This window comes from Saccopteryx leptura, chromosome 5, assembly GCF_036850995.1.
Source record: "Saccopteryx leptura isolate mSacLep1 chromosome 5, mSacLep1_pri_phased_curated, whole genome shotgun sequence".
NCBI lineage: Eukaryota > Metazoa > Chordata > Mammalia > Chiroptera > Emballonuridae > Saccopteryx > Saccopteryx leptura.
In genome coordinates, this window is record NC_089507.1 from 34,874,458 (window position 1) to 35,451,173 (window position 576,716).

The following is a 576,716-nucleotide window of genomic DNA, read 5'->3' on the forward strand; positions in this document are numbered from 1 at the left end:
GCCAGTGACCCATTGCTCAAGCTAGCGGCCACAGGGTCATGTCTATGATCTCACACTTAAGCTGGTGACCCCGTGCTCAATCTGGTGATCCTGCGCTCAAGCCAGCAACCTTGAGGTTTCGAACCTGGGTCCTCAGCATCCCAGGTCAATGCTCTATCCACTGTGCCACTGCCTTGTCAGGCTGTTTTTAAAATTAAGCACAAACTCAATTCCCTGAACAGAGATAAGGTTATTTATATACTTAATGTAATTTTTAATATCTGCTATCAAAAATTGTGTTTATTGCTGGATGCTTAACTGTATTTTTTTAATTTTGAAAAATTCTAGGTTCTTAAACACATTTGACCCCCAGGTGAAAAAAAAGTGGGGTCTGTATTAAGTTTTTTAAAAAAGTTTCATTTACTAGTAAATAGCTCTTATATAAGTTACTTAAGCTGATGTGAACTGTTGCATTTTGATATTTAGCATATTTCACCACATTTTGAAAAATTAAAGTATTACATTATTGCCCCTGGTAGCCAAGAAAAATTAATTAATATAGATTTGGGAATGTAATTTTACCCCCAAAAGACTTATGAAAGAATTAGGTGAGTTTCCCAAAATATACTCTAGACATTAAAGATCCTTACACTCTTACCAAGGCTAAAGTTTTCATTGGACATTCAATGCTTAATTTGAGAGATTAACAACCTTAGTTATCTGTCATCTAAAATAAAAGAGCATGACCTGACCAGGTGGTGGCGCAATGAATAAAGCATAGACTTGAGATGCTGAGGACCCAGGTTCAAAACCCTGAGGTTGCTGGCTTGAGCACAGGTTCATCTGGCTTGAGCATGGGCTCACCAGCTTGAGTGTGGGGTCACTGGCTTGAACCTTAAAGGTTGCTGGCTTGAGCAAGAGGTTGGAAGCCCCCAGGTCAAGGCATGTATGAGAAGTAATCAATGAACAACTAAAGTGCTGCAACTACAAGTTGACTTTTCTCATCTGTCTCCCTTACAATAAATAAATAAATAAATAAATAAATAAATAAATAAATAAATAAATAAAACATCATGTTCTTGTGAAAGTCAGATATAAAGTAAATTTTGATTAGTGGGAAGCTAGGTGCCAACTATCAAATTGGGAGACACAATTTTCTGGTACTTGCTATCCATGCTCCATATCCATCAAAAAAAAGATATTTTATTTGTTTTAATGGCTATTTAAAATAAGTACAATATATATTTCACTGAACAATTATAACAAAACTGACATATGTTCTTAAGCTTTAATACAATTGTGACTAAAATTCAATTGCTGGATTTCACATTCTCAATAGGTTTATACAAACTACAAAACAAGAAATAAATGACACAGAAAGTGCCAAGACAAATTTTTGAATTTCAAATATGTGTGCACATAGAAAATAGTACAAAAATACACATATAAAATTGCAGATAGTCGATTTGGAATGTGGAGGCAGTCCAGGTTGCTGGTGGAGGTTAGTAGGGAATCCTACTTGTTCAAAAGGTATTTGGATGTTGTAAAAGTGAGTGCCTGACTAGTTCATTTAAATTAGGTACAGGTGATGATTTGCATTTTGAAGTTTTTTAATGTGGAAAAAATTAACCACTAATTACTTCAGAAATTGATGTAGGTGAAGTGACCTACTGCTTAAAAGCATCTTTAAAATTTTGTTTTAATTATCAATGGGAAGAAATGGCAGCACCAGATATTAAACCTCTTACAAGGAAAATTACAAACTGTTAGCAAAGTTTTCCTGTGCTTTGAGATATATTTCTTACTTCAGTGATATGGACAAACTGGAAAATAATTGGGAGTAGGGTGCGATTCATTTTTTTTAATTGCATCTCTCCAATCTAAAGCAAGTTCTCCTTTGGCAGAGTATAATCTTAAAAACATAGGCACAACAAAATAAAAATATGTCCCGTGGGTATTTTTCTAGTTGTTGAAATCTCAGTCGGCCAACTGATATACACTGAACAAACCCCAGCAATAGGGAAGGGTCTATGGAGACTTTTCTACTAAATTACAACCAAGGTTTAAATTCAGAATGAGCAATCCTATGATGTCATTGCTAATACTGATGCCTAAAGAGCTTTGCATTCAGTACGTCTTGCTATTTATTGCAGCTACCGACGGAGGCTGCTTGTCTTTTACCTCTGTCTTTCAGTAGTGCTCAAAGTTTTTGCAAACTTTAGAAGAGTAATAGTAAATAATTTAAGCATGTAAATTATCTTGGCTTTTAACAGATCAAAAGCAAGTCACCAATGTTAATATTGAAAGTTGTCACTATGCTATTGTGTGTGAGAAACAAAAGCTGGCAAAGATCAGTCATCCTGGATCTCCGTGTCCCTTTTGTGATTGGATAGGAGGGAACTTTGTCACTTGTTACTCCAGCGCCTGCGCGTTATCCTAACTCTTGAGAGTTGGCCATTTTGCACTACAAAGTTAGGCTGGCAAAACAAAACCTGCTTTGCTTCTTTTTGTAAAAGACTTTCATTGAACTTGAAATAGAAAAATAAAGCTGAAAAAAAAAATAGCTGGATAACATTGGACCAGAACAAACGTAAAGATGCGCAGAGCACTGTTGAGCATCCCGTCGTGGGAAGTGTTTTCTGTACAGCTCTCTGTAGGAAGCTCTCCCCCCAGGCAAGAAGGCTGTCTTCTTTGAGTGTTGCTGGCCAAGTCTCTCATCCTCTTTGGCATTAGTTTAGGAGAAAGGTGTGAATGTATATTTGTCTCTCAATCCATTCAACAAAGTATGACACATTGCTATAAACTCCCGGCCCCAGGACTTTGGAAAAGCAGACGGAGCCCCATGAAGTTAAACCAAATAGTGTCCACTGTCCTGCAGGCTGCTCACAAACAAGAGGTCCGCCGCTGTCACCCTGTAATGAAGAGCAGTGGACGTTGTTAGTCACCGGGATTTCAGAGCCCTAATGGTGTCCATGTTATCCTGAGGGTACAATAAAGACAAGCCCAGCCTAACCAACTTTTTGGAAAATTTTAACAAAGCTTTTATTGTCAGCCTGTGGAGGGAACATATTTCCACTACATAGATGGAACTTCCAAGTGGACATTTTAAACCATCTTTAAAAGGGTAGGGAAGGCTTGCGAAAGGACTCTATTCTTTCCTTGAAATCAGAAGACATTTTTTAGTCATTTCCCATATTTATCAAAATATGTCATAAATTTGAAAAATATATATTTATTGCATCAGAATCAATTCTCTCATAATCTCATTCTTTAACTTTGATCCATTTAATAAATGTAGAAAGCAGTCACTCAAAAAAATTATTTTCACAAAACACACTAGAAAAATATTCTAAAATAATTTGCTACTTTTAAGATTCTTGCTATGTGGATGAATGCATTAAAGTAAAACATAGTCAAGGACCATTCGCTGCATTTCTCAGGTTTTTTAGGCCTTTTCAGTTAGCATGTTTGAATGGAAAATACCACATAAGAATTATTTCCCGTAAGGTATTTTATTTCTTGATAACCTACATTTTATTTCACATGCATAGAGATTTTCATTCTTGATATTTAAGTTTAGGTGTTGCATTTGAGTTTTATTCAGTCCTGTTACCACATATAATTAAACTTAAGACACTGTAACTTTATAAAATTAATATTGCTACATCTGAAAAGATCAGAGTAGGTTCAGGGCTGTATTCTACAGTGCCTCAAAAGAAAATGGTTAACTTATAATAAAATAAGGAAGTAACTATGGTAGAAATTCACAAACACTCCTGGCCCTGCGGGAGTTTCAAACTTAGAATATCTATGGTCACTTGCACTTGGTACCACTGAAGGACAATAGTAATATTGTTTTCTGAGACCTTTCTGAACACTTTCCCTGTTTTAGCTCATTTAATCCTCAGAAAATCCTTGAGATGATAATAATAATTTAATAATAATGTAACAATTATTATTATATTTATTTTATAGATAATAAAAACAAAACCCAACAGATTTATAAGTTGTTTATTGGCTGGGCTAGATTTAAACTCGGGCGGTCTAACTTCGTGACTCCAACTCTATAATGACTAGGTTATCTTGCTTCTCAGAAATGGTAGTAAATGCAACTATTGTTAAAGCAGAATTAGTGTTTTGTATGTTTTTGTGGAGGTGGTGAACTTTACATTCATAAATTACTAATGTCAGAAGCCTAAGTAATGATTATAGACCATGCAAGGGTCTAAATAAATTATTCTGCCTAAAAGCCTAATTGAAAAATTTTAAGCAAAATTTACTGGGAACATTTTTATTAGACATATACCACAATTTTTTTCATCTCCGCTTATAAAAGAAATACTAAGCTGCCGCTTTTGTAGGCTGACCTATTTTGCATGCCAGAGGATGATTACAGTGGGACACGTGTGTTTACAGGTTCGCTCTACGGCCGGCCGCAGATCAGAAGTTTAGCCAGATAATCATTTAGCATCCACACTTTGCAAGGTTCTGTGCTATGATCCACACAGATAAAGGCACTCTTCTTTGTCACTGAGGGGCCGAAATTCCACTTTGGTAAGAAGAACGCCTTTACAGGAACTGTTTAAGGACTATAAATAGAAGCATCTTCAAAGGAAGAAACATTACTTCAGCTGGGGAGGGAACAGGAAGAGGGTGCTGAGGTGGGCGTGGCGAGGCAGCCGGCATTTGTCAGGGGAAACGCGAGGTGAGGAAGCAGCCATTCAGGACAAAAGGGAGAGTCCAGCTGAGGCACAATTTGTCTTGTCAGTCTTTTTGGTTCTTTTTTCCTCTAGTCATACTGGGCTTTTGGCCAAAGTTAATGTTTGGCTTCAGTATTGATCCTGATGATTTCTAGACCTTATCAGTGGGACCCAGAGCTTCCAGTTTGTCCCGTTGATAAATCAGAAAGATAAGGAGAGGTTCTGGTAAACAATCCTGCTCCAGACCTGGTAAAAAGTAGCTTTTGTTTGTTTTGTGTTTTATTTTCTACCTGGAGTTGTGTTAGAAAACCTGTGGTGTGCATTTAAGATGCCCCCGGGGCTGAATTCCCACTACCAATGAAGCTGGCTTGACTTGGTTCCTCTTAGACACCTGGGTACGAACATGCCCATGTCTGTAACTGTGCTTGGCTTTTGATTCTCTTCCAAGAATCACCTCCCTGCCCCTCCTTTGGCAATTACCAAGAGAGGGAGCAGCACTACCTTTAGGTAGACCTCCAAATCAGGTTGGAGACATGTATTCACGTTCATCACTGCTACTAGGATAGTGTGGTGGCGCAGCACCCGGGCCTGGAAGCCTGGGTTCGTATCCTTTACCACCTTCCGTGCCGGGTGATGGTGGTACATCACTTGCTCTTCTTAGAAGCTCTTTTGTCTTAGCCACTAAAATGGTCCAGTGAGGTGGACCAGAACGCCTGATTTTCCTCCTTTTGCTGCTGCAGGTGCTGTTCCCTGTGGTGGATGAGAATACTGAAGGCGATCCGAGCGAGTGAAGAGGTAGTAAGGGGAACCACAGGCATTGAATGAAGGAAATCACTGTGAATAAACATCTGCTAATAAATGAGTTTTCAAAATGTTCCCAAAGGCCCATACATGCATATTAATGAGCTTATATGGACCCATTAAAATTATTGCTGAACTAAACCACCTCAGTAATCAGAAAACAACTTACCATGCAGGAGTCGACCGTGCCAGACTCGTAGCCAGCACATATCATCCGGGTGGTGATGGTCTTCATGTCAAAGTAGGACTGGCACTGCTCCAGAGAGATGACGCGCACTTCTCCCTCCTGCAGCTTGAAAGGCACTGGGTGTTTTTAAATAGAAGAAATAAAATGTACGAGAGGGTAAAATGGGTCAAAAATGAGGCTAGCCACATATGAAATGATTACACTTTTATACCCCCACCCCCAAACCATATTCTTTACTTAAAATGTCATTTCAATGACAAAGCTTGTTTGGAATCAGAATTTTCCAGTTAGAAGTGTTGGTGGCCCTCATCCAGTCAAAGCCCTGTATTTTATTGAGGACAGTGAGGCACAGGGTGGTTAAGTAACTTGGTTAGGTAACTTGGCTCATGTTTTTCCCCTCTTATTATATATGCTGCAATAAAAGCCACAGCCACTACAATGAGATGGAAAATCACCATGCCACAGCTCTGCCCCACATAGGAAGCTGCCAGCCCGAGTCAGCTCAGCTCACCAGTCCTGCTCTGCTGCAGTGCATGCACCTGTGCATTCTAGCAGGGGAGGCCTGCCTCTCTTCAGTTCAAATAAGAGGCCATTATTTGAGGTGAGAATCCTTAATCCTCGAGTATATGACAAAGAGATGTTGAAAGGGACAAAGGCTTCCCTTAGTGTCACTGGGTAATATGTGAATTCCATCTTGCTTGGAAGTTCTTTTTTTGTGTGTACAGAGAGAGACAGAGAGAGACAGAGAGAGGGACAGAAAGACAGGAAAGAGAGAGATGAGAAGCATCAATTCTTTGTTGTGGCTCCTTAGTCTCCTTAGTTGTTCATTGATTGCTTTCTCATATGTGCCTTGACCAGGGGACTACAGTAGAGTGAGTGACCCCCTTGCTCAAGCCAGCAACCTTGGGCTCAAGCCATTGACCATGGGGTCATGTCTATGATCCCATACTCAAGCCAGCAACCCCGCACTCAAGCTGGAGAGCCTTCACTCAAGCCAGCGACCTCAGGGTTTTCGAATCTGGGCTCTCCATGTCTCAGTCTGATGCTCTATCCACTGTGCCACCACCTGGTCAAGCTGCTTGAAAGTTCTTGAAGAATAATGATGAACTTCTTGAAGCATGACTCTTTAGTTGTTTCCCCATTCTACATAATTATACACCCTGCTCTCCTTTTAGGTCATGATGGTGAAGCAATTACATGTACAGGGTACCTTATTGGGAGAAAAAATCATGTTTGGAAAAGTCCATGTGATACAAACAGTGAAAGTTTCACAAGTTATCAAAAAAATGGTAACAAGAACAGTCGCCCCGGCCGGGCAGTTCAGGTGGTTGTGGTGTCATCCCGATACACCAAGGCTGCAGGCTGGACCCCTGGTCAGGGCACATGCAAGAGTCAACCAATGAATGCATGAATAGTGGCTCAGCAAATTGATGTTTCTTTTTTCTCTTTCTCTCCCTGCTTCTCTTAAATCAATAAAATAAATTTTAAAAATTTAAAAAAGAACAATTGTTAACATGTATTGGGTACTAGCAGCGGGCCAGGCACCTGTATTCACCATTCTCTGGACCTATTGTCTTTAATCTTTACAATAATCTTATAAATTAGACAGTTGCTATTATGTTTTCTGCTCTATAATAAGCTAGAAAGTGGTGCAGTTAGGGTCAGTTAGACCTTCCTCCTGAATCCAGACTCTTCCCACACTGCACTGTGTGTGGCACATGTGAATATTACAGGACTGTTTGACGTGAACATGGTGGGAAAAATACAAGCAGAAGCATAGAAAACATGCGTCGCTGTGATCTCTTATCCAGCATTAATTACAGCTTTTAAACACCATGATGTGCCGGAATGGTGACATCCTATCTCTGATGTTGCCTTTGAAGTTCTCCCATGTGACCTTTTCAGAAGTCATTGACTTACTTCTCTCTATGGAATTTTCCATTTTTGTCCTCAATGGATCAAATAGAAAGGGAACTCACCTTAGCTCAAAACTTATCTGACCAAATTTCAAAACAAAATCGTCCTTCAGATTGGCAGTTGCTAAGGTGGTTAACAGGACACCAATATACATCACCATCCCAGAAAGGCAAGACAGTACCCTTGATATGGAGTGGCCTTTGAAAGAAAATATCTCACAGATCAAATTCCTATTCTACACTTTAAGAAGTCAAGCAAAACGGAGTCCTTTTTGGGATTGGGAGTAAGTATCTAAATTTTTTTTTAAATGATTTTATTTATTTATTATAGAGAAGGGGGAGGGAGGAGCAGGAAGCATCAACTCCCATATGTGCCTTGACCAGGCAAGCCCAGGGTTTTTTTTGAACCAGCAACCTCAGCATTTCCAGGTTGACGCTTTATCCACTGCGCCACCACAAGTCAGGCTCTAAATTTTTAAACTTCTATGTTTTCTGTGTTTAAATCATCTAGCAGGGGTCCCAAACTTTTTACACAGGGGGCCAGTTCACTGTCCCTCAGACCGTTGGAGGGCCACCACATACAGTGTTCCTCTCACTCACCACCAATGAAAGAGGTGCCCCTTCCGGAAGTGCGGCGGGGGCTGGATAAATGGCCTCAGGGGGCCACATGCGGCCCGCGGACTGTAGTTTGGGGACGCCTGATCTAGGGCACCAAACTATTTTAATCCACTTAAATAAGCAAATAGCAAATCAGTTTTCTTTCTAGAAGGATTTGCAGGTTGTGTTATAAAAGTCAACCCAACCAAATCATAACACGGGCTTGAAAATGTGACCACACAACTTGGCTGCAGGAGTGGAAGTGCCAACCCTCAAACAGAGGCACCTCAGGAGTTTGCCAGAAGAGTGCCAATCGTTGGTGGAAGCAGTTCATGCAGGGATGACTGACAGGTCGCATCTTGCGTGGCACCTCCAAACATTGGTGGTGGCTCCCTGGGGAAAGGCTCGGAGGCGTGGAAAAGCATTTGTGAGATTGCACCTGAGCTTGGCAGGTTTAAGTACCATTCACTATTGACATCTGTCACTTGTATGCAAGGAAGAGTATGACACAGACATGCTTAGTCTTTAACATTTGTGTCTATACTTCTAGAAGTGAGATGGGAAATTATTGCCAAAGGCTAGGAAGTAATTTGGGGTCTGTCAGTTACAAGCTGAAAGGCGAGTGCTGCAGACGATCCCGGCTTACTTTTGTTGCCCATGTGCCCCCAGCCTGTGATATAGCAGTACGTATCGGGTTCTAACGACTGCTCCGGGCTGGGTAAGCAGACCGGCCGGACGTAGCTGGTTTCGTTGACGTCCTCACTCAGCTCCACGATGCTGATGTCGTAGTCCACCACTGCCCGGCTATAGCGAGGGTGCAGGACGATGGTCTTCACGAGGCGCGTCTGCATGAATGGCGATGGATGGTCTAGATTGTTGATGCCGAATACCACCTTCCAAACCGCAGCATTCTCTCTCCTAAGATAATAATTCAAGAGCTCTTGGCATGAAACTCAGCTACATATGCATCTCAGCTGCCCAAGGCAGGCAGGGGAATTTATACCGGGTGGCAGGCCCACCAGTCACTTTGGTTTGCAATTTGCCACAATCTAGTTTAGACATGAAAACGGCACATTTACCTTCATTCAGCTAGCCAAGTTTAGAGAATTTTATCTTTACCTTTTCTTTTTTTTTTTGTTTTGTTTTTTTCTGAAGCTGGAAACGGGGAGAGATAGACAGACTCCCGCATGTGCCCGAACGGGATCCATCCGGCACACCCACCAGGGGGCGACGCTCTGTCCCTCCGGGGCGTCGCTCTGTCGCGACCAGAGCCACTCTAGCGCCTGGGGCAGAGGCCAAGGAGCCATCCCCAGCTCCCGGGCCATCTTTGCTCCAATGGAGCCTCGCTGCAGGAGGGGAAGAGAAAGACAGAGAAGAAGGAGAGGAGGAGGGGTGGAGAAGCAGATGGGCGCATCTCCTGTGTGCCCTGGCTGGGAATCGAACCCGGGACTTCTGCACGCCAGGCCGACGCTCTACCACTGAGCCAACTGGCCAGGGCCTTTACCTTTTCTTGAGAGCACAAAATTTTTCTTTCTGATTTTACTTTGATATTTTAACCATTTCTCCCTTTTAGAAAAAGAAAATTAAATTTTATAATTAACACCATCTCTATGTTTATAGTTAATTACACCATGCCCACCAATGTAAAAGGAGTGTATGTCTCTCTGTTTTACTTTTTATTCAATCCCAGAGTCCCCCCACCTCTGCTTTCTTAATCTACCTCCGTTGCTTCCTGGCAATTGTCATCAGTTTGGCTCAAATAAATTCAAAAAATTCTTTGCAGATTTGAAGGGTTACATGTATCCTCATATGGCAGAGAGAGCAAGTTTCCTTCCTTTTCTCATGGGGATACTAATTCTAGCATGTGGGTTCCACTCTCTTAATCTAACTTACTTCCCAATGGCCCACCTCCTAATACCATCCTATAGGGGGTGGGAGCTTCAACATGTGATTTTGAGGGGGACACAAACCTATAGTCCATGCAGCTCTGGAGCACTAAAACATGTAAGAGCCTTAAAAAGAAAGAGAAATAGAAACAAAAGGATGAGTCAGTGAAATAGAGGAAAACTAGAAATTGGGGTTTTTTTGTTATTCAAAAGAAAAATGAAAAAAGTATATCAAGAAGGATGTAGGCCCTGGCAGGTTGGCTCAGTAGTAGAGCGTCGGCCCGGTGGCCAGGGCACACAGGAGAAGCACCCATCTGTTTCTCCATCCCTCCCCCTCTCCTTCCTCTCTCTCTCTCTTCCCTTCCCATAGCCAAGGCTCCATTGGAGCAAAGATGGCCCAGGTGCTGAGGATGGCTACATGGTCTCCGCCTCAGGCACTAGAATGGCTTCAGTCGCAACGGAGCAACAGCCCAGATGGGCAGAGCATCACCCCCTAGTGGGCACAGTAGGCATGCTGAATGGATCCCAATTGGGCGCAGGCAGGAGTCTGTCTCTGCCTCCCTGCTTCTCACTTCAGAAAAATAAAAAAAATAAAAAAGAAGGATGTAGTGACATATTCCTGTGGAGGACTTCAGTGAGTTGGAAACTGAAAATTCATCATTGGATAGGGCAAGGTGGAAGTCATTAAATTGAGTATGTGCCAGTCCTTGTAGTAACGTTGTAGTTTGGGGAGAAAATGGGAGGTGGGAAAGTGGAGGCAATCACTGCAGGAAATTCTTCTAGCAATTTGAGTCTAGTAGCTGACAGGGAGCAATAGTTGAAAAAGGCTATAAAGTCAAGAGAAAGGGTTTCAGTTAGGACAGTAAGGCATGTTTGCTGCAGAAAATGATCCAGAAAAAAAAAAAGGAGAAAGTAATGATGCAAAATTGGAATTTAAAGTGGAAGTGTCCTATATTGTTAGATGCTCATTTGAGATTCATGACCATACATCTGATGTGGGTTCAGTGAGCAGTCGGATGTGTGATACTCTTCAGCAGTGGTCAGCTGTTCAGGTGCAGGTGCAGAGTACATGGATAGAGAGGCGCAAGACTAGAAGAAACAAGCAAGTAACTATGAAGGTTGAGAAGAGAAGAGCTCCCAGTTTCAGCCAGCCCCTGGAACTATGGATTGGCCCATATTTTAGGCCAACTTCTGGCTATGTACTAGACCCAGACATTTTTCACTGGAGAGGTGAAGAGGGAGGAAGACAGAGAATACCTCCATAGGGGGCAGGACAGTGGGGAGAGTGGAGGTAGGTCAGAGTCACTGAGGGCTTTTTACAGTCACACTTGCTTGCTCTCTAGTGATGCTGAAAACAGCAGCCCAGGAGAGGAATAAATACAATGTGGGGAATTCCTGTTTTAACGGCCATTACTACTGGTAAGAACAGGTCAAGTCCCTCAAGTAGATAAGATGGAAAAAACAAACTGAATGACTGGTGTAGTTCATGAGCACCAAGAAGATAAAAAAGTAATCACAAAGACACAACATGAGTTCAGTATAAATAGTCAGATAGAATCTCTCACTTTCTCTTTCTGAGTATACATTCAAAGACTGTTAGAACAGGACAGGTCTGCCTGGCATGTGTGGCAGAAAGATCTAGGAGCACAGAAATGGAAGGTCTTGGTGAGAGACCAAAGTGACAAGCCCAGGGCACTTAGTCAGCTGGAGAAAAAAACAAATGAGGAGACTGATGGACTCAGATAACGGGGGAAGCAGTGCAGACAGGCAATGCAAGTCTTGTCAGAGAAATCAAGGCAAGGGTGAGCGGCAAGGTTGAGAATTACGGCCATAGAGGAGGATGATCATTTTTCTTGTGGGTCTCCTGGAGAGCAATTAGATGCTCCTGACAATTACTAGTTGTGTGCCAGCCTAGGAAGTTCATCCTTATATCTTCCAGGGGCGGAAGAAGGCAGAAAATTTGCTTGTTAAATTACCCCTGAAAAGCAAAGTCTTTCTTCCTTACAACTGCTGAAGCCGAATTGTTATTAGGGCATAGGGGACTTGATCTGACCAGCTTAGTATCTCATGTTTCTAATTTTCATTTGGGATTTTTAAATACCTCTTCATGAAAGAGCAACACAATTTTTTTTTCCCCCACCAATATAATTAAAAGAGACATGCTTGGGAAGACCTCAGATGGGTCACACTGGGCTTTGCCAAAGTATGGGATCAGGATGTGAAGTAAATCTCATTAATTGCAGCAATTGATGGCTCCAGCAGAGAGTAAGGCTTATAATTAGAAGTTCTTAAAAGCTTGCAGGGCCACTAGAGAGATTGTAAAATAGAATCAGAGTCATTAGCACACATTTGAATGAAGGCTTGTTTGAAGTTGGGCAATTTCTACTTTCTTATGGATAAGCCAGACCCCTCTTGACAGTTCTGTTAAGTGTTCCATAAAATTTCACCAAGGCCTTTGATATCTGATCCATTTCCTTAATTATAAACACATATTTTTTCTCTATTGCAAGGCTGCTCCTTAACTTCGGAGATCTGTCTGTGGAAGAGGAAACTTGGACGCCACATACGGAAATGATGGAAGTGGGGTAAAACCAGGATTATAGAACATTGAAGAATGTGTTTCCCTTAAAGAACGGTTCATTTAGGTAATCCTATTTTGATGAATGTACTTCTGCTAGTATAACCTCCTCCTTATCATGGAGTTATAAATCAGAACTGGGAAAGGCATCTGGAAACATCTGGCCTCTTCTGAAGCAATAACATTGCACTGGATTTCTTGACATACTACACAGATTCTTCAAATCATTGTGGGTTTAACACATTAAACGTTCTCAAGAGGAGGTACTGGTTTATATTTTGATGTTTTATATTTTATTTCTCCAAAGAGAACAACTAAATGACTTACTATGCACATTTCCATTTTGTAATTGCTTATCACATTACATTCTAATTTTTTGTTCATGTGTCAGTATCCTTATTAGGTTCACACTCTAAAGAAGGAAATATGTATTTATCTTTGTAACACCCATGTGGAATGAAATATACCTGCTAGGACCCTATCTTGTAGAAGAAAAGAACACCATAGGGTGAGTAACTTTGTATAAGAAGGTGTCTTGGCGTATTGTTAAAATGGTAGCAGATTGGAACTCAGCTGAATGTCCAGCAACTGGGGAATGACAGAAAGTTATGGTAAATCCATTTTATAGACTATTAGTTAATTTTGGAAAAGAACAAGTTAGAAGTACATCTGTTGACCTGCAGGGATGTCCACCATATACTACTGCATAGGAAGCAACTTACAAACAAAAGTATAGAATGTGCTTCCCAATTGTATAAGGAAACAATGACATCTTGGGAAAAAATGTATTTGTTTATAGTTGTGGAGGAACAAGCTATAACAGGGGTTGCAGTGAAAATAACGAGGAAGTCAAGATGAGTGTGAGAGGAGATAAAAATAGTGCTAGAAAAATGTAAAAAATATTCATAATGCTAAAGGAAAAGGTAGAATGCATGCTTTTAGTGAAATATATTTTTTTAAAGTTGACTTTTATTAATGTCCTACTTATTGATACCAGGCATGCTTCTCAAGGCTTTACACAGGCTCACAAATGCCTGCACCAACCCTGCAAGGTAGGGACTGTTATTTCCCTCACTTCACAGAGATGACACTATGGCCCAGAGAAGTTAATGAATTGACTCATAGTCACACAGTAAGTGGCAAAGCTGAGAAAAAATAATAATAGGCAAATAAGCAAAAAAATAAATTAAATTAAATTGCATTTGTTTCTAGAAATTAACCTGATCAAATGAAAATAATTAGGTGATAGAATTGTGTGTTATTTTGTTTTAAATTTTATGCTATTATTTAATATGACTTTGAGGTAAAGTAAAATTACTAAAAATAAAATGAACAAAATTGGTGGTATGGTGGTTATTTTAAAAATGTCCTTAAATCCTTTGACATCCCTTCCTTGGAGAGGAGAGTTTTGTGTTTCTTCCCTTCTGATCTGGGTGGGGCTTGGAGGGCTCGGCCTCTGACCAATCACAGGACAGAAGAAGCAATGCTGTATGTCTTTGGAGGCTGGGTCACAAAAGGACACAGCTCCTCTTGGCTCCCTTCTAGGGAAGCTCACCTGAGGATGTCAGTCGTCCATGCTGTGAGTCCCATATGGAGAAGAACTGAGGCCCCAACTGATAGGCAGCACTGACTGCCAGTCATGAGAAGGCTGCAGCCCCTCACCTTAGAACCGCACAGGTGATACTCAGACACTGCCAAGCAGAAAGACACTGCACCAGCTATGTCCTTCCAGGTGTCTGACCCTTAAGATCTTCTGCGAGCATAATAAATGTAAGGTTTTTTAATTTATTGTTATTGTTTTGTTTTTTTGCTCCTAACTTACACACCAGACAGTTGGACCAGACGAGGACCTTCTACAGTGACGTTTGTCAATTGGCGTAGGTATCTTTTTGGTCTTACTTTTCTGCACCCTTTAGGCTTATTGCCATGGTTAATTTTATGTGCTACTATAGCTGAGTTATGGTGCCAAAATATTTGATCAAACATTATTCTGGATTTTTCTATGACTGTATTTGGGTAAGATTAAATTTAAATCAGTGGGCTTTGAATAAAGCAGATTACCTTCCTTAATGTGAATGGTCCTCATCTGATAAGTCAGAGACCTTAACAGAACAAAACCAGACCTCTCCTGAGTGGGAAGGAATGCAACTAGCCAACTGCCTTCGGCCTTGAATTTCCATTTTTCTGGGCAACCCATTAGATTTCAGACTCGCCAAGCCTCCACAGTCCTGTGAGCCCATTTCTTAAAGTAAATCTCTCTCTCTCACTGGTCTGTTTCTCTACAGAACCTTAACTAATACATAATTGTACCTTTAACTCTGCTTCCCAAATTCCTTGCCAGTTCCTCTAGCACCCTAACCTCACAGTAGTAGCCTCCTGAGTAAATCACCTTTTAAAACTTCAGATGTATTAAAAAGGCTAGAAAAGAGACTAATGCTGGCTGGAGAGTTGATCTGCTAAACTTCTTCCTATCCCTCCCTCTCTAGGACATAAATCATATGCAAGATATATCCATTGAGACAATACATGAGCAGCACATACGGAGGCTGACAACACCTAAAATCTAAGCAGATAAAGGCCCGGGAAGAAGATCAATGGTGGCTCTTGTACTGAAGTGGCTTCACAGAATTATATAGGTCACTAAGAATACCCAAGTGACAAAATGATCAGATCCAGGCAAAGCAAAAAAGAAAAAGTGCAACTTACCCTTCAAAGCAGTGGGCAACTGTCAGCACCCACTTCTTGGCAATGAGGACACAACCACAGATGTGCCCACTGGGCTCACTCTGCAGAGAACACTGCCAGGGCCACCTTCCAGGGCGACTCGTCCGACCCCCGAGGATCCTCTTGTTCATTCGGGCAGCAGGACGGCGCCCACAGTCTACCAATGAGCAGGAAAGACGTGTGTGACTCAGCCTCAAACCCAGCTAGATGCTGTCACGTGCAAGTTGTCATTCTCCCCCGAGCCAACCCAATTAAATGAAGTTCATATCCCATCGGGACACCATTCATTTTCTCACCTTGTTTGGTACACAGAAGAGAAATCTTACTTCTGCTGTGACAAGGGTGCCTAGATTCGGAAACATAAAAGGGTATAATATTAAGTTACATATTCATTGTTCACTTCAAACACTACCAGTGAAAGCAAGACATAGGTTTAACTCTTGCATATGGTCAATTTCTCAGGGTAGGGCTCTTATCAGAATTACCTCGCCGGTGGGGGTGTACAAAGGATGTGTACATTTTTTTTTTTTTTAGTTTATTTAATATCCTCATAATATAATTGCACATTTGTGAGAAGCTATTGTTAGCAGTTTCCCACATCATCTTGGCTTGTGGAACCACCCAAAATATTAACTCAAACCATGATTATCAAAGTAGGGAGAAAAAATGGAGAGAAATTGGCCTGCTTCTTAGACTCTGCAGTTTAGAGGGGTGGACCATGTCAGACGTTTATGCTCACGGGGAGGCATGTATGTCCAAGAAAAGTTGAGAAATAGTTCAAAAGAAATAAAATGTTGCTTTTGAAAATCTAGAAAATGGATAAAGAAAATGAATATTTAAATTGGAAAAGAATCTTGCCAAGACTTGATGTTAAACTATGGCTCTACGATTGGCGGACAGGAAGAAGGGGGATTGATCCTGTTCCCTGTAACGCTAGGCTAGACGGTGGGCACAGGACTAACAGGTAAATTTATAGAAAGTGTCAGTTCAGGAAAGGAAACACTTTCTAAAAATTGAAGTTAACCTTTGAAAGCAAGAACCTGGGCCATGTTTCAGCATCTATCAATGTGGCTGCACCAGAGACTTCAGACTAGGGCACATTAAGTTTTCATCACAAAGATCTTTTCTAACCAGGAATCATTTATTCACAATGTAAATTTAAAAGACAAAAAAAATGTTTTGGGCCTGTCGAATATACTATGATGTTCTTAAAATCCTAGACCTCTCAGAAAAAAAAAAGAAAGAAAGAAAGAAAAAAAAATACACACACACACACACACACACACACATACATATATCCATTCTTACATAGGTCATTTCTACATTCTTTTTTGAAGATTTGCTATATTTTCATTTCCTGCTAAATTTGCATGGACATTTGTGTAATTATTTGTATACAACAAATTATAAAATAGAAAAAGCACATTTGCTTTTTGCTATTTCACAACCTGAAGTAGTATCTTCTCTTACTCTCTTTCTTGTTACCTTTAATTTCTTTGTAGCATTTGCTAATATCTGAATTCACTTTGTTTGCTAGCTTATACTCTCTGTTCCCCTATACAATGTATGTTTCTTGAGACCAGGGTCCTTGTCCCTTTAATTCACTTCCCCCTCAGAGCTTAGCACTGAACCTGGCATAGAAAAGATACTCAGTAGTTAGTTATTTGTTAGATCCAAAATTATAGCTTGTAGGAATAGGGAAAGACACTGAAGACTCTCCATTTCTACTCTATTTTATAGGAAACTGTGGTTATATAAGAGCACGTGTCTAGTTAGTAAGCAGACTAGAGCCAGTTCTACCAGTTCCCAATTTAGAATGAGATATTTTATTTATTGATTTGACCTGAGAGGGCTTTTCTGGCATTCCCAGTTTGAGGAAACAAATCACTCTGTTGAAAGATTCAGGTCATTGTTCTGGAGGAAGTACTTCAGTTGACAAATATTCAGAAATTTGGCTGCAGAGTTTGGTCTATGGGGAAAATGTCAAGACATTCTAAAGAAAAATGGCCTACCTTTAGTTTTCTTCTTTGGAATTCTTAAGAAGTGGCTTCTTTAGGTCTTATTAAAAGCTTTGGAGTCAGATAAACCTGGCTTGAGTTGAGAGACTATATATACCTTACCTCTGTGGGCTGTTAGTTTTGAGCAAGTTATTTATATATTCTATAGCTATGTTCCCATAATGTAATAAACACTAAGTAAGCATTGCTTCACTCAATTTATCTTTCTCCTATGGACAAGGGAGGCATTAGCTTTCTCCTATGGACAAGACCTGTTTAAGATGCCACTATTTTTTAGAGGAAAATTTCTACAACTGTATTTTCAAGGCTACTTGATTCTAATTCCATTTCATTTCATTTTTTCCTTCTCAGACTCTCCAAATTTTATCAGTTTTCATTACTTCAATTCCCCTGTTAACTAGTTACATGTTGCCTTGGTAGGAAGTGTAAACATGAAAATTTATTTTGAATAAGAAGTGAAAAAAACTCTGAGACTGGAACACAAGTTCTTCTTCCTTCACCATGATAGTTTATGTAATCATCATTAAAGAAAAAATCATTAGCCAAAAGAAAAAAAAATCTATGTCTAGAAAAGAAAAAGCCAAACGATGTTGCTCCCTAAAGGCCTGTAGCCATTCTATGGAAACTCTTTATCGATGTGACAAATTTGGATTATCTCAAATTAGGTACAGAAGGCCCCTGATGATAGATTCTCGCTCCATAATCCACTCTACAGAGCTCTTGTGAAAGGTGTCTTACCCTTTAACCAGCAGTTCATGCAAAGTGGTCCCGTTGAGGCTCTCCCAGTCGGAGTGTAACGTCAGCCACTGCTGGTCTTGCTCTTCCTGTTCCTGTATGAACTCGGTCACAGCCGGCTCTCTGATAGAAGAGTCAATACCAGTTCCAAAGTCAAAGAACAATGACGTCGTTCAGAAGATATCATTATTTGGTACTCATTCTCTTTCAAAAAGAAGCATTAAATTATAAATCAATATTTCAAGAGGAAGATTTGTATTGGAAATTTGGTGTGAAATGTGATCAGCAAGAGAGGAAGTTACTGAAAATATTATATATTGAAGCAAAAAAAAACAACCCCAAATTATTACAGCTGTTTTAGTCATTCTTTCTGCTGACATGTATTTGAAAATTTTTGAGGTATTTCATATACAAATTCTTTTTTTTAATTTATTCATTTTAGAGAGGAGAGGGAGAGACAGAGAGGAGAGACAGAGAGAGAGAAGGGGGAGAGGAGCTGGAAGCATCAACTCCCATATGTGCCTTGACCAGGCAAGCCCAGGGTTTCAAACCGGTGACCTCAGCATTTCCAGGTCGATGCTTTATCCACTGCGCCACCACAGGTCAGGCCTTTCATATACAAATTCTAATGTATATGATGTAAAAATTCCAATATCTAAAAAACAAGAGCAACTTTAGGCAGGGTTCGACAGCAAAATAAAAATCATCTGGTTGGGTTTCTTTTTTACTTCTCTTTTCTTGCCCAATGTTGTCCTTCAATGTGGCAATACTTTAAATAAAAATAAATAATAACTGAAGAGAATAAATGGCCATTTAGTGTCTACTTAGTATAAAATTTTAAGTGGAAAATTTTCAGCATACTGCAAAATTTTTGTGCACTAAAAATCAGGAAGGACTAAGAAACAGAGCCAGGAGTTAAACATATTATTTTTCTCTTGACCTACATTCTTACTCAACTTCCACCAACACTCCTGTGAATGTCTCCTTCAATCATGAAAATAAATACGGTTACCCTGTATCCAAGATTTAAAACCTTAGGTTTCAAACATATTTAACTTTTGTGTAAAATATCCTATTCTTCATGAAACAGTTCTTTATGCATGGCAAAGGAAAAGAAAAAAGTTAAATTCAGTGGTGTTAAAAAGAAAAAATTATAATTTCACCCAATTATCAATTATTTTAAAACTTCTATAATGACATAATACAATATAAAAAGAACAAAAATCTCACCAAATCCTATTACTTTTAAGAAGGGAAAAACCTCCAAAGAGAACACTTGATGATAGAATAAGAGCCAAAGATTAAAAATAAAACAGAGTCCTTAATAATGAATGAATTCTAATTATTTAATTAAAAAACAAATGGCATAAACCCTGACCACACTTTTAAAAAGAGTTGCACAAGATTTAAATTTATTGAGACACTTGGATGAGCTGTTAGATTATTGAAGATTTCATAAAACCGACTGCAAAATGAAAATTTTTCTTTTTCTGAACCAAAATGAGAGTCTGGCTTTCTATCAGTCCTGACTGCAGAGGCACGGCGGGCTGGAAGTATAAAAGTCAGAGGTCACACGTAACATTCACGGCGTTTCTCTTGATACCTGCATCCTGAGAATTCCTTTCTGCAATGGAACGACTGTGATCTCCTAAATCCAGGCCTGTTGCTGGCAAAAAGCCAAAGGAAGATCAGCTTCAGACTTGTTTAATCAAGTCATTCTGTAGGCGGGTATTCATAGGGCCACAGGGGACTTAGACAAGAAGGACAATTCAGCATCAGATTTACACTGATGGAGGCTAGAAAAATCATTGCAAGAGTCGCTTTAGTCTTTCAACTCGGAAGGCCCCTTCAGTTACCGCCGGAAGGGCTCCACTGAGCATTGACATGGGCTATCTTACATTTCATTCCTTAGCCTCCCACAAGAAAGGCAGTTTAGTCCAAATCTCTTAGTTACAGCAAGTGGAAAATCTAAGAATTTCATCAACAAGAAGAGGGGAGAGTCATTATAAAAATTAGATTTTCATGAAATCCTTTAACACAAGCAGGTTTCATATACACAAAATAAACTTTTCAGTTCAAAAAAATCTCATTCTATTGCTAATTAAAAATATATCAGTGAATCCATATGGTTTTATTTCTGCCATCATTCAGAACATGGGCATCTGTGAGATTTCCATTTTTCTTGCTTTTTTGTTAAAGAACTTAAAAATTACAAAAGTAATACTTATACATGGAAATAATACACAATGAAAAAATTATTCTTCCCATCCCAGCTGTGTAGAAACAGCCACTGAAAATAGCATTTGAGTATCCCTGCCAAGCTTTTTTTTATAATTCATGTATATATACTCTTCTGTTTTTAGTCTATACACATTGTTCTGTGTGGTGTTGATGATGTTTTCATTTAACGATTTATCTTGGAAGTCTTTCCACAATAATAACATTTGTTCACTATTCTCTATATGCCAAGAACTAAAAGACTAACTCATTTTATTTATTTTTTTTATGCATTTTTTTAGAGGGAAGAGAGAGAGAGAAAGGGGGGAGGAGCAGGAAGCATCAACTCCCATATGTGCCTTGACCAGGCAAGCCCAGGCAGGGATCCAAACAGGCAACCTCAGCGTTCCAGGTCGACGCTTTATTCACTGCGCCACCACAGGGCAGGCCTAACTCATTTTATCTTATTTAGTCCTCTCAATAACTTTGTGATGTTTGCTTTATTATTAGTTCCCATTTTGGAGATGGAAAAATTGAGGCAAAGAGAGAATAAGTACCTTTCCCAAGGTCACAAAGGAAGTAAACTGTGGAGCTGTTATTTGAATCCCAGAGGTTTGGTGTCAGGTTACCACTCCTAACACTTTGAACACTAGTGGCCTTCATTCATTAAGCACACACTGTGTTCTTTTTATAGCTGTATACTGTTTCCTTATATGGATGTGTGTTGGGCAAATGAGTTTGTAAAATTTGTATTTTTGAGTTTGCTCACTTTTAGTGTTAAAAAATGGGACTGGGCAGCACCAGGTATGTGATCTGTGAAATTGCAAATTACCTTCCTGCTTGGGAAGGGTCACTGTCTTGCTAATGTTTGCTGGAGGAGAGGTTTTTTGCACCAGAAAGTTAAGAGAAGAGAAGGAAAAAGAGAGGGAAGCCGTGTTTGCAGAGTGAGAGTAGAGAATGCAGAGTGCTGAAGAAGAAGCCAGTTCGTGCAGAAAAAGAAGGTGTGCAGATGGGGAACCAGAGGTGAGGGGCTTTTGTGAGCTCCGCTGAGACTGGTGGGGCATTTGATTCTAGGAGAAGCCGGAGAAGATTCTCCTGGTTGTGGAACCGGATAACGTGTCAGTGGCTTTGGGAGCCCTGTGTGTTTGCTGGTCGGCCGGTGCAAGACTTGAATAAATGAATGGCCCACCATTTTTTGGTGCCACTGTTTCTTTACTGTCTGTCTGAATCTAATGGGAACCTGCATGTGCATGGCCATGACAGTGGCGACTACTGGCCATATAATGTGCATAGAATACTTAACCAATCCACTATTGATGCACATGTAAGTTGTTTCCAATTTTTGACTATACAAACAAAAAAGCAGCAGTTAACACCCTTAATTATTCACCTTTGCCTACATGCACTAGCATGATTTTAGAATTAATTTCTAGAAAATTATTGAATAAAAATATAAATTTTTAATTAACAGTATGAATTTTCTCTTGAAAGAATAATGCCAATTTACATGCTTATCAAGAATATGTGCCTGCAGTTTAAAATTTTTATTACATGTACAATATATAAATCATACTATTAAAAGGTATTTGAACCCTGGCCATGTAGCTCAGTTGGTTAGAGTGTCATCCTGATATACCAAGGTTGCAGGTTCAATCTCTGACCAGGGCACATACAAGAAGCAACCAGTGAATGAATAAATAAGTGGAACAAAAAATCAATGTTTATGTCTCTCTCCCAAATCAATAAATGAATATTTTAAAAAGATATCTAGAACTTAAAAGCTGCTCAAATTTTGTTTAGCAATTGGTAATTCATTTGATGTAACATCTTTTCCCATATTATATCAAGAGACAGATTTTAATAAACTTATTGGGTAGAGAGCAAACAGTATTTTGCCAGTGATTAAGCATCAAAGTCACTGTATACTAAGAGACTCTGTGCAGGGAATGCAGTCAGACCCAAATGCTTCTATAGTAGCCACACACTCATGTACAGAGAAGGAAATTTAAGTGACGATATAATCCAATGTCTTCATTTGACAGCCTGAGAAAACTGGGCCACAGATATAGACCCATCCCAAATCTGGGGATCCAGGAAGAGGCCCCTCTGCTCTGGACCTAAAGGCAGTACCACACAAAGAAGCAAAAGGATTCCACTCAAATTCGCTTCTTAAATTATGTGATCATAAGACACATGTTAAAAATGTATAATCCCCCCCACACACACACACACACACACTAAAATGAGAAGATAGAACTTATCCAGAATTCTGAAACACCCTGATACTATTTCTGTAGAACACATGGAAACCATCTTTAATTTTACAAATCAGGATGTGAATCAATTTTTTAATGACAAACTTTTTTTTTTAACCACAAAATGAAATGTAAGAGTTTTTAAAAAATCTAATTAATTCAGGACTTCGCATAGTTCCATTTCAGTTAGTAATGGCACATTTCTCTACAACACTGAGAAGTTTTCATTTAATTTCATAAATTATTCATTAACTCAACTGACATTTTGAGATTTAATTTGCTAACAAATATCTAAAGTCTTGCCAGAGCTAGCTTGCTGTTACTGATCATATGGAAATGTTCTCAGGACAACTGGTAGACCTACCTTGCTTTGTTTATACCCAACAGTCTCATGGAAGAACTTTAAAAACATTTCTTCTTCCATCAGGATGTAACACTTTCTCAGGAAGACTATTATTCTTCCTCACCCCAGAAAAGCACATTTCCAGAAAACACTCCACCCACACATTGGACTCTATGGTTTTCTTCTCACCCAGCAGTCATTTAACCAGCAGCTTCTTGGAAATTGGTAGGAAATAAATTCCCTGTGCCCAAGCTACATGTCTGCCAGAAAACTACAAAGCTTCTGTGGGAAAGAAAGTAACACTTTATGAGTTTGCTTCAGCTGAGTTCTACTTAGAATTTTCCAAGCATCCACTTATCACTTTAGGTGATATTTCAAAAAGTAAAAAACACTTAGACTATGGTCCTGCATGGTAAATTTCTTCTACACTCATCTTGCTGCTATCTACTTAAATATCACACAATGACAAGGTCACAGGTGGTTTATAGACTTGCCACTCAACTCCATGTGATGCTATACTAAAAGGGATTTATGTTTAAGAAGCTGATTGACCATGTCAATCAGGTCATGTTTGTGGAATAACTGGGTGTTTTAGGGGACCTACTCCTAGTACCCACAATGCCCATTGCCAGTACTCATACTTGCATCCTGGCTCTGTATTTTATGTGACCTAGCGAAGTTCCTTGACCTCTTAAATCTGTTTCCTCATATTTAAAGTAGAAATAGCAATATTACTTATCTTAAGGATTATAATTAAAGGGTACATATTATATATATATATAAAATTAGAGGATAAATTAAAATAATACATATCAAGTATTCAGAAAAGCCTGGCATATATTTAAGTTTTGTCATTATTATTTTGTATAACCTATTCTGAAAAATAAAATAAGAATAAAAAATACAAATGACATATATATATATATATATATATATATATATATATATAGCATTGTAAAATTCAGAAATTATGTAGTGCCAATTTTTAAGTACCAGGCAAAGTTCAAGAAAAAAAATGATCAAGGAGATAAGAATGACCTATATACTGAAAACTACAAAGCATTACTGAGAGAAATTGAAAAAAAACAACACACAATGAATTAGAAAAATATTCCTTGTTCATGGATTAGAAGAATCAACATACTATAGTTAAAACGGCCATATTACCCAAAGCAATATTCAAATTTAATACAATCTCCATTAAAATTTTACTGTAATATTTTAAAGAAATAGAAGGAAAAACTCAACACACTTGTATGGAACCATTAAAAGACCCTGAGAAATCTGCTAGCCAGAGCAATCCTGAGAAAAAAGAATGAAGCCAGAGATATCACACTACCTGACTTCAAATTATACTACAGAGCCACAATAATCAAAACAGCATGTTATAGGCAGAAAAACAGACATACAGAAAATGGAACAAAATCGAGAACCCAGAAATAAAACCACATATATATGGAAAAATAATCTTGACAAAGGAGCCATAAACACATAATGGAGGAAAGAAAGTGTCTTCAATAAATGGGAAAATTAGAAAGCCACATGCAGAAGAACAAAATGTGACTACACCTTGTTCCCATGCATAAAAATCAATTCAAAATGAATCAAAGGCCTAAATACAAGATCTGAAACAATAAATTATATAGGAGAAAATATAGGTACTAAACTTAAGGATCTTGGCTATAGTGAACATTTTATGAATTTGACCCCAAAGGCAAGGAAAATAAAGGTGAAAATAAATGAATGGTACTATATTAGTATGGAAAACTTCTGCACAGCAAAAGAAACCAAAAAGAAAACAAAAAGGCAGCCAACCAAATGGGAGATGTTATTTACCAACTACAGCTCTGATAAGGGGTTAATATCCAAAATATATAAAGAACTCACAAAGCTCAGCAACAAGCAAGCAAATGATATAATTTAAAAATGGGGAAAGCACCTGAATGGATACTTCTCTCAAGAAGACATACAAACAACAGATAGATGTATGAAAAGAAGCTCATCTTTGGTAGCTATTAGAGAAATGCAAATCAAAACTATGATAAGAAAACCCTGGCCAGTTGGCTCAGTGGTAGAGCATCAGCCCGGCGTGTGGAAGTCCTGCGTTCGATTCCTGGTTAGAGCACACAGGAGAAGTGCCCATCTGCTTCTCCACCCTTCCCCCTCTCCTTCCTCTATGTCTCTCTCTTCCCCTCCTGCAGCCAAGGCTCCATTGGAGCAAAGTTGGCCTAGGTGCTGAGGATGGCTCCATGGCTTCTGCCTCAGGCACTAGAATGGCTCTGGCCACAAAGGAGCGATGCCCCAGATGGGCAGAGCATCGCCCCCTGGTGGGCATGTCCAGTGGATCTCGGTCGGGCACATGCAGGAGTCTGCCTGCCTGCCTGCTTCTAACTTTGGAAAAATACACATACAGAAAAAACTATGATGAGATACCACCTCACACCTGTTAGATTAGCTGTTATCATCAACAACACAGGTAATAAGTGTTGGAGAGGCTGTGGAGAAAAAGGAACCCTCATTTACTGCTAGTGGAAATGTAAACTGGTACAGTCATTATGGAAGAAAAGTTTGGTGGTTCCTCAAAATATTAAGGATAAAACTGTCATATGACCCAGCAATCCCTCTATTGGGTATTATCCAAAAAACTTCAAAGCATTAGTACGTAAAGACACATGCACCCCCATGTTCATCACAGCATTATTCACAGTGGCCAAGACATGGAAACAACGAAGGTGTCCCCCGATAGAGGACTAGATAAAGAAAATGTGGTGTATATATACAATATATAATGGAATACCATTCAGCCATAAGAAATGATAACATATTGCCATTTACAACCACATGGATGGACCTTGAGAACATTATACTAAGTAAAACAAGTAAATCAGAAAAAGCTAAGAACTATATGATTTCACACATAGGTGAGATATAAAAATGATACTCATGGACACAGATAAAATTGAAGTGGGTAGGGAGAGAAGGTTGGGGGGAAGGGAGTAAAAAGGGACAAATATACGATGACAGAAAACGATTTGACTTTCGGTGATGGGCACACAATGCAATCAACAGTTTAAAAGCAATAGAAATGTTTACCCGATACCTATATACTCTTTTTGGTCCATGTCACATTGTTAAATTTAATTTCTAAATAAATTTTAAAAAGAATTTTATGACATATGAACTATTTTTCAATTGTTTAAAGCTTCTAGCAATCTAGGCTACATTTACTACTACAAGGTATTGAATCTGTCTTTGAGCTTTTATAGAAGTCAGTATGGAAATCATCTTGGATTAAATAGTTTTACACTTGATCTTAGTCAAAAAGGCAAGAAACAATAAGATTAAATATTTCTTACATGACAAATGAAATCTCAAATTAGAAAATTTTCCTGGGAGAAAAAAACTATAGTGTAAGTCTTGATATCAAGGAATGTTAGGTTACATAATAGATATTGTCTTTGTGATTTTTTTTCCAAAACACAGAGACATCGTTTTGAGGCATGGTTCTTCTTGACCAACTCTACAAGATTAGAGCATAAAATCAAATTGAAACTAATTCCACAAAAGAATTTGGCCAAAACAGTACAGCTTATTTCTGTATGATCTAACTTTATATGGAGATAAAGCTGGTGAAGCTAAAAGACACAGAAAGTCATCACATGCCCTTAGACCACCTTCCTCTAATGCCAGATGTCTCAACTGAGCATTTGGTAAATATTAGAGGGCAGTTTAAATTCTGGTTTGTATTGTTGATTAAATAAATGTCCATATGTTTTTGATACTGGACATGCAGGTAGCAAAGTGCATATACTGTCATAAGAATTTAGGGACTTGATTTATACCCTTGTCTAATCAAATAATCATCCTACTTCCAAGTGGGGTGAACTGTAGAGATACCGGCACTTGGGGGTAAAAGGTTTTCAAATTCAACAAAGAACTCTGAATCTTCTCATTTGGACAAGCACTTAGCTGCGAGCCTAGCATTTGTGCTTTTAGACATGGGAGGCATAATTTTGGTCTGAAGAACTCTAAATGCAGGTGTTTTCAATCAACCGCCTCTACCATGAAAGCATTTCAGTAGAATCCCTGTAAGACAGGTAATTTGGTGTAGACCTGCATTTTTATAAATTAACTCCAAAATGTACCCTTCAAGTAAATTAATGAACTATTTGGAGTTAGGGTATATTTGTTTTGGACACTACACTACAATGCTTTTCTCTATAATTTTTTACTGAAAGAATAAATAAATGAATAACTTAATAAATGTATGTTATAGTATTAAGATAATGTTAGAGCAGAACTATTTTCTTATATAATTTTAATAGGAATGTCCTGTACTATGCTATAAATGAACCATTCTTAAATGACAAACTTTGTAAATATACTAAAGACCACTGAGTTGTGTGCTTTAAAACTGTTAAAATGGTGAATGTGATGTTATGTGAATTTTTCCATGATAAAAATCCTAATATGCCTGACCAGGTGGTGGCACAGTGGATAGAGTGTTGGACTGGGATGCAGAGGACCCAGGTTTGAGACCCCGAGGTCGCTAGCTTGAGCATGGGCTCATCTGGTTTGAGCAAAGCTCACCAGCTTGGACCCAAGGTTGCTGGCTTGAGCAAGGGGTTACTCGGTCTGCTGAAAGCCCACGGTCAAGGCACATATGAGAAAGCAATCAATGAACAAACTAGGTGTCACAACAAAAAACTGATGATTGATGCTTCTCATCTCTCTCCATTCCTGTCTGTCTGTCCCTGTCTATCCCTCTCTCTGACTCTCTCTCTGTCTCTGTAATATATATATATTATATATCCCAATATGCAAAAAAAATTAGGAGAAACACAAAGTAGAATATTTAAAACAAGATCCCTTCTATTTGCAGAACAGATTGACTGGCCAAAGGAATTTTTCTGGTTGTAGAATCTTTCTAGTTCCAACTTTCCCTAAGAACTCTCAACAAAGTTATCAGTCATTATGAAATCTAGTTTTCACATTAAGAAACAGCCGTGTGTCTTGATGAGAGGAAAAGAAACACATTCAAAAGGCTCTTCTTTATCTCTAATAAAATCATATCCCATTTCATTTAGACACAATAAGAAAGTTGTGAAAATAAAGTAAAATTTAGTGGATCTTGGCAAATATTTTCCACTCTGGCAAAGTTTAAAGTTCTTTTATTACTGATTAGCATCAGTTACTCAAGTTTCCTAATATGTGGGTCTTTATGTGTAAAAAATGGGCTGAAGATTCTGGGACTTAGATAATTCTTCAGACTGGAATTTTAAAAAATGCTGCTAGTTATTATCTGTCAATTGAATGACTCATCATTGTAAAAATGTTTCAAGTTTGCTCACTGGAATCCTGGGAAATGCACTGAGTACAATTTTTTATTCTAGAATTTTATATAGAGATATTATATATACACATAGTATATACACACACACATATACACACACTCACATATATATTTTAGGATCCTTAATTATTACTTTCCATTTCTGATAAAACTGAAAAAAAAAAAACCCTCACAAAATAGCAAGTATACAACTTTCAAAGTATATATTTCAGTGTGTTTATATCAAAACCAGAGTGAGGGCCTTTTCATTCCACTAGGAAGCAAAACTGGTGAACAGTTCCCTGATCCAGTTTTCCTGCATCACTTAGGCAAAACTGAAATACCAGCAACTTCAGGTTTTATTTCTCAACTTATGAAAAAAAATGTGTGTTGCTTAGAAAGGAATGTTCAATAACCTCTTGGGTTATATTGCCCCATTTTCTCATCCAGGTTCCTCAGAGGAAGCCACCTTAACGCTTTCATAAATAATGAAAGCATTTCACTTCAGGAGTACTTAAAATATAATTACTTCATTTACTTTTAGAGGTTTCATCAAAGTAGTTTTCCACCCAGACTCTTCAGAGCAGGTGCTGTAATTAACGGCGGTCCCGTCACCTGATTCATTTCCCGTGCTGTGGAGCGCTCTGCTTGAGAGCGCTCCATCTGCATCCATAAGGAAGATGTTATAGACGTTGTCGCCAGGTTCCACGAGGCCCTGAGAAACGCCTCAGTGCTACAAACTACTGACCTTACCCTAAACCCATCTGCTTGCAGGCCAGCTGACTCAGGGTCACCCGCCAACCGTCCGCACACACGCGGTGCTCTGTGGCAGATCTGTGAGCAGTCAGGACTAAAGAGGAGTTCACGTTTTTAGAGAGGGTCACTGAAAAAAAAAAGAAAGAAAGAGAAAGTCCTAATTAAAAACATTTCCTCTCATGAAACCAAATGATAACTGTACATGCCTTTCTTCACTTGAATATTCATTTTTATGTATTTTAGTTAAGAACCATTTAGTAAATACCTACCCTTTAACATCAGTGCCCTCGATGTGGTAGAGGACTACAACAGTGAATTAGAAATGTTCTCTGCCCTTGAAAACCCAAAAAACTCTAGGCTCCAATGAAAGAGACAGATAGTTCCGATCTTTGTGTAGAAGACGGCCAGAGGCAGGGCCCATTCCCATGAGTTTCCCTCGTGATGTGCATAGTTATAAGGAGCTGGTTGCAATTTCATTCATATCATTTCCTTTCAAGAAAGCATCTGAGAATGCAAGTGTGTGATGGTGATATTAATTTAAGATTAATTTGGTATAGGCACTAATCCCTAATATATAAAGGAGCACCCTCTGTACTTATCAAACTGTAGGTCATTTATGAACATTTAATCACAACACACATGATAACGATCATTCTGGCAGACGATTCAAGGACTGCAATATGAGCTAAGTGAACAGGAGGAGCGATGAGGGTGGGATGATGGAATTAATCAAACTCAAGATTATAAACTGCAACTATGGAGGTCCCGATGGGAGATGCCTTTAGACTCTGGCCGTGTGAAGGAGAAATAGTTAAAAGTGTCACTTAGATGAGGAGCAAACATATAGGGAAGATGGGAGGGCCACTTTAATGTCCTATTCCAGGAGATGTCAATAATTCAAAGATAATAGAGTATTGATCATTGCTGAAGCTGGATAATAAATTTAGAAATTGTATTCTAGCAGTTAAAGGGCCATAACAGTTTGAACTCCAATGTTTTTACATGGAATGTAGACTTTTCGTACAGAGAAGTAACTTGGGGAGGGGGGAATTCTCTGTGACTCGGAAATAACATGAATCCCCACTGTCAGTTTCTACAACCATAAAGCGAAAGAGATGAACTTGGTTAACAAAATCTGGAAAGTCATTCAGGATTCACTCAGCGAAACTGGCTGACGGGCACCAGCGTGGGCAGCGGAGGGCAGACACCAGCAGCTTACCGCAGTCCCACTCGTCCGAACTGTCTAAGCAGTCGGCCCTCCCGTCACACCACCGCTCACGTGGCACACACTCGTGGTTTGCACATGTTAGTTCATCTTCTTGGCAGAATGCTGGTACAAGAAACAAGAAGGCAAAAACATTTTACAAATCAATGTGATCACCATGAACATGCACATGACCACAGGCCAGCGGGAACACGGGAAGAAGGAAAGACGAGGCCACTGAGGCCTCCAAACAGGTGACCAGAGGGACGAACGGAATCGGCACAACCTCATTGCAGGGATGTGAATCCATACACTCTGCAAGCATGTAAAGAGAGCTACTAACTCCGAGTGACGAGGTCCTCTCGTTCTGATGATAGGGTTGAAAGTGGTACCCTGAGCAGCAGGAAGAGCAAAAATTAGAGAACAGGGTTAAAATCTGAAGTGTCATGAGCAGAGCAGAGAAGATGAGCAGACCGAAGCCACCACAGGATGAAAGCCAGCTCTGTCCACATCTGTGGATAATGTCTATGTTTTTAGAATCTCTATTATCAATATTAAATGACTCTGAGTCACATCTAATTCCCTCCTAGGTTTCTAGTGAGACTCCTGGGTTGTTTACCCAGCTCTCATCTCCTCTCTTTTCCCCTTTTAAGGAATACTGATTCTGTTCACTGCCCTCCCACCACATAAACACATACACCAGTCCCAACTCCAAAGGAAGATCCTGACTAGTTTAAGTGGGACGTCGCATTTTTTATCACTATTATTTTTTTTTCAGAGGATAGTTATTAGTCCAGGAGCAAACATGTGATTTAGATTAGGGTCTTGGCCTGGGGTTCTGTGGGTTACACTTTGTCAGAGAGCTCCCGCCCCGACCTTGCCGGCCAGGCCATGTGCCCTAGCCTGGGGCAGAGGAATCAGCTTCTTCTTCCAACTGGTTCTCCCTACGGAGCTGCATTTCAGCAGTTTGGGTGAGCTCATTTCTGATCCACACAAACGCTCCTGACTGTTAGCAGGGATCCTGCTCAAATTTGGCTAATCTGAGTGAACCCTTAACTGATGATCGAGGATGAGAGCGAGGTTCTCATTCCCTCACACCGGATATGATCAAAGAAACATGGCATCTCAAGTACTCTTGACAGCCACCTCTGACCCTAGTGGGTGTCCGCCTGAGGTCAAGTTGAACTAAGAGAATCACAGAAGTGCTGAATTCTTGCATCCAGACAAGAATCCCTCTTACACTTGACTTTTTTTATGATAATATGTCACATATAATAGATGATAAAAAATGCTAAGAATTTTTATTGTTTAAGTTGACTTTCTATAACTTGTAGTTAAAACATACTAAGAGACAGAATTTTTTTTCTGATTCTAAAAGAAGTGGCCATTTATTTAGAAATAGGAAATACCAAAAAACAAAAACAAACAAAAATTTAATAATCCCACCACCCAGAGATTATAATTGTAAATTATAATTTTTATTATGACCATCTGATCTTTTTCTATATGTGGGTATATGTACTTTCAAAACTCAAGACAATAGTATGCATAATACTTTATATTTTTTTATTCACCTATTGATATGTAATGAAACCAGGAGAAATTATTCTTCTAATTTGATTAAAAATTTTTGCATTTTATTTCATTTTCTGGTTGTATTTTTTATGTCCTCTATTGTTTGATATTTGTAGTATTTTAATTTTTTCCATGTTACAAACAATGCTAGAATAACATACTGTGCATATATTTTATACATGTTTGTCTATTTGGCAGATATTCTTACAAGTAGAGTTTTGGTCAAAAAGTCTGAACATACTAAAAGCTTTTAATATATATTTCCTAGTTTCTAGCTTATATTCAAATGAGAGATAATTAGTGTTTAAAATAAAAGGCGTTGACAAAGTCATGTTAGGACTTACAGCAGTTTTTTTCGTCCATGTGATCAGGGCAGTCTGGGAAGCCATCACAGATGACTGTGCTCTTCAAACACTGCTTATTGGATGGACATTCCCAAAGATCTCTCTCTTTACAGCCTGGAGACAGAAGGAAAGGTCACGTGCAATAGATGTGGCCGGTGAAAATAAAGATTAATCTGTTCAAGCAATGTAGAAAATTGACAACCTAAAGGCCTGATTTATTTTTTCTTAAAGGGTTTTGAATCTTGTATACCACAAAAAATACAATTTTGAAAGTAAAAATACTTAATCATCTCCATACTGCAACAGAAATTGCACAGCTCTGCTAAGAGAAGATCAACGGTGACAAAGGAAATGGGAAGGGGAATGAAAAAGCAACTCTACATTAGCATTCATCTTTAACTGTTCTTTTTGCTTTCTGAGTCAATTTGCCAACACAGAAGGCTCATTTATAATATGGCGAGTTATGCTTTAAAGAAAATATTCCCAAACCTAGTGCTTTACATGCATATTATCTAAAAATGTAATTCCAGTCAACAAATGTAGAGCCATCTGTGTGCTTATCTCAAGAGGCTCCTCCTATGCCAAATACCTACAAAATCAGTTCAAGAGCCAGGTGTGATAGTCATTACTTACTTTAGTAATGTAGCCAGAGATCTAAGGTTGGAAACTTTAGGAAATGGACATAATTTACACCAGATCGAGACTAGCAGCTTGAACTATAATTTTGTCTATGAAATTGGAGCACTTGCAATGAATGTAATGCCATTCAAATTGAATGCAGTGCATTTCATACCTCCGCTGAAACATGCCAAGAGTCTAAAGTGTTCTTGTCACTTGTCACTCCAGGTAGAACCATGGCCCTCACCAGGCTGTGAGGTGCACGAAGAAAGAGACCACAGGCATTCATGTTTGGGTATCCTTCACCCATGCCTAGAATAGTGGCTAGCACTTGACAGGCCCTCAACACACGTGTATTTTCTTTCCTTTTTCTTTTTTTAAAAAATTCATTTTAGAGAAGGGAGGGAGGGAAGAGAGAAAGAGCGAGACAGAGAGAAAGAGTGAGAAGGGGGGGAGCAGGAAGCATCAACTCCCATATGTGCCTTGAACCCCAGCAATCCCAGGGTTTCAAACCAGCGACCTCAGTGTTCGAGGTTGACTCTGTATCCATGACACTACCTCAGGCCAACAAATGTATGTTTTAAGTAGAACTTCATTTCATGTAAGGAACTGGAAAGATCATTTAGTTTAAGGTGAATAAAATGCAATGCACTGATCAAGTAAGTTTGTTTTTTAATGCTATTTCTCATCTGACCTAGTACAAATAATTCAGAGAAATGTCATAGATGATTGACCCAAGTTTCTTGAAATCCATTACAAAAACAAAACAAAACAAAATCTACTTTTTTCAAAATTATTATTAAAAAGTTATCAAAAGAAGTGACCAAAAGAGTATGTTTCACTATGAGCTAAAATTAGACTTAAAGTGTTTTAAACAAATAAAATGTTTCACCATTCAAAAATACAGGACATATATAATGAGAGGAGAGTCCTTTACTAGCTGTACATTCGGAACGGTATTAGACCCAGGGATGTCTATTTCAGGAACTCAGAGTGACATTATTTGGATTTTCAGCTAGCAGACAGTACAGACATTATCTGGAATGTTCTGACGATGATAGCCCCTGGGGTCCCTGAATATTTAAGGAGCCAGAGTCTGTCCTCATCGCCCAGCTCCTGCCACGTGGCACAGTACGCTAACTCTACTGGAGAGCAAGGGAAATCAAGACAGAGGTCTCCACAGCCCCAGGGTGCCCGCCAGCTCGCAGGGCTGCTGCTGTCATCACCAGCCCCACCATGTGCTAGGAGAGGATGAGAGAAAAGGCATGGGTCTTGCTGACTATTCACAGGTATCCTTCCTTTGAGTACGAAGAACAACTCGGACTATCGGAATGAGCTAATGAAAGACCACAAAGATAAATATCTTGAGACATAAGGCCTGCATCTCACAAAAAGGGATGGCAATTAGAGACAACATTTATTATCCACGATAAACTTTAGATATGAATTTTTATTCTTATAAGAATACCACAATGTTAGTATCAGGATCACCATTTGACAAGTGAGATTTAGAAAAAATAAATAAATGGTGAGAAATCCAACTTTATCAAGAAAGACCCAGTTGGGATCCAGGTAGAAGGCTTTCATTGCAGCCCTTCCCAAAATGGGACACGCAGTCTGCAGAAAGGGTGGCAGCGAGGGAACCACAGCATTAGGGTCGGACACCTGGACTTGAATCCTAGTTCCATTCTCACTAGCTGTGTGACTTTATTGAGTTACTTAACTTCTCTGAACCTCAGTTTTATATGTTTAAAATACTAATAATAATGCCTGACACAAAGAGTTGCTATGAAGATGAAATCAGTGCTTGAAAGTATTAACTTACCTTTCTCTTTTCTTATAAAAGTTTGGTGGCCTGATGCCTTCTTTGAAGAGTCATGGTAGAAAAAGTCAAGACATTCATCACATGGTAGACAGTATTATCATTTTGGGATGAAATCACCCTCTCTTTAAAGTAAAAATTTTTGGTGTAATAATGTTTTAAAGGTATGCTTTAAGAGGAAAAGGGCATGATTCCATTAAAAATCAAAAACAGGTAGGAATGGGATGTGATGTTTAATACATATATAGCTGGAAGTTATGAAACCCAATAATCGTTGATGTTGACATAACCACCCCCAGGCACGGAGAATGGCCATGCTCATTCATCAAGGCCACAGTGTGTTGCTGAAGTGACAGCCCAGCTTGCCCAGGACTTTCCAGATTTGAGCACTAAATGCTCCTCATGCTCAGAATTCCGCCTTGGTCCAGGGCAAACTGGGTGGTTTGCCACCCCAGGTGTGTAAAGCATTCTTCTGGGTCTTTGTTCTCATTTTCACAAAGCTCTGTAAAGCCAGGTTCTCAGACAGAAGCAGGTCCCACCTGAACTGCGGCACCTATTTTCAATACCAAAAACCGTGTCACTATAGGTAAAGGCAACACACCACCTTAAAGCAAATGCTCCTTGTACTGTCACAGTCTCTCAGCCCACTCATTTTAACTGCATGAAATTAAAATCAACAGGAAGAAGCTGGTTATAAGGGGAAGGAGGCAAGGTTCTGGGTCCTGAAGCTGAAGGAGGTTGGAACAGTCTAGAACTAGCTGTCTTGGATCCAACAACTTCTCCAGGAAGTGGCGTGGATGTGACCCCAGTGTGATCACAGAACCTGGAACAGTGAAGCTCGGCCCCTTCAGAGCATATGACCATGGGCAGTGGAGCTCCAATCTCAAAGAATGGCTACAAAGGACTCTGCCCCAGTGTCTGCTGTGACAGCGCAAAGAGAAGACCTGACTCCCCACTGGACTCTGGCCCTGGTCATCAGGGGTAGCAACACCAGCACACGTCAGAGAGCTCCCACCTTCAACTAAAGTCTGACCAGTCCTCACAAGTCTTGAGTCCCCTTCACTTTTAAGAGTACCATTCCCATGTCATTCTCTGCAACATATGCTGGCCTAGTACCTTAAAGAAGCATGATAAAGAAATGCAAAGGGTTTCAACTACAGGCAAGGGGCACCCACCCCTAAAACAAGTGCCACCTCCAGGACAAGGCAGCACCCTACTGCTTGTGTTGGCCATATGAACCAGGGACTTTGCTCAGCCCGTGGTTTGGACACAACATGCCAGCTTGCTCTCCTCTGCCATGTAAACAAGATGTGGGTCTGCTAGAGACAAAACAAACTTGACAGAATGCCTTCCCTCAAGGAAGACGCCGGGGTGACCATTGGGGAATCTCCTCCTGGATTTCCTAGCATCCTAGATGGTGAGTTCTTGGTTATTGCCCTTTGAGGACTGAATAAGGCATTATAAGCTTTCCAAACTGGGGGATAAATGAGGTGTTGTCTACATTTTATAGGTGAGGAACTGAAGCCCAGAGAAGTGAAGTGATGGGCCAAAAAGTCACACAGCCTCTAAGTGCAGAGTGAGAATTTAAATCCAAGTCAAGTCTATACAGAACACTCTACCAAATAGAATAATATATAGAGGGAAGGAGAATGTCTCTCCCTTAACATGGAAAAACTAAATCCTACTGTCTGACTAGAGATCAATCCTGAAGATTCAGACTGAAAGCACATTTGTGAGTGTGTGACATGATATGAACAGAGTAATTCTCACTCTGTCATCTGCTAGTCACAGAGCAAGAAGTCAGCCTTTTCCACAAGTAGAGACAAAGAGCTATAAAGGCACAGAGGCTGGCTATTTAAGGTGCTTTAAAAAAAAAAAAAAAAGGCCTTCTTTGTGAGAAGCTACACATACTAGAAAAAGTCCAAATGGATAGGGAAGTCTTTTGGAAAACTTTTAAAATCAAGCAGTAAAACCTACAAATCTAAGTCAAAGGCTTTTAAAACACAGCCTAAGGGGGTTTTGTCTCAAAGAAAAGATTCCATTCTATTTATAGATTTTATTCTATTTGAGCCCAAGAGATCAAAGATAGGTAATGAAATAATTTTTAATTATTTGAAGATAAACAGAAAAGCACATAACCACACTCAGGCATTTGTATTGCTGTCAGTCTTTATCTCTATGGTGTAGATGGTATATATGGTATATATGGGATAGTGATCAGTTAGGAATTGTGATGCTATATTCATGTAATAAAGAGTTTTGTTTCTACAGTAGATATAAAGGAAATGTTTTAGCCATATTCTCATAACTGCCCCATTGAGCAGACTGGCTGTTCACGTACCATCTGGTTCCTGCTGGTAGCTCACCCAAAGCGTGGGCATAGGTTTAGCAAAAGCTAACCTCAATCTCAAAAACTCAAGTCTATAATGTGAACTCAGAAATATAATCCTATTGTTATTTTCCTTAGTTCTCTTTTCCTTTATGTCATTCTTGTTCATTTCTTTGCCCAGATCTTTGCCTTTTTCTCCATTGCTTAGATATCAATTCTTAGAAAATATTAGATTGAAAAACAACTTGTGTCATGAAGTTGCTAGTCTTACAGACAGCTCCATCTATAAAGTCTATGTTCAATTAATGACTAATGTCAAACCACCAACCTTTAAGACAATGAAGTCTTCTGTATTGGCAGTTATGATTCTACAAGTTATCCCATTTTTTAGGCTTCTCTCCCATGAAGAAATTCTGAAATGATGTGTTCAGATTTACAAAATTCTTTCAACCATTTGCTGAGAACATTTCTAATACTGATGATTTTTCAACTGTTATTTACATTAGCAATCACACAATGAAAATGGTTTCAACAACAAAAATTTACCACGAAAGGTGGAGACTTCCAAACATAGTTCATTGCTAAATTCTACTGTATGTATTCTAAAGTGAATTTGTTAATGGTATGCTTTGGCAACAATGTTTCCCTGATGATGAGCCAAAAAGACACAAAGCAGATTTCCAAAATATCAATTATTTTATGACTAAATTCAATAAGCCTTGCTTTGAGGGGAAACCCAATAATGTTGTTAGAAGTTCTGGGGGGACTGCAGATGGGAGAGAGTGAATAGTTAATTGTTACATTATTCAGTGAGGCCCAAGCATTTAAGTGCCTTCAACTCCACATTGGACAGGATAAATCAGAAAGACACGAAGCTTGGGGTGAAACTTAGCTTCTCCAGAGCTGGTGGTTGTATTACCGGATGCTAAGCCCATTTGGGCCCACGGAAACAGAGAGACAAACTGAGCAAGTAGGCAAAATAGGAACTGGATGACTTCCCAATAGCCCTCCTTTGAGCTTTCCTCCATGCGATTTTCTTATTTGATTTTGAGAGTCATGTCCTCCCAGAGCATCAGACATGCCCATTCAAATGTGTGCATACATCCCAAAGGGGAACGCATATCAATTTTCTATTATCAGTCATTTTGGAAAACGTAGTGAGAGTTAACTCATGACTTAATACCGTTGGAGCAATTAATGTATTAATTTCCTACCCACTTTTAACTTTCCTTAACTAGAGCTTTTAGTAGTATCATCAATATTTTGAGTATTTGATAGAGATTAGACAGTTGATTCTATCATTTTGGTTGTGTGATTAAAGTGTCAATGAAAATCAGTACTTACTTAGAAACTTGATATTTTAGGGTCTTTAAATCCTATAGTGCTTTGAATTTCTTTTTTTGCAGACTATATTCTAGAACTCAGATCTTTTAGTCTTGGAAGACTCTATTTTTAAACTAAACTTTTACATTTCCCAAATATTAGTGCCCTACTGCAAATTTAGATCTATGTACCATGTAATCTTTTTGAATCATCTAAGCTAATCCATTTAAAATTGTATCTCATGCACTTAGCCAACAAATCCAATAGATTCTCAATGAATCACTTATATAAGGGATATTCAATGAGCTTTGATTTATTTCTCTACATAAAGACCACAAACAAGCAAGCAACAGTAACTTCTCAGAAGACCGTATGTTCCTTCTTAACAAAATTACCCTTGGACATTGTACCATTATTCTGACAGCTCTAATTTTCTAGAAGATGCACTTGTCCATATTTATAGAAACTGATAGGATTTCAGTTGATTGCTTGTGACATTTTATATACACCAGAAAGACAATGTTTACTACAGAAAATTTATTTTTGGGAGCGAGATAGTATTAATGCCTAAAAGGCCAAAAGAGTAAAACAATTTCAAAAGTTGTATTGCCTTATGTTTGAGCACAAGAAATGTGTCAATTCTTTTTAAAGCAAAATAAGCTAAGTAATCATAACTAAACTGTCTTTGGATAGCCCTTCAACTGTTTTTGTTTTATTCCAGATTATTATTTAGTGAAAAGCATTGTCTGTTTTCTATTCCCTGACACATTCTGAGGTTATAAGTACAAAGGTTTACAGAGAAATAAAATGGGAATTCGTTCCACTTAAATTACTATTCACATTTCTGGCCTTTCCACTAGTGATTTTGGAGCTCAATGGTTGAAACGTCAGGAAGAGTTTTATCCTTTGCCAACAGAGACAAAATCAGAGAAGGCATAAAAATAAATCCCAATTAAATTTAAAAGTTGGAGCCGTGAGCTCTGTCTCTGTGAATCCAGATGCCTACTAACAACATGGGAATCAGATGCCAAGACACTATTATTGTGACTTTAAAATAGACGACAACTGATGTAAAATATCCAGTAATAAAAACTATTCCTTACTAGTGAAGTGCTTTCCCTTTTACTGAGTGTTTTCACATATGTCATAAAGTTATAAATAAAAGTATAATTTAGAGGAAAACAATGGAGTTAACAGAAAAAACACATCAATTCATGCTTTGCCATTTGATAATTTAAGAAGAAGATATATCAGCATTCAATCCTAATCATTACTTTCAACCATCAGTGAAAACTTGACACTTTTTTTTTTTTTTTTTTTTGTATTTTTCTGAAGCTGGAAACGGGGAGAGACAGTCAGACAGACTCCCGCATGCGCCTGACCGGGTTCCACCCGGCACGCCCACCATGGGGCGATGCTCTGCCCACCAGGGGGCGATGCTCTGCCCCTCTGGGGCGTCCCTCTGCCACGACCAGAGCCACTCTAGCGCCTGGGGCAGAGGCCAAGGAGCCATCCCCAGTGCCCGGGCCATCTTTGCTCCAATGGAGCCTTGGCTGCGGGAGGGGAAGAGAGAGACAGAGAGGAAGGAGGGGGGGGGTGGAGAAGCAAATGGGCGCTTCTCCAATGTGCCCTGGCCGGGAATCGAACCCGGGTCCCCCGCATGCCAGGCCGATGCTCTACCGCTGAGCCAACCGGCCAGGGCAAACTTGACACTTTTTAACACAGCCCCTTATCCTACCCAGTTGTTAGCATATTCAAGAGAAGTGCCATCTCACATGCATACCACAGTTTTCTTCATCACTGTCATCGTCACAGTCAGGCTCGCCGTCACATCTTCTGGAAGCCAGAACACACCGTCCTGAGCCACACTTGAAGTGACTAGGTGAGCATTCTGTTGAAAAAGAATGGGACATATCACTGACAATAAACAGAACACCCAGAACCACCAGCTACTTTATCCATTTATGTTGTCAAGGAGCTACTACTGGAGATAAGGCTGGTCCTCTGCTAAGCTGAGTTAACATGGCCTTCTGTCTGCTTATCAGCACCTTCCTCCTTCATCCACAGCATCACTTCTCCAGATAAGCTCTTCAGTGTCTTTACGCTTTATTTACAGTAATTAAGTATCTTCCTGAATGGACAACCTCACAATTGCCAGGACCCAAAATGTCCTATGGAGTCAATGTTTCTGACTACCCAGCTGCCCGTAACATGTCAGAGTTGTTCCCCACTCCCATTTTTCTACCTGGTGGACAGGCTCCCAATTCCATCTCTCTGCCTGAGGATGTTATATTGCTAGGATCTCAGGATGTTTTGCACTTGAAGGAACCAAGGCCTAACCATTATCTTCACAATCCCTAGCATATAAAAGCAGTATCCATATATAATGGTCTCTGTGAGTTAAATGTCATTAAAATAAATACCTGTAATATTAAATTCATCTCTGAAATTTATTTTTATTTTTAAATTTTATTTATTTATTTTTTAGCAAGAGAGAGAGACAGGAAGGGAAAGAGATGAGAAGCATCAACTCGTTGTTGTGACACCTTAGTTGTTCATTGATTGCTTTCTCATATATGCCTTGACTGGGGGCTGCAGTAGAGTCAATGACCCCTTGCTCAAGCCAGTGACCATGCTCTCAAGCCAATGACCTTGGAGTTTCGAACTTGGAACCTCAGTGTCCCAGAGTGATACTTTATCTACTCCGCCACCACAGGGAAGTCTGAAATTTATATTGAAAACAAAGACTGTGTCTAACAGATGAGTACCAAATTCTTCAAAGCAATCAAGTTTGTAGATTTACTCAACTATGCAGCCTGATTGGCAACTAAATAGAAAAAATAAAACAGTACCAACAGAATGACTTCAAAAAAGTAGCTAATACAATACATTTATTCATATTAGATGCTCCACTGAAATTAATTTCAAAATTAACCTTCCACATCTTCATCTGGCATCAGGCAGGTCTGGTTGTCTGAATTTTCCTCTGGAAACTGATTGCAATCTGTGTCTTCAGGCCACTGTAGGCCCACGATCCCAAGAACAGACTCACAGTGCTCTTTGGAGTGTTCACACAGCGCTCTAAAAGACAAGAAAGACAAAACATTAGAAACAGAAATAACTACATCTGAGATGTAGGGTTTTAATACTGTGTGGGTGTGTTTGCTGTGTGTGTGTGTGTGTATCATTATATAGGGGTGGGCAAAGTAAGTTTACAGTTGTGAGTACATGAAACAGTTTATTCTTGTATTATAATTTATTAATTATTGTATCATTTTCCATGCAAACAACTCTAAACCTTTTTTTTTCCCACCCCTGTGTATCAATGCATATACAATAATAGGTATTTGGGAAACCAAAACGAATACAAACCCACAAAGAAAATACATTCAAGCAACATACTTTCACCAAAAGAAACATCACTGCAGGAACAGAAATTTGTTTTGTTTTGTGTTCTATTGAAATATATTTCATATATAACACTGTATAAAGTTAATAAGAAAGCATGTTGATTTGATATGCTTATGTATTTATTGTAATAAAACTGCTGTTTTTGTTATAGTTAGCACCTCGTCATGTCATATAATTATCATTTTTTTGTGGTTGGAATAATTAAGATCTAGACTCTTTGTAAATTTGATGACTACAACACAATATTGTTGTCTATATTCCCTAGACTATGCATTAGATCTTCAGGACCTTTTAGTTTACGAGTTGCTAGTTTGTACCTTAAATAACATCTAGGGCACAGATTCTCTTTTCCATATGCCTTTCTCATTTTCTCTCCTTTTTTTAAAAGGCAGACACATTCTCTAACATATTAGTTCCAAGCTGGGAAGTCCTCAATATCAGTTTGGATAGTCTGCTGCCAACAATCATGGAATCCACACAGCCCCCTCAGCCTCAGAGGTCTCTATCTCCAGTGATTAGCCATGTCACCTCTTCCATGGGCCAAATTGGCTTACTCAAGGTATTCACTGCCTCCATTCTTTCAACGTAGACCAATATTATTGAAAAGCTTGGTACTTCTTCCAAACCCATTTACGTTGAGCTCAAGTTGGTTAAAATAAAGTTTGTTGGGTTTTTGCAAAGAAAAAATATTCCAAGCATTGTGTTAGGTGCTTTCATTTGTGTTCTCATTTGTACCCAGAATATTTTATCAACATGTCTCATGAAAGATGTCTATTTCCTATGGGAGGTGGGGAGGGGGAGGAGAATATGGTTTTGCTTCAATATATTACCAAGAAATTAGTTAAATAAATTTTTTTTAAAGTAGACACAACCAAAGTAAGTTCCTAGGCACATTTCTTATCTCCTTTTAAATAAATTCTTGCCCTGGCCCGTTGGCTCAGCAGTAGAGCATCGGCCTAGCGTGCGGAGGACCCGGGTTCGATTCCCGGCCAGGGCACACAGGAGAAGCGCCCATTTGCTTCTCCACCCCTCCGCCGCGCCTTCCTCTCTGTCTCTCTCTTCCCCTCCTGCAGCCAAGGCTCCATTGGAGCAAAGATGGCCCGGGCGCTGGGGATGGCTCTGTGGCCTCTGCCTCAGGCGCTAGAGTGGCTCTGGTCGTAACATGGCGACGCCCAGGATGGGCAGAGCATCGCCCCCTGGTGGGCAGAGCATCGCCCCATGGTGGGTGTGCCGGGTGGATCCTGGTCGGGCGCATGCGGGAGTCTGTCTGACTGTCTCTCCCTGTTTCCAGCTATTTAAAATAAAAATAAATAAATAAATAAATAAATAAATAAATTCTTACTTCTCAAAAGTTTCAAATTCAAAACTATAATTTCAACAAGGTAGAGAATGGTTTAGCTATCAAATTAGGAAGCTTCAGAGAAAGCTCTGTCTAGATTTAAGTCTGGACAAGACAGAGCAAAAATTGATGTTGGTTTAGCCTAGAAATTTGCAGAAAAGACAAAGCCATGGCATTTCCATACCAGTTTTCCAAAACTAGGAAGTTTAATTGGTGTTTAATAACATTCTGTTGGATTGAACAGTTTGTCACAGATTTATTTTTAAAATGTTTATAATTCAATTGCTGCTATTTTAAATTAATCGTACAATACCTAATTTACATGAAAGACTGTACAGAGGCTGACCCTGTCATTTATAGTACAATACGCAGCATGGGATCTGCCTGGTGGGAAGCCAAAGACAGCAGCCCTGATGGTAGGGACCTCCCTCAAAAGGTGATTTAGAGGATGAGATTGTAGAAGAACCTTGAAGTATTTAGCACATAGTATGGGGTTGATAATGTCAGACTTTTCTGACTCATAACTTAAAAACTAATTTTAAGATAAATAAATAGGTTGGACAAAAGCAACTATGTATTGCTTCATAAATATTAATATGTTCTTCTGGTTTAATATAAAAAATATTTTTCTGTAAATAAATATAAAAATGTAAAATTCATTTTCATATCCACCAAAAATGAAAGATGTACATGTATAAACCTAAGAAACAGAACAAAAGTATCTAAAAGTTCCCAAAAATGTTGATTGAAAAATGTTTCAGAATCAGTCTCAACTTAGGCATTTTAATGTGAAAATTATAAATTATTAAGTGAATGTAAATTTGTTCCAGAGAATACTTCATTAGGGAAATTGTTATGAATATATGAAAATAAAGTCAAATACAAGAATGTTTTAAGTACTATTAAAAACAATTATTCACTATCATTGACCTTGCCTAGCAAAAGTGAAATAAGATTTACAATAAATTTTTAACATAACATTGCTAGGTATTATATTTTATTAGCGATACTTTAAAAGAATTTAACATAAATTTTCAGAATTATGTTCGCCCAAGCCAATGTTAAGTTTTACTCTATTTGTATAAATTGTTCAGTTCCCCAAGTCATTTTGAAATTTTATTGTTTCCTGCCCCACTCTGTGGGTGCCCCTGCCTTGTCATCCAAAGGATACTCATTCTATAATTTATTGTTTTTCCATCTGTCCACCATATTGATATTATTGCTTTTTCTTAAACCTCTGAGTGACTTCTGATCCCAACATATGGTTTCCATAGTTACCACTCACATGTAGACAAGCACATCTGTAGATTCACCCCATGATAGAAAGTAGCACTGAAGAGAGCAGCAGCTCACCTCCAAACAGCCACCCTGTATATGTCCGTCCTCTGACTACAGCCCTAGCACACGGCGTGGAAGAAGGACCAGACTGCTGTGAAGCAGTTGTGTCCCTGTGCTATCATCAGAGCTATTGTTTGATCTGGGCTAACAATCAATTAGAAGCACTTCACATTTATGCATATTCATTTAATCTTACAGCAACCATTACTATCCTGATTTTACAGGTCTTACCACAACCGTTACTATCCTGTTTTTACAGGTCTTACCACAACCATTACTATCCTGTTTTTACAGGCACGGGCACTGAGGCTGGAGAAACTGAGGAACCTGTTTCAGGCTATACACCAGGCAGAGAAGAGCCAAAAGTTGAATCAGACAGTGGACTCCATAGCAATGCTCCTAACCCATAGGATATCACTTATATCTTAAGTCCATGCTGCACTCTTGCATTGTTGCCCCTTATTTCATTCAAGCAGGCAAACAATGGTCAGTGATGTCTGCCCCCTGCCCAACCTGTGAAGCTGGCATTGTGTTTCCTTCAGGTCACTCCTTGAGTAACATGTCTAACTTCTAACTGCTAGAAAAAGGCAGCAGTTTGAACACATCAACGTCGCGAGAGAAGGAGGCAGATACACTTTATTGTCTGCTAACTCATATCTTTAAAATTGCTTCTTAACCAACCAAAATGACACACATGTGATTTTATTTGATTAAAGTACAGAAATTATTATGAAAGGCAGTCAGTCATACCTCTCTTGTTTGGTACTTCAGGAATGAATTCTCACTCAATTATTCATTTCAGAATTCCTCCTTCTTGACCTTTTATATATGTAATTTGTTAAATACAGAGCTCTTTAGCAAGATAGACAGTTTGTCTAAACTGAGACTGAATCTTCTTTCCCTTGCTTCTCCCTGAGGAAAAATGAGGATGTCTGGGAGAGATCCCACCATATTACCTGCAAGGGGGGATACGTTGGCTTGTATTCACATCACACTTCGGTACCAAGATGGTGCAGGCAAAGAACATGAGATATTTGTAACAGTTGGTTTGCACAAGTGCAGGGAAAAGAGAGGACTCCCAGCTGATGGATGCTTCCTTCTGAGTCCTGTGGCCAAGATAATTTGGATAATGTGTATGATTGTAAGGCAAATTCATGCAGAGTTCCAACGTAATTGGTTCACATTGACCTACCAAGAAAACACAAATACAGACACATACATATATTAATTTCACATGTGAAACAATTTCTTAAAAACTTACAACTTGAAGTCTATTGTACTCTTTCTATTTAAAGTAGCTAAGAATCGAATGTAAGTGGTATATAACATTTTTATCAAAACTTAGATACTTTGGTTAATAAAGTGCCAAACCAAGATTCATTTCTGTATATGTGGCTGCTAGCACAGTGCCCAGCATGTATGATTTAGAAAGCCTTTCTCATTTTTTTCCCCCTTCACTCAATTTATCTGAAAGTGGCTTTCTTTTATGATTCCTTTTACTCACTTTAATTTGTTTTCTTCTTCTGATTTATTCACTACTTCTAAACTAGTATGTTCCTCATCATCTTTACAACCATTAAGAAATACCCACAATGAATTTGGCAAAGTAGACAATTAAATGCTTTTTCTGTATTTTACTGTTGGTGGTGGATTTAAATAGAAAGCAACAAGTTTTCAGGGGCAGAGGAGTCTGAGATCTGTCAGCTATCTTGTGGCAATGAGATAAAATCCTAACCTACTAGGTTGGCATCCAATGTTATTTCACACCAAACTTTCTACCCTTGTTGCCTATGATTATCCTGCCAGCAGTATTTCCTTGGAAACCAGATATTATAAGAATTGCATGCTTTCAGGAACCCTGTTAGCTCCCTTCTTACCCCTTTCTTTTCTTGATATACTTGCAATCATCCTTCAAATTTGGTCATGTTCCTAGCTGACAGGAACATATACCACCCACTGTCTGGAATAGTCTTTTCCCATCCTCTGCACCAAGCTAACTCCTCTTCACAGACACCTCTTCCAGGAAGACTTCCCACGCCCAGTCTGAGTTTCTGCTGCATGCCAGAGCATCTTGGACATGTTCTTGCCATACCATTCACTGCCCTCTGCTGCCCTCCTTCCTTACTTGCTTATGCTACACAATTCAAAGCTTTTGAGAAATAAGACTGCATGTCTTAATCTCAAAATCAGCACCAAGGACAGTGCCAGAATGACAAAAGGAAAGGAGAGGGAGAAAGGGTGTAAGGAACTATCCTAGGCACTTAAAGTGTAAAAATAATAATATATATATATATATATATATATATATAGTCTCCACCATTGAGGCACTCCAAAATCTCCATAGAAACACATGCACGCTGGCAGCTGTAGTAGAACATGAACAGGCTGGAACAGCGGCAAAAAGCCCAGAGGGACAGGGTGGAGCAATAGTGGCTTGGTAAGCTTTCCAAGGGTCTGAGCATTTGAGGAAATGCGGGAGAAAGACCCCTGTTCCCTCTCTGTCCACAGGAGATGTGCTGGAGATGAGAGAGGTAATCAGGCGAGTGTCTTCTCAAATCAGCCCCAGCTTACTAAAGACCAAAGTCTTATTAACAATACAATAATTATTCCAATTAAATTTAATCATTTGACTAGGAAGTGGTATGCATGCAAATAGATTAACAAAGACTGGGGAGAAATATTAAAACAGCTCTGGGACTACATCTCAAAGAATCGGAGGGCTTTACAGAGATTATGTTGATAAGAAGCCCTACAACATGCCATGGCTAGCTGGCTCAGTGGTAGAGCATCCGCCCAGCTTGTGGATGTCCCAGCTTTCACTTCTGGTTAGGGAACACAGGAGAAGCACCCACCTGCTTCTCTACTCTCCCCTCTCGTTTCTCTCTCTTTCTCTCTCTCTTTTTCCCACTTGTGGCCATGGCTCTATTGGAGTGAGCTGGCCTCGGGCACTGAGGATGGCTCATGGCCTCTGCCTCAGGTGCTGAGAAGAGCTCAGTTGCTGAGCAATGGGGCAATGCCCCAGATGGGCAAAGCATTGCCCCCTAGTGGGCTTTCTGGATGGATCCCTTTTGGGGCGCATGAGGGAGTCTTGTCTCTGTCTTTCCTCCTCTCACTAAATAAAAAAAAGGGGGGGGGAGGAAGCCTGGCATTAGATAGAAAGCCTATGGACAAAATGTAACAAGACTCTCAGTTTATGGGGGAAGCCATGACACTGTAAAGTTGGCACATTCTTGAGGATGAGTACAGGGCAGAAGAAAGAGAAAGAACAGAGAGTACAGCATAGAAAATACCACCAATAATATTCTAATAACTATGTATGGTGCAAGGTAGGCACTGGAAATATTGGGGGGGGGGGAACTTTGTAAAGTATATAATTGCCTAACCACTGGGCTGTACACCTGAAACTAACACAAAATAATATCGAATGTAAACTGTAATTGGAAAAGAAAACCTAAAAAATAAAGAAACAGAGAGAGTACGGAATTGTTTCAGTTTATCATTGCATTTGATTTATGAAACAAAGAATATTTGCATATTGCAACTTCAAATTATTTGAAAAATAAATGTTTCTCTTAACAACAGAAACAAGAGAAAGATGCATAAGGTAAACGTTCATCATCTCTCCACTCCCGTCCTCTCACTTCCTTGCAAGCAGCAGATGAGTTTGAATCCTGCCATGCTTCTCACTGCCCAGACCCCCACACACAAGCCTTTGCACACAGGGACAGGATGTACTGTTTTTGCCAAAGTAGAATTGTACTCTTCCTATTACTCAACTTGCTGTTGCTTAATTATTTGTCATGACCATTTCCAAGTCAGTAGCTGTAGCTCAATTCTCTATATTTCTTTTTTTTTCTTTTCTTTTCTTTTATTTATTCATTTTAGAAAGGAGAGAGAGAGAGGGAGAGAGAAAGAGAGAAGAGAGAGACAGAGAGAAAGAAGGAGGGAGGAGCAGGAAGCATCAACTCCCATATGTGCCTTGACCAGGCAAGCCCAGGGTTTTGAACCGGCGACCTCAGCACTTCCAGGTCGATGCTTTATCCACTGCGCCACCACAGGTCAGGCTATTTAAAAAATATACATATAATCTCACAGAAGTGGGACCATTCCCACGCAGACTTCTGGTGCAGGCTCTTTTTCCTCGTCTACGCCTTTCCCTCTCTTCTTCTACCACCCTAACAAGTTTTAACTTCTTATCAGTGTGATTCATTTAATGGATTAATAGATATATCACAAAGATGATTTTTGGAGGTGGGGAACTTCTCACTTTTGATCTGGGATAAGATATAACATTTAGGTGTTACAGAACCAAGGGGGGGCATGAATTAAGTTATGACCATGTATTATTCTGGAGCTCTTTATTGAATGTGGTAAGATTGATTGAAACTCATGATTTATGCCTTCATAAGACATTCTTCACAGAGTTCTAAGCAAGAGAACCTCTCTCTCGTGAGAGTTCTGCCAACCTCAAATTCTATGATTTATGATATTAATAAGCTTTTTTTTAAAAAAAAAATCAAGTTAGACTCACACACTAGCCTGATTTTCTAGAGCCACTAGAGGGCAGTCACGTCACAAACATGTGAGGATGTTCAAATGTCACTGGACTGTTTTCAATGTGAGTTTGATGCAGTGCCTACCACGGTATCCTGAACGGAAATGAGATTTAATGAATACGTGCTGGAAAAAAAAATAGTCCTGTTGCACTCGCACTGATATTTCACCTTCCAAAATGTGAAAAAGATTTATTAAACTCAACCTAAAGATGGGATTGTTAACTAAATGATGTTACATCCTTGTTGTAATGCAATTCTCTGATGCTACTGGAAATCATGTGTAAATGATGGTTATTTGCATGAGAAAATGTCACTTTTCAACACCCATTGTATATATATAATATTCCAAAATTTATCCTTGCCTCAGACTCTAAATCTATCATTATCACTTATTGAGATATAGTGTACTTATTATATTAGTTACAAGTGTACAGCATAATGAATCAACATATGTACATTATTATTCTTAATAGTTCAATGAGTTATTATAATATGAACACCCTGTGACTTCCACCCAGGTCAAGGAGTTGAACTTTGCCAGGCATCCTCTTCATATACCCTGTCTTATATTAACCTTCTTTTCTCCCCTCCAACTTAACTACTGAGTTGAAGAGTCATCGCTTCCTTGATCTTTATTACCTAAGTGCGCACCACTCCTGGTTATCACATTTTAGGATTTCGCTTTCTAAAAAATGTGTTTGTCTTTTAAGTCACTTAAAATACCTGGGTTCCCCTTTCATGCCCTTATTTTTCCTTATAGCTTAGCTTAGGCGTGGCCAACAGTTTTTGTCCCCGGGCCAGTTAAGAAAAAAAACTTTTTTCACAGGCTGGACAAAATATTAAAATAAAATGTTAAATACAAAATAAAAAATGTTAAATACAGGCCCTGGCCGGTTGGCTCAGCGGTAGAGCGTCCGCCTGGCATGCGGGGGACCCGGGTTGATTCCCGGCCAGGGCACACAGGAGAAGCGCCCATTTGCTTCTCCACCCCCCACCCCCTCCTTCCTCTCTGTCTCTCTCTTCCCCTCCCGCAGCCAAGGCTCCATTGGAGCAAAGATGGCCCGGGCGCTGGGGATGGCTCCTTGGCCTCTGCCCCAGGCGCTAGAGTGGCTCTGGTCGTGGCAGAGCGACGCCCTGGAGGGGCAGAGCATCGCCCCCTGGTGGGCAGAGCGTTGCCCCTGGTGGGCGTGCCAGGTGGATCCCAGTCAGGCGCATGCGGGAGTCTGTCTGACTGTTTCTCCCCATTTCCAGCTTCAGAAAAATACAAAAAAAAAAAAAAAAGTTAAATACAAAAATGATTCATTTAAGCAAACAAAATTTTATTATGCAATTTGTTTATGAATAAATGTAAGTAATTTAGTACAACAAATTAACAAAAAAACTAATGTGACATGTTGAGGTGCTTTACATCGCCTATTTTTTTTAAATATCTGGCTCTATACTTGTAGTGGCTCTTCTTAACAAGCCTCCAAATGTAAATCATTCAATCTTGATCTTGTACTTTTATTTAGATTCATTAAAGAAAAAGTTTCTTCACCAATATAAGTTGAGCTGAAGATTACTAAATATTCCTTGGCAAGTTTTTTTAAATTTCCATATTTTCTATTATTCAATTGCTTATAAAATTGCACAGATGTGTACAAAAGTTGTAAATCTTTATAATGAAATTTAAAAAAAAAATAAGTATCGCGAATCCATTCCACCAATTATTGGAAGTTAACCCTAGATTATAGTCACATGCGGAATTTTTTTCCGCGTATCACTATCTTCTTAAAAATCTCGATTTCCAATAATCAAAGACGCTTCCAGTTCTGAGTAGCTGAGATTTTAACTTTCATTGTTGTACAATGGTTAGATATCGTAGTTTACGTATAATGATTTAATAGTACCACTTATTTCATTTCCACAGTGCGTCATGCGGAGAATATTAAAAATTTAATCGCGGGCCGCATAAACTCATTACGTGGCCCAGATCCGGCCCGCGGGCCGTATGTTGGCCATGCCTGGCTCAGCTACTGGAGAACCCAGAGTCTGGGCTGTAGAGGGTGCCAGGTGTGATGCTTGCCCAGGTTCGGTGAAGTTAAACATGTCCCTGAGCACTGATGGCTGAACACAGACACAGAGGCCTGGTTGGCTTACATCCTTTTGGCAAGAGGTGCTGTGGTGTTCTTTCATCAGAAGACATGGGTCTGAGCCTTCTTTTTGTGACATCGGCAGCTGTGGATGCTCAGTGGCTTGACCCATTCAATCACGGTGTTACCAGATAGTAAGATTCTAATTTGATCATTTATCTTTCATTTACTGATTGGGAATGCTCTCACAGAGGGCTCATCCCACTCATCTACTATTTGCTCCGTAGGACTCAAGTTCCATTCTATTATGGTATTTGGCTTTTTTACTGCCCACCATACTCCCTATTCCTTCCAACTAGAGATCGCAAAGACAGGGCAGAAAACTGAGAGACCTTGGCAAATTATTTCAAGAGCAAAGCTGTTCATTTCTTCCTTAGTGTTGAAGGTGGAAACGTGTGAGTAGACACATAGAACTAAAGGTTGGTGGAACAGTTTGGGAAAATTTGGGAGAGTCCCTGAGGCATGGAGTCACGCCTGGCTGCATACAGCCACGGCGGTCCAGGGAGCAGAGAGCAGGGAGCAGAACGGGCCCACAGGGTGCTCTTCCCACCAGCTTGCCCAGATGGCTGTATTGCACACAACAAGGCAAAAGCGATGGGTCAGTCCCTCCACACCAGAGGCAAGCATACAGCTGTATTTCACCTCCCAGCAGGGCACAAAGATGTTAAAGATTCTGGACTATGAGTAGATGCAGTGATGCTGTGATACTCCAAGCCTATCAATACGCTGTGTCATCGGAGATGTGGCTGTAAGATTTTTTTTTTAATTGTAGGCATTTCTGGGAATTTGTAATAAGCCATGCACATTTTTGAAAAATTATTAAGATTTTTTCACACCCAGTTTTGGAAATGTCACATTCCCCTGAAGTCCAGTCATAAACAGGCCACTGAAGCCATAATTCTCAACCTTGGCTGAATATTGGAGTCCCCTGGGAATTTTAAAAACACTGATGCTTGGGGTCCCACCCAGTTTATCTTCAAGGACCAGAAGGAAGTTGTATCGTATTTTATGGGATGGCAAGAAGCAGTGTTGTCAAGGACTAGAATCTTAGCAACTCTGGTGACACACTGACTCCAGTAGACCGAATACCCACCTTCTCCAAATTCATGTCCTCAACTGGAAGGGAGCTGAAGAAAGCGAGTTCTATGTGGTTGTGTCTCAGAAGCTAATACTAGTCTCCCTAGTGATATAGATCTTCAAATAATTAATCACATTTTCAAGTGCATAAAGAGTTTTCTGAGAGACTACCAGTCCATCTTTACAGAAAACCAAGCTCTTTGAAAAATAAGGAATAACATCTTTCCTCTCAACTGTAAGTTAGGCATATACACTGATTTTAATAACATGGAAGAAATGGGGACGAGTGACTAGCCCAGTGCCCAGCACTCAGAAGATGGGATGTCTGGGCCAATACAGAGAGAACCAGGAAAGAATGTCTATGGAGAATGAGGAAGCTGAGGAGACAGTGAGACGCTAGGGAAACTGCTGGAGTGTATTTGAAGGATACAAAGAGAAATCCAAAGTAGTCCGTGTGAGTGGGAAGACGGCAGTGTGTTCTCCCACACTGAAAAGTCATCTGTGGGGAGGCTGGGACCCCGTCATTCTCCGTCACCATCAGAGTGCCTGGTGTCTGCTCCAGTCCCTGGGCCTTTGCACACAGGCCATGAGTATTGGCCACGTGTATACACCAGAGCTATCTGGTGCCCTTTCTACAACTTCTCTTTTTGACAGATAACATCTTTAATAATTTTTAATTTTGAAACATTTCAAATATAGAGAAAATAAGATAACATACTCTTCACCAAATTTTGACACAGGCTAGCATTGCTCTTTTGACTTTTTTTTTTTTAGTCTAACAATAAGTGCCATTCCATGTCAGACAATGCCCAAAGCTTTAATAATAAGCACATCGTTGAGATGATACCATCACTGTTCAAAATTACGCAGGTCAAGTTCAAGGTAAAGTTAAGAAATGGTTCTGAGAAAGTTCTGGAGCAGGTTGGGAGATCACAAAAGTGAATCAATGGACCCAGAACATACACAAATACATATATACATATACATATAGACAGAAATACATACACATACATTTATATACACTTATATATATGTGTACATACCCATGTGCACATGTGCACAAACATATATGCACACATATGCATATAGTTCAATAGTTTAGAGTGAGTAACATGGCAGTGGGTCTTAGTGGTCAGACTAATATATGTCTGCACTGTTCTCTCATGTGGGAAATGGAAGAGGGCTGGCTATTGTGTTTCAGACCATTATTTAGTGCTCCTAAAAATAAAAAGTCACCAAGCATCTGAGATCTTGCTCCCTAGCATAAGTCATCAATTTTAGCTCAAAAAATCTCTTATACAATTTTTGTTAAAGAAAAGGAAGTAAAAAGTCCTGTCAGCCTGGCCTTTCAGTGGCTGCCTCCCTCAAATTCCTTCCCAGCTCGCTGTTTGCCCCTCGAGACTCCCTCATGGTGACAGGGCAGCCCAGGTTGACCCAGAAATCTTTATATGGACCCAGTAAGCTCCACATTGACCCAGAAAGTCGCCAAGGAAAACCAGGACCCTAATACTGCTGCAAAGGCAAGGACCCAGACTTGTAAGCCTTTCGACCTCCCAGCTTCCATGGGCTTCAACTGAGAGGATATGTGTTTTTTTTTGTTTTGTTTTTTTTAAAGTCACTTTCTTGCCAACTGAAAGCTGACAGACCTGCTTCTAAATTTCAAGCCCCAATTTACAGGTGAGGCCAAAAATTAATAATAAAAAGTGAAAGAAGTAAAGATCAGAATCAGAGCCTTTGGAGGCTTTCTGATCCATTTTCAGGGTCCCGAGAGGATCTGCATGGCCCCCGCGCCGCCCGCCCATCTGGGTCCCTCAGTAGTTCCCCTCCTGAGAGCCAGGGGTGGAGGGCTCCCCACTTACACCATGTGGAGCGGTTCCATCGTCACCAAAACTCATTAACATAATGGCTGCAAGATCATTATAAGCAGGCAAAACTGGGAATAAATTTTATTAAAACAACAGACAGCCAAAGCTGTATGTGGCTGTGTAGCTGAACTTCCCATTTGCTTCTTGGATAAAGTTTCTATTTTTGAAGTTGAGCTTTAAAAAGGAAGAAAGATAGCATCTGCCTGCAGATGGAGCCAAGAGAATAACATATAGAGGCTCATGTTGAGTTTAAAGTAATGGTAATCATATTAAGCAATGCGGATTGATGGCCCATTCACAATGACACATTTGTTTCTTATTTCAGTTCATGAAGACCATTTTGTCCCTTGTCTGCTACCACATGCAAGCTTTGGAAAAGAAAAAGACAATAGATACATATCTTTTTAGAGGGACTCCAGACTTCAGAATTTCAATGTCAATGCAAAAAAAAAAAAAAAAAAAGAAGCTGAATGCACATCCTGACACAGGGATCGCATTGGTCAGCTGCTGTACTTACTACAGTTATTCAGACTGTTGTTGGGGTCACAAAGGGGGCTACCACCACATGAATCAAGGCAGGAATTGTAGAGGCATGTTTGGTCGCCTTCTGGACATGGAGTCTGACCTACAGAGGGGGAAAGGCACATTCGCTTTCATCATCTGTGAATTCTTTACACCGGGATCTAAAGGATCGAGAATGCCTGGTGGAGCTGGGGAATGACACAACTTTAATTCTTCTCCAATTTCTCCAAAATTTATTGAACACATGCTGAATAGGTATTTTCTGGATTAAATTTCCCAGTAACTAACTACAATACAGTTCTTCCAAAAAAATTCTGTAGGAATGAAGAAATAAGAGGTAACGTAACCCTCCCCCCCCCCCAAAAAAAAAAGAAAAAAAAAAGAAAAAAAGCAGGTGGTTGCTGCTCTTAATGAAAAAAAGAGATAGTATTTTATATTTACATAGGTGCATATACTTGATTATAAAATAAAATTTAAGCAATTTGAGGGATAGGCCAATATAAAGGATCCTGAAGTTTACTTTTAAGACTCATTTGTTACCAATTTTAGTCTTCCCTCTAAAAGAAAATGTTTCTCCTGTCACCTTAATGAATTCAATTCAAAAAGAAATAAAATACTGTAAAACATTTCTTCTAATAATAAGTAGGCCATCAACACCAACACAATAAGGATACTATGTCATGGTCCAGGTCTTATGCAGCTGTTATCCATATTTTCTGTTGTCCTCAGAAAGTATGACTGGCCTAGTTGTGATGACCTGAGAATTGGGTTTCCTGTTTCCAAATGAATGACAACAGTAACGTTAGCCTAATGGCTTTTCCTTAAGGTACGCAAAGAGGAAACTGGTATTCCCATTGATTTCCTGATCATTTGTAGATTAAATGAAAAAGGTAATAAATTACTGCCCATTCTCTTTCCAGCTCTCCTCCATTAAATGCAATTACTTTCAGAAAAGTCATCTAGAATCTAGAAAATCTCTCAAGGCATTTTTAACTATAAATGCTAGTATGAGGACACGATCGTTCTTATCTATAATTCTAAGACAATGTGTATCATATTGGACTCTTTCTCCTTTCCAGCGTCATTCCTATACAATACGTCATAGCCTTGCAGAGAAGAGATGTCACTTTTTGTTTAAAATTGTCAGTAGAGTCAAACGTTTTTTTTTTGCAAGGTTAAGCCAGGCTAATTTCCATGAGTTCAGTCTCTTCAAGAAATTTTATTAAGACAATATGCATTCATTATTTCAGTGCTTAAATGCCCACTGTGTACATACTTATGTAACAAGTAAGGCACTGAGCATTAAAAGATAAAAACGGGGTATAGTTTATATTCTAATTTGGGACAGCATCATGAACAGAACCCTAATAATGCCGTGTGATCTTCACTTTACTGAAAGTACACAGGAGGAGCAGCGGAAGCAAATGAGGGCTGTAAGGGCAAAAGGGGGTAAGTCAGGCTAAGAGGGAAGGGTGGCTTTCTCAGGGTGGCTTTGCAGAATATGCAAAGGCCTGGGGTGGGCACGGGCAGAGGCTGGAGTCACTGGAGCCCAAGGGAGACTAGGTGGGAAGGATGTGAGCCCAGCCCGAGGGCCGTGAAGGTCTAAATTATCAATAGGACCAAAGCCCTGGGAGAAGCGCCCCCCCTCCTCCCCAGCCCTGTCCCACAGAGCCGGCCTGCAATCACTGTTGACAATTATTCTGTAGTCTCAAGCTCCTCTTCACTCTCAGCGCTAATCCAGTACCCCAAACATGTACCCCAGGACTTCCCTCCTTGGGACTTCCAGCCTAGAGGTTCCCTGTGTCTGAAATGCTTTCTCCAGTCCCACACTTTTTGTCCACTCCACTCATTCCTCAGATCTTAGGTCTGCTATCTCTTCCTCAGAGAAGCTTCCCTGAGGCCCTCTGCCAGGGCATCAGCCCATACGTGGTCTCCGCGTACCCTGACGTTTAACCATGGCGCCACTTCATGGTTAGACACTGACCTGCATGATTATTGGTATTACATCTATCTCCCCCAAGGGCCTGAAAGCTGGTTTGTGTGCCACTAAATTCCCAGTGGTTGGCCAAATATTAGCACCACAGTACACATTAATTGAGATTAATTTATTAGAGTAGATAATATAAAAATGCTAAAATTTTACTTTTTGATCGATTGATTTTTCATATTTTTCTGAAGTGAGAAGCAGGGAGGCAGAGAGACAGACTCCCACATGCACCTAACTGGGATCCACCCGGCATGCCCACCAGGGGGCGATGCTCTGCCCATCTGGGGCGTTGCTCCATTGTAACTGGAGCCATTCTATTGCCTGAGGAGAGCCATGAAGCCATCCTCAGAGCCTGGGCCAACTTTGCTCCAATGAAGCCTTGGCTGTGGGAGCAGAAGAGAGAGAGAGAGAGAGAGAGAGAGAGAGGGAGAAAGGAGAAGGGGAAAGGTGGAGAAGCAGATAAGCACTTCTCCTGTGTGCCCTGGCCAGGAATTGAATCTGGTACTTCCACATGCCAGGCGGGTGCTCTACCACTGAGCCAACCAGTCAGGGCCTTTTTGATTTATTTTATCATGTGACTTTCTTGCTTCTCACACCTTCAAGGAAATAACTTACAAATTCTGTCATTGCATAGTAAAGAATCCAAAACTATTTTAAACAGAGTTGACTTATGTAGGAACAAGGAATCATTTGCTCCAAAGACAGGTTCTTGGTTGATATACACACAATAACTCATGCTTAGAAAAGAACTTCTTTCTGAATTTTAAAATTGATAAAACTTAGCATTCCAAATGTATTTTTAATGTAGTAAGTCTATGATTAGAAGGCTCTCCCTTTAGGTCTGAAATGTTTTTTCTTACTAAACTTATTCTAATGATCTGTATTTATTATAACAAAACTAATTTAGCTATAGGTGACCAATATCATTAGCTGGTGATAGACATAAATAGCCCAAGACATGCTTTAACATAAAGGTCATGTAATAATAGCAAACATTAATTGAGTTCTCACCACGTGCCAAATCTACAAAGTAGTCATCATTATTCTGAGACAGAAACTGAGACATAAGAGATTAAGTAACTGACCTAAAGTCAACCAGATAGAAGGTAACAGAGAGCTGGGGCTTGACCCAGGCAGCTGAACGGCAATATCATATTCTTAGAAACTGGGCTGTGATGGTCACTAATACACAAATGTAGTGATTTTAAAGTCTAGGAATATTTTTTTTAAGTGAGAAGAGGGGAGAGAGTGAGACAGACTTCTGCATGTGCCCCAACCAGGTTCCACCCAGCAAGCCCTATCTAGGGCCAATGCTCAAATCAACAGAGCTATCCTCAGTGCCTGAGGCTGACACTCAGACCAACAGAGCTATCCTTAGGACCTGGGGCACACACTTAAATCAATTAAGCCACAGGCTGCGGGAGGGTAAGAGAAAGAGAAGGGGAAGGGGAAGGGGAAGAAAAGCAGATAGTCACTTCTTCATGTGCCCTGACCAGGAATCAAACCCAGACGTCCATACACTGGGCCGTCACTCTATATACAGAGCCACCAGCCAGGGTCATCTAGGAATATTCTTACCAGTGTTATAATAAGAGACACTTCTATACAAACTGGGACTTAAAACAATCAGCGTTAAACTTTACTTTCCTAAAAACCTATTCATTTGATTTACTTTTTCTCTTTGAGTTTCACAGATGGAGATCAGACTCCCTTTAAAGTGTATTTTAGGTATATTGCTTGGTAATGTGAGGCATTAAACTGCTTCTCTGAACAGTTGGTGACTTTAAGAAGCTATTACATTTTAATTTCAGAAGCCAGTTCCTTCTAATTGGAATCTAAGCTAATTTAATCGAATACAATATACTAGGTTTTCTCTTTATCACGGCATTTCTTTTCCCCTCAGTTTGCTGCATCTTCCCACGCTGTTTCAGTGTTAGGGGTGATTTTTCAGTGCGAGTTGAGGAAATCCGCATGACAGGGTTTCCGGTTGACTGGGCTGTGAGGGCCTGAGTGAGGCAATCTGGAATCCTTCATGTGGGAGGCCTGGCTAAGCATCAGGTGACTTCTGAATCAGCGCTCTGTTCCCAGGGGCGGGCCACCCACAGCGCGTCCCAGGCAGCGCAGGCTCACCGTAGCTGCAGTTCTCCTCGTCGCTCCCGTCCTTGCAGTCCTGGTCGCCGTCACAGCGGAAGGCGCTGGGAACACACTGGCCGTTTCGGCATTCCACCAGGCCCTGGCTGTGACAGGCTAGGAAAAGCCAGAGCGACACCCACGTTATTTCTCTGTGCTCCTCCCAGCCTGCAGATCAGAGAAGCAGTTCCTACTTATCCGGCCTCACCAAGGAATGAAGCGTTCTGAATACCTGAATGTTTTGTAGAAAGGGGTGACTATCTCACTGATTTGAAAAAAAAAAAAAAATCCAGGGATTTTTGAAATGGAAAGTTTTCTTTCTGGAATTTCTCATGCCTGTGGACCAGTGGATTAAAAAGCTGTGGTACATATATACAATGGAATACTATGCAGCTGTGAAAAAGAAGGAAATCTTACCTTTTGTGACAGCATGGATGGACCTGGAGATTATTATGCTAAGTGAAATAAGGCAGGAAGAGAAAGACAAATATCATAGGATCTCACGTATATATGGGATTTAATGAACAAAGTGAACTGAGGAATGGAATAGAGGCAGAGGTGGGGTCACAGGGACCAGAAGAACAGCAGTCAGAGGGAAGGGGATGAGGGAATGGGATCAGAGAAGGTGAAGGGATTAGTGAAACTATATATACATAACACAGAGATATAGATCACAGGACAGCAAATCCTAGTGGGTAGGAGGGAGGGAGTTAGGGGAAGGGGGAAAGGGGTATAAAAAGGGATACAGTTGTGGGGGATGAGGGAGTTATATTCAGTGGGACACTTGAATCCATGTAAACACCATAAATTAAAAATTAATAAAAATAAAAGAAAATGAGATTTGTGACAGCTCAAAAAAAAAAAGAATTTCTCATGTCTATTAAATAGCAGTTACTGCCAAAAATAACACACACACAAAAAAAAGTTTTATAACCTCAGGATGGGAAGTAGTATTAACAATGGTGGTAATACAAAAAAAAAGTCACTGGGCTCTGGGAGAACATTCCCTTTGACAAGGTCACGGGCAGGAAAGGAGACACAGGAGTGATGGGAGAGAAAAGAGACACCAGTGTGGCCAGAGCGAGCAAAAGTGTTTGAAGTTCTGGGGAGAAAAGTGTGAAAGTAGGTATGCTACATTGTTACTGTCCTCACATTGCTTGATTATTCTCTCTAGACCAAGACCTGAGGACAAGACTCTTTCCCTTTGAAGGCTGTTTGGACAGTGAACCTTGAGTATACTGGTCTACACAGGCGAGCAATGGGAAAATACGCAAAATGACAATCCTCAGGGCACTCACAGCAATTGACCTCGTCAGACTTATCCACACAGTCATGGTCACCGTCACACACCCACTCTACCGCAATGCAACGTCCATCTCCACACTGATGCTCCTTTGTGGGACTGCAATCTAGAGAAAAGCAAATGCCCAGGAGGATGCAGAGAACAAGTATGACAAACACCTCAGACCATCTGGCTCATGGTTCTAACTGAAGAGTGTCTATTCCGATTGTCCTAACACCTGCCGTAACTTTCCTATGATGAGTCTGGCTCAATTCCCCTCCCACCCAAGCCTGTGGCCACTGGGCACCATCACTGTAACTTATGTGTGTCAGGTCTCTCAGGATTCACGGTTTGGTTTTTGTTACTTTATTCTTGTTTTGTTTTCCTTTGTCAGTGTTTTCTTATGAGAAATTTGTAATGGGTACACTGGCTCAGATAAACGGATTTCACAAGGTGGAGAGCTGACAGGCTGTATTTGTGACAGCTTTATTGTGTTTTCTGATGCACGACACTCTGGGGCACCCATCGGATCATACTCCTGACCCTTCCCCAGCATTCCCCTGATACTCTCTAACGCTAACTACCATGTCATATCCTTCGCCCAGTGCCCCTCATCATCCCAGCTTCCCTCCTGTTCGTATGACCAAGCTCCTGTGACATTCAAGGATACCTTACCTAAGCACTCTAAAGCTAATCACAAAGTCAAAAAGGTAAATAAGCAAGAGGAACTTTGCTGGTTTTAATTCACAAGATGGCATTCAAAATCAGACATGACCCTTTAAAAAGGAGGCCATAGTTTAAAACAGTGGTCCCCAACCCCTGGGCCGCAGACCCGTACTGGTCCGTGGGCCATTGGTACCGGTCTGCAGAGAAAGAATAAATAACTTACATTATTTCTGTTTTATTTATATTTAAGTCTGAACGATGTTTTATTTTTTTTAAATGACCAGATTCCCTCTGTTACATCCATCTAAGACTCACTCTTGACGCTTGTCTCCGTCACGTGATACATTTATCCGTCCCACCCTAAAGGCCGGTCCGTGAAAATATCTTCTGACATTAAACCTGTCTGTGGCCCAAAAAATGTTGGGAACCACTGTTTTAAAAGATAAAATCAGCTTTTGTGCATAAAGTAAACGTGCTCTCATAACCCCGTGTGTCACTACGATGGCAGGCGTCTCCTTATCGGCTTGTGATCAAATGAAAGAGGGATCTTGGTTATGTATAGCAACAGAGATCAAGGGACAAATAAGATATCTGTCTGCAAAGTTTCACACAAGAGCTCAAAGTCTACACATAAGCCACCGGAAGAACCAGAGAAGAAACAGAACACTTTCAAGGAGATAATAATATCAACATATTAACGACCTGCAGCTGCCTTTCCACTCCACTCTTTTAGCATCTCCTGAGTCTGACTGTGTATGCGAAAGGTACTACATTTACACCTGAGACATAATTGAGATGGGAAATTGAAAAAACCCTCCCCTTTCTAAACTGAAGAAACCAATCATTTTATAATTTAACCAGCTAATAATCATGTTAACAAACAACAAGCTACAAGTTGTTGGTTATAAATTTCTGTAATTTTAAATTAAAAAAAAAACATTTAGAAAAACAATGCTACTTACCACAATTTTGTTCATCACTCAGGTCCCCACAGTCATCATACCCATCACACACAAGGCTATAATTAAGACACTTGCCCGTGTGACAGTGAAACAGATCCTCGCTGCAATCTGCAAATAAGAGAAGCCATCGTGTGTCACCAGAACAGAAGATGACATTATTGTGGTACTTGATGTAATAAAAGTCCATCAACAGGAGGGAAACCTTAGTGGTAACCTGGTCCACATCTATTGTTTTGCAGGTGAGGAGACCATGGTGCAGAGAGATCCAATGACTTGCTCAAGGTCACATATCAAGTTACATATCAAGTTACTGCAGAACCAGAACTAGGACCCTCTGTCTCCCAAGCCAGTGCTTTTATCATTTTTTGAGTCTTTACATGACTTTCACTTACCTGAAAGCTCCTTTATAGTCAAATATGAGAGAAGACATTCTCAATTCATCATAGTTCCTAATGAAGTTCATGCTCATACAGAATCAATGACTTTAATAGCAGCTGAGTAGTTATTTCCTAAAAATGTTTCCTTTATAAGGTCTAGTTGTGTGAATGGAAAGTAAACATAATGGAGAGAAAAACTCATTTAGATTACAGAGTCATTACTGACATTCACACAAACATGATCACTTAAGTCAATTGAGTGTTTTATAACATGACTTTTAAATAAATAAGTACTGTCCTAAATTATGATGGCAAGATAAGAATAAATAATATGTAACCTCAGGAAGCATACGGTTTAATGTAGGAATAAACAACATGCAAGGAAATTTTAATAGGAAGATAGCTCTAGACTTCCTATCCTGGTTCTGCCTCTACTAGCTGTGGGAATTTGAGTGTATTAGTTAAAAATCTATGAGTCTGTAGCTCCGGTCAGGTATCCCAGTTGGTTAGAGCGTCATCACCATAAGCCAAGGTTGGGGGTTTGATCCCCTGTCAGGAACAATGAATGCATAATAAATGAAAAACAAATCAACGTTTCTCTCTCTCTCTCCCTTCCTCTGTCTCTAAATTCAATTAACAAATAAAAAAAATTTAAAAATCTGAGTCTGTGAACTGATCTATGAAATTGGAATAAGATCAGTTGCTTAATAAGTCTTGGAGATAGAGATTAATAAAATAATGTGTGCAAGATGTGAAGACAATTCAATAGGAAAAGAGTACTCTTCAACAAATGGTAATGAAACAATTAGATTTCAAATGTACAGGACTGAACTCTGACCTTTACCTTAAACCATACACAAAAATTATCTTAAAGTTGAGCATAGACTTTAGTGTAAGAGCCAAAATTATGAACCTTCTAGAAGAAAACACAGGGGGAAAAATCTTTGTGACCTTGGGTTAGGCAAAGAATTCTTAGATATGCCAACGAAACACAGACCATAAAAAAAAAATAGACCTCATAAATTTAGAAATATTTGCGCTTCTAAAACTGTTATTAAGAAAATGAAAAGATAGATAAACCATATACTGAAAAAAGATATTTTCAAATCATGTATCTAATAAAGAACTTATATCCAGAGTATATGTGTGTGTGTGTATATATATTTATATACATATATGGAACTCTTCCAATCAATAGTAAGAAAACCCAATTACAAATTAGCAAAAGACTCAAATAGAAAGTCTTCCCAGGAGACATAAAATGGCAAATTGGCATGTGAAAAGGTGTTCAATACAATTAGTTATTATGAAAATGCAAATTAAAACCACAATAAGCTGCTATTCCATACTTCCAAAATGGCTATGATTAAAAAGACAGACAAGTATTAACAAGGATTTCGAGAAACTGAAACTCTCATGTACCACTGGTGGGAATGTAAATTATAATGCCACCTCGTAAAGCAGTTTAGCAGCTGCTTATAAACTTAACTATAACCTTACTGTATGATTCATAAATTCTACTCTTAGAAATCTACCCAAGAGCAATGAAACATATATCCACACAGAGAATAATATGTGCATGGTCCTAACAGCACTATTCATAATAGTCAAAAACTAGAAACAGGCCCTGGCCAGTTGGCTCAGTGGTAGAGCTTGGTCTGGCATATGGAAGTCCCAGGTTCAATTTCCGGTCAAGGCACACAGGAGAAGCACCCATCTGCTTCTCCACCCTTCCCCCTCTCCTTCCTCTCTATCTTTCTCTTCCCCTCCCACAGCCAAGGCTCCATTGGAGCAAAGTTGGCCTGGGTGCTAGGGACGGCTATACGGCCTCCCCCTCAGGTGCTAAAATGGCTCCAGCCACAATGGAGGAATGCCCCAGATGGGCAGAGCATTGGCCCCTGGTGGGCATGCCAGGTGGATCCCGGTCGGGCACATGTGGGAGTCTGCCTGCCTGCCTCCCCACTTCTAACTTTGGAAAAGTACAAAAAAAAAAACAAAACAAAAAACAAAAAACCCCCAAAAAACAAAAAACCTAGAAACAACCCAAACATTCAAACTGATGAACAGATAAGCAAATGTAGTATACTCATAAGATGAAATACTATTCAGCAATTAAAAGTATCAAACTATTAATACATGTGACAGTGTAGATGAACCTCACAAACATTACGCTAAGTGAAAGGAACCTGACACAAAGACTATATATTGTGTGACCCACTTATAAAATTCCTGGAAAAAACACATTTATAGAAGCAGAAATCAGAACAATGGTTTCTATGGCTAGAGAAGTAGTGGAACTGACTGCAAACAGGTAGGAGGAAAACTGGAGGGAGGTGAGAAAGTTCTAGAAGTAGACTGTAGTGATGATTGCACAACTCTATAAAAACCCTCCCAGTTTCTGTAGGATGATGTGGCAGCATGTGCGCATGCACAGATGATGACGTAACACTGTGTATACAGCGGAGCAGCCCACGGCCATGCCAGTCAAGATGTGGACAGTACAGAGGAAAGTTCAGTGTGTTCTGTGGCTCACTAAATTCGAATCCGTGACCAAAGTACAACGTGAATACCGGCGCGTTTATAATGAAGCGCCACCACATAGGAATAACATTACTCAGTGGGATAAGCAGTTGAAGGAAACCGGCAGTTTGGTGGAGAAACCCCGTTCTGGTAGGCCATCAGTCAGTGATGAGTCTGTAGAGGCTATACAGGATAGCTACCTAAGGAGTCCTAAAAATTCTGTGCGTGAGCCCACATCGAACTGCACTGAATAGGTATGAAACTGGGAGAGTTTTCCTTTTATTTGGTGCAGATTTCACATTTCTATCATCTTTTGTTGCTTTCCTGTGACCGGTCAAAAGTGCACCATGACTTTATGGACACACTGTATACTAAAATCAATGGCATAAATTCATGGTTTGTAAATTATACCCCAATAAAGCTGTAAAATGTTTTAAATTAATATATGTAAAAAAAAAACCTGCATTGAATAGAAACTATATTTCTTAAATGTATTCTATTTTTCTTTATTTCAAGTGAATTAAGTGCAAAAATAGATTCTTAAGTCTGGAGGGAGACCACGGAAGATGGGCAGGATTTTGGTAGTCTGGATGGAATGAAAACTTCACCCTGCTTCAGGCGGAGGGAATAACAAGAACAGGGAAGAGGTGAGAAACAGCAGCACAGTAGAGGATCAGTCTACTTGGCTGATGGAGACAAAGAATCTAGTGGTCAATGGTCCAGTCTCCTGAATTCCAGCTGGTTGTTTCTCCTGAAGCAGAAGCCTATGTCTCCGACAACGGGTTCTATTCTTCTAAAAATAAGTTACTTAAATTCTTCTAGGATCACATCATTTTAGAAAGAGAGTGGGCCTTGGAGATCATCTACCTGCTCAGCACTTTCATTAAGAGGGTATGTATGTGTGTCCACACAAACACACACATGGGCGAACACATATGCTCACACTTATGCACACACAGAATTTTGTGAGTGTTCTTTTTAATTTCCCCTCAGGCTGAATGATTTTCAGATGAGATTGACCATCACAAGGGAAAATATTAGAACTAAGAGAGGTTCTAGTTTCACCTTGACAGAACTGTACTATCTTCTCCCATTCAGCAGAGGGCGCTATCTCCCCACCCTGCACCCTGCTGCTGCTGCTGGCTGAGGTTGCTGCACATAATGCCGAGTCTAAAAAAGGTTATGACATTGGTGTTCTTGCCCAGCAAGCAGAGTTGGGAAACTTATACATTAAGACATATACATTTCCTTAGGAAGTTGTAAAAAGTCTTTTTGATTTATGTTTTGTTTCAATATAAATTACTCTGTGGGAAATTTTGAAGCAGTAAGTATGCTAGAATCAGCAATAACCAGGGTTCTCAACTTGACCATTAATGCAAAAGTACTTGTATCCCCTGAAAGTGGTGGTGGAGTGAAGGGGTGGAATAGTTTAAACCATATGAGTTCATTTTTTTAAAGCTGCGCACTCACTTGTTTTGACTGTAAGACTGTGCCATCAAATACTCCTTTCAGAATCTGATTAACAGGCCAAAAATTTCCAAAGAGTCACATGGCCTCTGTGAGGCTTATTCTAGGATCCTCAGTAATTCATTTGAGATCTTTTTAAATTAATGCTGTTATTTATTAAATTATTTCATAAATGAAGATGACTTGAGCATTAAAGAAAAAACCCTTCATTTATTCACACAGGTACAGATTCATCTTCCCCTGTTATGACTTACTTGGGTAAAGGCCATTCTCAGAGTTTAGATACAAAATTAGCTGCCCTTGGAAAACAACTTGTTACCTTACTAAGGTCTGTGTGACTAGTAAACACACAAAATCTTAACTAAAGGCACTGCACAGCCAGAAATACATAGCAAAGAGCAAAGAGCACAGTGCCTCTTTTTATTTGAACAAATGTTTATTTGGACTGAAAAAAAATGTTGTCAGTTCAATTTGAGGCCACGAATCAAAATTTTTAAAAGCTCTTTGCTGTGATCTCGTTGCTCAATACAAGCATGATTTTGCATGGCCTAAGGTGGATGTTTTTCTAGATACAGGTCATTTTTCTTAATGAGAGCTTGATACAAATGTCACTTCTGAAGTTCTTGCATGTTAGTATTTATTCCAGCTGGCATCTTGCACTATTAACTTGCGTCTCTTAAAATTATCATTGAATTAAAGGAGAAAAATGAAGGAACAGAATATATTTTATCAAGAATTCCACTCAATTTACTCAGTCTCTATGAGTCTGTAAACATAAATGTGTTGCCTCATTTCAAGATTAAGGTATGGGCCCTGGCTGGTTGGTTCAATGGATAGAGCATCATGTTAGCATGTGGACATTCTGGATTTGATCCCCCATCAGGGCACACATGAGAGGTGACCATCTGCTTCTCTTCCTCTCCCTCTCCTTCTTCTCTCTCTTCCCCTCTTGCAGCCAGTGGCTCAATTGGTTCAAGCACCAGCCCCAGGTGCTAAGAATAGCTCAGCTGGTCTGAGCATCAGCCCCAGATGAAAGTTGCCAGGTGGATCCCAGTCAGGGTGCATGTGGGAGTCAGTCTCACTCTCCCTTCCTCTCACTTAAAAAAATAAAAGATTCAGGTATGGATGCTTCAATTGCTACCCCCAAATCCCTCATTTTCGGATGTTCAGAGAGGTTAAATCATTTGCCCACCATTGTCCAGCTCATTAATATCAGAGCTATGATATAAAGCCAGGCTTCTAGGCCATTTGGGTTCTTTTGATTACTGACTTTTATCTCTAGAGGAGGAATTCTCAATGGCAGTACTGTTGACAATCTGCACTGCATAATTCTTTGTGTGAGAAGGCTGCCCTATGCCCTGTAGTGTGTTCAGCAGTATCCTTGACTCAGCTCACTAAATGCCAGTAGCACCACTCCAAACCCCCCAGTCGTGATGAGCCAAGTCTGTCTCCATACACTGTAAAATGTCCTGTAGGAAGCAAAATTGTCTCTGATTGAGAACCACTATTCTACAGTATCCAACATCACCTCAGTCCAAAGCCTAGCTTTAATCCCGCCTTTTCCATCTGGTTTCTTCACATCAACCCAACGCCCAGGAATCCTGCTCTCTTTCCAACTCAGAGGATCTACTTTTTTGTTGACACCACTTTTCTTTCGCCTGTGACATCTCTTCTATATTGCTCTAAACGACCATATTCAGTGATGTCTATGTTTCTGTTATTTCCCTGATTAGACTAAAAGCCTTATGAAGAAAAAAACCGTGTCTTAACAGTCTTTATATTTACTACGTATTTAGAACATGCTTCACACATAGCAGGAATTCAAGTATATTCAATAGCTTGATTGATTCAGCATAACCAAATTGCCAATAAACAGAAATAAATTTTTCAGACATCTGAAGCATCTTCCTTCAGTGTAGAATAAAATCTTTGTATTATTTTGATGGCAATATTTCTACTATTTACTTGAATCCTTGCCTTAGTAAAAAGAATATAGTAAATGCAGTCACATATGGTGATGACACGGACACATCATTTGGAAAACCACCTGATTTAAAGTCTGTGCATGTGGGGCTTCCTGGAAAAGCTGCTGTTCAGCCAGTCTCTATGACAGGAAAAGCAGGAACAGAAAAGTCGCCTACATAAGTCACAGAGCTAGAAACTTTTAAGAAAACTTTTCTTAATTTTCAAAAATCCTTTTGCTGCACCATTAAATTGTTTCCGGTGGTTGGAAATCTGTTCACTCTGCACATACTTAGGATGAGACTGATAAACATAGCAGAATTAGTTAGGGGAGAAAGTCAGGAAGCAGTCCCAGCTACCTGGAGTGCCGCTGTAATAGACAATTATCTCCCAAGCATAGAAGAGCATCCAAAATAAACTTTTTTTCTGTCATATGAATGATCAAAATATAATAGTTCACCAAGTCTGAATTTTTATGGACAAGGGCAAGCCAAAGGCAGCACAGTTTAGAGAAAACAGCATTAGATTTGGACCCATTCAAGACTGGGTTCAAATCTAGCACTTGGAACCGCTAGCAAGTTTTTTATTATCTTAAGCCTCTCCTCTGCATCTGTGTAGAAGAGGATGAGAATACTTTCTTTGCTGAAAATTAAGTCACATCGTGGAGGTAAATGCTTCTAGCACAGTTGATTAGGAAACTCACAAATAAAAGGCCCCTCCCCTTCTCTTTAAAGGCAGTCCTCCTCCTGTATAGGCTACAACCCTCAGAACCAGGCACGTTCTGCTACTCCTCACTGTGAACACCCAGCAAAACTTCCTTCTCCCCTCAGCAGTATCGTATCTGTGGGCTGCATTCACTCTCTGCTTTGCATCCACACCTTAATTCAGACTTCTGCTATTCCTTCACTGCAGGCTGGAGACAATAAGAGGTGGCACCTTCTAAATCAGGCATGCTGAGATTTCTAATGGTAAAGCTCAGAGACGAATGACTTCATAAAGGTCAGAAACAATGGCATGCGAAGGTTTCAATGTCTACCTAAGCATTTTCCCAGACAAATATTCCGAGGAATGTATTTCCCCAATGGACCAAGCCAGATCATTTTTGAAATGTATTCATGAGGAAAGCCTCAATCTTCTTTGATAAACAGTTCGCCTCCTAAGACATTGCTAAATACCTTTCAGAATAGGATACCATCTTGGTCCGCCAACGACTAGGAAGATTTACTCCTTCAAATTCAATTTCAACAAATGCAGCAGAAAGCTCTTACTGTTCAAAGTGCAGTGCTCAGAGCAATGGAGGAACATGACGAGCAAGTCAGTGCTGGCCCACCGCTGGGGACAGAGGCACCTGTGGAGTTTGAATAATGCCACAACTTGGGCCATAATTGAGAGGGAAACGAGCGATTCCACCATAATTCCCGTGAACTGGATATCATTCTATTGAACTATTTTAAATTCCCTTGTGTGGGTGCTTTGCACAATATTTTCTTGTAAGTCCACAACAATATTTCCCAATGTAAACATACATCCTACAAAAAAAATTTTTTTATGTAACATTGTATTCAATAGGCTTTTCTGAAGAGGGATTTATAAAAAACAAATCTCTTAGTGAAAACATTTCCTAAAATATGGGTGACATAACTGAATTTCCACACAAAGCTAGATAATCTGCAAAATAAATCAGTGCATGAATGAGTAAATAAATATATAAATAAAGGGGGAGGTATATATAAACAAGTAAGTTTGAGAAAATACTAAGTTAAGCAAAATTAATGTCTTTTTTTGAGGGGGGGGGCACAGACAGGAAGGGAGAGAGATGAGAAGCATCAATTCTTTGTTGCAGCACCTTTAGTTGTTCAGTGATTTCTTTCTCATATGTGCCTTGACCAGGGGCTACAGCCTACCCAGTGACTTCTTGTTCAATCCAGCAATTTTAGGCTTCAGGCCAGCGACCTTCGGGCTCAAGCCAGTGACCATGGGGTCATGTCCATGATCCCACACTCAAGCCTGCGCTCCAGCTGGTGATCTCGGGGTTTCCAACCTGGGTTCTCTGCGTCCCAGGCTGACATTCTATCCACTGCGACACCGCTTGGTCAGGCAATGTCATTTTTTTTAAGTGCAGGATTTCTTAGAACCTTTAAGGCACAAATATATATATTATAACTACCTAAGAAGTAGATCTGACAGCATTTCTCAAAAGAAAATTTTTTTCTCAAGCATTTTTCAAGAGTCAGTACTATGGAACACCAGTTTGGGAAACACTGACCTGAAATATTACCATAACATATGGCCTTTCAAAAGCTATGGTAAATAAGCATCCTAACCCTTTGGAAGGAAGAAAAGTTGGCCCAGCTGGCAAACAGACTAAGGAATCTCAGACATGCTCAATAATTGTGAGCTCCTATAAGCCTTGGCAACTTCCTTTTACAAGGATAACAACACAGCTTTCCTCATAGTAACCGTTGCTGCTCACATAACCATTAAAAAGCAATTAGAACACAATTGCACATGGTTTTGTTTTGGATGCAGATCCCACATTATATTTTTGAGATTAGCTTTTCCTTTTTATTGATTGCATAAGAGTAAAATGAGTATAAATCTGCATATGTGTTTGTTATGATGAATGTTTGTGCTCCCCCTCCCCCCCGTGTTCATATATCAAAGCCCTAACCCTCAACATGACTATATTTGCAGATAGGGCCCGTGAGGAGATCATACGGGTAGAATAAAGTCAGTAGGGTAGAGTACTAACCCAACAGGGCTGGTACCCTTATAAGCAGAGGAGGCGATTCTACAGTCCCTCCCTACCAAACCCTCTCAATCTCTCTACCAATTTTCCTCTCCTTCTCCCCCTCCCTCTTTTCCTTCTTCCTCTCCCTCTTTCCCTCTCTGGTCCCCTCTCTCCCTCTCTCCCTTTAAAGAGGTTATATGAGCACAGAAGGAGATAGCAGCTGCCTACAGGCCAGAAAGAGAACTCTTACAAGACACTGAACCCAGCTGGACCTTGATCTTGGACTTCTAAGTCTCCAGAACTATGAGAAACAAAATTCTACTACTTAAGTCATGAAGTCTGTGGTATTTTGTGTGGCAGCCCAAACAGACTAACACAGTGCTGGGCAAACCACCGACCAATTCAGTGAAAACAACTAATCAAATCAACGGAAAGTATATACATTGAGGGTATGTAAGGCTGAATCCACTGATTCATGGATTTAAAACAGCTAATGCTATTGGCTATCTTCACGTTCAGAGGAAGCACAAACAAACAGGGTGCCCTGCATCTGCTGTGTCATGACTGCTAAGAATCATGAGGGTGAAAAGTTTTCCTATTAAAAATGTTTTTTTAAAAAAGTTGACCTTTATACCCATAAAGCTTTAAAAACAAAAACAAAAATCCTCACCCAAACAAAATAAATGAAAAGCCTTCTCCTAATTTTAAGACATTTTATGCAAAAACACTTCAGTCCCTGATATGTTCCAGTGTGGCATCTAGCTGTCGAGTTCCTAATGAAATCACGCCTTTGAAAGGTGTGCAAACACACTGCTGTCACATGGGGGAAGACAAACATGGTCAACTCCCTTCCGAAAGGCAAACTACAAGCAGTCCACACAAATGCCGGTGGTTGTCAGGATTTGACAATGGAATGGCTCTGGTTTCTAGGCCCCTGAATAGCATCCCTGTCCACCCAGACGACCCCCAAACAGCCGCTCACATACTGCAATGAGCCTCATCACTCCAGTCGTCACAGTCATTGTAGCCATTACACTGCAGTTTCCTGGGGACGCAGATTCCACTGCCACACAGGAAGCTCTCGCCCCCTCCGCAGAGCACTGGAAAAAAAAAAAAGGGCAGAGAAACAATGTCAGAATAAGAGCTTGTTTCTCTTCCTTTGAAAATTAGGAGAAACAAAGAACAGAAAGAAAATCTTTCCTTGCCAGTCAACTGACTTGTTTCTAAATTCCCTCAGGTTCACTGTCACCAATTTTTCTTTGGCCCCCTCGAAACTTAATTGCGAAATTCCTTGGGAATAACACAAAGAGTGTGTGTCTAAGGAAAGCCAAAGAAAATTCATCAGTGGGTTGCAGAGTGACAGGCGTCCACGTGGTTCAGAGCACAAGGAGGTGGCTCATCAATTGTTCAACTTTCGTGGGGAAAATACTAAAATGGGAGTATTTTTCTTAATAACGGAAAATTATTTCAAAGTGAAGTGCTATTTCTTGAGCAAATATTGTTTTTGAAAACCCTTCAGAAATAAACCACATACATGTGATTATAAAAAACAAAAACAACCTTATCTTCTACAACATTGCTCCATGCTGTACAGAGAAAATTAAAGTAGTAAAGTAACAACTGAAGTGTGCGTGACACAGGCACGGACTCCACACCCCTGTATTTAAAATATGTTTACTTGCTTTAATAAAAATGCCAGTTAAAACTATCAAAGTTTTTGCCCTGGCTGGTTGGCTCAGCGGTAGAGTGTCGGCCCAGCGTGCAGGAGTCCCGGGTTCGATTCCCGGCCAGGGCACACAGGAGAAGCGCCCATCTGCTTCTCCACCCCTCCCCCTCTCCTTCCTCTCTCTCTCTCTCTTCCCTTCCCGCAGCGAGGCTCCATTGGAGCAAAGATGGCCCGGGCACTGGAATTGGCTCTGTGGCCTCTGCCTCAGGCGCTAGAATGGCTCTGGAAGCAACAGAGAGACACCCCAGAGGGGCAAAGCATCGCCCCCTGGTGGGCATGCTGGGTGGATCCCAGTCGGGCGCATGCGGGACCCATGTCTGACTGCCTCCCCGTTTCCAGCTTCCGGAAAAACAAAACAAAACAAAAAAACCTGTCAAACTTTTTTTTTCTTTTTGCACAAAGACTGTAAAATAGCATTAGCAAATAATATTTCCATCCTTTCATTTTCTTGAACACGGCTGGGTTCTGGTATTCTCTGCCTCTAGCGTTCAGGCTCATTTTCTTCTCACAATTCAACAAATAATCAGTTGTTTCGAAATTACTACAGGCAATAAATACACGATAAAATCTAGAAACTTTTCATAATCAGTTCCACAAAATGAAGGTTAAAAATACACCTAAATATTTGGCAATGTCTATCAAATGCCTTTTAGATGTGCATAATCTTTGATCCAGCAATCTTATTTCTTGGACTTTCTACAAAGGAAACTATTATGAATAAATGAAACTTTTTATTTTTAAGGCTATCCACACCTCATGGTTTATAATGAGGAAAATGTGAACTAACAACTGTGCAATAATAGTAGGCAACTGGTCAAATAAGTTTTTGTACCTCCGTAAGAAGGGATACCATTATAGCCACTGAAAAGCATGCTGTAGAAAATACTTAATGTCCTGGAACAAAATTCAAGATAATTAAAGTAGAAAAATACCATATGGTTCTAAAAATGCATAATGTGATTTGGCCCAGATAGAAGTAAATCAAAGGTTACTGTGATTATCCCTGGTATTAGAATTAAAAGCAATTTTTCATTTTTTTCATTGTATTTTATAGATTCATTGTATTTTACAAATGTTCATATAATGACCATGTCTTACTTTTTGAATTTTAAAAAAAACAACCCACTAACTTTTTTCATGAGTTCCCGATTCAGAGTAACAGGTGAGAAATACAACTCTCGAAAACTTTTGTCGCTCTTTGTCGCCCTGCCTGACTGTCACCACCCTTAAGCATGGATTCCTGGGTGGGAAGAACCTTGTTGACCAACTAAACGGAATCAGAAAATATGCAACATGTTAACTCAGAAGTTGAAATTCAGGAAAGTGCAGATTGACCGTTCCGGGCTCTAAAGCTCAAGACTCTCATCCCAGCCACGTTCCTGGACACCAGCAGAGAGGCCACTGGCAGCAAAGAGGTTCGTAACGGACCTTTGATGGGAACAAGCCACCTCAACCTCGATGAAGCACAATACATTGCTACAAGGCAAAGAAAATGATACTGTTAATGGCTTATTTTCCAATGCTATCAAAGAAATCAGGGTTTCAATTTGCTGGACGTTAAGTACTAGTTGATTTGGTCAGTTGCTTATGATGCTATCATGTGCAAACATCACAGTACCAACAATGGGAAGTCCGGTTTTCCATTACACCCCATGATTTCCATACCAATACAAATAGAAGCTATGGACTCCATGTGCCCAAATATGAAGCATTCTTATAATTTGTATAGTCTTGGAGGATACAGCGCAGGACTGCGCTCCTAGAGCTACAGGTACAGGCTCCTGAAGGGGAGAGAGGAAGCCAGCTATAAAATGGAAACACTAAGATTGTACTAGCCAGTCTATACAATATCCTCTCTCTAGGGTTAAGAGAAACTTTTCCAGGAATACGGGTCTATCATACTGTAAGGCTATTTCTGTATTATACTAGAGAGTGCATAAAGTCCATCTGCCTGCACTTCAGCAACTGCAACGCTTCAGAAGAATCATCGCCCTCCCTCCTACCTTATGGCTCTGATGATCCCTTGCAAATGTAGCGAAAGCCCAACATTAGCTATCTCCTAACATCTAGACTTCGTCTTTAGGACCCTATGTATTTTACTCCAGTAAAGCCATTTCTTGTGTATGGTTATATCAAATCTGGATCAAATTTCAAAAGTAGCATTGCTTGCCTTGTTTTGATTATTGCTGCCCTGCATCTCAGCTGATTCAGCAGAAACTGACTGCTTTTGTGTGGTTCCCCTGGGGGAAGAGTGGCTGCCTTCAGCCATAGGACATTGTCCATTGTTCCTTTATTCTTTTCTTTAGAAGTTCAGAGTTTCATTAGTCAATATTATTATATTTTTATAAAATTATAATAACATTTTTATATTCTCTGTTTGATTTCTCTTTAACCTGTTCAGAATTTCCACTTTTATTTGTATAAAACTGTCCAACTAGAAAAATACTTCAAACACATCTTACTTGGAATTTCCAAACAGCCCCATAAAACAGAGAAGTAGACATTCTCTCACCCTTCCTTGGGGGGAAGAGGTCGTTTACAAATGGTGGAGCTAGAGTGTCGTCTGGGTAAGACAGCAATTGCCCAAAGCCTTGTAGCCAGGGAAAGGTGGAAACCCCTGCAGAACAGGGTCTGTGCTCCAGGCTCCGTCCTCACAACGTCCACCAGCCTTGTTTCTAAAACAGAGGCAGTTGTGTAGTCACCTGATATGCGGTCGGCTCAAGGGCACCAGGGTCAAGTCAAGAGTTCAAACTTGCATTTATTTTTCTCTCTAAACAAAAGACAAATCTAAATAAAAGATAAATGTCTTTCCTTTGAGTGAACTAGACCAGAGGAGATGACATTCCACGTCAGCTCTAGGTTTCTTAGAGAATACCCTGAGAGAGCTCTTAACAAGTTTCTGTAGCAATTTTCAACCATAAATTTTGCTGTTTTATAACAACCATCTTCCAATAGCCCTTTTTTTTTTTTAGGCTTAGCCCTTCTGATGGCAAAGAGAGTCCCAGAGGCAAAGTCATACTATACAATATTGAGATCACTTCCACCAACATCCTCTCTAATTCTAAGAGGCAGATATAGGGCTTTAAATAAATGGCAGATGGATTAATGGAAGATTTATTCATTTATTAAACAAATATTTACTGTCTATCACATGCCAGATATTATTCTAACACCTGGAAATATAGCAGTAAAGAAAACAAAAGTAACTCTTCACCTAAGTGTACCAGATACTCTATTAGTCTCCACCTGATAAAGATACTTCTATCAGCTAAAGACACTTCATCACCAAGTTGACTTCCATTTACACATGTGACAAGTAACGTTCTTGCAAAGATAGCAGTCTACAAAGGTGTACTACTTAAGACACTAGCTTACATGTCCAGATTATGAAGTCAATTACAAATCACCCAGACTTCAAAATTCCGTGGATTCTGAAGAATATATACCCACGAGGACGACCAGCTCTTTTTCAGTGTCCTTGTCTCTGATAACAGGCTGCTGAGATAGCACCCAAAGCCTGGAATGACCTTTAGCTTTTCTGCAACTGCATTGAGCCCTCTCAGTTCTCTCTGCCTATGGGTATTATAAGCAGCATTTATATGTTCTCATTACTCTGGTTGTTAACTTTTAGAGTCTTTTTCAGGACTTACTCACCAATCTCTGACTGTATAGTGTCCTCATTCACCCCATCTTTGAGCCCTTGTTTAAAGTCTGAAAGTCAGGTCGGCTCTCCCTCTGAAGACAAAGCCGGCCTGGCACAGGCATCATCACCTGAGGCTGTCCTAAGAGCCTGTCCATCCTTCATTGACCAGGATGCTGGAAACTAAGTTGCTGCCAACCATATTGCTCTGACCTGTTACAAGGTTATTTGACTACAAGAAAAAGAGTAAGTATAATCTTTTAGAAGCTAATATAAGAATTCCTTTTGAAGAGAGCACTGTGTCTTTGAGCATAATAGGTGGGTAACAATCACTGGGGCAAAAGACAGGAGGTGACAGAGCAGAGCAAGCACCCCGAGTTATGCTCAAGTGAGCAACCTCTGTCTTTCCCCTGCCTTCTAAGTCATGGGAAGGCCCTTCATTTTGTTACATTAATGTGTTTGGGGTAGGTTTGCTTAAGGGAATCAGACAGTTCTGTGTATAAAGAGAGAATCCTCAAATGGAGAGAGAGAGAGAGAGAGAGAGAGAGAGAGGAACCAGTGTGCTGGGCACTTCAGAAGAAAAACATAAATGAAACAGTCAGCTGAGCCTCCCTGAGGAGCACAGTATAGAGAAGACCCTTTAAAAAACAGAAACAGCTAATGGGATATTTCAAGTTGTTTCCTGAGGAATGGGAGGGGTGTCACTTCCTCCACCAGCCATAAGGAATCGGCAAAGCTGAGGTAGCTCTCTATCTTTCCTCTCACTTACTTAGCCAATGCGGCATTCTGGGAGCTTCGGTACATCACTGAATACGGACTGGGTCCTTTGCTCTGTGGAGGTTATATTCTAGAGAGACAAAAATACCACTGGACACAAAAAAGAAGAAAATTACAGTATATTAGGTCAGAAGGTTCTGAGTGCTCTAAAGGGAAAACAATGTGCAGCCAATTAAGAGAGCTAGGAGATGCGGGCTGGGGTAGGAGAGAGCCTGAGTCAGTGAGAGGGCCTGGGCAGCCTCATTAAAAAGGGACATTGGAGCAACACCTTGAAAGAGGTGAGGGATTTAACCAAATCTCAGGCGGGTTTCAGCAGAAGTGCCAACAGAGACCCTCAGACAGGCACACGCCTGGTGTGTGCCAGGAGCCTCAGGAGACAGGTGTGACTGGAAGACTAGAATGGGGAGTGAGGAGGAGTGTAGGAAGAGATGAGACAGCGGAAGGAAGGGCCCAACACCATATGGTTCGGAAGGAGTTTGCAAGTTAAACAAAGAGAGAAGAGTCACTACAAGGTTTGAGTCAAGAGTAGCATGATCTCGCTGACGTTTTCATGATCTCTCCTGCCATATGGAAACACTGCAGAGGGGCGAGGAAAGCTGTAGGAATAAGTCAGGAGGCTCTGAAGGTTATCCAGAGAGAGGTGATGGCAGGGCAGAGGGGTGCAGGGGGTGCTGAGCATGATTAGACACTGCATGTATGCAGTATGGAAGTAGAGCCCGGAAGTTTTCCTGGCCCACAATGAGAGTTGTGAGGGAGAGATGAGAGCCAGTGATGATGTCACATTGCCAGCTAATCAGAACACTGGGACTGCCATCTGCTGAGGTGGGGAAGGCTCCCAGAGGAGCAAGACCATGGGGGGAAAGTCAGGACATGTTATAGTTAGGACATGTTGGGTCTGACCTATCGACTAGACACCCATGTGGAGATGCTGAGTAAACAACTGGACGCCTAAGTTCAAGGTCCAGGAAAGTGGACAGGACTATAAAGGTAAATAAATGTGTGAGTCATCGGTGGTTTGAAGCCAGTGCTGTGCCTGGATCAGATCACCAAGGAAACAGTGGCAACAGTGAAGACTAAGAATCAGTGAGATGGTGAAGAGGAGACGAATGAGGATTGAGCTAGTGAAGCCCAGAGTTAATAACCCTAGAGAGGGGGAGGAGCCAGCAAAGAGATGGAGAAGGAACGCCGGAAGAAAAGCAGCAGGGGAACATGGTGACCTGGAGGCCAGTGAAGGAACGTGGGTCGGAGGAGGCAATGACTGTGTCAAATGCTGCTCACAGTCAAGTAAGATGAAACTGGGAAGTGAGAACTGGGTTTGGCAACACGGAGGTCAGTGTCAGCGGGGACCCTGAGGAGTGCAGTGTCGATGGAGTGGTGAGGACCAAAGTCAGACTGGAGTGTGTTGAAGAGGAAATGGGAGGAGAGGCAGAAGTCCAGAAAGCAAAGCACCCTTTGGCTGCAGAAGAGAATGCGCAAAGGGGGAGGTAGACTACCAGGGAAGTGAGGTAACAGCAAAAGCATTTTTCATAATTTCATATGAGTACAGTCTTTGTGAGGAGCACAGAGTGGTACGAAGTTCTGCCTACAAGTTGGTTCAGGTTAAATAAACTGTGAGCACTCTCGCAGATGCAGGAGCTCGGGTGGAGGGTCATCAACGACAGGAATATATTTACACTCTAAGAATGAAGCCAGGCTCACAGGTGCCTATTCCACTTATCACATCATTAAAACGTGGGATCGGTACTTCTTCAGAAGTCTCTGTCTCTTAAGGTGAAAAATTCTCCTTATCTTCTTCTTCACCTCCTTCAACATCTCTGAGACATCTGTTAAACATGGGACATCTTGCTGGTCACTTCGAATAGCATCGATGCTCAAGACCTTCAGCACTGCACGCTGCTGAACAAGCGAACCGACAAACCTGCTTCTTTATGGCTCACTGAATTTAGATGAGCACACAGTATTTATTTGTTTGCTTATTGTCTCTCTCTGCCTTCGAGAATATTAGCTCTTTGAGAGAAGGCTTCTTCTCAGTTTTTCTCACTACTGTGCCCCAAATCTAGAATAGAATTAAATAGGTGTTGAATGAATAAATAAACCCAGAACACAGGTGCTTAGCTGGACAACATGGTCACGCTTACTTCTTGGTCTTACGTGTTCAAAGGCAACAAATATCTTACAATTTTATTATTTTTAGTTGGTAGAAGAAGACACTGCTGATGAAATATTAAATTACAGTTACAGTGGAATACTCCTGCCTGCAGACAAGCCTGACTTTCTGAGCAGCATTTGTGCGTATGTTAGGATAAAAAGTATAAAAGACCCATCTACCTAAAATAATCTTCCCCACTGGTCTGCGTGAGATGTCTAATGTCCCCTGACACCTACACCCACATTGGGTTAAAATGGTGGCTTTCAGAAAAGCTCTAAGATACCAAGGAAAGGGACTTGGGGGCACATTATGGGTTAAAGGGCTGTCCCCAGCCCCCTACTCCACTCCAACCAGAGAGAAGCTGTCTGCTTTATACATTTGAGTCCACATAAAATTTCCTTTTAAAGTGAGCTTTTGCTGCCCAAAACAGGTTTGAAGACCCTATCACTGTTATGATTTTAAGTGTTCTGTTAAAGTCTGAGAAAGCTTACATTTTAATTCATTTGCCTAAGAAAATTTAGTTCTGAATTTAATTATAGATTGTTTAACTTCTCATTAGATTGAGATTCGAAAGAATGGGACACAGAATAAGCAACTTTTTAGGTGAGGTGGAGAGTGGGAGGAGTCTAGGAAAGGTATAGCCCATGGGAAGGAACAGTGAGGAGTGAGGCCTGGGACCACACCTGAGCTCAGAGTGGTATAGCAGGGTGGTGCAAGGAATGCCGCGTCATTTCATCATTCTAAATCAGTTCTCACTCCCCCACGCAGAAAGGCGACCAGGAACGTCAGGCAGCCTATTTGGCAGGGGCCTCCTCCTCCTTGGGGTGGTACAGGAAGCACAGGATGAGCCAAGGAAAGGGCTCAGCTTCCTAGTCCTCAGGGAATTGCCGAGGGACTCCTGGTTCTAAGCCCTAAGGGTTTATGCCAGACAGACTGCTCCATGAGGTCTGTGCCACACCAGGGTACAGGGCTATGTCCCTGCATCAGCTTTCCTGGCTGCCCCACACCACCATGTGCTCCTGAGACCTTGCCTCTGACCCAGGCAAGTGAGCACTGGCCCCTGACAGTGAGGGACATGCCAAAACCCAGTCCCCATCCAAGCCCCACGGGATTCTCCTATACCTTCTGCTCCTAGCTACCCATCCACACACTGCCCCCACCCTGCCCACTCTGGGTGATCCCACAGAGTTCTGCTCAGTCCTTCTCTCTTCTCCCTTTTCTGAGAATGCAGAGATGCTAACACTCATCCTCTCCGTTTTCTTAGTAGATTGTTTTATTACATAGATTTTTCATTCATTACCAAGGAAGCAAAGGATGCTCTTAGCACCTTTTAACTCTGAACACTAAAACAGTATGTCATAGGTGGCCAGTAAACGCCTGTTGAGTGAATACGCCCACACAGCTCTTAGCACGGATGTCTTAAAAAAAAGACATGCCACAACCACTTGCTCTTTTATGATCTATTGTGACCACCTTGCTGCAAAGACAAGGTCAAACCATTCCTTTCACTACAATACAACTCTTTAGTTCAAAACTCCTCAATGCTTATTGTATACCATGTTTCAATTAGTAAGAAACCATCCTTGTCAAATCAATATTCAAAGAAAGTCCCAAACAACTTCCACAATTAAATGTCCTCAAGAATAAGTTATTTTTTTATTCATTTTTCCCCCTTGAAATAAAGCTATGTTTTGTTTCAATGTAAACTTTGCCACCTGACCTTCATCTTAAATTCCCAAAAATAAGAGCTAAGTATATACATAATACCGGTTAGACAGTTTGATGGAAGATTTATCATTCTTTTTTTATTTTGGGGGGTTTTCTTTGGGGGGGGATTTTCTTATTCATTTTAGAGAGGAAAGAGAGAGAGATAGAGAGAGAGAGAAGGGGGGAGGAGCAGGAAGCATCAACTCCCATATGTGTCTTGACCAGGCAAGCCAGGGTTTTGAATTAGGGACCTCAGCGGTCCAGGTTGACACTTTATCTACAGCACCACCACAGGTCAGGCAGATCTATCATTCCATAGAAAAATCAGTTATTGTGAAAATTATTAACAAGAAACAAAAATGAATTGGTAACTGGTGGCAAGCTGATAGGAGAAAGAATGTAAATAGAGTTTAAAAGCATTTCCAGCTCCGGCTGGTTGGCTCAGCAGTAGAGCATCGGCCCAGCGTATGGAAGTCCAGGGTTCAATTCCCGGTCAGGGCACACAGGAGAAGCACCCATCTGCTTCTCCACCCCTCCCCCTCTCTATCTCTCTCTTCCCCTTTCTCAGCCAAGGCTCCATTGGAGCAAAGTTGGCCCAGGTGCTGAGGACAGCTCCATGGCCTCAGCCTCAGGCACTAGAATGGCTCTGGTTGCAATGGAGCAACACCCCAGATGGGCAGAGCATCGCCCCCTGGTGGGCATGCTGGGTGGATCCTGGTCGGGTGCATGCAGGAGTCTGTCTGACTGCCTCTCTGCTTCTAACTTTGGAAAAATACAAAAAAAGAAAAAAGAATAAAAGCATATCCATGTCATCATTCAACATGTCAAGTAAAATCACAGCACATAATAGAATTAGAGAAAATGTTGCTCAGGAGATTTAAAATCTATTAGATGGATCAGAGAGTAGAGAAGAGCAGAAAAAAAAAGAAGAAAGTACAGTTTTATGATCAGAGACTATCAGAAATAGACTACCAAGCAGAAGTCTAAGGAAACTTTTAAATAAAGAATCTTTATTCACTCAACATTTTAGAGACAGAGAAAGAGAGAGAGAGAGAGAGAGAGAGATGCACCAATGGAGGGAGGCAGAGGGTGGGGTAGAACAAGGGAGGGAGGAAGAGAAAACTTCCAAACAGGAACTGACTAATTAAAAGATATATTTTTAGTGTCTAGCAGTTTCAAACAAGATTCTGCAATTTTGTCAAAAATCATTGGAGAATAAGATGTACACCAGGATTCTGTTATTTATCATTTCCTGCAAATAAGTGCAACAACTTAACTTTAACTTTCCAAAGGACATAGACAACTTAAAAATTGTATTCTCATAGTCTATCCTCGTGAAAAGCATGCAGAAGTTTCTAAATTCAGGGATAATTACTTAAATATTTAGATGTTTTTTGGAAGAGTGCAACTTTCTAAATTTGCTTTAGAAAATGAACTCTTTATCTTTTGACAAATAATTATCATTTAATAACAAGGCAGAATATTTTGAGATTTTATCCACACATAAGGCTGTCTCAAATGATATTTTATAATTATTCACTATGAAGCATAAGATAATATTAATGAAATAATAATATAAATATAAACTACCTTTGATCAAACTCAAATAAATATAGAATGTTCCCTAAGAAAGAGTTAGCCATGCATATACATCGAACATAAATAAAGGAATATAAATATATATGATTTGGAATGAAAATAGCCTCTTGTATGCATGTGGTAGTATCTGAAATGCTACACACATTAAAATATTTCCAGACCTTCATTAAGCATGTAAGTTAGTGATGATATCTATGGAAAGACTGAGGAGAAAGATGAACAAAGAAAAATAGTCAGTCTTATGAGCTCTCTCATGTTATCTCCTTATTTGTTAGGCTATGCAGATTGGATTAATTTTACTTTATTTTACAATTCAGTAGTTTGTAGATTTCACTTGCAACTCATACCAAATTTATTTTTAATCTCAGTTTCTTTTATTTTACTCCATTTTATGTATTGATAATCTAAGTGCTGGAATAAATTGTCTATGACTTTATAATACTATGTGGCTTAAGATCCAGACATAGAATAAATGTGTATATTTAGAATATACTGTGCAGGAAACTTTTTAAAAAATATCTTTTAAGAACAGATTATAGTTCTACTCTAATGTCTAAAAATTCACTTCCAATCCCATGAACACTGTATTATATATCACTTTCCTACCTACTCTTTGTTGTTAATTACAGTAACAGAGGACTCCAGAGCATTATCATTCTTAAAAATTCACTGATCTTCAGGATACTGTGGGGTCTCACTTGTCTTTAAGGCTGATAGCTTGTAGCTGAAATCGAAGATTCTGAAGCCCTAGGTCAGAGCTCTGTCCAAACCCCTCTCTACTCTCTATCCTCTTAAATGATGGCAAGAACCCCCTCCCACTTGCCCCCATGCAGAAGCCCATGGGGACAGAACAATTCCATTGGATGGGTCAAGACAAGGTTAGCAAAATCTAAATACTTCGGCTATCTGACCCTTTAAGCTTAAACCACCCCCAAATATTCAGGTAACTTAAATTCTAAACACTATTATAATTTTAAAATGTTAATGGTGAGGAAGCTAGTTCATAAACATTCATCCTACAATCAATATTGATACTGCAGAATCTACAGACAGGAGTAATTATATTATATATTTATATATAATATCATATATAATATGATTACATATTTATTATATATTTTAATAGATTATAAATATATTATAATTATTAAGTAAATAATATAATATAGCAAGAACAATATAAATTGTCTTTATACATAAATCAGCAGTCTATGATCGTAAAACTTGACTTCCAGCTTTTTTTCTCTGCTTTCTGCTCTGTCTAATAGATTTAAAATCTCTGAGCAGGGTTTAGTCTAATTCTATTTTATGCTGTGACTTTTACTTGACATGTTAAATGAATGATGACATGGAACAGCTTTTAACCTCTATTTACATTTTTTCTCTATCAGAGTGCCACCAGTTACAGATCAACTTTTGTTGCTTGTTAATGATATTATATATATTTATTCAATAAATATAATATTAAAAAATTTTAAATAATAAATATATTTATTTATTATTTAAATAAATAAATTGAATACAACAACAAATTAAAAAAATAATACAACAACATATTAAAAAAATAGTACATCATGATCAAGTGGGATTCATCCCAGAATCTCAAGGATGGTTCAACATACATAAAACAGTTAACATAATACACCATATCAACAAAACAAAGAACAAAAACCACATGATCTTATCAATAGACGCAGAAAAGGCTTTCGATAAAATATAACACAATTTTATGTTTAAGACTCTCAACAAAATGGGTATAGAAGGAAAATATCTCAACATGATAAAGGCCATATATGAAAAACCATCAGCTAACATCATATTAAATGGCACTAAACTGAAGGCTTTCCCCCTTAAATCAGGAACAAGACAGGGTTGTCCACTCTCTCCACTCTTATTTAATGTGGTACTAGAGGTTCTAGCCAGAGCAATCAGACAAGACAAAGAAATAAAAGGCATCCATATCGGAAAATAAGAAGTAAAGGTATCACTTTTTGCAGATGATATGATCCTATACATCGAAAACCCCAAAGAATCCACAAAAAGACTACTAGAAACAATAAGCCAATACAGTAAGATCGCAGGATACAAAATTAACATACGGAAGTCAATAGCTTTTCTATATGCCAACAATGAAACAATTGAGAACGAACTCAAAAGAATAATCCCCTTCACGATTGCAACAAAAAAAATAAAATACTTAGGAATAAACATAACAAAGAATGTAAAGGACTTATATAATAAAAACTATAAACCATTGTTAAGGGAAATCGAAAAAGATATAATGAGATGGAAGAGTATACCTTGTTCTTTGTTAGGAAGAATAAATATAATCAAGATAGCCATATTACCCAAAGCAATATATAAATTTAGTACAATTCCCATCAAAATTCCAATGACATTTTTTAAAGAAATAGAGCAAAAAATCATCAGATTTATATGGAACTATAAAAAACCCTGAATAGCCAAAGCAATCCTAAAGAAAAAGAATGAAGCTGGGGGCATTACAATACCTGACTTCAAACTATATTATAGGGCCACGATAATCAAAACAGCATGGTATTGGCAGAAAAATAGACACTCAGACCAATGGAACAGAATAGAAAGTCCAGAAAAAGAAACACATATATATATATAGTCAATTTTTGATAAAGGGGCCAACAACACACAATGGAGAAAAGAAAGCCTCTTCAATAAATGGTGCTGGGAAAACTGGAAAGCCACATGCAAAAGAATGAAACTGGACTACAGTTTGTCCCCCTGTACTAAAATGAACTCAAAATGGATCAAAGATCTAAACATAAGACCTGAAACAATTAAGTACATAGAAGAAGACATAGGTACTAAACTCATGGACCTGGTTTTTAAAGAGCATTTTATGAATTTGACTCCAAAGGCAAGAGAAGTGAAGGCAAAAATTAATGAATGGGACTACATCAGACTAAGAAGTTTTTGCTCAGCAAGAGAAACTGATAACAAAATAAACAGACAGCCAACTAAATGGGAAATGATATTTTTTTTTTTTGTATTTTTCTGAAGCTGGAAACGGGGAGAGACAGACAGACTCCCGCATGCGCCCAACGGGGATCCACCCGGCACGCCCACCAGAAGCGATGCTCTTCTCACCAGGGGGCGATGCTCTGTCCCTCCGGGGCGTCACTCTGCCGCGACCAGAGCCACTCTAGCGCCTGGGGCAGAGGCCAAGGAGCCATCCCCAGCGCCCGGGCCATCTTTGCTCCAATGGAGCCTCGGCTGTGGGAGAGGAAGAGAGAGACAGAGAGGAAGGAGGGGGTGGGAGTGGAGAAGCAAATGGGCGCTTCTTCTATGTGCCCTGGCCGGGAATCGAACCCAGGTCCCCCGCATGCCAGGCCGAGGCTCTACCACTGAGCCAACCGGCCAGGGCGGAAATGATATTTTCAAACAACAGCTCAGATAAGGGCCTAATATCCAAAATATACAAAGAACTCATAAAACTCAACAACAAACAAACAAACAATCCAATAAAAAAATGGGAAGAGACATGAACAGACACTTCTCCCAGGAAGAAATACAAATGGCCAACAGATATATGAAAAGATGCTCATCTTCTTTAGTTATTAGAGAAATGCAAATCAAAACTGCAATGAGATACCACCTCACACCTGTTAGATTAGCTATTATTAACAAGAAAGGTAATAGCAAATGTTGGAGAGGCTGTGGAGAAAAAGGAACCCTCATCCACTGTTGGTGGGAATGTAAAGTAGTACAACCATTATGGAAGAAAGTATGGTGGTTCCTCAAAAAACTGAAAATAGAACTACCTTATGACCCAGCAATCCCTCTACTGGGTATATACCCCAAAAACTCAGAAACATTGATACGTAAAGACACATGCAGCCCCATGTTTATTGCAGCATTGTTCACAGTGGTCAGGACATGGAAACAACCAAAAAGCCCGTCAATAGATGACTGGATAAAGAAGATGTGGCACATATACACTATGGAATACTACTCAGCCATAAGAAATGATGACATCAGATCATTTACAGCAAAATGGTGGCATCTTGATAACATGATATGAAGTGAAATAAGTAAATCAGAAGAAACTGGGAACTGTATTATTCCACACGTAGGTGGGACATAAAAGTGAAACTAAGAGACATTGATAAGAGTGTGGTGGTTACGGGGGAAGGGGGGAAAGGGAGAGGGAAAGGGGGAGGGGGAGGGGCACAAAGAAAACTAGATAGAAGGTGACAGAGGACAATCTGACTTTGGGTGATGGGTATGCAACATAATTGAATGACAAGATAACCTGGACATGTTATCTTTGAATATATGTATCCTGATTTATTGATGTCGCCCCATTAAAAAAATAAAATTATTTTTAAAAAATAAATAAATATATTACATGTATATTTATCATAGATGTTATTAAATAAATACATCAAATATACTATATTACTCTTCTGTGCTGCTTTGGGAAGTTATTTAACCTTTTGGAACTTTAATTTCCTTATCTGAATTTCACCTCCTTTGGGACTGTCTTTGAGTGTATTAATCAGTAATGAATATCAAGCGTCTGGCCCTGAATTGGGTAAAGCCCAGTGTGTTCTGTTTACTAGGAGGGTCATTCACTTCTAAAAGTGCCCATCACAAAGTGTCAAAAGATGCCTTAAGCTTAAAGGGTTAACCTGCAACAACTAGAAGATGGAACCTTGGGGATACAGTGGACCTGGAAGGGGGGGCCGACTGGCTTCTTGGTAACAAACAAGATAACTGGAAAACAACGTGGTTCTGAAGGGATGGACACAACAATACCTAGGGAGAGAATGCCTACCTTCTCTTCGGCTCATAGACAGAAAAGGAAGTCAAACGCTGCAGGAAGGTTGACTTTTACTGTTAAATCATTGCATCCTGTCAAATGATTCACATACTGGTGGAGCACAGAGATGTGCTCTGAATTCCTTCCCCAGGCTTCCTCCCCTTCCTCCCACTGCATGCCTTTCACAGGGCAGCTGCATAAAATCTCTCCTAGGAGCCCTAGTTACCAGGATTGTATACAACAAAGCCACGCAGACTAAACCTAACATGGGGAAAAATTAACCTTGCCTAAAAAGAAATATAAGCACAATTTAATTAACTTGCATTCCAGAGTCACAGCTGCCAACTTGTTGAGATAGAAGACTGGGTACACAGCACCCAAGGGCTCAGAGAAAGGCGGAGACTGCGCTTTCTTTTCCAAAGTCTTCACAGGATTCAAATGATCCTTTGTACTAATAAACAGGAATAATATCCCCTTTGAACAAGATAAAGAGACACAATCAGGGGCACTGAATGAACTAAGAACAAGAGGCCAAAGTTTCGGGAGGGACTAGTAATGTACAGACAATACTCTAGCATGAAGATCAGCCTGTGTCAAGTAAAGAATGGTCTACGGTACTGATGAAATGAGGAAAGACATTGCTGCAGATAATAAAGAAGTCACCAAACTACATTCCTATCACTTGTAAACTCTCATAACTGCAGTTTGAGCAGTGACGTAGCCTGGTCTAAAGTACTCTACTGATTAACCTAATGTGGTTAATTGATCATGGGAACTTTATGATGTGAAGGTCGTCAGTGGTGGATAGTTTCCGGGACTGAGCTTAGCATGGAGGTAATATTGATGGGAAAGTTCCATTTTCTCCCACTTGCCAGGAGCAGGCAACATGCAGTTTCAAGCAGGATCACAAGATGGCAGCCATACTCAGTCCACAGACCCAGGGAGGAAAGAACTCAGCTGGAGGTTGTGGAAACTCACAGAGAATTTCAGTGGGGTGGTTTTTCTTTTTTCTAAAGAGCATCCGTTGCTTATTTCTATTATTGAGTAAGTTTGAAGGTCCACTTCTGCCAACTATCACTATAGAAAACTGAAAATTTTATCAATGAAGCCTATTCATATCTTTGGCACATTTTTTTCTATTGGTTTTCTTCCTTACTCATTTGTTGGAACTCCTTTTCTTGTGATTATTTTCTCCCAGGCCATCATTTGCCTTTTAATTCATAGTATCCATAGCTATACAAAAGTTATACACACAGATAAAGTCGAATATACCAGTCTTCATGGTTTATGCCTTTATAAATCAAATCTAGGTGTGTCACAGTACAGAAATTCTATGAGACTTTTGTTTTTTGTTTCCTACTATGGCCATAAGACCTAGAAGATGATATGCATATAGTGTGGGCTACATAAACATTACATTCAACCCAGAGGCTTTCGAGAACAGATGAAAAATACCAAGACCCAAGTTAAGAGACACGTTCTGGCCAAAATAACACTAAAAAGGTCACAGAGATAGGGAAATCAAATCAGTGTCTTAATAGTAAAAATTTATTTTGATCTGGCCATAGGAGAAGACTATAGATTGACTGATTTCTGTTGTTGTTGTTAAAATACTAAAGCTTCCCATATGGCTGAAATGGTCAAAATATAAACTACATAGGCTGAACTGTATTTAATGGAATAGAATAAAAGAACTCTCGAGATGTTTTCAAGATTTCAGTTTCAGAGAAAGACCAAAGAGAAGAAATATAGTGATTAATTTCAGGCCAGTACCTTTCTAAACATCAACCACCAGGGGGAGACCACATCTTAAATGAAACCACAGAACCCATAATATGCTGTACATTACTTGTGGGAAGTATCCAGGTGTGTGACAGTACAGGAAAACAATTGTATTTTATGTGTTTTCAGTATCGGTATTAAAATAAAATCACATTTCTTTTAAAATTCATTTTGCATTTTAAATACAGACACCAAAGTACGATTCCTCATGGTCCAATGTGTGGGGAACACGGAAACGTCTCTTGTGTGTTTGTTTCAGGCTGACATTTCCATTCTAATAACAATCAATAACTTCAGAAATACAGTTTTAACTCAGCCAGTGTTATTTCAAATGGCTTTGTATACATTTTTTAGAACTGCAATTTACACATAATGTGATTTCTGTGAAATCAAAATGGATTTTACAGCAGGTGATCTCATTACAAGATAATCTGGTTACCGGTGCCTGTCAGAATGTCTTACCCAGGCACACAGATTAAAATGCCACTCTCTATGACTGCAGAGAAGTTCCCCTGAACCGCTGGTATCATCAGTTCTGAATGTCTCCGTTCTAAGAGCTCTGAAGAAAACTGCCCAGTTTCTCTGCAACTCTCCTAAGAAAACTTTGCCCCTGCCATCCCAGGGCCATTTACAAAGTATAGACAAAAAAGGAGGCCAAATGCTTTATAAAATGTGGCTTGATTCTAAGGGCTTTCTGGGAGGTTCCCTTGCCTAAAATATTTTCCAGCTGAAATTCCTCTGTTTGGTGTTCCTCATTTAACTTCAGCTAAAAATCCTTGATGAGAAGGCAGTTCCTGAGGACTCTGCATCTATTCAACTACGAATCCCGGAGGCTGTCAGCAGAGGGCGCAGTGTTGGCTACGGCATAAGCCCTAGGCTTTACAGGAGTCCTGAGAGAAAGCCATTACCTCAAGATAGTACGTCATAGATTGATCTTTTTCATTGGTATAAAAAACTAGAATGAAAAAGTAGCAAAGGGTGGAATCTAAAACTTGTGGTCCTCAGCAGAGATACCCCTGGACAGAGGCTCTGGAGAACCACAGGCCCACATGGGAACAGCAGGGTCCAAAGAAGGGGGCAAAAATATAATTTATTTCCTTTAAAAATATTTTATTACTTAAAAAACATAATAACCATAACAGTAATATATGAAAAACAACATAAACTTACAAATTGCATCCCCCAAAAATGTGAGTTTTGTATCATAATTTAACGATACAATAAATAACTGGCTCTCTTTTCTGTAAATTTAGTTATTCACACATCAAAAGGTCTACTTTTAGCAACATTATTTATTTTAGGGGGTATTTTTCTGAAGTGAGAAGTGGGGTGAGGGCAGCAGACAAACTTCTGCATGAGCCTGACCGGGATCCACCTGGTATACCCACCAAGGGGCGATGCTCTGCCCATCTAGGCGTCGCTCTGCTGCAACCAGAGCCATTCTAGCACCTGACTCGATGGCCATGGAGCCATCCTCAGCGCTCGGGGCCAACTTTGCTCCCATGGCTGTGGGAAGGGAAGAGAGAGACAGAGAGAAAGGAGAGGGGCAAGAGTGGAGAAGCAGATGGGCGCTTCTCCTGTGTGCCCCGGGGAGGAATCGAACCCCGGACTTCCACATGCTGGGCCAACGCTCTACTGCTGAGCCAACTGGCCAGAGCCAGTAACATTATTTTTCAATCTTTATAATTGAAAATGGTATCAGAAACTCAACAAAAATGCAAGATTGCTAAAAAATTTTGTTAATTTTTATTTCACAAGGACATCTTTGCCCTGGCCAGGTAGTTCACTGGTGGAGTGTTGACCCAATGTGTGGAAGTCCTGGGTTTGATTCCCAGTCAGGATATGCAGAAGTGACCATCTGCTTCTCCACCCTTCCTCTCTCTCTCTCTCTTGCTCTCTTTCTCTCTCTCTCTCTCTCTCTCATTCTTCCCCTCCAGCAGCCATGGCTCAATTGGTTCAAGCGTTGGCCCTAGGTGCTGAGTATGGCTCTAAGGAGCTTACTCCTTAGGTGTTAAAAATAGCTCGGTTGCCAGCATGGCTCCAGATGGGCAGAGAACTGGCCCAAGATGGGGGTTGCCCGGTGGATCTGAGTCAGCATGCAGACAGGAGTCTTTCTCTCTATCTTCCCTCCTCTCACTTGGAAAAGAAGAAAAAATAAGCATATTTTTCAGATGCAACTTTAAATGCCATTAAGAGTATTTTACTGGCTGTGACAAACTAGGATAAATTTCTGATCAATTATTCCAAAGGACAAATATCAATATGTCTAGAACTGATAATTCCCATGAAGCAATTTTAATAGATTTAACTCTTCATATGAATCAGTTTAGTGGAAGTCTGAAATTAATTTTAAATATACATTTATACATAGTATTTCAATATTTCTTCTATTTTTTTTGTTAATTATGGAGATCATACAAAAATTTGAAAGTGGCTTCAAATTTTGTATATAATTCAAAATGCCTGTTTATGCATGCTATTGCTGAATTGCCAATTTTAAGGAAGTTTCATTTTATATTATCTTCCTTGTTAATTAATGGTTCATCCAAAGCTCCCATGAAAAGAGTTCTTTTCCACTGACAACAGTTAAATATAGTTTCTATTTCTAAGACTGTGAATACTCACTTTGTAATATTTTGCATTTAAAACCTAGGAATCTAAAATCTTTGAAGAATTCTAATAACTCCCTAATAAATGCTGTATTGCAGTGCTCATGTGTATGCTTTTATTGTGTAATATTTTACTAACAAAGTCTGCCCAAGCACCAGCAGCCTCTGTCTCCGGGTGCAGGCTGGAGAGTTAACGTTTGTGCAGATGCCGCCGGGAAAGAAATGCTGTGGGGACAGCCAGCCACGCTGGCTTCCCACAGGTCCCCCCGGGCAGCACCTCCTCTATTCTGGGGCCTCAGCCACCATACCACCCTCCAAAACTGCTTCTGCTGTTGCTTCGATAACTATAGCACTGTCACAGCCACCAGTCTGGGCCCAGGTCCTGGTGTGGCCACCTTGGGGCCCTGTGGTGTCGGACAGTCCTCAGGTCAATTGCTCAGCACCTCCACTGCCCACCGTTGTGCCAGCTGGCACATGCCCACATGTCCACATGCTACCACCGCCTAGCTTCCTAAGGCCAGCCCGTCACTCACACTCAGGCTCCATTGTTCCATCAAACCTCACTCACGAAACACAAGTATAAAGATAAAGTTGTTCAGAATTTCAAGACAATGACAGCAGAGCATTAGACCAAGCTTGGTACCCATCTGGGTGCAGGGGCCTGTGCCACTGCACAGACCACCAGCCGGTGAAGCCAGCCCTGCTCTGAGCCTTCCAAAGGAAAAAGAAAGGCAGAAAGGATGAGATGGGATGAAAGCCTATGGCAAGTCCCAGCATCTCATGGTTCCTCAAAATCTAACCCCTGGGTCACCGGATCCATTCTCTAACCATATCTCTTCTGCCACACCCAGCACTTTCCATTCTATTGGAGTCACTGTCTACACATGGGAACCACCACTGCAATAAGGCAGGTGCTGATGCTGTTCACCCTCTGCACGCTCCACCTCTTCATAGCAATGGAGTGTAAGGAGCATCCACGGCCACCCAGCGAAAGAACACATCGCCCAGCCCATCGGTGGTTAGGCGTGGCCGTGTTACTAAGTTCTCCACAACATCATAAAAGCAGATTTGTCTTCTACTTTGCCTGCTTAAAAGGGACTTTCTACTATATACTTCCCCTTTCTGCCCTCGTATATGCTGAAACAGATAGAAACTCAGTCAGCTTCAGTAATTCAAATAAGGACTTTGGTCTAGGAATTGCTGAAGTAAAAAATAGATAGAACTCAAGTCTATGGATGACTTCCTAAAGCAAGCCTGATCCGGCAAACTGGAAAATTCATCTTGGATCTATTGCCTAACAGATAAATAAAATGTTATTTTCTTTAAGCCACTGTATTTCAGGATCTCTTCTGTTATAGCATGTTCATTGGTCCATAACTAATCCAAATGGTTTGAACCTGGGGAGGGGTCATTCTCAGTATCCATCTGTCCATAAGGAAGATCTGAGAATAAAGTAACATCTCTGGAATGAAAGTAAGGACCCAGAAAGAAGGTGGGTCCATCACGTGTCCCGATGAGGACTCAGGTATACCTTCCCACAGAAGTATTCATCGACACACGTCAGCTCTGAGTCTCATAGGCTTTGGTAATCCACCCCAGGCTTTGAAATATAATCACAACATTGCTTCAGTGAAAAATATACATATTTCATGTTTAAAATAACTAATTTGCAAATATACCTTTAAAATATAGCCTACTATCTATAGTGAATACTGACAATATATGGAAACCATTAGGCACAGTATCTGACACCAAGTGAACTTTTCTTAAATTTAATTTCTTTGTTATTACATTATTCAACTGATCATGAGATCAGTATAGAGAGCAAAACAAAGAAAGAATTTATTTTGAGTAGACAGCAACTCTCCTTCCCCTGATCCCCCCCCCATACACAGCAGTATGAGGGATAAATTAGTTAAATGTCCCTACATCTCTCAGCATCCAAAAGTCATTACAGTATTTTTCTGAAAATAAATTATGTAAACCATTACCACAAAAAATGTGTGAGGTGTTAAAATATTCACCAAAGTAGACAATTACTATAGAAATGATGAGTTAGAGAATCAACACAGAGGGAAATGCCTGTTCATCAGAAAGAAGAAAGAAGAATTTCGTACAAGAGAGAAATATAAAAGAAAGAGCCACCAAATCCACTCTCTTCCAAACCCGCAAGAGCCTGGTATTAGAAGAAATAAGTTTACTTTCTGCAACACTGACCTTGTAATTGATCATACAGAATGAATCAGGGCAAAGTGATTTTTAAAAATTGAGAAAGAAAATGGCTGCTACCTTAAAAAAAGTAAAAAGAATAAAAGGAATAAAATAAAACTTTCTATAAAGCCACAGGGAATAAAAAGAGATAATGGAAACTACTAAAACTTAATTGGGTGTGGAGAAAATCTAGGGGAAACCAAGGAGTCAGACTTTTAATTAGGTCCTTATCTCTAGAGCACTGTTTTCAGAGAGTGAACAATGAATAAGACAACAAAGACCAGTGCGATGGCCTAGCTGGAAATCTGGTAAAAGATTTCCTAAATAATCTGGACGTGGCAGTATTTCATTTGTTCGGCCCTTTTAAGGAAGGAAATATTCTACATAGCAAAAAATTCAAATAACTGAAGTGGATCTGTTTAACATTTTTAATCTTTGTCATAATTTCATTAGAGTTTTGTGAAATAGAATACTCCCTTCTTAAACTGAATGTGCTAATCTTGAATACTTCCTTGTTGTCTTTATGATGAGCAGCAAAAACTTGCCAGTGCTACCGGAAGACTCCTGGAGTGACTCTGTCCCTGTGCTAAGCTGCCTCAGACGGCTGCCTGCTTTAGGTTCTGGCCCTTGAGGGTGAACCACTGTTCCCATACACTCGGTCTCAGCAGTCACCATCCTCACAGGTGTAGAGAACCCTGCACCAGTAGTTCTATCCACCAATCTGAGTGGCAACCTGTGGATAAGTGAGATGCTACCTTATATTCAAATGACTGAATTAAACTAGAGCTGGCCAATGAAAAACAGTGTTGCTGTAGTGGAAAGAGCACAGAACTTTACCATCAGAACTGGGTTCAAATCCCAGCTCCTCCCACTGTGTGAACACTCACACCCACTGTACAGAGGCATTTTGAAGGTTAAAGAGATAAGGTAAGGCCCTGGCCAGTTGGCTCAGTGGTAGAGCATCGGCTGGGCATGTAGAAATCCCAGATTCCATTCCTAGCCAGGGCACACAGGAGAAGTGCCCATCTGCTTCTCCACCCTTCCCCCTCTCCTTTCTTTCTCTCTCTCTCTTCCCCTCCTGCACCCAAGGCTCCATTGGAGCAAAGTTGGCCTGGGCAATGAAGACAGCTTTATGGCCTCTGCCTCAGGCACTAGAATGGCTCCAATTGCAGTGAAGCAACAGCCCAGATGGGCAGAGCATCGCCCCCTAGTGGGCATGCCAGGTGGATCCCAGTAGGGCGCATGTGGGAGTCCATCTCTTTGCCTCTCCACTTCTCACTTCAGGAAAAGAGAGAGAGAGAGAGAAGGTAAAGTACCTGCCTCCTGACTTGGCACATATAGAGCTCAAATAAGCAAACTATATTATTTTTACATCATTGTTTACATCATTGAATATTTAGTGAAAATTTGGGTATGAATACTATTAATAATATACCCAAAAGGGATTATTATTATTATTATTATTATTATTATTATTATTGGAAGCCCAACATTTTATCTGTAAGGAAAAAAAACTCAACTTCAAATTATTTTAGGTAAAATAATGTTAGATTTTCCGAACTTTAAAACTAGAAGAGGCTACCTTTCATACAGTCCTGCCTCCCCATTCTACAGATCAGCAAACTAGGTCAGAGAGTCAACATGATTGGCCAAAGTCACAAAACTAATTAGAATGCAATGGCATGACAGGAGCCCAGGTTTTCTAACATCCAAAACAGTGCTGTTAAGCAAACATGAATCAATCTAGAGCAGAGGTTGACAAACATTTTCCATAAAGGTCTAGATTGAAAACTTTTTAGGCTTTACAATGCATATAATTTCTGTTGCAGCTACTCACTTATGCCACTGTAGAGCAAGAGCAGCCACAGAAAACATAAATGAACAAGCATAGCTGTGTTTCCATAAAACTTTATTTATAAAAAAAAGAACAACAAAAACAGCTGCAGGTTGTATTTGATTCATGAGCTATAGTTTGCTGGCACCTAATCTAGAAAAAAATGACAAACTCTTTGGCTAAAATAAAATGATGGGTATAATTTCAAATCAAATTTCGAGTAAATTTGTTAATCATTTGTCAATACAGTCAAAACTGAATGGAAATAAGAGAATTCAAAAGAACAATTATATATGATTTAAATGTTGCTATTGTGATTAATATTTTTAAATGATGTTTCAGCATCCTAGCTTCAAGATCATTATGTTCCTCAGTAGTCATTGGGATAATGCAAGAAAGAAGAGGAGAATTCTCAAAGACTTAGAATTCTAAATTGTCTTGGATAAATAAAAACAGGGAAGAGAACTAAGGCAGTCAGTCATAAAATTAAATGATACAATTTATTTCAGTTAGCATAACTAAAACACAAAACACTAAGGAAAAAAACAAAGTACTCTAAGTTAAAGAAGCAGCAAATATTGCCATCAAAATCTGCTGACTATGTTAGTTTAAAATTACAGTCCTGTATAATTTGATCAATTATAACCTTATCTAATGCTTTTAATTTTTCCTCAGATTTTATTTAAGTTGAATTTGTGATTACTCTCTACTCTGTGTTGAGTTGTCACTTTCAAGAGAGTTTTTAACCCAAATATGCCTTCAGTTTAGATATTGTACCAAAATTTAAACCAGGCCTCTTAAAATGCTAAATAAGTAATAAAGCAAAAACAAAAACAAACAAACAAAAAAAAAACAAAAAAAAAAATCTGCTGACTACCACAAACTGAAAACACATCACCATCTTCCCCGGGAAACATCTTTAATTTCAGAATCATGGAACCAAGAAATAACCAATCAGAAAAAGAACACAGCAACGCATATCTGGCTTTATGTCAGGACTTCCTGATGATAATAGTTCCATGATCATCATTTTCATAGTATTCCTCAGACATAGAAAGAGGGATTTCATGGAGGAAAGTGCCCAAGTGCCTTTTCTTCTCCACTAAGGACTAACGCAAAGACACTGTAATATGAAGCAGAGACATTCCCTCCTTTTAGACATATGACAGATTGGAATGGGTTTGCCAAGGAAAATTGTTTAAGCTTCCTCTAGCGAGCCTTGGAGAGAAGACTAAAACTTTGCAACTGTTTGGCATGAAGGATCCTCCCTGAAGAGGAAGGAAAGCAGTAGAAGACTTTTCAACATCTGAATTTTAAGGAAGCTATTCAAATTGTCATTTGACATACTCAATTAAACTAAATGTAGTACTCTATTTTCCCTAATGTTTATGTTGCTCCCTAGTAGTAAATTGGTTATTTAAAAAGCACATCTCCCCTTGGAGGCACTAAAGAGTAATTCAATGATATACAATGAGAATGAGGTTCATTACATTGTGCCAACTTGCTCCCAACATCTGTTCAGTTTAGTCAATGACTCATTCAGTCTTCAGTGCTCAGTGCGAACAACTATGATCTTCTAATATCTGATATATTCTTGAGCTTTTACACACCTAAACTTTGGTTTCACTGCGTGATTTTGGAAGAAAAAAGGCAAACAATGAAGCTATATCAATGGACAAAGATTGAGCTATAACTATAAAAGTTTTATGTATACAACTTCTGCGATTCAAACGGCTCTGAGTCAACATGATGTTATGAGCCAAAAAGCACTTAAAGACTTTTCTTCTCTGTCAGAAACACAATTAAAGCTGTTGCCTGGGTATTGTAGTCCTTTATCATTTCCTATACATTTTTATTCATAGATATACTCTATATGTAAATTGGATATATTTTATAAATATGTTTCATAAATTTATATATTATTCATGTATGTTCACTTGCAGTGCAGTTATAGTATATAGCTAAATGCAGCTATTAGAAATGTTTTCATTTTCCAATACAGATAATAAGCACTTTGTTTCTGTGCATCAACGTAAAAAAATGACTTCAATTAATCCGCAAAAAGTTGCTGTTTTACAAATATTACTAAAAAGCAAGTGAAAGTAAAGCCACTTTCACCCTTGTTAAAAATGAAATGTTAAGGAGTCCTGACCAGATAGTTCAATTGGTTGGAGCATCATCCTGATACATAAGGGTTGCAGGTTCTCTGGTCAGGGACAGACAAGAATCAACCAATGAATACATAAATAAGTGCGACAACAAATCAATGTTTCTCTCTCTGCAGGTCTCTCTCCTTTCCCTTTCCCTTTCTCTCTCTAAAATCAATAAAAACATTTTAAATAATGAAATGTTAACTTTAAGAATAATGTGTTGGAAAATATATAGAGAGAATTCACTCATTACCATGGAAAGTAGAGAGATATTCATTAGTTGTAACTGACGTTATAAACCAAATTCTAATAGAAATACGTAATACTGAAAAGCGGAACTAAAGCACATTTTTAAAAAGTAAATTGGCAAGACCAAAAAATGCCTGCCCTTAGAACAAGAGAGGTTGTGTCTGATTTGCTTAAAGGAGAAGTAATGTTTTGTGTAGAAACTAAGAATCTCAGAACCATGGATATTTCTCATTTATTTTCCATTGTAATGTCTTTCATGGTTTTTCACAGCAATGACAATGGCGCTAATAGACAACGCAGGCATGCGAAAATAGTACATATTCAATTTTACCAGTTCATAAAAAATGTTTTCTGCTCACCCACAGCTTTGACCAGGTCATTCCTCCCCGCAAGCGGCCCCACTATTATTCTCCTTATCAAATGCAGACCCCTCTTCGTAGCTTCAAAGGCCCCCTCCCGCTTTCTCAGCCCTCATTTCCTCTCTAACCAGCTTGGACTCCTCCAGCCCAGAAATCCTTCATTCAGGCCTTTCATTCACTGCCCCCAATCCTTGTCCAACACTGTGAGAGCCGTACTTTCAACAACTAACTTCTCTCCTATAACATAATTAAACCCAACCTTGCTAAGTTAAATGACCAGTTGCTTTTAATTGTTTATTTTTATTTTTTAAATCTGATGGCATTTTTCCTGTACAATATATTAAAATGGGACCAGGAACCCAGTAACAAATTTCTAGAGTATTTTAATCATTCATGTTTAATCTATTAGAACTATATGAGGCATGGTACAACATAAAAAAAATAAAGCATCTGCAATATGTTTAAATATAGGGGGAAAAGATACAGTTTATTATATTTTATGATTGCTGGTGGTAGACATTTCAGTTGATATAATTTCAAGGACCACGCCAGGACTGGAAAGAATTGGAACAGTCAGGCACAAGATATGAAATAAACAAAGTCACAGACAGACCCATATCCCACCATGAAAGTGGTAAGCTGGCAATGAGATGAGAAGGAGGAACAGAGAAAGACAGGATAAAGGAGAGGAAATTGGGCAGCAAATGAGCAGAGTATCCAAAATAGGAATAAAAATAGACCAGGGTCCAGCCTGCCAGGCAGAACTGCCCTGGGGCATCCGACCGGGTACCAACTGCCAAAGTGGACATACAACATTAGTGACATGACTCACTCTGCTGAGACTTGGTGTCTGAAAGTCCATTCTCTTTTCTGCAATAAACATTACTATTCGTTTGCTTATTTTGTTGTCATTAAAACTAATCTTAATGAGACTCCCAGTTGCAATGTAAAAAGTTGGATTAATTTAATGCCCCTGAAGATATTTTCTTCATTGCTAAAAGCATCTTCATTTATTCTTGCAAAAATATACTGTCAAGGTTATTTTTATTAAAAAAAATATCCTGAAATGATAAGCCTCAGTTTCCTTGTCTGTAAAACAAGGATAATAGTATATACCCATTAAGTTGTGCTTAAAATTAATGCGACAGAGGCTATAAAGCACTTAACACAGCAACTGACAGCCAGCATGCATGTAGTGTGTTAGCTATTATTATTGTTACTGATATTACTATTACTATTGGAACCAGATGACAGTTGTCATTACAAATTAACTTGAGTTATAAACCAATAAAATCTAACCTTTAAAACAAGCAATGTTTATTCATATGCATTATTTATTTCCTATAGAATGCAATGAATCACATTTTTTCTCATACAGTTTTCCTGAGTCCCTTGTGCCTCCCTTTGATTCTCTCTGTCTAGTAGGGTACTGGCCTGTTTCATAATCAAATGGGGTAAAACATGAAAGATCAAGAAGTACTACTACAGTAGCAGATTTTGTATTCCTTAGTCTGTATTATTGTTAAAAGGTAGGTTCGGCTGAGCCATCTCCCACAACTCCTCTGGGTCTCAAAGGAAGGCAGATGCCATCAAAACTGCTTTTGCAACCTGCCCTTTAAATGTCCTGAACGTGTATCATCTTTATTCCTGTCTCCTTCCTTTGCATTTCACACCTACTCGCCCCCCCCCCCCGCCCCTTACGCTCATCCACTCTTTCTATTTCAGACCAACATATACACTAATGACTCCTAAACTCTTGTCCCCTCAGCTCAAACCTCTCTCCTGAGTTTCAAGTACAGCTATTGCTTGACATACGACCACAATTGGTTCTGTCAGACCGGTCGTAACACAATTTGGTTGTAAGTTGAGTAGGCTATATGTACAGTACTGTGAAGTGATGTTATAAAAATCTTTAAGTCATATTTTACCATAATTTTCTTTCATTATTGTTATATATCATAATTTTCTTTGTTCATTTTATGCCATTTGTATCATCTCTACACCATTTTGTTTCTTATTTTTACATTTGTCAGGTTTAAGTAAAACACTGCATTACCAGTACAACTAGTTTAATATTTGCAAAGACAATTTCCTCTTGGTAGACATCTTGGGAGGGGTTTGATGAAAAATATCCAAGACACAAAACACAAATTGCTACACCGAGTCTGGGATAACAGTTGAAATGGTGCACACAGAGATAGTAGTGCTGCCGGAAGCTGGTCCGCACTGTTGTACACCCAGCTGGGCAACGCTTGCACTGCCAGACGCGGAGCAGTCGTGGCTAGCGATTGTGGTTGTAAAGTCGAATGGTCGTTAAGTTGCATAGGTCGTAAGTCTATTTGTACTTAGATGCAACTGATATAACCAGGAAATTCACATGTCCCGATGGCTCTTTCTCCCAAACTTTTTTCCCTGTGGTCTCTATCTTGGTAAGTTGGTGCAATCACCACATTCTATTCCTTCCTGACCAAAAACACCTGGTTGTCCTCCTTCCTTCTTCCTTTTTCTCTCCCCACTGGATCACTACATTCTCCAATGTGTGAGTCCTCAGGAACACAGTCTTTGTCTTGTTGGCTTCTGAATCCCCAGTGCCTGAAACAATCCCAACCCATAGTAGGCACTTCATACACATCTGCCGTCCACATGAATGGTGCAGTTACGGCTCCATAGCTGTTGAATGAAGGGGTGAACGCCCTTATTCAGGCTTTTTCAGAAAACAAAGAGAATATAAAAAACCATTCTCTTTTACTTAGATCGTTCGAGTACCTTGTTCTCAATAAAGCCATTAAATAATAGGAAGCAGTTTTGTTTTCTATCAGAAAAAGATACTATTTCTTTTGTTATGATGTCCAAATTTTAATCCTCTAGCTGTGAGTTTCACGGTGAAGCTAGAAGTTTCCCAGCCTTCAGATTTTCATAGGACTTTTATGAAAGTACAAATCCTCAAAAGTCATACTTAGCAGGGAGTCTTCCGAAATCCAAATTGAGAAAATTGGAAACAGCTTAACAAACCCAAAGGATAATATTTCATCAAATCCTATGGAGTAAAGAGCTAGATCCTGAGGGGCTACTGGCTGGGCGTATTAGGCAACATCGGCAAACATTAACTCTTTCGGACCCTTGACAGGCTATGCAGCAGACAGGAGTAAGCTATCCAATGTTCCCCAAGGTTTTCAAGTGATCAACCTCACATTTCATCTAAAATGTTCTGTCGTTTCCATTTCACTGATTTTAGTGAAACAGGGTTCTGAAGCACAGATGTCGCTTTCTCACTGGGAAGTATGTGACCTTGAATTTCACTTTGTGTCAAGTCCCCAGTCAAATCAACTTGCACTGCTTTTTTTCCATAAAAATAGCAAAAACGGTGCCACAAATAACAGAAGCAAATATAAAGTCAGTACATTGACATCTGCCTCTGTATTTGACTTGCTGAATAAAAGACCTCATGAAATAAAAATATTTCAAGCTCTTTTATTTTTATCACTACTATTGTCTACTGGGCAGGTCTGAACAGTGTACATTTTCTTCAGTTAGAAGACTGTCAGCAGGCAGGCTTATTTTCAATGCAAAGTCTGTGCCTCAGTTAAGCCTTATATTTCTGGCATCTCGTCTGAAGAGACTGAGAGCAAAACTCCAAACTTCTCACCAGGTCAGTATCAGCAGTTCTCAACCAGATAGCCACTTTTTGGTCTTGTGTTCAGATTGAGTCAAACTGCCAACCAAAAAAAGACCAATAGAAACATTCCCATGAAGAAGAAAAGAGAGAGAAGATAATTGGGGCATTTGTAGTTAAGCATGGCTTTATCCAACCACAAATTATATGGTCAATGAATGGTATTTGACTTATATATATAATCATATCCTATTTACATATATACAGATATGTTCCTCTAAGTGTAGTTTTTGTATAAATAAACCCTTCCTTCTTTTATGCACTTAATGCTATAGCTCTAATCTTCAATTTATCTTAATTAAATGTTTGTAAGGAATTAATTTTTAAATTAGTCTCATATACAGGACCACCATTGTGTGCTAATTTTGAAAGCTATTAAGTTGAACATACACAGAAATCCTCTTTTCTTTTAAAATGTGTGCACTATTTTATAACAGTGACGTTCTAGATCTGTGAACCCAAACAGGTCCAAATCACAGCTCTGCCCAGTCCTACCTCTATAATCTTGAGCAAGTTACTTAACCTCTCTAAGCCTCAGTTCTCTCATCTACAAAATGGGGAGTATCTCAGTTAGTTTGGGCTGCTGCAATAATATCATGGACTGTGTAGCTTAAACAACAAACATGTATTTTTCATAGTCCTGGAGGCTGGACGTCTGAGATCGGGGTGCTGGCATAGTCAGGTTCTTGGTGAAGACCTTTCCTGGTTATGCCCTTACATGGACTTCCTTGGTGCTTGCCACAGAAAGAGCACAAGCTCTACCTAGTCTCTTTCTGATAAGGACACTAATCCCATCATGAGGATCTACCCTTATGGCCTCATCTAAATTTGATTACCTCCCAAAGGCTCCACCTCCTAATAGCATTCTATTGGGAGTTTGAGTTTCAACATATGAATTTTAGAGAGACACAAACATGCAGTTAATAACAGGAAAAATAACCATAATCTTCACAATGTTACTATGAGGAATAAATAAGGTAATGTCTCTAAAACTCTTAGCATGGCACTTAGCATATAATAAATTCTCAGCAAGTGTTATATATAAGTGTTATTATTATTATAACAATATCATTAAACACTGTAATTAAAACACTATTACTTTTTTCTGTTTAACCTCTATAACTTATTCATCAGAGAGAAGCTTAACTTAAAATTAATTGATCTTCCCTTCAGCAAAACCCAAATAAGATAAACTCAAAGATACCTAGACACAAAATAATCAACGTGGTAGGATTTAACCTAGAAATGAAAGACTAGTTCAACATTCAAAAGGTAATAAATGTAATATGCAGGTTAACAAACTAAAGGAAAACCATGTGATCAAGACAACAGTTTTAGAAAAAGCATTTGATAAAAATACAACATTTTTCATGATAAAAATTCTCAGGAACCTGGGAGAAAGATTTAGTTTAAGAGTTTATCTAAGTAGGTCAACCCAGCAAAGTCACTCTGCCAAAATCAGCTAGGGTATATCAAATTACCTAATCACAGGAGTAACTACCCTGTCATATGCACAGTTCACACCCACATTCAAAGGTAGGGAGATTATACAGGCTGATTACACCAGGGTGTGAAATCCTGGTGGACCATTTTAGAATTCTGCTTTCCCTAACAAGCAATGAACAATAAGAAACCAACATTCTTAAAAAAAAAAAAAAAGAAAGAAAGAAAGAAAAAGAGGACCTTTTACAATAGCTCTAAAAGTATCAAATAAAGTATGTACAAGACTGATACTATGAAAATTATAAAATGCTAATACGGGAACCAAGGTAAATTAATAAATGGAGAGATAAACTGAGTTCATGGTTTAAAAGATTCAGTATATTTTAAGATATCAAATAGACATCTCCTAAATTGATCTATCGATTTAACACAATTTAATCAAAAATCTCTCCAGGATTTTTTGATAAGCCAATTCTAAAATTTATCTAAAAAGGCAAAGTATTAGAACTGAAATATAAATTCTGAATAAGAACACAGTTGAAAACTCTACTAGATGTTTGACTACAAAGGACAACATGAAGACAGTTTGGGGTGTTAGAACTATTCTGTATACTGATTGTGTTGGTAGTTACAAAAAATCTATGTTAAAACTCATAGAACTATACACAAGAAAAAATAGAATTTTATTGTATAATTTAAGAAGTAAAAATTAACCAAGAAATAATATTCTTATCATGGGGACACATATTAATATACTAATAAAAATTAAAAAATAAAGTCAGCCTATTTCTGGCAGAAAGTAACTTTAATTAGGCCAATTTAACATTGAAAACTGGCTTTCACCAATTAGGTAAATTCTATAAAAATTGAATGAATTAAATTAACAGCTCAAAATTTTTATACACATATCAAAAATCTCCTTATCAAAATTGTTGTATTAGCAAAGATTAATTGAAGTTAATATATTTTTTAATTCTTTCTGAGTATATAAGATTAATCAAAGTATCTTTCTAAGTAAAAGAGTAATACATAGACATTTATTTAATAAATCCTCAAAAAGACTCAGAAATTGAGACCATGAAGATTCTAAAGACTAAATTACAAATTCATGTCCAAGTAAGGTTATTTCCAACTCTGTGTTTTCAAAAATGAAAGGAGAGACTGATCAGGCAGTGGCACAGTGGATAGAGCCTTGGCCTGGAATACCGAGGACCCAGGTTCAAAACCCCAAAGTCACCCCTGCTTGAGTGCAGGCTTATCCAGCTTGAGCACAGGGTTGCTGGCTTGATCATATCTATGATCCCATGGTTGCTGGTTGGAACCCAAGGTCACTGGCTTGAGCAAGGGGTCACTGGCTCAGCTGGAGCACCCTCGCCTTGCCCCGTCAAAACACATATGAGAAAGCAATCAATGAACAACCAAGGTGCCGCAAGGAACATTTGATGCTTCTTATCTCTCTTCCTATGTGCCTGTATGTCCCTGTCTGTCTTGCTAAAAAAAAAAAAAGGGAAGGAGAATATAATCAAGTTATCTAATCATTAAAAGTAATTTTTTTTTTTAATTTTTTTATAGGGACAGAGAGAGAGTCAGATAGAGGGATAGACAGGGACAGACAGTCAGGAACGGAGAGAGATGAGAAGCATCAATCATCAGTTTTTCGTTGCGACACCATAGTTGTTCATTGATTGCTTTCTCATATGTGCCATGACCGCGGGCCTTCAGCAGACTGAGTAACACCCCCCCCCCCCTCGAGCCAGTGACCTTGGGTCCAAGCTGGTGAGCTTTTTGCTCAAACCAGATGAGCCCACGCTCAGGCTGGCAACTCGGGGTCTCGAACCTGGGTTCTTTCGCATCCCAGTCCGACGCTCTATCCACTGCGCCACCGCCTGGTCAGGCTAAAAGTAATTTTTAAAGACAGATTATTACTGGGGACTTTTACTTTTGGCAATAAACTAGTGAGCTGTTCAAAATAATTGAACGCCATTTTTATAATAAAACTCCTTCTATTTCCATGAACTAAATTATGTGAATCAGTTTTTAAAATACTAAAATCCAGAACACCAAAAAGTAGAAATAGAATTAATGCCAAGTCTTTTACATTCTACACAACCAATTTTAAAAATGAAAAAAGAATCACATCTAATAGCAATATGAATTTGAAATGAATGTAACATTTAAGTTTAGTAATTATAAACACTTATAATAAATCACAATTTTGTATGAAAAGTTAATCAAAAAATTGTTGACATTTAAAGTTTCATAAGTGAGGAAAAATTTTAAGTAATAATTTCCATTTTAATACATGGTTTTATTTTAGAGATGTATGATATGGTAATAAAAAAAATTAAAGCATTAAAAAAAAGATTACAGTACACCAAAGATAAATTTTATAGAAGGGGAATAGAAAAAGAGTTCAGAGAGAAAGAACTATATAAAATTTGCTGACTATTAAAAGAGCTTTTAATTTTTGAATGGTTATTAAATACCAAGTCACTGTGGTATTTAAATTTCATTGGACACATTTAAAAGAGTAATATAAAGTTTCATTTTAAAATGTCAATTATTATAACAGCCTTTAAAGTATATTCTTTGTCACTATGTACATCCATCATTGAAAATGTTTAGATATTAACTTAAAACTGTGCAAGGGGTATATAATTTTTCAAAATCCTTTGAGAGTTACTCAAGCAAACATATTAAGACAACCACAGCTCTAAAAGATTGTTACACTGCCTCTTTGATAAGAATTGAGCTCATTTTGTTTAAATGTGTGCAGGATTTAAAACATAAAATAAACATATGGATTGAACAGATGAAAATGAAGACTGAAATTACTTCCCAATTGCTAAACTCAACAGAATTGAAGTTATGAAGATTGCAATGCTGTTTGGCACAAGGGAGTTGCAATTTCAGAAGAAATGAACAGATTTTAATGTCATGAGGCTGAATCATGTATTACTTTCAGTGCGTATCCCAGAGTTTAGAGTTCAAACTGTAGGACGCAGAAATTTCTAAGCAATTGCCACATCACTGTAGCTTAATTTCAAGTAGAACTGATTCAGTTTAAGGAATTACGTCCACCATAAAGACATAAATAGTACCCTATCTTGGGAGTTTTTGCAGACAAATATGAAACTTAGAACTAAGCCAGTGGTCAGCAAACTCATTAGTCAACAGAGCGAAATATCAACAGTACAATGATTGAAATTTCTTTTGAGAGCCAAATTTTTTAAACTTAAACTATATAGTTAGGTACATTGTTATTAACTTAATTCAGGCACTCCTAAACTGGCCTTTGCTAAAAACATCCTCAATCTGATTGAGCTGCATGTGGCTCGCGAGTCGTGGTTTGCCGACCACTGAACTAAGCTAATATTTTTATTTTTTATTTTATTTGTTTGTTTGTTTGTTTATTCAGTGAGAGGAGGGGAGGCAGAGAGACAGATTCCCACATATGCCCCAACCAGGATCCACTTGGCAAGCCCACTAGGGGGCAATGCTCTGCCCATCTGGAGTGTTGTTCTGTTGCTCAGCAATCAAGCTCTTCTTAGCACCTGAGGCAGAAGCCATGGAGCCATCCTCAGTGCTCCAGGCCAACTAGCTCCAGTCAAGCCATGGATGCAGGAGTGGGAGAGAGAGACAAGCAAGGTGTGTGTGTGGGGGGGGGGGGGGGGGGGGGAGCAGATAGTTGCTTCTCTTGTGTGTCCTGACCAAGAATCAAACCCAGGACATACACAAGCCAGGCTGATACTCCACCACTGAGCCAGTGGGCCAGGGCCTGTATTTTTATTATATAAAGAAAAACAACAATTGTTTTTCAATTACCTGGTTCTGTGAAGATGTATCTGCTAGGATTACATTGACCACCATGGGGGATATAAAGCTGGTTTTAGAATTAAATCAGATGATGATTTAAATTGTTCAGAGTGTGAATAATCAGCCTTCTTGCTGGAATGATCAAACTGATTTTTGACCAAAACAGGCTTAGAGCTATGTACTTATGATTTTCTATTTGAAATAAAAAATCAGACTTTTGCTCTACGCTAGAAACTCCTGTATTTAATCATAATCTGTAACACCACAAATGTGGATTTCTGATTGCAAGGCATAATTCTGAACAAAATGTAGATGTCTTTGGTCTTGAGCCACTGAACAAAATAATACTCTGTAAGAAGCACAGGGATCGACCTACGACCTTGGGCTTCTGCGTCATCAACCTCAAAGCCATGAAGCTAACTGGTAAAGAGAGTGAGAAGAATGAATGCAGGTGTGGAAAGAAAACCTGTTTCTGTTTTAGGAACCACTGTGCCACCTCAAGCAAAGCAATATTTGGCAAAGAATAGAAACCTAATCTCAAATGATCTATAAACAAGAAGTACAGAGCCCAGGAGAACAGGTAGTACTTAGGCTCAACAAGAAATCTATTTTGTTTGGCACTGCTTGTTTTTACTGAGTGTGTGGCAGAGTTGAATCAAACAAGACTGTGGTTCTCACAGAAAAACAATGAAAATCCACAAGATAAGCATTTCTCATGGTTCACAGATTGAAGGAAGCTGTTAGGGGTTTTAAGTGATTTTTTTTTTAAATTTCAAGTTTCAATTCACAGCACAGTGAAATCCAGGGACCAGATACGTTGATCATGAAGTTTATCAAGAATTTTCCTATGTCCTTAGCTGTATCACTAACCAAATAACAACAATGATACTGGTATAGCTTTTCTTCCTTATCTTATATTTGGCCACTCTCCTTAACATGCCTATATTACAACCCTACAGACAGATGCTTCAAATAACAGTGCAGATATCTGAAGGGAAAGCATGGCAAGTAGATAGAACAGAGTAGCTGGAACATATAGAGCAAAAAGAAAAGTATTAAGAGAGAGGTAAGAGACATAAGCAAGGGCCAGATCATGTAAGGCAAGAGGACTACATTGCACAGCTCCCAGAGGAAGTTTTTACATTGAATTCTGTGTGACTGGTGCTCTCCTGGAGTTGGGCAATGCAGCAGTACTGACAGAGATCCCTGAGGGTTGGAAGGATGGTGGCTTTTATATGGAGTGAGATGGGTAACCTATAAAAAAACTTGGAAAGGAGAGACATGAACATTTAAGATACCGACAGGATTTGAATAGCAAAAAAGAACTTTTTGCTGCAGTGTGTAGAATACCTGCAGGGACAGAGAGAGGCTTCAAGGAACTTAATAAAATGCTGGAAGGATAATCCGTACATGAGTTCAGGTGACTTGTTTAGACCAGGCAGTGGTTGTGGAGGTGGAGATGGTGAGCACTGGTTGCATTACGTGTATATTTGACAATAGAGTCAATAGAATTTGCTGACAGACCAGATATAGTGTGGGAGACAAAGAAGAGTCAAGGATGACCCAAAGTGTTTGGCTGGAGCAACTGAAAGAATAAAGTAGTTTACTTACTTAAAATAGAGACAACTTGGAGAGAAGCTGGTGCAGGGATAATATGAGATCAGTTTAGTACATAATGATGTTTTACATGCCTTTATACACTCAAGTGGAAATAAAGAATAGGTTGTGTGTGTGTGTGTGTGTGTGTGTGTGTGTGTGTGTGTGTAGCATAAATAAACATGCAGGTTCAGCCTGACCAGGTGGTGGCACAGTAGATAGAGCATTGACTTGGGATGTTGAGGACACAGGTTTGAACCCAAGGTGGCCAGCTTAAGCACAGGCTCATCTGGCTTGAGTGTGGGATTATTGACATTCACTGGCTTGAAGCCCAAGGTTACAGGCTTGAGCCCAAGGTCACTGGCTTGAGCAAGGGACTCAGCTAGAGCCCCCTACCCCAGTCAGGCACCTATGAAAAAGCAATGAATGAACAACTAAAGTGCTGCAACTACAAGTTGATGCTTCTTATCTCTCTCCCTTCCTGTCTGTCTCTCTATCTCTAGCTCTAGCTCTCTCTCTCTCTTAAAAAAACAAACAAACAAACATGCAGGTTCAACATTCAGAGGAGATACAAGCTTGAGACCCACGTTGGTAGTTGTCAATGCATAGTGGTATTTAAAGCCACAAGCCTGAATTATAACTCAAAAGAGCAGAGATCCAAGGACTAATATCCTGGGGCACCCTGATATTTACAGGTAAGAGAAATGAGATGAAAATATCAAAGGAGAAACAAAGATGTGGCTAAAGAAGGAAGAAAAATTCCTGGCAGCCAAGAGAAGCGAGTTTATCAAGGCGGAGGGAATGATTAAATGTAGCTAAGAACTCCCGGCGGATGAGCAACGTGGACAGAAATCCCTGGAGACCTCAAATGAGTACCTTCACTGGAGAGGTAGAAGCAAGGACATTGGAATATGGTTCCAAAGCTTGGAACAATGGAATAAAATTTGGGGTAAAATATCATCAGTACTTCTGTGGTCATAAGCAAGTATGAGATCCCCCAGAGAAAATGCACAGAATGTTGAGGAAAGAGGGTTGACATTAACTCCTGTGGAATACTAGTAGTTAAGGGGTCAGCCAAGAAAAAGGACAGAGGCCAATGTGTGGCCTGAGCGGTGGGAAGCAGCTCAAAAGAGAGTTCTAGAAACCAAAGGCAAAGAGTGTTACAGATGAAGCAGAAATCAACAGGGACAGAGAGCCTACCCATTGCAGGGTGCAGCAAAGTTTTGTTCTTCTTCCTACACAATCCCAGGTGTCCGCTCTTACAGGATGTAGTGCTTACGGGTCGTAGTAGACCCTATCAGTTTCAAAAGCTAGAAGAAGTAAGTGCATACCCCAGCTACCTCATCCTCCTGGTGGCACAATTCTCAGCCGTATGTTGTACATAATTTCCCAGGGTTTCCCATAACATTAAGATATGGTAGCTGGCTTAATAATTTACTTTTCCTGGCCGTCTTCTCTTCTCTGAAGCACCTCCCTACTCCCCCACTGCCCCATGCCTCTCCCAAATATACCATTTCTACTCAAATCCTCGTCTCTGCCTTTTCCCCCGCGGCTTAGATCTCCACTGCTGTATGAGCTCTATAGGTATGTATGTCACTTTCCTTTTTTTCATTTTTATTGAACTTATTGGGGTAACGGTTTAATACAATTATGTAGGCTTCAAGTGTACAAGTCTGTAATACATCATCTGTACACTGTATTGTGTGTTCACCACCCCAAGTCAAGTTTCCTTCCATCACCATCTACCCCCTCTACCCTCCTCCCCCTCCCCTACCCACTTCCCTCTGCTAATCACCATACTATTCTCTGTGTCTATGAGGTTTATGTTTTTTGCTTAATCCCCTCACTGTTTTTCACCCAGTCCAGTAACACCCTGCCCCTCTGACAGCTGTCAGTCTATTCTTTGTATCTATGAGTCTGGTTGCATTTTGTTTGTTAGCTTGTTTTGTTATTATACAGGAGTTCCTCTGGTTACGACGCAGCTCCGTTCCTACAACAGTGATATAACCAGAATTTTGATGTAAGTCAGAACACACCCTACTCTAAGTCAGTTGCCCATCTTAACACAAGGTAAATTAATAATGTAGAAGATCAAAACACAACTAAGCTACAGAAAAAGGAAAAAGACATAAATATACTGTACTGTACACTGTACTGAGTATTCTTCCACTGTGTACAGCCAAACTAGTTTGCCCATGTAGTTCGTAAGTATGACGCTAATGGCATCAGCCAAAACACTCATGCCTCAATTTTTTAAAGTTTTTATGGTCTTGAGCATTGTAAACTTGAAAGGCTGTATGTTGAGACTACCATAACCCGAGGACCCCCTGTATTCCACATGGAAGTGAAATCATACGGTACTTGTCTTTCTCTGACTGACTTATTTCTCTTAGTATAATACTCTCTAGGTCCAACCATGCTGTCATAAAAGGTAAGATTTCCTTCTTTTTTATGGCTGAGTAGTATTCCATTGTGTAAATGTAGTACAGCTTTTTTTTTAATCTGTTCATCTACTGATGGTAGCAGCTTCCAAATCTTGGCTATTGTAAATAACACTGAAATGAACATAGGGTGTATATGTTCTTATAAATTACTGTTTTGGGTGTTCAGATATATTCCCAGAAGTCTAATGGCTGGGTCATAAGACAGTTCTATTTTTAATTTTTTGAGGAAACTCCATACTGTTTTCCACAGTGGCCTGCACCAGTCTGCATTCCCACCAGCAGTGCAGGAAGGTTTGCTTTCCTCCACACTCTCACCAACACCTGTTTCCTAATTCACTGATGAGAGCCATTCTGACAGGTGTGAGGTGATGTTTCATTGTGGTTTGAATTTGCATTTATTTCTCTGATGATGAGTGACATGAAGCATTTTTTTATATGTTGATTGGTCATCAGTATATCCCTTCTGTAGAAGTGTCCATAATGTCCTTTACCCATTTTTTAAAAATTGAATTGCTTGTTTTCTGTGTGTGTGTGTTGAGTTGTAGAAGTTCTATATATATATTTTGGATATTAACACCTTATGAGATGTATCATTGGTGAATATGTTCTCCCATTCAACGGGCTGTCTTTTTATCTTGTTGATGCTTTCCTTTGCTGTGCAAAAACTTTTAATTTAGTGCAGTCCCGTTTGTTTCTTTTTTTTCTTTTGTTTCCCTTTTGTGAGGAGATATATCAGAAAAAAAAATATTGCTGTGAGAAACGTCAGAGATTTTATGGCCTATGTTTTCTTCTAGGATTTTTATGATTTCAAATCTTAAATTTTCCTTAGTCCAGTTCCTGGTAAACTGCTTGGTGCATAGAATATGTTTCGAACTGTCTGTTGAACTGAAGCATTTATGTTTGAGTAGCACATGAGGTTTGCCAAAATTCTTGCAAAGACATTATCTCGTTTAGCCCATAAAATAATTCTACCATCTGGGCATTATTATTTCTATTCTGTAGTTGAGAAAAGAGGGGTTGAACGGGTTTAAGAGACTTGCTCAAGACCACACAGTTATTACGTAAAACAATCAGGGCTTGAGTACAAGGCTTCAGATCTAAGATTAGTGCCCTTAAAAGAAGCATCCACAGATGGAAGAAAGAAAATGCTTGGGTAATTTAATTTTTGTAATAATTTAAAATTACAAACGTAGGAAAATTTGAAATACTTGGGAAACCTCATTTTAGTCAGTTACTTATTATAATGAACAGTGCCTGGCCAGTTTTTAGTAACTCCATGATACTATCTGTAATCATCCATCTCTGGCAAAACATTGACACTAAGTACCTCAAAGAAATGGTATTGCATAATTTCTCCTAAATTGACGATTCAGTGGGAGAAATTCAAAGTATGTGTTTCACCAACATCCTGAAGATACAATTTTGCTGTTAATGCACTGAAGTGGTTGCTATCAGCAACCAGAGCTAGAAAAGCAAATAAGATTCTCGGAGAGGAAGAGGCAAAGGAGAGAATCAATAGCTGAAGTTGTTTCGTGACAGGGGACATCTCTTTAAAGCCACAGAAATATCATTTAAAACTACTTTCCATATACAATTACAGACAAGGTAGAGTAAAGAATTAGAAAGCTCAGAATGATTGATGGGCCTTGACCTCTAGCCCCCCGAGTTCTCACAACTTAACTATGGAAACCCACAGAAATGTTTACTTTAAAGCCTCTGCAGAGGAGTTCCCAAGGCATCATCACTTTAGGACATTACTTACTGAACAGGACTCGGCGTCGACACGAGATGGAAAGGATCGGCAACTGTGTAGGGTTCTACGTGAGAACTAAATATCTTCGGAGTGATGACTGATTTTAAGGATGCTCAGAGAAGATAAACTGAATTTACAGAGCTGTTACAAGTTGTGGGTTTGAGCTTCCTTCAGTTTAAAGACATTCTGAAAGCTCCTGTAAGAAGAGGGCTGTCACAGAGGGTAGTGTTCAAGAATTCCTAATCCAATCAGGATGGCCCCTCCCAGGATGATACAGCCTGGGGACCTGGATTTAAAATAACCTTGGAACAGCCTCCCTGAACCTCAGTTCCCTAATTTATGAAATGAAGATGGTGATACCTGAGAGGTTTACTCTGGAAGCAAAGTGAGCTTACAGCTGTGAAAGCACTTTGGAAAGAAGAATGAGATCCGTAATGTAAAGGGGGGTTGCTATTTTCTTGGAACAAATGATTTCACAAGGGAGACAGGAGTCTAGTTTTATTCATCATTCATTTAACGGGCTAAGAAGGAACCTGACACCCAACATAAGTTCACGGTGCTGAATGCCTACACTAGAACCCCTTCTATCTTCCTCTTTGCCAAACAGGACCTGTTTGCCAAATAGTCATCCCTGTTTGAGAACTACCTCACTAGATAGCTATAAACTAATATTATGAACACTGTAATTACTTTTATTTTAATATTATTATTTTTTAAATTAAGTGAGAGGTGGGGAGGCAGGGAGGCAGAGAGACTCCTGCATGCACCCCAACTGGAATCCACCCAGCAAGTCCCCTACAGGGCAGTGCTCTGCCCATCTGAGGCCACTGAACCATTGCTCAGCAACCAAGCTAGTCTAGCACTTGAGCTGAGGATGGCTCCATGGCTATCCTCAGCTCCTGGGACCAACTTGCTTGAACCATTCAAGCCACAGCTGGGGAAGGGGAAGAGAGAGGGAGAGAAGTGAGAAAAGGAAGGGTGAAGAAGCTGATGGGTTCTTCTCCTGTGTGCTTTGACCAGCAATCTAACCCTGGATTACACACATCAGGCCAACACTCTACTCTGAGCCAACTGGCCAGGGTTAATTTTTATTTTTTTCAAATAACCTCGATTGATGCTTTGGACAGAGTAGGTGCTCAATTAAGATAATTAAACAAATAAAAAATGAGAAAAGGACTTTTCTAAGTATATTTATAAGTGACCCTATAGCAAATGTCTCCCCCTCCACTCCGGTAGCTCAGCTGATTAGGGTGTCATCCCAACACACCAAGGTTGTGGGTTTGATCCCCAGTCAGGGCACATACAGGAAATGACTAATGACTGCATAAATGAGTGGAACAACAAATCCATGTTTCTCTCTCTCCGCATCCTTCTCCCTCTCTCTCTCTAAAAAAATTTAATCAATAAATATAAAAATTTCCTGTCAAAAAAATGATAAATACTTTTCTAGTTGGCATAGAGTATATTCTTAGTATGAACATATTGTTAGTAACTGTGTGTGTGCTAGAAACTATATTCTTATACACACACAAACACCACAAATGGCAGAAGCTTTGTCTCTAGTGCACAATAATCAACATATCTATGATGGCTAGCATCCTGTTTATTTACAAAGCAGGGAACAGAAAAATTAAATCCTTGAAAAATATTGCATCAAACATTTTCCAAGAATTATTATCAGACCTGTTTTCAGAGAATGGGTTCTACATGGAAAAAATATTACAACCAATAATCCTGAAAAGCCTATGACAAGCAGAGGGTCTCAGATGACTGTACTTAGGAAATTTCTATTCTCTTTAAACATACGTTTTTAAAATAGAAATGGATCATCAACTTCTTCCAACATCAGGAGATTTGTGATGTCTTCTGATATTTGGAGAACCTATATTAAGTGGTGTTTCAGCTTGAGGTAGTAAAGATTCCTGGTGTTATTTTGATTTTCAAGAACTAGTACAGTATCAGTGTTAAAAAAAAACACTGATGATGTTTTCATTTTCACATTTTCTCTGTGGATTCCTGAGTCCTCTACCAACAGGCTACGTTTTCTAAATGACCATTAATAAAGTGTTCTTATCCAAAGAGGGACAAATATGGATGAAAAAGAAAAGACTTAGGTGACTTCTCTTTCAGATATAACAATTGCTTATCTTTCTGATGGCTTATTGCTAAATACCAGCAACTTTTAACCTTTTCCATCCCACGGCACACATAAACTAATTACAGAACTCTGCAGCACACCAAAGAATATATATTTTGCTGATCTGACCAAAAAAATAGGCATAATTTTGATTCATTCACACCAGATGGCTATTTTTTGTTGGCTGTTATCATTTTTTTATTTGATAACCTAAGGGAAAAGAGGTCAATGCTCCTGCTAAGTAGTCAAGTATTGCGTATTTTAAAAATTCTTGTGGCACACCGGTTGAAAATCGCTGCTATGTGCTACGATTTTTTTGGAGGGAATCTTAATATAGCAACAGGCCTCTACTAAACACTGTGCTAAAAAATAAAACAAACTGCTTGACCAGGTGGTAGCACAGTGGATACAGCGTTGGCCTGGGATGCTGAGGACCCAGGTTGGAAACCCCAAGGTCACCTGCTTGAGCACGGGCTCATCCTGCTTGAGCACCACCAGCTCACCAGCTGGAGCGTGGGTCGCTGGCTTAAGCACAGGATCATAGACATGATCCCATGGTCGCTGACTTGAGCCCAAAGGTCACTGGCTTAAGCTCACGGTCACTGGCTTGAGCAAGGGGTCACTCAGTCTGCTGTAGCCCCCCAGTCAAGGTACATATGAGAAAGCAATCAATGAACAACTAAGGTACAGCAACAAAGAATTGATGCTTTTCATCTCTCTCTTTTCCTGTCTGCCCCTGTCTGTCCTTCTCTATCTTTGTCTCTCTCTCTCTGCCTCTGTCTCTGTCTCCCTCGCTGAAAAAAAAATCTTCTACTTTTTTTATGATGGAATAACTTGTGGCAGGTCAATGCCCTCAGTCACATAAGACCTGAAAAGCCAGATAAAACACAAGAAACACCTATGTAAAGGCATCTGATAGCTAATGAGACCAGGCTAGGGTCTCAGAGAGAAGATGACTACAGGAGAAACAGCCTAGGCTCTGCAGATGCTTTTCCTTTATGGAGCTTACTGATTCCTGGTGTGGTGTTGGAAACTGGGAATCAGAAACATGGGGCCACCAGAACACGGGGCCACCAGAACACAGAGCCACCAGAACACGGGGCCACCAGAACACAGGGCCACCCGGACACGGGGCCACCTGGACACGGGGCCACCCGGACACAGGGCCACCGGGACACGGGGCCACCAGAACACGGGGCCACCAGGACACGGGGCCACCGCAAAGAGGCGGAGACATCAGTAGAGTTTTGGCAATCCCACAGCAGTAGGGAGACCAACATGAGCCTTTTGGTGCTGCCAAAGAAACTCGGTGGTAAGGGGTCAAGTAAGCAGTGAGAAAGGAGACAGAGACAAGTGGGCCATCACTGGGAAAGATGCCCCTCAAGGGTTTGCCACAACGAGCAAGAAGCTGAAGAGCTCAGCAGAAAACCTCCACAAAGTGAAGTGGGAATTTCAGTAATCCTATTGTCCCCAGAAGAAAAATATTAGAGCTTGGGATTGCCTGAGGAGGAGTGGAATGCAGTAAACATCTCTGTTCTCAGAGGGCCCACTGGAGAATGGACCCCCAGAAGGGAAACAAACCAGAGGCCAGTGGAGCCTTACTAACATGCCCTATATACCCAGCAAAATCAGCTCGGCCTCGGGTCGGGTCAAGGCGATCTGTTCACACTTCTATGTGCCTACCCTCAGGAGAAAATTTGTTGCCCCCACTGTTAGCCTTCAGCTCCTTCAGGTTTTGCCTCAGCTGCAGGGAGCTGCCTCACCCAACGCACACTCTTCCCAGGAAGGACCACATCCAGTGACCGATGGAAGTGGGGATATACAGCCAATGCCCAGCTATCAACAGGGATAAGTTCTGAGAAAAGCATCAACACTATTATCAGAGGTGCCAAAATGAAAGACATACAATACCAAGTATTAGGGTGAATTCGGAGTCACTGCCATTTTCATACATAGCTCGTAGGAGTATAAATTGGTACAACCACTTGAAAAACTCTTTTGCTTAACAAATACATAATCATGCTCAAAGACATATACAAGAATAGTCACAGCATCACTATTCATAATAGCTGGAAACAACTCAAATGTCCATCAACAAGAAAAATATGTTGTAGAATCAGGTATTAGAATACTATACAACAATGAGAATAAATAAACCACAAGAAAATGAAAATATAACAAATTTCCTTTTATAAAAAAAGTTTTTTTTCTTTTCCAAGTGAGAGAAAGGGAGATAGAGAGACAGACTCCCACATGTGCCCTGACCAGGATTCACCCAACAACCCCTATCTGGGGCCAATGCTCTGCTAATCTGAGGCCATGCTCGCAACTGAGCTATTTTTAGCACCTGAGGCAGAGGTTCCATGGAGCCATCCTCAGTGCCCAGAGCTGATGTGCTCAAGTCAATCAAGCCATGGCTGCAGGAGAGAAAGAGAGAGAGAGAGAGAGAGAAAGGGGAGGGGTGAAGAAGCATGTGGTTGCTTCTTCTGTGTGCCCTGACTGGGCATTGAACCCAGGACATCCACATGCTGGGCTGATGCTCTACCACTGAGCCAACTGGCTAGGGCTATAATGAATTGCTTAACACAATTTTAAGCAAAGGCAGCTAGATACAAAACAAGTACATACTGTTGGGATTTCATCGATATCCAGTTCAGAAGGAGGCAGAACCACCTAAGGCACTAGAAGTCAGGAGAGAAGAGGCTGAGATGACCAGGAGGGGGCGTGAGAGAGGTCCTGGGATGCTGTCAATGTTCTATCCTCGATCTGGACGCTGATTACCTGGGTCTGGTCACTGTGCTAACGTTTATCGCACTGTACACATTATTTGTATGCACCCTTGTATGAATGGCAGACTTCAATGAAAACTTTTAAAAATGCAACGGAACACAGACACCTACATTGCTTTCCTTTCTCCTGCTCCGGTGAGAAGCAGCTCCTGCTGATGTTGCTGCTCTCAGTTTGGTTTGTAAACTGGGAGCATTTGAGGAAGCCGGGCCAGGAGGCGTTCACCATTCCCAGGACGGATTCGCAGCCCTCCTTCGCAGCCTCACAGAAGGACCGGCAGGGCAGGAGTCCGTGACTGGAAGAAAAGGGAAAGCTGAAAATTAATATTTGTACAGACCACTTACTGAAATAATAATGAAATTGAAGTTGGCCACCAGGACTGCAATGTTATCTTAATTTATATTTACCATGCCAACAACTTAAGTTTCTACATTCAAATCCTATAACAAGAATATCAGCCACCCTCATGTTACGGTTCTATAGGGAATGAGCTAGTTCCAAAACACATCATTTAACTATCTTCTGTAGTAGCATCGACTCACAGTATTTATTTTTTTTGATTTCCCATGCTAAAGTGACTTTTTCAACAATAACAACAAAAAACTCTACCTAATATCAAAAGGAGTAAATTAACATGGACATGGAGGTCTAACATGAAATTGAAGGCCCCTAAATTGTAAAGGCAGAAATGGGGCACAAAATAGGTTGACCTCATTTCTCTTTTTTCCCTTTCGGAAAGTCAAACTATGTCTGAGAGGCAGACAGAAGGTTGTTCTGTAATTTCCAAGGCCTTCCCAGAACTCAGTGATTTATCTACAGTTATAAGTAATGTATTTATCTACAGTTTATAAACAGTTATTTATCTTCTCAGGCTTTGATTTTATCTTCTGTGAAATAGAAAAATGCAGACAACTATTAATGGTAAGAGTAACGATGCCCCCGAGCTTGTCGTCATTCATCTGACACCCAACAGTTCTGTCTGGGGACTAGGATGCTACGATGCCCAGGCCAGGGACTTGTTCATTCTCTCACAGACCCACACGGCTTTCTACGCACAGCTGTAGACTGTATTTCTCACCCTGACTGGTGAGCAAGCTGGCAAAGGCATTACAAATGGTCTCAAGAAAACTGAGAAAGAAAATATACATATCGGTAGAAGCAAACCACGCATTTCACCTACACTTCACAAATGTAGGGTCACTAGAATATTTCAGAGCCACACAATATTAGCTCTGTAAGAAACCTTAAACAACACCTAATTCAAAGCCCTCATTTGAGACAAGACCTGATTCTGGGACCCACTGACGGCCACACAGCTTCTTACTGGCAGAACTGGGAAGAGAAGCCAGCCATTTCCACTTTCAGTCCACACTCTATCTACTCTCCTATATTGTCTATTCCATAGAAGGGCTCAATAATGGGGTTTTAAAAGTTTCTTGAGCAAACAAGCACATTTACAATACCTCACTCATTCTTCTACAAATGTCAAAAACCTAATGAGATGAGCCAGCCACTGAGTTAAAATAGAACTGATAGAGCCCCATAAAAGAATCTTGGGAGAGAGACCCTGCCACATATAAAAATGAGGAAACAGCATACTCAGCAATTACTCAGACCCAAGTGCTTTTGACTTTCCTCTCAGAAACTTGCATTAAAACTGAATATCTAGGCCCTGGCCGGATGGCTCAGCGGTAGAGCATCGGCCTGGCGTGCGGGGGACCCAGGTTCGATTCCCGGCCATGGCACATAGGAGAAGCACTCATTTGCTTCTCCACCCCCCCCTCCTTCCTCTCTGTCTCTCTCTTCCCCTCCCGCAGCCAAGGCTCCATTGGAGCAAAGATGGCCCGGGCGCTGGGGATGGCTCCTTGGCCTCTGCCCCAGGCGCTAGAGTGGCTCTGGTCGCGGCAGAGCGACGCCCTGGAGGGGCAGAGCATCGCCCCCTGGTGGGCAGAGCATTGCCCCTGGTGGGCGTGCCGGGTGGATCCTGGTCGGGCGCATGCGGGAGTCTGTCTGACTGTCTCTCCCCATTTCCAGCTTCAGAAAAATACAAAAAAAAAAAAAAAAAACTAAAAAAAAAAAACAAAAAAAAAACTGAATATCTTTTAGAGTCCTGATATTCACATAGTTATCTACCTACACTAATATGTAATTAAATTAGTTAGTGAAGATGTGGAAGAAGGCATTTTGCATTTGAAAGATCAGGGTCAGGGCATAAGATATGAACTCATCCAGGTAAGTACCTTGGTGTAAAGATAGTACCTGACTGCCATTCGGGAAATATATTACATATTTACAGGACTAAGAAAGTACCTCTCAAATGACATATTCTATCTTATTCCAGAGAAGTTAAAGACTATATTTTTGTCAAATGAAACTTGCGTACATGTTTGATGAAGGTAGAGAACGCAGAATTCCTGTGCAATTGCTTACACTTGCTAGACTCGGTTCTAAGTATTTTGTGTGCATTAACTGACTCATTTCTCACTGCAGCCCTAGCGTTAAGTACTATCATCCCTAGTACCCAAAGAAAGGAACTGAAGCATGAGAGAAATAAGAGACTTGTCCAAGGTCTCTGAGGTAGTGAGAGTCAGAGCCAGGATTCAAACCCAGGCCGACTGACCCACGGACCCGCTCTATTAACTACCCTTGAAACACACTGAAGTAAAGGATGGACAGGTTTCAAGGGTAGTTAAAACTTGATAGGCACTTTCCAAGTGGACGAGCCATACACACAAAGGCTGCATTCTGCCTCTATTCTACAAACTCCTGGTTAACCTGCAACGAATCAGTATTTGCTAAGGAACACGGGGGGAAAGGTAGAGTCATTTATCTTTCCTCTCCAGGTGGAAGCAGCCCATAGTAAAGCTGCAAGACAAGCTAAGCATGGCTCTGGCATTCTTCCCTTGCCTTTTAGTCCCTGCCTTGGGGCCTAGTCTCTGACGTCATCCTGACCACGCCCACTCTAGTGCCCACCGAGACAGCCACCTCCGCCAGAGCGTTACTCACTCCTGAACATTTTCTTCCTCTCCTACAATCAAAACTGCATTCCTCAAGTGAGCTGATCACAATCAGGCTTTCAAAAAAAAGAAAGACAGAAAAAGAAAGATGAAAATGACACAGAATAACTTACAATAATAGATCAATAATAGATGAACAGTTAACCTCCCAAAGGTGTCTGCATCATTATGGAAGGTTCGCCGGAGCAAAGGAATCTCGAATTAAAGGAATTTCAGATGCCATTTACAGGGGGAAAATTCATCCAACAGTGTGGGGTGGGAGAGATCACCGCAAAGCTAACACTCAGGGTCCTATTCTTCCAAGTGGTTTTCGGACCTTTCCTCACTTCTGAATCCGCACACTTCTGGATCACTCCTTGTTTTTTCTCAGAATCTTCTGGAGGAAAAGCAATGAAGTTTCACGCAAGGGCCCAGCCCACTGCTCTTCTGTTCTAATGCTGAGTTTTTAACTCAGAAGCTGATTATTATCATAGACTTTTAACTGCGGTCATTTATGGCAAGAAAGGGTACTGTATTTCCCCATGTATAAAACGCTCCCATGTATAAGACACACCTTAATTTGGTGGCCTAAAATTTGAAAAAAAAATGTATTACATAAAGTTATTGAACTCTAGTTTTATTCATCATAAAATTCATACAACTCCTCATCACTGTCAAAACTCCCATCCATTAGTTTGTCCTCATCTGTGTCTGATGATGAATCACTGTCTTCATATATTGCCTCGTCCTCAGTTCCATCTATGGCATTTAAAATGCCACAACCACTGTATAAGACGCACCCAGTTTTTAGATCCCGCGTTTTTCAAAAAAGGTGTGTCTTATACATGGGGACATACGGTAAGTCCACCCCTCAAACTTTCTCATGGCCGCTTCTCACTGTCTGATCTGTGGCAGCAGTCCATTCACACCAAGACTCAGTTTCCTCATTTGAAACATGAGAGGTTTGGAAGAGCTGAGTTTACATGGTCCTTTTACCACTAACATCCCATAAATCAAAATTTACCCTTTAACACGGTGCTTCTTAGGGAGCAATGATAATCCTGCCAGCTTTGCTAAATTTCAGAAGGTAACAGACATTATTTCTCTAGGTTTGTTTTGGGAGTATATAGATACATTAAAATGCCATTAGGGCTTCCATTCTAAAAATAGGTCCTAAGAAAAATGTCTAGAGTGTTTCCAGACAGCTCTCTTAAGAGGTGTAACCAATGGAGACCCATAAGCTTTAAACTGCTGAACAAGGGCATGTGAAATAGTGATTGAGTATTAATAACCAGCAGCCCTTCCAAACAGTGGGCAAAATGAGGAGCCATTTGTTCTTGCTTTGCATGAAATTCAGCTTCCTAGGAGGGTTTGAAGTATTTTGCTTTCATCACATGGAACAGTGTGGTGAGATAGACCACACTGTTTTGGAATATAAGTGTCTATATCCAAGCAACAAGCAGACTGGCATCCGAACACAGTGCTCAGCACAGGGCAGGCGGCAGTTCCGGCTATCAGAACACCCTTGTAGAGGTGGTGATTATGTTAAATTGATGTGTGAACTGCACTTGGTATTGTGCAAAAGTCCCTAACACATTTCAACTAGAGTTTAAGCAGGAAACAAAAACAGATGTAATTATACTATACAGTGATAGTGAGGTTTTTATAGTATTTCCACTAGGAAGGATATTCTAAAATTATTTAGTTACAAAAAACTTGGAGATTTTACCTAGGCACTATTAAGCCAAACTGACTTCCCACAAGTTTTAAAGTTTATTTACAAAAAAAAAAAAAATACAGATTTTTATTGTGTTTTTTTTTTAACTTTTCCCCATCTCGCCAAAAAAAAAAAAAAAACTGTATAGATTTTATCTGCAAAAAGAAAAGTTCAGATTTTTAAGTTTTACAAATCAACCTGACCAGATGGTGGCGCAGTGGATAGAGCATTGGACTGGGATGTGAAGGACCCAGGTTTGAGACCCCGAGGTCACTAGCTGGTTTGAGCAAGTTCACCAGCTTGAGCCAAGGTTGCTGGCTTATCAAGGGGTCACTCAGTCTGCTGTAGCCCCCTAGTCAAGGCACATATGAGAAAGCAATCAATGAACAACTTAGGTGCCGCAATGAAGAATTGATGCTTCTCATCTCTCTTTCATCCTGTCTGTCCCTCTCTCTGACTCTCTCTGTCTCTATCACAAAAAAAAGTTTTATAAATCACTTTTTCTAACTTTTGAACTACTTTTTGACTTATAGAAAAGTTATGAAAACAGTACTGAAAGTCTTCATATATCCTGCATCTAAGCTTGCTCAAGGCCAACACCCTACACAACTACAGTTTAATTATTAGAACCAGGAAATTAGCATTGGTATAATATCTTTAAAGTACCTTGCTCAAGTATCCCTAAAATCTCTATTCAGAATCACACATGACATTTAGTTGTCACCTTTTATTTTTGGCAAATAAACTAAACTTTAAATCTATTAGGAGCCCTGGCCACTTGGCTCAGTGGTAGAGTGTCAGCCCAATGTGTGGAAGTACTGGGTTCAATTCCTGGCCAGAGCACACAGGAGAAGCGCCCATCTGCTTCTCCCCCCTCCCCCCTCTCCTTTCTCTCTATCTCTCTCTTCCCTTCCCGCAGCCAAGGCTCCATTGGAGCAAAGTTGGCCTAGGCGCTGAAGATGGCTCCATGGCCTCCACCTCAGGCGCCAGAATGGCTCCAATTGCAGCAGAGCAATGCCCCAGAGGGGCCGAGCATCGCCCCCTGGTGGGCATGCCAGATGGATCCCAGTTGGGTGCATGCGGGAGTCTGTCTTCCTTCCTTCCGGGCTTCTCACTTCAGAAAAATACAAAAATAAAAAAAATCTATTAGGAGAGTTCAGGTTTTAAAATTCTTTCTTCTGTTAAAAAAAAAAAAAAAAGAGTGTGGCAGGTAGACTCTAAGATGATCTCCAGTGACCCCTGCCTTTTGCTATTCAGGGTCTGGGTAAGCCTCTCCCTGTAAGTGTGGGCTGGCCTAGTGACTTGTTTCCAACCAATAGATGGTAATGGGGTGCATAAGATTGTGACTTTCTGTTGCCAACAGACTCCCTTACTGGCTTTGATGAAGCAAATTGCTGTATGGGAAGTCCCACATAACAACGACTTGTCAGTAGCCTCTGGTAAACTGAGGTCCTCAGTCCAATAGCTCTTGAGAAACGAAAATTCTTCCAACCATCACAAGAACTAAAAGTTGGATCATTCCCCAGTCAAGCCTTCAAGTAAGACCCAACTCTGGCCAACACCTTGATTGTACCCACACGACAGGCCCTGAAGCCAAGCATCCAGGTAAGTCCCTGCCAGATTCCAGGTCCACAGAAACTGCGAGATAATAGATGGGTGCTGTATGTTAAGCAGCTAAATGTGTGGCAATTTGCTTTGCAGCCATGGGTCACTTTGGTATCTTGCTTGGTCGGAGACATGCTGTTTAGCTGAGACTCATACAATCATTTTTAAAAATACATATATATTCCTGAATTTGTGTTTGTTAAGCTGAGCTGTTAGCAATGCTTACAAAGTCATAGTCTCAGCAAGCTCTTAGAGCTGCAGATTTGAGTCTTGAAGAGAATGTTAATGCTGGAAGGGGCTTGCAAGGTAATTTACTCCTATTTCTTCCTTTTATCCTATGAGGAAACTGCAACCTAAAAAGAAGACCACATAGCCAGTTGCTATGTCTCCAGTCAGCGCTCCCAAAGGCCTTACCCAGCTGGCGTCTGCTCACCAACGTGAGCCACAGGTAACACAGGAACGTAAGTCCACAAATGCCACTGGTGCATGGCTTCAGCACTGCCACCAGGAAGCACAGACAACAACAGAGGCCTGCTCTCTCTGTGATGGGCCAATGGCATCAGCTCTCCACGTCAGCACATCCCGGGGGCCCTCAGAGACCTCCTAAGATGGGGCCAAAGAGTGGTAGGGAAGAGGTTCCTTGATTCCTACCTTTACTAGACGTGGAGATAAAAAAAATGTTCAAGGGAATGTTTGTATATGTCATTGTCTCACATTGAAGAAAAATAATGGGAGAAGTCAGGGTATTTTGGGGTCACATCAGTCTGAAACTCTTTAAAACCCAGGACTGTGTCTGTCTTATTTTTCATGTGAAACAGCCAGGGTTCCAGGAGGAAAGAAATGAGCTGCTGAAACAGGGTCACTGCCTCACACTTAGTGACGGGGACCCCGAGGAAGCAGCTGGCAGGCATAGAGCAGGACGCTGAGACAGGTGGCTGCTAGCATCCCAGACTTCAGGGGCAAAGGGAAGGGGTAGTATTGGAACTTACAGAAAGCCACGTGGGAAGGCTGCATGATAGGAGTCATAGCCTCTCCTAGGGGGATGCAAACAACCCCAAGAATCTGGCAAAGAAACTAGGGCGTCACTACCCAACCAGACTCCCTTTCTAAACTCCAATGCCCTGTCAGGGCCTCTCTTCGGCTCAGCCCCACAGGAAGCAAGAAAGTAGCCATTGTTGACATCCTGTCAGATGGAGAAAGGTGGGGAGTGGATATGGAGAAGTAAATGAGAAATAGCACACTGCTGCATGCATCACCCCTAGGGGGAGCTCCACAAACACTTGCCAAGGGATAAGATACCAGTGACGTGTCATAAATTGTTAAACTATTATTCTCTTGAAATCTGTTAAGATTGTTTTCACCACAGAAATCAGCAAATGCTACATAGGATAGTTTTGTTTTGTTTTTCAGGAAGCCAGTTTACCAGCACACCACTGCATATGTGTATAAATCCTGTCACCTCCTCCAGAAAGAGATCTGTTCCATCTCCACTGAAAAAAATGACTGTCTTATAATTCGTGAACCAGATCAAGATATTATGTTAATATCAACTCATTATCTCCCAGCATCACTACGACCACCTTTTTTTTTTTTTTTTCCTGAAGTGAGAAGCGGGGAGGCAGTCAGACAGACTTCTGCATGCACCCGCCCATGATCCACCCAGCATGCCCACCAGGGGGCAATGCTCTGCCCATCTGGGGTGTTGCTCTGTTGCATCCGGAGCCATTCAAGTGCCTGAGGTGGAGGCTATGGAGCTGTCCTCAGTGCCCAGGCCAACTTTGCTCCCATGGAGCCTTGGCTGTGGGAGGGGAAGAGAGAGTCAAAAAGGAAGGAGAGGGGGAAGGATGGAGAAGCAGATGGGCACTTCTCCTGTGTGCCCTGGCCAAGAATCGAACCCGGGACTTCTACATGCCGGGCAACACTCTACCACTGAGCCAGCCAGCCAGGGCCTCAGCACTCCTTTGACATGCACGATTTTGCTGGTGGTAATACCATCTACCCAAGACCTCACCATTTATGTGTAATTTTGAAGTACTAATTTTACTTCCTCAGACTTCTTCAAATCCATTTATTCTCTCTCCATTTTATGTTCTAAGAAAATCAAACTAGTTGCAGTTTCCCTAATACCAATAGATGTAGATTATTACTTTATCTGAAATACCTTCTTTTTCTACCTTGTCCACATGATAAACTTCTATTCATCCTCTAAAACCCAATTCAGCTGTTACCACCTCCTTGGATGTAGGTTTTTCTAATAATGCCAGCTGAAAAGAGGTCTTCCTTCTCTGTGTTACCCTACACGTTGTAAACTGACCACACTGCACAGCCATTTAATCGGTTTCAGGTCTGCCTCCCTATTATGCTGAGTCTCCTGGAGGCAGAACCGTGTGTGATTCATTTCCACACACACACATACCCCAGCGAACTATGTGCCCAGTGCATTGTTGGTACAAATAAGCACTTGATGAAAGAATAAATAAATTGGTAACTTTGTTAACATCCTTGTTGAATGAGCTGATGTCAGAAGCTGAGAAGGAGCTCCCTCCCAAGCTCTAAGCCTGCCTGGCAACACCTCCTCCCTCTCCCTGATGTCTGTCCCCCAACACTCACATCCTTGCCGACAGCACCTGCTTGCAGGACTGATTCCATCAGGCCCTCTTCCCCACTCCTGTTAGTTGCCGCAGGATGTTCAGAATATCCTGGTCTCCCTCACTTTCTAGATTCCCGGATCCTGATAGATCAAATGTGATCTTCTCAGTGAGGTTTTCCTGAGCAGCACTGTGCGGAGAATCGCGTCCCTTGCCACCACGCCCCCAGTCTCCCAAAGCTGCTTTGCTGGATATTTTCTATTGCACTTATCACTATCTGATGTACATTTATTTATTTAGTTGCTTACTTACTTACTATTTATTTGCTTATTGCTTATCTCCTTTCAATATAATACAGACTCCATGAGGTCAAGGATTCTTGTCTATTTTGTTTGCTACGGTATCTCTATTGTGTACAGTCAGCACTGCATAAATATGTATCGGAGAAATGAATGAATCACATTCCAAGGATAATGTGATGGCCGGCTTGGAATAAAGCTCTCAGTGGCAAAGTTGGGAGCAGAGCCATCGCTACCAAACTCCTAACTTAAAGGGCTCAACAAGAGCTCACACTGACCCTGTTCACCAGATCCCCTCCCCTCCGGGCCAGCAAATTCTACACATGCTGTTCAATCTTGAAATATCTCCCATGTAAGAGGAAAACATCAGTAAAATTGCTATGAATGGAAACCCTACAATTAAATGTCTCACAGGCCAAGAGCAGGCTGTGACCCTTAAAATAGAGAAACTCGAGGAAATACCAACAAATAAACACAGCTTAAATTAAGATGGGTGTGAATAATGTAAAACCCACACAGCCATCCCTGAAAGAATATAAAATTCTATACTCTTCTAAACCAACATGAGCCTGATTCTCATTAATACTTGGCATACTTACCAGAGCCCATGGGATAGAGGATTAACACATCACCAAAGAAACTTGCAATTGTTCAATTATTTCTGCAGCTGCTTTGATTTTTGCACATTATGAAATGACGCCTTTAATACAGATCTTTGAATGAATTGAATCACAAATATTAAATCTAAAGTCTAGCCACATCCACATAATACCAAAGAATTATTGAGAAAGAAGTCAACAAACTACCCCACTGAGCTTTATGAAATAATGGGCTTGCGACACCATCAGTGACATGACAAAGCATTTTCAGAAAGACTTGAGCTGTGATGGCCTGATGCTCTCTAGCTTTATGTCTTTGTAAAATTAGTTACATGAGCTGTCTGACTGCCTATCACCCGCACTTGCAGCCATTTCGGCTCAGCAAATGGAACCTTACTACCAACCATTGATATTTTATGTATAACACCAAAAAATAAAAATAAAAGAAAGCATCTGGGTCACCCTTGTTGCCTGCGACTGGAAGGGAACTGTGATACAATATGCCGCCTAACCAGTCAGGAAACCAGCCCTGCTGTGGCTACAGAGACTGCTGTCTCCAGGTTAGCGAGTAAAATCAGGGGAGTAAGCAGCAAATGACTTCCAGAATAGTTAGTTGGTAATAGCAATAAAGCTTATCTTTTTTCTTTGCCTACTGACATATATAATTTTTTTTAAATTATGATTATTGCCCTGGCTGGCTAGCTCAATGGATAGCGTGTTGGCAGGCATGCGGAGGTCCTGGGTTCAATCCCTGGTCAGGGCACACATGAGAAGTGACCATCTGCTTCTTTTCCCCTCTCTCTCCCCCTCCCCTCTCTCTTCCCCTTCTGTAGCCAGTGGCTCAGTTGGTTTGAGTGTCAGCCCCGGATGCTGAGGATAGCTTGGATGATTAGAGCATTGTCCCCAGACGGGGTTCCCTGGTGGATCTGGTCTGGGCTCATGCGGGAGTCTGTCTCTCTATCTGCACTCCTCTCATTTAAAAAAAGTTATTATTATTAAAAAAATTTAATTCTGTACTGTTTCCATTTATTCCTAAATGTGACCCAATAGAGTTCTTGAGACATAAATTAAAGTTTTAGTAAAATCAATTAGCAGTATGTAATTATCCTCCATTTAGAAACAAATAATAAAATAAGCTTATGGTAACTTTATATAATTTCTGAATTCTTAAAAAAAATGTTTTAAATCAAGATATATTTTCCAATTGGCTTTTAAGATGCTTTCAGGGTTGTGTTTACATAGGAGATTGGCACATACTGTCTTATAAAATAACATATTTAAGAATACAGCAAGCCTTCTAGAATTACATTACAGGCAAATTTGTTACTTTTTTACTAAAACATTATCAGTAAAATTCAGCTCATAGATAGTGTGGCAACATAATAATATGCAGTAGGAGAAACTGTGAATATAAACTGGATAGTGAGGAAAAGGTTTCCTAATTCTCAAATAGAAAACACTTTTTAAAAAATTCATTTCAATAACAACTCTGATGCCGATCTTGATTACTCAGTATTATGGCCATCTTTAGTAATTTGCTGAAGTCAGAACAGAAAAACTATACATCAATTGTGCGTTTGAAATTTGACAGGAAACTTTTATAGTAACTTTAAAAAATGAGCATTAGAGTGCAGGGTCATCTTTCCAGGAAACTCTGACCCTTCTAGGGACATCTAAGGAGGGTATTGATAAGAAATTAACAAATTATGCCTTCCAAAAAGGAAATTTTAAATATCTCTTTTTTTTTTTAACATTTTTTCCTTCTTCTCTACTGACTCAAACAAACAAACAAACAAACAAAAATATGCCTAGAACTTTTATTTACTTATCAGGATTTAATCAAAAGCAAAAGCTTAAAAGATGAATCTAAAGTGAATGGAAGATATCAACATAGCAGAGTTCTAATCTTTAAACTCCTTTGACCCAGTGTCATGGGCCGCTATGAATGTACCGGGCCCTTAGTTCAACAGAGAACTAATCTGCCAAACCTGGCCAGTTGGTTCAGTGGTGGAGCACTGGCCCAGCATGTGGATGTCCTGGGTTCAATCCTTGTTCAGGGCACACATGAGAAGCAAACATCTGCTTCTCCATCCCTCCCCCTCCCCCTTCGCTCTCTCTTTTTCTCTCTCTCTTCCCCTCCCGCAGCCATGGTTCGATTGGTTTGAGTGCCTCAGCCCCAAGCAGTGAGGATGGCTTCATGGAGCCTCCTCCTCAAGTGCTAACAATAGCTCAGTTGCAAGCATGGCCCCAGATGGACAGACCATCGGCCCTAGATGGAGGTTGCCAGGTGGATCCAGTCGGGGCACATGTGAGAGTCTGTCTGTCTATCCCCCCTCCTCTCACTTGAAAAAGAAGAAAGAAAATTACTAAAACAGGCTGTATTCCACTGAAATGTTTCTGGCAAGTTCTCATCAGTCAGGTTAAAAACCTTAGTGATAACATTCATCATATCCCCAGACAATTTCATATGCAAATTTATTATCCACCAAGTTCTTACTTTAGTTAAGCTAGAATTTATTTTCTGTGACTGTTAATGATGGGCCCTAGCTTTGTCCTATGGAAGCATACAGAAGAGTGTGCCCTTCCTCCAGGCCATGGCCCCGAATCTTTTGAGGATGACCACAGTGCCCACAGGCTTCATCCCTCCAGGACCCTCAACTATTCTTCACATGAACCAATTTTGAATCATGATCCAGTTCATTATTCTCTAGACGTTTTATAATTGTTTTGTTTCTGGTTAAGTCTAAGATTTTCAACTGTTGTTGGCCTAAAGTCTTTTTAATTGAGTACATAATAGTCAATATTTTTTTAAAAAGCACTGATCCCCCAAGCTAATCCTCAGGAACAGTTTTGTGCTTCTTCCCCTAATAGGTCCAGGATTTTGAAAGCTTGAGAAGAGTCAGTTATGATACTTTAGCTGGTTGGTCCGCCAACTGAAGCCTACTAAGAAAGAAGCAAAACCATTTCTGGGAATATCATCCAACAAACTTTCACATTGTGATTCATTTTATATGTATAAAATTTGATTTATACATGAACTTTAAGGAACATATTAATTATACTAAATAATGTATCACTATAGTCAACATATTTTGAGCTTTCATTTACCTAAACATTTAGAAGGCTCCCTAAATAAAGAGCTTATTCATCCATTCCTATAAATGTTCATTGAGCACCTACTATGGGCTGGGCACTGTTATGAATCCTGGGTATACAGTGATACCATGGTCAATTTCTCCTGTACAGTGTCAAGTTCTCTACCACTGTGCAGTTTATAAATAAGGCAGGCGTCATACAGACAAGCAAAGAGAGAGAAAGATAATCCTCTCGGGAGAGCTGCTGAGGGTAGTCAGAAACGATTTCTCTGCAGAGATGTCTTTTGAGCAAAGGGCTTACTGGAGATGATAGATCCTTAAAGGCAAAGGGAACAACATGCGCAATTAAAATGAGAAAGAAGTTGGCATTTTTGAGAAATAGAAAGCCCAGCGCGGCTGGGGCAAAGTTGATGACACTAAAGGAGCAAAGAAGGCTTCCAAACCACAGCAAGGGGTTTAGCTTGTAATCTCAGTCTAGTGGAAAGCCCAGAGTAAAAGCAGGGCAATGACATCATCTAATTTGTGGGGGAGATTTTAATTGATTTTTTTTTTTTTAGAGAGAGGAAGGGGGAGAGAGAGAGAAAGACAAAGAGAGAGAAGAAAATATCAAATTGTTGTTCTACTTATTTATGCATTCATTGGTTGATTTTTTTTTATGTGCCTTGACCGGGGCTCGAACCCACAAACTTGGTGTATTGGGATGATGTTTTAATCAACTGAGTTACATGGCTCGGGGCCTAATTTAGGTTTTTAAATGATCACTTTGACAGCTAGGTAGAAAATAAATTAGAAGGTGGAAAGAGTGAGAAAAATATGCAAATCTTGCATCTATGAAAGAGGTAATGAAGTTTATACCCTCTCGGAAACTCACACACCATCCTTGAATACTATATCAGTAGCAGCATTTATTATTTATGGAGAAGTTACTATGTGCCAGGTAGTGTAGACAATGTATGGACATTTTATGAGAATCACTGTTTGATACACACAAACAAACTATGTGAAGAGCGTATTATCAGTATCATTACAGAGGTGAGGAAACTGATGTCAGCAAGGCTAACTAAAGTTCCCAAGGTCTCATAACTGACAACCCGCAGAACTATAGCTTGGAACCAGTTTTATCTCCCCCCACTGTTTCAAGCGCATTCTCTGCAGCTACCAGCTAATTCCCTCATCTCCAGTGAACATACTTAACTGGGGAAAAGTACGTAGAGTGCTTTTGAAAAGATCATTTCAGAAAATGCATTTGACCCTCATAACAATCCTACATGGATTGAGTACAGTACGGAGACACAATCTTTCATCTCTAGTCATCTGGTTACATTAAATGTTTTTATTTACTTTGACAGATATTAAGAATTTCTGCTAATGAGCCAGGGGCACAGCAACACTTCAAGGGGGAAAATCAATAGCAGAACATGTCAAATATTTAATGTTAAAGCCTCATTTCACGAGCAGAGCCTCTCCACTAGGAGTAGGGTAATGACAAGCAGCAGGGTCTCCTGGGTGTCTTCCTGAAGCAAAGCCAAGACTGGACCGTCCAGGCCAAATCAGCCAGCCCCCTCCGAGCTTTTTTTTTTTTTTTTTTTTTTTGTATTTTTCTGAAGCTGGAAACGGGGAGAGACAGTCAGACAGACTCCCGCATGCGCCCGACCGGGATCCACCCCGCACGCCCACCAGGGGCGACGCTCTGCCTACCAGGGGGCGATGCTCTGCCCCTCCGGGGCATTGCTCTGCCGCGACCAGAGCCACTCTAGCGCCTGGGGCAGAGGCCAAGGAGCCATCCCCAGCGCCCGGGCCATCTTTGATCCAATGGAGTCTCCTTGGCTGCGGGAGGGGAAGAGAGAGACAGAGAGGAAGGAGGGGGCGGGGTGGAGAAGCAAATGGGTGCTTCTCCTATGTGCCCTGGCCGGGAATCGAACCCGGGTCTCCTGCACACGAGGCCAATGCTCTACCGCTGAGCCAACCGGCCAGGGCCCCCTCCGAGCTTTGATAAAGCTATAGGCCTACTGTTCAACAAGGTGGGAAAGGGTGATAGTTATACCCCAAAAGCATGGGGCTACAACACCTGCTTCCTCTTTCCAATGCAGGACCTTCAGGGCACCTTGTGTATCAAGTCATCTTGAAACTTCTGTTATTACCCGGCCTAGGAATTGTGAATTTCTCTCTAGCTGCTCGCTGATGTTTCTAAGCTTCGCCTTCTAACTCACACATTTTTTAGGGTTACCCAGATGGTTTATCAGCTAAATCTCTATATTTTGAGGGACATTTCACTGAAGCCATATCTATTATACTCCACTTCAATTAGCCTGTGTTATAGTACCATGAGGCACACATTTATTAAATACCCTGTGGTCTAAAATAGACAGTTAAAAGTCCACGGTTATATAATGTAGTTTTAATGGGTATCTCAGGTCTCAAAGGAATCAAGTTAAAAACAATACCATTTATACATCCCACTACATCTTTTTAAATTAAATTTTAAATGTTATTAAGTAGCTATTTTCTCTAATATGAAATATAAGCAATTCTCTGTTATTTGAATAGTAGAGAAAAATTAGTATAAAAGTGTACACAATGATTTAATATAACAAAAATGTGTTCAGCTCTAGAATTCTTTTCCACACTGTGTTTTATTTATCTCAACCTTACTTTGGCTTATTAAATTTAGCACGCAGGTCCCGTGCACATCATACATGATAGTAGGAAGCACTGGTCTGAAAGTATAATTATAAAATTAAATATGATGATAAATGTAATAACAAAAAATAGAACAAGTCCCAAAGGATACCTGAAAACTGACTATAAATTATTATCCATTATAAAACATGAGAAAACTCACATGAGAGCATTTCTCAGGATGACCCAGGTCTGGAGAAAAACAAATTTAACCTAAAAATGCCCTAACAACTGTGAGCAGCTTAACTAGAGTTTTGCAATTAATTTAATTGAGAGCAGAGACCGAATTACAATAAGGATGATCAGAATGAAGTAAGAGTCTCCTGGAAGCTGAATGCACTCTCTTCCATTGTCTTATTTATGCACGCACATTAGTCCATAGAGAAATTAAAGCAAAGAGATGTAAGTGAAATTGGTTTGAAATTAAGGAGAAAGGAACTAGAAACCAGTTCTAGCAGACTTCAGTACGCTACCTAGTTTTCTTTTAATCGAATTTTTTCCAATCCTTCAATACTAAGTACATGTCATAAATACTTTTTGTGCTCTCAATTTTATTACTAGTACTTCCTCTTCTTTTCAATTTACCAGCTGATAACTATCGCTGTGTTCTATTGAGCTGTTTCTAAAAGCCCAGCACTATTCCAAACTATTTGTCATTTAAAGCTCCCGTGAACCTTGTAAATACAACTATTACTCCCATTTTACAGATGAAAAGGCTGAGGTATCATGTTTCTCCCTAGCTTACTTTCTAGCCACTGCAGTCTGTACAATGGTGGTTCCGAAAAGATATGTCCATGTCCTAACTTCTGCAACCTTGAATGTGACCTTATTTGGAAAAAAAAAAAAATCACTCCAGATTAATTAAGTTAAGGACCTTGAGAAGATGAGACCATCAGGATGGGCCCTGCATCCAATGACAAGTGTCCTCATAAGAGACAGAAAGAAGTCACAAACGCACAGAAGAGAGGGCCACGTGAAGATGGAAGGAGAGAGAGACTGGATTGATGTGGCCACAAGTCCAGGAATGCTTGAAACCGCCAGAAGCTGACAAAGGAAGGAAGAGAAGCCCCTTTAGAGTCCCCATAGGGGACTTCACTCTGCCAGATTTTGGACTTCTAGCTTTTAGACAAATCAGAGAATAAAGTTCTGTTGTTAAAGCCACCCAGCTTTTGGTAATCTGTCACAGCAGCCCTAAAAAATGAATACAACCAGCCTGTCATACTGCCCCCGTTCTAGGAACATCAGGGGCCTCTGTCCGACCATCCCAGTGTCCCTCCTGGGAAAACTTACTGGGGCTTCTCTTTCTTTTTACCGTGAAGGCCCCTCTTCCAGCAAAACCTGCCTGAATGCTGTGTCTGCTAATAGTTCTTCACTTACTTCCACAGTTCAGAATGGACTGTTTCTATTCTACCTCGTTCTTATTCTCTGACAATGCAGGCTTTTTCCAGTTAAAATCATAAATGGTTTTGCCTATTGGGCACATATTACACACTAATTAAATTAGTACAAGAAACATGCAGTCTGTTTGCACTTGAAATGCAATTCATTCTAACATACTATTCTGAAAGCTCCTTGTTTCAATTTAGAAAATAATTGTGATTAATATTTTAACACAAGCTTTTAAAATGTATACCTAGGTAGCATACTCAAGTGTTCCAAATATTCTCTGACAGACTCTTCATTGATTTATTCTATTGAGAATTATTTCTCATCCTCTTTAATACTACACTGGGCAGTCTGTCTCTCTTCATCCACCCTTCGCCCTCCTTGCCCTGTTAGGAATTCCAGTGTTGACCGTGAAAATCACCCAGCATCTGACAGATACTGATTTAGTCTGATGAGCTCTGGGACTTCGGAGCTGATGATATTTAGATGATATTTTGGATCTTATCTGTAGAGCTCCCATTAATTGCATCCCCTTGCCCAATGGTGGTTGGTGAGCTCACTTGGTGGGAGGCCCCGGTAGATGAAAGGGAAGGTCTGGGTATCTGTTCCCTCTCTCTCCCTGCAGCACTAAAGGGCTGGCAGCGACCATAGTCCTTTGCCTGGGGTTGCAGCACTGGGCCTGTCAGAACCTCCCTCACCCATACCTATAACTATCTGCAGGTGTTACCCACCCTTTTCCTCCTTCAGGTTATAGGTGGTAAAACTGCATCCCCCCTAGTGAGGGCCCCTGGTGCCTTCCATTCCTTATTTGTTCTCTTGAGCTTAACCACTCCTCCATAAACAGCCGCTTTAATAAACCCTTTCCCACCACCCCTTAGAGCAGGGGTCCCCAAACTTTTTACACAGGGGGCCAGTTCATTGTCCCTCAGACCCTTGGAGGGCCAGACTATAAAAAAAACTATGAACAAATCCCTATGCACACTGCACATATCTTATTTTAAAGAAAAAAAAAAAAAACCAAAATGGGAACAAATACAGTATTTAAAATAAATAACAAGTAAATTTAAATCAACAAACCGACCAGTATTTCAATGGGAAATATGGGCCTGCTTTTGGCTAATGAGATGGTCAATGTGCTCCTCTCACTGACCACCAATGAAAGAGGTGCCCCTTCTGGAAGTGCGGTGGGGGCCGGATAAATGGCCTCAGGGGGCCGCATGCGGCCCGTGGGCCGTAGTTTGGGGACCCCTGCCTTAGAGTATGCTGTCTTCTGCCAGACCCTCACTGAAGAGTGACGAGCTCACAGCTGATAGCATTTGTAACCTACTAAATAATTTCTTCACGTAAATAAAATTATTCAGGTTTTCAAAAAATGTCTAGTTTAAAAGAATTACAACTGGCTATCACTAGTGTGGCTTTTCTTTTCCCCTTTTTCTCCTTTAACAACAATAACAACCAAAATGTAGTAGCTTGGGGCCATTTTGTTCCTCTTGGACACTTCTGCTACAACTGACTGTTACCACTGAGTGGTTGCGGTCCCAGCATACCTGTCATCGCCGTCACCGATGCACTCCGGGAAGGCCAGGCTACAGCCGAAGAGCATGATGTGCTGATAGCAGCTGAGGCGGTGGAGGTACAGAAAGAATTTGAGGAACTTCTCCAGCTCCATGTCTTTGACGACGGAGGAGAGAGGCGTGAGCGCGCTGTGGTAGGGCAGCATCTGACACTGGCTGTGCGTGATGTTCACGCAGACACCTGGAGTCGAGATCATTGCATTTAGGAGCAGACACGTCAGAATCATATGTTTACAAACTCATTTGATATAAAAGGTTAACTTGTTAACAAAATAAAATAAATTCTGTAAGTAAAAATGATTATACAATACAATCAGACATTGTACATATATATCATACATACATATAAGACTATGTGTGAGGGGCACACGTGATAATGAAATTAAGCTACTTATATTCACAGAGGCAGAGCATCCGTGTCCTGGGCAAATGTGTGGAGATAGAAATTGGTAATCATTATTCTAGTTCCCAGCTGAGCAGGGCAATATGTATTTTTTTAAAAAAATCTTTAAAACATGCACATCATTTGACACTTAATATTATTTCTTAAAAATTGATCCTGAGGAAATAACTGGGATTGTGAACATGGATTCATCTACAGAAATTTTCACTATTATATAGTTTTCCATTTTTAAACAATAAAAATCACCTAAGCATTCATCAAAGGGGATTGGTTTAAAATATTATGGAACAAACAACAGAATGCTTAAAAATATGAAAGACGTTTTAAAAGTCTTTTGAATCATCCAGAATGGTGCTTAAATTATAATAAATAAAGTTAGCATGTCACAAAACAATTTGTATACCATGATCCTGTTTTAAAACACACAATTATACAAGGATTTCCAACCCTGACTATGTCAACAGTTCAGGGTCAGCCCATATCCTCAGGTGGCGTTTTCTCCTGGCTGGCTCTTCCCCTGGGCACTGCACCTCCATGTCCCTTCCTTCTTCTCCACTCCATACATTTGCATAGTTGGTCTCATATAAATCAAAATATTAATATGGGTTCAAATGATGGTACATTCTCTTACTGATTTATATAAGATTTATTACTTCATTTAAAAAAGAATTAAAATTTGGTTATTGTTTAAGTAGGCTACTGTTTAAAAGAAGAATCTTCAGGCTTTGGACACACAGTGGAAATATCAATATTAATTATGTAGCTGGGGAAAGCAAGAAAAGAAAAGAGTTCAACAAGAAAGGGAACAGTTCTTCCAATCACTACGTAATTCCCAGTCAAGGAAATGAAGAGAAAAATCTTCCTAAGGCTAACTTCATTTTAATAAAGATAATGTTAAAAAAATAAGGCTGTGTCTCTGATAAGATGGCGAGACAAACCCTTTGATCTGTAACACAGAATAAATGCACCCTATCACAGGATTCCCAACCCCCTTTTCTACTTCATTCATTCAGATAGGTCACCTCAAAGAGCCTCTCACGTCTTCTCTAGAACACTTCTAAGTGCATTGCCTCGTCTCACATTTCTGACAAACTGCTCTGAAAACCACTCAAGCCCTATAGGAAGTCGTACCCCCAAATGACCAGATTATAGCCATTAGCTCAAAGACTTACACTTCATGAAAAGGCACAATTTGCCATATAATATTTGTCAACAATATTTATTGATTAACCAAAATATGCTGAGCTCAGTGGGGCATGATCAAAATGGAATTTTCACTTTGATAGGCAACCAATGACATACAGAACTTCTCTATACGCTAGAGCCTAGAATACATGGCAAAAAAGATGAAGGGCACAACACTTTTGTGGACCTTATCCAACTCAAAAACAACATGGGGAAAAAAAAGAGACAAAAATCCAAATAAGAATCTGCAGACAGAATGCAAATAAACACACACATGCATGAACTCAGCTTTGCAGGAGTGCTGAGCTAGAGAGAGTTCTGGCAAGTTTCATGAATATGACATTCAAGTCACTCAGTGAGGGAAGTTAAAACACATTGCAGTGTGGGAAAGCACCATAGACGGGGAAACATGCAAACAGGAGACTTCAAACAAACACAATCGTCTGTATGGTGCTGCAAACAGAGACACTTGCTTATCAGATCTGAGAGCAAATTTTTCTCCCTCAAAAACACAAAATCATTTGTGGAAATTTCAGTCTTAGGAAAACAGTTGTTGAAAGCTAACCTCGTATCAGGCATCAAAAGAGCTACTCAGAATTCCTCACTCATAACTATGTCATTTTCACAACCCAGTTGAGTTATAGTATACACAAGGAAACAATTTTAGAAAGACTAAGGTATCTGTCCAATACTGCACAGCTATAATGTGGGAATTCCAGTTCTTCAAACCTATGTCTTCTTAGTAACTTCTGTTTGGAGTCACCTGAGGCTAATGAAAAGGGGGTTATTACATTAAAACGTTATTAAAGGAGATATTTTGGCCCTGGCCGGTTGGCTCAGCGGTAGAGCGTCGGCCTGGCGTGCGGGGGACCCGGGTTCGATACCTGGCCAGGGCACATAGGAGAAGCGCCCATTTGCTTCTTCACCCCCCCTCCTTCCTCTCTGTCTCTCTCTTCCCCTCCCGCAGCCAAGGAGACTCCATTGGATCAAAGATGGCCCGGGCGCTGGGGATGGCTCCTTGGCCTCTGCCCCAGGCGCTAGAGTGGCTCTGGTCGCGGCAGAGCAACGCCCCGGAGGGGCAGAGCATCGCCCCCTGGTGGGCAGAGCGTTGCCACTGGTGGGCGTGCGGGGTGGATCCCGGTCGGGCGCATGCGGGAGTCTGTCTGACTATCTCTCCCCGTTTCCAGCTTCAGAAAGATACAAAAAAAAAAAAAAAGAGATATTTCCTAATGGCTCATGAAAAGAAGAGGCTAAAAAGCATATAATAATATATCACAAGGTCTGTATTTATATTTATAGATAATATATCCATGTATAATGACCACATTATTATTTGTTTAACATTACAATATTTGCTTATGGGTCATCAGTTTTGGAGCTTATATATTTGATGATGAACCATATTTGAAGCAATGAGATGACCAAAATGCCCATTCACTTCACATAGCCAGAGAAAACACTGAATATTGAAAGACCATTTGAAAGATATAAGATAATGAGGAAAATCATATTTTGGTGAGCTATACTATGGTCAAGGCAGTGTGAGTTTCACAAAAGAAAAAAGAATATGTCAACTGTGATTTAAAAAAAACTTTAATTATCTTTTTAAAAATATTTTTTCCTCTCTAATAACAAATTCCCTTAGGAAAAAAGAACCTACACTCTGGAAATTACAAAATAATAGTATCTAACCTTTAAAATAAGCCTCAAAGTAATTGGTATAGATATAAATAATAATTTTTATATTTGTACAATGGTTTTTTAAAGTTTTCCAAAGCACTGTCATATTACAAACTATAATCTTAATAATATAATATTCTTTCATTATAAATTAAGAAACGAAGGTGCTCATAGATTGGTAGGTAGATAGGTAAGTAGGGAAAGGATGGATGGATGGATGGATGGAAAGACAGGTAAGCAGACAGACAACAAGTGATTTGCAGAGGACACAGTAAGGGGAGTGGACTGATACATAGGTCCTCCAGCTCTTGTGACAACCACCACACCACAGCTGTTAATAGCCCAGCAAACCCACCCTGAAGGAATTCAAAAGAACAAGAAGTTAAAGTAGGGTGAATGATTAGAGAAGATGTAAGGAAGAGGAAAAACTCATTTTGCTAGTTGAAAGATATAGAAATAAGGTCTGGATTGGCAGGAGGAATAAAAAGGGTACTTAGTACTGGTAGAGAAAATTAACTACAAAAATTGAGAACCGTAACTAAATGTGATAAAGAAAGATCAAAATATTTGATTCGGGGCAGAAGAGTTCAACCAATTTAGCTGAGAATGTGCTCATGGCCAACAAATATACAAGGGAATTACTCTTTAAGGTTCTTGACTTAAAATTTTGATACTCAAGTAATTGTGCAAATTTGTTGTCACCCCTTTTGCTTCAACATGTATGCCAATATCATTTTTTCCCCAAAAATTTCTATTGTCTTTTCAAACAAACATGTAATTCTAGTATTGTATTTTTTCACATTCTCCCCAGGGACAACTACTTTTCATGAGCCAGCTACATGCTGTGTACCATTCAGAGTTACTTCTCTGTGGGAAAAGGGAAGGGTACTTTTGGAAATGGATTCATTTGTTGTTGCTACTCCATCTAACTTGGTTTCACTGTAGAGAAAAGAGAGGAAAATCTGTTTTTCTTTTCTGAAAATTTACTAGTGAATCTAATAGAAATTAGATGCTGTGCAAGACCATGTAAAAAGATACAATGGATGTAATTCATTAGACATCATTACTTAAGTTGTGCGACTTCTCTTAAATAACAGTTACTTCAGGTTGTGGAGTGGGAAGGAAAAGTTAGAAATTAGATCTGAAGAACAAAACAGCTTCTTGATGCAATATATCTCTGGTGAAACAGAAATGTTTATTCTTATTAGTTCCTCAATTCTCATACACCATCACTAGTATATGATTTAATAACAAATAAAGAACAAAATTTCAGAGTATGCATTGATTACAAGACCTACCCTAACATGAGAAAAAGCAACATGACAAAAGTTGCTGCTTGGAGTTGCAGAGATGAGTTATTGATTATTTTTGCTTTGTTTCCTTAACCTGACTCAATAGTTTCTAGACCAAGATGGGGCTTTCTCTACTCATAGTTATTTCTTGATCCTGATAATTCAATGGAGTCATAAATACTCTGTTATTATATTATTGTTATTAATATTATAATATTATTATTATATTATAGCCATAAATACTATAATTGCTAGTATTTCTAGATACTAGAATTAGGAAGGAAAGATGGGTTTGTTGTAGAGCTTTCCTTATGTTCACTTGGAAATTATGATAAATCCTGTTTGGTTTTGTTTTTTTTTTACCTCTAAGATTAGGTGATGTGGAGTTAGAAACTCTTGTTTATATATTTTAATGCAAAATTAACTTAAGAATAAATGGTTAACTTTTCTAAACTAACATGCAGTCAATCAAAGGTCTTGAGTAGCTGATCTTAAAACGATAATACCCGTAACCAATCTTATTTAACAAACCACTTTATAGTGGTTAAAAAAAAATACTGACTCACTTACTAGACATTTCTACACTGAGTTTTTACATTAGTGATTTTTATAATATTCTCATTCTCTATCGTCCGTTAATTACAAATGATCTTATTTTCAATTGGTACAATCTATTAAATATTTGAATTTGATTTTGATTTATACAGAATTTATTTCAGTAGTGGGTTCTTCAAAACTCTCAAAAATGAAATAAAAATTGTTTTTAAATAAAAGCAAGGCAGTATCTATCATAATTATATCACATAATAGTATTATTTGACTGGAGAGCACTTCTCAAATTAAAAATAATGAAATATCAGCTTTCTAAAACACGTCGCTATATTTTTTCTAATAACCGAAGAAGGAACCTTGGTAACCTTGCTGACTTCCTGTAGGTGACTGTACATGTAACTGAAGGATGACTAATGAGAATTCCAACACATCAGGGGGCATTATTTTATCAGAGCATGGTTGATTTGTCCTAATTTACCTCAGTTGACTCAGTTAACTAAATTGTTTCACAAGACTCCCTTGTGGATGTTTCTTCACTTGTTTTTCTTATTTCTCCCTCCCGAGAATTCAGTGGAGTCATAGAGGACAGCTCTCTGGATACAGCCCTTTCCAGTGGTTTGGGAAGAAACTCAAGGCAGCGTTGGTTTTCTCACTAGTTTCCCTTTCTCGTTCCTCTCTTCCAGTCTGTCATCATTGTTATTGCTGCTTCCCAGATAATATCTGTTGCTCTCTCCTCTTTAGTTTAAATTCTAGCCCTTTATTTTTTTGGTTATTTATATTATTTGGAGCCCTCTCACATTCATGACTTTTATCTGTATATATTTTTCCTTAATATATATTTACCAAACAACTGAAACACCCCCAGCATTGTTCTAGTTGGACCCTTTCACAGACATTAGCTCATTTAAATGCCTTCCCTGCAAGTTACTAACTGTTTCACAGCTGAGGAAACAATGTGAAGTAATTTTCTGCAGTATTCATGCAGCGAGTAAATGCTAAAGCTGGAATTCAAGTCAAGTCATCCCCTCCAAAATCCAATTCTCTTCCCTCCAAAAGCTGCCCCATAACCCAAATGTTATAGTTAAAAGAATCTTTTCATCCGGGTTTACACCACAATGGGTGGGGTTCTATGAGTTCCACGATGGCACGTGGGATCTTCCTCACTGCTCTTTCAACAACTATTAATTGAGTTCCTACTCTGTAGCAAGCACTGCTCTAGACATAGAGCAAAAGATACCATACAAAACAAAGTCCCTGCCCTTATGGAGCTTATAGTCTAGTAGGGGAGGGGACAGAGAACAACAACAACAACAAAGTGGTGTCTGTCACTGTGACACATAGGTATAATCCTACTGCTTAGCAAGAACCAAAAAAAGTAGACCTGCCTCCTTAGAGAAAGACTAACATCACAATAAGTCTATGATTAGGATGAATGAAGGACTATTAGTTTTAAAGGCAAATTCTCCTCTAAGAAATAGATGAGAACTAAATATTCAAGAGGCATGAATACTATAAAATACAGATGCTAAAAAAATTTGACCCACTCTTCAGATTTTTTAATAATTCATATTCATGCTCAAGCATTTTTCTTGTTGCATCCTATCTTCATTGTTCCTATTATAGTGCTGAAGTCATCTCTTCCTATTTACTGGGAATTCATTCACAGCCATCAAATAAGAATGTCAAAGACAAGCAACTCCCTTCTCCCCACTAGATCAGTCACGGCAGCTCATTGCCCTACAGGGGTAGGGAGCCATAGCACAGGCCTGATTCAGAAAACCAGCTTTATTAAGAGAAAGCAGAAGTTCCCATAATCAACCCCTCCAAAGTGCTCCTGTAGCACTTTGATGATGCTCTTTGTAGCATCATCTTGTTTTATGTTCACTGGAGCATTAGGACTGCCTGATGGGATCTTGTTCATTGACTTGTTTATTCCCAGTATTCTCCCACATCAGAGTCGAGACTTTGTCTTGTCACTTGAAACCACTGGGACTCCAAATGGTAGACGCCCAGTAGTTCTTTACTGAATGAATGAGGAGATGAAATGGAACAGTCTTCACAGTTTCTTATTAAACAAGGTGGAAGTAGATATGAAAAAGCCAGTGTATCTGACACCTGCGGGCAATAATGTTGATGGCTAATGTTGCTACTATTGCTTTTAATAGAACTTCCCATGGCGTAAGGAGTCATCCACCAGATCCTTTCACTAGATCGATTTCCAGCTTGGACTCCCCTCTGGATGATAGTGCAGCAGTTGAAAGTATCAGAGGAAAAGCTGCCCTGTATTTCACCTAAGAGGTAGACGTTCTGCAATATTATCGACTATATTAATGTTTTGCGACTATTCTGTAATTACCCAGGGTACTGGAAATGTTGGACAAACACTTAAAAAAAAAAGAAAGAAGTCCCTGGTGGGTGTGCCGGGTGGATCCCGGTCGGGCGCATGCGGGAGTCTGACTGTCTCTCCCCGTTTCCAGCTTCAGAAAGCAAATGTTGGAGAGGCTGTGGAGAAAAAGGAACCCTCATACACTGTTGGTGGGAATGTAAAGTAGTACAACCATTATTGAAGAAAGTATAGTGGTTCCTCAAAAAACTGAAAATAGAACTACCTATGACCCAGCAATCCCTCTACTGGGTATATACCCCCAAAACTCAGAAACATTGATACGTAAAGACACATGCAGCCCCATGTTTATTGCAGCATTGTTCACAGTGGCCAGGACATGGAAACAACCAAAAACCCCGTCAATAGATGACTGGATAAAGAAGATGTGGCACATATACACTATGGAATACTACTCAGCCATAAGAAATGATGACATCGGAACATTTACAGCAAAATGGTGGGATCTTGATAACATGATACGAAGCGAAATAAGTAAATCAGAAAAAACCAGGAACTGCATTATTCCATATGTAGGTGGGACATAAAAGTGAAACTAAGAGACATTGATAAGAGTGTGGTGGTTACGGGGGGGGAGGGGGGAAAGGGAGAGGGAAAGGGGGAGGGCGAAGGGCACAAAGAAAACAAGATAGAAGGTGACAGAGGACAATCTGACTTTGGGTGATGGGTATGCAACATAATTGAACGACAAGATAACCTGGACTTGTTATCTTTGAATATATGTATCCTGATTTATTGATGTCACCCCATTAAAAAATAAAATTATTATAAAAAAAAATACAAAAAAAAAAAAAAGAAAGAAAAAGTAAAAAAGTTCCTTTAGCATGAGACCTCACCATAAGCAGAAAAAAAAGGAGATGTTTTTAAAGTACAAAGTCTTGAGAAAGTTGAACAGAAAGACCTGTACACTAGAAAGCTGCCAAGCTCTGAGGAGTGTGGGGGTAAACAGAATGATTGCAGCGGACAAGAGTAGGAGCAAACACTTCAACTATCTGAGTGAAAGCTAGCGTAGTCCAAGAGAGAGCAAGAGAAGCCAGGAGGCTACACTGAGTCTGAGTCCAAACTCTGGCAGCCACAAGGCTGTGTGACGTTGGGGAAATTACCTAACCTTTAAAACCTCCTAATCTGTCCAGTTGAAATAACAATAATGATAATGTCAATCACAGGGTTGTGAGGATCAAATTTGTCAACAGAAGTAAAGAATTTAAGACAATGCCTTCATAGTGCTGATGTTCAACTGACATTTCAACAGCACTGGTACCTTCAGCAAGAAAAATATACAATTTAGAGAAGGACAGGATGAGATAAACTGACTTTGCTGTAAAAGCTTAAATAAACCATTAGTATCTATTCAAGTTATCTCTTAATATAAAAGAAATTTTAAACGTTATCTCCACTTCCTGTTTTATAGTAAAATAAAACGATTTAAAGATATGGAAACAGATAAAGGATACTGAGCGTCTCTTAGGGTGGGTGTTTGCTAGGTACTTTATACTCAACCCTTTACTTAACCCTCCCACAATCCTATGGAAAAGCTGTTTTTATTCCCATTTTACAGATGTTAAGACAGATTCAATGATGATAAAAATGTATTCAACGTTACACACATTTTAAGTTGAAAAGTTAATACTGAAACCAGGTCTTCATGATCCCATAGCCTATTTTTTCCCACTGTATCATTTGATCAAAGATACTATTCCACTTTAAAAAGTGTAAATTCACTTCATTCATTGTAAAATATTTTAATGAACCTTTTTTGATTCCAGCAATAGAGCTGCTTCTCCAAGGCTGGTAAAAAATGAACGCTTCTCAAAGGAAACAATGAATCTGCTACTATATTTAAAGTGGGTTGCCTATTCTCACCAAGGGACAGTTTGGATTGGGAATGCCTAGTGTCTATTCCTGGCTGTACTACAAAGTCAACCCAGGTCAGAACTACATGAACAGAGTGGAATAATGAAGTTCATTCTTTATTCTAGATAACTCACAGGAAAAGTAACATTTTCCCAGAATGATTTCTGGGAAAAACCAATCTCAAAAGATACTGTGTTCTTAGGAAAATCTGTAAGAGGGTTCCAGAGAGATAAGAAGGAAAAGAAAGCTAAAGAAAGGGCCTCTCTGTGAAGATTCTGGCTTCCTAACTAACTCTGCAAACATCTTTGAACTCAAACATGGGAACTATTTTATTTCTTGTAAGAGAAATCAAGGAGACAAAAGTAAGACACATTTTCTTAATGAGTCAAATGAGACATTTGTAGTAAGTCTTCACATAGACGAGGCATAGGTAAACCAATGTCTTGCTAATTTGTGTAAAAAAAAATAAAAACATAAGTATCTAGTACAATGTGGTGTGAATTACCAGAGTTAAGTAAGAGCTAACCACTCTTGCCAAAAGAAACATGATGTTTGTGGCTTAATAAATTATACATATTTCACACTTAACACTTTTAATGCAAACCTCAAGTCTTTGGTAAAGTCTTTCGCCAAGCTTCAAGCTTTTACATCATATACACATACATATGTATACATCATTCTCTCATTCAGATACACACATCCACACCACTTGATTCTAAGATGTTTAAATGATAGCTAAAGCCTCATAGCCTGATGTAATTCATTCATTCAATAAATTTGTAGTGCGGCAATGTTGTAACATGGTGATGAGTCAATATTTTATTGTAAATTATTCACATTTCATAGAATAAAAAGATATTTCAGCTGACACATTTTTTTGTGTATGACAGAAACAAAGACAGTCAGAGAGATGGACAGATAAGGACAGACAGACAGAAAGGGAGAGAGATGAGAAGCATCAATTCTCCATTACGGTGCCTTAGTTGTTCATTGATTGCTTTCTCATATGTGCCTTGACCAGGGGGCTACAGCAGACCGAGTGAACCCTTGCTCAAGCCAGCGACTTTGGGCTCAAGCTCATGAGTCTTGCTAAAAGAGATCCAGTGGCCTCAGGGTTTCAAACCTGGGTCATACTGGATCCTCCGTGTCCCAGTCTAACACTCTATCCACTGTGCCATGGCTTGATCAGGCTCAGCTGACATATTTTTATTGATCAGTCATTTTTCATTAATTTTAGAAGAATTATACATCTTGATTCCATATAATTATCTATCCTAGAATTACAAATGATTGACTAATAACAATAACTCAAATTTGTATGAAGTTTTCAAGTTTGTAAAATATCTTTCCCATACATAGTATTGTGGTTTCACAGTCTGATTCAAACCCTGCCTTTATCATTCTATCTTTATATAGTTTCTGACAAGTGATCTAATTTCTCTGTTTATCAGCTTCCTATCTGAAAAATTGGGATAATAATTCCTGTGGTATAGGGCTCTTGTGAGAATTATGATTTTTACACAATGCCTATGGCTAACATATACAATAAGCTATATAAATTTTTGGTGCAGTTATCTCATTTGTGACTCACAAAAACTAGACATGAGAGATATTTGTATCCATGTTACGTAGATAGAAAAACTGAGGCAAAAACCTTAAGATTTCATTTCACCTCTTTCCTCTGAACTTGACAAAGAATCGTTTTGTAGAAGGAATAATTACTAACACATAGAGGATTAAAATTCAAAGTTTCAATAATTAATTTTGCTTACTTATAAAATAAAATGCTTCTGGGTATTATTTTTTTAAGTGAGAGAAGGGGAGATAGTGAGACGGACTCCCACATGTGGCTTGACTGGGATCCACCCAGCAACCCCCATCTGGGGCCAGTGCTGAAATCAGTTGAGCCACTGGCTGCAGGAGGGGAAAAGAGAGAGAAGCAGATGGTCATTGAAGATCAAACCTGGGACATCTGCACGCCGGGCTAATGCTCTATTTACTGAGAAACAGGCCAGGGCACATGTTATATTTTTTTTTTAAAAAAAACACTCACTAACTGTTTTAAAATGTACTAGTTACTTATTGAAAAAAATATTTATTAAATCTCTATTCAATAAATTCACTGGGCTTGACACTATGAAATTTAAAAATAAGAATTTGAAGTTAGATCACATTTTATTATTTACTCAAAATGTACTTTCACACATATGAAAAATTTTTATACGCTATCTACAGTAAAAAATAAATTCTATATATAAATGATGAGTATAAGAAATGACTTAATGGTATATTGTGTTAATTGATGTCAGTGTTCATCCTAAAATCACCACCTCACTCATGGTCAGTTTTAAACTTCACTGTTCTCAAATATGAGATTTCAGTGGACTTTCCATCCTTGTGTAGTTTTATTGGAAACCTCATTTTAGGTTTAGAAACAGTCAAGATTTAAGTGTTGAAGACAGGGCAGACAGACCTGTATGCTAAAGTTGGATGATACCAGCTAGGTATTGTGGTTCTTAATGTATTTGTAAAATGCTCATTCAAATAACCTGTTCCAACTCAGAATTCTTTAAATGTAAAATCTGTAACAAGTCAGCCTCAAGCTGAGTTGATATTCATCTTTTTATTCTTTGAATCTGCGAAGGAAGATTTTGTAGGGTGTAAGATTGTAAGGAAGGTGTGCTCTACATACTCAAAAAGAGACTTAAAATAAATTTCTAGCATTATTTTTTGGCATGCATATGGCATATTACTTCATTTTTTTGTTTTTTTGGGGGTTTTTTTTTGTATTTTTCTGAAGCTGGAAACGGGGAGAGACAGTCAGACAGACTCCCGCATGCGCCCGACGGGGATCCACCCAGCTCGCCCACCAGGGGCGACGCTCTGCCCACCAGGGGGCGATGCTCTGTCCCTCCGGGGCGTCGCTCTGCCGCCACCAGAGCCACTCTAGCGCCTGGGGCAGAGGCCAAGGAGCCATCCCCAGCGCCCGGGCCATCTTTGCTCCAATGGTGCCTTGGCTGCGGGAGGGGAAGAGAGAGACAGAGAGGAAGGAGGTGGGGCGGGGGTGGAGAAGCAAATGGGCGCTTCTCCTATGTGCCCTGGCTGGGAATCGAACCCGGGTCCCCCGCACGCCAGGCCGATGCTCTACCGCTGAGCCAACCGGCCAGGGCATTACTTCTTTTTAATGAATATATCTTTTACCTTATTACAGGCAATGTAAAATGAGAAAGTGAAAGTAAAGCCTGAGCCTGCCCTGAGGTGGTGCACTAGATAAAGCGTCCACCTGGAGCTCTGAAGTTACTGGTTCAAATCCTTGGGCTTGCCTGGTCAAGGCACATACAGGAAGCAACTATTATGAGTTGATGCTTCCTGCTTCTTTCCCATCTTACTCTCTCTCCCTCTCTCTCTCTCTCTCTTTCCTTCCTTTCTCTTTCAAAATCAATAAGTAAAATCTAAAAAAGAAACAGTAAAGCATGAGCAACTACCCAACTAAAAAGAGAGAAAGTCATGGAAGAGTTCCTGTTAGCTGCATCCTCAGCATAAACTCCCCTTATCTCCAACAGAGTGGCAGCCATGAAATCTGCAAAGTTCTTCCCTAGCCCCAGCTCCAGGTGCGGGACACGACTGGCCAGGGACAATCAGCTCATGACATTGCCTGGCACTGTGCTTAGTTCAAGAGAAGATTAAATACTGAAGTTGGTCCCATCATGGTAAAACCCAAGGGTGGAATGGCCTACATAATTTGGAGCATGAATGAAAAAATAAAGACGTGTACCCCTTGTTCAAAATTATTTTTATATTATTTTATTTATAGTATATTATATTATTTCTTATACTTTATGTTATTAGAAGTAACTTTAACAAGGTGACATGACGGCAGAGCATTATACAACATGTGGAGTCCTGTGCTCGGGGCCCCATGTAACCACACAGGTCAGGATACTTGTGAAGCCAGCAATGGTCAGAGGAGTCCTCCCTCCAGGAACCCCTATAACTCTCCACACAGGAATATGTGAGCAGCAGTCCCAGGATTTCTCCATAACATTTGGGAAGAACTGAAGGTGATCAGTGAAAGAGCTGTTACGAACTCCAGCTCAGTCAGAGGGCTTCCGCCTTTTTACAGGATTTACAGGTGTCAGAGGCAGAGATAACAAAACACACGAGCACCCACCCATTTAAACTTTGCATGGAAGAAGTGCTTCTTCTTGGGAAACCAGATGTAGCACACGCTGCATTTCAGCTGTAGCTCGTAGAGCCACACATTTCTCCAGGGAAACTGCCCACACTTGGAATTTGTGAGGAGCCCATGCTCCACCTCTCTCCCAAGTTTAGCCAAAGAGAAAGCATGGTCTAATGTCAGTGCCCCAACTGCTGTGCTAAAATGTTTGCTGCCTTATACTTCCTTTTATATTATAGTGTAAACGGTAAGGCCAACCCATCGTGAGTCAATCATTTTGAGTCCTTGATACATAGGGACTTTCTCAAGAAAATATCAATGGCTTGACTGAATCTCTACTATGACAGATTAGAGAAATGATCAGATTGTAACTGAAAACATTGGTTGGGTATTCAGAAAAGTGTTTCTTCTGTATCAAGAAGATATTAACAGGAGATTTTGGAATACTTTCTTTTCTTTTACTTGTTACCAACTATAGTGGATAATGTCTATTCACTTGTCAGATGACAAAAAAAAAAAAAAAGGACTCTGTGAAACCTGGCCTGGAACAATGCAAATCCTGAAACTTCTCCACCATCCCTGACATTCTCACATTAGGATGGGAATGCAAGTACCTGGAATAGCAGACTCTCTGATAACAAAGCTAGAAAAACAGAAACATGGGAAGCTTAAACATGGAAATGAATGTATACAAAGTGGGGGTAAGTATAAAGTAAGTATGCAAAACCCAGAGTTTATTCTTCTGTTATTATTTATTAATTATTGTATTGTTTTCCATACAAACAACTGTAAGCTTACTTTTTTTTTTCTTTTTTTTTTTTTTATTCTGAAGCTGGAAACGGGGAGAGACAGTCAGACAGACTCCCGCATGCGCCCGACCGGGACCCACCCGACACGCCCACCAGGGGCGACGCTCTGCCCACCAGGGGGCGATGCTCTGCCCCTCCGGGGTGTCGCTCTGCTGCGACCAGAGCCACTCTAGCGCCTGGGGCAGAGGCCAAGGAGCCATCCCCAGCGCCCGGGCCATCTTTGCTCCAATGAAGCCTTGGCTGCAGGAGGGGAAGAGAGAGACAGAGAGGAAGGAGGGGGTGGGGGTGGAGAAGCAAATGGGTGCTTCTCCTATGTGCCCTGGCCGGGAATCGAACCCGGGTCCCCCGCATGCCAGGCCGACACTCTACCACTGAGCCAACCGGCCAGGGCTGTAAGCTTACTTTTGCCCCACCCCGTGGAGTTGGAATAGCAAGGAAGCAAAGTCAACATTAGTGAGACTGCCCTGGGTTCGAATGGGGCAGACACAATGCTACCCTGGAGAGGTAGAGATCGGAGGGGTACAGCAGAAGGCATGGAACACCTGTCACAAACTAAGTGGAATGTCAATTCAGTTTTGCTTCTAGGAACATTGTAATTTTTTTTATAACTGGAAAATTTTGGAATGTGTATTTTAATGATAATTAAAGATTTAATATAAGATTTAACATATATGTAATTTTTTTATAACTGGAAAATTTTGGAATGTGTATTTTAATGATAATTAAAGATTTAATATAAGATTTAACATATAGCTGCATAAAGCCTTTGCTTTCTCTGGGTGAGTTCTTAAAACTATGAAGTACAATATTTTAATTAAAAACTAGCTAACATCAAAATTCCTCTGTGTGAACAGTATAGAGAGTAGCCCCACTCTAATTATGAGAGCAAGATTAAACTCTATTATGAGAAGTACTAGGCAAAAAATGTTTTAAAAAAGATTCTGAGAAAATGGATAAAATGTTGATAAGCTGAGAGAGGGCACATGGGCATTCATTGTACTATTCACTCTAGTTCTCTGTGTGATTAAAAATTTATGTGTGAAATTAATTTTTAAAGAAATGATTCTAAAATATTATAGACTAAATAACCAGAAAGTCAACTTATTATAAATGTCTAGAAATAATTTGTAAAATAAAACAAACTTCTTCTATGTAAAAAGCTAAATACTCCATAAAAAAAAGGAAATCTCAAGATTCCAGAAATGTTGCAGTAAACTGAGAACATTCAGCCAATAATATCCCAGCCCTGTTCCCCCAAATTCATGTACTTATCACATGCAAATTACATTCATTTTATTCCAACAGCTCCAAAAGATGCTCATTCCAGCATCTATTCTAGAGTCAGAAGTCCAAAGTCTCATGTAAATACCACCTAATTCAGATATGGGTGAGATTCAAGGTACAATTCATCCAGAAACAAAATTTCTTTTCAGCTGTGGACCTGTGAACCTGGACAAGTATGTGCTTCCCATAGGCATTGAATAGACATTCCCATTCCAAAAGGGTGAAATAGGAAAGAAGGGAGCGTTGATGGGTCTCTACTTGGACAATTATGGTGTTTGATGTCTTCCCACACACAACCTGCTTCGCTGCTTCTCAGGACTGGCTGTAACATGGCCACTTGGCCCATCCCCAAACTCTAGAACAAGCAAAGAGCTTTGATGTAAAGTCTTCATTTCCTTCCCCATGACAACCCTTCCATATTATTTATTTTTTAAATGTTTTTGTTGAGCCTGACCAGGCAGTGACACGGTGGATAGAATATTGGCTTGGGATGCTGAGGGCCCTAGTTTGAAACCCTGAGGTTACTGGCTTGGGCATAGGCTCATCAGCTTGTGCACAGGCTCACCAGCTTGAGCGCGGGGTCACTGATTTGAGCATGGAAGCATAGACATGACCCCATGGTCACTAGCTTGAGCCCAAAGGTCTCTGGCTTGAAGCCTAAGGTCACTGGTTTGACCCCAAGATCACTGGCTTGAGCGAGGGGTCACTGGCTTGGCTGGAGCCCCCTGGTCAAGACACACATGAGAAAGCAATCAATGAACAACTAAGATGCCAGAACTATAAGGTTGATGTTTCTCATTGCTCTCCCTTTCTGTCTGTCTGTCCCTGCTTATCTGTCTCTCTCTCGTGCAAGTGCATGCAATAAATAAATAAATAAAATAAATTTTAAAATAAAACATTTTTTGTTGACTTTACAGGATACATATGATGGTGATATAGTCACTGCAGCTTAACAGCCATCAGGGCATTATAAATCAGTCTCCAGAAATTCATATGCTAAGGCCTTTGTCCAGTGCACATTTATAAGCCTATAACCCAAGCAGAAACAAACCTCCTGAGTTTGGAGAATTGGAAAGTAATTCCAAAGAGGAAGTTGTAGAATTTTAGACCTCCTACCATCTGAGGTGAAAAAATTCTCATTAATACCTAAAAAAGCATGGTTGGTCTTCCCATTTAATTGAAAACTAAAGGCTCTGTTCAATTTATCTAAGTTATCGATAATTATCTGAGACAACTGTATTATAAGTAAGTTTTTAAATCAAGAAATGAAACAGCATAATCTGATTAAAGATGGAAATTCCAGGATACCCTTTAAATTAAAATTTACTTTTATAATTGTAAACAAAACTTCATGATGTTTAGAAAAATGATGTATTTATTTATTTATTTTTAATTTATTTTATTTTTTTCTGAAGTTGGAAACGGGGAGGCAGTCAGACTCCCACATGTGCCCGACCGGGATCCACCCAGCATGCCCACCAGGGGGCGATGCTCCACCCATCTGGGGCTTAGCTCTGCTACAACCAGATCCATTCCAGCGCCTGAGGCAGAGGCCATAGAGCCATCCTCAGCACCCAGGCCAACTCTGCTCCAATGGAGCCTTGGCTGATGGAGGGAAAGAGAGAGACAGAGAGGAAGGAGAAGGGGAGGGGTGGAGAAGCAGATGGGCGCTTCTCCTGTGTGCCCCGGCCGGGAATCGAACCCAGGACTCCTGCATGCCAGGCCAACGCTCTACCACTGAGCCAACCGGCCAGGGCCAAATGACATATTTATTATAGCATAAAAATGTTATGAGTCAGTAATCTTTTCTTTAAAAATCTAAGAATTGAAATGGATCACGTTTTCTTTCATCTCTGAACCTCTCATAGAATTTCTCAAGTCACAAATAATATGTTTATATCTCCAAGTAGTTACTTGATTAGTTGGGGACAGGCTTCCTATATGAGCCATCCTTATAATCTACATATCCGAACCTCAGAGGTTGGCAACCAATAAGTAGTCAATAATGAATAAATGGTGCTTCCCAGAATATTAACTTAGGCTCTCAGAAATTGAGATGTTTCATAAAAGTTAGATGGTTATAAAAGTATCATAATGAGTTAACACCAATTAATATAATTACAAACAAGTACTGTAAGTCATCAAACACCGCATATAAATATTAAGTTAATCAGGCAAAATGGCAAAATAGAAGAACAAAATACGTCAACACTAAAAGACAGGGATGGTTTGCATCAAATGTGAATTGTTACAAAGCTTTTTGCTTGGAAAACTTATTACCATACTCATTTCAATTAAAAGTACAGCAAAAGGCATATTCTCCAAAGGCACAAGTAACAGCAGATTCCCACCGATGGGTTTTTTGCTCTCAACACAAAATTGTTCAAAGTCCAAAACCCTAAGACAGTGAGTAAATTGAATGATTAAGACAAAAGAACATATACAGTGCCAATACTCTTTTAGAACCAGAGGGTAAAATAAATTACAGAGTTTTTCCTTTTTTTGTGTCTGAGAATTTGGCTTTTAAAACATTGTTTTTGTACTTCAATTTGCTTGAAACTGTTTGGGCAATGCTGTTATCAGCATGCTACTGTTGTTTTTCCCTATGTGGATTAAAGGTATATAAGCTGTTCTATTTTTTTTTTTTTTTTTTTGTGACAGAGACAGAGAGACAGAGAGAGGGACAGATAGGGACCAACAGATGGACAGGAAGGGAGAGAGATAAGAAGCATCATCCTTCGTTGCGGAACCTTAGTTGTTCATTGATTGCTTTCTCATATGTGCCTTGACCGGGGGTGGTGGGGCTACAGCAGAGCTAGTGACCCCTTGTTCAAGCCAGCAACCTTGGGTTCAAGCCAGCAACCATGGAATCATGTCTATGCTCCCACGCTCAAGCCAGCAACCCCATGCTCAAGCTGGTGAGCCCATGTTCAAGTCAGATGAGCCCTCACTCATGCCAGAGATCATTGGGGTTTTGAACCTGGGTCCTCTGCGTCCCAGTCCAACACTATCCACTGCACCATCCCCTGCTCAGGCTAGGCTGTTCTTAAAGAGAAAACTGTGATAATCAATCTGGAGGAAAAAAAATTTGAGCCACAAGCCTTTTTTAAACATAACTATGACTCTCATTTGCTGTATTAATGTGTTATAGGCACATTACCTTTGAGGGTATATGTCACCTGTGAAATATTGCAGGATTCATTTTGGAAAGAGAGTCAGAAAGTCCTGCCCAGAAATTTTTGAGAAGAGAGGAATGGGATTGTAACCAAAGGAGAATGATAGGTACCTCTTTCAAAAGCCTAGCTCTGCAAGTGAGTGAGTTTGCTCTCTCTGGGAGCAACCCAATACATCCTAGGGACAGAGTCATCTAACGATGGAATAAGAAGAAAAGAAAGTAGAGTAGGGAGAAAAAAAACAAGAGAGAATCCATTTCCATATTTAAATTTCCTTTCTCCCAAGAAATGTGAAGGTCTTTACTAGAATGCTACCATGCTAGCCAGATATACAGGCAACAGTTATTTAAATGCTTCACTTATTCTTCTTAAAAGTTGATGTTAGCCAGAAGACCATGCCTGAATTTCATAACTGTTCTTTAAACCTGAAGAATATGATCTCATATATAGGAGAGGGCAACCAACTGGACTTGACCGTTGGGTTCTAACGCTGATGATATCCAGCAGAGTACATAGGAATGGCATTCAAGATCATCCTTACAGTAAATTTGGAGTAGCCAATTCTTAATGTAACAGCTTAGGCAGGCCTCAGACTGTCCCAGGTAGTGACAACAACAACAAAAATACTTGAGTAAGTATCCTTAATCATAATCTAAAGATCCCAATGGGAGAGAAATAGTAACTTTATTTCCATTCACTTCTAACTGAAATTTAGCATACTTAAATTATCAATGAAGGCAACAAACAGAAAAATAAATGAGAAGTCATAGATTTTCTGTTGTCACCATGGAGTTATTGCAAACATTTCAAAATATTATTTATGTTCATCACTGTTATAAAATTACAGTTATTGGCCTACCTACTGCTAGATAACAAAATTTTAGTAAAACTGCCTTTCTTTGTGATCCTGTGTTATTTATTTTAAGCACTAAAACATTATTCTGAAAAGGCACCTGTAGGCTTCACCAGATTGCTTAAGGCGTCCTTGGCACAAAAAATGTTAAACTTTGCTATAGAGCATCGCTGCTTTTTCTGGGGATGTGACACAAACAGCTAGAACTCAGACCCCCTAAAGCAATATTTCACAAGCTGAGGAATTGCACAAGCTTTTTCACAGGCATATGTCTATTGAAATAACATTGACCTGACCAGGCGGTGGCGCAGTGGATAGAGCATCAGAATGGGAATGGAGGACACAGGTTGAAAACCCCAAGGTCACCAGCTTGAGCACGGACTTAACTGGTTTGAACAAGGCTCAACAGCTTGAGCCCAAGGTCACTGGCTTGAGCAAGGGTCACTCGGTCTGCTGTAGCCCCTGAGTCAAGGTGCATATGAAAAAGCAATCAATGAACAACTTAGGTGCTGCAACAAAGAATTGATGCTTCTCATCTCTTTCCCTTCCTGTCTGTCCTTATCTGTCCCTCTCTCTGTCTCTCTCTCTCTGTCTCTGTCACAAAAAAAAGAAAAAAGAAAAGAAAGAAAGAATTTTGTATACATAAGATGGAGACACTGATGTTTGGGGTGCGAGGTGAGCAAACAAAAAGTTTCCTGCCTCTGTAAATACTCTGCTAGACCGGAAATGCAGTATATCCATTTTGCCAATCTCCAAACACCAAGCCAACTCTGCGCTCCACACTTACTTCCTTGTTACTTCTTACTGCAATTAAGGTTGACTATGTGGCCCCAGCTAATCAGGTATTTTTCTCTTCCTTGTTCTTTCTTCTTTATCTTACAGAAGCTTTTTGCCTTCCACCCCATCTTGTAATTCTTCTAAAGGAGACTACTGTCCAATTCATGAAAGGTTAAATAAAGTTTGATTCACCTAAATTGACATCTTTAATCATTTTTAACAGTCTAAGCAGTATAGCTTAGTAGCAACATAATCAAAAATAGAAACTCAAATAAAAAAAATACCAAAAATCTATATCAGTACTTGTTATTAGATGGCAATCCAGGTTATTGAAAGTAAGCTTATACATTAATTATTTTTTATCATTGAAATGAAATCATGCATTTAAGAAATTCTTATAGAAGCCTTGGGTCTTATAGAAGACCGGGTGGTACAGTGGATAAAGCATTGTCCCAAGCACCAAGGTCACAGATTCAACACATACCCTTCGCCCCCCCCCCCCCCCACCGCTTAGGGCAAGTAGGAGAAGCAATCAATGGGTACACGACTAAACGGAACAACTAAGTGAAACAATGAGTTGATGCTTCTCTCTCTCTTTCTCTTTCTGTCCCTTTTCCCCTTCCCTCAGTCAATGGAAAAATTAAAAAAAAAAATTCTTATAGAGAATTCTCAGTTTCTTTAGATTATATCCTTCAGACCCCAGGTGGAGAAATACTGTCTAACAACACAACAGAGGAATGACGATACAGCTCTAAGGTACATCTAAACCATTCACCCACCCATCTTTACACAGAAGAGCACAGACTCCCACTCCAAACTGTGTAATAATTTACAGAAGGTAATCTACTGCTCACAAAAATTAGGGGATACTTCAAAATGAATATGAAGCGATAAAATATCCCCTAATTTTTGTGAGCAGTATCTATAGAGATGGTTATATAACTCTGAAGGCAGTAGAACTGACTGTTGAAAAATATAATAATAATAATATTTACAGTAACATTTTTAATAGGATTAAAAAATTATAGAAAAAAGAAAAGAGGAGAGTTTCCCTGATTTTAAATGTCTAATTAGATTCCCTCTCCCCAAATCCTCCCTTGGACAGCTGCCTGATGAACAGTAATCCGGGTAAAACAGCACTTACTCTGACCCTCTTAGTTTCCTATTTGTGCAGAACTCACTTTCAAGCTAATAGAAATGCTACATTAAAAACACACTCAGAGACAAAAATGGGCATTTCATAATGGCTAAGGGGACACTGAATCAAGAAGACATAACAATTCTTAATATATATGCACCAAACCAAGGAGCACCAAAATATATAAGACAGCTACTTATTGACCTTAAAACAAAAACTGACAAAAATACAATCATACTTGGAGACCTCAAGACACCGCTGACGGCTCTAAATTGGCCATCCAAACAGGAAATCAACAAAGATATAGCGGCCTTAAACAAAACAATAGAGCACCTGGATATGATAGACATCTACAGGACATTTCATCCCAAAGTGACTGAGAATAGATTTTTCTCCAATGTACATGGATCATTCTCAAGAATTGACCGTATGTTGGGCCACAAAAACAACATCAGCAAATTCAGAAAAATCGAAGTTGTTCCAAGCATATTTTCTGATCATAAAGCCTTGAAACTAGAATTCAACTGCAAAAAAGAGGGAAAAAATCCCACAAAAATGTGGAAACTAAACAACATACTTTTAAAGAATGAATGGGTCAAGGAAGAAATAAGTGCAGAGATCAAAAGATATATAGAGACAAATGAAAATGACAATACGACATATCAGAATCTATGGGATGCAGCAAAAGCAGTGATAAGAGGGAAGTTCATATCACTTCAGGCATATATGAACAAACAAGAGAGAGCCCAAGTGAACCACTTAACTTCCCACCTTAAGGAACTAGAAAATGAAGAACAAAGACAACCCAAAACCAGCCGAAGAAAGGAGATAATAAAAATCAGAGCAGAAATAAATGAAATAGAGAACAGAAAAACTATAGAAAAAATTAATAGAACAAGGAGCTGGTTCTTTGAAAAGATCAACAAAATTGACAAACCCTTGGCAAGACTTACCAAGGAAAAAAGAGAAAGAACTCATATAAACAAAATCCAAAATGAAAGAGGAGAAATCACCACGGACATCGTAGATATACAAAGAATTATTGTAGAATACTATGAAAAACTTTATGCCACTAAATTCAACAACCTAGAAGAAATGGATAAATTCCTAGAACAATACAACCTTCCCAGACTGAGTCAAGAAGAAGCAGAAAGCCTAAACAGACCTATTAGTAGAGAAGAAATAGAAAAAACCATTAAAAACCTCCCCAAAAATAAAAGTCCAGGACCTGACGGCTATACCAGCGAATTTTATCAAACCTTCAAAGAAGACTTGGTTCCTATTCTACAGAAAGTCTTCCAAAAAATTGAAGAAGAAGCAATACTTCCAAACACATTTTATGAGGCAAACATAACCCTTATACCAAAACCAGGCAAGGATGGCACAAAAAAAGAAAACTACAGACCAATATCTCTAATGAATACAGATGCTAAAATACTAAACAAAATACTAGCAAATCGAATACAACAACATATTAAAAAAATAATACATCATGATCAAGTGGGATTCATCCCAGAATCTCAAGGATGGTTCAACATACGTAAAACGGTTAACATAATACACCATATCAACAAAACAAAGAACAAGAACCACATGATATTATCAATAGATGCAGAAAAGGCTTTTGATAAAATACAACACAATTTTATGTTTAAGATTCTCAACAAAATGGGTATAGAAGGAAAATATCTCAACATGATAAAGGCCATATATGATAAACCATCAGCTAACATCATACTAAATGGCACAAAACTGAAGGCTTTCCCCCTTAAATCAGGAACAAGACAGGGTTGTCCACTCTCTCCACTCTTATTTAATGTGGTACTAGAGGTTCTTGCCACAGCAATCAGACAAGACAAAGAAATAAAAGGCATCCATATTGGAAAAGAAGAAGTAAAGGTATCACTTTTTGCTGATGATATGATCCTATACATCGAAAACCCCAAAGAATCCACAAAAAGACTACTAGAAACAATAAGCCAATACAGTAAGGTCGCAGGATACAAAATTAACATACAGAAGTCAATAGCCTTTCTATATGCCAACAATGAAACATTTGAGAATGAACTCACAAGAATAATCCCCTTCACGATTGCAACAAAAAAAATAAAATACCTAGGAATAAACATAACAAAGAATGTAAAGGACTTATACAATGAAAACTATAAACCATTTTTAAGGGAAATCGAAAAAGATATAATGAGATGGAAGAATATTTCTTGTTCTTGGTTAGGTAGAATAAATATAATCAAGATGGCCATATTACCCAAAGGAATATACAAATTTAATGCAATTCCCATCAAAATTCCAATGACATTTTTTAAAGAAATGGGGCAAAAAATAATTAGATTTATATGGAACTATAAAAAGCCCTGAATAGCCAAAGCAATACTAAAGAAAAGGAATGAAGCTGGGGGCATTACAATACCTGACTTCAAACTCTACTATAGGGCCACAACAATCAAAACAGCATGGTATTGGCAGAAAAATAGACACTCAGACCAATGGAACAGAATAGAAAGCCCAGAAATAAAACCACATATATATAGTCAAATAATTTTTGATAAAGGGGCCAACAACACACAATGGAGAAAAGAAAGCCTCTTCAATAAATGGTGTTGGGAAAACTGGAAAGCCACATGCAAAAGAATGAAGCTGGACTACAGTCTGTCCCCCTGTACTAAAATTAACTCAAAATGGATCAAAGATCTAAACATAAGACCTGAAACAATAAAGTATATAGAAGAAGACATAGGTACTAAACTCATGGACCTGGGCTTTAAAGAGCATTTTATGAATTTGACTCCACAGGCAAGAGAAGTGAAAGCAAAAATTAATGAATGGGACTACATCAGACTAAGAAGTTTTTGCTCAGCAAGAGAAACTGATAACAAGATAAACAGACAGCCAACTAATTGGGAAATGATATTTTTAAACACCTGCTCAGATAAGGGCCTAATATCCAAAATATACAAAGAACTCATAAAACTCAACAACAAACAAACAATCCAATAAAAAAATGGGAAGAGGATATGAACAGATACTTCTCCCAGGAAGAAATACAAATGGCCAACAGATATATGAAAAGATGCTCATCTTCTTTAGTTATTAGAGAAATGCAAATCAAAACTGCAATGAGATACCACCTCACACCTGTTAGATTAGCTATTATTAACAAGACAGGTAATAGCAAATGTTGGAGAGGTTGTGGAGAAAAAGGAACCCTCATCTACTGTTGGTGGGAATGTAAAGTAGTACAACCATTATGGAAGAAAATATGGTGGTTCCTCAAAAAACTGAAAATAGAACTACCTTATGACCCAGCAATCCCTCTACTGGGTATATACCCCCAAAACTCAGAAATATTGACTCGTAAAGACACATGCAGCCCCATGTTCATTGCAGCATTGTTCACAGTGGCCAGGACATGGAAACAACCAAAAAGCCCATCAATAGATGACTGGATAAAGAAGATGTGGCACATATACACTATGGAATACTACTCAGCCATAAGAAATGATGACATCAGATCATTTATAGCAAAATGGTGGGATCTTGACAACATTATACGGAATGAAATAAGTAAATCAGAAAAAAACAGGAACTGCATTATTCCATACGTAGATGGGACATAAAAGTGAGACCAAGAGACATTGATAAGAGTGTGGTGGTTACGGGGGGAGGGGGGAGAGGGAGAGGGAAGGGGGAGGGGGAAGGGCACAAAGAGAACTAGATAGAGGGTGACAGAGGACAATCTGACTTTGGGTGATGGGTATGCAACATAATTGAACGACAAGATAACCTGGACATGTTATCATTGAATATATGTATCTTGATTTACTGATGTCACCCCATTAAAAATAAATAAATAAATATAATTAAAAAAAAAACACAAAGTGAGGAAAAAAGAATAACCTAAGGTTTTAGGTTGGTGTATAAGCTTTCTACGTTTAATAAATTTGGAGAATGTGTTTAGCATTTTGGCACAGGCTCATCAGTGCTAGGGATCTCTATATTTAGAAAGCATCACTCCCATGACCCAAGTCATTTCATCTTCAGAAGAGAGACTCTGTGTAGTTCACTGAGAAAAAAAAAAAAAACCTAAAAACTAAACATAAAAGGAACACCCATTATTGAGAGAGTAGCTGAAATAAATTATAGCATAAAGACAACATGGAATACTGTTCAGTTATTGTGATGATAAAAATAGAACTATTTATGGGAAGTATTCTTGAATAAAAGAAATATTATATAGAAAAACATATATAATAAATGTGATCCCAATGTTTTAAAACAATAAAAAATCACCTCTACATGTATATTATTCTGTATGCATGATTATAATATAATCATATTTATGCATTTTTATAAAAAGAAGAAAAATCAAGTCTTAAAGTTGGGGGAAATGAAAAATGTTAGAGGGTAAGGTCCTCTAAAATCTATTCCTTCATGAAAACAGTAAAAACACTGGAAAAAATTATCAAAGTCAAATCTTTCAGAACTTTAGGATTTAACCAAGACTTGAAGTTTTCATTATTCAAGAAAAATGTCTGGATCACAGTGAGAACTATGAGCTCTGTAGAATTTTTAGAAAATGTTAGAGAGGTGTTTACCTGAAACTTATGTATTCCTATTGACCAATGTTCCCCAATGAAATTTAATTTCTAAATAAAAATTTAAATAAAAAAAGAAAGCAATGCTGTCCAGTGGTGGCGGCACAGTGGAAAGAGAATCGACTTCAGATTGAAGCCCCAAGGTCACCGGCCAAGCTCCAACTTGTGCTTCTCATCTATCTCCTCTCCTCTCTCTCTCCCTTTCTCTCTACCTCTCCCCCTCAAAAAAGAAAAAGAAATTAGGAATCTGTACAGTGGTGGGATTCAAACAATTTAACAACCAGTTCTCTGCCCTAATGACCATTTTAAGTATAAAAAAAGATACCGAAAGGTAGTTTAGTATTTCATGCATTTAATACCTAAATAAGAATAATAAAAGTGGTACACAAAACTAGATTATGTTATAAGAAAGCGTTTTAAAATATTAATGAAAAAATATTTTCAAATACCTGACAAAAAACTGTTATTTAAGATATTTCCATATTGCTTCTTGATTGGCATTCTCACTTGCAATTTTTTTCACCTATAGACGGAATGAACATTACTACGGGTGCCTAGAATACGCTGTTACACAGATGAATGTTAAAAAGAGTAAGGAATGCAAATTTGTGATTTCCCCATTGAGTGGCTGCCCAGGCGACCACCTTAGAGAGAACCCTGATTACCAGTGCCATTTTAATAACCGGTTCACCAAATTCAACAAAATATGATGTATCGGTTCTGCCGAACCAGTGTGAACCGGTTGAATCCCCCCACTGAATCTGTTGCATTGTAACTCATCTATTACCTTCACCCTGTCCTCAGTTCTGTGATAGTCTTAAAAGCCAATGGCCTTGCCACCAGGGTAACTATGAAAACTGGCGACTTAAAGGCAATGGAGAAGGTAGAATGGGTTTGAAGCTCCCCAAAAAGCCATCCCGGGAGAATTGCCACCAGTGAACCTATCTGAAAGCTCCCTGGAAAATATCCACTTTCAGGGCTGGTTTTTATTTGATTTTCTTTATGCAAACAGCTCTATCTCCAGGTGGCCTGTCAACACAATCTGTGGCAATTGTTTAACATCACAACCACCCACGGCAAGAATACCTGTTGGAAATCAGAGGCTGACAAAAACCTTCAAGGGAAAGACTGGGGAATGAGGTGTCCCAAAGAGCACTGAAAAGCTCTGACACATGCCTTGCGAGCTTGAAGGCCAAGCACATGTGCAAGGCTGTGCCCACACCCAAGAAGGGTGTGAGAGGCCAGTCACAAAAGCCACGCGGTTATGGTATGATGCCCTTCGTGTGAAATGTTTTTAGCACAAGCAAATCCAACAAGACACAGAAAAGAGTAGCTCTGGACACAGGCTGGGGAAAGAAAGGGAAAACCAGGAGCAAAGATTCCGGCATTTCTTTCTGCCCTGATGAAAACGGTCTAAGATCAGATCGCAGTGGTGGCTCTACAACTCTCTGCATATATTTTTAAAATACTTTATTGTAAAAGGATGAACTTCATGGTATGTTGACTTTATTTCGAAAGGCATTTTTTTTAAGTAAATGAGAAGTACAATGTGTTTTCATCTGATACAGGAGATTTAAGAGCTGGTTTTTGTAAACAGAACACTTTAAGCTTGCAATACTTTAACTTGTGCTTGTCATTTTAATTCCTTATCAGTTTCTAGTTTATTCTATTGTGTGCCATATTATTTTTAACCCAAGGTTTTAGGTTGGACAAAGAGTTCTTCTCTTTCCCTAAAATTCAGTTTATGTTTAAACACAGGCAGTCCCCGGGTTATGAATAAGATAGGTTCTGTGGATTTGTTCTTAAGTTGAATGTGTATGTAAGTTGGAAAAGGTACATTTACCTATTAAATGCAACCTAGACAGATGTTTGCTTTAACATAGTATTTATTTTTACCTTTCCAGTGCATATAAATACTTAAACATTTTCAACCTACAGAATCTACCTTGTTCATGACCCAGGGACTGCTTATTGTAAAATATATAAGGAATAAAAGTGAAAATAAAAACCCAAGTGTAGAATGCAACCTAGAAAAATCTCTTGCTGAAATAGAGTATGAACGCTAACTATGGCTCTTCTCCCTTTTCATATTACAGCTGGTTTTCAAAATGCAACCATTGAAACTCCACAAGTAACAGATGCCGCATATAGCCTAGCTCACATTCCCAGAGCCCAGCTCTGCTGTCTGGTGTAACGTGGGGGGTGTTCGGGTGAAAACTTTATGAACTTCAGGATTCTATGCTTTGGCATGATATTAAGGACCCCCCCCCCAGAGGAAATGTCTTAAGGAAAGGCTGTTTCCTGGTACCTTTTGCCAGGAGTTCTCCCTTTGGTTTTTTACCCAGGATATTTGGGTAGGACAGAATGTCTGGCTACTGTATTTTTGGACTGAATGGGCTTTAAATAGCTTTTACATATGCCTGGAATTTAAAATGATGTTTTCATTATAGAATAATTGAAAACAGAAATAAGGCGCATTCTCTGCTTGGGGTTAGTAGAGATACGAGGCATTTAATGATGCTTTAAATAAAATGGGTTAAATATAATTATAAATAGCAAGTGCAGAAGCGTGGTTAAAGATCACTAATAAAAAGTGACAGATCAGATACTAAAATGTTGAAATGACTGCAGTTCATTTACTTATTCATTCAACAATGATTTTACTGATCCTGGGATATACAGCAGTAAACAAAACAGACTATTCTTCTACTTTCTCAGAGCTTAGAATCCGCTCAGTGATACTCCTGCTGCAATACAACTGAATGAGGACGCAGGAGACACTTGAAAGAGCACTGGTCTAGGAGTCCCAAGATCTGAGTCCCCATTCCACAATTACCAATTACTAGACAAGTGACATTGGATATATCAACTTAATTTTCCTAAACCTCAATTTTATAACTTAAAGATGGTATATGTTACCTGCCTTGTGTACCTCATCAGATAATTATAAGAACCACAGAGAAAATATTCAAACATGTTCTGAAAACTACCAAAAGCTCTATAATAACAGGCTAGCACTATTACTAGAATGTATGAACACTATCAAATCCCTTGCAATAAACAATTTTAGTTAATATAGATAGTCTACGAGGGTCTATGCAGTCATACGGTAGAGCTCAGTGCTAACGATCAAGCACATTAACAATACAGAATGACATGTTTCCCAAGGTTTCAGCCTTTCTCCATTTAATCATTTCAATTTCACCTGGATTTCCGTTACATGTCAAATTACATTCATATTCTCAAACAATGTTCCAGCCATAGGAAGAAAAAATGAGTCCAACAGACTTCCATCAAGCTTCCAAACTGAGCAACAAGTACCATATGTTTCTTTACTCTTCACAGTATGTGCCTGTCACCTCAACTTGAATCTGAACAAATAATGGAACTTTCAAAATAGAGACAAATCCACTTAGCAAAAGAAAATAACAATGGCTGTAATTGCAACCACATTAACTGGGCTGAGATTTTGCTTAAATGACTTTTGCACTTCTGATGAAAAAATAGTGTGCTTAAGGATAATAAAGAGCTGAAGGCATGACCAAAATATTAAAAAATAAACCTCAAAATTAAACTCAGGAGGAAAATAAATGTTACTTGGCATAATTTGGGTTTGCAGTATTACCATCAGGTAATGAACACAAATCTATATGAATCACTGGTGAATACCAAACCTAAGAAACAGCTCATACCTCCTGGTGCTCTGTGAAACAACAGAATCCAAACAGTCTGTCTTTTCGGAGCTAGAGAAATAGAATAATCCTGCTTTTCTTCAGACACTGGCAAACCCATACCGTGATAGCTAAGAGTCAGCTTAATCCTTCCCTTCCTGGCCCAGAATGAAAATAAATACTCTGTCCTAGACCTCAGAGGTGATTTCCCTTTGTGGGTTTTCATGAAAGAGGGAGGAACAAACGAGAAACTGACCATGGATGGTTGGGTTTGGCATAGTTTTCAATCACGTAACTTTGTTTTATGAAGTGGAAATAAGAAGCCAGACAACTGCAGGCAAAAGTCTGACAGAGATGGTGCTCAGACTGTTTTATCAGTGCCGACGGGCTCCCAGCAGAAGCTATTCAGCACTTTGCACACAAAGCCACTCCCACCAATATTCTGGAAGCTCAGGAACTTCACTGAAGAATCTGAGGGGGACTGAGGAATAGAGTCACGTTACAGAGCATACTGTCTGCCACCGTCTAACTGACCCGATCTGCACACTGTCTGTCTCTCCCAGATCTACTGGAATAACTGACACATCTCTCCATTTGTCCTCAAGCAGACGTTTCACACGTGCCATTTTCCTTGAGGTGTGATGGCTTGTCAGTCACCAACACATACAATAAATTGCACAGCCAATAAAAGAGGAAGGAGAGTGAAGTAAGGAACTAAGAACAGATGGATATGTCAAAAGCAAATGGGGGGAGAGCTCCTGGTAAGTCACGTGGCATTCTGTGATTGAACTGAGATCCCCTCTGCATGGCACCCATAACAAAATAAGTAACTTAACTTACTGATTAATTTAACAATCTCAAAAATAATTAGCTTAAAACCTCAAAGCAGAGGCCCTGGCCAGGTGGCTCAGCGGTAGAGCATCAGCCTGGAATGTGGAAATCCCGGGTTTGATTCCTGGCCAGGGCACTCAGGAGAGGCACCCATCTGCTTCTCCACCCCTCCCCCTCTACTTTCTCTCTATCTCTCTCTTCCTCTCCTGCAGCCAAGGCTCCACTGGAGCAAAGTTGGCCTGGGCACTGAGGATGGCTCCATTGCCTCCGCCTCAGGTACTAGAATGGCTCTGGTTGCAGTGGAGTAGTGCCCCAGAGGGGCAGATCATCGCCTTCTGGAGGGCATGCCAGGTGGATCCCGGTCTGGCGCATGCAGAAGTCTAACTGCCTCCCAGCTTCTCATTTCAGAAAAATACAAAAAAAAAAAAACAACCCAAAAACAAAAAAAAACCCCAAAACACCCAAAACAAAAAAACCTCAAAACAGAAATACAAACTTTTAGAGATGAACCACCACAAAATTCACACCATTATATTGGAGAAAAGAGCAAACTTTTTTTCATTGAGTTTATTCGGGTGACACTAGTTAGCATAATCATACAGTCAGTGCTCAGGCTCCCAACTCCACAGCACGACGCAACGTGAAATAAGCAAACATTTCCATGTTTCAGAAATTTTGAATGACACTGCTGTATTTTCATTATTTATGTTACTATCCGATGGCTGAACTGAGGGCATTTCATGTTAGGAGTGGGGCACTTTGCTGGGGTTGCCGGAGGAGGGAGTGGAGCTTTGCCTGCATGACCAGTACATGACTGAAGGAAGCGTATCTACTGCCACACTCATAAACCTACCAGTGAGATCCACAGAGATTAAAGAGCACGTCATTCAGCACCTTCAGACTTACTTGTGTTGCTGTGACCTGGCTCCCCTGGGAGAGAAGCAGCCGTGGTCGAGGCTGGAACGGGTGGTCTGGGATGTGTAGTGGACGTCACGGTGCTCTCATGAAAAATTGGATTTGTAAGAATAACATCAGGCATTTGAACTTCACCATCAGTGGCCATAGGTTCACCATCATTTGATTTAAAATAAGCTTTTTGTATTGATCCTGAAAAACAAACAATATATATGTATATGTATATATGTATTTGAAAACATTACTAGAAGTATTCATTTAAAAAAAAAAAATGAAAACTATAGCTACTTTCCCAAGTTGCGTTCTACTCAGGCAAACACAAAGTGAAAGCTGATGGCTGACAAACTAATCAGTAGAATTTCTCTTCTACTGCAAACCACATAACGCCAGGCAGAAACTGGCTTTCTCACCCACGTTTTTGGTGCACAGAGAATTTAGGGCTACACCTCACCTGAGACACTCACCACCCATAAATGCAAAACGCGTTTCCTTCCTGCCTCCTCTCTCTCTCAATTTTACTCACCACTTTATGCTACTTCGCCCCCAGGACACATGTATGCCATATCTCTATCTGCCACCAAAGGACACAATGGGTGTCTTCTTAGCTCCATGCTTATGTTTCTTCACATTTTGCACTAAATATCAGTGAACTATGTGTTACAGAAAAATAAAAATAATAGGGCTTATGTGTTTACCAATATTTGTATCATAGAAAAATATACCCCAAAAAGTGAAATTCTAGTCCCCCCCCCACACACACACAAACTGAATTATCTTCATTTTAACCAGAGGGTATAAAATATAATTATAAGGAATAATCATTAAACAAAGATTATCAACTGGTCATTTTATCATGGTATTCATTCATTGACAACAGAGTCAAACCTGACTACTGGGAATCACCTAGCTTTGACATTAGGCAGTAACTTTTGAAAAATTTTAAAGAGATAATGTATTTTTAACTCAGTCAAAATAGATAACAGACTGTTTCCAGAATATAGCACTATAGTTGAGTATGGCACTAAAATAAATGAATGTGATATTGATCCATTAGAGAAATACCCAAGGGATGTTTTTTTTCTAAAAACATTTACAGTGAATGCTTTAATTGGTTCTCACTTTTCCAAACAGTGCATGGGCCATTAAAAATAAAATAAATATAAATAAAATGTTTAATATCATTCTATGGAAAAAATTTCTCTACATGTGCTTGACACTTGGAAAATATTAACTACAAATCAAAATAGAAAAGCAGCTGTTTTCTAGCTAACTAAGGTCAACAGCTTCATCTGCCAAAGGGTTCTAAATAAAATATCAGAGCATACAAGCTACATCACGGCCATGCAGTGCAGGTAACACACTCTCCAGACTGTTTTTGTGTGATTAGGAGTAAATATCAAATGCAGTAGATGAAATGAAAGATGTCATTTTTTTAAATGATTACAATTTATTCTGGATCAAAATAAATATGTGATAGACTTGATTACTATACAATATGCATTTGATTCATGCAGAAAAGTTTACCAATCAGATAAAATTTTATTTTCATCTACTTGTTAGATGCTCTCTTTTCTACTTGTTTTGACATAAAGAGGTTTTTTACATAACATCCTGTTTACATCAATGTGGCTGTAATGAATCTGCACAAGGCCCATCGAGTTGATTTATCATGCTAACCCTGTGAATCAGCACCCAGTTCTGTCAACATGCTTTTAGCAAATGCTGAGGTAGTTACATCCCTGAGTAATTCAGTTAAAAGGAGATCCTTATCATATGAAATATCCACAGTGGTTCTTAACATTTTGTTTCTAATGATTAGTCTTATTAATAATCTTTCCTTTTTCTATTTCACCTACCCAGAGTGGTGAACGTAATAATATCTGACTACTCTTAGGAGTCTTTTGAAACACCAACTTTCTTAGGAAACAATGACTTAGATAACTTTTTTTTTTTTTAAGGCAGCTTTCTTGCTCTAAATTCTATGTATGGAGCCACTTGGCAGAATAGAAAGATAATGCATGATATAGGAAAGTTGCTATAGCTAATGTTCTTTTTTTTTTTTTTTTTTTTTTTAAATAAATTTTTATTAATGGTAATGGGATGACATTAATAAATCAGGGTACATATATTCAAAGAAACATGTCTAGGTTATTTTGTCATTAAATTATGTTGCATACCCCTCGCCCAAAGTCAGATTGTCCTTCGCCACCCTTATCTAGTTCTCTGTGCCCCTCCCCCTCCCCCTAACTCTCCCCCTGTCCTCCCTCCCCCCACCCCTGGTAACCACCACACTCTTGTCCATGTCTCTTAGTCTCATTTTTATGTTCCACCAATGTATGGAATCATGTAGTTCTTGTTTTTTTCTGATTTACTTATTTCACTCCTTATAATGTTATCAAGATCCCACCATTTTGCTGTAAATGATCTGATGTCATCGTTTCTTATGGCTGAGTAGTATTCCATAGTGTATATGTGCCACATCTTCTTTATCCAGTCTTCTATTGAAGGGCTTTTTGGTTGTTTCCATGTCTTGGCCACTGTGAACAGTGCTGCAATGAACATGGGGCTACATGTGTCTTCACGTATCAATGTTTCTGAGGTTTTGGAGTATATACCCAGTAGAGGGATTGCTGGGTCATAAGGAAGTTCTATTTTCAGTTTTTTGAGGAACCACCATACTTTCCTCCATAATGGTTGTACTACTTTACAGTCCCACCAACAGTGAATGAGGGTTCCTTTTTCTCCACAGCCTCTCCAACATTTGCTATTACCCGTCTTGTTGATCATAGTATAGCTAATGTTCTTAAAGCATATTTTTGAGAGAGAGAAAGAAAGACAGAATAAGCCGGACCTGTTTCTAAAAGCCTGAACTCACTAGACAATTTGTTTTCAAGTGTCTCTAGAAACTGACCAACTCTCAAGCCTCAGTTGGTCATCTATTATGCATATTTTTAAAAATCACAAAAATTAGAATTCAACAAGACTAACTATTCGCAAGCTATGCCATGATGAGCTATAAAAATGCTGAGTTATTAGCTCAAAGACGAGTGTGTTGTGCCAAAGTTGTCCCATCCTTTTCCACATTCTTGTTTTTACAGCACTGCGGTTAACAGTACAGGTTCGACCGCCCGCGTTTAAATCCCGTCTATAGCACTTGCTATACTGAAACTTTGTACAAACTATCAACAGTAAAAAAAATAAGGAAATTAAAGTACCTTTCTTCAGGGGCTGTCCATTATATTCAAATTGGTCAATACATATATAAACACTTGAAATTATCCCTGGTACACAGTAAACTTTCAATAACTGTTAGTCATTACTACACAATGATAGTGATGAAAGTGAAGTTGTCTTTCTTAAGGCTACTAAGATACTTCTAATGAAATACCAATTACCTTTTACCAGCAAAACAAAATGGCTAAGGAAATTTTCAAAAGTGAATCACTTAACTCACTTCTGGAGTGAAATAAGATGGCTCTTTCATGCTAAATTATTAATAGGAGACCACATTGTATCGAGGCTGTATGGCTCTAAAGTGTTTAAGTTTTTTCTAACAATGTTTAAGAATCTGTCTATAATTCCGGTAATAACAGTCAAACTTTACAGATCACCTACAATGAGTGGATTGAGCACTGTGATTGGCATAATAATACTGCCCCAGAGATCTGCACATTCTAAGCCCCAGAACTTGTGACCATACCTAATATGGAAAAGGATGCTGCAGATATAATTTAAGGAATTGGAAATGGGAAACTTATCCTGGATTATTCAGGCGAGCCTAAGTCCCTTATAAGCAGAAGAGGGAGGGAAGAGAATGTGTGTCCCAGCCACGCTTGTGTGAGAAGGAGTCAATGGGTCATTGCTCATTTTAAATGTAGAAAGGAGCCACAAGCCAAAAAATGCAGGAAGCCTCTAGAAACTGGGGGAAAAAATAGGAAACAGGGTGTCTCCTAGAGTCCCTAGATGGAATACAGTACAATACATTAATTTTAACCCAGTGACACCTATTTTGGACTTCTGTCCTCTATAATTGTAAGGTAATATATTTGTGGTGTTTTAAGCTATCAAATTGTGATGATTTGTTAGAGCAACAACAGAAGCAAATACAACTAACCTTACTATAAGCATCTACTGAGTTAGCCTTCCAAAAATCCTGTGAAACAGGTGCTATAATTCTTCTTTATAGAGTTTCAGAGAGAAGAAAGCTGAAGCTTACAAGAGTCATTTAACTTATCCAAGAGTTGGGACATGACACTTGCACAGGCACACACACAAACCCACAGACATTTCTCACTTTGGACAAGGTACACACTTTTAAAAAATCAATCACCATAGGCACGTAAACAAATTTATCTTCCCATGATGTGAGTTTGCCACTAATTTCATCTTTATATCTCTAGCCATGATAGTCATGTGGTAACACACTTAATACACTTATTTTACTTTTTTTTTAAGAGAGATAGAGACAGAGACAGACAAGAAGGAGAGAAATGAGAAGCATCAATTCTTCATTACAGCACTTCAATTGTTCATTTATTGCTTTCTCATATGTGCCTTGACCCAGGGGGAATCCAACAAAGCAAGCAACCCCTTGCTCAAGCCAGCAACCTTGGACTCAAGCCAGTGACCTTAGACTTCAAGCCAGGGACCATTGGTCTCAAGCCAGCGGCCATGGGTCATGTCTATGACTCTATGCTCAGGCCGACAACTCCATGCTCAAGCTGGTGAGCCCAAGCTCAAGATAGATGAGCCCTCGTTCAAGCCAGATGAGCCTTCCCTCAAGCTGGCAACCTCAGGGTTTCAAACTCGGGTCTTCATCATCCCAGGCTGACACTCTATCCACTGCTCCACCGCCTGGTGAGGCTATGTGCCAGAAACTTTGTATTTACTCTCTGCTGAGAACACAAAATCTAGTAAGAGGTATTTATTATCAAGATGTTTATAGATTAGTTGATGGAGACAGCCATGTTGTCTAAAAATACAAAGCAGGCTACAAGTGTTTTGAGAATGATATGCATAGCACAATCTGAACAAATAAAAAATAAAAATAAAAAAGAAGTAGCTGTCATTCCATTAAGGAAAGTCAGGAAAGGTTTATTAGGGGAGAATGTTCCTTGATGTGAATCTTAAAAGATGACTAGAGGTTTTCTAAGTTTGAGCAAAGCATTTGTTGGGAAGAGAGAGGTGAGGTACAGTAATAGAATATGGAGAACTTTCTAGGTAGAGCAAAGTGAAAAGATATGCAAAAGCCTTAGCAGCAAGCGAACAAGATGGCTACGGGCCAAAGAAAAGGGAGAAGAAATGGAAGACACACTGTAAAGGGAAGTTCCTATTAAAGGGTTGGAATTGAGCCTGTTGTGATGGAGACTTTTTGAAAGATCTTAAAAAGGGTGAGACGTTGGAATGATCAGCAGGGTGATGCTTGAAAGGGCTTGAGTCTAGAGGACAGTTAGAGGCTCCTGCAATCGTCCAAAGGAGAGAAGAGCAAAGCCTGACCCAAGAGCAAGGCAGAAACAGTGAGAACAGAGGGTACCATTGGGAGAAAGCTTCTGAGGCAAAATTGTGAGAACACATGGGAAAGAGTCAGAGGTCCCTCCCAAGTTTCAAGTTTGAGTTACTGGATAAATGAAGGCACCCCCAAATAAGACAGAGGTGGTGGTCATTGATGCTGTTCATCAAATATTTTTAGTTCTTTCCCATTCTACTGAGACACATGCCTGGGTTACATTCTCGAGCCTTATTCTCTTGTCTCTTGACATTTTTGATGTTGGTCAAAGATAAGGTGATCAATTGTCCTCCTTTAGGGAGGATAGTCCTTCTTTTGTAAGTTCCATCCTCCCTCGAAAAATGTCTTCTTACATGTCCTCCTTTTTTTTTTTTTTTTTACAGGAACAGAGAGAGAGAGAGTCAGAGGTCAGAGAGAGGGATAGACAGACGGGAACAGAGAGAGATGAGAAGCATCAATCATCAGTTTTTTTTCGTTGCGAGACCTTAGTTGTTCATTGATTATTTTCTCATATGTGCCTTGACTGCAGGCCTTCAGCAGACCGAGTAACCCCTTGCTCAAGCCAGCGACCTTGGGTCCAAGCTGGTGAGTTTTTGCTCAAACCAGATGAGCCCACGCTCAAACTGGCGACCTCAGAGCCTCGAACCTGGGTCCTCTGCATCCCAGTCCAATGCTCTATCCACTGTGCCACCACCTGGTCAGGCCATTTCCTCCTTTTTGATATTGGATGATTAATCTGTAAATGTCCGTACTCGACCAATGCAGAGTCGACCCATTGTGTGTGATGTGACATAGTTGTATCCAAATGAGTAATTTTTTCTTACAATTATTATTAAAAATTAATAGGCATGTAATTATAATTATAATATAAAATATTACAAGTGTTTTATTATGCATTTATCATATTATAGTATATTATTGTTGCAATGAATAAAATGTTTCTTTTATTTATGATATTGTTTTCTTCAATTGATTTTTGTCCTCCTTTTCATTGTGAAAAAGTTGATCACCTTAGCAAAGAGTACAAACTTCCATTTATAGAATAAGTTCTGGGATCTAATGTACAGCACAGTGATTATAGTTAATGACTATGATGATGATGATGATGATGATGATGATTATAACAATAATAATAATAATATACTTTTTAAAAAGAAAGCACCTCCAGTACTCTTTTTCTTTCTCTCTGGCACAAGAACCACAAAGTTCAGGCTGATGGCTGGTTCATCAATTTACTCCCTGAATGATGTCAGTGAGCAAAGCACATCCCCCACTCCTCCACCATCTTGCAAAGGACGTATACCATGAGTGAGAAATTGACCTTTGTTGATTTTCAAACCACTAGGGTTGAAGGGATTAATTTTGTTATACAGTATAGCCTATCCTAACTTGACTGATACAATAGATAACGGGATAGGAAAATAGCTTTTGTAGGAGCTTACCTTTGTTATTGCTATAAAAACATTGAGTAAAAAAATGTCTGTGAAACGTTCCAGGGAAAAGTGCAACCCTGAAAACCCAAACACTTTTGTCGGCATGCCTTGCCACATTCCCGCATAGATCTGTGTCTCCTTTGTGTTTCCAGAGACACACTGCTTATAGCACATACACACTCAAGTGGAACCTCTTTCTTGTCTGTCTCCTTGAAGGTAGGAGGTTTTTCTGTGTGTCTGCATCTCACGTGCCCAGCAGAATGCCTGACACTAGGGTGAGCCTCAATAATATTTGTTGAGTATAAATGATGAAGGAAGTCAGGGGAGTGGATGACATTGCTAAGAGAGGCACAGGTGTCAAGTGAGAAGAGTGCTTAGGACAGATATTCTAACAGTTAATGGTAAGTAGATAAAGATGAGCTTAAGGAGATGGAGAAAGGACAGACAGAGGGATAAAAGGAAAACCAGAAGTGATCATGTGCAGACAAAGCAGAAAGGGCATTTTGAGAAGGAAGGAGTAGTCACCACTGAGCAAGATCTTATCTGCGTGTCACACCTGAATGGAAGAAAGTATTCCTGGCACCAAGCAACGATGCACATGCTCACTCCGAGCTGTGTGCAAATACGGAAAGGAAGCACCAGTCTTCATTCTGAAGTCCTGTTCCTGCTCAAACATGCAGTGGTTCCAAATGCTGCCCATTGGATACAAAGACATGGCTGGCTGTGGTAAGAACAGATTTCACAGTAATAAAAGAAGGGAAAGAGGGGAAGATCAGACTGCAGTGGGTTAAGATGGAAAGAAAACGTGGAAATCACCTGGGGATCTTGTTTGAGTGTAAATTCAGCAGGTGTGGAGTAAGGTCAGGATTCCAGAGTCTGCAGTTCACGCAGACTCCCACGTGCTGCTGGTGCAGCTAGCCCACGGGCCATGCTTTGAGGAGGAGACCTTAGGCTACTTCTTCACAAAGCTGTAGATTTTAGGTATAACCTCAGACTTGAGTAGTTAAAGAAAAAAGTATTCTCAGGTTTGAGAAGTGTTGGTGAATCTGCACTGAAGGGCCGGGGTTATTGAAGGAATTTGTAGATTGAAAAAAGGAATGTAGAGTCGGGTCCTAAAAGGTCAGAGAGGATCTTAAATTTTGTGTGGAAGATCTGGGAGGTTTCCCTTTTACAGTGATACTCAAAATACAACATTATAAATTAGGAAGTTAAGATTCTTTTAATTCCAAATTCTTGTAAAAGCCACAGGCTGCTAAGAAATTTGCTAAGAGAAAATCTCTATTTAAGTTCAGTGATCTCCAGCCCACCTAGCATTTTTGAAGAGGAAAGTCACTTTTATAGAGGACAGTCTCTGTTGAATTAAAGAAAAACGGGCCCTGGCCAGTTGGCTCAGTGGATAGAGCATTGGCCTGGGCATATATGGACATCCCAGGTTCGATCCCCAGTCAGGGCACACTAGAAAAGTGACTGTCTGCTTCTCTTCCCCACCCTCTTCCTCTTCTCCCCCTCTCCTCTCCCTCTCTCCCCTCCCCCTCCCCCCTCCCTCTCCCCCTTCTCTCCCTCTTCCCCTTCCCCCCTCCCTCTCCCCCTTCTCTCCCTCTCCTCCCCCTCTCTCCCCTCCCCTCCCCCCCTCTCCCCTTCTCTCCCTCTTCCCCTTCCCCCCTCCCTCTCCCCTTCTCTCCCTCTCCTCCCCCTCTCTCCCCTCCCCTCCCCCCTCCCTCTCCCCTTCTCTCCCTTTTCCCCTTCCCCCCTCCCTCTCCCCCTTCTCTCCCTCTCCTCCCCCTCTCTCCTTTCTCCCTTCCCCCCTCCCTCTCCCTCTTCTCCCCCTCTCCTCTCCCTCTCTCCCCTCCCCTTCCCCCCTCCCTCTCCCCCTTCTCTCCCTCTTCCCCTCACAGTCAGTAGCTCAGTTGGTCCCAGAGTTGGCCCGGGGAGCTGAGGACAGCTCGGTTGATTCTAGCATCAGCCCCGGATGCGGATTGCTGGGTGGATCCCAGTCCAGGCACATGCAGGAGTCTGTCTCACTATCTCCCTTTCTTTTAAAATAAAAAAAGAAAGAAAAAAATGAATTGTTTAGCACATTTTTTATATTCTCCAGCACTATAATTTTTAATTTTTCTTTCTTCTTCAATGCATGACAAAAATAAAAAATTAACAGGCCACACATAGACTTGTCATAGTAGTAAAAAATAACTGGGAAGGTCACCTTAGGCCATTCTCATAAGTTTATGGCTAAAACAAAGAAAATTTATTTTTGATGTGGATGAGTGCAAGAGCCTTTGAAACCAAGTTTTCAGCAGCCGGGGGGGGGGGAAGTTAGAAGCATTTTAATGAGATTTTTTGAACCGTAAGTGGTGAAATTAAATTGAGATGAACAATAGTCTGCAAAACTTAATGCAGGCCCTAGATGGGTGGCTCAGTGGATAGAGCATCATCATGGTGCTTCAAGGTCACAGATTTGAACTCTGGTCAAGGCACGGACAAGAAGAAATCCATGTGTGTACAACTCAACGGAACCACTAAATGGAACAACGAGTTGATGCTTCTCTCTCTCTCTTTCTCTTTCTCCCTTCCTCCTTCTTTCTCAAATCAATGGAAAAAATGTTTTTGAATTAGTGCAGTCCACCCCCCAAGCGCCACATTTGTAGGAATGTTATAATAACCCCCATGTTTTCTCCCTGCCACACATTCTACTCACTTCCACCCTTTCCCCAACAAAGCTGCCAAAGGCACCTTTTTATTTTTTGTAACTCTAATTTTTATTTTTCAATTACAGTGTACTTTCAATATTATTTGGTATTGGTTTCAGGTGTACGGCACAGTGGCTAGACAATCATATACCTTACACAGTGTCTGCTCCATTTTTCCAGTCCCCATCTGACACCATACATAGTTGTCACAATACTATTGACTACCTTCGCTATGCTGTTCTTTGCATCCCCATGTGACTATTGTGTAACTACCAATCTGTACTTTGCAATCCCTTCGTCCCTTCGGGGGGGAGGAGGGTTGAGGGATTGGAACAAAGGCAGCTTTTAAAAGCCCCAGATCAGTCATGTCTCTCCCTTTCTCCAGCATCCTCGTTGGAGCCCATGTTCACAGGACCACCCCTCAGGGAAGGCTTCCCTCCCCTGACACTGGGCTCAGTCCCCTGCCATCAGCTCTCACAGGAGCCCTCTCCTCCCACACAGGAGTTTCCTCTGTTGTAATTAATTGACTGTCTAACTTTTGTTTAATGCCTTCCTCCGTCGCTGCACTGTGAAGTCTATGAGAGTAGGCTTTATTCCAGCTGTGCTCAAGCCCATAGCACATGGCCTGGCACACAAGGGGCACTCAGTAAGTGTCTGTTAGAGAAACGAAGAGTGCGAAATCATGTCTGCTACTGCAGGTCTGTTAGACGTGTGCTTCTCAGCGTACCAAGATAATTTTGCTTTAAATGTTGCAAATATAGAAAAAGAAACACAGAAATAGAATTTAGGGCGTCAGTTCAATGTCTGCTAAAGTGCTCCATGGCACAAGCTGACGCCCCTAGTCGTGGGATGGCAGCACCACCCACTGTGGTTCAGTCTCAGAAGAGAGGAGTGAGCCTCTGAAAGTAACTCTCAGGCCTCAGCATAAAAGTCAAGTAAAACTTGTCATCCACTGCAAATCCAATAGTTAATCAACGTTACCCTTTCTTTGTTGACAACTGAAATGTACTGTGGCAATGGCTTGGTGTAGGGGGTTTAGGGGTTGTGGATTATAGAATTTCTATTACAATGGGACACAGTAAAAAGGTTTTGTTATTTATAGAGTTAAAATAAGCTAAACACATTTTATCTATTTAAATAAAATAAAACTATTAAAATAATTATGATTTAATAATAGCATTTATAAGCAAAAACTAATCCTTTACTTTTATAATGAATTCTGTCATTTATACAAACACTGACAAATATTACTTCATTTGACTTCCATCACAATTTTGTGCAACAAATAAGAATTATAGTCCCCACTTCACGGAGAGCGTGAAGTCTGTTACCTAAAGTCACACAATCAGTAAATGGGAGAGTAAGACGCTAAACCCAGACCTCCTTGTGTCAAATTGTAAGTTCTTTCTTCTAGGTCATGAGGTCCTTCAGTATCAGACTATAACTTAAGCAGAAAATCAGGTATAATGCTGTAACTTTCTCATTCTTTAATATTCCTTTCAATTTCTTTTAAAAACTTGAATCCTTATTTTAGAATCTAAATCTTTGAAATCATATGGACAGCTCAGACTATCTGCCGATTTTAGAAATACAAAATTAAACTAAATATATGTAGCTTCAGCTTCAGTTTAAGATACTACCTTGCTCCTTTCTATAGTCTATTGCTAAAATAATTACTTATAAAGTCCAACTCTTTCATCTTCAGAAATCTTTTTACCACCTTGACTTTATGCATGAGAGAAGCCCAAACAGATTAAGTTAAAGACACATGGTGCATCTGTGTTTGCTAGCTGAGGGATTCTTTACTCTTTCCTAATCAATAATCCTCTCTCTCTTATCTCTCTGACTTTTGAAGCTGGAACTTTTTTTATACACAATGGGCATCCCAGCATCTCTTAGCAACCCTTATGGACCCAGAAATAGCTGCAAAACTTTGGAAGAGCAGGGACTTTATAATCTCAAACCAAACAGAACATTTTTTTTAAGTAAGCAGAATTTAATGAGGTTTTTTAAAAACAAAGATGGAAAGTCATTTTATTGCCCATTACATCAACATAACAGTTATAAAATAGAAAATGTTTATTTGGGCAGATATTACTACAATATATCTATATCCAACCAACTGGTACAAAACTACAAAAAAGAATATTTTTGAAGAAGATATCTGGAAAACTTCTACTTTCTAAAGGTTACCTACATATAAGCCAAAATAGCACTTAAAAATGGTTACAGATTCTAACTTCTTTCAGTCAAGATGGTAGAATAGGAAAACAGGGTACTAGCATCATTCCATGACCACATCAAAATTACAGCTAGCCTGAGATTAATATAATATTGCATGTCAGCTGCAACTGAAAAAAAAAAATGTCTACAAATTGGTGCACCTCCTATTTCCAGACGTAAGTGAAAAAAAAATTCAGCTACCAAGTATAAATCCAAGACAAATGAAAACATACGTCCACACAAAAACTTGTACGTGAATGTTCATAGCAACATGATTCAAAATAGCTAGGATAGATGCAACTCAAATACCCATCAATTGATAAACAGATAAACAAATGTGGTATATCTACATAATGAAATACTATTTAGCCATAAACAGGAATGAAGTACTATATATCATACTATACCGTGAAAAGCCTTGAAAATGTTATGCCAAGTGAAAGAAGCCAGTCACAAAAACCACATATGGTCATGCAAAACGTCCAGAGTAGGGAAATCTTGAGAGACAGAAAGTAGGTTAGAGGCTACTTAGTGGTGGGCAGAGGGAAGGAGGGGGAGGGGTGATAGCAAAAAGGCATAGAGGCCCTGGCCGGTTGGCTCAGTGGTAGAGCGTAGGTCTGGCGTGCAGGAGTCCCAGGTTCAATTCCCGGCCAGGGCACACAGGAGAAGCACCCATCTGCTTCTCCACCCCTCCCCCTCTCCTTCCTCTCTATCTCTCTCTTCCCCTCCCTCAGCCAAGGCTCCATTGGAGCAAAGTTGGCCCGGGTGCTGAGGATGGCTCTATGGCCTCTGCCTCAGGCACTAGAATGGCTCTGGTTGCAACAGAGCAATGCTCCAGATGGGCAGAGCATCACCCCCTGGTGGGCATGCTGGATGGATCCCAGTCGGGCACATGCGGGAGTCTGTCTGACTGCCTCCCCGTTTCCAACTTCAGAAAAATAAAAAAAATAAAAAAATAAGGCATAGAGTTCCTTTCAGAGGTAATGAAAATGTTCCCAAATTGACTGTGGTGACACCCACTTATCTGTGAATACACTAAAAGCTGTTGAATGGTATGTGACTTATATTTCAATAAAGTAGTAAAAAAGAAAAAAAGGATTAAACGTTTAATAAATAAATAAGGAATAATCCACTTAAAGCAAGCAGTGTTTTAATAACATCCCTTCTCTGCTCAGAGGCCTCCAAGCACTGAGACACTTCAGTGTGTGTTTCAAACTTATATTCAACCCTGAGAATGAAAGAAAATGGTCTTCAGTATGTGTGAGCCACTGAGCACAGGATGATGAGAGTTCGTCAAAGAGACGGGGATTGGGGGGTTGGGCAAAACCGTGAAAGGATTTAGAGGGAATAAAACCTCATGACACAGGGAACAGTGTGGGGATTACCAGAGGGAAGGGGGGTGGGGGAGGTAGGAGAGGGTTAAGGGGGTAGATGGTGGTGGAAGAAGACTTGACTTGGGCTGATGGGCACAATACAACATACTGATGATGCATTATAGAACTGTACACTTGAAATTTATATAATTTTATTAACCAATGTCACCCAATAAATTCAATAAAAAAGAAAAAATAATAACAGTGGTCTGACTGAGGGAGCTTCTCCCAGACAGAGCTTCCCAGAGGTAATGACTATGAACAACAGACAAATACAGAAAGCCAGTCCTGAGGGCCAGGAGAGGAGGCGGAAGCAGCCACTCTGGAGAGGAGCAGAGTCTGGGTAGAGAGAGGGCCGAGGGGAGTTTCGGGGGCAGGGCAAGCGCAACCCCCGTAGAAAACCTGCAGGCTTCTTGGGCTGAGGCATTTTTCTGACCCCTTCTACCTTTCACCCTCTGACCTCGGATGCATCTCCTCCTTGTCTTCCAGGAAACCCAGCATTTCCAGTTCTTTGACCATTCTTTCAGTATGTCTTCTCCTTCCTATTTCTTTGTCTTCCCCTTAAATACTAGCACCTTCCAGGGCTCTGCTTTCAATGGATACACCCTTCCTTCCCCGTTCATCTCCGTCTGCTGAACCCCACTGAGGCCCACGCTCACAACCGCCGTCAGGACTTAGTCTCAGCCTCCCTCTGGACGCCTCTGGCTTCAGACCAGCCACAGTGCGGAGGGATTTAAAAGTCTACAGTCAGCACAGAAGCCAAAAACACATATATAGTCACAATTTCCCTTGAAATTCCCTTAGGAAGGCAACGTGTTGGCGTTCTTATATTTGTCCATGTCCTGGCCCAGTCTGTACAGCTGAAGTTACTCAACTTAATGCATTTAACTTAGTTGTCCCACAAGTATCTCTAACTTAACGTGTCTAAACTAAGCTTCCAACCTTCCCTCTACCTACCTGCACGCTCCACCTGAACTGACATCAACAAAAATTAAACAGGCTGCCCGAGCCAGAAATCTGGGGTCAACCTTGACTACTTTCTACTTCTCCCTCATACCAATTGCTCTTGATTTCTGTTTATTTTAATGCACCAAATGCCTAAGTCAGGCTTTTATCATCTTTTACTTAGATCAGAGCCAGAGCCCCAAACGAGTTTCTTCCTTCATCTCTTTCTGCCTCTAATCCTCTGTAGCATGACCAGGTCTGCTGTCTTTTGCAAATATTATAAACATGATCAGATTTCTCCCCACTTAAAAAGATCAGCCACCATTCATAGCAGTGTTATCAAGCATTTTTGTAGCAGATAAGTATTATTTTCAAGTAAATATTATATCATATCCTAATATCTTAAGCATAGACATGAGCTATGTTTTATTGAGATTAATTCAATTTATAAATTTATCCATATTAATTTACTTTATAATTCTAAATGTATTACTTATGAACTGATCAATAAGAAAAAATTTCAAAATAATTGGTAGCACAATTAGATCTGTACCATCTTGCTATTATTTCTATATTTTATTTGATTGCATGTGTTCAAAAAATTCTGATTCATAGCAATGGGTAGTTACCAATGGCTATAATTTGGGGGTATTTTCCTCAACAATTCACCTTTTTAAATTTGGATATTGCTCATTTAAAGAAAGATATCAGGCCCTGGCCAGTTGGCTCAGCAGTAGAGCGTTGGCCTGGCATGTAGGAGTCCCGGGTTCGATTCCTGGCCAGGGCACACAGGAGAGGCGCCCATTTGCTTCTCCACCCCTTCCCCTCTCCTTCCGTTCTGTCTCTCTTTTCCCCTCCTGCAGCTGAGGCTCCATTGGAGCAAGGATGGCCCGGGCGCTGGGGATGGCTCTGTGGCCTCTGCCTCAGGTGCTGGAATGGCTCTGGACGCAACAGAGCGATGCCCCGGAGGGGCAGAGCATCGCCCCCTGGTGGGCATGCCGGGTGGATCCCGGTCGGGCGCATGCGGGAGTCTGTCTGACTGCCTCCCCGTTTCCAGCTTCGGAAAAATGAAAAAAAATAATAATAAAAAAAAATAAAGAAAGAAAGATATCAACATTCAAATACAAATGAATGAATCTCTCAGCATAAATTACTTGGTTGCTTGTCTCCACTTTGTTAAAAATTAATATGTAAAAGTTAGTTTGAGATTGTATTTGTAATTCTTGAGACTTTTTCTCAGAACCTTGGTTCTATGGAATAGAGTTTGAAAACCAAGGACCTAGGTGCTAAAGCCCAAATCCCTTAGAACAACATGAAAAATTCTCTGTCGTTTGCACTTTATCAGTTTAGATGCATTTCCTACCACTACCAAAATTTCACCATTTCCCAAGTCCATCTCCCTGCTTCATGGAGTTATAATTTTATATTTACTTTTTTCTCAGCTAAATGTGACCCATGTACTACTTGTCTTCTAACCTGAATTTCTATTAACTTTATTCCAAAAGTTAAAATGTTAGTACCCCATGAAGCCGTTATGACTGCCCCCCAAACACCTTGAATACACCTCTATCATCAACACATATTGCCTTGTGTGACAATCATTTCTTCTGCTCAACTGTGAGTTCCTGAGAAAGGACTATTCTAAACATCCTTGAGTTTTCGGGAACTTTCAAAGTTGCTGCTACCTAGTAATCACTCCTTACATGTTTTGAATTAATTAATCCATCAATTAATATCAATAATATTTATAATAACAGGAGAGTGCTTATAGTGGCTAAAACTACAGATTTGCATTAGACAGCCAACAGATAACCCTCTTATTCAGTTGATGTTTTAGGTTACATGAGTACTAAGTAGAAATCACTCTTACAAAGTCATGCTAGTTTTAATATTGATGTCACCTGTCTTTAATAACGACAACACTCACCAACAAAGGAGAGCAGGATCACCAGCAGGACGATGAGCGCACAGATACAGGGAATCAGGACCAGCAACAGGAAACGGAGAATGTTAGCAGTCGTCAGCTGCTGGGAGCAGCCACCACCCACAGCATCTTCATCGGCTCCCAAGACCTAAAGTCAAAGAGAAATATGAATATGGTTTTAATATTTCAAAGCAACTCAACACATGGCATGAAATTGTAGAGGGCAGCCATCCATTCAAAGCAGTGGCATGCTTCGGAGATTTTACCACATGGACTCTAGAACATGAAGCGAGGGTTAGTCACCGAATCGCGCTACTACCTGAACAAGTAATGGTGCAGCCACATTTGGGGCAGAGCAGATCATCTCTTTCTGACATGCTTTGCAGAAGAGCGTGAACTTTTACTGATGGTCCTTCTTAATTTTTTTCAAACATTTTTTTCGATTTGGTATTATTTCAAAAGGCCACATAGAACCATGGCAAGAACTCACCATGGCCCAGAGCTAGAAGCGAAGACTGCCTAGTACAGTGGTAAGATATTGGCTAGCAGGTGTAGACAAGACATTATCCAGACTTCATTGTTGTTAGTCTCATTAGTCCTAACCCAAATCTGCATGAACCTGGTAAAATAAGTTTCAGACATTAATAATTCAGCAAGTCTTAGTGTTACTGACCATGTTTTAGCGACAAGTTGAACAATAAAAAGAGCGTGTCCTGTTGGCCAGTTGAACACTGACAGTCCCTGAGGCCATTCTCGGCTGTCCGCACTGCCCCTGCAGCCCAGCCACTCGTGAGAGGACGATGAGCGGCAGCAGTGATGGTTCAGATAAAGTCCTCATCTTCAAATACTTTTGATTTTGCTTAGTTCAATGTCTTGCCAGAAAGGATGTCTGGAAATTCATTTATTTATTGCAAATGGCTAGCTTCACGCGTGACTTTTTAGCAGGAGTCTGAGATGGGGTTAAAAGTGATTTGATTGATAAGAGTGTGGTGGTTACAGGGGGAGGGGGGAAAGGGAGAGGGAAAGGGGAGGGGGAGGGGCACAAAGAAAACTAGATAGAAGGTGACAGAGGACAATCTGACTTTGGGTGATGGGTATGCAACATAATTGAAAGACAAGATAACCTGGACTTGTTGATCTTTGAATATATATATCCTGATTTATTGATGTCACCCCATTAAAAAAATAAAATTATAATAAAAAAAAGTGATTTGATTCACTCACTATGAACAGCTCTTCTGATCCCTTAAGGAAGGTATTTCTCATGGTTCTCTCTTGGACTTCTGACTCCCCTTGCATTTTCTCCTCTGACAGTTTCAGAGCTTGAACTACAACCTCTGTGTAACTCTCTCTTGAGTCCCAAATGTCCTTTCAAGTTATATCATATATTTCCAGTGCCAACTGTTTAACAGCCTTTCTCTCTCTCACCTAGGACACTGTTATCAGCTTTATACCATGCTTAGGTCTCCTCTGGTTATATATATTTTATTATAAAGAGAGAGAGAGAGAGAGAGAGAGAGAGGCATTCATTTGTTCTTCCATGTAGTTGTACATTTATTGGTTGCTCCCTGTATGTGCCCTGATCAGGGATCGAACCAGCAACCTTGTTGTTTCAGGACGATGCTCTAACCAACAGGACCTGGCTACCCAGCCAGGACCTATCTTTCTTTTTTATCCTTCCTCAAGCTTATATCTCATTTTAGTCACTGTCCTACCTCTCTCCTTCTTTCTCATCCAAAATACTTAAGAGATAATATTTATTGTCCAAAATGTCCTCATTTACTTTTTACTCTTGTGGCCACTACAATTTGGCACCCACTCAGCCACTTCTGTCACTGCACCAAAACAGCTTTTGCTATGGTTACCAACACCCTCCATGTTGCTATAGCCAAATGACGTTTTTCACACATTGTAACGACACCCCAGTATCACCTGAGAGATCAGATGCTCAGTTAGCCATCCTCAACTTCTTCAGCATTTTCTTCCTCTGACTTCTCTTTCTCCTGCTTCTCCGGTCACTCCTCTTTCTGAAAGCTATAATCTCACATTCACTCTCTCACCACAGTGTCACCCACACAAGTGACATTAATTGCCAGCCCCACACATGTGATGTGCTCCTTTAAACAGCAAACACAGCCCTTTCCTCTGAGCTCCACTCACTGTCGGTATGAATATTATTCTATCACTTGCAGTTGAAGCAACTTGAACAAAACTATGGCTTTTTATCCTTTTCTACTTTGGCTCATGGTGATAATGGTACATACTAAAATTACTAAACTGTAATCTCAAGAGGTAAAGATTTATTTTTAATTCATTCAACAAAAAGCTGTACCTCATGCCCAGGACATTATTTTTATCCCTTAGGCAACTACCCCCAGTACCTAGTATAGAATAGGATCAGAATTATCTCAAGTATATAAACAAAATACTTCACAATTAAAGGCCAGCAAAATGTATAAGAAAAGTTTAGGGTTTTTGATATACTTACGTTTGATGGGAGGGAGGAAAAAACCTCGAAAATTTTCTTGAAACACAATCTATGTAGCTAACTCAAATTTGTTAACTTTTGACCAGAATTAAATGTAACTCAGTTTAGCCAGAGTGGATTATCTCCTGCTAATCAGAAGTTCAGTGCCTTCTATGTCTTCAATCAGGATAAATTCAGAAGAAAAGACTACGGCCATACCACCCTGAACATGCCCGATCTCGTTTGATTTCAGAAGCTAAGCAGGGTCAGGCTGGATTAGTACTTGGATGGGAGGCAGAAGAAAAAATGTATAATTTAGTAATTTATAATTTAGCAATTTTCAGTTACAAATGACTAAATATAGTGAGATAGCCAAAATGTTTTCACACAGGGATTCATAGGAAGCAAACAATAAAAGATAAGGTTGGTGGAAATGCAGGCCGTTGCTGCACTGGGCCATCTTGCCGAGCCTTAGAGACCCCACATCCTCTCTGTACTTCAGTCATCTCCTGTCTGGTTCCCCCAGACCCTCACTGCTCCCCTTCCAATCTCTGACACAGATTGCCAGAAAAATGTGTCATCTTTCACGATTTCTATAGCTTAGTATATTTTGTCCTGAAGATGACATGCAAGTATTGGCCCTGATCATCAGTTTTCAAAGACATGGACATCGTTCTGCTTAGTACTCTGTAGGTAGTGTAAGAGTCCTAATTTTCAGTAGTAATGATTGAAACAGAAAGGAGATTGAAGTTCATATTTAATACATCCAAAACCTACTTAACAACAACAAATAATCTATTCCCTGACTATTCCAAAGTTTTGCTTAAACATATGCCATTGTTGTCCTATAAGAGCTCTGTTAAGTGATAATATTCACCTAAAGATATGGTCTACGAAGAGGTTAACATCAGCTTGCTACACTTAAGGTACAGAATCAGACAGAGAGCAATGCTGATGTTTTTATTTCAACTAAGATTTGTTTAAACTACAACCAAAAATCAGACCAACCTGAAGTAGAATATAAACTGTTACTGATTAACCAAGTATTTGAAATTGAAAGGCTAATCCTACCTTCAAAATGTGACACCATACCATAGATTTGGATGCTTAACCAACAGTGTGTTAATTTTAGGTGCACAAATATTACCCAAAGATTATCCTAATTCATATATTAATCCAGTGGATTTAGTAAAATTCTATTGGTTGCTTTGAAGTTTATGATTTGACCAAGTCAAAATATTAAAGTATTCTTAAACAAAATGAGAGTGTACATTTTAATGGATGGAATTATATGCAAAATTATGGCAGAATTCAATGACCATCCATCCCACAACAAAAGATTTGCTTACAATGTTAAAAATAATTAAAAAGAAAAGCTGATCCCTAATCAACCCTATGTAGTGGTTTGAGCCTAATTTTGCACCTTAGTTCGCTAGGTAGGAAGGTGACAAACTGCAAATGCATTCCTCTGTGGGGATATGACACTGCCACATGTCAATGTCCTCAGAGCCCTGAAAACACGCAGACCCTCAGACTCTACATTCTAATAGATATTTGGCTTGGAACACTGTCCTGCCCAACTATCAATCCAAAATGGGATCTCAATTGATTTTTTGCTATTAGAGATGGAGCTTCTCCAACCCACTCCCACTCCCTATCTACTGAGCAAAAACAAGCCAATTGTCTTCTTCTATTTAAGAAGGAAATCTTCCAAAGCTAGATGTTTTCTTCTCTGTGTTCAGTAAACTGTGAAAGAGTCCCTTACATGAATTAAAAGTAGATTTATTCAATAAGAGATCAGTGATTTACTTCTCAAATCAGGCATCTGCCAATTCTCCACAATATTAGCTCTCATACTACCAATAAGCAAAATGCCTCCAAAATCATGTGTCAGTGAACTATACCAAACTGAAGTGACTTTTGCTGTGATGTTGGTTTTTAATATCCCAAGAGGCATGAAGAACAAGCATCTGGTTTTCAGTAAATCTTTTCATCCCATTTTCTGGCATTTAATTGAAGCATACAAAGTCCAAATAACTCATGCACTCTCTTAAAATGAAATTGTTTGATTCACACCAGGACACATGCTTCCGCAAGCCAACCCTGCCCACATTTTCTCCTTTGACTATTAACATAATGACAACAGCACCAGATAGTCCTTCCCCAAGTCTCATATTTATACAACCCAGAGTGGGTGTTCAATATGGAAGCTAAATACCAACAAAATATTTTTCTTGTCAAGGCTAGATGAAAATAATACTCCAATATTGAGGCACTGGGTCACTTCAGTGTTTGTTTCAAGGGTAGCATTGTTTAGCTGACGTCTGAAATGTGAGAGAAAAGATTGGAATGTTTTAGAGGCAGCTTGAACACTATTGTCCCCACCACTGAAAATCTAGGTGACCTTATAAAGTCATCCCTTTGTCCTACCCATGTTTCCACATCTGCGCATAAGAGATAGAAAATACATGTCTTGCTCCAACCACAAATATTCCCCCCCCAAATAAAACTGGTAAAGCAAAGGAAAAGAAAACATAGTAATAATAGCAATGCTTCTTTCAAGTTCAGAAAGTTCTAACAGTCCTGATTTCTTTACACTCCGTAACACAGAGTTTGCTCAATTCAGCCTCCCCAAAGGAAAGATAATTTTATTCAAGTGAGGAGATGTCTTCAGAGGCAATCATAGAGGCTTCTAAGGTAAATTCTACTTTTTTGAGAGCAAGGTAGGGAGGTCATATTTCTGTGATAGTCACAGAGATGATCTTGGAAAGAATCGGCAGGTGACTCCCTACCCAGATTACAAGGTCGACAGGCAAGACCTGGCATCCTGTCTTGAGATGACTTTCCCCCCATACCAATCATGTCATTCTTATCATTTTATGGCAGATACAGTCTTAAAGTAATAAAAGATTTATTTTATTGCAGATACAATATCAGAAATCTATCTGCATATATTGAACAGAATGGTTATTTTTTCAGTATATTCTTGAGAAATAATGTAGGCTCAGAGGGGGAAAAGGAGGGTTGGGTTATTCCTTCCTCAGGAAATTAAATATTGGACTTTTATTCATAAAAGCGTTTTGGATCTCACATCCTGATTATAAGTTGCTACATTTCTAAGGAAGCTCTGGCGAAATCCAGAGGAGCCTAACCTACTGCCAAATGGAGCCAAATTTCTTTTTCATGTAGCACTAAGGAAGCTGTTGAATTTGTGCAAATCTTAGAGACCTAATTGATTCGCTGATCCAACAACAATGGAAATGTTGTGACTTTCAAAAACTGAAACAGATTGGCAAAGTGAATAAAGAACTAAAATATTGACTCCCTACAGCTGAAAATAATCAGGGAATGCGTACAAGACAAAATGGATTTTATGCTCTACAGCAATCCATTTCAGGCATCTCAATGCAAAGTAAAACATGAACAGATGTTGAAAACATTTAACCTACTGAACCTACCTGCTGAAAGGAATCCTGCTGTAAAAAAGCCTCCCAAAACAAAACAAAAACCGTACAAGTAAGGATTTTATATGTTAGGTATAACAGCAATTTCTTTGTGAAAACCCAGAGCAAAAGGATGAATTTCAAACTTAACATTCATCACGTTTCACTGCATTTTCTGGATATTCTACTATTTGGAAAATAGAGACAAGTTTGATGTTGGCATTTCCATTACAAAACATGTCTATGTTACATGTTAAAATCTCACTAATTGGGCTTATTCTACTCGTGCTCATTTAGCACCTCTTCTGTTAGCACAGCTGCCTTCTAGGGACATCAAGAGGAGAAAGACTGTCCCTTGGGAGTTGAACACCTACCTCCAAGGAGCTATGCGACCTCATGGGTAACTCCACTGCCTTGTGATAACACAGTGATGCACATACTTAGAAAGGACTACAGTAAATCCACCGTGAGGGCAGTGTAATCTAGGGCACAGTCAGCCCACAATTGCTATATTTTAAGAGATATATACATTTTTATTTTGCACCAAGCAACAGTATTCTTTGAGCATTCATTCCCCTGGGTCTCAAAGCGTGTGTGTGTTGCCAAGGGAGGAAGGAGACCAAGGGAAGCAGTATAGCTGACATTTTGAGTCGGACAAGTTTTCACTGAGGTCTCTCAGATATTTCAGGGCATTTGGCATTGCTGGCCACCACCTAATAAATGTCAGCAGTAACTCTCCCCCCACCCAAGCAGTGCGACCAATGACAGGTCCTCTGTTATTTCCAAAGATCCCCCAGGGCACCACCTTTCCTGGTGGAGAGCACTTGAGTGGTTCAGCAAGCATCTGTTGAACACACACAGCACAGTTGGCTCTGCGCTCGGGTGCAAGGCGCGGTCCTAAATTAGCAAACTTCTTCCACATTCTACAGGCATCGTCTAACACTGGGCCTTCAAGTGTACACTGAGAGTTCGTGCCTTTTGCCCACAGAGAGATGGCACGGTTTTTTAGATCAAACATTATGTCTTTCCATTGTGATCATAACCTTATGGACACATAAAAAACACAGAATTTTAATGTCAACATCAAACAAAGAGGCCTAATTGATTAAGTCCTTCAAAAACCTAACACACTGAACCATGAAACCTCAGGAAGAGTAAGAAGTGGTATTTAGGGGAGAGAAATGCACAGCGAGTGATTATTTCTTGAGCAGGCAGGGCACGGGGCTCTAAGCTTTGGTGGACCTGTAGAGTGGTCCACATAGCATTTTAGACTCCAGACAATCTCTGCAGCCTCTGCCCCCAAACTACACATGTGAGGCTTGGCCCAGTGTATCAGGTGAGATGGAGGAAGGATCAAACCGTTGTAGGTCCTGGAGGTGAATAGAACAAAATGTGCTCCCTGAAAACTACTAACCGCCTGAGATCCTTGGGCTCTGCGGGAGTAGAGGTGAACGTCCAGTTTGGATCATTTGTTCCAGCCCTAGGATAGAGATTGCAGAAGGTCTGCCCCCAACCCCATCCTTGTTATTTTAAACTGTATTCAGGGCCATGGAAAGAAACAAACAAGTGGAGGGACCGATACATCAGCTGCATGGGGCTTAATCACAAGTTTCAGCCGTCTTCCATCACATGGTCCCAACTCACTCTGGATTTGTTTATTAAATAACCTCGGACCCAGGCTGTAGATTTCAGAAACCAAATTTATAGATTCAGTCAGAGAAAGGTGGCAGATTTTATTTCAAAACAAAACAAACAAAAAGTGAGTGGGTTTATTATAGTGAATTATTCCATCTTTTTAAGGTGAAGTAGGAACACAACTCAAAATTTTTGCCAAGGCAAAGGCTAAAAAGGCAATTCCAAAGGACTTAGCATGGAACATTCTGTCTTGACGGAATCCGTTTAACTCAGGAAGTCCAAGGAGATGTGGAATGGTTTGAAAAACATACTTCAGTGTTATTTTCAAAACAACAAATCAGCAAAGCTAGAGGAAGAAATAAGCTTTCTTAAGAGATGGGCTGAGCTTTGAGCCGAGAGCCTGAGCAGATAGGAAGAAGACAAAGTGACTGAAGTTCTAGGTACAGAATGGTAAAGAGCTGCGCCCAAGTCCATGCTCTTAAAGACGCTTTGGGAAAGAGGGTGATGTTTTCAGCAGTTACTAAATAATATATTGTTATCTAGTAACCACCGAACAGAGGAGGAAGGGTGAGATCTCCAAAAACATGTGACTGAGTGCCCAAGGAGGCTAGGATGGAAGAAGCTACTGAAAACTGGCAGTTCATCGCAAGAACTATTAGAGAAGCACACTTTCAAGACTGGACAGCTATGGCATGCGGATACTGAAAATAATATTCACAGGACACACAGTCGATCGCAGGAGAGAGAGAATAAATAGTTCTACAAATAGTCATTTAATTATAATTGCACTAAGTGCTTTATCGTGTAAGTAGAAGGCAAATAATTTGTGGTAATGTGAAAATCAACATAAAAATGTGACTTCAAACTTTTTTTATTATTTTATTATTATTATTATTTGTATTTTTCCGAAGCTAGAAACGGGGAGAGACAGTCAGACAGACTCCCGTATGCGCCCGACCGGGATCCACCTGGCACACCCACCAGGGGGCGACGCTCTGCCCACCAGGGGCGATGCTCTGCCCGTCCGGGGCATCGCTCTGCCGCGACCAGAGCCACTCTAGCGCCTGGGGCAGAGGCCAAGGAGCCATTCCCAGCGCCCGGGCCATCTTTGCTTCAATGGAGCCTCGGCTGCGGGAGGGGAAGAGAGAGACAGAGAGGAAGGAGAGGGGCAGGGGTGGAGAAGCAGATGGGCACCTCTCCTGTGTGCCCTGGCCGGGAATCAAACCCGGGACTTCTGCACCCCAGGCCGATGCTCTACCACTGAGCCAACCGGCTAGGGCAAACTTTTTATTAAACCTTAACTACAACAGGAAGCAGCCTAATACTGAAAATACTTCAGTGACAAGAAATATTAATGAATATTTACTTATAAGCACTGAGAATTCAATTAATAGATTTATTTCAGTCATCATTAAATAATTTACCTTTCAGCTTCTTTTCACTATTGGTTTCAAGTATTTGAAATGTTAACACATATTTACAATAAAAACTGTGCTGAATGTTTAATATTTATGATCAGGGAGTCCAAAGTATTAAGAACTGCATAACATTTCCTAAAATGATAAGAAACTGCTGATGAAAAGACAGCTTTTGAGAGTAGAAACCTCACTGGCTCATCCATCATATTTTTTAATATCGTTTTGACATCTTTCCACCGTTAGCATTTGCAAGTAATAAAACATTTTTAAAATCTTAATATGGTATTTCACAAAGAACAATCTCTCAATTCTCTTGAGTTCCTTTCCAGTACTAAAGTTGTCTGCACTTTAAGACAAAACCAAACATATAAATGATAAACATTTTAAGATATATATATTATAATGTATGTATCTAATTTTTTTTATGTAAAGGCAAACCTCTGGATCCAAATTAAGACAGAGTAAACTAATGAAAAAGATGTCTTTAAATGCTTAATAATTGCCTATCCTTGATGTAAAGACTTTTATTCTTTCCAAAGAAAATGTAGTGAAAAATATTATTTTGAAATAAGTGATTATAAATACTTTTGTTTCCCACTGAAAAAAATTAGAAAAAAGTCTCCTTTTGGAGACTTTTTTAACTGTATACTATTTTTTTTACTTCTTTCAAAAAAAATAGTGTCCAACAGAAAAAAGCCCACAAACTCCTAGATGGAGACAACAGAATGGTGGTGGCAGAGGGGTGGGGGGACAGTGAAGGGGGTAAGGGGGGTTAAACATAGTGACAAAGGACACGAGGCTTCAGGTGGTGAGCACCTGATAGAGCGCACAGGTGTCACATTATAAAATTGTACACCTGAAATTTATATGTTGTTAACCAGTGTTACCCCAATAAATTTAATTTTAAAAAAGGTTGCCATAATTATAAATAAAGTTTGTCTTAGTATAAATACAAATATAAAAGGTTTGTGTTTTTTTTTTACAGAGACAGAGAGTGAGTCAGAGAGGGATAGACAGGGACAGAGAGAGACGAGAAGCATCAATCACTAGTTTTTCATTGCGTGCTGCAACACCCTAGTTGTTCATTGATTGCTTTCTCACATGTGCCTTGACCGTGGGCCTTCAGCAGACTGAGTAACCCCTTGCTGGAGCCAGCGACCCTGGGTTCACGCTGGTGGGCTTTTCTCTCAAACCAGACGAGCCCGCGCTCAAGCTGGCGACCTCGGGGTCTCGAATGTGGGTCCTCCGCATCCCAGTCCGACGCTCTATCCACTGCGCCACCGCCCGGTCAGGCGCAAATATAAAAGGTTTTTAAATCTCTTGAAATTATCAAATGAAATATATCTATTTATCCCCCTTTGAAAAAACTTGAAACAACCACATAGTTATAGGAAAGTTGGAGGGACAGTACAAAGACCCTTTTATCTGAACCATTTGATACTGAATTGCTAGCTGGATGCCCTATCATTCTGCAAAAATGTTGGTGGGTGTTTCCTACAAACAAGGACATTCTTACAGAACCACAGGAAATTACATTGATACATTGCTACCATCTAATTCTCAGAACCCATTCAAGTTTTGCCAATAGTCCCCATATCCCTTATACCAAAAGAATCTAACTTAGAATCACATATTACACTTGATTTTCATGTTTCCTTGGTCTCCTTCAATGTTCCTTAGACTTCCATGACTTTGACACTTTTGTAAATTATAGGCCAGTTACAATATAATGTTCCTCAGTTGTGGTTTAGAATTAAATTCAGACATCACGAAAGTGATATAGCAGAAATATCAAAAAAGTGATATCACATTCTTCTCACTATATCCTATCCATTTCAATTTGTCCCTTTACTAATGATAATCATATTATTCACATGATAAGACAGTCTGCCAAACCTCCCTACTGTAAAATTATTATTCTCCATCTCTCCCCTACCCATGCAATCAATAAATATCTTATCGTGAGGTACTGAAATTATGTAAATATTCCATTTCTTCAAACTTTCAGTTTATTCGTTTATTGACGTATGCATGGACTATTGGTTTCCTACTTTATTCAATGGTTTATAATCTGTTCCTATCATTATTTATTTTGATGGTCAAATTGCCCTCCGTTTGTCTAGTGGGAGTCAATTCAAGCTGGCTTGTGTCCTTTTTACATGTACCTATAATTCTTGAAGCACTTCTTTGTTTTCTTTTTCCTTTTTTTTTTTTGGTATTTTTCTGAAGTGAGAAGCAGGGAGTCAGAGAAATAGACTCTGGCATGTGCCTGACTGGGATCCGCCCAGCATGCCCACCAAGGGGCGATGCTCTGCCCCTCTGGGGCATTGCTCCTTTGCAACCAGAGCCATTCTAGCACCTGAGGCAGAGGCCATGGAGCCATCCTCAGTGCCCGGGCCAACTTTGCTCCAATGGAGCCTTGGCTGCAGGAGGAGAAGAGAGAGACAGAGGGGAAGGAGAGGGGGAGGGGTGGAGAAGCAGATGGGCTTCTCTTGTGTATTCGGGCTGGGAATTGAACCCAGGACTTCCACATGCCAGGCCGATGCTCTACCACTGAGCCAACTGGCAGGGCCCTTGTTTTTCTGGAACAAGATGTTTTGGACTCATATTGGACTTTCCTTGCCTCATCCTTAGAATCAGCCATTTCCTCAAGGAACTTGTTTCCTTTTTGTAGAAAATGGTATTTAAAACCAAGATCTGGTTGTTCCTTGGCACACACAGGACATGCTATTTACACATTTGCATATACATTTAGAACTATACTTCTCCAGATAGATCGGTTGGTTAGAGCAGTGGTCCTCAACCTTTTTTGGGCCACAGACCGGTTTAATGTCAGAAAATATTTTCACGGACCGGCCTTTAGGGTGGGACGGATAAATGTATCATATGACTGAGACAAGCGTCAAGAGTGAGTCTAAGATGGATGTAACAGAGGGAATCTGGTCATTTTTTTAAAAAAACAAAATTGTTCAGACTTAAATATAAATAAAACAGAAATGTAAGTTATTTATTCTTTCTCTGCAGACCAGTACCAAATGGCCCACGGACCAGTACTGGTCCACGGCCTGGGGGTTAGGGACCACTGGGTTAGAGCATCGTCCCAAGGTTTCCAGTTCAATCTCTTGTCAGGTCACATACAGAAACAAATTGATGTTTCTGTCTCTCTCTCCCTTTCTCTCTTTAAAATAAATACAATAAATTAAAAAAAGAAAAACTAAAGTATAGCTGATAAACAGTAGTACACAAGTTTCAGTTATATAACATAGTGATTCATCATTTATATTCCTTACCATGTTATCACCACACTAAGTCTAGTAACCATTTGTCACCATACGACATTACTACGATAAAATTGACTATTCTCTCTATATTGTACATTACATCCCTGTGACTTCTTTGTATGTAACTGGAGGTTTGTATCTCTTAAACACCTTCACCTTTATCACCCATCTCTCCACCTCGCTCAGTTCTATATCTACCTTTATATGATTAAACATATACATTGACACCCATAACTCCAATTCCAATCCCACTGCATAGATTCTGGAAGTAGTTTTCTGACTCCCTTTAACTGTTTCTTTTTTTCCCAACAGCAAGAAACCTGGCTCATTCTTAACACGGGTAATTATGTGACCAGTCCCCCAGTCTATAACACACCTTCCAGAGCCGGGCGCCATCTCCTGTGAGGGCTCCGTGGTCACTTTGGCAGAGCCCCCACCTCCCAGCACAGCTCACTCACGCATCCATGCCTTCCTCACCCTGCCCAGGCCCCAACCCCTGCACTGGGGTGTCCTGTGGGGTTCTGGCCATCGCACTGCCTTTCTGGTCACCTTGAGAAGCCTACCTTGCTGCACCCAGAGAACAAATTCAGGACCCAGTTATTCACCAGTGGGCAGGGAACAGGAAAATCCAAACAAAGATATGAAGTCAATAGACAGCAATCAAAGTTATTCCTTGCTTCGCTCTTTCCTCACTTATCATATAAAAGAAAAATAAAATGCCAAGACCTGGACCCTTCAGACTTCCTGCTACGTTCAAGGCAGTAGTTGTGAGCGTGTGTGTGTTTCACACTGATGCTCCAGCAGCCAGACCGTCACAGAAGCTGCTCATCCCTGACTTCCCACCAGACCGACCTGGTCCTGACCTCACTGCACCGCATTCAGCCCTCTGTTAAAGGGAAAAAGCCAAGTTGGACAACGTGTTCTATGTTTGCTTTCTTTGAGAAATATGAGTGGAAGAACAACAAACTTTTTAAATGAAAAGTCCGTATTTAAAATTTTTTTAGTTGCTAAATTAAAAATTTTAAAATTATAGTATTTATCACATGGGTTTTTGTTTGTTTGTTTACTCCCATTAAGGAGACTAAACAGTTTTTCTGGGTCATAGGGCTGTAAAGTGCAGCCCAGGGAATATAGTCAATAATACTGTAATAACGACATATGGTACCAGGTGGATACTAGACTTATCGGGAGAACATTTCAGAAGTTTTATGAATGCGGTTACTATGTTGTACTCCTGAAACTAATATAATGTTGTATGTCAACTGCAATGGGAAAATTTTTAAATTTTTTAATAGTTTTTCTGGAAAGAAGACATTTCTCACCAAAGCTCTCTCTTCAAGGGAGGAGGGGAGAGAGCTGCCTGCTTCTAGGAGTTTCTGACACGAAATGATTGGGAAATACTGTTGGTTGGGAACACAGAGAGCGTTCTCTTCCTCTTAGTGGGAGCTCACCGCTGGACATGCGGCTGATAGCCTAAAGCTACAGCAACGCGCCAACGGAGCCGCGTGCCATCAGGAGGGAGTGGACCCAGCAAGCCTGGCTTGTCGCAAGAGAACCCAGACCCCTGACCATCCCAATCAGCTCATCCAAGTCATCCCCGCGGGTCCTTCCTCCCAAGGGGCCACTTCACTTGCTCACCAAGGCCACCTTCAGGAAGGCTCGTCTGTTTTAACTTCAGAAAGGTTGGGAAGCTCAGCTTTATTGTTATGCAGAAGGCAGAACACAAATCATCAGAGACCAGGATTAGGGCTCTAGTTACCAAGTCCAGAAGTTAAACTGAATAAACACAAAGACGGGAAGTGTGCGTGTGTGTGTGTGTGGGGGGGGGGGGGGGGGGGGGGCTCATCACTAAAGTGTGCCCTAATTCTTCCAGGGAATGAAGCCGGCCACAAAGCAGCAGCCCTTCAGCCTTCCTGGCTTGACCCTCCCACCTCCACCTCCACCCCCACACCCACCCCTGGAATTGGTCACCCCGGGAGGCAGCTGGGTGTGACAGCTTGGAGGGGGCCTCCCTTGGCCTATTTTTAACGCGGTATTTTCTGCTGATTGACTTACCACTGGGGCGGTCCCAGGTCTGGGGGATTCACTCCAGCTGGGGAATCTGAGAAGTCAGCTGGCCTGTGGCAAATGAGGTATTTTTAACTGAGACTTGGGGATCTCAGGCTTGTCATCTGCTTTAGACCTCAGGGTGGGAGACATAAAGCAGAGCCCAGCAGCAGGAGTGGTGCTGACGCTGAAGTTCCTTAGCAACCACTGCGCTCACTGGTGGAAGAGGACACCATGTGTGCCCCAGTGGGGGAGTGCACGCAGGACTGCCGAGGGAGGCCTGGGCTCCGCGAGGGGGCGCTCCCACACCTGCCCGCCTACCTGCCCACCTACTGCAGCAGCAGCACCTGGAACGAGTTAGAAAGGGAAATTCCTGGCCGCCCCCACCCCCGGACCTACCAGGTAGACACTCGGGCCGGGAGACCCAGCAGTCTGAGGGGTATCAGACTGACCAGCTGATTCTCATGCACATTCAACCTTCAGAATCACTGGCCCGACCACACATTCATTACCGCTCATAGATACAAGTATAAGAGTTGAACTTCATCCCTTCAAAATCCACATGGAAGTACATTTTTTTAATTCATAGACATTATATTTAGCACATTTTAATTTACAAAAACATTGAGCTGATAGCAAAGAGAGCCAGTAACTTTCTAAGCCATTTTTCTCTCGTGTGTTGTGTGCTAATGTGAAGGACCCTTCACCTCTGTTCACTCTCAAGCGTAGTGGGAAGACAGCAAGCGTTTGCTATCAGAGGCTACGGCCGGGTCAGAGTGAGGAACAGACCTGTGCTCAGTGAGGAGGGCCGCGATGCACACCAGCCCGGGAATGACCGTACATGGGTGCCCTCGGCCAAGCTGCCAGGAAGCCAGCCGTCACTGTCAATGCTGAAGCCAAAGGAACGCCTTCTCAAAAGCGTCTTGAAAACGATACTAATATCAGCATCCCATGTGTTAGTTTCCCATGGCTACTATAACAAGTCACCACAGCGGCTTACCACACAGATTTATTCTCGTCTAAGTCTGGGGGTCGGAAGTCGGAAATGTTTCACGGGCTCGAGGCAAGGTGTTGTCAGGACTGTCCCTCTGAGTGCTCTGGAGGGACAGTCTGTTTCTGCTTTTCATCTTACAGTGACGGCCTGTCTGCATTCCTTGGCCGATGGCCCATCCTGCATCTTCAAAGCACATCTCTTCAGTGTCCGCATCCATCATCTCACTGCCTTCTCCTGACTCAGACCCTCCTGCCCCCTTCCTATGAGGACACGGTGCTTACATCAAGCCCTCCTAGATAATCCAGGACCATCTCCCCATCTCAAAATCCTTAACTAATCACATTTGTAAAGTCCCTTTTGCCACGTGAAGTGGCATTTACAGGTCACTGGGATTAGAATGTGGATATATTTGGTGGGTCATCATTCAATCTACCACATGCCTTGTGACTCAGTATTATCCAATATGGTAGACATGTCCCACGGGTAATTACTGAGCACTTGAAATATGACTCATCTGAATTGAGATGTGCTACAAGAGTATTAAAATTTAAAGACTTAATACGAAAAAAAGGTAAGTAAAATATTTCACTGATAATTTCCACATTAATTCCATATGTTAAAATGATATGTTGAATCAAATAAACTATTAAAATTAAATTTGTTTCTTTTTGCTTTTCAAATGTAGCCACTAGAGAATTTTGAATGACACATGTAGTTGACATTGTATTTCTACTGGACGGCGAAGCAACAGACCATAAGGGAAGCAGGGGGGTGTTAAATTTTAATTGTTTTATTTTTGTCTTACTCATACTTACAAGGGAGCCTAGACTTGGAAAGCAACATTTCTGCCTATGCAGAACTGCAATTTTAAATCAAGAGGGATATCATATTAGGATATCATGTGAAAAATTAAATTCTCCACTAGATAAAAACAACAAAATAACCCACACATTTCTCTAGCAACTCATGTTCTTACAAAGCACCTTCAAAAAGCATTATTTCATTGAATTCTTGATCACAACCCTGTGAAAGGGACATTGTGCCCATTTTTCAGAGAAGAAAATTGAGCCTAAGGGAAACTAACTTGCTGTAGAGGCACCCAACCAGCAAGTGAAGGACAGAACCAAGAACCCCGGCCTCGGCCCCAGGCCTGCCTGGAGCTGTTTCCCGGCTTGGGTTCAATCAGGCTCACTCTATTTCCTCAGTGATTTCATTTTTGTTCTTTTGGGTTTTGTTTGTTTCTACTTTTTATTTTTTTAATCCCTAATCTTCCTAAATTTCAGAGATCCTGAAATTTTCTCTCTTGACCTGAAAATTCTGTACCTTTGTTACACTGAATATATTTTTTTTATTTTTTTATTTTTTAACTTTCAGTGCAGAGGGGCGATGTCCGGCCTAGCTATTTAAGGAAGATTTTATCCTGTGTCAGACTCCTCCTCAGCTATACCCAGAGGCGTGCCTGGCTCCCAACTTGACTCTGGGCCACTGACTGGAAGGCTCCCAGCACCAGTGACTGTCTCTCCACCACCCACGAGCAGCACACACAGGAAAAATGCCCAGCTCCAACCTACCACCAGAGAAGAGCCCCTAGACGAACCCAGCCCTGGTGGTCAGACCTCCTCTGATCAGTCTTCCTTGGGGTTCAACAGGCAACACTGCAGTCTGTAATATTGCCTGTAGTAGTACTGAGGATGTGTCATGGACTTCTGTACCTGAAACCTGTATAATTTCGTTAACCAGTGTCACCCCAACAGGTTTAATAAAAAGGAAACAAATGAAATTGGCACACAGGGTTGAAAATCAGGTACCGTCAAAACCACCCTTGGGACTCCTTAGGAAAGTGCCACATTGGAACCAACACGACTTCTGTCACATCCCACCCGCTCAGGTTTTCCAGGGATGGGTCAGGTTCATCAGCCAAGTACCAGATTAACTAACTAGCCTGAGGTTAGAGGACAAAAGGGCACAGCTCTGTAAACCCGGGGTGACACGTAGGACGGCAGGATGAACACGTACAAAAGGCACCCGGGTTTTGACACTAACAGCAGATTCCCTTCTCTGGTGTTCTCACGCCAGGACCCTGAGTAGAATGACAGGCCAAGTGACTCATAGCTGCAGCGACGGTTATCTCTCTCCCCTGCACTCCGGATTTACTGTCTATTACTCAGTTAGAAACTAAGCTTCACACATGCCTAAATCTTTATTTGTTCACCGGTGTTTCCCAGGTGCCCAGAACTGGGCCTGGCACCTAAATATTTGCTGGAAAAAAATAAATGACTCTAGTCCTCTTTCTGTCCAGGCTGTATCATTGAATCCTCGTCAGCTGAAGTCACTTAGGTCTCGCATGTGGCTCTTCACCAATCAGGGTGTTACGGTGCTTTAGCCAGAAAAATTCACTTCATAGAGATTTCCTCCTCCTCATGGGTTCACAGAGCCCCTGGTTAAGATTTCCTGGTGTTATCGACCTTGATTATGCTGCTGTGACACCAGCAGCATGACCTTCGTGGTTTTAGACAGACTGACAGCATTTACTTTCACAGCTGCATAAAGCCTTTTCTTTAAAACTCTCCAAGTGCTAGACACAAAGGTACCCCTCCAACGCGGTCAGCCTCGGCTCAAGGGGCCCTGGGCTAAGCACCAAACTGGTCCTCGCAACTCACCGCGGTGTTTGGTGTTTTCTGCCCTACTCCTAAGCCAGCCTGTTGGCTGCTGGCCCTTCTCCTCTCGAGACAGAGTTTCGACACTGATATTGAAGGGCGAGATGGATCACCTACAGCACCACCCTGGATCCTCTGGTCCTCTCCAACATTGACACTGTGCTTGTCACCATGGCCTGGACACGTAGCAGTGAACTGTAGAAGACTATTCAAACAGCTGCTGTGAGGTGAGCTGATAGGGGTAAAACTGCCAGCATTCGGCCGAGAGGAAAACAGAATTTATGGGCACCCTTCGGCAGAGCTCTGGGCTCTGCGCGTGCTCAGGAGTGAGTCAGACAGGAAGCCAGAGCCCTAGGACAACGGTGGTGCTTTTTGAGCAAAGAGAGAGACTGGAGACAGGGCTGGGGACAGTGACGGGCTCAGGACAGGGCCACTGATCCAGCAATCCAAGGTGAGCATCCCAGGTACTTTCCACACACGTGAAAAGCACACACGATGTGCCAACCTGCACGGTGATTGTCTGTAAAAATAATAAACATTATGGACGGTGCTTGCTCTCAAGCAGATTCAGCAAAGTCCCAGAAACAAAATAAACCCTTAGGGCAGGGGTCCCCAAACTTTTTACACAGGGGGCCAGTTCACTGTCCCTCAGACTGTTGGAGGGCCAGACTATAAAAAAAACTATGAACAAATCCCTATCCACACTGCACATATTTTAAAGTAAAAAAACAAAATGGGAACAAATACAGTATTGAAAATAAAGAATGAGTAAATTTAAATCAACAAACTGACCAGTATTTCAATGGGAACTATGCCCCTCTCACTGACCACCAATGAAAGAGGTGCCCCTTCCGGAAGTGCAGCAGGGGCCGGATAAATGGCCTCAGGGGGCCACATGCGGCCCGTGGGCCATAGTTTGGGGACCCCTGCCTTAGGGGGTAAGGGGTCTTAGCGAAAGAATCCAATCTATGTACCTGTACTGGCTTCAGTAGTGTCCCCCCAAATCCATGCCCACCAGAACCTCAGAATGTCAGTTGATCGGGAAATAAAGTCTTTGCCTTGGTAATTTCTTAGGGGGAGGTCACACTAGATTAGGGTGAGTCCTAAATTCAATCTGACTGGAGTCCTTATAAGGAGAAAGAACACACAGGACAGGAAAGAGGAATGTGTGACTAAAGAGGCAGAGATGGGAGAGATGCAGCTACACGACCAGGAACGCCATGGGTTTCCAGTAACCTCCGGGAGCCGGGAAGAGGGGAGGGAGGCTCCTTCCCTGGAGTCTTCGGGGGACGCGGTGCCACTGACATTTTGATTTTAGACTTGTAGTCTACAAAACTGTGAGCAAATCAATTTCTGTAAGTTTAAGCCACCCAGTTTGTGGTCATTTTTTTTTTACAGCAGCCCCAGGAAATGAATACAGCGTGCATCTATCTTAGTGAGTCCCAAATATACTTCTGCAGTCATTCATTCACAAACTGTTAGTAAGTGCCAACTACGTGCCAGACACTTTTCTAGCAATGAACGGAAACACAGGAAAATGCCTCCACAGAGCTTATATCATATCTTAGAGTAAGAGGAGACAGAAAGTAATCAAAGTTAAGAACTAAAATACATAGTCTGTCAAAGGGTGACCAGTGTGGGAAGGGGTCCTACAGAGTGAGGTGGTGTACTAGTTTCGAATCTGAAGAAATCAAATAATCTCAGTAAATGTTGATCAGAACACTGAGTCTCATATTGTAGTATTGTCATTCTTGTAAACAGCAGTACCACATGTAAGAGAATTGGGGAGAGAATCTCCCTTCATTATATAGAGTTTCTGGTCTAAAAGCAGGAAAACCATGAGCCATAAACCTCATGGTGAAGGGAAAAGAAGCACACATACATTAGCAAAGATCATCAAGGCTAAGGGGAGAATTCCCAAGGGTTTTGTGACTAATACACACTTGTTGGCTCATTTATAAATAAATCTAGCCACTTACCATTCAACAAGTACCCTGGCATTTGTAAAAGAAGCAAAAGAATGTGCTGGACAAGATAGCTTTTATCATCCAGGAGTCTCGTTATTGCTCAAGGGAAAGAAAGCTCTCAGAGAACATTCTGCAACACAGGAGACATTCTACCTGCGACGTCTACTGCAGTAACCACTGGGCTGTGTGAGTGAGTATTGAGCACTTGAAATGTGCTCAGTCACTCCTGTGATTTCTTCCATTCCCATCCTCTCTGATCACTCTAGAACACAGAAGTATGTGTGCGTGTGTGCACTCATGTGAGGTGAGGAACAAGTAAGTCTTGGGGGTATGGGGTCCTTGATTGCTCAGTGTGGATCTAGTGTTTCATCCAGGTCAGCATCCCTTAGCTAACCAGCCTATTTTCCACTTGGTCAGACAAAGCGGACTGCCAAGAACAATGACGGAGCAAATAGGACACATGAACGCATACTTGCTGACTCACTAAGGCAGAAGTGGCACATTAAAGAAACTTTTCTCCCTTGGACACATTCAGCAGAAATTTTCTAATACAGCTTATCTGGTCATCAGGGAGTTCCCTTACTCCCAGCAGCAGAGACACTCGGAAACTTGAAGGCCCACGTCCTCATGTGGGGGAGGCTGGAGTTAAGGGGAAGAGGGAAATGATCAACAGAGTACCCCACTAACAGACGGAGATTTGAGAATACAGATTTCAGAGAGTGGCAAGGTGAATTCCCTGAAGGTGTTGGGCTTCTAGTCTCCTCCTGCAACCTCTCGTTTGCCCCAACAATGGAGAAGGCCAACGGAGGGCCATAAAGTCAGCCAGCGCTGAAATCCGGATGAGCCCATGGTGGAAAATGAGGCCCTCCCCAAACAAAAACACAGCTGGTTTGTGCGTGAGGCAGTGATAACCTTTTGTGCTATTGCTAGTAAGATTTCTGCAGCACTAAGAGGAAGGTTCCCGACATGATTAATTTTGCATCTTTTTAAAAAGCTCCACTGTGCCTGGAAATATACTTGGTGAAATTAATAAAGCAATCCTTGTCTCTTTAACCTCCTGGAAGGTTAACTGAGTCTTTCATCATTGGACTGTAATCTTATCCTGCAAGGAACCTTCTGGGAAGAGCCCCCATCCCCTAAATAATACTTTCCAGCATCTTGAGGTTTTGAGGTTTATGTGATTCTACACCCAAATCACTCTAAAAATAGTTCATCCCAGCGCGACTCGACTCTCAGTGATCTGGAAAGGATTCTATGGAAAATCTGACTGCTCAGCTCAGAACTCACACATGTCTGTGCAGACGTCTAGTCTGACTTCTCCACCACCCCCGCCCCCGGAACCTGGTTACTAGGACTGATTTTTGAGCGTCATTTCACACAACAAAATTATTGGCACCAAATAATACAAACAAGCTGGTGAATGTTTGTGACTGTGACAAAAATGGATTTTGTAACTTTAAAAAAAATGCATTGTTTCTTCTCATTTGCTCTGGGTTATGCCAAGAAGTAATGTTTGGCAGCATCTTTAATTTCAACACCTTCAGCTAAAATGTCTGTGTCCGGATAACGATCACCAGTAAGTCCTGACTTTGCTCCCTCTCCGGTAGCAGTCAGGCATTCCTTTACAAAGTTTGGTTTCCATCAGTAAATGTTTTTAAAAAAACTATAAACTACAACTGTGCATACAGAAGTAGTCACAGATCACACACGAGTTGGTCTTTGTAACTCATTGTTTTAAGTTTCCCGCGGAAGGAGAGCATCACTTAATGAATTGCTGGGACAGAATCCCTGGGAATTCCCAGTGCTGCCGCTGCCCTGACGGGCTTGTAACTGCAAGCGCCCAGGGCTGGGTCCCGGGAATTACCAGCCGTGCAGAGAGCGCCTGCACTGCCATCCACCGGCCCCAGCGAGCGGCACCAGGAGCGGGGTGCCTGCCGCCGAGGCAGGGAATGAGCCGCGGCAGGACACCGCACACCGCCTTCCTCCCGCCGCCTCCGCCCTCGGTCCCTGCCGCACAGTGGTCCTCCAGTCCCTGACTTTGCGCAGCCGAGACCTTCCTAACACCGAAGAAGGGCAGCTGCAAATTGGAACCGGTTCTTGGGGACTCAGGACCATCCGCGGGGCTACTGCCTACCTTTCCTATCCCGAACGAGTTTGCCCATTCCCAGGAGAGTTTCCGAGCCCGCCCAACCCGGAGCAGCTCCGAATCTGCGCCCTCCGACGGCCGGCGCCGGGTGCGCCCAGGCGGGTACGCCCCGGAGACAAAAAGTTTGCGCGCAGGGAAGGCAGGAGTTTCGGGCACCCTGCAAATGGAATCGGCTCCTAGAGATCAACGCTCCAGAAGAGTTCAATGATCTCCGCGCACCAGCCGGTCGTAGGGAAACCGCGCAGGAAACCGAGCACCAGTCCTGGCTCTAAGAGGAACAAGACCAGGGCGCTTGGCTGCGCGGTCCTCCCAATGCCAGGCGGCGGCCGCGCGGCGCAGAGAGCAGCCCTGGATCCCCCAGGGGCTGCGCCGGAGTCCACCTGAAGAGTGGAGGCGCAGGTCGGAGGAGGAACTCTGCAGGGACGTGCCGTTGACCCTGCTAAGGGGAGTCTCCAGACCGATCGGCTCGAACACTGAAGGAAACCTTGCCCATGACCCTGGGAGGGTCCCGGACGCTGGGCGACCGAGTAGGAGTACCATGTGCCCTGGAACGCTGAGCGCGGGGCTGGGAAAGCTCCCCGATAGTGGGGAAAGAAGATGACAATTAAGGGGAGGAGGAGGCAAAGGAAGGAAGGGTTAATCCTGAATTCACTGGGACTGAGAGGTCATCCAACCTGTTTGCCGGCAGAGTGCGATTCGGGCATCTTGTGGATCTTACCCGCTTCGGGGCCCCGGCTCCGCGGTAGCGCTCGTCCGGGGACTGTTTCACCGAGAACATGTCTCTCTTTTTCCTCTGTCCACTCTTATCTTGGTCGCTCTTCTCTCCTCTGTGTGTCCCTGGGAGAGAACTACGGTTGCTTAGCTCCTCGCTCAGGAAGAGAGACAAGTTGAACTTCAAGGGACGGGGCCCCCCCACATTTTGTCTGCTTGATAGATCCTACCCGCAGACCACTCCCTCCTCATTCCCGTCTCTGGGTCCCACCCATAAGAACTCTTAATGACAGATCCTCCGCACTCCACCTCTTCGCATTCAAAAAAGTTATTCTTCAGGGACAGACGCGAAGCCAAGCGCAATACGCCCCGCCCCCACCCCGACCCCAAATTATACCCAGCGATGGCAGCACGTAAAAGATGAGACCTGAAAGTTTGGCTGTAGGAGTCAGAGTAATTGGGACAAAGGACTTAGTTCTGGGCTCTCTAAACCCTTATCACATCCTAGACCTTTTCCTTTTAGCCAGAGCGTAGCCAAGTAAAAATCAAAATAACTGCACGCACTGGCAATTAGAGGTCGTTTGTTATCTCAAAAAAGGTTTAGCGTTTCTAGGGTGAGTACTATTTGCATTAAGCAAATGGAAACTTGTCTTCTGTTATACGTTTGGTGAAGAAACTGCTTTTGCAAAATTGCCTGAGACTTCGCTGAGGCTGCAGGGAGGAGGGCGAGCCCCAGCCTGCTTCCATAAACCTGGTTCCCCATTTCCCGCAGAGAGCACCCCCGGGCTGAGCCTGGGGACCAACGCTGTGCTCTGGTGTACCACCAGCTGCCGCCCCGCTCCTCGTCAGGTAGGGAAGGAGGGCCCTGCAGGTGTTGACGAAGGTAAAGACATTTTTTTCTTAGAAATGTTTTTTTCATTCAACTTTAGTCAAGATCGATGGAAATTGCAAATATTACTCATGAAGTTTTTGAATAAACCCACCTCCATAATTCTGGAGGAGGCCATGCATCAGTCAAGTGTGTATCAGACATCTGTTTCTTGACTATCATAGTGGGGGTGGGGGCTGCAAAATTGTGTTTCTAAGGTGAGAAAGTTGAAAACATTACATGTGTACACACAGTACAATATTTGAAACACTGGTTCCATCAGTGTTCCAAACATCAGGTTTGAAATCCAATATCTAACAAGTTATTTGTAAGTCACAGAAGTTAAGCTCTTAGTAGCAGGCTTGAAGTATTAAAAAACTATATGCATATGCATTCTCTTTTAGTTCTGGCAACCACTTTATGAGGTAGGTATTCTTATTTTTTTAGAGATGAAAAAGATTTAGGGAGTCGAAGTAACCAGCCTAAGTTAACACAGCTGACAAGTGCTGGGTTACAGAGACAGTGCCATTGCAGGACTGTGTTCTTACTAAGATGCTGCCTCATCTGACATCACCACAGGGACACCAGCCTGAAAATACTAAGAACAGGAGATTATCTGCCAGCTCTCCCTTGAGCAAATCGTTAGTCTTTCTGGACCACCATTAGTTCAGTTTATAAGATGAGGGCTGGGTTCCACCCTCAAGGTTTCTCCAGACATTCCGAAGCCGAGTGTGCATTTCTATTTCACCTCGCTTCTCTTCCACGCTCTGCCCTCTGGTGGAGGTACTCCAGGAACTATGACATTCAAGTAGCTAAAACGTGAATTGGAGAAAGACAGAGAAGATAAGTCTTGTCTATCCTACTACTGTGTTCTTTGAAGGACTAAAGCTTTGATGATGTAAAAGTGGATTTCTTAAACTTCCTTTTAGCAAGAAAACCCAGCCAGTTCAATGGCACCAGTGAATACTTGAGCTATTCTTTGTATGAGGATAAACAGCTATTTTTATATTCTTTGTAGCAACCTTTATGATGTAAGAAATCAAAAATGTTAGAAGTCTCAAAATTCAGTATGCAGAGGGCTCACAGTACTCTCCAATGACTTGTTTGAATTATTCCTTTAAAATTTTTTTTGCCACATTTGCTTTTCAACTTAGAGTGACGACCATCATCTAGCTTCTTAAAATACTCCACTTTTACAAAACAAAGCATTTCTTGCCTTTGAAATTTTTATTACCTAGCATTTCAAGCCCAGATTCAACTAATTAGATGATGTAAAAGAAAAAAACAGATTTATGGAAAAAATTAATTTAAAGGTAGTGAATATACCTTTGGACAGGGTGATTTTGCAGATCAAACTTTGGTGACATATCATATTATAGACCAATTCAGTACTTAGTACTACTACAAATAAAGGTAATTTGAGAATAAGAGATGTCTTAGAGAGCCAGCCAGAGTCCCAGGATGGTAACTGGCAAGCGGTGGCTAAAACAGACGTGCTATCCCATGGCTTACCTACTTAGCTATTCGTTCAGATGATACTCACTTGGGATTTGCTGTCAGATGAATGAAACAGAGTTCCTGCCTGCACAGAACTTTCAGTCTAGTGGAATATATACATTAAACAAACACAAATATATAAACCATGGAAAATACTTGCACATAATGTGGAACTGGCTTTAAAGAGTTAGAATGTGGTATTTTTAGCAGAGATCTAATAATGCAAGGCCTTTAAAATAAAATAAAAATTTTAAGAATAAAACAAGAAAGAAACAAGTAACTTGTTTACCTGTTGCAGAGAGTTTAATTAAAAGGCGAAACCAACATTAACATCTGAAGTAATATATTTCAGCACACTAAAACATGATAGAAGTAGCCCGTGTGGACATTCTGTTTGCTGTATATAACACTCCTGGGACATCAGTGCTCTACTCTAATATACCAGAGTAGTCATGGGAAATAAGGTAATAAGAACTGGCCCATAAAAAGTTTCGAAGGAATTGTATTTTTAGACCCTCATCCCCCAGCAGTAGTTTTCCCCAGCACTGGGGTTCCATGGTGTAATGTGACTGCCCAAACACTCCACCCTTTGGCCAGCATCCTGCCTAGTCTTCCCAGGAATATTACCCCCTCACTGACAATGACCACATGAGCAAAAACTAAGATGCCTCAATTCACAGAAACTTTCATTTTGATTATGAATAAATTTGTAAGAGAAGTCTTGAAGTTATGAGGTTAAATCACATCTACCTATATTATTATAGCTAAGAATTTTTCAGCTCTACATGCCAGGGACTTCACAAAATGACATATATTATCTCAGTTTGGTTTTTTTTTTGTAGCTTTTCTTTTTAATTTTTATTTTATTTATTCATTTTAGAGAGGAGAGAGAGGGAGAGAGAGAAAAAGAGAGAGAGAGAGACAGGGGGGAGGAGCAGGAAGCATCAACTCCCATATGTGCCTTGACCAGGCAAGCCCAGGGTTTCGAGCCGGCGACCTCAGCATTTCCAGGTCGACGCTTTATCCACTGCACCACCACAGGTCAGGCTATCTCAGTTTTTAATTCTTGAAACAAACCTAGTTTCCTCTGTTGTAAAAACAGGATAAGAAGCCCACCTCACAGGCTATTATGGGGATTAATGAAATATGTAAAGTGCTTTAAAATAGTTGCAGACATGTAATAGGTAACACTTGCTGGGTCTTAGCAGATATAATTAACTAAAATGAAATTATACCAGAATAGGATGAGCCCTACTTACAGAGAGGGTCTTTATGAGACAGAAAAGGACACACAGCAACATGAAAATGGAGGTGAGATTGGAGTGCTGTGTCTACAAGCCAAGAAACTTTAAGGATTGATGCCCACAACCAGAAGTTAGAAGAAAAGCAGGCAATGGTTTCTCCCAGTCAGTCTCCAGAAGGAACCAACCCTGCTGACATTATGATTTTGGACATCTGGACTTTTGAACTGTGAGAGTACATTTCCGTTGTTTCAAGCCACTCCGTGGTGTTGGGTTGCGGCAGCCCTAGGAAACCAGCACCAGCATCTACCATGCAGCCAGGCATGGTTTCCCACTGTAGAGTTACAGCAGTCAACAGCCCCACCCCTACCCTCATGGAGCTTACAATTCTAGTGAAAGAGACAGACAATAAACAAAGATATCATACAAGGACAAGTATAGTTTAGTGCTCTGAGGAGAACATATTGTGAGAAGATAGAGACTAGCCTGACCAGGCGGTGGTGCAGTGGATAGAGCATCGGACTGGGTCATGGAGGACCCAGGTTTAAAGCCCCGAGGTCACTGGCTTGAGCGCGGGCTCATCTGGTTTGAGCAAGGCTCACCAGCTTGAGCCCAAGGTTGCTGCCTTGAGCAAGGGGTCACTTGGTCTGCTGTAGCCCCCGAGTCAAGGCACATGTGAGAAAGCAATCAATGAACAACTAAGGTGCCAGAACAAAGAACTGATGCTTCTCATCTCTCTCCCTTCCTGTCTGTCCTTATCTGTCCTTCTCTCTGACTGTCTCTGTGTCTCTCTCTCTCTCTCTCTCTCACACACACACACACACACACACACACACACACACACACAGATATAAGACTAGCCAGATGAGGGTGATAAAGGTTGTTACTGAATGTCTCTCTAGAGGTGTTTTAACTAAGTGAATCTGAAGTGTGGAATTTCGGGCTGTAGGTGGATAATTCTTCATAGCACCATTTAAAGACATGCCCCTGACCCCCGCTGTAATTGGAAAGAAAACTAAGCAAGAATAGAAGCTCAGTAAATAACAGAGCTAAACTTCCTTAATAGACCAAGAATCTGAAATACATGAAAATGATTTCCCAGATGGACACCTGGTCTCCCTTGTCCCTTAAGAGTCTCTAGAGAGCAGAGGGAGAGGGGTTCTTAGCTCCTCCTGTCCCTCCCAAAGCCACATCTCTCCTAGGAGGCAGGAATCAGTGCTCTGCTTCTTCCTCTATGAAGCTCATCAACCTCATAGGCAGACCCTAAGGTCCAAGACTTACAGAGGTCTAAACACTGCCATTCATTCAAGAGGGCAACTTCCACAGACCAGACAAGAGACATAGCTAGTACTGTCAACTCTAGCTTCAGACCTTAGACATCTATCTCAGGAAGGGCAAACATAACAACTGGAGGAGTTATCTGAGTCATGTGAAATAAATAAAGGGCCAAAAAGTACTTACTGGTCATCTTTAAACACTATCACAGATACTTAACTGTTTAAAATTTTTAACATCCATGGCCCTGAAGTTCAAGCACCAGACATTTTTGTAAAAAGCACATTTTCAATGTTTCTGTTCAATTAAGTTCCTTTGGCAATTTCAGCAAAGTTCCTACTAAAAACATTTGGGATTATCTGAATTTAACTTGGACTTCAAGAATGAAATTAATTGAAATATAAACACTAGGTGTTGGCCAACCCGTGACTGTTTAAACTGAAAAACTTGAAAGGTTTCAATATAGATGTTCCACAGATTTCAAATAGTAAGCTGAAAAACTTAACACTATTTACAAAGGAAATAGGAAATTGGCCAACTCAGTCTCAAATTTGTCTCTTCTTAGTAGCTATTTGAAAACTTTTTCCATGCCTTATCTAATTGGCTCAGATAGAAGCAAAAGGACATCTATTGCTTTATTTCCCTCAGAACAAATTAGTGAAAGTATCGTATTTATACCAAATTTAACTTGATATTGAGCTGTTCACTCATTCCCCTTCTGCTCTCGTGCAAGGATCTCTGCAGTACCCCCACACCACTCGCTCTGGTGAACGTAGGAAGTGCAGGCAAGTTCCTTTGGATCTGAGTACCATCAGCACCTTCGTCTGGGACTGCTTGCCAACTCATCTCTCCTCCTGCTTTTATGCTTGCTCCCTCAGTCTCTACACAGCAGCCAGCCATCTTTTTTCTTCTTTTCCAAGTGAGAGGAGGGGAAATAAACAGATTCCCACATGCACCCCAACTGGGATCTACCCAGCAACCCCTGTCTCGGGCCATGCTGACAACTGAGCTATTTTTAGTGCCTGAGGTAGAGGCTCCACAGAGCTATCCTCAGTGCCTGGTGCCAATATGCTCAAACCAATCGATCCATGCCTACAGGAGGGGAAGAGAGAGAGAGAGAGAGAGAGAGAGAGAGAGAGAGAAGGGCGACAGAGAAGGGTAGAGAAGATGATATGGACACTTCTCCTGTGTGCCCTGACTGGGAATAGAACCCGGGACATCCACACACCATGCTCATGCTCTACCACTGAGCAAAGCTGGCCAGAGTACAGCCAGCAATATTTAAATAACAAAAATAACTATTCCCCATTTAAAACTTTTCAATGATGCCAATTGCAACTATAATAAAGTCCCCATTCCTTCCCATGGTCTACCAAGCACTACATGAACTGGCCCTAGACTCTCTCCCTCTCATTCTCTAAGCTCCAGCCATGCCAAGCCTCTCTACAACTTAGGGCAGTGATGGGCAATCTTTTGAGCTTGGTGTGTCAAAATTCACCAAAAAAAAACCGAGCATAACTCAAGTGGTGTATCACTTTGAGAAAAAAAACTGTAATTTCGTGATATTTATAGTTTAAATAACAAAAATGTATAATTGTAATATATTACTGTATTTAATAAACCAAAAACTAATTATTTAACTTACCTGCTTAGTGACTTCTTTGTTCATCTGTCAGTCGGTTTCTTTTGTTGGTCTTGATATTATTTAACTTGTGTGGGGTGCCATGAACTAAGATGAGTGAGGGAGAGGGGGAATTCTTTAACTAACCTGCCTATTAGTGACATTTTTGTTGCTGAATTTCATTGGCTAAATCTTCAATTGAAGGTTGGTATTTTGTACACTTCAAGCCCAAGCAAGCACTACTAACTTCATCTGTCAATCTGTTTCTTTTGTTGGTTTTGATATTATTTAACGCTGAGAATAAGGTCTCACAAAAGTACATAGAGAGAAAAATTGTGAGTAAAGCCATTGCTATATTTTTCAGGGTGCTAAAAGTGTCTGGTAATTGGTTCCAGGCACTCCAAATTTCCTGTTCATAGTGACACTCCTCTTGATTCTCCAAGCGGCACCTTTCCAGATTCTCAAGCTTTGACCTCAAGTCGACAAACACCTGAGCCCAGATGCTGTCTTGAAATTCTGCAAGTTGCATCTTATGTAAATTAAGATGGCTGCCACTATTTCTAATGGCGGGAAATGGCAGCCATAGCACAGGCCCTCACCTCTCCCAGCCTCCCTCTCACTTATCTCAGTAATGATGGTCAATTAGAAATCCACGACACCCCAGAACAGTAGATTGGATGATGGTTGCTGTGGTTATGTGGTTGCTGGTAATGGCGATCATAGGGCCCCCAGAGATGCGTCCCCCACAGCATTCCGCTGCTCCCTGCTCCACTGGCCAGAAGTGAGGTCAAAGGTCCCCTAACGGCCTAACTGGAAGTCCCAGAACTAGACGCTCTGTGCCGGAGTTCTGTTGTTTTGGCCTACAGACTTCCAGCACAGAGTGTCTATACTTAAGCAAATGTTTTATCCTTGGCTACTGCACCTGGCTATGCAGGAGCCGAGGATGAAATGTCCTTCTCAGCATGCAGCCCCATACTTCTCTGGTATGCAGCCACATGCGGCCGCATGCCAATGAAAATGGCTACGTGTGTCAGTGCTGACACGCGTCATAGGATCGCCATCACGGACTTAGGGACTTTGTACTTGCTGCTTTCTCTCCTTCACAGACTTTCACCTCAGATCTTCAAGCGAAGGTCATTCCAGGTCACAGCTGAAATGAACCCTTCCCAGAGGACTTTCCCAACCTACAGTAGCTAGTGCACTTTTACCCCCACTTTCATCACTTTCTGTACTAATTCTTATTTTTTTGGATACCACTTATTACATGACACCATATTCACTATTTTTTCATCTCTTCCACTCCTGTAGCAGCTCCCCGAGAGAAAAGTTACATTATCTCTAGTACCTAGAAAGTATCTGTCACAGAGGAAACACATCTGTAGATTAAATGAATAAATAGTTGTGTGATTTTGAAATTAAGCTCTGAGCTAATAGCCAACAAAATACAAAACAGCCTTTTAATTTGTCATTCATTCAATCTATTTCCTCTGCTCACTAAATTCTTTCCCACAAATTAGAAAGAAAACCTAGCAGGTCAGAGGCCTAACAAACAGACATGAACTGGGCTTCAAGCATGTTTAGTAGGCCAAGATTCTGATACACAGGAAAGCAGCTTCCCAGGTGGGCACCGAGTTGTTCATATTCCTTAATATTCATTTAAGAGCAGAGTACAGTAACAATTTGAAAGTAGCAGCTCTAATTTAGAGCTTCTGAGGCACCAACCCAACAACTCTACTGGGAAAGTTTAAAAAAACAAAACTAAACTAAAATCAAAACACAAAGCCCATAAAAAAAGGAATGAGTACCCTTTAATTTTAGACAATAGCTAATACTTGATTAATCAACAAGATTTTTTTTAAATGAGTTAAATTTAGTAAAATTTAAATATCTTTCTTTGTACTTTGGTTTAAAACACCCTTCTACTGCTTTTTAGTATCTATCGATTACTGTTTTCCATCAAATTTTGGAGTTTTATACATCGATACTAATACCTAGCCTAAACTTACAGACTCCTGAATATTTTAAATAATAGTAAAAATTTTAGACTACAAATTTGGTATGAAAAATTTTAATGAAAACAATCATATAAAAATTAAATAACAAAACCATTTAAAATGACTTACAATTCAAACAATTTGGCTTACTTATATTTCTCTATCAGCTTGTTTTGATAAGAACTGATTATTTCCAGAAAAAATCTACTTATAGTATGGTGATAAGAAAACATGAGAATAAAGTACATAAAGTTCATAAGCCCTGTGCTCAGCACATAGTGCTCATAAATATTAGTTTTTCTTTTATTATTACTTTGAAAAGACACATACAAGTTTTACAAACCATGCCGACTTCAGTTGAAAGCTTCTTACACGAGAAATAGCCACATGTGAGGAATCTAGCCTGGCATATTTTGAAAATAATTATCTTTCCTCTGAGGAGTACACACTACATAAAAATTTATTTCAATAACTGATAAAAATTTCTTACTAATAAACCAATTTCTGGAATCTAATTATATGACTTCATGTTACAAGTTAAGAGGTCCTTTAGAGAATCATTTTTTTTAAAATACAAAGTTACAGGATGAAGAAAAGTACCTTTTAATAAGTAACCAAAGCATTATGAAATATTCCTCTTACTGCACATATGGCTCAGTTTCATCTTAATTTTGAAAAAACAAATGTTGGTTTGAATAGTAAATGAAACAACTATGTTAATACAAGAAAGCACAATGAACAACTATCATATTACCCTGATGCTAATTATGCCTTATGAAATATCTTACAATTTCAGTCATGCTTTTAATATCAAACAATGTTCTATTTGCCACTTCTCATAGTTAAGGTAAAGCTTAATATTCTATCCTTCTAACAGCTGGAAGAGAACAGAGAGATGAATAGGAATATATATTGTGTTGTACAATATACACTCCCTAATATTCCAAGTTTAATAACTTATCTAAATCCAGTCTGAGTAGGAGAAGGAAACTTGAACCTACGCCATGGATATGTACCACGCGGACACTAGAACTGCCACGGCGCACACGGGCAGGAGGTGGTATTTATACTTCTGCCACAGCGTCAGCTCAACTGCCACTTCATCTCTTCTCCTGTTCTTCTTCCGACGACCCTTCAGTCTGTTCTCAAAAGCCTCCAGTTCAGCCTAAATCAACACAGTATCATTTTATGTCCAATATATATATTAATTTGAAATTTTCTACTTAGATGAAAATAAATTAATTTGGAAAATGTTTTAATAGCAATGGTATGTAATAAGTACATTGATTTGATTAAATAAACTTTCTATTACTAACTGTACTCAACAAAGTCTGAATTTAGGACAGCAGAAAGGGTAGTGAGGAGTAAGAGAAGAGCATTTCAGATTGTAACCTGACTTTATACTAAAGATAGAAATGATTAAATCAGGTGCCCTAACACGCAGACATTAGTTAGCTTTATATTTCAATACCATTAATCTACTGAAACTCGATAATACTCAACTTCTACAAGTGCTAAGAGGAGCCCAGTTTCTTACAATGTTGCCAAATAACAGTAATGGCTTCTGTGGAAAAAATTTAAGTGACTAAGGAGAAAATATCTTCTAGAAACTGATTCTCCTCTTGATCAAATATATTTAAAATTACAGAATAAAAATTCTTCAGGGAAAAAATGCTTCATGCTTTAAATCAGATGACTTTATTAAAAAGTAGGATTATATGAAAACTGGTTCTAAAAAAAGGATAACTGGATGGCACTCCTTACAAATTTATTAAACTTTAATACATGATAATGTAACATGCATTGTTATTAACTAAAACTTGATAGTTAACTAACATATGTAATATCCATACAAGATTCTGTAAATGTTTATTAATAGTAGAAATATAGAATTCAGTTAACACATCCATTACTTTTTCTGTAAACCACATCTGAAGAAGACCTAATTATATACTTAATTTAATAACAAGTGACACTCTACAGTGAACTAAAATGTCAGAATATTGTCAGGTGGTTGCTGACTAATGAGGACCACAGGCAGTAAGTGTAGTTTACGTTATGTCATATATAATACTCTATTGAAAAGGTCAGTAAATAGAGAACATATTTGAAATCACCAACCATAATGGTTTATAAAAAAGTGAAGGAGATCCTAAACTATTCTTAATAATTTAATATCCCAGGAATTGACCTCTGACAACTTATTCTGGGACATTAGGCAAATGAACTTTATAAGACCATAAAATATCAGAGGTCTTTTTGGCCCACCTTCATTGCCACATGAATTATTTCTAATGTCCTCCCTCAAGTCATGCAAGTTTTAATTTCTTCATTCATAAAAGCAGCATTTTAACATATAATATATCAGGCTTGGTAAGTATAAAGCATCTTAAAATGCAAATTAACAAATAATTGTATGTCACTATAAGAAAGTTAAGCCACTCTTTGGAGTGTATGATCAATATAGTATTTGAACAAACAGGATTATCTAGGCAATAACAAAGAACAGATAATAATCCTGCTTTCAAGAATCTAATGGGGACATAGGGGAATGTATTAAAACAAGTGTATTAATTAGTAGACAGCACTTATTTGTTCCACATAATCTACAACTCAGTAAAACAGAACTGCAATAATTTTAGGTGAGTGAAGACATAGGCTCCAGGAGATGCCTTAAAATAAACGTCACTGTACTCCAACACTTACCCCTCCCAACCAAAGTGGAGCTAAAACTCTACAGTTGGAGAGTGGCTAGAAGTGACAAGGAAGTAAATTGGGAACATAGAAAATATCTGGGAAGATACGGGATCCTGTGCTTCCTCAGAGGTACAGTGTACCTGGATGAAAGGAAGTGAATGACTTACTGTATTGTATGAACTATATTTCCAGATTAGCCCCTAGTCTGCACCTAGAATATACTTAGTGTTTGAAGTAAAAATGAACACTGATACAAAGAAACATAAATCTGGGTATTTTGTTCAGTTACCTGTTGCTTTCGTTTTTCCTCTTCAAGAGCAGCTTTGGCTTCTGCTTCTTTTATCTATTTATGGACATTTAAAAGTCACATTGTACTTGTCAAATTTTGTACAGAATTTTAACATTATCTCACTGAGGCTCCACTAATCCATAACAACTTTTGGAAGCTTTACACTGGCAAATATTTAAACAAATGTAAATATTATAGTGAAAAGTGTTACCAAGGTACTAACAGATTGGGGGTGGAGAGAGAGAAACTGTCATACCTTATATAAACACTTCAGTTTAACAACTACAACAGGTATTATTAGATCACAATTCAAAGAGTTATAAGTATAAATTGAAATGCTTTTAAAACTGGATTTTTTTCTCTTGAGTAATCATACTAAGAAGCTATGACCAAAATTACTAAATACTATCTTTCTAGAGTTGAAATTGACCGTTTACTTCAAATGTCTTGAAGGGAAATCTTAGTCTCAAACAAATTCAAGAGTTTATTCATTGTCTTGGTTGAGTGAGGGAAATAATAATTGAATAGGTAACCTAAATAGCAAAAAATCCTAAAACCTTATTTCTATATTATTTAACCTAATTTTCAAAGGCTTACCCTAACATTAAGCTGAACGACCGTGTTGCAGAGCACTGATACTAACTGGTTCAGAAAATGAGAAATATGATGAACACTAGGCAATGAAAAGCACACCTAAGGGTTCAATGTTGATCTATAAATCTAGGTTTTAATTACAAAAGCAAAAAAGGTGAGATTTCAAGTCATTCATGAAAAGCAAATAAAGAAATGCACAAAATAAACAGGGACAGGCCATTAGCACATTAGAAATGACAGTAAACGTGACATCACCTCAGATGCTTTCCGCTTCATTTCCTTGCATGTCATGTCGCAGTCTACTGAAATATGGTTTTCACGCACTTTGTTGCACTGCAATTCCTACAAATGAAAATTTCTACATTTCAGATTTAAGACTTTTCCCTTAAAGTCCTAACTGTATGATATAAGAAAGCAAAATTTCCCTAAAAGCTTAAGGTTATACAAATTATTTAACAGTCATGTTTATTAATATTTAATAATGTATGGCTGTAAGCATCAGATTTCTTGGCTCGAAGAGTCATTATTGCTTTATTTTCTCTTAATTACAATGAAGCGAATACCATAAAATTAAAATCATGCATTTACTAAGTGCAACTATTGAGAAAACAGTGTTTCTTTATTGTTTCTTGTGAATCCTCTAAAGCTTCCAGGGAATAAAGTGCTCCAGAGCCCTGCCATCCAACAGCATTCTGAGGGACTGTGAGTACTCTAACTCCGCACTCCCTAAGAGCTGCACTGACCACAGATGGCTGCTGAGCACTGAAATGTGGCTAGTGCAATCGAGGAAATGAATGTTCACTATTATTTCATGTTAATTCACTAAAATCCAAACTTAAATAGCCAACTTAGTGCAATTCTAGAAGTTTTCTAAAGAACTACAAAGTTTTCTATCAACCAGTAAACCTTCCATAAGTTTATGAAAATCATTCTACAGTTTATATTTGCACTTGTACTCTTTAGTGAAATAAAAAACTAATCTTTTCTTGATGACTACGTATCAATACTATGATCAATGTGTGTACTATGCTATAATAAATGAAGTGGTCCTTATTTTAAATAGTCTTAGACTTTGATTTTGCAGGTCCGTTTTTCTTGTGACAGTGACAGAGAGAATGACAGATACAGACAGACAGACAGGAAGGGAGAGAGACGAGAAGATCAATTCTTCATTGCAGCATCTTAGTTCATTGATTGCTCTCTCATATGTGCCTTAACCGGAGGGGGGGGGGCTACAGCAGAGCAAGTGACCCCTTGCTCAAGCCAGTGACCTTGCGCTCAAGTCAGGGACCATAGGGTCATGTCTATAATCCCACACTCAAGCTGGTGACCCTGTGCTCAAGCCAGTGACCTCGGGGTTTCAAACTTGGTTCCTCAGCAGCCCAGTCTGATGCTCTATCCACTGTACCACCACCTAGTCAGGCTGACTTTGTAGGTCTTTTATATACCGTTTATTCATTACCTATTTCTTGTTGCCAGATGTCAGGTTTGCCCTATTTGTATCAATTTCTCCTCTGATCACACTCTCAGACTAGTTTTTTTATATCAAATCTACTAGAGTTTAGAAATGAGATCACCAATTCCTATGAACAAAGTGCATGCACTTTAGTGAAAGCACTTTATAGAATGGAATTTTATTACTTAGAGGATTTCCCCTCCTTTAGTTCATTTTTGGCTGATGTTGGTGATAAACATGGTCTTGTCCTTCAAAAACAATCCAGAAAAACTTTCATGAACAAACATTAAATAAAAAATAAATGGCCGGTTGGCTCGGTGGTAGAGCGTCAGCCTGGCGTGCAGGAGTCCCGGGTTCGATTCCCAGCCAGGGCACACAGGAGAGGCGCCCATCTGCTTCTCCACCCCTCCCTCCTCCTTCCTCTCTGTCTCTCTCTTCCCCTCCCAGAGCCAAGGCTCCATTGGAGCAAAGTTGGCCCGGGCGCTGAGGATGGCTCTGTGGCCTCTGCCTCAGGTGCTAGAATGGCTCTGATTGCAACAGAGCGATGCCCCAGATGGGCAGAGCATTGCCCCCTGGTGGGCATGCCAGGTGGATCCTGGTCGGGCACATGTGGGAATCTGTCTGACTGCCTCCTAGTTTCCAACTTTAGAAAAATTAAAAAAAAAATAAAATAAATAAATGTGTGGGGTGGACATTAAGTCTATAAACCTGAAAGAATGACCATATCTTTTCTCATTCAGAAGGTACCTATTACATGCCAAGTGCTGTGGTAGGGACAGGGGACATAACAATGAAAAGAATATAATAATAAGTGCTAAACATAATAATAATAATAGCAGCTAATACTATGTTACTAAACAGAGCAATCATTGTCCTAAGTGCTATATAAGTATTACCTCTTTCATTCCTTTCAATAAGTCTGTGTAAACTCTACTTCACAGATGAGAAACAAGGTTACAGACGTGCTCTTTTTTTTTTTTAATATTTTCTTTATTGATTCTTAGAGAGAGAGAGAGAGAGAGAGAGAGAGAGAGAGAGAAAGAAGGGGGAGGAGCAGGAAGCATCAACTCCCATATGTGCCTTGACCAGGCAAGCCCAAGGTTTCGAACCGGCGACCTCAGTGTTCCAGGTCGACGCTTTATCCCACTGTGCCACCACAGGTCAGGCCCAGACGTGCTCTTGAGAAAACTCTAGAACCTAGTACAAAGACACCAAAGAGGAAAGAGCACCTGTCTTCCCAAGGGACTTAGAAGGAAGACCTTCCAAAACAAGGACATGCTTACACTGAGTATTAGCAGGATTCTTGTAAGAAAGCGGTAAAAAAAAATACATTGTATTTTACACAGAAGAAGGAATATATACATATATTCACAGACTAGAGGGGAGTAGAGCATAAATTTTCCAGCCCTTAAGTAACAGATTCACAGAGACAACTGTTAGAGGATGAGACTGGACAAGAAAGCAAAGGCAATATCATAGGTTTTCTTGTATGTCGAGTCCATGTTTCTTATAAAATGCATATTTTCCCCCCATAATGGATAAAGAACCACTGAAGAACTTACACCAGGGAAGTATTATGACTAGAGGCAAGGAAATCTGTTATGAAGCTGTTGTCAAAGTCCAAGAACAACCTGTTGCCAAAGTTCTAATGAGTGGCAAACTGCACTGAGACAACATGAGATTTGAGAGAAAACTTGAGCGATGCCCAGATTAAAAGAGGCTTGACTAAGTATTGATTTTCATGCAAAGGTGGTGCAATTTAAATATCTAACACTTAGGAATTCAACTCTAGAAGAGGTCTATAAATTTAAATTCAGCCCAACCAAGTGGTGGCGCAGCGGATAGAGGGTCGGACTGGGACGCGGATGACCGGGTTTAAATCCTGAGGTTGTCAGCTTAAACACAGGGGTTGTCAGCTTAAACACAGGTTCATCTGGTTTGAGCAAAGCTCACCAGCTTGAGCCCAAGGTCGCAGGCTTGAGCAAGGGGTCACTCTGTCTGCTGTAGCCCCCCAGTCAAGGCACATGTGAGAAAGCAATCAATGAACAACTAAGGTGCTGTAACGAAGAATTGATGCTTCTCATCTGTCTCCCTTCCTGTCTGTCTGTCCCTATCTATCCCTCTCTCTGTCAAATAAGTAAATAAATTTCAATTCAGAAGTTATCTACCCTAGATAATGAGAGTAGGAGCTGTGAAAATAAACAAAAAGACCTTCAATAAAAGCAAAAGATTCTCAATAAATATTTATTGAATAGATAAAGAAAAGAAAAGGAGCCTAGCTTTAGGAAATTACCATAGAAATAAGAAGACAAAAAGAGTTACGAACCAACAGCGTCCACAGGAACGTCAGGAGAAATGGGAAAAGACCCCTCAGCCACTGACATCTGAGAATTCAGACTCCTCCTTCATCAGATTTGTTGAACGGAATGTAATCTGTTGCCATCGAGCTAGTTTTTGCTCTCTTACTCCTCTGTTACCACTATTTTATATTCAGAGGGTTCTCTCCAAGTTTGAATGTTATTTTATAACTTTATTAGTCTGTGCGTGTAAGGTCTTTTTAGGGCAACATTTTCAAAACATGCTACTGATGGCAAAAAAAAAAAAAAAGCTTCACATAATTCCACACCATTTTTTAAACCATGAACCTCATGCATTACTCATGTGTTCCTTGTACAAAGATAAATGCAGAGCACACTGATTCCATCCAAAGGGCACTGAACTTGGTGACAACGTAAAATAGCCTTTTACTATTAAATTGCAGAAAACCAAACTGCCAAAGCTGATTTTTAAAATAAGCATTTACAGAAACAAGTGGGATAATAAAAGAGTCTATGAAATAAGACCTTAAAATTAACAGACAAAAAATAAATAAATAAAACCAAAGAACTATAAATACACACATACAAAAATGTACATAAAAATGTATTTTCAATAACTTAAAATATTTACCTTTTTTATTCTTTTGCAAGGACATCTAAGTTTTACCTTCTGATTGCAATTAAAAGGACATTCACCAGGATGGCACATCTCTTTGCATCTATGACCACAAGGAAGCTAAAATAAAACAGTTACATATTTACATTTCAGTCACATGCTACCTCCCCTTCCCCCCAACTACTTTAAGAGTCCATCATTAAAGAGGTCAATAAATCCTGGATAATCAGCTAATTTTCAACTTTTTCTTTAAGTAACCTTAACTATAATCAAATCACACAACCATTTCCCTGTTAGCTGCGCAAGGACGTGTTATCTCAAAAGCCAGGTTATACTCTGAAAGACTTGAAAAGCAGTCAAAAAGAAAACTGATTAGAATGCATAATATATAATGACTGTACCTTCATTACAGATTTCACAGCAAAGGTTTTTCTAAAGCGTCCAATCCTGATATCCATTTAAAGATGAGATGCCTTACCGTTTTACTCAGAGTGAGACAGTTTTCTTCTACTCAACCCAGCCTTAACATCATTCTGCCAGCTCGTTGGTAAGACCTATCAAGTGGCTTATCAATAACCAATATTGTCTAGGTCAAAATGTCCCATTTTAATGACAATAATTGAAAAAACTCTCTTTCGATATAAGACTTGCAAAACAATATTATTTATGGATAAATACACTTACCATCATCCCCATGGCTAGCACTTACCATGTACTTAGACTTTTACATGTTATTAACTCATTTGATACTCAGACAACACCTGCAGTAGGTATTATGATTGCTTCCGTTTTATAAATGAACAATTTAAATTAGAGAGAGGGTAAATCATTTGCCTGAGTAAAAAGTCGAAAAGCTTTTGTGGCAATAATAAAGCCAATTTAAGAAAAAATAATTTAAGGTAGAAATGTATATGTGGGCCACAGTTTAAAGTGGGAGCTCTTAATAGCATATTTAAATTTTGTTTTAGTTAAATTCAAACAATGCAACAGTCCAGAAGACACGGAGGGCACAGCAGAGAAGTAGCAGAGCTGAAAGGATGTGCCTATGCTATTTTACTCTCATTCAGCAGACATTTACCAGCTGCCTACCATGTACAACCAGGGGACCAGAGACTAGATACAAAGATAAACGTGACATAGTCCCTGCCTGTAAATAATCTACAGATTATTGGAGCGGAGGATAAAGTAAAAAGAAATTTATCAGTACATCAGAATTTATCAGAATCTCACACCTTAACTGAGTACAAGTACAAGATATCTACTACAGAGTCAAGTGATATAACTCCTAGCTGATCTTATGTATGACCTGATTCTGTAGCCTATCAGTTTTCAGAGTGTGGTCCCAGACCAACAGTATCACCATTACATAGGAGTTTATTAGAAATGTAATTCATGGGTCCCACTCCAAGCCCATAAAAAGAGAAACTCTGGGGTGGGGCCCATCAGTCTGTTTTAAGAGGCCCCTGAAGTGATTCTGATGCACACTAGAGTTTGAGAACCACTACTTTAGCCTCACCTATGTCTAAAGGCCATAAACCAGAATGAGTTTTATTAGACACATTAAAATTCACTTGTCCACTCATAGGTTTTTCCAAACTATAATAGCCATTTGGACTGTCCCCAGCCTATGGAAATGTATTTTCACAAAAGCCCAAGGAGACTCTAGAATGGCCTAGAATCCAAAATCATGAACAGGATACAAATTTTTACATTGCCAATGCTCACTCATCTAGAACTAGCAAATGTCATTACTGATTATCAGAGCCAAGCAATGCCAGACTGCAAATTAGCAACTGCTCAATTACTTTTTGATAACTAATATCATACCAAGTTACTCTATCAGATTAAAAACAAAACATTCTCAACTACTTATCTGGAATTTGAATTTAGACAGAAAAAAATTTATTTTAACAAGAAAAGCTCAGGGTTTAAAAAAATTCAAAAAATTAAATTTAAACTATCCCATGCCTCTAGTCTTACTTTATATTAATAAAGACAAGATTATTAAAATAATCATTTATCCTTTGAAATGCTCTATTTTATTACCTTATATAAATTTTGAAATTCTCAGGTTCTAGTTCATAAATAAAAGTCCATAAAAATTGTCCAAAAGTTTTAGTTAAAAGAAAATATTGTTGCCTGACCAGGCAGTGGCGCAGTGGATAGAGCGTCAGGTTAGGGCGTGGGGGACCGAGGTTTGAAACCCGAGGTCGCCAGCTTGAGTATCAGCTCATCTGGCTTGAGCACGGGTTCACCAGCTTGAGAGTGGGGTTGCTACTTTGAGCGTGGGATCACAGACATGACCCCATGGTCGCTGGCCTGATCCCAAGGTCGCTGGCTTGAGCAAAGGATCACTTGCTCTGTTGTAGCCCTCTAGTCAAGGTACATATGAGAAAGCAATCAATGAACAACTAAGGTGCTGCAACAAAGAATTGATGCTTCTCACCTCACTCCCTTCCTGTCTGTCTGTCCCTATATATCCCTCTGACTGTCTGCCAAAAATAAATAAATAAAAAAAAGAAAATACTGTTAATAAATGACATATAGTGCATTGATCTGTTTTATTTAGTCAAAGATACTGACTACAGGGGGTCCTCAGGTTACAACAGTCCCAACATACAACGTTTCGAGTTTATGACGCTCACTCCCAAAAAACTTTAAAAAATTCAGATGTGAGTGTTCTGGCTTACACTGTTAGCTGTCGTACTTACAGACTACGTGGGCTAGCTAGTTTGGTTGCTCGCACCTTAGACTACGTAGTAACGCAGTGTATGAGTGAGGGAGTTGGCGTCCCCCAGTACATTTACCTATGCCATTTTGAACTGTTAAAAGAGCAAGTGTTCCATTGTGTTAGGCGAGGGTGTTTCAACATACACCAAAATTCGGGTTACATCACTGTCGTAGGAACAGAACAGTTTCGTAACTCGAGGACTCCCTGAACTATATTTAAGGTTTTGTTTGCATCTTTGACCAAGAATTAAAAGAAAAGAGGTACTATTGTACATCAATAAGTCAAAAGAATTCCTTTATAAATATGCACCCAAATCAAATAATTATCACTGACCTACCTCCAAAAACAAAAACAGGAGCATCCTCACTTTTAGGTTAAACAAATACAGATGGATAATCTTGGTTTCTCAAATTATTCCCAGGATAAACCAATAGTGAGATTTTTACCATTTTACTGTAAACAATATTTTGGAACCATTTTGATACTTTAGTTTGAATACAGTACATATATAAACAAGCAAATCTTTTTTTTTTTTTTCTGAAGCTGGAAACAGGGAGAGACAGTCAGACAGACTCCCGCATGCGCCCGACCGGGATCCACCCGGCACGCCCACCAGGGGCGATGCTCTGCCCACCAGGGGCGATGCTCTGCCCACCAGGGGGCGATGCTCTGCCCATCCTGGGCGTCGCCATATTGCGACCAGAGCCACTCTAGCGCCTGAGGCAGAGGCCACAGAGCCATCCCCAGCGCCCGGGCCATCTTTGCTCCAATGGAGCCTCGGCTGCGGGAGGGGAAGAGAGAGACAGAGAGGAAAGCGCGGCGGAGGGGTTGAGAAGCAAATGGGCGCTTCTCCTATGCAAATCTTTAAACAAAATTTTATATATGACTGCTTTATAGTAATTTATATATATATCTGTCTGTCTTTAATAACCTATTACGAATTTACTCTCTAACTGCCTAAGACCCACATGGTTCCTAATCAATTTTTTATTTTAAGTCTGAATCACATTATGGGAGGTAAGCATTAGGTGAATGCCTTTGTATAAAGTATATAAGCTATTTCTAAAACTACCTTTTTAAAAAAAATCTTCAAAGGGTCATTCCTAGTCCTAATATCCCCAAATTTTATAAAGAATTGTGCATCTACCCTAAATCATATACATTACATTTTTACAAACATCACTATTTTTCCCTAAACCCACATATTTAGTGGGTCCAGGAAAGATCTGAAAATAGATTTTCAAACAAGAGAAAATCCAAGAGAAATAATGCCTCAAAAATACAACTTAAAAGGTTCTAATAAAGCTTACCTCTTTAGGACACTGGTTTTTGCAACAACTAAGGAGATTCTTTTCCTTTTCATCAGCTGTGGTTATTTTTCTAAAAATAGGAGAGGAAGATTTGGTAACATTCAAACAAAATTCATGTCATAGCATATTTTCCAAAGAGGGAAGAGTGGGACAGGAACATCAAGCTGCTCCTGTATGTGCCCGGACCTGGGAATCAAATCAGCAACCTCCACGCTCTAGGACAGTGCTCTGAACCAACCAAGCTCTCCAGCCAGGGCTTTTTTTTTTTTTTCTTAAACAGAGAGGGAGAGAGAGAGGAGGGAAAAGAGAAGCAGTCATTGCTGTTCCACTCAGTTGTGCATTCATTGGTTGCTTCCCATGTGTGCCCTAACCAGGGATTGAACCTGCAGCTATGCAGTTACCTGTCATTTTGGGATGACGCTTAACCAACTGAGCTGACCAGCCAGGGCCTTACTTATTTTTTTCTGGAGTAGTACTTTGTGTCTCTTTCTATAACAATTATATTCAATTACTTTACTGTTCTAATAAATCAAACCTTCGGCCCTTCACCAACCACCAACAAATCAAATGCTAAAAGGGCTGTACTGTAAGAAGGAAGCACAGAACACACAGCAGCACCTGCACCTGGCCCCTCTTTAATAGTTCCTGTATGGCCCTTCCCTACAGGTCAACTGGTATTCATAATTACCATTCTTCTTCAAGCCTTTACATAAAATATTAAAAGCTAGTCATTTAAAATGTTACTTCAAATTAAGAAATTTAGGCTATTCAGTGGGAAATGTAGTAAGTAAGCTTATTAGAAAAGCCTTTTCAGTTGTTTTTAGATAAACTATTAATGGTAGAAATTGATTCATTTTAGATTAGATCTTTTTAGATCAATCTGACTCGGTAGGTTACTCAGAAATAGTCACGAACACCTAGGAATAAAGCTACTCTCTAATAGGTACTTGAACAGAACCACAATAGATTCTGCATGAGTCAGTGACTAGTGACAATCTAATAATCCCTATTATACCTCTTACTGTTTTCGTCTCCATTACTTCCTTCTCCATTTTTTATTCTTTCTTTTCCTGCTTTTCTACATATTTCCCCTTACTAAACATAATTGCCAAAATGTATCATAAGAGAGAGAAAGAGGGAAAAGAGAAGCAGTAATTATGTCTTACTAGACATAATTGCCAAAATGTATCATAAAACTATATCATAATATAGTTTTATATTAGCCTAATAGAAAACTATAATCTTAATATTTGTATCCAATTAGCTATAAATATACTCTAACATATGCAATTTTCTTGGCAAAATTTCATGTAATGTCACAAAGTTTTTTTTTTTTTATTTTATTTTATTTTATTTATTCATTTTAGAGAGGAGAGAGAGGGAGAGAGAGAGAGACAGGGGGGGGGGGAGGAGCTGGAAGCATCAACTCCCATATGTGCCTTGACCAGGCAAGCCCAGGGTTTCGAACCGGCGACCTCAGCATTTCCAGGTTGACGTTTTATCCACTGCGCCACCACAGGTCAGGCTGTCACAAAGTTTTTATGCTAGTTCTACTAAATGTACATTTTCATTCTTACAAGTACAGTGCTCAACCTCTGAACTTAAGAGTTAAAATCATTTTATTCCTGTTACTCTACAATTAGGAAAAATTACCTACTTTTCAAGGTCTGAATCTTTTATATTTAATTTCTATGGAAAAAATATACATGAAGCAGAAGAGAACTAAAAGGAAAAGAAGACATAAAATTCTTCACTGAATTAAAGCAAATAAAATTATCAGATTAAAGAACTCTGTATAAAAACATATATTTTAAATATGTATTCAAGAAAGGAATATAGGAACTCTGGATAGCTAAGATAATGGAAGACACCTCAATCCAAAGTATCCACACATAGCCCACAAAAAAGTTCAGCTCTTAAAAAAATCACTCAAATCCATGACCTTGGCATAATTAGAAGACAGAAATGTCTTCAGACTTCAATTACCTGTAAGTAGAAAATTAATTATCAATTCCTAGCAGAGCTATTTCTCAAGCTCCCACAGGAAATCTTTTCAAGAAGCCAGTGAAGTTCTGGGAAAACTGAACAGAAAAGAAGAGCAGCGAACATCACACCAGACAAAGAAAGTCAACGCTAAATGTAAAAGTGCTAAAAATTGTTGGGAGATTAGAGCACTGACTACAGGGAAGAGCCTTTTAAAAGTGCAGAATGACCTGGACCAGATGGTGGCACAGCTGATAGGGTGTCAGACTGAGACACAGAGGACCCAGGTTCAAAACCTCGAGGTCGCAGACTTGAGCTTGAGTGAGGAGTCAGGATCATAGACATGACCCCATGGTCACTGGCTTAAGCCCAAAGGTCTCTGTCTTGACGTCCAAGGTTGCTGGCTTGAGCCCAAGTTCACTGGCTTGAGCAACGGGTCACTTGCTCTGCTGTAGCCACCCCCCCACGCCCATCAAGGCACATATGAGAAAGCAATCAATAAATAACTACGGAGCTCTCATCTCTCTTTCCCTTCCTGTCTATCTGTCCCTCTCTCTGTCCCTCTCTGTCTCCGTCACACACACACACAAAAGTGCACAACAATCAAAGAGCCAGTCTTGGAAAGATAACACTCTGCGGAAAGAAGTAAAAAAGGAAAGGCATCCTCTGAAGACAGCATGCTGAAGAGAAGCAGCAGCAGGAAGGGAAATTTAGGATCCTGTAGACCTAAGAAAAAAACCCCTTTTTGTCAGTATCACCCATTAATAAAGCAAAATTGCCCTCTTAACTCTCCCTACAAAACTTAAAAAGCTAAAAGTTGTAATATTTTATTTTTTAAATTTTAACAAAATAATTCTGACTCTTATAATTTAACAAAGCATAAATCTAAAGTATAAATGACAAAAGTAAATTTAAGATAATATTAACAAAATTTTTCAAAAAGTATTTATGCTAAAAAAAAACGACAAAGTTACATTCCCAAATTTAACTTGAATAAAATAAACTTATAAAAAGCCCACTTTACAATCTTGGATGAAATAGAGCTGAATGAGATGAGTCAGATCATAATTAACTAAAGTTAGATCATAATTAAAAGAGAAAAAAAATTGTTTTTCTCTTCTACATAATCCACAGGCAAAAATCTGCATTTCTTTCAGTAACGAAAATATAGAGGTCATATCCTGTATGACAAATGCTGTAACAGCAACATTTGTAACCAATAAAACTCTATCTTTTAAATCTATAATTTAAAAATTACACCTAAGTAATTATGTACAAGTTAATTTTTGATTCAATGAAATTCTACTTTGGCTCTGTTATTTGAATAATCTGTTACAGGAATGCCTCTCTTATTTTATTTTTAAGGCAGTTGATACAATTTTTTTTCCTAACAAAATCTTACGTTGAATCCCCAAATGGAAGAAATCAGAATTGCCCTGGTTGAAACAGGGTAAAGTACGTACAAGGTGAAGTAGTCTACATTTCCTCCAAGTCTCTCAGGAAAATCTAGGCCTCCAGAGTCTAAGGACCACCATTGAAAAACATTTCTTACTGTATACTACATATACAGGGTTCCAAATTATAAAAAGATCTCAATTAAAATAATTTTAGTAAAACTAGAATGTTTCTTCATTAGTTTTAGTAAAACAAAAATATTTCTACTTACCTACATTCCACATACAGGCTTGTGATCTTGCAGTGACATTTTATTCTAAGCATCTGAACACAAGGAGGACATTCTCCAGGGTGACATGGCAAAACACATGGATGGGGACAACCCACTGGCCGTGACTTGGAGCACCCTTCTTCACACTGAAGGCATTCTGGGCCAGCCTGACAAATTGCAAAGAAATAAATCTCATTTCTACACAGTACTGTAGTTATACAATTTCTATATCCCATTAAAAGAAAGTACTTCTGCAGTTCCTAAAATCATTCATTTTAAAAATATTCAAAATGAAGAACAGCAAGATTATCAATATAACAATAATTTACAAAGATTTTTATGCCTATAAACCTCATTAAATCAAACTGCCTCACCTTTAAAATGGATGTATCTCTACTAAAAATGTAAATTACTTCCTAAAGAATAGTCAGCAGCAGAAAAAAAAGTAGAGTAAAACATTATCAATTCATTTACATCCAACAAGTATGATCATCAAACTAAAGATATCAATACATTGTTAACATATAAATAAATATTCCCAAAGCATTCAATGTTCTGGAGATAGTCATCTCATCTTACTAAAGAGAAACACATATAGAGAAAAATAGGAGAATGCCCCGCAGTTTTTTAATGCACTTCATAAAGACAAAACTAAATTACATTTAGTACAAATAACTGTTATGTCAATTGTAAAACTGTAACTTAACAAGTCCCCTTTCTGCTCTAGTAATTTAATAACTTAAGTAGAATCTACTAAAAATGGTTAAAGATTTTTATTACAGTATATTGTTTATTTTCACATTATACCTAAGATAAAATAAAAGAGCTATAGATATGAATAGTAAGTCTTGGAAGATAAATATTTTTCATTATCATCTTTTAAAATGAGCCTTTTCCAAATTATCCAACTTTCTGAAATCCAGAAAGGAGAGTAATCCCTAACTGTAATGAGACTATAAGAAAAACAGAATAAACATTTGCGTTGTTACAAATTAGAAAACTAATCTTGATAAGTAAAACGTTCTTTCTCATTTTGTTGAAATATATTGACATTGTATAAATTCAAGGTGTTAGACCTGTTAATCTGATACATTTATATATTGTAACAGATTGTCATTACAGCAATAATTAGCACCTCTATCACATTACAGAATTACCCTTTCTTTTTAGTGGTTGAAATAATTAAATTCTAGTCTCTTAGCAAATTTAATTATAATGAAATTCTTTCGATTAAAAAAGAAATCAATGAAACATGACACATCACACACATTGCCTCCAGCAGTGTTCTCAGACATTTTGTGCTTTATCAATCACTTGGGAATCTTGTTAAAATGCTGAGATGGGACTCGAAATTTTGCATTTCTTACGAGATTCCGGCTAATGCCAGTGCCACTGTTCTGCAGACAAGTCTGAGTGGCGAGGGTCTATAACATACATAATTATATATAAATGTATATATATGTGTGATTATGTATGTATATATACTTTTTCTTTTTCATGTATTTTTGGTGAGAGACTTTCCCCAATGAAAGGCAGACTTTCCTCATTACTCTATTTCTTCTTTCAGCCACTCAAAAGATATTTGATCCCACATTTGCCTGCAAAACACGCACCACTGCAGTTGCCATCAGCCTCACACCTTTCCCCTGTCAACCACGGTTCTACTCACTAAAACCAATGAATTAGACAACAGGAATATCTGTTGCTAATCAAACAGTCAGAACCACTGCATATAATAGCTTTGATTGAATTTAGATCTGGGGGTGAGGTCAGGCAAGGAGACCAGAGCCAAGCTGATAAGCAAAAGAGCTTTGAGTCCATCAATTCAATCAATACTTACTAAATACCTGCTACGTTGTAGGCTCTGTGCTACAAATGAAGGCAGAAACTGCATTACAAATTCCAGAGGCATTTGGGTCAAGAGATAAATACTAGGACCCTTTCTCCAATGGGTCTCAATTGAGGTGCTATGGTAATGTAAGAATTTTTTTTAAGTTTCTATATTATTTTGATTTTAATATATAGAGTGATTACAAACTTATCCTCAAAATAATATAATTTTCAGTCACTTGCACTGCAGTAGCCTTCCTTGAGTCAGAGATAGGAGTGGACTTGTAGAAAAATTGCATATAACTTATAACCCATATTTTGCCACACCTACCAGCCAAGGAGCAATGGTGAGATAATCCAAGAGAATTCTCTAATCATTGCCATATCAGCTCTTACAATGAATTTTTTCTGACTCATCTGATATTCTGAAAACCTCGAGGAGGAATGCCATATAGCACTACACCTTATATTTAAAGTGGTTTTGAATCATTGTAATTACTAACTAGCTTGATTTTATATAATTCTAGTATCCTTTTCATTATATCATAACTACATTTTTAAAATTTATTGATTGATTAGAGAGAGGAAGGGAGAGAATGAAAAAGAAAAACATCAGTTTGTTGTTCCACTTACTTATGCATTCTTTGGTTGAGTCCTGTATGCACCCTGACCTAGGATCGAACCCACAACCTTGGCATATCAGGATAACACTAACCAACTGAGCTACTCAGCCAGGGACTACATTTTCATTGAGGATCAAAGCAACAGATTAATGAAGAAATTGTAATACATCTATATGTGTGTCTACAAATGAGCGAGAGTGTCTTTATGTTATCATATATTACAATTACCAAATCAAAGGCCAAAAAAACTAACAGTGTGATTGAAATTTTCAATAACACAATCCATATTAATAATTTAAACAGCTGTAAATTTAATGTTACTTAATAAATACAAAACTTAAAATTTTGGCTTTTTCTTCATTAAGCACACTTGTTTTTATTATGATTCCTTATAAAATGGAAGTCTAAGAAAAACATGAATTACTTTAAACATAAAATTTAATATTTAAAAGGTGATTTAGCTATATTTGTATTTCCTTGTAAAACTGCAATTTTTAGAGATCTTTGAATAGTTGATTTCTCATATGCTTATAAAATGCTTTTACAGAATTTCACATACACACACGTGACGCTATTTACTTCTAACAAAAGTTTGGTAATTTATTAAAACTGTGAGCATCATCTATCTCATGTGTTAGGCTTAAAAAAAAGCTGAAAGCATATTCAGACACATACTCAATCTTAGAACATTACCTTGTTTTTGCCAGTGCAGGCATCAGTTTCAGTTACTTTGTGGCATTCTTTCATACATACATGATTCTGACAATCTAAGGTCCGTCCACAAACTCTCTTACAAGAGTAGGGTCCTACAGCATGGCACGGTAGTGGACTCACCTTAAAAAAAAAAGAAGAAAATAAAATCAGCACAACATACACACACACCTTCTAGACTCATGTTTCTGAAACAACTCATTTGATGACAAGTTTACCATTTCATAACAAGTTTCACAAAGTTCTGACACATTTTCATTAATAATTATTATCTAAATCAAAATAACATCAAAAAATCCAAAAAAAATGAATGCCAAGAAACAGAAACATTCTATTCCTAAAAGGGAAATTCAATACAATTCTGTAGTAAATGTATATTCATAAACTAATTTTCAAATAACACTGTATATTTTTTAAATTAGCAGACAAACCACTGGCTTTAAAACACTGAAGTAACAATACTTTGACATCATTATTTCTAAAAATCCTAGTATAGAAGGGGTTGTTATAAGCTTTACCCAACTTGTGCATAACTCACCTCATGTTTTCCAAGACACTGCCTGCAAGGAAAAAATAACATGAAATAAAAACATTACAAATTCTTCAAAAAGAATAACTAAAGCAAAGATGCTCTCTACTAACTTGTTTTATTAAGAATAAAAAAATAAACACATATGAAAATACGTGATTACAGAAACACTGCAGTATACAAAGTTAATATATAAAAGCTAACTGCTTTCCTATAAACTAGCAATGAACAACTGGAATTTGAAAGCATGAAACATACCACCATTTTTATTAGCACATACACAAAAAATGAAATACTTAGGTATAAATCTAACAAAATATATACAAGATCCATATGAGGAAAATTTTGGAACACTCATGAAAGAAATAAAAAATCTAAATAAATTAAGATATATTCCCTGTTCACTGATAGGAAAGTGTAATACTGTTAAGTGTTGCCTCTTCTCAACTCCATGTAGAGTCAACACAGTTCCAATCAAAATCCCAGCATGTTATTTGTTGATATCAACAAAGTGATTCTAAGATCTATATGAACATAAAACTCAGAATAGGTACCCAGTACTGAAGAAGAATGAAGTAAAAAAACTTACATTACCCAACTTCAAGACTTGCTAGAAAGCTACAGTGATCAAAGCAGTATGGTGAAAGGACAAAGAGACAGTGGGACAGAACTAGACCCACACAAATTTAGTCAACTGATCTTTGACAAAAGAGAAAGGCAACTAAATGAGGAAGGATATCTTTTCAACAAATGGTTGGTGTTGGAACAAAAGGACATGGAACAGAAACATATCCAAACAGACCTTACACCTTTCACGATAGTTAACTCAATAGATAACAGATATGAATACAAAATTTAAAACTATAAAACAGGAGAAAATCTAGGTGACCTTGAGATTGGTAATGACTTTTTAGATAAAATACCAAACGTATAACATTAAAAGAAAATGGTAAAGCTGAACCCGGTTAAACCAAAAACAGCTTCTCTATGAAGAACAACTGTAAAAGAAAGTATTTAATGAAAATACCAGCCAAGACAAAGGCCAGGAGAAAATATCTGGAAAACACATGTCCAGCAAAGAACTTATATCCAAAGTATAAAAAGAACTCTTAAAACTCAGGAATAAGAAAGCAAACACTTGTCTGACCAGGTGGTGGCGCAGTGGATAGAACATCAACATGGGATGCTGAGGACCCAGGTTCAAAACCTGGAAGTCACCAGCTTGAGCGCGAGCTCATCTGGTTTGAACATGGGTTCACCAGCTTGAGCCTGAGGTTACTGGTTTGGCTTGAGCCCTCTAGTCAAGGTACATTATGAGAAACAATCAATGAACAACTAAAGTGAAGCAATTACTAGTTGATGTTTCTCACTCTCCTCCCTCCCTCTCTCTCTCTTCCCCCCTTCCTGTCCCTCTATCTCTCCCCCTCTAAAATCAATGGAAAAAAAAGGACAATAAAAAAAAGTGGTTTCTTGGGGGTTTAAGAAAGAGGGAAGCAAGGGATAAACATGATATGTTTAAAAATCTTCCTTCGAAACAGATTAAAGAATTCAAAGGTAATTGACCATGATACGTTGATTTTAGTGCCAATGAATCAAAATATCAATGTCTCTTCCATTTTCCTGAAAAGAAAAATTTAGGCCATTGATAATCACTAAAGACTCAAACCTAGTAAGAGATACTATAGACAACTTGGTCCCTCATGACACACAAATCCTCCATAAAAGAACAGTCTCTACAGTCGCTAACAATTATTAATTGCATACGTACATAAAGAGCTTCTGTGTTAACTGTATGTCCTCCTTCCACTATATCTACAGATTAATATTACTTTTTTGTGGCTATAGCTCTTAATAACACTTTGTTTCCCAACCCAATGGCCCAACGAATCCATAAAAATACACATGCCATTTAAACTGAAGGAAAGTAGTGGAAGAACAAAACAGGAGTGAGACTTTTTAAAAGTAAAGAAAACAAGAACTCTCTCGAAAGACCAATACATACACAAGATACCAATGTTTGATTTGGAACTTCAGTTGCAGACAACAGCCCTTGTGTAAATTTATGTTCTTCTTTGTTCTGTGCTTCCTTTCCCCCTGTATTCTATAACCTGTCGGAAGTATGAACCATTCCAGGATTCCCTAGTACCCAGGTTTGACTCAGTCTAGCCTATTTGCTGGCAAATCCAAGAAACCGATGACAGTGTTTCCCTCAAACACTCTCCTTCAAGTTTGTCTTACCTAAAACCTTGCTTTCCTTTAAAGGTCTTCCAAGTTTCCAGACCAGTATGGGAATCAGTCAGGAAAACGAACAGATGATGATGCCATTTTGATATGTCATATATATTATTGTCATTGTAAGCACAAGCTGCTATGGAAGCTAAGAAGGGCGTCAAACTCTAGGTGGGGGAAAAGACTCAAAAAAAGAAATCTAGAGGAAGTTTTTAAGCAGTGTGTAACATATATCAATATTTGGGGAAAAAAATGAAGCTGAAGACAGAGAACTAGCTTATAGGCTAGGCCTGAAATGACTAATTGAACAAAGAAAATGGAAAAAGGTGATTTAAGATACACTTTGAACTATGTCAAAGGTACTTTTTAAAGTTAACATTCTAATACTTACATAGGAATAGGAACTTGACATGGAGGACAAGGTAAAGCAGTCTGAATAAATGCTGGCTCAGAAGGCTGTTCCCAAGGGCCCGTAGGCTGGTGCTACAAGTAAAATATATAAGTTTAAGTAAGAGGGACAAAATCACATCGTCATTATAAGAATCTAAGAAAATCAGCAAATTGTGCTTAAATATTCTATTCCATCTGTATTCTATCAGCTTATTCCCCTCCACACACATTTAATATTAAAAAACTGAGGCCGACTCCAGTTTTCAAAAGGCAGAACAGAGGCACTATAGCCTCCTTCACTTCTCATAGCCGAAAGGAGAATGAGAAATAGAACTGTAAAACTCTAACTTCCTCCAGCTGAATATAATCTCCATTGTTTTGCTAACTGTTGTCTCCTTAACACTAGAAAAATGTTTAACACAGTTAGGGTTCAATAAATATTCATTGAAAATGTGACTGAGGCCTGACCTGTGGTGGCCCAGTGGATAAAGCGTCGACCTGGAAATGCTGAGGTCACCAGTTCAAAACCCTGGGCTTGTCTGGTCAAGGCACATATGGGAGTTGATGCTTCCAGCTCCTCCCCCCTCTCTCGCTGTCTCTCTCCTCTCTCTCCCTCTCTGTCTCTCTCTCCTCTCTAAAAATGAATAAATAAATAAAAAATTTTAAAAAAGCATGTAATAGCCATGATTTTAAAAAAAAAAAAAAAAATGTGACTGAACCTGACCTGAGGTGGCACAATGGGTAAAAGCGTCAACCTGGAATGCTGAGGTTGCTGGTTCAAAACCCCGGGCTTAGGCCCTGGCCGGTTGGCTCAGCGGTAGAGCGTCGGCCTAGCGTGCGGAGGACCCGGGTTCGATTCCCGGCCAGGGCACACAGGAGAAGCGCCCATTTGCTTCTCCACCCCTCCGCCGCGCTTTCCTCTCTGTCTCTCTTTTCCCCTCCCGCAGCTGAGGCTCCATTGGAGCAAAGATGGCCCGGGCGCTGGGGATGGCTCCTTGGCCTCTGCCCCAGGCGCTAGAGTGGCTCTGGTCGCAACATGGCGACGCCCAGGATGGGCAGAGCATCGCCCCCTGGTGGGCAGAGCGTCGCCCCATGGCGGGCGTGCCGGGTGGATCCCGGTCAGGCGCATGCGGGAGTCTGTCTGACTGTCTCTCCCTGTTTCCAGCTTCAGAAAAATGAAAAAAAAACAAAACAAACAAACCCCGGGCTTGCCTGGTCAAGGCACATATGTGAGTTGATGCTTCCTGCTCCCCCCCCTTTCTCTCTCTGTTTGTGTGTCTCTCTCTCTGTCTCCTCTCTCTAAAATAAATAAAATCTAAAAAAAAAATTAAAAAAAAAGAAAATGTGACTGAATCTTTGAGGAAATCAGGAGATATTTATACCTCTAAATCATGTATATAAAAGAAGACTGCCAAATTTATCTTTATCTTGAAGACAACATGACAACCACACTGTATTTGCAAATATTTGTTTATTGGTCTCTCTCCTTTTCTATATTGTAATCTTCTTAAAAGATCAAGTCTTAGTTACCTTGTACCCCATCCCCTATCACAGTGTTTACTATCCAATAAGTATTTACTCATTGCTTGTTGAATGACTAAGCAAAACTAAGAAAATACGACCCACAGCAATCCACTGTTTCTTAATAATATGGTTCCCTTACCCTGCCAGTTTGCTTTACTAATGCTTGATCATGACATGGAGCTGGACACAAGTGGCCACATTTCTCCAACACTTTTAGGCAAGGCTGGTGACATGGAGGACAAGAGCCAAAGTGACAGCGATGTTTTTCTTGACTTGTATGATGGCAAGTTGGTGGTCGACTAAATCATAAAGTACAATTTTAAAATTATTTTTGATCACTGAAGAATTATATTTAAAGTACAGTTATCTATATATCTTCTGATTGCATACAGAACAAGAACAGTATTATTTTAATACATAAAAGCAAAATTGAAATTACTAACAATATTAAAAATCAATATGCATTTAAATTCGTAAGACACAAATGTAAGCTTGTACAAAGCTCCATACTAACCTGCACTGCTCTTTGCACTTGGGTGGTCTTGTGGTTCGTTCTCGGCCACAGGGTACTGTCACCTTTGTATTACCACAACTGCACTTCACCTCTACAGTTTCTGGACAGGGATAGCAACTACCTGAAAAAAAAAAAAATCTATAACTTAAAATTTGCTTCACTATCCAAATTCCCATCCATAGTGAATCAGTAAGTTTAGTATCCTTGCACAATGGGATACTCAACATGAGAATAAAGAAAGTACAATATGAATGAACTTCTTAACACTTGGGCCAAGAAGACAGGCAGAAAGAGTATGTAGTATATGATTGCATTCACATAAAGTAAACAGAAAAACCAACCTATAATGTTTAAAATCAGGACGATGGTTATGAAGGGTTTTGGAAATGCTGGTAATGTTTTGTTTAAGGACATGAGTTCTGGTTACATGGATATGTCCAGTTTGTAAAAATTCATCAAGCTGAACAATTATGATTTGTATACTTTCCTATATCTATACTTGTATTTCAATAAAAGTTTTAGAATTTTCTTTAAAATTTGCTAAAAGTTGTTTTAAGTAACAAATTTAACACATTATTCATTCACAAGCAAAATGGATCTAAATCTTTGGAAAATCTAATGTTAACAATAATCTCTCTGGCTTATTTTCATACATACTTCTATGCAAGTACATTAGTTTTGGATAAATTCCCCAATAAGAGTAAGTTCTCTCATTAGGTTATTAACAAGTACAGTCAATTTTTCATTACTCATGCTTTGTAAAAGACTAAATTCTAAACCCTCATCTTAGGTTATAATTCTAAGATTTTCTCTTCTAAACATTATAATAGAAAAAGATATTTGAGTTTCAGCATTTTACTTTCTTTTTGTTATGAGCTGGTAGAAATATGCAAAAACAAAATGAAAGAAAACTTTGTTTTGTAGAAAACTTCTTAAACACGCTGTAATGTTCTCCCCAAGGCTTTCTTCCCACTCTAGCTTTCCCAGCAACAAGCCCCATTTGCAATGAAGTAAGGAATTAGAGTCTTCAACTACGCAGTGAATATCTTAACAGATTGCTGCCTAGGTGTCAGGATGAAGCAAAATAATGACTAGCAGTTAACCTGATAAGACACAGACTAATGATGAGTAATAGCCAGGTTCAAGTCTCTAAGTTCAAAACAGTTCCTTAAAAACAAACAGAATTCTGATTCAAATGATGAACAGAGTAAAAGGAAATGAGAGTAAAAAGCACCATAGAGGAAAAAATAACAGGACTGTACAAATTACAAAATTTATAATTTAGTGTTTTAGTTAAGTAAAGAATAATCCAGTGAAGTATAATCTTCTATTTTTTATTTTCATTAAATTTATTGGGGTGATACAGGTTAATAAAATTACATAGGTTTCAACTGTACAGTTCTATAATACATCATCTGTATATTGCGTTGCGTGCCCACCACCCCAAATCAAATCTCCTCCCGTCACCATACATTTAACTCTCTTCAACCTTAACTAGCCCCTCACGCCCCTTCCTGATAATCACAATACTGTTACTTGTGTCTATGAGTTTTAGTTTGTTTTTCTTGTTTGTTCATTTGTTCCTTTCAGTTTTATCCCACAAATGAAATCATATGGTTCTTGACTTTTTCTGAGTTCTTTTATTAGCATGACATTCAGTGAAGTATTATATATATGTATTTTTAAGTGAGAGGAGAGAAGACAGAGAGCCATACACCTTCATGCACCCAGGGGATCCACTTCACAACCCCTGTCTGCGCCTGATGTTCAAATCAACAAAGCTATCCTCAGCACCTGGGGCCAAAAATCAAACCAATTAAGGCACTGGCTGCAAGAGGTGAAGAGAGAAAGGAGGAGGAGAAGGACGGAACGAGAAGCAGATGGTCACTTCTCATATGTGACCTGACTGGGGATCAAACCCAGGACATCTGCACACTGGGCCAATGCTCTAACCACTGAGAAAACCGGCCAGGGCCAGTGAAGTATTTTCTTGATGGCAATGCAAGTAATGTTATCCTGACCACATGATTGAATTTTATTTTGAACTTTCTAAAAGGAAAAATCTAAGAGTGACATTTTTAACAAGTTAAGAACAACATTTAAGTCCATTCTCATACAGTGTAATTATGTCAATTTTAATACTAACAATGATAAATTTCATTCAGCTCCAGCAATTCAAAGAGAAACCTATCAAATAAAACATTTTTGCCACTCTAAACTGCAGTATCACTTTTTTTTGTCTGTTTAAATTATGATAATAAGGGTAATTTCTCTGAACATTCTTCCTGCTGATCAACAGTATTTGTTACAGATACCTATACAACATGACAGATAAAATAGCTTCAGATATAATACTTTTTAAATTAAAAAGCAGCATACAGACTGTAACTATAGTGGCCAGTGGGTCAATAGCCAACATGGGTATCTCTGTCCCGTAATTCCAAAACCATAGAGATATATGACTTTGAACTTAAAAGAATTATAACCAAACTTTCATATATTCACAGTAAAACCATGCAGTCAGCATCTTCTACCTATGAGTTACAGTATAACTTTATGAACATATCTAGAATGATAAAAAATGCTATGAAATAATGATTCTATACATTTTACCTAATTGTAGATGAAACAAATGGTGAGGGGTATACAATGGTGTCTTCCTCATACTTTCCATCAAGGTAAATCTTGTTAGAAGCTAACAAGTGTCTTTAAAAAAATACAATGCCCCATCCCACCAAAATAAAATTGAACCTGGATGTGATCAAACCTCTAGATCACACTAACAATTTATAGGAAATAAAAGAAAATGTCAAATAATACCATGAGATGCATTTTGCAACATCTAAACTGTGAAACTAAATAAAGCTACCTAATTTCTTAAACAAGTAAGTGAGAAGAAAAAAAAAATAGGGATGGAGGAAATTATAGACTAATAGACTTTAGAGACATCAACCAATTACAACATGTCAATCTTACTAGGTTTTTGGGTCATACAAACTGCATTTAAAAATGAAGATATTTGTGAGACAAGAAATCTGAACACCAGATATTCGCCAATATTAAGGAATATACTACCTAGTTATAGGTTAAGAATAAAATCCATTTTTAGAGATGAACACTGAAGTATTTATGGGATTTGCTTCAAAATAATATGAAGACGATAGGCTTTCAATATTCTCCACTAAGTATGATGCGTGCTCTAGCCTTTTTGTAGGTACCATATTTTTCGTTCCATAAGACGCATATCCCCCCCCCCCGCCAAAAGTGGAGGGGAAAATGTCATGCGTCTTATGGAGCAAAAAATACAGCATTTTATTAAATATTTTAACACACCATTTGGTTCAGATTTTTTTTTCTTATTTTCCTCCTTAAAACCCTAAGTGTGTCTTATAGTCAGGTGCATCTTATGGAGCGAAAAATACAGTATTTTCTATCAGGTTAATATTGCACCCTTCTATTTCTAGTGTAAGTTTTCATTGTACTGTATATGGATGTTGAATTTTATCAACTTGTTTTTAGATATTTACTAAGATGATCTCATTTCTCCTTTAAACTAATAACATGATGAATCACATGGTTATATTTCCCAAAATTAAACCAATCATACATTATTGGAATAAACTCAACTTGGTTATGCTAGATTAAGGTTTGGGATAGCTAACACTGTAGTGTTGGATAGCTGGAGTTGAGTAGCTAGAACCTTAGTATATTATAAATGTGTTTGTGAATTAGATGGGCCTGTACTTTTCTCTTACTTTCCTTTGCAAATGACATAATAAACTTGAGGCACACGCCTTTTTAACATATACTCTTAAATGGTTTGTTTTATATCCAATCCCTTACTAGCCTTAATTCCATAAAAATGTTTAAAATGCAAAATAAAACTAATAAACCTAAGAACATAATAATTAATTAAAAAGCTGTGAGGGGAAGGTTGGGATAAAGTAAGGAAACAACATAGTGTTATAGAAATAATAAAGCTTTTATATTCAGAAGACCTGGGTTCACTGCTTTTACTATTTATTTCCCTGAGCACATATGTCACTGAACCCTCTTAACTTCAATCTCCCTGACCATAAAATCCTGATTTTGGCAACTCCTCTACCTTCTCAAGGCTATTAAGAGGACAAACCAAGATAATGAATATGAAAGCTCTCATCAACTATAAAAATACTCTGTAGCCTGACCAGTGGTGGCATCAACCTGGGATATTGAGGTCCCAGGTTCAAAATCCCGACGTTGCTCCTTAAGCGCAGACTCATTCGGCTTGAGCACAGGGTCTCTGGCCTGAGCGTGCACATGATCGCATGGTCACTGACTTGAGCCCAAAGGTCTCTGGCTTGAAGCCCAAGGTCGCTGGCCTGAGCAAAGGGTTACTGGCTCAGCTATAGTCCTCCCCCATGTCAAGGCATGTATGAGAAGCAATCAATGAACAACTAAAAGTGCTGTAACCATGAGTTAATGCTTCTCATCTCTCTCCCTTCCTGTCTGCCTCTGTCTCTCTCTCACATTAAAAAAAAAACAACAAAAAAAAACACTCTGTAAATACAAACATAAGATTGTAGCTATTGTTAAATTTTACCTCTGTGGCAGACAGATGGACACTTATGGTTTCTACATCCTAAAGTCCGTCCACAGTTTTGATCACAAGGTGTACAGTTTCCAGGACAACACTGAAGAGAAAGCAATATATAAAGAACAGGTAATCTGACAACCATGTATAATATAAACGTCATTACTAGTTATCTGCAGAACTTATGGAAAGCACAAAGCAGAAGATTCTTTACTTCTTTTCAATATAAGAATAAAAGTACTCAAGAGTAACAATATTCTTCTGATAAGTAGATACATTAAAAATTTTTAAGTTTAAATAGATAATGTCTTAATTTAATGAAATCAAGCTATACTTTCTTACATTTTAGTTAATTATTCTATGATTTAAACCATTCCTATATGATAATTTCATTTCTACTTATCTATGCAGCAATAGACAACACTAATCAAAGAAATATAGCTATCTGGTCAAAACCTAGAGTCAATTCAGGTAAACAATTAGTCATGTTATTTTAAATTTTTAATTAAAATAAAACCAACTAATGTATAGATTAGTTTGGCAGCTATTGTTAAACCATGGAATCAGAGGCTAACTAAAGGAGAAATGCAAAGATAGGCTATTTGCTTCTAAGTTTACTTTGTAACTTCCTCCCTAATTCCCAAATCTGTTTGTAAGAAATACAGCTGTATATGACCTAACCCAATTTTCTTTTTTTCTTTTATACTGAATTTATTGGGGTAACACTGGTTAATAAAATGACATAAGTTTTAGGTGTACCATTTCATAACACATCATCTGTATACTGCACAGTGCGTTCATCCCCCCAAGTCAAGTCTCCTTCCATCACCACCAATTTTCTTTCATGAACGAAACGCAACTACTTACAATCCATCTTGCCATTCTAATTCCTTAACTTCTCATATATCCAAATTTTGAAAAGAAAATACAGACTACAATTGTCTTAAAGAAACTTAGGGTTGACACCTACTTTAAGAACAAGTTTCAGTATATAAAAAAAGCTCAAAACAAAAGACACTTCAGTGAAAAGCAACTAAAAGTCAAAATAGTTCACTCAATTAGACAAGTATTTACTAAGACTATGTGCCTATCGCTTTGCTAGTGGTAGTGTGAGAAAAGGTTTTGTGGTCCATGACTTGAATAAGCCGTTAGACACTTCTGTTCCTGACCATGGTGTAGTAATCAATGACCAGATTTACTCTCCTGCCTTACACAACTAGGAAATAAGACAGAGTTCCAAGAGTTCCTAGAGGCCAGTGTGGCTAGAATTTGTGGATAAGTGGTAGTAGCAACAAAGAGAACGTTCTGGAGGGCCCCAGAAGGGGCCCCTTGAGTTTTTGGCCAAATACCTGTTCGTACATGTATGAAAGGAAACTACCTAAAACCTGAGAAAGAACCACTGGAAGAAGACAGATACTACAGTCAGGGAAGAGTTTGTGCTCCCTGTGGCCAGAGGGGAAGAACCTCCTGATACATGGGGATCAGGTAGAGCACTTCCAAGAGTTCTTGCCTCAGGAGTGGGGCCAACTTAGCCCTAGATAAAAGGGTAGTCTGGTCCGACCTAACAAAACTCAAGCCTTGAAAGGACCAAATGGTTTCTGAGTCCCTTAACTCTGACCCACAACAAAGCTTAAAAACACTGAAGAGAATACAAAAAACAAACAAACAAACAAAAAAAAACAGCACCTAAAAATCAAAATCAATATCTGAAAACCAGTAAAAAATTACTCAGCAGGCAAAGAAGCAGGGCATAACCCAAAGGAGAAGGAAAATCGATCAACAGAAATAAACCCAGAAATGATAGAAGATAGAATTATTAGACAAGAGCATTAATATATGAATTATAAGTATAGTCCATCTCTATATTCAAAAAGATAGAGAGCCTGACTAGGTGGTGGCACAGTGGATAGAGCGTTGGACTAGGATGCCGAGGACCCAGGTTCGAGACCCCAAGGTCACCAGCTTGAGCACGGGCTCATTGGTTTGAGCAAAGCTCACCAGCTTGGACCCAGGGTCTCTGCCTCGAGCAAGGGGTTACTCGGTCTGCTGAAGGCCCGCAGTCAAGGCACATGTGAGAAAGCAATCAATGAACAACTAAGGTGTCACAACGAAAAACTGAAAATTGATGCTTCTCATCTCTCTCCATTCCTGTCTTTCTGTCTTTCTGTCCCTGTCTATCCCTCTCTCTGACTCTCTGTCTCTGGGAAAAAAAAAAAAAAGAAGATAGCATGAACATGCCGAGAACAGATCCAGAAGATATAGAAAAGACTCAAACCCAACTTTCAGAAATGAGAAAATACAATGTCTGAGATGAATAAACATAGGATATGATTGTTTTTTTAAAAAAAGGATTAGGCAAAGCAGAAGAAAATTATGAAATAAGCAAAAGCTATATAAACTAAAACACAGAAATTTAATAAACCAAATAATAAATGGAGCATCAGTGAGCTATGAGGCCTCGAGTAGCATAACATACATACTATAGTCTCAGGAGGCAGTGGGTAAGAGGAAAACATTTGAAGAAATAAAATGGGAAAATTTCACAAATCTGATGAAAACTGTAGTCCACAGATATAAGAAGCTCAACAAAAACCTAACTAAAGAAGCATAAAAAAAAGCTTTATCAAGGAATACCACAAATTGCTAAAAACTTATAATAAGGAGAAAATTTATTTAAATAGCCAAAAAAAGAAAGATTACAAACAGCGAATCAAAGACAATCACAGCACACTCTTTGTTGGAAAATATGCAAGCTAAAAGATAGGGAGAAACATCTTTAAAAATGTGAAAAGAAAACTATCAAACTAGAATTTCACAGTAAAAGTATTTTTCACAAACTAAAGATATTCTAACAAAGCTAAAGACATTATACAAAAGTTGAAAGAATTAATGACCAGCACTACAAGAAATGTTAAAGGAAGTCCTTCCTTCAAATAGAAAATGAAACCAGATAGAAACCTAAGTTAATATAAAAAAACCTGAAAAACAGCAAAAATAATGAGTTTGATAAATATGAAAGAAACTTTTCCTCATTTTTTCAATCTCTTTAAAAGACATCTATTTAGAGCAAAAAGAATATATTGTATTTGGGATTTATAAAATATATGTGTATAAAATGTATGAGAATCAAATAAAGAAGTTAAAATGGAATCACTGAAAAACAACATGAAATAAAATAGAAATCAGAAAAAGAGAAAAAAGGAACAAAAAACAGATGGGCAAATAAAAAATAAATAGTAAGGCCCTGGCTGGTTGGCTCAGTGGTAGAACGTCGGCCTGGCATGCGGAAGTCCCGGGTTCAATTCCTGGCCAGGGCACACAGGAGGGGCACCCATCTGCTTCTCCACCCCTTCCTCTCCTTCCTCTCTGTCTCTCTCTTCCCCTCCTGCAGCCAAGGCTTCATTGGAGCAAAGATGGCCCGGGCGCTGGGGATGGCTCTGTGGCCTTTGCCCCAGGCGCTGGAGTGGCTCTGGTCGCAACAGAGCGACACCCGGATGGGCAGAGCATCGCCCCCTGGTGGGCATGCCGGGTGGATCCCTGTTGGGCGCATGCAGGAGTCTGTCTGACTGCCTCCCCGTTTCCAGCTTCAGAAAAATACAAAAAAATAATAATAAATAAATAAATAGTAAAATGATAGATGTAAACTCAATCATATTAAAGATCACATTAAATGTAAATGATCTACACCCAAATTAAATGATCAAGATTGTTCTGCTAGGATAAAACACGATCTAAATGAAATTATTAAAAAACCACTTTAAATATAAAGTATGAGTAAGTCAAAAGTAAAAGAATAAAAGAGGTATGCCACATTAACACTAAGAAAAAGAAAGTTGAAATCACTATACTTCAATAGATTTAAGAACAAGAAATCTCATCATAGAGGGATAATTCATAATGATAAAGAGGATCCCAAAAAACTGCAAATCTACACACTCAAAAATAAAATACTCTAGTTTACCATATACTGAACCAACTGTGTTTAAATAAGGTTTGAACAATAAAAGGTAAACCTCTTCTAGCAAATGAGCTATCAATCTTAATACTGCTAAGATGTTTTAAAGTTAGGGAACAAAATAGCTTAAGAATCAAGCTAAGGATTATGCAAAAGATTAAAATAAAGCTCCGTGTCAGTAAAAAATCTTGATAAGATCTCCCATTAATACAAACAATTAGGATTAAGTTAGTATATTTATTCATATTTCATATGGGAAGCATAGAATATGCCTGGACATTTGAGAAACATGTCAAGATGATGTTTGTCACAGGCCCACAAATAAAAACTTCAAGAGAATTTTTAAAGCAGTGTCCCAAGCTCATCATACATACCTTTCTTCTACACTGATGCTTCTGGCAGTCACGCATCTTCACACACTTAGTTTCACAGAGGTAAGGTTTATGACATGGCATCCGTTTTGTATGCTTTCCACAGCGACAATGCTTTTCTACTTCCTGGAAAAAAAAATGATATTAAAACTTACTTTTGTTAACATGATGTTTTTTCACCTTGCAATTTTTGTAATTAACAAAAAGTGAAGGGCCCTGGCCGGTTTGCTCAGTGGTAGAGTGTCGGCCTGGTGTGTGGGTGTCCCGGGTTGGATTCCTGGTCAGGGCACACAGAAAAGCGACCAACTGCTTCTCCTCCACTTCCCCTTCTTTCTCTCTTTCTCTCTCTCCACCCCCCACCTGCAGCCATGGTTCAATTGGCTCAAGCGAGTTGCCCTCGAGCAGAGAATGGCTCCATGGCCTCCACCTCAGAGGCTGAAAAATGGCTCCAGTTGCAACGAAGCAAGGGCCCCAGATGGGCACAGCATCACCCTCTAGCGGGCTTGCCAGGTGGATTCCAGCAGTGGCGCATGCAGGAGTCTATCTCTCTGCCTCCCATTCTCTCACTTAAAAAAAAAAAGGGAAGGAGAAAAGTTTTAAGAGTAAATTTGTATGAAAGACTTTACCAAAACTAAAGCTGAATTTCCTAAAATATTTGTTTGTATCTCATATTGTTCTAAAAAAGACTTCAAATGAATTCCCATTATTAAATTTAGTAGGAATTTGATATTAACTAGTAAAACAATACCACACTTTAAAATTACTTACATGTAGTTACACTATGACAGCTGCACATCTTATCTTAGTAAAGCAAGAAAATTGGATTATTTTTTAAGCTAACTTGATGACTTAGTAGTATGAGCATAACCAAAGTAACATATACATAACTTAAAAGTCTCAATTTAGGCCCTGGCCAGTTGGCTCAGTGGTAGAGCATCGGCCTGGAGTGTGGAAGTCCGGGGTTCGATTCCCAGCCAGGGAACACAGGAGAAGCACCCATCTGCTTCTCCACCCTTCCCCCTCTCCTATCTCTCTATCTCTCTCTTCCCCTCCCACAGCCAAGGCTCCATTGGAGCAAAGTTGGCCTGGGCGCTGAGGATGGTTCCATGGCCTCCACCTCAGGCACTAGAATGGCTCCAGGTGCAACGGGGCAACAGCCCAGATGGGCAGAACATCGCCTCCTGCTGGGCTTGCTGGATGGATCCCAGTCAGGCACATGCGGGAGTCTGTCTCTGCCTCCCCGCTTCTCACTTCAGAAAAATACAAAAATAGTCTCAATTTACTCTAGGCATTCATTTCTTTCCATCATCACAAAGCCTAATTAATTCATCATTACTTTGAATGTCTGCTGGGAACAAATAATCCCACTTTGGACTACAAAAATAAGAATGTTCAAACTTTTACCAAGCAAAAACAAAGGGTGATACTTGGATTTGATTGCTGACATACTCTACTGCTTCTTCACCAATCACATTAGGTCAATACACTCAAGCAGATCATAACATAGATGTTTATAAAACTAAGTAACAGAAAACAAATACAGAACCATCCCATTTGATATACTGTAATAGAGAGCTCTTAAAAGTAATTATTATAGGAGATGACTAACTTGTCTACATGTTTCACAAGGACCTCGGTGACAGCGCTGTGAACACCTATGGATGCCACATTCAAGTAACTTGTCACAACTATCTCCACAAGTTGGTACATCTTCTGTACATGGCAAAGAAAACTCTAAAAACAGACAAAAAGTGAATGTTAATAGTAAGATACACTACTATAAAACACTAACAATGTGCCATGTTCTTTTGGCTCCCTAAAGAATGACAGCCCTTTCAAACTATGAATTTTTGCGTCTACATAACTATTAGAAAAAAATGAAAATAAGCCCTAATATTTTTAAAGTTAAAAACTATTTGACACATGACAAGTTACCATCCTCAAGAAGCACATTTTTATAAGCTAACTACTTCAGAAATATCATATAAACCTCTATGAAGAATTCCACAATATAGAATTATAAACATAATTTGCTCTTAGTAACCTTCCAGGATTAAATAAATAGATTTAAAGCATTATGAAACTCAGCTTCAACATAAATATGACAAGTACCGGTGGTATTTGTGCAGTCAAGGAAGGAGACTCAAACTGCAACTGTCCTGTGCCCTTATGTCAGAGCAACCAAAACTAAATTCACTTATAACCCCATACACAATGACAATAGCTTGTAATTACTAGGTTTTCTTCATGTGCTAGATACTACACTAAATGCTTTATGAGCATTTTATCATTTAATTCTCACAGCATCTTACAAAGCAGACACTATTATTGTCCCCATTTAAATTGAGAAAATCAGTGTTCTTTAAAGGTGGGACTTGAACCCAGATATACCTTTCTCAAAGTTTGAAACTATATAATAGGCCCACAGAGAAATGTAATTAGTAAAGTACTTGAGTTAGCATAAAAAAATAAAACACATCCATTAAAGGTATAAAAGTAGCCTTACTTGACTTCTGACATGGACAGAATCTTTTCCCAGATCGAGGACACTCTCCACAAGCACCAACGTGACAAACTTGCTCACATGTGTGATTACCACATGGCAGTGTTTTTCCACACACCTAAAATAAAATGTCACAAGTACTAGTGAAGGACTTAAAAGTTAACAAGAAAGACTTTGTATGTGACATCATCCATTTTTTTTCTTTGTACATACCCATTTTTAATCACAAATAAGCAATTCCTTTATGTTCTTCATTTTTCTCTTACATAGGCATCATATGTATGTACATACATAAACATATACTCACTTACATACATACACATTGTTTACATACACACTCATTCCTAAGTACTAAAAAGTATATTTTTAAACTATAATATAGGAAAAAAGTACATACACCCTCATATGGCCATCCACCAGAGATTTCTCAGGTATCAAAACTGGGCCAATTCTAGGACAATCTACAAAATCAATCTTATTTCCTCAACTGGATTAATTCAGAAGTAGGGATGCATGCTGGTTAAAGGGAGGGGAAAGAAAGGGAGAGACCTAGCAGAAAAGAGAGTACTCCTGTACTGAATCCAAACTTCAAAAAATGGTTGTTAATTTTCAAAAAAAAAATTCCCTCCAGTAATTAAAATATTAAATTGGGAAAGTTTCCTAAAATGTAAATATAATTCAGCTGAGTTACTATTCTTCCTCTCCTTTCATTCAACTAAACCTAATTAGCTAAATGCTAACGAGCATTTCTCATGATGCTCTCCGTATTCCTTGATACCACCCCACAAAACACACAGACACTTACTTGGTCACAGCGCCACTGTGGACTTGCACAGCTTCTTTCAGTGACTTGTTTGCCACAGACACACTTCTGTCTACTAACTCGTGGACAGGGTGGACAACTTCCTGGAATCACAATGACAAATTAGCACAGAAATATTGTAAAAGCAATCGAGACTGCTTTGATTATGGCTAATAAGTATGACCTCTCACCTGCATGACAAGGATGTTCACATTTATGGTGTCCACAAAGCAATTTCCGCCCACATGGCATCTGACAGGACCAATCCTTGGCACTGCACCTACGAGGGATGGGTTTTGCTTTCTTACAGTAACAAGTAGTTGTGACCATCTTTGGACAAGGAGGGCAGGGCCCTGGAATCCAATAAAAGGAAAAAAAAAATCAGAAGTCAATGACAACTTTCAATTCCTATACCTATCTGATTTCTAAAGCTTTCCTTACTGACACTTTAAAAGGCATTCCCTTTCAGTATTTTCTTAGGTAAACTGAAGTTCTGAGTTCAATTTTCACAATTTTTTTTTTTTTTGCCTCAAACTACAAAGAAATCACCACCCACAAACAATTACAAATGTAATATATAACTCACCTGGATGACAGAGGAGTAAACATTTATGGCCACAAGGAGGCTTAAATTCTCTCTCACACACTTGGCCACATGAATGAGGCACAAGCCATGGATCTAAAGGTGGATCTTCTACTTTTCCACAGTAGCAATAGTACCTACTAGGTGTGTCCGAGCGTTTGTATTCAAACCTACATTTTGGACTACAAAGAAGAATGACTGCAGTTAATTTCATTTTTAAAAGTAACGAGAGACAGAAATATAAAATACTTAGCAATACAGTATACTTAACTAGGTTTATATAACGCACTTTCTGCTCCACTTATATTAGTAAAAAACATGAGTTTACTAAAATAAATATCAACCATCTAGAACAGCCTTGTCCAAAATAACTTCCTGAGATAACAAAATTGTTCTATAACTGCTATGTCCAACATAACAGAAGTTCAAGATCAAATCATGAATAAGCCATCTAATGAAATAAACATTAAAAAATTAATAAGATTGAATCATATACACCTGCAGTTTTGAGAGATTTTGAGGATAAAATCAGGAAGCCTATGATCAAAACATGTTAGATGACAGTCTTATATAATGTGATTAATGTATACAGATATGAACTCCAGAAGAGAAGTACCAGAATTATGAAGAATTCTAGTCCTATAGAAAAGAAATGAAAGCTCTTTAAAAAGATAACGAAGTAGTGCTTTGCATGGAAATATAGAGTCTGAATGATTTATTAGTTATACAAGCTGGGAAACAAAAGCCATTTACCAAGTCCCATATTTTCACAAACCAAATGACTAATTGAAGGCCAAACATGGATACCAAAACTGCCAATAAAGCAACTCATGAGCTATAACACTCCTTTATTTTAAAACTGGATATTCCAACTAAATTAGAAAAATTACCAAGGCCAGGGATAATCTCTCTTTCCAAAATCATCATCTGTCAAAGAAGATACCAGAAACTGGCTGTCTTTAGCCCACTTCTGAATACAGGGCATGTGAAATATACAGAAACATCCTGAACAACTCCAAACCTAAAACAAAAGTATCAGATATTAACATATACAATTTTTCTTTGATAATTACACAATACTTTAAATAAGCACCACAGTAAATTATTTTCAAGGACTAAAGAAAAATAATTTTTTCTTACAGTATAACAGAAGAAATGTTCTTCATAAAAATTTATTTAAATGTAGAACACTTTAAAGAAAATATTATTAACCAACCAGATTCATCCAACTAGAAATAAATACTGCTAACATTTCGGTTAGTCTCTAATGTTTTTCTTAATGTATTTCATACTTTTTTAAAAAATAAAGTTATACTGTACTGATTGATTTGTAACTTCGTAGCCTTTTCTTTTAACATAGTATAAGCATTTACCCTTATCAAACATTTATATAACATGATTTTATAGTTTTATAATATATCATGAAGAATTATATAGCATAATTTATTTAACCCATTTCTGGTTGTTGGACATTTATTTCCAATTACAAATAACACTACAAAGAATTCCTTAAAAACAAATATGTACATATAATCTCTATGTTGCTTTTATGTTATATATAAAATCTTTTAGTCTAGCACTTACACTAAATTTTAATAATCAGGTGATCGGCCCTGGCCATTTGGCTCAGTGGTAGAGCGTCAGCCTGGCGTGCAGAAGTCCAGGGCACACAGGAGAAGCGCCCATCTGCTTCTCCACCCCTCCCCCTCTCCTTCTTCTCTATCTCTCTCTTTCCCTCCCACAGCGAGGCTCCACTGGAGCAAAGATGGCCCAGGCACTGGGGATGGCTCCTTGGCCTCTGCCCCAGGCGCTAGAGTGGCTCTGGTCGCGACAGAGCGACGCCCCGGAGGGGCAGAGCGTCGCCCCTTGGTGGGCAGAGCGTCGCCCCTGGTGGGCATGCCGAGTGGATCCCCGTCGGGCGCATGCGGGAGTCTGTCTGACTGTCTCTCCCCGTTTCCAGCTTCAGAAAAATACAAAAAAAAAAAAAAAAAATTAGGTGATCAAAAATTTTGAAAACTTTATATTATATATAACTAAATATATATTATAAACATATATGTAAAAAATGATATATATAATTTAAAAGTTTAAGAAATAATAGTAATTAATATTTAAAACCTACCAACACTTTAATATGTGACAAAAATCAGTTTTCATTATAACATTTCACAACTGTATAATCAAGTCAGACATGTAATATATTGCATAAACTGGCAACAGCATTTTAATTTTTTTTTTATTTTATTTTTTTTATTTTTTTTGTATTTTTCTGAAGTTGGAAATGGGAGGCAGTCAGACAGACTCCTGCACGCGCCCGACCGGGATCCACCCGGCATGCCCACCAGGAGGTGATGCTCTGCCCATCTGGGGCATTGCTCTGTTGCAACCAGAGCCATTCTAGCGCCTGAGGCAGAGGCCACAGAGCCATCCTCAGTGCCTGGGCCAACTTTGCTCCAATGGAGCCTCAGCTGCGGGAGGGGAAGAGAGAGACAGAGAGGAAGGGGGAGGGGTGGAGAAGCAGATGGGCGCTTCTCCTGTGTGCCCTGGCCGGCAATCGAACCTGGGACTCCTGCACACCAGGCTGACGCTCTACCACTGAGCCAACCAGCCAGGGCTGGCAACAGCATTTTAAAAGGCCATCTTTTTAGTTGAATTCCTTCCTAGTCATTGAGAAAAGAATGAGGATGGAGAAGTGAGAGGACAAGATGGGAAAGAGGAAACACCAATAAATGGTACCTGTCAAGCTGATTACTGCTAAGTACCAATGTTCAGTCCTGCCAGGGACCCTCTGAAGAACCAGTAAAACATGTCCGGGACTACCCCAACAACCCCTAACAGACAGGAGGCTGGGGCACTAATTCATCAACTCCCTGTAGTGAAATGTTGCCCCAAGGGACATTAACTTCCGTGTGCTTCCGTACGACACCCGTGCACTGGCTGAGTGGATTTCCAAAGAGAAAGCATTGAAGTTAAAAAAAATCCTCACATAACAAGTTTTCATGGTAGGATGGTAGGCCTGTATCCACATGCAGAGACTATTCATCCATTGCAGGTGAAAGCAGAATAACCAACCAGATGTGACTCCGGGCACCAAAGGTATCTGCATCTGCTACACTATTCTAGCCAATTATGTTAAATTTCTGATTCACTCTTGTCAGCAACCCATTTTACTTGGCCTGTCTTCCTCTGGCAATACTGTTATAATAATTGATTAATCTGAGGTCTACATGTTGAGTCTATCATATTCAGTCATCACTTCCCCTTACTTGCTCTATTAATAACCTTTTAAATTTACATATGTATAACTTCAGCATTAGGCCATCATGACTCTGAGTACATAACTTATGTCTGAATCCATCTCTCCCCAGTGACACTAGACTTTCCACAGTACCTTCAATATAGGAAAAGATCACTGAAAACCCATGGTCACTGCTAGGTTCTACTTCCTTAAGGCAGGGAACATATCTTTTTCTTAACCCGCTAAATGTTAAAATGACCAGTTTAACATTTCAGTATTTGTGGGAATCTCTAAAGTGCAGAGATACTTTTTAAAATGCTTTATTAAATTGACATGAGCTTTAAAACTGAAGATACTTGTTTCAGTTATATTAATAGTGCTAAAATTATTGGATTCTCATTTAGGGGTAGTAATTTTTTCAATTACAGATTTAAAAAATAAAGATGAAAACTCAAATGAGTCATTTTTTTAAACAAAAATAGATAAAATGGTTAAGAAATGGTTAAGTATTATAAACGCAATATAAGAGATTTGGGGGAGATAGATGAACATAGATAAGGAGAAAAACTTACGGCCTGGTTTCTCTTCACTGAAGCAATGCAAATTAAGCATGTCATAGCCCCTGCTTGAAAAGCTTCATTCATATACTGTTTTGTTCGTTCTAATTCACGTATATCTCCATCTTAAAATTTAAAAATTAAAAACTTCATGTTAAGCAGCATCTGAAAATAACACAAACTCGCTAATAGCACTATACAGAATGTAAAAACCACCTAGCAATATCAATTGCTCGAAATATAGCTTAAAATGAGAAGTTTAAAAAAAGCAACCTGCGAGCTGCCAAAAGGTCACAAAGTCCATGCATTAAATCTTATATATCTGATTCAAAACCAGTACCTCAGCCCTGTCAGAGTATACTTGCTTTTATTGCTGTTACAGTGCTTAACAAATTCTTTGGGGGCAGAACCTCAGACAAAAGCAGCAAGATGTCAAATAACAAGGGAAAGCATGTCAAAAACAAAGTGAAAGAAACAGTGTCAAAGTTCAACAGAGCCATTTAATTTAAATATAAGCACATGCGTGTGTGTATGACACAAAGCATATTCTTAATAAAAACTAGTTAAATAAAAAGATCCTGAGGTCACTACAGTGTAATCATTAGTTCTACTTAAAAAGAAAGCATGAACTTCTTAGAAAAAAATTATTAGATTGTATTTCCTTAAGCAATTTTTGAGCATTTGCTAGACACTGTACTATTAGTATTGCAGTAGGATTGAATTAGCTATTTTTTATCTTCATTCTACAGATGAGAAAACTGAAGCACAGAACAATTAAATAACTTCAGTTTGATTATTAACCACTGCGAGCCCCTTAATCACTCTGGTATGCTGCAGCAAGGGGTAACTACAGGTATGTCCAAGATATAACATGTAAAAGCAAAATGAAAGACAGAAAAACCACCCAAAGCACACACGACACCAAAAGGGCAGTCATCTTAGTCATTTTAGTGTAAGAGAAATAGTGCTACATGCCTTTAGTACAATAAAAATCGTTTAATAGAGGCTGACTGAGTAATAGTAAAAACTACCATAAGTAAAGAACTTATGGTAATAAACTAATTCAAATCAAAATTTAAGTTACCAAAAAGAAAAATTAAATAGTATGCTTGGATAATTCTTTACTTTCTAAAATTATCTAAGGAAACAAAACACTTACCAAAACTTGCTCTACCATAATATAAACAAATATAATTTAGGGTATTAAACAAAATATCCATAAAGTCACTCTCAAAACTATAAACTAGGCCCTAGCTAGGTGGATCAGTGGTAAAGCAACAGCCAGGCGTATGGAAGTCCCAGGTTCAATTCCCAGTTAGGGCACACAGAAGTGACCATCTACTTCTCCACCCCCCCCCTTCTCTCTTCTCCTCCCTCAGCCATGGCACAAATGAGCAAGTTGGCCCTGGGTGCTGAGGATGGCTCCATGGCCTTGCCTCAGGTGCTAAAAATAGCTCAGTTGCCAAGCAATGGAGCAGTAGCTCCAGAAAATCAGGCCCAGGCAGGGGTTGCCAGGTGGATCCTAATTGGGGCACACGAAAGAGTCTGTCTCTCTGCCTCCCTGCCTCTCACTTGATTAAAACAAAAGAAAAAAAAAAACCCTTATAAATTATAAAATTATTAAAAATAATTGTTTTATTTAAAAAGTTTAAAATGTATCCTTAAAAGCAGACTTAATAATCATATTCTATGTGCTTATTTTGCTTTTCTGCAAAGCTGGATGTAACAAATGTGTAACATTCTAAATTTCACCTAATTTAACAGCTAAGACATAATCGAATATAAGAACAAGATGAAATAGGCTTTAATAAAACATAGTCTAACCTTGTATTTGTAAGATTTATGTAAGATTTCATTAAAATTGCATTATAATTTGGCTATAACAATAAAGTATACTGCCCAAAATGTCATAGTGTATAGCATGGCATTTGAAGTCACGCATTTTTAAAAGATCACCCTGGCAACTAAAGAAAAGTGAGTATGAGGAGGCCAAGACTAGAAGCATAAAGTACTAGTTAAGAGGCAGTTACACCAGATAAACCAAAAAGTGACCTCGAGCAGGTCACTTAATATAATTGTTTCAGTTTTCTCATCTTTAAAATTATAATAATAGTAATATCTACCTCATAGTTATTAGGTGGATTTAATTCACACGTTAAATAGCTGTAGGAACTTGAATTATATGGAGAGGGATGAATTTAAGAAATTTGGGAAGTAAAACTCAGAACTTAATAACTCTTAGATTATGTTGCTTTTATATTTGTTTTTATTGATTTGAGAGAGAGAAAAAGGCAGGAGGGGGACTCGGGAAGAGGGAGAGAGGGGGGAAGAGGGAGAGGGGGAGAAGAAGAAGGGGAGAGGAAGAGAGAGAGAGAGAGAGAGAGAGAGAGAGAAACATCAGTTTGTTGTTCTACTTAGTGTGCATTCATTGGATGCTTCTTGTATGTGCCCTGACCAGGGATCAAACCCACAACCTTGGTGTATAGGGACAATGCTCTAACCAACTAAGCTACACAGTCGGGGCCTAGATTATGTTGCTTTTTAAAGTATGTATTCACATCAACATGAAGAAGGTAAGAATGCTGTGTTTGACGAGATGTCTGACATGGGCAGAGGGAAGGAGTGGTAGTGAATGAACACACTCATACCATGCATGTGGCATCCCTGCTCACAGATTTCTGGTTTGGGTGCATGGCTGAGAAAACTATGGTGCTACCAATTGAAATAAAGAAAACAAGACAAGAAATAAGTTATCTTTCAGCATCTGTTTGATGTGTCCATGGTCCAGCAATATAATGATACCCATCAGGCCGCTAACCATGCAAATCTAAAATCTGAGAGAAAAATCACAAAAGTACAAAGGCTGTGCTCAGAGAAGAAAAATGAACTTCTCTGATAAAAGCCTGGTGGCCAATTCACTAACATGAGATGGGAACCATCTTATTACCTGGCATTTCTTGTTCTTAAATCAAGGGATCAAATTTCCTTACTTACACAAAGAAACAAGAATCACAATATTTATGGATCTGACACAAAAGAGAGTAAGAAAAACTGCCTTAACACTTTAAGATGAAAGCCACATTAAAAATCAGTGAAACTTAACAAATGATAAATGTTTTTAAACACTATGAATAAATACTGAGTTACATCACTGAATTTCCTATTTAAAAGTAAAATCTGTCAATCCAGAATGGTTTAAGTGAAGTCCTCTTAAAGCAGTAAACTTCTTAAGGTTACTCTTTATGAAGTTCTCTAGAAGAAATTATCTCCTAGCCTTAAGGTTATTCAGTATCAAGTTTCTCAAGCATCTACAGTAAATTCCTTGGAAAACTACCTGACAATGTGTTATTTATTTTCATGACGCCACCAATATATTCAGGCAACTAAAGTTGATAATACAGGCAAGAATATTTCTAATAACAACTTTAAGTATAAAAGGTAGAATGTGTAAAGCACTTACATTTAAAATAATCTATTTTTACACTTAGCACCAAACCCTCCACAGCAGCATCACTTTGGCCCCCTCTCTCGTAAGCAAATATGGCTTTAAGAGTAACCCTGGTAGCCCAATCTGTGGTAACGCAGTGGATAAAGCATCAACCTGGAATGCTGAGGTCACAGGTTCGAAACCCCAGGCTTGCCTGGTCAAGGCACATACAAGAAGCAACTACTATGAGTGATGCTTCCCACTCTTCCCCCCCCCATTCTTTTCTTTCTCTTTTCTCTCTAAAATCAATAAATAAAATCTTAAAAGAAATAAAAAAGAGTAATTTAGGTATAAACAACATATAAAGTGACTGTACATGTCAAACCTGAGGACTTAGTTTAAAAAAGGTATGAAAGTCAAAAGTAATAAGATATAAAATAAAGTCAAGAAATGAAATTGACTTCGAGACACATTTAACATGATGAAGAGAAAAAAAATGAACAGATTTAAAAGAGTATTCAAAGTCCTTAAATCCAATCAAATCATATCCAGAAACAACCTGACCCCACTCATGTCGCAGGGGGTGGCCGCATCCTCCCAGCATTCTAATGAAACACCAGTTAAACACACAGAACTTCTAAGGCTATATGGGAAACTGCCTTTCCATTTGCTTTACAGAAAGATTAGTATTACACACATACAACTCAAAGAGTAAAACGTGCAAAAATCCAACCCTACAATACAATAATACTCATTCGTAAAATGCAAAAACTATCCTGTATAGACTAAAAGTGTTTTTAAAAGTCAGGAATATATTTTCATTAATATCAACCAAAAAAGTCTAAATTTAAAAGATCATACAGTACCTGTCTGAGTAGTGTAAGTTATAAATGTATTAGCAACTATTTTCCCCCGTTTTCCTTCCAAATCTTCATCTCCTTCTTCTTCAGAGGAAGAGCTAAACTGTTCTTCAACAAGTTTTTTGGCTGCAGCTTGATTAGCCTTCTTGATTTCCTCAAATTTCCTTTGAGACATTAGCTCTGCTTCAAAGACAAAAAATGAATTTCATTTCTGCAAAACAATCCCTCAAAACTCAAGTCAGAATGTACCAATAGATCATTTTAAAATACAAGTTTAAAAGTCACTTTTGGAGCATTCTATTTTACTATCATCCATGTAAAACAGTATTTTCAAATTTCTTGTCACACAACAAAAGAGAATGCCATAGTGAAAACTCACTTTTGTAAAATGCTCTGCTAAATGCAGCAAAGTGTTCTAGAAATAATGACTAGCAAATCAATTTTTTTAAATTATAAAGGTACAATAAAAATATCCAAAAAACTGGTGATCAACCTCAAAGTGAGGACACTAACAAAAATTTAAATGGGATGTTTAAAAATTGTACACAGTAATTTTAAGAGGGGAGAATCATGCCCACTGGGAGCACAACCAAATCCGCTGGAGGCAGGTGCTTCTTTCACACCACCCCCTTCCACACTACAGCCCAGCCTGGCCTGGCCCACCAAAGTGAACAAACAATATTCACTGTATACCCACTACATTTATATAATCTGCTTCTTAGAAAGCTCAAGGCTTTTACTAAAATGTGGTCATAAAACATATATATTTAACATGAATGACAAACAAAATGTTGCTAACACAGAAAATATGCTTCTTTCAGTAACTTTATTCCAAAAAGAAATGCTAAATTTTGGATTAGTTCTTCCAATATTCTCTTCTGCCTGTCTATACTTCTCATTTTGTTACTTGGTTAAATAATAATGCAAAAAGAATTAATTAGATGACTTCATAGCACATTCCCAAAGAGACTGCAAACTTCGCATCTGCTTCTCCTCCCCTCCCTCCCTTCTCTCTTGCCCTCTCATGGCCAGTGGCTCGATAGGTTCCAGCAAGCGTTGGCCTCAGGCGCTGAGGACAGCTTGGTTGGTTGGAGCATCGGCTCCAGATGGGGGTTGCCTGGTGGATCCCCACTGCGGCACATGCGGAAGTCTGTCTATCTCCCCTCCTCACACTTTAAAAAAAAAGAGATGTATGACTCAAACTTGATGTACAGTAAGAAAGATAACAAATGTCATTAATTATGGGAAATTAGCAGTTAAGAATACTTTTTTTTTTTTTTTGTATTTTTCTGAAGCTGGAAACGGGGAGAGACAGTCAGACAGACTCCCGCATGTGCCCGACCGGGATCCACCCCACACGCCCACCAGGGGGCGATGCTCTGACCATCTGGGACGTCGCTCTGTCGTCACTCTAGCGCCTGGGGCAGAGGCCATGGAGCCATCCATCTTTTGCTCCAATGGAGCCTCAGCTGCAGGAGGAGAAGAGAGAGACAGAGAGGAAGGAAAGGGGGAGGGATGGAGAAGCAGTTGGGCGCCTCTCCTGTGTGCCCTGGCCGGGAATCGAACCGGGACTTCCGCACGCCAGGCCGACGCTCTACCACTGAGCCAACCGGCCAGGGCCAAGAATACATTTTTTAAAAGGCTGAATTAGAAGATGTAACAAAAATATTCATAATCTGATCCAAGTTGCCATGTAAGATCACCTCAAGAAACATTGACAAAGCAACTTTCCTATATATTACTTCTTGCAGTCCATTCTCAATTATTCACATTAAGAAGGCTTGTTTTTCTACTGTCCACAAAATCCAATATATATACTTTACCCAAACTGTTCACAGGTCTCCAACTTGCAGACCTCACCATCCCCATGATAAACTCAGCAACTGCAAGCTAATAGAATAGCACCTAATTTTAAAATCCGCCTAAGAGAAAGAGCACTCAGAAGCTCAATTTGAAAATATATCCTGAAAAATATATTCCAAACACATAGAGGAGTGATTTCAGGAATTGCTCCTGGGGCCCCATGCCACCAAAACACAGCCTTGAAGGAAGGATATTAACAGATGGGAGAAGGCCACACCAGCTACACCCAGGGAAAGTCATAAAATTCGTGAATAGGAACCGAGAGAAGTACCAGAAGCCGAAGAGCTTACAGACCATACACAATTAAAGTCAGTTAAACTAAAGCAATCACGTCAAGATGGAAAACGACTGGCCCAGCAGTAAGGCAACGTGAACTGGATGGAGCGCCTACACCCGATCTAAACGGGGGTGTTTACGACTCAGTCCGCGGACTGTTGCCATGCAGTCTTGATATTATTTTACAAGAAAAGCTGTTACCCAGATTTTTATGAGATTAAAACAAACAAAAAAAAAAACAGAACATTTAAAGCCTGCGTTAACCAAACCAAACCTCCGGACCACAATGTGCAACTTTTGGTCTACAGTCAGTAGGCAGAAAGAGTGAAAAGCATCATAACGGGCAGGGAGTGAGCAAAGATTACTAGCAATTAAAATTCAGATAAAAGATTTTTTTAATTACGATGGGAATGTGCCTGAAAGGTGAGAGGTGGGGCGAACCCGCTCCCCCAGGAGAGGAAAGGAAGTGAGAGCGGAGTGGGGGGCTGCGACAGCTCAGTCCCCGCAGGCAGCCAGGTGAGCCGAGGGGCTGCGACAGCTCAGTCCCCGCGGGCACCCAGGTGAGCCGAGGGGCTGCGACAGCTCAGTCCCCGCGGGCAGCCAGGTGAGCCGAGGGGCTGCGACAGCTCAGTCCCCGCGGGCAGCCAGGTGAGCCGAGGACGCCCCCCGCCCCGCCCGCCCCGCCGAAGTCCCCGGGGCTGCGACAGCTCAGTCCCCGCAGGCAGCCGGGTGAGCCGAGGACGCCCCCCGCCCCGCCCGCCCCGCCGAAGTCCCCGGGGCTGCGACAGCTCGTCCCCGCGGGCACCCAGGTGAGCCGAGGGGCTGCGACAGCTCGTCCCCGCAGGCACCCGGGTGAGCCGAGGACGCCCCCCGCCCCGCCCGCCCCGCCGAAGTCCCCGGGGCTGCGCCGGCCGGGCTACCTGCAGCCGCCGCGGGCGCGGCTCCTCCGGGGCTGGGGCCGGGGCCGGGGCCGGAACCCGGACCCGCGGCGCTCGCCGACATCCTCTCTCGCCCTCCTCCGGCTCCGCGGACTGGGAATCCATTTCCTGAGGAGGGGGCCGCCGTGGCCCGCCCTCGGGCTCGGCCGCGGCCACCGGGCACCTGGCGCCAGGCAGCTTCCATCCCTGAAGGAAAAAAAGAGTAGAAGGAGCTTGAGTGGCCCGGCGCCGAGGCAGGAGTCGGGGCCGAAGGAGGAAGGTCCCCGCGGGGCGGGGACAGGTTAGAGGAGGTCGCGGCCCTGTCTCTCCCGGAGGGCGAGTGCCGCCGAACCCGGGCTCGGGAGGCGGACCCGAGAGGAAGAGGGCTGGGCAGAGGAATGGACCGCGGGGCAGGGAGCATCCAGCGGCGGACAGGAGAGCCGGGGAGAAGGAAGGCGTCTTCTCCGCCTCAGGCGGAGCGCCCTGAGGGGACAGCTCCACTCTAACCTCGCGGCTCCTGCGGGGAGACAGCTGCACTAGAGGGACCCCAGGGCGGGCTACGTCTCCTAATCAACAGTGCCCGCCCCGAGCGACTACAACTCCCACAAGCCCACGCCCGCCGCCCGCGAAACGCGTGGCATCACCGGCCACTTCCTTATCCGGGAGTGTCGAGGTGGAGCGCGGAGGGGGAGGATAGGGAGGGAGTGCCCGAGCGCGTGCGCTAACTGGGCTGAGCCTTCGGAAACTACAATTCCCGGCATGCTCGGGGTCTTGGGCGAGGCCACCGCCCAAAGAGGGTGCACCTTGAGTTAGCCACGAGAACACCTTTCTCCAGAGGAGGATGCTGTATCCCTGCAGCTGCGTAAACCCACCTCCCTATCCGGATTCTTTTGGAGTGGCTGCAGTTGACTGCCCTCCCATCTGTAGCCTTGCCTTCCGGCTTTCAGCTGGCAGAAAACTCTTCTCATGAACTGGGAAAAGGTACTTATTAATGAAAACATTTGGGGTTCAGGAAGAGGTCAGGACGAGGTTGCTGCAGAAAAAGTGGCTGGAGTGGAGAAAGCACTCTTCTGAATTTGTAAACCATGTGTAGGATAAATCTAATGCCTATTATTATAACAGTCCTTTGTGATTGACGATATGCTTTTCCTGAGCAGGCCAGTTTTTTCCTTCATGACAGCTCTCTAAAGTAGATTTTGTTAAAGGAAGTAGTTGAGAACCAGTAGTTGAGAGCAAGAGGTCCAGACCCGGAGAATTGATCTGGTGTTGTTGCGAGATCTCAAAGAAACCATGAGGAGGACCAGATGAAGTGAACATTGCCTTTACTACATACAGGGGAAGCACCAATGGCAGCAGGTGGGTGACAGCTCTGCACCCCATTGGGGAGGAGGGCTGAGGCTCAGTTTTTATAGCTAAGCCCTGGGCCTGGACAGTTGCTCAAATGAAACTCTTTGTCTGAAGTCAGGCAAGCAGGGAGTAGGGGGGAAGTATATGCCCACTTCTGTGCTGTTTCTCCTTCATATCTGGTGACTCAGTTCCTTGTCCTTAGTAAAACCTCAACTACAGTTTTCCTACCCTTGTTTCCATAGCTTGCAGCCAGGTTCTGTGACCGGGGACTAGGGAGGAGGAAGGGCCATGTCCAGCATTGACCCTGCACCAGGATCTAAATCTTCTAACTTCTCTGAGTTTTCCAGTAAGAGATAGATAGATTTCAAAATTTGGGGGCTCTTTCTGAGATTGAGAAAGATATTGATTGCTTGGTGCCACAAATCCTTATACAACCCTTTAACTTAATTAACTAATTCCTCTACATTACTAATAATATGTAATTAGATAACATTTATTAAGTACCATTTACTACTCAAAGTGCGTTTTACATATACATATAGATATAAATAACCAAGGGCAAGTTACTTAATCTCTCTGTGTCTCAATGTTCTTGGGTGTAAAATGGGGGAAATGTGTATACATATTTAAAAACTAAAAAAAATATATACATTTATGATTTGTGTGATTTACTGTATGTATGACACACCTCAGTTTTTTTAAAAGAATTCTAAAATAAAATATAGAAAAAATAATATATCTGAATACTTTTATTGTGCAGCCCTTTGAAAAATGTAATTTAATTGTGTTTATTTTTCCATTACTGCCATATCCTCATATGGATTATTTTTGCCAGCATATTCATACATGCTCCTCAAGTATATTTATCTTTGACAAATACATCTAACTGCCAGTTATCAATTTATTGCCTTTAAGCTCCAATACACCCTTCAATATATACACTGTGATAGTGGACAGAACTCCTTCAAGCAACTCCACAGAGAGCAAGCATCATGCTAAGTTTTCTCAGCAGAGGGCACTGGAGAGACATTGCGTGGGGGAAGGTGCTATACTGGTATTTCCTGCTGCTACCCAGTGAGTCAGCAACACTGCCACGTTTGCCTGGTCCAGCCTTAACCTTCCAGCAGCCTTCTGAACATGGAAACTGACCCCAAGGTCTCCTGCTCACACTGGCACCCTGCGTCCCCACTCACTTTGCGGCTGACACCTCCATCCCCACTCTTTACACCTGCTGCCACTCCCACTGAAGACCAGGGCACCACACGCATGGTTAGGTTCCCATTCTCTATGCAAGCCAACCCCATGGGCTTCAGAGGGAAGGCAGAATAGCTGCAGCCAGAATATACCAGCAAGCTTGTCTGCTACCTCATGGGCTAAACTACACCTTCTCCAGTAGGATCTGGACTGCAGCCTTGGAAAAATGGACCTTCCAAGTTTGTCCTTTCCTGGGTACTCTCAGCACTGTATACAGTTTCCCTATAGCCATTCTTTTATTGGAGCTTAGTAATTCTTTATATTAAACTTAACCCACTATGTGGTTTCTATTTCTGATTAGATCCAGACTGATACAAGCCGTGTATACATTTTATATCAATTTTACTTGAAATACTAGATATAACCAACCAAGCTGATGCAACAACAAGAAATGGGAAAAGTGTTAAGAAGGAAATAAAAGATATAAATATGTAATCAAGTTGATTTTCCTAGCCAGATTTCGGGAACTGATTCACTTTTTTTTTTCTTAATAACATTCAGAATGAATGATGTAAGTAGTATTGTATACTATGAATTCATGAAGATAAAAATAAATTTTTTTTTTCAACTGGGTTATTGTTTTACTTTTTCTAGGAAGGCTTTCATAACATAGGCAAAATCAACCAAACATCTATTCATATTTAAGGTAAACTTTTTTCAAATATTTAGTTAAATAATCCATCCAACAATCAGTAATTGAGTCTAACAGATATTCAATACTGTCAAACACTGAGCATACAAACTCAGAGATAAGAAAGGTTTGCTATAGGTGTCCAGTATAAAGATAGGCTCATAAAGATGCTGAGAACTGAGAAAATTATTACAGGCAGAGTAAATTTGACTGGGATGGAAGGAAGCATTCTGAATGGCAGGGACAGCATGAGCTAAGGTTTAGAAGTGAAAATAAACATGTGTTTGAACCAGAAAGGAAGAAAGTCTGTTGAATACCAAAGGTGATTAATAAGGCAAGGCAAATGTATAAATGGGATTGGAGAGGACCTTAAACAGAAATAGAAATTTTGGTCTCAATATTGGTGGTTAGTAGCCACTATAGGGTTCAAGAGAAAGGTGGTGACTTCGTGAAAGGTTTTTCAAGAAAACTAATGTAGAAATAATAAAATTTGAGCTAGAAAGGGCTTGGTAGGAGAAGTCTACCTAGAATTAAAATTATAGTTGCTATAACTCAGCTTATAAATACAAATGTGTAAATAATCATATTTCAGTAATCATAATATTATAATCAACTTTGTTTGACCTGGGATTTTTGTCTTCTCAGGATTGATTGGGAAACTTATGCATTTATTAATTTATTCAGCAAAAATTTATAAAGCTCCTATTATGTCCCAAGTATCTTCCCAGCCCTAGAAATAGAGCAATAAATGAAATAAAATACATGTTCCCATGGAACTTGTGTTTTAGTAGAGGAGACAGATAACAAATAAGCAAACAAATTAAAATAGAATTTCAAGTTATGATCTGTGCAGGGAGGGAAGGGGAAGAGGGGCTCAATTGAGATCTGATAGGGATGGTGCTCTATCAGGTGACATTTGAGCTGAGACCTGAATGAAAGTACCACATTTAACGGGATACTTGGGGAAAACAATTTCCTGGAGGGAGAAATGAAAACTAGAAGGATCCAGAAAAGGGCACATACTTGGTATGTCTGAGGAACAGCAAGAAGGGCAATACGACTGAAAGAGAATGAGCAGGCAGAAGAGCAGTAGCAAATCAAACCAGACAGGTAATGGGGGCTATCTACTACAGGGCTATGGTGAGGACTTGGGATTGAGTTGTAAGCAAGATGAGGCAAGAAAGTGACAAGATCTCCTTTTGTTTTTAAAGATTTTAAAGATCACAGTTTTTCTATGGAAATGGGCTATTATGAAAAGGTAGGGGGCGAGTGTTAGCAGGAAGCAGATACAGAGTCACGGGTTAAGTAGGTGGGTTTTTTGTGTTTGTTTTTACATTTGAGCCATTGCACACTGATGGGAACCCTCCCATAGAGGAGGGAAACAATAAGGTATAGTGTGTATGGGGAAAGGGGAGGGGAGTTACTTATAAGAACAGAGTTCATGAGTACAAGAGAGGGTCTAAGGCCCTGTGCACAAGTGAAATATACAGTTTCTTAGGAGCTTGTAGCCTTTGTCCTTTGTAACAGATTCATCTCAGACATTCAAGTTTGCCCCCATCCGATGTTGTAGTGGGAAGACTTAAGGTATGCCAGTGTCCTGTTGGGGCGTGAGACTCTCATAGAGCCTGGGAACTCCAGGTGTGGGATCCATCATTCCCAGTGCTCTACCTGACTCATTCCCTCTGAGGAACTGCTACAGACTTGGGATGCTGCCGGCCCTGGGGCATTCAAGGTATCAACAGTTGTTTTTTCTTCTCCCAGCCTAAAGTTAAAGTCTCACAGAACTCTTGGTTCTGAATAAACTCAATGCGCCTTGTAAAACGTTCTTCTTAATTCATCTGTGATCTAGTAAATGACTCACTATTTCTCTGAATATATTGAAAGAAAATTCTCTAAAGACAAGAATGTCAACATGCAAGTAGAATTGACATTCAGATGAGAAAGAGATAAGAGATAGAGCGGCTGGAAAGCTGGGCAGAATAATTCTTTTTCTTTATTTTTTATTAAGTGGGAGGAAAGGAAGCAGAGAGACAGACCCCCACATGCACCCCAACCAGGATCCACCCAGCAAGCTCACTAGGGGGTGATGCTCTGCCCATCTGAGGCCTCTGCTCTGTTGCTCAGCACCGAGCTATTTTAGCACCTGAGAAAAGGCCATGGTGCCATCTTCAGTGCCCAGGGCCAACTTGCTCAATCCATTTGAGCCATGGCTGTGGGAGGAGAAGGGGAGGAGGGGGAGAGATGGAGAAGTAGATGGTCACTTCTCATGTGTGCCCTGACCAGGAATCGAACCTGGGACTTCCACATGCCAGGCGACACTCTACTGCTAAGCCAACTGGCCAGGGCAGGATAATTCATTAGTACATTATGGTCTCAAAAAATAACAAGTAACCACTCTAACTAAGCTATGTTTCTTCACTGTTAGGAGTTACTTCATTGAAATTTGTTGCCTGACCTGCAGTGGCACAGTGGGTAAAAGTGTCAACATGGAACGCTGAGGTCGCAGGTTCAAAACCCCAGGCTTGCCTGGTCAAGGCACATCTGGGAGTTGATGCTTTCTGCTCCTTCTCTCTCTCTCTGTCTCCTCTCTCAAAAAAATGAATACACAAAATCTAAAAAGAAAAAAAAAAGATCTACCAGAAGACATTTAAAAAATAAAAATAAATGAAAAAAAAAGAAATTTGTTTTGTTTGTTTTTTTAGTGAAAGAAAGAGAGAGGGACAGACAGAAAGGGAGAAAGATGAGAAGCATCAACTCATAGGTGCAGCGCCCTAGCTGTTCACTGATTACTTTTTCGTATGTGCCTTGACTGGTGGGCTCCAGCTGAGCCAGTGACCCCTTGCTCAAGCCAGCAACCTTTGGGCTCAAACCAGCAACCATGGGATCATGTCTATGATACCATGCTCAAGTCGGCAACCTCAGGGTTTTTGAACCTGGGTCCTCAGCGTTCCAGGCTGATGCTCTATATACTACACCACTTCTTGGTCAGGCTTTTCTTGGTGTTTTGTATGAAGACACAAGCAAACATGCACACAAAGAACCTCTACTATTGTGTACTTTTCCCTCTTATAACATGATTTTCCTCATCTCTTCCTAGGCTAAAATGAATTCTTTCTTCTTCTAGGCAATTCTGTTTACCAGTCTATGGAAGTGTGTGTGTGTGTGTGTGTGTGTGTGTGTGTGTGTGTGTGTGTGTGTGTGTGGTGTTTTAATTGCTAGTAGTAGCCGATTAATTTTGAAATCAACTTAATAATTTGCAGTAAACATTTTTTTCTAAAGAACTAAAAGCAGAATAGATAAAAGAGGAAGTTCCCAAGTGCATTGAATTTTATAAAGGTAAGTATTCTTTTCTGAAAAGCTCATTAGATCTGTGTGTTTTCTGGGTCACAGTACAAAATGCATTTTATATGGGCCATTAACTATGGACCATAGTAAACAATCAAGGAAATCAATAGATTTCCCTAGAAATACTTACCCTCATTATTTCACCTGTTCTCTCTGTGCTTTGAAATATATTTTTTTTCTTTTTATCATATTCTGCTGAAGACTCACTTCAGAGAATCATTTGTTCCCCAATGAAAACAGCCTTCCTCAAGTTTTTGTACCATGTTATCTGTGTGCCCTAAAGCTGTTGCAAACACTCAATAAAGTCCAATCAAGAAAGCAAATTCAGTAGCTACTAGATCACTCTGTTTATCTCATATTTGGCTTCAGGACTAGGTGAGTTTTAAGATGTTCTTTCTCTCTTAGTCATCCAAGGTAGATCTGGGAATTTTCAGCTTCCACAAAACTTTAGAGATGGAGTATCAGACAATGTGGCCAATTAATCAACGTTACTTCATTCCATTCTCCTAGTACAGCTAGTGCTCGGCTTACAACTACGATCGGTTCTGACAGACCAGTCGTAACACGATTTGGTCATAAGTTGAGTAGGCTATATGTACAGTACTGTGAAATGATGTTACAAAAATCTTTAAGTCATATTTTATCATAATTTTCTTGCATTATTATATATCATAATTTTCTTTGTTCATTTTATACCATTTGTATCATCTCTACACCATTTTGTTTCTTATTTTTACATTTGTCAGGTTTAAGTAAAACCCTGCATTACCAGTACAACTGGTTTAATATTTGCAAAACATACAAAATTACAAAATACAGGTGCATACAAAAATACAAAATACAGGTGTAAAAAATAACATAGAAAACATTTTCCCAATTGCAAAACATATCAAAATATATGAACATGTATGAAACATTTTATTGGCCAGCACTGTCATACGCCCAGCTGGGCAACACTTGCACTGCCAGACGCAGAGCAGTTGTGGCTAGCAATTGTGGTCGTAAAGTCGAATGGTCATAAGTTGCATGGGTCATAAGTCGATCCGTACCTGTAATCAACTAGGAATCTTTGTTGTTGCTGTTTGTTTGCTTTTTAAGCATATATTCCCTTCCTGTCTGTCTCTTTCTCTCTCTCTCTCTCTTTATTTCTCTCTCCCTCTTAAAAAACAGAAAGAAATTAGTGCAAGAATTTGGTACTGTACCAACTGGTACTGGTATTAGACTATGAAAACAAAACCAAATTGCTTATTCCTTAAGTCTCTAGAATTATATTTTAAGAGAAGCAGTTACAGCCTGACCAGGCAGTGGCACAGTGAATAGAGTGTCGGACTGGGTTGCAGAAGACCCAGGTTTGAAACCCAGAGGTCACTGGCTTGAGCGTGGGCTCATCGGCTTGAGTGCAGGATTGCTGGCTTGAGCGTGGGATCATAGAACTGACTCTATGGGCACTGGCTTGAGCCCAAAGGTCACTGGCTTAAAATCCAAGTTCACTGGCTTGAAGCCCAAGGTCGTTGGCTTGGGCCCAAGGTCGCTGGCTTGAGCAAGGGGTCACTCATTCTGCTGTGCCCCCCCCCACCCCATCAAAGCACATATGAGAAAGCATCAATAAATAACTAAGGTGCCACAACAAAAAATGGACACTTCTCATCTCTCTCCCTTCCTGTCTGTCTGTCCCTCTCTCTGTCTCTGTCACAAAAAAAAAGAGAGAAACAGGTCTCTATTATTGGATTTAGTACAAAATCCAAAAAGAATTTCTTTCAAAAAATTCATTATTTCAGTTCTATGGAAAACAATGCTCTTTTTTCTCTCACCAAAGAATCTTAGCTCCAATCCATGAATTTTCAAAAGCTTTTATTTAAACATAAAAATAAAAGGAATGTAATCAAAGCAGATTTTATGTTAATTTATTGTGGTATATATAGTTCCTTGAAATTTTATTTATTTTGTGCTCTTTGGGTATCTCGATGTTACTTCTAAATGGAACAATGGAAGCACCTGTAATATAAACCCATTAAGTGTCAGTATTTATTTATTTTTTTGCAAACAAAGTAACTAGGGAGAATGGCTTATTATATTTAAAAAAATAATGAGTGGAAAAAAATTACATTGCTACATACAGCCCCTGAGATAATGATAGGCAAATTTCCATGCCTATAGTGCTCTGGGTGGCTCAGCTGTCGCTCTTTTTGCTGAGTATAAGCAATGAGGCCACTGGGGTATATCATGGAACACCATGGACTTCGATACCACCAGGATACCTGTGCTCCTCAGCATCATGAATCATGACAAACTCAGGAAACAGACTCCCTGCTCTCTGAAGAACTAACTCAAGTAGCTTCTGGGATCTAGTCCAACTAGCTGAAGATAAAACAAAACGCAACCTCACTGAAAAGAAAGAGAAACTGGCAATCTGACAAGAAATACAATATCAACTCTTTTTAAGGGCTCACATTGTCAGGCTGGTGAGTAATTTTGTGGTAAATAGCTATTCTCAGAATCCCAAAGGAATGCATTGGTGAAAACTGCACTCTTTTACCTCTAGCTCATCAGGAAACCAAGAGCCAGACGTGAAATGTAATTCTAGAAAGTACTGTCTCAAATTTACTCAATATGCACTCCGACTAACTTCAAGTGGAAACATACAGATAACAGGCATGTTATCACCAAGTAGAACCTCATAAAGCACGTAACGTCGTCTGTGTAGAAAAGCAGTCAAGTACAACCTCTTACAGAAGTAAACACTGAAACGAGGGTCAAAAGTCCAGCCTTTGCAACTGAACTGTGTGTAAATTTGGACTTAGCTTCTCTACTTTTTTTCTTCTTCTTTTGAAATAGTTTAAACATACCAAAAATTTTTAAAGGATTTTTTAATATATGATTTATCAAATCTTAACATTTGGATTAATTTGTTTCAAATTGTTTTAAAATATATAAAACAGCATACACAGTTGAAGTTCTATGAATTTCTCACCCTCCATCCCATCCCATTCTCTCCATCCCCCCATAGAAGTAAGCACTATTCTGATTTCAGCTGTCTACCATTCCCATGACTGTTATTAGACTGTTAGGTCATTGGTGCAAATCCATAACACTACTTAGTATTGTGTTGTATGTTTGTAAACTTTGTTTAGATAATATTATGTGTACATACAAGAGTCAGCACTAATGAAAGGGTTAAGACCAGGCAGCCTGCAGTTTCACTGTCTGGGTTCATGCCCAGTGGTGGGATTCAAATAATTTAACAACCAGTTCTCTGCCCTAGTGACTGTTTCAAGTATATATATAAAAAAAGATATACTGAAAGGTAGTTTATTATTTCATGCATTTAATACTTAAATAAGAACAATCAAAGAGGTACACAAAACTAGATTATGTTATAAAAAATAGTTTTAAATTATTAATGAAAAAATATTAAATAATACCTGACAAAAAACAATAAAACTGTTATTTCCAATGACAGCTTGTCACCCCTGGTTTGGCACCTTTTTTCTTGACATTATATGTTTGTTTACTGAAGTAACAAAGGCAAGGGAATTAAAATGTAGTATTGCATCAACGGTATAATGAATTTTATGAAATAAATAAATATTACAAGCATAGTTCCATCAAATTTTTTTCACCTATGGACAGAATGAACATTACTACAGGTGCTTAGAATACACTGTTGTGCAGCTGAATGTTAAAACAGAGAAAGAAACACAAATTTGTGATTTCCACATTGGGCAGCTGCCCAGGCATCTACCTTAGAGAGAACCCTGATTACAAGTGCCATTTTAACAACTGGTTCACCAAACTGAACAAAAAATTAAGTATAGGTTCTGCCAAACCTGTGTGAACCAGCTGAATCCCACCACTGGTCATGCCATTTCCTTCCTGTGGCTCTTGAGCAAATTACTCCAACTCTCTGTGCCTCCATTTTCTCATTCATTAAACAGAGAACATAGTGGAACCTACCTTGTAAGTTATCATGAAGATGAAATGCGTTGACATCTGGGAAGTTCTTGGAACTGTACCTGGCACAAACTAAGCACTGTTTGTGTTATCTGATACTATTCAAGTGTTTTATAGCATTCTTTTATATGCATATATTCCAATTCACATATCTAACCTCCTTTTGATGCATGTTTAGGTCACTTCTATTGTTTTACTATTATAAAAATTCTCTAGCATGTCTCCTTGTGTACATGTAGCCAATTTTCTCCAGTGACAATGCCTAAGAATAAAATTTCTGGGTTTTAGCTGAGCCCAACTTTGAACTCTAAAGGATATTAGTATATCATTGTTCAACATATGGTAGAAATGACTACTCTCACTCAAAGTTCTTAATGGTGTATGTCCTCACCAGTCTTAGTGTTGCCTGGTCGCCATATCTATATTGTATCTGTATTTATAAAATGAGAAGGGGGGGACTAGAAAATCTCCAGGTTTTTTTGCACTGTCTGTATTCCCTAATTCTCTTTCCTTGAATTTCCCACTTTTTCTCTTCACCTACAGGTAGACTAGTTCAGTGAATAGCAAACTATTTCATTTGAGTCTAAAAGTCTATTGTTAGGTATTTTATATTTTTAAGTCTAAAACCTAGGACATCCGATAATACAATATTAGTAATTGTAAGAGGAAATATTACCTAAACAGACAATACCCGAACCAGGCATACTTCCAACACTGTTGATATAAGTCAGTAGTTTTCAAACTTTTTAAAGCAATGGACTTTTAAAATATATATCTAAATTGAATTACAATAAAATTGCTGCTTACTTCTTTTTTTCCTTTGTCTTCCTCTAATACATATCTTATGCACTTGTAAAAGCTTATCGTGGTTAACTTGTTGGAATTAAGAAATTTTAAAATGTTTTGATTGTTACTTTATCCATTAAATTTGCATTTTAAATTCTATTTGACCATATTTTATTTTAGACTGGTGTATATTTGCTATATAAAATATTCTTAATATATCGTTAGAAAAAAAATTACCCATTATTGTCAAAGAGCTCTGATTTTACTATTTATAATTTCTATGGAGAAAAATATACAGCTTTTCAGGCTTTGAAGGTTATAATTGTAGACCAATGTTGCCACCTAATGGTCAGAAGCTTACTTGCATCATATTTCAAATTGGAAACGTTGGGTTGGTTATTATTATTATTATTATTATTATTAGGGTTTTTTTTTTTGGTTTTTTTCTTATGTATTCATTTTAGAGAGGAGAGAGAGAGAGGGAGAGGGAGAAAAAGAGAAAGAAAGGGGTGAGGAGCAGGAAGCTTCAACTCCCATATGTACCTTGACCAGACAAGTGCAGGGTTTTGAACCGGCAACCTCAGCGTTCCAGGTCACTTTATCCACCACACCACCACGGGTCAGGCTGAGTTGGGTTTTTTTAAAAAAACACAAAAAACACAAAAAACACATACAAGAGACTTGACTTAGGGTGGGTGATGAGCACACAATGCAATATGCAGATGATGTTTTATTGAGTTGTACACTTGAAACCTGTATGGCTTTATTAACCAACATTACTTCAATAAATTCAATAAAAAATATGTGAAAATCGGCAGTGATCTTTTCCTGTGAGAACATTATATCATAGAGTTGGGGAACAATCATCAGACATACTGGTAAGATTAGGTGAATTTGGTTTCTGCTCCCTCACCCATCTGACATCCACCAGTTCCAGAATTTTCTCTCTCATCTCTCAGATATAGTTATTAAAGATCTTCAATTTTCAGCTAGCCCTCCCTTGTCTTTATGCCAGGCTTGTCCTAGTCGTAATATGTTAACATGCTAGTTCTGACAGCCATTTGGAGTCTGGAATAAGCCTGGAACATGGCTGGTCACTGGATTCCTAAAAGGTGAGCTCCTGCTTTGGCAGCCACATGTACCCAGGTCAGCACCCTGACCATGAATTTCCCCAAAACCAGATGTTTCCTGTCTTTTTAAAATATTCCTTGATGAAGCTGGAACCCAGTTGTGAGCCTTTGCATTGCACTCCAACTGTCTACACTGGTTTCCCTTGTTGCCACCTGTCAGAGACTCTACTTGGAGAAATGACAAGAAACGAATTGGCTAAACCCTCCTTACCCCAAGTCTTTAAACCAAGAATCTGCCACCATCCGGTGGATGTGAGCATAAGCAAGACTCACAGAGCTTTGGGTCAGAGGTCATCAAGTCAGAACCCTTGGCTATGTGTCCCACCCAGATCAGACTCAAAGTACACACTGCCGGATGCTGCGATTGGGCCTGCTTATTCAGATATGTAACCCTCACTCATTCCTATCTTCCCATATCTTCCTGACATGAGTAGCCAGCAAGCTTCCTCACAGTCTCAGAGAATTTTATGACTGGCAAGAAAAAGGACAAAGAAAAAAATAAAATGCAGATGAAGGCGAAGAGACAATAAGAAAAAGAAGAGGAAAAGGAGTGCTTGTTTCAGGCAGAAACCATGTTACGTATTACTTACAGCCCTCCCACTCCGGGACTAGACACTCCGACAGTGAACAAATTCTTGCCCGTGGATATTGTAGAGACAGGCAAAATGGAGAAAGGCAACTAGAGACTGCGAAGACACAAATGTATTTAGTTCAATGCATATTCTATAGGTAGAACAGACTAAATTCTACCATTGACATACACTGATTGAGATCTATATAAATATCTGATAGGCCAAATTAACAAGAAGTTACGTTGAATTGTGTCGTTATAGGCAGGGATGGAAATCTTTTATCAATTCCTGTGGTCTGTGTTAGGAAGAATATTTTGAACCCCTACTGGGTTCAGCAGTTAAAGACGTGATTGATTAGCAATGTCTTCCATGGCCGCACACTTGTCATATTTGTCTCTTTTCGAGAACCATCCTCCCATTAACTTTTTCCTGGTTCTCTAAATAGGTGCTTCTCAAGCTTTAATGTGAGTATGAATGACCTAACAGTCTTGCTAAAATGCAGATTCAGACACAACAGGAAAGCCTAGATTCTGAATTTCTAAGAAGCTCCCAGGTCATGCCCGTGCTGATCCATTGAACTCCCAAGTTTCTTTTTCTCACGTCACAATAATTTCCTGTGTTAATTACTCAGCATTACTATTACCTTTATCCCTTTTTTTACTGCTAATCAGTCAGAGAAGGAAATAGCAGCCACTGCTGTCTGGCCTTAATCAGAAAAAAAGTTAATTTATTATTAAAAATTTCTACAAAATGTTATAATTTTCAATGTTATATATTCATATATAATATATATGTATATATTTGTATAATAAAATCTGACCTATAATACTTTTTATCAGTAAGAAGTGTCTCTCAACCACTCTTTCCAAGCCTAGGGTCCGATGATTCATATCTTTAGAATGACCCTGAAGCTCTACAAGATTCTAAACTCCCTATTCAATTATCAAAGAAATAATATTTACTGTAGTTTCAGAATTTACTTTATTTTATTGCTTTCTAATTCTTTTTAAATAGTATACTGAACATATTGTACATAGTACTTCCCAGTTACTCCTCAACAATGTAAATTGCCTGAAATTGAGGGACATTTGTTCACCTTTATAAACATTTTTACATGAAGGGAGCATATGTGGGGGAAAATCAGAAGACATAGATACAGACGAGTTAATCACTTTATATCTTTGCATAAGATCCACTGTGGAAAAACCTAAGATACAATGATTCTTTAATCATAGACCTCACAGGCAAGGTAGTGTGTGGGCCTTGTACCCTGCACAAAAGCACATTTTCTTCATGGAAAAATTTCCCAGCTGAATCTTCTTCTTTTTCCAACTGAATCACATGGTCATAGGGCCTGTCTTTGTTAATAACCAGCTTTTCAGTCCTGTGTAGAGTCTATGGGTCCACTTTCACCTCCACATCCCTCAATGCTTGAAAACTCTGTTTCAGTTAGTGGTTTCAGGAATTTCTCAACCTTGGTTAGTCTTTGCTTCAGTTTCTGCTGCATGGACTCATACTCAGCCAGGATCCGAGCAAACCTTGTCTGCAGGAGGTCTACCAACCCTTCCATTCGAGTGACCTTCTCATCAAGATCTTTAGGGTCGCTTCCAGCATTTGCGATGTTTAAATCCAGCAGACCATCTTTCATCAAGATTTGCCTTCCTTTCTCTTCTAGCATACCTTTGGCATCTGGGTACTCAGTTAGAGCTTCCATGAGGTCGTCCTTTGACAGGCAGAACAGATCTGAGTAGCCAATGCTTTTAATGTTGGCCGTTCTTCGATTACCAGCTTTGCTGCCTTTAATGTTAAGGATGCTGATCTCACCAAAGTAGCTGCCATCACTCAATACCACAAACTGAGTGATTCCATCATCTGCCACCACCGCGAGTTTTCCCTCCTTGATGATGTACATCTCTCGTCCAATATCGCCTTTCTTGCAAATGTAATCTCCAGGACTGTAGACTTGGGGTTGTAATTTCAAGACCAACTCCACCAGCAGACCGGCCTCACAGTCCGCAAAAATGCGCACTTTTTTTAATGTGTCTAAGTGAACACTGATGGCGATCTCCGCTCTTAGTTTATCAGGTAGATACTTTAAGACTTCTTTCTCGTCAACTGTTTTTTTGTTGGTCCACAGATAGTCGAACCATTTAATAACTCTCTTCTCCATGTCTTTGCTTACATTTCGAAAATGCATATATTGCTTGATGGCATCAATTTTTGCTTGAAATTCAGCTCTGGCTGCATTCATGTTGGAAATCATAGAACCTATGTTACCAACAATGGTAGCAAAAATTAATACTCCAATTAGGAAATCAATCACCACAAAGATATACTCAGAATCCCTCACAGGAGGTGGTGTTTCACCAATGGTGGTCAATGTCAGTGTAGACCAGTAAAGGCTATAGACATATTTTCTAGCCAATCGGCCAAAATCAGGATCATTAATGTCAGGATAGACCCATGTATCACTTCCAAATCCAATAGCTTTGGAAATAGAGTAAAACACGCATGCGTTCCAGTGGATAATGATGACGATGTACATAACAAGGTTAGAAATCCTGAAGATGTTCGGGTAGTTTGTCCTTGTTTCTGTTCTCTGGAAGAACTCAAACATTCGAGACACCCTTAACAGTTTGTTTAATCGAATTTCTGGATAGTTCCACCCCAGCTTAAAATACAGCAGATCAGTTGGTATCATTGATAGAACATCAAGTTTAAATTGCAAGGTTGATTTATATTTCTTTATAAGCTTAAGCTCTTCCTTCACCAGCAGTCCTTGTTCTAGATAACCTAAAACAGAAAAATAATCAATGTAATGTTTTTTTATGCTCTATTGTAAGTTTTTCTAAAGTAACTCTCAACGAACTTCATTGAGTTTACAACAAGAACTTACTTTCAATAAATATGCTTTTAGCAATGTAATAAGATATGAGTAGCGTTCAACATTTGCAGAAATAAAAAGTAAAACTTTGTAAGTGCAAAAGTGAAAAGTTATATGTAATGTATATACACAAATCTTTCTAGATCCAGTATCTTCATCTAGGCAAAGTCATTCCTTTTATGAACAGTGTCCTTGGAAAATTTCCTGAACACCTGAACCCTGTGATTTTACCTCACACTACTCTCTTGACGGAACCCCAACCTTAGCCTTGAAACTTGGGTACCGGCCCTGCTCTCTAACCATTAGGCATATTCTTGCTTGCTCCTTCAATGTGAAGCTTAAGTGTCCTTGGTGGGAGCATTTTCATATCTCCTGCTCGCTTCCTGCCCTCGACCCTCATGCTTCCTTAGACATGTGGGATCTTCCCTTCCCCTACACTGCTACCATGGGTCTTGTGTAGTAAACCCAGAATTTCAACACTCGAATACGTTGCATTAGGAAAATAATCTGCTCCCCTTCCTGTACTGACTATCAGAGCTGCTCCAGTGTACTGATATTTAGAGAATGTCCCTACATTATACAACAATTCTTAAAAGCTATTCTCTGGGTTCACTGGTTACATTTCCATGTGAAAGCAGTCTAGAAACAATGAGCCTATATCCACTTAACAAGAATACTTCACGTTGGAAGTTATTAGCTCCTGCCCCCTCGTCAATAATGCTTCACCATGGACCACAAAGTTGAGTTAAGGATGTGTGTTCTGTTTCTTACAAAGCTTCTAAACAGTTCTGCTGGGCACAATGACGTTTCCCCCCATGCCTCTTCAATCTCTCTGTTAGGGAGCCATATCCCTTTCCCCACAGGGCTGACAGACTATTTCTGCTCTATTTCTTTCACCTGGCATGTATCCAATGGACAGGGCAACAGAGGAAAGCCACTGATCACAAGCAAAAGGTTGCCTGGAAATGTCCTTCTAAATCACTCGAAGCGACCTAAGCCTGTGGGTAGGAACACCGTACTCCTGCTTTCAGCTGTGCTTTTTCCTCTAAAATAGGTTTCTGTGAATTTAGTTTAAAGAATTCTTTAATTGGAAATTTCAAATTATATTACAGATAAAAGCATGAAGTTGCAAAATACCCCAAACTGAACATATATACCTGTCCTTGTTCGTACAAACATATCAAGAAGATAGATTACATCTGATGAGTAATCAAAAACGAGCCAGTAGACTAGGTAATCAGACTGGAGTTCATCAAAGCATGCTCTGTAAAAGAAAAACTTGAATAAATAAAATAAAATGGGGGCCCACTTAAGAGTCCTCTTTATATAATTTTATCATGATATAAGCAGCATAAGACTAGGAGGGTCCTTTTCATCAACCATGGCTTTCCCAAATTTGAGTGGTTGTATTTTCTCCACCTTCTGAATTCCTACGTTCTTTCCATTATACTAGTCAGCTCTTTGAAAACATCAAATAAGAATAAATGGCCTAGAGCTAAATTCAAATACATTGGGCCACACAAATTAATAACCAGGTTCATATTGACTGTCAGTACCCAAAAAGCTTCAGGAAATCATGCTTTGTCCTGGATGGCTAAGCTGTAAGCTGTAGCTAAAAGGTGGGAACCCTAACAATCATCTGAGAAACATGCCTTGCTCTAGAATAACCTAGACCCTTGATCTTTCTCTACTCTTAAAAAAAAATTTTTTTTTATGTAGGAAAACACAGTATCCGCCGAAGTTCTAGTTCTAATTAAGTAATTGAGCAATCAAAAGTTGAAAAGTATCCTCTTCCTTCCCCCATCCTGATACTGGATTTCCAAGTATATTGGGAATAAAAACACCTATCCTGATCTTAGAAAAACAGGTTGAGAATAATGTAGCATCTCTTTACAACCAGTGGTGGAGAAAAGAGGTGTCTTGAAAATCTCTAGGTCAAATTGTTAAGTCAGTTAACCTGGAAACTATAAGTGGGCTGAGATCCACAAAAATATAATAGACACCTTGCAATAATCATAGTCCAGTTGTACATGACAGGTAAGGAGATGCAGAATAGCCAGTTGTAGTACGTGTTTCCTGAGGGTTCAATAACCATGACTTCTTTCTTCTCCCTACCAGCATTTGAAAACAAAGAGGAAAGTTACCAAGAAACAAGAACATTTTTATTTTACCTATCCTATTGATTATGCCCATCACCCACACAATTAATAAAACAGAAGGAAGCTGGAGAAACACACTCTGTAGTGGGAAGATTAGCGTGACATAAGTTCATTAGTCATAAGAAACTAGTTAGTGAAGCTAGATAATTAAATTACTAGTCTTACAGTAAACCATGTATTAGACTTTTATTAAAGCCATTGCTGCAGACACTTTTATCAGTTCAGCCACAAAGAAGGAATCATGGCATAGATAATGCCAAACTCTGGATACTCCACAGAACCCTCTGGTAGGGTATAGGTAGAAGGAGAATGCTGGCTTTGCCATACCCCTTTACCAGGTAACAAACAAGTAGAAACTACACCATGAGGGGGGAACTCATGGCTTCTTTCTAATCTGTATAGAGAGAAGCATATAACACAATCTAATAAAGTGCTTGTTCATAAGCATGTACAAAGGGTTAAGAGAGGCAAGAGTGGACAAGAGGAAGGGAGGAAGAAAATATATGGTTAAATAAAAATTTCTAATTTTCTTCTTGTGTCAAGCCTATATTTTAAGAACTTTTCCCTTTATACAAATGTCAACAATTTTCTAACAGGCACAAATAATTGAACTGTTGTCTGGTAAAGAGTTTTAAGGAAGTTTAGAAAACAATTTTCCCTGCAGTGAGAAGTAAAAAGAGAGCTTCACAAATATCACTCAGTCTACCATTGTGAAATTCCAACTCGCAAATGTTTGCTTTAAAAGGTTCTTTAAAATGGCTGGCTGCTGTTTTGCTCTCAAAATTAGGCATGGCTCTTGCAGTGAGACTTCTTTAGTTTGGTGTATTTGCCACACAGTATTTATTATGCAGAAATGTTAATAAAATTATTATATTTATATTTCAACTTTAAAATTTGATGGTAAGATCCTAGGAATCCAATTCTCCATGGAGCCTAAATATCTCCCAGTGGCAAGTTTATCTTTATCAGTGCTTGGGAAGGGAATTAATTACAACAATGAAAACTCTTGATGAAAAACTAAGAATAAGACTTCCATTGTTAAAGAAAATATGGGGAAAAAATTGGCCCTGGCCAGTTAGTTCAGGGGTAGAGTATCAGCCCAGGTGTGGATGTCCCGGATTCAATTCTGGTCAAGATACACAGGAGAAGTGACCATCTGCTTCTCCACCCCTTCACCTCTTCCCTCTCCCATAGCCCATAGCTCAGTCTGGAGGAAGTTGGTCCCCTGGCACTGAGGATGGCTCTGTGGCTTCTGCCTCAAGTGCTAAAAATAGCTCGGTTTCAGAGCAACGGAGCAAGGCCTCAAATAGGCAGAGCATTGTCCCATAGGGGGCTTTCTGTGTGGATCCCAGTCAGGGTGCATGTGGGAGTCTGTCTCTCTGTCTCCCCTGCTCTCAATTAAAAAATAAAGAAAGAAAGAAAAAAATTAATCCACATTTAGCAATAATTTATATACTCAGTCTCTTTTTTTTAATTTTTATTTTTAATTTATTATATTGACATGATTTCAAATGTCTGACTTAATATACATATTGCACAGTGCCCCCCATGTTTCATGTAAAATCTTTTTCACCCTCGTTTCCCCTCTTTGCCCCCCTTTCCCTTACCTTCACCCTTTTTTTCCCTCTGGCTAGTGCTACCCTGTTGTCTGTATTTATGTGTTATGTATATTTGATTTTTGGCTAATCCTTTCACCTTCTTTGATCTTCCTCCTCCCCCTTCCTTCTGTCAACTATCCATCTGTTCACAGTGTCTCTTTACTGTAGAGCTTTGGGAAATTATTTCTGGATCTAAAACCCATCACAGATTCATTCCTAATTTCAATGAGAGAAAACAAACAAACACACACAAAAAAAAAAGAAAAGAAAAGAAAGAAACTTACTCTTCTTTCTTATCTTTTTCTTTCTTTTCCTCTTTCTTTTTCTTGTCTTTGTCCTTTTTTTTCTTCTTTTTCTTCTCTGGGTCTTTTTTGTTTTCATTTTTATTATCTGACTTTCTGAAAAAGTGAGAAATGTAGTTAGTATTAAAATACAAAAGTGTTATGGGCAGAAAAATGCGGAAATCTAACTTACCCTTTCTTTTCTTTTTTCTTTTTTTTCTTTTCTTTTGGTTCTCTAGAGAAGAAACAATATCTCTGTCACATAATCGAATTGCATCCTGACTCCCCTTCTTACTTACTTTTCTCTCCACTGAGCAAGAATTCTCAGCTTTGTATTTAAAGGCCGGTCCCTGTACAAGGAAGCCAGAAATCTAGGCTTCTAATGGAAAGTTCTACAAAAAAATGTACATGCATCCAGGTAACAAAGCAAACAAACAAAAATTCCTGAGTAGGGGAATGTGGAAAACTGAGGAAAACAAAAGTGGATAAAGACATAAACTCAAGGAGAGGAATTAAGGAAACAACAGCGCCCCAAAGAATCCATTTTCGAAGTCTCAATATACATTTAATAATTATTTAAAATGTAAGTTTCTTGATATTATTTCTATTTACCTTTGAATAAGAGTTTTAAGAAATTCAAGAAAATGCTATCAATTTTCTATAGATGGTAAATCCTGCTTGAAGCAATTCTTTGAGAAAGAAAAAAGCTCTGTGGTAACACAGTGGAATCCTCATTCTTAGACTCATTCACTGAATTTGAGATCCGTTTTTATATATACAGTTTATTCTTCAGTGGGATAATGTGATTAGAGACCTCTTTCTATTTATTTTATTTTATTTTTTTACAGAGACACAGAGAGAGAGTCAGAGAGAGGGATAGGTAGGGACAGACAGACAAGAACAGAGAGAGATAAGAAGCATCAATCATCAGTTTTTCCTTGTGACACCTTAGTTGTTTATTGATTTGTTTCTCATATGTACCTTGACCGGGGGGCTACAGCAGACCGAGTAACACCTTGCTCGAGCCAGCGACCTTGGGTCCAAGTGGTGAGCTTTGCTCAAACCAGATAAGCCCACGCTCAAGCTGGCAACCTCGGGGTCTCAAACCTGGGTCCTCGGCATCCCAGTCCAACACTATATCCACTGTGCCACCACCTGGTCAGGCAGCCTCTTTCTATTTCTATGATTGGTTTTCTCAGTTAGCAAAAGAATCGATTCTGGATTCAGACAGACAGACCTAAGGTCTCAGCAGGTTGTCATCGCTGGCTCAAATGTCTTGGTAAGATTTATTATTCAAAGATAATAGAACAGGCATCTCACTATGGCTAGGATGGTCAAAAGAAACTGTGAAAGGGAGGTAAGTCTAAACCAATACCTCAAAGTATGAGCAACAGTTGGAGAAGCTGAATAGAAGAGGGAAGACGGTAGAGGGAGAGAAATTTTATGTGCACATGTACAAATAAATTTCATGTGGGTACAAATGACCCAGCAAAAGTGGGAAGCTGCTCTTAAGGAGAAATAGGAAATAAAATGGACAAGAGAAGTGAGCCTTGGCATCTAAGGTCATCCCGTACAAACAGGAACAGAATGTACAGAGGTGAAAAAGGGAGAATTTATCGCTGTGGGAGCACACTCCTGTGGTACCGGATTGAACACCCTGGCATCGATCCTGGGAAAGGATGCTGCCGCACTGCTCCGATGGCTCTTGGAAGCTCAGAAAAGGCAAGGATGCCATGCTAAGTGAGAGAGAAGTCACAAAATGCCATGGCAGATGGTAGAAGAAGATATCAAGAAGACAGAATAGTATGCGAATGTAGATATACTACATAAGGAAGGTAGCCCACCAGTTGATTATATTCCCTAAGAAGTCAAAGGATGCAAAGTGATAAGAAATGTGCTGCTGAGAAGCTCAGTCTTCTGTAGGCCAGAGCTGATAATTAGAGATGCTGGCACCGAACTGGGCTCCCTGAGAGCAACAGGGAAGACAGGATCTAGAAATGACAGAGACCGGTGGCAGCACTTACCTTTCAAAGAGAGATGGGTCCCCTAATTGTAATACACAGTATTCAAATACATACATATTACTTTTCATATTGGTAGCTAACATTTTGAGAAGTCCATGAACAAACAACAAAATAATCAAATATCATTGCCATTATATTAAAGATTGCCTAATAAGTATCTGCTCTATAGCAGGTTCAGATATAGCCTTGTCTTTTATTGGTTTTGTTTAAGGACAAAGCTTTAGTTTTCTATTGTAAATGTACTTACTGATCCTTATTGCTGCTGTTGTTAACATTGAAAAGTGCAATGACACCAGGCAGGTAGTGCTCCCTAAGAAATGAAAAAACACAGTGAAATCATAGTAGTCATCTGAACAATGTCCATGATAAGCAGTCTTAAAGAATAAATTCTTTTCAGTTTCTATTTATTACTAATGATTATCTAGACAGTTTTTGAAAATATATTTAGCAACTCCATGAAGCATGAGTTGCCAAATATTGTGCCATGAACCAAAGTGATTAGTAAACGCCTGTTGATCAATGCTCACACCAAGATATAGCATCCTTCCTGGTCTCCAGTGAGCTACCTTGAATGCCGCTAACTCCCAGCAAGAGACCTAAGACTTAGAAAGATAGAAAGGGAGAAAAAAAAGGCAAATGAAAATAGTGGAAAAGCTGGAGGTAGTCAATGAAAAGGGAAATAAGAGAGAAGGAAAAAAGGAGGGGGAAAAAATAAAAGAAAAAGTGACAGTGTTCTATAGGATGGCACCCCCGACCTACTCCGGCGCCACACTGCTTCCACACCTGCAGTCACGTGTTGGAAGTCTCCATGACTACGTTATTTCCTGTGAAGGATTCTAAACCTTTCTCTTCCAGCTACTCACTCTTGTGCTCTACTTCCCTGAAAGGAGGGTCAAATGAGATTAAAAAATGACAGCCAACCCTTCTCACATACAACTGTTTCAGGTCCCGGGAAAAGGGACCAGAGAGGAGGAAATCAGACAGGACTGGGGCATGAAGTTTCTTCAGAGACAGACATGTGTCTCAGAGAAAATGATCAGCAAGTACATTTACGACTTGGAGTCCCATGCACCTGAATAATTATCAGGCAATAGCAGTTTCTTAAGAAAAGTATCAGAAACAAAAGCAACCAGTTCCTTCTGAGATCTTACGTAGCGATGATGGGGCAGGAACATTGGCCAAATCATTTAGTGGATTTGGATTTAGTGACTAAATGAAAGGAGAAAATCTTTTCATCTAAACAACAGTTTAGAAGCCAGTATGCAGGCATAGATCATACTGCTCACCTCTGTGGTGCTCCTTCCTTTCTGTGTGAATTATGTCTGCAGGAGACTGTCGCACAGGAGTGTTCACTCTCAGAGTCTTCGAATATAGAGGCACTGTCATCATCATCAGAAAAGGAGCTACAGTTCAGTGGGAGGGAGAGATGGATTAGATCAATGTTCTAAATTGTTGTGGAGCAACACCAGCTCTTATTAAGGGAACTATTGCCTCCTCCCTTCTCCTTCTCTCTCAAACTAACACACACAATAATTTTCCATGAGAATGAAATGAGCTGTACAGAATACATAGAATTACAGGCATAATTCAGTGAGATACCTATAATTAAAAAATTACTGCCTGACCAGGCGGCATCGAACTGGGATGTGGAGGACCCAGGTTCGAGACCCTGAGGTCACCAGCTTGAGTGTGGGCTCATCTGGTTTGAGCAAGGCTCACCAGCTTGAGCCCAAGGTCGCTGGCTCGAGTAAGGGGTCACTCGGTCTGTATAGCCCCCCGATCAAGGCACATATGAGAAATCAATCAATGAACAACTAAGGAGCTGCAACGAAGAATTGATGCTTCTCATCTCTCTCCCTTCCTATCTGTCTGTCCCTATCTGTCCTTCTCTCTGACTCTCTCTGTCACAAAAAATAATAATAAATTTTAAAAATTGCTTTCTAGGTTTTCCACATTTCTATTGTTTGCTGTATTGATTGATATTAATATTTACCAAATAGAAAGTGTGATATCTGTGTTTTGGGTCATATTATATAGTTGTATAGGCAAACCTGTAAAAACATTCCTTCCATTAAAGATAGATTCAACCACATGTGTATACATTACCTTCATTTATAGGGTAACAGCTTGAAATTATGCTTTTAAAACATGCTAGCATTTCTTACTATTTTTTTTTTTCATATTTCTCTATGGCAATGCCATCCCTTTAGAACTGAAACACCCAATGAGGAAAGGTCTTGCTGGTGACTAAGGAAGTATTTGGCACAGGTGCTTCTAAATAATGGACACAATAATATCTGTGTTTATTTGTTATACAAGTAATGCTGTTTCAAAGTTAAAATAAATTTACTGCATACAAAGTTCAAGGTTACAAATTAAAAGTTAAATTGAAATCAAGCCTAGTTAAATGTAAGAACTGTGGCTGCTATTAACAATGCATGGAGTTACCTGCATGTTCCATTTTCCATCCTTCTTATTTCCTCTTCCACACCTGGTACAATCACATTGGGAACATTGATGAAAGAATGCCATGTATTGATAATATTTTTCTTCATGGTTAGTTTAATATCTGGAGGAAGAAAAGACTTGTTAGTGGGAAGATTTTTTAAAAAAATATTTACATATATAATCAAAAGTTTCACTCTACCATTCTTCTAAGGCTGTAACAACTATCTTATTTCCAGTTACATGTGGGAATTATTCCTTAATAGAATACAAACATGACCTAAGACATAATTACCACTCACCAGTGTTTAGTGTATTTTATAAAATTCAAGACTATAATGAAATAAAACTTTTTTTTTTTAATTTTGGATTTACCCAGTTTTGAAATACTCAGGCAATGTGGGTGTAGGACAAAACTACAACAACCTCACATACACATCAAACAATTAAGCAACAATAACAAGTAATAAAATACAAAATGGCTATGAATGTCTATGAGCATTCAGCAAACAAGGGTCTTAAGGGGAATTCACTTTGTAGTAAATAAGAATGCAACTGATTCGCATTTTTAGCGAATCTAAATTATTGTGATCCATATAGTCCTAGCAACATATTTTGAGAAACACTGGCCCAGACTCTTGTCTGGATATGTTATTTCCTAAGATCCGGTGGAATGGGCTGGGCCAAACATCGATTCACTCTCCAGCGGCTTCCAGCATGGACCATGTTCATATTTGCTGTCTACTCTGTTGCCTTCCCTCCCTCCACCCCACTTCAACTGCCCTCAGTGGATGATTTCTGTCCCTGGTCCTCAGAAGGACCCTCACCCCAACTTTGAAGGTGCCCCCCCTTAGGATGCCAGACACCGTGATGAAGATGCTGTTCCCCACTGCTCCTCTGGCTGCCATGCAGGGATCCTGGCTGCAGAGTGGAGAATGTCCCTCCTCCAACCCTCTGCTTCCTTTGATCACCAGGGACCTGGAGGGGCCTTCATCTTCCATGAGTCACCCTTTAAATGACATAACTATTTTCACAAAAGCCAACACTTGTGGGGCACCCTTTGAGGGATTCCCTAGAAAACCCTGGGAAGACGTTTAAGGTGGTACAACGGGAGGTCTCGTGGGTATAGGTAGGCAGGAACAGGAATTATACATGTGGCTAATGATATGCAAAGTTATTTAGATCCAAAGGCTCTGTGGGCTCAGGGACCTCTAGGTTACAGAATCACACACGGTCAAGTAAGGTGCTCACCAATAAATACAGCTGGACCAGCTTTTTTATAGCCAGCATCCATTTCAATGATAAGTGTCCAACAAATGCAAAAGTTGTTAATATTTTTAATATCATCCTCACTACCTAATTTTTTAATTAGTTTTCTCGTATGTATATGACTTAGTGCCTTTATTAGTTTATAAGTTCTCAGAATTCAGGACAATTTCTTAAAGTTCTTTTTCATTCCCCTTAAACTCTATTATGATACTATATATATCATTAGGATGTGCTCAATACCTAATTCACTTAGTCACTAAACCAGTCTATCAGTGACATGTTATTTTAGAAAGTTTTCCATTTATTACATTTTTTTAAACATAGGAATGATGTTTTCTAATTAAATAGAAAATTTATAATTCATAGACTAATTTTTAAAAACTTGAGCTATGGTATAAAAACAGATTATTCCTAAGGAACAAAATAGTGTCTGGCTTCAATTCCCTGACCGAGTCATACTGTTTCACACCTCTGTACCTTTGCACATGCACTCCCTCAGCCTGGGAAGTCCACCCCCTTGGTACGCTAGAAGAGCACTACCCATTGCTCAAGGCCAAGCCAAAGTCAGCTCCTCACTGACTCTCCACTCTTGACTGAGCTAATCATTTCCTTCTCTTCTCTGCCATTGCATTTTGTACATATTTCAATTATTTTGCTTTATGGTAAATTGTTGTGCGTATATCTTTACAATGAGGCTGTGACTTTCAGGGCAGAGACCTTTGTAACCATAGCAGAATACCTGCACGTAATAGGTACTCAATAAATGTTTAAGTAAACAAATATTGGGGGTTTTTTTTACTTAAAACTATATTGATGTGAATTTTCATTAGAAACAATGAAAACTTACTGAATTAACAATTGTTGTAAAGTACGTGTACCCCAGATGCTGAAAAGTACTGTATTTCACTTCTGTGGGTTCACATGAAGACACCAAGTCCAGATGAATTTTGAAGAGTTTTATTAAAGGAGGAGATTTATTAAATATGCTGGCTGCATATGGCTGACATCGGGCAATTGCAAACCCAAATCATGTGCGCCAAAAACATTTCAGGGGCTGGTTATATACCCTTGATCACACACGGGCGGGGGAGAGCATAACATCATGGCACAAGCTTACAACATTTGTTTAGGGGATCCACAGAAACATGAAGACTTCCAAGGTAAAACAATCAAAGATGTTTACAAATCTTTTAGGGTTCATCTTCCCTCCTTTGCCTAGAGGTATGTTACTCTCAAGATTCCAGGAAGTAGAGCGTCGGCCTGGCGTGGGGGGGACCCAGGTTCGATTCCCGGCCAGGGCACATAGGAGAAGCACCCATTTGCTTCTCCACCCCCACACCCTCCTTCCTCTCTGTCTCTCTCTTCCCCTCCCACAGCCAAGGCTCCATTGGAGCAAAGATGGCCCGGGCGCTGGGGATGGCTCCTTGGCCTCTGCCCCAGGCACTGGAGTGGCTCTGGTTGCGGCAGAGTGACTCCCCGGAGGGGCAGCGCATCGCCCCCTGGTGGGCAGAGCTTCGCCCCTGGTGGGCGTGCTGGGTGGATCCCGGTCGGGCGCATACAGGAGTCTGTCTGGCTGTCTCTCCCCGTTTCCAGCTTCAGAAAAAGAAAAAAAAAAAAAAAGATTCCAGGAAGGGGGAGGAACTTCAATCAATATAAGGTGGTATGTAAATTCTGTCTCTCATTGAAAGAGAAGTTTCTTGGTTAACTTTTATTTTAGATTTAAAACTAAATGACCTATTGTTCTTGCAAGCCAGAAACTTCCACATTCTTCTCCCTCCCCTCCCCAAAGGAAGGACGGGACAGGAAAGCCTGACCTTTCCTCCTAGAATGTCAGTATTAATTTTTCAGCTTTTTTGGTACCTTACTACACAATGATTACGTAAAAATTCTTAACATAGTAAACACAGTGGATGGGTATGCAACATTCATTCCTCTCTCTGAGTGTGCTTTCAGGATTTGCAAAGACTGGAAAAACTAAAAATCTTTATTTCCCAAATGCCTTTGCAGCTCAGTCTCCGCCACTTAGGTGGAATCAATCAAATTTATTTGCATTGAGCTTTGGAAGGTAGAAATGAGGTGAAGATAATGGTTCTTCCCCTCTGCTCTGGCTGCCAGCTAGAACAGCTAGGGAGACACTGGGTTCCTGAGGTATCAATCCCTATGCAGTCACTAACTTTTTTTTAATTGAATTAATTAGGGTGACATTCTTTAATAAAATTATATAGGTTTCAGGTGTACAATTCTACCATACATCATATGTATATTGTGTTGTGTGTTCATCACCCCAAGTCAAGTCTCCTTCCATCACCATTTATTTATCCCTTCTTTACCCTATTTTACTTCTCCAGAACAACACTCCTTCCCTCTGGTAATCTCCATACTGTTGTCTGTATCCTGAGTCTTTTTTTTTTTTTTTTTTTTTTTAGTGCTGAAGCAGAATATCCTGTTTATGCTGGTGCCGGTATGGGTCTAGCAGGAGCAGACTGGTTCTTGAGTCAATAATTGCGATTGAAAGTGGCATTCTGGCCCTGGCTGGTTGGCTCAGTGGTAGAGCGTTGGCCTGGCGTGCAGGGGTCCCGGGTTCAATTCCCGGCCAGGGCACACAGGAGAAGCGCCCATCTGCTTCTCCACCCCTCCCCCTCTCCTTCCTCTCTGTCTCTCTCTTCCCCTCCCGCAGCGAGGCTCCATTGGAGCAAAGATGGCCGGGGCACTGGGGATGGCTCCTTGGCCTCTGCCCCAGGTGCTAGAGTGGCTCTGGTCACGACAGAGCGACGCCCCGGAGGGGCAGAGCATCGCCCCCTGGTGGGCAGAGCGTCGCCCCCTGGAGGGCGTGCTGGGTGGATCCCGGTCGGGCGCATTCGGGAGTCTGACTGTCTCTCCCCGTTTCCAGCTTCAGAAAAATAGAAAAAAAATAAATAAATAAATTTAAAAAAAAGAAAGTGGCTTTCTGATCCCTGGATCACACATGATGTATCCTTGAACACAGTTCTAGTGGGGGATTCCTCACTGCCAACTTCCAGATGGTGAGAAAAAAAGAAACTTCCCTACAGGCCAGTTTTGGTATGCTGTTCTAAGGTCGTGCCTGGGGGTTTAACCTAGAGCCTATTGTTTCATCCCTTCCAATGACTGTGTAAGCACCTAGTTCACAGCCTTAAAGCTTTCTATTTAAAGGGCTAGTGTGCACTTTGGTTTCTGCAAATAAACAGATTCTTTCCCTGATTCTAAATACATGGGGTGCTATGGAACATTGAAATGGTTGTTGAAATGAGAGAAAGGAGTGGAGGAAAGGACAGAGAAGGAAATGTAAAAAGAGAGAAAGAAAAATGGAAAGAGGGAGGGATAGAGAGGAGGAAAAGCAAAAAACAGAGAATACTGCACAGACTGCTGTTGTTTCAGTTGTTTGAAAAAAATATAGATGGGATCTTAATGGCCAAACCATATTTTTTGACTTGTCTCCCACACAGAACTTTTTGTCTCTTACACAGAACTTTTTAATAGTGGCATATTGAACTACTCTTGATTTCGGCTGGCATTTAAAGATCTACATTATAATAAATTCTAGAATTTATTGCAATTTTTACATTAGTCTAACCTTTTAAGACAATGAAAATATTATCTCCTTAAATATATTCATGGATCTTGTAAGGCCAGCAGCCATGGCCACCATCACAGCTGCCTGGCCCATGCAGGTTTGCACTTGATTCGGACAGACGGTAATGAAACAATGGAGCCAAGAACTGGTGGGCCATTAGCTTTAATCCTAGCTCATACTCGGCAGGTAAGAAATACATACAGTGGGAAAACACTTCCCTTTCCATTCAGGGCTCCCAAAGCCCTTATAAGACCCATGGATATATTTAAGGAGGTAATATTTTCATTGTCTTAAAAGGTTAGACTAATGTAAAAATTGCAATAAATTCTAGAATTTATTATAATGTAGATCTTTAAATGCCAGCCGAAATCAAGAGTAGTTCAATATGCCACTATTAAAAAGTTCTGTGTAAGAGACAAAAAGTTCTTGACTCATCTGAGTTTCCTAGAATCAAAGGTTTCTACCTCACCAGCCTTATTCACCTCTGTTCCCCATCTCCTTCTCTGCACAAACTGGCTTCTCCTTCAGCATTGCACCATCTTGGCTGCTTCTCCTCTACAATGCTAACTTCAGGAACCAAGAAAGAGAGAGCTCCTAGTCTGCCCCATTTTATAGTGTAGAAATCAAAACCTTTAATCCAATATACAAATAAGAAAGTTTCTGATACAAAGTCACTTGTCTGGGGCACAAATGGCATTCCTCATAAGAGTGCACCACCCCACATCAAACAACAGTCAAGGGTGTGGGGAAAAGCTTAGCTTTGAGAAGATCTTATGATTAAAAGGGTAGAAAAGGCTTAGTCTTAAAACTAAGCCTTAGGGTATAACGACCCTGCCTGCTTACAGCCTGTCCCTTACACCCAATGCAAACTGTAAGTGAGTGAACATATTGTTGGTCAAATAAGTTTGTAAATATGATATATAGGTTTGCTCGCTTATAGTTTGCACTGGGTGTGGGGGACAGGCCATAAGCAGGCAAGGTCGTTATACCCTAAGGCTTAGTTTTAAGACTAAGCCTTTCCCACCCTAAGTGACTTTGTATCAGAGACTTTCTTGTTTGTATATTGGATTAAAGATTTTGATTTCTACACTATAAAATGGGGCAGACCCAGAGCTTGCTCTCTCTCGGTTCCTGAGATTAGCATTAGAAGAGTGATGACGTTCTAGGAGAAGCCCATGCTGTAGGAGAGCAGAGTAAGACCACGTGGAGGAGAGGGGAAGTAGCCAAGATGGTGGAGTGCGGAAGGAGAAGCCAGTTTGTGCAGAGTTTGTGCAGAGAGAAGGAGATGGGGAACAGAGATGAATAAGGCTAGTGAGCTAGAAACTTTTGATTCTAGGAAACTCGAATAAGTCAGTGGCTTTGTGAGCACTTGAATGAGTGGGTTTCGGAGCCCAGTGTGTGTTTTTACTTGCCCACCGGGTGCAAGCTAGGATTAAAGATAATAGCCTACCAGTTTGTGGCTCTATTGTTTCATTACCATCTGTCCAAATCAAATGCGAACCTGCATGGGCCAGGTAGCTGTGATGGTGGCCATGGCTACTGGCTTTACATTTGGCATAGTCTGTGGCAGGATTCAATGCAGATCGGGAAGGAGCCACCATCACCTCTGAGCAGTGGAGTAGAGGACTGGCTGTTGTTATGGTTCCCTATGGCTGTCCTTTAGGGGAACGTAGGCTGCCTGACTTTTACATCCATGCATGAGGAAACCGAGAGCTTTGTGGAAGAGGCTGCCTGGGACCTGCAAAGTGAGCAGTGGAAAGGAACTGGAGCAAATGCGAGAGAAAGAGATGCTGGCCTTGGAGATGGAGAAAGCACTGGAGAAGGAGGCTGACCTGGTTCACGAGATTCGCTTAGAAATACAGCAGCTGATGAAGGAGGAATCACAGGTTTGTGAGTTGCAGATTGCCTTGGACATTGTGGAAAGCCAGCAGGGGTGGGAGGCTGGGGCTGAGGCCGGAGCCAGAGCTGCAAAGTTCACAGACCAGATGGCGGTGGCAGCTTGTGGCTCGAGCCTGGCAACGGGAGCTGGTGTTTTCAGTTCCTCTTTAGAGGATGAGGAGAACTGGGCTGGAGTTACAATCCGCAGTCTCCAGAAGGTGAGAGCCCAGCAGCAAGGAGTACCTACTACGCCCCTGGTAGGTCTGCAATTTTGGAACATAGGGGTGAATGCCATCATGCTCTCCGGAGCAGAGATGGAAATGTTGACTGCCATTGCCACGTGCTCCTCCTTGGGACAGTGTAAGACTTGCCAGAATGGCAGGGATGAGAGGGGTGGCTTGGACTTATTCCTGGACTATGACCGGAGTGGGCACTGGTTCTTTTGTTGGATGGACTTACGGTTTTTGGACAATATGAAATAACCTGATGGGGGGGTGCAGCTTAGCTTGAGGTCTTCCCCCCACCCCAGGAAGCTTTTCCCATGGCTAGAAAGAAGTCAGAGGACATTTTGCACTTTTGGCAAAATGCTCAGAGACTGGTGAAGTGTATCCTTTATAATTTTTGAAATTGTATGATTTGTCATGTTGTTGTAATTTGTGTAATGTGCCTAATTTCCTTGTGCAGGTATACCTGTGCTTTAGATTGTGAAGTGAGAAAAAAAGGTGGAATGTCGGTCAAATAAGTTTGTAAATATGATATATAGGTTTGCTTGCTTATAGTTTGCATTGGGTGTGAGGACAGGCCATAAGCAGGCAGGGTCATTATACCCTAAGGCTTAGTTTTAAGACTAAGCCTTTCCCACCCTAAGTGACTTTGTATCAGAGACTTCCTTGTTTGTATATTGGATTAAAGGTTTTGATTTCTACACTATAAAATGGGGCAGACCCAGAGCTTGCTCTATCTTGGTTCCTGAGATTAGCATTAGAAGAGTGATGATGTTCTAGGACAGTGGTTCTCAACCTGTGGGTCGCGACCCCGGCGGGGTCACCTAAAGCCATCGGAAAATACATAATGCATATCAGGTATTTACATTCTGAATCATAACTGTAGCAAAATTACAGTTATGAAGTAGCCACCAAAATTATTTTTTGGTTTGGGGTCACCCCAACATGAGGAACTGTATTGCGGGGTCACGGCATTAAAAAGGTTGAGAACCACTGTTCTAGGAGAAGCCCATGCTGTAGGAGAGCAGAGTAAGGCCACGTGGAGGAGAGGGGAAGTAGCCAAGATGGTGGAGTGCGGAAGGAGAAGCCAGTTTGTGCAGAGTTTGTGCAGAGAGAAGGAGATGGGGAACAGAGGTGAATAAGGCTGGTGAGCTAGAAACCTTTGATTCTAGGGATCTTGGATAAGTCAGTAGTTTTGTGAGCACTGAATGAGTGGGTTTTGGAGCCCAGTGTGTGTTTTTACTTGCCCACAGGGTGCAAGCTAGAATTAAATATAATGGCCCACCAGTTCGTGGCTCCATTGTTTCATTACTATCTGTTTGAATCAAATGCAAAACTGCATGGGCCAGGCTGCTGTGATGGTGGCATTGCTACTGGCTTTACACATATACATCATATTTGCAAACTTATTTGACTCACAGGTCTTTTCTTAAAATGAGCAAAAAGCATTGTTATGTGCACCCATGTTCACAAGTATTAGGGGGAATTTGAAAATAGGTAAGCTTAACAATGATCCTTGTTGCTTTTTTAGGGAATCTCCCACCAGATAGAGAACCAACTGATATAAATAATATTGAAGCTTCTAAAAATCCAGGAACCTTAATCGGCTTTAGTCATTCTCCTACTTCATAAACATTTGATAGAATATTAGGCAGTTGTGTTTGTGGTTTTTATTTATTTATTTTTTATTTTTATTTATTTATTTATTTATTCATTTTTAGAGAGGAGAGGGAGAGAGAGAGAGAGAGAGAGAGAGAGAGAGAGAGAAGGGGGGAGGAGCTGGAAGCATCAACTCCCATATGTGCCTTGACCAGGCAAGCCCAGGGTTTCGAACCGGCGACCTCAGCATTTCCAGGTCGATGCTTTATCCACTGCGCCACCACAGGTCAGGCTGTTTGTGGTTTTTATAGATCTCTTTTAAATAACACCTTTGCTCCTGTTGTTCCCTAGATATGAAATTATTGACTTTTTTTGTTTTCTAAGAAAAAAATCTTATTTGTTCTTCAAACATCAGTTTTAGGTCACCTCTGTGAAGAGTTTGATGACTACTTAAACATCTTGGACATAAGAATTTAACAGACTCTTTTTTTTTATTTATTTTTTATCCATAGTTCTCTACCTCTTTATACTGACTCAGGCTAATGCACAGCTTCTAACATGTCTGTCTGCTCTACCAGACGGTGAGCTCTTTGGAAAAGTTCATTCAGGAGCAGTTGAGCACAAACTTCACACATAGTAAAGCTTTGTAACATTAAGTGGGAATCAATCCTGCATCAAGTCCTAACTGTGTACCGTAAACATAATTCATTATTATAATGACTTTATTCTTTCAATGAAAACATAAGTAATAAAGTAGGAGCTATAAAATAATTTATATTTTTTACAAAAATAAAATAACTCACTGTGATACAATTACTTTGATTATTTGTAGAATTTAAGAACACAAGAAACAAAATGCTTATAAACAAAATGTTATATGATTTCCATAAAGACATGAAACATGGAGATTTGGGGAGTGGGAGGAGAAATAAAGAGAAAGAAAGGTGCAAATCACTAGGGAGAGAGTATGGGGCAATTATAAGTGCCGACACAGACCGTCTGAGCTTCCTCTTCACAAAAAAAACTGTCCTGCTTAATTAGAGGCCAAGAAAATAGAAAAATCTGAGGAAACTAAAAATCAATAACAACAATGAATGGTACACATTCATCTAGGAGTCATTGTCCCACCAAGAAATTGTCAGCTTCTATTACTGCAAGTTTCACTTTGGGACCTTCAAAATATTGTGGCCTTAGTGTGCAAATAAAGTAAATACTAGTCTTAAAAGGAAAAACAAAAGAATCTCTACACCTACCTCACACTGCCACAGAAATGAATTCAAGGTTGCCTATTAAAGAAAAAGTTACTTATGACACTGTTGGTAAGACAGACTGTAAGGTCAATAACCGCGGCCATCATCACAGTCTCCTGGCCCAAGCAGGTTCGCATTTGGTAATGAAACAATGGAGCCAAGAACTGGTGGGCCATTATATTTCATCTTACCTTGCACCTGGAGGGCAAGAAATACACACAGTGGAAAGACACTTCCCTTTCCATTCAGGGCTCCTAAAGCCACTGACTTATCCGAGTTTCCTAGAATCATAGGTTTCTACCTCACCAGCAGTGAAGCCAGTATCCACGGCAATCATCACAGCAGCCTGGCCCATGCAGGTTCGCATAGGATTCAGACAGACGGTAATGAAACAACAGAGCCAAGAACTGGTGGGCCATCAGCTTTAATCCTAGCTTGCACCAGCGGGCAAGAAATACGCACAGTGGGAAGACACTTCCCTTTCCATTCAGGGCTCCCAAAGCCACTGACTTATCCAATTTTCCTAGAATCAAAGGTTACTAGCTCACCAGCTTTATTCACCGCTGTTTCCAATCTCCTTCTCTCTACATAAACTCTGCACAAATCTTGGCTACTTCTCCTGGCCTGCTCCACGTGGACTTTCTCTGCTCTCCTCTCTAATACTAATCTCAGGAACTGAGAGAGAGCAAGCTCCTGGTCTGCCTCATTTTACAGTGTAGAAATCAAAACCTTTAATCCAATATACAAATAAGGAAGTCACTGATGCAAGTCACTTATCTGAGGCATAATGGGATCCCTCATGAGAGTGCACCACCCCACATCATGCAACAGTCAAGGGTGTGGGGAAAAGTAACGGGGGTGGGGGGGATGGGGAGAGGAAAGAGAGAGAGGGGGTGGGGGGAGGGGAGGGGCACAAAGAAAACCAGATAGAAGGTGATGGAAGGCAATTTGACTGTGGGTGAGGGGTATGCAGTATAATCAAATGTCATAATAATCTGGAGAAGTTTTCTCTCAATATATGTACCCTGATTTATCAATATCACTGCATTAAATTTAATAATAAAAAAATAAATTAAAAAAAAAGCCTTAGGCTATAACCACCCTGCTGGCTTACAGCCTGTCTCCCACACCCAATGTAAACTATAAGCGAGCAAACATATATATCAATTTGCAAACTTATTTGACCCACACCAGCCTTATTCACCTCTGTTCCCCATCTCCTTCTCTCTGCATAAACTCTGCACAAACTGGCTTCTCCTTCCGCACTCCACCATCTTGGCTGCTTCTCCACTCCTCCACATGGCCTTTCTCTGCTCTCCTCGAGCATGGGCTTCTCTGCCCCATTTTATAGTGTAAAAATCAAAACCTTTAAGCCAATATACAAACAAGGAAGTCTCTGATACAAAGTTACTTATCTGAGGCATAATGAAATTCCTCATGAGAGTGCATCACCCCACATCATGCAACAGTTTAGGATATGGAAAAAAGCTTAGTTTTGAAAAGATCTTAATAGCAAAAGGGTGAGAAAGGCTTAGTTTTAAAACTAAGCCTTAGACTATAATGACCCTGCCTGCTTACAGCCTGTCCCCCACACCCAATGCAAAGTATAAGCGAGCAAACATATACATCATATTTACAAACTTATTTGACCAACACAGACCTTATTCAGGGGGGCTACTACAATGAGGTTTTACAATAAGGAGAAAAGATGGGGCTCAACTTTAAATACAACAAGGACAAGTTGGTCTTTAGAGCCAGGCAAAAATGGAGTGTCAATGGATGGGAAGTGATTAATAAGAAACAGTAAGGCCGCAGGAATTCTTGCTAAACTGACTCAACAGGAAGGATTTTCGCTGAAGGCAGACCAAGGCGATAAGAGTGATAGGAGTGGGGAATGCAGAATTTGATCAGATATTAAGGTTGATGAGATCAAGTTTGGAGAATTTTCAATATGAGGCTGGAATAAATGGGCCAAGAAAAGAGCCAAAGGTCTGAGCCTAATCAGAAAAAGGATTCAAAGGATCCTACTCAAGTTTAGTCTAAGGTAGACTATAAATAACCCCCAAAATGTGCTTAACATCATTAGTCATCAGATAAAAAAAAGATAAAAAAAAAAAACTACAGTGATGTATCATTACGCACAGTACAATGGCTAAAACTTGACTGACAATATCAAATATCATTCACATCTCTGGTGGAAGGGAAGATGATACAACCTCTTTGGCAAACTGTCAGTTTCCTACAAAGGTAAACATACAGCTACTCTGTTAGTTGGTAATTCCACTGTAGGTATTTACACAATAGAAACGATATTATGCACAAACAAAAGCCTTTGTACAAGAAAGGTTATAGCAACTATATATTGTAAAATCACCAAATGGAAGCACCGTACACTTTCATCAGGAGAGTAGATAAACAAACTGGTTTATATAATGAAGTACTTTTCAGCTACAAAAAACTGTGAACTACTGATACAACAACATGAATAAATCTCAAAAACATTATTTGGAAGGAAAGAAACTAGACTCAAGAGTATATACTTTATTATTCCATTTATATAAAATTCAAGAACATGCAAAATTATTAATGGTGTTAAAAATCAGAACAATAGTTGTCTAGGGTGGGGGAAGGAAAGTGAGAATTGACTGGAAAGGCGCATAAGGGAACGTTCTGGAATGCAAGTGGGAAGGAAGTTACATGAATGTATACATTGATCAAATATATATGCATTTTGCTATATGTAAATTTTATCTTTTTTAAATAAAAAAGATATTGGCATCAAAAAAACGAAAAGTTTAAAAATTAAGTATATGTAATATGATGATAATTTTTTAGTGTAATAATAGAAGCAACCATTTACTGGGTTCTCACTACATGTCAGGCACAAAACATCTAAGTCTCACTACAAAACTGTGAGGTAAGCGTTATCTTTCAGTTTCCTTATCCAAGGAAAAGAGACCTGGAGCTCAGCTGACACAGCCAGAAAGTGGACCAAACATAGTAGAGACATGAACCAAAGTATGCACAGGCTGAAATCTGTGCCTTTCACTTCTTTAGTACACTGATTGTGAATTTCCCAAAAACCTTTTATACCAGAACTGAGAAGTCAAAAACATATTTGAATTTTAATATTAAAGTCCTCATAATTCTAGTGTACTATTTTGGTAACCCACTTTTAAATTTGAGGACAATAGGATCTCAAGGGTAAAAAAATAAACCCAAGGCTACATATATTATGTGTCTAAACAAATAACACTAAATGCCTTGACTGACAGAAAGAATTGAGATGTTTAAACATGATATTTGGATTTTAAATTGAATGATCTTTTCTTTTCTTTTTTTTTTTTTTTTTTTTTTTTTTGGTGTTATATGGTTTACATTGCAAGGTACAATGGCCTCTGTAGGGTAAATCATAAGAATCCAGAAGAAGTAATAACCCCAAATATCATTTGAACCAACCTCCTTCTTGAGTCAGGAGTGTCTCCACTGCTTTCCTGATCAATAAAAACCTGTTTGTTTGTTTTTATCATGGGGACTTACTGCCTTAGGAGTAGCCCATTTCATTGTTGGACAGCTTTGTTCTTTAGAAATTCTTTTTCTCCCTGGATAATATATATTTGCACCTCAGTCTGTTATGAGGATTAAATGATTTAGTATTATGCCTGGCATGTAGTAAGAGCCCAGTAAACAGTCACTTCCATTATCAGCGTAAAGAATATATTGCTCACAGTACACACACCTTTGAGTTACAATGAATACCATACCATCTCCATCTATTTATACTCATCTGTCCTGAGGGATCCCAAGGTAGAACTATCCCCAGTTGTCCTCTCTTTATTCACAGGACTCTTAACTAAATTAAAGTGAAAAAAATTATTTGAAGTAGAAAAATATGTTAAACAGACTTTAGTATTTATAGTAAAATTCATATTCGTAAACTGCTAAATCTTCAAGTAAGTATAATAATAAATAATGCTCTTTATCTCACCTTAGTATTGAAACAACTAATGAAAATAAGTAGCAGTGAAGTGTTTTAGTGATGCTTTTAATGAAAATATACATGTGTTTGAAATACAGTATTTTAAATATAATTAAAGTAATTCTTATTAAGTGACACCACTTTTAAAGGGGCTAATTGCTCCATTAACACCTTTTCAACATCAAAATAGAGAAGTGACTATTGTGGTTGTATTTACCAGCATATTGTCATCAATGAACACTCTTTCTGAGAGACCTCATGCTTTATGACTAAGAGAGAACAAACAATTATTCCATCTATCACAACATAGAAAAAAATTATGTGAGTAAAAAATTAAAGAAAGACAGATACTATCCTTATAGTGAGAACAAACCAAATCTGGACTTCACTCAGACCCAAAGAAAAAGGAAATCACTTCCTTTATCCCAAAATTTCATGTTGACCTAAGTGTTTTACATAGGAAAAAAATTTTTTTAATTATATAATCACTTTTTACATATATAATAACTCTAGAAAAAGAATGGAAAATATAAATAAAAAGTAAAGACACTCAATATCCTACTCCAGACTTTATTTACAAATATATTTCCCCACTATTATAATGGTTTCTTTTTTCAAATTTAAATTTTAATGTACTTCAAAATTATTTTGGTTAAATGTGATGTAGGAATTTAACTTTATATTTTTTAAACGAGTAGCCAATATTCTGAAGTGTTTAATTAGTAATCAACAATCTATCTTTTCCCTAGTGATTTGAAATGTCATCCTCCTAAGTTTGCCTTATCAACCATTAAGATTTTGACATGATTTGAATTAAAATTATATAAGTTAGACAACTATTTTTCTTTGTTTTCAAAATAGTTTCTACATATAGGTCCCACATTTTTATAGTTAACTCCTAGATGTTTTATATTTTTGTTTCTGCTGTCATTTGGATAGTTTTCCCTTGTTATTTTTACTCATTACTTTTTCTGTCATAAAATTATTTTCTTTACTTATTATGAAGCCAGCCACCTTGGTGATCTTTATAAGAATTACTTCTAGTAGTTTTTATTCTAATTTATGTTTTCAGTAATATAATCATATCACTTACACAAAGTTATTTTTTTTCTCTTTTTAAAGAGCTTTGATGTCCAATTGCCTTGAATAAAACTTCTAGAATATAAGTAACACTGTTGATATCTTAATATCAAAGCTGTCTTAGATACATAGCATGGTTCTTGGCTTTATGAGAATGCTTCTAGAGTTTTCCTCTTAAGCATGGTGACAAATATTGATATTTTAAAAATTTTATTTAAAAACATAACTTTAACAAGGTGACATTGATGAATAAGAATACATAGGTTCCAGGTAAATGTTTCTAAAGCATTTGAATTGTTGATTATGTTGTATACCCATCACCCAAAGTCAAATCATTTTCTGTCACCTTATATTTGTCCCTTTTTATGCCCTTTTGAGATCGATGTTTATTCATGTCTCCATTTATTACTATTTTTTCATTTATTTAAAAATTGGAATTTAAAATGAATGTTAATTTTTATTAAAGGCAGATTTTATAAGAAACAATCTTATTTTTCCTTTGACTATTAATATAATGAACTATATTAATAAATTGTTTAATAGTTGTAGAATAAACCCTTCTTGTTTATGGTAAGTTCTTTTTTCATATGCTATTGGATCTTAGCTATTAATATTTTGTTTTGAATTTTTGCATTTGTATTAAAAGGTAAAATTAGTCTGTAGTTTGAAGAAAGGTTTTTTAACAATAAATAATTCTTTTATTTTTTCATATACTTTTCATATTTTTTGGTATCATAAGATTGCTAGCAGAGCATCTAAAAAGAACCAAAAGATTCTTCTTCTAAAGAATTAATTTTTCCAAACACAGATCTTTGAGTCAAAATTAGGACTCAAAGGAACATAAATGCTTTGGAAAGTAAATGTCAGCTTCTATTTTTAGTTGAATCACAAAAATTCTTCACTTAATGAGCATGTAAAATACTACAAAAGGATATAGCATAGAAAACGGCTGAGAAAATCTTATGGAAAATGCAAACAAAATTGCAATGGAACATGAGCTATGAACACCCAGGACGCAGTCTATTTTATTGCCATCAGACTCTGACTTAGATTCAAAACCTGACTCTACCACTTACTAACTGAATGAACTCGAGTGAGTTTTTTTTATAATTTTAATGAGATGACATTAATAAATCAGGGTACATATGTTCAGAGAAAACATCTCCAGGTTATTTTGACATTTAATTATGTTGCATACCCATCACCCAAAGTCAAATTGTCTTCCATCACCTTCTATCTAGTTTTTTTGTGCCCCTCCACTCCCCCCTCTCTTTCCCTCTCCTCCCTTCCCCCCATGCCCAGTAACCACCACACTCTTGTCCATGTCTCTTAATCTTGTTTTTATGTCCCACCTATGTATGGAATCATGCAGTTCTTAGTTTTTTTCTGATTTACTTATTTCACTCTGTATAATGTTATCAAGATCCATCCATGTTGTTGTAAATGATCCGATGTCATCATTTCTTATGGCTGAGTAGTATTCCATAGTATATATGTACCACATCTTCTTTATCCTGTCATCTATTGAAGGGCTTTTTGGTTCTTTCTATGTCTTGGCCACTGTGAACAATGCTGCAATGATCACGGGGCTGCATGTGTCTTTACATACCAATGTTTTTTAGTGTTGAGGGTATATACCCAGTAGAGGGATTGCTGGGTCAACAAAACAGACAGCCAACTAAATGGGAGATGATATTTTCAAACAACAGCTCAGATAAGGGCCTCATATCCAAAATATACAAAGAACTCATAAAACTCAACAACAAACTCACAAACAATCCAATAAAAAAAATGGGAAGAGGACATGAACAGACACTTCTCCCAGGAAGAAATACAAATGGCCAACAGATATATGAAAAGATGCTCAGCTTCATTAGCTAAGATATTAAAGAAATGCAAATGAAAACTACAATGAGATACCACCTCACGCCTTTTAGATTAGCTATTATCAACAAGACAGGTAATAACAAGTGTTGGAGAGGCTGTGGAGAAAAAGGAACCCTCATCCACTGTTAGTGGGAATGTAAAGTAGTACAACCATTATGGAAGAAAGTATGGTGGTTCCTCAAAAAACTAAAAATCGAGTGAGTTTTTAACCTCACTGAATCTCAGCTTTCACTTCTTGAAAATCACAATGATAATATCTGTTTTATATCAAAAAGCAGAAAAGTTATGTTGTACACCCCCCCACACACACACATAAACAATACATATACACCTAATTAACTATGTATCCATGGTTTTCTAAGTTTAGTATGAATAATACCTGTAGTATTTGTTTATAATGCAGATTTCAGGACCCTGCTTTCAGAGTCTAAATGAAGGATGGTATAGGGCACATGAATATAGAATTTTATGAAGTATCATAAGAAATTCTGTTTTGAGCAGTTCCTGAATCACATTTTATGAAACATCACTCTATGCCAGTGGCTGTTGGTGCACTATCTCAATTACATCTGTATCTCTTAATGCCCTAGTGAGAGAGAGAAATTAATGGTTAGGAAAGGCTTCAAGGTTACTGTTACTCTCTGGTATTTTAGATATACAAATCTAAAACCTTTAGCATCAATTCTCAAAGACACAACTAACAAATAACTAGTATAACACAAAGCCAATTTTATAACTTAAGGTGAGAAATATCGGTTTAAATTTGTAAAATATAATGAATGAAATTCACCATATTAATAGAGAAACAATGAGAAAAATCATATGATCATTTAAACTAATGTAGAAAAGCATTTGACAAAATTTAATATCTATTCATAATAAAAACTCTTAGCAAACTTTTAGCAAAGTAGAAAGGAAGTTCCTCAACCTGATAAAGAGCATTTATAAAAAAATCTACAGCTAACATCATACTTAGTGACCAAAGACCTAACACATTCCCCTTAAAGTCAAGAATAAGGCAAGGATATTATAAAGGTATTCAATATTGTACCGGAAGTCTTAGACCATGCAGGATACCAAAAACAGGAAATAAAAGGCATCCATATTTTTAAAAAGTAAAATCATTTGCAGATGACATAATAGTTTATATAGACAACCCTAAAGAATCTACAAAAAAAATAATAATAATTTGAACATATCAGCAAACTCAGCAAGGTCACAGGATAAAAAGTCAAGGTAAAAATTTAATATTATTTTTGTATGCTAGTAATGGATAATTAGAAAAGAAGAAGAAAACATACATGCCAAGTGATTAATGTCTATGTCCATCTCATAAACTAAAGAGTATATACCAGGTACAAAGTTCTCTGCCAGATACTGTAAGGAAGAAACCCAAAATGCATAGAACTAGCAACAGGGAACAAGACAAGAACACCAAACAGAACAAATAGTTTGGGACCCATCAGGGAACTAAAATAAGTATTTATAATCATCAATATCTCTTCTTTAATTTCTGAGAATATCTTTTCTTTGTTTCAAAATTAGTGGCAATTTTAATAGTGTTATAGTATGAGAAAAATATGATAGCTGGAATAGTGTGTGTGTGTGTGTGTGTGTGTGTGTGTGTGTGTGTGTGTGTGTAATGCCAGGGGAGTTTTTAAAAAGGAGGAAAAATCACTTTCAGCTACATGATTAAAAGAGGTTCATGAGGAAGATAGCACTGGACAAGAGCATGGTCTATCATTAGTGTCTAATCAGAAAAAGGGCCAAATTAGATGGTTCAATAGTGAGAATTTAATAGAGAACTAATAACAAAGGTGTTGGAAAACCTAAACAGGGAAAGTGGGAAAACCCAGAGATGAGCAACAACAGAGCACAACGACTACCCCTGGAGCAGGGGAGAGAAAGAAAGAGGGAGCTTCCTGGAGCCTGAATCAGGGCTGCTCAGCAGGAATGGGATCAGAGAGGACGAGGCTGCCCGTGGGAGATGGACCCCCAGTGGGAGACGCTGCCAGGAACAAAGCATGAGCAGAGAAGTGGCCTGACTTCACCTCTGCTCCACGAGGGTCACCCATTGGCTGAACCTAAAACAAAGCCAGTGGGCAATGGGGCACACAGGTTGCAGGGGAGCATGAGCAAGAATCTAAGAGCAAACAGAAAATGAGGGGCATGCGCGGGTAGGATTTTACAAGTGGAAATGGGCTAGAGAAAAGACATTTCTTTCTGGGTAGAAAGGAATTCATGAGAAAAGTCAGGTTGATGGAAGAGGGAACCTGTCAGAATAGAGAGTCATCTGCTTTAACTGGTGGGCACAGAGAAGCAGTAGGAAATAGACATGGAAAAGTAAGAGGATTTTGTCAAAATAGGTCCTCATTCTTCATTCCACAAGAAAAAATCATTGAAGGTTTTAAGGCACAAGAATGATGTTATCCCAATGTACTTTGGGAAGATTAATCTGGTAGCAGAGTACATGATCAATTGGATTAGGTACATTATAAATTCTTCCTATGGAATCTCAGCTTGTCCCTCAATATTGCTCATCAATCCTCTTTCTATAACCACAGAAGATCTTCCAAACCCCATTTCATTAGTCTAAAGCCCTACTTCCAACCCCACCCCAAAAACATTCCCTGCTTTACTAAGCTCTAGCTACACTGGCCTATTCACTGAAAAAAATTACTAGAGGGATGAGCCAAGTCTATTTACCAGCCAGCACCCTTAGTACCCAGTGAAGAGGTGTGCACAGAGCAGGCACACAGAATAGCTACTGAATTGACTTAGTGTCAGGAAAAGATTGTGAAGCTGTCAGAAAAGTAAATTATGACCAAAAAACTGCTTAGTGATGATAGTCCTTCAATCCTTTCTTCCTTCCTTTCATTATCCTTTCCCTCCCACCAAAAATATTTATTCAACACCTACTAGCAGCAGGAAATGTGCTAGGTGCTATAAATTCAAACAATAAAAAATATGATGCATGCTTTCAAGAATACATATTATAGTTAATAAAACAAATACTCAAGAGATAAGTAACACTTTTGCAGATATCTTTACGGTCTCAAAAGGCACACTCAAAATGGGGTTAATTTTATAACAGGTTTGTTTCCAAATGGACTATTTACAAAGGTGTTGGTGTAAAGGAACCATAAAGCATAGTGTAGTATCCTGGGATTGCTAGCTGCCAATCAGCTACCTCTCCTGAGCTCTAAACACAAGCAGAAGGAATGGTCATAGCTCTGGAAAAAGAGGCAGTTATGTGAGTAACTGCCCATGAGGAATTGACTTACCACTGAAAGACACAGCCAACACAAAGGAAGGCCACAGTGGCTCTGGCTGGTTGGGTCAGCGGTAGAGTGTCAGCTCAGCTTGTGGAAGTCTTGGGTTCGATTCCCAGTCAGGCATACAGGAGAAGCGACCATCTGCTTCCTCACCCCTCCTCTGTCTCTCTCTCTCTATCTATCTCTCTATCTCCCTCTCTCTCCCCCTCCCTTTTTCTCCCCCCCTCTTTCTTCCCTCCAGCAGTCATGGTTTGAATGGTTTGAACAAAGTTAACCCCAGGCACTGAAGGTGGCTCCATGGCTTCACCTCAGGTGCTAAATTAGCTCTGTTGCTGAGCAACACAGCAGCGACCCCAGATGGGCAAAACACCGCCCCATAGAGGACTTGTGGCTGGATCCTGGTCGGGCACATGTGGGAGTCTGTTTCTGTGCTTCCCCACCTCTCACTTGATTAAATAAATAAATACCCCCCCCCAAAAAAAAGGAAGGCCATAGGCCATAAGAAGAATGCCCCCAGGGCACTCTACTCTGACCTCATGTCACCTTACTGCCTCGCTGTCAATCTCCTGCTGGGATTCTAGACTGGATAACCTCAGAGAGCATGCAGATGCTTCCATAAAGGCAGTTTTCTCTTCTAGAATACAGAATGGAAAAGAGGTGCGTTATGGATTCAATTGTGTCCCTTTAAAAAATGGTATCTTGAAGTCCTAACTCCCAGGACCTTAGAATGTGACCTTATTTGAAAATTGGTTTGATCTAGAGGTAATCAGGTTAAAATGAGGTCTTGAGGATGAACTCTAATCCAATATGATTGATATCCTTATAAACAAGGGAAATTTGGGCACAGAGAGAGAGAGACACACACACAGAGAGAAGACTATGTGAAGCTACACAGAACACTATGGAGATGGCGAATCGGAGTGATGGATGCATCTGCAAGTCAAGGAACGCTTGTGGCAACCAGAAGCTATGAAACAGACATGGGACAGATTCTCCTTAGTGCAGTCAGAGGGAACATGGCCCTACCAGTACCTCGATTTGGTACTTTTGGCTTCTAGAACGGAAACAATAAATTTCTGTTGTTTTAAGCCACCAAGTTTGGGTTAGATTATTACAGCAGTCCTTAGAATTAATAGAGGGCGCAAAGAACTAAAGGGGATCAAAAACTAAGATTAAGCACATAGAAGACAAGTCTGTGCTAAGGGTTGCTGTGGGAGCCAAGAGGAGATGAACCTAGTTTTCTGCGGGGGGGCTTGAGATAAAGCTTCCTAAAAACACAAACTTAGAGTGATCTTGGACCAAGAGCAGACATCTACCAAGTATATTGCAATGTGGAATAGGATTCTAGGTAAAAAGCAGTAGCAAATACAAAACAAAATGAAACAAAAACAAAAACACAACAAAAGCCACATGAGAGGGCACAGTGCCTCAGGTCAACCACAGCAGATCAAATGGTGGAGTTCATAAGAGTAAATGACAAGGAAGGAGGCGAAGAGGAAGGCAGGGCTAGTCACTGTTTGCACTGAGTGCTGTGTTAGCCTAAAGAGGATGAGTTATTAAAGGAGTCTAAGTGAGGAAACTCCCAGTTTTCCAACTGGGTGAGAATTTAGAGATTGTAAATCAAGTGTGCAATAGACACCACAGGCAACAGGAGGGATCTGGAGTGGCTATTTGTGAAAGGATTACAGAGGCTCTCTGGCATCCCAACTGATGCAACACTGCACAGGGTATTGTGATATTCTCTCCCCGTGCACACTAACTCAGGTGGGAAAGAGACCAAAAGGCAGATATCTGGAATAACCCAAGATTGGGGTCAGTAGTTGGGGTTGAGGGACAAGAGGACAGAGGAGTTGAGGAGTTTTATCTAAATGACACATCACAGGTCTTAGACTGGAGAGAGAAGAAGGGAATGCTGGGAAGGAATATACACTAGGAGACTGTAGGTCAGGGGGCTAAATATCTCAATAAGGTTGAAGAATAAGTCTAGTGGGAAAGAGAGTAAGAGCTGGAAGCAAAGGAGATTGAGTCAGGAAATGAGATGCTGTACTGAAGGTTACAAGCCTGGAGATGAAAGAGCTCTGAGTAAAGGACTCAGTTGGCCACAATGAAGGAAAGGGTCACAGGAGTTGTGGAAGACACGCTTCTCTAAGCTAGGGGCTCAGATGACTCCAATGCATCGTATTTTGTAGCTGCGGAGATTGCCCAGAATCACGGTGAGACTCGGCAGGAAAGAACATCAGTACAGTAGGTGCAGCTGACTGTGGAGTTGTAACAAGGAGGTCAGGAGATGTCTAAGACAAAGATTGAAAGATATGTTTTAGTGGAAAAAGATGAGGGTGGAGTGAAGGATTTAGATGTGGCAGTTTAGAAATAGAAAAACATCAGTCTCTTTCGAAATAGATCAGATGTTTTAGGCGGTGCATCATCAGCGTCTGTTCAAACTCTAAACAGTTCCTCAGACTTCAAGTGAAACATCTCTGATTACTTCTGTGCAAATGCCTCTGGGAAGTGTTTGTGAATCCTTCACACTGCATCAATCAGTCTCTTGCAGCCTCTATACTTTCTGACCATAGGGACAAAGAGAGAAAGGGAAGAAATGTTTATTGAGTGGCTGCTGCAGCTCAGGCATAATGTTAGGTTAGCACATTTAAGCCATATAAGAATCAGGCGTGGCTTCACGTCCTCCATTTCACAGGAGAGGACGTGAAGCTCAGAAAGGTTCAATGATTTTCAAGGTCATACGACTTTTCCTGTAGAGCTCATATGTAAAAACAGGCTGCAAAGCCGAAGCTCTTCCCATGCAGCTCAGAAACGCCAGGATATGGGAACTCAGTCACCAATTACCCCAAACTGACACTTGCTTGTCCCTGCTTCATTCCTATCAATGGGGCCTTCTCCATAAAAGTGTGTCTTTTGGATTCGGCCAATTATTTCTAATGCAGTGCCATAAATTCAGAAAACCTATCTAAAAACACTGAGTAACTAAAGGGGTGGCCTTGGGAGTTTTCACTTCCAATGATATCGTTTAGGATCCCACTGCTCTTCATTCATTCAAATTCACTTAGAACTTGGAGTTAGTTATCATTGACTCTGTCCTTCCCAGCCGGTCACTCTGTCAAGCCTTACATATTCCATTTTGCAACTGCTCTGGCTTGCACACCGTCTTCTTCATCCTCACGATCACTAGGATTTGTCAGGTGCTTGCTACCTCTTGACTTTGACTAAGTCTTTTAGCTGATTTATTCATCCCCAGTGACTGGTTCTGGATAAATTTGAAGACTGAATGGCTTCAGTCTGTAAGGCTGAGAGTACTCAGACTTTAAAGCAGTGGTTCTCAAACTTTTTGAAGTTGGGGCGCATTTAAAATCCTACAAATAATTGTAGGCGCACTATATACAAATTTCTGAGAAATATATTATAATAACTAAGTCAAATATTAAAGAAAAAAATATAAAGTCCAAGCATGCTTTTATGGTAATTAAACAAAATAAATACGACAAAATTAAATTTATTCTGACATTAAAAAACATTTTTATGTTACATTTTTTGAGTTATGCTTTTTAGAATTTGTAAAAAAGAGGGGTTAAAAAATTAAAAAATGACAAAAAGTTATCTTTTTATATATATACAGATACATTCTTAGTAAGATTTAGTAAATTTGGCAGGTCCTGGTGCAAATGTGTTAAGTTTTTTCATTCTTGTGTTTATGAGAAACATGATCCTGATGTGTCCTAGCGATTTCTTCAATGTTTGGGCATATGTTTGAAAGGCAGACTCTCATTTCCTCATCAATTCATCAATACATTGAAGAATTCCTCTCTTTTTACTCTTAATTGTGTTGAGTGCAGAAAACCTCCACCATACATCATCTTAACTTTACACCAAACAAAGGATAGAAGAAACTTGCCTCCAGTCTTTCTGGGGAACATGGGGGGTAGTGTAAACAATCCAGCACCACAGCTTAACAGCCTTTTGCAACCTAATCAGGCAAGTGAGGTGAGGGGTTGGGCAGACTGTTAGTTTACAGTCAATTCCCCACACTTCTGTTCCCCAAAAATCTAAACTCCAAAAACCTTGTTGGTTTTTTGGTCCCCAACAGGCACATATTTCTATAGAATACAATAGGGTGCACCTGGAAATCTTCTAGGGTGCACCAGTGCACCCTGGCACACACTTTGAGAACCACTGTGTTAAAGTACCATCTTTAAACAAGGACAGTTACATATTATGCAGCTCAGAGCACCCACACCACTTAATTATAGCCAAAGGCAATTCAACATGTATAAGAATACCTGTATATTGGTGCTTTCTGGAGTGAAATTCTGCGTGCTTGTCCCAAAAGATGGCTATAACTTATTTATTTGTTGCTTATACATTATTTGTTATATTGACACACTAGTAAGTAAAATATGTACCTTCTTAAAATATATGATGCTCTAAGTAAAGCTTTTTTGTTTCTAGGTGAAAGGAGGGGAGGTAGTGAGGTAGACTCCCTCATGCACCCCAACCAACCCTGTCTAGGGCCCAGGGCCTGTGTCCAGGGCCACGCTGGAACCAATTCAGCCATTATCTGTGGGAGGGAAAGAGGGAAAGAAGGGGGGAGAAACAGATGATCACTTCTCCTGTGTGTCCTGACTGGTAATCAAATCTGGGTTTTCCATATGCTGGGCTGACACTCTACCCACTGAGCAATCGGCCAGGACCGAGCAAAGCTTTCTTTACAAAGGTATTCTAATCAGCTGAAACAACCAGTAAAATGCAGGCCTCATAAAAAAATGGAGAAGAATATGCACTAAACTGTAATCAATAGTTACCTCTGCAGAATAGATCTTTATATTGTTTTATACAATGAGTACATATTAATTTTATCATAAAAGTATAGATATTAAAATATTTTTCTCAAAACAACATTAACAACTAATAAAAATGTTTATGATAGTGTTAAGCAAAAAAAAAAGCAGATTGTTAAGAAATATTTATAGTATCATCTTATTTTATTGAAAATTGTTTATGTGTACATAGAAAAGATAAGCACCTTATAGTTAAATATGCTAAGATTTTAGTGGTGGCATAAGTGTTTTTGCTTACTTCTTTGTATTCTGCATTTTCTCCTAATTTATTTTCTAGTGAGAAATAATGGAAATATTTTTACATGGGATTTTGTTTAGTAGCAAAAATAATTTGTGTCAGCACTTTTGCTTTAAAATAATGTTTTCCAGTCCTTTCAAATTTCAGTAGTAAATGGCATAGCTTAGATTATTTTTATATTTTTTAACTAAATTTATTGGATTAACATTGGTTAACAAAATTATATAGATATCAGGTATACAAGTCTATAATACATCAACTGTATATTGTAGTATATGTTTACCCCAAATCAAGTCTCCTTCCATCCCATGTCATTTATCCCCCATCATCCTCTACTGCCTCCCCTCACCCACCTTTCCCTCTTATAATCCTCCTAGATTGTTTCTTAATATTTAACAATGCTTGTAGAGTTATGTGAACCAGCCCCAACAGGCTTGGCTGGCTCTACAAAAATAATGTTTTCCAGTCCTTTCCCAATCTCAGTAGTCAACTGCAGAGCTTGATTGTTTCTTAATATTTAACAATGCTCCCAAGTTGTGCAACCATTGACAACAGGCTTTGCTGGCTCTGCAGCAGAGAGGTAGGCAGAGCCTGAAAACAGCCATCACTTGCATGGCGGAGATGCCATCCCTTGCTTGGGTCCTAGCTCTTCAAACTGCCCGTGAGACCTCAGCAGAGATCTTTCCAAGCTTCAGTTTCCTCTCTGTACAGTAGAGATGATAACACCTTTCCTGCCTCATTTAATGTTTCTCTGTATGGACCTAATGGAAAAAAATACTATATAAAGCAATACTGAAGGCTATGAAGAGTTATATAAAAACAAGTTGATGATAATATTATGCAATCTCCAAGCTCAGAGAGAAAGGCAACCATCAACTTTCTTATGGAGACGCAGCTAAAATGATTAAAATAATCTTTCTTTAATATCTGCCCCCTTAAACTACAACTTTGAGAAGTCAAATTTGTCAAGACAACTATTTAACAATTATCTTTATAGAATCATACACAGGCTGTAATGCCCGTGAAAACGAAAGCCGAGCTGATCAACACTTCTGCTATGTGTGCCCATGGCAAACACTGGGACCTGTCAGGCTTGTTATGTCAATCGTTATCAACTTATGAAGAAAGCGCATAATACTTTCTCAGGAAGAAACAAATTCACCAAGGAGGTCATTATTATCATAATCATTATCATTACCTTCACAATCCACAGAAGATTTCCAAAGCAACCATCATAAAATAAAATCTAAGATACTCAAAATCCAATTAACAAAACCATCAAATAACCAAATACATTTTCCAGTCCTATTTTTTAGTTAAAATATTTTACAAGAAAACATGGTAAAATAAGAGTCCTTTAAATGCCAGAAATGTAAGCATCAAGAGAGCAAAATATCTTTGTTCACTACTACATTCCTAGTAACCAGAACTAGAAAGTTTTCAAATAAGTGTAAAGAATTCATTACAACTATAAAGTCACATATATTGTGACTCTGGAGCATCACAGGACCCTCCATCATGAAACAAAGTATTTTTTCTAAATCAAGATGGTATACTAACTAAGGGCAAGGAAAAGACTTTGCAGGATGGTTGAGGGCCTTAATGTATTACTGTCCCCATTATTTCCATTGAGTCAGAAAGTATCCAGAATTTCAAAATTTGACCACAAAATTTCATAAATTCTGATTACTGAAGGCTTCCTACCCTTTGACATTAGAGTACCTCATCCTGTCTGTTTCATAATGGAATTTTCCAAGAAATGCATGTTGATGAGGGGTGTTTTTGGAAAGTTGAACTTAGGGTTCCATTTTCCATAAAATCTACTGTGATTTCACCATATGTATTGACTATATTTTTAAATTATTCTTTTTCCCTAAGCATTTACTTCCTTGTACTATGTCTATGTTTGCATGTGAATGTCCTACTTTCCTAGTATTCACTAAGATTTTTTTTTATTGATTTCAGAGAGACAGAGGAAGTAAGAGAGAGAGTCAGAGAGACAGAGGGAGGGAAGGAAGAAGAGAGAAGTATTCATTTGTTGTTCCATTTAGCCGTGCACTCATTGGTCGCTTCCCATACATGCCCTGTCCTCAATCAAACACTCAACCTTGGTGTTTCCTGATGACACTCTAACGCACTTGGCTAACCGGCCAGAGCCTTATCCACTAAGATTCTTAATGGCAGAGAACTTCCTTTTTTTTTTAATTAAATATCCCCTGGAACAAATCAAATACAAACTATTGATGAAATAATAAAGGTGAAGAAATACATAAAAGGCAAATAAAAACTTAGAATCCAGCACTTGAGCTTCCTATGACTAATTACACAGAGATTTTGTCAGTCACAAGAATAGTCAAAATTCAGAATAATTTTTTCAGCTTTTCTTACAAATTTATACCTTATACTCAAACAGAACACATTGATAATACTAATATTTTTGCTTGCAAACAATTTTCAGATAACATAAACCAGTGGTAGTCCCTACCACCCACTAGTGGGCATTCCAGCTTTCATGGTGGGCAGTAGCGGAGCAACCAAAGTATAAATAAAAAGATAGATTTAACTATAGTAAGTTGTTTTATAAAGATTTATTCTGCCAAACTTAGCGAAAATCCGACGTAAAGTACTTGGTAAGTAATTATTATTATATGCTTTAACTTGCTGTAACTCTGCTTTATAAATTTTATAAAGTAAGGTTACTTCCCTACTTTATAAATCACCATAACTGTGGAACCGGTGGGCTGTTAGAAAATTTTACTACTAACAGAGATACAAAAGTGGGCGGTAAGTATAAAAAGGTTGACTATCCCTGAACCAATCTGTACTTAATTAACGTTTTTGCTCTCAGCATTTGTTGAGCAGGTGTTAAATCAACAGCAGCACCATGTAGCTTGTTGAGCTGTGAAGGAGGGAAAGAAAAAGAATCGAATGTTGGTTAAGACAGGCTTTGAGCCCTAGAGAAGTTAGTAAGAGAACCCTACAAGTAATAAAAACACAGTATGAAAATATTGTGTAACAACTTTTTTGTGTGACAATTTTGTTCCAACTCTGTAGATGCGAACTTCACAAAAGCTTTCCAAGTAGGGAATATGTAACTGGGTTTTGAAGGATGAGTGTCTGCCAGGCAATAGAGGAAATGAGCATTTGGGGGAGAGGAAACTGCATGTGAAAAAGGTAAGGAATGAAGAAAAGAGTAAACATGTCTCATGGCTGTAATTAGGATGCCTGGGTGCTTGTGGTTCCCTGTCAGGACTCACACAAGATGAAGCTCTTATCAGCACATTGGCCAATTATTTTATAATGGTCCATTTACATCAGTGTCTTTTTCCAGACTTGAGAGCAGGTACAAATGAGCTCTAATGTTTATGCGTCCAGCACCTTACATAATGCCTGGCTCATAATAAACAACAGAAAAAAATTTGTTTTACTTTTGTTATTTATTTATTGCACAAGTACTACCATTAGAAAATAAACACCTACACTCTATTATTTTAATGACTGTATTTAAATAACTATTCCTATGACAGTACAATGTATACATTTATTATTCCCAGTAATAACATCAAATTCTCAAGAAAAAAATGTGTTTTAAAAGAGACTGTAATAAGTTTATGGATTAATTTGGGGAGAATCAATATGTTTAATATATTTAAAATTTTTTAATCATGTGACAAGGGATGTCTCCTCATTTATTTTATTTTATTTTTTTGTATTTTTCTGAAGCTGGAAACGGGGAGAGACAGTCAGACAGACTCCCGCATGCGCCTGACCCGGATCCACCCGGCACGCCCACCAGGGGCGACGCTCTGCCCACCAGGGGGCAATGCTCTGCCCCTCCGGGCTGTCGCTCTGTTGCGACCAGAGCCACTCTAGCGCCTGGGGCAGAGGCCAAGGAGCCATCCCCAGCACTTGGGCCATCTTTGCTCCAATGGAGCCTTGGCTGTGGGAGGGGAAGAGAGAGACAGAGAGGAAGGAGGGGGGGTGGAGAAGCAAATGGGCGCTTCTCCTATGTGCCCTGGCCGGGAATCGAACCCTGGTCCCCCGCACACCAGGCCGACGCTCTACCGCTGAGCCAACCGACCAGGGCATCTCCTCATTTACTGATGGCTTTTAAAAATCTACTTTGTAGGTCTTTATAATAAGCTATACCCATGTCTTATTAAATGTATCCTATTTATTTCTATTTTATTTATAAATAAAATTTTTATTATATTATTTAACTAGTTATTGATTTATAAGAGAGCTATAAATTTACATATTTATTTTGTAGCCTATCATCTTATCAAACTTAGTTGTAATAGTTTTAATTTGGGTTTTTGGGGCAGATAATAATTTTATCTCTTCAAACATATATCTTATTTCTTTCTCCTGTCTTATTATATTGATAGAAGTTATAGAACAATGCTAACTCATAGATATCAGAACTTCTTGTCTTGTCTCAGTTGCTAGAATTTCTTTTATTTTTGTCCATTGAATTTAGATAAATTTTCTTTACTGTATTAAGGAAGTTTTCTTTTATTAATTATTTCTTATTTTATCAATAATAGATGTTGAATTTTAAATTTTACCAGTTCCCCTTCCATCGATTAAAGCTATATAAATTGTTAAAGCTAGGTTGATTTATACTTTGTAACATTTGTACATTTGAGAACAATTAACTGTAATTATAAGCATTTTCCCCACACTATAAAATACCTATATTAGAAGAATTTTGGCACAATGGTTTTCTGCTGATGGGAAGGTATATTATATATCTCCTTTAAGGGGGTGTAGAATGGTGTGAGCTGTGAAGAGTTTGGTTAGTGCCATAGCCAAAACTTAAAATATAGCAGCCAAATTCTCACGTGCTCTTACTCAAGGTAAAGGCTCTGGCATCATGTGGAGTTATTCCTTTGACCTATCCATAGGGACATGGAAGGAAACAAAGGAAAATTTCTGCCTAAGACAATGCCTGGCATATAGTAGCTACTTAATAAATATTTGATGAATAAATTTATAAGTAAAAAATATTTAAGGTACACTGCCTGTTTTTGGAAGTAGTTCTTAGACTCTGTTTTGCCCATAATTTTTATTCCATTTAATTGTTACTTTTCAATTTTAATTTAGAGATTTTGTCTGTAAAAAATAATCTACTTATCCAGATATTTTAGTTTTTAGCACATATCAACTTCACAGGTTAAAAAGATCCATTAAGAAGATCAAGATCTGCAATAGCTGTACTGCTGCTATTTTCAGTTAAAGAGCTATTTGACATTGGTTTTCTCTCCCCTACAGTCTTCTTTTCTGTTTCTGAGGGGTGGAGTCCTTAATCTAAACTTTACTTATTAATAGCTGACTATCTGACTGTGTGGCCAGAGAATGCAGCCTATATACTTTTCTGCCTTACTGAGATAATTTTTGTGATCAATATTTATAAATAGTCCAAGAGTAGAGCAAAGAGGGTGAATTATCTATGAAATATGAAGTATAATCAATAACTATTAGGTTTTTTATTTACACCCTGATGGTTTAGCCCACCCCCCCCCCTTCTTTTGTCTGCCTGCTTGACCTAACAATGACATGAGTGAGCTACACCTATGGAAAGAATAAATGCAGTAAAACAAATTGATTAAAGCATATATAAACAAAAATGGTCAAAATGTAAAAAGTCAATTTAAGACATGTCTTTTTTGATAGGAACATTTTAAAAGCTTGGTTTAATAATGTTCAACTTTCTAATACAGAATGAAATCACAAATATTTAAAAATCCTGTAATCTTGGCACAACAAAAATAATGAGGAGTAGTTTTTTAAATTTATAAAAACAAAATACTACAGAAATTGGTAACAGTTCTTAAAAGTCTGATTACAATATTATCATAAAGAATTAAAAGAAGGCAAGGTGATTTAAATTCTGGCACCATTACGTAATAATAATGTATTGTCCTGAGGGAGCCACTTAATCTTGTTAGATCACTTACTCATCTCTGAAAGGGGTGTACAGGCTATAATAATGCTTATAAAGCACCTCATCCTTAGGAAGCTTTCAATGAGTGGAGGCTCATGTTCAGTGGTGGGATTCAAGTAAGTTAACAACCAGTTCTCTGTCCTCATGACTGTTTTTTTTTTTTTTTTTTTTTTTTTTTGTATTTTTCTGAAGCTGGAAACGGGGAGAGACCGTCAGACAGACTCCTGCATGCGCCCAACCGGGATCCACCCGGCACGCCCACCAGGGGCGACGCTCTGCCCACCAGGAGGCGATGCTCTGCCCCTCCGGGGCGTCGCTCTGCCGCGACGTCGCTCTGCCGCGACCAGAGCCAATCTAGCGCCTGGGGCAGAGGCCAAGGAGCCATCCCCAGCGCCCGGGCCATCTTTGCTCCATTGGAGCCTTGGCTGCGGGAGGGGAAGAGAGAGACAGAGAGGAAGGAGGGGGGGTGGAGAAGCAAATGGGCGCTTCTCCTATGTGCCCTGGCCGGGAATCGAACCCGGGTCCCCCGCACGCCAGGCCGACGCTCTACCGCTGAGCCAACTGGCCAGGGCCCTCATGACTGTTTTTAGTATGAAAAAAAAAAGATACTACCAAAAAGTAGTTTATTATTTCATGCATTTAATACTTAAATAAGAACAAAAGAGGTACACAAAACCAGATTATGTTATAAGAAAGAGTTTTAAAATATTAATGAAAAAATATTAAATAACCGGTTCGCCAAACTCAACAAAAAATTAGGTACCAGTTTTGCTGAACAGGTGCAAATCGGCTGAATCCCAACACTGTTCATATTTTCAGGATAATCTTTTTATTAAGATTTGTGTGAATTTGATGGTGTTCTGTCTTCAAATATTTTAAGGAAGCAAACCAGTATATGAGATGTCTTTTAGGGAAAGACACACCTGACCAAGTGATTGTTTTTTGACTTCTAAAAGTGAACTTGAAATTTGCATAAAGCAGGTAGTATTTACCATGTTGTGCAGTTCAGATTAGCAGAATCTTATTTTTATTGACAGGCTTTTATTCATTGTTACATAAACTAAAATAGTATTTTAGCAGAATATTCATTTATCTGTCAAAAATACAGAGAAGCCAATAAAAATACCATCATTAGCTGTAACTAGAAAGCAGAAAGCACGTAGCATGGAAAAAAAAGAGAAAAGCAAATGCTGATGCTTTAATAAATCAAAACAGAGGTATAAGCATATGTGAGAATACAACTGTAATTACCACTGGGTTCTTACCTTTGGTTGCTTAAGCAATATACTGGTGTCTTCTAGAAATGGAAGTCAATGATACATCCAAAATGAATAGGGAGATAGTGTAAATCTTGACATTGTCAAAATCCAGGTCTTAATTTTTTTTAAATAATAAATAGTCTGATCTTTTTCCTTTCTTTAAACATGCACAAATGGCTAGTTTTCATAATCATTCCCAAGGAAAGAAACACTTCTGTGACATTGACAAGGGAGGATTTTCATGAGTCAGTATTGGATTTGCGGATTTATATATGGATGAAAATAACAGCAACCCAATCACCATTATCCTTTGCTGGAGCCTAAGCTTATTAATATGTATGAAGGTTAGGGATAAAAGGGGATGTCTCAGAACTACACCCCTTTTAACAAATTTGAAAGTAAAAGTAACCAAAGGTAATATTGCCTGATGAATTTTATTAGTTATATTATCAATTCCCCCAAGGTTACAATCTTGAAAGAATTGTCTAGGTTTTTACAAAGCATAATTAAAATTTTAAATATAGTGCTATCATATTAAAAGCTATTGAAGTGTAAGTAGGATGCCCTTATTTATTCATTGACCTGTTTGGTGTGTGAAAGAGTTGCATGTTTGAAACATATGTAGTCAAGAATACAAAGTTTGAGTATGAGCTTGCCTAAAAGAATAATTCAGGCTTTAGATGTGCAAAAATTATCAATAGGTCAGGTAGTTTTTAAATGTTATTCTAATGACCTAAGGCAAATTTCCCTAAGAATTTTTATTGCAACATTTGACCATTTGCATACTCACAAAGCTTGTTAATGGCTAAAAATCAGAATGGCATGAAATATATACAGTCTTCATTTAGCAAATTGCTTTCATTGCAATCTGTCATCTCCAAAAATACATCCTTCTTTCTCCAGTACTTGCAATATTTGTCCTGCTGAAAAATTAGCCATTGAACAATCCAGTAACATTTATGGGCTCAACTAAATGGCTGCAGCTCCCAGTGGAATTCGGAAACTATCAAAATAAGAGATATCCCATGATGCTTAGCAAGAAAATCAGCAGAGTACTGAGTTCTTTTGAAAAACTGACTTATGGATTATAGAATTTTTAAATAATATATTTTCAATTATAAAATAAAACATGCTTCATAAAATTTGGATAATACAGAAGGGATGAAAACAAAACTGAAACATATTCTTACCATTTTGTGATAATTGATATTAACATTTTGGTTTATAGTCATATATATTTTAATAAAATTATTCTGATTTTAGTTAATATTATATTAACACCTTTACATTACTAAATGTCTATCTAAAGCATCTTTTTAAAGAATGCATAATATTCTATCATATTCTATTATTCCATAATTTATTTATTGATTTCCCTATCACTAGACATGCTTCTTATTCTCAAAAATATTTCTAAATGATCTTCTTATTCTTAATGAAATGAAATGTTCATTTTTTATAGTTTGCTTATTATTTGAAACTTTCTTAAATAATTTAATAAATTAAATAAAATTACCAAAGCAATAATTCTAATTAACTTTTTTCCTCTTTCCAACTTAACTCCAGGCTGACATCATGACACTTCATAGAGCTTGTCATCATGAAATAGCTCCTCCCCCAATAAATCTCTCTCTCACACACACACACTCACAATTCTTTACCTCTTTGGAATGACTCACTTATTTCAAATGTACCTTCTTTTTCTAGCTCTCACACTTTTTTCATGCACCTTTCCCACATCAAATCTACAGTGAAGGATGAATTGAATATTATCATTCTTGGGATAATGCTTATTAGTTGTATTGATATAATCTTGAGAAAATGACTTAACCTTTCTGAGCCTCAATTTCCTGATCTGTGTAATGGAAATATAATAACTACCCCATTAGATTTTTGTGAGGACAAATGGCACAAGATTATAACATACCACACTCTGTTGGTATATAAGAGAACACCTAATAAATGTACTTTCTTTTTTTCTCTTTCTTCCCTGTACTTAAGCTCTTGGACAGCCCCTAAACTGGAGCTTTGCAGCACATTACTGAGACTTCACCTGCATGTTGCAGTGAGACTTTTCATAGCCAGGTACATGTGGCTATTAAATAACTAACATGTAGAGATACAGAGACATTATTTATACCTTATTTCTAAATACTTTACTATATAATTCAATGAAATAGTCATTTATTTCTGTTTTTTTTTAATGGAAACTTGTGTTTTATGCATGTAAAGTGCCTAATAATGAGAAACAATAATCCTTCATAAAGGCATGAAATTTGTTCAAGTGTTTTCTGAGAACCACACTGTGCTGAGCACTGATCTAATGTCTAGGAGCACATGCAAGCCCTTTCTTTAGAGACGATACAGAGGAGTAAAACAGGTTCAAGAAGAGGTGCTTGCAACACAGTGTTAACCAGAGCTGAGGAAGCACATTCAAGGAGCCCCATGATTTGGGAGGAAATGAACTGGACTAGATTTTTTGGGGAAAATTATCTTTGCTGAAATTGAAGGTAAGTAGAAATTTTCCTTCATATGGAAGCATGAATATTAGGACACTTTTCTAATTTACCCAAGTTTAAAGAGAAAGAGTATGTTTTGTTTTGTTTAGTTTGGCTTGGTTTTTCCCCCTAAAGCACAAATAGCTTAACTCAGTCTATCTGAATGGATTTCTTTTCCTGGGACCTGAAGTAACCTTGACTGATGAAAAAAAGAACACAGCCACACTGGATTATCTATTTAGTAGTCTACTTTTAGTCTTGCTCTGTCAGCTCTCTCTAAATCTTTATAATCCTGTTTAAACTGCCTCTAACTACAGCTAGTGCTCAACTTACGACCACAATTGGTTCCGACAGACCACGATTTGGTCATAAGTTGAATAGGCTATATATACTGTGAAATGATGTTATAAAAATCTTAAAGTCATATTTTATTATAATTTTCTTTCATTATTGTTATATATCATAATTTTCTTTGAAATGGTGCATGTGGAGATGGTAGTGCTGCCGGAAACTGGTCCGCACTGTCGTACGCCCAGCTGGGCAACGCTTGCACTGCCAGAGGTGGAGCAGTCGTGGCTAGCGATTGTGGTCGTAAAGTCCAATGGTCGTAAGTTGCATAGGTTGTAAGTCGATCAATACCTGTATAGATACTCATTTGCATGACATTTACTCTTGCATTTTCATTTCAAAAACCATGTGATTTGAGAGATTTTGGCTCTTGGCCCTAAATTGTTAAAAATTTGATAGTCTTCTTTCAACATACCAAGACATTCAGCCAGACTGGTGAATGATGTCTCCTCAGGATTTATACCATAATAATTAAATGTCTTATGATTAATAGCATAATGCCTGGCACTTCTGCAGGAACTGTTGTTGTATGGCCAGTAGCCACCACCATCACAGCCAGGCATGTGCAGGTCCCATTAGATTCGGACAGATGGTAGAGAAACAGCAAAGCCAGAAATTGGTGGGCCATTGCTTTATTCTAGCCTTGCGACAGGTATTCGAGAAACACACAGGACACCAAAACCCATTCACATTTTTTCCAGTTTGACAACTAGGAGAATCTTTTCTGATATTTCCTAGAATCAAAGGCCCCCACCAGCTCAGTTACCTCTGGTTCCCCATCTGCACACCTTCTCCCTTCTCATCTCTGCACAAACTGGCTTCTCCTTCAGCACCCTGCCATCTTGACTGCTTCTTCTTCTCCTTCTTCCTCACAAACTTTTTGGCACAAAAACTCCTCCTCCAACAACATTAGTATAACAATGTCCCTTCTCAAGCAAGAAGGTAATTAGCAGCCTCACCTGGGCAGCACCATTCACATAGGCAGTGGGTGTTTTTAACAATAAAAGTGAGCAAACCCATATAACACAAATTTTACAAACTTATTTGCCCAACAGTTGTCCTTGTTGTATTTCTAGTGTTTAATTCAATGCCATGCATAGTTATTGATTCAACAAATACACTGCTCAAAAAAATTAGGGGATATTTCAAAATGAATATGAAGCAATAAAACTTCCCCTAATTTTTGTGAGCCTGTATTTATTAAGTGCCAGGCTCTCTTGTAAGCACTGGGAAATCAATAGTAAACAAAACTAAGTATCTGCCCTTCTGGAGTATGCATTCGAAAAGGGTATTAAAGACAAACTAAATATTAAACAAAAGTCAGATGGTGATTAGTAACATCATAACAAAAGTAACACAAGGAAATAAACAATGGTTTGGGAACAGAGCACAGCTGTTTTAGACAGGTATTCAGGAAAGGCCTCATCTAGTAAAGACCTGAGTATGGTAACAATTAGCCATGCCCACTTCAAGGGTAAGATCCTGCCTGGCAAGAACACATGTGCAAAGCCTAAAGCAGGGGTCGGGAACCTTTTTGGCTGAGAGAGCCATGAACACCACATATTTTTAAAATGTAATTCCGTGAGAGTCATACAATATGTTTAACACTAAATACAAGTAAATGTGTGCATTTTATGTAAGACCAACACTTTTAAAGTACAATAAGTCTCTGAATTATTTTTAATAATGTTGTTATGCCTTTACTAACCAATGATGAATAAAGTACTTCTTATCATTAATGAGACTTCTGGTGCTGCATGGTTTTGCTGATGGCTTTGTAGTCTGGTTGATATGTGGTGAGGTTAAGCTTCATGCAGGCGTTGAGACTTTCATCCGTTAAACGTGATCGTAGGTTGGTCTTAATATTCTTTAGATGTGAGAAAGACTGCTCACATGCATATGTAGAGCCAAACTGTCAGTACAGCAATACTCACATGCTGCAGTGTGTGTTATGTGATGGGAAGCGCGTTCCAAGTTTTGACAATCAGCTGGTCCGCGGGTTGAAGTTTTTTCAATTCTCCCCACTTGTGTTTGCTTACCAACTCTGCTTGCTGTCGTGCAAGTCTTTCCAAATATTCATTCAGTGACTTGAACTTATTCATCCACATGTCTGAGGCCTTCAGGTCAGCAGCTGGTAGCTCAAAATCTCTGGCAGAGACACTGGGGATATAACTCAAGTCAGTGCTGTCCACTGCACACTCATGTGGATAGGTGATGAACTTAAAAAGACGAGTGCGCTCACAAAATTCTCCAAAGCGCGCTTTGAATGACTGCAGGAGATTAGATATGAAGCCCGCTAGCTGCTGGAGATCAAGATGTTGAGCAGGGTCACTTGCTGTGCATGCATCTTTAAACTCTTCCAGTTTTTCAAAGTGTAGTAAATGGCCTGTTTCAATGTTGGCAATAAGAGTTCCAGCTTGTTTTCAACTGCTTGTTGAAGGGATAAGACTGTCTTTCCAATGCCTTGCATTTTCATACTGAGCTGGTTCAGATGTTCAGTCATGTCATGAGATAGTAGAACTTTAGGAGCCACTCAGTGTTAGCTAACTTAGGATTCTTGATGTGTTTCATTTCAAGAAAAGTCCAGATTTTGCTCAGACAAGCCACGAAACAGCTGAGCACCTTCCCTCTTGATAACCAACACACATTGCTGTGCAGAAACAGACCAGGATAATTATTCCCAACTTCATCCAGCAGTGTTTTAAACTGGCAATCATTTAAAGCTCGAGCAACAATAAAGTTGGCCACCTGAATGACCAGCGACATCACCTCACCAAGTTGCTCACCACACATCTGAGCACAAAGCGCCTCCTGATATAGGATGCAGTGAAAACTAAGGATGGGTCTCTTTTCATGTTCACAAAATTGCGCTACGAATCTTCTGTTTTCCCCCACCATGCATGGAGCACCATCAGTACACACCGAAAAAGTTTATCCATCGGTAGATTTTTTTTCTTTAGCGAACTCAGTAAAAGACTTGAATAAATCCTCCCCTCTTTTTGTCTCTTTCATAGGCAAAACAGCAAGACTTTCCTCATGAAGAGTGTCACCCACAGCATACGTTGCAATCACGCTGAACTGGGATAAATGGTTTACGTCTGTTGACTCATCCAAAGCAAGAGAAAAGAATGGTGCTGCATTTATGTCCTTCACTTGTGTTGCCTCAATTTTATTTGCCATCGTGATGGTACGATCGTGAACAGTACTTGCCGACAGAGGCATATCTTTTATTCATTTGATTATCTTGTCTTTATCCAAAAAGTCATCAAAAAGTTCACTGGCAACATCAAGCATGAATGTTTTGGCATACTCCCCATCTGTGAATGGCTTTCCGTTTCTCATAATTGCTAAAGCACCAGTAAGGCTAGCCAAATTTCAGTCACCTTGTTGGGTGCAAACACGAAGTTGCTGCTTGACTAGCTTACACTCTGCATAGTAGCTCTTGACATGCTTTCTTTCTGCTGTCCCCCGCTGGATATTTTGATGCAAATGTAGTATAGAGTGTGTCGGGGTGCCACTTTATATTTGACCGTTTCATCGATGCAATTTTATCATTGCATATTAGACACACTAAAAAACCTGCTTTCTCCACAAAGGTGAATTCCTCTGTCCATTCCTGCTGAAAAGTACGATACTCCTCATCTTTTTTTCTTTTAGCCATCTTCTTCATCAAAAGGATTTCTGCAATTACCTAGCTGACTACTTGATTAAAAGGAGGGAAGTTTATTTCCTGACTTCACAACAACCCATGTACATTACAAATTATCCAATAAAAATTTGGTGTTGTCCCAGAGGATAGCTGTAATTGGCTCCAGCCACCCGCAACCATGAACATGAGCGGTAGGAAATGAATGGATTGTAATACATGAGAATGTTTTATATTTTTAACATTATTATTATTTTTAAGACTTTTTAAATGTTTTTTTTTTGTATTTTTCTGAAACTGGAAATAGGGAGAAACAGTCAGACAGACTCCCGCATGCACCCGACCGGGATCCACCCGGCACGCCCACCAGGGGCGATGCTCTGCCCACCAGGGGGCGATGCTCTGCCCCTCCCGGGCGTCGCTCTGCTGCGACCAGAGCCACTCTAGTGCCTGGGGCAGAGGCCAAGGAGCCATTCCCAGCGCCCGGGCCATCTTTGCTCCAATGGAGCCTTGGCTACGGGAGGGGAAGAGAGAGACAGAGAGAAAGGAGGGGGGGTGGAGAAGCAAATGGGCGCTTCTCCTATGTGCCCTGGCCGGGAATCGAACCCGGGTCTCCTGCACACGAGGCCAATGCTCTACCGCTGAGCCAACCGGCCAGGGCCCGTTATTATTATTTTTATTAAAGATTTGTCTGCGAGCAAGATGCAGCCATCAAAAGAGCCACATCTGGCTCATGAGCCATAGGTTTCCAACCCCTGGCCTAAAGATAGGACTGTGCTTGGAGCAGTAAAAGAACTGCAAGGAAGCCAAGTGGATAAGTTAGAGAAAGCAAGAGGAGGAGAAGAAGGGAGAATTAAGATCTTGAAAAATAGATCAGGTAGAGAACAATTAGAAGGCTATTACAGTAATTCAGTGTGGGGTGACAGTGGTTCTGACCAGGATAGCAAAAGTGGAGCTGGTGAGAAGGGGATATATTTTTAAGATAGAAGCACTAAGATTTGCTGATTGATTGGATGTGGGGTGTGAGTAAAAAAGTGGAGATAAAGATGACTTCAGATTTTTTGACTGAAGCAACTAAGTAAGAGGTTGCAACTTCCTCAGTGTTGGGTAAATACAGGTATTGATCAACTTACAACCTATGCAACTTATGACCATTCAACTTTACGACCACAATCGTTAGCCACGACTGCTCCGCATCTGGCAGCCCAAGTGTTGCCCAGCTAGGCGTACAACAGTGCGGACCAGCTTCCGGCAGCACTACCATCTCCACATGCACCATTTCAACTGTTATCCCAGACTTGGTACAGCAATTTGTGTTTTGTGTCTTGGATATTTTTCATAAACCCCTCCCAAGATGTCTACCAAGAGGAAATTGTCTTTGTCTTTGACTTAAAAAATTTTGTAACATCATTTCACAGTACTGTACATATAGTCTACTCAACTTACGACCAAATCATGTTACGACCATTCTATTGGAACCAAGCATGGTCGTAAGTCGAGCACTAGCTATAAATGTTTTATAAGTTTGCTCGCTTGTATTGGGGAAGTGCCATGTGTGTATAGTCTATGGAAGGCTGTGGGTGCTTGCTCTCAGGGAAGCAGATTGCAAATTGCAGACTGACTTCCTGCTTGGGAGGGGCTGTATGGCCGGTAGTCATGCCGTAATGGCCATACGCATGCAGTTTCCCATCTGCACACCTTCTCACTTCTCTGCCAACATGGCTTCTTCCTCAGCACCCTCCATTCTCTTTGTTTTCACTCTGCAAACATGGTTTCTTTCTCTTTCCCTGCCAACATGGCTTCTTTTTCAGCACTCTGCGTTCTCTTTGCTCTCTCTGCTACTCTCTGCAAATGTGGCTTCTTTCTGTTTTCCTCTTCTCCTTCTCTGCTCTTTTCAAAACTTTCTGGTGCAAAAACCTCTCCTCCAGCAAACAACAACAAAACAATGGCCCTTCCCAAGCAGGAAGGTAATTTGTAATTTCACAGACCACATATACCTGGCACTGCCCAGCCCCCAGTGCAAATTATAAGTGAGCAAACATAAAAATCATAATTTACTAAGATGACCAACTTTTTTACAAAGAAAAGGAGGACAAAAATAAATTAAAGAAAACAATATCATAAATAAAAGAAACATTTTATTCACTGCAACAATAATATACTATAATATGATAAATGCATAATAAAAATATTTATAATATTTATATTGTAATTATGCTTACATGCCTATTAATTTTTAATAATAACTGTAGGTAAAAAGTACTCATTTAGATACAAATACATCATATCACACACAATGGATCAACTCTGCATCGATCAAATATGGACATTTACTGATTAGTCTTCCAATATCAACAAGGAGGACATTTTTCGAGGGAGGACAGAACTTACAAAAGGACTCTCCTCCCTTAAAGGAGGATGATTGGTCACCTTGATTTTACAAATTATTTGACCAACAGTGCAATTGTTTGCTGAAGAAGGGTTTTTTTCCCCAGCCTGTTTTGCTGGGCAGAGGAGTGCAGAGAGAGAGAGAGAGAGAGAGAGAGAGGGAAAGAGATGAGGGGTTTGGGGGCCCTGCTGAAGCTGGTAGGGCCTATAAGTCCTACGTGCTGAGGGGGTTGGGAGCCCTGAGAGAAAAGGAAGCAGTCTTCCCTGCTTGTATGCTCTAATGAACGGAATGACCCACCATTTTCTGGCTCCACTGTTCTTTTACCATCTGCCCGAATCCAATGAGAACCTGCACAGCCATGGCAGGGGGCCTCTGGCTTTGCAATCTCCAAAATTAATGTGAACTCATGACAGTCTATGGTTCTAGAATGGCATAATATCCACAGTCATCTACAAACTGGCAGTAGAGAAAAATACATTGTAGAGTTCTGATAAGCAACATTTAAATTGGAAAATGATGGTCTTAAATAAGTTTAAACATTTTTTTCTGTTTTTTTTTTCTCTGTTTCTAGAACTGAAAAACAAGAATTACAACATAGTGTCTCCTACCTAAAATAAACTTTAATAAGAAACAGAAATTTTATTTTTATAAAAAATAATCTCAAATATACATTTTTAGTTTTCTTTAATATCCAATTATTTTTTTAATCTCCAATTAGCAAATGGGTTAAGAGCACAGACTCTGAAGCCAGGCTTCCTTAGGTAGCATCCCAGCTCCACCACTTACTAGCTCTGTGTCCATGGGCAAGTTACTTAATCTTGAACTGCTTCCCTTTTCCATCTGTAAAAGGGGGGTTAATAATGGTATCTGTCTATTATAATGATTAAAAAAGCAAAAGTGTTTAGAATAGTGCTTGTCTACATAAATGCTATTTAAGTGTCGGTTAAATATATATATATATATATACATTATATATATAACTAATAAATAATACTCCAGGTCATATTTACTATTATCACCAAACTTTGATAAATGTAAAAGTTTCCAATCTGATATCCAAACAAGACGTTTAAATAGAAATCTGTTTTAAGGCTTGTTATACAAATTTGACATAAATTTCTCTCTCTTCCAACCTTTGCCTATTCTCCTCTCCATGCTATTCCTTCTGCACTAAGCTGTCCATATGTGGATGTGTGTGCCTTGTATTATGTTGACGGATTATTGTTCTTAACTCTTCTCTCATCAGCCATAGAACAAGAAAAGCAAGATTGAGGCCTCTGCTATGAAACTCTTAGGTAATAAAGTTAATAGCACTGTTCATGATTACCGAGCAAAGACAAGGTAAGCAGACAGTGTTTCCTCAGTGAAGTCCCAGAGCACAAAGGTGCCCCAGTCCTGTGGTGACGGTATCAGTATCGCAGGAATTGTACCCATTTCATGTTGTATAATGACCTGCTACGAAGCCATCCGTTGACTAGCTGGTTAAGTGACCTAACCTCACTTTTTACCTCTGATCTGTCATCTGTAAACTAGGGGTTAATTGACTATGTTGTGAGATATAATGAGTTAATACATGGAAAGTGCCTACATAGGCATGGTAAAGCAAGAATATCATAAATGTGAACTATCATTATTTTGTAGTTTCAGTTTGGGCATTGCCTTTCCTTTAGGGTTATTGCAAATAACTATATGACTACGAAAAAGGGGGGTGGCAGAGAGCGAGTTCGAAGTCCAGGACCGCGGGAGAAGCACAGGCCCCCAGAATAAACTTTAGCATGGCAAATCAGAGCAGAATCCAGTGACCAGCAACTTTCAGACAAAGCTGCTAACAGAAAGCGTAGCTCTCAGGACCAGCGGCAGGAGACATTTCGGCCTCCGCGAGCCAGAAGAGGGCCTCAGCACAGCCTATATTCCGTAAATTCCCCGAGAGTTGGCTAGGCGCCCACCACACTGGAAGACCGGGGTGTGCCTTTGTCCCTCCACTGCGCGGCTCCGGCAGCGGTACGGAGGGGCAGCCGGCGATTCCGCCAGGCACACGGGAGACTGAGGGATGCCGGCGCTGCCGCCGTCGCCGCCCCACGGAGAATTACCGTCCAACCAGGAAGGCCGGGGGCGTGGCTCTCGCGGAGGCCCCACCCGACCATCCCCATTGGCAGAGGCTGCCTGGAGGCGCGGTCAGCGCACACAGGTCCGAGACCTCGCAGCTCCGCAGGAACGCGGGTCCATGGGGAGGAGGAGAGTCCCAGGTACGTGAGGAGTGAGCGCGTGTACCCGGGAAGCCCTGGCTGGGGGCCATGGAGGGAGAAGTGAGGCTGCCGCCCGGAGAGCTCTGCCGAGAAGGTAAGTGTCTGCCGCGAGCCGGGGACCTGGCATCTCCGTGGTGACGAGATCGGGTGGGTGGTCCCGGGTGCTTGGCTGAGACCAGAAAGGGATACACCGACTCTTAATGCATTTATCGTGCATTCATTCATTCATTCAGCCAGTCACCCAGGCTGGCAACGGCTATTTACTGGTGCCTACAATATGCCATAACTCTGTTGGAGAGTCTGAATCAGTCGAATAAGACATTCGTGGCTCCCACTCTGGTTCGGAAGGCAGCTCCATGTAAATTACAGTGTACTTTGTGACGGAGAAATTCCGGATGCTGTGGGAAGACTCCCAAGTCTCGTATGAGAAAGACGCTTCCACTGACTCAGACTCACTTCCAGAGTCCGCGGTCGACATCCCCCAGTGGCAGAGGGCGTGCCCAGGGACCTGGCCTGAGTCCCGCGTTGCGCCTTGCGTTTGCTCCTCCAGGGTCAGACCCCATGGCAAATCAGACGCCCTAGACCTCCCGGGAGTGCGCTGGACCCGCCTGGGCCGCCCACATCTCTTACTTCGAGGGGAAAACGTCCCCCGCCCCACTAGCCTCGCATCTGACTCGTCGTGCAGTCACTTCTTGGCTGATTAAAGCGAGAACCCGACGGAAGAGGAGACAGGAACTGAGTTCGGTCATATTTGTAGGTTTCTCACTTCTTGCTAGGCTGGGCTTTCAGCCCTCGCCCAACCCCTGGTATTTACAACACTGGCAGGCTTTCTAAAGTCAAAAGGTGCTTGGGAGCCTAGATAAAAGAACATACCGAAGGACGGAAATGGGGGTGGTAGATGCGACAGGAAGGGTATGTATCAACTGAAATTGTGACGGTTTTCAGTTTCAAGGAGAAAGGCAATTAATTTATCTGATGAGGATATAAAGACGGAGAGGACATTGAAGGGCGTGTCAAGAACTCTAGTATATACCTTTCCAAAGTTGCTGGCAACCTTCCTGGTTTTCTCTCCCCTTGGTCCCTCCAGCTTATTTCTCGATGCAGAGAGAGGTTTTTTGTTTTGTTTTGTTTTAAAGGCAGTGAACTAGTCAAAAGTCAAAACTATGGTGAGAGAGAAAACGTACACAAAGAAAGAAAGAATGTCTGAAAAATTCACCAACTATTTAAAGCTGAGATTTTTGAAATGGTTACTAAGGCAGCTAGATCTAGATTTCCTAGATAGTCAGGTTGCCTGACCTTTGTCTAAATAATTCCCAAAGCAGTAAGTCAGACTGTTGCTAACCCATCCACCCTTGTTTACCCAAGGATCTGTAAGGAAGGTGTGTGGGTTACACCAGCTTGTTTGAACTTCCTGATGTATTTCCTGCTTTACTAACACATTTAGTTCCAACAAGAAATATTCAAGCTCAGTGCTTAATACCTGTGATTAATTGTGGTTATTAATTTTGTGGGAGGCTGATGGGAAAGCCTTTGAGAGAACTCAGAATCACGTTGTCAGTAGTGGTGGGAAGAGCTTAGTCTGTGGCCTGAAACAGTCTTCTCAGCTGTAATTTAGCTTCCTTGCGTCTTTCTTCATCTATAGACCGGGAACAATTCCTACTGTTTACAGTTTTTAAGAATAGAAGCAGGTGGGATTACATATGAAGCCTGACACAGAGTCAAGTAAAGGCTCAATTTTTAACAGGAGTTCCATGTGCCAGGTATTGGCCTAGGGCTAGTACAGAGGAATATGCATGTCAGTCTGGTCCTAGACCTTAGGACCAGGTCCCTGCTGCATGCAGCTTACTGTCTACATAACAGACACTGTGTAAGAAACAAATGAATAAAAAAGGGCAAAGTGATGAGTGTCATAGATAATGTATTGAGAACGTTGGGATGCTCAGACTGGGTACGCAGGGAAGACTCCTTAAAGTAACAGGAGCTGAGTCCCAAATGACAAGGAGTCCATCATAAGATCTGGGGATAAAAAAAAAATTAATTAATTAATTAATTAAATCTGGGGATAGAGCTCTACAGTTGTACTTCTTTGCAGAAAAACTTAACTCCATAGTGTAGTTTTTACTTTTAAAACCATAGGTGTTTCTAAAGGTCTTCTAATCTAAAATGATCTCAAAAAACAAGTTTAAATTTTAAATATATGAAGTGATATTTAGGGTTTTTTACTATGTCCCCTATTCTAGATCTTAATTTGCCTTCAGTAGAACTTTATTAACATGAAAATCTGACACGGTGAAAACTGAATGTAAGAAATACACTGATCACCTATGAAGCACCAACCGCATGAAGATTATCTGCCAAGGGACACAAAGGACAGAAAGACCGGGCTGGAAGGAAGACAAACAGATATTATATATTCCAGGGCGTTTTATTGAGTTCTGACCTGGTTTGTGGGTAGGGAGAGTTGGAGACAGAGAGGGATCCAGTGGTTTCCAGTTTTCTGTGAGTGAGCCACTTTCCCAGGGGGCAGCCAGCTAGCGGAGTGGAAAAGACAGGTGGATTACAGCTGATCTGGCCTGTCTTTGTGGCTTTGAGAGGAGAAAAGGAAGGAACTGTGCATTGAGAACTTGCTGTATCCCCCTTGTACTGATGAAGACATGTCCCATTTTTACCGGTATAATCTTAAAGGCAGGTTAACATAAAAATATATCCCCTTACACATATTAAATTCTGTGAGTTTTATTTGGTAGTCATTACAGTCTATCTATTTTACAGCTACAGAAGCCAAAGCCCAGAGAACTGAATATTTCAGAACTAGTAATCAAACTAAGCACAATGTTGTTTGGGCCTTTGTTTTCTCTGTAGGCACCCATCCTTATTCTCCGGCCTCTTGGTACAATGGCATCCATTTTAATGATTCTGAGATTTTACTCTTTAATAATATCCGTATCATAAGCGTTTCTCAAAACACCAGATGAACCCAACTTTTATTATCAGGACAAGCTGCATTTTCTTTGTAAAATGTAGCATCTTATATGTTGAACTAAAAAAGATTTCCTCCAGATTTTTACTGGATGTTTAAAAGCACAAGTTATTTTCCCAGCCACACTTAAGATTTCCTAAGTGATGAAATTCAGAAGTGTTTAAAGATAGTAAAAATTTTCCACTAAGGTTGTTCAGAAAACAATATGCTTTTAATTGCTTAGTTTAATATTTAATGTGAACTATATCAGGGTTTAAAGTTGATGTATATATATGCATACTTATTGAGATATGTTTCTTTAGGTTCCTTTTCCACATCTTCATTCTTTAATCATTTTAATAATTTTAAGGGAATTTTATCTTAACAATTTAGTAACTTTAGTAATATACAGATTAGATTGTAAAGTGAAAATAGCAGTTTATGTAGGAAATTTGATGGTTAACAACAGTCTTAGAGTTCTTGGCTTTCAAACACACTGATCTTGTTTAGAGATACAGGTCTTTAACTTTTTTAAAAAATCAATAGTATCTTTTCTATTTTATTTTGGGTAATTGAAATAATGGGCTTCTTCCCCAGCCCTATCAGTGTTGGTAGGTAGATATGTTTACTATGACTTGATTGGCTCAAAATTATTTCTCATTTCTATTCTGCTCCCCTTATGCCTGTTCTTTTGTTTGTTCTCTCACTAAAATCATCAGCTTTGTGAGAACAGAGACCTGTTCACTTGTTGATCACTATCTCGACAGTCCCTAGAACAGGGCATGGCACACAGGAAATGCTCAATAAGAATTTGCTACGTGTTGAATAAATGAATATCTAACATAGTGCCTTGTATAGTAGGTGTTCAACAACTATTTTCTTGAATGAGTTATAGATATACAATGCTGTTATGTACAAAGCCATAATTAAACTGTAAGAAGTTTGTTTGGTAGTAGGAAATAGGGCAATATGATGCAACTTGACTGAGAAGCTCCTTTAGATTGGGAGGGCAGGAAAGGTCTTTCTAAGGAGGTAGCATTTTGAGAGCTCAGTGACAAGGAGGAGCTAGCTATGCCAGCCACTATTCCACTACTTAAAAGCTGTTAAGACGAGAAGGAACTTAGCCAATGAAAGGAACAGGAAAATAATACAGGGCAGGGCTAATGTAGGTTTACAGTTGTTGGTATGAAAAAATAATACAATAATTAATAAATAATAATACAATAATAAACTTTCACATACTTACAACTGTAAACCTACTTTTACTCCACCTTATATATTCTTGCTTTGTGTCTATCGTTAAGCTGATGGTTGACTAATCTAAACTGGGTTCACCCAAATGTCTCTAGTAGGGAATGAGGTTTCAGAGAGAGCTAGAGGCAGGATTCTGTGGGCCCTTGTAAATTGTTGGAATTTTAGATTTTTTTCTGAATGAGAAGGGAAGTCATTGTAAAATTTGGGAAGGAGAAATGACAAGATCGGGCCTACTTATTTAAAGGCTCATTTTACCTGATCTTGTGCCCTGCTGCTCTTCAACCTAATCCTCCCCCCCCCCCCAAGCCTGGCTGGTAGCGGTACCTCCCATCCCTCAAGCAAATTCCCACCTCAAGATTTTTGCATTTATACTTAGACAGGTTTTCAATTAGTGTTGTTTTTTAAAAAGTACTAAAGTACTTCTTTTACTGCTTACCATGACACTCAACATATTATGTGGTTAGTAGTTCACTTGTCGATCTCATTTCCTCTCTCTAGAATGACTATAAGAGAGTAGGAATGTTCTTTTATTCACTGTTGTATCCCCAGCTTCTAGAAAATGCCTGACATAATACTCAATAAATATTTTTTGAATCAATGAGAAAAAAGATGACTAGTGTTGTTTCAGAGAGGGTGAGAGAGACAGAGAAAGACAGACATGCAATATAATGTCAGATGTAGTCAGGATTCAAACCATGTAAAGCTTTAAAAAAAAAGTCCAGGATTAGGAGTTTAAATTTTGCCATAATTGCAATAAGAAATCATTGGGGGTAGGATAAAGCAGGGGAGTGCATAATCTGATTCACACTGGCTGATATCTGCAGGATAAATTTAGGGGACACAGATTTCATTCATTCTTTCTTTTGCTAATATGAATAGGCATGTATATCAGTCAGTTATTGCTACATGACACACAACCTAAAACTCAGTGGCTAAAACAACAATAATACAGGGCAGGGCTAATGTAGGTTTACAGTTGTTGGTATGGAAAAATAATACAATAATTAATAAATAATAATACAATAATAAACTTTCACATACTTACAACTGTAAACCTACTTTTGCTCCACCTTATATATTCTTGCTTTGTGTCTATCGTTAAGCTGATGGTTGACTAATCTAAACTAGGTTCACCCGAATGTCTCTACATCAGGCTCCAGGTCCACCTGGGTTTGTCTCCTTCCTGTGGGATGAGGTCAGATCTGCTCCATGTGTTTTCATTCTGGGGCCAGGATGAAGGGCAGCAGCTCCTCAGGGAGGTTCTGTTCCTGATAAATACAGAGGTTCAAGAGAGTAAACCCAACTACATGAGTGAATGTGGAGCCTCTCCACATATCACACCTGCTCATGTCCCATTAGCCACCAACTCACTTGTATCTTGACATCAGGGGAAGAATACCCAGCCTCACATCATGAGGATAAGGGGGTGAATGAATATTTGCTAGATAATAATCTAAACCAGGGGTCCCCAAACTACGGCCTGCGGGCCGCATGCGGCCCCCTGAGGCCATTTATCTGCCCCCCCCACTGCACTTCCAGAAGGGGCACCTCTTTCATTGGTGGTCAGTGAGAGGAGCACATTGACCATCTCATTAGCCAAAAGCAGGCCCATAGTTCCCATTGAAATACTGGTCAGTTGTTGATTTAAATTTACTTGTTCTTTATTTTAAATTTTGTATTTGTTCCCATTTTGTTTTTTTTTACTTTAAAATAAGATATGTGCAGTGTGCACAGGGATTTGTTCATAGTTTTTTTTTATAGTCCGGCCCTCCAACAGTCTGAGGGACAGTGAACTGGCCCCCTGTGTAAAAAGTTTGGGGACCCTTGATCTAAACTAACTCATAGAATAGATAGTAAGACAATGATTTCCTTAAACTAAAAACATCTTGCAGTGATTAAAAATGAGGTTTTATGCGATCACTGCCTTCTTAGAAACCAGATATATTACTTCATGTAATAAACTGGACAATTTAAATTATTCTTTATATGCAAATTGTACTCAAAAAAGGTTATTCAAAACATTTCATCTTTGTATGAACATTAATAATAATTTTCAACTGGCTTTGTTTGTACTTTATGTTTTCACTTTTCTAAAATAGGAAAAATACTGGTTATTGGGTTACTTGGCCTTGGTTTGGGCAGTTACATGACTTTGGCAAGTCACTTAATATTCTGGCATTAGTTTCCTTAAAATGTGTTCCAACTATAGGTGCGTATGAGTTTACAGCTGGTCCATCAGCAGCATTGATGAGCTTACAGAATCATCAATAAATCACGTTGAAACAAATTATAGACGGCATCTTCAGAATTAAGTAAAACTTCATTGTCTTAGCTGAAGCCAAGAGCGATTACTCAACTTGCCCATCATTACAGATCATTATTAATAGAGCTTAAGGGGAAAGGCATATACTCCCATAGGAAATGTAACCTTTTTTAAATTATTAAATTGTGTGTGTAAATAAACTTTCACACCAATACATAGAAGATATGTATTGTTGAATCATGTGAAACGGCTATTTTTGTAGCATCAAAAATTCAGATATCAATTACATATGGTTTACCATAATTGAGAAATTGTCAGTACTGTTTGTAAAAGCAAAAACAGTGTAAATTAGCCAAATGTTCACCAACAATAAAACAGACATTAATTGTGACAGACAGTGGGGTTTAATAGAACAGTAGGAAAAAAACCCTACAGCCATGTGCATCTACATCGATAAGTCTCAAAAACAAGCAGGTCACCAAAAAAATACATACTGCATGATGATATTTTATAGGTGCAAAAACAGGCAAAACTAAACAATTTATTACTTGAAGATAATCATATAAGGGAAAATTTTTTAAGCAAAGGAATATTAAGCAGAAAATCAGGATCGTCATTACTTCTGAAAGGTACTGTTATATTCCTTAAATTGAGTGGTTGATTCATTGATGTCTGTTGAATTATTTTTCTTTGTAATGGACACATATGTTCTCAATGCTAATTACTCGATATTTAGAAAAATAAATAACAACATCAAAAAAAGTAATGTATACTCTCTGATGATGGGACTGGAAATCAGTGTAGTCACTCCAGAAGGTTTTGACAGCATTTATTTTTATTTTAGATTTATTTATTTATTTATTTATTTATTTATTTATTTATTTATTTTTAGAGAGAGAGAAAAGGGAAAGAGAAAGAGAGAGAGAAGGGGGGAGGAGCAAGAAGCATCAACTCCCATATGTGCCTTAACCAGGCAAGCCCAGGGTTTCGAACCAGTGACCTCAGCACTTCCAGGGTGACACCTTATCCACTGCTCCACCACAGATCAGGCAACAGTGTTTATTAAAATTAAAAATAATGAATGTAATAAATTTTCTCTTTCTATGTTGAATAAAGTTTGGATTAAGTGCCCTGTGTAATCACTTTGCTCACACAAATCTTAAAAAGCGAGCTCTGATTTGGAGATCTGATTCCTCTGAGCCACTCTGACATCCCTGCCCCCACATCCTGTTTTCACCCCTCTCTTCCCCTCTCCTCTTCCGCTCTGCACCCCACACCCACCCACTCACCATTCACTCCCTCACTCCCTCCTTCAGTCACATCTGCTGTAAGCTCTCTCCTTAACATACACCAAAAATATCAAACAACTTCAGTTCTATGGTCAGTAACTAGACAAGATTTTTATGATATTTGTCTTGCCATAAAACATGCAACATTAATGTCTGCCCCTTACAATGGGAACTTATGAAATGCAACAAAGATTATTCACTCTGCCTTATCATCCTCTGCCCCCACACCCCCTAAAATGTCAGGAACATTTGCTATGTCAACAGCTTTAAAAGAATATTGTTTCACTGGAATGAGATTCGCCCACACTGTTTTCAGAGATGAAGTTTTGGAATGGTTATGTTAACTTCATAGGAAGTGACACTAATGCAGCCTTGGAATTCACTGGGAAGTCAAGTCACATGTTTTCTCAGGAGTTAAACCAATAGAAATTCTTGCAATTAAAAATCACTCTCCATTCTTGAGGGTTAGATGACGTGAACCAGCCGTGGCCTAGCTTATCTGAACAGTTATTGCAATTCTTGCTGAAATAATCTGACTGAAAATTCATCAATGATATAGAATATCCTAGACATAATACAGTTGTACTTGGAATATTTAGAAATATTGGGCCTTTGCCTGTTGGCTTAGTGGTAGAGTGTGAGCCGGTGTGTGGATGTTCTGGGTTCAATTCCTGGTCAAGGCACACAGGAGAAGCAACCATCTGCTTCTCCACCCCTCTTCCCTCCCCCTTCTCTCTCTCTCTTTCTCTCTCTCCCTCTCTCTTTCTCTCTCTCTCCTCCCCTCCCTCAACTCCATTGGTTCTAGCGCATCAGACCCCAGGTGCTGAGAATGGCTCCATGGAGCCTCCACCTCAGGTACTAAAAATAGCTCAGTTGCGAACATGGCCCCAGATGGGCAGAGCATCAGCCCCAGATGGGGGTTGCTAGGTGGATCCCAGGCGGGGCACATGCAGGAGTTTGTCCCTCTATCACCCCTTCTGTCACTTGGAAAAGAAGAGGATAAAAAAAAGAAATTTTGTCTCAGCATTTATCCTGTTTCTCTGAATCAAAGCTGATTCTTAAATTCAATTATTTTACCTTTTTCTAGACCTGAACTTTATGGTTGTTTTTTAACTTTATATGTGGTAAAATTCAGATAACTTCATAATGTTTTGCGGAGGGAGGGGCATACATCCAGTTATTAACAATTTGTTAATAACTAAGACATTCCTTTGATCAAATCATTTTGTTTTTTTGTTTTAGTTTGTTGTGCATTTTTAAGATTTTTGAGATGTAAACTGATTTTTTTTTTTTTTTTTGTATTTTTCTGAAGCTGGAAACGGGGAGAGACAGTCAGACAGACTCCCGCATGCGCCCGACCGGGATCCACCCGGCATGCCCACCAGGGGCGACGCTCTGCCCCTCCGGGGCGTCGCTCTGCCGCGACCAGAGCCACTCTAGCGCCTGGGGCAGAGGCCAAGGAGCCATCCCCAGCGCCCGGGCCATCTTTGCTCCAGTGGAGCCTTGGCTGCGGGAGGGGAAGAGAGAGACAGAGAGGAGGGGGGGGGGGGTGGAGAAGCAGATGGGCGCTTCTCCTATGTGCCCTGGCCGGGAATCGAACCTGGGTCCCCCGCACGCCAGGCCGACACTCTACCGCTGAGCCAACCAGCCAGGGCCTGTAAACTGATTTTTTAAATTGAGTTCTAAAAGTATACTTGATTAATTTTTTAAGTTGTTAAAAAATGTATTAGGATGACATGGTTTGCCATATCATAGAGGTTTCAAGTACACAACTCGGTCTAACAGCATTTACACCTGGCATCAGGCACCCTCCACCACCCAAGCAAAGTCTGGTTCTGTCTCCGTTTCCCTCCCCCCTTCTCCTCCTACTCCCCTCTTTCCTCTGGCTATTGCCACACTGTTGTATCTATGTGTTATGTATATGTTTTTTTGGCTAATCCCTTCACCTTCTTTCATCCAATCCCCTGACCCTCTCCCTTTCTTTGCCCTGTTTTTTTTTGTTGTTGTTTGTTTGTTTTTTAGGGTAATTCATAATGAGAAAACATGGCTTTATATTGAAAAAAAAGTTGAGAATGCAGAAAATCTAGTCATATTGTCACTTGTAGACAGCTTTTCAAATGGAGAACAGATTACAAAAAGTTTGTAATGTACTATAAAATGTTTTCATTTTGTGTTTTAGCGTTTAGTCTCAAAATTCCAAGATACTTCTATAATAATGGGTTTGGTCCAGGTGATTTACATGCTTATTTGGATCCTAGTCTTTAAAAAGCCTACTGATTGTTAATTCATTCTTCTCTTAGATTCTATTTTATTTTGGAGAAAATGGAGTAGTAGACCTGAAAAAGCATCCTCTTCAGCTTGACCTGTGCTGGCACAGTGGATAGATTGTCAACCTGGAACGCTGAGGTCGCCAATCCAAAACCCTGGGCTTGCCTGGTCAAGGCACAAACCACAAGCAATCAAGCAATGAACATCTAAAAGTGGAGCACCTATGAGTTGATACTTCTTGCTCCCCATCCCTCTCTCTCTTCTCTCTGTAAAATCAATAAGGAAAATCTTTTTTTTTTAAAAAAATAATTCTCTTCAGGGACAGTGGTACAGCAAACAAAACCCACTTTTTTTTTGATAGAGACGGGGAATGAGTCAGAGAGAGGGGCAGATAGGGACAGACAGACAGGAAGGGAGAGAGATGAAAAGCGTCAGTTCTTTATTGCAGCACCTTAGTTGTTCAATGATTGCTTTCTCATATGTGCCTTGACTAGGGGGCTACAGCAGAGCGAGTGACCCCTTGCTCAAGCCAGTGACCTTGGGCTTCAAGCTGGCGACCTTTGGGCTCAAGCCAGTGACCATGGGGTCATGTCTATGATGCCACACTCAAGCCAGCTGATTGTTTTTTCCAAAGTGCACAACTCATACCCAGCATTTGCGTTAGATACATTTCCTGTAACACGGTGATTTCTAGACCAGTGGGGTTGCTGCGTCCTTTCCCTACATGCAGGTGTCACAGCTACTGCTTTTCAGGAGATAGGCCAGGCTGATAATACCGAGGCGTGTAGTGGATGTGGGGGGACTGTGCTGAAGTTCTGAGCATGAGCCAGACCTGCTACTGGAGCAGATTACTATTTTTCTAGAACAAAGAACCAACTGTTGTCAAGATTTTCCAATTTATATAAGGAATCCAGACTTTGTGCACAATCTGTCATAATTAAATGGTGACAACTAAACAAATTTAAAAAAAAATACTAAGAACCTGTGTGAACCAAACGGAACAAGTCCACAGGCTTGTGGACCACCTGCTGGCACTTCCCTTCGTGCAGTAAAAAGTGGTGTTTCAGTTGCATCCACTCAAGTTTCTTCTTCTTGCAGAAGAGGAGTAAATTTAAATGCATCTCCCATTCATTTGGTGACATTTTCTTCTTTCCTCTTTTCCAGGCTACGTGCTGTCTTTGGTCTGCCCAAACTCCTCGCAGGCTTGGTGTGAGATCACAAATGTGTCACAGCTGCTGGTTTCTCCTGTCCTCTACACAGACCTGAATGCCAGCCTAAGGAACTTGAGCATTTCTGCAAATGTAGAAAACAAATACAGTCTTTATGTGGGCCTGGTACTGGCAGTAAGTTCCAGTATTTTTATCGGCTCCAGCTTCATATTGAAAAAGAAGGGCCTCTTGCAACTGGCCAACAAGGGCGTTACTAGAGCTGGTAAGAAATGGATGCAACTAATAAATTCAATTTTCTAACTGCAGAAATAATCTTACTATAAGATCATAATGCTACAGTAATAATATTATACCATCCATTTATTGTAGCTTCTATCTTCATTCTTAGCAATTCTTTTCTCAGAAGTTTCCAGGATTGAGCCAGCTGTGTCTCCTTTAGGGAGAGACTAAAATTTTTTCTTCAAGAGATTTAGCGTGGGCCTTGGCCAGGTGGCTCAGTAGGTACAGTATCATCCCATTATGCCAAGATCATGGGTTTGACCCCTGGTCAGGGCACAAACAAGAAGCAATCAGTGAGTACACATCTAAGTGGAACAACGAGTTGATGCTTCTCTCTCTCTCAAATCAATGGAAAAACAATTTTTTAAGAGGAGGTTTCGAGTGGAGTATCAGTTCTTCTTTTCATAGCGTTACTCTGGAGTGTCAGGAGTCAAAGTCATATCATGCTACATCAGTGGCTTTTCTTTGCACTCAAAGAACACAATCGAATGATTTGCCACAGACTCTGACCTCCTGCATGAATTGGCCCTTGCCATCCCCTCCCCCCAGCTTTACCTTCTGTCTATGTTTCTGTCGCCTACTTTTCTCTGGTTGCTAGAAGATACCAAATTCTTTCCCACCTCAAGGTCCTTCCCCTTGGCCTGGAACTCTCTTCTCCCTGCCCTTGATTTGGCTGACTCATCCTTGAGATCTTAGCTCAAATACCATCACCCCAGAAAGGCCTTCCTTGACCATTCTGTCTGGGCAGGTCTCTCACACCAGCATGCTCTGTTATTCTGGTCATTGCACTAATGGTGTCCTTCATTGTACCTAAGATAATTGGTCTCTGTATGTTTATTGTTTATTTACTTGTCAACAGGTTTACTTATTTATGGATAGTAGATTCACAAGAACAAGAGCATAGTGTTTGCCCCCCACTAAATATTTGTTAAATCAAATGGATAGAAATAGAATTAGGTTGCTATTAGTACTGACATTTCCAATGCTGAGTAGTTCTGCTTGGCTAGCCTTTATTAACCATGAAGTTCATATTTATTCTTATCAAGAGTATTATAACAGAGCTCAAAAGGTTCATATGGAAAAATAAATGACTACAAAGTGTGCAAACACATTTATAAAAGAGTACTATTGAGGGAAGATTTGCACTATCAGAAAATAAAACATGTTATAATGCTATCTTAATTAAAACAGGTTGGTACTGGCATTTTAAAAAATAGACAAATAATAAAAGATAATTAAAAACTTATAAGGAGACACCCCTTCAGTACATACAACAATTTAATGTATGATTTTTAAGTGGTATTTCAATCCACTGGAGAAAGGATGTATTAGTCAATCAAAAATATTGACACAACTGGCAAAAGAAGAGAAAAAATATAAAATTCCTACTTTATATCATTCATCAAAATAAATTCTTCATAGTTTAGAGTTAAATTTAAAATAAAATCTTTTTAAAAAAATACTTAGGCCTGACCTGTGGTGGCGCAGTGGATAAAGCGTCAACCTGGAAATGCTGAGGTCGCCGGTTCGAAACCCTGGGCTTGCCTGGTCAAGGCACATATGGGAGTTGATGCTTCCAGCTCCTCCCCCCCTTCTCTCTCTCTGTGTCTCTCCCTCTCTTCTCTAAAATGAATAAATAAAAAATAAATAAAACTTTAAAAAAATAAAAAATACTTAAAAAGGAGCTTTTCTAAGCATAAAAATAAATGGAGAAATTATTCTATATAAAGGAAGAGATTATCTTTATTGGTACACAAAAAATTTCTGTATGAAAACACCTTTAACTAAACTCCTAAACTAACAAGTAAATGACATAGGTAAAAATATTTCAAAATAGAAAGTGTTAGAAGATCTTTGGAAATGGCCAAGTGAATAAGCTAAAAGACTAGATATACTGACTTGGCCTTAATTCTGGCCTTTTCCAACCATATTCCAATATCTAGAAGTCAATTCTTTAAACCTTCTTCCTTTACTTTAAAACTTAATTTTCGGCCTGACCTGTGGTGGCGCAGTAGATAAAGCGTCGGCCTGGAACGTGAGGTCTCAGGTTCAAAACTCAGGACTTGCCTGGTTAAGGCACATATGGGAGTTGATGCTTCCTGCTCCCCCCACCATTCTCATTCTCCCTCTCTCTCTCTCTCTCTCTCTCTCTCTCTCTCTCTCTCTCTCTCTCTCCCCCCCCCCTTTCTCTCTAAAAATGAATAAATAAATAAATAATCTAAAAAGAAAATTTATAAAAACTGAATTTTAATTATTATTTTCCTAGGTCAAGGTGGACATTCTTACCTCAAGGAATGGCTCTGGTGGGCAGGATTACTCTCAAGTAAGTCCTTAATGCTGAGAATAGTTTTGGCTTGTAAAATAATAAGTTAATAACATGGAATTGTTCAAAATTGATTAATTTAGCTTCCTGCAAAGGTTGGCAATTTAAGTCTAGCAACATTTTTTGCATGTGTAACATTGTCTTATATACAAATAAGTCACATGTATTTAGAATTAAGTTTTACCCTCTATTTGTTCTCAATACTGTCTTGGAATGCAAAATAAAAAGTTTACATTTTGAAAACCATATCTTATCACAAATGTCTCCTCTTATTCTACTCTCCATAAAAATTGAAGACAGTGCATTCCTCCCACATTTTCCCAGCTCTAAATTTGAATCTGGGACTTTTCTAGCTGCATGGTTTCTAAGGAACGGATACATTATTTAAGGAATGGTACATTTTCCTGTTCAGGACCAAAACATGGATAAATTAAAGTCCCCTCTGACTGCTTAGCACTGTACAAATAGAGCAGGGATTTTCAACCCATATACTGCAAAGGGATACTGGTGTCCAGAAGAATTTTTAAAACATGCAGTACCTGACTATTTAGTTAGGGACCCTGACCTCTTTTCCCTTAGAGAAGATTCCAGATAGATATTTAGATGGTTCTTTTCTCTTTTTTCCCTCTTTTACTTGTATCTCACTATCCTCTATCCACACAAGAGAATGAATATACAAATATTGTAGTCAATATACAAATATTGTAGTCAACCTGGTCTCTACCGCCCACTAGTGAGCATTCCAGCTTTCATGGTGGGCGGTAGCGGAGCAACCAAAGTATAAACAAAAAGATAGATTTAACTATAGTAAGTTGTTTCATAAAGATTTACTCTGCCAAACTTAGCAAAAATCCAACATAAAGTACTTGGTAAGTATTATTATTATATGCTTTAACTTGCTGTAACTCTGCTTTATAAATTTTATAAAGTAAAGTTACTTCCCTACTTTATAAATCACCATTACTGTGGAACCGGTGGGCGGTTAGAAAATTTTACTATTAACAGAGATACAGAAGTGGGCGGTAGGTATAGAAAATTTTACTACTAACAGAGATACAGAGTGGGCGGTAGGTATAAAAAGGTTGACTACCCCTGGTGTAGAGTTTTATTCTCATCATGTACAAAGTTTATGCCAGTATTGAAGAGAGAAAAGCAAGTCTTAACATTAGACATTTTTATCTAGTGACAAATGTCCAGTGCTTTAATTATGAAATCAATATTTTCCTGGAAAGCCGCCCATAAAGATAAAATTATAAAGTATTCAAGAAAGCTTTAAAAGTCTAAAAAAACTATCATTGCTCTTCTCATGAGAGCCCTCTCCTAGTTGTTTCTATTTGTCTTAAATGTTTTCCCAAAGCTACGAGTACTTCCGTAGACTTGGCTGGGAGCGTGTGGCTGGGGCATAGCAGCCAAAGGGTGCTGCTGGTGTCTTTTATCTGTTCCAGAAGCTTTCTCTACAGTAAGTTTGTTTGGTGTTCCATGAGCAAGAGTTCAGTCATGACCCCTGAGAATAATTTGGCCTCAAGTCAAGGGCCTAGCTCTTAGAGGAATTTTCTCTTGCTCTAGAAGCTGTTTGTTTGCATCACAGTATCTCGCAGAAGTTTAGTGTTCCTCAGATAAGAAAGGGATTGCTGGAGCACATTGTTATGACTTTCAAATAGCTGCCAGATCTCCCTGAGCTAGCATTACATGCCTGTAACAGGTCATCGGCAATTCAGAGATGCCTGACTCCATGGGCCTGTGGTGGGTGTGTCTGGCTGTCTTCTGACAGAGCAGTAGATCTCTACAAAGCATTCCAATTTTACTAGTTGGTTTATTGTTAATTTGCATAACAGTAGATATTCTTGAGCACACAATAATTCTCTGCTTACTCCAAAACGACCTCGACTAGATTTCATCAGAGTGACCCAATGTTTCTGGTCCTGAAAAAAACCCAGTACCTTTTTGAAAGTCATTTAAAATGTGTATCTGTTTCTACTTTTTGTGTTAGTTGGGTGTATATCACCAGGTAATTACAGTTTATCTGCTCCCCTAATACCAATCCTTACCCTCCATCCAAAAAAAGTTAATTATTCTTTTCACTCAATCTATTAATGTCTTTGGGATAAAAGTCTACTGCTTTGTAACAAGCATTTGTTTTTTCCCTTCTGACAAACAAGTCCATCTTTTAAATTAACGCTGCTACTTCTTTTCCAGTGGGAGCAGGAGAGGCTGCAAATTTTGCAGCTTATGCTTTTGCACCTGCTACCTTGGTCACCCCACTGGGCGCTCTGAGTGTCCTCATAAGGTATGTAAGTCAAGACCATGTATTTCGTAGGGATTTTCAAACCACGATCAGCTGAACTCCACAAGAAATATCTTGCTCAGCATATCTCACAACAGAATTTAAAAATCACCAAAATAAGTTAAGACTATACAATAAATCGTAATAGAAATAGAAAAAACAGATTGCTTCCCTGTTATTTAGAAAGCCTATGAGATAGCGAGCCTGGTTTCCTGCTAACATAAAGTAGTTGTGTATTGTATTTGCGATGATTCAACAAAGGCTAGCAAATTTTTCTCTCTCCCTTGAACGAATTGCCACAGCCTTTTAATCCTCTCTGTTGTCATAGTCGTTAGTGACCATTGTTGCTTAAGGACTTTTAAGAAGCATAATGTTTGGGTTAAATTTCAGCTCTTATTCCATATTCTGCTGAATCCTTCTGCTTGGAGGTCCCTTTGTTTCTTTTAGTACTGGAAACAGAAATACTTTTCCTGTTCATAGAAGGTAGATCTAATATTTCTGCATTGCTCTTTGTTATCATCTCAAATGAATGTGTTCAGTGAGCCCATAAACTTATTTTGTAGCTAAGCAACTGTTTTGTTTGTTTTTATTTCTTTTCCTTTTATCTCCATTCATTATCAACCTCTAATAGAAAGATTATGGCTAGGCCTACCCACTTCTTTTGTAGGATTGTTTTGAAAATTCATGAGTCAATAAATGTAAAGCATCATAACAATGTCTACCCAGTTAGAGATAGCTGTTAGCCGTAGCAGTATTTTCGCTGAGGCTGCAGTCCTCACAAGTGGCCACACGAGGGCAACTCATGGAAAACACCTGTTAATTGACCAGTCTTAGGTGCAAATGGGAACTGGTAATGCCCTGGTGGGAATGTCTGGGCATCAGGGGAAGGAGGCTGATGTGTAGGAGCCACAGGATATCTACTGATGAAGCAGCGAGATGGCATAGTCTGGTGTCCATGATGGTACCAATCTGGAGCTACTTGAGGCTATGGCAACCAAGGTAGTGGAAATATTGGATAGGTGAAAGTATCAGAGCAGTAACAGCTGTTAGAAAAGATTTCAACACTTTGACAACCCATGGGATTGTACTTATACATACTAGCTAAATATCAGCCCGGAGCAGAGTAATTCTTCTTTAAGCATATCTTTCTTTCAAGTTTTCATGAGCACACATACTCTAAACGTATCATGCCAGTAAGATGTAAAAGATGGGAAAATTGAAAATGAATTGAGTGGGCCCTATTTAGAAGGTTATGGTAAGTTCAGAGGGGTAGAGAATGTCTAGTTTAACTCTTTAGATATAAAAGCAATTAAGCAGATTTGATTGGCCATCACTTCTGAGTTTTAGAACTAATTGGGGTTTTCAGTGACATGTGGGATATTCATATCACTCGATTGGGATAAAGTGACATGTACCACAGTGTGACTTCTGAGCTGCTATGGAATCAAAAGGTAATTGAATTGAATAAGAGTGATTTATTTTTCTTCTCCCCACAGTGCAATATTGTCTTCCTATTTTTTAAATGAGCACTTGAACATCCATGGGAAAATAGGCTGCATATTAAGTATATTGGGGTCAACTGTGATGGTTATCCATGCCCCACAAGAAGAGGAAGTTGCTTCTTTGCAGGAAATGGAAATGAAACTAAGAGGCCCAGGTCTGTGATTCAACCAAAAGAAACACGTACTTAAATTCTGCTCCACTTTTTCTCTTCATCAAATGAATTTGTAATAATATTTTAATAGGCTTCCTACATGCGAAGTCATGGGTTGTGAGATACAGTAAGGTTTCACTAAGTAATACAAGTCTTCTGAAAAGGTAGCACAACTTGACTTTTGTGCCTGTGCTTCCCCTCTGCACGATGAAAGGAAGATGTGGAGAGAGAAGCAAAAGACTTATGTTCCAACCCAAATTTGGCCACTCTCCTCTCTGAAAATAAAAAGTCAATCAGACACTATCTGCTATGCCTCATAGTGTTCTCTTTGTGTAATTCAAATTATATGTTTGGGAAAGTCCATTGTAAAATATTGAGAGCTATGCAGTAAATTGTTGCTTTTAATTTAATCTCACTTCTCTCTCTAAACATCTGTGCTCCTAAATGCACAACTAAAGACTTCACAGAGACACGATCCTCTAAGAATTTTCTGAAGTCTAATTCTTTTCTCATTCTAACAGGATTCATCTCCTTTGCTGTGATCATTACCATGATCGCCTTGGTGCTGATTTTGATCGTGGCTCCCAAGAAAGGACAGACCAACATATTGGTCTACATTTCAATCTGTTCCTTGATTGGAGCATTTTCAGTATCTTCTGTCAAGGGCCTAGGAATTGCCATTAAGGAACTATTGGAATGGAAGCCAGTTTACAAGCATCCCGTGGTCTTTGTTTTGCTGGCTGTACTTGTGCTTTCAGTGACAACACAGATCAACTATCTCAACAAGGCACTGGACACCTTTAATACATCTCTTGTGACTCCCATTTACTATGTGTTCTTTACCTCCATGGTAGTGACTTGCTCTGCCATCTTATTCCAAGAATGGTATGGCATGAAAGCTGGAGATATCATTGGAACCCTGAGTGGGTTCTTCACCATTATTAATGGCATCTTCCTTCTACATGCTTTTAAAAACACTGACATTACCTGGAGTGACCTGACGTCCACTACGCGGAAAGAAGTCCTCTCTCTGAATGGCAGTGAAGACAAATATGTCTTACTAGAGAATATGGAATGTTCACCCTCGGGATATGAGGATGATGTTACCTTGTTTAGCAGGACTAATGAATGATCAAAGTCTCTACAAGCACTAAAAGTGAACCAATAAGAGACACTTGGAGAGAAGAAGGAATACCTGATTCTTGGAAGAACTCTTAGGAAAGCTGACCTTTTTAGATTTTTTTTTAATTTTTTTTTATTCATTTTTAGAGAGAAGAGAGAGAGGGGGAGAGAAAAACAGAGAGAGAGAAGGGGGGAGGAGCTGGAAGCATCAACTCCCATATGTGCCTTGACCAGGCAAGCCCAGGGTTTCAAACCAGCAACCTCAGCATTTCCAGGTCAATGGAAAGCTGACCTTTTTAAAGTCCTAATTCATAATGTAGATGTGAGGCCAAATAAAAATGCCTTCATTTTTGGCCATCACATTTGAAGATCAAGATTTTGATCATCCTCCAGAAGACTTCTGCTGTTTCTCATTTCTACAAACTTGAAGTATTTCCTAAGCGTAAAAGAAGTCAGAGTGAGATGAATCTCAGAATAATCTCTTTCTTCTGGTCACAGTCTATTTGGCCCTTCTAGGTAGCTCTTCATTTCTTTGGCTGCTATTCTTAGTCTCACAGTGATTCATGGATAAACTTAACTGTGTGCTGATAAGAAGAGTATCAGTCATCCTCTGATGAGTCATAGTTTCAAATTATTAAAACTGAGACGTGAGGTCACCGGTGCTTTTCCTACTCTTCCACAACTTCACTTACCTAAACTAGATAGCTAAACAAGAAAATAGGCCTGCTCTGGAATTTGCTCCATGTGTGTTAGGACGCAAAGACATATGTGCCCATGAAGAGCTTATGAATTGTAATTATAATTTATTGACATATCGTAGAAGTTTATTACCAATTAAAAAGGGGAGAATGGAGGAAGAAAATATTTTATACCTTAGGTAAATGGAACAGTTTCTTTTTTTCTTTTTACAAAAACCCAAATGATTGTGTTCGTGAGTTCTTTTAACTACAACTTGAACATACAACACGATTGAGTTTCTGGAGAAGTCCAAGTGAATTCAGTTTTGGAATTCCTTGTATTCATTTTGTTCCTTTATTTTACTGTTATCCCAAAAGTTGAGATTTTTATAAAGGAATTGCTACATTACTTCAGGATAATATTGTACACTTCAATTTTTCTCAAATGTTTAATTCCCAAAAGGTGGTTTTTCTACAAACTGTTTGGAAAAAACTAGAAAAGTTTTTTTGTGAAAAACTTGAATGAGTTATTATAATTGTCAAGCTTATTAAGGAAATTATAATTCGCTACAAACCACTTTGAAAATATTTATATCCTACCACAAGAATTGGTAGATTGTCTTTTTCTGTTGAATTTAACCCTAACTATGTTTTCTGTACGTTTTATTGATAAGTGTTTTTGGAAGAATGAGAAGGGGAGTTAACTTCCTAGGAAACAAAATATTGAGACCTCCGGGACTACTAGGAAAATACATTTTGTGTATTAAAACTTACACAAAATGTTCCTGTCTCCAAGTGCTTGGTAGGAATGAGACTTTTGGTGGTCTTTAACGTTTATGGACAGATTTCTCATCAGCTATTCATTTAATAGAAAAGGAGACATTAGCTATCTTCTAGACCAATTTATTTCTCTTAAAATGAAACAAAAATTCTAACCAAAAAAAAAAAAAATTGTGACATGCAAGAAACAAAAACCCTTCTGTTTAACTGGATTTTTCTATTCTTACATTAGATGTTTTTAGTTTTGTTTGTAATCTAGCTCAAGTCTGTCCTGGGTAACATTAGTAAATTCTGTTATTCAGAATTCTATTAAACTGACTTTAGCCTTTCCTCAGTTCTACTGAACTATGACTGACTTCACAGTGATGACCAGAATTGACATGGAGTCCTAAAATACTGTTATAATCTCTTCAGCATAGTTTAGTGTTGAGTGCAATTCATTGTATTCTAAAGTTTTGAAAATTGATAATCCATGGAAGACACATGGGTTGATACCTCAGGTCAAATACGTGTTTACTCTGTTGACTACTGTTTCACTTTTATTGCATATCAGATACATAAGCTATGAAGACAAATTTGTAGAATAATGTAGTATTTGAAAAATGCAGAAAACTTTTTTACAGTTTTTCTTTTTTCTATTGAAAACTTGATTGGTTTCTCCAGGACACCTTCTTGGTGAGGGAATTAATGGCATCCAACCTGAGACTGCGAATCTTAGTGTCAGTTACTTCTTAAACGTCATCTGTTACAAAGCTTTGCCCTTGGTGTATCGTGTTCAGGTTGAAGGTTCTCGGAACATAAGAACCATGTGTACCCTGGGTTGGAAAATAAACTGGTGTTGATACATGCCCAGGAAAAAGACTGAGGAAAATTTAATGAGTTGAAATATATTGAGAATGCAATACTTGAAATATTCTAAAAATTCCCAGTGGGCAATATTCATGAGACACCAAAATGTTACTGCAAATCTCAAACTCAGAATAATTTTTCCAAATAGGAATATATTGTCTAAGGAAGAATAAAATGCTGGATCCATGTTTTCAGACTTACCTAAATGTTAGTCTTAACTGGTAGTTTCACATTTGTATATATTTTAAATATATATGCTTTCTTTATCTCACATTGATGATATCTGAGGATTTATTATGTGACAATCTTCACATGTGTCATTAAGGATTATAAAGTCCTCACACAGCCAAACTGAAAGCTTTTCTTAATTCTGTAAATATAATAGTTTCATTTTCTTTTTTGACTTGTAATTTTATCCTTAGGTCAAAGGTTAATGACTTTATTTTTAGTTTAGATTGCAGAATGTCCATAAAACCCTTTAGATCTAACAGCCTGAAATTAACACCTTTATCTTAAGAGTACTAAATCAAATACACAGAAAGCTCTGTACATCATGCTGGATATATACGGCATTTAATAAAATTTAGTTCTCTTTGAATCAATATCATAATTCTCATACGTAGTCTAATTACTAGATAGGTAAGGACCATTAGTTTTTATACATCCTTCATCTTTTCTCAATTTGTATCACAGTAGCTCATTTTAAGTAATCCAAATGGAAATGAATTCCATCATACTATCCCAATACAAATTAATACAAAATAATTCTAACAGAAATATTTTATTTTTCTTAATGGAACTAATAAACTGGCCCTGGCCAGTAGGCTCAGTGGTAGAGCGTCAGCCTAGCATATGGATGTCCTGGGTTCGACTTCCAGTCAAGGGACACAGAAGAAGCAATCATATGCATCACCACCCCTCCTCCTTCCCTTTCTCTCTCTCTCCTCCTCCCAGAGCCATGGTTTGATTGATTTGAGTGCATTGGCCCTGGGTGCTGAGCATGGCTCTTTTAGGCTCTAAAAATAGCTCTGTTGCAAGCATGGCCCAGATGGGTTGCCGAGGGGATCCTGGTTGGGGTACATGTAGGAGTCTGTCTATCTCTCCTCCTCTCACTTGAAAAAGAAGATAAAAATAATAATAAAACTGAACTGACTGCAGTCTTTACATTCCAACAAGACTTTGTGGAAAAGTAATTTATATAAATATATGTGAAATGTTCTCAAATATTTTGAACAAATGTAGTTATAAAGTTTTCTATTTCTTCAAATGTTTATAAATACTGTTCATTTTTAAAAGTTTACAAATTTTAAATTAATGTTTCTGTATATTTTTCATTTTCAATAAAATAATGTGGTGTAATTATGCTTGTTGCAGTTCAGTTTTTAGTTTATTCAAGTTTATATAATGCCCAAAATATCTTCATTAAATTTTGAGATACAAAAGAAAGTTTTGAGGTTTAAAAAAAAATCTGCACCTAGGTTAATTTTGCTTTGTCATTTTTTCTGAAATTAAAATATTTTTTAGCAGATGGCTCTTCACAAAACTATCTCCTATATAACTGACTTAACACCAGAACAAAAGGTAAGAGAAACTATCTTATCTTTCATAATTTCATTGAACAAGATAGTGTTGTAAAGTACCCATCCCTAATTTCGTGGGTTTACATAGAGACACCAAGTCCAGGTGAATTTTGAAGGGTTTTATTAAACGAGAAGATTTATTAAATATGCCGGCCACATATGGCTGACATGGGGCAATTGCAAAGCCAAATCATGTGCGCCAAAATACCTTTCAGGGGCTGGTTATATACTCTTGATCACACACAGGGGCAGGGAAGAGCATGACATCATGGCACAAACTTACAACATTTGTTTAGGGGATACACGGAAACATTAAGACTTTCAAGGTAACACAATCAAAGATATTTACAAATTTTTCAGGGTTCCTCTTCCCTCTTTTGCCTAGAAGTATGTTACTCTCAGGATTCCAGGAAGGGGGAGGAACTTCAATCAATGTAAGGTGGTATGTAAATTCTGTCTCGCATTGAAAGAGAAGTTTCTCGGTTAACCTTTATTTTAGATTTAAAACTAAATGACCCATTGTTCTTGCAAGCCAGAAACATCTACATTCTTCTCCCACCCCTCCCCAAAGGAAGGATGGGGCAGGAAAGCCTGACCTTTCCTCCTAGAATATCAATATTCATTTTTCAGCTTTTTGGTACCTTACTACAATAGGAGCTCAAAGCAGTCAGATTATATAATGAAATCTCCCCTCAGTTCAGAAATTGAAAAGGAGGAGAGCATTATAAAAATATTTGGTAGCATTGCATTATACCAAGATTTACATCTACAAACTATGCAAATTGCCTTCTATCCCCTGTGTAAAGCTCTGCTTCATGTATGTATCAACCACATCACTATGGCTTTATCAATTTTCTGACTTGATTTGGATGTATGTTTGAGACCAACTCCCTTAATTGTTTCTATGGAAATGAATTATCTGGGGTACCAAAGGCTTGTTTCTTACCTGTGTCCCATGACCCCTCTTTCCTACCATTTTATAAATGAAAAAAAACTAAAATTATATGCAATTCCCTAAGCCACATAGTTGCCTAGGGCCAGAACGAGGGCGGAAATCCAAGCCTCCCAACATCCCAAACTACTTGATGATGGAATGTAGGCCTGTCTAAGAAGGGCTTGGAAACATACCTATCCCAGCAGAGTTGGAACAAACTGATGTCGCCAGCAAGCTGTGTTTGTGTATACCAGACACTTTGGCACCCTGGCTGCTGTGTAGAGGTGAGCTTAGATTACAAAAGTCTTCAATTTTATAACAATGAGTAATATATTTATCCCTACTGAAAGCTTTGGTCAGAAAAACAAACAAATACACTAAAAAGCTTTTTGAGAGCGCTGATTACCTGAGCCACCCTTTTCCCTCTTAAGTTCCAAATCACAAAATCATTTCTTAAGGGAAAACTGAATCTCTAGGAACGCTATTATTGTAGGGAAAACCTATGAGTTAGAAGGCATTGTCATGTTTTACATGTAGAAATTCCCTGTGTCTGGGGGCCCGAGGAGGGCAGGAGCTTGTCCAGCTCTCAGGAGATAAGGCCTCCCACCAGTTTTCTGCATGACTTACTCATAAGACCACGTGAACCTCTCTCCCACCCAACCCTCTGTAGCCCAGCAACTACTTGACTTGGGGGTAAGCAGATGAACAGGGTTCATAGTGCAGATAAAGAAGCCATGCTCTGAGGACCATGTTCCCACAATTCTCTCCCACCTTCTGCCTTCTATGATCTAGCCAGTAACTCCTGACTGCCAGTAAACAGCTAGCAACTCAACCTGGCTCCAAAGCTTGTATATAGCCTGCTTTGTGAATGCCTTCTATAGGAACTCACTGACCCTGGAAACCAAATACGGGCCCTGATTGTTGTGTTTCTACAGGGAAAACCTCTAGATATCCCCTAGAATAAATCCTGGGTAATGATACGTGGCTCCTCCTTGAGTTTCTTGTGCCTAACAAACACCCAGAAAATAAAAGCAGGGGTATCCCTTATCCTGAGCCCAATTAAACATTGTTTTCTAGACCAGGAGTGAGCAAAATAGTCCTCTGGCCCAGGTCTCCCTGTCTCTCAATTAGACTTTGCCTTTGTTTTCACTGTTAACATTTCAGCATTACTAGAAGAATTTTAAATAAAATGTATTCGAATAAAAGAGATCTCTCTCCTCTTTAACTCATGGAACTGTAAGGCTAGGTCTTAAAGTACAAGCCTTGGAGGAAACAGAAAATAAATTCTTATGGGTAGAATTCGGTTTTATCTACCCTTGTTACCTTTGAACTAAATTCCTTCTGAATAATCTTGCGTGCACAGAAAAATGAGCAAATCTTTCCATCAGTTTTGAGAGTCTGTTTTCAGGATCTCAGGGTGTAAACTTAAGTAATGCAGTGAGTCAGTCTTTTCAGCCAGTACCGAGACAGACACTCAACCAAGGGAAGCCGCCAAATTGAGTTTACGTGGGCAAAAAGGAGGACCGGCGTGTCACGGGGATGTCTTACTGTGCGAGCCAAACTGGTTTGGACTCAAAAGGACTTAAGGAAGTCGATGCAATTCAGGTCACACACGCACTTCCACTTCTTATGGGGAGGTGCCTGCTGATTGAAGATTAGCCCGCAGCAAAAGGAAAAATAAAAGTGTGGAGGAACTGGTCAAGCGAGATCAAGGTTGTATTATTTGTTGAGCTGCACGGTGTGGAGTAGCTCGGGCTGGATGAAGCCGGTACCCACCATCTGAGCGCAGAATCAACTTGAACAACATCGGTATAATTTACAGTCCACCGGAGCAAAGAATAACAACCACTTCCACCAGGCACGCCTGTGTGTCCAGGGTCTGCGAAAGGCCGGGACGTCAAAATCGTGAATGGGACATAAAGGGCGAGACCTAAAATATGTAGCTAAGCAGTGAAACAGTCAATTTTGTTACTAAGCAGACAAGAAAATGAGCTTACTTCAAAGTCAGAAGTCCCCCCACTGACTTTTCCCCTCCAATCAGCCAGCAGATGACACAAAACAACAAACCGAGGCACGGCTGTGCCTCCACCCCCACCCTCACCCACGAGATAGAGTAGTAACTCCTGCCAGTTTCCCGGCACCTTTAATGTCTTCTCCAAAGGCCCATCCGCTAGTCCTGAGAGGAAGTGAGGAGAGCTGCCAGCTCCTTGCTTCCAGCTTTCTGTTGCTTTGGGAAAAGGCACGGGATTCCCGCTGCTCTCCTTAGCTTAATTCCAGAGCTTTCTGGGGGCTGAAACAGGGAAATGGCAGGCAGGCTAGTAATGCACATGGTGAGTTAGCCGGGGACAGCACTTAGTCATCAGGCGCCGATGGCTCCTCTGTCTCCCTTTGTTCCACCTTTTCCTAACTCCATCAGAAGCCTGAAGCCACCCACAGTAAACATATCTATACACACATAAAGTATTTTACCTGGTGCAATGATTTCCCGCACATGACTTTCACCTAAGGAAGCTTTTTGAATTTACCGTGCTTGGGCCCCACCCCAGACCAATTAAATACAACATCTGAAGGTTAGGGACGGGCAACTGTTTGTTAAAAGCTTCCCAAATAATTTTAATATGCAGCCAGGGCTGAGAACCGCAGATCTAATCCAAGATCCCACCTGTTATTAGTAAGGCCCAAATTTCAAGTTGTTTAAAAAACTGCTAAAATAGAATACGCACACATTCTGTAGCTGTGGTGGTTTTCAACTTATTGGCAGATTCCCGCAGTGTTGGAAATGAGGTCCATAATCCATACCTAAGTGGAAGTGTCAAGTACAAAAGCTGCTAAGAGAAGAGTCAGCAGAGCTGTGTCATTTGGAAATGCTCTTGTCATTGAACATTTGACTCATAGTGGCTTTAAGAAATAGGGGTTCATAGGTCTCATATAACAAGAAGTCTGGAAGTAGGCAATTTAGTGTTGGTGCTGTGGCTCAACAACCCCAGGCTCTATCTTTTTTTTAAATTTTAATTTATTGATTTGGGGGTGGGGAGAGACAGGGAAAAACATCGATTTGTTTTTCCACTTATTTATGCGTTCATTGGTTGACGTTTGTATGTGCCTTGACCAGGGATCACCTGCAACCTTAGCATATCGGGACAATGCCCTGACCAACTGAGCTACCCGGCCAGGGCCCAGGCTCTTTCTTTTTTCTATTCCATAGCTAGGATTGCCAGATTTAACAACAACAATAAAAACACAAGTCATCCATTTAAATTTGAATTTCTGACAAAAAAAATTTAGCATAAGTATGTTCCATGCAATATTTGGGAACATACTTAGTGTAATAGAGACTCTGACTCCACTTCTGAGGTTTGCTGACAGCTCTTGAGCCCATCATTCACCCTGTCTTTCTGCCCCACACCCGAGTGAGCTGATCAGAAAGGCTGAGGGCTTCTTCCCTAGCTGCCAGCTGAAAGTTGGCAAGCCCCAGCCCCCCAACCTCAGTCCCACCCCCATCACCACAAAACCCTGAGGCAGGGGCCCCATCCTGCTTCTCAAGCTATTTTTGGATCTGCTAGGGAGCCTTCCCTGATGTCCTCAGAAACTCTCATGATGAGGGTCACAAATCTCTCACCCCCTCTTGGTATGTGTATGACATCAGCAGTCTTACAGAGGGACTAAATGTGGGATGGGGTCCATCCATTCCCAGGGGTGACCCCAACAGGAGGGGTAACTGCAACATTTACACTTTGAAATGTATATTTACCTGCGTATCCTATATATATATATATATATATATATATATATATATATATATTTGTATTTTTCTGAAGCTGGAAACAGGGAGAGACAGACAGACTCCCGCATGCGCCCGACCGGGATCCACCCGGCACGCCCACCAGGGGGCGTCGCTCTGTCTAGCACCTGGGGCAGAGGCCAAGGAGCCATCCCCAGCGCCCGGGCCATCTTCACTCCAATGGAGCCTTGGCTGCGGGAGGGGAAGAGAGAGACAGAGAGGAAGGAGAGGGGGAGGGGTGGAGAAGCAGATGGGCGCTTCTCCTGTGTGCCCTGGCTGGGAATCGAACCCGGGACTTCTGTACGCTCTACCACTGAGCCAACCGGCCAGGGCCGGGTGTATCCTATATTTTATCCGGCAGCACCATCTATGGGCCGTCCTCTTCTCGCCCGTTTCCTCAGTCACAGCTGGGCACTTCAACCCCAGGTCTCACAGCCGTGTTCCAAGCAGGAAAAGGCAAGAAAATGTTTTCCTTCTGGTGAAACTTGGCTTCTTATTTGGGAAGGGAAGATCTCCTCAGGTGCTTCTGGTTGCATTCATTATGTGGAACTTGCTCATGTGGGTTTGCTTTTTGCAAGACAGCCTAGAAAACTGAGTATTTTAACCTTCATAACTGAATGAGTGGGTTCGGCTAGCACCTACTACAACGAAAGCCAAACTCATGAGACAAGTGCTGGTGCAAAAGTAAAGAGGTTTATTTGGCTGCCACAATCTGGGAGAATGGTGGGTTCCTGTCTCAAAGACCAGCTCCTCTCCCTGCTCAGGCCCGTGGTTGTTACAGGGGTAGGGAGGGTAGGGATTTTTTTTTCTACCCAATTATCCTGCTAGCCTTTAGTGTGCTCAGGCCCCATCCATCCATCCATCCATCCATCCATCCTTCCTTCCTTCCATCTTTCTAGTTTCTGGCAGGCTCAGTGTAAGAACCTCCCCATGCACCCTCTTGGCCAATGGGGAAGACTCCCCAGCGCTCCTGTCTATGGTAACACTTTCCTAACAGGAAGAATGGAGGGTAGTAACTAACTTTTGGAAGATAAGCCCACAGCACCTACTAAAAACTTGTCCGTTGCCTTACATAAAGGGTATAACATCTTTGATATGTGTTCACCTACCCATACGCCAATTCTCCTCTCTGGATCCTGTTAGCCTTGGGGGCAGGAGTGGATGTAAGTGTCCTCTAGGATAAAAGGTATGGTCCAAAGACCATCCCTTTGATGCAGCTGTGGCATCAGCTGGGATCGTGTTGAAAATGCAGAATCTGAGGTCCTGTTTTGGACTTACTGAATCAAAGCCTGCATTTTAACAAGGTCCCCGGGTGACTGTCTGTATACTCAAGTTTGAGAAGAGCAGCGGTTCTCATACTTGGCTTTAAAAACTGTTGCTCCAGATATTCTGATTGCAGGGGTCCCGGCTGCAGGCTGGGCATCGGGATTTTGAAAAGTTCCCTAGATGCTTCTAATAAGCAGTGAAGCTTGCAAACCACTGGCCTAGAACTATGGTTCTCAACTCGGGGAATCACTTGGGGGAATTTGTTTTAAAACCACCACTGCCTGGGTGCCCGTCAGAGCAGTTAAATAAGAATAGGAAGAAGGGTGGAAAGGTGGGACCTGGACAACAGTATTTTCTGAAAGGTCTCAGATTAGTCTAATGTGTGAGGGCCACGTCAGAAAGGCTAACATCCTCTGACCCAGTGATTTGTGGGAAGAGGAACAGTGGTGTTAAATGGGTTGAATGTACCTTATTCAAGAGGACCAGGTGGAGGGTCCTGCCAATGGTGGGGAGAGGGGTTGCTCCAATTCATGTTTCAGACTTGTGGAGGGGGTTACCACACAAACAGTTGCTGTCCAAGTCTGGAGAATAACCATCATAAGATCAACTCTGCAGCATAACATCATAGGCAGAGTGATGAGGAGTAAGGGCAGAGTGTGAAGTGGCAGAGTTTTAACTTCCTGAGCTATTCTCTGTCCCCATGTGGTATGGACAGGATCCAGAAGTTCCCAAATGTGCTCAAGATGGGCTCAGGAAGAAGCTGAATTGAGAGCCAGAAACCCTGTCATGGTGCCCACCATTCAAGGGGAAAAGGGACCTGCAGCCTCTGCTACTAAACCAGCAGGTGAATCTGAGGAGCAAGTGGAAGAGCCTATGGGGCCCACAGAGCCAGCAAGAGCTGGGGCACGATCACAGCAGCCAGGAATGGCCTCTGTGTCTGACCCAGTCTGGAGAGACCAGCCGCACACAGCCACCACTTCAGTCTGCAAATGCCAGCAGGTCAAGCAGCAATAGGCTGATAAGAAATGCTGTTGAAATGACCAGAGGTGCCAGGGAACACTGTTCCAATCAAAACTACCCTCTCATTAACGTCACCACACCAAGGTCACCTTGCCAGGGCTGGTAGTCCCACTCTGCTTTGGAAGGGCTGAACGGATTATTGCAGTCAGCCTCCACTCTGATTGGTCTGAGTCCATGCCAAATCAGTTGTTAACTGTTTTGACTATCACCCTGGATAAAGCCACCCCCTCCCTTCTGTACCTAGATGCCAATTTGGCAGAAAGAGAGGGAAGTTAAAGACAAAGTCTGAGAGACTACCCACTTTACTTATGGAAAATATTTTCACTTTTGTACTGGACTAAATTGAGTTTTTCCAGCACTACCCAGCAAAACAGGATATTTTACAGCCAAAATAAAGTAGCTACAGGTTGTTACACAACTGGGAGAAGTGTGAGGACATTTTCACCTTTGTTTTAGACATAAGGATAATTTACTTCCTCTTGTAAGTATTTCTCTGTATATGAATTTATATTTCTCTGTAGATTTGTTCAGGTATTTTTTTTATCTATTAATCTGATGTCAATCGCTAACATAATGTGTTTTTCTCTATCTCTGTAAATAGATAAAGGGAGATGGAGGAAATTATGTGTAAGTCAAATTGTTCTGGAAAAACTAAGATCTCTACCAAAAAGAAGAAGGACTGACGGCTTACCTGAAGTTATCCACTACTACCAGAAGGAGAAACGGTCCACCATTGTGTGGAAAAGCAACGGGTTAGCCAGACTCCCAAAAGGAGCACTGTTTACTAAACTGAATGGTCATCTCTGGAAAAGGAAGTTCCTGGGTAATCCCAGGAATTTTATTGCATTGGGTCATTTCATGACTATTTATTTAGCTTACCTCTATGTTGGGCCCTGTTCTAGAACCTGAGGATATGGCTCCACCCTGGTTCTGAACTATGATTTTCTTGCTTCACTGTATCATTGGCTGATGCTCTTCTGTTATACATTCTCTGCTGCATCTCATTTGTGTTTGGCTTTTCCCACGAATGCAGCTATCATCCAAACATATGCACTTTGAGTCTATAAGTTATCCAGGTTACTGGGAAGTTAAATATCAGTAATCCAGATGTTAGCTGAGGTTCTTTCTATCCTCAAAAACAAGTTAAATTGACCAGAAGTACCTCCACCCCATCTTCAGTGTAGCAAATGCACAACTGATGCATAATCAAACCTTTCTCCAAGAGTTAGGCGAATTCTCAGGGGGTTTACATGCTTAGAGCTTCTTCTGCTTCCCAAGCTTCTATATGTTTTCTATGGTTTCTGCCTTGCACCATGTAAACCAGAGGCAAAATACACACTATACGCTTCCTATGCACACAATAAAATCCACACAAATACAGATTCATGAGTCCAGTTGACTTCACTGAATAGCTGGGGGTAATGAGGATGAGTTAGTGAGCTCACGAACAGCATAAGGTAACAGAATTCCTGCTCCCTCAAGTCTTTTACATCCCTCAGGCAATGTCTCCCTCCTGCTGTTTTCTCTGCTTCTCCCCCCACCCCTACATCCCCATCCCCACCCCCACACCCTTCTCCAGTTTCTTTATAGGCCAAGCAATGCATCTAACTCTAATGCCAACCTCTGGACAGGTTTAAACAAACCTATCAGATTTCTCATCAAATCAGGCCTTCGATTTAAGAAGACCCTTACTCTTTGGAAAGAAATTGAAGATACAAATGGCTCCATGTAAGCTGTGTGTGTATGTGTGTGTTCCCATCCCACATATGATGGAAAACCTACATCTTTCATAATTTCTCCAGATCCCAGTTTTTGCCTTTCATCAAATCCCTCTTCTCTACTCTGCATTACACCTCTAATATTTTCTTTCTTATCGCCCCAAATCACTTCAGTCCTTCAGAGGTTATTTATTTTAGGTTGTGCATAGAGCACACTGCTGTGTTGACAATGAAGACTTGGGGATAGAGATCATATTGCAGCACAGCTCAATTAAACAACTTAAAATTGAATGTGAGACACCCTTGCCCATAAAAGTCCTTGGGCCATTGTAATGTTCAAGACAATTCCAAGTGTTGTTGAGGATGTAGAGCAACTGAAATGCCAAGACCCTAATACTGGTGTGTCCCTGGTTATATCCACTTAGGAACACTGTTTGGTACTATTTACATACATGCAATTTTTGGCCCTGCAATTCTACTCCTGGGTATACCGGAAAGAAACACATACATATTTCCACCAAAAGACATGTAGAAAAATGTTCATAGCAGCATTGGTCTATAACCAAAAATTGGAAACAACTCAAATATCCATCTAGAGTAGACTAGATAAATAACCTGTATAATTATATAGTGGAAGACTATACAGAGATAAGAGTGAATGAAATACAAGTAACCACATACAACATGGATGGATCATATAAACATATTCAGTGAAAGAATTCAGGCACAAAAGAGTACAATACCATAAGATTCCATTTACAGAAAGTTAAAAAATAGCTCATACTAATTTATGGCATTGGAAGTCAGGATGTTGACTGCTGTTGGGTTAATGACTTGACTAGAGAATGAGAATGATTATGAAATTCTGGAATGTACCATATTTTGATCTAGTGCTAGTTACACAGATGTTATCACCTTGTGAAATGTAAACTATATACACATAATTTGTGTACTTATGTATGTAAGCAAAGGGTCAGCAGCAGGCCTGCCCTGCTTTTCTTCCAGACTTAACCTTACTTGTCTGGGAAGATTTTAGGTTTGCCCAGCACCTGCCCCTTGGATCTGTCCCAAGTTAAGGTAAATTTGGAATGTTGGGTACCAGGGCCAGACGTATGTTTTATACGCTGCAAAACCTCTGATCTCTTACAGCATGTGGGTTGAGAGGTCTATGAATTGTAGGCCTGCATGACAGGTGGAAAACCAAGGGATAAGCCTCTTTGTATCAAATGAACACCACATACCGTGGCCTCATTACCAGCAATCATCCACTCTCTCTAAGCAGCTGTTGGAGGGACCCAAGCATCTATGCACGTAAAGAATCAGTAAGCTTCCATCGGAACTGAGGTTTTATACACACTCTTTATCCTGTCCTGAACACTTCTAAAAAGCTAAGTAAGCTCAGTGCTGGATTAGATGCTACTGTGTCTTGTGAGTTTGATTACCACTCAAGCATGTTACCAATGCAATGTGGACCATGTATTGTACTTCAATTCAAAGTTTACTGAAGAAAAAAACCTTTGGCTGTTCTTACCAAACGATTATTTACACTGATCGTATCTTTTGCTTGGCCTCCAAATTCATTCTGTTTTTCTGAGAGTCCTTCTCTCCTTTGACTTCCTGTCTTCTCCCTTTTAGGGGTGTCAGCCTCAACCAACCTCTAAACTTCCTGTCCATTTCTTACGCAAAGCTGTTGAAATATTCCACTCTCTGACCCTAAACTAGTTAAGCTACACACAGAGAGCTCATATCAGTAAGTAATAGGAAGATTAGTTGCAAAACATAGTTCCCTTCCAGAAGGAGCTGTGTGACTACTTCTTAAGAAAACAACAGGAAATACTGAACCTCTGTCCATAGACATTCCAAATCCACCCATTTTCTGAGTCTCAGTTAACTATGTGAGAGTTCCAGTTATTCCTGTTCCTAATTTGGTATCTCAAACTGTCCTGAAATGTTAGAACAAAAGGAATAGATGGAACTTGCCTACCACCCCCAATATGCTCTTAGAAGTGCTTGCTGCTGCTGTGACCTCAAGGGATAACTTGTCTTTGAGTATCATATTTTGCTCAGTACTCCACCTCCTGCATTGCATCAATCGTGATGGCAGATGCTCTAGAGTCAATCCCAGCCTTTCGGTGTTTGGGTTTTTTTGCTTTTGGGGTTTTTTTTGGGGGGGTGGGGGTGAGAGTGAGAACTTCTGAGCTTAGTAAAAATTAAGAAAGATTATATCCTGTATATACTGGTACTACTTTACTTCCTGTTATAACATTAGCATCCCTTCCCTTGGCTTTTGCTACATAATAGCCTCATGCCATCTCAAGCTAGACTTTTACATTATTTTATTTGAACCATGATCTCAGTAGTAGGAGCCCTGTTTCTTCCCTCCTCAGAGCAGGAGCCATAAGGAAAAAGGGTGTGATAATCTCAGAAACAGAACAGTGTCTCAGACTGTTGGTCAAATAAGTTTGTAAATATGATATATATGTTTGCTCGCTTATAGTTTGCATTGGATGTGGGGGACAGGCTGTAAGCAGGCAGGATCGTTATAGCCTAAGGCTTAGTTTTAAGATTAAGCCTCTCTCACCCTTGACTGTTGCATGATGTGGGGTGGTGCACTCTCATGAGGAATCCCATTATGCCTCAGATAAGTGACTTGTATCAGAGACTTTCTTGTTCATATATTGGCTAAACGGTTTTGATTTCTACACTATAAAATGGGGCAGAGGAGCCCATGCTGGAGGAGAGCTGAGAAAGACCACGTGGAGGAGAGGAAAGACAGCCAAGATGGCGGAGTGCTGAAGGAAAAGCCAGTTTGTGCAGAGAGAAGGAGATGGAAAACAGAGGTGAATAAGGTTGGTGAGCTAGAAACCTTTGATTCTAGGAAACTCGGATAAGTCAGTGGCTTTGGGAGCCCTGAATGGAAAGGAAAGTATTTTCCCACTGTGTGTATTTCTTGCCCGCCGGGTGCAAACTAGGATTAAAGGTAATGGACCACCAGTTCTTGGCTTCGTTGTTTTATTACCGTCTGTCTGAATCAAATGTGAACCTGCATGGGCCAGGTGGCTGTGATGGTGGCCGTGGTAACTGGCTTTACACTGACAAATATTTCTGAGGCCATCATTTACTTGAATTATCAAGTCTCTTCTCATGCCTGCTGCTCATTATTTCAATGCACATGTATTGAGGACTATTGCTATTCAAAGACGGCGTTTTGAGGGTTAGTAAATATGACTGAGAGATCATAGCTACTGACAGCCAGCAATTTAGAATCTAAAGATAATTATACAAAAAATTCCCTCAGAACCATGATGCAGGGCAAGAGAGTGTAAAAATAATAGACTCCTGTTGTTAGACCTCAAAGTAATGACACTTGTGCTTATTATCATATCCTTCCTCCTATGGTACTGCTGAAGCACTCAGAATGATAATGATCAATTTTCCAACATTCCTCCAAACAGGTCATGAGAAATTAAGATTTAATAATGATTACTGGTTGCGTCTTCTTGAATTCAAAACCCTGGACTTCAGAAATAAAGGAGCTTGATGTAATATGTGGTTATCCTGTTCTTGTCCCCCGCCACCCCGCCTGCCCTGTTCTTGCAGAAAGACCAAGTCATCTTCCAGAAGGGTGCAGGAGCTACTTTTTACAACAAAATAAGGCTTCTTTACTTGTCCAATTTCACACAAACAAAGTGTAAAATCTTAGAATTGAAATTCAGGTTCTGAACTGCCCCTGACAATGGGCATTACTGGAAACGGACATGTCACCGGGACCTGTTCAAAGAGGAGCTTCAGTTATCTCCTAAAACGGTGTTTAAAGCTGAAATACAGAAAACTGTCTCCAAAGTGATCAGATATGTGCAAAAATAACTTGTTAAACAACATAGGGAAGACTATACAGGACAGTTCCAGAATGCTCACATTCATGTGGCTTATAACGGGGACTTTTCTATAAAGATCTGTATCGTCCAGAAGCAGGAGATTCTGCTGGCTTGGCGCCTTTATCCCATGAGTTCGCAAAATTTATTTTCATCTTCAGTGCAGGGACGACTGCAGTACAGAACGTCACTCCTCTTCAGAAAATAAATCTCTGCCCTGGAAAGAGTCACGTTTGCAGGTACCCTCAGGGGTTCTCAGGGCTGTTCTTTTATAAACGCTACTGAGCACTTTGCCAATCTTCACATATGGGACATGAAGAATGGTACAGAAGAATGAGAGTTTAGAAGTCCCTCTCAAACACATGGAGAAAAATTGGCGGAATATTTTTAAATTTTAAAAAGTCTGGAAAGTCTGTAATCTTGGTAATGTTTCCAAGAGTCATCAACTGTGGCGGAAGATAGTCACCAGCAGGCACCCCACATGGAATTTCCTCTTGGAACAATTCTGCAACATGATCTTCTGGGTCGGCATTCCACGCAAGTCACCAAGTTTCTGCGATCTCCGTGAGCACCTGCAGCAGCTCAGCAAATGTCGGACGGCCTTTAGGTTTCTGGAAAAGGGAAGCAGAGGTGGTCAGCTCAGCTTAAGATGCACTAAGATACCAGTTCTGTAACTTGCCAACCGGGATGTGGACCCAAGTGGTTCTCCACAGGTGGAGGAAAAGAGTGACTTGGCTCACACAAAGGGTGTGACTGGTATAAAGCATGTGTGAAGATGTGAGAGTAGGGAGTGTGGCAAAGATACAATGGCTGGAGCCACAAACACTAGCCACAGGTGGCTATTTAAATTTCAATTAATTAAAAAGAAGATATGCACCCCCATGTTTATTGCAGCATTGTTTATAATAGCCAAGATCTGGAAACAGCCCAAGTGTTTGTCAGTGGACGAGTGGATTAAAAAGCTGTGGTACATGTACACAATGTAATACTACACAGCTGTGAAAAAGAAGGAAATCTTACCTTTTGTGACAGCACAGATAGAACTAAAGATTACTATGCTAAGTGAAATAAGCCAGGCAGAGAAAGAAAAATATTATATGATCTCACTTATATGTGGAATCTAATGAACAAAGTGAACTGAGGAACAGAATACAGGCAGAGACGGGGTCACAGGGACCAGAGGGACAGCAGTCAGAGGGAAGGGGATGAGGGGATGGGATCAGAGAAAGTAAAGGAATTAGTGAAATTATGTATACCTAACACAGAAATATAGATAACAGGACAGCAAATCCTAGCGGGAAGTGGGGAGGGAGTTAGGGAGAGGGGGGCTAGGGGCGTATAAAAAAGGACTCAGGACTGGGGGATGAGGGAGTTATATTCAGTGGGACACTTGGGTCCATGTAAACACAATAAATTTAAATAAATTTTTTTAAAAAAAATTTCAGTTAATTAAAATTAAGTTCATGTTAAAATTCAGTGTTTGGTCACCCCAGCCACTTTTCAAGCCTTCAATGGCCAGGAGAGGCCGCCATATTGGATGGCACAGACATAGCCCATTTCCATCATCACAGAAAGTTCTATGGGACAGCACTGCCGGAGATCTGTTTGGACGACCTGGTGTGCTTCAGGCAAAGGAGGAGCCGGGAGAGAGCGGGCACCTAGAGTACCAGGCTCCCAGGCTGGTCCCACGTATTCACCACACCCGATCCTCTATAGAAAGGAAGATTTCAGTCAGAACACAAAAGCCATGTTTTCATGAGGGACTTTGCAAGTCCTCGAGCACCAGCTATGCTGACCTAAGGCTCAGGGACTTTGTTAAGTCCTGGCCAAGGGCCAAGGAGTGAAACCTTTTCCTAGTTCACAGTGGGATGTGGTTTATCTTTGACTACAGGAGGAAGACAAGATGACCCCGTGGCATCTTTGAAATCCATGGCAAGTAGAACTACTCATGATAACCACATTCTCATAAAGGTCATAGACAGCAAGGTTGGTAGGGAGACACCACCCTTAGCGGTTTATGAACAATTAAAGAAAAAAGCAGAAGAATAAGTGAGCACACATGAGAATCCTCCTTGAGACTCTAAGAATGCATCGTGCAGCTTTTCACAGGGCTGAAGTTCTGCAGTTAACAGGGACTATGAAACATGAGTATCAATGCTATTATAATTACGTTGGATCTAGAGGCACCTAAACACACGGATCTTTTAGATTATGTTAAACTGTTGTAGGCAAAAATCAACTTTTGCAAATAAGTAAATCAAGATAAGCAAAACAATGTCTTAATCCATGTTGTGACTGTAATATGAGATTGAGGCCATTTACTTGGTCCACCCTGCCCCTTCTCTGTCTCATCTCCACAAAATATAAAATCTCAGTAAGTACTTTATGGTACCTACATGTCTATGTGTATTGCTTCGTACACTCATAGACAGGACTGAGCTGCTTACAACGTTAATGCAAAGATGCTCTTCAGACAGCTGTGTGCTAACAGCTTTCAAGTTTCTTGCAGAGCAGTGAGTCATACGTAAAATTTTTTCACACACCAGGTATCTTTATAAAATTAATACTTCTCTGGAATGGGAATGACCACATCACTCTTGAAATCTTTAAATTTCCAATGTTGGCGGATCAGAAATCAAAGTGATTTATTTTTCAGCCTGGAGGAAACGCCTCATTTAGCTGTGGGTTTTCTGGGCTGAAACTGTCAGCTGGAGAGAAAGGAGCGGCCAGAAGCACAGGGGAGTCTGATACCAAGGGAGGGGCGCACTGAATCCAAGCCCGGAAAAGACAGAAGTGAGACAGAAACCCCTCTGGCTTTATTTTTAAGCTTGGCATTTCAAGAAAAAGAGAAACTGGGTCCCAAGAGATAACGTTCTGAGTAGAAGTTCCTGGCACACTTTCTGCCGTGGTCCTGCTGCGGGTTAATCTCCGTATCAGGAGACCTGAGTGCTACCAGAGAAATGAAAGCCGTTCCTTTTAGCCTTGGAAAAGCAAGACAAATGAAAGTAGAATGAAGTAAATAAAAACACCATCCTCTTTCAATGTGACAGTTTAACAAACCTGATTCTATCCTTAGTTTCCATCCACCAGTTCTAAAAAGATGTAAACCATCTCATCACTGAGTTTCTGCAGGAACCATTCTCAGAAAGATAAGACTCAGAAAATACCCTAAATTCCTCAGATGAAAGGCCATTGTTAGCAACAGAACCGAATAAGGACTTTGGAGGGAGTTTCAGATAGAAATAGTACTTCTGGCCCTCAGGGATCATGACCGGGAAACAGACACTTTTTCTGGCCATGATGGAGTCTTGGCCAGGTTTGTCATCTTCAGGCCCGCTCTCAGATGCTGGGGCTGCCAACCCTCACAGGCAAGGAGGGGACACTCACCTCGTGCCAGCAGCTGTACATGATTTCATAGATGGCCATTGGTGCCAGGTGAGGGCGGTACAGTCGGAAGCCTTTAGAAATGGCTTCCACAACTTGCAAATTGGACTTATTTTCGAAAGGCATTTTTCCTTCTGTGAAAACTTCCCACATCAACACTCCTGCAAATATAATGCGTAGAAACCCGAGGTTAGAGGGAAATGGTTCCTTGGAACTGAGAGAACTGTTTCAAACTGTACAGCGTTTCCTTCCTCTCCCAGCCTTTGAGTTGCAGCCCCCAGAACGAGAGCAATGCCATCGAGAAAGCAGACAGTGTGCATCTTAGTTTTTGAACAGGCTTGTAATCTGAAAAGACCCCAAGTGAAAACAATGCCCTTCTTTTTCCATGGGCCTTGTCTGCCTCTCTATTGGAAAATAATGCTTCCGGCATTTTTATTCCTAAGTATTCTGATGTCCCCACACCCTGAAATCAATAAGCCTTTTTGCAATACCATGGAAAATGACAGAATGTCTGAGACTCTGCCGCCTGTTAAGGCCGACTTTCCCAGCCAGGACATGGCATGCCGTCCCCTCCCGCACTGGAAGTTAGACTGCTAGGTTGAGCCACAGAATACCCAGCGAGGGCTCTATACATAAGCAGATGTTCGAGAATCATCAATGGATTGATTGGTTCATAAAAATTTTTAAAGGCTTCCAATTTGAGTTAATTTAATTATTCACTTATTCTACAAATCTGTATTAGGTATCAATTAGAGGCCAGGCTTATGCTAGAGCTAAAAAAATTCTTAAGAATGAGACCAGTCCATGTGCCCAAGAGCCTCACTGTCCAAGGTATTATAAAGGGACAATTGATCGGGTAAAACTCAAGGAGTTCTCATTGTTCTGCAACCACTTGGTGAGGCCCTTAGATTGCTACCCATTGGTCTCACACCTTAACTGCTCTACAGTAGTGCTTAGAATGTCACCTGCCAAGACTACCACATCAATGGAGAACTAATGAGATCAATGACGTAAGTTTGACCTTATTGTCACAATAGCATTGACACCCTTCTGAAAGTACAGCTGTCCCTCCAAACCCAAGAAGTCATCCAGGAAAGGTTGGGTGAAATAGAACAGATAGATTATCGCACATTGTTGCCACTTCTTTGAAAATCAATTAAAAGAATGAACTCCATTGGAAGTGGGTCTACAGTGTCTCTCAGTGAAGAACATTACCCAATATAATAACAATCAACGAATCCCAAGGAGGCTTATGCCTAAATTCCACAAATTTTGAAGGCAATGAAGTAAATCAGGTAATGTTACTTAGTAGTAACATTGTCTAATGATGTTTATGAATTAGACTCAAAATTCAACGACACCGTAAGATCAGTTTTCTTTGCAAGTCTCTGTGGAGTAGAAATGTTGCTTGAGTTTGTTCGCTAGGTCAGCAGACTCTGTGTCCTGTCATGGTTTTTTGTTGTAGTAATATAATGTTATAGTAATTAAATATATAGAAATATAAAAAACAAAAATATGGAAGATGTATAAAAGTAATTAAAATATAATATTAAAAATAATTAAGGAAATTAAATAAAGTTATGACATCTGGAAAGGAATTAATATAGTGGGTGCAGATGTGATAAACAGACTCTGACTTTCGAGCAGAGCCCAGTTAGTGTGTGTGTGAAGTTTTACATAGATAAGAAGTGGCTTGGTGTCATAACTCTGTAAGTTAACGTAAATAAGAACATCTTAAAAAGTGGTTTGATGTAAACATTTCAGTAGATTAACATAAAAGTGGTTTCCTGCGAGGAACTCCCAAAAAGGTAGTTTGAGGTGAAAATCCTGTAGATTGACACGTTAGAAGACGTTGGCCAGAAAAGGTACTAAAGCTAAGGGGCCCCGTGCTACAGTAGTCGCCAAGACTCCAACGTGAACTTGAACTGTCTCCACACTGCTCTGAGCTCTGACCAAAGACAGCCAAGAGGAGCACACCAACGGGGCTCCCTTAAGCTGTACCCAGGCACGCCAAAAGGATTTGTGAGTAATAAATTGACTGTGTGATTATTGCAAGTAACTCTGTGTGTAGGTCGTGTCTTTCCTCTGGTGGCAGTTAGAGTCACCACTGATTAGTAGCATCCTCAAGCTGCCTCAAGAGTAGTCTCGAAGAGACTGCCAACCTGCTGATAAGCAGCAGGAGTGTCCCACTGCACGGGGAAGTCGAATCAGGGACGTCTGATCGACATAGAGCTTGGGCTCTACTGGGACAGTTTTATAGCAAGTGCTCAATGGGAAAGGAAAAGATCCAAATGGCAGGCTTACGTAAGAAGATGAAGGACACCAGTTGCCCAGATGTGTGTAGAACACTTAAGGCAGAACGTACTGTTAGAAGAAGGCTTTTTCAAAATGCTACATCATATTAAGAAATCAAAGCTAAAAGAGATTGACCTATTTTATGAAATCAAGCACCATTCACTCACCAAATGACCAGACATCAGATTTGCTGCTGTACTTGTTGAAATGGAAAACTTCAGGAGGAGACCATTTGACTGGGAACTTAGCTCCAGAAGAACTGATGTATTCATCATCCAAAACGTACCTGGGTCATCAGATTTCAAAGCACATTGTGTTTGGTGTTACCTCCAAGTTCTGTTTACTTCAAATCCTCTCTCTTAACTCAGTTCTAGAAGACAATGTTTTACCCCAGAAAGATTCCTTATACCTTCTCTCTCTCTTTTTCTTCTAAGTGGCAAAGTAGCCCTCACAGTGTTTCTTTCTCAAACTAAACCTCAATTATGTTTATTTTATTTGGGTCTCAGAAAACTAAAGCAATTCTTCGGTCTAAAATACACCCTACTGATCATGCTAGTTACAATAAAATCTGCAAAGTAGCATTCTGAATTGTCTTAACAACCAAGGGATATAATCAAAAAGAAGAAATTCAAAGCTGAATGCTTTATTTTCTTTCTGTATATTTTGTTGTGGGATCGAGAAGGAGGGGAATAAAAGTATTTGAACTTAATATATTTAATGTGAAAATTTTCTAATGCATTAAAATGATGCTATTTGGAAAGAAATCAGTAGCAGCTACCATCTCCTTTAAAAAAAATTTTTTAATTAAACCCTCTCTCTTTTTTTTGAAAATCGTTTGCATGAATATCCAAGTATGGGCATCTGAAGAGAAGAGGTGACAGCTAACGTCTGCTATCCTTGAGTATGTAATATTATTTTAAAATTTATTTATTAATGCTTCCCCACACTCCCCCCTTTTTTCATACACTCTTTTCACCCATCTTTAGCTTTTTATTGAGCCAAAGGTCATCCACCTTGGGAAAGGTGGATCACAGAAAACAAAAGGGAAAGAGTCATTTTTCATAGCTTTCAAAAGTCTTGGTGCTCCAGAGAAAAAGCAGGGTGGAATTAATAAAATATTTGGGAGAATGGCTCCTGAATAAGAATGAGATCTCCCTGGCCACCTCCATCTGTCCCTCTAAGGTCCCTTGAGCTGGGAAGTAGGTCAGAGAAAGGAAAAGGAAGGAGTATTCAGTATTAGTGGGTGACTGAGGTATGGTCCTGACCCTGCACCTTACATGAGGAGCCCTGGTCACATAGCAGAAGAAGAAGGCCCCCATCCCCACAATGGGTAAGTGGGAGTCAAGAGACTCCCAAAAGCAGAACCTGTGTCTTCTATTCCCAGGCTGCGCTCCAGGAAAGCTGTGGATGTAAAAAAAAAAAAGGATGGATGTGCCTGGGTAAATGGAGCCTTAGGTAGCCCCGAGGAGTTCTCCAATCAGAGAATGTCAGGTAAGAAGGAACCTTGCAGACAGAAACTCAGGGATGAGTCAGTGGCCAGAAGTGTGGTGACTGCAAGGAAGCCAGTGTCAATAGACAACAGACAATAACAAGGACCAGACAGGCCATCTCCCTACCAGTGCCATGGACCCAAGAAACACACAGAACTGCGATTCTGGCCCTGGAGAGTCCAGGAGAAGCCCTGATGACTGGGTTTCAATTTCTAGCAACTGAAGGAAACGGGGTGCAAAATATAAACTGCAGGGAGTTATAAAAACTAAGGTTGCAGTTTTTACACACTTGAGCTATAGACTGAAAGTCAGCTACTTCACTTGATAATCAAAATGTATGATGATGACCGAAAAATCAGAGCTGAGCAAACAAACTTACTTTTTTTCTCTCAGAAATATAGATATGTATGTTGGAAAAGCTTTTTTCTTCCTCTTGCACACATATTGGGTAGACTGAGCAGTTATTTTTAATTTTAAGATATGCCCCAGTTTTATTAATGATCTGAAAGAAGATCAGAATAGCCCACCGTGTCCGCTTACCTCACAGCTAAAACTGGTGCATGTCCTAAAATTCAAAGTGGGTCAGAGGGCCATACACCCACATTAACAGAGAGAGAGAGAGAAAAAAAAAAGCAAAGCCAAATACATTTTTCAGTTTGCTGGTAGACAAATGCAAGATTTCTCTTGTGAGTAAACAAAAAATATATTGTGTACCTGGTCATTCCAAAGTCCGAAATTTTTACTATACTTGTAGAACTGACCAAACAATTCCTTGCCGCCTATGGAAAGAAGAAAAGAACTTAAGTTTGAATACATTTTTTCTTTCCAGAGTCTCCTTTTTTCCTCTCCTTAGTTTATTTGGGTTCCTGCCCCACGTCCCTGTTTGGGCAGCTGTGTCATTTCTGTGGTGACACACATGTCAGTGATAGATATATTTCAATGTATCTGCCCTCAAGTGGATTTTAATGATTCTTTAAAGAAAGAACAAAAAATTAAAAAGAAATTTTAACACTTAACTTTTTAAAGATTTTTCATCTAAAAGTCTCTTCAATAAAGATGAAGATTAACTCAATCTTAATGAGGATTTAAGAGATGATAAACTATAAATCTTGACCTAAAAAATAGTGCATATTTTAAAATTTATTGTAACTAAAAAGAAGTCCCAATATACATGACAAATAGGGAACAGTCATTACATCTTTGGGACCTATAATAGCTAATAAAAATTAAGAAATTGTATTTTAAAACTTACATCTCAATGAATGTAACTATTTACAGTGACACTCTCACATGTCTTAAAATTACTACAGTGAATTAAATATAGTACTATGTAATGCAGAGACAATCTATTTGATGCTAAACAATTCGTTTTCAGTCAACCTAATCAAGAAAATGATTGGTTTGGTTAGTTAGCCTCATATAGTTCATTGGTTTGATAGACTTTTTTCTCTTTTCAGCAAATTGTGGTGTATTTAGTCTAAAAACCAAAGCAAGAATCTTGAAATGTTAAGTCAGAAGGAGCCAGTTGGGAAAATGTTGACAAGGCAATGATCTCAAAGCCTTGATCTCAAAGCCCGACCCCAAGGCAAACTCTTGACAGGGAAAGATTCCTTGTCAACTGATAGATTTTAAGTGGCATGTAGGTGGGTGAAATAGAACATAAAAGAAAACAATGAAGAAACCAAGGACAGGAGAGTCTGCAAAAAGCCACCTGGAGTGCCTGACCAGGGGGTGGTGCAGTGGATAGAGTGTCAGACTGGGATGCGGAGGAGCCAGGTTCAAAGCCTGAGGTCACCAGCTTGAGTGCAGGCTCATCTGGTTTGAGCAAAGCTCACCAGCTTGAACCCAAGGTTGCTGGCTTGAGCAAGGGGCCACTCAGTCTGCTGTAGTCCCCCCCCCCCCCCACTGTCAAGGCACATATGAGAAAGCAATCAATGAACAACTAAGGTGCCGCAATAAAGAATTGATGCTTCTCATCTCTTCCTTTCTGTCTGTCTTTCCCTATCTATCCCTCTCTCTGTCTCTGTCACACACACACACGCCACCTGGAGCAAATAGAATTAGCAGAACTGTCACCTGAGTTTTGAATTCTAACCCTTACCAGAAAAGAGAAACCTGCAGAGATGAGGAAAATGAGCTAGGTGATGTCATACTCATCCATTCGCTCAAAAATCTGCTCAATATAGCTACTGCGTGCTAGACACTTAAAGTTGCAATTAAGCAAGACTTGTGAAAGCCAGCCAGCAATTACACGAGCCGGGGCAAGGTTTTATTTTAAATCCTAACAAGGGCCCTAGGCTGGGTCTTGCCCCATTGGCTGGGGTGGTGACTGTACAGTCTTACTCTTTCCCAATTGGCTAATTTAAATGGCCACCAAATGGGAAAGGAAGAGGTGGGGATAGTGTTAACTTTGGGGAATTGTTGCCTGAAACCGATGTAAGGTGTTAGGGAAATTCCCATTGAAGAAAAGAACAGGAGGAAAACAAATAAGTTTTCCTTCAACACTGGGAAAGATGCTATGAGGAATGCAAAAGAATGGTCTATGTACTAGTGATAGTTGTCATTGCTGAGTACTTCATGGGCCACGCACAGTTTTAGTGCTTACACGTATTGATTCACGTAATCCTACCAACAAGCCCATATGAGGGAGGTGCTATAATTAATATCACTTTACTAGCTTTCTTAGCTAGTAAGGAATAGAGGTGGGATTTCAACCCAGGCAGTCTAACTCCAGAGCAGTGCTTCTCGATCTTGACTGTACAGTAAACTCTCCAGGAAATTTTTCAAAAAATGTTGATCACTGGATTCCAAGACAGGATTGTTCTGAACACGACAGAACAGAAGGGTTAGTATTTCTAGTTCTCCTCGTAATGCCAGTGCGGCTGATGTGATTCTGTTAGAACCGAACCAGCTCCACAGCGGGCAGTTTCCCTCTGGGCGAGAAGCCCTGGAGCTTGTTCTGAGCTGTCTATCTCCAGTGACTGGCATTTCCTAGACACTCAAAACATATTTGATTATTGGCAGAAAGGGACAGAAGGAAGAAAAGAGAGAAGGAAAAAAGAGAGAGGAAAGAAAAGCAAATTAGTTTTATTTGGTTAATCACTGTGGAGCTTGATTAAGGCATATTTAGGGTCAACACCTTACTTGGCTATAGCATCAAAGGGTAATTAAAAATAAAGTTACATGTCTGAAAAACTTACTTGAAGAAGAAAATGTTTTAAAGATAGGCACATAATGCTGTGTGCAGATGATGTTTTAATGAGTTGCACACTTGAAATCAGTATGGTTTTGCAAGTCAGTCACCCCAATAAATTCAATTTAATAAATAAATAAAATTAAGCCAACTTATGCATCATTCAAAGTGTTGAAATCCCTAAATTGTCATGTCCTTCTGAATATAAGTATAATACTCAAAATAATCAGCGAAATTGCACCATACTTACTAAATCCCTGTGAATGAAGCAGTTTCTCTCCAGATACTCCATTCCTTCACATATGTCCTGGCACATGCTCAGCAGCGTTTCCTTCCTGAGCTTTCCTTTTCTCTCTCTGAGATAGTTAAGCAGGCAGCCATTCTCCATAAACTCCGTCACAATGTAAAGGGGCTTCCGCTGAATACAGACTCCATAAAGCTGAACTAGCCTTGAATGAGATAACTTCCTGTTGAAGAAAACACGCACCCATGAACGGAACCGTCTTTGCATTTTAAAGTGTTTGTGGCCCTGGCTGGTTGGCTTAGCGGTAGAGCGTCAGCCTGGCGTGCAGGAGTCCCGGGTTCGATTCCCGGCCAGGGCACACAGGAGAGGCGCCCATTTGCTACTCCACCCCTCACCCTCTCCTTCTTCTCTCTCTCTTCCCCTCCCACAGCGAGGCTCCATTGGAGCAAAGATAGCCTGGGTGCTGGGGATGGCTCTGTGGCCTCTGCCTCAGGCGCTAGAATGGCTCTGGTTGCAGCAGAGAGACGCCCCAAGATGGGCAGAGCATGGCCCCTTGGTGGGCATGCCGGGTGGATCCCGGTCGTGCACATGCGGGGAGTCTGTCTGACTGCCTCCCCGTTTCCAGCTTCGGAAAAATGAAAAAAAAAAAAGTGTTTGGACTCCACTGGTGAGGATTTACCATGTCAATCTAATTTTCATCGCTGAGATACGATAAAAATGAACTACAGCGAAAGTAGCGCAGTTTCCTTTCCACTGGGTGCACCAAGGATGTGGGGTCCAGAGTGTAAGGAGAACTGCCTAAGTCACTGGAGATACAGAACACGGCATGCCCCTTATTCTACAGTTTCTTCTTTCCGTTCTGTGAGCTTTCTGCTTCCTCATTACTGATACTCCTCGCCCAGATCTTTCAGAACCTCTGTTCCTTGAGTTTCAACCCTTCCTAACTGTAGCTGCTCAGATGAAAAATTCTAGACAGACAAAAAGAAGGAAAGAGTGATGGAAACATATAGAAAAGAAAGTTGAATAATAAGAATTATTTAAATTAGATTTAAATAGTAAGGGCTAGGAGTTTAACTAAAAACCTTTATTACCAATGTTAATTACCCTGGCGAAAAACACTTAGGGAGGCAGAAGCAAGAAGACTGGGCTGTTGTTTTTACTTTATTCATTTCTGTGTTACATGATCTTATCATGTTAAGGCTTTTCTTTCAAAATCTAAATTATTTTAGCATGATGATATGATGAGGTAGAAATAAAGAATAAAGTAAGCTACAATTAAAAAAGTTCTTAAAGAAATTAAATTTATTATACATATATTTTTATGATTATAAATATAATCAGTCCATATATCTCCCTATACTGTATTGCCACTAATAAGCTGCACCCAGAGACACAAACCCATAATTTAAAAACTGAAATAAAGACTCCCTTAAAAGCAATGCAGTATTGTAATGATTTAAAGAAAATGTAATGCTCTTAATCAAAAGAGCTAAATTCAAGTTTTATAACTCCTATTGGCTGCCTGACCAGGGACAACTTATTTACACTTTTTAAACCTCAGTATTTTTCATATGTAAAATGGGGATGATAAAACCTTTCTTTCTTCCTTCCAGTAAACATTAAATGAGATCATGTTGTGAATACATTATAAAAAGTATAAACCAAAGTAAAAATATAAAGATAAAAATTTTTAATTCAGTAGGCTTCCATGGGCTGAAGTTGTGTAAAAGGGGAAAGACTGGTCTTATTTCATTCTTCTAAATCATCTTTAGCAGATGTTCTAGAAACCTCATGAGTATGGGCCCACTTTAGGCTACGTCTACAAATATAATGATTAAGAGCACAGTAGAGATTTGAAGTTGTTCTTTTACTGCACCAGAAAAGCTACAAAGGATGCCAACAATTTTGGTTAACTACTATGAGACCTCGCCTGAGGTAGTTGTCCAATAAATGTCGGTTGATCATTATGTTACTTCATCTAGATAGTGGGTTGTTTTTTTTGCCAAAACAGTTCATAGTTCTGATTTCAGTTAGAAACACTACCCATGCTTTTTTGTGGGACTGTAGGCAAATTAGGTAAGTTTACAGAATTTCCTTTTTCTCATCTATAAAAGTGGGATCTTAATAGAACCTACCTCGTAGAATTGTGAGGATTCATTAACTCATTCAACAATTCACAAATGTATTTTGAACACCAACTACGTGTTGGTCATCATTTTAGGCACTCACCAGGTTGTAGGGGAGAGATTTAAGAAAAGGTCTTATTACTATGGAGCTTACATTCTAATAGGGGAGAAACAAAACAAGTATACATGAAGCTTTGGAGTAGTGACAAGGGCTTTGATGAACTAACACAAGGTGATATAATAGAAAACATTTGGGTGTGGGTATGCCAAGTAAACGGGGTAGTTAAGGAAGACTTCCTGGAAGAGGTGACATTTAAACTACACACATAAAGGAGGTAATATGTATATTACCATATGATATGCACATATACAATGTTATATGTATATTACCAGCTGTATATGCTTGCCAGATAGAGCTCAATGTGTGTCAGCTATTTGATTTTTTAATGATGAATGTATTTACTACATTCCATAGTTAGAAGTCAGAAAAATCAGGAAAAATTTTGACTATGTGCAAATTCAAGAACACATTATGTTCCTCTGAAGTGCCTTAAAAATAAGCCCTTAGCCTCCTCATTCTTGCCTCTGTAAACTAGCAGGAGCTATTTCTATTTCCTACACTCCATGCATCTCCCATCACCCTCAGAAATCCTGATCACAAAGGCCCAGTAAGGCTTGAACTTTTCAGGAATCCCCTTACCAGAGCAATAATGAGGCTTGGAAAGGTGGAATAACACATACAGGCCACATAGCGGTTAAATAATTAGCCCAGGTCACACAACTAGCTTGGGAAGAGTTTTGACAAATCCAGGTATGACTGACTCCAAAAATCTATGTTCTTTCCATGATCCCAGTGTGTTATAAGATATCTATCTGGGTATTGTTTATACTTACGTCATCACTTTAGCCTCTTCAATGAAATCCTCCTCGGACATGGAGCCTTCATTGATGGCCTTGATAGCTACCTGGATATGTGCTCGCCATTTGCCCAAGTGGACCACACCAAACTGACCACTTCCAATCTCCTTTATAAAAGCCAACTCAGATGGATCTAGCTCCCACTTTTCTAAAAAGTAAAAAAAAACCATGTTATAAATAGGGAAAAGTTGCTAAAATTTTAGAGCTAGAAAAGATTTAGGGATTACCTAGACCTGTTCTTATTCTCTTCTTTTAGAGAGACGTTACAAACTTGATACCTGAGTGGAAAGGCCTGCGATTATTTTTAATACTCTCATTGTGCCTTCAATGTGCAATTCCAGAATTCAAGTTTAAAAATACACACTTGACTTACTTGGAGAAGAATTATGGATATCAAAACATGCTTTCGGCCCTGGCCGGTTGGCTCAGCGGTAGAGCGTCGGCCTGGCGTGTGGGGGACCTGGGTTCGATTCCCGGCCAGGGCACATAGAAGAAGCGCCCATTTGCTTCTCCACCCCCCCCCCCACTCCTTCCTCTCTGTCTCTCTCTTCCCCTCCTGCAGCCAAGGCTCCATTGGAGCAAAGATGGCCCGGGCGCTGGGGATGGCTCCTTGGCCTCTGCCCCAGGCGCTAGAGTGGCTCTGGTCGCAGCAGAGCGACCCCCCGGAGGGGCAGAGCATTGCCCCCTGGTGGGCAGAGCGTTGCTCCTGGTGGGCGTGCCGGGTGGATCCCGGTCGGGCGCATGCGGGAGTCTGTCTGTCTCTCCCCGTTTCCAGCTTCAGAAAAATACAAAAAAAACAAACAAACAAACAAAAAAAAACAAAAAAAACATGCTTTCTCTTTCTAGAGAAACCAACAATAAAACACAGTTTTGTGCTTTTCTAAACTAAACCTGCCAAACTAGACCTGGGACCTAAAATATTTATGTCTCCAGTCTGTTTTTGTCCTGGTGAATGAACTTGTGAGACAGATAAGGCTTGGACTCTCCTTCCCCCTATTTCATCAGTTCCTTCTACTGCTTGCCCACTCCAATTCCTAAATGGTTTTTCTGCCTTAGAAAAATCTTCTCTTTAAGAAAAAGTCTAATTAATTCATCTAATATTGTAAACATGCCCCATGTTAAGATTCTAACTCACATGTATATAAGTGTATGTTTAAAGTGAAATTTACATTGCTACATATTTCTTATCCTATAGAAGCAAGTATGGGGGGGGGGTTAAATAACCCTCTCTTGAAAACTTTAAAAAGTATTAGTATCAAATCTTTTGTATCTCTTTTTATATAGCAACACCACCATCTGCTGGAACTTTAAAATAATGCATTTAAAAGAGTTGTAAGGGTTAATGACCCCTTATACCAGCTTTTCGAGGTACTCCGCCTCCTAACATCAGGTGTGTCTTAAAGGTAATATGAGAGAACATATTCATGACCTTGGGATCGGCATACAGCAGAATATAACCAGAAAGAAACAATGATAAATACACTTTATAAAAATTTTCTTCATCAAGTACATCCTATTAAGAGAATCAAAAGGTAAGCCACAGACTGGGAGAAGATATGTATAAAACAAGTAACCAGCAAAGAATTCCTATTCAGAATATGAATAAATCAATTTTTTAGGAAAGATCGATTATCTTATTTTTGCAGGTTAAAAAACTTGAATATCTTATTTTCTCACAAAAGAGAATACCCAAATGGCCACTAAACCTATGAAAACTTGATCAAAATAATTAATCATCAGGGAATTGCACATTTAAACCATAATAAGATACTACTACATACTACACACTCACCAGACTAGACAAAGTAACAATAAAATCAAACAAAAACAAACAAAAAACATGAGAATACCAACTTTTGGCAAGGCCAAAAGTATGGAGCAGCTGGAACTCTGTTGATTGAAATGTAATTTGGTTAAATTCTTTGGAAAACTGATGACATCTAAGTGTATTCCCTATGATCCAGAAATCATAATCTCTTTAAAAAATTTTTTAATTTTTATTTTATTGATTTTAGAGAGAAAGAAAAACTGGAACATCAATCTGTTCCTATATGTGCTCTGACCAGGGGTCGAACTGGCAACCTCTGTACTTCAGGAAAATTTCTCTAACCAACTGAGCTATCTGGTCAGAAATTCTATTCTTAAATATAAATCTAACATTGGAGCATAAATGTGTACTGAACTGCATCAAAAGACATACAAGAATGTTCATAACAATATTAATTAGAAGAGACAAAAATTGGTTGCAACCCAAATGGCCACCTAAAAAACCTTTTGTGGTATAGTCATGCAATGCAGCACTGCACCACAGTGGAAATGAAGCAACCGCACCAACACCACCAGTGAGCTGACACATGGAATGATGAGAGAAAGAAGCCAGGCACGAAAGAATGCACGGTGACCAATTCCACTTATATAAAGTAGTCAAAACCAGGCAAAACCAGCTGAGCTATACATCTATGAATTGTGCACTGTTCTGAATGTTAAAAATTGAGAAATTTAGTTTTAAAAAATTAAACAGGTCCATCATAACACAAATAAATTGCCAGTGGTGGAACTTTTATTATATATAATATTTATTGGGCAAAGAAATAGTCCAGATACCCTGAAATCACCCTTCTACCTCAATTAACATAGAGTTCCTGAGTCCCATTACCTATTGTACAATATAATTGTGTTATCATTTCTCTCCAGTATATTCTAAGTCCCACTAATGAGAGAAATATAAGGGAATAAAGTGTCACCATATTAGAAAATGGGATTCTTTGGTTCTATGTATTCTCACAGATTTGCAAATAATACATTTGCTAGAAAATAGTTCCAATCAAACTTTTTTCCAGGTTCTAGTTGCAAAAGGTGAAGAGGATACTTTTAGCAGCTCATTTAAGAGTTTCTCATGGGGGGCTCTCATTTCCCAACCACCATGTAACCAGAGAGCAACAGCCTAAGAATTCAAATGCAAAGAACTATAATTTATCAAAAGGGTTAGTAACAATGTTTAATGAAATTTGGAATAAAGGTGAAACATTTCCCCCCAGTTTAAACTGTCATCATGAGATGCATATATTTAAACATCTCAGAATGGGAATTTAAACTTTGAGATGAAATGTATGTCAATAGATAAAAAACACAGAGAGAACTTGGGGTGAATTCTTTACTGAATTTACTTGAGCACATGTGTATACTTTACCATAGCTAAAACCAGCTGTGGCTGGCAAACAACTGCCCATCAGCCCAACGGGGTAGCGGAGACGGGTCATGAGACCTAGGAAGAAAGAGAAATTGGCGTTTTAAGCTTAGTTACTAATATAAATAATATACTAGATGATAGTATCACTCTTTACATAAATAAGGCAAAAAGGTATTCTACTTAGTCTGTTTGCTCAGTTTTCCCATTTAAATTTCATAAAATAATATAATCTCATTGAACACAAATTAAAGAATTTAAAAACATATAAAGGTGAAATAAAAATCCCTCACAAAATATTAACATCCAGAGATATATGTTACCATTTTGATGACTATCTCAGCAAAAATCTCTATATTCCTATTTGAAAGCATCTACACATCCAAATTTCTTGCTATAAGCTTTTACAATAAACATACAATTAATAAATGTCAATGACTATAGTAGACCTTAAAGTTATTTCCAAAATTTCACTATTGTAAAATACGATGTATGATTTTTTATAATGTTTTTAATTATATTTTTTATTGACTCTATAGAGATAGAGTCGAAGGGGGAAAGAGAGAAAGAGAAGCATTAATTTATTGTTCCACTTATTTGTGCATTCATTGGTTGCTTCCTATGTGTGCCCTGACCCAGAGTCGAACCCATAACCTTATCATTTCGGGAGGATGCTCTAACTGACTGAGCTAACCAACCAGGGCCTACTGTATGATCTTAATGTACATTTGCATGAACTTCTCAAATTATTGCCTCAAGATAATTTCCTTAAAATGTATTTTCCTGATCAAAGGGTGTCTACAAAGTTTGTACCAATTTATTCAACCACCAACAGTGCTTAAAAGAGACAAGCTATCATCCCACTTTTTAAGAGTAGTTGATATTTTTAAAAACAGCATGGGAGCCTGACCAGGCAATGGTGCAGTGGATAGAGCATCATCAGACTGGGACCTGGAGGACCCAGGTTCAAAACCCCGAGGCCTCCGGCTTGAGCATGGGCTCCTCCGGCTCGAGCATGGGCTCAGCAGCTTGAGTGCGGGGTCGCTGGCTTGAGTGTGAGATCATAGACATGACTCCATGGTCACTAGCTTGAGCCCAAAGGCTCAAAGCCCAAAGTCATTGGCTTGAGCAAGGGGTCACTTGTTCTTTTTTTGTAGCCCCCCCCCCCCCAGTCAAGGCACATATGAAAAAGCAAGCAGTGAATATCTAAGGTGCTGCAACTTAGAATTGATGCTTCTCATCACTCTCCCTTCCTGTCTGTCTGTCTTTCTCTCTGACTCTTTGTCTCTGTCAAAAAATTAAAAATAAAAACAAAAAAAAAACAGCATGGGAGAGTAAATGATACTTCTTTTGATTGGGCCAACATGTAGTATTCTATACAGTCAATTTCAGTTTAGTTCAATAAGCATTTATTATATATTTCTCCAACCTATATTTATTGAAGGCCTGGAAATGGCTGAACATTATCTAGATGGTGGGAAACAGCAGTGAATAAGACACTGATGGCCCCTGCTCTCAGGAAGCTTACTTTCTGTATGGGCATGTACTTGTACCTGTGAAATAAAAATTAAAAAGCAGAAGACAGTGAGTGCAAAGCAGCATAGATAGAATACAGCTGCTTTAGAGCAGGTGCTCAGGGAAGGCCTTTCTGACGAGATGACAGCTATGCTGACACTGATTGGCAAGGAGCCATCAAACAAAAATCAGAAGGAAGAACATTCCAGGTAGACATATGCAAAGGCTAGAAGACAGAAACAAGCTTAGCCAGTACAAGAACAGAAAGAAGCATTATTAGGTGCCTATTTTGTGCTAGACAATCTTCTAGGAAGATTCCCCCAAGTCCCAGAGGATCCAAAGAGGACTCTGCCCACAGGAGCTCCATCTCAGCAAGGGAACGCAGCAGAGAAAGGATATTCCGATGTAAAAAGAAGAAGTCCTGTGCTGGAGATAAGCAAGACGCTCTGGGATGCAGAGGGAGAGCACCTCGCACATCATTGGATTTAAAGAAGTTTCTGGGAGGAAATGATATTTCAGATGAATCTGAAAAATGGCCCTAACTTACGATGAGAATCTATGAAAGACATTTTGCCATAAATAACAGCATGAGATGATACTTAGAGGTATGAAACAGGATTTGTTATTGAGCCAGTGAGAGGTACTAAGAACAAGAAATTGCAGTTGCGTGGTAGGTAGTTTCTGGTTATGATGGGCCTTGTAAGCCACTCTAGAGAGCATTACATCTTCCTGCAGGTGAGAGGGAGCCACTGAAAGTTCCCAAGTAAGAGAGTGTCGTAGTCAGATGCACATTTCTTTTTTTTTTTTTTTTTTTTTTTTTTGTATTTTTCCGAAGCTGGAAATGGGGAGAGACAGTCAGACAGACTCCCGCATGCGCCCAACCGGGATCCACCCGGCACGCCCACCAGGGGCGACGCTCTGCCCACCAGGGGGAGATGCTCTGCCCCTCCGGGGCATCGCTCTGCCGCGACCAGAGCCACTCTAGCGCCTGGGGCAGAGGCCAAGGAGCCATCCCCAGCGCCCAGGCCATCTTTGCTCCAATGGAGCCTTGGCTGTGGGAGGGGAAGAGAGAGACAGAGAGGAAGGGGGGGGTGGAGAAGCAAATGGGCGCTTCTCCTATGTGCCCTGGCCGGGAATTGAACCCGGGTCCCCTGCACGCCAGGCTGACGCTCTACCGCTGAGCCAACCTGCCAGGGCCAGATGCACATTTCTAATAGATCATTCTGGCAATAGCATAGAGGACAGATTGAGGGGAAGGCCACATTGGAGACAACAAGACCAGGAAAGAGATCACTACAATTGTCCAAGTGAGCAATGATTAGTGCAGCCTAGAAAGACGAAGAGGCAGGGACCTATACATCAGACATATGTATGCCATGAAATTAATTGTACTTAATAATTAATTAGATATTACATGGTAAGAAGAACGGAAGCATCTATGTTTCCAGCTCCTGTAATTGGTGGGATGATGATACCATTATCAGAGATAAACAACAGGAAGAGGAGTAGGTTTGGAAGAAGAGCACTGGTATAAGATGAAGAGTTCTGTCTCGTCACTGAAGTTCAGGGCCTGCAGGATTGCAAGTGTCTCTGTCTGCCAGGCAGAAGAACTATGCAAAAAGAGCATCTTGGGTGAAAGGAGAAGTGATCAAGAATGGATCCCTGAGGAACACCAATGTTTAAGGGTGGAACCCATTGGAAAGACCCATAAGGAAGATCTGAGTGAGAGAAGACCAGAGAAGGGTGGTGTCAAACATTGAGGGAGCAGCGGAGTTCAAAGGGTGACAATGTGAAATATAGCAGAGAAGACTAGAAAATATATAAACTAGAAAGTACCACTATCTGGGTCAGCATGAGGTTCACTGGTAGAGCATAGGGTGATGGAGGTGGAAGCCAGATCACAGACATTTACAAAGCAAATGGAAAGTGAGCAAGCAGAGACACTGGGTGTGAACACATTTTTCCAAAAGTGTGGTTTAAAAGAGTCATGTCCAAAGGAAGAAAAGAACAAAAGTTTTGTTTTTGTTTTTCAAATAAAAAATAAGTCTTAAGAGTGTTTACAGGCTAAAGGGAGAAGGTCAGAAGAAATGGAAGACACACAGGAGAGAAGGGAAGAGCAGATGGTGGGTGGTCCCAGCGGGAGCAGAGTGGTGGGAACGAGAGCACAGCCTTGCCACCTCTGGAAGGAACGAGGGCAGGACGAGGGCATGGTGGCAGGAAAGCAAGCATGAGGTGGCTTATGCCTGGTGACTTTATTTGCTCGATGAGTAGACAGCTAGGTGATTCGCTGATAAGGCAGTGGGTAATTCCGGGAATGAAGAAGACTTGGATGGAGAACAGGAAAGGGTTTTACTAGTGACTCTGACCTAGTTGAGATTCGAACCTTCCTCAAACTGAGTCTCCATAACACATGAACCAAACAAACATAGAAAGGAATTTCCTCAAGACCCCAACATTTTTCTCTAACTTAAAAGATTTTACTTGTCAAATATTTTTATTCTGTGAATTACTACCAATGGTTTAATGATAGTCTATCTCTCTGACAGAAAGAAATCCGTTTCTCTCTGCATTGTCATTACTTCCAATAAGGAGACAGACTGCCATGAGCTCAATTGACTAGAGGTCGAAAAATAGACAAGATAGTCATGGATTTCGATTCACAGCCGCTTCTGAAAGTAGACACTCCAAAATATTCCCCAGTTACATGATTTGCCTCTTTCTGGAGGCAATGGCAGTAGCTGAATGCAGACTCTGGATTTAATAGGTTCAGTGACTCCAGTGGTTTCAAAGATTTATGTGAGTTCAAGTCTCAGTGAGGATGTTAATTAACCGTATGACCTTAAGCAAGTTACCTCACAACTCATGCTTCAGTTTCCTGAACTGTAAGATGGAGTTATCAACAGCACATACCTTAGAGGATTGCTCTAAAGATCAAGTAAATAAATAAACATCAGAGCACTTAAAACAGGGTTGGGTCCAGTATATCTGCAATAAATGAATTATTTCTAGGTCCGATGCTTTTCTTCTTTCTTGTTGCTATATTTCTTTTCTATTTCTTTTCTCTTTAATAAATAGCTATAGTTTTCAGGTCCTGTTTTTTATTTTTATTTTTTTTACTGTGTGATCCAGTTTTTTTTAAATTATTTTTTATATATTCATTTATTTAGAGAGGGGAGACAGAGAAAGAGACAGAGAGAGAGAGAAGGGGGGAGGAGCAGGAAGCATCAACTTCCATATGTGCCTTGACCAGGCAAGTCCAGGGTTTTAAACCCGGGACCTCAGCATTCCAAGTTGACTCTTTATCCACTGCACCACACAGGTCAGGCCCAGTTTTTTATTTTGAAAGTTATTTATGTGATATTTTGTATATCATAAGAATAACTTATAGACATTGTAATAAAAAATTAAACCTAAAGAGCAATTTTTAAAGCAGAAAATTAAAGCTTCTCCTACCTCAAGTCTCATTCTGCAGAGGTAAACAGTAACATTTTATAATCTGTTATAATCTTATTAGTTTAAAAATTATTACCTAAATGACAACAGTTTTTCGATATGTCTAAATGTGTATTTGTTCAAAAGTAGGACTATATTCTGACTATACCGCTTTGTACTATTTTTACTAAACAATTTATCACTGACATCATTTTGTTTTTTTGGGTTTTTTTGTGGCAGAGACAGAGAGAGGGACAGATATAGACAGACAGACAGGAAGGGAGAGAGATGAGAAACATCAATCCTTTGTTGCAGCTCCTTAGTTGTTCATTGATTGCTTTCTCATATGTGCCTTGACCGTGGGGCTACAGCAGACTGAGTGATCCCTTGCTCGAGCCAGCGACCTTGGGTCCAAGCTGGTGAGCTTTGCTCAAACCAGATGAGCCTGCGCTCAAGCTGGCGACCTCAGGATCTGGAACCTGGGTCCTCTGCATCCCAGTCCGACACTCCATCCACTGCGCCACCGCCTGGTCAGGCCACTGACATCTTTTTATGTCAGCACATCCTGATCTCCTTTAGTATTTTTCTTAACCTCATTACCATTACCACTCTGTTTCTTAAATTTTATATTCGAAGGAAGAGGAAGAAGGAGTGTGAAGGAGCAAACTCAGAGCTGGTCTCCTGATTCCCAGGGTTTCTATCTCTAACCACAAACAAGCCCTCCCTGGCCTCGTTCAGACATGTTGCCACTTCCTCTCCAGCCAAACTCCCTGGACCGTCTGGAATATCCATGTAGACTCATCCCATAAGTGAATAAAATGTTCCTTGGATTTATTCCTGATCTTTAGAGCCAGTATAATGGAAAAGTGGCTGCCTTCCAAAAGACATTATTTTTGTCGACACAACTTTTCATGAGAGAAATCTAAAAAAGTACTGTATGACAAGAAGTCAAAACTGTATGAAAAGTTACAGTGGGCTCCAAATTCTACAATGCTGAGGTAAGAGGATTCCCCCCTGGGCTCAAAGTGGTCTAGCAGAGTTTGGGTGCCGGCTGAAAGCCAGAGATATGATTACAATTGTGGTGGAACTTTCGGGAATTATGTATCTTTCCATAGATGATAGGTTTGCCCAAAGAGCAATTATTACGAACAATAGCTCGGGATGGGGGTTAAATATGCTTCCAGTATATATTTAGTCCAAGATGTAATTAGTGAAAGTCTGCATCCTGTGTAAATCTTTCTGTTCTTCAAACAAGAAAGAACAGAGAATGAGTGATTTAAGGGTAATTTGCTATTGCAGTAGTCTAAAGTAGAGAGCAAATTTATGGGGGCCAGGAAAAGGAAGCATGGTTCTCTAAGACATTGGAAATCCTATTACATTCAACCCCATGTAAATTTCAAGAACAAATGCACAATGACTAAATGGCCTTTTGCTTCTCTGTCATCTATCATTTTACTAACTTGGCAGAAATGTAAAAAAAATTGGTCTACCTCTTATCCCTTGACTAGAAAAACAAAGAAGCAACAATGAAGAGAATTGTTCAGAAGCACTGTTGTATTTCAAGCTCTTACACATGTTTACACAGTTAAGTGTCTGAAACCAAAGATGCGTTTTGCCCATTTAGAGCCTGGTTTCCCTACTCTCCCCGCCTCAAGTTCCTGACTTACCGGCTGCATTGTGCTGGTGGTACCAGATCAACTCAGGGATTGATTGGAAGTGATGCTTTTCAGCCACGTACCACTGTCCTGAGTCATTCTTTTTAATCTGATAATGTTTGATGGTAGCCTCCATGCTTCTACAATCAATAAAATGTGAATTAGTAAACAAGCGAAAGATCACTTTGAAACTAAATCAATTAATTAAGCAAGAGGTCTCTGCCTCTAAAACTCTTAGTCTAGCAACACTGCACACTGAAGAGCAGATTGGATTAAATTAAACAGGTGTTTCACCATCCCAGGAAAATTCAGCTGTCTTATTGGGGCTTTCGAATCAAACATAACTTCAGCCAAAGCTGTCTAGGTGACAAGTCCAAAAAAAGTATATCTCGTAACGGGCACATAAGTATTTATTGAGTATCAAGTAGGGGTTAAGTGAATGAACAAATGCACTGTGAGGGATGTGAGGCGATGTGAGACAAAGATAGGAAGAAAACCAATACAGGGTGTACTGATGGGCAGTTTTGCTGTGAGCAACTACAGCTTAATCCTTATAGGAAGTTAAGAGATGGCATAATGCACCTCAGAAGTACCCCCTAAAGTGCAAAGAAGCTGAGGTGTTTATCCATGAACTCCCATTCCTCACTGATAAAGGGTCACTCCTAGGACGTTAATTCTCAGGCACCTCCTACCTAGCCAGGAGGACATGAGTTCCCTCATTCAGAGAATGTCCTCGGAAAGACAGAGGAAGCTTTCTGAGTGCAGGTGAACTCTGCAGGTAGCCCTAGGATAGACCAAGGAATACGCGGAGAACGCCACCAGCTTGACTACAACTAATCTAACCTCCTCATTGATGGTTGAGAAAAGGAGATGGAAGAACTTAAGTATCATCCAATGAGTTTGTTCAGGATACAACTTGAACGGATCAGTGGTTTTAATATCCAGTCCAGCAATCTTCTCCCTATGTTAGCCTCTCGCATTCTCTAAGTGACAGTGTCTCTATAAATAGGACTGTTCCAGGGATTATTATTTTTAAAGTGACCCAAATTACAATGGCTTACCTCCTATCTCTTAAAAACACAGAAATTGTGTAGGATCCCAAATGTCTTGAATCTCGAACAATAAATGCACCTTCTTTAGACTGCAAAACAATTCATTCATTGTACAAGTTTTCTTTTTATTAGAAAGAAGAGACAACCTTACATTTCACTAATAAAAACCAAAGCTATACTGACTTACTATAAAAGGACGAGATTGTTTTTACAAGTATGGGTTTAGAAATAATACCTATAAAATAAAATATATAGAATAAGGATTTATTATAAATGAGTATTTTAAAACTTTGCCCAAAATTCTTCTAAAAAATTATCCATATCCTACCATTTAGTTATTTTTGTTATTGATATATTAATTACGATAATAGACCAAAACAGCAGATGAGTAGGAAGAACTCTGAGACAGAGGGACAGAACTATACTTTGAAAGAAAAGAAAGAAAATGGCAGGTAGGGCTGCTGGAAAAAGAAATACATCTGAAATTGTTGGGGTGGGGAGGGGAAGAAGAGACCAGAGTCTGTCATAAGGATGAATAGAGAAGAGATGGGGCAGTCTGGAGAGAGGAGCAAAGACAGCCATTTCGGTTGCTAGGGCTATGGGCGAGACAAAAGAGAAATGGCAAGAGGAGAGAAAATTAGAATAAATTAGAGGCTAGTTTATAAATTGGATCTCTAATGACTTTTTTGGGGAGAAATCTCCATAAAGTTGTGACTTGCTTTCAAATAATCCTGAACGTTGGGCATTTTTATTTGATTTCTTTTTGTTTGGTATTTTTACTGGGTGTGTTTACACCTGTGAGGAGGAAACTATCTCAGTGTCTTGTCAAACTCATGCCAGTTTACACCTGTGATGTGCCGATAAGTTGTTTGAGAATTGCACAACCCAGGCAGCCCTGCCCGACCCCCGAGCTGTACATAATGCACAAAGCAGAGTCGCTAGCTCCTCCCAGATGCTTATCAAGAGACAGACCTCATTTTCTGGTCAAATGTTCAAACCAAAGAATCTTTTATTACCACTCAAAATGATAAAATATAGCTTTCATTGAATTCCTACCATGTGCAAAGATTGCATTACATATCATAAGGGACACAAGATGTAAAGACAAAGATGTCTGTATATAATATAGATATGTATATGCAAAGCCTACCACCTGTAAAATTTTAAGTTCTTCTTTGTAAAACTCAAGGAAATTTAAATAAAAATGAAAAATATCTAAAAAAGTAAAAACAACACACCTGACCAGGTGGTGGCGCAGTGGATAGAGCATCAGACTGGGATGAAGAGAACTCAGGTTCGAAACCCCGAGGTCGCTAGCTTGAGCGCGGGCTCATCTGGTTTGAGCAAAGCTCACCAGCTTGAACCCAAGATCACTGGCTTGAGCAAGGGGTCACTTGGTCTCTGTAGACCCCCGGTCAAGGCACATATGAGAAATCAATCAATGAACAACTAAGGAAACACAACAAAGAATTGCTGTTTCTCATCTCTCTCCCTTCCTGTCTGTCTGTCCCTATCTATCCGTCTCTCTGACTCTCTCTCTCTGTCTCTGTAAAAAAAAAAAAAAAAAAAAAAGTAAGGATAACGCTATGTATCAGAACCTCTGCTATACAGTTCAAGCTGTACTCAGAAGTAAATTTATAGTCTTATTTATATAACTGAAAGAATACAAATAATTATATCCAACTCAAGAAGTTAGGATAAGAACTATGAAATAAACAGGTAAAGTAGAAGAAAGGAATAATAAAGACAAAAGCCAAAAATAATAAAATATTTTTACAATAACAAATTATTTAAATAACAAAAGTAGCCCTGGCCGGTTGGCTCAGCGGTAGAGCGTCGGCCTAGCGTGCGGAGGACCCGGGTTCGATTCCCGGGCAGGGCACACAGGAGAAGTGCCCATTTGCTTCTCCACCCCTCCCCTGCGCTTTCCTCTCTGTCTCTCTCTTCCCCTCCCGCAGCCAAGGCTCCATTGGAGCAAAGATGGTCCAGGCGCTGGGGATGGCTCCTTGGCCTCTGCCCCAGGCGCTAGAGTGGCTCTGGTCGCAACATGGCGACGCCCCGGAGGGGCAGAGCATCGCCCCCTGCTGGGCAGAGCGTCGCCCCCTGGTGGGCGAGCCGGGTGGATCCCGGTCGGGCGCATGCGGGAGTCTGTCTGACTGTCCCTGTTTCCAGCTTCAGAAAAATGAAAAAATAAAAAATAAAAAATAAATAAATAAATAAATAACAAAAGTATAATACAGCTAGTAGTTAAACAAAATATACTATATCTAGTAATTAAACCCAAAATTTGGTGGTCTAGGCAAAAAAAAGAAAATAAAATAAATTGCTAAAATTAATTTTTTTAATGTTAATCAATAATAAATAGGAACATCTATAAAAAATTTTTACAAGGATCCAGAAAAGAAATTAAAGAGTTTCCTTGACTCTGCACAATAAACTGGGTAATTAACTAGAAAAACTTAAAATATATTAAAATTGATTCTGGAAGAGCTAGAAATCTTACTGGACCCATTGAACAGAAAACTGGATCAAGTTCCAAAAGAGCTGGCACGTTTAAAAGCACTACAGTTACTCACTGTGATGTTATCAAATCTTAATTTTTTTTAATTTTTTTTTTTGTATTTTTCTGAAGCCGGAAACGGGGAGAGACAGTCAGACAGACTCCCGCATGCGCCGGTCGGGGATCCACCCGGCACGCCCACCAGGGGCGACGCTCTGCCCACCAGGGGGCGATGCTCTGCCCCTCTGGGGCGTCGCTCTGCCGCAACCAGAGCCACTGTAGCGCCTGGGGCAGAGGCCAAGGAGCCATCCCTAGCGCCTGGGCCATCTTTGCTCCAATGGAGCCTTGGCTGCGGGAGGGGAAGAGAGAGACAAAGAGGAAGGAGGGGGGGTGGAGAAGCAAATGGGCGCTTCTCCTATGTGCCCTGGCCGGGAATCGAACCCGGGTCCCCCGCACGCCAGGCCGATGCTCTATCGCTGAGCCAACTGGCCAGGGCCAAATCTTAAATTTTAGAAATGATAAAACAGATTTATCAAATGATTCCAGAGCTCATGAAAAGAAGAACTTTTAAATTCTTATATAAAGTGAGCTTAACATAAATAACACAGCAAAGACTGTATACAAAAGGTAGAACCACGAACCAGTCTTCTCCCATATTGATGCAAAAATCCTACCTAAATATTAACAAAAGTGTTTGTTTTCCTCATTAGGTCTTTAATGAGATTTATTTTTGTATGAGTTAGGAATCTAATTTTAATTTTTTTCTATATAAATAGTCAATAGATGGGTCCCAGAACAAATTGATCTTAAACCCCCACTAATGTGTGTAATGCCTGAACATTACACATGTCATACAAGTATGTACACACATTTACATATATGTATGTATATGCAATTTTTTTTTAACTACTTTGTAAATTAAGGCAACCAACAGGAAGTTTTTAAAAACTAGGTAAAGCAATTCTGAATTTAAATATGGTAAAATATATATCCAGAATATTTCTTAAAAACAAAAACAGAATGAGGGAGGCTGGTATTTAAGGCCCGGTATTTAAGCTGGCGGAAGAGCAGCACATGTGACAGGCTGATCGATGAAACCACGTGGGAAGTCCAGACACATTCCCATAGAGGACTTGTTTTGGTGCTGAAAGTGGCCCCTCAAGTCAGTGCAGTAAAGCTGGACATTTAGGAACTTCTAGAAAACCGTGTATGTGCAAAAAATAAAACCACTAAAGCAATCAAGAAATATGGGGGGAAAACTGTATAACCTTGTATTGGAAAAGGCAATTCTAACCTGACACAACCCGAAAAACTTTCAAACTTTGTCCGAAAACTTTAAATATATAAAATCCAAATACTATTCGTGGCTACATATTACCAAGGCTAATTTCCTCAATATAGCTACATATGTCCTACAAACTGTGAGAAAACATAAAAAAAAAAAAGAGAATGAGAAAATTTTGCAGAGGATATGAACAGACATCTCACAGAACAAGAAATACAAATATATAAAACTTAGTATATAAAAAGATGCATAACATTCCCAGAATAAGAGAAATGAAAATGAAATCCATATTGAGATGAGATGTCAGAAAGCAAAGTTCCAAATGTTTCATTAAAGCACTTTCTGGAAAGGTTGTGGAAAAATACACATTCTCTTACATTGTTAGTATGTATATAAATTGATACAACTCCCATAAGGGGGCATTTTAATCTCTATCAATATTATAAATGCGCATTCCCTTTGACCCAGCATTTTTCCACCTCTGGGGATATGGCTTACAAATATGCTTACATAAATGAGAAAAAGAAACCTACTTGTGTTAGTGACCTATGGCAGCACTGTTTTAATAGCAAAACAGTGTATACAATTTACATTTCCATAAAAAGGATTGGTTTAATAATTGTGATACATCCAAACTAAGATACTGTATTTCCCCATGTATAAGGCACTTCCATGTATAAGACACACTTTAATTTTGGGGCCCAAAATTTGAAAAATAAATGTATTACATAAAGTTATTGAACTCAAGTTTTATTCATCATAAAATTCATACAACTCTTCATTGGCGTGAAAAAGCAAAAAATGCAAGTAAAAAAATTTACAACCACTGTATAAGATGTACCCAGTTTTTAGACCCCAAAGTTTCCAAAAATGGTATGTCTTATATATGGTGAATTCTGTACCATGCAGGTGAAAAATGAGTAAGGACACATTTTGTGTACTGATGCAGAAAGTTTCCCAATACATACATACTACTAAGAGAAAAAAAGTAATGTACAGAAAAGTATACATGTATTATGTTACCATTTGTAAAGGTAACAAAACATACATTGTACTGGATTTGTGTGTGTGTTATATAGCTCTGAAAGAATACAAAATAAACTCAAGAATAGCTCTTCATCTATGGGAAGGGGAATTGATGTCTTGGAGACAAAGTGACAGAAAACTTTTCAAAACCATTTGATTTTGGAAGCATGTGGGGATACTATTTAAATATGAAATAAAAATTATAAGCTACTTCTATAAATAATTTATACAATAAATTTGAAAATAAATATAAAACAGGCAATTCTCTAGGTAAATATAAATGATCAAAGATCCAAAAAAGAAAAAGAAATTAATCAAGTAGTAGAAGATGTTTGAAAAAAGCAGCATGTCTAGTCTGTTTTACAAGAGGTGTATTTAACCTTCAAGGAGCAAACAACTCCTATTTAATATTAACTGTTCCAGAGTTGGAAAAAGAGGACTCATTTTTTGATGCTAGCATAACCTTTATACTAAAATCAGACAAAGAGAATAGAAAATTAGAAGCCTGTCTCACTCTGAAAGTAACAGGACAAATATTAAATAAAATATTAGAAAACCCTAAAACCACAATATTATTTTAAATGCCTCATGACTGAGTAGCATTTAACCCAGGCATATTTTTGAAATAAAAATTATAAAATATGTAAATTATAAAACATTTTAAGATAATGTAAGAATATATACATATATATTTAAACATATCACACACACACACACCCTCTTGCTCTCTCTTATTCTCTTGAGACAGATTAAAAACCTAAAATTTGAAAAGCAAATCTTTAAGACATTTAAAGGAAAATAAAACTCTTTTATTACTTGAGAGAGAGGAATTTCCATGGTAAACAAATTTTAAAAAGCAGAGATAAGAGAAATATTAAGATATTTGATATTACCACTTTTAGAATTTTCTTTTCTGTATAGGAAAACAGCATAAAGCCTTTTTTCAAAAACCAGAAAAATATAGTTATAACACATAACTGACAAAATATTGGTATTCAGAATATATTTTTAAAACATACATCAGTCAGTTTAAAAGGCAAATACTATAGGAAAATAAGCAAAGGCTGTGAACAGGCATGTAACATCAGAGGAAGCCCAACTGGTCAAAAGACACTCGACCTGGCCGGTTGGCTCAGAGGTAAAGCGTCGGCCTGGCGTGCGGGGGACCCGGGTTCGATTCCCGGCCAGGCCAGGGCACATAGGAGAAGCGCCCATTTGCTACTCCACCCCCCACCCCCTCCTTCCTCTCTGTCTCTCTCTTCCCCTCCCGCAGCCAAGGCTCCATTGGAGCAAAGATGGCCCGGGTGCTGGGGATGGCTCCTTGGCCTCTGCCCCAGGCGCTAGAGTGGCTCTGGTCGCGGCACAGCGACGCCCCGGAGGGGCAGAGCATCGCCCCCTGGTGGCCAGAGCGTCGCCCCTGGTGGGCGTGCCGGGTGGATCCCGGTCGGGCACATGCGGGAGTCTGTCTGGCTGTCTCTCCCCGTTTCCAGCTTCAGAAAAAAAAAAAAAAAAAAAAGACACTCAAAAAGTTAATCCAAATAAATATCAAGGAAATGCACATTTTAAAATATACCTAAAATTTCTCACTCAATGAATTAAAAAAGTGTGAAACTACCAGTTGTTGGCAAGAATGTTGAGAACTAATGTTCTCATCCCCTATAAGAGTATAAACTAGTACAAGTACCTTGAATCATGATTTGAAAATATCTAGTAATGTTAAATGTGCACATGCCCCCCGACCAGACCATTCTGCTTCTGGGGCTAATGGAAAGAAAATTCTTCCTTTGTGTATCAATGACACGTACAGGGAAGTTCTTCGTAGCGCTGTTTGGTAGTAAGAAATTAGAAACAATTTGAATGTTTATCAATCGTGAAATGGATATGTTTGGGTATATTCCTATAATGAAATAATGGACAGCAGATAAAGCAATGTATTTGATCTATATGTACCCATATGAATAAATTTGAAAATACAATGCTTAAATTATTTCATTTTTTAAACATTTTAAGAACTTCATTTTGTAATCAGAGTCATTTTGTTTTATTATTTTTTATTTGAATTTATTGAGATGAGATTGGTTCATAAAACCATACAGGTTTCAAGTGTACAACTCATTATAACACTATCTGCACACCTATTAAAAGAACCAAAACATATGGTCTCCTTTATGTCAAACATTAAAATACGTAACACTATAGTTTGCTTATGAACAATCTATGAAAAAATATAAACACAGGGACAAAATGGGAACGTGTCCTTCTATGTGATTGCCTCTGGGGAGGAGAGGAGGACAAGAGGAGAGGGTGGGCTAACCGTCCGTAATTTCATTAAGGAAGGGTACGGCCAAATGTTACTACCTGCAGTGATGTCTGAGTTGCAGGTATGCACCGGTTGTTACATAATTCCCTGTTCGGGTCTCTGTGGATGGTCAGACCCTCGCCCTGTCCAGGCTTCCTCTCAGATGCCTGGTCAGGATTCCTCCCTGGTGAACCGGCACAGCCCAGTGATTCCGGCCATGCTAACCGTGATCACCTTGCTTACTGTGGATCTATTTCTGTACTTCCCTTCTCCAGTTCTGCCTGCCTGCCATGACATCTGCTTGGTTCATTCTGGATCTACCACGATCACTTTACAGAAAGCCACCTGCTGTCACTATGCCAGGCAGATACCACATTTGCTACCACACTCCATTGCCTCCTAGCAGTGAAGCCAGGCAGCCCTCCAGCCTGCATCCCACCCCTGTGAGCTGGGGCTGTGTTCTTCATGCTCTGCCTATGCCCCAGCTGTTACCTGGACCTGCCCTGTGTCCTGAGTCATTACTGGCATTGAGTTTTTAGTTATTAACTGATTCTTTCTCGCTTATATTTCTAAATTTTCTCAACATCCGACAGCAGTGCATAATAACACACATACCTCTTACCTAGTTTCTAGTTCTGACTATACCTTTACCCACAGTTGATATTTACTGTCAGTTGGAAATTTGAACTATATGCAGTTTTGTTTTGTCTTGACCTAAATGAGCAGTTTTGATCTGAGCTTGATATTTTGGCCATCTTACTCTTCCTTTTGTTTCCAAGAACAAAGAAAGTGCAGCACTGCATCTTTTTCTAATATTTGTGTTTTTAATGAGCCTAAGCTAAGCTTATGAGGATAGGGTGTATATATATTTTTTAAATAATTTTATTTTTTTAATGGGGCGACATCAATAAATCAGGATACATATATTCAAAGATAACATGTCCAGGTTATCTTGTCGTTCAATTATGTTGCATACCCATCACCCAAAGTCAGATTGTCCTCTGTCACCTTCTATCTAGTTTTCTTTGTGCCCCTCCCCCTCCCCCTTTCCCTGGAGGATAGGGTGTATATTTGATTGGCATTGATGCAAAGGTGTATGGGCAATTCAAATATAGACTGTACTGGTAGAATGCACTTTGGAGTGAATGAAGAAGTTGTAGAATGTTAGTGCTGAAATCATTCAGGAAGAATATATTTCTGAAATTATAATAAAAATCAATAGAAAGCATAATCTGATACAAAGACAATTAGTTAATGACATCAAAAATGTGTATAGAGATGGAATTACAATACTTTAGAATTAAAAAGAACAGAAAGTGATAAAATGTTTTAGTTGTATAGGGTTTTCTTTCTAACGTACCTCTCTAAGAAATTTTGAAAGTATTCACAGATTTATTTAGGAATAAATTGAGGCCCTGGCCGGTTGGCTCAGTGGTAGAGCGTCGGCCTGGCGTGCAGGAGTCCCGGGTTCGATTCCCGGCCAGGGCACACAGGAGAAGCGCCCATCTGCTTCTCCACCCCTCCCCCTCTCTGTCTCTCTCTTCCCCTCCCCCAGCGAGGCTCCATTGGAGCAAAAGATGGCCTGGGCGCTGGGGATGGCTCCGTGGCCTCTGCCTCAGGCACTAGAATGGCTCTGGTCGTGACAGAGCGACGCCCCGATGGGCAGAGCATTGCCCCCTGGTGGGCAGAGCATCGCCCCCTGGTGGGCGTGCCAGGTGGATCCCAGTCGGTGCATGCGGGAGTCTGTCTGACTGTCTCCCCGTTTTCAGCTTCAGAAAAGTACAAAAAAAAAAAAAAAGAATAAATTGAATTACCTCTTGTCTCAAAAGACGTTCTGCCTGATTTCTGGTAATGTTTCTATGGTACCACCTGTAAAAGCAATACAAATAATTTTAAAATTTTACATTTTATTTTATCCAGAAAAAAAAACCCTCCTCCATTTCCTTTGTTTTTAAGAACTTACTCTAGAACTGATTTTTAGAAGTTGAGTGTTTTTTTATTTTATTCAGATAAATAATAATGTACCATTATAGGTTGATTAATTTAGTTTAGTGGAGTTTTATTACTTGCAATATTTATTCTATTATATCTCAATTTAACTTTCTGACAAACAGTATATAATTTTGACCTCCTAAAAATTTAACCTCCTAAAAATTTCCATGAAAGGTATATGTTTAAAAAGTCATCATCTTCCATACACACTTGACTGAGCTTTGGTAGACAAACTAAAAAATACCTGCTCCTTTCTTCTCAGGAAATTCTTATTCGCATGCTTTTGTATATGCTGTGGCACCTTTCCAAAATTCAAACCCAGTCTAACTTATTTGACTTTCCTAAGTATGTTAACTTGTAATAAAGTTAGCGGTTTAGTAGAGTAAATGGAACAATCAATATATAACCCTGCTCTACATACCATCTCTGGCCTCAACTTTCTCCTCATTCTCTGTTCACACACTAAGATTCCACCACTTGGATTCTTTCCTTTCTCAGGTTCACCCAGCCCTTTTCTGCCCCTGATCTTGCTGTTACCGCCACATGAAACATGCCACTATAAGACTTTAGAATACCAGAAGTGCACACAATTGTTATAATCAAATCACACTGTAATTTAAATGCAGAGTTTGGTATGACAATACCTAGTCAGGAAGCAAACTTTGTGCAAGAAAGAGAAAGGAAATGGTAGAACCAAGGAGAGAGAAAGGAAAATGGAAAAACTTTCATTTCAAAACACTATGTTAAAAATCAGCTAATCTAATATTACCAGAAATACTATTTTTATGGACAGTGAAAGGAAGAAGGCCTCCATAACTTTGCACTGAGTCACAGTGGGTGGGCCAGATGGTGGCTGAATGAAACTCATACCTGACTTTGAGCACGGAATTGATCTTATCATATGGACTTCCCCTAACCGGCAGTAGTGGAAAGCTGCCATTAATGCCCTTAAAATGAAAATGAACCTTTAAAATATAAACCATTGAGAACAGGGATGATTACAGATGATTCTAGATAAAATAATATGACTACTTATCACTAATGGGAATAAGAGTAACTGCGATGTTCAACTGTGAATATCATTTGGTACTTTTAAATGAATAATCATATTGTGGAAGGAATTTCAAGATGAGTCTGAGACCTCCTGTTGTAGAGTTAGAGACATAGGTATCAGTGTGAAGGGGCCCCCACTGGCTACATTGTAAAATATGGGTGCTAAAAGGAAAATATTGATTATAACTCACTAAAATATGTTGACTCTGTGAAAAGTAAAAACTGCATAATGTTACTTCAAAAAAAGGAAAAGAATTGAATTTTTTTTCTAAATGTTTTTCACCTGCTATCATACACTGGGGAACAAAATTTTTGTTGCATCCACAAAAACACTTGTTCACCTAATTCGAGTGTGCTGATCTCAAATCTGACATTAGTTTTTCTCTGTAAGCTACAGTTTTTTGCAATTCAAGATTTTAGGTTTTCATCTTATTGTAAAATTTTCAACATTTAGTTTAACATACTGAAGTAGAATGTCTTCTTGGGCATCATCTTTGTGAAAATATAATAATTTATATAATGCAATAAATACACTAATACACCAAAAGATATGATTGCATCAGAATTGTCTACAATTTTGAAATAGAACATATTAAAACACTTATTTTAATCATAAAAGTTGCGCAAAACTTATTTAAATTCTATTCAGGCAAAATTTTGCATTTGTAGCTCTTGTGTTTGTGTACTTGTTGAGGACAATCTCGTTTGATGTTCCAGCAGTAGTCTGCTCATCACTAACAGCTCCAAAATTTTCGGGAAACTTATCAGGGTAACTGTTCAGGAAGTGAATCTTAATGCTCATGTCACATCCAATGTTGCGGAAAGCCAAAAGCATCCTTTGAACCAGAAGTTCATAGTTTTCTGCTTTTTTGTTGCCAAGGAAGTTCTTTGTAACTGCCACAAAAGACTGCCATGCTGCTTTCTCCTCCTTATTCATCTTCCTGGCAAATTCTTCATCACATACGAGGGTTCGAATTTGAGGTCCATTGAATTTGAGGTCTTCTCCAAGGACAAGGCAGGAAAAGCAGAAATAATATGTTGAAAGCATTCACTTTCTCTATTCAAAGCCTGAACAAACTGCTTCATTAATCCAAGTTTGATGTGAAGTGGGGGAAAATGATCCTGTCTCGATTAACTACAGGTTCATTCACAATATTTTGCATCTCTACTTCCAGAGCTTCACGTTTCAGCCACTCCTTCTATGTCCAGTGTTTCTCCTGAGCTCGGCTGTCCCACAAATACAGAAAGCAAGGGTACTTCATGAAACCTCTCTGTTGTCCTAGCAGGAAATTTACCATTTTAAGGTCCACACAAATGATCCAGTTATGCTCCTCATACTTCAGAAAGATGAGGACAATTTTTATGTCATTCTTACTTATGTCATTCAATTCGGGTTGGCTAAACTGCTGAGGGGTTAATGACTGCTTGGCATCAGAAGAAGAGCCTTCAGATTCTACAACCATTTCCTCATGCATCTTATCAAATTACACTTGATCACCATGTTCACTTTCTTCGCCCTTAGAAGAAATAAAACCATTGAAAACTGGAACCGGGAGTGTTTCAGAGTGTGGGATAGGTCGTATTGCTGAAGGAATATTATGGTGTGCGATCATATGCTGTTTTTTCTAGCCGATGCCCTTTGTATAGATCAGACAGAAATAATAGTCACTGTTGTGGTCCTTAAGTTCACGCCAAACCATGGGAATACCAAAAGGCATTCCTTTGCGTTTTCCTTTTGTCCAGTCACAAAGCATTTCCTCACAATTATGACACACAATATGAGGAGCCCAATTCTTGCCTTGATTGCAAAGGGGAACTTGAAAATAGGCAATGATTGCATGAGTCACAAATGATGAAATATTGCACCTTTGACGCTGAAGTGTGTAACAGCCACATATGTAACAGAAGGTGTCAGGACTATTCTTACATGTATGCCTACTCAGAGAAGCCATGATTCAATTTTAAAACAAAATAAGAGGGTGTTTTTATCAGATAACAATTTTTTACATTTAAAGAAAACTACAATTATGTAAAAGTGATGTTTGTAAAACATTAATTGCCTTGTGGTTATGTTCAATCCAAGAGTCGTTGCCCTTTAATTCCAATTTAAAAACCAATGCATGCCATTAACTCTAACAAAAAAATTAAAATTGCAGTAAAACTAGAGCATGCATCAAAAAACGAATTTCATATTTGGAATCAGCGATGTAGAACTATATAGAAACAGTTCTAAAACCTCATGCAACAGAAAATGAAAAAATATCGTTCCCCAGTGATATCAGTGTTAATTTTGTTGTTTTATACTTATTGTAGTGATAAATAATATAAGTAAATATTTTGTGTAACTATAAATTAAAAATCTGTGTGCCTGTAATTAAAATAACTTCCAAGTAGTAACCAAAGAGCCAGATAGAAATATATGAAGAATTTGGGATTTTAAAAAATAATGAAGGATTCCACAGACAGGAATGAGATTGGATGAATATAATTTAGAAAGGTTGAGGCATAGTCTTTTAGAAATAAATCAGATGGTAAAGTTAGAAGAGTGTTTTGTTTTATTTTTTTAATCAGTAAGCCTATAACTCATACCTAGATAACACTGATTATAAAACTAATAACAAAGGATGTAGTCATGGGATCTGGGATGGAGCTTCTATTGTTATGTTTTTTTAAAAAACAAAATGATATCCAACTATGGTTGAGCACAAACATCTTGTGTATACGTCAGCCTCAGGCATCCCAACCTTAGATTTTTTATTAATAAGGTACAGTATTGTGGTCTTGAGTTTTCAACCTAGAAACCCTATTAGATCTGAGAAGGTAATCCGTTTCTCTAAGTGACTTTCTAACTCTGAGAAGATTAAATATTCCGTGTAGCGATAATGAGATAAATCAGACTCATACTTCTACAAAGTATAGGATAATCAATGTTCGATATTTAAAATATCTATAATTTTAAGAAAATCTGGCATATTGGGTTTTTTCCTTTGATTTAAAATTTATAATTAAACTTAAAGTATTTAAGTTAAAGTTTAAAAGAATTTGACTTATTTTTTAAATATTTGTATGGTTAAGAGAACTTGAAATCATTTAAGTTTAATTTATTAGATTTCCAGGATCATGTAAGAACTTACAAAGGGGTATTACAATTGCAAATTTTCCCTGTCTGGCATGTGAAGTACTTAAAAATAAAATGAAATTTATTTAGTTTATTAATGAATTTAGGTGTTTCAGGAAATTTAATGAACTGAGCTTATAAATGAGACTGATAGTTGAAGAACATTTAATATGTTGAGTTTGAATTAAAGTAATTGTTCATTTTTTATATTTATAAATATTATACTGAGACAAGTAAAATTTGAAGGCTTACTGAAAATGAGGTTTTTACATTGTATTGTTGATAATTGGATATTAATTTAAAACCAAGGTAGCTATACATTTTACATATAAAAAATTCCCTGAGATGGCAGAAGCCCACACTGGCATAGCATTCCTTCCCCCCCAGGCCTCCTGACTCCCCCCTACTACCTCTAGCTTCCTGTCACTTCTTCAGAAAGGTCTTCCCCAACCAACACCCTCATCTAAATTATACCCTTTCCTCATTGTTTTTGCCCAATGTTCCATATTGTTCCTTTCTAACACTACAATTTAAAATTAATATTTATTTGTGAATTTGGAGTTGTTTAATGTCTATTTACCCCACGAAGCTATACATCTTAAATGTACAATAAATAAAGATCGAGCAAATAAAGTGATTTGGGGGCCTGAAGTAACAATGACACGGAGCACACCTGGAATACTAGGCAAGGTGGTTCAAACTCTAAATGCTTTTCTTGTGATTCTCATAGTTCAAGGAAATAATGACATGGGATATTTACAATGTACTGCATGGGACTAGTATTATTGTCCCCATTCAGAGATCTCAGAGGTTTAGAGACATTAGGTAAGTGTGCCTACAGCCAGAGCACTAGTTTGCAGTGGTGCAAGGGTTTGAACCCACATTTTTCCAATTTCTAAGTCTACACTCTAGTACTTCAACTTGGGGCAGTAAGTTCTGTACAGTCCTTAGAACAGTGCTTAGCACATAGTAAATGGTTGATAACTTTTAGTGATAATTATTATATCTATATTTTAATAAATCTTTTAAAAAAATAAATAGCAATGAAATTACAAAGCAGTCTTCCCATAATTGGAGTCCTTAAAGAAAATAACTTTTAAGACACGTAAATCAAGGCTCAAGGAAATAAGACAGGTATTCTAACTTCAGAGTAGTTTAATTCAAATGACCAATAACTGCATTATAAACAAGGTGTTAAAGCCAGATTCCAAGCCTAGTCTAAACAGAGGCAGCAATAAGCAAATTAATTAAAAATGAAAGAAAGCAAAGGAAATTCACTAACCACCAGATACAGCATTAAGTCATGTGTGTCTCCTTTAATCTCCTGGGAAATTCAAATTGGGATTATCATGTGAAAAAAAAAAGGTCTTATTCTTTTCACTTTTCTTAGCAGATTTCCAAACAAAGCTTCCCTGACCCTGCCTTCCAAGAGACCTGTTTGACTCATAAATACAGAGGTCATTTTGACAGCTGCCAGATGGGAAGGAGGTTGAGAGGATGGGTAAAAAAGGTGAAAGGATTAAGAAGTACAGATTGGTAGTTAAGGAATAGTCATGAGGATGTAAAGTACAGCATAGAGAATATTGTCAATAATATTGTAATAACTAAGTATGGTGTAAGATGGGTACTAGATTTATTAGGGTGATCATTTTGTAAGTTATGCAAACTATATTGTATACCTGAAACTAATATCACCTCGTGCATCAACTGGAATTGAAAAAATATACATGAAAAAAGAACAAAGCAAGAGATCAAACAAAAAAAGATAGTGAGAGAGAAGCCTGTTGCTTTGGGTCAACTTCAGCTGGAGATAGTGGTGAAACCTCTCTGGGCCATCCCTGAGTAACTGCACACAACTGTGGAAATGTTTTCCAGGAAGGCGGCTTCAGCCACCTGAGGGCTCTGCTTCACTGAGTGGAAACTGGAATTTCGGAACGGAGCTCAATGGTGCAGGTCAAGAGAGAGTGCATGACAGGCTCAGAGAAGGAGGAGAGAAGAGAGAAGAGACCCTTTAATGGAGCCAAGGAGAGTGACTTGGGAGAGAGAGTGAGCCTGAGAAATACTCATAGAGAAATCTGGCAAGATTATGTAGATATGGCATGTGTCCAGTAGTCACCTGTCTCTCCCCTCCAACAAAGTGTATGTTATTCACCAATTCCTTTAAAAATTGGATTTGTTTTAGGGAAAGGATGTGCTGACTCAGGCCTCTAGGTAGGCTTAAACTAGTAGCAAGGCAGACCAAGCAGGCTGTCTCATTCAATTTATATTTCCTGCCTGGATCTTGGGAAACCACCTGTCTTAATGCCTCAACTACCTCCATATGCCGCAAGCATATGCTAATTGCAAAACAAGCATCTATTGATAAGTGTGAGGAGGGTACTCAAGGGCTCAAACTGAGCTTAAAATGTATAAAAAATTAGGGTTGCTCCCAGCTCTGCTTCTCCCTTATTTTTAAATTAATCTCTCAACCTTAGATTCATATCTGTAGAATGAGGGGCTAAAAGAAAGTGATTGCTAATATCTCCTCTATCATCCAAATCTATAGAATAACAATATATTTACAAGCAGGACCCCAGCAAACATGCCAAAAGTTCTTCCGAACTACAGCACTGGCCTACTTCTCTTTCTAAGCTATTTCTAAAACACTTCAAAACATGAGCCAACATATAGTTGTCTATATATTTATATTAAGTCCAACTTACCACTTATTGAAAAATTAATGTAATTGTTAAATAGTTAATTCCCTATTTAAGGCCTATCGTGAAACAAGTGCGGACTATTGTTTGATTTCATGTTGTCACTGTTAAAAAAAAAAAGTGGCTATACAAAACGAAACAAAAGTACACTTAAGAGAAAGAAGTTTCTGAATCAAGCATTATAAGGATCAAACACGTCTTAAGCTAGAGCTGCCAAATGTGTTACTTTCTTTTCCTTTTTTAGACCAAAAACAGTGTCTATACTTATAGGCTTCCAAAATGTACCTGATTTGCATAGATCAACCATTCCGCATATTTTGGAGGACACTTACTCATATATTTCTAAATTGGTTAGTTTGTTTTCAGCCACGTAGTTGCTTGGAATTAAGCCTTCATTCCTACAACAAAAGACAAAGCAAAAATAAAAGATTCTGCCATGTGTGTGGCATTTTCATGGCAACAATTCTTTTAAAATGTTGAGGATTCAGGGGAAATCAAATTTATTTTTCTGATTAAGTTGTTAAAAGAGAAAAACAGGTTTCCTCATCTCCACATTTAACTAAAATCTCTGTATAATAAATACTAAGGTCCTGGCTTATACTGTGAATAGTTTTAAGATGTTTTATGACACCAGAATCTTTTCTAAGATGAAAAGGGGCACTTACATGACCATTGAGACCTCATTGTGACTATGTTAACAACAGAGCAATTACAAAGATACTGGTTAAATCTTTTTAATTGCTGTAGGTATTTCACAGAGGTGATATTCTAGTTTAGCTATATACCTATTACAGCAATATGGTAAAGAACTACTTGAGCCTGACCAGGTAGTGGTTCCGTGGATAGAGCATCGACCTGGGACACTGAGGACCCAGGTTCAAAACCCCGAGGTCACCAGCTTGAGCATGGGGTTGTTGGTTTAAGCGTGGGGTTATAGACATGATCCCGAGGTTGCTGGCTTGAGCAAGGGGTCACTGGCTCAGCTGGAGCCCACGGTCAAGGCATGTAAGAGAAAGCAATCAATGAACAATTAAAAGTGCTGCAACTACGGGTTGAAGCTTCTCATCTCTCTTCCTTCCTGTCTGCCCCATCTCTCTCTCTCTCTCTCTCTCTCTCTCTCTCTTTCTCTCTCTAATAAAAAAGAGAGAATAAAAGAAAAGATCTACTTGAACATGACTTGTGCACAGGTAGGAGTATTTCTCTAAGGCAGACTCCACGTAGGGAAATTGCTGGATCACCGAGCAGATGCTCTTTCAGTGGATACAGCAATTTGTGTGGAAGGGGGATACACCAATCTACTCCCCATCAGCAGCCTGAGGGATTCTCCTTTCCTACACCTGTGCCAACATTTGAAGTTACAGAAAGATTCTCAAGACATACTATTGGGAAATAAAAGCAAATTGCAGAACGATGCATAAAGTGTGTTAAAATTTAGGAAAATTAAATCTGCAAGCAATGCCACATACATATCAATAAGTGCACAAAATTCACTAAGTAAATAATGCCACTTACTTTTGAGAAAGAGACTGGGTTTGCACGTGTGGCAAAGCAGAATTTTGGCATTATTTATCATGTTTGCATATTATAAAAAAACTATTCACTTATTAACTTTAAAGTTAAAATTATTTATTTGTTTGTTTGTTTGTTTGTTTGTTTTGGTCTAAGTCATGCCAACAGGCCACCCCAAGGGTGGCTAATTATACAGCCCTGAACCTGCCAATAACTATTCACACTGAAACATCTCCATCACATGTTGAGTCTAAACTAAGAACTGGTAAGACAGCCAAATAAGATAATATAAAGAAAAGGGGCATGTAATATAAATACTTCTGATACTTATAATCTCCAAATCTTGATAAAGATCAGAAATCAATGCCAGCATTCTCTCCCAGGGAGCCCAGGAAGTCCTCAGAATTTTTCTCTACCCAGGACTTCAGTCAGGCATCACCATCCATTGCAACTGACACGATGAAATCTGTTTGCATCTCAGGGTCATTTTTCATTTCATATTTAATTCAGTGCCTACTTGCAAAACTAGTCCTTGTAGAAATATGGAATAAGTAAGATACTGTTTCTGTTCCTACCTTAGAGCTAACAGGGGGAAAAAAGTCAAATTCCTCCAAAAAGTATAAATCAGAATAAAAACCTCTATGAGAGGAATTCTTATTCCCATTTTACAAATAAAGAAATAAAAACTAATTAAAAATAGAATTAGTATATGATCCAGCAATTCCACTTCTGGATATATTTTTTGAAGAAAACAAAAGCACTAACTCAAAAAGATATATACACCCCAATTTATATTGTAGCATTATTTTCAATAGCCAAGATATGGAACCAACCTAAGTACCCATGGATGAGAGACTAGATAAAGAAAATGTGATACACACACACACACACACACACACAGGGGGATATAACTTGGTCAAGAAAATGAATTAAATCTTGCTATTTGTGACAATGAAGATGGAACTTCAGGGCATTATGTTAAGTGAAATAAGTCAGACAGAGAAAGACAAATATTATGACCTCACTTATAGGTGGAGTGTAAAAAAATTTTTTTAAGTGAAAGAGAGGGAGGGAGAGACAGACAGACAGGCAGGGACAGATAAACAAAAAAGGAGAGAGATGAGAATCATCAATTCTTCATTGCGGCTCCTTAGTTGTTCACTGACTGCTCTCTCATATGTGCCTTGACCAGGGGGGGCGTCAGCAGAGCAAGTGATCCCTTGCTCAAGCCAACGACCTTGGGCTCAAGCAAGGGACTTTTGGGCTTAAGCCAGCGACCATAAGTTCATGTCTATGATCCCACACTCAAGCAGGCAACTTTGGAGTTTCAAACTTGAGTCCTCAGCATCCCAATTCCATGCTCTATCCATTGTGCCACCACCTGGTCAAGCTAAAAAAAAAATTTAGTATATGTGCTGCCGAAGCGAGCACAAACTAAAAAAAAAAAAAATTTAATAAAAAAAAGCTCGGCCCTGGCCGGTTGGCTCAGTGGTAGAGCGTCGGCCTGGCGTGCAGAAGTCCCGGGTTTGATTCCCGGCCAGGGCACATAGGAGAAGCGCCCATCTGCTTCTCCACCCCTCCCCCTCTCCTTCCTCTCTGTCTCTCTCTTCCCCTCCTGCAGCCAAGGCTCCATTGGAGCAAAGATGGCCTGGGCGCTGAGGATGGCTCTGTGGCCTCTGCCTCAGGCACTAGAATGGCTCTGGATGCAACAGAGCCACGCCCCAGAGGGGCAGAGCGTCGCCCCCTGGTGGGCATGCCGGGTGGATCCCGGTCAGGCGCATGCGGGAGTCTGTCTGACTGCCTCCCCGTTTCTAGCTTCGGAAAAATGCAAAAAAAAAAAAAAAAAAAAAAAAAGCTCACAGGTAGTTTCCAGAGATGGGGGAGTGCAATTGCTGAAGAGGGTCAGAAGATAAAAACCTCTAGTGTTAACTAGACTTATTCTGGTGCTAATTTTACAATATATACAAATATTGAATCATTATGTTGTATACCTGGAGTTAATATAATGTTATATGTCAATTATAGCTTTATTTAAAAAAAGAAATAGAAACTCAAAGAGGACAAGTGACTTGGCCAAAGGACACAATAGTAAGTGGAAGCATTGGGATGTGAAGTCTGCCTAAAATCATGGTGTTATAATGCTCTCACGCAGCCAGGGAGGTGTGGGGGACAGGCTTAATTTCATACAGAAGGAAGAGTTATAAACCTGGAGAAACTGAGCCAGTAAACAGTCTTCATGCTTTAGAGGTTTTTAGGGGAGAAAAGAGGAAGAATTTGATAAGGGCCAAGCCAGGAATCTTACCCACATTGGTCTCTTGCCTTCCACCAGTGAGTATTATACTTCTCCAGTATCAGGTATTCCTCTCCTCTCTTTAAAGCTAAATCACAGGGCTCTCTGGGCAGAAAATCATACAGTGCCTTGACTCGTATCTTCTCTTCCACCAATTCAGAGGATGGGAGGGGAGGCAGCGGCTTGCGTTTTGATGGTTGCACATGGCCCCTGTTGGACTGTGAAAACGAAGGAGTACTTGTACTACTGTTTTAGTAATCCGTACTAATAAAGAAGAGGTCTAGAGCAATGGTCCTCAACCTTTTTTGGGCCACAGACCGGTTCAATGTCAGAAAATATTTTCACAGACTGGCCTTTAGGGTGGGACGGATAAAGGTATCACGTGACTGAGACAAGCGTCAAGAGTGAGTCTTAGACGGATGTAACAGAGGGAATCTGGTCATTTTTAAAAAATAAAACATCGTTCAGACTTAAATATAAATAAAACAGAAATAATGTAAGTTATTTATTCTTTCTCTGTGGACCAGTACCAAATGGCCCACAGACCGGTACCGGTCCGTGGCCCGGGGGTTGGGGACCACTGGTCTAGAGTATATTAGCCTGCTGCCTCCCTTCTCCCATCTACCTGCACCAAAGAAGAAGCCAGAGTGAGATTAACATGAGAAATGACCAACCACACAACAAATTTCGGATCCCAGCAACATACTCATCATTTTATAAATTTTCAAGGTCACAAGTTCTCTTGCCAGCATTGCACTGGATTTTTTTTTTTTTTTTTTTTTTTTTTTTTTTTTAGGTCACAGTTCTTAAAATTTGATTTCCTCCCCAATAGTTTCACTTTGTCTTAAGGATTTTTCTGTCCTGGGAAAAGAAAAGCAGCCCTTTCTCTCACGTGCTGTAAGCCAGTGTTTGGGTCTGCCATGCTTCCTAAGAAGTCTGCTTCTGCCAGCACTGAACTGAAAATTCATCCTGGCCTCAAACTTACAGGAATCAGAATACATTTTTTTTTTCCTATCTACCATCCAGTTTCAAGTTTTTCCAAAATATAGCACAACAGGCTTGTTAACTGGTCTTTTTTTTTTTTTTCTTTCACTTTCTTCTAGAAAATTCATTCGTGAAATGTTTATTAAGCACTTATTATGCACCAAGCCTGATACTAGGTTCTAGGCGTGGAAGCAAACAGTACCTCACGGAGCAGACCCTAAAAACTCCCTCTTCCTCGAGCCCCACCCTCACTCCCCATCAAAATGATACTCACTTGCTTCTTACTTGGCAATTCGCTGAACCACTGCCTGTGATGCTCAGTGTATTTCTCTGAAAGTTCTTCATCTTTGCTCAGGCTTATTTGTGTTCTCACTTGCCTGACATTAAAAAATAATCATGTTATAAGTGATTATTTTTATTCACGTTATCTCTATAAATCCACTAGATTATCACAAAACTAATAAAAAAAAAAATCTGGGTCTCTTTCCAAAGTCTTTTTTAATTAAGAAGACTAATTCTATTTTCCCTGGGCAAGGTACTACCTCTGAGAATTTACTTATTTTTTCCTGGAAACCAGAGATGCTAAGAGGATATAGAGATGTTATAAAATAAAATTGAGGAAACGTGTCACATGGCCTGGTGCATATTAAGGGTAGAAAATTATAATCATGATAATGGAAAAACTTATTCTAGGTCAGGCACAGTGTTTATCACTTTGCATGCATCACCTCATTTGATGGCGCCTATTGTTATAAGTAGACATGGTATAGTAAGCAAGAACATGAGTTTGAATCCCAGCTCTACCATTTCATAGAGGGGCCTTGGGTAAACAATGTAATCTCTCTAAGCCTCATCTGTAAAATGGGGATTACAAAAATCCATAGGTGTTTCTGAGAGTTACTGAAGCTAATAAATGCAAGCCTCTTTGCACAATCTGACATACGGGACACTCCATTAAATGCTAGCTCTGACTATTTTCATGGTGCCTTGGATTTTATTCTTTTACAATCATTGGCTGGGCACTAAAGTGTAGGACACACTGATATTTTAGGAGGATATTCAAATGAATAAGACAGAATTTTTGCCTGTAAAGGTAAAAATTATAGAGCAGGTCACAGGCATATAAATAGGATACGTGGAATAAATATTAAATAAAGAATAAAGTCACATGTTTTGGAAACACCATCGGAGGAGCAATTAAATTCAAGAGGATTAAGAAAGGGTCACGGAAGACCGGACATTTGACCTATGGTTTTAAATGAATAGGCATTCAACAGGGAAAATAAATTGGAGAAGCCTTTCCCAGGCAAAGGCAACAGCAGATACAAAAAGACACAAAGACTCAACAGACACTAAGGAAACAGTGAATTCATTTCCAAGAAGTTGGCCTCAGAAAGTAGACTTACCGCTTCTGCACAGAACAGCAACAGCAACAACAGAAAATCGACTGGATGGTATTATCTGAAAAGCAGAGCATTCTCAGCTGTCAGAGAGCCATGGGTCCATGATATCTGATAGATGATGCTGGTGGTGCTATACCAAAGGAGAAAGTCCCCAGGGGCAGCAGTGAGTGCTAGGAATTGAAAAGCGTATGCAAAGTTTTGACCGTGCCCTCCTTCACCAGTGGAAGATGAAAACCTGGCCCTAAACAAAAGTCAGTTACTGGCACCCTCATCAGTGTGGTTTCCCTTCTCAGGCTCTTCTCCCCAGGTCTGGTTTATGAACTTCCTCAGGCGGCAAATGATGACCGCTGCATTCTATCACTGGGTCAAGGCCAATGTCAGCTAACAAACGTACAAAAGAACAGAATTCCAAGACAATGTTCTCCTAGAAAATCTGTTGCCAGCGATTTTGAATTAGGTCGTCATACTTCCTTTAAAAATATGTTTAATGTATATTTTATATATTTATAGAAAACAACATATATTTTATACTTAATATAATATATTATACATATAATAATATAATTCAGTATATTTATTTTATTTTTATATTTTATATGTATAATTTTTTGGCTTTCTTATTTTTTTATGGATTAAGTCCAAATATAAGCTAAACTTTTAAAGAAAGAAGTAGCTAGTTTAGTAAGTCTGGGTCATGCTCACACTTTTGCCAGGCTTAATCTTTATTTGATTTATGTTAGATCGGTGCTTTTCAACCAGTGTGCCGCAAGAATTTTTTTTAAACATGCAATACCTGACTATTTAGTCAGTGGCACTACCTCTTTTCCTTTAGATTGTCAAATTTAAAAAATGACAACAGGCAACACAACAATAGCCATCCAGTGGGAATGAATCTAAAATATACCTAATTTTATGTCAGATCGGCAAAAAAATATGACATTTTTTGGTGTGCTGTACAATTTCAGTAGTTTATGTGTGCTGTACAATAAAAAAGTGTGAAAAATCACTGAGTTAGATCATTTGCACTTTTTAAAAACTATAAATAAATAAACTTATCAAAAGGAACTTTTATGTTCATAGAATTTGCATTTTACAGTCAGTTCTTTCCTCTATTCACACCTGTAATGAAGTATCATGAAGGCAGCAGAGTGCATGAGACATGAGCATTAGCTGTGAGGAGATCTGGGGTGAAATCCTAGCTGTGGGGCTGACTATATCTGGGATAAAGTCCTTTACTTAACTAACTCTTTGTTTTTCTATCTGTAAAAACAAGATAACCATACATACCCACTTTGAGAAGCTTTACAGGGCAGAGTTTAACCTCTAACTTTGTGGTTTGGGGCAAGTTACTTAAGTATTCTGTGCTAAAGTTTTCTTATTTGTAAAATGAGAATAATAAGATATTTAACATATAAAGATTACTCTGAAAATTAATTGAAATCAATTTATGTTGAGTACCTAGAACAATGCCAGGTATACAGTAAGAAGGTAATTAAGAAGACCTGTATGCCTGACCAGGCAGTGGTGCAATGGATAGAGCGTCAGACTGGGATGCAGAGTTCCGAGGTTTGAAACCCTGAGGTCGCCAGCTTGAGCGCAGGCTCACCAGCTTGAGCATAGGGTTGTTGGCGTAGGATCGTAGACATGACCCCCTTGTACGCTGGCTTGAGCCCAAAGGTTGCTGGCTTGAGCAAGGGGTCACTTGCTGTGCTGTAGCCCCCCCCCCCTCCTCCATCAAGGCACATATGAGAAAGTAATCACTAAATAGTTAAGGTGCCGCAACAAAGAACTGATTCTTTTCATCTCTCTCCCTTCCTGTCTGTCTGTCTATCCCTATCTATCCATCTCTCTGACTCTCTCTCTGTCTCTTTCACACACACACACAAAAGAAGACCTGTAATTTTTATAGGGTTTTGAGAAGATCAACTTAGATATAATTTTAAAGTCCTGGCACACAGAAGAGGAGCACAAACAGAAGACCCCCGTACAATCCACTCCTCAGCATCACAGTCCTCTTTGTCCTCATTGTGAAGCACCAACCCAATTTCTTCCTGGTGATCAGGATGTACACTCCAAGTCCATTGACTCCCGTTGTACCTATCAATTCAGTTATGCAAAAAATCCCCAAATGGCCAGAAGGCAGTCTCAACCTTCAATATTCCCTTAAAAAATAATTCTTCTATTGGGCACTGATATCTCCAAACCCACCAAACCCAAGGTCAGAAAGAAAGAGAAAAACAATATTTCAATGGGTTATTATGTTGAATGGTGAGAGGGGCCACTCTAATCATTACTCCTTCGTTCCCAAACTCATGTTTCCTGGCTATATATTTGCTGCTGGTTTAAGGCATTTATTGCATATTATAGGACAGGGGTTGGGAACCTATGGCTTGAGAGCCAGATGTGGCTCTTTTGATGGCTGCATCTGGCTTGCAGACAAATCTTTAATAAAAAAAAATAATAACGTTAAAAATATAAAATATTCTCGCCCTGGCCGGTTGGCTCAGTGGTAGAGCGTCGGCCTGGTGTGCAGGAGTCCTGGGTTCGATTCCCAGCCAGGACACACAGGAGAAGCGCCCATCTGCTTCTCCACCCCTCCCCCTCTCCTTTCTCTCTGTCTCTCTCTTCCCCTCCTGCAGCCAAGGCTCCATTGGAGCAAAGTTGGCCCGGGCGCTGAGGATGGCTCCATGGCCTCTGCCTCAGGTGCTAGAATGGCCCTGGCTGCAACAGAGCAATGCCCCAGATGGGCAGAGCATCACCCCCTGGTGGGCATGCCGGGTGGATCCCGGTTGGGCGCATGCGGGAGTCTGTCTGACTGCCTCCCCGTTTCCAACTTCAGAAAAATACAAAAAATAAATAAATATATATAAATATATAAATAAATATAAATATATATATATATATATATATATACATATATATATATATAAAACATTCTCATGTATTACAATCCATTCATTTCCTACCACTCATGTTCATGGTTGCGGGTGGCTGGAGCCAATTACAGCTGCCTCTGGGACAACACCAAATTTTTATTGGATAATGTGTAACATACACAGGGTTGTTTTATGGCTCTTAGAGAATTACATTTTAAAATATGTGGCATTCATGGCTCTCTCAGCCAAAAGGTTCCTGACCCCTGTTATAGGACAACACTCCAACTTTGAAAGATCTTGTCTCTTGGATGTTATAGTAATTGAGCCTTTAGCAGACCCTTATTCTGTTCTATCAAGCCAGGTACTTCTGAATTATGGGACACATTGTAAGAGTATCCAGAGATCCATTGAGCAAGCACCAATGAAACTGAAAAAAGGCTGACTCTACAGAATAGATTATCTTTGTAGATATCTTTCCATTCTGTCCCCATTGCAAGAGTTTCAAATGCATTTCTTTCCCACAGATCTCTTTGGTACCAATCTCCTGATCTTGTCCTTTTGATGTTCCCGACCAGCAGGCCAACTTTTTGTCATTGCCCATGACAAATGTACATCAGTGATTGAGACTCTCTTGCCCCAAAGAAGTGAACAAACTAGTGCATTTTAAGTTCTGGGAGGATTTTATTTCAGCACTATCCTTCAGGCTACATCTGCATTGGGCTATAGCGCATCTGTTTACTTCTCATTTATATGGACTCAGAATGCAGATCAATCTATAAATCAGGTCTGATGGGGAGATCCTCTTGTGGTCTCTGGTGTGAGTTAAAAGAGAAGCAGAAAAAACAGGTACTATGTAAAAATAAGTGACCTGTTCATGAAGCTATCTTGAGCCTTCTAGATCTGCTGGGGTCTATTTGCATATATCCACTTCCATATTCTAATGGATTGCTGAAGTTCATGCCCAAATTTATGGTTTAGAGAATCATTAGCTCGGCTCATGATTGGTAGTTTGGATCACATAAAGATTTTATGATCCACGGTCAAGCATTCAATCTTCACCAGTAGCATGCCAGGAGTTACTTTTCAAATTGAAAATAGTTATCAGCACAAGGTCAAGGCATTATTACTCCAGGGTTCTGTGCTGTCGTTTTCATATTGGGACTCTCAGAAGCTCTCTCTATACAGCCAACATTTCACCCTTTATCCTAGGCTCCCACTAATAATAGTTCAAGTAATTTATAATTAGGTATTTCTCCCAGCAATGAGGCTGTTCTTGGATCTCTAAATATATGACTAGATAAATCCCAAATCCAATTGTGACTGTTTCCTAGAGTCACTTCTAATACCATTAATGTATCAGTCAGAGTTCCAATATGAAACATGACATACTTAAATTAAAATATTTTTTAAAGTTTTATTTACAAAGGGACTAATCGCAAAAATGTGGATGGGGGTATGGAAACCACAAAGGGTGTGCAGATACCTGGGTTCAGTAGCAGTGGAACTGCCATCATCTCTAGGTCCAAAAGGAGCAGAAAAAGGAGAGGATGTTGAGTGGGGCAGAAACCACCTTGATAGGAGCAATGATCTGCTGCTGAAGTACACAGCCAACTTGAGACCTTCCTTCCCCCCTGGCTGTAATCTAACCAGAAGCCAGAGGTTTGGAAGCCTGTTGAACCAACCCTTACAGATCACTTTTCCAGGATAAAGTGCAGGGTGGAGAAGAATGAATACCAACAGGTTGGGGTCACTAAGCCATTATGGAGGCTGACTACCACATTTAATCCCTATGGCTCATCTTTTAAAGGTAGAATAGCGGGATGAGAATAAAGATATTCAGCTTGACCATGATGTGGCACAGTGGATAGAGCGTTGGCGTTGGATGCTGAGGGTCCAGGTTCGAAACCTTGAGGTCACTGGATTGAGCACAGGCTCACCACCTTGCACGGGGGTCGCCGGTTGAGAGTGGGGTCATAGACATGACCCCATGGTCACTGGCTTGAACTCCAAAGTCGCTGGCTTGAGCCCAAGGTTGCTGGCTTGAGCAAGAGGTCATTGGCTCAGTTGAAGCCCCCAGTCAAGGCACATATGAGAAAGCAATCAATGACCAACAAGGTCCTGCAACTATGAGTTGATAATTCTCATCTTCTCATCTCTCTCCCTTCCTGTCTCACCCTCTCTCTCGCTCGGAAAAAAAAAAAAAAAAAGGAATAAATATATTCAACAAAGTAATTAATATATTACTATTTCCCTTTTCTTTCACAGCAGTTGACCTTCTAAACCTAGATTCGTGTATTGGTTACTTGCCTTTCTCTAATTTGGACATAACCATTACTCAGTCTTTGGGCAATAGATACATGCTGGTCCAGTGGGAAATGTCTTGTTTCTAAAAAATCCAGTCCTAGAGCAAGCCTAGGCAATCTTTTTTTCCCACTGCTGTTTCACCACTCACCCCTGACTTAATTGCTTTCTCTCTTCTTTTACCTGTCCAGAGACTATTCATTTTCCATGGACCATCTCAAGCTTTATTTCTGGGGAATAAAATAAATTACTAAATCCCCAAAATCTCCACGACATTACATGTTCTTAGGTGTTTGGATTTCAACTACTTCTGACTGTCAGTTTTCACCTGGAAGGGTCTGTGAGCAAATTGATAAAAATGGACTCCTTAGAAAGAGGGTACATTAGCACTTGAGGCCTTGTCTATTCTGGCAGGAGTGGTTTTCATTTGCATTCATACCAATTATTTCAGTGCTGTTTTACAGCCTCACAGAGATCTGTATCTATCCAGGCCAGGAGAAGCAAAGTAAAATGTAGGTTACACAAATGAGTGAAGCAGGTCAAATTATGGTGTAAATTGTGGCAAAATGCCAAAGCCCCACGTGAAATTTCTCAAATTCAAAAATTTTTAAATAACCTTCCCTCTCCCACATCACTATTTTCCCATCTCTATGGGATCATTTCCATCAGCATACAAACATGCTGTTACTTCACTCATAAAAGCAAACAAACCACTCTTTTCTTGTTTGTTTTTCAGCATGGATATGCACACACATGTACATGCAAGCGAGAGACAGACAGACAGACAGACAGGAAGGGAGAGAGATGAGAAGCATCAACTCATAGTTGCAGCACCTTAGTTGTTCACTGATTGCTTTCTCATATGTGCCCTGACCAGGGGGGCTCTGGCTAAGCCAGTGACCCTTTGCTCAAGCCAATGACCTTGGGCTCAAGCTAGTGACATTGGGTTTCAAGCCAGCAACCATGGGGTCATGTCTGTGACTCCACGCTCAAGCCAGTGACCCTATGTTCAAGCTGGCGACCTCGGGGTTTCAGATCTGGGTCCTCAGCATCCCAGGTCAACACTCTATCCACTGTGCCACCACCTGGCAACAAACCTCTCTTGATCTTACTTCCTCCTTCAGCTTTGCTCCTCATTTATAGTAAAATCTAGAAATGAGTAGTCTTCACTTGCTGCTTCTTATTTTTCCCCTCCCATTTTCCCTTAATCCATTCAAGTGTTTGAATGGATTCCCCAGAACTGCCCTTGTTAGGCTCACCAGTAACCACCACACCATTACATCCAGTCGTCACTCTGAGTCTTAAACTGACTTGATCTCTCAACAGCATTCGACACTATGTCTTCCTGGTTTTCCTTCTTCTCAGTCTCCTTTGATGCTTTCTTCTTGTCCTTCCTAACCTCTGAGACGGGGTCTGGTGCTGGACTGCCCCGAAGATTTTGAGCTCTTGCCTTTTTTCTGTCCTATATTCTCCCTTGATTGTCTCATTCCTTGCAGTGACTTAAAAACCATCTATCAGGTAGATACCCATTGTATACTTGAAACCTATATAATCTTCTTAAGTAATGTCATCCCAGTGATTTTAATTTTTTTCAAAATTTTAAGTCTATCTACTGAGGACACAAACATATATACCTCTAACCCAGTACTAATGAACTCCAGACTTATATACCCAAATGCAATCTCAAATTTCCCACTGGAATGTCCAGTAGACATCTCAAATTAACATGAAGAAATCTGATCTGACCTCCTTCTCTTCCTTCTTCTCCAAATGTGCTCTATCCATCCTTTTCCAACTTGTCAATAGCTGTTCCATGTTTCCAGGGGCTCAGCCAACATTCTTGGTGTTACCGTTGACTCCTCTTTCTCACATCCCAATTGAATCTGTCAGGCAAGTACACTGACTCTGCCTTAAAAATCTGTTTCAGTTTATAATGATGAAAAAGTTCTGGAGATGGATAGAGATGATGGCAGTTCCACACGTGAATGTGCTTAATGCCACTGTACCGTACACTTACAAATGGTTAAAATGGTCAATTCATCTTCAGTTTTTTGTTGTTTTATTTATGCATTTATTTTTTTCATTTATGTTCTATTTTACCACTGTTTAAAACACACTCACACACAGACTTTTACTTTTTTTTTCTCACCCTTATGTTATTACCACAGTCTAAGCCGCCATCATCTCGCCAGGATAATGCTAATAGCCTCCTAACTTCTTCCTGCTTCTATCCAGAACCCCCTCTGGTTTACTCTCAACACCTGGGCCAGAGTGATTAATTTAACATCTAGATTGGCCCTGGCCAGATAGCTTGGTTGGCTAGAGCATCATCCTAAAGCACAGAGGTTGCGAGTTTGTTCCCCGGTCAGGCCACATACAGGAACAGATCTATGTTCCTGTCTCTGTCTCTTTCTTGCTCTCTCAAATCAATAAAATAAACATGAAAAATTTTTTAATTTAAAAAAATAATAAAATAAAATAAAACCTAGATTGTATCATGTTACTCTGTATCTCCAAACCTCACAATGACTCGCCATTTCACTGAGAGTTATAGCCAATTTCTCCCAATTGCCTGTAAATCCCTTCCTGGCTCAGCCTCCTGTGGCCTCTCATCGTCTCTCCAACATGCTTCTGCTCGTTTCCTGCCGCCACACTGCCCTCATTGCTGTTCCTGGAGCACACCAGGCCTGCTCTCACTGCGGTTTCTTTGCTTCTGTTTTGTCCAGACTACTGTTCCTTCAAGTATTGCCCTTCTTCACTCTGCTCCTCAAGTCTGCTCAACTCTCACCTTCTCAAGTACCCTGGACGATTGTTCCTGCTGCTTGCCCTCCTTAACTTGGGGATTATTTACTTTGCTCTCTTTTTTCTTTTGTGTTTTTTTTTAAACAGTATTCTTCACTTTCTAATGTATTATACAATTCATTTGTTTATCAGTTTTTTACTGTCTCCCCTACTAGAAGGTAAACAATGATGTTTGACTCTTTTGTTCACAGTTATATCCCAAGAGGCTAGAACAGTGTTTGACACAAAATACATACTCACCAAATATTTATTGAGTGAATGAATATAGGAATGAATTGTTTTGAAGGAGCATTAAATTATAATCTTTCCAGAGCACCCACTTGTCTTTATTCCATCCTAATGAGAAAATGAAAACTATATTTGGGGACAGACTAAGCAGGAGCAATAGACAGTAAGAGTGGGGGTTAGAATGAGAGTATGAAAGTCCTCAAAGTAAGGAAAGATAGAATCCCAACTGTCTGTGAGGTAGGGAGTCTCATTAGATACTGAAGATAGAGAACAAATTGGCCACAGGCCAATGCAGAGTAAAATCTGTACTCAGCCAAGAAACCTTTATATTATAAGATGGTCTAGCAGGGTGAGCAATGATCATCTACCGCCTCATGTTTTAAGATAAACTAAAATCATTTATAGATTATTCCTGACTTATAATGTTTCAACTCGCAATTTTTCAAGATGATAATGGTGCAAAGGCAAACCACATTCAATAGAAACCATATTTGAATTTGATCTTTCTGCAGGCTAGTGTTGGGCGGTGTGGTACTCTCTCATGACGCTGGCAGCTGCAAGCCACAGCCCCCAGTCAGCCACAGGGCCACACAACCAATATTCTACACTCTGTTGAGTTGGCAGCGTTTCTTGGGTCTTGTGTTCTGAGCACGTGGAAGGTAGACTAGTTTAAGCTATGATGTATTAAATGCATTGTTGACTTATAATTTATATTTTCAAATTTCAAGCAGGATTATATTTTTAACTTTCAACATCAAGATATAACTTCATCATAAGTTAAGGAGCATCTATATGTAATATCCATCCAAGCCAAGAAGTACACAGGTCACTTTACTCCTTGTTTACTCCCTGGCATGTTATATTATTCTCTATATTATTCCATATGCTTGAAATATTTTAAGAACTAATATTTGTAGATTCAAAAGAAGGAAAATCTAAGAACAGAGTTATCATCTTTCTTGCTAGTCCCAATGAGAAAACTATTCCGTCAGTTTCCCTTTCCAATTTTCCTGTGTCTGTGTATGTACGAGGCCACCACAGAAATCTTGGATCCTTTCTGAGCCACATCCTTTATATTCAATCTGCCATTATGTGTTAAAAAATTGTTTGGCGTTTTACTTCTTATTTCCCCTGCTACCAACCCAATCCAAGCCCTCATCAACCCACACTTCTATTTCTGCATTAATTCATTTAATCCTCACAATGATCCTGTGAAGTAGATACCACTTTACAGATGATGAACTTGAACCACAAAGAGGATCTTTCTTGCTGACAGTCAAGGGCTGTAAGGGAAGAGCCAGGTTTGGATTCCAGGCAGGCTGAATCCACAGTCTCCGTTCTTAACTACTGGGCAAGCAGGGTTTGCTCAGTGCATGACTGAATGAGCTGACCAACTTTTCTGCCTCTGAGCATCCTCTCCTTCCATCCATTCTACATACTCATTTCCCTAAAAGACTGTCTCAGCCAACTGATCTACATCAGCAGCATCCAGAAAGACTCTTAGCCACTTATGGCATCAAGACTATACCTCCCCTTATGTTCAGGATCTTCCTTCACATGGCCAATCCTACTCCAACTTAGAATTCACCAGTTCCTGTTGCACCAGCTTCTTCCATTTTCTCTATTCTCACAACACCTTGCCTGCCTGTGGTTTACAGTGGGCTCCCAATTTATCTTCCTTTGGGCTCCCAAAGAACAAGTGATCTGTCCTGCCCTGGGGCCCTTAATTAGATGGTGATTAAAATTTCTTTGAGTAGGTTTCCGTTGTCTCCTGAGTTTCTCACTCACACCACTATTGACATTTGAAATTGGATTGTTCTTTGTTGTGGGGGCTGTTCTGTGTATTGCAGGTTGTTTAGCAGCATCACTAACCTGTGTGCGCTACATACCAGCAGCAACACCTTCCCACGCCTCGAACACCCAGCCCGTCCTCCCAGCTGTGAAAACCAAAATATTTCCAGAAATTGTCAAATGTCCACTACGGCAAAATCACCCTTAATTGGGAACCACTGAGCTAGACTATAAACTCTCCAATTTCGGGGACTGCATCTTATACACTTTCGTTTTCTTTATAGCGCCCAGCGTGTGTGCCTTTTTTATTTATCGAGCAAAACTCAATAAATAACAGTTAAATAAGGCTTCCCAACAGCTACACCATCACATGACACCTGGGCTCTACTTCTCAGTAACTCATTCAACCACACACTATCTATCTCTCAGCTCGATGCTGGCCACAGAGAAAGCTAAGCTTACCACGAGCTTTTGTGGTCATTGAAGAAAACTGAGCTTCCGGGGCCTTGCCTAGCACTTGTAGTACGTAGGTCATAAGTCTAACTTTCGTTCTAGATATATATTAAAAAGAAAACTAAAGCACACATAAAGTAATTGCTAAAATTCTGTGGCACACCAAAAACATGTATATTTTGCCAACCTGAGGAAAACATATGTATAATTTTGATTGATTTAAATAATAATAGTAATTACCTACTTTTTTGCTCAAAAGTGATTTTTTAAAAAATCATATCATACTTGTATAATAAGAATTTCTGATACTAAGAATAAATATTATTAAATGATGCAACCAGTAAGAGGCAACTTTATTATATGACCTATATATATATAAATATTTATGGTTCAAGACAAGGCATTCACACTATTGTCATTCTTTTCTTTTTTTGAGAGAGAGAGAAACAGGGAGGGAGAGAGACAGGAACATCAAGCTGCTCCTGTATGTGTCCTGTCCTGGGAATCAAACAGGTAACCTCTGTGCTCTGAGACAACACTCCAACAAAGCTATCAGGCCAGGGCTTAATTTCTATTGATATTTAGTAAAACAGGGAGAGAGAGGGGAAGCATTCATTTGTTTTCCATTCAGTCATGCATTCTTGGTTTCTTCCCATGTGTGCCCTGACAGGGGATCAAATCTGCAACCCTGTCATTTCAGGATGACACTCTTAACCAACTGATCTAACTGGTCAGGGTGTGCACTGTTGTCATTTTTTAATTTGACAATCTCACGCAGTGATTTTCAACTGCAGTGCCACAAGAATTTTTAAAGCATGCAACATCTGACTATTTAATCGGGCACTGGCCACTTTTCCCTGAAACTATCTGCCCTGCCCTGGTGATTCCCCGAGACCCTGCCCCACCCAACTTGTGGGCCCACCCAAACTGTTTCCAGTGGCTTTTCCATACAAACAGCTGTCTTGGCTCATGCTTTGGACTTTCCTAAACTCTCCAAAATGAAGCATCTGGCCTCCGCATACCCCATATTTCTTGCTGAGTGGCCTCAGACCTACCACTAGTGGCAGCCAGCCTCAGTTGGCAGCTTGGCCTCTCTGGGGCACCTCCAAGCCCAGCACAGTAGCAGCCATCTGCCGAGTGCTCTGTAGCATATGCACATGACCCCAGGCAGGGAACAGACAGTGGCTGACTTTGGTCTGCAAGTCTTGAGAGGCCCCAGAGCTTATGTACCTGGTAGACAGCTTCAGACCATGCCAAATCACAACCCAATCACCCTCACAAGCAACACATTCAACTGGGGGACTGAGTGGGCACCAAAGTCCCACTGAAGCAAGTCCTACTCTGCAGGGTTGGGCTCTGCATAGCAGCTCCTCCACCATAGTTGCAGCCAGTCCTTCAAGGCAAGGAGCCTGGGAGGCAATTCCTCCCAGGGATGTGCCAATAGCAATCAAGGCTCAACTACAACAAGAGGGTGCACACAACCCACATCAGAGGCACACATGGAGCGCCTGCTCAAGTGACTGGGAGGCTGTGCCACTGGACCCTATGGGACACCTGCGACATTAGACCACTCTACCAAGTATATAGAAATAAACATAGCAAGGCAGCCAAAATAAGGAGACAAACAGATCTCAAATGCAAGAACAGGAGAAATCTCCAGAAAACAAGCTAAATGAAATGGAGGCAAACAAACTACCAGATCCAGAGTTCAACACAACGATTATGCGGATGTTCAAGAAATTTAGTGAGAACTTCAAAAACATATCAAAGGACATGGGAGCCATAAAAAAAGAACCAGTCAGAAATGAAGACTACACTAACTGATATAAAGAATACATTGCCAGGGATCAACAGTAGAGTAAATAAGCAGAGGGTCAAATCAGCGATTTGGAATATAAAGAAGCAAAAATCACCCCATCAGAACAGCAAAAATAAAAAGGACAGTATAAGGAGACTCTGGGACAACTTCAAGCATACCAACATTTGTATCATGTTGGTGCCAGAAGGAAAAGAGAGTGAGCAAGGAATTGAAAACTTATTTGAAAAAAAAAAAATAGCAGGAACCTTCCTCAACCTGGTCAAGGACTTTGACCAAATATCTGGGCATCATGGCTCAGCCAAGTTGAACCATAAAAGTAACCATTGTAATACCTTAAATTGAACTCTGTAAGTAAAATTGCTGGTATCAGAAAGCAGGCAAAATTGATATCTAGGAACTAAGAAGAAAGGCTTCTCCTGTTCATTGAACCCTCAATCAACAACTAGATACCAGCTGAGTGGATTATAAACCCAACATTCCCTTGTTTGTCTTGGCTCTCTCCTGAAGCCTGAATTTAGGAGGAAGCCTTTTCAAACACTTATTTTCTAATCCAATAGCCCTTCAATAGAGGTACTGACCTACTCCACCACTGCTTTGATTATAAAGTTTGTGTTCTCTCTTCCCTGCAGATCAATAGCGTCTGCGAGCAGGAAGGCCATCTTCTGCCTTGTGGACGGTTACCTCCTTCCTGCCCAGCACAGTTGCTAGCAAACAGTTGCTGCCCAAATAATTGCCAAGTAAGTAAAACATAAATTATGAAAGCTCCCTGGTGTTCTCGTTTGGCATGGCTTTCCAAGACCCTGGGCATCTTTATAGATTGAAGGAGGGACTCATTCCAAAGCTGATATCATTGATTGCTAGAGTCACGGTCATTTTCAATTTACAGCATTCCAGGTCTTCCAAGTGAATAAACAAATGGAGAATGACTTCCACGTGCATCCTGTGGTTATAGAAACCACTCTTTGGGTTCCCTTTTGCTGATTAACCTGCAGAGGGAAAGCACTTTTGCACCTTCGGAAAATTTCCAATTTAGGCAGAAACTCATGCAATCAAAGGCTTTTGCCAGGGAGATTAAAATGCCCCAGAGATGGACAACAACTATTTGCCCACTGGCAGGATATATTCAGGGTTGAAGATTACCGCAGGAGGGATCCAGAGCTCTCTCTCCCAAGCTGACATCTGTGCAGTTCTTTTCATCTGCTTCTTATTCCCTAGCAAATATCTTTAATTACATCTCAGGAACCAGCAAATTAGGAAAAGGGCACCGTGTACAACGGAATCTCTGTGACCTTTTAGAGCTGGTACGTCTCTCAGGGGTTCGGCAGTGGAGCCTCTCATTTTACTTGGTATTTGTGTTCTTTTCCGGGAAGGCTTGCTCCCCCTTCTTCCATCCGTGCAAGGGTCCTATTAGCATTCCTTTCCCCTCCAGACGCGGGGGTGGCGACCCAGGGCTCTGTCTGGGAACCGGTTTCCACCAGGGGGCACTGGAAGGGAGTGAATGTGAGAAGCACCACTTCCCAGAACAGGCCACCCCCCCCCCCCCCCTCTGGCACCGCTCAGCACAACACATAAACATTTGATGAGAAGCTGTCTGGGAAGCAAAGCTGGTGGCGTTCCTTCCGTTTCTAATGTTTTGAGGTTTGATTATCAGTGTAACCTCGTGTTCATCCCCTGGTGTTTCCGATGTCGGTGTTTCGTTTTGAATCAGTGGTTCAAGTGAAATTCATTCCTACTGAATTTGGTCATAACACTGGCAGATGGATAGTGATTTTTGTTTGAAAACTTGAATAACTGGCTCAATTTCAAGAGCTGCCCTGATGGCCCTGGCTGGTTGGCTCAGTGGATGGAGCATGGGCCCAGCATGCGCCTGTCCTGGGTTCAATCCTAGGTCAGGGCACACATGAGAAGTAACCATCTGCTTTTCTTCCCCTCCGTCCTCCCCTTCCCTCTCTCTTCCTCTCCCACAGCCAGTGGTTCAAGCGGTCTGAACATCAGCCTCAGGCACTGAGGATAGTTTGGTTGCTTGAGCATCGGCTCCAGATGCAGGCTGCCAGGTAGATCCTGGTTGGGGTGCATGCTGGAAGTCCATTTCTCTATCTCCCCTCCTCTCACTCAAAAATAAAGAGAGAGAGAGAGAAAGAGAGAGAGAGAGAGAGAGAGAGCTGCCCTAAACGAAGACCAGGCTAGTCGCCTAGCCACATACTCCAGGTCTAAGCAAGGAATTCCGGTGTCAACTGCATTTGCAACTGAAAGGCTTGGAGAGCAGGAAAACCTTGAAAACCTGTGGCTATGGGAAACAGCTCTGGGAGCTGAGAGCTGAGCCTGGAAGGTCACTACAAGATAAGCCTTTTTTCCCCAGAAATTTACAGCAAGGCCAAACTTTCTCATTACTGTCATAAATTTTCACCACAGACCTATTTCTTAAGGGCCTTTTGAAGACACATTTTAATCTACTTAACCTGTTATTTGGGAGGTGTGACACGTAGCTAGCTTTCTCTCGCGTGGGTTTCTGCCTCTGATTCGGCAGCGGAAGAGGCTTTCCAGATGCCAGATCAGGAATCCACACCAATAAAGAAGGGATAAAGGGAAGTAGGAGGAGGAGAAAGAAAGGGAAGAGGAAGAGGAGAGAAAGAGAGAGATACACTGAAATTTTCATTAAAATGTTTGTTTGTTTTTTAGTTTAGAAAGCTATCTTTTATTCTGAGTTTATACTCTTTTATATATTTTAGGTGTTAAATTATTTTTGTTTTGTGTATGTGCCTTCTGAAAAGGAATGCTAAAAGAACACTGCTGTGTGTTTTGACATTAACATATCTATTCTTCTAAGAAAGGATGGTCACCAGAGATACTTATCTTTTTTAACCTATTCACAAAATATGTTAACAACCCTATGTTAGATCTTGTTTTTTGTTTGTGTTATTTTTTTTAACATTATTCTTGTCTGTAAAACCGTAACTACATTAAGGGACTGCTGAGGAGTAACTACATTAAGGGACTGCTGAGGAGTAACTACATTAAGGGATCGCTGCTTACTAACAGAAAACAGGTACCTAGCTCATGGGACAGTCCACGCATAAATGTGGGTGGAAGATGACAGTGGTGCTTGGTCTGGCTAGGGCCTGCTGGGGTGCTGAGTGTGAGGAAGGGGCAAGGAGACTCTAGAAGCCTGGCAAGCTGGAGGGGGTACTGGGCATCAGGGGAGATAGTGCTCGTGGGAGGAAAGGGTGCCGAAAGGAGAAGCAGAGGCTCCCTGAAGACGACTCATCTGCTCACAGCGTCAGCCAAGGCAGCCCCCAAGCACCAGACATTCCACACTGGGAAGCCCTTGTTTACTCTGTGGAGGAATTTCTATTTCTCCCCAGCAATGAGCTGATGTGAGCTGGCTGCAGCCATCCTGCACACAAGTCCTCCCCGCCCCTAGACCTCAGAGCACTTATTTCCTAGAAAACTGCTGTCTGTGAGCTGAGAGTTTATGAAGCAAGCGCTCACAGACATCACACCCAAGACACCTGGCTCGCCTGTGATGTGTAGAAGTGTCCGGCCACAAGACCTTTGGGCATGGCCGACAGTGTGCCGGAAGCTGTGCTCACTGACCCTTGGTTGGCAGGAAGTGGACAGGTGACGCTGGCCAGGTGGGCTGCACTGAGGAACAGGGGAATCTGCAGATCAGCACACAAGAAGATGTGGAAGCTTCGTAGATATAGTTACAAACAGTGGCTACAGTGATCATCGTTGTTACGATAGTGCAGGGGGGTAACAGTGAAATGATTTACAAACAAAAGACACAATTATATATACTCATGTCTGTATTACCATTGAGGAATTCTCTGTTTGAGAATCTGACTCCACCCTGAATCAAAGTTTGGTTTTGGTCCATGGCTCTTTCTCCTTTTGCCGCCGAATTAGCTATCTATTGTTAGAGATAAACTATCTCCAAACTTAGAGGTAAAACGTTTATTATCTCACAATTTCCGTGGGTCAGGAGTCCACGCCCAGCTTAGCTGGACTGAGCTGGAGAACCGACTTCCAAGTTCACTCTCACGGCAGTCAGCAGGCCTTGGAGCCCGGTTCCTCACGATGGGGGTTCTCCGTAGGCCGCCTGAGAATGCTCCCCGCAAGGCAGCCGGTCATCCACGAGACAGAGAGCCCACGAGCACTAAGGTAGGAGCCACGGTCCTTTTGCAACCTCGTCTGAGGTTACACTCCATCATTTGCACCATATTCTATTAATGTGAAGTCACTAGGTCCAATTCCTACTCAAAGAGAGGACCTGCGCAGTGTGGCTACCAGGAGGGGGACATTGTTAGGGGCCATCTTAGAGACTGCCTAAGCAGTGACCCTGTTTGTCTTCATATTAATAGTAGTAACGAAAGAGATGAACTTAGCAGGGTGGGCGTGGGATCAAATGCTGTAAGAAATAAGAGAGGACTTTGAAAACAGAGGCCCTAGAAAGACACTGTGATGAAGGGGTCCTGGCCTCACCCCCCCCCCCCACCAGGTTGAATTATGGAGAAGAGTCAGAAACTTGCATTTTAACAGCATCACAAGCACACGTTAGGCACGCTAAGACTTAAAGACCATTTAGAGAAATGATCTCTTTCCTTCTTTTTATGTTGGGAAGAAAAAGAGAGAAATTTTTTTAAAATGAGGTGGAGGGGAGGTAAGAGGTGAGCTTTCGACCTGCCAGCTCTTCTTCCTGGGCCCTGTCCTCTAACTCCCCTGGGCTGGGTCTGTTCTCAGGGCGACTGCAATACTAATTACATTTTACACACTGGACCTCGGGGAGCAGAGCCCTGGGGCCGCTCTCGGGCTCTTCCCACCCTCCAGTACAATGGCTGCTTTACCTTCCACCATGATCTCCTCAGGTGCCCCCTAGAGCAGGCCCAGAACTTCCGTGCCAGCTCTTAAAACAGCAGAAATATTTGGCAAATGACTGCGCCCTGGCAAACACATACGGACATTTTTTTTTTTTTTAATTCACAGTGGTACACTTCAAAGTCTTGGCTTTCCCTTGTCAACAGTATATACTCACTGTTTTACCCAGAAAAAAAAAAAGTGCAATTTATAGCGGAAGAAAACTGGTCATTCTTACCATCAAATCAAATTATCAGGAGTTGGAAGGAACAGTGAGAGTTCATCAAATCCATGTCTTTTCAAGCCAGACAGAAATATGCTCAAAATATCCCCACCAATAGGCCGTCTCTCGTGTCATCCTTTGGACACTCTCTAGTCCAGGGGTCCCCAAACTTTTTACACAGGGGGCCAGTTCACTGTCCCTCAGACCATTGGAGGGCTGGACTATAAAAAAAACTATGAACAAATTCCTATGCACACTGCACATATCTTATTTTAAAGTAAAAAAACAAAACGGGAACAAATACAATATTTAAAATAAAGAACAAGTAAATTTAAATCAACAAACTGACCAATATTTCAATGGGAACTATGCTCCTCTCACTGACCACCAATGAAAGAGGTGCCCTTCCAGAAGTGCGGTGGGGGCCGGATAAATGGCCTCAGGGGGCCGCATGTGGCCCGCGGGCCGTAGTTTGGGGACCCCTGCTCTAGTCCTTGTTCCAAACTTCACCATTATTTATTTTATATAGAACTGAATCTTTGCTATTACAATTTATAGCCTTTTCTCTAGTCCTGACCCCAGGAGAAATAAAGAACAGATGCTCGCATAGCTTTAATAAAGGTTCTTATTAAGTCACTGTTTATCTCTGTCCTGCCACTGGGGGAGGTGGGAGAGGTTGCTGCCGCTCGGCTCTTTCTGCTTAGCTCTGCTTGACCTTGGTGTCTGATAACATGCAGCCCCCCTTTTTTTTTTATCTACAAGAGGATCAAGACCATAACTTATATTCAGGTCAGCACAACTGGAATAGCCTAGATTATTTTTTTTTACAAATTCTACTGACAAGTGTTGGGTCTGTGAGGTGATTTGCTTTAACCAGACAACATTTTAACTTCGCAATAATTTTTTCCTATTGCTACCTAAAAATCAGAAATGCAAAACTTTGTTAGCTGGCTTTTGATTGCTTTAATCTGATGTGACGAGCTTTGTTAAAGCTTGGTTCCTCGGTCATTCAGAATTAAAATCAAAGGCTATTTTTCTTCCATAGTTTTAATTATTTGCATAATAAAGCCCTCTGAGTCATAAAGCTGCCATTAAAAGGCATTTCCGAAAAAATAGGCATTTCCAAAAATTGCACATGGAACTGAACAGTCTTCCAAAGCAACTCCAAAATTAAGTTCAAGAAGGATCTGTCATTTTTCTCTATTTTTTTTTTTAAGTGAGAGGAGGGGAGATAGGAGACGGACTCCCTCAAGTGCCCCAACAGGGATCCACCTGGCAATCCCCGTCTGGGGCTGATGCTCAAACCAAGCAAACTACTGGCTACAGGAGGAGAAGAGGGAGAGAAGGGGGTGGGGGGAGAGAAGCAGATGGTAGCTTCTCTTATGTGTACTGACTGGGAATTGACCCCAGGACGCTGACATGCTGGTCCAATGCTCTATCCACTGAGCCAACCAGCCAGGGCTCTATCGTTTCTTTCTGATATCTTGTTGGAAAGAGAGTCACTATTTTATAGATGAGAACCCAATATAAAGAAGTTGCCAAAGGTGACCCTCATAGGCTGCAGCAGCTCCAGAGCGAGAACGTGGTCTTCTCGCCTTCAGCCCTGAGTTGTTCACTAGATATCATCCTAAAGACAGACTTCAGAATGCCTTTCTACACACTCATACAGGTTTAAGGGCACTGTTTTCACTTTGCTTCCTTTTGCATTCTCAACGTTGAACATTTACTAAACATATCTCTGCAGTGATGAACAAAACCTTATCCAATAGGGGGGAAATTATCCTCACACTTTCACAAGCCCAAATGCCTTAGAGAAAACTTCTTCTGGTGTTCAAGAATAAATAACATGCCCACAACAAGCCCTAAAGGTAAATGACAAAGCCATCTTACTCACAGGTGGAAAGAATCATGGCTGCGCTTCTGCCCGGAGTACACAAAACAGTCTTCAGTTCTTCAGCGGCACTCCAGTCACAAAAACACATCTTTCAACTGAAATCGTAGCTCACCCAAGACGTTTCTCATGGGCAAAGTTAACCCCACCTATTTTCCTGTTCTGAAACCTCAGAAGTGTGTGAGTGACAACCCCATGGCCTATATAAGAAAGTACAACAATCAGTATCCAGATCTCGGAGGGTGGTGCTATGCGTTTCTCATTCCCAACTGTGTGGGCGACTCCAACAATCAACATTTTCAAGAAATCACCAAATTTTGGTAAAAGGGACCTTAAAAATCATCAAATCAAACTACCCTCTCTATACAGAGAAGGAAATGGAAGTGTAGGATACGGGACACACTTGGTGTGAGGAAAAAAAAAAAGTAGATTCTAGGTTTTGGAGTATCAAGTCTAAAACGGTCTGTCCTCCCGCTCGGTGCAGACACTTCAGGGGCCGTGTGAAGAAATATTTTTTTTGGGGGGGGGAGGGGTAACCAATAAAATTGCACACCTGAAAGGTATAGCTTGAGTAAGAAATATAAAAACAACAATAAAAAATACACCTAAGCCTGACCAGGCAGTGGCGCAGTGGATAGAGCCTTGGACTGGGATGCGGGAGACCCAGGTTCAGGACCCTGAGGTTGCAGGCTCGAGCAAGGGGTTATTCGGTCTGCTGAAGGCCCTTGGTCAAGGCACATATGAGAAAGCAATCAATGAACAACGGGAGTGCCACAAGGAAGAACTGATGCCTCTCATCTCTCTCCCTTCTTCTCTGTCTTTCCCTATCTGTCCTTCTGTTTGACTCTGTCACACACACACACACACACACACACACACACACACACACACACACACAAAATACACCTAAGAGCTTTACTTCATCCCACTGGAAAATATAAATAAAAATGAACAAAAACTAAAGGGAACAACTCTAACGAGGACACAGTGTGTTCGCATGGCCCTTCCTATTTCCTGCCTGACAGATTAAGATCTCTAAGCCTTCTGAGTGGATGCTTCTATTTTTACCTCACCTCTTGCCTTAACTATGCTTCTATGTAAAAACTTTAAGTTTTAGGGAAATATTTAAAGATTTTTTTGGGGGGGAAAAATGTTCCCAAATGTTGCCAGGTATAACTCACCTTGTTTTCCACATCCCTTGTGTATATAACCGTTAGTGTGAGGACTCTATTTCTCCTCACACTCTTCAGTGTCATGTGACACTTTGAATGCAGCTCCTCAAGGTGAAAAGAGAGGTATGGATGGGATGAGACCAGAGGGTGGGAGGAGTCAATGCAAGGGAAGAAGGGAGGAGAAAAGTGTGACCCTGATAGTAGGGTATGACTCAAATATGACCAACTCCTTGAATGAGCTACAATCAGTTAAAAGGTGTGCATGTTTTTTTGTGATGGGGGGTACAGTTAAACAGGAAAATGAGGAGGAAGGTGGCAAACAGACTGTGACAAAAACTTAAGATAGGTATTTTATTTGTTTCCGTGATAAGGGGCATCAGGAAGGATGGAAGACAGCCTTCAGTGGATGGACTGACCAAAAGGGAGAAACAGTTCCCCAGGGTCACAGTGAGGTGTGGCTTAGCACTGGTAGTGACACGGTCATTGTGAGGTGTGGCTTAGCACTGGCAGTGACAGCTGTGTGTTCACACAAGGCTCCCCAGCCTAGGGGACAGCAGGGCAGACCCCAGAGCAGAAAGAACTCCTGAAAAGAAGGCTCTCTGTGTTCTTTGGTTCTCTACCCACACAATAGAGCAGGGGTCCCCAGACTACGGCCCGCGGGCCGAATGCGGCCCCCTGAGGCCATTTATCCAGCCCCCGCCGCACTTCTGGAAGGCGCACCTCTTTCATTGGTGGTCAGTGAGAGCATAGTTCCCATTGAAATACTGGTCAGTTTGTTGATTTAAATTTTCTTGTTCTTTATTTTAAATATTGTATTTATTTCAGTTTTGTCTTTTTACTTTAAAATAAGATATGTGCAGTGTGCACAGGGATTTGTTCATAGTTTTTTTTATAGTCAGGCCCTCCAACGGTCTGAGGCACAGTGAACTGGCCCCCTGTGAAAAAAGTTTGGGGACCCCTGCAATAGAGTAATGTGTGGGGCAATACCTGGCCTCTACTGTTGAAGACGGAGACTGTGTTTCTTTCCTTTGGGCAAATGGAGGTTCTCATTCAGCAGCTGATTAAGTCAGAAACCCACTCGCACACACTCATCTGCAAGGTCTACTGTGAGGCTAGAATATACAATCTCTCTGATCCAGGAACCCAAGTCCAAAAAGGCCTCCTGAAAGCCATCCGAAATAGCTCAATGTACCCTGCTCTCCATTTTCCTGGTCCATCTGCCAGAACTTGAGCTTGCTCTGGGGTCGGGCTTACAGTTGGGGCAGCCTCTGCTGCAAAGGCCACCTGATCCTTCTGTCCCAGAGCCCAGCACTGGCACGACAGCCTCTGTGTCCTGGGGCAGCTTCTTACACTGCAGAAACTGATTGACTGCCATTAGTTCGATTTTCTACCCAACTCCACTTAGCTGTGGATATCATGAGCAGGGTCACTTAGCCCAAACGTGGGCCCTGCTAGGGCCTTCAGCGGTGCAGGCACCCCCAAACATGTCCACCGAAGTGAAAAGAGGGCATTAACAATAGAAGGTCCATACTGTTTTCTCTTCGTAAGAAATATCTGATCTCCAAGGGGAAAGGAATGGACGGTTGTAAGGCACCACCCCAAGCGCCAAGATGGTTAGCTTGTATCATATATTATAGAATTCAGGGTTTCACTTAAAACACAACTTAGGCTTCTTATAAATATATAACTTTATATATTATATATATATTTACAATATATACAGCAAACAAATGTTCTGTAATATAATACTAATGGTAGTCTTGAAAACAGATGTTTTCAAAAAAAGAGCTGGGTACTTATCCAATGTGGTTCCTGGTTCCTCCAGAACCCACATTCTGGACAATGCCATGCCCGGCCCAGACTTCTGCAGGAGTGAAGGGGAGGAGACGAGCGCTGGCACGGGGCTCTACATGCCCGGCCCAGACTTCTGCAGGAGTGAAGGGGAGGAGACGAGCGCTGGCACGGGGCTCTACATGCCCGGCCCAGACTTCCGCAGGAGTGAAGGGGAAGAGACGAGCGCTGGCGCGTGGCTCTAATGCCCTTGCCCTTCCCAAGCAGCCTGGTCTTCCATGGGCACCAGCTCCTGTAGCCCCGTGTGCACCACTCAAACGGGCAAGCCCTGAGGCCTGGGCATGATGTGTGGTCACAGAAGTCCTGTGGAAAGTATAAGCATGCTTCTAATCACCACCTCTAAGGCAGCATTTCCATATTCTGGAAGATTCTGTCATGGAGCTAAGATTGGTCTCAAAGCAGATGCTTTAGGTATTTTCACTTTACAAGTAAAACAATCTACACATCCAGGTGCTGAATAAATTAAAAGTTAGTCACAAAGGGCCATTTCTTCCTGGTGCTTTGGAATCTGGACGCCACTGGTCACCACACTACTCATCTTCCAAAAGTTTCTTCACACTCAACCAGTTCATCTATCGTGCGCAGCAAATCTGCAAAGGAGGGTCTTCCCTCTGGTTTCTGCAAATAAAAATCAAAAAGAAGCTGTAGGTTACAGATTGCCTCCCAAAAAGGGTTTCTCAAACCCAGATGACGGCGCACTAGAGCAAGGCACTCATTCTTCGACACTGGAACATGCAGGTGCCTCTGCTTTCCACCATACTGCCTTTGTGTCCCCATTCAAGAACCTGATAGGGCTCCTTATTGTCTGCAAAACCAAGTCCTGCTGGTTTGCAGTGCTCTCTATAGCCTGACCATCCCCCACCTCCTTGTACCCAATTTCATTTCCCAGAAAAATGTTCACACGGGCTCTCTGCTCAATCAAACCAATGTTTACCCTCCTGTACACATACCAAGTTCATTACCTCCTCCTTGCCTTTGCTCATGCTGTCCTGTCTCCCCCTAGCACCACTTTCTGGCCAGAAGATCTCTGCCCATCCCAGTCAATGCTCTTGCTTAAAGCAAGTGACTGAGAGTATTGGATTTGGAGGCAGACAGGACTCTGGGTCTTTGCGGTAAAGTAGCCTTGGGCAGGTATCGGTTTCAGGAGTCTGGGTATTTTCATCCACAGAGTGACCACAGAAAAAGTAACTGCACCTCAAAGGGCGATTTTGAGAACTAAATCTAAAGCATTTAGTATAGTGCCTAGCACATAACACATGTGAGCTAATTAGCTTTAATTACTATTATTATAATCTTTCAAAAGTCATTTTGGTGTTCAATCTCTTCTATAAGGTGACATTTCAATATGGTGTGGGGGGGGGAAGAAAGCTTCCTGGAAAAAGTGAGGTTTAGAGAAATAAATCCTGTCTGGTAAAAGAGTAATATACTTCAATCATATAAGACGCCCACAGAAAAAAGAGCCACTTTCCCACACTTATTCCCTGAGTCCCTAACTCAGGCACCTGTGGCAGGGTCCCTATTTGGTAGTGAGGCAGCCTGAATTCATTATCTTAATTATCAGCATTTCCCACTTCTTCTCATTCTTCTTCCCATTATTCAGAACTGGATTGACAGTTGGCTTCCTTCCGAGAGTTAGAAATCATGTACATGCACCACTCACTAAGCTATAAGACTGTATATTATAAATCTACCAATCCTAGATCCACAAATGTTTTACAGAATAAAAAAAAAGCCCAAAAAAATTCTATACCTCCTGCCAACATCTCAGCATCACCTCGTACACATATTTGGACGACAATTTTGGCCGGTAGAGTCGGTGGCCATGAGTAACCATGGTTACCACTTCATAGTTGGTGTTCTTCTCAAAGGGCATTCTGCCTTCAGTGAATACTTCCCACATTAAAACACCTAGAAAAGGGTAAGAATTACCAAATGGTGTATCCACTTCCTCTTCAGAGCAGAGTGGAGGAAAAATGGGCCAGGAGTCTTACCAAATGACCAGACATCTGATTTGCTGCTAAAGCGGCTATAATTAAACACCTCAGGTGGACACCACTTCACAGGAAACTTGGCACCGGAAGAGCTTGTGTACTGATCATCCAGAACATACCTAGAGTAAGACACATCATAGGTTTACACCTCTGAGTTACGATCTGCATTTTCTACATGTTCTTTGATTTTTTTTTCCCCCTTAGAATCAAAAACACAGTTGACTAAATCCAACAAGCATCCGGTTGAAGCAAAATGTTTGCCTTGGTGGCCACACCTGGTAATTTCCATCTCAGCCACATTCAAGCATTTGAAATGGATATGGTAACATTAGTATCTGTACTTTCATTTATGTGTGTGTGTGTGTGTGCGCGTGTGTGTGTTTTTTCCTAAGGCAATAGAGGCAGAATACAATAAAATAGTTTGTAACCATTCTTGTAAGCAATCTTGTCACAAAGTTTTACCCCAAGGCCCCACATGTAAAACATCTGAAGCAAAGCTGTGCTAAAGGAAGTGGTGAAAAGCGTTTGGAGACACACGTGCTCTTAGCCCCCACAAGTCCACAGAGCGCAATTTAAAACTACAGCAAAAGGAAAAAGCAAATTGCAAAATGCCATATGTAAATGGTGGAGTATATATTTCTAAACCATGACATTGCTCCTATGCGCACAGACACACGCATGCACACTCAAACAGTATTACATTGTTTTCCTATGGGAGCATACTTCTATTCCTCTGGAAGAACACACACAAACTGGTAACACTGGCGATGTCTTGGGAGAATCCTTGACTGGAGTGGTTCCTACGGGAACTGCAGCCCTTTCTGTAATGTGTTCAATAGGTATTTACAAGAGGAATGTGTTTCTGTATTATATGAATATATAAAGTTAATTTCTAAAAGCTCTTCGAGAAAATATTCAAATAGTCACACAGACCTTTTTGGCTGCAAAGATGGTGATGATGCCCTGATTGTCAATCAGTGGAGTCTGAATTTATAATGTGTGTTTTAGAGGGGCTGATAAAAACGCACAGAGTTTTGGAAAGCCAAACATAAGAAAATCAAACAAGTAAAATGGAAGGGCTGCCTGTCAGATACAGAACATCTTTCTATAACGCAAAGAGCACCAAGTAATTAACGCCCTGACTGTCAGCAGTTCTGGTCCCATTTCTGACAGTAACACAGCTCTCTCACCTCCCTGGTTCCGAGTTTCCTTAGGGGCTAACCTTGACCTGCATGCCCTGGTCCTTGTTCCCTTCATTACTGCTCTTTGTGCTGGGCACGCGCCAGCCACCCTGGCTCTTTCTGTTCCTCGAGCAGGCCAGGCCCATCCCAGATTCAAACGTTTAAACTTGCTGTTTCTTTTACCAAGAGTATTTGTTATTTTCAGGTTTTCACCAAACTGGCTACTTTCTATCTTTTTGGTTTCGTCCAAATATTCCAGTCTCAAGGAGGCCTTCCGGAGTACCCGATCTAAAATAGCCACATCACCCCTTCCCCACACCACCACTCAGTACTCAGTACCCACCTCACCCCCAATCCCACAGTATATCTCTCACAGGGGCCAGCACACTTTTTCTGCAAAGGGCCAGATAATGAGTGTTTTAGATTTTGCAGGCCAGTCTCTGTCATGACCACTCAGCTCTGCCTTATGGTGTGAAAGCAGTCACCGCCAACACAGAAGCACGTGAGTGAGGCTGTGACCCACTAACACTTTATTTATGGACACTGACCCTTGAATCTCAGACAACTATCATAAGTTGTATTCTTTTAATTAGTTTTCCAACCACTTAATAATGTGAAGATTGTTAGTTCGCAGGCCATACAGAAGTCATGGTGAGTCAGATTTGACCCAGAAGACAGTTCATGGATGCTCGCTGTGCAACATCCTCTCTGTGTTTTCTCATCTTTGTGTGTCTGGGTCCTGTGTTTTACCCTCCTCTAGAATATAAACTGCATGTGGGCAGGGACTCATATGTCTTACTCTCTGCTATGGTTCAGTCTAACACTAGAACATAGTAGGCACCTCATTTCGTATAGTTGGAGGTATGGATGAATGAACAGACAGAAGGAAAGAAGGACAAACTAAAGAAGGACATACTCAAATCACAGAATTTAAGCAAACAAAAACACTACAGATTTGGGTATTCTAAGAGCTCTATCCCCAAATAAATTTCTGTGAAAAAATTCTAGAATCTAATCCACACCAGAAAGAAAAGAAAGTACAGGCTATACCACCACCTGGTGGGGAGAATTATTAACAATAATTAAAGCTACTTATACTTGTCTATTTTAATGAATTTGTTTGTCACAGAACAGTTAGCTGATGAGATTGCATTTCTGTTTCAATAGTGCAGTACTTATTAGGTGTTCCCATGCTTATTCATTCCAGGAGCTAATGTGGATATCACATAATGAAGCATTAAGCAACCATAATCTCTCAACAATTTGTCTACCTGAGAAAAAGCCAAAGCTAACTAACTGTAATGGATACATTCAGCAAAGAAATCTATCTTTCAAAAATATAAATCATTTATTTTATTACCTTATTTCAAAAACAATAAGAAGTAGAGAAATCATTTAGTTTCTCTATAAAAAAAATGGATACTACTAATATTTTGCTAATGGAACAAAACATGTGGTCCAAAACAGCCCTTCCACAGGCTTCTGAGCAAGAAGGTAACACAGTTAAACTGCAAAGAAAATGTCAAGCTTTCTATATTTTCAAGGGAAACTGCACAACCTCATATTAATGTAACCCAAAATTGATAGGAAATGTTGACTGGTGCTCAGACTTACCTGGCCATTCCGAAATCAGAAACTTTCACAACTCCTGCCTCATTCACTAGACAATTTCTGGCAGCCTGGGAAACAACATTAAAATGGTGTATGTATTAGTTATAAAGTTCTACCCTAAAGTAAAAAAGTGTAAGTTCTATTTATATCAAGTTTAGTATGGTCCAGTCAACATCCGCAGAAGGTAGAAATGTCTCTTCAAAAATTGTTTGTAGAGAGGCAGCAAGATGGCGATGGAGTAGGCAGACGTACCAACTTCCACCTCCCAGAACCAAAGTGGATTACAACTTAATTTTAAGAACAGTCACCTAGAAAAACCAACTTTGGACTAAACTAAGAGGACTCTTTAACCAAGGATCACTGAAGAAGCCACACCGAGACTGGTAGGAAAAGCAGAAACGCCAGAGAGCTGCCCAGCTCCCGGGAGCGAGCAGCAGCCTGGAGGGACTCGTGTGGCTGGAAGGGAGTTTAGCAGAGAGGGGAGGGTCCTGGGCCCCAGGAACAAAGCCCTAGTCTGCAGCCTCAGAGGCTAGAAGAGGCTTACGGACAGTATTTGGCTGTGAAACAAGTCAGGATACTGTTTCTGAGAAATAGACAGATTTCTAAGAACCAGGATTTGTCTTAAAAGGACCACGCAGAAAACCTCTTTCACACCACTCACCCGGGGTTCTGGGGGACAGAGAGAGAGGAGAGGACCAGAGTAGCAGGAAGAGAGTGTAATCTAGGAGGCACAAGGAAAAACACTTTGAGGAACAGCCATCCTAACCCCTGGGCTGAGTCAATCCCCAAATCTAAAGTGAATATTTTTCCTGAAACCAGCAATATCAACAAAAGGAAGCAGGTCACCAGCCAAACAGAAGCTCTCCTGCTACAGTCAGAGCAAAGAATCACTTAGAAGCAGGGAGCCATCAGAGAAACAGTATTGAGTGCTAAGGTCTGAGCTGCATCACCACCCCCACACTGCTGAGTGCTTGCTGGAGGGCGGGTGGCAGTGCAATGCAGGAGTACAGTCCCGTCGGTTGGGGTGGAAGCTGGGGCCACCCACAACTGAGGCCCAGGAGCAAGCGCAGTCCAGCCTATGGGGGGTGGAAGCCAGGGTTGGCCGCAACTGAGGCCCTGGTATGAGTGCAGTCCCGCCCTGCAGGTGTGGAGGCCAGGGGTCAGCCAGGGCTGTGGAAGGAGTGCACAAAAGTGGTCCAACCCACAGCTGCAGGCTGGGCATGCAAGAGCAGTCCCGCCTGCAGGGGCAAGGCAAAAGCTGGGGAACCGGCTGAGACTTGTGGCTGGGCGGAGGAGTGCCGCCCTGCCCGCGGGGCTGAGGCTTGTGGCCCCGGCCCATGAGTGCAGTCCCTCCTGCAGGGGTGGGGCAGAGGCCAGGGGCCTGGTCAAGGCTTGCAGCCTGGACCCAGGAACGCAGTCCAGCCTGCAGGGGCAGGGCAAAGGCTGGGGGTCAGCCAGGGTTTGCAGTCCAAATGCATGAATGCAGTCCCACCCACGGGGGCTGAGGACCAGCCAGGAATTGCAGCTCAGGCACATGAGCACAGTCCCACCTTCAGAGTCAGTGCAGAGGCCAGGCTAGCCAAGATTTGCAGCCCAGGCATGTGAATGCAGCCCCGCCCAAGGAGGCAAGGTGGAAGCCACAGTGGTAGCAGGCCAGCTCCAGCAACACCTGTGCCTGAATGCCCAGTGTGACAGCAGACAGCATGGAGGGCCTGCAGATAAACCACACCTAGGAAACAGAGGCCACACCCATTGGACTCCTATGGCCACACACTTCTTATACACAGACAAAATGGGAAGGCAGAGAAATGCAACCCAAATGAATCAACAAGAGAAATCCCCAGAGAAATATCTGAATGAGAGGAAATAACCAAATTACCAGATGCAGAGTTTAAAATAATGATGTTAGGGTGCTCAAAGATCTTACAGCAACAATGGATGGACATAAGCACTTAAATAAAGAGATAGCAAGTATAAAAAAGGACATTGAAATAATAAAAAAAGAATCAGTCAGAAATGACAAATACAGTATCAGAAATGAAGACCACACTAGAAGGAATTAAAAGCAGGATGGATGAAGCTGAGGATCAAATCAGTGAGTTAGAGGACAAGATAAACAAAAGCACAGAAGCAGAGCAGCAAAAAAGAAAAGAGGCTAAAAAGTCTGAGGAAACTCTCAGAGAAACTCTGTGACAACATGAAGAGAAATAACATCCACATCATAGGGGTTCCTAAAGGAGAAGAAAAAGATCAAGAGATAGAGAATCTGATTGAAGAAATCATAGCTAAAAACTTCCCTAAATTGATGAAGAAAAATGTCACACAAGTTAAAGAAGCACATAGAGTTCCATTAAGGATGAACTCAAAGAGGCTAACACCAAAACACATCATAATTAAAATACAAAAATTAAGAGATAAAGAAAAAATAAAGCTATAAGAGAAAAGCAGTTTATTACGTACAGAGGACCCCCATAAGGATGACATCTGACTTCTCAAGAAAAACATTAGAGGCCATAAGGGAATGGCAAGAAATATTCAAAATAATGCAAAACAAGGGCCTACAACTAAGACTTCTCTATCCAGCAAGGCTATCATTTAAAATTGAAGGAGAAATAAAAAGCTTCCCAGACAAAAAACAAACAAAAAACTCAAGGAATTCATTACAACTAAACCAATGCTACAAGAAATGTTAAGGGGTCTGCTGTAAACAGAACAAGGGGGGAGGTCTAATAAGAGGAATGTAGATTTAAAGAATAAAATATCAATAAACACCTACATATCAATAATAACCTTAAATGTAAATGGATTAAATGTTCCAATCAAAAGACAGAGTAGCTTCGGATAGAAAAACAGGACCTGTACATATGCTGTCTACAAGAGACACACTTAAAAACAAAAGATACACATAGACTGAAAGTAAAGAGATGGAAAAAAATATTTCATGCAAATGGAAATGAACAAAAAGCTGGGGTAGCAATACTTATATCAGACAAAATAGACTTTAAAACAAAGGCTATAGTAAGGGATAAAGAAAATCACTATATAATGATAAAGGGAGCAATCCAACAGGAAGATATAACCATTATAAATAACTATGCACCTAATATAGGAGCACTAAATATATAAAGCAGATTTTGATGGGCATAAATGGCAATATCAAAAACAATACCATAATAGTAGGGATTTTAATAACCCACTACCATCACTGGATAGATCCTCAAGAAAGAAAATTAACAAAGAAACAGCAGACTTAAAGGACACACTAGATCACTTAGATTTAATAGATATCTTCAGAACCTTTCACCCTAAAGCAGCAGAATATACATTCTTTTCAAGTGCTCATGGTACATTCTCTAAGATAGACCACATGCTAGGACACAAAATGCATCTCAACAAATTTAAGAAGATTGAAATCATATCAAGCATCTTCTCTGATCACAATGGCATGAAACTAGAAATCAACTACAATAGAAAAACTGAAAAACACTCAAACACTTGGAAACTAAACAGCATGTTATTAAATAATGAATGGGTTAACAATGAGATCAAGGAAGAAATAAAAAATTTCCTTGAAACAAATAAAAATGAATATAAAACAACTCAAAATTTATGGAACACAGCAAAAGCAGTCCTGAAAGAGAAGTTCATAGCACTACAGGCATACTTTAAGAAGCTAGAAAAAGCTCAAATAAACAATTTAACCCTGCATCTAAAAGAACTAGAAAAAGAACAGCAAGTAAAACCCAGAGGAAGTAGAAGGAAGGAAATAATAAAGATCAGAGTGGAAATAAATGACATAGAGGCTAAAGAAACAATACAGAGGATCAATGAAACCAGGAAGTGGTTCTTTGAAAAGGTAATCAAGATCGATGAACCTTTAACCAGAATCACCAAGAGAAAGAGAGGACTCAAATAAATAAAATTAGAAATGAGAGAGGAGAAGTAACAACTGACACAGCAGAAATACAAAATGTAAAAAAAATACTATGAAGAATCATATGCCATAAAATTAGACAACCTAGGTGAAATGGACAAATTCCTCGAAACATATAATCTTTCAAAAATCAATATAGAAGAATCAGAAAACCTAAACAGACTGATTTCATCAAATGAGATTGAAACTGTTATCAAAAAACTCCCAACAAACAAAAGCCCTGGGCCAGATGGCTTCACAGGAGAATTTTATCAAATATTCAATGAAGAACTAACTCTTATCCTTCTCAAGCTATTTCAAAAAATTCAAGAGGAGGGAAGACCTTCAAACTCCTTTTATGAGGCAAGCATAATACTGATTCCCAAACCAGGCAAAGACACTACAAAGAAAGAAAACTATAGACCAATATCCCTGATGAACTTAGATGCTAAAATTCTCAACAACTATTAGCAAACCAGATCCAGCAATACATGAAAAAAATCATACATCATGATCAAGTGGGATTTATTCTAGGGAGACAAGGCTGGTACAAAATCCGCAAATCAATCAATGTGATTCAACACATAAACAAAAGAAAGGATAAAAATCACATGATAATATCAATAGATGTAGAAAAAGCATTTGATAAAATCCAGCACCTGTTTATTATCAAAACTCTCAGCAAAGTGGGGATACAGGGATCATACCTCAACATGATAAAGTCCATCTATGACAAACCCAAAGCCAACATCATAATCAATGGGCAAAAATTAAAAGAAATCCCCTTAAGATCAAGAACAAAGCAGGGGTGTCCCCTTTCACCACTCTTATTCAACATAGTTCTGGAAGTCCTAGCCAGAGCAATCAGACAAGAAGAAGAGATAAAAGGCATATGAATTGGAAAAGAAGAAGTAAAACTATCATTATTTGCTGATGATATAATACTGCACATAGAAAACCCTAAAGTCTCAGTCAAAAAACTACTGGACCTGATAAATGAATTCAGCAAGGTAGCAGGATATAAAATTAATATTCAGAAATCAGTGGCATTTTTATACACCAACAATTAACTGTCTGAATGAGAAATTAAGAAAACAATCCCCTTCACTATTGCAGCAAAAAAAAAAAAAAAGTACCCAGAAGAAAATTTAACCAAAGAGGTTAAAGACTTGTACTCAGAAAATTATAAAACATTGTTAAAGGAAATCAAAGAAGATACAAACAAGTAGAAGCATATACCGTGTTTATTGATAGAAAGAATAAACATCATTAAAATGTCTATATTACCCAAAACAATCTATAAATTAAATGTAGTTCTTTTAAATACCAATGACATAATTCAAAGATATAGAACACATATTCCAAAAATTTATATGGAATCAAAAAAGAACACGAATAGTCTCAGGAATTCTAAAAAAGAACAATAAAGTGGGAAGTATCACACTTCCTGATATCAAGTGATACTACAAGGCCATTTTATTCAAAACAGCTTGGTACTGGCATAAGAACAGGCATATAGATCAATGGAACAGAACAGAAAACCCAGAAATAAACCCTCACGTATATGGACAATTGATATTTGACAAAGGAGGTAAGAGCATACAATGGAGTAAAGACAGTCTCTTTAACAAATGGTGTTGGGAAAATTGGACAGGTACTTGCAAAAAAATGAAACTGGTTAACCAACTTACATGATTCACAAAAATAAACTCAAAATGGATAAAAGACTTAAAAGTAAGTCGTGAAACCATAAACATCTGGGGAAAAAACACAGGCAGTAAACTCTCCGATATCTCTCATAGCAATATTTTTGCTGATTTATCTCCACGGGCAAGTGAAATAAAGGACAGGATGAACAAATGGGACTATATCAAACTAAAAAGCTTTTGCACAGCTAAAGACAATATGAACAGAATAAAAAGACAACCCACACAATGGGAGAATATATTCACCAATACATCTGATAAGGGGTTAATAACCAAAATTTATAAAGAACTTGTAAAACTCAACACCAGGAAGGTAAACAATCCAATCAAAAAATGGGCAAAAAAAAATGAATAGACACTTCTCCAAAAAGGACAAACAGATGACCAATAGGCAGATGAAAAAATGTTCAACATCACTAATCATTAGAGAAATGCAATTAAAACCACAGTAAGAGTCCTGGCTGGATGGCTCACTTGGCTGGAGCATTGTCTTGCAATGCAGAGGTGACTGGTTCAGTCCTTGGCTGGGGCACATACAGAAACAGATTAATGCTTCTGTCTCCCCCTTACTCCCTTCCTCTCTGTATTCAATAAAAATAAAAAATTAAAAAAAAACAAACCACAGTAAGATACCACCTCACACCTGTCAGAATGGTGCTCATCAACAATACATAGTAAGTGCCGGAGAGGATACAAAGAAAAGGGAACCCTCCTGCACTGCTGGTGGGAATGCAGACTGGTGCAGCCACTGTGGAAAACAGTATGGAGATTTCTCAAAAAATTAAAAATGGAACTGCCTTTTGACTCAGCTATCCCACTTTTAGGAATATATCCTATGAATACCAAATCACTGATTCAAAAGAAGAAATGCACCCCCATGTTTATTGCAGTATTGTTTACAATAGCCAAGATCTGGAAACAGCCCAAGTGTCCATCAGTGGATGACTGGATTAAAAAACAGTGGTACATATACACAATGAAATACTACGTGGCCGTGAGGAAGAAGGAAATCTTAGCTTTCAAGACGACTTAGATGGACCTGGAAACTATCATGCTAAGTGAAATAAGCCAGGCAGAGAAAGAAAAATATCATATGACCCCACTCATTTGAGGAATCCAATGAACAATGTGAACTGAGCAATGGAGGCAGGATCAAAGGGACCAGAGGGAAAGCAGTCAGAGGGAAAGTAGAAGAGAAGATGGGATCAGAGTAGAGAAAGAGATTAGTGAAATTATATATACATAACACAGCTTTATAGAGAACAGGACAGCAAATCCTGGAGGGAAGGGAGGAAGGCATTGGGGGGAAGGGGGCATGGGGGTCGAGGGGAATAGGGGGTGGGGGGAGAAAAAGAATTGTTTGTAGACTGATACCAATGTTGAACCCTGAACAACACAGGTTTGAACTGCATGGGTCCATTTACACATTCATTTTCTTTAATAAATTCATACAGTACTATAAATGTATTTTATCTTTCTTGTGATTTTCTTAATAACATTTTCTTTTTACTAGTTTACTGTAAGAATACAGTATATAATATCTGTAACATAAAATATGTGTTAACTGACTCTCTATGTTATCGGTCAGGCCAATAATAGACTATTAATAGTTAAGATTTTAGGGAGTTAAAAATTATGCACAGATTTTTCAACTGTGTAGGGGTTGGATCCCTAACCCCAATGTTGTTCAAGGATCAATCATATAACAAGAGTAAACTAGGCTCTTCTGCCTCTTCTGCCTCACTACAGAATGGGAAAAGATATTTGCAAACGAAGTATCTGATAAAGGGTTAAATCATAAAACATGTAAGAAACTCATACAACTCAACAGCAAAAAAAAAAGAAAAAATAAAAAAAAGAATTTAAACTTGAAATTTGTTAAGAGAATAAGTGTAAACATTCTTAAAATACACACCAAGAAGTAACTATATAGGAAAGTGAGTAGACCTTCAAATATGTAAAAACTAAATAACATACTTCTCAACAACCAGTGGGTCAAAAAAACCCAAAAAACTATCAAGAAGGAAATAAAACAATTATCTCAAGACAAATGAAGATAAAAATAAACATATCAAATTATGTGTAATGAAACAAAAATAGTCCTGAGAGGAAAGATTTGTGCAATAAGCACATACATTAAAAAATTAGAAAGATCTGGTCCTGGCCAGTTGGCTCAGCAGTAGAGCGTCAGCCTGGCGTGCAGGGGACCCGGGTTCGATTCCCGGCCAGGGCACATAGGAGAAGCGCCCATTTGCTTCTCCACTCCCCCCCTCCTTCCTCTCTGTCTCTCTCTTCCCCTCCCGCAGCCAAGGCTCCATTGGAGCAAAGATGGCCCGGGCGCTGGGGATGGCTCCTTGGCCTCTGCCCCAGGCGCTAGAGTGGCTCTGGTCGTGGCAGAGCGACGCCCCAGAGGGGCAGAGCATAGCCCCCTGGTGGGCAGAGCCTCGCCCTTGGTGGGCGTGCCAGGTGGATCCCGGTTGGGTGCATGCGGGAGTCTGACTGTCTCTCCCCGTTTCCAGCTTCAGAAAAATACAAAAAAAAAAAAAAAAAAAAAAATAGAAAGATCTAAAATAAACAACCTAAGTCTACACTTCAAGGAACTAGAAAAAGAGGAACAAATTATACCCAGTTAGCAGAAGGAAGAAAATAACAAAAATCAGAGCATAAATACATGAAATAGAGACCAGAAAAACAATAGAAGAGATCAACAAAATTTAAAAGCTGCTTCTTTGAAAAGATAAAAAAATTGACAAACCTTTAGCTAAGAAAAAAGAAGATAAATAAATAAAATTAGACATGAAAGAGGAAACAATTCAACGGATAACACAGAAATTATAAAAGACTACTATGAACAATTAAATGCCAACAAATTATATAAACTAGAAGAAATGGATACATTTCTAGAAAGACACAACCTACCAAGAACGAATCAGGAAGAAATCTGAACAGGTCAATAACGAGTCACAAGATCAAGTAAGTGACTTGTGGTGGCACAGCGGATGGAACATTGACCTGGAATGAAGAGGTCAGCAGTTTGAAACCCCAGGCTTGCTCAGTCAAGGCACATCCAGGAAGCAACTGCTACGAGTTGATGCTTTCCACTCCTCCTGCCTTTCTCTCTCTCTATTCTCTATCTAAATCAATAAATAAAATATTTAAACAAACAAACAACAACAACAAAAAACTTCAAATAGAAACTCCGGGTCCAGATGGCTTCACTGTTGAATTCTACCAAACATTGAAAGAATTAATACCAATCCCCCTCAAACTCTTCCAAACTACTGAGGATGAGGGAACACTTCCAAATTCATTCTTAAGCAGTATGACCTTGATACGAAAACCAGGTGAGGATATCACAAGAAAACCATAAACCAACATTCCTGATGAATACAGATGCAAAAATTCTCAACAAAATATTAGTAGACCAAATCCAAGAACACGTGAAGAGGATTATATACCATGACCAAGTGGGACTTATCCCTGGGATGCAAGGATGGTTTAGTATATGCAGATTAACAAGTCTAATTCATCACATCAATAAAAGATAAAAATCACTTAATCATCTCAATAGGCATAGAAAAAGTATTTCACAAAATACAACATCCTTTCATGATAAAAACCCTTAACAGATTGATTATAAAAGGAACACACTAACATAATAAAGGCCATATATGATAAACCTGCTGCTAACATTACAATTAATAAAGAAGAATTAAAAAGGTTTCCTCTGAGATCAGGTACAAGACAAGGCTGCCCACCCTCACCACTCCTATTCAATATAGTATCAGAAGTCCTAGCTAGAGCAATTAGGCAAGACAAAGAAATAAAAGGCACCAAAATTAGGAAAGAAGAAGTAAAACTGTCAATATTTACTGACAATATGCTCTTACATATAAAAAATCTGAGAGTCATTCAAAAACCTGTTGAAATTAATCAGTAAAGTGTCAGGTTACAAATACAATTCATAGAAATCAGTGGCATTCCTTTACACTAATGACAAAGCATTAGAAAAGGAAATGAAAACTATCCATTCATAATAGCATCCAAACAATGAAATACTTAAGTACAAATTTAACCAAGGAAGTGGAAGATCTCTGTACAACAAAAATTACAAGATTTTGCTGAAAGAAATCAAATAAGACACAAACAAGTGGAAAGACATCCCATATACATGGATCGGGAAAAAATATATTGTTGAAATAGCCATACCACTCAAAGCCATCTATAAAGTCAACACAATCCTTATCAAAATACCAAGGCATTCCTCACAGAGCTTCTGCATGGCAAAAGAAATAGTCACCAAAATAAAATGGCAGCCTGCATAATGAGGAAAAAAAAATTGCAAACCATATATTGGATAAGGGGTTAATATCCAAAATATATAAAGAACTAACACAACTTAACAAAAACAACAAACCAGTTTAAAAATGGGCAGAAAAACTAAATAGATATTTTTCCAAAGACATCAAAATGGCCAACAGGAACATCAAATATGCTTAACATCAGGGAAATGCAGATCTAAACTACAATGAGATATCTCTTCCCACTATTAGAATGGCGATCGTCAAAAAGACAAGAGGCAACAGGTACCAGCAAGGATGTAGTGAAATGGAAACCCTTCCGCATGAAAATTAATGGAAATTTAATTAGTCCAACCAACCACTATGGAAAACAATATGGAGGTTCCTCAAGAAAATTAAAAGTAGATCTACCATATGATCTAGCAATTCCACTTCTGGATATATACCCAGAGGAAATGAAAACAGGATTTTGATGAGATACATGAACACCCATGTTTACCACAGCATTATTTACAATAGCCAAGATATAGAAACAACCCAATTGCTCATCAATGGATGAGTAGATAAAAAGGATGTGGTATATATACACAACGAATATTATTCAGATTATTCAGCCATGAGAAAGAATGATAACCTGCTATTTGTGACAATATGAATGGACCTTTAGAATATAAGTCAGAGAAGGACAAGTACTGTGTGATATCGCTTACAAGTGGAATCTTTAAAAAAAAATCAAAACTGTAAGAACAAAACAGAGAATAAAATTGTGGTTACAGGAGATCAGAGACTGATGTTCTACTAACGTGCTGAAAATAGACACATTTGGTAAGAATAAGCAGAGAAGAAAAAGGGAGAGAAAAGAACAGGGCAGAAGAGTAAGGAAAAATTAAGAAGTGTTTCTATCACAATAATTTAGAACCAGTAATAGAAGATTCACATTTTCTGGTATTTTCAAAAATTAACATTGGGTTCCCTTCTCTTCCTAGTGATTTGAGAGAGAAAATAAACTAAATATTTCTGTTATATAGATAGTTTCTACTCATCGTGTGGAAGGTGAAAAAGAGCTTAGAGTTTAGTTTAAAAATGACTCAAGCTTAACTTCCTCATTTATCACCATGCACAAGTCATTTCAAGTCTCTAAAGCTAATTTTCTTACCGATAAAATAATGGTCAGAAACATTGTCATGACTCGCTATTTCATGAGATTCTTGTGGAGATGAAAGCATCTATGCATGGTAACTTGCTGGGAAATATTTCCTGTGTAATTATGTATTACTTATACAGTTGCCTATGTAATTATGTATTGTATGTATTATATTTTGAAAAGATCTTTCTGTTAAAATTGTGGCCCAAGCTAATCTACCAAGTTTAAAAATAATAGTGAAATATTATTGAGAACAAACATTGGGTGTTATCACATCATTGCTCATTTGCTGACCCAGTGTTACAAAGGAATTTGGCCAGTGAATGGGAATCCAGGCGGTTCATAATTTACCAGATCTCTGTGGATGAAGCTGTTTTTCTCCAAGTACTCCATCCCTTCACATATATCTTGACACATGCTCAGCAGTACATCTCTGCTAAAATGGCCTTGTCTCTGTCGGAGGAAATTCAGAAGGCAGCCCCTCTCCATGAACTCGGTGACAATGTATATTGGTTTCTGTTGGGTGCATACACCATAGAGCTGTACTAACTTCGGGTGTGTCAGTTTCCTGGGAGGGAAGTCATGCACACACACACAGTTACTATAAGAAAAAAAAACCCATCCGGGCTAATGCTGGTGAGGGGCCACTTTTTAACACTAAAAGGGGAACCTGAAAGAACATAATAACTTACATCATCACTTTAGCTTCTTCTATAAAATCTTCTTCACACATGGCGCCTTCACGAATAGCCTTGATGGCTACTTTGTACTGAGCTCGCCACTTGCCAAGCCGCACCACTCCAAACAGCCCACTCCCCAGTTCCCTCATAAAGGTCAGCTCTGAAGGGTTGATCTCCCATTTTTCTGTGAGATACAGGGAAAGTGAGAAAATTTAATATGGAGAACACAGCACAAATCAATGGGAATCAAAGAATTATAACCAATGTCAATCTCATGGTTATAGGATAATACAATGACTAGTAAAACACGGCAAACTTGCAACCTGCATCTAAATCTGCAAATAGTGGCTTTCCGCCCTCCAGGAAGGATGTGTCCCTTTCTAAGCTGTCACAACACAAGCAAAGTGAACCAAAGGAGGCCAATAATAACAGAGCTTGAAAGTTAAAGGTGCTTGTAAAAAATTCCTCCTATACTACTCTTTCCTCTCAAAATTTGTTGTTGTTGTTTTGTTCTGTTTCCAATTCCAGCAAGTTAGAAATAATTTAATATGCTGTTTAAAAAGGTTTTGCCAGAAGCAACAAAGACAATCAGGTTGAATGCCTTCTGTAGAACTGCCACCCTTACTTTTCTGTGAGTACCCAGCAATGACAGTGAGAACCAGGACAGGCTTTCATTCATGTTAACTCTAACATGGACAATGCCTATTTCTCCCTGACAGAGTTTTCTGTTGAATTATGAATATAAGAAAAACAGAAAACCTAGGTTAACTACAGCTATAAGTATAGTCATCTAAAAACCATACTACAAAACTTATAAAAACAGTCTCACTATGGGGAGTTCTCCACATCTACTTTGACCCTGTGATAATGGATTCTTTTCGGGGAAAACTCGCCAACACAACTACAGAGTGAGTTACCGTAGCTGAAACCCGCAGTGGTTGGTGCCTTCTTCTCCTTTGCACTAACTGGGTACCGTAGCCTTGTGACAAGTCCTGGAAATCAAAGGAAGCAGTGCAGTCAAATGCATTCTTTTTTCTTTTCTTTCTTTTTATGTGTGTGTGTGTGTGTGTGTGTGTGTGTGTGTGTGTGATAGAGACAGAGACAGACAGGAAGGGAGAGAGATGAGAAGCATCAACTCATAGTTGTGGCACGTTAGTTGGTCACTGATTTCCTCTCATATGTGCCTTGACCAGGGGTGGGGCAGTGTTCCAGCCAAGCCGGTGACTCCATGCTTAAGCCAGCAACCTTGGGCTCAAGCTGGTAACCTCTGGGCTCAGGCCAGTGACCTTTGGCCTCACGCCAGCGACTGTGGGGTCAGGTCATGTTCTATGATCCTATGCTCAAGCCAACGACCCTGAGCTCAAGTCAACGACCTCAGGGTTCAAACCTGGGTCCTAAGCATCCCAGGTTGACACTCTATCCCAGGGGTCCCCAAACTTTTTACACAGGGGGCCAGTTCACTGTCCCTCAGACCATTGGAGGGCCAGACTATAAAAAAAACTATGAACAAATCCCTATGCACACTGCACATATCTTATTTTAAAGTAAAAAAACAAAACGGAAACAAATACAATATTTAAAATAAAGAACAAGTAAATTTAAATCAACAAACTGACCAGTATTTCAATGGGAACTATGCTCCTTTCACTGACCACCAATGAAAGAGGTGCCCCTTCCAGAAGTGCGGTGGGGGAGGGGGGCAGATAAATGGCCTCAGGGGGCTGCATGCGGCCCGCGGGCCATAGTTTGGGGACCTCTGCTCTATCCGGTGTGACACACCTGGTCAGGCTCAAATTTATTCTTAATCATTCTACATGACAAAGGGTCAGAGTAGAAACTCACTTATAAAATCCATTGATTTATTCACCTAGTGTTCAACCTCTGTGTGTACACACAGCTCTGTGCTACATGCTAGCAAAAATAAAAAGAGAAGGCAAGGAGGAAGAAGATGATCCTACTGTCTGAACTGACAATTTCATGTTTTTATGCAGCATGAAAAGTGTAAATATATATACATACACTTTTATTCATTCAGTAAACATTTTCTAAAGAAATACTACAGTGTTTATCAAGCACCATGCTAGCATATACTCTTCTCAAACATTTTAAAGGATGTTAAAGGTTTCTGACATTTAATATCAATTATTATTTAATACTTTTTTCCAATATGTGATCTTAACTATGAAAGGGAACTATAGTAATCTAGTAAAAATTGGATTTATCTGACAAAACAATATTAAGAATCTTAGCATAAAAATCAGGCAATAAAATACCAACAACTGGGAATATCAAGTACGGGAAATCAGTGAAGAACATTAAATTCTTTCATCTAAATTGCTAAGACACCAAATAAAAAGAAATGTCAGGGATCTCTCCTATAAACACCCATAACACACTGTATTTCCTCTATTACAGTGTATCTCATATATTAGCTAAATATTGTTATATCCTCTGTCTCCTTCTCCAGATGGTAAGATCTGGATGGAGAGACAGAATCAATGACTGTCTAGTCTACTACAGCCTACCCAGAACCTAGCACAGTTTCTGGCATGCTTTGGGCATTTATATAATGTTATTAAATTGATGGAGATAATGGTGAAAAGAAGTGTGGAATGTAAACGCCGAAAAAGAAAATAACAAGAGCTAAGAAAAAGTTCTTTGGGAGATAAATTGATAGGAAATTAGTTCCTCAAATGTTAAACATGGAGTTACTATATGACTCAGCAAACTCATTTCCAGTTAAGTACCAAAGAGAAATGAAAAATATTTCCATGCCAAAACTTGTATACAAATATTTATAGCAGCATTATTCATAATAACCAAAATATGGAAACAACCCAAATGTCTGTCAAATGATGAATGATAACAAGATGATGAATGATACCAAAGTCCACACAATGTTTTATCATTCATCAATAAAAAGGAATAGAGTACTTAAAACAGGTTACAATACAGACTAACATCAAAAACATTATGGTAAGTCAAAAAATGTTAGTCACAACAGAACACACATTGTATGATTCCATTTATTTATTTATATATTTTTCCCAATGCAATTGCATTTCTTTTTCAAAAAAATTATTGACATTTAGACAGAGAGGAAGTGAGAGAGAGAGAGAAACATCAATTTGTTGTTCCACTTATTTATGCATTCACTGGTTGATTCTTGTATGTGCCCTGACAGGGAATCAGACCCGCAATTTTGGCCTGTTAGGGTATGATCTCGTCTATATGAAATGTCTAGAAAAGGCAACTCTGTAGGAGCACAAAGGAGGTGAGTGGTTGCCCAGGGCTGGACAGTTGTAGGGGTACAAATTTCTTTTGGGGATGATGAAAATGTTCTTAGATTATAATGAGAGCTGGCACAATTCTCTGTAAATACATTAATGACCACTGAATTGTATACTTTAAATTGATAAACTTTCTGAGATGTAAATTACATTTCAATAACTATTACAATCATTATCTGGGAAAAGGGAGCAGAGTCACAAATAGCAAGAGATTTTGCAAAAGGTGCCTTTGATAAAATTTCTAAAGTTAAGTTTTCATAAATCGGGTTTAGACACTTGGCTATCCCCTGCTCAGTTACATTACTGAGGTCAAAGGCAAGCAATCTTTCCTATCTTATCCTGTGGAGCCTCACTGGGCATAAATATGGTTTCTGTTTATGGTTTTGGTGCTTGCTTTGTTCCCAAACGGGTGGTAAATGTAGCAGAGATTAGGGAAGATGGGAACTTGTCTGGGACATGATTACTCTTGTCTTTGGAAGCATGGGCCTAAACACTAGACTGGTCTGGCAACTTCTGTGACAACTCTGACATGGACATATCTTGGATTTTAGTTTATAGTACTGTTAAAGAAAGCAATATTCAAGGACACTTTTAAAGGTGGTAAAGCAGGCTTCATTCAGGACCACTGTGATTGGTATAAGGACCATTGCAGTGGAATTTTAGAGTGGGGAAGAGAGATTGGACTCAACCTCAAATACAATGTGGGCAAGTGAGAATTTATAGCCAGGGAAAAGGGCGAAGGTCAGTGGAAAATCACTGAGAGAAAATCACTAAGAGAAACATCAGAGGTAAGGGAAGTGGGCAGTTCTGGCTAAAACAATCTAACAGGATTCTTGCTGAAGACAAGACAGGGTGACCAGGTAGCACTTGGGGAATAATGGACAATGAGGAACCTGATCAGATATTGAGGGTAATCAGACATCAGATATGGAGGGTAGGGGTTTCTGGTTAAACTGACTTAGCAGGGCTCCTGCTAAAACTGCATTTTACAACATGTGCACAAATGGTCTAGGAGCGAGTTCGGAAGCCTGACTAAAGTCTGGTCAAGCAAAGACTTGGTCAATACGGAGGATATAAACCCCAGAAACAATATATTGATATATTATATACAATAAGAATAACTCATGTCTTAGGGTTCAGACAGAGCTTTGTTATGAGACTTGATATTATTTCTCATTTTTCTTTGTATATAGCATCTCCTTAATATTTAATAATTATAAATCAATCACATTCTACAACTAACTACAAAATAAATTTGCTTAAGATAGAATTCATCACAATGTCTGGTTATTTCGATCACTACCTATATAAATATTTGAAATAGGTTTTTAACAACTCACTTACCAGCTGCATTGTGCTTATGATATTCAATAATCTCAGGAATTGAACCAAATGCATGTTTTTCTGCCAGATAATACTTCTTGGGGGAGGTTGTTGTTTCCTTTATATGATAATGCCTGAAACCTGATGAGCCTTCCCTAGAACAAAAATCAAAATGTGTTAGAACTAAATTAGAATAATATAACTTCACTCTAAAAATGTTTTCTTCCAGGTCACCACAGGGTCTTTGCCTATGACCACTTCTATTTGCTGCATAAATTTTATTTTCTCCCATGTTCATCTTTAAAAGGTGGAAGTTTTTAAGTGGTCACTGATAACATTCTTGGTACCTTGCCTGAGATTGTGAAATAGAACATTTACCAAGTCCATTTACCAAGGTTAAAAGCCTTATAATAGCTATTAGCCAGCTACTGCTTTTTGTCCTCACTGTTGGTGTAAATATTTAGAGGACTGACACCTCTAAAAGTGAATAAGCTAGACTTGTAAAAACAAAATGTACAAAAACTATTTTAAATATCTTTCTAGAACACAGAGCTTCTGGAGTCATCTTTTGCTAAAAATCTTTTAAAGAACTCCCCCCCTGCTCTTAAGATAAAGCTCAGACCCCTTGACATTGACATAACCTAACCTCCACTTCTATTTCTCAGGCTTCTCTCTCTTCCTTTCACCCCATCCCTCTCACTCTATAATCCAGCTGCAACACTCTATTGTCAGTTCCTGGGACTCACTCTAGCCTCCCTCACTTCTGGGCAGTTTCCCGGCCTAAAACATTCTTTCTCTTCCCACCAATTTTTGCCGGTCTCACCTGTCATGTCTCAGCTTGAACACCACTAGGCAACATTAATGGTTAACTCAGATGTGTGTCTGGACTATGTACCCCTTTTCTCTCAGTTTCCCCCCAACACACACACATTGCTCCCCTCGCCTAGCATTCACTCTTATACTATCATAACTGTCTATTTCCTTTTCTGATGCCCCCACTAAGCTATTGGAGGGCAGGGTCTGTCTACTTAGCTCACTGCGGCATCCGCAGCACTTAACGTAGAGTACAGTAATTATTTGTTTAACGTTGCTAACATTTCTACAGCCATTCTCAACAAATGTGTATATATAAAACGATGAGAAAATTACTAAAATATAAATGTAAAAAAGTAAAAACTTTAAAAATCAAGTTTAGGTTTTCTGTTTTAATGCTGAAATGCAGCACATTTTTTTGAAAATTAGGAATCCTTACAAACTATATAGGAACTTCGTACACAAAACTCTAAATTCAAGATAGAGAGAGGGAGAGGGGGGAATGACTTACCCTCCAAATTTTGTGTAAAGGGAAACAGTGTACATGCCATGTTGACTGGAATCCCTTACCATAAAACCACCTTCTTTATCCTAAAATCCAAGTTAAGAAAATGATTTCCATTCAGTAACAAGTATCAGTGCCATGGAGAAGACTCAAGAACCCAATCTTAAGACTTTGGGACTATAATCCTTTACCTAGAAAAATCTGCTTTGGAGAAGCACAATTTACCAGCGGGGTACATCATATGGCTTTCCACTTGACATTACTGGGTCAGGAGATTGAAGAGAGCACACTCACCATCCCGCCTCCCCCATCACCAGTCTACACACACACAGTCTGAGACATTTCAACAAGATAATTTCTTGGGGCCCTTTCAGAACTAACAGATAAGATACTGCAACTCCTGTAAGTCCTGGACATGGGGGGGGGGGGGACAGATACTGGGAAAAAAACCACGTATTTTTGATTAATTGGGTTTCATTTCATACATTTTTAATATTTGCTGTAAGCTTTGATCCTGACTCAATACTTCCTTCTATCCAAACAGCATTTTTCCTGTAAATATCTCAGTGCTCTTTATAAGAATGTTTTTAAAAATCCTTAATTCCCCTGGAAGTCAATGTTAAATATCATCCTTTAGAAAAGGAGGGCTGGAGGCACCTATAACTTAAGCAGAGGAAACCAAAAGGCAGGACCAACAATAAATAACTAAAGGACAAATCCTCATCAGGTTCCAAGCCAAAGAGCAAGAAATAAAAGCCTGGAAGTTCAAGTAGCTCCCCACCAATAACACCGCAGTCCATCTCCAGCAATTAAACTGCTTTAAGATGAAAGGATGCTTCATGGTTGAAAAGTAAATGAATTTTATTCTGATTCATAGGAAAGATAATGGAATTAAATAAAACCCCACAAACAAATCAGGTAAGAACAATTAGGAACAATGATATAATATACTGCTCACAAAACTTAGGGGATATTTTATTGCTTCATATTCATTTTGAAGTATCCCCTCATTTTTGTGAGTAGTATAGTTAATCAGTAAAAAGTATAATAGCTACCATATATTTACTGAGAACTTATTCTGTTTTAATATGTTCTAATCTGGGGATTTATTTAATTCGCAAACCAGTCCTACGAGATAAGTACTACTGTAATCCTTGCTCTGCTTCACAGGTCAGGAAATGGGGTGCAGGTCACACCCCAGATCACACAGCTAGCAAGTAGCAGAGCCAGGATTGAGAGCCCAGGTCTTCTAGCCACCCACTTCCCCAGAGCTGCTGTCCAGTATGGGGTCACCAGGGAGGCACGTAAGAATCCTGTGGGGGAGACTTGGGTTGCATGTCATTTGAATCAAGCAAAGTCACCTGCTATTGCTCTCTTGATATAAACTACAGAAACAATTGTTCACACAAACTATGACTGCTGGTGATAAGCAGAAGACAAAATGAGAAAGCATGAGGTTAAAAGACTGGGAACCATTCATAAATAAATGACTGGATCATAAACGCAGAGAACTGTAGAGATCATCTAATCCAACTCCTCATCTTACAAATGAAAACAGACTAGGAAAGTCACAGCTAGACACCGGTTCGGTCCGCTTTACTAAGCCCACCCAGGTTCCTCAATGCTACATTTTATCCTTTCGTTTGATTCTTGTTAAAATGTAAGAATTTCAGAATGTTTCTTTCTAAAGGCAACCTACTACTGTATTAAAACTTTATTTCTAAAAGCTACATGTACTTGTAACAAAGTGAAATGCTTGGTCTCTCTGACTCCATCTGGCCCAAGCCTGCGTTGTTCCTATGGCCTTTAGGCTAACTAGCTGCTGCTTGTTCTTGCATATGGACATGCTGATCATTAGAAGAATTTTGCTAGCATCTGAGTTTTGCAAAAACACTCTCTCCCATTTCCCCATCCCTTGACATAAAAGAAGCCTGAACTCTACTTTCTTAAGATGTATTTGAAGATTGGTCTCCCATCCTCTTAGTTGGTGCCTTTTGATCAATAAATCTTTCTTACCCCACACTCTGAGGTTTTGAGTTTTAGTCTTTCAAAGAATCAGGCACCAAGACTTTGGATCAGTAATATACCATTAATGTTGATTATTTTAAAACAAATAACTTCAAGCAAAAAGGAAAAATACATTATCGTACTAAAGCAAATGATAAATCAGGAAGAGGAAAGAAAATTTTACCTATGTATAACTATTACATATGTTATGGGTTTAATGGAATGTTAAAAGCTTGCTGGAGTCCTAAGCCCTAGTCCTCCAGAATGTGACCTTAGCCCTAGTTGGGCAGCTAAGCAGGTTAGAGCATCGTCCTGATACAGCAAGGTTACGGATTCAATCCCTGGTCAGGGCACATACAACAATCAACTGGTGAATGCAAGGATAAGAGGAATAACAAACCTCTCTCTTTCTCTCTACCTACCCCTCGCTGCCACTTCCTCTCTCTTTAAAATCAACGGATTATTTAAAAAAAAAAAAAAGAATATGACCTTATTTGACTTACAGAAGGAATCAAGTTAAAATGAGGTCATTTAGGGTGGGCCCTACTCCAATATGACTGGAGTCCTTATGAAAGGGAAATATTGACACAGAGACAGACACATGGGGTGAGAAGAGACACCTGAAACAGACCGTCCCTCACAGCCCTCAGCAGGAGCCAACCCTGCTGGCACCCTGATTTCAGACTTCTCACCTCTAGAACCATGAAACAGTAAGTTTCCACTGTTGCAAGCCACTCCGTTTGTGGCCCTTAGTTATAGCCGCCCCAGGAAATAAACACAGCAGCATGAATTTTTAATACTTAAGAAGACAAAACCCTGTACCTCTGTCATAGTACTTCTTTAAGGCTTTAGGAACAGAGCTATGTGAAATCACTAGATTCACTACCATGAACTTGTGCTGAAACCAAACCCCCGCAACAAGCGCAGACACTTACTTCACTTCTGAGGAGTTGCTCTGCTTTGCTTCTGTTCATGTTTCTGCAATACCATCTGGACAGAAAAAGATACGTTTAAGACCTCCGGTTTCTTAAATTATTTCTCTTCTTATTTTCGCATTAACAAGGGAATATTTCTCATTAAGAACAAATACAATAAATAAGAACAAGACCTTGCTCCTAAATCTCAGTAATATAGACAACCACTAGTAATACAGTGTGTCCGTAAAGTCATGGTGCACTTTTGACCGGTCACAGGAAAGCAACAAAAGACGATAGAAATGTGAAATCTGCACCAAATAAAAGAAAAACCCTCCCAGTTTCTGTGGGATGATGTGGCAGCATGTGCGCATGCGCAGATGATGACGTAACACCGTGTATACAGCGTAGTAGCCCACGGCCATGCCAGTCAAGATGCGGTACAGAGGAAAGTTCAGTGTGTTCTGTGGCTCACTAAATTCAAATCCGTGACCAAAGTGCAACGTGAATATCAGCGCGTTTATAATGAAGCGCCACCACATAGGAATAACATTACTCGGTGGGATAAGCAGTTGAAGGAAACCGGCAGTTTGGTGGAGAAACCCCGTTCTGGTAGGCCATCAGTCTGTGACGAGTCTGTAGAGCAGGGGTCCCCAAACTTTTTACACAGGGGGCCAGTTCACTGTCCCTCAGACCGTTGGAGGGCCGGACTATAAAAAAAAACTATGAACAAATCCCTATGCACACTGCACATATCTTATTTTAAAGTAAAAAACAAAACGGGAACAAATACAATATTTAAAATAAAGAACAGTAAATTTAAGTCAACAAACTGACCAGTATTTCAATGGGAACTATGCTCCTCTCACTGACCACCAATGAAAGAGGTGCCCCTTGGCCCTGGCTGGTTGGCTCAGTGGTAGAGCATCGGCCTGGTTTGTGGAAGTCCCCGGTTCGATTCCCGGCCAGGGCACACAGGAGAAGCGCCCATCTGCTTCTCCACCCCTCCCCCTCTCCTTCCTCTCTGTCTCTCTCTTCCCCTCCCGCAGCCAAGGCTCCATTGGAGCAAAAGATGGCCCGGGCGCTGAGGATGGCTCCGTGGTCTCCACCTCAGGCGCTAGAATGGCTCTGGTCGCGACAGAGCGACGCCCCAGATGGGCAGAGCATCGCCCCCTAGTGGGCATGCCGGGTGGATCCGGGTTGGGCACATGTGGGAGTCTGTCTGACTGCCTCCCCGTTTCCAGCTTCAGAAAAATGAAGGAAAAAAAAAAAAGAGGTGCCCCTTCCGGAAGTGCAGCGAGGGCCGGATAAATGGCCTCAGGGGGCCACATGCGGCCCGCGGGCCGTAGTTTGGGGACCCCTGCTGTATAGGCTATAAGGCAGTGGTCCCCAACCCCCGGGCTGTGGACCGGTAGCAGTCCGTGGGCCATTTGATACCAGTCCGCAGAGAAAGAATAAATAACTTACATTATTTTCGTTTTATTTATATTTAAGTCTGAACAATGTTTTATTTTTTTAAAATGACCAGATTCCCTCTGTTACATTTGTCTAAGACTCACTCTTGACGCTTGTCTCGGTCACGTGATACATTTATCCGTCCCACCCTAAAGGCCGGTCCGTGAAAATATTTTCTGACATTAAACCGGTCCGTGGCCCAAAAAAGGTTGGGGATCACTGCTATACGGGATAGCTACCTAAGGAGCCCTAAAAAAATCTGTGCATGAGCCCATATCGAACTGCACTGAATAGGTATGAAACTGGGAGAGTTTTCCTTTTATTTGGTGCAGATTTCACATTTCTATCATCTTCTGTTGCTTTCCTGTGATTGGTCAAAAGTACACCATGACTTTACAGACACACTGTATTTAATGTATACAGGGGTCCTCAGGTTACAACATGGTTCTGTTCCTACGACAGTGATGTAACCTGAATTTTGGTGTAAGTCAAAACACACTCTAGCCTAAGACACTTACCTATCCTAACACACTTATAAAATCACAATCTAGAACATAAAAACACAACTAAACCACAGAAAAAGAATACTGTGTATTCTTCTGCCACGTGCTAGTTCACCCATGTAGTCTGTAAATAAGACACTAACGGTGTAAGACTCATGTCTCATTTTTTTAAAGTTTTTATGGGAGTGAGCATCGTAAACTCAAAATGTCATATGTCAAAACTATCATAACCCAAGGACCCCCGTATATACTTCCAGACATTTTCTACCCATATTTCCAATTTTTTACTATTATAATAATAGCAAGAATACATTTTACTCCACAGATTAAAATGTGGAGGAAATGTCACTTTACATTATTGTCTTTAATGTAGTTAAATCTTATCCCAAGCTCCCATCTCACCAATAGGCAGTGGACTTGATCTCAGGTCATTGTGGAGGCTTCTCCATTGAACTTCAGAAAGTGCCAAAAGGAACAGAACAAAACAGGAGAGCAGGCCTCGTGGGACTTCCAGACTCCCTGGTTCCAGTTGTACTTTGTATTTTTCCCTTCCTCCAGCAGGGAAAGCCTTTGCGCTTTCTTGTCTCGGGCATTTGCTGGGCCAAAAACAGGTGTTGGCTCTTTTTTATAAAAGGCTCTACCAGTGGTGGAAAATTCAGATGTCCAGAGGGGCCACGTTGATTTCAGTCCGCAGAGAAATCAACCCACCCCCAAGCCCTGAGGTCACCAGGGGCTCTGCTGTAGGAGTCCCACCATGGTCAAGCAGCGAAACCTGCCCTTCCACTGGTCCTGCCACCACTCTGTGCGACGATCCCCCCTCGCCTACTTATCCGTGTCCCTTATGAACCCTTGGGAAATCTTTTCTAAGGAAAGATGGCGACATCCACCACCCACCTCATCCTCAGGGGGGCTCCCTCTCCCTGCTTCCCCAGCCCAGTTTCTCCCTGAGATTACAGCTGACCTTTGAACAGCAGGGGTTAGGAATGCTGACACACACCCCCACCCTCCCACCCTGGAAGTTGAAAATCTGAGTATAACTTTTGACTGCCCAAAATACTTCACTGCTAATAGCCTGCTGAAGCTCAGAAGCCTTGTGGATAACATAAACGGTCAATTAACACATATTTTGTACATTAGGTACTGTAGTCCTACAATAAAGTAAGCTAGAGAAAAAGGAAATGTTATTCAGAGAAAGAAACATACGGAAGAGAAAATCCATTTACAGTATTGACTGGAAAAACATATGTGTATAAGTACAGTCCAAACCATGCCATTCAAGCACTAACTGTGTAAGCAAGTAGGCCCAAGAACGTGGACTGAGATTGTTTTCTTTGGCCTTCAGTTTTACACTTTTTTTTGGTTTTGGTTTATTTTAGATGCCCTTTCATGGGCAGGGAACCCTCCACCAAGGTCATATTTCCTGAGGTTCCTAATGTTATGAAATCAACGTGGCCCCTCTGGACATCTGAATTTTCCACCACTGGTAGAGCCTTTTATAAAAAAGAGCCAACACCTGTTTTTGGCCCAGCAAATGCCCGAGACAAGAAAGCGCAAAGGCTTTCCCTGCTGGAGGAAGGGAAAAATACAAAGTACAACACAAGATCTTTCTTTGGCCTTGAGTCTTTAGCAGTTGTGGAAGCCAAACACAAATTATCACCCTCAGTAGGAGCTGATGGCTGTTATTCCACTCGGAGCCTGAGGAATAACCAGGCCTCAGCTCTGTGGGCGAACGTTCAGATCTCACTGCTGTGGACCCAGCTGTATGAACTGGGCCCAAGTTCAACAGAATTGTTCTGATCAATCCATTTTTGAATACAAATAAGAAATATAATAAATGGAGACAGAATGAATTCTGTCCCTAAACCTTTTCCATGGGTACAAGAAACATTCATCAGAATGCCAGAAATAGTCACAAAAAATCAACTAAGGAAAGGTAACCAGAGCTCTCATTATGCATTGTAAGTCAGCAAAAAGATTTGGGGGGGGGGGGGAATCTCTTCATTAATAACAGAAGATCCAACCCCACTTTTTCACAGCAAGAATAAATAATTCAGGGTTCATCTCACATTTCAGATGTAAGAAATCAGCACGGCTAAAGTGTGGCTCTCAAAGGGAAATCAGACATAAGATCCCCAGAGAAAGAAAGGGGTCCTTTCCTCACTTATCATATTCAAGGCCCTGGGAAGGAAGAAAGGCAATAAGGAAAGAGAAGGAACCCTCTGCACGAAGGGCAGGTTCTCTGCCACACTGTTCTGGGGGTTTACTATCACGGCATTGGCGGATTCCCCAGAAAGGCCGTTTTCCCTCCCGAGGATATAAACTCAGATCTTTAAGGGTATGATGAAGGAAGGAGAGGAGGAAGGAGTGATGAACCAATAAACAGATGGGTCAACTAGTGGCGAGTATTTCCTAACAATTCTTTGCAGCTTCTTGCTCTTCTGTGGTAAGTATCAGCAGGCAGTAGTGGCTCCACGGAACTGGTCCTGTAAGGAAGAGCAGCTGCACACCCGGGTATCACGTGAGGGAGCCATCACGGGACTGCCTCTGTTACAGGGCAGTTGGCTCCCCTTGACAGAAGAAACTATCAGCTAGAAAGAATGCCCAGGATTTGTAAGTAGCTTGTCATTCCATCCTTAGATACCAAAAGCCTAATGTGAATGAGGTTTTTCACTTCAAACACTCCGGAAGAATAGGACTTCACGGTGGTGTCTGATTTGGGGAGACTCAGACCTTTCTGGAGAGGGAGAATCCAGACCAAGCTTCTTGGGCAGGGTAGGTTGGGTAAATTATAAAAAAGAAACATGTATAAATGAAGAAAAAACAGAAAACAACCACCCACCCACCAGCTAGCTACCAAAGTGCGCCGACTCTCTAATTTGCCCTCGCCCCCTCTGCCACCGAACTAAGGGCCTTATCTTAGACTTCTTCCTGTTTAAGGGCCCTATTATTTCTGTCACCTTCTCCCTTTAACATCTATTCAACAAGAACATCTTACTGCACCCAAGGTCTTCCCTGTAGCGGTCCCTCTGATCATTTCCTCCCCAAACTGTTCCTGGGGTGTGGGGGTCCCCTAGGTCCTGAGAGGCCCCGGGAGCCTCCGGCCTGGAGTTGCCTGGGCTTCTCTTCGGCCCGAACAGAAGCGCTCCCGATTCAACGGCTGGGAAAAGATTTTTTAACCTAGTCCTAGGGGACATTTAAGATGTGTTACAGGGCAGGCAAGAGCAGAATACACACAGCAGAGAGTGGAAGGACAGCAGGAGAAGAAGGGGCACTCTGTCACAGGAAGGACAAGTTTCCTCTTTCTCATCTAGCTGGCATGTCACAGTGCCACGTGGAATCCCTGACCTCTGGGCAGGTGGCTGAGGGACCTGACACAAGTTCACTGAGTCACTCAGAGGAGGAGGAGAATCCCTCAGAAGAATGAACATTTCCAAACGAAGATATATCCAAAAAAGTCAGGGCAAGAAATTATAAACTTCATAAAAATCCTTATTTGTAATCTCATGAGTCATGAGGGAGTCTCACATTTAAATGAGGATTATTTGGTTGCCAAGCACGCCCATCCTTAAAGTATCACTTTGCTCTCAGATCCCTTTAAAATCAGGTTCAAGGTTTAACCTTTTAGCATCTTCCTTAATTCTAAGGATTTGGCTGTATTTTCCAAAAATATTATTTGAGAACAGAAATACTATTTTATTTACATATTTTTATACCCTCACCTACTTATAAGCAACGTTGAGGTTTCCTATCACTAAGTACTGTGACTCTTGAACCTATTAATCCTTTCCTAGATTTTTAAGGTATATGCATGCTATAGCAGGGACAAGGACAGAGGAAAAAGCTTTTCATTGTCAGTGGTTGTGGTGGTGGTGATGTTTTTAAAGAAGTAAATGGAAACATCAGTACACCTCCACCTCCGCAGAATGACCACAAAGGAGCATTTGGTATATATGGGCCCCTCACTAAAACCTGGCCATGCACGGTTAGTGGGCATATGAATAACGTGCCCACTGTTTCCTCTGGAAGGCAATTTGGTGGTATGCATTTGGAGTCTAAGCAAGTTCAGAACTAGCCTTTAGCCCAGTACACAGATCTTTAGGGAGCTAATTAAAGACAATAAGCAGGAAGAGGGTTATCTCAGCTATTTTTACATACAAAGATGCCCACACAACATAATGCCACGCAAATAAGAAAATGATTATATAAATTATAGCACATCCATGTGCCACATGCCTGGCTGTCCCCCCTAAGGTCTCGCACAGTACCTGATAGTGAATACTTGATGAATTTATGACTGAATGAATTCAATGCAGTTATAAAAGTGTTTCCAAAGAAAATTTAATGGCATGAGGAAACAGACCCAGAATGTTCTATTAAGTGGAATAAACAGAACATAAAGAAGTATATATGGCATGATTCTATTTTTTTAAAAGATCAAAGGAAAATATACTAACATTAACAGAGGCCAATTCTATTTTATTTATAAGTAATTGTTTTACTAACTTCTTAATATTTTCAAACAATTTTAAAAAATTTTTAAAACAAATCATATTATTATACTCAGAAAAAAATAATCAAACATGTATTTTAAAAGGCCACTCTGGGAAACTATATTCTGATTTCTTGAATGAAAGAACAATGATCTGCATTTCAAAGTCATCTAAGCTTTGATTTGTTTAAAATAAATTCAATTGTATTGCTTATATAACTCCATTTACACATGGAACCTTCACATAAAATGTATTATGGAAACCAATTTTCTCAACATCTTTTACAGCTTAGACAACTGAATTAAGGATACATCAGTACCACCTTCTAAAGACAATAAATGATGTTCATTAATCTCCAAAATTCCTTACATAATTAAAAAGATAAAAACATTTTTTGAGCCCTGGCCTTGGCTCAGTGGTAGGGCGTCAGCCTGGAGTGTGGAAGTACCAGGTTCAATTTCCAGACAGGGCACACAGGAGAAGCACCTATATCTGCTTCTCCACCTTTTCCCTTCTCCTTTCTCTCTCTCTCTTCCGGTCCCACAGCCAAGGCTCCACTGGAGCAAAGTTGGCCTGGGCACTGAGGATGGCTTCATGGTTTCCGCCTCAGGCGCTAGAATGGCTCCGGTTCCAGTGGAGCAATGCCCCAGATGGGCAGAGCATTGCCCCCAGATGGGCATGCCAGGTGGATCTCGGTCAGGCGCATGTGGGAGTCTGCTGCCCCCCTGCTTCTAACTTCAGAAAAATCCAAAAAGAAACCACATTTTCCAGTTCTCCACATTCAAAATTAAACATTTACTTACTCATATTGATCTAAGTTGTTTGATTTCTTTCCTGTTACATAATTACTTGGAATATATCCTTCACTCCTAGAAATAAGAAAAATAATTTAGGTAAGCTGAGACATTACTAAAAACAACACTATTGCCTTCTTGAAATAACTAAAGCATAATATTGCCTAAAGCTTATAAGAAAGAAAAGCTGGCCCCCCAAAATTCAATATATCTATAGCATTTGATGCTTTACAAAGTACTTCGTCATCTAATCCTCACAAAAAGTTCTGAAGTAGGCAGGCCTTATTGTACCTACTTTCTGGTGGGGAAACCAAGGCTTAGAAAGATTTTGAGACTTTCTTAACATCCCAAAGCAAGCAGCAACAGGGCCAGAACTTGATCTCTGAAATGAATAGGTTCACAGTCCTTCCTAAAACTCCATGATGTTTCTCTTGAATTCAGAATTTCTTGGGATGTTTTAAAGAAACCATTACTTCAGAAAAGTTAAAGTGTTGGATAAAAATACCCACCACTCTAATACCTCAACAGTCCACATAGAGCATTCTTCCCTAGAGGATAGTCCTTGACCTTTACATCAATATCATCCGGGGAGTTTGTAAAAAGGCAAATTACTGAGTCACAGCCCAGGAGATCCAAATTGGAAAGGCCTGTGTGAGGCCAAGAAGTCTTTGATTTTACCCAAGATGACTCTTATGCACATGACAGGTTAAGAAGCACTCATAAGAGGTGGAATCTTGGAGAAGCCAAGATTTTCCACACAAGACAAACAAAAGGCATGTATAAAATTTAAAAAGTGAATAAAAACCTTGCAATTTTAAGTCTAAATTTGAACTATTAGTAAGTACTCATAATACACACACACACACACAAAGTGCATCGGTGTAACTGTTACATGGAGAAAGGCCCAGAAGCAAGGACAATCCAGTAGCAATTAGAATCCTAGCACCCCAACTGTTGCCTCCAAATACCATTTCTTACTAACAGGAGCTAGCATTCCTTGGGAAAATGGCAAATTGCAGGATTGGCCAGGAAAATTCCAAGATGAACCTGAGCCATTTTATTTTACCCAGAAAGTAAAGACGCTAAGGAACACTAAAGGGGCCTCCAACCCAAAACAATCACCACTGCCTTAAAATAGGACAAATCAAGCAAAAATAATAATGACTGCAATGGACTGACACCAAATACACAAGCAGCCATAATAACAATAACATATGTATTGGCCACCATTGTTATCACCAGCAGAAGCTCAGTCATTAACTCATTATTTTGAAAAGTGGTAAAAGAATCAAAGATGTATCTTGCCTTTTCTGCATGAAATAAATGAACTGGTGGATAAGGCAGTTCTTCCTTTGAGAATTAATAAATGCAGATGGAATGCAGAATTTTAAAAATTAGCATTTTGCAATTCCTTATGAAATAATGGCTTTAAGCAATAAGCATTAGTGGAAGCCAGAATCATTAGGTACACTACTGATGAAAGCCTTATGATGAACAGATAAGGTTAGCACCTGACCACTGAGGAAGCTTCACATCACTAGAAGTGGGGCAACCAGCCTGACTTTTGGTGGTGCAGTGAATAAAGCATCGACCTGGAACCCTGATGTCACCAGTTTGAAACCCTGGGCTTGCCTGGTCAAGGCACATCAGGAAGCAACTACTATGAATGGATTATTCTTGTTTCTCCCTCCTTTCTCTCTCTCTCCCTCTTTCTCTCTCTCTCTCTCTCTCCTCTCTCCTCTCTCCTCTCTCTTGAAGTTAATATACAAAAAAAATTTAAAAAAGCAAATTGAGACAACCAGATTCCAACTTCTAATGTGACCAAGCCCCTAAATTATAGTTTATAGAAAACATAGGCCCTAAGGACAGATTAAATGACACCTTGTGGCAGCAACTGGCTTAAGCTAGATGGTGGCTTACTTCATGGGATAAAAGACCTGGTTTCAGAAATAAATCAAAAATGTAAAAAAGGATGGTGGCTTTGTAGAATAAAAGAGAACACACTTCAGCCAAAATGCAATGTTTGGATCTTGTTTTAATCTTGATTAAACTGTAAAAATACATATTAGAGGTAATCAAGGGAAACTGAAATTCCATAATTGGTACAATCTTCAGACCTGGACCAGAGATTGCCCCTGCTCTGAGCTTGTACTTGCAAGAAGACACTAAAGCCCATGTTCTCCCAGCCCTCTTCCAACCCTCATCTAAGGAACTAGAACCCAGAATTCTTTGCCCATTGCCAAGGGCCACATGGGCCTTTCCGCTAGGTTCATCCTCTGATAGCAAACTACGCTGGCCGTGTGCACTCCCTTCCAGCCCAGACCTCAAGGGCGGCCAAGTTGGGGGATGGCTTTTGCAAAAAGATGTGATCAGACTTCGAATGTCGGGCTGGGAGATCGACCAAGTGCACATGAGACGAAGCCTCGGGAGGAGGGAAACAGACCAAGGAGGCAACCCGGGGAGCCGGCCCTCAGTGCACAGTCACATTCCAGAAGAGAACTCTCACTTTCTTTGTCATTTTGAAGTTATGTTTGGCAAGTTGGAGGACAAATATAAAATACAATTTTCTTCAAGATCAAAATTACCCAACTAAACATATAATGGGTAAGAAAGAGACCAGTGCAATGTATTCTAACTTCTGGAAAGAGATGGTTGATGCAATCACATTTATTGTATCACTATTAAGAATACACTGTGTCACTGCACATAATAATGTTTACTTTCATTTACGGCCAGCGGAACCAGCGGCATTCCATGAGAGTTACAGAGTACCTCTTATCACTCGGTACTTACCCCACCACGTGTCACAGAGAGGGAATACTTACCCATATTTATCTCTTGCTCTCCACCAATGAACGTCATTCTTTTCTAATATGATATACTCTTGGCCTCTCTCTAATCTTAGATCATGTGCTTCTGTTGCTTGGAAATCATACATAGCTACAACTATTTCTTCACTATTATCTTCTTCTTCAGGTGGAATTGGTGGGGGAGGCCTTCTCTAAGGAAAGGAGATAACACGTGAGAGTTTAGTCTTCTGTGTGAAGTAAAATGCTAAATGAGTCACACATCACCACAGAATAAAGCTGAAACTTCATGTCTAGCTAACATAATCAGGTGATCCCTTCATGAGTTTGATGCTACTGGACTTCTCATGTGTTTCAGAATATAGGCCATGAGTAAAAACTGTCTTTAAACATCAGAGGCTTCTGCTCAGGGTCAGGGGTTGCTTTCCAGGGAGAGGGGAGGGTAACATGTGAGTAGAAACCAGAAGGACTAATGGTGGGCCCACCATTCAAACAGCCCGCAATGAGGAAAGCACTCTGTGGTGTGGAGACTTTGATCAAGTCTCCTCCCACTCAAAGGAACTTGCATTTCTCTGTGCTTACTGTGTGCAAGGCACACAGTAGCACCTAACACACTCTTCATCATTTATTCTTAATACTGATCCCAGCAGTAGAGTACATAATTCTCCATTTACAACTGAGGAAACAAGGGTTTAAGTAACCCTCTGAAAGTCACCCAAATCAGATTCACATTGGATCAGATCCTGTCCGGGTCCAAAGTACATGGCTTTTCCAATATGCCCCACTCTTCAAAGGAATTTCATGAAGTCAGTGAAGTCACTCTTTTGTCCTAATAGGTTGTTTTAACACTGAAATTTTTCATCTGACCAGTGGTGGCACAGTGGATAGAGGGTCAACCTGGGACACTGAGGTCCCAAGTTAAAAACCCCAAGGTCATTGGTTTGAGCATAGGATCATCAAAATAACCCCATGGTCTTTGGCTTGAGCCCAAAGGTCACTGGCTTGAAGCCCAAGATTGCTGGCTTGAGCAAGGGGTTACTGGCTCAGCTCGAGCCCCCCCCCAGTCAAGGCACATATGAGAAGCAATCAATGAACAACTAAAGTGACACAGCTATGAGTTGATGCTTCTCATCTCTCTCCCTTTCTCTCTGTTGGTCTGTCTGTCTCTCTCTCTCTCACACTAAAAAAAATAAATAAATAATCCAAACAAACTGAAATATTCCTTTGAAATTCCACACCTCTTATACAATTATTGCAGCCAAAATACAAGCAAATGACAGATAACAGGGGCCCCAATGATAATATCTGATACATTTAATATTATTTGACAAAAAAAAATCAAATAAGCTACAGCATATCTGTTTCTGACATGACGGGGGATAGAAACGGAGCCACATGAAGGAATATAAAAATACTAACTGCAAGTGCTTTACAGAAGTGAAAAGCCACCTACCTTCTTTGTGTCTGGTGCTGGAGGTAGTGCTTTTCTTATACCTGAAAATGATAATAACAAAAATAAGTTAAAATGTCATCTACCAATGATTGATACTTTCATGAAAAAGTGAAAATGAACACATAAGCAAGAAGTCCACTCTGATGGTTGCACTCTGGGGCATGCTGCTTGAAGCACTATTTGGAACAGAATTTTAAAATGTTACTGAAGTTGGTTTGAATTTCTGTCTTTCTGAACAGATTGCAAATGCCACAGGGATGGGGCCATGTCTTAGTCTTCATAAACAATTGGGACTACATCAAACTAAAAAGCATCTGGTCGGCAAAGAAAACTGTCAACAAATGAAAAGGCAGCCTATGGAAGGGGAGAAAATATTTGCAAACCACATATTGGATAAGGGTTTAATATCCAAAATGAACAAGGAACTCATACAACTCACTAGCAACAACATTAATAGTAATAATAACAATAATAAATGAGCAACAGAGCTAAAGACATTTTTCCAAAAAATATATGAAAATGGCCAACAGGTATATAAAACAATGCACAATATCATTAATAACTATGAAAATGCGAATCAAAACTACAATGAAATATCACTTCACATGTATTAGAATGGCTTTTATCAAAAACACAAGAGACAGATACATAAAGAAAGTCTCAGGAGGAGACAAGATGGTGCTGGAGTAGGCGGACGTACCAACATCTACCTCCCAGAACCAAAGTGGATTACAAACTAATTTTAAGAACTATCATCTGGAAAAACCAACTTTGGACTAAACTAAGAGGACTCTTCAACCAAGGAACACTGAAGAAGCCACACCGAGACTGGTAGGAAAAGCGGAAATGCGGAGAAGGCTGCCCAGCTCCCCAGAGTGAACGGCAGCAGGGAGAAACTCGCCTGGCGGGAAGTGAGTATAGCAGAGGGGGAAGGGTCCTGAGCCCCAGGAACAAAGCCCCAGCCTGCAGCCCCAGAGCCCAGAGGAGGCGTAAGGACAGTATTTAGCTGGAAACAAGTCAGGATACTGTTTGTGAGAAAGAGTCTGATTTCTCAGACCCAGGATCCTTCTTAAAGGGACCACGCAGAACATCTCTCTCACAACCACTCACCTGGGGCTCCTGGAGACGGGGAAAGAGGAGAGGACTAGAGTAACAGGAAGAGAGTGTAATCTAGGAGGCACAGGGAGAAACATTTTGGGAGATAGCCACCCTAACCCCTGGGACGAGTCACTCCCCAAAGCTGAAGTGAATATTTCCCCCAGAAACAGTAATACCAGCAAAGGGAAGCAGGAGAGCAGCCAAACAAGCTCCCCCGCGGCATTCAGAGCAGAGTCGCATAGAAGGAGTGAGCTTTGGGTCTACAGTAGTGAGTCTTAGGGTCCGAGCTGCAACGCCCCCACCCACGTGGCTGAGGGCACGCTGGAGGGCGGGCAGCAGCGGGAGACAAAAGCGCGGTTCTGCTGGCAGGGGCGGAAGCCAGCTGGCCACCACTGGGCTCAGGTGTGAGCTCAATCTTGCCCGGCTGGGGACAAGGGGGCGTGCAAAAGCAGTCAAGCTCAGCTGCCGGCAGCCTGTAATCCAGCCTGCGGGAGAAGGGCGGGAACCCTGGACGGGTGGAGACCAGACCCTGAGCAAGAGTGCAGGGGCACAGCCTTGCCCCGCCCGTGCAACCCAGGCTTGCGGTCTGACTTGGTAGCCGGCTCCTCCTGCGGGGGTGGAGCCAAAAGCCCAGAAGAGGCAGAGGTCCGCTACTGAGCTGAGCTTGGGCACGCAGTCCTGCCCGGTGGTAGAGCCAAGGCTAGCAGCCGTTCCTTGAGTAGGCTCCTCCTGCAAGGGCAGGGCAAAATCCCGGAAACAGGCGAAGACCCGCAGCTGAGCAAAGGTGCTCACCAGTTCCCTCAGGACCAAGCATAACATCACACACAGGGGCGGGGCAAAGGCCAAGGCCACCAACGCTTGTACACCCAAGCGCGTGATCACAGCCACTCCCGTGAAGAGAAAATATGGAGGCAGAGAAATAAAACACAAATAAACCAAGAGAAATCCCCAGAAAAGGACCTAAGTGAATCAGATATAACCAAATTACCAGATGCAGAGTTTAAAATAACGATTGTTAGGATGCTCAAAGATATTAGAACAACCATAGATGGCCATTACAAAAACCTAAATAAAAAGATAACAAATATAAAAAAAGACATTGAAATAATAAAAAAGAATCAGTCAGAAATGACAAATACAATATCTGAAATAAAGAATACAATGGAAGGAATTAAAAGCAGGATGGATGAAGCAGAGAATCGAATCAGCGAGTTAGAGGCCATGATAAATAAAGGCATGGAAGCAGAGCAGAAAAAAGAAAAGAGACTCAAAAAGTCTGAGGAAACTAAGAGAGCTCTGTGACAACATGAAGAGAAATAACATCTGCATCATAGGGGTTCCTGAAGAAGAAGAGAAAGAACAAGGGATAGAGACTTTGTTGAAACATATCATAGAGGAAAACTTCCCCCAATTAAGGCAGGAAAACATTTCACATGTTCAGGAAGCACAGAGAACTCCATTAAGGAGAAACCCGAAGAAACCAACACCAAGACACATCATAATTAAAATACCAAAGCTAAAAGATAAAGAGAAAATATTAAAAGCTGCTAGAGAAAAAAAGACTATCACCCACAAAGGAGCCCCCATAAGGATGACTTCTGACTTCTCAACAGAAACACTTGAGGCCAGAAGGGAATGGCAAGAAATATTCAAAGTAATGCAGAACAAGAACCTACAACCAAGACTACTTTATACAGCAAGGCTATCATTTAAAATTGAAGGAGAAATAAAAAGATTTACAGACAAAAAAAAACTCAAGGAATTCACAGCAACCAAACCAAGGCTGCAAGAAATGCTAAGGGACCTGTTGTAAACAGATCAAAGGAAAAAAAGAATATAGCAAAAGAGGAATACAGTTTTAAAGAAAAAAATGGCAATAAACAATTACATATCAGTAATAACCTTAAATGTTAATGGATTAAATGATTCGATCAAGAGACATAGGGTAGCTGCATGGATAAGAAAACAGGACCATACATATGCTGTCTACAAGAGACACACCTTAAATTAAAAGATGCACACAGACTGAAGATTAAAGGATGGAAAAAAATATTTCACGCAAATGGAAATGAAAAAAAAGCTGGGGTAGCAATACTTATATCAGACAAAATGGACTTTAAAACAAAGACCATAGTTAGAGATAAAGAAGGTCATTATATAATGATAAAGGGAGCAATCCAAAAGGAAGATATAACCATTATAAATATCTACGCACCTAATATAGGAGCCCCTAAATATATAAAGTAGACTTTGATGGACTTAAAGGGCGAGATCAACAGCAATACTATAATAGTAGGGGATTTCAATACCCCATTAACATCATTAGATAGATCCTCAAGAAAGAAAATTAACAAAGAAACAGCAGACTTAAAGGACAAATTATATCAACTGGATTTAATAGATATCTTCAGAACCTTTCACCCTAAAACAGCAGAATATACATTCTTTTCAAGTGCTCATGGTACATTCTCTAGAATAGACCACATGTTAGGGCACAAAAGCGGTCTCAACAAATTTAAGAAGATTGAAATCATATCGAGCACTTTTTCTGATCACAATGGCATTAAACTAGAAATCAACCACAATATAAAAATTGAAAAACATTCAAACACTTGGAAACTAAAGAGCATGTTATTAAATAACAAATGAGTTAACATTGAGATCAAAGAAGAAATTAAAAAATTCCTAGAAACAAACGATAATGAGCATACATCAACTCAAAATTTATGGGACACAGCAAAAGCAGTCCTGAGAGGGAAGTTTATAGCATTACAGGCATACCTCAAGAAGCTAGAAAAAGCTCAAATAAACAACTTAACCCTGCATCTAAAAGAACTAGAAAAAGAACAGCAAGTAAAGCCCAGAGCTAGTAGAAGGAAGGAAATAATAAAGATCAGAGCAGAAATAAATGACATAGAGGCTAAAGAAACAATACAGAGGATCAATGAAACCAGGAGCTGGTTCTTTGAAAAGGTAAACAAGATCGATGAACCTTTAATGAGACTCACCAAGAAAAAAAGAGAGAGGACTCAAATAAATAAAATTAGAAATGAGAGTGGAGAAATAACAACTGACACAACAGAAATACAAAATATTGTAAAAAAAAATACTATGAAGAACTGTACGCCAAAAAACTGGACAACCTAGATGAAATGGACAAATTCCTTGAATCATATAATCTTCCAAAAATCAATCTGGAAGAATCAGAAAACCTAAAGAGATGAATTACAACAAATGAGATTGAAACAGCTATCAAAAAACTCCCAAAGAAGAAAACTGCAGGGCCTGATGGCTTCACAAGTGAATTCTACCAAATATTCAAAGAAGAACTAACTCCTATCCTTCTCAAGCTATTTCAAAAAATTCAAGAGGAAGGAAGACTTCCAAACTCCTTTTATGAGGCGAGCATAATTCTGATTCCAAAACCAGGCAAAGACAACACAAAAAAAGAAAATTATAGGTCAATATCCCTGATGAACTTAGATGCAAAAATCCTCAACAAAATATTAGCAAACCAATCCAGCAATATATGAAAAAAAATCATACACCATGATCAAGTGGGATTTATTCTTCGGAGGCAAGGCTGGTACAATATTCGCAAATCAATCAATGTGATTCATCACATAAACAAAAGAAAGGAGAAAAAACACATGATAATTTCAATAGATGCAGAAAAAGCATTTGATAAAATCCAGCACCCATTCATGATCAAAACTCTCAGCAAAGTGGGAATACAGGGAACATACCTCAACATGATAAAGGCCATCTATGACAAACCCACAGCCAACATCATACTCAATGGGCAAAAATTAAAAGCAATCCCCTTAAGATCAGGAACAAGGCAGGGGTGCCCCCTTTCACCACTCTTATTCAACATAGATCTGGAAGTCCTAGCCACAGCAATCAACAAGAAAAAGATATAAAAGGCATCCGAATTGGAAAAGAAGAAGTAAAACTATCATTATTTGCAGCTGATATGATATTGTATATAGAAAACCCTAAAGTCTCAGTCAAAAAACTACTAGACCTGATAAATGAATTCGGCAAGTGGTAGGATATAAAATCAATACTCAGAAATCAGAGGCATTTTTATACACTAATAATGAACTGTCAGAAAGAGAAATCAAGGTATCAATCCTCTTTAGCATTGCAACCAAAAAAATAAAGTACCTAGGAATAAATCTAACCAAGGAGATTAAAGACTTGTACTCGGAAAATTATAAAACATTGATAAAAGAAATCAGGGAAGATACGAACAAGTGGAGGCATATACCGTGCTCATGGTTAGGAAGAATAAACATCATTAAAATGTCTATATTACCCAAAGCAATTTATAAATTCAATGCAATACCAATTAAAATACCAATGACTTACTTCAAAGATATAGAACACATATTCCAAAAATTTATATGGAACCAAAAGAGAACACGAATAGCCTCAGCAATCTTGAAAAGGAAGAATAAAACGGGAGGTATCACACTTCCGGATATCAAGTTATATTATAAGGCCACTGTACTCAAAACAGCATGGTACTGGCATAAGAACAGGCACATAGATCAATGGAACAGAAAAGAGAACCCAGAAATAAACCCACAGCTCTATGGACAACTGATATTACCTCCTTTGACAAAGGAGGTAAGGAAATACAATGGAGTAAAGACAGCCTCTTCAACAAATGGTGTTGGGAAAATTGGACAGCTACCTGCAAAAAAATGAAACTAGACCACCAACTTACACCACTCACAAAAATAAACTCAAAATGCATAAAAGACTTAAATGTAAGCTGTGAAACCATAAGCCTCTTAGAAGAAAACATAGGCAGTAAGCTCTCTGACATCTCTCGCAGCAATATATTTGCTGATTTGTCTCCACAGGCAAGTGAAATAAAAGACAAGATAAACAAATGGGACTTTATCAAACTAAAAAGCTTCTGCACAGCTAAAGACAATAAGAACAGAATAAAAAGACAAACTACACAATGGGAGAATATATTTGACATTGCATCTGATAAGGGGTTAATAACCAAAATTTATAAAGAACTTGTAAAGCTTAATACCAGGAAGACAAACAATCCAATCCAAAAATGGGCAAAAGAAATGAATAGACACTTCTCCAAAGAGGACACTCAGATGGCCAATAGGCATATGAAAAAATGTTCAACATCATTAATGATTAGAGAAATGCAAGTTAAAACCACAATGAGATATCACCTCACACCAGTCAGAATGGCGCTCATCAATAAAACAACACAGAATAAGTGCTGGCGAGGATGTGGATAAAAGGGAACCCTCCTGCACTGCTGGTGGGAATGCAGACTGGTGCAGCCACTGTGGAAAACAGTATGGAGATTCCTCAAGAAATTAAAAATCGAACTGCCTTTTGACCCAGCTATACCACTGTTAGGAATATATCCCAAGAACACCATAGCACTGTTTGAAAAGAAGAAATGCACCCCCATGTTTATGGCAGCATTGTTCACAATAGCAAAGATCTGGAAACAGCCCAAGTGTCCATCAGAGGACAAGTGGATTAAAAAGCTTTGGTATATATATACTATGGAATACTACTCAGCCATAAGAAATGATGACATAGGATCTTTTACAACAACATGGATGGGCCTTGATAACATTATACTGAGCGAAAGAAGTAATTCAGAAAAAACTAAGAACTATATGATTCCATACATAGGTGGGACATAAAGATGAGATTCAGAGACATGGACAACAATGTTGGGGTTACAGGGTGGGGGGAGGAGAAGGAGGGGGTTGGGGGAGAGGAGGGGCACAAAGATCATGGCTTTTCAGCATTTGCCATATTCCCCCTTTAATCTATAGACAGACAGCAAATATTTACTTATGGTGTTTCCACTATAAAGACTGCTGTCTTAGGGACAAATGCTGATGAACTATTTCAGCAGTTCCTCCTTCTTCAAAGACTTATATGTCAACATAGAGCTCCATATTTCATAGGACATACTCAAGCTCACTCCATACTCCCTGGAGCTTTAGCACAAGGGAATGCCCTTTTTTTTCTTTTTTTTTCTTTTTTTTTTATTGTATTTTTTCTTTTATTTACTTATTTTTTGTATTTTTCTGAAGATGGAAATGGGGAGGCAGTCAGACAGACTCCTGCATGCGCCTGACCGAGATCCACCTGGCACGCCTACCAGGGGGGAATGCTCTGCCAATCTGGGGTGTTGCTGTGTTGCAACCAGAGCCATTCCAGCACCTGAGGCAGAGGCCATGGGGCCATCCTTAGTGCCCAGGGTGGCTTTGCTCCAGTGGAGCCTTGGCTGCGGGAGGGGAAGAGAGAGACAGAGAGGAAGGAGAGGGGGAGGGGTGGAGAAGTAGATGGGCGCTTCTTCTGTGTGCTCTGACTGGGAATCGAACCCGGGAATCCTGCACACCAGGCCAATGCTCTACCACTGAGTCAACCAGCCAGGGCCTAGGAATGCCCTTGTTGATAAAGCTACCCAAAAGAAAATTATATGGAGCAACCATGACGGACCGAGCAAGTCAGTCTCATACTATTCATCACCAGAACGCTGTAGCCCAGTGTAAACAGTTTCAACTTTCTCGGGAAGCAGCACAGCAGATTGGGAAATCCTGTCCAAGGGGTCCTATACTGCCCCTTCATTTGGAGTTAACCCTCAAGGACCCCTACCAGGATAACTTTGGCAGATGGATGTTACTCATATACCTTCATTTGGCAAACAGTCGTACGTCCACATTACAGTAGATACATATTCCGGATCTACTAACCTCTGTCAGAACAGGAGAGGCTGCTAAGCATGCTATAGCTCATTGTCTGTATGCATTGTTCTATTATTGGATTTCCTAAACTGGCTAAACTGAAAATGCTCCTGCATATGGAGCAAAAGCATTCACTGTATTTTGTCATGCTTACAAACTTTAAAGTTAAGGTATTATTAAAGTGTACTCAGCAAACATTTTAAGGTCAATTTAAAAAAAAAAATTTAAGAGGAGGTAGTCATATCCTGGAACTCCTACGGGTCTACCATATCATGTTTTTTACTTAAAAAAAAATTACATTTCTTTGGAATGCTGATGAACAGGAGACACCAAATCTTTTTCGCCTGCAAACTACTACCTTCTTTATTAGATCCAGCTATTAACACTGTTTTGTCTTTTTCCAAATAGCTCCAGATATATGGAAAAGATTTATATAGGCAGATGGGGATCCTCAAACCCCTAAGCGAGATCTTCTGAGCATGGCTTTTAAGATACCTAGAGGCAGAAAAAGCCCAACAGAGATCAGGGGAACTACCAGCTTTTAGGATACACCCTTAAAGGCTCCAATGCCCCAAAGGGGTCTCATAGGATGCCATCTGGGTCCTGCTTCAATAGTGGAAAGGAAGGTCATTGAGCTAAAGCCTGCCAGGCTTACATGCCTCTGCTGTGAGGAAACAGGGACCCTGGAAGGTAGGCTTCCCCCTCGCTCCTCTAAGGGAGGGTTCAGTCTCTTCCAGCCCTGCTCCAGCCACCTATGACCTAACCTTGCCCAGAAAGCTGGGGTTTGCCACTGAAGGCTGAAGGTGCCCAGGGCCATCAGCCCCATCTACGACACTGTGGACGAGCCTAGGGTATTTCTTCCAAGAAGCAGGTAAACTGATCTCATTTGCACAAGGGCCACTTAACTATGTTTTGCCTGAATAGTCAGGTTTTTTATTCTTCCCTCAAAGATCTCTGTTTTGGGTGTTGATAGTCCTATTTTCTGCTGCTTTGCTTAATATATAGTGTTTCCTTTATCCCCCCCTACCTCAATGCCCCACTCATATTTCAGGCTGGGACCTACTCCTAATTTAGAGCTCTTTTTCCCCCTTTTGCCAACTTTTATTATGAATCTACCTTTGCCACCCAGCTTAGTGTATCCCAAGGTTCTCTTTACCATGCCACAGTCGTAGAGCTCCAGGGAAAAGCAACCTGGTCTCATCTCTCCAGGCAGAGAAGAACAGAAGCTCCATATCCACACATGTGGCAAATGGCTTTTCCAGTCTACCTGAATCATTACCAGCTAGAAGCAGCGGTCATTGGGACTTGGACATGAGCTGCAAAGTATAGAATGGTGACAACAATTCCAGTGCCATGCAGACTTTTCCTGGATGTGGACTTTTCCTAGACTCTTGCTCCCTGTGACAGCTCCTAACAGACTGAACTGTGGTTGGGTTGCATTTTTCAGGGATTTGGCATGGTGATGAGGCTAATTTGGACTTGGTGAACATGTTAAGGACTCTACTCTTTTATGGATTCTTGCTGTATTGGCCAAGAGTTTGCTTAAAGGCTTTTAATCACTGTAGAAAAAAATAGAAGACTGGATAAAGAAGATGGGACACATATACACCATGGTATACTATTCAGCTAGAAGAAATGATGACATCGGATCGCTTACAGCAGAATGGTGGAATCTTGATAACATTATGGGAGTGAAATAAGTGAATCAGAAAAAAACAATAACTGCAGGATTCCATACATTGGTGGGACATAAAAGCGAGACTAAGAGACATGGACAGGAGTGTGGTGGTTACGGGGGGTGGGGGGAGGGAAGGAGGGAGAGGGGGAGGGGGAAGGGGAGGGGTACAAAGAAAACTGGATAGAGGGTGACAGAGGACGATCTCTCTTTGGGTGATGGGTATGCAACAGAACTAAATGACAAGATAACCTGGAAATGTTTTCTTTGAATATATGTACCCTGATTTATTGATGTCACCCCATTAAAATAAAAATTTATTTATTAAAAAAAACAAACAAAAAAACACAAGAGAAAAATACTGGTGAGGATGTGGAGAAAAGGGAACCCTCGTGCACTGTTGGTGGGAATGTTAACTGATAGAGCCACTATGAAAAACAGTATGGAGGTTCCTCAACAGAGCTGCCATATGACCTAGCAATCCCACTTTTGAGTATACACACAAAGTGAAAGAAATCAGTGCCTTGAAAAGATGGCTGGCCCTTACCAACAGTTGGATCCCTAGTAGAGCGTCACCCGCATGTGGAAGTCCTGAGTTCAATTTCCGGTCAGGACACACAGGTGAAGCGACCATCTACTTCTCCACCACTCCCCCTCCCACTTCTCTCTCTCTCTCTCTCTTTCTATCTATCTATCTATCTCTCTCTTCCTCTCCCACAGCCATGGCTCAGTTGGTTTGAGCAAGTCAGCCCCACTGAGAATGACTCCATGACCTCAGCCTCAGGCACTAAAACAATGGCTTGTTTGCTGAGCAATGGAGTAGTGGCTCCAGACAGGCAGAGCATCGTCCCCTAGTGGGCTTGCCAGGTGGACCCCAGTCCAGGCACATATGGTAGCCTCTCTTTCTGCCTCCCTCCTCTTACGAAAATAAAAAAAGTAAATAAAAGAAACAATGTCTGCACTCCTATGTTCACTGCAGCATGATTCACAACAGCTACAGTAGAGATACAACATAAGTGTGGTGAAAATGTGATGTGGTCTCAGAAATAGAGATGGAGATAGAGAAAGATAATGGAATGTTATTCAGCCTTTAAAAGAAGGAAAGCCTGTCATTTGTAACAACATAGATGAACCTGGAGGGCATACTGCTAAGTGAAATAAACCAGACAGAGAAAGACAAATATTACATGGTATCAGTTACATGTGGAATCTTAAAAAAGAGAAAAAGATAAAGGTCTGAGTAAAAAAATGATAGTTGACAGGGACTGCAGCTAGAAAAATAGAGATGTTTGCAAAAGGATACAAACTTTCAGTTCTAAGAGGAACAAGGCCTGGGGATCTAATGTATACTATGGTGACTATATAACTCTGTAATGTTTAAGTGAAATTTACCAAGAGAGTACAACTTAAATGTTCTCTCACTCATACACAAAAAATGGTAAACATGTGAGGTAATGGATGTGTTAACTCAATGGAGGAATCCTTTCACAATGCATAAGTATATCAAATCATCACACTGCACACTTTAAATATCTTACAATTGTATAGTCAAGAACCTCAATAAAGTTGAAAAAAAGCAAAAAAGCTGATAATGATCGCCATATTAGGCTCACACTTTTAATAGTCATTTTTACCACATTGTGATAAAAGGTTCCAAAACTTGATTAGATTGTTTGATTCCATAAAATGATCCCACTACTACTAGATATAATTATTCTTACAAAATACACCTGCCAATATTTACACTGTGCTAGGAAATGTAAAGGCCATACTTAAGCAATATCAAAATCAAAACCATGTGACTTTCTCACTATACCAATAATACACACATTCTGAGAATATGATTATAGAATAAAATGAATACTTACTACTCTCAAAAATATTATATTTTTCACACCCAGGTGCTAGTTTTTCAGTTTGTCTGCAACACTGATAACTTCCATCTGCCCAAAATTTAGGATGATATTTAATCATAATATTATTGTTGTTCTTTATTTCTGTAATTCAAAATCACATTAAACGATTAGTGCAATAAAGCGGAGATGACAGACAATGTTTCATAAGTAGCACTGTCAATCATTCTTTATTTCTCAGATGCAACATTTATAAGAACATCATACAATCCAGCATTCAGAAAATCCATACAGTTCTCTTTGCCCCTTTTATTTGGTGAAGCATCCTTGTTAGCAGAAGTAATGCCTGCTACATTGCAATGAGTAAACACAGAAATCAGTCCACCACCATGCTGATCGCAGAAGCAGCAACGAGGATTGTGCAGAACAAATCACCCATGTAAACGCTTTAAGCATAAGTCACTTCATCCACACCAAATGTTGACTACATAGGTAATTTCTTAGAAAACACCAAATCCTGTTGTCACAAAAGTCCCGTGCTTTACTATCTGCACATGGATTGTGCCTTAAAGGAAAGCATGCTTTTCTTAGAAACTATGTATATACATCAGTAGAAGGAATCAGATTATAAAAAAATAAGTTATCTTCAATATATATCACTAGGAGTAACAGCATGGCCTTGTAGAAACACTTATTGTATATTAAAAGATTATAAATGCAAGATACATTAGCTGTGTTTCTGTTTTAGAGATAACATGTTTTATCCTAAAATTAGATAAAGATTAATATAATATTTCATTTTAGGAGTTTTACCTTCTTTTAACTTCTTCACCCAGCGGTCCCTGCTCTGTGCACTTGGTGCAAAAATGTAGAGTGTGTTAGCATCATGAACAACCTAAAATAAAAGAGAAGATGGAGTCGGTGAGAAATACTCAGACACTACACTTCATCTGGCACAGAGCACTTGGTGCCACAGACACCAATAAATGATTCTGAAATCCTAAATGAAGGAAGTCAGTTACTTTGGATCCAAAGAGGCTAGATCTCTGCCTTACACACAGCTATTTCCTCGTGTCTACATCAAGTAGGACACACATTTTGCAAAAGACTGTTTTATAGAAGAAAAAATGTATACAGAGGCCAGGATGCTTCACTAATCTCGTTATTTCCTGTGACCTAATTAACTAAAATAAAGCTCCTTAGGTAAACTTGGTATAACGGGAATTTTTTTTTTAATTGAATTTATTGGGATGATATTGGTTCACAAAAACCATACAGGTTTCAAGGGTACAACTCAATATAATACCCTCTGCACACCGCACCGTGCACTCTCTACCCCAAAGTCTCTTTCCCTCCCGATTGTCCCCAACCTCTGCCCACCTCCACCTACTGCCACCCCCCTTACCTCTGGCTATTGCCACCCCGTTGTCTGTGTGTTTGTGTTATGTATATAGGTTGTTGGCTAATCCCTTCACCTTCTAATTCAGCGTTTTTCTGAATAATACTTAGAAGAATAGACTTCTCTTTCGGGATCACTCCTAATCCTTTACTTTGCCACTATACATAATTGCAGTAGCTACCTATTAAGCACTGACTATCCTAACTGTTATGTGCTTTGCAGACTGTGACTCAAGGACTCCTCTCATCAGCATTCCACAGAAGAGGGGACTGAGGCCCTCCAGGCCTGTGTATTTCTGGGAGGCACCATTCATCTAGAGTGCTCTGCGAATGGTGTCCCCTCATGCTGTGCTACTCAATCTGCCCGTCGTCATTTGTCCAGTAATCCAGAAAGCCATGATTATGATTCCAAAGCCAGAACTTTTAACCCAGTGCCTCTTTTAGATGTCACTTTGGTCAGGCAACTAAATAGTCTTATTATTCATATTTTTAGTGTTAATAATAAAATTAAACCTGGGAAACTAACCCAAGAATTTTATCTTTGGTTTTGATGTCTTTGGTCCTTCACAAGGCAAAAACACCTTGATTGTCTAAAAAAATATATATGGCTAGAAACCTCCACTGGCCATGTCAACAGTGGCTGGCTTGAACACAAATAGCTCTTTCATTGATAAATGGCTCTTCCTGGCCATCTTTAATAGATAATTCCTTCCCATTCGTTTCAATCAAATAAATGCAATCTAACAGCACAGTGAAAACCATAGAACAAATAGTGTTATATTTCATTCAGTGATTAATTCATCCAACTACTATTTTGCTGGCACTACATAGATACAAAAATATATGAAACATGAAGCCTATTTTCAAGACAGGCATGGAAACACTTTATAACAAGATAGAAAGTGAGACATAATAGAGAGGCAAAGATAAAGCACTCAAGAGAGATCTGGGGATGTATGTTATCTTATCTGGTCCATGATTTTCATACCTGTGATATTGTGATTTATGATAAGAAAAGAAATAGCTATTTGGTCTTCATCCCGGGTCCTGGCACAGAAATCCTAAAACCCTTGGAATATCCTGTGCCTAGAGTGATAAAGGTGTCTTTTGTTGTGCTAATGAGGTGACTTTTGGAAAGCACCTAAAGATGAGGGCTGGTTGCCAGGGGAGCCAACTTTGTGATTAGGGGGTAGGAACTTCCAGTCCCTCCACCCTGCCCCACCACCTCCAGAGAGGGGGGAGGGACTATATATAGCATTCAACAGCCAATGGTCAATGCATCAATCGTGCCTACATAAGGAAGCCTCCATAAAAACCCTAAATGAAGAGGGTTTGGAAAGCTTCCGGGTTGAGGAACACAAGTCCTTTCCCTGTACTTAGTTCTTCCATCTAGCTCTTCTTGAGTTATAGCATTTTATAATAAACTGGTGACCTTATAAGTAGAATCTCTGAGTTCTGTGAGCTATTCTAGCAAATTACTCAAACCCAAGAAGAAGACTGGGAACCTCTGATTGATAGCCAGTAAATCAGAAGCAGACATGATAACTTAATGTTGTGACTAGTATTGGAAGTGGCACCAGTATTGTGAGACTTAGGCCTTAACTGAGTGGTTCTCAAAGTGTGCGCCAGGGTGCATTGGTGCGCCTTAGAGGATTTCCAGGTGTGCCCTATGGTATTCAGAGAAAAATGTGTCTGTTGGGAACCAAAAATCCAACAGGGTTTTTGTTTATTTTTTGGGGGGACAGAGGTGTGGGGAATTGGCTGTAAGCTGACAGTTTGCCCAACTCCCCACCTCACTTGCCTGATTAGGTTGCAAAGGCTGTTAAACTGTGGTGCTGGATTGGGGAGTGATGTCACGGAAATGGCGCCATGAGCAGCGCGACCGACAGATCTCCCCAAAATCACAACAAATTTATCAACTAGAAACAGGAAAATTTATCCTCGGAGCATTCCGGAGTTCCACACAAACTGAAAGCGAAAAGACTGTTATCATTTGAATCTGAGAGACGAGGGTGTGGAGGAAGCTACCGCAGGGACGTTCATTCAAGCCGCGAGGAAGTGCGCCTGTGGTGAGTCAGCCCACACTCGGGAGCGGCGAGCGGCAGCCGCGGGCAGCCGCGAGCAGCCGCGAGCAGCCGCAGGCGCGCACCCGGTTCGGTTGCAGAGCGAGCACCGCCCACACTCCGGAGCGGCGAGCAGCCGCTGGCGCGCCCGGTCCAGTTGCAGAGTGAGCACCGCTAACGTTCCCAGCGGCCCGCGCACTGCGAGTGAGAGTCGCCAGCCACCGGTGCCCAGAGCACCGGTGGAATGCCCATTCGCGCGTATACCCTGGGCATTCCACGCGCCCAGAGCACCCTGCTGGCCCGCACACCCAGGGTGCCCCATCATCCTGCGCCCGGTGCGCCCCAGCCGCCAGCAGCGGGGGGGGGGGGAGCGGGAGAGGCCCCAGGGCGGTATTCCCTACTTGGGAGATTCTCTCCGTGGGCGGGGCACCTCACCCAGCCATTCAAGCTAACAATCAAGCGTTGGGGGAGGGGCGCGCGCAGGCAGCCTGAAATACCTTCGGGAGCACAGCTGCGACCCAATCACTGAAATTAGCTTAACCCGTGAAATCTGCGCACCCTCGGTTCTAATTGATAAGATCTCTCTCAGTTCAGCGACCCAAGACAAGAGGCGTGATATTTTTTAGTGCCTCTCGCTAAAGGGGCGGGGGCAACTTCTGATTGATAGAGCCTCCATATTCAGGGATAAACGCTAACAAGAAGGACTTGGCAGATAATAAGATCTATACCACACTAGTCGCAAGCAGAGACTAGTGCCTCTTCTTCCCAGCCGAAACAGGCTACAAAGTGTGGAAAGCCTGGGTTGAGAGGTCCAACTGAATGCTAGGCGCTGAACAGTCACCTTGACAACAATTGACTCCCACCCCCGCCTGATTACACTGGAGGCCCTGACTGCCAGAGCCTTTCCCAAAGCCTTGCACTGAGTGGGGATAGAGTGGGGATTTCCCAGCTCTTTGAGCCTCTTACTCCCCAGGCAGAAGCAGTTGCAGCCTTATAGCTGGATCACCAGGCTGCTAATTCAGGAAGGGCGGACTAGGAGAGAGAATCCAGGAAAGCAAACTCTCTCATCGTTGGACCCTGCAAAAGCCAACAAGCCTTGACTACCAGCAAGACTAAAGCCAATTATATGACATTGCCATAGAATCCCATCAACTGCAAATCCCTACCTAAATGTGACACAGGGGCAGAGCCTGGGGTAGAGTCACCGACCAGGAAGAGGGAGAGAAAAGAAAAAGGAAGAAGTTAACATCTCAAAATCAAGAAAAATCCAGACTTTACAACTTGTTCCACTAATTTTTTCTTTTTTTGTTGTTGTTGTTTGTTTCTTCTATCTTATTGCCTTTATTTCCTCCACCTCGGTCCTTCTATTCTCTGCCCATCTTATGCTTCCCTTTTCTTGAACTACACTACCCATAAGTGTTACATTTTATTTCTCTTCTTCATCCTCACCCTCCTTTAAGGTTATACTCCAAAACACTTAACTCTCACTCTCTCCTCTTTTGTATTATTTTGTTTTGCTTTATCTTGTTTTTTTCTCTTCCTTTTTTATTTCTTCCTTCGTTTTTCTCTTTTTCTTATTTTTTCCTTTCTATTCGTTTTTTCTTTTCTCGTTTTACTTTCATCCCATTTAATCCTCAATCACGAACAAATTAGTTAATTTGGGACTCAAGGCTTTTTTTGGCTTTATTTTTCTTTTTCGCTTTTGTTTTTGTTTTTTTTTCTTGTTTGTTTATTTTTGTGGCATGTTGGGTCCTCCCAACCCAAGGTCTCCATTGTATTTAGTCTTCGCTCCACTTAATACAACAGATTTTTACTTATCATTTTTATTTTTTTCTTCTTTATTATTCTTTTTTTTGTCCTTTTTTCTGGTTCCCTCTTATCCCTCTCATTATATCTCTTAGTTGACCATCACTCACAAGCAAATCATCTTATGCTTGTCTAAGATTTTCTTCCTTTTTTTTTTTTTTTTTTTTTGCATTTAGTAGGTCCCTACTCCCCTTTTTTTTGCCCCTTGAACTCTTCACCCCAAATCAGGCCCTCCATTATACGCACGATATTTCCCTGAGGAGGGGAGAGGAGGGAAAGAGAAGAAAGAAAAAAAGGGGGAAATAATAAATTATTACTGTTTTTTTTTTGTGGGGTGTTTTACCTTTTTTTTTTTTTTTTTACTTTTTACTCTTTATTAATTCTAATTAGTGCTATCAACAAGACCACCCTCAGATGCCAATAAGAAAGAGGAAATCGAATATTATGGATACAAAAGAAAGAGAGGTAACACAAATAGATGTGGAAAAATCTATGGAGAAAAGACTTAACATATTGGAAGCCTTGGAGCTAAATGACAGAGAATTTAAAATAGAAATCTTAAAAATACTCAGAGATATACAAGAAAACACAGAAAGGCAATATAGGGAGATCAGAAAACAACTCAATGAACACAAAGAATATATTACCAAGGAAATTGAAACTATAAAAACAAATCAAACAGAAATGAAAAACTCAATTCACGAGCTGAAAAACGAGGTAACAAGCTTAGCTAGCAGAACAGCCCAGATTGAAGATAGGATTAGTGAAATAGAAGACAAACAACTTGAGGCACAACAGAGAGAAGAAGAAAGAGACTCAAAAATAATAAAAAACGAGAAAGCCCTACAGGAATTGTCTGACCCCATCAGAAAGAATAACATAAGAATAATAGGTATATCAGAGGGAGAAGAGAAAGAAAATGGAATGGAGAATATACTCAAACAAATAATAGACGAGAACTTCCCAAGCCTGTGGAAAGAACTAAAGCTTCAAATTCAAGAAGCAAACAGAACACCGAGTTTTCTTAACCCCAACAAACCCACTCCAAGGCACATCATAATAAAGATGACACAAACCAATGACAAAGAAAAAATTCTCAAGGCAGCCAGGGAAAAGAAGAGTACAACATATAAAGGAAGGCCTATTAGATTATCATCAGATTTCTCAGCAGAAACTCTACAAGCTAGAAGAGAGTGGACCCCAATATTTAAAGCCCTGAAAGAGAGGAACTTTCAGCCACGAATACTATACCCATCAAAGCTATCCTTCAAGTATGAAGGAGATATAAAAACATTCACAAATTCAGAAAAGATGAGAGAATTTATCAACAGAAAGCCCCCACTCCAGGAAATACTAAAGGGGGTTTTCCAACCAGATTCAAAGAACAAAAGAAAACAACACCACAAGTAACAGCTCCACCAAGAACACAATAAAACCAAACTTAAACTGTGACAACAAAGGAAAAAAAGGGGGGAGAGGATGGAGATTAACAGTAGCAAAGGACGATGAAGTGCAGAAATACTTATAAGATAGGGTACTACAATGAATATGGTAGGTACCCTTTTCATTACTTAATGGTAACCACCCTAGAAAAAAACACCACAAAAACACTTGACTTAAAAAAGGTAGCAACAGAGGAAAGAAGTATGGAACACAAACAAACAAAAACAAATGATAGAAAAACAAAAGAGAAGAATCAAACTAGATACAAAACTAACAGAAAGCAATTTATAAAATGGCAGTAGGGAACCCACAAGTGTCAATAATTACACTAAATGTAAATGGATTAAACTTACCAATAAAAAGACACAGAGTAGCAGAATGGATTAAAAAAGAAAATCCAACTATATGCTGCCTACAAGAAACACATCTAAGCAACAAGGATAAAAACAAATTCAAAGTGAAAGGCTGGAAAACAATACTCCAAGCAAACAACACCCAAAAAAAAGCAGGTGTAGCAATACTCATATCTGATAATGCTGACTACAAGACAGAAAAAGTACTCAGAGACAAAAATGGTCATTTCATAATGATTAAGGGGACACTGAATCAAGAAGACATAACAATCCTTAATATATATGCACCAAACCAAGGAGCACCAAAATATATAAGACAGCTACTTATTGACCTTAAAACAAAAACTAACAAAAATACAATCATACTTGGAGACCTCAATACTCCGCTGACGGCTCTAGATCGGTCATCCAAACAGAGAATCAATAAAGAGATAGTGGCCTTAAACGAAATACTAGAACACCTGGATATGATAGACATCTACAGGACACTTCATCCCAAAGCGACAGAGTATACATTTTTCTCTAATGTACATGGAACATTCTCAAGAATTGACCATATGTTGGGCCACAAAGACAATATCAGCAAATTTAGAAAAACTGAAATTGTACCAAGCATATTTTCTGATCATAAAGCCTTGAAACTAGAATTCAACTGCAAAAAAGAGGGGGAAAAACCCACAAAAATGTGGAAACTAAACAACATACTTCTAAAAAATGAATGGGTCAAAGAAGAAATAAGCGCAGAGATCAAAAGATATATACAGACAAATGAAAATGAAAATACGACATATCAGAATCTCTGGGATGCAGCAAAAACAGTAATAAGAGGAAAGTTCATATCACTTCAGGCCTATATGAACAAACAAGAGAGAGCCGAAGTAAACCACTTAACTTCACACCTTAAGGAACTAGAAAAAGAAGAACAAAGACAACCCAAAACCAGCCGAAGAAAGGAGATAATAAAAATCAGAGCAGAAATAAATGAAATAGAGAACAGAAAAACTATAGAAAAAATCAATAAAACAAGGAGCTGGTTCTTTGAAAAGATCAACAAAATTGACAAACCCTTGGCAAGACTCACCAAGGAAAAAAGGCACAGGACTCAAATAAATAAAATCCAAAATGAAAGAGGAGAGATCACTACAGACATCATAGATATACAAAGAATTATTGTAGAATACTATGAAAAATTATATGCCACCAAATACAACAATCTAGAAGAAATGGATAAATTCCTAGAACAATACAACCTTCCTAGACTGAGTCATGAAGAAGCAGAAAGCCTAAACAGACCAATCAGCAGGGAGGAAATAGAAAAAACTATTAAAAACCTCCCCAAAAATAAAAGTCCAGGCCCAGACGGTTATACTAGTGAATTCTATCAAACATTCAAAGAAGACTTGGTTCCTATTCTACTCAAAGTCTTCCAAAAAATTGAAGAAGAAGCAATACTTCCAAACACATTTTATGAGGCCAACATAACCCTCATACCAAAACCTGGCAAGGATGGCACAAAGAAAGAAAACTACAGACCAATATCTCTAATGAATACAGATGCTAAAATTCTAAACAAAATACTGGCAAACCGAATACAACAACATATTAAAAAAATAATACATCATGATCAAGTGGGATTCATCCCAGAATCTCAAGGATAGTTCAACATACGCAAAACGGTTAACGTAATACACCATATCAACAAAACAAAGAACAAAAACCACATGATCTTATCAATAGATGCAGAAAAGGCTTTTGATAAAATACAACACAATTTTATGTTTAAGACTCTCAACAAAATGGGTATAGAAGGAAAATATCTCAACATGATAAAGGCCATATATGATAAACCATCAGCCAACATCATATTAAACGGCATAAAACTGAGGACTTTCTACCTTAAATCAGGAACAAGACAGGGTTGTCCACTCTCTCCACTCTTATTTAACGTGGTGCTAGAAGTTCTGGCCAGAGCAATCAGACAAGACAAAGAAATAAAAGGCATCCATATCGGAAAAGAAGAAGTAAAGGTATCACTTTTTGCTGATGATATGATCCTATACATCGAAAACCCGAAGGACTCCACAAAAAGATTATTAGAAACAATAAACCAATACAGTAAGGTCGCAGGATACAAAATTAACATACAGAAGTCCATAGCCTTTCTCTATGCCAACAATGAAATATTAGAAAACGAACTCAAAAAAATAATCCCCTTCACGATTGCAACAAAAAAAATAAAATACCTAGGAATAAACATAACAAAGAATGTAAAGGACCTATATAATGAAAATTACAAAGCATTGTTAAGGGAAATCAAAAAAGATACAATGAGATGGAAAAATATTCCTTGTTCTTGGATAGGAAGAATAAATATAATCAAAATGGCCATATTACCCAAAGCAATATACAAATTTAATGCAATTCCCATCAAAATCCCTATGAGATTTTTTAAAGAAATGGAACAAAAAATCATCAGATTTATATGGAACTATAAAAAACCCCGAATAGCCAAAACAATCCTAAGGAAAAAGAATGAAGCTGGGGGCATTACAATACCTGACTTTAAACTATATTATAGGGCCACGATAATCAAAACAGCATGGTATTGGCAGAAAAATAGACACTCAGACCAATGGAACAGAATAGAAAGCCCAGAAATAAAACCACATATATATGGTCAAATAATCTTTGATAAAGGGGCCAACAACACACAATGGAGAAAAGAATGCCTCTTCAACAAATGGTGTTGGGAAAACTGGAAAGCCACATGCAAAAGAATGAAACTCGACTACAGCCTGTCCCCGTGTACTAAAATTAATTCAAAATGGATCAAAGACCTAAATATAAGACCTGAAACAATAAAGTACATAGAAGAAGACATAGGTACTAAACTCAAGGACCTGGGTTTTAAAGAACATTTTATGAACTTGACTCCAATGGCAAGAGAAGTGAAGGCAAAGATAAATGAATGGGACTACATCAGAATAAAAAGTTTTTGCTCAGCAAGAGAAACTGATATAAAAATAAACAGACAGCCAACTAAATGGGAAATGATATTTTCAAACAACAGCTCAGATAAGGGCCTAATATCCAAAATTTACAAAGAACTCATAAAACTCAACAACAAACAAACAAACAATCCAATAAAAAAATGGGAAGAGGACATGAATAGACACTTCTCCCAGGAAGAGATACAAATGGCCAACAGATATATGAAAAGATGCTCAGCTTCATTAGTTATTAGGGAAATGCAAATCAAAACTACAATGAGATACCACCTCACCCCTGTTAGATCAGCCATTATCAACAAGACGGGTAATAGCAAATGTTGGAGAGGCTGTGGAGAAAAAGGAACCCTCATTCACTGTTGGTGGGACTGTAAAGTAGTACAACCATTATGGAGGAAAGTATGGTGGTTCCTCAAAAAACTGCAAATAGAACTACCTTATGACCCAGCAATCCCTCTACTGGGTATATACCCCAAAACCTCAGAAACATTGATACGTGAAGACACATGTAGCCCCATGTTCATTGCAGCACTGTTCACAGTGGCCAAGACATGGAAACAACCAAAAAGCCCTTCAATAGAAGACTGGATAAAGAAGATGTGGCACATATACACTATGGAATACTACTCAGCCATAAGAAATGATGACATCAGATCATTTACAGCAAAATGGTGGGATCTTGATAACATTATAAGGAGTGAAATAAGTAAATCAGAAAAAAACAAGAACTACATGATTCCATACATTGGTGGAACATAAAAATGAGACTAAGAGACATGGACAAGAGTGTGGTGGTTACCAGGGGTGGGGGGAGGGAGGACAGGGGGAGAGTTAGGGGGAGGGGGAGGGGCACAGAGAACTAGATAGAGGATGGCGAAGGACAATCTGACTTTGGGCGAGGGGTATGCAACATAATCATGACAAAATAACCTAGACATGTTTTCTTTGAATATATGTACCCTGATTTATTAATGTCATCCCATTACCATTAATAAAAATTCATTTAAAAAAACAAAAACAAAAAACTGTGGTGCTGGATTGTTTATACTACCCCCCATGTTCCCCGGAAAGACTGGAGGCAAGTTTCTTCTATTCTTTGTTTGGTGTAAAGTTAAGATGATATGTATGGTGGGGGTTTTCTGCACTTGGTAAAATTATTGGGTTGCCTTGGAAACGTGATCAGAGACCATTAATTTGCTAATGGCTTCACTTTGCCCTATAAATAAAGCAAGATGTGGTTTTGGGGTGAGCTTTGTTCTTGCCAGCAGCAATTACAGGGCCCTCCCAACCCCATATTTTCTCAATTCTGCATATTTTCTTAATTCCGCACCATTCCCACTCAGGACCTAGAATTACTAGCTGTGCTGGTTCGCGGCATGTGCCCAGATATAAAAATAAATAGATTATTCTATTATACCATTTCATTATGGAAATACTGCTCCTTTTGTTAACATGTCATTATATTTATTATTAACACATCATTATATTATTTTTAGATAAATAGACCCAAACAAAATGGATAGATTTCTCAAAAAGAAGTGTGATATTGAAGAATCCAATTCTGGAAGTGAGCAAAAGTTAAGTGTAAATAAAATAGGACTTGAAGGCTGCTGGGCAGAATTTAATTTATAGCATTTTCCATCACTTAACACTGAACAATACGATTGGATTAGAAACCCATTCATGGAAGCTTCAAGTGATTTAGTTTAACATTAACAGAAGAAGAAGAACTGGCAGCTATATCCACTGATCGTGGATTGATGATTAAACATAAAGAATTGTCTCTTGAAGCTTTTTGGATTTCTATAAAAGAAGACTATGTGGCAACATCTACAAAAGCTTTGAACATTTTATTACAATTTTCAACATCCTATTTATGTGAATTAGGATTTTCTATTCTCAACACAATTAAGACTAAAAAGAGAGGAATTCTTCAATGTATTGATGAGGAAATGAGAGTTTGCCTTTCAAATATATGCCCAAACATCGAAGAAATTGCTAGGACACATCAGGCTCATATTTCTCATAAACATAAGAATGAAAAAACTTAACACATTCGTGCAGGGACTTGCCGAATTTACTAAATCTTACTAAGAATGTATCTATATATATAAAAAGATAACTTTTTGTCATTTTTTAAAATTTTTAACCCCTCTTTTTTATGAATTCTAAAAAGCATAACTCAAAAAATGTAACATAAAAGTGTTTTTTAAAGTCAGAATAGGCCCTGGCCGGTTGGCTCAGTGGTAGAGCGTCGGCCTGGTGTGCAAGGGGTCCCGGGTTTGATTCCCGGCCAGGGCACACAGGAGAAGCGCCCATCTGCTTCTCCACCCCTCCCCCTCTCCTTCCTCTCTGTCTCTCTCTTCCCCTCCTGTAGCGAGGCTCCATTGGAGCAAAGATGGCCCGGGCGCTGGGGATGGCTCCTTGGCCTCTGCCCCAGGCGCTAGAGTGGCTCTGGTCGCGGCAGAGCGACGCCCCGGAGGGGCAGAGCATCGCCCCCTGGTGGACAGAGTGTCACCCCCTGGTGGGCGTGCCGGGTGGGGTGGATCCCGGTCGGGCGCATGCTGGAGTCTGACTGTCTCTCCCCGTTTCCAGCTTCGGAAAAAAAAAAAATAAAATAAAATAAAGTCAGAATAAATTTAATTTTTTCATATTTATTTCGTTTAATTATCATAAAAGCACGCTTGGACTTTATACTTTTTTCTTTAATATTTGACTTATGTTTATAACATATTTCTCAGAAATTTGTATATAGTGCACCTATAATTTATCTGTAGGATTTTAAATGTGCCTTGACTTCAAAAAGTTTGAGAACCACTGACTTAACTTATGGAACTGATGCTATCTTTGCTAAAATTTAAATGAATTGTAGAACACCCAGCTGATGTCAGGGAATTGCTTGGTGGTGTGTTAAAAACACACACACACACACACTGGAACTGGGTGTCAGAATCTTAACATCTTACCCAGATTTGTCAATGCAATTCCGTATGTACCGTGAAGCAGTCATTCAGAATTGACACGGGGTATCTGGAAAGAACTGCTAGAGCTTTGAACCTTCCAGAAACCTGGGTGCATTGTAATAACTGATTACAAGAGTTCACTTTACTGAGTCTTTACATCAGGCTAAGCACTTTACACATAGTGCCCCATTTAATTCACATGGTAGCCCATGTCTCTACTAGCAACAGGATCCTCATCTTCCAGATGAGAAAACCAAAGTAGGTGAGGTTAAGTCATTTGAGTAGGCTCTGTGTTTGACCCCCAAGGGTTCTTCTTATTCATGCTTCCTCCATTGGTCTTCATGATATCCCCTGTTTCCCTGCTAGAATCTGCCTTTTCACTCTCCAGTCTAACTCCTCAAAAATCACCTCATGCCAGGGCAGTGAGCCTGGAACTTTGTTCAAGTTCATTAAAGGCCAGCTGATCAGAAGAAAACTAACTCAAATGCAGAGTTCTGATAACTAAGACGAGATCTATTACCTAGCTAACTTGGGACATCTGTATTTATATTTTAAAAATTCCAGAGATAGCATCCTCAACCCAAATAATAAACATTAATCGGGCATTTCAGGCAAGCCAGCGGGTGGGCTTTCTGGGGTCCAGCATCCTTCTCTCAGCAAGCCCCAGAGCACACATGGAGGCCACCTCTACGTCATCTGCACGCAGGCAGCTGACTCAATGCATGCAGGGAGCCATCTCCTCACTGTCTCATCTCCTGGTGAGTCACCTGCCACAGCAGAGGCTGTCAGGAGAGAGAGAGCTCTGCAGACCTCGAGGCACAGAAATCATCACAATGAGGAAGTAAAGAGATACTATTGGCAATGTGTCTAATGGCTGTTAGACAGACAGATCTGGGTTCAAAAGTCAGGAAGGAAATGCCACCTCCAGGGGAACCCCGGCTGCCATCAGCAGATGTACCATCGAAGGACATCTCTGGCTCCTCCTCCCACGCTCTCTGTTCCTTCCTACGGCCGGAAGAGGCTGACGTGGAAAGCAACCTCCTTTTGTTTCTTGGTATCTTTTGAAAGTCTACTTCTACGTTACTTTTTTGGCCTTGCTTCTGCACATGTTGCAAAGTTTCATGGTAAAGATGTGAAACTAAGACCCAGACTTTCTTAAGTTACACTTAAGTTATAATAAGAAAATATTTTTCATCTTTCAAATCTTGTTGGTTTAAATTATATAAAGTCAATTCGCCTCTTCTTAATTTTTAAGACAGTTTTATTTTAAAAGACTTTATTGATTTTTAAAGAGGACAGTGACAGAGAGAACCAGACGTGGGGAAGAGTAGGAAGCATCAGCTCATAGTAGTTGCTTCTTGTATGTATGTGCCTTGACCAGGCAAGCCCAGGGTTTTGAACCAGTGACCTCAGCATTCCAGGTCAAATGCTTTACTCATTGTGCCCCCACAGGTCAGGCTTAAGATGGTTTTTGAACTTTTCTTGTATTTATTCATTTCAACAATTAAAACTGGTTCTGGAATGAAATGCTTTCTGTTCTCACATTTTCCTCATCATTCTAAAAACCATCTCAAAGCTTTCAGAACAGACCTCTTTCTCTTGGACAGCAAAAATTCTAATTCTGGGTCTAGAATCATGAGAATTATAGCTCCCCACATCCACCTGACACCCACAAATGTCTAATAGCTGTCAGAGTGTGGTAGGAATGGTTCTCTACTAAACTTCAACTGAAATTATACACACACACAATCCATTATATATGCACTTAACATACTTAATCAAGAACAAGATTTAAATTGGGTTTACCTCTAGATCTGAGGTAGGTTTAGTGCTAATAGCAGTAGTAAGAGAAGTGACAGCCACAACAGTAACAGCAACTAACACTTATTTTGCTCTCAGTATGTATCTAAACTATTTATATATCACCTTAGTTAATCCTCACAGCAACAGTAAGAAGTGAATACTATTATTATTATTCTAATTTTTCAGAAGAAGAAACGGACACAAGGTCACAAAGCCTGTCAGTGGTGAATTAGGCAGGTGTGGCCCCAGAGTTGCCTCTTTAAGCCCCATACTGTCCCTGCTCTTCATGCCAAAAAATGGTAGGTATAAAATGAGGAATTGGGAAAAGGAAAGTTAAATGTAGTCCTTCCTCCGCCTCTGCTGTTACCACCACAGTGAAAATAATCCAGATGTACTTTTAAAGCTTGAATATTCTAATTCACTAGGTTCAGATCATCTTAATCACCCCAACTGGTAAATGTTTATTTCAAGTGTAATTGATAAATTCACAGCAGCAATTAAAAATAAGCAAGATCTCCACTATGTTGAAAATATGTTTGCAACTTTCCCCTCCGTACACAATGAGACCATAGCCATGGGTAAAACATGCCTTTCACTGGAGATGTTCTTTCCTCAGAGGAAAACATAAAAGTGAGCTCAACCAGAAATGGAGGTGGGTAGCTGTCGGAAAGGGGTCCTGTGCTGTCTGCTGCACGGTCTGGAATACCAGGGTCCAACTGCACTCCTGCCTCTCAAAGCATGTATGCACCATGATCCTGTAGGGAATGACAAGTATGGCTCAGGGGACCACTGATCCTCCTGGGAAGTGACAAGATGTGAGTGTGTATTCTAGGGTGGTTTTTCATTCACAAAATGACCTTAAATGAGTCATTTAACATCTGTGAACCTCAGTTTCCCGTCATAAATGAGAATAGTATCTTTACCTTTCTTACATGATAAGGTCATTATGAAGAAAAACATGAAATAACCTAACCTTTTTAAAAGGTACATCTTAATCTATTTACAATGCCTATATATTTTGTATCTCAAACAGCTTTTTAATCTCATTTCTGTTCAAGGGGCTCACTCCTTCCTGCCTCTTCTCAGCTTCCCAAACTCAAAGAGAACCCCTCACCCCACTTTTTTTCAGTCTCAGCCTCCACTCCTCCTAACTGCCCTGGGATGAATCTGAATAATAGCAAGTTAGATCTGGGGCTTAGAAACTCAGAGCATTGGTAGAATCTAACAGACCAAAACCGAGAGTAAGACAATGGTTCAACCAAGGCTTATAAGCAGTTCATGAAGAAAAGCAATTACGTACTATTAAAGTACAAATGGACCTAAAAATCAACCAGCATGGTTCAGCAATCTCACTTCTGGGTATTTATCTTAAGGAAATGAAATCTGGATCTTGAAGATACTTCTGCCCTGTCATGTTCATTGCAGCCAACAAATGAATACAATCTAAATGTCCACTTACAGATGAAAAAAAGAAAATGTGCTGTGTCTATATCCCCTGGAATACATACTATTCAGCCTCAGAAAAGGAAGGAAGTGCTGCCTGGCCTCTGGTGGGGCGGTGGGGAGAGCACCAACCTGGAGCGCTGAGTTCCTGGTTCAGCGCCCTGGGCTTCCCAGTCAGGGCACATGCGACAGGCAACAGACAAGCAATGAACAACTAAACTGAAGCTACTGAGTTGATAATTCTCACTTCCTCCCTTCTCTCCTCTCTATAAAATCAATAAAAATCTTAAAAAACAAACAAGGAAGTCCTGTTATTTTTGACAGCATAGATGAACCTAGATAACATGCTAAGTGAAATAAGCCAGACGCAGAAAGATAAAGACTGATCTCACTTGTATGTGAAATTTCAAATGTCAAACTCACAGAAGCAGAGAACAGAACAGTGGGAGTCAGGGGTTGGGGGTGGAAAATGGGGAAATGTTGGTCAAAGGGGACCAAGTTTCAGTTGTGTAAAATGAATGTCCTGCAGATCTTATGCTCAGCACAGTGACTACAGTTAACAGTACCATATTGTATACTTGCAATTTGCTCTAAGGTAGATCTTAAATGTTCTCACCACACAAAAAAAAGAAAGAAAGAAAATTATAACTATGTGCCGTGATGAATGTGTTAATTACTTGATTGTGGTGATCACTTCACTATATACACACACACATCAAAGCTTTACACCTTAAATATATACAATTCCTATGTGTCAATATACCTCAATAAAAATTTTTTTTAATCCGCCACTAAAGCAATGACAGGAAATTGTCATATCAAATAGTGAGCATGACTAAAAGCCAAGAATTATACCGCCACAAGAACAAGCCAGCTCACCTGAAATGGATATTTGTTTTGACAGGGAATGACACCGTCATCGTTCTTAACTATTTCCACACACTTTATTTTTGAAACATCAATAAATCCTTTTCTGTATTTTTTCTGTTAAAAAAAAGAACAGGAGAGAAATGTTACAATCATGAGGTATAAGAAAATGTTATTAATGTGAATATTTGTTAATGAAATGAGACTAAATATATTACAATTTCCCTAATCATTATCTAACGCATGACTCTATTGTTCAAAAACACAAACACTGTGAAGGCTATAATCAAAATAATTAAATCCTTCAATTTCTTAAGACCACATGGTTCTATCCTTGCCCCCCAAAAGCTCTGGAACAGAGTAAAAGATACCCTCTCATTGGTGCCTTCTCCTTTTAGATGCATATCCTAACTTCTTTAACTTCTTGATGAGAGCCAGCCCCCCCAAAAAAAGATAGCATCATAGACCAAACCAAGCTAAACTCTGTGTACTGAGTCACAGATGCAGACTCCAGCCGGCTGCCTTTACCCTTCCAGCACACAGAAGCCAGGAGGACATAGGGAGGTCTTAGTGAGCTCACATGAAGCCTCCACTCAGACTCTTACTGCTGTTCTACTTTCTTCCTCATGCCATCCCTCCCTGTGCACTGCAAATCTACCTGCAGTAAATGACTAACGACATATCAAGACATCGCCCACAAATCATTCACACCAATTGAGATTATTTAAAAACGAGAAGTCTCACTTTTGAAGATTATCCCATGGAAAAATTCAAAAGAATACAAAGTCGTATGTGCAAAGATAATGATATATTGTATCCATTAAAATATCACAAACATGATGTAAAAATAAAAATGTATACTGAATAATATTAACTGATACATGCTAGACAAAAAGCTATATAAAGACTAAAGCTAATTGGAGAACAGGCGGTAGATAATCATGATAAAAAATAGAAGAAAAAAATAGACAAATGAAAAAGTATGGTATTTGGGGTGACCCAGCCATTTCCCCACTCCAGTCATTCAAAATTGCTTCATCTAATACTTTGAATTCACCTCTGGCCATAATCTTTGGGCCCCTTACTGCTTCCTCACTGTCACCAAGGACTTTCAGACCTGCCAGCTGCCTCAGGTCATCAGTTCCCATCTGGCCGGACAAGTCTGGAGGTCATTTCACCTGTGTCCCCCCACTAATCCCATACATCCCTAACCATTTCTGTCAGCCCCCAGTTTTATCCATACCTTCCCCTATGCCTGCACACCTGCCTGCAGAAGGTCAAAAAACTACTGTCTTCTTGATGCTTAGCCAGACCTCCACTACTACATCCCGGTTCTTTCGTGTATCTCTAGTAGAGAGAACCTGGTGGCCTCCATGGAGATGAACAGTCTCATCAGAACTACAAACCCTTCCCATTCTCCTTATCCCGGAGAAAACTGCCCCACTACTCTATGGAGGAGGGAACAGCCATCCCACAGGCACACCCCGGCTTCTTCCTTCTGCAGGTCGAAAGCACTCTAGCCCGACATGTAGTGGCCCAGTGGGTAGAGCACCAACCTGGAACGTTGAAGTCACTGAGGTTACCAGTTTGAAACCATGGGCTCGCTCAGTCAAGGCTCATACAAGAATCAATCAATGAATAACTAGAGTGAAGCAACTATGAGCTGATGTTTCTCACACCCTCTCTCTCAAAAAGAAAAAAACACTTTAAGATTTACCCTTTTCTCTTCTTTTTCATCCTGCCTCTCAAAGAGAAGGTTAAAAGGCTACAACGGTGAAGGTACTTAACAGAAGCCATTTTATTTTATGCTCACAAAATTCCCCTCATTTTACAGATGAGGAAACTGCAGCTTAGACTATTTAAATACATTATCCAAGGACCCTAACTGACCCCAAAGCCAACTAGACCCTGGGATGCCCCAGCTGTAAGCAGGTGACAAAATTAACAAAGCCAAGTCCTTGAGGGGGCAACAAGGGTTCTGAGCATGGACTAAGCTTTAGTCAGGACAGGGAGAGGGACACCCCCCCCCAGTCATGCTCTTCTGAAGCATTTACTTCTCCTACCCACAGGCACTTTCTCCCATCCCTACCAAGAACCCTTCTTCCAGCCCTGCTACTTACTGCCCTAGCTCTTCTCGTCCCTTTCTGAAATAAAACGTGATTCTACTCTCAGCCTTTCATTTCCTTCCCACCCACTCCACCTCAACCACTTTCAGTCTGCCTTCCACATCAACAAAGCCTGCTAAAGCCATTCTCAGAACCATCGCCAATGAACAAACCCAACAGTCTTTGCTCAGCTGTCATCCGCTCAAACCTTCATGAGGCATTTGGAAGTGCTGTCACTCTCTGCTCCTCCTCAGGGGCCTTGACTTTGGGTCACCCTGGTCTTCCTTCTCTTCCCTCCCCTCAGTTTCCCACAGGACAACATCTGTGCATGTCAGCAAATGTGTCAAGAACTACACAAAGCCCAGACAGGGGAAGCTCAAGTTCTAAGCATACAGTCCAAATATCATGTCATTTAATCCTCACTGCCACTCTGGGAGGTAAGCATTACTGGACACATGTTACAGAGAAATTTAAAAAAAAAAAAAACCTAATATTAAGCAATTTCCCCAAGTTTACCTGTAAGAGAAATAAACGCAGTTTTGATTATACAGGGTGGGGCAAAAGTTGGTTTACAGTTGTATGTGAAACACAGTTTATTCTTGTATTATTATTTAGTAATTATTGTATCATTTTCCAAATGAACAACTGTAAATCTACTTTTGCCCCACCCTGTAAAATACAGTAAGTACTGTACACTAAAAGATGCTAAGAGAATACGGAGGAACTGAGGTTTAAATGACAAGTTGGGCAGAGGAATTCTGATGTATGACAGGAAGGGAATGAACAGCACACATGAAGAAAAACGTATTCCAGAATGACCTTAGTTGCCTTATCTGTGAAATGGAGTGAGAACAAATGAGTTAGTATTTGCAAAGTGCTTAGAAGAGTGTCTGGCCTATAGCATGGTATCTGTAACTGTTTATTACATAAAATAAGTAGCAAAAAAAACCCGATCAGTATGGTAATGCACAGGGTGCATGTGGCTGGACAGAAGGGTGGGTGGTCAGGGGAGCCTGTAAAGAACCCACAGCACCGTGCTAGGGGGTCTGGCCAGACAGGGCAACCCACCCCGTTCCCGGCACCTGCACCAGTTAACGGGCAGAAGAAAGTGCCAGAGCACCAACCTCCTAGTAACAAATCACACACGTTCATTGTAGAGGCCTTAGAAAATACTAATGGCAAAAGAGAATACTAATACTAATGGCAAAAGAGAATCAAACGACCCTTAATTCCCAACAGAAGAAAATCACTGTTGACATCATGGACTTTGCAGACACTGCTCTGGGATCGTTTATCACCTGCCAGCTCTCTTAGTCCTCCAGCATTGGCTGCTTCTAAGACGCCCCTCTCCACCCACCACCCACCCTGGCTACTAAAAGCAGCTGTTAGATGCAGGTCAGTCTATACAGAAAAACAGGATGACTTGCATATGGAGTTTACTTATACCCCTTAAATTGCCGTTCTGTGATATATAATCTATTCATGTACTGTACTAATATTTGAGCTTATTGAGCCAAATACCTTGCTATGAACTTTGCAGACAAAAGTTCAAATTTAAGTTATTCATTCACTATGTCATCTATTACACCAAGCAGAGTAGCTTCTAAGCTCTGGAAGGGGGTTGAGAGTCTCCTCCAGAGGAGTTCACAGTAACATGGTGGGGGAAAGGACTAGAGGGGATGATTCACAATCAGAAACGATGAAGTCAGCAAACATGTGGTATGCTATCGAGGGGCAGTGATTGGCCAGGAGAAGCTGGAGAAGTTTCAGGGAGGAACTGATATTCTGCTTTGGTATTTAAAGGATAAGTAGGAGTTTCCTGTAGAGAAAGTGAAGAGTTCCTAGTAGGGAAAAGAAAAAAAAAGGACTAATTTGGGGAACAGAAATTCATCATGGCTGAAGCTCAGAGTGGTTCAGGGAAGTACAGGAAATGACAGCACAAAGTTTATTTGAGACCAAATTAGAAAGATGTTTATATGCCAGACTTAGGAGTGCGGATTTATCCTGAGTAGTTTTAAGTGGAGAAGGGAGTGGGGAGTGCTGAATGAGGTCTGCTTTCCAAACAATATTGATGGCAGTGTGATGAGCGGGTGGGGACAGGGGGCTAGCCAGGAGACTGCTAGTGTTCAGGCGAGAGATAATGAGGCATGCCCAGTCAAAGGCAGCAAGTCAGGTGAGAAGAGCAGGAATGCCAGAGTATCAAGAGGTAGAGTTCACATAACTTTGTGACCAATTAGAGGTGGAGATTAAGAGAGAAGGAATTAGGGAGCCTCGGGGATTCTGAGTTTGAGAGACCCTTAGACAGAGATGCAACAATACCTGTAGACAGAGACACCACAAATGACAGTGAGGAATACTGAAAGAGAATCAGGTTTGAGACGGCAAGGTTGGGAATGTTGTTTGAGTTGACTATTGGACAAGCAGGAGGAAATGTTTGGAGGGAGTTGCTCAAACTCAGAAATGCTTAGCGCTAAAGAGAATTCTGCTTTCCACAGCACATATGCAGTATATTTCGTAGTATGTGATTCCAGACACACCTCTGGGTAACCCTGAGAAGTTAGCAAGACCAAAGAAGCAAAGGTTGGAAACATTAAGAAATTTTCCATAGGAAACTCCAAGAGTTAATAAAATAGACATGTACACTCCAAACATCTGCTCTCTTTACACCTGGTTTTCACACTCCAGTTAACCAGAGTTAACACCTAGAACAGATAGTCAATGTACAGTTTTTTCTCCACTTAGACTACTTAGAATTTCTTTCATGAGAAAATTACTTCATGATCTTCTAAGTGTGCTATATTTTATTGTTAATATTGTGGCCCAGGAAGAAATATCCAAGATTATTATTTTCATATGAGGTTTCTCTTTTATTTCTATAGCCTTCACCCTACCCACAAGGGTAAAAATCACAATTAAGCTGAGACCTCCCCTTTCTCATTTTTGTATCCTCTGAGCTGAGAAGACTGCTTAATAGATGTTTATTAAACTGTGTGTTAAGCCAGCCTGCAAAGAAGTATGACTGATCTTGTGTGTGTGTGTGTTTATCCATTTCTGTACATCTTCTATAGCCTCTACAAAGCTTAAGCTCCTGTCCCCTACAAGTCTTACAAGATCTTACAAGGTACACTGTTTTTCTTTAATTTCCAGAATAATCAGTATTTTTAAAATATCAATATCAATACTAAATTAACAGAAATTAAAATTTTAAATAAACACAAACATCCAGGGCTAGCCCCCGGGTGTACTTGAGAAGTCAGTTGTTCATCTTCAGTTGACACCCTCACATCCACCTGCCACCCCTTTCTTCCTAAGCCTCTGAGTCCCCATGATGCACAGTGAAAGATACACAGAATTTTCCTCCGTATTGCAAATGATCCCTCCCTTTTCCCCATCCTAACTTTTAGCCCTACATGTGACTATTCCCAGCTGCCTGCCACAGGAGAAATTTACTGGATGAATCACCTCTGTGTTGCAATTGGACCTCAGGTAGGAAGCATGAGCTTTGCAGACAGGCAGATCCTGATTTAGCCTCTGCTTTGCCACTGAGAAGTCTCGTGACTGAGGGCTAGCTCTGTCTCCCCGTAGTTCCTTCCTCTGTAGGAATAGGATAATAATGCTCACTTTGCTACGCTTTTAGCAGGAAAAGAGATAACCGCACATAGGTGCTCAATACAGTGTCTGGCTCCGGGAAGTCACTTCCTAAATGGCAACACTGACTATTAATTAGTTTTCACAACAATTCCAGGAAGTTGTTAGGAAACTGAGCATCAAAGCAGTTATGAGATTGGCTAAGAGCCTGAGCCAGAATTGAACCCAGATCTCTCAAAAACACTAAAGCTTTTACCTGACTCCATGTCTCTCAAGCTGGAATGTTTTGAGGTGCTTATAAAAAATGAAATTATCTTATGTCAAACTCTAACAATTTATAGAGCACCCACTATGAGCTAGGTACTACATTTACCTCTTCATATGGATAACACAATGAATCTTCACATTATAACAGAAGAATTCTTGTATCCATTAATAGGTGAAAAATCAGAACTTCAAGGATATAACTAACTTGACAAAAGTCACAACAAACCAACATTTGACCTCTAATTCCAACCTTGATTTCTTAAGTGCCACATACACTTGACATCACTTAACTAAGTACATATACTCAGTGGAAATTTCTTATGCTTATAGTTCTCAGCAACTATAAGACCAGAGCAAGTTCACAAATGAAATAAAAACCAAACTATACAATAACCACATTACATGAACGTGATGGATGGAAGGGGTATTTGCTGGAATGGGAACCTTCTCCCAAAGCCAGTTCTTTTGGGGTCCACATGCTTGTGTCACTGTGTGTCATGCAGTGCCCTCTTCCTCCCATTTTCTCAGTTCAAACTACAGGACCTCTGCTGTACACACCCTGCCATCCTGTCATTAGGCTTCCATTTGGCACCGCTAAATTTTCTCATGTTCATTCAGCCTTTGGTCTTTCTCAATAGGACACAATTAAAACAGACCATAAATACAAACTCAAAAATGGCTACTGACATGGCATAGTTTAGTGACAAGGGAACGTCCAGAGAATACAGACAAAACACATGTTATATACACAATAATATATAAATAAAATTCCTAGAACTTGCGGTCTTTGGCAGATGGATAGCACCAAAACCTACCGCTAACCTTCACCACATGCCAACGTGACAGTTCCTTCATTCAGCCACATTCATCAAAGATTGGATCTGGCTTCCTTCTACCATCAGCAAGGCACTGATACCAAAGGATCATGATGGAGATAAAAAAGTACAAAACTTCTTGCCCTTAAGAAATTTACAACTACACACTTGCTAAGGTTAAGGAGAGGAATGATAATGTTGACAGTGAAAGGTCAGGTGGGTCAACATCATACGAGTTCCAATCAACTCTTAAAAAGAAAAGAAAGAAGATGACACATTCTACACTAAAAAGCACTAATGAGCCAAAAAGCCTGTTCTGTTCATGAGGGTAGCTCTCCCCTTTCCACTCAGAACAGAGTTAAAGGCACAGATCCCAAGTGCCACGGGACACGTTAACCAGGAGAAACAAAGAAAACCTCAGGAGGAATTTCACATTTCTCTTCTGGATGTTGGAAATAATTTTGATGGAGACCTTCCTGGCATCAGAAGTAGAATATATAAAATATAAAGTAATTTCCAACTTGGTGATTCTATAATAAAATGCCCCCTCTTTACCAAGGACTAAATTCTAGTGAAAAATGAAAGAAAGCAAAAACAAAAACTTGACATTTTAATATTTTTCCTTCCTTTAACTAGTTCACAGTCATAATTACTAACTAGGTACTTCGCATTTTTGTAAAGTGCTGATGTAGATTATTATACGGTTTCCGGGAAAAATTTTTTTACTGTGTTTAAAGCTAAAGCTTGTTTAAGTTTTTTCCTGATTGGTCATTCCTCTTATGATTTTCCTATACTCCTAGCAACCCACTTCCCAACTCCCCAAAGGCACTTCTAAAAATATTGTCAGGTATGTTTTATGACAATTGAAAGCAAAACTTACCAACATAGTGTTTTGAAATAAGTCTAAAAGTGGTTTACCTCATTTAACTTTTAAATTTAGTAAAATTAGAATGAGTTATGTAGAAATAAATGTATATAAATCCTTACTTCATAAATTTCACATAACAGACTTCCAAATTCAAGGAATTCTAGAATAGTCGATCTAAAGATTACAAATCTTTTGCAGCAGAGATGATGCCAGTAATCACAGATTGCCACGCTTTCCTCTTCCTCCTAAGTGCCCAGCTAGGCTGCATTTTGCCAGCTCCATTCATTTAGGTGAGGACATGGGACTGAGCTCCAGTCAAGGGAGTGCAGTGGAAGTGATGTAACCCCACTTCCTTCCTCTAACACCGTACACACCATTCTCCATGTTCTATTTCCTCCCTTGTCTCCCAGCTGGATGTAGACAACTCACTGGAAGATTCTATGAGACAAGACCACAAGACAATAGATTGCTAATGGATACAAGATTTTTGTTTTGGGTGATGACTATGTTCTAAAAGGCGAAAGGTATATGTGATCTGAAGAGAAACCAGAGTATGATGATGACTATATTCTAAAATTGATTGTAATGATAGTTGCACAACTCTGAACATACTAATGTAACACAGGAGGTCCGGATCTGGAAAACTGATCCAGTATCATTGTGAGATCCCAAAGAAACCACAAGAAGGACCAGAGGGAGCGAACATAGCCTTCATTACTTACATACAGGGGCAGCAGCAATGGCAGCCAGTCGGTGAAAGCTCCACACCCTGTTGGAGGGAGCTGCAATTTTTGTAGCTAAGCCCTGGGCAATTGCTCCAGCAAAATTCTTTGTCTATAGGCAAGCAAGCAGACAAGGTGGGGGAAAGTGTACGTGCTGTTCTGTGATGTTTCTCATTGATAACATCTGGTGATTCAGCTTCTATGTCCTTAGTAAAACCTCAGCTGTAGTTTTATTACCCTATCTTCCATAACTCATAGCCAGCCTGCATGACCTGACCACGAGGCCAGGGACTAGGGAGGGGAAAGGGCCATGTCCAGCATGGACCCTCCAACTAAAAACTACTGAATTACACAACTTCAAAGGGTAAAATATATGGTGTGTGAATTATATCTCAATAAAGCTGTTAAAAAAAATAAAGAAAAACAATGAAGCCACTAGATGGAAGGAGCCTGGATCCCTGAATCACCATGTGGAAGGTAATTTACACATAGCATTAAGCAAAAAATAAACTGTCTATTATATGGTAAGGCATTAACTTTGAGGGAATTGCATGTTATGGTAGTGAGCTACCTTAAAGATGACCCCACATCTCAGCTGCTCAATACTTCAGACTCTGTATCCAGAAAGGAAATATGTTGAATTAAATTACTGTTTTGCAAAATACGCTATATGGTAATGACTGAAGTAGTTTTGGGTAGAATATGGACAGATATTTACTTTTATTATATTTAGTTTTATGGCTACTTTTTTTTTTTCTGAAATTGGAAACAGGGAGGCAGTCAGACAGACTCCCTCATGCGCCTGACCAGGATCCACCCGGCATGCCCACCAGGGGGCAATACTATGCCCATCTGGGGCATTGCTCTGTTGCAACCAGAGCCATTCTAGCGCCTGAGGCAGAGGCCACAGAGCCATCCTCAGCACCCGGGCCAACTTTGCTCCAATGGAGCCTTGGCTGCGGAAGGGGAAGAGAGAGACAGAGAGGAAGGAGAGGGGGAGGGGTGGAGAAGCAGATGGGCGCCTCTCCTGTGTGCCCTGGCTGGGAATTGAACCCGGGACCCCTGCACGCCAGGCCGATGCTCTACCACTGAGCCAACTGGCCAGGGCCTTTATGGCTACCTTTTATTAATGGTTTTTCATTTACCAATACAGTTTCCTTTTAAAAATCAGTGTGGAAGGAAAAAATGTGAAATTACTTAAAGGAATACATTAAACAAATTACATTACTATACAGATGGTACAAATATATGTCAAAATCATGTAGGTTATATGTATAATGGCTGAAGTTTGGTTAGTAATGGGTTAAATTATCTCTTTGTATCTAATTCTAATATTCCTTGATTTTTGTTATTTTGTACTTGTCACTGTATTCTTCCACCACCTGGCTGGCCAGGAATAGCTCCCACTATATGAGTTAAGAATATTATTGGCCGGTTGGCTCAGTGGTAGAGCGTCGGCCTGGCATGCAGGGGTCCCAGGTTCGATTCCCAGCCAGGGCACACAGAAGAGGCACCCATCTGCTTCTCCACCCCTCCCCCTCTCCTTCCTCTCTGTCTCTCTCTTCCCCTCCCTCAGCCAAGGCTCCATTGGAGCAGAGTTGGCCAGGGCGCTGAGGATGGCTCTATGGCCTCTGCCTCAGGCGCTAGAATGGCTCTGGTCACAACAGAGTAACGCCCTAGATGGGCAGAGCATCGCCCTTTGGTGGGCATGCCGGGTGGATCCCAGTCGGGCACATGCGGGAATCTGTCTGACTGCCTCCCCGTTTCCAACTTCAGAAAAATACAAAAAAAAAAAAAAAAAAAAGAATATTATTGATTTATGTGGAACAAGATTCAATCCACAGGTATGCATTCAGTGAAAACTTCCATGGATATTACAGTAATGATTCTTAGCGACAAGAATTATTGTCAAGCATTCCAGCACAAATCCCAAATGCCTACTTGTTCCTACCACCATAGAGTTTCAATTATTTCTTACTGATAAGTTTCAAAAAATGTAGAAATAGGGAAAGAATTTTTATAGCAACATTTTGCTTCTGGGGAAGACATCCCCCAGGACACATTTCCTACCTAGAATGGTACACAGGAAAATGTTTTCCTGGGAAATAAGAACACATATGAAACATAGTGTTGGGATTTAGGCTCTGAACCTGGCAGCGTAGGTAATAATGACGAGTCTCTTTGGGGTAAACTTAAATATACTAAATCAGAGCATCTAATTTAACCCAGATTCAGATAATAAACATAACAGATAATACTTACACAGCACTATGTGCCAGGGACTGCCCCACGGGTTTACATAAAGTAATGCATTTAAGCCTTATAATAACCATTCTACCACCCTGCCTCTCCAAAAATGTCAAGAGCAAAGATACTTGTGGGAAATCTGGAACTGGGTCAAAGCAGGAGAAAGGGCTTTCACATGGCAGATCTGTGAGAAAGAACAGCTCCTGGCCAGTAAATTGCACATAAAATGCCTACGATAGGCTTAGCATACTGAGCTAGACATCAGGGGAAGTCAGGATGCTTACTATCACTATATATATATATACACGTTCACATTAGGTTTGCAAGCACAATACCACAAAAATACTTCACTTCTCTGAAGTACTCTCCTACAATTTGAATGTGTATGCTGATATCTAGAGCTTCGTTTTCATTGTCTAAAATGCAGATGACTGCTTATCAGGTTATAACCATGAATTTTTCAGTTTTAACAACATAATTAATTCTACTTATTGCCACAACTAAACCTAAGCTCTTGTGAAGCCAACTCATAAAGAAATAGAAGCTCAGAGAGTCATCTTCTACACTAGATTATGGTAAGCTTGTCATCCCAGATCAACAAAGCTCTCTAACTCCTATATGCCTGCCAAAATATTCTTCCCAGGTTGATTTGGCATCTTACTGAAAACAAATTTCTCTATAACTCCAGGATTTCTAGCTAGTGTATGAGAGCCTCTTTAGCAAGAAGTAAAGAAATATGGGAATATTTCCTACCTGCAGAGACCTTATCATCTAGGTAGGAAATAAGACACACTCAGCATTTCAATGCTCTAACAGGACTAAGTATGGTTCTCAGCCCACAGTTATTTTGAATTTCAGATGAGAAATAGAATAATGACAGACAAAGCATTGTCTTGGGTCTGTTGAATCTGCAGGATGCCAAAGAGCCACAAATTCAAGAGGCAATAGGCTGGTTCCACTGTTCAAGAAAAAAGGACTGGATACTTCTGTCTGCCAGAGAAGTCTGCCTAATAGGAGGTGATTAGAGACAGACTGGCCAATGCAAGTGATGGGAAGGAAAGAAAAGGGACTTTAAATAACAAGACAGAAGTTATTAGGAAAACAACTTGTCAAGTTGATTAATTCTATGGAAATTTAAGTGAACAATGTGCACAACAATTGACTAGACTGCTAGAATCTCTTTGCCTACATAAACTTTAAAAAAAACTTGACTGAATATGCCACAATATTTTGAGTATTGTTTTAATGTTTTCACATAACAGTTGATATGTCACAATGGTTCACAGCACAGCTTCCGTGTGAGGCAGACCTGCATTTAAATGCCAGCTTTGTGGCCCCATGAGAATTAATTAACCTCTTAGTCTCCATTTCCTCATCTGTAAAATGAGGATATTAAAATAACCTACCTTCTAGATTGTTGTGAGAATTATAAAATGCTTATGAAGCACTCAGCACAATACCTGGCCCCAATATAATCACTAAAATAAGTTACTTAGTATAATTATTTTTGCCTTCAAATATAAGACTTCTAAAACCTTTCAGTATTAAACTTTTTTCTCCACAAATAGAACCTTAATTTTTTCAACCATGCAGTCTCTGATTTTGTTATAGACATCAATAAGAAAATAGGATTTAACAGAGATCTTTTAAATATTACTGGCTTTTGCACTGTATCTTTAGGTTACATACTAGTATTTTTTCACTTTTTCCTTGGAAGAATTCAGTAAATATTCCAAGACCTCAAAAAATATGGGACTAAATAATTATGTTTGACTACAGTGCATAAAAAAAATCACAAAACTAGGGAAATAGGATAATCGCAGAACCTCTTTCTCTTGAAAGAAAATAATATTTTAAACAGTCATTTTTTAAAAGTAATTAAGTCCTGTCAATTACCACAGAAATGGAGGAAGAGTCCAGCAACACTTAAGACAATATTTGCTGAGCATCTACTACATGCTAGATCAGGGGTCCCCAAACTTTTTTACACAGGGGGCCAGTTCACTGTCCCTCAGACCGTTGGAGGGCCAGACTGTAAAAAAAACTATGAACAAATCCCTATGCACACTGCACATATCTTATTTTAAAGTAAAAAAAATAAAACGGGAACAAATACAATATTTAAAATAAAGAACAAGTAAATTTAAATCAACAAACTGACCAGTATTTCAATGGGAACTATGCTCCTCTCACTGACCACCAATGAAAGAGGTGCCTCTTCCGGAAGTGGGGCGGGGGCCGGATAAATGGCCTCAGGGGGCCGCATGCGGTCTGCAGGCCATAGTTTGGGGACCCCTGCACTAGATAATATGCTAAGCACAACAGACGTAAAGGTTAAAAAATATGGTCACAGGCCCTGGCTGGTTGGCTCAGCGGTAGAGCGTCGGCCTGGCATGCGGGGGAACGGGGTTCGATTCCCAGCCAGGGCACATAGGAGAAGCGCCCATTTGCTTCTCCACGCCCCCCCTTCCTCTCTGTCTTTCTCTTCCCCTCCCGCAGCCAAGGCTCCATTGGAGCAAAGATGGCCTGGGCGCTGAGGATGGCTCCTTGGCCTCTGCCCCAGGCGCTAGAGTGGCTCTGGTCTCGGCTGAGTGACCCCCCGGAGGGGCAGAGCATCGCCCCCTGGTGGGCAGAGCATCGCCCCTGGTGGGCGTGCCGGGTGGATCCCGGTCGGGTGCATGCGGGAGTCTGTCTGACTGTCTCTCCCTGTTTCCAGTTTCAGAAAAATACAAAAAAAAATATATATATGGTCACTGTTGCCTGATCAGGCGGGGGAGCAGTGGATAGAGCATTGGACTGGGACACGGAGAACCCAGGTTTGAAACCTTGAGGTCACTGGCTTGAGTGTGGGATCATAGATATGACACCATGGTTACTAGCTTGAACCCAAAGGTCACTGGCTTGAGCCCAAGGTCGCTGGTTTGAGCAAGGGGTCAGTCGTTCTGCTATAGCCCCCAGGTCAAGGCACATATGAGAAAGCAATGAATGAACAACTAAGGTGCCTCAACGAAAAATTGATGCTTCTCATCTCTCTCCCTTCCTGTCTGTCTTTCCCTCTCTGACTCTTTCTCTGTCTCTGTAAAAAAATTAATAAATAAAAAAAATATATATATATATAAACGTATTTTTCACTCCATAAGACATATGAGCATTTTCTCCTCCTCTTTTGGGGGAAAAAAATGTGTCTTATGGAGCGAAAAATACAGCATATATATATATATGGCGCTACTGTATTTACTTAAGAGAAATGAAAGTTATGAAGGTCTCTGACCACACAAAGACATACACAAGAATATTAACAGCAGTGTTATTTGTAATAGCTTAAAAGTGGAAACAACCCAAAAGTCCATCAACTGGTGAATAGATAAATAATTGTGGTGTGGACAGACACTGTAATTCTTCACAGAGATAAAAAGAAGTGAAATATTGATAAAACAAAATGGATGCATTTCAAAATACTATGCTGGGTGAAAGAAGCTATTTTAAAAGAGCACAAATGTTTGTTCTAGCATTCCAGTATATCTGAACTAACATATAGTGACAAAGATCAGATCACCAATTACCTAGGAACGGTACGAATGAAAGGGGAGGTATGAATTACAAAGAGGAAACTTTGAGGTGATAAATATGTTCATTATTTTATTGTAGTGATGGTTTCATGACATGTTCACATGAAACATGACTATACCTCAATAAAGTTGAAAAAATATGGTCCCTTTCCTCAGGGACCTTGATATCTGGCAAGTATTGGAAACTATGAAATGTTTTGCTAATACTTTAGTGTTTAAATCACAGATTTCAAAAAGAACCACCAACAAAATGAACAAAAGAATAATAAGTACAAAGATTCAACAAAATAATTTCAGTTTATAATGGGCCAAAAGTAGGCAATCAATCGTCTCTTATTTAAATGAAGGCTTTGACTTAGGATTTATTCGAATTTGGAAAGAACTCATCCATTCATCTGATTCATCAGTATTACATGAATTTCTGCTTAATGAATAAATTGAACACCTTCCCCGCAAACTGGTGCCTGATCCAATCCTCCTTTTTCTTCCTTTTCTTCACCCCCTTCCTTGAGGCAGGCATAATGCATCTCAGTGAGGACAGATGCGCCTGCCTCCTGGGCACCGACCACAGCGCCTGGTGTGTCAGAGCCTGGTACATGGCAGGTGCCCAGTGACTCTGCTGAATAAGTCAAGAAATAAATGAGGCCATGAATGAATAGGAGGGGCATCGGTGATGTGGAGAGGAGGCCTTTCTCAGGTCTAATTCCACAATATCCAGTCACAGCCACCACTTTTCTCTACTAAACCATTTCAGAGGAGAGTTTCGGCTTGCTTTTCCTTTTGCCGCTGTTCTGTTGGACATATACCATACCAGGTGGGCACAGGCATGCTGAAATTCACCAGGACCCAAGAGGCCCTGCTTCCTCTGCCTCTGTTCTACTGACACTCATTAGTTCACATGTGAACACCCTATCAACGGAGTGACTGGCATATCACAATCCTCCGAGAGACTCCTAACTACTGTCGGGAACCTCTCTTCAACCACAGAGGTGTCACTGCAAATCTCTGCCACCATTTTTTTTTACAGCAAAAGAGAAGGAAGGTACTTTAACCTAGATTACAGCCCTTGAGTTTGTATGGTTAACACTTACTAATAAGTAGCACTTTGCTCTAAAGATTCTATGTGTATGTGAGTGTTAAGTGTGTGCATGTGTGTGTGTGTGTCCTGAGGCTCCCCAGTAGACACTACACGTATATTCAGGGTTTGATTTTTAATGACACTTTCTATCTTTCTGAAGGTGTCAATAACTAGATCACAGAACACAATCTCTCATCAAGAGGAACTTGGGGGAGATAAGCTTTGTGCATTTCTGGTGGGTGAGAGTTACAGACAACACACGAAGTGAGGTGCATAGATAAACATTGCATTTCCGGGTAGGTGGTAGGTGGCGGTGACGGCTAGTAATGCAAACACATTGTGGCTTTTGCCTGCGGTCTGAAACTACTGCTGCAGCACAGCGGGGGCACAGTCCCCAGCCCCACCATGGCCGAATGGACTGGGGAAGTGATGATGCAGGGTGATGACAGTCCTGGAGGAGGAAAGCCCAGGGACCATTATCCCAACCTCACTCTGGGAGGCTGGCTTGACTCGCAGGCAGGACTTGTTTCAGGACAGTAGAAAATTTGGGAGGTCCAAAGCCTCTAGGATGCTTTACCTCTATACTGCCCAGACCAGACCAGTTCTTCCATTGAAAAAAAAACCAACACAAAAAACCTTTCTGTGTTTATCTAATGCTAATGGAAAACAAAGTATAAATTGGAAACACAGTTGACTTAAAATGCAACTAAGCTTTGTTAGAGTATTGCAAAAGAAGAGCATTCACCTGGGCTTTCAGTAAGCATCCACTGGACCATATCTAATATTTCTCCAGTTCTCCTCAGCGTTAAAGGGATCACACTGCAGTTTGCTTTCTCAAACACCTTTAAAATATTAAACTACATACATTGTCAGCTTCCCCGTACTGCTACCTGCCCCAGAGAGAGCAATATCTCCTCCTATATTTTTCCAAAAAGATCATTAGCTACGCTGGAAAAAGTTTCTCTCTTTTGCTCCTAGTGGGGTTTCAGGGGGTGGAAGAGGGAGTAGGTGAGAGAGTGAGGAGGTGGACCCGGGGACAAGGAATCGTCATGAGAACACGAGCAAGAGAGAGAAGATGTGTATCTCAGGTCGAGGTCTGTAGTAACAGAAGATGACTTGCCCATCAGTTCTCCCCTTAGTAAGATATTCAAAGAGAAATACACAAAATTGCCTAGTTCTGTGGGTTTCAATGGGTCTCAAGGCGCCCATCACTGCTTTGACTGTGGTTTCTATGGGGATGCTCACTTTGTGTTACAATGAACAAATTTACAGAAAAGTTTGTAGCACAACCCCTCAAGTGGGGACATTCTAGAGATAAAATTATTTTTCAAACAATTTTTCCATTGACTGAGTACGCTGGATGACATCAAGGAAGTTCTGTTATGTTTTGAAGTGTGGTGACAGCATTAAGGTTCTACTGAAGACGGGGACTCCTTGTCCTTTGGGGATGGACACTGAAGCATCTGCCGAAGAGATGACGAGACTGGTACAAGATAAGAGGAGTGGGAGGCATTGGCTACAAGATAGCCGGGGCGGGAGGAAGTGTGAGTCAGAGGTACTTGGAAGGGTGGTGGGTACGTGGGGGTGACTACTATTCTGTCTACTCTTGAGTATGTTTGAAACTTTCCATAATAAAAGTCAAAAAATACTTTTTCCCATCATATTTTTTACAATCCTGATCAAATTTGTTGCTGGGTCTACTTACAAAGAATTTTTACGAAAATACAGAAAGTTATGTACCATTATAAACTGGTTGGCAAAAAGTGGGGATGTGCACATTGACTTAACTGCTACTAGTAAAGCTTAAGCAACCTGTGGTGATGTGGACCCTGGGTTCAGAAGAAAAAGCAACAATACCTGATGTGGACTCAAATGCTCTTAAAGGTCGTGTTTCCACAGCCCCTTGCATCATCAATCTCCATAGCAACCGTAGGACTACTGACCTTGCTGCGGTCATGAGTTATTTAGCATCTGCGTTTTACAAGTGGGTAGATGGGGCACCGAGGACAAAAGAAGATGTAGAATTCTAAGCTGTAGAGCTCTACTCTCTATCAGCTATCCCAGCTGGCAGCCATAATTTCACTATTCATCTCCTCTTAGTTTGCTAATGTACCCTACCTCGCAAATACTCTAATAAAAAATAATCCAAGTTGCAGAGTATATGGACATCCCCAGAGATAACTGTCAGTGCCAGTGTCCAAGACCCAGGCCACTCACTGCGAGCCCGGCAGCACTTGGCAGTGGGGACATTATCTGTTTAATTTTCTCTTCCTTTACCCCTTCGCCTCCCTTCTGGTGGTGCAGAGGTACCACATCACAACACCTCGACAGCAACCAGACTCGGAAGGCTTTCGAAGAACTTGTAGGAGTTACTGTAGTAACTCCATTGAGTACATCTGAAACCTCCGTATTACCAAGCACAGGCTTTTAAGTAGAGTCAGAAGGAGAGGTGGCTTTTGCAATCTATTCACTAGGGTAACAGCTGGTCAAAGCATAAGAAATTTTTGTAAGTCATAAATGATCAAATATCAGATGGTTTATTTTAATGCACTATGCACATTTAATATATTTTGGGTCTACTCAAATACCTCACATTCTGAAATAAGAGGCCTCCTATACTTTTTCTGACCTCTACATATCATAAATGCAGTTATTATCAGTGAGATTCCTGTTGGACACCTGATGCCCACAGTAGGATAAATGACTCACAGGGACGGGCATGGTGCCCACATGCACCTGTCACCAAGCTCACCCAGCAGTCAAAACTTAATCAATACTTGGTGTGGACAATCTAGGAAAATGTTGAAATGCGAATTAGACTTATCACAGCAAAATCAAAACATCAGACAGTTAATCTAGAATAACAGCAATTATTTTAATATACTATTTTGATTGCCAAATTGACGTTTCATGGATATCATGATTGTGAATTTCACAATCTGTAAACTTTTCATTCCTCATTATGAAAGGAATAGTTTATGTCCCCAAGTCAGAAAGTCTCATACTATATAGACAGGGTATTAAACAAAGTCAAGAATCAACTCAAATACCTTCACACCTTTCTTTCTATTAACTTCTCTACACCTCCCAACACCTTCAACTCTTACAGTCAACACTTTTGTCGCATTTGTTCTTGTTTTCAGGAATTTCCAACTGACGGGGAAGAGATGATTACTCACAAGGCAATGTGAGAAGTTCATCACTGAACAAAATGCAGAGGGACACAAAGAAAGCAGCAGTTAATTCTTGCAGAAGAGTCAGAGAAGGCTACGCCACAGAGGTGCCTCTTGGCGCTGAGCCCTGACTCCTCAGTAAGGGTTTTCCCAGCAAAGAAAAGAGAAAAAAGAACATCATAAGTGAAGGCATGTAGCTACAAAAGAGCACAGCAGGTTCGGGGATGGCAGTGTGACAGTGTGTTCAGATGCACTGAGGAGCACAGGTGGAAGAGGCAGGAGAGGAGACTGGGAGGGCAGGATGGGACCAGATTATGCAGGCTCCGTAAGTAATGCTAAGATGTTGCACTTAATCTTCAAGACAATGGGGAGCCATGGCCTTACCTAATTATATTTTGGCATGCAAGGGCTCCGGCTGGTAAAACAGAAAGCTGAGCCTGGCCCTGTTACTTGGTATGCCATATTTTTTTTAAGAGGAAGAAAAACTGGGTAGCTTTTTAAAAATAAAAATAGCCTTGGCCAACTGGCTCAGTAGGAGCATCAGCCCAGCATGTAGAAGTCCTAGGTTCAATTCCAGGACAAGGCACACAGGAGAAGCGCCATCTGCTTCTCCACCCTTCCCCCTCTCCTTTCTCTCTATCTCTCTCTTCCCTTCCCGCAGCCAAGGCTCCATTGGAGCAAAGTTGGCCAGGTTGCTGAGGATGGCTCCATGGCCTCCGCCTCAGGCACTAGAATGGCTCTGGTTGCCACGGAACAACGCCCCAGATGGGCAGAGCATCGCCCCCTGGTGGGCTTGCCAGGTGGGTCCCGGTGGGGTGCATGCGGGAATCTGTCTCTTTGCCTCCCTATTTCTCACTTCAGAAAAATACAAAATAAATAAAAGCACAAAATACTTTACTTTGTTTTATATATCTCATAACTCATTAGACCAAGAACCAGCAGGACTTGAACAAGAGTGTTCTGCTTAAGAGCAAAGACTCTGGAGCCAGAATGCCTGAGTTTGAATCCTGGCTCTGCCACTTACTCGCTGTGTTTTCTTGGCCAAGTTCTCTCTGTGCTTTGGGTTTTCTTAGCTATACAATGGGATAAATAACAGCACCAAAACTTCATAAGTTTGTTGCAGGAATTAACAGTCAATTCATGTTAAGCTTTCAGAACAAAGATGACAAACGGTAAAGGCTTGATAAATTTAATTATTATTTTTAAAATTGTATTAGTCCTTCAGGGAAAATAAAAGCAAAAGCCACTAGTTCTGTTTAAGGAAAGACTCTCACACCTACCTTCTAGATGCCAGGAAAGATCTTCTTAGAAATGATGTCAAATTTGACTGCCTTATAAAATAATGAATGAGCTTCTTCCTAGAATCATGACAAATATCAGTTCCCTAGGAGGACATAATAGAAATGACCACTATCTACCAACATCCACTTAATAACAAAAAAAAAAATCACCCTTTACTTCATGGGTCTTATAATTTTGTTTTGAAAAAGGACGGTTAATGCCTCATGTGACTGTACTATTTTTACCTTTTGGGGTTATTATTTTTGTTGTCATACAGTATGAAACCAATACTGAATCATAAAGAGGCTATATTAGTACTTCCTTTTAACGTTAGAAACCGTTGGTCACTGGTAACTCACAACCTTAACACACAGAGCAGAAAGCACCTTTACTTAAAATTTTCTCTTCCTTTTAGGTATAATAATATTACAAAGATATGCCTTTGCCAGCTTGTTAGACTTTCTTGAGCACTTAATGTATTGATGAATATAAAGATTAGTATTCATCTAATTCCATCTATATATACAATTTAGCCAAAGAAAAAGTATCACAAAATTAGCCAGAAGCAGAGTAGTGTGATGAATGGTTCTGGGCTCGTGAATCCGACAGCCTAAGCTGGGTTCTGGGCTCTGCCACTTACTGGCTCCATAAGGGAGGCACTCAACCTGTCTGTCCTTCAGCTTCCTCATCTGTAAAATGGAATGCTAACTGCATTTACCTTTTAGAGTTAAGAGGATTAAAGTTACTACTTGCAAAGGACATAAGACCATGCACAAGATGTGGTAAGCACTATAAAAATATTTGGCAAATACAAACAAAACAAGCCTACAAACGGGCCACCAGCCCTTCCATTCCTAAACTCAGGAGGCAATCTTGATTTTCATTGTGCAAAAGGGCGGGTAGTCAGGATGACTAGGAAATGATAAAAAAGAATATGTTTTCTATTGTCTCTGTTTTTAAAGTAGGAATATCTTCCTTTTTAGTGTTTTGTTTTTCTAATCAAATATTCAATAGAAGACTTTGTAATATTCTATCTGCATATGAACAGCCTTGCAGGATAGGTCTTTTCTCCATTTACAGATAAAGAAACTGAGACCCAGGGTTTTAGCAAGTGCCCAATGTCATAGCCAGTAAATGACAGATCCAGGATTCAGAGCATATCTTCTAGCTGTAAAGCCCATTTCCTTTGGAAAAATGCCTCCTGTCAGGATAAACAGCATTAGAGGGGCTAGAGCTGGTGATTTCAAACTTACTTCTCTAATCTCAACTTTTCACTTTTGCCAGATCCTGCAGCTCTGACCACCTAGCAAGACATCTCTCCTTGTCTTTCATTTACATCTCTTTAACATGATTCTAAATAAAGACAGCATATCCATCCTTAAACCTGGATCCCACTCAGTTATTCAACAATCACATGATTTACAACAGGTCAAGGACTGGGCTATGTGATGCCTTCAACTGACTCATGAAGCTTATAGATTAGAGAGAGACTGAAAAAATAATTGTATGAATAATTTATTAAACAGAGATAGGCAGTACAAAGCAAAAGCATAAGATGATATTATACAGGGAAAACTAATCTAACCAGGAAGATTCAGAGAGGTTGCACTGAGGAAGTGATCTTTAACCTGAAACCTGAAGGAGAAGTTAGCCAGTCAAAAGAGGAGAGGCTGGATCCTAAAAAGAGGACATAGCTGACGTACATGCTCTAAGGTGGAAAGGGACCAGCTGCCTTCAAGGAATACAAAGACTAAGCAGGGAGGTTGGGAGTGAGGAACAGAATGAACTGCAAATTAGAGTAGACAGGTGGGCAGGCTGCTAAACCACAGGCCATGAGGACTTTGAGATTTAAATTGGGGATAATGAGAAGCTCCTGAAGGGTCTTAAGCAGGAAAAGGACATGATCATATGTGTGTTTTTAAAAGATCCCTGTAACCATTGTGTACCACAGACTAGAGGGGCCAGGCATGGAAAGGGGAGCCTGTTCCGATATAGCAAAGACCTCTAGTTGTCTACCCACATATCAATTGCTCATCAGTAACGGAACCCTGACTTTTATTGGGCACATTGGTATGCAGAACAAATGGCTATTTCTTAGCTCCCTTTGCAGCTAACCATGCCAGGAGGTTAAGTACTAGTCAATGAGACATAGACAGAAGTCTTGTGGAACAGAAGGGAAGGCTGTTGATGGGAGCTGACTCAGGTAGAAGAAGTCCCTTCATGCTTTTCCATCTTTCTTCCTTCATCCAGCCTGCAATTCAGACAAGATGACTAGAAATTCAGCAGCCATCTTGGGCCAAAATAAAAAATAGAAGTTAGGATGGTGGGAGGGAAAGACAAGACCCAAGATCCCTAGGTTGGAGCCACCATGCCAGTTCAGGACAGCCTGCCTCCAGTATTTTTACTTCCACATTGAAAGAAAGAAAAAAAAACTCCATTTGTTTAAGCCATTATTATTTAGTGGTTTTAGATGGCATATAGCTTAACTCAGTCCTAACTGATTCAGAGGCTACTGTGTTCACCCAGGTCCGCAGGGGTGGCTTGGGCCATGGTGCTGGCAGAGGCGGGGAAGAGTGGCAGGAGTGAGCTGTATCTAGAACGTACAGTCAACAAAGCCTGTTGACAGTCCCACCGCGAGAGAGAGTCAGGGAGAGGGGTAAGTTCTGACCAACTCCCAGGTTTCTGGTATAATGACTGAGCTTGAAATGGTGAGGGACATCTTGAGTTTCTTTTCAGACATTTTGAATTTGAGCTGCCAAAGTAAACTCTTATACTTCCAAACAGATACCAGGCTAGGAAATGCAAGTTGGAAAAGTCATCAGTACATAAATGCCACCCAAAGCCAACGAACGGAAAGGACGGTGTCGCCTAAGGCGAGTGCAGAGCAAGGAAAGAGGCCCTAGAACAACTCTTTTTTTTTTTTTTCATTTGTTTAAATGACAGTAAAATGTTTTCTTGAGCTGATAGGCTTATGTTATAGCTTTTATTATTGAGTTTTATTGGGGTGACACTGGTTGATGTAACTATACAGGTTTTAGGTGCCTCGTTCTACAACATATCTCTGTACACTGTATTGTGTGTTCACCTCTCCCTCGAGTCCAATCATCGTGCATCACCATTTATCCCTTATGCCCTCCTCCACACACTCCCCACCTCTCCATCCCCTCCAGCAATCACCACACTGTGGCCGTGGGGGAGGTGGGGGAACACCAGCTCTTGAAGGAGACCAGAAGAAGCAGCCGGAAAGGATGCAGGAAAGCCACAGAATTCACATGAGGAGAGAAGTGACAGCCATTCCCTGCACGAACAAGAAGGGCTAGGGGCCATCAAGGAGGCAGGGAGATCGCTTCTAGTTGGCCTTGTAAGAACAAGGAAGAGAGACCTAAGAGACACAGACAAGCCAGGAAGAGAAAGGAACCTGGGAAGCATGGTGTTCTGAGAGGCTGGAGTTTGGGGAGGAGGCTTTCAGACAGAAGAGAGACTGTGGAGGAGCCTACACTCCAGGGGAAAGGGAAGAAAATCCTCCCCTTCCCCAGGCCCAAGCACCCAGTCCGCAGCTCCTCAGCTCAGGGAGAGGGTCACGGAAGGGGGGGAGCCCCACAATGTGGCTTGTTTAAGGTAGACCAGTTCTCATTCACCACAGTCAAACTTCTTGCAAACATTTATCTTTACTGTCTCATTGTTACTTAAATAAAGTTTTAAAGGAGTGTGGGATAGAGGATAAGGAATTTTACTTACTCAAATCAGCAAGAAAAGTAAAAAAGAAAGAATGGGTCATTATCCACTGAGGGTTAACAATAACAGCAATATTACTAACTTTTCAAGGCTCACTATATGGCAGATTTTGCTTTAATTTCACTTAGTGCATGTTTTAGATGCATTCTCTCAACTGACGACCTCAAAAACACTATGAAGTAGTGACCACTAATATCTCGTTTCACAGATGAAGAAACCAAGGCATGGAGTGGTTAAGTTCACTTGTCCAGTGCCATATAAGCTAGTGAGTGACAGAGCCCAGGACTGGAACACTGGCTGTCTGACATCAAAACCAGTGTTGTTTGGTTTAGTAAGAAAATCTGTTTTTTCTAACTCTAAAAGAGAACATGTCTAGCTATTACATTAATTAGTGGAAAAATCATTAAGCAAAGCCATAGGCAGGAAAACAGTTTCTAGTTCACTTGAGAACTGAGGGAACTGGTCAGAGAGGTGGTAAGTTGTTTTTCTTTTCTTTAACTGGTCTGGTAACTAAGAATGAAAGGAAGCCGGCTTTGAGTCAGCTCAGGGTGGCCTGGCCTGCTCTTTCCCAGAACCGACCCTGTGGGGCAGAGCCCCCCGAAGGTGCCTGTGACAGCTGGATACTGGGCAGACAATTCAGTCCGCCCTGCCCATGAGAACAGAAGAAGGTGGCCCCCACATGTGACCCAGACGCAGAGGAGGTCAGGTGGAGAAAACTGTTCCATTTTTAGTCAAAGTTCACCCATGTAAAAGTGAGTCTGAGGCAGTGTGTCTGCGGCACTGGAACAAAAGAACCAATATTTCCACTGAAGACACAAACAGACCTCAGTGCTGCCAACGACGACCTTTCAAGAGACAAAAGTCACTGAGAACTCAGAGTCGGGGTAACGAAGCCACCCTGAGAGGTGTGAGCTAAGCGGCCACCACGGATCGGGATTTGGAGCTGCTGGGTTAAGCCAGACACTTCACAAGCACTTCTCAAGCCCAGAGGCTTTACCGATGACACAGACACGCACGGGCGCGTCCATGAGGATCTGCACCACCCAGAGAGCCATTATTAGAAACCCACCATGTATCAAGTTCTGTGCAGGCGCTGGGAGAGGAACAGCGGTGTAATGATAAGCAGGCATGATCTCTGCTCTTTTCCAATTTTCTCCCATTTTTGCACTTGGTTGGTGTGCAGAAAAGAGTTAACACAGCAGGCCTGTAACTGCTATACTTAGAAAGGCCTGCTTGCCTTTCTCCAGTTGGCCTTTGGCTAGCCGCCGGGGACCTGGACCTTGGGAAGGTTCCCACTATTCCCAGCACTGATACGAACACCTCATTGTGCCTAGACTGTATTGACAATGTGGTTTATGCTGAATATCTGCTTTTCCTTTTGGAATGTGAAATTTGGGTACATGCAAGGCAGACGGTGCCTATATAACTCACTAGTCTCCAATAAAAAACCTTGGGCAAGAGTTTAGCAGGCTTCGTGGTAGGCAATATTTCACATGTGTTGTCACAACTCCTTGCTGGACGGTTTAAAAGCTCATCCTATGTGGCTCCATCAAGAAAGGATTCTCACAAGCCCATGCCTGGTTTCCTCTGGACTTCACATCCTTTGCCCTTTGCTGGTTTTGTTTGGTCTCGTTTTGCGCTAATAAATGATAGACATGAGTATAGTAATAATCTGAGTTCTGTGAGTCCCCCTAGCAATTAATCAAACTGGAGTGGGTGGTGCCTCAGAGATCCCCTCAGCCCTCCAGAACCACCTGGTAAACTGGAAGGAGCTTTGGCGTAAGAAAGACCTCATTTAAATCCCAATTTTGACACTAGTTGTGAATCACTGAGTTAATTAAATTCTCAAAGCCTTGGATTTCTTTGAAAATAAGATAGTGAAACTTGCCTCAGAAGATGAGTGTGGTGAGGATTAAATATATAGTAGACAGTCAATATACATTATATTCTTTTTTCTTTAGACTAACATTGGAATGGCACCCCCATGGTTGAGCCGCGCCCAGCATGCACAACACCAGGCAGCCCCGCGGAGGCTCACTTCACCATTCCTCCCTCTCACTGATGTGCTGGAGTCAGCTCGTGCCAGCTCACATGACAGTCTATCGTGTGCCCCATTTCCTTGCTCCACTTTCAGTGCCACGGTGGTGGCTGGAAATTGAACATGGTGAGAGTACTTACACCATGGAAATTGGCAAACGCGAAAGAATCATAAAAAGAAAAGAAAAAAGAATCAGGGCTTCTCCCTCAAATTCCAGTTACTAAACATTTACTACCACACCACTGCCTCTTTCATTTAAAAAATCAACTTAATGATGAAGTTTCTCCGAGATAGGTTTTACTGCCTAACCAAAGACAACAAGCATGTATGCATTTTAAAAAAAGAAATAGACTACATTTAAAGACCCTCAATGTTATTAGGTATAAAGAAAACTCAAATCAAAAACACAAGGAGACACGGCGTCACATAAACTCGGATGGCTAGAGTAAACGAGAGATAATAACAAGTGTCTTAAGGAGGATGTGGAGAAATTGGAACTCTCATACACTCCTGATGGAAATGGAAAATGTCGCAGCCCCATTGGGAAACAATATAGCAGTTCATCAAGATGTAAAACATGACCCAGCAAAGAGAAATGAAAATACATAGCCCCCACAAAAATGTGTACATGAATATTTCTAGCAGTTCTATTCACAATACCCCAAAGGTGGAAACAACCCAACTATCCATCAACAGATGAATTAATAAAAAAAAATGTAGTGTAGACACATAATATAATATTACTTAGTTATAAAATGGACTGAAGTACTAATGATTGAACCATGAAAACATTATGCTGAATGAAAGAAGCCAGTCTACAAAAGGTGACATATTGTAGATCCTATTTATGTGAAATGTCCATAATAGGCAATCCATAGAGACAGGAAGCAGATTAATGGTTGCCAGGGGCTGAGAGGATGGGGGACTAGGGATTGGTTACTTAATAAGTGCAAGGTTTCTTTGACTTTTTTTAAAGACCCATTGTTTTTCTTTGTTGGCCCCCCTTGCACCAGTCTTGAGGACTCTATATCTATTTATTTATACTGGCAGCTTGACTTCTGCACATTTTAGTGACCCTATTTGATAGCTCCCAGCTGCTTTCTTTTTGTCTTGAAGAATGACCAATGCAGTTTTTTCAGGTGTTAATTACATAATTTTGTGCCATCTGGATTTATATGATCAAATATCTTCTGACTTTTCAGATGATTTATAGATGGTAGCAATCAAATCAACATTAAGTAACAGTGATAGCTCATTATTACAAAGATGCAAAATGTCTTCACCACCATTTTCTAATTAGATCTTTACAACTGTGTGAAATAGGTAAGGCACACGCTAGAAGTGAAAGTGCATGATGTTATGTGTAGAGTTTAGTTATTTAAAATCATGGAATAAAAACTGTTATCAAAGAACCTAATTAAAACTCTTTCTAAATAAAAACAAAACAGAAAATATTTCCAGTGCAGTGCCAGTGTACTAATGGAAGAAATGGAAGCCACATGTTGACATGTTAAGAAAGCATTAATTAAGTTTCTTTTGTGTAATCTTTGTGAATCTCAGTGCTGAGAAAGTTTTACTGTAATGTAGGAATCATTACTGTAATGTAGAATCCATCCTGGATTATCTCAAGATGTACAGAAGAAAGTAACTCACTTTTACTTTCAAAAGATGTTTTAGTAAATTTATAAATGTATTGTAAAATAAGGGAAACTATGAATTCTAAGTTTCATTGATTTCTTTTTTTTTTTTTTGCCCCGATCACTTTATTTTTAATTTTAAAAAAATATTTAATTCTCCATTTACCCATTATTTCCATTTGCAAACCCCACCTTTAGCAACCAATCTTTTCTTTTCCTTTCTTTTCTTTCCTTTCCTTTCCTTTCTCTTTCTTTTCTTTTACCAATCTATTTTCTATAGATATAAACTTGTTTTCTTTAATAAGATTACACATATAAGAGAGATCATATGGTATTGGTCTTTCTCTGATTTATTTCACTTAGCATAATGCCTTTGAGGTCTAGCTATGTCGTCACAAATGGCAAGATTTCATTCAATTTTATGGCTGAATAATATCCCATTATATATATCACATCTTCTTTATCCATTGGATACTTAGATTGTTTCCATACTTTGGCTATTATAAACAATGCTGCAATGACTGGCAACTCATGCAATGGAGCTGCATATATCTTTCTGAGTTAGTAAATCATTTTCTTTGAGTAAATACCAGAAATGGAATTGCTGGAAAATACAGTAGTTCTATTTTTACATTTTTGAGGAACCTTCATAGTTTTCCATAGTGACTAAACCAATTTATATTCCCACCAACAGTGCACAAGGGTTCCCTTTTCTCCACAGCCTTGCCAACACTTACTATTTCTTGTCTTATTTATAAAAGCCATTCTGACAGGTGTGAGATGATATCTCACTGTGGTTTTGCTTTGCATTTCCCCAATGATTAGTGATATTCAGCACTTTTTCACACACCTGTTGGTGAGCTGTATATATTCTTTGGGAAAATGTCTATTGAAATATTCTGCCCATTTTTAAATTAGATATTTTTTTTGCACTATTGAATTGTCTGAGTTCTTTACATATTTTGGATATTAACCTGTATCATGTACATTACTTGCAAACATTTTCTCGCATTCAGTAAGCTGCCTTTTCATTTTGCTGATGGTTTCCTATGTTGTGCAGGGCCTTCTTAGTTTAATGTAGTCCCACTTGTTTATTTTTGCTTTTGTGGCCATTGATTTTGGGTTCATATTTTAAAAATCATCACTACGACCTATGTCAAGGAACTGACGCCTATCTTTTCTTCTAGGAGTTTTATGGTTTCAGGTCTTACATTCAAGTCTTCAATCCATTTTGAGTTTATTTTTGTGTATGGTGTAAGATACTGGTCCAACTTCATTCTATTGCAAGTGGCTGTCCAGTTTTCCCAATACTACTTATTGAAGAAACTGTCCTACATTGCATATTTTTTTCCTAAATAATTACCCCATTGTATATTCCTGGCTCTTTTGTTGTAACTTAATTGCCCATATATGCATGGGTTTATTTCTGAGTTTTCTACTCTGTTTCATTGATCTATGTGTCTGTTTTTATTACAATACCATACAGTTTTAACTACTACTACTTTGTAATATAGTTTGAAGTAAGAGAGCACAAAGCTTCCAGCTTTGCTCTTGTTTTTTGTGTTTGTTTTTTTATTAGTAAGTGAATTTTTTGGGATGACATTGGTTCACAAAACTCTAGAAGAAAATATAGGCAGTGAAATCTCAGACATCTCTTGTAGCAATAATTTTGCTAATATATCTCAAGGGAAACAAAGGAAAAATAAACAAATGGGGCTACATCAAACTAAAAAGCTTTTGCACAGCTTTGTTCTTCTTTCTCAAGGTTGTTCTGGCAAGTGAGGATCTTTGTGGTTCCGTACAATTTAAGGATTGTTTGTTCTCTTGCTGTGAAGAATTGCACTGAAATTTTGGTAGGGGCTGCACTGAATCTGTAGATTGATTTGAGTTATTATGGACATTTTAACAATATTAATTCTTCTAATATATAAGCATGAAATAACTGTAGTTTTCAGTAAACAGGTCTTTCAAACTCCTTGGTTAAATTTATTCCTATTTTTATTTAAATGGAATTGTTATCTTAATTTCTCTTTCTGATAGGTTTGTTATTGTTAAATAGGAATGCAACTGATTTTTATGTGTTGATTTTATTTCCAAAAAATTAAATGAATCAGTTTATTAATTCTAAAAGTTTTTTGACAGAATCTTTAGGGATTTTTTTTCATAATACCATGTCATCTGCATACAGGGACAATTTTACTTTGTCCCTTCTAATTGAATGCCTTTTATTTCTTTTTCTTACCTAATTCTTCTAGCTAGCACTTCCACTACTATGTTGAATAAGAGTGGTAATAGTGGACATTTTTATATTGTTCCTGATCTTGAGGAAAAAAGCTTTCAGCTTTTTACCATTTAGTATTATGTTAGCTGTGATCATCATACAATTTTATCCTTTATTTTGTTAATGTGGCCCATTACACTGACTGATACATGTATGTTGAGGCATCCTTGCATCCTGAAATAAATACCACTTGGTCATGGTGTAAGATCTTTGTATTGTTAAATTCACTTTGATACTATTTTGTTGAAAATTCTTGCAGCTATGTTCATCAGGACTATTAGCCACAATTTTCCTACAACATCCTTGTCTGCTTTTGGTATCAGGTTAATGCTGGCCTTGTAAAATGAGTTTTAAAAAGTTTCTTTCTCTTTTGTTTTTGGGATGATTTAAGAATAATTGATATTAATTCTTCTCTGAATGGTAGAATTCAACAGTGAAGCTGTCTGGCCCTGGACTTTGGTTTGTTGGGAGGTTCTTGATTACTAATATGATCTCCTTACTGATATGATCAATGTATTCATATTTTCTATTTTTTCATGATTCAGTCTTGGCAGGTTGTATGTTTATAGGAATTTATTCAATTATTCTAGGTTGTCTAGTTTGTTGGTGTATCAATGTCCACAGAAGTCTCATATGATCCTTTGTATTTCTGAGGTCTCAGCTGTAACTTCTCTTTCATTTCTGATTTTATTTATTTGTGTCTACTCTCCTTTATCCTTGGCTACAGATTTGTCAACTTTGTTTATGTTTTCAAAGAACCAGCTCTTAATTTCACTGAGCATCAGCCCTAGATGAGGTTGCCAGGTGGATCCCAGTCTAGGTGCATATGGGAGTCTATCTCCCCTCCTCTCACTAAAAATAAATAAAATAAAACACCAAAAACAATTAACATACTGGCAATAAAGACATACCAAACAGTAATTACTTTAAATGTAAACTGACTAAATTCTCCCATGAAAAGATATAGACTGTCTGAATGGATAAAAAAATAAGACCAAATCTATATGCTGTCTACAAAAGATGCACTTTAAATGTAAGGACACACAGACTGAAAGTGAAGGGATGGAAAAAGATACTTAAAGCAAATGCAAATCAAAAGAAAGCTGGGGTACCTATACTTCTGTCAGACAAAACAGACTTTAAAACAAAGATGGTATAAGAAACAAAGGGCAGGCATACATAATGATAAAGGGGTCAATCCAACAAGAGGCTATAACTCTTGGAAACATTTATGCACCCAATATAGGAGCACCTAAATATATAAAGCAAATATTAACAGGGCTAAAGGCAGAAGTAGCCATCAATACAATACTAGGGATTTTAATACTCCATTTACATTGGACAGATCATCCAGACAGAAAATCAGTAAGGAAACATCAGCCTTAAACAACACATTAGCCAAGATTGACTTAACAACATATACAGAACATCCCATCCAGAAGCAACAGAATACACACTCTTCTCAAGTGCACCTAGAACATTCTTAAAGTTTCTGTTTGGGGTGATGAAAAAGTTTTAGAACCAGACAGTGGTCACTGTTGCACAATCTACCGCATGTACTTAATGCCACTGAATTGTATGAACACTTAAAATGGTTACAATGGTAAATTTTGTTATGCGTATTTTACTGCAATAAAAAAATCATTAAGAAAAATCAAAAGTCAAGTCACAAGTACAAACATGTTTTTGCAAAAGATATACAAACAATGGGTATTGACTCAGAATATTTATTTTATATCTCTAAAAAACAAATAAAAAAAAAACCTAATAGGAAAAAAAGGGAAAAAGATCTAAATGGGCACTTCAACAGAGAGAAAATGCCAATAGACAATGAAAATAAGTACACACTCATTCATCTTAGTAATCATAGAAATGCAGGTTGAAAAAAATAGTGAAACACAACTACAAACATACACGCACATATGAGAACTTGGCCACCCAGGGGCAGGGGTGAAGCCCAGAGCTAGAACAAGAAAGGCCCAAAGTCTGTACACAGAGTGGGGAGGGGCAACTCTCCTCTTCTATTCCACATAGCCAACAACCACTGCAAATAGATCTGAATGCTTAATAACTATTTTAAGATCTGAGAATTATATTTGACCATGAGAGATTCTAGTGGTCACATAATCTAATTCCCTCATTTAGGGTGGAAACTGAGGCACTAACTGGACAACTGACCTTCCCAAGGTCCCACTAGCAGAGCCAGAATATACCCTAAACCAGGGGTCCCCAAACTTTTTACATAGGGGGCCAGTTCACTGTCCCTCAGACCATTGGAGGGCCAGACTATAAAAAAAACTATGAACAAATCCCTATGCACACTGCACATATCTTATTTTAAAGTAAAAAAAACAAAACAGGAACAAATAAAGTATTTAAAATAAAGAACAAGTAAATTTAAATCAACAAACTGACCAGTATTTCAATGGGAACTATGGGCCTGCTTTTGGCTAATGAGATGGTCAATGTCCGGTTCCATATTTGTCACTGCTAGCCTAACAAGTGATATGACGCGCTTCCGGAGCAGTGACGCGTCCTTCCCGCGTCACCGGAAGTAGTACTGTGTGAGCAACAGTGCGCTTTGCCGCACCACCAAATACAGTACTCCTCTCACTGACCACCAATGAAAGAGGTGCCCCTTCCGGAAGTGTGGCGGGGGCCGGATAAATGGGGCCCCCATGCGTACAGAGGGCCATAGTTCGGGGACCCCTGCCCTAAACCCTCTAACTCCTAGTTCGTGTTCCACTGTGCCCTGGTATCTCAATGTGCAGGGAAATAAGAGGAATATAAGTCAACTTTTATCACTTCCCACTCATATCCTCCAAAATTTTCCTGTCGCATTAAAAAATAAAAATCCAGTCTTTTTCATGGTCCACAAAGCCATCCATGTATGATTTTGCCGTAGTCTCAGGCCTCTTCCCCTCTATCCCAGCACATTCCGCTTCAGCCCCTTGGCCTCTGCTGTTTCTAGAGCAAAGAAGTACCTGCTGCCTCCCTCAGGGCCTTGCATTCCTGGCTTATCTGCTGGAACACCCTCCCCTAGCCTATAAGTGAACTGCCTTGCTCTTCCTAAGGTCTTCAGGTCCTGATCATGATCACTACAAGATAACCAAACACCACCAGGCAAGCTCCCCAGACCCTGCTTTACTTTTCTTCAAGGCAGGAAGATACCTGGTGTATCTGTACAACACCATCTGTCCTCCTCCTCTAGAAGGTCAGTTCCGTATGAGCAGGACATTTGCTTTATATGATATATTCTTGTCCGCAGAGCCTAGAACAGTATCTGCCACAGAGGAGTCTTAAACTATTTTTTTAATGAATTAATTCAAGCAAAAAAGAATGTTTTTTGGCTAAAGTTAGGGTAGTGATGTCTGTGGAATCCTTCCAAGGCCTGGATTTGCATCTTACCACCCCACCAATAGTAGCAGTTATGAATTACAAACCTAGGTTTCTCTACTTCTACATTTTACATTTCAGTTGACTCAGAAAGTTTAATGTTATTAGTTACATATGTTCCTCCACCATTTCCCACCAATACCTCTCTCTGTCCAACACACACAATGTGTAATTCTTTCAGCAAAGAAAGACTTAATCCCAACTTTTTAAGTGTTACTGTTAAGATTACTTTTATTTCTCCTAATTTCATTATTTTCTTCTCACAATTTAGATTAAATCTAATAAAAAATAACCCTTTTATAGTAATGTTGGGAATGGAATACTATGTCTCTATGAAATGTTTAGAAATAACATACTGATTGGTTACAAAATAGATTTATAAAAATCTATTTATAACAGTTCCTGGCATATGATTTTATTATAATATCAACAATATCCAATTACAAAAAAACATATCATAAAAAATAGCTATTCCAAGACTAACTACAACCATAAAATACTCAGAAATACATTTAACAAGGTAAGTATGTAACTTTAAAAAGAACTCTGAAACTATTAAAGAAAAAAAATTAAGTGAATTATATAGACATGTATTACTTAGCTATTGAAAGGAAAACTTTGAAGAACATAAACCAATTATAAATATGCTTGTTTTTTAGCTGTTTTACAGTGGAGATGCTTGAGTGTATTTCACTTGCAAAATTTGTAGATAATGTCATATATTAGAACAAATAAAGTCTTTAGTGCTCCACAGAAGTAGATCCAGATTTTGAACGACCTGACGCTTACACATTTTTGGAGAGAAGGCTCTCTTCTTTAAAGTGAAAAATTATGAAACAAACTGCTGGGGATCTTTCAGGGACCTAAGAAAAGGGTGTGGAATTGAAAGGCTCTAATGCTTACATTTCTTTAATGTGATTCAAGGTAGATCCATCTCTGGTATTATAAAAACATAAAACTGAAGCAACACCACATTTATCACAGCCAGCACTCTGTTGTGTGCCCCACAGATCAACATTCAGAGAAAAACATCCAGATCAGATGGTCTCCAACAAAAGTACCAACAACACAGGCTCAGAGATGCCGAGAATGCTAAATTGCCCCACCCCAAGGTATGCATTTCTACCAGTTAACAAGAAACGTGACCAATTAAAAGAGTGAATCACCTGAGATTAGTGACCTACTTAGGAGGAGTAAACATTTGTGCTTATTGTAATAATTTCTAAATCTGGGAAAAGCCAGATACAAGAACAGAAACTCGGCCCTGGCCGGTTGGCTCAGCGGTAGAGCGTCGGCCTGGCGTGCGGGGAACCCGGGTTCGATTCCCGGCCAGGGCACATAGGAGAAGCGCCCATTTGCTTCTCCACCACCCCCCCTCCTTCCTCTCTGTCTCTCTCTTCCCCTCCCGCAGCCAAGGCTCCATTGGAGCAAAGATGGCCCGGGCGCTGGGGATGGCTCCTTGGCCTCTGCCCCAGGCACTAGAGTGGCTTTGGTTGCGGCAGAGTGACGCCCCGGAGGGGCAGAGCATTGCCCCCTGGTGGGCAGAGCATCGCCCCTGGTGGGCGGACCAGGTGGATCCCGGTCGGGCGCATGTGGGAGTCTGTCTGACTGTCTCTCCCCGTTTCCAGCTTCAGAAAAATACAAAAACAAAAAAAAAAGAACAGAAACTCTGAAATGCATTATACAAAAAAGATAGGCCCTGGCTAGTTGGCTCAGTGGTAGAGAATCTGCCCAGCATGTATATAGCCCAGATTTGATTCTGGTCAGAGCACACAGGAGAAGCAGTCATTTGCTTCTCTAGCCCTCTCCCTCCCCCTTCTCTCTCTCTCTCTCTCTCTCTCTCTCTCACTGTCCTGCAGCCATGGCTTCACTGGTTTGAGCGAGTTGGGCCCTGGAGCTGAGGATAGCTCTGTGGAGCCTCTGCCTCAAGTGCTAAAAATAGCTGAGTTGCTGAGCAACAGAGTAATGTCCCCAGATGGGCAGAGCACCACAGTCGGGGGCTTGCCAGTGGATCCAGGTTGGGGAGGGAGTCTATCTCTCTGCCTTCTCTCCTCTTGCTTAATTAAAATAAAATAAAAGTGGGCAACAATGCAACCCACCTAGAATAACAGTCACTGATACTTACAATGGTACTTATTATATGCTAGGAACTGTTATAAATAATTCCTATTCATTTAGTCCTCACAAAGCCTATGAGGGAAATAACATTACCTGTCCCAATTTAAGGATGATGAAAATGAGGAAAAGAGAGAGTAAGTAACTTGTCCAAGGTTACAGCTAACAAGTAACAAATTTAGAATTTGAACCCAAGTAACCTGGCTCCAGAATACATACTCTATTCTCTAATTCACAGAAATTCTATTAACTCAGAGATAGACCTTAGACCACAACTGAAGTTTCCTATAATGAAGAAAGAATAGAAAACCAATGATAAGTTGGTTCTAGAACCTCAAGAAGAGCATTACTTCATCCAGTGAATGTGGTCCTGTTTCCTACAGATAGTCTGGTCATGACACCTATCCTTAGAAAATGATTTTGGTTTCTGAAAATTAAGAAATGACCCAGTTTTTTAAAAAATTCTGAGTCTTCAGCATCAAGCTACTCATCTTTTTCCAAGAAAATTCAAATCTCTACCTTTTATTTTTATATTGTTCTATAATCAATCCTAGTCAGGACTCAGTTAATCTAAAAATCAGTTATTTTACTATTTTAAAAACTGTTTAACTAATATATTACAGTAGATTTATATAGGTCTTTTTCAACTGTGATATTGTTCTCTGCTGTTGGGATAGATGATGAAAGTAATAAATTCGTCTTTGTGTTACTTGTGAGTTTTCTCTTTAACAAATCAAAGTGTTTTAGAAAATAAATTTCATTCATATTACTTAACCAAACCTACTTTGAAGTTCTTAAGAGTTTCAAACTAAGTAACTCTTTTCAACTTCTTTCCAATAAGCACTCACAGAAAATATGTTCCTTCTCTGCATCTCCTCTGCACAACTCTAATTTACTGAAATGCGTAGGCTCCCACCACCCCACTGGGGTACAGCGAGGAAAAAAGAAGCACAACTCACAAACTGTCATAGGACATTCTTTAAAGGCAACAAAGGGAAGGAGGAAGGAAACGTGCACAGAGGTGGTCAGTGAAGTTACTGTTTAAGGAAGTAGCACAATGTGGTTTAACAGCACACTAGCCAGAAAGATAAGACATTTTGTTTCATCTGCTCAAATGACATACATGTCTGTCACTTCAGAAAAGGAGCCTTGGCAATTCCTGAGTTTCTCCACTTTTAAAATACACGGTAGACAAATTTGTTGGTTATCTACTTTATAGAGATGCTAAGGAGAACAGAGCATGACAAGTATGTATGTAAAACCCCTGTACTTTGTGAAATCTACATTATGGCAAAGTAAAGAGTAGAAGGAAACCTCAAAATCCTGTAGGTACAACCACCTGTGTTACACCTGGAACCCACGGGCCAGTGAAGGTAAAGAGTCCAAAGTCATCAGAAATGCATGCACAAGTGCAAACAGCAGCGGCACATAAGGACGAGGACTCTGGGTCTCAAGAGGCGCCCTCACAATAGCATAGATGCAACATAAGAAAGTCTGAGTTATGAACCCACAAAAGTAGAACTCTCACTTAATCAGACTGTAAAGCCAGAAGTGCTCATCTTTTTGTTCCTCCATCCAAGCATTCTGTACATACTCACTAAATCTTTGTGGTACAAAAGATGAATAAGCTAAAACAAATGGGCTGAGTCCTATGTAACAAATAGTATAAGTGGATAGACAGAAATATACTTCTGTTAGGAAATATAAGTACAGATAAAGATAGAGCTATAGATATACATAGAGACACATATACATACACATATCATATGTGTATTTCTCTAAAGGGAGCAGAATTCACATGTTACAGTCCCACTAGCAGGGACTTACACCTATCCATGTTGTTACTATTTGCAGCGACAAATAAAAGAACAGAACAGCTCTACCTACGTGATTACTTGGAAAAAAGATAGAATGGAAAATGTTTTCTCAGACAACTAGGATAATGAGAAGAAAGTTCCTTTCCCACAATATATTAAAAATCACTAGAGATTTCAATTAAGTCTCTGACATAATTTTATTTAACAAACAACTTACATTGCATATATTTTGTGCAATTTTCCATTTTTGGTGTTTATCAATGTAGAATCATGCACCTGTTATAAACAGTTCTCTAAAAATAAAAATAAAAATTCAAGAAGTACACAAAGAGCAATGGTAAAAAGACAGTAATGATGTTTTTAATTCTCTGAGGTAGTTATCAAACTTAAATATTTATCAGAAGTACAGAATATTCACAAAACTCAAAGGCTAACAGAGGCAGCAGGCATTCTCCTAAAAGAGAATTAATTACTGAGTAACAGAGGTGCTTCTAAGCTCCCTTCTGCCGACAATCCTTAAATATACTGGACCAGCATCAACCAGTGGCTAAGAGTCAGTGTCCTAAACAGTCAGAAACAACTCAAAATGCAGTTTCACTTTCTCATGTGACTTATTCTGACAGCTCGTACCTTAACTGTTTATAATAATATCCACATTTTAGCTTTGGAGAAAGATTAATACTAATAAATACCAAATAAAAAATAGTTGTTTCCAAGCTTAAATAATGCATTGCCTCAAAAAAATGAAATGGAACAAAACTGCACGGAAAATCAAAGTCACAAGGTCTCTAATGTCTCCTTTGCTTCCTCAAATATGTACTAACCGATCATCATCATTGCAACTTACTGCCAACAAAATCTTTTGGAGAGCCTAATATGTGCAAGGTATTGTGTGATATGTTTAAATTATGAGGCAATGATCTCAGCCTTTGTTATTGCTATGTACTTGATGAAGGGGAAAAAGGCAATAATAATAACACAAAAAAGGCAATAATAATAATATAAATTTAACAGCAATTCACAAAGGGCAAGGCATTTATAACCAGAGAGATGGAAAGGTCTCCCACTTAGGAGACTTGAGGTGGGACACAGGTAGATAGCAGAGAGGAGGAGAACTGTTAGTCACAGCAAGAGCAAAGCTTCAAAAGCAGAAAAGTGACAAGTATTTTTAAGCAAAGGGGTCTGAACAGTCACTAGATGGTGTCCATTCTGTGAGCAACCGTATTATTCAAGCTGTATAAGTGCCCCCACCTTCTCAGGCAACCCAAACACATCCTTTCCAGAGTTCCCCGCCCAATAGCTCATTGTGCAATAGAGACAAATGAAACTCAGATTAAAAAAATCATCATGTCAAGAATAGTTCTTTTTTAAGGTTTTATTTATTGATTTTACAGAGAGAGGAAATAAAGAGGGGAGAGAGAGAAGTATCAACTCATAGTTGAGTCACTTTAATTGTTCATTGCTTGCTTGTCGTATGTGCCTCGACCTTGTAAGCTCAGGGTTTTGAACCTCAGCATTCCAGGTTGACACTCTATCCACTGCTCCACCACAAACCAGCCTAAATATATCATAGTTATTTTAAAAAATAATCGCAGACCTGACTGAGTAGCTCAGTTGATTAGAGTATCATCCCAATATGCCAAAGTTGTGGTTTGATCCCCAGTCATGGCACATACAATAATCAACCAATGAATGCATAAATAAGTAGAAAAAGAAATCTCCCTCTTTCTCTCTAAAAAAATCAATAAAAAAAATTTCAACGTTATACACACTTCCAATTAAGATAAGTTTCTTTCAAGATAGGCAGGTGGGAAAAGAGAGGTGGGGAAAAACACTGCTTATTTCAACTATAAATCCATTTCCCAAATATTCTGGAAATTGTTCTCTTCATAATTGCCTTCAGTGCCTATAGCACAGTCTTTTGAATATATTCAGTGAAAAAAAACCTGCTAAATAAAACTTTGATGGAAATTTGGCTTTTTGATATCACTAAAAATTGCTAAGAGCTAAGTCTTATGGAATTGGTAATATCACTTCTGAACAAAAACACTGATTTTTCTTATAGCCTCTGTCTCTCTCATCATAATACAAATAATCAGTGATTAAACCACAACTATCATAGTTGGATCCTAGAGTGTTTTTCAAAATCTAAGATCTTTTTATTACTTCTAGTTTTAAGAAGAGCATGAGGGCCAAACCTTTGGTTAAGCTCCCTCTTCACTTACTAGTAATTCCTGATACTGTATTGTTCTTCATAAAATGTTTTACACGCCTAACAACTGTTCAATGCAGAAGAATAAAAAGTTAAAACTGGGGTGGGGGTAGAGAGAGAGAAACAGAAATAAGTGATTTTTACTCATCATAGTAGACCAGATTAAAATAATTTCTTTGGCAGGAAATTATGGTCATCCTAAAGATGATCCTGAGAATAAGAGTAGGAGAACAGGCTATAATAATGTTTAAATCTAATTTCACATTTGTGGACTCTCATAGACAATCACTGAGTATTCATGATAGAGTTAGAATTTTATAGTATGTAAGGAAAGACAGTATTTCATCCTTACATTTCTCTTCCTTTCACCATCGATATTTAAAAACTTTAGGTCTTGACCAACTAAATGCAACGCATGATCAGGGGTTAAACGATCCTGGACTTGGCGAGGGGAGGAGGTTGAGATACAGCTATAAAGATATCAGCAAAAAGGTAAGTGAAATTTGACTACAGAGTATAGATTCAATAATAGTATTATATCAATATTAAAAGTCTTGATTTAGATTATTGTAGTGTGGTTATAAAAGAGAAATGGTCTTGGTCTTAGACAATACATAATGACTTATTTAGAGATAAAAGGGGCAATTGTTCTGGGAATTATCTACAACTTACTCTCAAACTGTTCAGAAAAGAACACGCATATAAAGAGAAAAGAGAATGACAGAAAAACTGAGACAAAACCATAGGCAATTTGTAAATCTAAGTCAAAGGTTACTTGAGAGTTCTTTGTACTATTCTTACAATTTTTAAAGTTTGAAACTATAGCAAAAAAATAAATTTAGGAGTATATATGAAAGGAATGGTATCTCCCCACCTTCTGTCTTAAATAGGTTTTTGCATTCTAGAAAAACAACAGTACATGTGATTAAATGAAAATGAATAATTTGACAAATTAAGGGGATAAATCAGCCCCTAGGACTTCAGACCTGTATCATGACCCTTCTAAGTGATTAATTATAAGGAAGTTCAGATCCAGGACAATAGATGAAGAAGACAGATATGAATCAGAAGAAGAAACATAAGAAAGGAAATTAAGACACAAGAGAGGAAGTCGATACTACCTTATTTCAGAAACAAGGAAACTTAACTGCCTGTAAGAAAATGACTTTTCATGGTATAAGTTGAGAATTTTCAGAAACAAATAAGTTCCCTATAACCCTATCAGTGTTGAGTATTTAGAGCTGAATCACTTTTTACAAGCTAATGAACTGTCTGGTAACCTATAAAGTGTGATGCAAATACTTCCGACTGCCCTGTATTAAATTTGTTTTAATCATTTTTCCACCCCCCATCCACTCTCTAGAATCACAGAAGTGCTGAAAGACACAAATCTTCAGGTAGGAATTAGAAGTGTCCTGTAGGCCTTGGCTGATTGGCTCAGTGGATAGAAGATCAGCCAAGCATGCGGTCGTCCCAGGTTCAATCCCCGGTCAAGGCTCACATGATCATCTGCTTCTCTTCCCCCACCCCCTTCTCTTTCTTCACCTCTTACAGCCAGAGGCTTGACTGGTTCTAGCATCAGCCCTGGGCACTGAGGATAAATCAGCTGGTCTGAGCCTCAGCCTCAGACGGAGTTTGCCAGATGGCTGGTTAGAGCACATGTGGGAATCTATCTCCCCTTCTCTCATTTAAAAGTAAATAAATTAATAAATAAATATTAAATTTTTTTAAGTGTCCTGTAGCCCTGGCTGGATAGCTCAGTAGGTTGAAGCATCATCCCAAAGCACCGAGGTTGCCAGTTTAATCCCAGTCAGGGCAAATGCAGGAAGTGACCAATCAATGCACAACTAAGTAGAACAACAAATGGATGAAATGGAAAAATATAGCCCACTGAGCCTAAACTGTAAAACAAGCTGAACACCTGCTTTTCTCCTGGAGTCTTGAATTTTGGTACATACTAGACAGAGGCTGCCTACGTGATCAGCCTTCAATGAAAACCTTGGGCATTGAGTCTCTAATGAGTTTGCCTGATAGACAATATTTGCAATTGTCACAATCTGATGCTGGAGGAATTATGCACACCCTTTGTGACTCCACCGAGAAAGGACCTTTGCAAGCTTGTGCCTGGTTTCCTCCAGACTCGTCCCATTTGCATTATTATTATTATTATTATTATTACTGAGAGGAGGGGAGACAGAGACAGACTCTCTGCATGTGCCCCCACCAGATCCACCTGGCAAGCCCCCTACCAGGAGATGCTCTGCCCATCTGAGCCACTGCTCGGTTGCCAAGCAACCAAGCTATTTTATTGCCTGAGGCAAAGCAATGGAGTCATTCTAAGTGCCCATGGCCAACTTTGCTTGAACCATTCAAGCTATGGCTGTGGGAGGGGAAGTGTGGGAGTGAAGAAAACGGTCACTTCTCCTGGGTGTCTTGACTGGAATTTGAACCCGGCACTTCCATGGTAGGCTGACGCTCAACTACTGAGCCAACTGGCCAGGGCCCACATTTGCCTTTTCCTTTGCTGATTTTGCTTTGTCTCTTCTCACTGTAATAAACTGTAGCAGCAAGTATGACTATATGCTGAGTCCCAGGAATTCTAGCAAATCACCGAACCTGGAGGTGGCCTGCGGGATCCCTGACACCACTAGTCTCTCTACACCTCGCCTGTATAAACTATCTACCAGTTTCTATACTGGAGCTGTATTGGAGACAACACGCCAACCAAATCAGTAGTACCGAAGTCCAATGATAAAAAATTCCTGACTTCTTTGCTAATGACAGTTGCAGATTTACTTACTATCTGAAAACTTTTTATTCAGCAACTCAACATGGAGAAATCTCTCCAGTCCTTGTTTTCTCACCAGTATTTACAAGGCAGTTTTCCTGATCAATCCCCAGCCCTGCTCTTCCCTGGATTCCACCTCAGCACCACACAGAGCCTCGCCTGGAAGGTCGGGTGATCTGGCCCCTGTGTCATTGAGTTTCCTGACCAGAAAATAAGATCGCTTATGAAACAGCCTTTGTTCTGTGTTACTATGAGTAAGATCACACGACGTCAATTGCCGGGAAGATCCATTACCAGTCTACTCGAATATACGGAAACGTAAGCTAATTGAGAGTAACAAGAACAAGGAGGCAAACCAAAGAATGGCCTGTCGCAGAAACTGAAACACAGGTTTTCCAATATCAGACTTGGAGGATACGGCTTGACTGAATTTCTCATCACCCAGAACAGAATTTCTCAGCATCCTTTCAAAAGCACAATAAACTGTACTTAACAGGTAGAATTTCAATTAAAGCTTATTGCCATTATATTAAAGGAGCCTGGGGTCCAGAGAACCAGGAGGGGATAGATGTGTCTCACTTTACGATTAATTGATACAGACACAGTTTCTGTGTGCCAAAGAAGACTTTGATATATAATATAGTAATTTATGGGGGGAAAGCCATGGAAACAATATACTTAACGAATTCCATAAGGATCTAATTTGGTTTTGTTAACAGATTAATTTAGTAGGCTGATATAAAATGTCTATCCATATACACTACACCTATAATTTTTTTTTTTTTTTTTTTTTTTTGCGAGACAGACAGAAAGGGATAGAGAAGCATCACCTCGTAGTTGTGGCACTTTCGGTTGTTCATTGATTACTTCTCACACGTGCCTTGACTGGGTGAGGGGGCTCAAACTGAGCCAGTGCCCACCTTGCTCGAGCCAGCGACAATGGGATCATGTCTGTGACCCCAGACTCAAGTCGACAACCCTGCGCTCAAGCCAGAAGAGTCTGCACGTAAGCCTGCAATCTCAGGGTTTCACACCTGGGTTGATACTACACCCATAATTAACAGACTTGTGAATAATTTCTACCTATATCATAAACTTTATCTTTCAAATCCAAATGAGAGGCCTAACCTGCAGTGGTGCAGTGGACAAAATATCGGCCTGGAATGCTGAGGTTGCCAGTTCAAAGCCCTGGCTTGCCTGATCATGACACACATGGGAATTGATGCTTCCTGCTCCTTCCCCTCTTCTCTCTCTCTCTTCTTCTCTTCCCCCTCCCCCTACTGCCTCTCTAAAATGAAAAAATAAAATAAAAATTTTAAACCCAAGTGATAACGTATTATTACCTTAACTTCATTATTAACTTCGTTAACCTTAAACCTATTCCAGAAGATTGAGGGGAAGCAGTATTATAAAGTAGTGTCAACATAGAAAGCAGCAAAGTAAATTTTGATTGTGTCCTACCTCTGCTCGACCCTCATAGTAGGTTAGCATGGACTTTGTTAGCACAAAAAGTCTCTCTTTGTAGTTTAAGGGTGATGTCTTCTTTTTCTGCTGTGACCTTTTAATAAGAATCTCTTCTAGAATAGTGTTAAAATTCATCTCGGTCTTCTGATCACTCCTTCTCCTGCCATTGAAGATCCCAGTATTCTGAAGTGAGAAAATGAAGTAAGATGTGACATTTTAATTTTCCAAGGATGCTGTCATTTCAAACTACCAAAATAGACTTTCTCCCCACCACCGCTGGAGCCAACGACTCTCATTCTATGCACCTGGATGAGAACGGCCAGAACACAAAAGCTCAACCTCTACTCTACCCCCATCTCATCTTGTTCACCCATATGCCAGCACTTTATAAGGAAGTCTAACCAAGGTCGGCCATGATGATGCTTCACTCCTTTGTACCTCCCCAGGATTCCTGAACTTTCTGGCACACTCCTGCTATTGCATTGCAAGGAAGCAAATATCTCAGAAAAGTACATTTCATCACCTGCCTGGCTGGTTGAAGCTGGGTTTTAAATTGCCTCAGGATCTTGGTACACAAAACAGACAAGCACATAGACGCAGCAAGCGTGTAAACAAAATGAATTATCATAGTGGTGGATGTGATTCAATCTCCAGCTCTAACAAGGATGTAATCTTGATCAAACATGCTAGTCCCCAAAGCCACAGGGATGTTATCTGATGTCTACACTGCCACACTCCACAGTTGTCTTCTTAACCACAAGAGAAAAGGAAACCCATTCACAGCTAACCTACTCAGCCCATATTAGGAGCCCCATAACCTGATCATCCACACCTAGACTGACCCGCCTTTTTTTTTTTCCTTCTTTTCCAGGTGAGAGGAGGGAAGATAGAGAGACAGACTCCAGCAAGCACCCCGACCAGGATCTACCTAGCAATCCCCATCCAAGGCTGATGCTCTGCCCCTCTGGGGCCATGCTTGTAACCAAGTTATTTTTAGCGCCTGTGGCAGAGGCTCCCCAGAGCCATCTTCAGTGCCCAGGCTGATGCAATCAAACCAATCGAACCATGGCTGTAGGAAGAGGAAGAGAGAGAGCGAAAAGGAGAGGGAGGGGTGAAGAAGCAGATGGTCGCCTCTCCTGTGTGCCCTGACTGGGAATCGACTGGGACATCCACACAATGGGCCAATGCTCTACCACTGAGCCAACAAGCCAGGGCCTGAGCTTTCTAATGGTAAACAAAATTTAACTATGTGAAAACCCAAAGATACTCAGATACTGAAGATTCTTATCTGAGACAAATTGAATTCATGACAGCTGTTTCTTCCCTTCCTTCACCACACCTTTATAATTAGTCATTGCATATTAAACCACAAAGGCACTGGAAGTCATGAGAGAAGGGGTTACCTGAGACCACAGCCAGAGACTTGACATGGAGTTAGCCACTGAGGAATTCCACCATCTTCACACCCAACCTGATACCTCAGTGGCACCCTTGCAACTCCCTAGTACTGATCTGTCATCCTCCAATCAGACCCTTCCTTTTTCCACATGGTTACTTTATAGCAGTTTAATCTTGGTACATCGGTTCCTTCATTCATAAAATATGAAAGTAAAAACCACAAAGTTATTGTGAAATTTAATGAGATGTCAAAAACACTCAGTTGTTTTGAAAACATTATACAAGTGTTTATCATTATTTTTTTAATCCTACTGCTCTTTTCCTAGCTCTTTTCAAACATTATAATATGGACCATAATAGTAGCTTTCTATCTGGTCTTCCTTTACTCAGAATCTTGCCTCATGTTACTCGAACTATATATCTCTCATTCCCATCAAATCACTCTTCAAAGACACCTCTTCCATCATGCCATTTCATTCACCAGAAACCTGCGATGCCTCCTCAAAGCCCCTTACCATCTGCAGGATAAAGTCAAAACTCCTTAGTTTGACTCTGGAGATTGTCTAGAATCTCACTAAAATCTAACATCAAATCTTTACTTCTACTGTTCCTCAGATATTCCACACCCAGTCAAAATACTCAGCATTCCAGGCCTAGGGAGTCCCCTCTCTCCCTATGAAAACTCCACTAGCTCAAAATTCACCTCCTTAATGAAGCCTTTCCTGATGACTTCAATTAATTAAAAATCTTCAATTCATGTACCTATTATCTCTGTATCACTAATCATAAAGCTCATCATAAACTTCCATGTTCTATAGGAATTAATGTACATATTTTAATTTTCACCTAGATATTAAGCTCCCAGAAAAATAGTTCTCAACCTTAAGTACACATTAGAATCACCAAAGGAGATTTTTTTTAATGCAGATGTGCAGGACCCAGATATTTTTATTCATTTGGTCTGGAGTGAGGCCCAGGGAACCATGATTTAATGTATAGGTATATTTGAGAGTCACTGTCTTAAAGAAAGAGATTGGGCTCTTACACTAACTCTTTATACCATTCTGGGTTTTTACAGCAGCCTCTCAATAGGCAATTGGATAACACAGTGGTCCCCAACCCCCGGGCCATGGACCAGTACTGGTCCGTGGGCCATTTGGTACCGGTCCACAGAGAAAGAATAAATAACTTACATTATTTCCGTTTTATTTATATTTAAGTCTGAACGATGTTTTATTTTTTTTAAATGACCAGATTCCCTCTGTTACATCTATCTAAGACTCATTCTTGACGTGTCTCGGTCACGTGATACATTTATCCATCCCACCCTAAAGGCCGGTCCGTGAAAATATTTTCTGACATTAAACCGGTCTGTGGCCCAAAAAAGGTTGGGGACCACTAGGATAACAGACCAATTAACCATTAGCTACAGTAAGATGAGAAGTCAGAAAAAAATCTCTTGTTCCTTTTGCATCTAAGTCCTCCATATTCTAAATTAAAATTTTGGTATTATCTTTTTTTTTTTTTTTTTTTGCTGAGAAATTGCTGGCCTGTAAATACCACTTCTTTAGAAATTATCTTTTCATCTTTGCACAACATATCTTCAATGCAGGGTGAAAATGATGAGTTGAAAGAATGAATTGTAAGGAGAAAGCAAGCTATGCCCTGAAAAACAGGCCACATGCAAATGTGTAGTTCCTAGCCAAGTGAGCAATACCATAGTTACCAAACAGAAGGCAGACTTTTAGAAGGCCCGGGAGGGTAAGTGGGGTGTGGTTCATCTGCAATTCCAGAGGCAAGTAGTCTCAACATCAAGGGCAGGTGATTCAAAAAGCTTAAAAGTAGGTTTCACAATATGGATGAAAATTTAGAATACAATCATTAAAGCTAAAAGATAATGGAGAAAAATCCCAAAGGAAATTGACTTCTAACCCAGAATTCTATACTCAGCCAAACTATCAATGCAGTGGAAAAAGAATAAAAACATTTTTCAAATATGCAAGGCTTTAAATTTTTTATCTCCTATTCACCCTTCTCAAAAAGCCACTTGAGGATGTACTCTACCAAAATAAAGAAATAAGACACAAAATATGTGGAATCTAGGAAACAAAGCTTCCAACACAAAAGAGAGGCCAGGAGACCCTCCCAGACAGCAGTAAAGGGAAAGCCTAAGATGACACGGAGCAGCAAGCCCAAGAGAGCACAAAAGGTCCTTGGAAAGAATTATTTCAAGAGATGAACCTGAAGGTATTGGGGGGAGATTTACAATAAATGAGTAAAATTTTGTCGACTTAAAAAAATAAATCAATTAATTCCAGGGAAAACAAAAGAAATGTGCAAAAAAGGAAAAATAATCACAGTATTCTACAGAATTCAGCTATAGCCATCTAGAACATCAAATAAAGTAAACAAAAAATAATAATCTTACTACCAGCATAAATATATTGGAGGTGAGTGCAGGAAATGTGCTTGTGTGTGGGTGGGGGAGGACATTGTGAAAGAGCTGTGTCCTCCCCAGCTCTACTAGGAAGTCAGTAAAGCATACCGAAAATTGAAAACCAAGAAGTGGCAACATCAGTAGGTGCACATTGAGAGTGACAGTACTACAATATTTTTTAAAACTAAAAATATCTGCCTCTGAGAATCAGGAAATTATTGCAAGATGGCAGTAAGAGGGTGTATGTTCTCTCTCTCCTCCCCTAAAAGTCTTTAACGTTATAAAACATAAAACCAAAGGAAAACAACCCCATCTCCCAATGAATGAAAGATGGCCTTCAACCCCAAGCTATACACTACAAAACATGTTATCAGCCAAATACTGTGAAAAGTGGACCAAAATAAAGGAGGGGGCTGAGAGTAGATTTCTCTAAAAGTAAGTATCATTATCCTGAAGGGTCAATCCAATGACCTTTTGATAAGATCAGTGAAATCCACAGAGATAAATAATCATTGGAGAATTAAGAAGTATCCCTATGGAATTATTATTTATATAGAAAAATAATAATAAAAATTATAAGTACCATGATCAAACTTTTACAATTTGTTTTGTGTTAGCACTGTGCTAAACACTAAGCACCTTAGATCAACTCAGCTCTCAACAAACCTTTTCAAGTAGGTACTATTGCTATCTGTATTTTATAAGCCACATAGTAAAAATAAGAGGCAGGGTTTTTTTTTGTTTTTTTTACAGAGACAGAGAGTCAGAGAGAGGGATAGATAGGGACAGACAGACAGGAACAGAGAGAGATGAGAAGCATCAAGCATTAGTTTTTCATTGCAACACAGTTGTTCATTAATTGCTTTCTCATATGTGCCTTGACCGTGGGCCTTCAGCAGACTGAGTAACCCCATGCTTGCGCCAGTGACCTTGGATCCAAGCTGGTGAGCTTTGCTCAAGCCAGATGAGCCCTTACTGGCAACCTCGGGGTCTCGAACCTGGGTCCTCCACATCCCAGTCTGACGCTCTATCCACTGCGCCATCGCCTGGTCAGGCGAGAGGCAGGTTTTAATACAGGCAAACTAACCACAAAGCCTGCACTATTAAACACTCCATGACATGGCCTCTCTAATAGAAGGGAAGGGAGAATTGAAGGAGAAAGCATAATAACAGGCCACTTTCAGAAAACAACTGGATTCAATCTCTAGATTTCAACAGAGATAATTTATGATTTCCAAGGCATCACTCAGAGGCACACCAATCACTCAGTACCAAAAGCTAAAAGAAGGTGTTCTCTCTGAATGAAAGAAATAACAGAGTGGATGTTCTAAATTAGAAAATAAAGATAAAACAAAATTTCAGACACCTGAAATGCTAAGGTCACTGGTTCGAAACCCTGGGCTTGCCTGGTCAAGGCACATATGGAAATTGATGCTTCCTGCTCCTCCCCCACTTCTCTCTAAAATAAATAAATAAAATCTTAAAGACAAAAAATTTCAGAGTACTCCGGCTTAATCTCCCCGCAATTCTCCATTCCACAAACAGCTGACCCACTCATGAATAAGAAGCACAAAGGAACCTCTGTTACAAACATCTTTAAATAAAACTCAAAGCTGCAACGTAAGTGTCTTCTTCTGTATCTCACTGGAGTTAAACACAAGAACACTATTCACTTTACCTTAGCTGCTTATTGGTAAAAGTTAAGAAATCTTAACAAACAATCCTAAAATTTCTATGGAACCACAAAGACCCCAAATTGCCAAAGTAAACTTGAGAAAGAACAAAACCGGAGGCATCATGCTCCATGAGTTCAAACTACATTGCAAAGCCATAGTAACCAAAACAGCATAGTATTGGCCAAAAAACAGATGCATAGATAAATGGAACTGAATATAAAACCTATGAAAGAACAGAAAGAAATAAACCCATGAATATATGGTCATTTATTTTATGACAAATGAGCCAAGAATATTCAATAAATGGTGGTGGAAAATCTGGATAACCACATGCAAAAGAAATAAAATTGGACCAATATCTTAAACCATACACAAAAATTAACTCAAAATGGATTAAAGACTTGAATGTAAAACCTGAAATCATAAAACTCCTAAAAAGAAAAACATAGGTGGTAAGCTCTTTGACATAGGTCTTAGTGATGATTTTTTATGTATGACACCAAAAGCAAAGGCAACAAAAGCAAAAATAAACAAGTAGGAGTACATCAAACTAAAAAGCTTCTGCACAGCCAGGAAAGCATCAACAAAATGAAGAGGCACCAACTGAATGGAAGAAAATATTTGCAAATCAGATATGTGATATGCAATTTGATTAATATCCAAATATATAAAGAACTCATACAACTCAATAGCAATATAAGCTAAGTAAAAAATGGGGAGAAGATCTGAATGCTTTTCCAAAGAAGACATACAGACAGCTAACATGGACATGAAAAGCTGTTTGACATCACTAATCATCAGGGAAATGCAAATCAAAACCACAATGAGATATCACCTCACACCTGTTGGAATGGCTACTGCCAAAAAGACAAAAAGTTAGTGCTGGCAAGGATGTGGGTAAGAAGGGAACCCTTTTTCACTGTTGGTGGGAATGTAAGTTGGTGTAGCCACTAAGGAAAACAGTATGGAGGTTCCTCGAAAAACTTAAGAAAACTACTATATGATTCGGCAATTCCACTTCTGGGTATTTATACAAAGAAAACAGAAACAATAACTCAAAAAGATTTATGTACCTCCATGTTCATTGCAGCATTACTTATAATAGCCAAGACATGAAAGCAACCTAAGTGTCCATCAATGGATGAATGGATAAAGAAAATATGGTTTATATTCAAAATGAAATGTTAGTCAACCACAAAAAATTTTTTCCCATTTTCAGTAACATGGATCAATCTCAATGGCATTATGCTAAGTGAAATAAGTCAGACAGAGAAAGATTAATACCATATAACTTTTACATGTGGATTCTTAAAAAAAAAAACCAAGCTTATAGATAGGGAGTGGGCAAAGTAGGAAAAGGAGATACCAACTTTCAATAATAAAATAAGTTAGTTTTGAGGATGTAATGTACAGCATGGTGACTACAGTTTAGAATACTAGACTGCATATTTGAAAGTTGCTAAGAGTGCATCTTAATGTCAATTATACTTATTGTGATCATTTTGCAGTATATACAAAAATTGAATCATTATATTATACAACTGAAACTAATGTTATGTCAATTATACCTCAAGTTTTTAAAAATTAAAAATGAATTTTAAAAAGGTTTGGAAAACCTAACCGTAATATTGAATTTGAACACTAGTATTCAGAAGTAGATAATGGAATCAGTCACTGATTCACCCATGAGAAACCCAAACTACCAAGAAGTTATATTCTCTGTCCAGTGTTGCAAATCTGAGTACCAGACTAAAGGTTCTTAGTTTCACAGTCTGGCAATTTTAACCAGATCTTAGTACCTTCTTCATCATGAAAACACAGCAGCTAGGGCTTTGCATTCTAGTCTATACAACCTTTCGTAATATGTCTAATCAAGGGAACAGAGGTGCTAACCAGAAAGGCAATCAGAGACAGAGGAAAACAAAAGTGATTGTGAGTTACCACATGATAGCATGGTAAGGGGTACAGTAAATAAGAAACAAATGTCCTAGTTATCAGGGTAGAGGAAGGACACACTCTTACTGGAAGGAGCAGAGTGACCTGACCAGGCAGTGACGCAGGGGATGAGCGTCAGCCTGGAACACAGAGGACCCAGGTTTGAAACCCGAGGTCTCTGGCTTGAGCGCAGGCTAATCCAGCTTGAGTGCAGGCTCACCAGCTTGAGTGTAGTGTCAACGGCTTGAGCATGGGATCATAGTCATGACCCCATGGTCGCTGGCTTGAGCCCAAGGTCACCGGCTTGAGCAAGGGGCAACGGCTCAGCTGCAGCCCCCAAGTCAAGGCACATATGAGAAAGCAATCAATGAACAACTAAGATGCCACAACTATGAGTTGATGCTTCTCATCTCTCTCCTTTCCTGTCTGTCCCTGTCCCTCTCTTTGTCTCTCTCTGTCTCTGTCGCCAAAAAAGGAGGGTTTTGAGTTCAAAAAAAGTGGACTAAGACATTAAAAGAGTGGATTGTTTCCAGCCAGGACAGCTTCCATAAGGGGAATTCAGGGTTCTTATCAGTCAGATTACCCCACTGGTGTTAAACAGGAGATTCCACTCCTGGGAGAGTCTGAAACTGCAATTAGAATAGTTATTAAGTTTTGGTTTGGTGGGATGGCTTAACAAAAGTGACTCCATTTTGACCTATTCTTTCCTTAAGAAGACAAAGGGATATGTGCAAAAGTAATATGTGGATCATCTTCAACGTAGAGACAAACACTTTCTCTGGATTTAGAGCAGTTTTCACCTTCCCATCAGCTAGAAAGTTCATCTGGCAAATTCAACTTTCCTTATGTATTCCAGGCATCACGCAAGCGAGAGGAGGAGGAATAAAATGGAACCAGAACCTAGTCCTTGAATGGCTTCATGGACAGAGCTGCTCCACCAGCCTAGATAGCTAACCAACATTGTAAAAAAGAAACACATTTCTATCTTATTTTTGAAATTACATACAATGATTCTTTGTGATAATGGCTTTACCTTTATTTTACCTTATAGACACACCTTTGCAAAAACTTACAAAGCTTTCTAATATTTCTGAATGATCCTCCCTAGACTGTGCTGAAAAATTTAAATAAAGGAAGTATACTTTTATCATTTATTTCAATCAGAAAAATTATCTCAAGAAAATACTTGATTCACTCTTTGTGAATCAAGAACTTAGTAAGTATAATCTAAGCAATATCATATGTGGGAAAAAATAAACAGGTTTTTACTTTACTTTTCTAGATAAAATCTGATTCATACTGGGCTTTCTCCTTTCTTTTACTACTTACTATGAAATTTAAGTGGATTCACTTTGAGTGCCATTCTGGCATGGTTTCTCCCCAGATATGGGAATTTCTGATAAAAAAACAAGTATTTCTTTTTGTTTATGCTATTTCAAAGGGAAACGATAACCAGTGAAAACAGGCATAAATGGCAAGTACCTCAAGTGAGTAAAGTGATTTTCAGCGCATTTTACTAGGAGAAAACATGAGCAGAAAGAAAAATAATTTGGAAATTATATATAAAATAATCAAGTATCAATATGTGTTCCTTGGCTGCAGTACTCTAAATTGTTTTTAATGAGAAACATTTGTCTATGTCAATATATTGTTTTCTTATTGTTTTTAAATAGGAATAAAGAACCCAAGTCATTACTGCATTCAACTTTTTTACAGAATGAGAAAGCTTTTTAACAAAGTTAAAGAACAAATACAGAAAGGACAAATACAGAGGAGGACTCAATAATTTTTAAAATGTTAAAAGACATCTCAACTAGTTGAAATATATGATGAGAAAACTGTGGCAACCTGAATACTAACTGGATATTGATGACATTAAATTCTGGGAGTAAGATTTGTTTGGTGGTATTAAGATTTGATATCAAGATAGCGTTAAGTTGTTTTGGAGTTTTTTGGGTGTAATAATGGTATTGTGGTATATTTTTAAGAGTTCTTATATTTTAGAGCTACATACTGAAAAATTTAGAGATAAATTAATATCTCTGATTTGCTTCATAATCTGGTAAGGGGTACATGGGCATACAGACAGAATTAAATTGTCCTTGAGTTGATAACTATTGAAGCTGAGTGATGGATACAGGCATTCATTATGCTATCTTATTTTTGTTTAGGTTTGAAATTTTCCCTATCAAAACATTTAAAAATGTATTTAAGGGTTTTTCCCTTAAATGTTTTTTCTTGTCCCAGTCATCCAATACTTTGGAACTGGTAAGAAAAAGAATAGAAAAAAGGTGAAAGGAGGAAGACAAGAAAGGGAGGGGGGAAAAGAATCAAAGCAGACAAGTAAAAGTAAAAAAAGGTAAGTGAGCTCTCCTTTATAATAATGTCTTTCCCAAAGATGTTATTACCACCCTACCTACCTCATCATGAAAGCTCTTCCAATGATTCCTTGAGTCAAATGGGCCACTCTCCTTTATAATAATGTCTTCCTCAAGGATGTTATTACCACACTACCTCGCTCATCATGAAAGCTCTTCCAATGACTCCTTGAGTCAACTGAGACACAAAATAATGTAATGTGATACTATCTCTTCTTGGACAAACAGGAATGTGTGTCTCTAGCAACCAAAAATAAAACCAGTCTACGGGACATTTGTCCTTGTTTTAACTCCTCCACTCTCTTTATTTCTTTTCCCAACTGAAACTATGGAGCATACTAAAAAATAAGAAGGCAAAATTGACAAGAGAAATAGTTGCCCTTACTTCTAGGACTTGTGGAGTTCAGTTATTGAAGAATTTCACAAACAAACGCCAGCAGTTATATATCTGATCCTTAAGAGGAAAATATTAACTGAAAAAAAAAAATGCTAATTCTATAGAAAACATTCTCATACATCACTTGTAACAATAAAAAATTATAAACTACATTCAAAAAGTATCACGGATATAAGCCAGGATCTAATTCCTATTGAGAAAATGTCCAGTGACCTTTTCCATACCCTATCTCTAATGAAGAAAATTGATATGTACTTTCTTATTCTTTGCTCCACCCATCATGGTCATTATCTGGCCCATTATGATATGCGATGCTCCTGTTTTTAAAAATACATGCACTCATAAACACTCCTCCATTGAGACAGGGTCTACATCCTCTTGAATCTGAGCGGGCTTTTGACACCTTTGACTACTACAGTATAGCAGAAGGGATCTTATCCTCTGAAGCTAAGTCAGAAAAGGCCCAACAGCTCTTATCTAGTTCATTTGGACTCTTTCAACAGTCCCTCTTCGAAGCCAGCTACCATAGTGAGAGAAGCTTCCACTGAACAGAAAAGCCACATATAGGCATTCTTGTGGAGAATTTCAGCTGAGCCCAGCCTTCAAATCATCCCAGCCAGGGAGCCAGACACATAAGTGAGAAAACTTTCAGACAATTCCAGCCCCAAGTTGTCTGAGTCACTTCCAGCTTTCAAGATTCTTAAGATAAAAGCACAGACACTGTGGAGTAGACACCTTGTGCTGTCCAATTCTTACTTACAGATTCCTTGAGAATCTTGATAAAATGGCGGTTGGTGTTGTATACCTTTAAGTTGAGGGTGGTTTGATACACAGCAATAGATAACTGGGACATATTATACTATATCATTCTTTTTATGTTTGTATTTTTTTCATAAAGATTTTTAAATTCAATTTATTGGGGTGGTGTTGGTTAACAGAATTACATAGGTTTCAAGTGTACATTTCTATGATACATGATGCAAGGCTATCAAGATATTGTAAAACAGGGTAGGGCATTTTGCACACCACCATCCTTACCCGCTATACAGAGCACATACCCCAGGAGGGTTGATAAATATAGTTACTAAATACCACCAAATGTACACCTGAACTAACAAAAAATACATTTTATATTACCATTTAATACATTTGCTTTACGGTACACTTTAAAATTGAAGTTACACTGGTTTAAACAGCATAAAAAGCAAAATTTCTATCACTCAGCTAAAATTCCAGAATACATGCCTTGTCTAGGATGAACCTATCTACAGTAGCTAATCATCCTAAAGTCTGCTACTCTATAAAAATATGGTATTACCTCCATTACTGGGTGCAACTGGTGCTTTTTATTGATCAAAGCATCAAGTCATACTAGTATAAAGACCTGGACAAGGAAGTGGCACATTAATTCATGCTCCTTTCTTAGTTCTGCTCAGGACCTGCCTGACTTGCTATCCATATCAAAGTCTAAGAAACTGAATTTACCAGTTTCACTATCATCATAAGAAACACTGAGCACCACCACCTGCAGAGCAGAATACTGTAATTCGAAAGAGGTATCTTCCCCACAATAGTAGCTGAGTGAGTTTAATACAGAGGCACTCAACCTGCCCAGTATGACCACATAACTCATATATATCCCAACCTGGACTGATGACTGAAACTGTTTGAATAGTGGATATACCCTTTCATTCCAAAATTAGAAATAAAATATACCTCTGAAGTTGGTAATACACAGACTAGTTTATTTTAAATCCTCAATCCCATCCTCTCCTGCCATCTCAATTCCTTCTGGCCTGCAGTCCCCCCCTCGCTTCGACGCACCTGACCCCTCTGGACTGTCATCTCCTTCGACACAGTAGCATCACTTGCATTTGTCATAAACCATTCCCTGACCCATATTCACCTCCAAACACCATATTACTCTGTTCTCCTTTACAGGCTCAATTCTTGAAGAATGGGATGAGGGCTGCTGTCTCTACTTTTCATTATGTACTTCCCTCTAACCACTCCTGTTGGGTTCTATCTCCAGTGTGTCACCAAGACTGCATTTGTCAAAGTCACCAAGGGCCTCCTTGTTGCTAAACCCAGTGGTCACTTCTCAGTTCTTATCTTACTTGACCTCCCAGCCATGTTTAACACAACGGACCATTCTCTCTTTGAAATGCTTAACTCTCTTGGTTCTCCGGAACACCGTTTCCTAGATTTGTCTCCGATCTCCGAGACCACATCTTATCATCTCAGTCCCCTTTACTGGCTTCTGTTTTTCTGCTTTAATTCTAAACCCTGGTGTGTACCAGGGCTCTATCCAGGGCTTGCTTTGCTTCTTTATTTATACGTTCTTCTCAGGTATGGCCTCATCTACTTCCATAGCTTGAAATACCATCTCCAGGTTGATAACTGAAATCTACATCTTCAGTCCTGTTTGGACCCAAGAACATCAGATTTTTTAAGACTTTATTTATTCAATTTTCAGAGAGAAGAGAGAGAGAGAGAAAGAGGGAGGAGCAGGAAGCATCAACTCCCATATGTGCCCTTGACCAGGCAAGCCCAGGGTTTCGAACCGGCAACCTCAGTGTCCCAGGTCGACACTTCATCCCACTGCACCACCACAGGTCAGGCAAGAACATCAGATTTATATATCTAATTGCAAACCTCTTTATTTGAATGCTTAACAGGTATCTCAAATATATTATGGCTAAAACAGAAATCTAGATACCCCCCTAACACTTACTCTTTACCTACTCTTTGCAATCTGAGTAAGTGGTCTCACCACTTCTCTATCTTTTGTCAAAATTATAAGAGTTACCTTTGATTAATTCCTCTCTTTCATACTTCAAATCTAATCCATCAGCATATTCTAAACCTGAATATTCAAGTTTCTACTTCACTCTCTCCCCACTAGTGCAACAGATAGGAACAGCAGCAAACGTGACACAAGCTAAGGCTTAAAAATCTGCTTGCTTGTTTCTATCTCTTCTCTTACTTCTTTGTGATCACCGTCAGACTATGACCAGGTTAGCCTACTAGAGGGATGTAACATAAACACAAAGGAGGGCAGAGTTGTCCCAGCCATCTCAGCTGAGGCCATCCCAAACAGGCAACAGCAAGCTGGCCCCCTAAACACATCAGAGAACCCAAGACAACATCACAGAACTGACTACCCGACCCACAGCTCATTATAGACACACAGAAGCAAGAACAGTCATGATCAGCTAAGCCTGTCCCAGAACAGCAGACCTACCCAGACATCCCAACAACTCATGAGCAAAAAGAAATCCTTATTTCCGTACACCCCTGAGTTTACAGGGATATATGTTACCTGGCATTACTGGGGCAATTAATTGAAACAGCCACCATCACCCTTTATCAGGACTATTGCAGTATCCTCCTAATAACCCTTTCTCCATTCAATCAACACAAACTTATAAAAACCTAAGTCAGTTTATATCCTAAGTCCTGCTTAAATCCCCCAATGATTTCTCCACAGTTAGACTTAAACACAATCCTCTTAACCTAGCATACCACCTACTTGTCCCACCACATCTAGTACTACTCTCTGAATGGCCTACTATGATTTAACCACACCAGCTCTCTTCCTGTTCCCTCTACCTAGAAAATCATCATTCTACCTGGTCTTTCTAATTCTCCGTCTAGCCATCATCTTCTTATAACTCAAATTTCAGCTTAAATGTTACTTTTGTAAAAAGGCCTTCTGTTCACTACCCAATCTAAAGTATACAACGGTGTGGAGAAAAAAAACCCTCATTCACTGCTGGTGGGAATGTAAACTGATACAACCACTATGGAAAACAGCGTAGAAGCTACTCAAAAATGTAAGAATATAGTTGCCATATGACCCAGTGACCCCCTCTTTTGGATAACTTTACCCTAAAATTTTGAAAACATTTCTTTGCAAAGATACATGCATTCCTATGTTCATTGTGGCATTCTTCACTGTGATTGGTTAAAGAAGATATGGTCCATGTATATAGTGGACTATACTATTCAACCATAAGAAAAGATGAAATACTGCCATTTGTGACAGCATGAATTGGTCTTGAGAATATCATGCTAAGCAAAACAAGTCAGACAGGAAAAGCTAAGAACCATATGAGTTCACTCATGTGGGATATAAAACTGGAAGCAACAAATGAACAAACAAGAAAAACAACCAACAAAAACTCATAGACACACAACAGTACCGAAAAAAGGGTGGGGATAATAAAGGGTAAAGGGGGTCAAATAGATGGTGAGAGGAGATTTGACTTTGGGTGGTGGGCACACAATGCAATATACAGATGATGTATCATAGGACTGTGTACTTAAAAACAATATAATTTTATTAACCAATGTCACCACAATAAATTTAATTTAAAAAATAAATAAATAGATCAAGTAGACAACTGGTCACTCCCAGTTTTCTATTTTAATTCTTTGCATGATACTTATCACTACATGACATTTTTCTTGATGTTTTTTAATCACATGCGCTCCACTGATTATAAGTGCCACACAAGCAGAAACCTCATCTGTGTATTCACCTCTGGATGCTCAGCTCCTAAAACAGTTTTTTCCCATAGTAGGTACTCATTAAATATTTGATGAATGATATCTGACTTACAGAATAAATGAATGAGCAGATCCTTTCTGAGATGAGGTTTTCACAAAGGACAAGGTTAGGCAAGTTGAAATGGCAAGGGAGAAAAGACAGACTAATTCTGAGAAGGAAATCTAGAAGTAGAGTAAATATTTCTATTATAAAATGAAGTAAGGGTCTGGACTTCGGCCTGACTTGTGGTGGAGCAGCAGATAAAGCGTTGACCTGGAATGCTAAAGTCACCAGTTCAAAACCCCAAGCTTGCCCGGTCAAGGCACATATGAGAAGCAACTACTACAAGTTGATGTTTCCCGCTCCTCCCCCCCTTTTCTCTCTCTCTCTCAAATCAATAAATAAATCTTTTTAAAAAGAGTCTGGACTCTGAAAACAGCCTAGAATATATCCTCTGCTCCTTCCCCGTTATGTGAATAGAGACATTCTACTCCCCTCTCTGAGCTTGCCTCCTCACTATAAGATGAGGTAATAATTACTACTTCATTGAGTTGTTGTAAAAGATAAATAAGAAAAAAATATATATAAAATGCTTAGCATAGATCATAGTAATTACTCAACATTACCAATGACAATAGTGGAGGTGATGGTGATACCTAAGTCAACCCTGCTACTAATGATTAAATTGGCAAAATCGACAGCTGTTGAGTCTACCTAATTTTTTTTTCAAGCATTTCAATTGTTCCTTTTCTCCAAAAATAGAATAAGCATAAGACCTAGATCCAAATGAGCTTGGGGTTCTGGCTCTGGTTCTGCCCCTAACTAGCTGGATGACCTTGACAAGTCACCAACTTCCCAGACCTAAAGTTAATTTGTCATCAGTTCTGTCTAAGCCAAAGGCAGAAGGTGCAGGAAACAGTCTTCAAAGAGGTAGAGGTACTAGTAATACATAGAGTCATGGAGGCAAAGAGACAGGTAGGCAGACAATCACTCCATTCCATTCCACAGCACAAACATGAATATCTAAACACCTTAAAATAAGGTTTGCCGCATTGTGCTTCTCAGAACCTCGCAGATTACACCAGACTGTAGTCTCACGAAGGCAAGAACATTGGCTGATTTATTCTCTCCTGGAGGACCATTGGCCAGCACAGTACCAAAAACACACCATCACACTATGTGCTTACCACATGCTTGCTGAATGAAGGAACAAATATATTCAGGAAAAGCTGGGTTAAACAATGTCAAACTGGTTTCTTGTGTACATTTCTGAGCCTTTAATATGTGAATAGACTCTGTGAATCATATAGAATGCAGCATGTCCCAACCTTATTTGTTCAGAGAACTCTGTTTCCCTTGATCCTTACTAACATTTCCCAGAGTTGTAGTATTCTATAAAACAGTTTGAGAAACATCTTAAGCTTACATGATTTAAGTCATTTGTACCATCATGAAATAAAGTTATCTTACTCTTTATGCATAAGGTAATTAAAAGGCTAACTAATTTGATTCATATCTACTATACAGCTGTTTTCTCCCCATATCCTACACCTTCAAATCTCCCAGCGCCAGCCAGGGCCTCAACCTCTCTATCCCCTAAGCAGCAGGTGTCTTGCTTGGTTTCTCCACTCTGCTCCCTGCCCCCTTACAACAGTAAGCTCTGAAAATCTTCACACTTCTTCTTCCACAACCCTTTCTCTTTACATCTGTAGTCTTATGATGAACTTTCTTAAACTCCTTTAATTATTCCTCTTCTCCCTTTACAGTCAATCCAACCAAGTTTCGATCCTATCATTTACAATAAAATCCCGCCTCTGAAAACTTTTCAAAGTACTTCTCTTCTCCTTTTTATAATAAAGTTTGTTCCTTCTTTTGCATTCTCCACATTGAACCCTCCTTAGGATTATTCCTTAATTTTAAGTAAATATAATCATGTCATCTCCCATCTGGGTTCCCTCTTCCCTTCCTACCACTTATTTCCAAGTGCTCAAGCCAGTAAACACTGGACATTTTCATATTCCCATGCCTCTGCTTGAGTTGTTCTCTTTGCCTAGAAGAGCATCTGTTGAAATCCTATTCATCAATCAATAAACAACTAAAGTACCACAACGAAAAACTGATAATTGATGCTTCTCATCTCTCTCCGTTCCTGTCTGTCCCTATCTATTCCTCTGTCTGACGCTCTCTCTGTAAAAAAAAAAAAAATGTTAGTCAGATAGATGCAGAGATGACCCAGAGTTGGGAGAGAAGACTAGGAATTGGTGAGTCTCTCAGGGACACTAACCAAGAGGTTGTTGGCAAAAGGAGAGACCAGGAGGGTGTTTGCATGAGTGGCTTGAACTCAAAAGGAGAAAGGGTTTTTGCGTGACCTCTGGGCAGCACAGGAAAGCCAGGGGAAGGTCACAGCAGAGAGAGCTGCAAAGAAGGGAGTGTTCTCATTCTGTGAGGAGGCTGGGGTGTGGGAGAGCTGATTCACAATGGAACAATGCCCTGAGAGGGCCCCCAGAAAGATTTGGAAGGAAGCCAGTAAAAGGATGGAAGTTCAGAATCATAAGGGAGTTGAGAGCACATAAGACAGCTGATCAGAAAGGCCGGGAGCCAAGGCAACCGGGGAAAAGAGGCAAAGCCTTGGCCAGAGCTGGCTGAGATCCGACATGGTGTCAGAGGTCAGACGAGCGAGGCGTTCAACAGTTTGTGATCAGCATTCAAAAGTAGGTTGATGAGTAACTTTTCCAATGTCTATGAAGAACAAATTTCTCTAATGCTCATGGCACAATTCTTATCCTTGTGTGTGGGCTGTGCCCTGGTGGTAAGGATCCAGGGAGTGGTGTGGAGGGCTTGGGTGTGGTATCTCCTTCTACTAGGGCAGGGCTCACAGATCTAAAAGAGAGGAAGCAAGTCAAACATGAGCAAGTTTTAAGGGATCCAAGGCCTCCAGGCACAGTGCAGACAAGAGCAGAAACCATGGCCCAAGAAGGAGTGGGCTCACCCAAAAGTAGAGACAGAGACTGACAATGTGCAATCCAAGAGAAAAAGTAGTCATCTCCTGTAAAGTCTGTATACTAGGCAGGCTCTTCCCATTGCCAATAATTGACTGAGGCAGACAACAACAAAAAGAATGTATCGGCTCACATAACAGAGAAGTCCCGGAATGCTTGAGGCACATCTGAATCCTGGGGTGCAAATGATGTTGTCTGTGCTCTCACCACCACTCACTGCTACCTCCCACTGCGTGCCGGCCTCGTTCATTCTCTCCTACTTCAAACAGCTTCCTCCATGTAGCAGGGAAAGATGGTCACCAGGAGCTCCAGGTGACATCACTCTAGCAGAGAAAAAACAAAAAACAAAACCCAGAGGAAAAGAATGCCTCTTTTCCTACACTGAGCAGAAAAGGAGGCTGACTGAGTGAGCATGGGTCCCGTGCTCACCTCAGAACCAGTCACTTGGTCAAAGCATTTCTCAGATGGACCAAAGCGCAGCCATCTGGCCTCCCTGGGGTTGGTGACACCCCACCCAAACCACATGAACTGGGATGGAAAAGGTACCCAAAGGAAGGAGTCTGGGCAAATAATAAATCCATTCTAGCGTGGTCACTTGTCCATCAGGTTCCAGATACCAAAGGAGAAGCCTAGTCCTGCGAGTTAAAGTAAAGAAGTGCTTTGAAGTCAGAGATAACTGGTTTTAAATGTCAACTTTGACATTTAATGGTTGTGTGACTTCAAGTAAATTACTTAATTTCTCAGTGCCTCAGTTTCTTTATAAAATGGGGATAATAGTACCTATGTCCTAGAGATGGACAAAAAGATTAAATGAAATGATGCACATAAAATTGCTAGGCACAGTGCTTGACACAAAGTGATCAATAAGTGGTAGCTGTTATTAGTAATAGCAATTATGACAATTATTTTATTTAGAACAAAGGATGAGCTGTGATGGTGAAAGAGAGTCATGTCAGCATTTGGATAAATCAGCCCTGGGTTGAGTTTCATGAACCCTTTGAGTAATACGAAGGTTCATGTACATCCTCATGCCTCCTGACCATCCAGAGTACAATCCTAACAAAAATTTTTATTTTAAAAATGTGTAAGGCAACATTTAAAAATGGCAAATGTATGTTCTCCTTGTTTCTATAAATTGGTTATTCAACAAACATGATTTTAAGTTAATAAAATTGGAACTGGAACTAATTTCATTTTTTGAAAAAAAACTCACTCCCGGGGGTCAGCGAGCATGAAAAATATTCACAACTCAAAGGGTTAAGGGCAACTGAGGACACAATACAGGGGCCTGAGTGAACACTGAAATACAAATTTAAATCAATAAGTGTGTTAAGCACATATTGTGTGCCAGGACTAGGGATACAATTATGAATAAGACATATGGCTCCAAGGTGAACTACCATGAACAGTGATTATAGCTTTGTGACATTTATTTAGGGTGGGGGGGGATGTTGACTGAAGCTGCTCCAACCACAGCTGTGGACACTGGGAACGTGCTCAGTGTACAAGAGAGCAATGCCTAGGAACGCTAGGAGGGATGAGAAGGGCTACAATCACACACCCTCTAAAACAGGGTTCCCCAAACTATGGCCCGCGGGCCGCATGCGGCCCCCTGAGGCCATTTATCTGGCCCCCGCCCCACTTCCGGAAGAGGCACCTCTTTCATTGGTGGTCAGTGAGAGGAGCATAGTTCCCATTGAAATACTGGTCAGTTTGTTGATTTAAATTTACTTGTTCTTTATTTTAAATGTTGTATTTGTTCCCGTTTTGTTTTTTTACTTTAAAATAAGATATGTGCAGTGTGCAGAGGGATTTGTTCATAATTTTTTTTTATAGTCTGGCCCTCTAACGGTCTGAGGGACAGTGAACTGGCCCCCTGTGTAAAAAGTTTGGGGACCCCTGCTCTAAAAACAACAACAAAAAGGCTTTGCATGAATTAAAATAAAGTTTTTAAAGGAAGACCTTTAAACACTTTACTTCCACCTGGGTCAGGTAGCTCAGTTGGTTGGAGCACCCTCCTAATATACCAGAGTTGTGGGTCAGGGCACACACAGAAATCAACCAGTGGATGCATGAATGGGTGGAACAATGAGTTGACATTTCTCCCTCTCTCTCTCTTTCTCTCTCTCTCTCTCTCCCTTCTTCTCTCTCTCTAAATTCAATCAATAAATAACATTTTTTTAAAAAAACAACTTTACTTCCATCTTCCAAAAAACAGTAACAATAAATAAACAAATCTACTAGATATACAATGTGAATGACATCCGAGAGTTTTTCAGTGTATAACTTGCACAATGAAACACGGTAGCCCTCGGAAAATGAGATTGGAAAAGTTAGGAGTAGTGATGGAGTATCTGGAAGTCCCTGGGCCTTCTAAAACAAAGAACTTTCTTTTTTTCCAATTGTGAGAGAAAGTTTATTTAGAAAATCACAGAGGTTAAAAAAAAAAAAGGGCACTGGCTGGGCTGTGTGGGCTCAGGAAACAAGTTTCAGAGGCAAAAGAAAGGTCCTTAGAGCTTAAGAGAACCAACACAGAGGAACATACCTGCGGGAAGTAGAGGGGAAGGCACTGGGGTGCTCCGGCGGGAGAGAGTGCCCCTTGGGAAAGAAAGAGTAGGGAGAACAGGGTGTGCTCAAGAGGGAGCATGCCAACAGAGAGTAGCTTTGCTGTAGAGTTGCACTGGTCAGTATGGTATCCACTCACCATAAATGGCTCCTGAGCACTTGGAAAGTGGCTAGAGCAACTGAGGAACTAAATTTTTAAATTTTATTTCATTTCAATTTAAAATGTAAAACTGAAAATATTCTTCCATTAACCACAAGTTTATTGGATGGCAGGACTACATTTTATTCACTGCCTTGTGTATGATATTATGTTGAATTGCACTGTATTGTACTGCTGATAGGCCAAGTTGTTTGTGATAGCTCATTAGTAATTTTTATATGACTATATAAAATTATATTTTCACATATTGGGTTACACACTATTAAAATTAATTTTACCTGTTGCATTTTGCCTTTTTTTTTAAGTGAGAGAGAAAGATAGAGAGAGAGAGAGACAGACAGACAGAAAAAGAGAGATGAGAAGCATCAATTCTTCATTGCAGTGCCTTAGCTGTTCACTGATTGCTTTCTCATATGTTTCTTGACTGGGGGGCTACAGCAGAGCAAGTGACCCCTTGCTCAAGCCAGTGACCTTGGACTCAAGCCAGCAACCTTGGGCTCCAAGCCAGGGACCTTTGGGCTCAAGCCAGTGATCATGGGATCATGTCTATGATCCCATGCTCAAGCCAGCAACCTCGGGGTTTCAAACCTGGGTCCTCAGCATCCCAGGCCAATGCTCTATCCACTGCACTACTGCCTAGTCAGGCTGCATTTTGCCTTTTTAATATGGCTATTAGACATTTTTAAATTATATTTCTGATTCACAAAATATGTCTATTTAACAGTGTTGCTATGAAGATATCTTAGATCATGAAGGTTAAGAGGCTTGGAGTGATACCCAGAGGAACAGTTGCTTTTTTCTTTGAAGCAGACCTTAATACTCCCTACTAGGTTATCCAATTCTGTTTACCAGGAGGGAAAATAAAAGAGAGGACAGGAGTGTAGCTCATTCTGTACAACTCAGTAGGACTCTAAGAGTACCATCTGGAAACCAAGTGTGCTCCTCTGGACTTGGCTCCACTACTTGGCCAAATCTCCCTGAAACTCCCTGTGCTTCAGGCTTTTCCATGGAGCCTCGCACATCTTCTGTGCTCCATGAACATTAACTACTGAGGGGAGTGGGGCATGATTGGGGAATAAGGATGATGCAAATGAATGGTCTCCCTGTATCACTAGGCTTGATATATGAGATATCGATAGGCCTGGTATATGAGAGCACACCCTGTCTACATGTCTATGGTCAGTATTTATCTCTCTAGACCAAAGAGTTGCATGAGGGTATTTTACGCAATCTTCTATGCCACTGATAAATGCATTTGCATTTCTCTAAGTCCATTATATCTTCAAGTACATTGATGAAACTATTGCAGATGCTGAAGCATCATGACAATGTGGTAAAATGTCATTTCTGAATTATTAGTTAGGTTTTTTTGTTGTTGCTCTAAGTCATACCTATGGTGAGCGTCTTCAGTTAGGAGTTTACAATAATATCGGAGTCTCTTTCTTGAGTAAAAACCTGGATGCCCATCTGCATGTACAGATGGACTCCTTTTCCCTACATGCCTTCTTCATCACTCCCCTGCCATTGTGCACGGACTTGAAATCAGCAGTTTGGCTTCTTAGTGTCTAATAGGGTCATACTGACAGTAAATTTGGAGTTTATACCTCTACTCCCTTTTACATGGTTTATTTTTTTAAAAAATGAGAAAAAGACTAGTTTACTCACACTTACATCCTGAAAAATGTACATCCCTGCCTAACCTTTGTCTGCCTTTGTCCCCTCCCTATATCTGATTTGTAAAAACCTTTCTGCCAACCCTTCACTGACTCAATGTAGGTAACAGCCTTTGTGGTGTGTCTTTTCCAAATCACTTTGAAAATCAGTTTATCCCTAGCTTCCATAATTACTTAATGCTCTTTAAACACTCTAGTAAATCTGTCAAGCGTGGTTTCCCCTTACAAAGTTGTAGCCTTCCCTCCAAAAGCTTCTATGTGCTTAAACACTGTGAAATCTGTTTTCCTAACACAGACCCACTCACACAGAATTTATTTTCAACTCCACTGTTCCACAAAGTCCAGGAAATTTTTCATAAATACTACCTTTAATTTACCCTCAGATTCTTAACAAGCTATCATCCTCGACGAGGTTCACTTTTCTCTTCTATAAAATGGGTGTAATATAGATACCTTTTGCCAAATAGAGCAAGCCATCTCATTATTCACGAGTGTGTATAAAACACTCTGAGAAAGGCTCAAAGTCCTTTACAAGCATTAGGCCATGAGTCTTTCCGGAGCGAACTGTTAATTATGTGTCATTATGCTTTGTTTAATAGATGGATAACCTAAGGCATGGGAACACAATACCAGTGAGTAGCTGACTTAGAAATCTATCCCAGACTCCAAACATTAGACATAAATATTACTGGGGAAATCTACACAGAAATTCACTCTACTCTAATTCTTTACCAAGAAACTATTAATACAGAATTCCCTGGTGTTGCTGTTTGCCCTGCCCCTCGCACTTCCTCATGCCGCCCAGGAATAGGGAAATGGAGGGAAGGGCTGGAGTTCCCTACAAAACTGTAATGCCCTCACCCCTGCTTACAGGAAGGTTCATGGACCTTAGACCAGGTACTGGGGTCAAATACAGTTTCACAGATAATATAACAATCTCTCCACCTTTTGTTAATGATCCCTGGACACTTTTCTTACCAAGCATCCACCAAAATGAAATGCAACTCTAGAAATTATAAACAAGACTGTAGGTCCTGGCTGGTTAGCTCTGTTGGTTAGAGCATCATCCTGAAACATTAATGTTCAATCCCCCATCAGAGCACTTATGGGAAGCAAGCAATGAATGCACAACTAAGTGAAACAACAAATGAATGCTTCCCTATCTCTATCTCTCCTCTCTTATTCTCTCTCTCTCCCTTCCTCTCTCTGTCTCTTAAAATAATTTTTCAATAAAAAAAATAGAATGCAGCCTCTGCAAATGAACCTGTCAGGGCCCCCTGGCACATACAAGAAAGCAATCAATGAGAAACTAAGTGCCGCAATGAAGAATTGGTGCTTTTCATCTCCCTCCTTTCTGGTCTGTCTGTCCTTATCTGTCCCTCTCTCTGACTCTCTCTGTCTCTGTCACAAAAAAAGAAAAATATTTTTTTAGTGCAATGATTCTAAACTTATGTCCTTACACAAAACAGATATTGTTGACCTAAAAGGTCAAAAAAGAAGATAATAGAAACTTTATATCATTTTTATAGTTAGTGCACTTCTTCAAATTATTATTTTCTGTCCTTGTGACAATGAGCAACAGAAGCTAGAAATTCTTAATCCCAGAGTGGTATTTTGAAATATACCCTAAGAAGAAATAAACGCCGAAAAGGGAAAAAAAAAAAAGGTTTGGCTACACTACTTACTAAAAGAGGGGGGAGGAGGTGGGCACAGCCCTGAATGTCCAACAATTAGAAAGTAGTTCAAACACCACTGCATCAATATGACAGACTACCCACCTAGCTCTTAGAAATAATTATTCCTGCAAGAAAATGCCTATATGAAATAATGTTACCTAAAGAACATAATGCCTGAACTCATAACCTCCTAGTGTAATGGATATATATACCATAATCTGGAGTAGCATGAACAGTTGTACACAATGCTTCTCACGTTCATTCTTTTTTAGAAAGTTGCTAAAGATTTTTGAAAATGCAAATGATGACAGAGATGACTGACGGGGGAGGGGGGGGATTCAATAAGATTCCCTCTAGAATGGTTTTAGTGTCATTTTAATTTCTTCTATGTAAGCTTCCATACTGTTTACATTTTTTACAGTAAACATATAAAACTCTATAGAACAACAATGTTTTAGTGATGGAAGGGCGAGTCCAAAGAGCTCCCTGAGAACTGAGACTCTCAGTGGCATCCAGATCTCTCCCCAGTCTAGGGATGTCAAGAGGATGTGTCACCAGCTGCTGAGCCCAAAATACCTTTTCCAGCTACAACTCTAGAACCTATGGCCTGACCAGGTGGTGGCGCAGTGGATAGAGCGTCGGACTGGGATGCGGAAGGACCCAGGTTCGAGACCCCAAGGTCGCCAGCTTGAGCGTGGGCTCATCTGGCTTGAGCAAAGAGCTCACCAGCTTGGACCCAAGGTCGCTGGCTCCAGCAGGGGGTTACTCGGTCTGCTGAAGGCCCGCGGTCAAGGCACATGTGAGAAAGCAATCAATGAACAACTAAGAAGTCGCAACGCGCAACGAGAAACTGATGATTGATGCTTCTCATCTCTCTCCGTTCCTGTCTGTCTGTCCCTGTCTATCTCTGCCTCTAAAAAAAATAATAATAATAAAATAAATTTAAAAATAAATAAATAAAATAGAACCTATGAGTAAGAATTCTTTAGTCTGACCAGGTGGTGGCACAGTGGATAGATAGTCGGACTGAGACGCGGAGGGGTCACTCAGTCTGCTGTAGCCCCCAGTCAAAGCATATATGAGAAAGCAGTCAATAAGAAACTAAGGTGCTGCAATGAAGAATTGATGCTTCTCATCTCTCTCCCTTCCTGTCTGTCTGTCCCTGTCTGTCCCTCTCTCTGACTCTCTCTCTCTCTCTCTCTCTCTCTCTGTCACACACACACACACACACACACACACACAAAGAATTCTTTAGTGCAATGATTCTAGAACTGGTTTAAATATGTGGCAATTTATCCAGTTGACAATTTTAAAAAAAATTTTTAAAGCATCATATCTATATTTACATATCTAACAACATGCATAACTCAGGTAAATTGTATTTCTGTTTCTTTGCATGGTTAAAGAATCAAGCATTTTACCTCACCTGTGGTGGCGCAGTGGATAAACCTGGAACACTGAGGTCACCAGTCCAAAACCCTGGGCTTGCCTGGTCAAGGCACATATGAGAGTTGCTGCTTCCTGTTCCTTCCCCATTTTATCAGTCTCTCTCTCTCTCTCTCTCTCCCCCTTTCTCCCCCTTCTCTCTAAAAATGAAAAAATAAAATCTAAAAAGAATCAAGCATTTTTATCACTCAAAACAAAAGAATAAAAAAGAAAGCCAACTGCCTTTGAGGAAACAAAAATAATCCCAATAGTGAAAACTAACTTTACTGCATGCTTAAATTATATTTGCAGAAAAATAAACTCTGAAATCACTCCTTTGTAGGGAAAGAAAGTCAAAATCTCATTTTGGGGGTCATCATGTGAAAAACCCACAAGTGGTGGTTGAAATATAATATTGGGGGATATATGAGGGCATGGGAGTTCCTAAGGAAATAGTAACCAATAGACGTGTTAGAACTCTACTCAGGATAAAAAGGAGTCTGACTCTTTTCTTTTATATCAGGCTAGACCTTCACAAAACTTAAAGATAAAAGGAACAGGATATATTTGACAGGGATTTTATATTATGACTATCTCATACAGTATATGACAATTTAAAGTCTGTCAATTTGATACAAGGTAGCTAAGCATTTTAAAAGCTTTTTTTTTTTTCTAATCTGCTGGTTACAATAAGATTTCCCTGTGTTCCTCTAATGCACTTTTCTTTTTTTTTCTTTCCTTTTCTTTTTTTTTTCTTTTTTTTTAAGGTTTTATTTATTCATTTTAGAGAAGGGGGGGAGGAGCAGGAAGCATCAACTCCCATATGTGCTTTGACTAGGCAAGCCCAGGGTTTTGAACCAGCGACCTCAGCGTTCCAGGTCGACGCTTTATCCACTGCGCCACCACAGGTCAGGCCCATTTTAAAAGCTTTTAAGCTTAAACAATAAATGATATATAGCCCCAAAAGGAAATACACACACACATACACACACACACACACACACACATACACACACACACACATATCTGAAATCCAAAGAGGTCTTCCTCCTTTAGAAACATAAAACTCACCAGACTAGACAACCTAATCAACACAAACTCTCTTCTGTCCTCCAAAAGCCACTCATCTTAGCCATAAAAACCAAGAGAATCACAACACTATGCTAAGAAGAAATATATCGACGCAGAAATATAATGATAATAGTATATGTCACCCTTTCAAGAATGTTTTCAATGAGAAATATGTCTAAATAATTAGAAACAATATATTTGGAGAATTTTAAGTTGAATGCTCTATGCTTCAATCTACACAGACAAAGTGAAGTGAAAGTCCAATCAAAATTTGAAGAATTTAGGCTATTGGGTACAACTTGAATAATTATGATCAAATATCTTTTTTTTTTCTTAACTGCCAAGGGTCCACAATTATCTGAATTATCTGGAGAATTCATTCAGTGTGTTAAGTATTTATCAAGCTCTATGCTCTTCCCTAGGTGAACAATCACAAAAAGAACTTACATGAAGCATTTAGCACATTAGGGCAAAACTACACTACGTGGAAAGAGAGGTTGCAATGGTTTTATTTTGAAAAGGAAGGCTGCCTGTGGAAGCACAGAAGAAAGAAGGCACACTACAGGTATTCATGCTGGCTAAGCTATCATTTATAATGGTACCTGGTGGGTTCCAGCTGAGGATGTGTTTTCTAACCATCTCATCCTTCACTGTCATCCTCCAGAGAGCAAGGCACTACTGCACCTGCTGCACTATAGAACAATTTCCAGTATTGGTGTTTTCTGTATTCCCAACGCATAGCCACCACCATGGGAGTAGAGTAGAGCTTTGCCTTTTCTTTACAGATAAGGTAGTTTGGGAACAACGCTTTTCTCAATTCAGTGGAAGCTGACTGGTTATCATTCCTCTGTGTGTAAGCATAAAGTCATGTTAATGTTATCAAGCTTCTGGAATAGAAAGCTGGAAGGTCACCGTGCCTTAGGGAAGCCTGAGGAACAACTCAACTGGTAAAACAGGGTTGGGAAAGTTGAGATGACCCACAAGGCGAGGGTAGTCAATCTTCTCTGCTCAGCCCAGCCAGAAACAGGAACTTGGTGCACATTCCAAGAAGGGTATGAGCTCTGAAGCAGGAAGAGAGGATGTTGCTGGTGGTAAGGCAACTGTGTGATAAACTGGTCTCCAGAAGGAAACAATGATAACCTCCATTGAAACCACATGGCCACCAATGACACCAGGCTCACCTTTAAGATAAAAATATTAGACTTACAGAAGCTGAACTTCATTGAGAGGTAAGAGTCAGAGGCCAAGGTGACAGAATGAGTCCTCCTAGACAAATGAATTTGAGAAATAGAAACAAGGGCTCTATGACCAGTAAACTATATAGTATACTATCTAACCTAGGGCTAGAGAGAGGCTTTCCTATGACAACTGTGATCATTTGGTAATGGATGCTTAGAATGGTAAGGACTCTGAGGTCCAAACTGGGCTCAGAATAGTCAGAAAACATTTATTAGTAAAGGCAGGGAAAATGGCAGCACAGTGCCATGGCCAAACCATTCTACTCTCTCAGAAGAGGTTAGTCGAGAAATCTATATTCTCCTAAACAAAAGACAATGTAATTTTCTACACCACAGTACATGTGGTCATCTGAGCTCTGATTACTGAGCAGTCAAATGTGCTGGGAAAGATGATGATTATAATCCAATCCAAGGAAAGACTAGTTGAGCTGAGCAGAGACACATCAAGGCCAGGTGGACAAATTTGGAGATGGAGGCAAGAACTAAGACCCCCTCCTCTGGGCTTCTTTACAACAAGCTAGTCTCATGGCATAATCACATGGTTCAGGGTAATTTTAAAATTGCCAGTGACCATGGGCCAATCTCACTCTTAATAGACTTGAATGCCCAATTCATGACCCTAATCCAACCAAGGCAGGTAGTCCCCCAAAAGGCTACTCCAGGTTCAACTTCAGTTACTCCACTTTGCCTGTGTAGTCTGGATAAAAGGAGAGCATAGTAAGCTCTGTGAAATGAGTGACACTGTTGTCAACAGTAGTTTACTTAGCATCCACACGGAACCCAGCACCAGACTTGAGGGTTAACACTCCTGTCAATCATGTGGACCAAGTCTCCTTGCCTTGTCCATTAAGGTCATTCTCCCTAAGGCAATGACCTTAGGGAGTGGCAATGAGGGAGTGGGTTGGGGTAGATGACAAGGAGCTAGAAGAGCTGGGGAGGAGGGGTTGGAGACACCAACACCTGTCAACCTGGAGGAACCTGTAGACAGAGGTGTGCTTAGAGGCCTAAGGCCCAGGCTCCCAGCACTCTGGATACCCAGAGGAAGGCAGGAGACCAACAATTCCTTCCCAAGCATAAACATGGCCCAACACTGCCCACATCCCCTCCAACCACCCTGTCAAGAGCCAACTTCAGGGAGCATAAGTCGCCATTCTCTCAGCTTTACTATAATTTTTTAAAACACGGCCCCTGCCCTGAGTAACTAGCAGCTGAAAATACCTGATGATTATCTTGATCTTGATACAGAATAAGTAGGTAAACATCAGGTTGGAAGTGCTAGAGCATACATTAATATTCTATATTCCTTCATATATGGGAAGATGTGAAAATTTTAGTTCAAAGACCAACGTGGGGCTAACTAGAGCACAGCACTGATTTGCCCTGTACAGTTCCACAAACCACGGTGCACACACATCCTTGGGAGAAGAATCAAGATCATTAACATAAACACACTGCAGTAAGCATCATGAGTTGGCAAGAGTAGTAATGTATTGAGCAGCTTAGCTGGAGTATGGAGTAGTAGTGTCTTCACTAAACAATGAAAATGTAACTAAATTTAAAAAATACTTTCAAATACATAATGAGAAAATTACACACACTTTTCTGCATATAAATCCTAACATTCCATACTACCTGTGATTCTTGCAGACTAAGGAGCTACCAGTGCAACAAACTGGGAAACACACTGATTTGTCAGGGTTGTTTTTTCCTTCCCTGCTCTTTAGGGGAGAATTATCTGGAAGAGAGTCAATTCTCAGAATTTCCGAAATGGAAAAATGGGCAATCACTGGAAAAATACAGGGTATATGCTCATTTTGGATAACCTTCAAACCCACTTAACCACCCTATTGTCTCAAGTTCACATTGAGATCGACCCTTCTAATCAAATATGCCAACTTCCAACGAATGAGCATAGATGAGTGTTTCCAAACTAGAGTTTGGGATCTGAGAAAAAGTGCACACTCCTGGGTCAAGGCCCTAGTTTTTTCGATACCTGCATTCACCGAACTCTCTTTTTAAGATTCAAATGGAATTTCCCAGATTGTTTTAAAAAAGAAAAAAGTGAGCTTGGTGGGGTGAGGCTCGGACACGTGCGGCTGTGGAATGTCTCCGTGGATTCTGCCAACTTTCAATCAAGCCTGCGCTGCCGCCCAAGCAGAGAGGAGGAATCTGTCTGCCGCGCAGCTGGAAGGTGAACCCAGAGCTGAACTTGCCCCAGAGCGGCCGCGGCCCCGCGACCCAAAGGGAAAGGGGCCGGTGCTCCTCGGAGAGGCCGGTGCTGGAGCCCAGGAGGTGGAGAGGCGGCCGCTGCCCGGACCGCGCCGGTACGCGCACCTGTCTCTTCTTCCCGGACGGAAAAGGACCGAGTCCCTAACTGGGGTGACGCGCTCGCCGCGGGGCGGAGGAGAGAAAATCCTTCCTCGTTCCACGAGGCTTAGTCCCTGATCAGTCCCTGAACATGTGGATGCCACCTCTCACCGCACCCACTCCGGTCCCCACTTTTCCCCGTCCGAAGTGCCGCAGTCCCCAGGGCACCCCTGCGGACCCCAGCACCCTTACCTGGCTGGAGCGCATCGGCAGTGCACAGTCTGAAAGAGTGTGAAGTCTGGCCGCGTCACGGAGTCCGGAGCTCGGCGCTCGCCAGCCCCGCCCCCGATCGCCCCGCCCCGCCCCTCCTCCGAGAGCCCCGCCCCCGATCGCCCCGCCCCGCCCCTCCTCCGAGAGCCCCGCCCCCGATCGCCCCGCCCCACCGTCCTCCGAGAGCCCCACCCCCTCTCACTACTGCGAGCGGAGTCCGGTTTTCCGCCCTTCCACGGTTTACCCAGATTACAGGCCTAAACCGGTCAGCGCAGCGCCCCGGGTCCCGCACCCCTGCGGAAGTTTCGGGAAAGTCTCAGGAGCGTCCCTTGGGTTCCTGGACGCGACGCGGGGCCTCCCTAGTCTGGGAGTTCCTACCCTAGGAGAACCACCCCGCGAGGGCTCGGACATTGCTGGCGTGGAAGAACCTCGAGCAGTGCCACCTGTGGGTGACAGGGGACTCTGTCTGAATTAGGGACCGCACCTCTTCCGCTAAGCGGTGGGGAGCCAGGCAGATGACACAGTGCCATGGAACGAACCAACGACTTTTACCCAAAAAGTGAACCTTTTTTCACTGTCAAACCTGAGTAAGGTGACCAATCGTCCTCCTTTAGGGAGGACAGTCCTTTTGTAAGTTCTGTCCTACCTTGAAAAGTGTCCTCCCACATGTCCTCCTTTTTGATATTGGAAGACTCATCTGTAAATGTCTGTATTCGATTGATGCAATAGATCCATTGCGTGTGATGTGATGTATTTGTACCTAAATGATTACTTTTTTCTTACACTAATTATTAAAAATTAATAGGCATGTAAACATAATTATAATATAAAATATTACAAATGTTTTTATTATGCATTTATGATATTATAGTGTATTATTGTTGCAGTGAATAAAATGTTTCTTTTATTTACGATATTGTTTTCTTCAACTTATTTTTGTCCTTTTCATTGTATAAAAAAGTCACCCATAAAAATGAGATTCAGAGACACGGACAAGAATGTGATGGAAAGGAGGGGGGAGGAGGGGGGGGGGAGGGGAGGGGCACAAAGAAAACCAGATAGAAGGTGGCGGAAGACAATTTGACTTTGGGTGAGGGATATGCAGCATAATCAAATGTCAAAATAATCTGGAGATGTTTTCTCTCAACATATGTACCCTGATTTATCAATGTCACTGCATTAAATTTAATAATAATAATAATAAAATTTTTTTAAGTTGGTCACCTTATGATAAGGATCACGTGTGCTCATATTAATGTATTAACACTCTATTCACTCATCGAAGAGTATAAAACAGTGCTTATACGGTAGGTAAGATTTACAATGTGCCAAAGTACTTCCAAGTACTTTAAGTGTATTAACATGTTTATAAAGTATATGTTATCAAATCCCTCATTTTCATTGGTGGTGAATGTGAGGCATAGAGAAGTTAACCTGCCTGCTGTCACCCAACTAGTAAATTTAAAAGCTAAATTTCAAAGCCAACTAGTCCTGCTCCGGAGTCTGTGTCCTAAATCACTGCTTTCCTAACTCCAAAATTTGACAGTCCACCATGTCCCAGGAACTGTAACCATGGTACAGGCTTAGGAGTTTCGTGTTAGTGTGGGGAGAGAGACAATAGGTAATCAAATAAGTAAAAATGAAACAATTGTACATGTGAAAAGTGTCTTAACTAAAATAAAGCAGGGTGATGGAACTGAGAGTGATGGAGAAGGAGGCTAATTCAGATCTGGTGGTGGCAGAGGCTCCTCTCAGGGGTGACAATGCAGCTGAGCCCTGAATAATAGAACTGGCAGTCAGCCTGAAGATGAGGACGGGACTGGCAAGTGCATTAAAAATTATCCTATTTCATGATATGAGAAGGAATCTGACAAGATTGCATTTTTTAAAAAAATCCTAAGGATCACAGAGGTTTAAAGACTTACCTAAAGTCATACAATTAGGAAAAATGGGCCCGGGGGTGGAGACACATGGGAAGAGGGCAGAGGGCACAGATCTGAACCAAGGCCTTCCGATTCTAAATCCTCATTTACTCTGTGAGGGCCTCGAGTACAGTGACCTGTCCTCAGAATGAATCTCATAAAAGTTCTCTTTTGTGATCCGTTGTCTCCTCCCAGCCCCAATCTCTCCTGCCTGTCTTCACCCATTCAGATACTCCTGATGACCGGTTGACACATTTTCCCCCAAGACATGTGTTGTTTGATGGAGCAGAGGTCAGAAACTTTCTGTAATTATATGGGGGGGAAAAAATGTGTGTGTACATGTGTGAGAAGAGAGAGTGTGTGTTATAGTTAATGTAATTATGGTAATAAAGTTGGTTTTCTCCCAAGAAAAGTGCTCATATACACATACTTATATGTAAGAGGACTTAAAACTTTCATCAAATTAATCCCCAAAAGAACTGTCTTAAGATAGTTCATTGAACCTGACCTGTGGTGGCGCAGTGGCTAAAGTGTTAACCAGGAACACTGAGGTTGTCGGTTCAAAACCCCAGTTTTGCCTGGTCAAGGCACAGACAGGAAGCAACTACTGTACTATAAATTGATGCTTCCCACTTCTCCCCCCTCTTTCTCTTTCCTTTCTCTAAAAATAAATAAAGAAAGAAAG

General features: G+C 39.9%; 6 protein-coding genes, 1 long non-coding RNA gene and 2 other non-coding genes across 16 annotated transcripts; 2 read left to right on the forward strand and 7 right to left on the reverse strand.

Moving 5' to 3' along the window:
* Nucleotides 1–2,530: 2,530 nt before the first annotated feature.
* On the reverse strand, nucleotides 2,531–207,239 carry CORIN (corin, serine peptidase). The gene is made up of 23 exons (XM_066385953.1): nucleotides 207,205–207,239; nucleotides 206,815–206,933; nucleotides 184,046–184,190; nucleotides 167,943–168,143; nucleotides 136,314–136,521; nucleotides 117,916–118,097; nucleotides 71,550–71,663; nucleotides 61,507–61,614; nucleotides 59,895–60,005; nucleotides 58,597–58,713; nucleotides 54,475–54,582; nucleotides 45,284–45,515; nucleotides 41,175–41,320; nucleotides 40,023–40,130; nucleotides 32,148–32,261; nucleotides 30,244–30,354; nucleotides 29,022–29,151; nucleotides 18,125–18,244; nucleotides 15,665–15,714; nucleotides 15,351–15,525; nucleotides 8,827–9,098; nucleotides 5,650–5,783; nucleotides 2,531–2,891 (listed from the first exon to the last, which is right to left on the reverse strand). The coding sequence occupies exons 2-23, from the start codon at nucleotides 206,872–206,874 to the stop codon at nucleotides 2,709–2,711; spliced, it is 3,129 nt and encodes a 1,042-aa protein (XP_066242050.1). The 5' UTR covers nucleotides 206,875–206,933; nucleotides 207,205–207,239; the 3' UTR covers nucleotides 2,531–2,708.
* TRNAT-CGU (transfer RNA threonine (anticodon CGU)) lies at nucleotides 132,603–132,678 on the reverse strand. Its single transcript has one exon. It is a non-coding gene; the product is annotated as a tRNA-Thr (tRNA).
* A 7,987-nt stretch (nucleotides 207,240–215,226) lies between the features above and the next one.
* On the reverse strand, nucleotides 215,227–263,871 carry NFXL1 (nuclear transcription factor, X-box binding like 1). Of its 3 annotated transcripts, XM_066384650.1 has the most exons (23): nucleotides 263,746–263,871; nucleotides 263,242–263,445; nucleotides 260,189–260,365; nucleotides 255,911–256,020; nucleotides 252,991–253,121; nucleotides 252,104–252,282; nucleotides 251,709–251,870; nucleotides 251,521–251,621; nucleotides 250,719–250,833; nucleotides 249,822–249,946; nucleotides 248,216–248,338; nucleotides 243,896–243,986; nucleotides 239,314–239,434; nucleotides 238,939–239,098; nucleotides 237,277–237,368; nucleotides 234,666–234,687; nucleotides 234,110–234,250; nucleotides 230,964–231,130; nucleotides 227,315–227,384; nucleotides 223,289–223,393; nucleotides 219,139–219,225; nucleotides 218,290–218,343; nucleotides 215,227–216,468 (listed from the first exon to the last, which is right to left on the reverse strand). In XM_066384650.1, exons 2-23 carry the CDS (start codon nucleotides 263,441–263,443, stop codon nucleotides 216,301–216,303), a joined length of 2,703 nt encoding a protein of 900 aa, XP_066240747.1. In that variant the 5' UTR covers nucleotides 263,444–263,445; nucleotides 263,746–263,871; the 3' UTR covers nucleotides 215,227–216,300. The 3 variants fall into 3 exon arrangements, with proteins under 3 accessions (XP_066240747.1, XP_066240746.1, XP_066240745.1); XM_066384649.1 differs by lacking the exon at nucleotides 263,746–263,871 and having other exon boundaries at nucleotides 260,189–260,362; nucleotides 263,242–263,721; XM_066384648.1 differs by lacking the exon at nucleotides 263,746–263,871 and having other exon boundaries at nucleotides 263,242–263,721.
* Nucleotides 263,872–277,221: 13,350 nt separating this feature from the next.
* CNGA1 (cyclic nucleotide gated channel subunit alpha 1) lies at nucleotides 277,222–320,208 on the reverse strand. Its single transcript, XM_066384651.1, has 9 exons — nucleotides 319,979–320,208; nucleotides 287,649–287,769; nucleotides 286,487–286,603; nucleotides 285,448–285,510; nucleotides 283,370–283,411; nucleotides 283,180–283,293; nucleotides 281,142–281,249; nucleotides 280,296–280,402; nucleotides 277,222–279,047 (listed from the first exon to the last, which is right to left on the reverse strand). The coding sequence occupies exons 2-9, from the start codon at nucleotides 287,753–287,755 to the stop codon at nucleotides 277,633–277,635; spliced, it is 2,073 nt and encodes a 690-aa protein (XP_066240748.1). The 5' UTR covers nucleotides 287,756–287,769; nucleotides 319,979–320,208; the 3' UTR covers nucleotides 277,222–277,632.
* A 6,841-nt stretch (nucleotides 320,209–327,049) lies between these two features.
* Nucleotides 327,050–327,125, reverse strand: TRNAT-CGU (transfer RNA threonine (anticodon CGU)). The gene has a single exon. It is a non-coding gene; the product is annotated as a tRNA-Thr (tRNA).
* Nucleotides 327,126–331,056: 3,931 nt separating this feature from the next.
* On the forward strand, nucleotides 331,057–350,063 carry NIPAL1 (NIPA like domain containing 1). Its single transcript, XM_066385180.1, has 6 exons — nucleotides 331,057–331,193; nucleotides 342,297–342,563; nucleotides 344,847–344,903; nucleotides 347,100–347,190; nucleotides 348,684–348,844; nucleotides 349,363–350,063. The coding sequence occupies exons 1-6, from the start codon at nucleotides 331,148–331,150 to the stop codon at nucleotides 349,971–349,973; spliced, it is 1,233 nt and encodes a 410-aa protein (XP_066241277.1). The 5' UTR covers nucleotides 331,057–331,147; the 3' UTR covers nucleotides 349,974–350,063.
* Nucleotides 350,064–361,094: 11,031 nt separating this feature from the next.
* LOC136405239 (uncharacterized) lies at nucleotides 361,095–438,109 on the forward strand. Its single transcript, XR_010751485.1, has 4 exons — nucleotides 361,095–361,331; nucleotides 361,452–361,602; nucleotides 425,989–426,096; nucleotides 437,546–438,109. It is a non-coding gene; the product is annotated as an uncharacterized lncRNA (long non-coding RNA).
* Nucleotides 363,267–432,753, reverse strand: TXK (TXK tyrosine kinase). Of its 2 annotated transcripts, none has more exons than XM_066384409.1 (15): nucleotides 432,331–432,753; nucleotides 413,093–413,147; nucleotides 411,961–412,063; nucleotides 410,715–410,920; nucleotides 407,236–407,301; nucleotides 399,859–399,913; nucleotides 390,944–391,023; nucleotides 389,895–390,022; nucleotides 383,284–383,358; nucleotides 380,070–380,241; nucleotides 377,056–377,272; nucleotides 374,327–374,391; nucleotides 372,290–372,408; nucleotides 369,831–369,988; nucleotides 363,267–367,054 (listed from the first exon to the last, which is right to left on the reverse strand). In XM_066384409.1, the coding sequence occupies exons 1-15, from the start codon at nucleotides 432,416–432,418 to the stop codon at nucleotides 366,986–366,988; spliced, it is 1,656 nt and encodes a 551-aa protein (XP_066240506.1). In that variant the 5' UTR covers nucleotides 432,419–432,753; the 3' UTR covers nucleotides 363,267–366,985. The 2 variants fall into 2 exon arrangements, with proteins under 2 accessions (XP_066240506.1, XP_066240507.1); XM_066384410.1 differs by having other exon boundaries at nucleotides 413,093–413,219; nucleotides 432,331–432,403.
* Nucleotides 435,164–574,181, reverse strand: TEC (tec protein tyrosine kinase). Of its 5 annotated transcripts, XM_066384404.1 has the most exons (19): nucleotides 574,092–574,166; nucleotides 561,858–562,047; nucleotides 543,950–544,135; nucleotides 500,769–500,873; nucleotides 484,423–484,504; nucleotides 483,625–483,753; nucleotides 472,232–472,272; nucleotides 470,797–470,972; nucleotides 467,981–468,046; nucleotides 460,751–460,805; nucleotides 457,815–457,894; nucleotides 456,512–456,645; nucleotides 452,795–452,869; nucleotides 451,890–452,061; nucleotides 451,549–451,765; nucleotides 440,137–440,201; nucleotides 437,342–437,460; nucleotides 437,101–437,258; nucleotides 435,164–435,968 (listed from the first exon to the last, which is right to left on the reverse strand). In XM_066384404.1, the coding sequence occupies exons 2-19, from the start codon at nucleotides 561,972–561,974 to the stop codon at nucleotides 435,885–435,887; spliced, it is 2,061 nt and encodes a 686-aa protein (XP_066240501.1). In that variant the 5' UTR covers nucleotides 561,975–562,047; nucleotides 574,092–574,166; the 3' UTR covers nucleotides 435,164–435,884. The 5 variants fall into 5 exon arrangements, with proteins under 5 accessions (XP_066240501.1, XP_066240502.1, XP_066240503.1 ...); XM_066384405.1 differs by lacking the exon at nucleotides 561,858–562,047 and having other exon boundaries at nucleotides 574,092–574,181; XM_066384406.1 differs by lacking the exon at nucleotides 574,092–574,166 and having other exon boundaries at nucleotides 561,932–562,052.
* Between the last annotated feature and the right edge of the window lie 2,535 nt (nucleotides 574,182–576,716).

What these genes read in the sequence shown, in the direction of transcription:
- CORIN (XM_066385953.1), bottom strand. Translation starts at nt 206,874, where the DNA reads ATGTTCTCGGTGAAACAGTCCCCGGACGAGCGCTACCGCGGAGCCGGG. An exon ending in GAGCCGGGGCCCCGAAGCGG is followed by an intron (nt 184,191 to 206,814) that starts GTAAGATCCACA and finishes CTTTGACTTTAG; the next exon opens with GTCTTGGGAGCCGATGAAGA. An exon ending in GTCTGACGAGGTCAATTGCT is followed by an intron (nt 58,714 to 59,894) that starts GTGAGTGCCCTG and finishes GGCTTTTCCTAG; the next exon opens with CCTGTCACAGCCAGGGCCTG.
- NFXL1 (XM_066384648.1), bottom strand. Translation starts at nt 263,659, where the DNA reads ATGCTCCCTGCCCCGCGGTCCATTCCTCTGCCCAGCCCTCTTCCTCTC. An exon ending in CTTGTGAAACATGTAGACAA is followed by an intron (nt 248,339 to 249,821) that starts GTTAGTCATCTC and finishes TTTTTTTTCCAG; the next exon opens with GAAGTAGAAAAGCATTGTCG. An exon ending in AGCATCAGTGTAGAAGAAAG is followed by an intron (nt 243,987 to 248,215) that starts GTATGTATGATG and finishes CTTTCTCTTCAG; the next exon opens with TGTTGTCCTGGAAACTGTAC.
- CNGA1 (XM_066384651.1), bottom strand. Translation starts at nt 287,755, where the DNA reads ATGAAGAAAAATATTATCAATACATGGCATTCTTTCATCAATGTTCCC. An exon ending in AACAGCAGCAATAAGGATCA is followed by an intron (nt 283,412 to 285,447) that starts GTAAGTACATTT and finishes TTTCTTCTCTAG; the next exon opens with AGAACCAAAAGAAAAGAAAA. An exon ending in GAAAAAGATAAGAAAGAAGA is followed by an intron (nt 281,250 to 283,179) that starts GTAAGTTTCTTT and finishes AAATGCTGGTAG; the next exon opens with GGAGAAGAAAGAAGTCATGG.
- NIPAL1 (XM_066385180.1), top strand. Translation starts at nt 331,148, where the DNA reads ATGGAGGGAGAAGTGAGGCTGCCGCCCGGAGAGCTCTGCCGAGAAG. An exon ending in GCTCTGAGTGTCCTCATAAG is followed by an intron (nt 347,191 to 348,683) that starts GTATGTAAGTCA and finishes TTCTCCCCACAG; the next exon opens with TGCAATATTGTCTTCCTATT. An exon ending in AATGAAACTAAGAGGCCCAG is followed by an intron (nt 348,845 to 349,362) that starts GTCTGTGATTCA and finishes TCATTCTAACAG; the next exon opens with GATTCATCTCCTTTGCTGTG.
- TXK (XM_066384409.1), bottom strand. Translation starts at nt 432,418, where the DNA reads ATGTGTTTTTGTGACTGGAGTGCCGCTGAAGAACTGAAGACTGTTTTG. An exon ending in GAAGAGGCTAAAGTGATGAC is followed by an intron (nt 377,273 to 380,069) that starts GTAAGTATAAAC and finishes TTTCTTCAACAG; the next exon opens with GAAGTTATCTCATTCAAGGC. An exon ending in ATCTGATGTCTGGTCATTTG is followed by an intron (nt 369,989 to 372,289) that starts GTGAGTGAATGG and finishes TTATATTTGCAG; the next exon opens with GAGTGTTGATGTGGGAAGTT.
- TEC (XM_066384404.1), bottom strand. Translation starts at nt 561,974, where the DNA reads ATGAACGAGGCCGGCACGCAGTGGGAGGTAGCAGTGAGTGGTGGTGAG. An exon ending in AGAGCAAGAGATAAATATGG is followed by an intron (nt 468,047 to 470,796) that starts GTAAGTATTCCC and finishes TCTTATTTCTAG; the next exon opens with GAGTGAAGGATATATTCCAA. An exon ending in GAAGAAGCTAAAGTGATGAT is followed by an intron (nt 451,766 to 451,889) that starts GTAAGTTATTAT and finishes CTTCCCTCCCAG; the next exon opens with GAAACTGACACACCCGAAGT.